General features: G+C 31.6%; 41 protein-coding genes and 5 long non-coding RNA genes across 107 annotated transcripts; 23 read left to right on the top strand and 23 right to left on the bottom strand.

Moving 5' to 3' along the window:
- Positions 1–6,962: 6,962 nt before the first annotated feature.
- Positions 6,963–17,710, bottom strand: LOC143194121 (odorant receptor 10). Its single transcript, XM_076400704.1, has 8 exons — positions 17,430–17,710; positions 14,470–14,637; positions 14,251–14,421; positions 10,184–10,404; positions 10,025–10,124; positions 9,861–9,965; positions 7,373–7,528; positions 6,963–7,311 (listed from the first exon to the last, which is right to left on the bottom strand). The coding sequence occupies exons 1-8, from the start codon at positions 17,682–17,684 to the stop codon at positions 7,258–7,260; spliced, it is 1,230 nt and encodes a 409-aa protein (XP_076256819.1). The 5' UTR covers positions 17,685–17,710; the 3' UTR covers positions 6,963–7,257.
- A 9,437-nt stretch (positions 17,711–27,147) lies between these two features.
- Positions 27,148–36,908, bottom strand: LOC143192968 (odorant receptor 24a). Of its 2 annotated transcripts, none has more exons than XM_076398851.1 (8): positions 36,625–36,908; positions 33,082–33,249; positions 32,867–33,028; positions 29,827–30,047; positions 29,664–29,763; positions 29,504–29,608; positions 28,737–28,892; positions 27,148–28,683 (listed from the first exon to the last, which is right to left on the bottom strand). In XM_076398851.1, exons 1-8 carry the CDS (start codon positions 36,874–36,876, stop codon positions 28,612–28,614), a joined length of 1,236 nt encoding a protein of 411 aa, XP_076254966.1. In that variant the 5' UTR covers positions 36,877–36,908; the 3' UTR covers positions 27,148–28,611. The 2 variants fall into 2 exon arrangements, with proteins under 2 accessions (XP_076254966.1, XP_076254967.1); XM_076398852.1 differs by having other exon boundaries at positions 33,127–33,249.
- An 11,426-nt stretch (positions 36,909–48,334) lies between these two features.
- LOC143192993 (odorant receptor 10) lies at positions 48,335–60,593 on the bottom strand. Its single transcript, XM_076398897.1, has 7 exons — positions 60,437–60,593; positions 60,217–60,387; positions 53,325–53,545; positions 53,162–53,261; positions 53,000–53,104; positions 48,719–48,874; positions 48,335–48,661 (listed from the first exon to the last, which is right to left on the bottom strand). The coding sequence occupies exons 1-7, from the start codon at positions 60,521–60,523 to the stop codon at positions 48,608–48,610; spliced, it is 894 nt and encodes a 297-aa protein (XP_076255012.1). The 5' UTR covers positions 60,524–60,593; the 3' UTR covers positions 48,335–48,607.
- A 635-nt stretch (positions 60,594–61,228) lies between these two features.
- LOC143193678 (uncharacterized) lies at positions 61,229–69,547 on the bottom strand. Its single transcript, XM_076399999.1, has 2 exons — positions 69,505–69,547; positions 61,229–61,629 (listed from the first exon to the last, which is right to left on the bottom strand). The coding sequence occupies exons 1-2, from the start codon at positions 69,545–69,547 to the stop codon at positions 61,229–61,231; spliced, it is 444 nt and encodes a 147-aa protein (XP_076256114.1).
- Positions 69,548–81,760: 12,213 nt separating this feature from the next.
- Positions 81,761–86,355, top strand: LOC143193240 (uncharacterized). The gene is made up of 4 exons (XM_076399321.1): positions 81,761–81,876; positions 85,439–85,591; positions 85,845–85,998; positions 86,124–86,355. Exons 1-4 carry the CDS (start codon positions 81,784–81,786, stop codon positions 86,249–86,251), a joined length of 528 nt encoding a protein of 175 aa, XP_076255436.1. The 5' UTR covers positions 81,761–81,783; the 3' UTR covers positions 86,252–86,355.
- Positions 86,356–90,048: 3,693 nt separating this feature from the next.
- LOC143193239 (uncharacterized) lies at positions 90,049–100,984 on the top strand. Its single transcript, XM_076399320.1, has 8 exons — positions 90,049–90,300; positions 93,173–93,340; positions 93,394–93,555; positions 97,738–97,958; positions 98,013–98,112; positions 98,162–98,266; positions 100,698–100,853; positions 100,913–100,984. The coding sequence occupies exons 1-8, from the start codon at positions 90,049–90,051 to the stop codon at positions 100,982–100,984; spliced, it is 1,236 nt and encodes a 411-aa protein (XP_076255435.1).
- A 3,471-nt stretch (positions 100,985–104,455) lies between these two features.
- LOC143193238 (lipase member J) lies at positions 104,456–110,351 on the bottom strand. Its single transcript, XM_076399319.1, has 7 exons — positions 110,142–110,351; positions 109,128–109,311; positions 108,962–109,076; positions 107,312–107,555; positions 106,765–106,911; positions 104,893–105,120; positions 104,456–104,831 (listed from the first exon to the last, which is right to left on the bottom strand). Exons 1-7 carry the CDS (start codon positions 110,301–110,303, stop codon positions 104,649–104,651), a joined length of 1,263 nt encoding a protein of 420 aa, XP_076255434.1. The 5' UTR covers positions 110,304–110,351; the 3' UTR covers positions 104,456–104,648.
- Positions 110,352–115,402: 5,051 nt separating this feature from the next.
- Positions 115,403–147,966, bottom strand: LOC143193237 (extended synaptotagmin-2). The gene is made up of 20 exons (XM_076399318.1): positions 147,580–147,966; positions 141,099–141,296; positions 140,665–140,706; positions 140,464–140,604; positions 135,811–135,887; positions 135,694–135,760; positions 135,496–135,641; positions 135,322–135,442; positions 135,088–135,258; positions 133,914–133,999; positions 126,128–126,176; positions 125,981–126,070; positions 125,836–125,922; positions 122,688–122,999; positions 122,540–122,633; positions 122,264–122,432; positions 117,793–117,885; positions 117,639–117,735; positions 115,874–116,017; positions 115,403–115,688 (listed from the first exon to the last, which is right to left on the bottom strand). The coding sequence occupies exons 1-20, from the start codon at positions 147,676–147,678 to the stop codon at positions 115,605–115,607; spliced, it is 2,367 nt and encodes a 788-aa protein (XP_076255433.1). The 5' UTR covers positions 147,679–147,966; the 3' UTR covers positions 115,403–115,604.
- Positions 137,445–140,025, bottom strand: LOC143193241 (uncharacterized). Its single transcript, XR_013004971.1, has 4 exons — positions 139,865–140,025; positions 139,457–139,806; positions 138,748–139,399; positions 137,445–138,581 (listed from the first exon to the last, which is right to left on the bottom strand). It is a non-coding gene; the product is annotated as an uncharacterized LOC143193241 (long non-coding RNA).
- Positions 147,967–148,101: 135 nt separating the features above from the next.
- Positions 148,102–187,527, top strand: Efhc1.2 (EF-hand domain containing 1.2). The gene is made up of 14 exons (XM_076399285.1): positions 148,102–148,266; positions 148,318–148,494; positions 148,549–148,699; positions 158,188–158,489; positions 163,264–163,436; positions 163,501–163,655; positions 165,472–165,742; positions 166,498–166,640; positions 169,389–169,585; positions 170,626–170,750; positions 175,326–175,439; positions 177,926–178,105; positions 178,155–178,257; positions 187,351–187,527. Exons 1-14 carry the CDS (start codon positions 148,210–148,212, stop codon positions 187,513–187,515), a joined length of 2,313 nt encoding a protein of 770 aa, XP_076255400.1. The 5' UTR covers positions 148,102–148,209; the 3' UTR covers positions 187,516–187,527.
- LOC143193224 (succinate dehydrogenase [ubiquinone] iron-sulfur subunit) lies at positions 187,300–191,196 on the bottom strand. Of its 2 annotated transcripts, none has more exons than XM_076399300.1 (6): positions 190,884–191,196; positions 190,681–190,824; positions 190,434–190,626; positions 190,120–190,359; positions 187,539–187,709; positions 187,300–187,479 (listed from the first exon to the last, which is right to left on the bottom strand). In XM_076399300.1, the coding sequence occupies exons 1-5, from the start codon at positions 191,132–191,134 to the stop codon at positions 187,557–187,559; spliced, it is 981 nt and encodes a 326-aa protein (XP_076255415.1). In that variant the 5' UTR covers positions 191,135–191,196; the 3' UTR covers positions 187,300–187,479; positions 187,539–187,556. The 2 variants fall into 2 exon arrangements, with proteins under 2 accessions (XP_076255415.1, XP_076255416.1); XM_076399301.1 differs by having other exon boundaries at positions 187,550–187,709.
- A 6,638-nt stretch (positions 191,197–197,834) lies between these two features.
- Positions 197,835–200,680, bottom strand: TMS1 (serine incorporator TMS1). Of its 4 annotated transcripts, none has more exons than XM_076399295.1 (9): positions 200,303–200,521; positions 200,020–200,184; positions 199,781–199,965; positions 199,426–199,720; positions 199,183–199,366; positions 198,953–199,129; positions 198,541–198,579; positions 198,239–198,401; positions 197,835–198,176 (listed from the first exon to the last, which is right to left on the bottom strand). In XM_076399295.1, exons 1-9 carry the CDS (start codon positions 200,336–200,338, stop codon positions 198,041–198,043), a joined length of 1,380 nt encoding a protein of 459 aa, XP_076255410.1. In that variant the 5' UTR covers positions 200,339–200,521; the 3' UTR covers positions 197,835–198,040. The 4 variants fall into 4 exon arrangements, with proteins under 4 accessions (XP_076255410.1, XP_076255411.1, XP_076255413.1 ...); XM_076399296.1 differs by having other exon boundaries at positions 198,239–198,380; XM_076399298.1 differs by lacking the exon at positions 198,541–198,579 and having other exon boundaries at positions 198,239–198,380; positions 200,303–200,680.
- Positions 200,681–200,692: 12 nt separating this feature from the next.
- Positions 200,693–201,373, top strand: EMC5 (ER membrane protein complex subunit 5). The gene is made up of 3 exons (XM_076399316.1): positions 200,693–200,855; positions 200,907–200,959; positions 201,012–201,373. The coding sequence occupies exons 1-3, from the start codon at positions 200,774–200,776 to the stop codon at positions 201,186–201,188; spliced, it is 312 nt and encodes a 103-aa protein (XP_076255431.1). The 5' UTR covers positions 200,693–200,773; the 3' UTR covers positions 201,189–201,373.
- On the bottom strand, positions 201,269–204,629 carry Bmcp (uncoupling protein Bmcp mitochondrial). 2 transcript variants are annotated; one of them, XM_076399303.1, is made up of 6 exons: positions 204,406–204,629; positions 203,934–204,081; positions 202,005–202,399; positions 201,816–201,934; positions 201,700–201,760; positions 201,269–201,637 (listed from the first exon to the last, which is right to left on the bottom strand). In XM_076399303.1, exons 3-6 carry the CDS (start codon positions 202,347–202,349, stop codon positions 201,428–201,430), a joined length of 735 nt encoding a protein of 244 aa, XP_076255418.1. In that variant the 5' UTR covers positions 202,350–202,399; positions 203,934–204,081; positions 204,406–204,629; the 3' UTR covers positions 201,269–201,427. The 2 variants fall into 2 exon arrangements, with proteins under 2 accessions (XP_076255418.1, XP_076255417.1); XM_076399302.1 differs by having other exon boundaries at positions 202,005–202,284; positions 204,406–204,615.
- Positions 204,630–204,928: 299 nt separating this feature from the next.
- LOC143193220 (uncharacterized) lies at positions 204,929–213,095 on the top strand. 5 transcript variants are annotated; one of them, XM_076399286.1, is made up of 9 exons: positions 204,929–205,702; positions 205,891–206,116; positions 207,780–207,946; positions 208,003–208,115; positions 208,167–208,321; positions 208,381–208,627; positions 208,685–209,017; positions 209,081–209,184; positions 211,485–213,095. In XM_076399286.1, the coding sequence occupies exons 2-9, from the start codon at positions 205,940–205,942 to the stop codon at positions 212,244–212,246; spliced, it is 2,058 nt and encodes a 685-aa protein (XP_076255401.1). In that variant the 5' UTR covers positions 204,929–205,702; positions 205,891–205,939; the 3' UTR covers positions 212,247–213,095. The 5 variants fall into 5 exon arrangements, with proteins under 5 accessions (XP_076255401.1, XP_076255404.1, XP_076255403.1 ...); XM_076399289.1 differs by having other exon boundaries at positions 204,935–205,702; positions 208,176–208,321; XM_076399288.1 differs by having other exon boundaries at positions 205,326–205,450.
- A 538-nt stretch (positions 213,096–213,633) lies between these two features.
- On the top strand, positions 213,634–216,194 carry akirin. Its single transcript, XM_076399308.1, has 4 exons — positions 213,634–214,125; positions 214,429–214,586; positions 214,642–214,804; positions 214,953–216,194. Exons 1-4 carry the CDS (start codon positions 213,909–213,911, stop codon positions 214,961–214,963), a joined length of 549 nt encoding a protein of 182 aa, XP_076255423.1. The 5' UTR covers positions 213,634–213,908; the 3' UTR covers positions 214,964–216,194.
- Positions 216,195–216,743: 549 nt separating this feature from the next.
- Positions 216,744–218,867, bottom strand: LOC143193223 (MSL complex subunit 3). Its single transcript, XM_076399299.1, has 9 exons — positions 218,690–218,867; positions 218,568–218,636; positions 218,410–218,519; positions 218,106–218,352; positions 217,886–218,049; positions 217,672–217,827; positions 217,404–217,613; positions 217,126–217,350; positions 216,744–217,065 (listed from the first exon to the last, which is right to left on the bottom strand). Exons 1-9 carry the CDS (start codon positions 218,789–218,791, stop codon positions 217,008–217,010), a joined length of 1,341 nt encoding a protein of 446 aa, XP_076255414.1. The 5' UTR covers positions 218,792–218,867; the 3' UTR covers positions 216,744–217,007.
- Positions 218,868–219,026: 159 nt separating this feature from the next.
- Positions 219,027–220,270, top strand: rtp (MORN repeat-containing protein retinophilin). The gene is made up of 4 exons (XM_076399309.1): positions 219,027–219,148; positions 219,218–219,404; positions 219,921–220,030; positions 220,086–220,270. Exons 1-4 carry the CDS (start codon positions 219,133–219,135, stop codon positions 220,241–220,243), a joined length of 471 nt encoding a protein of 156 aa, XP_076255424.1. The 5' UTR covers positions 219,027–219,132; the 3' UTR covers positions 220,244–220,270.
- Positions 220,271–223,382: 3,112 nt separating this feature from the next.
- Positions 223,383–225,530, top strand: LOC143193235 (uncharacterized). The gene is made up of 2 exons (XR_013004969.1): positions 223,383–223,470; positions 223,673–225,530. It is a non-coding gene; the product is annotated as an uncharacterized LOC143193235 (long non-coding RNA).
- A 5,451-nt stretch (positions 225,531–230,981) lies between these two features.
- Positions 230,982–284,951, top strand: LOC143193216 (uncharacterized). 2 transcript variants are annotated; one of them, XM_076399269.1, is made up of 17 exons: positions 230,982–231,139; positions 267,470–267,673; positions 267,742–267,936; positions 271,955–272,119; positions 272,177–272,367; positions 272,425–272,611; positions 272,663–273,327; positions 275,920–276,212; positions 277,187–277,294; positions 277,592–277,885; positions 277,942–278,399; positions 279,610–279,805; positions 279,860–280,038; positions 280,102–280,239; positions 283,973–284,174; positions 284,238–284,453; positions 284,539–284,951. In XM_076399269.1, exons 1-17 carry the CDS (start codon positions 231,041–231,043, stop codon positions 284,625–284,627), a joined length of 3,879 nt encoding a protein of 1,292 aa, XP_076255384.1. In that variant the 5' UTR covers positions 230,982–231,040; the 3' UTR covers positions 284,628–284,951. The 2 variants fall into 2 exon arrangements, with proteins under 2 accessions (XP_076255384.1, XP_076255383.1); XM_076399268.1 differs by having other exon boundaries at positions 267,727–267,936.
- Positions 284,952–286,714: 1,763 nt separating this feature from the next.
- On the bottom strand, positions 286,715–309,412 carry LOC143193230 (cAMP-dependent protein kinase inhibitor beta). Of its 6 annotated transcripts, none has more exons than XM_076399313.1 (4): positions 309,273–309,412; positions 309,125–309,215; positions 289,725–289,868; positions 288,696–288,983 (listed from the first exon to the last, which is right to left on the bottom strand). In XM_076399313.1, the coding sequence occupies exons 3-4, from the start codon at positions 289,858–289,860 to the stop codon at positions 288,847–288,849; spliced, it is 273 nt and encodes a 90-aa protein (XP_076255428.1). In that variant the 5' UTR covers positions 289,861–289,868; positions 309,125–309,215; positions 309,273–309,412; the 3' UTR covers positions 288,696–288,846. The 6 variants fall into 6 exon arrangements, with proteins under 6 accessions (XP_076255426.1, XP_076255428.1, XP_076255430.1 ...); XM_076399315.1 differs by lacking the exons at positions 309,125–309,215; positions 309,273–309,412 and adding exons at positions 290,736–290,839; positions 306,504–306,600; XM_076399314.1 differs by lacking the exons at positions 309,125–309,215; positions 309,273–309,412 and adding exons at positions 290,736–290,839; positions 292,079–292,193.
- Positions 308,042–309,468, top strand: LOC143193236 (uncharacterized). The gene is made up of 3 exons (XR_013004970.1): positions 308,042–308,131; positions 308,190–308,250; positions 309,336–309,468. It is a non-coding gene; the product is annotated as an uncharacterized LOC143193236 (long non-coding RNA).
- Positions 309,469–309,823: 355 nt separating this feature from the next.
- Positions 309,824–317,413, top strand: LOC143193215 (uncharacterized). 2 transcript variants are annotated; one of them, XM_076399267.1, is made up of 20 exons: positions 309,824–310,000; positions 311,002–311,206; positions 311,262–311,464; positions 311,517–311,813; positions 311,866–312,029; positions 312,091–312,409; positions 312,461–312,495; positions 312,550–313,135; positions 313,193–313,328; positions 313,410–313,575; positions 313,626–313,870; positions 313,925–314,192; positions 314,254–314,504; positions 315,512–315,613; positions 315,818–315,946; positions 316,072–316,257; positions 316,326–316,683; positions 316,740–316,880; positions 316,936–317,056; positions 317,109–317,413. In XM_076399267.1, exons 2-20 carry the CDS (start codon positions 311,133–311,135, stop codon positions 317,288–317,290), a joined length of 3,963 nt encoding a protein of 1,320 aa, XP_076255382.1. In that variant the 5' UTR covers positions 309,824–310,000; positions 311,002–311,132; the 3' UTR covers positions 317,291–317,413. The 2 variants fall into 2 exon arrangements, 1 of the variants encoding a protein (XP_076255382.1); XR_013004963.1 differs by lacking the exons at positions 309,824–310,000; positions 316,072–316,257; positions 316,326–316,683 and having other exon boundaries at positions 310,921–311,206.
- A 601-nt stretch (positions 317,414–318,014) lies between these two features.
- On the bottom strand, positions 318,015–321,651 carry LOC143193227 (uncharacterized). 4 transcript variants are annotated; one of them, XR_013004965.1, is made up of 5 exons: positions 321,288–321,650; positions 320,479–320,714; positions 318,731–320,427; positions 318,435–318,677; positions 318,015–318,386 (listed from the first exon to the last, which is right to left on the bottom strand). XR_013004965.1 is itself a non-coding variant. In XM_076399304.1 (4 exons), the coding sequence occupies exons 1-4, from the start codon at positions 321,322–321,324 to the stop codon at positions 318,153–318,155; spliced, it is 750 nt and encodes a 249-aa protein (XP_076255419.1). In that variant the 5' UTR covers positions 321,325–321,472; the 3' UTR covers positions 318,015–318,152. The 4 variants fall into 4 exon arrangements, 3 of the variants coding, with proteins under 3 accessions (XP_076255419.1, XP_076255421.1, XP_076255422.1); XM_076399304.1 differs by lacking the exon at positions 320,479–320,714 and having other exon boundaries at positions 318,731–318,966; positions 321,288–321,472; XM_076399306.1 differs by lacking the exons at positions 318,015–318,386; positions 318,435–318,677 and having other exon boundaries at positions 319,923–320,067; positions 320,128–320,427; positions 321,288–321,651.
- A 49-nt stretch (positions 321,652–321,700) lies between these two features.
- On the top strand, positions 321,701–332,902 carry Alh (coiled coil domain containing protein Alhambra). Of its 12 annotated transcripts, none has more exons than XR_013004964.1 (18): positions 321,701–322,052; positions 322,112–322,339; positions 322,793–322,872; positions 323,130–323,294; positions 323,858–324,055; positions 324,219–324,457; positions 324,532–324,892; positions 324,999–325,178; positions 325,236–325,434; positions 325,488–325,665; positions 325,844–326,045; positions 326,106–326,269; positions 326,322–326,508; positions 327,179–327,344; positions 327,404–327,583; positions 327,703–327,901; positions 328,291–328,559; positions 330,969–331,108. XR_013004964.1 is itself a non-coding variant. In XM_076399273.1 (18 exons), the coding sequence occupies exons 2-18, from the start codon at positions 322,231–322,233 to the stop codon at positions 331,032–331,034; spliced, it is 3,012 nt and encodes a 1,003-aa protein (XP_076255388.1). In that variant the 5' UTR covers positions 321,701–322,052; positions 322,112–322,230; the 3' UTR covers positions 331,035–332,902. The 12 variants fall into 12 exon arrangements, 11 of the variants coding, with proteins under 11 accessions (XP_076255388.1, XP_076255391.1, XP_076255385.1 ...); XM_076399273.1 differs by having other exon boundaries at positions 325,847–326,045; positions 328,291–328,432; positions 330,969–332,902; XM_076399276.1 differs by having other exon boundaries at positions 325,847–326,045; positions 328,291–328,460; positions 330,969–332,902.
- A 515-nt stretch (positions 332,903–333,417) lies between these two features.
- On the top strand, positions 333,418–373,174 carry LOC143193218 (patched domain-containing protein 3). 2 transcript variants are annotated; one of them, XM_076399283.1, is made up of 17 exons: positions 333,418–333,445; positions 333,704–334,086; positions 342,535–342,781; positions 349,607–349,680; positions 352,986–353,213; positions 353,269–353,440; positions 353,494–353,591; positions 353,646–353,766; positions 353,840–353,969; positions 361,099–361,265; positions 361,321–361,569; positions 364,375–364,690; positions 369,603–369,745; positions 369,806–369,967; positions 370,018–370,191; positions 372,668–372,889; positions 372,951–373,174. In XM_076399283.1, exons 2-17 carry the CDS (start codon positions 334,004–334,006, stop codon positions 373,098–373,100), a joined length of 2,736 nt encoding a protein of 911 aa, XP_076255398.1. In that variant the 5' UTR covers positions 333,418–333,445; positions 333,704–334,003; the 3' UTR covers positions 373,101–373,174. The 2 variants fall into 2 exon arrangements, with proteins under 2 accessions (XP_076255398.1, XP_076255399.1); XM_076399284.1 differs by lacking the exons at positions 333,418–333,445; positions 333,704–334,086; positions 349,607–349,680 and having other exon boundaries at positions 342,647–342,781; positions 372,933–373,174.
- LOC143193234 (uncharacterized) lies at positions 353,983–360,193 on the bottom strand. 2 transcript variants are annotated; one of them, XR_013004967.1, is made up of 5 exons: positions 360,051–360,193; positions 358,409–359,279; positions 358,001–358,350; positions 357,797–357,945; positions 353,983–354,245 (listed from the first exon to the last, which is right to left on the bottom strand). It is a non-coding gene; the product is annotated as an uncharacterized LOC143193234 (long non-coding RNA). The 2 variants fall into 2 exon arrangements; XR_013004968.1 differs by having other exon boundaries at positions 357,797–357,880.
- Positions 373,175–373,571: 397 nt separating the features above from the next.
- mTerf5 (mitochondrial transcription termination factor 5) lies at positions 373,572–375,917 on the top strand. Of its 2 annotated transcripts, XM_076399293.1 has the most exons (7): positions 373,572–373,785; positions 373,844–374,075; positions 374,131–374,330; positions 374,400–374,701; positions 375,107–375,332; positions 375,383–375,635; positions 375,693–375,917. In XM_076399293.1, the coding sequence occupies exons 1-7, from the start codon at positions 373,668–373,670 to the stop codon at positions 375,877–375,879; spliced, it is 1,518 nt and encodes a 505-aa protein (XP_076255408.1). In that variant the 5' UTR covers positions 373,572–373,667; the 3' UTR covers positions 375,880–375,917. The 2 variants fall into 2 exon arrangements, with proteins under 2 accessions (XP_076255408.1, XP_076255409.1); XM_076399294.1 differs by lacking the exon at positions 374,400–374,701 and having other exon boundaries at positions 373,585–373,785; positions 374,131–374,260.
- A 1,498-nt stretch (positions 375,918–377,415) lies between these two features.
- LOC143193233 (uncharacterized) lies at positions 377,416–377,870 on the bottom strand. Its single transcript, XR_013004966.1, has 2 exons — positions 377,730–377,870; positions 377,416–377,644 (listed from the first exon to the last, which is right to left on the bottom strand). It is a non-coding gene; the product is annotated as an uncharacterized LOC143193233 (long non-coding RNA).
- A 6,166-nt stretch (positions 377,871–384,036) lies between these two features.
- On the top strand, positions 384,037–385,663 carry LOC143193214 (regucalcin). Its single transcript, XM_076399266.1, has 5 exons — positions 384,037–384,355; positions 384,641–384,841; positions 384,910–385,122; positions 385,179–385,357; positions 385,455–385,663. The coding sequence occupies exons 1-5, from the start codon at positions 384,193–384,195 to the stop codon at positions 385,617–385,619; spliced, it is 921 nt and encodes a 306-aa protein (XP_076255381.1). The 5' UTR covers positions 384,037–384,192; the 3' UTR covers positions 385,620–385,663.
- A 696-nt stretch (positions 385,664–386,359) lies between these two features.
- Stt3A (Catalytic subunit 3A of the oligosaccharyltransferase complex) lies at positions 386,360–389,814 on the bottom strand. The gene is made up of 11 exons (XM_076399258.1): positions 389,506–389,814; positions 389,295–389,436; positions 389,055–389,235; positions 388,797–389,000; positions 388,554–388,745; positions 388,279–388,491; positions 388,015–388,203; positions 387,843–387,956; positions 387,517–387,702; positions 386,990–387,461; positions 386,360–386,769 (listed from the first exon to the last, which is right to left on the bottom strand). The coding sequence occupies exons 1-11, from the start codon at positions 389,606–389,608 to the stop codon at positions 386,651–386,653; spliced, it is 2,115 nt and encodes a 704-aa protein (XP_076255373.1). The 5' UTR covers positions 389,609–389,814; the 3' UTR covers positions 386,360–386,650.
- A 53-nt stretch (positions 389,815–389,867) lies between these two features.
- On the top strand, positions 389,868–392,254 carry LOC143193213 (divergent protein kinase domain 2A). Of its 6 annotated transcripts, none has more exons than XM_076399262.1 (5): positions 389,868–390,086; positions 390,153–390,254; positions 390,306–390,568; positions 390,614–390,861; positions 390,922–391,213. In XM_076399262.1, exons 1-5 carry the CDS (start codon positions 390,013–390,015, stop codon positions 391,015–391,017), a joined length of 783 nt encoding a protein of 260 aa, XP_076255377.1. In that variant the 5' UTR covers positions 389,868–390,012; the 3' UTR covers positions 391,018–391,213. The 6 variants fall into 6 exon arrangements, with proteins under 6 accessions (XP_076255377.1, XP_076255376.1, XP_076255380.1 ...); XM_076399261.1 differs by having other exon boundaries at positions 390,150–390,254; XM_076399265.1 differs by having other exon boundaries at positions 389,869–390,086; positions 390,632–390,861.
- A 469-nt stretch (positions 392,255–392,723) lies between these two features.
- Arr1 (Arrestin 1) lies at positions 392,724–394,948 on the top strand. The gene is made up of 7 exons (XM_076399249.1): positions 392,724–392,871; positions 392,922–393,194; positions 393,247–393,470; positions 393,521–393,678; positions 394,354–394,497; positions 394,556–394,685; positions 394,738–394,948. Exons 1-7 carry the CDS (start codon positions 392,763–392,765, stop codon positions 394,843–394,845), a joined length of 1,146 nt encoding a protein of 381 aa, XP_076255364.1. The 5' UTR covers positions 392,724–392,762; the 3' UTR covers positions 394,846–394,948.
- An 802-nt stretch (positions 394,949–395,750) lies between these two features.
- On the bottom strand, positions 395,751–401,516 carry dock (SH2/SH3 adaptor protein dock). Of its 3 annotated transcripts, none has more exons than XM_076399246.1 (8): positions 401,162–401,516; positions 400,428–400,586; positions 399,349–399,587; positions 399,037–399,247; positions 398,611–398,836; positions 398,421–398,559; positions 397,674–397,808; positions 395,751–397,613 (listed from the first exon to the last, which is right to left on the bottom strand). In XM_076399246.1, the coding sequence occupies exons 2-8, from the start codon at positions 400,537–400,539 to the stop codon at positions 397,410–397,412; spliced, it is 1,266 nt and encodes a 421-aa protein (XP_076255361.1). In that variant the 5' UTR covers positions 400,540–400,586; positions 401,162–401,516; the 3' UTR covers positions 395,751–397,409. The 3 variants fall into 3 exon arrangements, with proteins under 3 accessions (XP_076255361.1, XP_076255363.1, XP_076255362.1); XM_076399248.1 differs by having other exon boundaries at positions 399,367–399,587; XM_076399247.1 differs by having other exon boundaries at positions 400,428–400,581; positions 401,162–401,299.
- A 205-nt stretch (positions 401,517–401,721) lies between these two features.
- On the top strand, positions 401,722–404,864 carry Kap-alpha3 (karyopherin alpha3). The gene is made up of 7 exons (XM_076399243.1): positions 401,722–402,042; positions 402,191–402,889; positions 402,970–403,158; positions 403,216–403,357; positions 403,432–403,616; positions 403,677–403,853; positions 404,027–404,864. Exons 1-7 carry the CDS (start codon positions 401,980–401,982, stop codon positions 404,120–404,122), a joined length of 1,551 nt encoding a protein of 516 aa, XP_076255358.1. The 5' UTR covers positions 401,722–401,979; the 3' UTR covers positions 404,123–404,864.
- A 6,270-nt stretch (positions 404,865–411,134) lies between these two features.
- Positions 411,135–442,440, bottom strand: kis (chromodomain helicase DNA binding protein kismet). 11 transcript variants are annotated; one of them, XM_076399220.1, is made up of 19 exons: positions 442,146–442,440; positions 437,062–437,604; positions 430,102–436,780; positions 429,758–430,044; positions 429,252–429,341; positions 426,775–426,999; positions 421,934–422,222; positions 420,846–421,010; positions 418,919–419,412; positions 417,600–418,853; positions 417,103–417,274; positions 416,676–417,041; positions 416,257–416,626; positions 415,820–416,198; positions 415,079–415,635; positions 414,821–415,017; positions 412,952–413,182; positions 412,620–412,872; positions 411,135–412,006 (listed from the first exon to the last, which is right to left on the bottom strand). In XM_076399220.1, the coding sequence occupies exons 2-19, from the start codon at positions 437,550–437,552 to the stop codon at positions 411,852–411,854; spliced, it is 12,654 nt and encodes a 4,217-aa protein (XP_076255335.1). In that variant the 5' UTR covers positions 437,553–437,604; positions 442,146–442,440; the 3' UTR covers positions 411,135–411,851. The 11 variants fall into 11 exon arrangements, with proteins under 11 accessions (XP_076255335.1, XP_076255341.1, XP_076255339.1 ...); XM_076399226.1 differs by having other exon boundaries at positions 411,135–412,025; positions 412,964–413,182; XM_076399224.1 differs by having other exon boundaries at positions 412,964–413,182.
- Positions 442,441–443,486: 1,046 nt separating this feature from the next.
- On the bottom strand, positions 443,487–445,169 carry Rpp30 (ribonuclease P protein subunit Rpp30). The gene is made up of 6 exons (XM_076399251.1): positions 444,933–445,169; positions 444,635–444,858; positions 444,512–444,580; positions 444,039–444,313; positions 443,868–443,947; positions 443,487–443,685 (listed from the first exon to the last, which is right to left on the bottom strand). The coding sequence occupies exons 1-6, from the start codon at positions 445,030–445,032 to the stop codon at positions 443,546–443,548; spliced, it is 888 nt and encodes a 295-aa protein (XP_076255366.1). The 5' UTR covers positions 445,033–445,169; the 3' UTR covers positions 443,487–443,545.
- On the top strand, positions 445,144–446,118 carry RsfS312 (ribosomal silencing factor RsfS-like protein, 312). Of its 2 annotated transcripts, none has more exons than XM_076399256.1 (3): positions 445,144–445,495; positions 445,552–445,812; positions 445,860–446,118. In XM_076399256.1, the coding sequence occupies exons 1-3, from the start codon at positions 445,249–445,251 to the stop codon at positions 446,036–446,038; spliced, it is 687 nt and encodes a 228-aa protein (XP_076255371.1). In that variant the 5' UTR covers positions 445,144–445,248; the 3' UTR covers positions 446,039–446,118. The 2 variants fall into 2 exon arrangements, with proteins under 2 accessions (XP_076255371.1, XP_076255372.1); XM_076399257.1 differs by having other exon boundaries at positions 445,152–445,495; positions 445,869–446,118.
- Positions 446,119–446,258: 140 nt separating this feature from the next.
- On the top strand, positions 446,259–451,360 carry LOC143193203 (V-type proton ATPase catalytic subunit A). Of its 2 annotated transcripts, none has more exons than XM_076399240.1 (13): positions 446,259–446,583; positions 447,067–447,156; positions 447,313–447,425; positions 447,618–447,845; positions 448,732–448,869; positions 448,955–449,106; positions 449,206–449,330; positions 449,386–449,532; positions 449,589–449,687; positions 449,753–449,955; positions 450,015–450,176; positions 450,241–450,403; positions 450,590–451,360. In XM_076399240.1, exons 2-13 carry the CDS (start codon positions 447,081–447,083, stop codon positions 450,826–450,828), a joined length of 1,845 nt encoding a protein of 614 aa, XP_076255355.1. In that variant the 5' UTR covers positions 446,259–446,583; positions 447,067–447,080; the 3' UTR covers positions 450,829–451,360. The 2 variants fall into 2 exon arrangements, with proteins under 2 accessions (XP_076255355.1, XP_076255357.1); XM_076399242.1 differs by lacking the exon at positions 446,259–446,583 and adding an exon at positions 446,887–447,009.
- Positions 451,361–452,093: 733 nt separating this feature from the next.
- LOC143193209 (toll-interacting protein) lies at positions 452,094–460,896 on the top strand. Of its 4 annotated transcripts, none has more exons than XM_076399255.1 (7): positions 452,094–452,109; positions 459,480–459,538; positions 459,599–459,710; positions 459,767–459,953; positions 460,003–460,204; positions 460,270–460,434; positions 460,495–460,896. In XM_076399255.1, the coding sequence occupies exons 2-7, from the start codon at positions 459,494–459,496 to the stop codon at positions 460,603–460,605; spliced, it is 822 nt and encodes a 273-aa protein (XP_076255370.1). In that variant the 5' UTR covers positions 452,094–452,109; positions 459,480–459,493; the 3' UTR covers positions 460,606–460,896. The 4 variants fall into 4 exon arrangements, with proteins under 4 accessions (XP_076255370.1, XP_076255368.1, XP_076255369.1 ...); XM_076399253.1 differs by lacking the exon at positions 452,094–452,109 and adding an exon at positions 459,159–459,276; XM_076399254.1 differs by lacking the exon at positions 452,094–452,109 and adding an exon at positions 459,271–459,305.
- LOC143193201 (mediator of RNA polymerase II transcription subunit 25) lies at positions 453,821–457,896 on the bottom strand. 4 transcript variants are annotated; one of them, XM_076399236.1, is made up of 16 exons: positions 457,446–457,896; positions 457,220–457,390; positions 456,948–457,167; positions 456,716–456,861; positions 456,419–456,654; positions 456,286–456,366; positions 456,060–456,227; positions 455,847–456,004; positions 455,610–455,776; positions 455,389–455,551; positions 455,123–455,308; positions 454,882–455,062; positions 454,645–454,833; positions 454,335–454,591; positions 454,162–454,278; positions 453,821–454,105 (listed from the first exon to the last, which is right to left on the bottom strand). In XM_076399236.1, exons 1-16 carry the CDS (start codon positions 457,565–457,567, stop codon positions 453,944–453,946), a joined length of 2,724 nt encoding a protein of 907 aa, XP_076255351.1. In that variant the 5' UTR covers positions 457,568–457,896; the 3' UTR covers positions 453,821–453,943. The 4 variants fall into 4 exon arrangements, with proteins under 4 accessions (XP_076255351.1, XP_076255353.1, XP_076255352.1 ...); XM_076399238.1 differs by having other exon boundaries at positions 454,335–454,564; XM_076399237.1 differs by having other exon boundaries at positions 454,645–454,812.
- A 291-nt stretch (positions 460,897–461,187) lies between the features above and the next one.
- trpl (transient receptor potential-like) lies at positions 461,188–518,334 on the bottom strand. 2 transcript variants are annotated; one of them, XM_076399233.1, is made up of 19 exons: positions 518,197–518,334; positions 483,924–484,042; positions 481,793–482,030; positions 481,562–481,704; positions 480,168–480,348; positions 479,921–480,112; positions 477,976–478,210; positions 476,684–476,824; positions 476,355–476,610; positions 474,536–474,669; positions 474,363–474,486; positions 473,045–473,240; positions 472,811–472,978; positions 469,179–469,404; positions 468,994–469,123; positions 468,858–468,938; positions 467,151–467,341; positions 461,729–461,995; positions 461,188–461,673 (listed from the first exon to the last, which is right to left on the bottom strand). In XM_076399233.1, exons 1-19 carry the CDS (start codon positions 518,197–518,199, stop codon positions 461,327–461,329), a joined length of 3,372 nt encoding a protein of 1,123 aa, XP_076255348.1. In that variant the 5' UTR covers positions 518,200–518,334; the 3' UTR covers positions 461,188–461,326. The 2 variants fall into 2 exon arrangements, with proteins under 2 accessions (XP_076255348.1, XP_076255347.1); XM_076399232.1 differs by lacking the exon at positions 518,197–518,334 and adding an exon at positions 484,129–484,262.
- On the top strand, positions 490,112–521,501 carry trp (transient receptor potential). Of its 2 annotated transcripts, XM_076399234.1 has the most exons (20): positions 490,114–490,316; positions 494,570–494,714; positions 494,774–494,869; positions 496,278–496,420; positions 499,204–499,405; positions 501,787–501,957; positions 502,019–502,253; positions 502,308–502,460; positions 504,207–504,352; positions 504,474–504,580; positions 509,233–509,366; positions 509,423–509,546; positions 509,716–509,911; positions 509,965–510,129; positions 511,088–511,310; positions 513,280–513,600; positions 516,401–516,730; positions 518,280–518,374; positions 520,456–520,534; positions 521,254–521,501. In XM_076399234.1, exons 1-20 carry the CDS (start codon positions 490,162–490,164, stop codon positions 521,388–521,390), a joined length of 3,357 nt encoding a protein of 1,118 aa, XP_076255349.1. In that variant the 5' UTR covers positions 490,114–490,161; the 3' UTR covers positions 521,391–521,501. The 2 variants fall into 2 exon arrangements, with proteins under 2 accessions (XP_076255350.1, XP_076255349.1); XM_076399235.1 differs by lacking the exon at positions 520,456–520,534 and having other exon boundaries at positions 490,112–490,316; positions 521,254–521,382.
- Positions 521,502–525,550: 4,049 nt separating this feature from the next.
- On the bottom strand, positions 525,551–550,860 carry LOC143193677 (uncharacterized). Its single transcript, XM_076399998.1, has 10 exons — positions 550,761–550,860; positions 550,542–550,705; positions 544,790–545,130; positions 541,295–541,473; positions 538,339–538,634; positions 533,293–533,296; positions 532,944–533,221; positions 530,898–531,128; positions 527,740–528,029; positions 525,551–525,930 (listed from the first exon to the last, which is right to left on the bottom strand). Exons 1-10 carry the CDS (start codon positions 550,858–550,860, stop codon positions 525,675–525,677), a joined length of 2,139 nt encoding a protein of 712 aa, XP_076256113.1. The 3' UTR covers positions 525,551–525,674.
- A 2,885-nt stretch (positions 550,861–553,745) lies between these two features.
- Positions 553,746–555,983, top strand: Tfb1 (Transcription factor B1). Its single transcript, XM_076400656.1, has 9 exons — positions 553,746–553,777; positions 553,837–553,994; positions 554,047–554,385; positions 554,440–554,641; positions 554,692–554,923; positions 554,978–555,169; positions 555,221–555,449; positions 555,501–555,676; positions 555,736–555,983. Exons 2-9 carry the CDS (start codon positions 553,841–553,843, stop codon positions 555,850–555,852), a joined length of 1,641 nt encoding a protein of 546 aa, XP_076256771.1. The 5' UTR covers positions 553,746–553,777; positions 553,837–553,840; the 3' UTR covers positions 555,853–555,983.
- Positions 555,984–556,453: 470 nt separating this feature from the next.
- Positions 556,454–562,095, bottom strand: LOC143192607 (uncharacterized). Its single transcript, XM_076398062.1, has 4 exons — positions 561,857–562,095; positions 557,348–557,589; positions 557,041–557,284; positions 556,454–556,978 (listed from the first exon to the last, which is right to left on the bottom strand). Exons 1-4 carry the CDS (start codon positions 562,078–562,080, stop codon positions 556,732–556,734), a joined length of 957 nt encoding a protein of 318 aa, XP_076254177.1. The 5' UTR covers positions 562,081–562,095; the 3' UTR covers positions 556,454–556,731.
- Positions 562,096–576,716: the final 14,621 nt, after the last annotated feature.

The raw sequence follows: 576,716 nt of genomic DNA, 5'->3' as shown, positions 1-576,716 counted from the left end.
TATTTAGTGTTGATTGATTGAACTTTTTGTTGTTTGTTGAATTGAGGTTTAATTAAACTTAAAAAAAAACTTTCTTTAAATACTTCTATTTGTAGAATGAATACACCTCTCCTGTGCAAAATAATACGTTTAGAAAATGATCTACTTGGAAAGTCAGTATAAAGCTGTGTTAGTTATTTCATTGGTCACACTACTACAAGGACCCACAATTATTTCCAAAGGAATATAACCTCGTATCACTAGAATCATTTTTTTATTTTCTCATGGAAACTCACACGCATAAGAGGTATCAATTAAGGCCGTGCTCTGAAAGTATCATAATATAGCAACATCATAGGGAATAGACACAACATCATGAACACTATGTAATATAGAACATCTTATTGCATGTTGCAACATCACTACATAGTATAAAACAAAGTCGCCTTTTCTGACCCTATATCCCTATGTGCGCTTAAATCTTTAAAACTACGCAACGGATTTTGATGCGGTTTTCTTCAATAGATAGAGTGATTCAAGAGGAAGGTTTTGTATATATAACACATGCATAATATACTAAGGCAACATTGCTAATTTTAGAGGTTTCTAACGTGATGTCGTAAATTAACCTATTTTTTTAGGCTTATTTAGCAATTAGCAAAAACGCTGCCTAACCCTACGAGCTAGATCAAATTAATGTACTACAGTATTGTACACCACAAAAAGGTCTACAAAAAAGTCCGCGATGGTATATGTTTATCTTTTAGGGATAACCCACATTAACCATTTTTATTGTTTACTTTTTACGTGAGAAAATGGCTTATTTACGAAGCTATTTTACGCAATACGGAATTAATCCTTATCGAATTAAGTACCTTAAATACAGTGTGCAATTAATATAGATCAATATGGTTCCTTACAGCATGTAAATTAAACAAATATTTTCGGAGATATTACAAATTTAAAATTTGCGTTTAAAAATGTGTAATGTAATAAAAATTGTATGAATTTAGATATTCCAAAGATAGCAGGAAATCTTCATACTAAGTATAGGGGAAGAGGAATTGTTTTACTCCAAATTTAATGCGTGCAGGCCAAGGGCAGTAATGAATGAACCAAAAATACTGGATCGATTTTAATCATGTTTTCATTGAGTGACATAGGCATATATATTTTATGCCCGTGCAAAGTCGGAGCGGGCCGCTATGTTTTTATATACAACGTTCATATTTTTTCTGTAGTGTATTTAATTTAGTATCAGCATTGCACCCGTGCGAAGCCGGGGCGGATCGCTAGTTGGATCTATATAATATTCAGTTTACGTCTTGCATATTTCGGTGAAAAACGGTCCAATAGTCGTTCTTGATGGTCCTTCCTTTTTCGAGGTAGTCAATGAAAATTATTCCACTTGTATCCCAAAATACAGACGCCATAACCTTGTCAGCCGACTGTTGCGTTTTCCCACGCTTTGGAGCGGGTTCATCGTGTGCAGTCCACTCGGATGACTGTCGATTAGGCTTCGGAGTGAAATGATGAAGCCATGTAACATCCATTGTCACATATCGACGCAAAAACTCGGGTTTATTACGTTTGATCATCTTCAAACACTGCTCCGAATCATCAACTCGTCGTTGTTTTTGGTCAAAAGTGAGCTCCGCGGCACCCACTTTACACAGAGCTTTCGTGAATGATATGATGTAAACGTTCGTTTGATATCTTTAGAGTATCTGCTATTTCATTCAATTTCAATTTATAGTCATTCAAAATCATTTTATGGATTTTTTTAATGTTTTCGTCAGTAACAACCTCTTATGGGCGTCCACTGCGTTCACCCTCTTCGCTGCTCATTTCACCACGTCTAAACTTAGCATATCAATCCTTGATGGTTGATTTTGCTGGGGCAGTGTCCAGAAACTCGGCATCAAGGCAAGTTTTTATTTCAACTGTATATTTTCGCTTCAAAAATTATATTTTATCAACTCGCGAAATTTTTTTATTCATTTTTTTCACAATAACAAAAGTTGCTTCACCCAAATTGCTATAATTCACAAACTAATGATTCGACAGCTGTCAAATTTATACATGCATCCTTTGAGGGTTAGGGCTAACTAAAAAATATATGGATTTAATTATCGTGGCGCCACCTATGTGACAGGCCGGGGACTTTTCTATTGACCTATATTATATTGTGATGTTGCTTCGTCAAATTCTAATTGTTGCCAACGTCAATTTGAACGATATATTGTCGCAAGGAAACAGGGAGTAATTTTAGCAAATAGAGTAGAGTAATTTTCTTACACTCAGTCACGTTGTAAGAATTGTTAAGAATGGGACGTCGCACCCAATATGCTAACCAGACAATGAGCCTTCTGACTCTACTTCTGGAACTTTTTTAGTCATCTGGCAATTCAGTTGTTCATAACAATGAAATACTTTAATTTCTTTAAAAACATTTTTATTTAAAAAATATTTCTTTCCACATGGTATTGTCATATTGTGAGGAAGATGGAAAAAGCTGTAGAGAATAATGGAAGATGTGCCAACTTGTCTCAAAAAAATACATTTTAGAGTGAATAAAGGACAGAATTCATTAAAGCGCCTAATATAACAACTAATTGTAGTCATTGTCAGTGAAATTTTATGCAGGCACCTAATAATGCTTTTAGCTATGATATTTGTAGGTTTATTTTGATGAAATATCCAATTTTAAAAATTAGTTCAATTAATATATAAATGTTAAAACGTCCGTCCAAAAGTAACCCCACTAAATTATTTTTATAGTTAATTGGATTAGAACAAGCTGTATTTCTAACTAAAATATTAAAACAACAATTTATGAAATTGGGCATTAATATCTCTCAGAAATCCGACACTCGGCGGGAAACAAAACGCAAATATAGGAGTAAACCCAAATATCGAGTACAATTTCTTTAAAATTATTTTATCGCTCCATCGATAAGGCCAAGTACCAGTGGGTACCATTAGAATCCTGAAAACTCGTATACACTTGGCACTGAATATCGACTAGTTTAGTTCACACTGAAGCAATCTATAAATACACCATTTATGATCTGAAATATTAACAAAGAGGATCAAATTAAAGAGCACGTACTGCTATACATCACTGTAATTAATTTTATGTGGTAAATATATATACCAATATGTTGCAATGTGTTGCAAGCAGAATAATTACACAGAGATACCAAATTAATGCGAAAGAATAGCCAGAATAATTTAAATGTATTACCCGTACAGTTTCTGTTTGATAATAAAAATTGTTTGATCTTGAATTCCTTATATTATAATAATTAATAGATGTTTATTTCTCGAGGTCCACGTAAGCAATAGGGCAATATGTAATTTAAAATGTTATTCACTATTAAACAGCAAGTAGTTTTCGCAAATATAAAAATCAATTACATTGATTTATTCAACAGTAAAATGAAGCAGCATATAATGATTTTCTAGAGTATCTTTATATATACATACATAAAATTAATGCATTTACCATTACGTAAAAAATGAATATTTATGCAAATAATCAATGTAGTAAATATAGAAGACGTACATTATACAAAATATTCTTAGAGTAAGCCCTCAATAAGATATAGCATCATGTATAAACTCCATAGAATGTTAAGGAAGCAATTGTAGAACTCTTAAACTCCCACAACAATAAGGAATCTTACTCAACAATGAAAGAAGAAAAAGCGAGTGTACTGCAAGACAGTGTTTTTGATCCTATTATTTCCCTACTCTATACATATGTCACATGTCACTCATAAAATCACAAATTGTCATACCACAAATATAAAATGTTACAATAGCTACATTTGTTAAAGGCAGTCGATACTTGCCGTTATAGACAAAAGCCACCAGAAAGCTGCAGCTATAACTCCATTCCGATCCCTGCTTCTCAATGTTTTTGATCGTTTCTGTTACATCATGGAGCGTTCAGAATTATCCTTATCATTTTATTTTGAAATATTGTGCAGCAGTCAAAATCAAAGTCTGACGTATGTAATTTTATATAGCAACGGAATAGGAACCTCCTACTAGGAAATTCCCCTACCAGTAAATTGATTCCAGAAAGCATGCGTTTGCATTTGGATTTCGTTTTTTTATGGATGAATTTGCAAATTCCACAATTTGAGCTATTTCTTGATTAATATAACTCTTGAATGAATAAGACTTGGTGCATCTCCTAAACCGAAAAAGAATCAACAAGTTTAACTTGACCGATTTTAAGTCAACAAACCTATCGGGCTTTCGAAATCACTGGATATACCAAACTTTATTACTTTATTAACGATATTGTCAAGAACCAAGAAGACTATCCAACAAAATTATTCTTAAGGAAACTATAAAACTCCCAATGCAGATAATCAAAATGTATAATACAACGTTACCAAAAATCTTAAATTTTGGTTTATTTTGACTAATTGGTGTAAATTAAATAATGAAACAAAAATAATGTTATAAAATATAATTTATTTTAACATTATAGTACACCTAATTCATATATTAACAAGTCACAATAGGTTAGATAGGTAGGTTAGAGTTGTTATACTATATATACATTGAACTCTTCTTCACTCCACCTACAACCATTACACAACCACCCATTTTTTACGCAATGGTATCCCCTGGTGGTCTAATTTACGAAATTAATAGCTGCATATTAAAGTAATGTATTCTACTTTTATTACTAAGTATATTTACCATTTTACGTTAAGTTCTTGTTTCGTTCATTCTTGTATTTCCTTGTTAAGTCATTTTGATCTCTCCGAATTTCTCCTGAATTTCTTCTGTTGCTGTATACACTTTCTTTATAAAAGTAGATTTAATAACTACATTCCCCCGATGCATTAGATGTAACAATCTGCAAAACATTTAGAATTATTTATCTCGTCATAAATTCCTGCCTAATGCTCATGTATATTGTAAACAATTACAGAAATACATATGCAAATAAATATTTCACATTTTTTTGTGATTTTCTGCAGTTATCCTATATTAAATATATACCCATATTTTCACCTCCACTATCAGAATCATTTTTCAAATCAGTTACCAAAATCAGATGGTATTGAATTACTATTGGGTTACTATTGCAGATTTGTTAACGATTTCTACTAACGACTGACGTCTAACGATCATTTATCAATTTATTTTTCCATCTCTCCAATGGAGTTTATCCAAAGCGAAAGTGTTATTGCAGGTAGTGCTCCTTTCTACAGTGTGTCTTTTTTCAGGATTGTTTCAAAAAAAATATTGCATAAAACAGAAATATTTAATTTATATTCAACGAGTGACAAAACACTAACTCAGGTCCACAAATATCGCCATCCACTATGCTTCCACTATGAACAAGAATATATATGTCATGAATTATTAAAAAACATTATAAGTAACAAAAGCTATGTTATTATAACTTTTACCTTCTTCCGTCAAGTTTTGTTGTCTTTAAACTCTTTGTTAGCATTTTGCCAAGTTCGGCCCAATGTTCGTCCCCTGTCTCATCTTGAAATGATAAATATTCCTTAATATTATTATGATACATATTTCTTAAAAATTATATTTCTTTAAAATCAAGATCTTAAAGTTCCTGAATCTGTATCTCTTCATCGATTGTAATTAGACCATTTAAATAATATGTTCCCAACACTGTATGAAAAGATAACATACATGTCTCAAAGAGCTGCATATCCTTAAGTTTTTTATATTGAGACTAAGGTTTTCTCTGAAATAAATGTGTGTTAAATATTATTTATATATAAAAAACTACACACTGTTTTTATACACTTCAAAAATGTACCCTTAAACAGATCTAACATCATGATGATCTTGATTCGTCATCTTCTTTATTTTGTGCCGCCCTTTGTATTCACCTGCTCTCAATCCTAATATTAATATAAAATGCAACTGCAACATGCTAAAAAATATTTCCATTAAAACCGCAACAACATAGCATTTAATAGTGCCAATACATGCCTATATCTATAACATTTTACTTTCAAAAGAGACCCACATTATCTCGTTCCTACTCGAAGTTCCTGATTAGAGACGCAATCAGTTCGTGGCCCTGACTATTTAAAAGCTTTGGCATTTCTAATCAGAATTACCGCAAATTTTAAACAACGGTTTAAAAATGTATCAAAACAAGCGCCAAAAGAACGTTTGCGCTTTTAACCTCTGCTTATTATCATTATTGTTGTGAATACTTCTGTAGATTTATAACCACTGTATCGACCAGTACCAACGGAAATCAAATTTTGTAGACAACCTACTTACGTGTTCAGGCGCAGCAGAGTTCATTCTATTTCTTTTTAACTAGAGTTATTTTAATTAGTAAAATGAGAAGGAAAAATCTACTCCGAGTTTAAAACCAATTTTACCTTCTTACAAGCTCAATCTGGCAATATATTCGATGACACTGATGACGTGCATTGACTGTTTTATTGGATGGACTACAGAAAGCTGGTTCGTCCATCGATCGATGGACGAACCTTAAACGTCACACAGAGACAGTTCAATTGTCTTTATATTTCAGAAGAAATGTTTTGCAAACTGAAAATTACATTTATAATTAAAGTAATAAAGTAATAATCCAGATTTGTTATCTGATAACTGACTATATCTATATCTATATCTTGATTTTTGTTTGTATCGAATTATAGATTCATATGGATGATTATCTGAGATAAAAAGATCTCTAAAAAGGTGCTAGTAACTCAGCCTTCTTCTATTATCGCTGATTGTCAAATGTTTTTTGAGTGAAGAGTCAGAGTTCTTTATAGATATCCAAAATCTCAGGCACAATTTTTAAATCATTGCCATTATAAATCGTTTAAATCAAAACCAAGAACTAAAATAATAAATACTAAATATGCAATTATGATCTTTCTGTGAGCATATGTATATACTGGATTACCCAATAATACTAAAGCGAAAATGGTCAGAAGTAAAGGCAATTCTTTTCAAATGCTTTATTTGCTTACTAAAATTAGTGCTAATTTAATAACAGTAACAATATATATTATAATATAAACAATAACAACCGTTAGAATTTAAACTTAACAGTGATCAAGTTTTTAAACTTGAAATTGTTAGACAGCGCTTAATACAATTGTTTCAAGCTAGATTATGTTTAAACAACTAAATTTCTATAACATCTATCTCATAAATATGCTCTAATATTTTGCTTGGTTAGTTAATATAGTTCACTGACTTGAACATTTTAGTGTTGTAGAATAATCTCGTTAACAATTACTCCTCTTATTCCATTGAATCTTTTATAAAGGCGGCATATGAATAACAAGCTTTCATCATCTGTAAACATTATCATTCACAATAATTATCAGAAATGATATATCTTACGTATGATAAATACCATCAATGCAGTTTCATTGGTCATACTACTAAACGGACCGATATTTATCTCCATAGGGATATATGCTCTCATCATTAAAATCAACAATAACTGTTTGGTTTTCTCATCAAAAGTATACCATTCACATGCATAACATGCATCAATTACAGCGGTACTCTGAAAAATTAATAATATACCTATGTTTTGCCTCGGACTGGTACGCCGCTGGTATTTTTATTACATAACAAAATTCCTTTCTTCAACTGGTGGCGACATTTATTTATATCATAAGTTTTCACAACGTAACCGTAGCCGTGAACTATAGCTATTTGAAAATATTAAGATTCTGAAAATACCTCTAGTTTTTAAATTCATCCTTATTCTGGTTTACTGGAAGAGACGACACCCAGCGCCTACTAATATATTGGAAACGCTACAAATCTAGACGAGAGCACTCACACATGACCACGCTCGAATATATAAGCCACCATCGGCAATGCAGGACACCAGTTCAGCTAGTGTAACGAGAAGTAGAACAAAAGGAAGCAAGACCCAAACATGGCAGATGAGATTCTGCAGAAATGTTGTCAATCGAGGAATATACTATAATCGAGACAAGCCCGTACGCCACCATATATATACCACGTGTACCGGAAAGTCATTGCCGGTTGTTTCGGAAAAAGTACATAACTTTCAAGAAAATGGGAAGATTTGTTAATTCAAGGATTTGGCCATTGGGCTCTATGCATCTTGTCCAAATTTCAGGCAATTTATGGATGGCATTGCAAAAAACGGTTTGTCCTTTGAGCAAAAGCTATTCTTCGTTCGTTCTTCAAAATTGATGAAGGGCTGCTCCCCAAGCGTATCCTGTATCCTACTGATGAAAAAAGTTGATAGACGGACTGGGCAAGCTCTGGAGAGTACGGGCGGTCGTGATAATATGTACCATCCAAGTGGTTACCCTTACGCTGTGCGTTGGAAAGTTCACCGGTTTTAATTAATAATTCTAACGGTTTTTTTGTGGTTCAAATTGATAATTCGTTGTTGATCCCGATCACTATTAACTGTTTTATAAAGTTTCAACTGTTCATTGTTGTTGTTCACACAAAACATTGTCTTGCGACCAAAACGATTTGGCCTTGAGGTCGACCGTCTGGTTTCCCCAGGTGTTAAACACGATTTTTTGCCCTTAAGGTTTTCGAAATAAATCCACCACCTCTCACTACTCTATCCAGAAAGGACTTCCGATCAGAACTTTGAAGCAGCTCTTGACAAACGATTTTTCGATTTTCCATTTGCCTGTGATTCAGTTGATGTGGCATACAATCGATCGCGAATCATTTTTTGTGACACATTTAACATTTCTGCCAATTGTTCTTGAGTTTGGTTGGGTCTTCATCTAGTAACTCTTGCAGTTTCATATCTTCAAAGTTTTTCGGTCTACCATAACGTTCTTGGTCTTGCAATTTTGAATATTCGAACGAAACGAACAAGGTTTTAAAGTTACAGGATATTCATCGTAAGTTTTCTATCAGCAAACGATGACTTTCAGCGGTTTTTTTTTCTTTTGATTACTATCCACGACGAGTAATTCAGATTCCAACTATAAATCAAACGACTCGATCATACTCTAGGCCCCTGGCTGTCCTCAGACACAGAGCGAAATGGCATCAGAAGGCGAGTGCGGTAGTTTTACATCTGATCTAATCTTCTAGGCGTACTCGAAGTGGTAGTGTTAATAGAATTATCTCGCTCAAGCATATTACTCCATGTGATGCTGGGCAAATGTATTTATAATCAGAAAATCAGACATTCTATAAGGTTCCCCTTTGGCGTCCACCCTCTTCAATATCCCCATGGTAGCCTTCGCACATGATACCGCTTCCTTCACCAACGCACATATAGAAAAAAACAATACGACAACATGTTCCAGAGTCTAAAGCTCTAGAGGTTTCAAATTAGCCTACGGAAAACCAGCTCAATTTGCGGTAAGAAGTGATGATCACCAACACCATCAGATGACAAAAAAGAGCCACAATCAGTCAAGCATCTGTTGTATAAAATGTAATTCGATGCGTTATCTAATATGGATCTAGGATTCATTTCAAGCTATTTACACCAACCCAGGTGAAATACCTTCAAATCTTCCAATGCAAGCTGCTCAAGCGCATATTAAACATCTCATGATTCTCCTAAAACTTCTGAACCTACCAGGAAAGTGACTATCTACTAGTATATACATTCATATCGAAACTGTTCACGAAATCTTAACAAAAATAATGCTAATTGAGAACAGGTTTATCCGGGAGCGAAACTATTACAGGCCAAAAATTTTCCGGTGCTATGTAAATTATGTTTATAAGTCCCATCTCATCCTGAAGATCATCCGACGATGGGTACCGAATTTTCAAGAGTGTAAAATACAAGAGACTAGTGCTAAAGATGTTATAAATTGAGATTGATATTATATACTTATGCACACATCCAACATTAGTACACATTAATTTACTTGTAATTTTATTTCATTAGCTGCAGCAGCATAGCAGAAAATTTGTTCAATCAATAATACCGTATATCCAAGGGAGTATACAGCATCTACTGTTAAACCATTTGCCTAAAATATAAAAATTTTAAAATTTAATTGCCTTTTGAATTATTTTGAATATTTAGTACCCTGGTAGTATTAACCACAGCTAGAGCACAGTTCATCGAACTCAATAAAAACTCACCCAAAGTAATCGTTTTTATTTTTTCATTTATATTCTTTATAAAGCTGGAACATTGAGGCTAAAACTAGTTAATCAGGTTCTCACCTACTGATAATTTGCATACCTAATGAGCTCTTGATGTTCTTTTATATATATCTTCAGAGTCAAATAGACATCCCCATTATATGAAGTATCGGCAATATTTTTAATATTTTTCAAACGAATTTGAAATATTCTCAATCGCGTTGATGCATATGTCATAGAAGTTATTGTAAAACCAAAAGTGACCTGAACTCCCAAGACAACAAACAGTACCACAATTAAATTTATAAAATAAAATATTCCCTAAAAAATATGCATTTTATTATAAGGCTTGATTACCACTGTTCAACCACGGAATAATGACTTGGAATGCCAATGATTTGACGAAAATACGTCAGAAACTGGAAATGTTCCTCCAAACATAAATAGGCATGATCTAAATATTCAATATCTGAAGTAATACTTAGAGCTAAATTTCATGAATTAATGTATTTCAAATTAAACATGTATTAACGTTTTAAATTACACGGTATACACAACGAACAACAAACACATCGGATTACAGTCATGAAAGAATAGCCATTATTATTTAAAACAATATCAAACCTTATTTCAATTTATTACACATTAATAACTTCCAAAATTACTTGTTTACAGTTACACCCACAATAGACCCTCGCTTTTCGCTATGGAAAGCAACTAAAGCGCTAAAGAAGCCTAAAACTCAAATAACTCCCATTAGGGACAACAAATGAGGGTGGATAAGATCAAAAAAGGAGAAAGCCAGTACCTTTGGAATAGGAATCTGATCAGGAACACAGAACAGAAATAATAGAATACCTTAAATTTTGTAAATTTGTAGTGGTAACACTACAAATTTACAAACAGTTGAAGAGCGTTTATCCAAAGAACATTATCCAAAGAGAATCATGATCCTAGTGAAAATATTTAAAGCGTGTTTGGCCTCGAACATTTCTCAGAACAATAGAAAATTGCCCAAATTGCATGTTACCCAAGTAAGGAAATCCACTACAGGAAAGGACCTCGTATAAGCCTGTAAATCTCCTACCAATTATAGGTAAAATAATAGAACAATAATCATAAACAGAATAAAGAAGTATCTAAACGACATAATCCCCAGTCAGCAATTTGAATTATGAGAGGCTCATGAAATAACAATCAAAGAAATTTGTTAAAGTACCATCAATTTAATAACTACCTTGAGAGGTTCATTTCATTAAAGAAAAAAAAATGTAATTATCCAAATAAATATATTGGCTTAAGGCTACATAAACAAGATAATTTTTTTCGATCTAGCTCATGGATACAATAATATACATCCTCGACTAGTATGTTTTCGAAATCATTTGAAGTGCTCAACAACACAAGTTATTTTCTTTATCTCATTGGCCTTTAGGAAATTGTGAAGACTATGAACATAAGGGCTCTTTAAATAATTTACATTCTATACTAACGGGGGATAACTCCTACAACTTCAATACCAGATGTTCCTATATGTATACACGAGTTAATGCAATATATTATGCACCAGAAAATTGTTTTATTATACTCTAAGTAGATCTCTTTATTTTAAACTCTTCTATTTTATTCCGCGATATTGCCACGTTGATAATATATCATATTTTTGCCAATCTTTAAAAAGTGTAAATTTAAAACCTTTTAATTGTACACCACATAATTCCATATAAAATTTCCATATAAAATATTATTAATAATAAGGTGTGCTATATACTTTTGGATAAACCCATAATAGATCTCAAACAGATGAAATTTATGGCAATAAACAAATATAGAAAAGGGAAAAGATTGAAGAAGTAATTTTGTTAAATTTGTTCCAAAGTTCATATTTTATGATTTTATTTATCTAATATTTATAGTTTATAGATATATTTATTTTTACAGATTACATTTATTTCTTTCCTTGAATTAGTACATTTATTTTATAAATTAAATTGTTTTTTATTTAAATCTTATTGGTCAATTAAACGTAACAGTAGGGCTGTCACATGCCATGCCTGCGTGGCAAACATTATCAAAGAACCAATCAAATGTCTTCTCGAAATATTTTTTACAGGCGCCTATAATGGAGATTTAAATTGGCCAACCAAATTACCTGAATAGCCGAGTTAATCCCATCTGGATGTTGAGCAAAGCAAAACTTTTCGCCAGAGATCTCTATTGAGTTGACTCTTTATTACACTATGATTATAATGCTTCTTTGGGCATAACTCAATCGTTTGACAAGATCTGACATGATGAACTGATATAAAACATAAAAAGTACTTTTCCGCATACGTATTAACACATACTTTCATCCTATCTTAAGCGAAGGAGGTCCATGATTAGATGTAATGATGAATACTCTGATTGGCACGAAATAGAACCTACAGATCTTGCATTTAGTGGGGACACAATAATTGTGCTCTTAAGTGACGACACAGTCGTCCTCTCAAGGCATTCAAATCCAAAAACTGCTTTATATCAACTCCAATACCATCTAAATAACATAGAGAAATAGGTGAACTAATGACGAACCAAGGCATACCAAACCAAATCCACTTATGTATATTACACTATTAGAAGATATTGAACTGTCCGTCGATAAAATTATATAACCAAAACATCCCACAAGAGCAACATACAATAACTTGGGCCTTTACTTAGACCGTAGGTTAACATGGCAGAAACACATCATGCATAATGCGTAAAGCGTAAAGAACTCTAAGACACTCCTTTAAGCAACAAGAGATAAATGATGGTATACAAATCAGTCACCTATCCAATCTAGGCATACAACAACAAGCAAGAGCAACATCAAAATACTGAAAAGTTTTCAAAGCTAGGCTTTAAGGAATCTGCTCAATATTACTCAGAGTAACAGGTATTTGAAGCTGGATCTCATGCGTACAAAAAAAGCAAGAAATAAGCCAGTATAGCATAAAGTACCAGAGGGGATTTGTATAACATTGAATTCAACTGGTATTGACGCTAAGTGGAATATTAGAGCAAGAGGAGCAAGAGAGGGGAGGAGGGGCGATGCGACATCCCCAGTCTCAATAGTTTTATGTAGAGGCATGGAAGCAGTGCTCCCAGATTGAAGCTCTCTCATTACAAAATGAAACAACCACTTTATAAAATAGACAACACAAAGGCTTATAGAAAAATAATTGTATATGACTGAATATATGAATGTGAGTATATATATATATATATATATATATATATATATATATATATATATTGTTATTAGACGTATATGACTAGAAAACAAATACTATCTGGCTAGTGAAAGTTTCCAAAAAGGGATTTTTCATAACATCACGAACATCTCTATTGGCGAAATAAAATTATTACTATCATGAGAAAACAATGAATAATATAAATAATATTCTCTTCCAGTTTATTGAGAAACGTATTAGACGTCGAAAACCTGGGATTATAGTTTTTATTGATAATTTTCCTGATTCAAAATCTTGCGACAGTATTGGAGTGCGAATTAATTTGTCACATTCATTTGAGATCTGAGCCAATATTCGCCAAGGAGATGTCGTCACGCCACTACTTTTTTTAACATTGTAGAAAACGATATTATCAGAATGATTTCGATCTAACATTCACTGATGATCGACAACTGACACACTGCATGACATTGTAAAACACAACGATATCTAACTGAAGAAAATCGATGAGTTCAAACACTTGGAATCAACAATCATGGAGATAAAAGTTGCATTTACGGCTAAAATTATAACAAACGCAAAAAACTAAGCTGCAGAATCGTTTGCTTCTTTAAAATGTCGGGAAAGGGAACAACACCAAAATTCAACTTGCCGAATGGTTATACTGCTTTTCGTTTTATATAACATAATAACTATAAGAAATTCTGAAAAAGTGTATTGATTCTTTCCAAGATTATATTACAAATGAAATTACTCGATAATCAGGACACAGTCAAAGAACAAATCCAGCAATATGAATCACCAAAAATTTGAACATATTTGTTGAATGAAAGTTAAAGAATTTCTGTGACAAAATCATATTTTGGGTGTAAAATGTAACGAAAAGCTAAATAACCGAAAATCATAGAGAATGACTTCTTCTTTCGTATACTATCCTAACATTACTTACAATACGTTCTTCAGTGTATCCATAATATGGAATATAAAACGGATACAATAACGGAAATTCGATGCTTTCATTGTTAGCTACATGAATCCTGTTTGCATTAACATTGCCCACTATTTCAACTGTAACATAACCAAAACAACACTCTCCCGTTGTTAAAAATAAGATTATTAGCTAAAAACGAATGAATTAAATAACATAAAACAATATTTTGTATTGTACCTTAATTTGCAAGGACCGTGCACATTCCATGTAACATTCTATAACATCAGATTCGCCTGATTTAAGCAGATTCTGTTCGTATAACATGATGTGTTTATAAAAATCGAACAGTTTATTTTTTAGTATAATTATTGATCGTGTAAATATTTTCATAATATCTAGTATAATCTAAAAAAAAATTGAATATTAATAATTAAAAAATATTTTATCTGGTTTTTAAGCCATTACTATATATGAATCAATATATTTTTAGCCGGTTTGGTTGGTGGTGGCGAAGGCGACCAAGACGATCCTCCTACTATTATGATAGTCGCGGATTTTAATCCTTTTGAGGCATGGATGTACTTTATATTTGTGATTGTAACTGTAAATATCTTTTTAGTTCACAATGACTATGAAGTCATTATTTTCAGTTCATTCCACAGTGGAAAATTCTACAAGGAGTAACCATCCCAGTCACGCCTGTAACCGGAGTGGTTAAGAACTGATCTGGGATCAATCAGGATCTGATTAAGATAAGGGATGGTTCTCAAATCACTGGCCATTTGGTAAGCTTAATACAGAGGACCGTGATTCGAAACGCACGTTAAATAATAACTCCAATCCAAATAAAACTAGTTGGTAAAAATGAGACTAAAATATCTTATCACATCTTTGCTTTGAACAACCCTGGTCTGTAAATTATCCACATAAGCACAACCAAAGGCTAACTGAAGTTGCTCTGAAGGAACATAATCTACCAAAATTTGAATAGAAACGTGAAGCTCAGGATGAACGCCAACCAAAAGCGGATTATGGAAGCCTGGGCAACCATTTCATACAAGGATACCATAGAAATTTGAGTAGGAACAGTATCATTTTGAAAATCATTAAATACTGGCGGACGAAAATACAAGCGATACACAAAAATAGTTTTACAACAACTATAAGCTCACCAAGAATCCATTTTAAGCAATAAGTTTGGTTCGTATAAACCCTAGCTTATAAAAAGGGAATACAGTCCTTTAAAAGCTATACTGAAGATGGTCGTCTAGTGTACTCGATTTTTTCCCTTTCATATATCACTTCTAAAATGTATTTTCAGGATTTTTTCAAATTCGAATCCATTTTAAAGTTGCAACAGTAAACCGAAAATGATGACAGAAACATCACAAAAATGGAAACATAGTGTTATGTGTTTTAGCATATACATGTATATAAGGTCGAACCACACTCCAAGTATACTCAACATTAGTACAACGATGGTACTAATTTATCACTCTACTCGAAAATATCACACGAAAAGCACAAAGTGGGAAATATACCAGATGGTGATTGACACACAAGTAAATACGTAAAAATGTATCTACGATCGAAAACCTTTTAAATACCATAAGCCACCAACAAAGCAACACCTAAAAGCAACAGAATCCCCCTGAAACTCAATATATATCCTAAGAACATCAAGGACAAAATAAACGAAAAAAGATACACGAGAGACAAAACCTCATTTAATGAATGTTCGAAATAATTGAAAAGTCTCAATAACTGCTACAGTAGACAAGAATTCTTCACTATGCAATGCAACAAAAACTTAAGAAGGTGGGCAAAAGTAAGTATTTCAGCAATCCATAGTCAAAGAATGCTTTAAATCACCGTGAGTACCGTGATTATGCGCTTTGAAATAAAAACACTCAATGAAGGAAACACGCAACACGCAACTCTCTTTAAAAAGCTACCACACAAGGGAATCATGAGCTTCATCAAATTATTAAAAGCCTGCTCTAATTTCGAACATTTCTCAGTGCAATGGAAAATTAGACAATTGGTAATGGTGGCCAAACCAAGCAAAGGGTAGGATCTCGTACAGCACCCTCCCAATAATTGGTACAATAATGGAAAGTCTTATTCTAAACAGAACAAAAGAGCACCACAATATAATAATCAATCACTACTTTGGGTTCCGTGAGGATCAGATTGTAACAGACGACGTTGTTCGACCTGCGCTGCAGAAACTGGCATCCTCTCAATGTATTCTGACCCAAAAACTGCTTCATTTCAACTTCAAATCTGGCAATCTGGACAAAATCAACAAATATTTTAACTAATGGAGAATAAACGCAAGCCAAACCAAATCTATTCATGTCACTTAAACTCTGACTAAAAAAGCTTGCCTGTCGGTAAAAATATACAACGAAAACATTCCGCAGAAGAAACGTGCGAAATATTTGGTACAATCTTGGGCCCTTTTATCGTGGGTTAACTTGGCAGAAGCGGAAACAACTTGACGACAGGCAAGTCGCAACACTCCCACTTAAGCAACGAGAGCAAAATTATGGGATATAAATACATCATCAAGCCAATTTGAACAGAGAACGTTCAGTTATGGTGCACAAAAAGCAACAGCACTATAGAAATATTGGAATCAAGGTTTGGAAGAACATGCTCAATATTCCTGAAAGCTGGATTGGTGTGCAAACAGTAAAGCCGAAAATAATAAATTATAGCATAAATTACATAGCATTACATCATAGAATCAAGAATGGAGAATAAATGAACGAGCAGGAAGTAACGCTGATTAGAATAGAGGGACAACAGCACATGAAGCTCAAGAAATGCGAAATATTTGTAAAGTAGGTTTACATAAACATATATATAAAACCATGCAGGAAGCGGTTTTGTTAGTGACAGCCCGGTTATTCCAAATGTTCTTATTCACGTCAGAATCAACACAAGTGAGTCGTAGAAGGACTCACAACACAACTAAATTCTTCTGATATTTCCAATATTTAAGATAAATTAATGCTCCCCTGCAAACAAGTGACAATGCCCTTTAGCTAAATCCATAGCATATGATAATAGGATAACATAATAAAATAATACCAAACTAAAAGTATAAAAAGCAATTTATCGAATAATTAGCTTTCGTTTAATAAACTATAAAAATAATAAGTAAGCAAATAACAATTTAAAATGCTTACCCCTGAGTGCATAAATGTATTTTCATCAAATTGCTCTTGGTCAATGGCATTTTTCACAACCCCGACGGGAAGTGCAGTACAAAAAAAATAAAATGCAAAAATAGGAACAATCCGAAATATTGACTGCAGTTTATGTAAAATCATATTATCGGTCCATCGATAAGGCCAAGTGCAAGTAGATATCATTAGAATTCTCAAAACTCGTATAAACTTGGTATGTTTCTTTGTTTCCTCAGTAAATTCAACATCATACATCTTACTATGTAATATCAACTGTTATCTTGAAGTCATCGACTAGTTTAATTCGCACAGAACTAGCCTATAAATACACCCTTTTTAACGTGAAATATTAACCAATCGGGTGAAATTAAAGGGTACATGCCGCTGTGCATCACTGTAATTATTGTTATGCGAAAAAAAAATTATATACCGACATATATACCAAAATGTTACATTATTGCAGGAAGAGTAATTACACAGAGACGCCCAATTAAAACGAAAGAATAGCCAGAATAATTTAAGTGTATTACTTGTACAGTTTCTATATTACAAGACGAAATGTTTGATCTTGAATTCCTTATATGACAATTACTAATAGATGATAATTTCCTGGTGTCGACGTAAGCAAAAGCACTAAAACTAATTTAAAATGTTATGCAGGTTTAAATATAATTATTCATGCAAAGAAAAAAAATTATTCCATAGTAAATTAGGACTGTTTTTTATCAGGGCTATAAATGAATTGATGAATAATAACTATGACTTAATTCCATTGGGTAAATTTGTCACCAACTTCATATAGAAGTCTTATTTACTGGTTTCACTTTTCAGAATGTTTTATATCGTCGAAGTGTGATGTGAAAAATGTTTTTCAGTGCGTTAAAAATGTCTGAATTTGTACCGAGTGAATGGCATTTGCGGAAGGTCTTTTAAGCCAAATATCATGTGAAACTTATGGCAATACTCCAAATGGTTCAACATACGAATACTCTTTTAAAAGTGTTGATTTTGATACCGAAGACAAAGTGCATTCCAAAGGGGCAAAACAATAACGTTTGGCCATCTGCGAAATGCTGCTTCAACCGCAAAATTGGAAAGATTATTTTTAGTGTTGGGAACTATGAAATCTACTATCGACTGTTTCAGTTTCTATTTTTGGTTCGACTGATTTTACTACTTTTTAACATTGACTGCTTCAGTCGACTATTTTCAGTCGCTATTTTCGGTCCGTTTAATTACAATTGTTTATTTTGAGTTTGATTTTATTACATACTATCAAGTCGTTTACTTTTAGTTACTACTTTTGGTTCTACTAGTATCATCCGACTGATTTTTAACGTTCGGGCTCTGTCGTCCTAGCCGCGACCATGACAAAAATGTACCCAATTTATGCTTACATAGACTTATATGTAATATATATAGTTTTATGATTTTTTGATAGTTTACTTGTAAATAACAATATATTGTATATTAATATAGCAGCATTTTGGAACGATATTTTTTAAGATCCACAGAACACTCAAATATAAATGTAATTTTACTTCGTTTAAAATGAAATTATTATTTTCCTTTTCTTTTTTAAAGTTAGTACGCGAAGAAATATGTACATCTTCATCTCGCTTACTCTACCACTGGAAAATATAAGCACATATCAAATTAACTGTTCCAAGCAATTATCTCCATCCTTTCCTCCCTCGCAAATTATACTGGAAAGAGTTCGTACATCTTCGTCTGACATCACGAATTGAACAAAATAGTTGAACCGTGACTATCGACTGTTTCAACTGTTTTGCGACTATCGACTATTTCGACTGTTTTCAGTCGATAATTCCCTATGCTAGTTATTTTCATCGTATAATAACTGGCGATAAAAAATGGAACCATTACGATAATACAAAAGGAAAATTGGTCATGCATCAACATCAACGACAAAGCCCATATCAATAGCTCCAAGTTTGTACCACGAGCTACTAAAACCTAATGAAACCATCAATGAAGATAGCTATCAACTACAACAGATGCGTTTGAGCTGATTACTGTACGAAAAACTTCCAGAATACGAGCAATGACGAATAAAAAGATAACCAATTGTTACAAAACATTGCTTCTTCTAATTACTACTTGTTCGGACATATGCGCCTGAGCAGAGCTTCACGTCTTTCGAATATACTGAGAAATAATATTATGATATATATTCATGGATACCCTCAAAACTTACACTCTACTTTTCATTTATACATTTATAAGTAAACTATTCCAAGTGCATTACACCAACCTAGGTGAAACGGTTCCAAATATTTCAAAATATATTACTTTGGTGTATCTTGAATTAAGCACCTAAATTAATTAAATGTAGATCATCAAATGCAACATATTTATTTTACGGACTCTTTGGGTGTGCGAATTAAATCATAATCCAATAGTAAAACGAACTAGAATCCAAGAATTACAAATTTTGCTAGATTTAATGCTATCTAACAGCCATTATATCGTTATCAGACATGACAAAGCATCTGCTGATGAGAATGAGAAGGGGTTTAGTCAACTACAATCAACGAAGTTGCTATTGTTATTCACCATTATTATGAAGATGCAGCAATAATAAAATATGTTTAAGATGTAACTAGACATGTAATATAAGAGTCGCTGTGTTAATGTAAATGTGCGGATTAAATGCAAAACATTACTTAGAGATTAAAAACTGAATTAAAATAGCTAATAAAAATTTGAAGATTATAAATGAAGGTCATCAAATAATTCTGCCAATTTAACAATCGAGAATCCTATCCTAAAGAGGCTACAAAAAGAAGAAAATATAGTGGCCCATATATGCACAAAATGGTTATTATTCGTGCCGCCAAACGTTGGTCATGAATTTATGATTAAATATGCGTATTGATTATACAATACGCATATTATATATCGCATATCGAAAAATCTTCATTTACACTAAAGGAGCAAAAATTCATATCATATTAATTTTCTTTCGAATTTAATGATAGATCCACTAGCAGATTTTCTGTAAGTTCTTTATGAGTTCACTTCCAAATTATAGTTTAATTTTTATAAGTACTCCCAATCCATTGTTTTAAAAATTGCCTCGGTTATTCTAGAGCTCCATTGTAACTACTATCAAAATCACTACTTTAAGATAATTAAAACCATGTTCGAGAGCTGGATATAAAACACTAGCTCACAATGTACATCACTGTATTTTCACAGAGGTTTAAGGGCCCCTCCCGCGTTGGAATCAAACGCCAGCCCCACCTACGTCGTACAACATGTGTGGTGCTTAGTTGCACACCGGCATTGCCTAAGGAAATAGTATTGCGAACGAGGCAGAATAAGCCATTAACGCATCTGGAAGAAATGTTCAGTACAAAAAGTACCATCTCCCTTTCAGTTAGACTGGAACAAAATGTTGAATTACTTGATTAATTCATAAATTATTTTCCGGAACGCTGGTTCAGTAGGATCAAAAATAAGTTGATATATTTATTGATTTTAGATGATAAGTTGGAGATGTCAGTGATTCACGAAACTGACATCAATTAGTTGCTGGGTATCTTTATAAATAAATATACACTGTTTCTTAATTACTTATATTACTTATGAATACAGTTACAATACAATAGAATACTATAAATACCAGAACTATAGTCGATCATACAAATCGATACTAATATGCAAATTTAGACTAATAACTAACGTTGGGAACTATCGACTGAGAACAGTCGAAACAGTCGATAGTCAAAAAAATAGTGACTGAAAATAGTAATTACTATTTTTAGTCAAATGCACGGTTCGACTGTTTTTTTCCATTCGTAATGTCAGACGAAGATGTACGAATTCTTGTCTGTAAAAAATGTGTGATAGGAAAGGACGGAGATAAATGCTTGGAGCAGTTAATTTTAAATGACTTTATATTCTCTAATGGTATTATAAGCGAGACAGAGGTGTATATATATTCATTCACGTGATAACTTTAAAAAAGAAAAGAAATAAAAATTACTAATTTCTATGATCATGTAATAAATAATATAATTTTAAAAGGAAGTAGGATTACTTTTATACTGAATGTTCTGTGGATGTGTAAAAAGGAATGGAATAATAACACCACAAGTGTTTTATCGTGTTTTAATATATTAATTGCTATTTTTAAATAACATAGCATAATAAATATAAATAATACAATATAACTTAAATAAAACCTAAGAACTAATGATTTTCAATAACCATAACTACTAAATAAAATGTAAACGTATACCTAATCATTGAAAAATCTAATCCATGATGAACCTAAAAATGATCGTACAATAACTATCAGACCCTTAAAATAAATAAAAATTTTATTTATTTTTGAACAGAAATATTTTTAAATTACTGTGAATATTATCATGTTCAACTTTCCTCCCGTGAGGCGGTTTCTTCGATCGTTAATTATTTTGAAAAAACTCGTTCCGAGGGGACTGATGTTGCGGGTATAGAGGAATATTTTACATGTAACTGATATAATTCAGGTAGTTTCATTTTATATGTTTACTAAAAATCCAATAGGTTTTCTAAACGCCCAATAAATGGAATTTCCAAATACTGCTAAATCTGTAAAGTAGCTGCAGTACTTGGAGTAATTACTTCTTTCATTCTAGCCATTTTTTATCAAATTATCTCCAGATGTCAATACATCCTTCAGTAGAAAATGTATATATTACAAATATTTAATATATTTTATTCACCTCTTTATCGTTAATATTATTAAAAGAAATTTAACAACAGCTACTGTAAGAAACTCTTCAAATCTTTTGGATCTATACAATTTCTGAAACCCTTGGAACCTAATTTTAGTTTTCAAGATTTTAGGAAAAAAGTTTCGACAAACAAGAAGCTTGGACAAAAATCGTGAAAGTTTATCAATAAAGTATTACCTATTATGCCAGTCCAAAGTATTACCTATTATGCCAGTCAAAAACATCTTACTATTTATCATTTACAATTTAATTTTTTTCCCTCGAAAACTAGCGTTCCAAAATGCTGCTATATTAATTTACAATATGTAGTTATTCACAAGCAAACTACAAAAAAAAACATAAAAGCACATATATTACATATAAGTCTATATAAGCATAAATTCGGCGCATTACTTTCAAGGTCGCGGCTAGGACGGAAGGCCAGAAGTCGATAGTAAATAACGATCGAAAATAACGACTGAAAACAGTTAATAGTAAAATCAGTCGAACCAAAAATAACGACTGAAATAGTCGATAGTAAAAAGTAGTCAATTGCTGAATAATCGATAGTCGATTTCAGTCGATTGTTCCCAACACAAATAATAACTAATCGTGAAGGACAACGTGAGTGCATACCGTGAATGCCTGCGAACATTTTTTTTTCATTTACTAGGTTGACCAGCTAGAACCAAATGGGCTTTGGCTGATGTCGCTTCAGGTTCGGGGAATGGTTGTTTTACGGGCGACAGAGACCCTGAGTTACGACTGGGACTGTCGTAGTTTGTTTACTACCGGGTTTTGTGCATGAGTAGGGATTTTATCAAGATGTTGTGTTCTAAGGTTTCTATAGAGAACCTCATACTGAGCATGTTTATGAGATTTTTCACAAACGAGATGGCTGATTCGAGGTATGTATCGACGTTCCTCATAAACCATGGGGCTCTGAGTAACGCACGGACTTTTTTGGATTGGAACACTTGCAGTGGTTCAAGTTGTCTCTCCGAGGCATACCCGTACCACACCTGTGATCCATTGAGGCAGATTGGACGGACTAGCATTTTATACAGCATCGCTTGCTTTTTCTGCAGAGTAGAGGAAATAGTAGGCTGTACATGCCATTTCCTTTGTAAATAGCGTGCTGAATTTGGGCCGGCCATTGGAATCTGCGGTCGAACTGGAGTCTGAGGTATGAAACTTTCCATGTGATAGGAACTTTATCGATTTGGAGGCGAAAAACATGGAACTCCTTCTTGCGGTGGAACAGAATAGCCTGCGTTTCGCTCGGGTTTATCTGCAGCCGCCAGAATTTGTACCACTCTATCGCTTGGTTTAGCTGTACTTGGAGTCTGTTGCGAATAGCGTCGGGACAGTAACCGATTGTGAAGAAAGCGGTATCGTCTGCGTAAGATGCTGTGTGGGAAAGTTGGTAGAGCGGGCAATCAGCCATATAAAGGTTGAATGGTGCTGGGGCTAGTGGAGCACCTTGCGAGACTCCTGCGGAAATTTGGTTACGAGAGGAGATTGCGTCACCGATCCTCACTTGAAAGGACCTACCGTTCAAGTATGAATCTATCAGGGATATTAGATCATTCGGTAGACCTAGCTGTTTCGTTTTACATATTAGACCATGGTGCCCTATTTGATCCATTTCATCAGTCCCTGGTGGATAGCTGCTGCGATGAGGGCAGCTTGATGAAAGCATGAGGGCTTGGCACGGAAACCAAATTGTTCATCCTGGAATATATGATGTGCGTCTATAAAATCAGACGACTTATTAATTCCACAGAAAATTCTCCTTTCTTCTCCTGTTTTACTGGTCCTGTACACTAGAATCTTTCTATTTGTCCTAACTCAATCCCGTTCACCGAAATACTTTAGTATTACTTCATTAATTATCTGATCATAGGACCCTATGAGAGGGCTAACTATATAATAAGGATTGCTAGAAACCCCAACAATTTAAAACAAAGAACAAGACAAGATAAAGAAGTTTCCTTAACTGAACAGAAAACACTGATTGATATAATATCTGTTTATATCGATGTTAAGGACTACGTGTGGTCCACGGGACAATGGACAGGATATTAGGTCAGATCAAGGTTATACAGAAATTGTAAAGGAATAAAATAATTAAGAGAAAGAGGAAAGAGAAAGAGAGAGAGAGAGAGAGAGAGACGTTTCGAGATGATCTCCAAAAAATGGTACGATTTGTGGATAGTCTCGTTCTCGAGATGGAATCTATGAATTTCCTGAAAGTTGGAAAAAATCAGTGGCTATCGATGGACGATACTTTGAATAAAATATATTGTACCAATAAAGCTTCAAATTAAGCACCGAAAATTAATGTACTGCTAATTAATGATATTGATAGTATCAATAACAGAAAATGATAATGGAAATGACAATAACAATGACGGAGTAATGACGATAGTTAACAACAATCTTAGTCACCAACAAGTTCTACACAGTCATAACATACAACACTAATAAATTACTACTAACCGGGCTAGGGTAATGCCAAAATCTCAATAAATAAATAAGCAACACTATCTATGATTAAAACATGATTGCTAGATATACTTCGGACACTTTGGAATCAGTTTTTGGCTTATAAAATAGTTAAAATTTATCTTTGTAGTTTCAACTACAAAACTAATATCTTTAATTTATAGTAATATAATTAATTATGAGAAAGATGATAAAATAATTAAATAAATAAATAAATAAATAGAAAACAATAAATGGAATACTGAATAATACTGGAAAATGGAATACTCTGTAAACAAACTTATGTCACGAGAGAGTGAGAGGGGGGGGACGTCGTCGTTCTATTCTTTTATACCCGGAACCGCATGACACCAATAATCTAAAGTTGCCAAACTTTAATCCGTCGTCACTGTATTTGAGGTGGCCTAAAGGATTGTAGCGCTCGCTACACTGTATTATACGCTAGAGACATCTGTTTATTCCGAGATATTATAAACGCTGCGGCAATATTACAGATTGTTATAAGGTAATAATATTTCAGTTTTCCGAAAGTTAGTTAGGTGTCGGGCAGAAAACCTAGAAAGTTGCAACACGACTATATACTATATATTCACCAACGACTGATAATGCGCGAATACTAGTAGCAACTGCGAATATATTTCTTTCCTATTTCCAGAATAGTATAAACTTAATACAAACCTATAATTCTATTCATCCTCCCACAGAACATATAAAAATTTGTCTTCTATATATGAAAATGAATAGCTCTTCGTTAGTTTCGCTGAAACTCCAGAATGGCTCGACTAATTTAGATAATTTTAATTTTGAAATATTCGTGGAAGTGGAGAGAAGGTTTAAATAGGAAAACAGTCAAAACAACAATTTTCATACAACTTTTCTTGTACGAAGTATTACTGTATTGATTGAGGCGTATTGATTGTCATATTAGCGTTCGAGAGGAAATGGAAGTGTAGTGGATAGAATGGCTTAGAATGCAACGAATTCGTACAAATCAACAAAACAAAAGCGAGCATGAAAAAATTAAATTAAGCGATTTCGCAACTACAGGAATGAACAGCAGAACTCTAGGCCTTGGAAATAGATTATGGTGCCAAATCGGAAATAGCTAGAAATGTCAAAGTGACAATGGATTGTCAATATTATAAGACTGTTGTACTGGTAGAAAAATAAGATTGCCACAATCGGTTCCACCACCAGATCTATTACTACCTTCTATATTATTGGTCTACATTTAAAAATATAATAGTTTTTTCTAAATTACGTTATTTGATGCAATGCATATTTGATAGGATAATTCCACGCCCTCTTTAAAAATATTCTAAAAGTGCATTACATATTCTTCTATCTGTAAATGTATTAAACGTACTATCAGGATATGTATTCTCTCGTATGGACCATAGCTAGCTCTCAAATAATATTTGAAAGCTGCTGCAAAAAAATATTGCATTCTTCAAGACGGTGGAGTCATAAGCGAATGTTGAATATTACCTAGCGATTATACTTTTCTCTCAAACACAATAATCGGAAAAAATAACAGACATTTTATTCAACATAATTTCCTTCAAGGGTGATACACTGATTATAGCGGCACTCCAACTTTTCGATACCATTTTTGTAATACGATCACCTCCTCATTCAACGAAAATGTCTTCCCAGCGAGCATTCTCTTGAGATATAAGAACAGGAAATACTCGCTGGGGGCCAGATCTGGAGAATACGGTAGATGAGAAAGCAATTCGAAGCCCAATTCATGGATTTGTAACATCGTTTTCACTTACTTGTAACACGGTGCATTGTCTTGGTGAAGCAGCACTTTCTTTTTAAAAAATAGGGGCGTTTTTCGGCGATTTCGTCCTTCAAATGCTCCACTAACACTAGATAATAGTTGCTGTTGATGGACCTTCCTTTTACAAGGTAGTCAATGAAAATTATTCCATGCGCATCCCAAAATACAGATACCATAACCTTGCCAGCTGACTGATTCGTTTTCCCACGCTTTGGAGCGGGTTCATTGCGTGCAGTCCACTCGGCTGACTTTCGATTGGACTTCGAAGTGAAATGATGGAGCCATATTTCATCCATTGTCACATATCGATGCAAAAACTTTACTACTTCGCACGTCTAAACTTAGCATACCAATCCTTGATGGTTGATTTTCCTGGGGCAGTGTCCGGAAACTCGGAATGAAGCCAAGTTTTTGCTTCAGCTGTATTTTTGCTCTTCAAAAAGCAATATTTTATCAATACGCCAAAATCCTTTTTATTATTTTTTTCACAATAACAAAAGTTGCTTCACACAAAATGCTATAATTCATAAAATAGTGATCCGACTGCTGTCAAATTTATACAGGCATCTTTTGCGGGTTAGGGCTAACTAGAAAACGTATGGATTTAATTGTAGTAGCTCCATTTTTGTATCTCGCCGGGGTCTATTCAATTGACCTGTTACTTACATTTTAAGCTCTAATAATAAATATGTAAAGATTGAGTGATACTGCTTATATTTACTTTATTTACAATTTCTATAATACACATTTTATATCTTAAAATACTGAATTTGCTTTACTCAACAACTTCAACAGATACATTGATCCCATTTTTCAATGAAATAATAATATAGAAAAATATATCAAATAATCTGTAAAAGCGGATATGCTATTGGGCATATTTCAAAGGCTGTATTCATTTTGAGAAAAGATACGTCTAAAGTTAATACATTCATTTTCTAGAAATCTGGTTCTAATGCGATGAAGGCCCTATACAATAAAGTATTTTGGAGGAATAAATGTTGCGATATACAATGGCATAAAGTAGCCTGAAGAAATGTTAGTTGTTTGTAAACCTTTCAGCCACAGTACATATGTTAATATTAAGCGTTATGCTGCGCTACACGAAAAATATATTTCCTTTAAAACCCCAAGTATTTAATATTTAATAATAACAATACTTACCTTTCTAAAATAAATCTCTGATCAGAGACTGCGCTTTGTAACCTCTAAATATTACCATATTTTTTGTATAATTTTAATACTGTAATATATTATTTGTAATATTTTTTAATATTTTCATTTGATAACAAAGCCGGTCACTGCCAATACAAATCGAAATTTGTAGAGTGATTCGCTTACATTTTCCGATGCATCAACATTTTCAAAATGGAAAGAAATGAGAAAAATCCACTACGAGTTTAAAACAGATTTTCATTTATACATATTAACTGCAATTTATACAAAATTTGACGTCACCATTGGCACGCATTGTCTCTTTTATTAGATGGACCAATTGTTATATAGCAATTATTTAATTGAAAGGGTTTCGGTATTACTTAGTAAACATGACACCTTTTGAGAAAATTTAACGTGCGTAAATAAACAGATAACCTTTTTAAGATTTTATTAAGCACAAAATTACTGCTATATATCTATATGATTTGTTATAGAAAATATTCTATTGAAACCTTCCAGCATATAAGCCAATGAAAATTTCATGTCTTAATATAAAAGCTACAGTAATTTTAAATAATAACTTTACAAATTTTAGAACTCTAGAAAATCAACTAAAATCTATACTCCAAAGCAAACTTTCATGTTTATAGTAATAATGATTAACTTCAATGGACGCTACAGTCTATTAACTTTGGTGAAATAGAAATAAGATTTTTATGAAATTCTAATTATTTCAATTTAGTATTACGTATCGATTAATCACTTTAAATTAAAATCATGCCAGTCAGAATATAAATGTTATCTATTACAAATAATCCAGTTTATAGCCCGCAGAAATTATTCAGGTTTATTTATATATGCATATGTTTCTATCTTTATTTTCTCTATGAAGTATGCTGTCTATAAATCTATTACAGTGTGAGATTGCTTAAGTTGAATAATAAATACTACGTCCTTTTCAAATCAGATCATATTGCTGTTGCTAAATATCACTGTTAATTCTTTAATCAACAGTAGTCTCAGCTACTCCTGAATCTTTCATAAAAGCAACATATGAGTAGCAAGCCTTCATCATCTATAAGCAGAAAATGAAATAATTTTAAAACAATCATTAAATATCTGAGTTACCATAACAGCTGTTTCATTGGTCATGGCCCCAAACGGACCTATAGTCATTTCTAATGGTTTTTGTGCCCTACTTTGTAAGATATTGATCATTTTCTGAGAATTTTTATCAAAATTATACCATTCACATTCATATATAGCATCAGCTATAGCTGCACTCTACAAAAAATAGTATAAATATCAGGTGCATTATTTAATATAAAAGTAGTTTATAAGTTGATATAGTTTTAGTAAAACAATTTTTATTGTAGCAATGGGTAAATATAAAATTTGATCTTAATTTTTTAAATTGTAAGTGACGATGGTTCGGAGAAAAATATGGAGACATTTAGCAATCGAATGAGTACTGATACATAGTACATAGGCCGTCCAATAAAACAGTCGATTCACGTCATAGGTGACGTCGAATAAATTGGCAATTTCAGCTGGTAAAAATTAAAAAATCGTTTAAAACTCGCAGCGTATTTTTACTTCTCATTTTAACCAAGCTAAAAAAAATAGAATGCTCTCTAATACGTCGCAACATATAACCGACTCAGTCTATAAAATTCGATTTGGGTTGGCACTTCTGATCTATGTTGTCAAATGTTTGCACTATTCTTCACACCATTATTTATAATAATTAGACGTTATAAACGGGCAAACGTACTTTTGGCGCTATACCTCTTTTGATTCATTTGGTAACGTCACGTGTGTCGGATCCATGACATCATCAATTTTGATGACGCGAGTCAGTTATTTTATTGGACGGCTATATCTATTGAATTTACCTGAATTTTTATTTCACTAGCGGCCGAAGCATAAGTAAATATTTGTGATATTAAAAGTACGACATAACAACCTGAGTAGGTAGCATCCAATCCTATATCGCTGACCTACAAAAACAACAAATAAACATCTTAATTTGATTATTTTAACTCAATCCTTCACCTTGGTAATATCGGCAACCACAGATGCGCAATTAATCGAACTTATTAAGAACTCACCTAGAGTGGCGCTTCGTATACAGTCATTTAGGTCCAGTATGAATCTAAAAATATAAAAATCGGTGATTATTGTTGTTATAAATACTAAACTGCAAATAAAGACATACGTCATTAAATCTTGATGTTTTACTATATACGTTTTTAAGGTCAGTGCTACGTCACCATTATAGGATTTTTCCGCAATCTCATGAATACGCTTCAAACGAATTTGAAATATTTCTAATTGGGTAGCCCCATAAACCATACAAGTTGTTGATATTCCAAAGGATACGTTCACAGCCAATATGATAAAGGTCACCATGAAGCAATTTACACAATAAAGACTCACCTAAATTTAATTTAGTTGATATATTATCAAAAAAGGTAAAATATATAGGATATTAGAAATATTAAATAAAACTAACAGCATGATGGTCACTAATAAAACATTGTTGCCGCGTAAAGTTAAGCCCGATTTTTTATATGATAGTTATCATATAACCTATATCATCATAATAGTCATTATATGACAATCCCACATTACTTTTGGATAATATGCACCTTCAATATGTGACCCACATTTCATTCCAATTACTGAAGTTCAGTGAAATAACTCTTGTTACTGTTTAATATGAAAAATGGATGAAGTATATATATTGGTTTTTTTTCCGATAGAGAGAAATATTATTAAAACAAAGTCATCATTTAAGAATTTTGGTGCTTACGTGTATTTTGATCAGCGATACGTCATGTTCAATTTCTCTGCAGAAAGTAACAGTTTTCTTTTTAGTGGTTAGTTTAGTAATTTATTTAATGCATATAAACGCTCCTGCTGTGCTATGGCCAAATTAGCAATGTGCAGTATATACGAGCCGCTAAAACCGTATTAAAACAAATTGAATAACACAATAACCCGTGGCTTTTTAAAAACAAGAGCAGCAATAGCGAGTAATAAGCGCCAACTATGACTCTTTTATGACGACGCTTGTCCACATATTGCAAGAATTGTGAAGGATGGATGCAAGAGTTGCGCTGTTGCAGCTCGAATGGAAAGTTTTGCCGCACTTAACTGACTCACCAAACACTGCACATTCTGATTACGGCTTGTGTAAATCGATGCAGCATGGCTTGGCTAACATACGGTTTCAAGATTTTTAAGAAGTTTGAAATCAATGGCAAACCAAGATAGTTCTTCCTTCACTGTATCATCATTTTGCCGAAAAGATGAAAATTATTGACGAATTGATATATAGCCTATTCAAAATTACAGTCAAATCACGTCATCAAGATGTTTAATGTTTAATGTTATCTGCCGCAATTTTTAAATTCGTTTTAGATTTAGACAATATTTTCCTTCTCATTTTATTCTAGTTAAAAAGAGACATAATGCTATCTGATACGTTCCAACATGTAACCGAAGCAGGTTATAAACCGGCAAACCGATATGATTGTTTTGCTAAATTTCAAGTCGTTGCTTATTATTACTCTGATTGAAAATGCCGAAATCAGACAAATAGATCGTGTCTCTAATCAGTTACTTCAAACAGGAACGAGATAATGGAGGATCCCTCTTGTCATAAAATTCGATAGAGAGGTAAGCATATTTAGTGTTAAATATTAAGTTTCTGTGATTTTTATTGAAAATATTTATTAGCGTGTTGCAACTTCCCTGAATATTAGTATGCGCACGGTCACTGAAATATCTTTAAAAATGTAAAATATAATATGCTTTATACAAAAACCCTAAATTCACCGAGTTATTATTATTATTCAATACAATTATTTAGAGGAAATTGTATCCATATAAAGTTTAGAGATATGTAGCTCTTTGAGGGATGGAGAACATCCCTTCATACACTGTTGGGTAATATAGGAATTAAGTGATGTAAAGATAACCTACGAAGGGGTCTAAGAAACTTCCAACAATTGCTTTTCAAAAAGCTTTGCTTTCAATTTTTAGAAACATATGAGACAGAGACATGGATATTTTAGAATGGGACCAATATACCCAATAGCCAAAATGATAATAAAAATTATGTTAGGACAAAAAAAGTTGATGGTAAAAGGTAAACGTTGGAATAACAATTAGGTTTTGATTAATTTTTACAATTACAATTAGTAATTGATTAGGTTTTATTAGTCATAACATTTATTAATAATTCTATAATTGTATATATTTTGTTTTCACACTGAAAACAGGAATGGTTAATCACCTTCGATTTGGAATATGAACATGGAACATAAAAACGAACTTGATATCATAGGTGGTGTGGAAAAAAGTTAAGTACTATAATCTTGAAATAAATTATATTTTATAACAGTATGTTTGTCTAATTATTTTACTTAGATTGAGTTTTGTTGTATGTCAAAGCCAAAATTATCTAAAACTCAGGAATGATGATCTACATCTTGAAATTTACCATCAATTACATTGAACTCTTTTCCACACCACCTATGATGTAAAGTTCAAGGTGCGTTTTTATGTAGTGGTACTAGTAAAATATTTTACTTTCATTGGAGAGCATATTTAAACTATATAGCATAGAACATATTATTTACTCCTTTTGAGCATTAGTTCTTATTTCCTTCAGTACAGTATTTCTTTGTAAAGTCATTGCAATATCAGTGTAATTCACCTTTATTTGTTCTGTTACTACTACTTTCTTGATAAAACTATATTTAATCACTGCTGCCAAACAGCATTCTTTCTCTCTTCATACGTTTTAAGTAAATACGCATATATATTCTGAACAATTACACACATATCTGTGCACATAAATTTTTCACACGTTGCAATAAGATTTCATACTGTTATGGTATATTAATCAATTTAGATGACATGAGTTCACTGTTTTATGGAATGGACTATAGTTGTTTTTTGTTAAGTCAATCAATGATCAGGATACATGTAAGCTGTTAACAAATCTCCAAACGCAACATTATTATTAAGCCGCTCTTTGAAAACGATATTTTTCTCTTTATGTATTTAATTAAAATACGAATTTATGTTCAGCAATTTTTTTTAAGATTAAAAAAAACTTGTTAAACCACTGTAGTATTAATACGAAGGAACATTTTTAAACAGTACTATTAAGTTAGAATGATAAATACATGAATACGTTATTCATTATTCAAAAATTAACAATTAATAATTGTAGACGTACTTACCCTATTTTCAACAGGATTTGGATAATAAATCTGATATAAGAAAGGTGGTTCTACGCTTTCATTATTTGCCTTATGTCTCCTGTTTACAAGGATGTTATCGCTAATTTCAATTATCATATAGCCGTAAGAACATAAACATGTTGTAATATATAGAAAAATCAACTGAAATAAACCAAGACATATAACCATTGAAATTTAATATTTAATATTCTAACAGTTGATCGCCAAGACTTCGCTCTTTGTAAATAATATTCAATTACTTCGGGCTCCTGAGACTCAAATATATCTTGTTCATCTCTCATTATATTTTTAAATTTAGCCAATACATTGTTCTTGAAATAGAAGAATAAGCGTATTGTGATTTTCGATGCATCTAAAACAATCTGAAATAAAAATAAAACAAATAAACTACTAACCAAATATTTAACAATAAATAACTAGAGAGGACGGATAAGATAATATGAATACCTCACATTTACACATCTATTAAGGTGGTGAGCCACCATCTGTTTTTAAGTGACTAATTAATGCTAGAATTCTTGACAGAGTGTCAACGGAATGTTGTCCCATTCTTTACCAAAACATACGCCAATTGCTTTAATGATATATTAGGGGTAGATTCCCATCTCCCACTGATATCTACCCCTCACTCTCTAAGTTCTAAAACTTCCCATAACGGGATTCAGTTATGTTTGGTGGCCATGGAATGACTGATGAGATGCTCGTCAAACCAGGATTTAATCTTTTAAGCTGCGTGTATGGGCTCGTTATGCTCTTGTTACCATGAATACCGTCGCTTAAAACGTTAAACAATGTAACTGTTCTTGTCATAGGCGTTCGCGCTAACTGAGCTTAAACAATTTAAACTATTTTGAAATTTGAGAGATCAAAAATGACATTAGTCGCTTCTTCTAACTCGTAGAACAAAGTGTTTAATATACTGAAATATAACCTTCAAGACTTGTCATGTTAGGTGGACAATACATACGAGGCGCATAATATATAAGGAAGCAATATTGTCAGTATGCGACTAGATGTATTATATTAGATGTTATACATATTATTTTGTCAATTCCCTATATTATGAATAATAACATATATATTTGTATTACATCAATTCAGTTATCTTAAAAGTAATAAAATAATTAATTGAAATATTAGCACGTGACTGATATTTGTCTAAGTTTTAAACTTTGCAATTACAGCAGTTGTCTAATAGCTCTCTCAATTTATATTTTTATATTACTTTATTTATATTTTATTTTATTTATTTTATATTAATGTTAGGTCTATGTATTACTTCCTAACGGGTAAAACAATAAACTTCAATTACCGTTATAAACATTTGGACCAATTGAGGATAAGAAATTATGAAAAAGAAAAAATCGAAAGAATCATCCAACACATCCAACACATGTCTCATATACAATTCAACCTTACTTACACTGACGAATGTAAACATATACCGCCAGAGGACTATTCAAATTTTGACATCCATACTGACATCTGCAATTCGATGCCCTAGTTTACAATTATATTAATTACATTTTTTGTCAACACAATAAAATATTTTTTCGTAGAAAACTAAAATATTGTAAGTTTCATTAAGATTCGAGAGTTCAGAGAGAAAATTCTACATATGTAATAAAGTTTTCCTTTATTTCTGTAAAACAAACAAATATTTTTAGGGCAAATTTACCACCCCTTAAAATCCAATCTAGGTTTCAACCTACCCAATCTGCTAGTAAATCTGCCACTGCTTATTTACATAGTACAAAAAACACCGTAAAATTAAAAGGTACAAATTATTACAACATGCAGGTTATTCACCACCTTTAGCTTATTATCTCTGGCTCTTTTCGCAACACTCAACTCTCGTACTACTAAATTACATTATTTTGGTAGTATATATAATTTTTTTTCAGTTTTTTTTCCAGTTTTGTTTTACGAACTTAATTTACGGCCGATATTTAATGTTCGTGTAACTCTTTAATCCCTGATCTTAATTTAGGATCATAGTATAAACATTGATAGTTCCTTTCTCGGTCATGAAAGAAAGTACCAAATTATCGTAATAATTTTTGAAATCGCGGTTGAACATGTTCTTTATGTAATGTCTTTAAAACTTTTAAATTTAATTTAATTTAAATATGAAATGTTGCCTATGTTAATCTGATAAAATAGTGGTAATTTATATATCTACTCCCCTTTTAATTATAAATCAAGATTACTGCATTAGTACCTGGAACAAAGATAAATACTGAGCAAATGCATCAGTATATATTGCCCAAAATGTTTAACTAAAATATTATATGCATATAATATAGTATATATAAATATAAAAAGTAGAAATAACATGTTAGCTACTTGCATGAATTCTGATTATTTTTTCACTTATTTTAGATATTTATTGAGAAAAAACTAATATAACATATATTAATCAAAATAATATTTTCTACAACTTTTTCCCATTTTTCTGGAAATACAATGATACCGTGTTGAACTAACGATTCTGCCATGCCAATCAAGTTAGTGCTGCATCGATATGAACAAGTGGTTACCAGAAAATGCTATGTCATATATGCTGGGTGCGACAGAACTTCCCATTCAAGTTGCCACAGTATATCTACCTAAATCTTATAATGTATAGATTAGCGTTGTCATGCCAAAGAATAATGTCTGTTATTATCTATTGCTGTTTTTCTTTTGCAAACCATGTAATTCATATTTGAACAACTGATGTCGGTAGATATCTGCAGTAACAGTTTGATCATGTTTTAGCACACATTGCTATTTGAAGCACTCAAGACTTTGTCTTTCAACTTTTTTCAAATTTCAGGTTGTTGCTGTCATTGTTCTAAAGATCACGATTTTTAAATAATATATAAAAATATAATATATAAATGTTTGATGGGCTTCAACAGATTTTTTCAAACCAGCAATCGACAATGCAGTTTTGAAAGATGATTGCCGTCTATATAATGACAGAAGTGTGAAAAACATTGAATTAGGTTAGGTTACCTAACAGTTATTAATATTAATAGATCGCATTTTAACCAATAGATATCACTAATCAAAATACATGCAAGCATCTAATGACATATTAACATATAATGAGCTTAACTTACTACAAAAGTTCATATGTTACTAGAAGAAATTTAAATACTTACATTTGGAGATTACCAATCAGACATTGTATCATTACTGATTGATACAGCAAAATGAATATGTCCCAACTATTGCCTTCCAGAGAAATATAGCAATATATTTGTTAACAAGATGTTACATTTTATACCTTTCTTATGTAAATAGTAAACTATAAATATATAGTAAACTATATATATATAATATACCTTTGAAGAACATAAGGCGGAGTGAAGTTACTTAAAGAATCCCTAGATGTTCCGAAATTTAGATAAGATAAATTTTTTAAAACTAGAAAGATTGTGACAATATTTCCCAAATTTCGTACAAAATTAGTTTTTTTCCACTTGCTTCTTGCTTCCACTTTCTTCCCAAATTTTCTTATAGATTTCTTTTTGTTTTGAAAAAGAAATGTTTAAAGAGTATTAGAAAGGTATGTTGTTCGACATATTTTATGTTATCATATAATTTATAGAAATAACATATTATATAACATATATATATATATATATATATATATATATATATATATAATATGTTATAATACGAGTATATAACGGAGAAAAACCATCATATATGTTAAGATCATATATAATTCTTATTTAAGCACTTACCCCCAAATTTAATAGAAGTTTGTCAAGTTTATCTCTCTCGTATAAAACTCGGAAAAGTTCCATTATGATCGCAATATAAAAAGCACCAAATACTGACAACGGGAAAAAGAAAAAGTAATGGTAAAGTTTCTTTAAAATAAAATTATCGGTCCAGTGATATGACCAGGTACCAGTGCAAACCATTAAGGTTTTCAAGAAACCTATAAGTCTGGTGTTTTTCTCAGTATTTCGGTCGAACGGTCGTTTCTCCATCCTTCAAGCAGAGGAACTTTATAGTGTATATTCGTTCCATCACGCAGTCAATAAATATACGTTTCATATAGGTGAAATATTTATTAGCTTCCTCAAGTTTAACTTCACTGCTGTTCCCATAAAAACGATTATATATTATATTATTTAATTTGGATTTTTACAAAATACAGAATGCTTCTATATTGAAGAATTTTCCTATTTCTATGTTTCAGTCTTCTGAGATATTTCATATCCGCCGCTTGGTGTTTAACTGTTTTTGATGTTTCCAGTATGTACCAGTAGTGTCGTACAGCTGAACATTAGTATTGGCCTTTATATCGTTTTATATATTTCCATGATTATTTTGTTCGATATTTCTTTTGTATTAATGTATTTTCTACTCATTACAAGATATATAACTTATAATATGTGAAAGGTTTAAATCATAAGAACTTTTATTTTACTTCAAACACTATTTTATTTCACAAAAAAAGTCGCTACTTGTTGAACGACACAAAACCAAACTGAAGCTCCAAACCTGTCCTAATATCAACCAAAACCCTTTAATATCTAGACGTCTCACCCATTATATCATTCAGTCTTTAGATAAACACATGATCGTATTCCTTCTAATATGTAGTCTTCGTAGCCAGAGCTGTATCAGTCGTTGATTTTTCCTTCTTCTGTCTTCCAATACTTTGAATTCCTAATCCAATAGATATTTAAATAATTTAGTTTGTTTAGTATTTCACTGAGAAACGGCAATCAAAACAAATTATTCTGAATCACAAAGAGAATACTGTGGATGATTTATAGACATTATTGCTTAATGTTGCCATTATAGAGTACCATACGGTTAAATCTACGCTTCTACTGTCTAATCTGGATGAACATATGTTTTATATATTAGAGTTGGATAACAAGTTGATCCCGATGGCAATTTTGGTCGATCTCTGATCTCTCAAATAGAATCTAGAACACACATCTAGAATTCTGTGTGGCTTGAAATAGTCAAATGGACTTGTGGCCTTATATCAAAATGAAGATAAATTCCCGGCCTTATTGAGGTATCACTGCATAATTAATTAGCAAGTGTCAGTCAGTAAGAGACTAAACTCAAAAGTGATAATGGCATTTAAAATTGTTATTTCAATTCCAGGATGTTCCCTCAACCGGCGTCTCTTCCGACTGCAATTCGATGAAGGCCAACCTGAATTGTTACTATATACCGATATTGGATGACCATGCAAAAATTATGGATTTGCTACACCAAAAAGATCGAAAATGTGAAACTTAAATTATGAAACTTAACTTAGTGACTTATCATTTCTTAGCGATTTTGCTTCAATATTAAGTCATTTAAATTTAGAATTGCAAGAGTAATAGAGGATCTGCAGCAAAATAATCTGTATTATTTTCCAAATATGGCGGATAAACCAGAAAAACATAATTATATTAATTATAAAATCGACAAATGTGTCAGGCAAATACAAAAATTAATTAAAGATTTTGGGTTAAAATAAAATTCCAGGATTTAGAAAAAGTTAAAGAAATTGCAGAATGTATTAGAAATATTATTATATGTTTCCTTTAAAAAAAAATGGAATGTGTAACCCGTTAGCCAAAAAATTTCAGAAATATTTCTTATGGATCAAATAGCAACAGGAAATGAAATTATTTTTTACAAACTAATTTAATCTTACAAGCCAGAAAATTTGAAGGAGATTGGCCACCTGAGAAAAGTATCCCAGTATCACCAAATGTGGCAAATATATATATTCTTGTTTCGGAACTAAAAATTTAATAATATTTTTTCCTAGTCAAAAAAAGCGCAACATTGAAATATTTAAATCAAATTATCAGCTATACTGTGCATTGTTATAACTTATATATATTTCAATCAATAAAAAGATTAAATTTCATTTTAAGTTAATAAAAATGTGAAGATCTGGAGTATGGAAATCGAATATATTAGGTACCGCATGGACGGAATGCTGCTCTTGAAAATTAAGTCTATATGTATCTTTTGAGCCAAAATCTTGAAAACTTAATAATTGATTTAAAGAATACAAAATAGTTTTGAATATACATTTTACTATCTACCTATATATCGCTGGATTGCACTTTATACTCTATCTATAAGTATAAATGCATTTCCTTCTTCCCCCTTAGACTGCGTCGAATAAATCGGAACATAATTTTAAGATAAGAAAATTTGGCCACCCTAGATATATATACTGAAAAGACGTAGACTGTTTTCGACGTGGAATTGTAAAGGTACGGAAAGGAAAAACATTACAACATATATTAAAACATTTATTATTAAAGCAATAACTAACAACGTTGAAGCCGGCTTGGTTGACGCATTCTGAAAGGCCGGACCACCAAAAGGACGATCCACCTACTGTTGTGATAGTCGCGGGTTTGAAACCTGCCGGAGCATAGTCATAAATTTATGTATGTGTAACAAGGAAAATGATCCCAGTCACGCCAGTAACCAGGCTGGGTAAGACCGGATGTCTTTAGGGATGATTTTTAAGTTAATTACTCACCAATCGGTAAGCTTAATGCCGAGGAGCACGTTTAAGCCCGTTTTAAGCACGTTCGGAGCCCACGTTAAACTGTAGGTCCAGTCCAGATAAACCCTCGTTCGTAAAACGAGACTTTACTACTACGGAAAAAAATGATTTTTCCTGATAAACGTTTCAAGATTCTACGCAGGTTATTGGGGCAATTGATTCTTTAATTGAGGAGAACTATTACCCGTTTCTCCTCTCTCCAAAGCATGACTGCTTTCCAGACTACTCTGAATGTCATGTTGGTCTGCCTTTTATTGTTATACTGTCTACTGTTTTTACTGTACTTTAAAAATTTAATTTAATGTAATAACAAAATTTTAGTTTTTTTTAAACGTAAAATGTTATAATTAATATATGCTGACACACGTCTCTTTCTGCTACTACCCTTCCATTAAACAAGTAGACTAAAGAAGTAGCTAAACAAGTGGTGATTCTGTTCTCAGCAAGCTTCAAGAACAACAATAATGATTAGTATTTGTCGATTAGTATATTATTTACACTACAATTGTATGAAGGAATATTATAATATTGTAACATTAATATAAAATCTACAACCAAACGATATAAAGATCTAAAACGCAACTTTTTTCTTAAATATTAGAAAGAAAAATAGTAACATACAAATCAGCCATGGCGCTATTCTCTGATTTAATCTTATTCTTAGGGTTTCCTTAGATTGTCAAAAACATAACCCAAGAAAACTATGTGTAACGTTGGGTTGTATTAGCAGCATCCATAACATCATATTGTTCAAGCTTAACTTACAAGTTGAAAATAGCATGACAGGCATATTCTATAGTGTTATTACTTGAAGCATAGTAGTGAGAAATACAGAGAAAGGAAACACAAAGAGTGAATTCTAATGCTAAACGACTTCAGAATTTCCAAATGCTTTTCCAATTTGGATCAAATCTCCCGTCCAAGTAATTTAAACACTTCTTTTAGTGTTTTCGAATGTATTGTGGACGTTTTTAGATTAATACAGAGTTCAAATTGATCACTTGGTTTCGTTAGCGACCAGTATTAACTGTTCTCCAGGTTTAAATAGCAGTTAATAATATGTGACACCAACATAGTGTCATAAGATATAGAGCATGGCACTTTCAATTTTTTTTTGCAAATTTTTATTTGATCGGCTTCGACAGATGACAGCCATGAAATTTTTCGTTTAGGACTTTAAAAATAAATCCATTCTTCACCATCCGTTACTATTCGATGCAGAAATAGCTTCATTTCATAACTGTCTTTGGAATTTTCTCTTGTAATCGCCCACATATTGTAGTTCGACTCACATTCATGTTTTCTGCCAATTGTTTTTTAGTTTGTGTTAGATACTCCAGGACGTTCTTTGTATTCAACATTGAAATCACTTGATTTAAATTATTGAAACCACGTTTCACATGTTCTTGCGACTGAAGCATAGTCAAAACTCCCTATCAACAAACCACTTAACGGCTTTTATATATATATATATATATATATATATATATATATATATATATATATATATATATATATATATATGTTAATGTTGCTTATGGCTAGTAAGATCTATTGGGTTACAAAGACAGCATTTTTCGACATCTTAAGACGCAGTCATAGTAATCAAGCTGTTTTATTTTCAGAAATGCATGTTTTGTATGTCAATCCGTGAAAAATATGGCTCAAAATTAATGGATCAGCCTCCATACAGAATATATTGAAACATAATAAAGGTAGTTAATAAATAATTAGAGTTGATTAGTAAACTAAGTTGATATATAACTATTTTAGATCTGAAATCGCAAAACATAAAGGGTAACTATCACTAATTCGGTCAACATTTCCATAAATAATTAAATTGTTATATATAAATACTCAATGATTTTTACTGATTAAATGATTATAAATGTTAAAATTAAAAAGATGTTTGATGTTAATATAGTAACCACAAAACATGTTAATCAACTATGTATTAGTTTTAATAAAATATTGTACCCGGAATAATGTTAGTGTATATAGAAGTTTTTCCTTCCTCCAATTTTCAATAAAATAAAGTTAGATAATGACTAGTTTGTGTTTCTGTGTTCGAAAATATGTTTATGGTATTTATAATTGAACTATTATAAATATATCATTGAATTTCTGCTATATTCGTAAAAACAACTGCATATATTCTTTTCATTTCTATTAAGTAATTAAATTGTTATTATCGTAGTATTAATCTTTTAATTTTCAGACTAGTGTCTCTATGATTTTTATATATTTCTTTTTTCAGCAAGAACAAATAAGCAAGCAGTACCATCCAAAAGGAAAATTTCGCCATATAAATTCAACCAAACCATATTAATTTTAATATGGAGACCCCTATTATAATTAATATGGGTCTCCGAATTTTTCAACTTCAACAATTGATTTGTTCATTAATCGTATAAATTCATATTTAATACAATATTGGAGTAAAACACCTAGAATTTGCATTAATACTTGGTAGTAAACCTAGTAAACTAAGGATCGGAAAGATATAACACGAAAATATTTTAAAAAGCGAAATTTTAAGATATGTAAGATATCTACAACTACTTATATATGTTATATCGCACGACTGATATGGCTCTAGTTACGAAGATACTGTATTTGAAAGAATAAGGCCAAGTGTTTTTGTTAAGACTGAATGGTGTGATGAATGAGACATATAGAGATAGGAGTTTGATTTATAATAGAATACATTTAAACCCTCAGTATGCTCTAAGTACAATAAAAGTGTTTGTGTTTTAAACCCTTCACATTACATAACTGGCGCAGTCAGTAGGATTCCAAGGAGATCATGAGACTGTTCTCATCTAAATTAATTCAATTAACTGGAATCAAATTAATTATTATGAAGAAAGTAATACGGAATAACATTGGTTTGGCCATCGTTCCGCAGAAACTGCAACTCAAAATATTCCTTTGTGTAGTTAGGTAAAGTTCGGGCAAAATTATTGCAGCTGAAGCTGTAAGGTCACAAAAGGTGGATTGAGATGCTCAAATAGTTTTTAAAGTAAAACTAAAGTTTTTGTCATTTAAACTTTTCAGACTTCATAACTTGGGAGAACATTCTCATAGTATATACCACAGAAATTTGGGTAAAAACAGAAGATCAGAAGGGAAACTGGCGGACGAAGGTACAACGACACTTCCAAATAATATAACTACAACGATAAACATATCAAGAAGTTAGTGAGTACAACTTTATTTATTTATTAATTTTGTAGCTAGTATCATATTTCTTTTTCATAACGCGTTTCTTAATACTAACTTAACTTAACTACTTGTCATATATACTGTCAAACTTTAAATCTAATATTATCCAGGACAGTAAAACTACCTTGAAGACAGAAATATTGACAAACTGCATCTAATTTATAAATACTAACATAATCTTTATATGTAAAGATGCAATAAGAGCTGCTAACACTAGTGCCAGGATATCCCATGTGTTTTCTATTTCTCAATCCAATTTCATGCCCTGTCCTTCGTAACTTGTGTACAAGCCATACTTTATCACCATTTTTTACTGCTATCCGTTATGTTATCACTGTTGCATGTCACTGTTATTATTTATCATTAATAATCATAATCATAATTACATTGACATTATCAATGCAATTCTGCCTGACGGATCGGAACATATTACAGAATCAGCCTATACAATTTGATTTGAGTTGGTACTGGTTTGCATTTTCTAAAATATTTGAAAAATTATTCCAAATATTAGTAGTAATAATTAATGTTCATAAACGGGCAAACGTCCATTTAACACTGCTTATTTTCATATATTTCAAATTTCTGCTTAATATTTCTGATTGATCTGATCGAAAATGTCAAATCAATTCAGAGGAACTGAAAACATCTCTAATTAGATACTTCGAACAAGATAATGGGGTCCTTTCTTGCGATTATACTCCATTAGAGATGAGCATTGATACTATTAATTATTAAGGTTCAGGAGATTTTATTCGAAATACTTTTAGTATGTTACAGCTGCATTAAATACTAATATGTAAAAAGTTACTAAAATCTTACACATATATCTTCTTTTATATTGTGTTCTCGATATGGTTGAATTTAATACAATTTTTTCGAAACAAACTGTCAATCTGGAAGCATTATTTAAAATAATCTAATATAAATAATGCAATGCAATATTTTTTTTTATTACTCTTCGTGAGTCCACAATCTGCCCTATTGGCAATACGTATTTCTTATGTCTATATTATATATACATGGCACGTAGAAAATCACTTCATTAAGCAATCTTCTGTATAAAATATTATCTTAATTAATTAGTCTTATTCTAATGCTTATTCTAAACTCTACATATGTCCAGTAATCAGATCAGGTGGTGTTAAACGTTTTAGTCTACGCACTTCACTATCACGTCGCATATTTAGCTGATTAGCGAGTACATTGGGATGCACTGACACTCTTTCGAAGTACTTCACACAAACACGTTGGATTACACTCGTTATAGGTTCTAGAGGAATATCGCGTTGTATCACTTTATTTGAAATATAGTACGGAGCATCAACAATGGCACGCAACACCTTATTGTGGAACCGTTGAATGATGGATATATTAGATTTGCTAGCGGTACCCCATAGTTGAATTCCATATGTCCAAATGGGCTTGAGTATAGACTAATGATAACTTGGATTTGCGCCCAATGAGCCAATACATTTGATATAATTTTAGTCCTAGTTGTTTCCGTTTAGAGAGTATGTGCTTCTTCCAGGTTAGGCGTCGATCTAAATGCATACCAAGATATTTAACATGTTCTTCTACGCAGGGTAAACGTTATATGCGTGGATTTTGATTCATTGGCTTTAATGCGCCATGTCTTCAACCATAATTGTATTTGCTCCAGGTGGGTTTGTAGGTTTATTGATGCTGTGACTGGATCTTCGTGGGATGCTAAGATTGCTGTATCGTCTGCATATGTTGCCACAGTAGTTATTTTTGTGGTGGGCAGATCAGCCGTATACAGAAGATACAGTACTGGACCCAGTACACTACCTTGCGGAACTCCTGAATATATGGGATTTAATTCGGTATGTTCATCGCCTTGATTTACAATAAAATGTCTGTCAGTGAGATACGATTTTAGTAGCTGATAGTCCGGATGAGGGAGAAGTTTCTTTAGTTTAACCTGCAAGCCCGTATGCCATACTTTGTCAAAAGCCTGAGATATGTCTAGGAAAGCAGCCGAACAATATCTTTTGGCATTTAGGTCAGCGTTTATTTGGTTTACAAGTCTATGCACTTGTTCTATAGTCCCATGCTTATTGCGAAAGCCAAACTGATGTTCTGGAATAATTTTTATTTTTTCTATTATATAGTTTAGTTTTTTTATGTATAATTTCTCGAAAACTTTCGAGATTATTGGTAATAAACTTATAGGTCGGTAGGAGGTCACATCTTCTGGTATTTTTCCTGGTTTAAGTATCATTAATATTTTAGCTACTTTCCAGATACTAGGGAAGTAATTAATTCGTAGCATAGCATTGAATATATATGTTAATAGTTTTATAGCCTTTTCTGATAGTTCTTTTAAAATTTTGCCAGTAATTAAGTCAAAACCAGAAGCTTTTTTAATATTAATCTCTCTCATTATTGTATGTTTAACTTTTTTGACCGTTAATTTCTCATGCGGTAAATCCATTTGACATGGCGAATCTAGAAAGCTAGTAATTTTATTTTCGTCATTTTTATGTAGCTGAGACTGGAAAGGTTTAAAAACATTTTTTAGGTGTTTTGAGAAAATGTCGGCCTTCTCTTTATTGCTTCTCGCCCAATTATTTTCGCTTGTTTTAATAGGTGGATTATGCTGCTGGGATCTCCTAAGCTTTTTTGTTGCTTTCCACAACGAATAGTCTGTAGCCTCAGTTGATGTCAAGTTTTCTAGGTATTCTTGAATGCCTTGGTTCTGTTCGATTTGGATTAGATCTCTCAGCTCTTTTATGGCCCTATTAAATTTTCTTTTATTCTCTTCAGTCCTTTTCTGTTGCCGTAATTTCGTCGTAACTTTCTTTTTTCTGCTATCTTTTTCTGTATTTTACATGATATCTGTGTATTTTTTCTTGGAAATGTTTCACTGTTGGGAGTCGCGGAATATGCTGCCTCCTGTATATTTTTTGTAAGATTTATTGCTGCTATTTCTATATCCATTTCAGTTTGTAACGGTAAATTTAGAGAGATATTTTGGTCTAAGTTTTCTCTAAATGAGGGCCAGTTAGTTCTATTATTGCACAGAGAAGGGGGTTTATCTTTGATGGTAATTTTTGAAGAAATTGTTACTATTATTGGTGAATGATCAGAAGACAGGTCGAAGCATGATTCTGCCTGACACTTTTTTGGATCAATATTTTTTGTAATACAGAAATCTATTGTATCTGGTTTTTTATTTCTGTCTGAAGGCCAATATGTTGGTTGACCAGTAGAGATATGTTGTAAGTTATCTTTCCTTATGGCTTTGAGCAGTTCTCTACCTTTTGAGGTTATTATTCTTGAACCCCACATTAAATGTTTTACATTATAATCTCCTCCTGCTATAAATCTATTACCTAGCGTACTGAAGAATTCTTGAAATTGTTCTGCCTTGTTGTTATGTTTGGGTGGGCAATAAATCGCAGAAATTGTTAATGGTCCATGGGCTTCCTCTATGGTTATACTGGTGGCTTGCAGGTAGTCTTTTCGGAACTTTTCTTTTTCGAAATGCTTTATATCATCTCGAATTATTATGGCTGTACCTCCATGTGCTTTATCATCAGGGTGATTTGTATGATAAAGCTTATATTTAGGAACTTTCAGATAATTCTTGTCCGTAAATTGTGTTTCGGAAACCATCATAACGTTAATATTTTGTTCATTTACGAACATTTTTAGTTCCCTGGCGTGTTGTTGGAGCCCATTGGCATTCCAGACGGTGATTTTGTAGCTATTGGTTTCAGGCATTAGGCAAGTTTGCTTACGACGGTTGTGAGTAGACCAAGCATCGTACTCATTTGATCCATTAGTTTGGCCATCATATTTTCTAATCTTGAGATGTTGCTAGTTTCAGTAGGTTGAGATATTGTCTCTAGTTTTTGTGCTGAACCATTTTCAACTATTTGGGCATAAGTTATGTCTGGTTGACTTGTTCTGGTGGGTAGTGGTAGATTGGTAGTAGTGGATTGTTTTTGTTGATGCCTTTTTTCCCTTAAGGCAGGATAGAGTTTCTGCTGTAGTTGCTTGTGAACTGCGCAACCCTTGTAGTTCGCTGGATGATTTCCATTACAGTTAACACATTTCACTTTTTCATCGCGAACTTTACGAGTACAATCTCCTGTCTTATGTTCTCCTGCACATTTTACGCATCTATATGATTTGCGACAGTAAGTCTTTGTGTGCCCGTGCGCTTGACACCTTGTGCATTGTGGTATAATTCTCTTTATATGTGGTGGTTCGCATTTAATAATATTATTTTCCAGTTTGGTGATTTCATACACCGCCTTATTATTTCCATTAAGTTTTATGTCTATATAAAACATAGGCAGAGGTTTTTTTGTCGTGTGATGTCGTATATTGTGAATATTTACGACCTCGTGGCCTTTTTCAGCTAGTGCTACCTTGATGGTGTTAAAGTCCGTCCCGTGATGTAATCCTTTTAATACGAATTTAAATGTTCTCTCGGATTTTGGCCTGAATGTATGGTATTGGGTGTTTCTTTCATCTAATTCTTTTATAAGAACTTTAAAGTGATCCGCTTCGAACAATTGGATTTTAATTGTTTCATAGCTCACTGTTTTAATTGTGTAGTTCGTAGTAATGGTTTTCAATAAGTCATGGATGTTTTTTATTATTCCTACCTTATAGACTGTTATTGGTGGCGGTTTGGGAACAACTTTTTCAGGGCTTGGTTGTATGTTCTCTTCAATTTCTTCCGACAGGTTGCTAAAACTGTTTTTTGTCTCTATCGGTTTCTGCAACCAATAGTCACTGATTCTTGTTTGTTTCCTCGCGATTTCTTCTTCTGGACTTCTCAATCGTTTTTTGTTAATGACTGTAGTCCATTCTGATGGTGGAGTTTGCGTTATTGCTGTTTGTTCTAATCTTATATCAAAGTGTGCAGGTGATTTGGTCGAATCGCTATTGTTTGCCATTTTTTAATTTTTAATATTTTATTTAATTTACTTCCAGAGGATAAAAAAAATAAAATAAATACATTGTTTATTTCACGCACTTCATTTTTCACTTACGTTATTTTAGCACTAGTTTTTTACTATAAATACTATAAATGAATTTCAAAAGGACTGTTGTAAAATAAGATGAAATAATTTTAAACACTAATAAAAATGAGATGCAGTCCTTTTGTCTGGTCACGTAAACACGTATTCACTACACTTTAGGTCCACTGAGAGACGGATAGCCGCGTCTGTTATGCGTTTTTAACACTCAATTAAATAACCGTAATAAAATACTGGGTTTTTTTAAAGAAAGGTATCTTTTTATAGCTTGGACCGTATTGAAAATACGTCTTCACCCTACGAAGGTTGGAACTGAACTGCAATGCAATATAATAAGCTAAATAGTGTAAAAATAATCCAGGATGAGAGCTAATAAAATTTCTAAACATTGATATTAAAAGAAAACGTTTTCTTAAGCAAACAACTTTGTTTATTTATATGAACCATGGATATTCCAAAATGAAACATTGGGCCACTCATGACAAATCGGCAATAAAAAGAATGTAAGAGAATATTATAATGACTTTTGATTAGGTTTTGTTATTCATAATATTTTTTTAATAATTCGTTGCACATATATCATTCTATCGAAAAAAAATAACCTCGTTCTTTTGAAATGCTTTATTTACTGACTAAATTCACTACTGTGTCACGAATGTGTTAACAATAAAAATGTTTGCTAGATATAAAACTTAACAGTGATTGAGCCAAAATAAATTTTTAAAAAGATAGAATTATAAATAGATAAAAGTTAGTGTAGTAGTTAAAGAACCTAAACATCGTACAAAAAATAAATATTTAGAAAGCGACTTATTGTTTAAAGCTTTACCAGAAGTAACTTCTACATATAGCATTAACATTTTTTGATATCTTAGTTAAATAGTTGTTATAGTTAATTGACAGAAGTTGTAAATAATATTAATTTACTTATATGGTAGAATCTTTAATAAAGGCGACATACGAATAGCAGGCTTTCATCATCTGTGAACATTAATATAAATAATAATTTAAAATGTATATTTCAAATATGATAAATACCATCAATGCTGTTTCATTAGTCATACTACTGAATGGACCGATACTCATTTCTATAGGTTTATACGCTTTCATCATTACAATCAAGAGCATTTTTTTTGTTTCTTCATCGAAGGTATTCCAGTCACTTTCATAACAAGCATCAATTATAGCGATACTCTGAAAATGTAATACCCTATATATGTTCGTGCCATCACGAGTACCATCACTGGTACGCGACTATCAATTTGATGTTACATTAAATAGTTTAGATAGTTTGATTGATTTTCACGAAAGTAAAATTGTGCTTGCATCCCTCATCATCAATCGATACCAGGCGCGAGTGTATACTTCTTAACCAATACGCTACGGTTGGTATCGCACTTGAAAGAACTCAAATTTACAGATGTCAGAATATAACAGTATCCAAGTCTCGGAACGATATAGCAGAATTCTTCCACGTGCACCATTTTAAAGAAATAAAAGCTCTTGTACTTTGACCAATTCGACTTATTACTTCGGCGATATATGCAATCTTTTTTTCCTGTATTAATTCCATTCATTCCAATTACTATAGAGATCCTGTACTTGCTCTAACTGGATACCATTCAGACTTACAATAGATCCGCTGGTTTTAAATAAATTAGTTTTTTCTGCATTAATTCTGAAGCCTAGATGGCCTTGCAGTTCAAACTATATCATTAAAAATACTAAAAGGCTCAATATATGTATCAGCGAATATAGCGGCATCATCAACAAATATGAAATTAATCAAGGAGTTTGTACCATCATATTGAATTTCAAATCTGTTTTTAAAAAGCTTACTAATTATTGCATCCACGATCATTAAAAATCAGTGGAGATATGACATCTCCTTGGCGAACGCTGTCATCAAATGGAATTGATGGAAGCAATTCCGTACTCGCTCATTGCTAACAGAACCTTCGTAAGACGCCTGAAGGATTTTAATAATTTCTATGCGAAACGTTCGGCATCCAAAGCTGCCTAAAGTGAGACCCAGTGTACACAGTCGAAAACAGAGGGAAATTTTCTAGATCAGATTTCTCTGTGAGCCGACACAGCGAGAAAATCTCGTCTACGCAAACCCGATTGAGTCCAAAACTCGCCTGTTGTTCTGGGCTTGTCTTCTCGCAAGCTCTTTGAAGTCTCATCGACAATAAATAGGAGACTTATATCTAGACAGTTCTTTTCTTGTGTTTTAATTTAGTATAATTAGCACGTGGAGCTGCCGAAACAATGTTTCCCCAGCGGTCTCTCTCATTTCTCGGATCATTTCTGTCGTAACTTGGTCGAATACAATGGTCTTACTAGACTTTAATAATTTTGTTGCAGTTCACAGTTCGTCTATTGTTGGCTCGTCATCGGGAAATTAAATTTTGTAAATACCATTTGCTGGCGGAGTTGCTAAACACCGTGGTGGGTTATGGTTGTAGAGCTGTATGAAGAAATACCTCCATCGTTCGCGACCCTGATTGTCTGACTTCGCGAGAATTCGATCTGCTTTTTAACCGACCTCACAAAAGGAGGAAGTTCTATATTCGACTGTATATTTTTTATGTATGTTCACCGATTTCTCCCTCAATTATAGACCGATTTTCAAAATTCTCTTTTTATTTGAAAGAGTGCACACCCGAGGTGGAACTAAGTCAATGATGTAAGCAGAACCTGCACCCTTCAGGAGATTTTGAGCAGTTTTTGTAAGGGTTTGTTTAATCAAAGTCGTTCATTGCAAAAGCCGTTCAGTTTTAAGCACTAATCATATTATATGGGAAGCCGTAAAAATATTGCATTCAATATAAAGGCCTCTACAGTCTAGCGGTTAGAGCATTTAACTCACTCGGGGAGCTCACGGTTTCCATTTCCAGGGGGTAACGACATTTTATTGGTGTTCTAGTTTGATTAGAACGCTTGTCACCTAGGCTAGGTAGCGAACACCGAGCCTTAAACGTACCTTATTTTCAATCATTGTTTCTTTATTCCTATTTTTCCTCATAAATATCTAACACTGAAAAGAGAAAAATAAGATATTTAAAAAAAATACCGACTTCAAAAAATATATGAGGAGCTCACTAAAAAGTAAAAAATAATCAAATTCGATATTTAGCACAAAAAAATTCTTTAAAATAAAATATTTACATAATAAGTGTTGTAATAACTAAATAAGAATAAACAAAAACCTTATTTAACCTATGTACTACACGTATTTTATATTCTACAGTATACACACAATTTAGCTTAATACCTACCTAAACCTATTTATCTATTTACAATATTATTTCAACTACTACCTACTGATCAATTTGAACTCGATGCCGAGCCCAGACAATACAAAAATAATAATATAATGTTTATCATATACAAAATATTAAATTTCGAACAAAACAAATCTATTCTCAAGTTGCTTATGTCGCTCAATCTCTTAAGTGTTTGGTACTACGTCCGATATTCACACTTCGATACAGCAACCTCCAAATCAACAGCCATACGATTCCAGTAGATTTCTCTTTCTAGTTTTAGTTTCTACCTGACATCTCTATTTAATTTTCGGTATTATTGTTGATCTATTAGTTTGCTTGTTTTCGATCTTCTATCATTTGTAGATATTAGTTGAATATCCACAAATGAATTTTACCCCGAGCTGATGCACAACAATTGTTTCAGATATAGTCTTGTTTGTTACATATACAATACAGTTACATTACAATATCTATGATATTTAGGTGATCTAGTACATGGAACATATTTGTCGTCTCGATTTAAATCTCCTGCAAATATTTTGGATTCTGCAAGCAGCTCCAGTCGCGACTGATATACTTGGCCAGTTGGGATCTCAGTTGCACTATTACATGAAAATATAGTGGCCAGGTCCACCATCAGGTCCTCGCATCGCTCTTACATCATTAAGCGTCAATCCAAACCGAGAGTTCTTCAAAACTTAATTCGACATCGCTGAATCAATGCCTCTTGGATTTCGCCATGTTAGTTGGTGCTTCAGTGGTATTGGAACACAATGTTACCAACCACAAAGTTATTTAATGAAGGAAATGAGAATAATCATAATGACGTTCTTCATACAGCTTTAGAACCATGACTCACCAAAAGGATTCATAACTCAGACAATAATTGATATTCCAGTAACTTCATTTTCTGATGACAGCCCAACCATGCGAATTAAGTAATAGCATAAATTATCAAAATCGATTAAATCCGAACATTATTTCAAAAGCTTCACGTTCTACCTACACTTATCAAAAATGCATTTATTATTATAGCATTGCAAAAGGAATAAATCAAGAAACTGTCGGAATATGATTATAAAAATTATACAAACTAGACTTCAGAAAACTCACAGAGATGTAAGGCGAATAGATCTGGGATAGTTTAGACTTACATCTTTCCTACCCTTTCACACGCCAATATGTGGAGAAACATATTATATGTGGAAAGAGTACAATTTTTTACGAGTTTTTTCGCTTTGCTTTCGATTGTATCCGCTAACCTTCACTATAGGAAGCTGTAGAAGCTGAATATGTTCCCCCAAAAATTATTAAACTTCTTATTATTTTTATCTTCCATGCTCCAATAAAACGATACGTAGAATTAATATTCAGGTCCAAACCAACGTTCGCCAAAGAGATGTCGTCTCTCCACTGCTTTTCAACTAAGTAATAGATGAAATTATAACATAGTCCGATATGATGCTATAACCTACTGCGCTCGTACACATTTTTAGACAATATGCCTCAATATGACCTGAGTTTTTAATCTACACTATATAGTTTGCATTAATTCACATCACATGCTAATTCAAACCTCTACAGATCCAGATAGTGCAAGTGCTAAGACTTCAAGTACCTGTTGTACTTAGATTCAATTCCATAACAGTTAGCGAAATTTGATAAAAAATATTCGAATATTAGTGCAGAAATAGACATTATCGCAGAATACTGACTATGGATTGATGATGATGATATTATTCTTCGTTCTTCAGCTGTAGTACTACAACTTTCACTTTTTATATTACGGCACTTAAATGTTTGCTGAAACGTTCAATATAGGATTAATATATCAGCTCAAATATCTATGATATTAAAAAAAGTTAGAATTTACATTTTTAGTTTTATAATCAGAAATAAAACAAACTACAAAATTTTGGAAATAAACTATTGGATCTGAGAAAATGTTCGTGGTGATTTCTTCGCTTCTGATTGGTATTTGACTTAACATGGCGATATAAATGTATTTTCCCTAACCTTATTAATATAACTCAATATTTGTATTTACTTGTAATTTAATTTCATTAGCTGACGATGCGTAGAAGAAAATTTGCTCAATCAACAACGTCATGTATCCCAGAGAATACATAGAACTTATTGTTAAGGTATCTGCCTAAAATTGTAATGAGATAGAACATAATTTCTTTAAATTATTTTGTATACTTGTTACCTTTATAGCATTAACAATTACCAGAGCACAATTGATGGAACTAAATAAAAACTCAGCAAAAGTGATCATACTTATTTTGTCGTTTAAAATTCTTATGAAGCTAGAAATAACAAGCTAAAATTAGTATAATTCACTAACTCGTAGTTCTTTGTTATTTGCATACCCAATAAGATGTTGATGTTCCATTATGAGTATCTTTAAAGCTAAATTAATATCGCCACCATATGAAGTAATGGCTATATCTTTTAAGCGTCTCAAACGAATACATAGTACTCCCAATCGTGCTGCAGCGTACGTCATAAAAGTGATTGAAAATCCAAATGTAACGTTGACACCCAAGATTACAAGCAATGCCACAAAAGTATTTAAAATATATAATACCTCCTAAAACAGAAAAATACATAATTATATCGCTAATGTACAAAATTAATTGCGTCTAATATATTAATGTGTTTAGAATTGATTTATAACAGCAAACATTTAGATAGTTAATTTCTTAGATATCTAGGAGTGCTTAAAATGTTAGTTATGGAGCCATGCGTATTTAGAACAGGAAAATTTAAACACCAAGAACTAAATGGAACACATTAACATTTCAACCCCATAAATGATCGAAAAGCGTGATGACTTTGGAAACCCGTAGGAGAGGTCATTCAATATCAGGGCATTTATGGGTGCATAAATTTTGTACCTCTTATGGAGACAAGAAAACCACCATTCGATAGCTGACTCCCTTCCTAGAAATAATTACCAATCAAGCTGCGAGAAGAAAAGTTCAGCTAGGCTATTATCCCACTACAAGGTACCCAAGGGAGGAGTAATGCGATGTATCCGTCTAATTACACAGTCTGCACACAAAAAATGAGTCATCAAACAGGCACATCTGAGACTTGTAAAAAAATACAAGTACACACAATCTTCAAATAAATCAGGCAGTCTTCATTAAAGCGAACATTAACACATACTACTAAATACTTTGTCAAGGGAGCGCACAATTGATGCCACTTTGATAGTGCGAGGGTTGTCGTCACTAATCGTTTATACCCATTTAATATTTGTAATTAATAAGTTTTATTGTAAATAAAGCGTTTTCAACTTTTCCGGTTTTTTTTTCTGTTTTAATTTTATTCCAACAAATGATCTATCTATTGTTGCTGGAGATTTCAATGTACATATAGGCTCAGCCAGTACTAGATGAGAAGAAGAATGAATTACAATAGTTTATGTTTCATGTCATTTGCCTCGTTAAATAACTTTGTGGCGCCACCCAACACCCTGCGAGTTACCAACTAACATGGCGAAATCCAGGAAGCATTGATTCAGCAGTATTGGTTTATGACCACTATCTCATCCATGCAACAGTAAAACTACAAATCCAATGGACACAGTGTAAAAAGTTTATCAGTCAACCCTCAAAATCCAATAAGAAGTTTCAAATCAAAATTACAAATATATTACAAGTACTAGAAAGGATACAGATATTGACGCAGCAGAAAAGTAAATATTTGAAAAAAATTTTATTGTGAGTATGCCACTAAAATATGTCTACTAGCTCGATATCCGACAAATGTTCGATCTTGAAAAATACCTCTTATTAAATGGGTATGTTAGGTAAAAATTAAAAATAGAATGCGAAACCTGCTGAAATGGTGTGACCGCCGATTTGAAAGTTGTTGTATCGTAATGTGATTATCGAACGTTGTGCCACAAATTCATTCAAAATTCGATCCATTGTTCGCCAAAGAGACGTCGTCTTTGCACTTTTTTTCAACAAAAAAGTGGATTATTATCATTTATGCGAATAAAACAAGTATTGACAACTGACAATTATAAATGTTACAGAAGAAAAAGAGGAAATATCGCAATCATGACTAAAATATAAAACCTGAGACTTGTACATGGTTTCAAATTTGTTTCTTTTGTTACAAATTTGTTTGGAATTGGTTTATTGGCCTTAAACTTGAGATTATTCAAATTTTACATGGTTATCTCCGAAATTTTATTGTAATGAAGCTATTCATTTAAGATACCACAACAAATGCATACTTGAGATACGCACGTCCATTGAAAGATGAATGAACTCCTCAATTCGCTAGCGAACACGATCTTCTTGGAGAATGATTGGCCAACAGCTCCGAAAAAAGTCATGAATCAAGTTTATAGAAAGCGATTTGAAAAATACAAAACCATCATTGTCCGTAGGCACGATCAGCAGCGTATTGGTTGAAGAGACACTCTGCCTAAGTACCGGCTATTGATTGATGATGATTGTGTTGTATTCCGGTCACCGTTGTTAATCTACGCATTTATTAACATTATAATATTTTAATTATATATTTAAAAATAGTAGTAAAAGTAGTAATTAGTTAATTTAAATATAGTTAATAGATGACGTATTCAATGCTATAGTCAGCTAGATATATATCAATACATTATTCCGCCTATTATATAATAGAGCCGGACATGAGGCTAATTTGAAATATCAGGAAATAACACTTATAATTATATTAAGAAGCTGATATGGAGCTATGTAAGATAGATTAAAGGTACTGTAATCTAATATCTATATAACAGAACCTTACAGTATGGCATAGCTCTAAATAAGTATAAAAATATATAATCAAATTATTATTATTATAAATGAACCAATAATGAATACATATCATGTAAGAAACTATAAGTCACAAAAACAATTAGCAATTAACTCGATATTATCTTGTCTGAAAAGCCGGTAATATGATAATTTAAACCATTTTAGTCGCCAGTTAAAGTTTATCAGTTAGAGTTAGTTTATATAAAGTTGCAGTTAATAAAATAATAGCATTCAACATCAAATTTCAATACAAAATATTGGACCCTTATGTTATTACCCATATACCATAGTATACATGTTCATAGAAAATGAAACAAATAACTTCAACAGCCAGTAAATAGTAATTTTCTGAAAATCTTTTACAAAAAAAATATATTCGTTCAAAACTTTAACATAAGACCAGAATATTATTTGTACGAAATACATTTAAATAATATTTATTATCGTATGCAAGTAAATTTTAAGGTAAAAAAATAGCACTTACTGTTTATAACTAAATATTATTTATCGCAATCCAAAAATTTTACAATAATTGTTGAATGTTAATCACAAAAGACTCTCATAAATCGCCTATTAAAATATCTCGAGTATTTTCCTTCTCCTTGTAACCCACTGAACCAATGGATCCGGATTCTGAGATCTAAAGATATGATGAGATGTATAATACTTTCAATGCAACTTTATGGCAAATGGCTTCCATTGTCGTTGTGCTTTTAGATGATCTGTATTATCAGTTATATAGGTAAACGACGCTTTCTTATTTATGAGGCCCACTTAGCTCAGGTAAAACTTTCTATACTCTTGCAATATAGTTTTCGGAGACTGATTCATATGATACTGGACATTTTCTCGAGTAACTTCAGAAATTTCTGATTCATTTCCTATTTCGACAAGTAGTCCTCGCAGAACAAGGACAAGTTCCAAGAGATAATCAGTAAAACGAAATAATAGTACAACATCTGAGTCACAAATGTGGCGTTAAAAAATCACAAATGTAACAGTGTTAAAATCTAGTGTTAAAGTTAAAAAGTGAAAGCGAGATTCGACAAGTATGTCACTGCAATAAAACATTAAATGAAAAATGTTATACACCGTTAAGTATCCATAACAAAACATTTGGACTAGAAATTCAGCCTAATAAACATTTAAATAATAATAACAGTATTGAAACCTAATTGTTACAAATTTTAAAATTCAATAATTGACAAAAAACAAATATAAAGAAGAATACTAAATAAGAAACATATGACGTGGAAACAAAATTCGGTTTTGAGACAAAAAAATATCTACAATGAGACAAAAGTACTCTACAATGCATGGATGAACAAAAAGTCGACTAGAAAGAATCTTGAAATAGCATTAGCCAACATGCAGAACCATATAAATTCACTTCAGCTGCAATTTAAAAAAACTTCGAGCATTCGAGAACTGAAGATAGGCAACAGAAAATCAATGTTGAAATCAGAGGTGAAAAAAATCTGCTTCCAACGAATTTTTATTAAAACTCATAGAAAAGTTGGACACGCAGTACAATAGGTTAGTGGCCTCATTAACCAGAAATGATAAATAAAGACATTCGAGTGCAAATGTCAATGGGATCAAGCAATATCACCCTGACCCACCCAGAGTATTCCCAGAATTACAAAAAAATAGATATTTGTCTAATATTTGAAACCCATTTGACAAAGGAATCGTTGGTTAAGTTCAGAGGATATAATTTTTATCACGCCATACATCCAGCTAACACCGAAAAAGAAAGAACTGCAATAATAATTTAAACAAACCTTTGTCACTATTAATAATCCGGACTCAATTTAGAAGAAACTGAAATAGCGGTCTCTACAATCAAAAGTTAGGATACAATCAAAAGTTAGAAAATTATTATTAACAACCTCGAACCCTAAATAATCTACAGATAACATTTTTAATTGGTGGTTATTTCAACGCCCAAAATAATATACGATGGCAGGCTGAATGAAAACAGCTAAAGGCAATGAACTGCATAAAGCAGCTGCTGAACTAGGCTGTAGTTACAAGTTAACAGGAAAACCAACTTATTAGTCGACCAAAGAAAACCCCGTACCTATTAAATCTCTTCATTGTTAAAAACGTAACATCAAACAGTCTGGAAATTGAACAAAATTTAGATCACAAACCAATGAATCTGACACTGAGTGAAGACAGACAAACAATAATAATTGCGAGCAAAGAAATTAGTAGTAAATATCTAGGAAGCTGTTTGGAATAATACTCTAACAACAAGAGTAAAATTAAATAAATTAATTACTCAAAAGAAACTAAAGAAATCATAGTTTAAAAAATATTCAATAAAATAAATAAAATTCAATAATTCAATAAAAAATTTAAACAACATGATGTAAAAGCTGGGAAGGAAATACTTTAAATCCATAAATAACTATCTGCGAAATCTAACAGACGACAAGAAAACACACTATTCGCTCTACAAAGTCAGCAAAAACCGAAAATGATTATATCCACACATTTCACCTATAGGTGGAAATTGGGCAAGCAACAATCAACAAGCAGCTGAAGCATTCGCTGACTATTTAAAACAAAACTTTTAACTAAGCATTGAGTGATGGTTATAATTTATAATTATATTGATAATTTATTGAGTATAATTCGACGATTCGATTAATCACGCCGAAAGAATTCACCACAGTTATTAAGTCACTAGGCTATGATTTAATAATAGGGCCATTTCTACAAAAACTATGATACCAAAAAAAGGAATTACAAAACTTGCAAACCTGATCAATGCAGCATTTCGACTAAAACATGTCCGAAGCGGTTTAAGATTGCTGAAATCAAAATGATACCTTAACCTGAAAAATAACTAAATAAAATAAAAACATATAAACATATCTCACTATTACTGGTAATGATTAAGGTATTTGAAACATTTCTGCATAGAGAGAAAAAATATTACCTAATTCCTACACACTCGGGTTTATTAACTATTAGATGCATAGAATAGCAAATTACATGAAAGTCATCATCACAAAAAGAATATTTAGTGTCAAACAAGAGGAAGCCTACTTTGAAAAAAGACTAAAGCAGGTGTACCACAGGGAAGTGTAATGGGGTAATTTCTTCTCTACTTTACACATGTGATATACCACAAATGTAAGATATCAGGATGACTAAATTTGCTGATTAGATTGCAATTCTTGTTGTCAAAGATAATAGTAAAGAAGCAATCCGAAAATTATAACAGGTCAGTGATAATATAAAGAATTGAATCCGAACCTATAAAATAAATATTAACCAAAATAGTTATATACATGTGCACTAATCATACAGCAAAAACACCTATAACAATAAATAATACTACATAATCATTCCATACAGCAATAACGTTATCTCGGACAAGGAAGTTGAAAACATAATAAAGGAAAATGTATTGGTTAATTGGAAGAAAATGACAATAATTCCAGAGATTATGGGACTGATTACTCACATGGAAACCTACAGATACTGAATATCACTCAGTAAATTAAGATAATTGTAAATAAACATGAGGAGAGACTCCATTCTCATATTAATATCGATGTATCGCAACTCTTGGATAATACCAGAACAGAACACAAACTGAAGAATCAAACTATTTGATCTTGTGTAGTGTAGTGAGATGCATTTATTAAAACAAACAGCAGTGCTAATGCGTAAACATTATTAGACTAGAGGCTAAGTTATAACCAGTGCATCTCATTATCAGACAGCCAATTTAAATCAGAATCATCTTCATCATTTTCGTCGAACAATTGCTTTCAAATAAGTCTGTACTGCACTCATCTTCAAGAATAAATTATTGTATTATTATTTTTATTAAAACTTAAATTATTCTAAATTATGTTAAACTTAAATAACATTATTTCCAGACATTTACAAATATTAATATATTAAGTTTATTTACTTAGTAAATTCAGCTCTAGATACTTCCATATTTTTGCATTTCACTTAGAATATCATAAAAGCGCCTGAATCACTCAGAAACGCTGACCAAACTAAACGCTTCATTATAGATACGAAATATAAATAAACTATATATTAGTTTTGGCTACCGGAAAATAGAAACCACATCTACTTCTGAGGTAACCACTTTAATTTGTGATGCCATTTACCTACTCAAATTTATTTTAACTATTATTTATTTCACAGGATATAGACAATCTCCATAACATTGGATATTGCTGGCAACGCCGGCATTTAAGAGTTACCTTGTTACACCTGTTATAAAACCTATAAAATCGAGTATGCGCCAAATGATAAATAATATACCAAATAATAAATAAATGGCCAATAGATAAAGCAGATCTAGACATATATATATATATATATATATATATATATATATATATATATATATATAGGAGCCGAGCCTTTGTCTATAACTTTAATCATATTTAGATATACTATCCTGATATTATCTTTTACTTACAACATTTTGTTCAGTCATGGAATAATATGGAATATATAACGGATATAACAATGGACTTTCAATTGTCTCGTTCTTAGCTACATGTATCTTATTGTTCTCAATATTATTACAAACTTCAATTAAAATAAACGTAATGCAAGTTTTCATCGTCGTTATAAATAGAGTTATCAACTAAAAAACAATTGAATTAGATAATATAAAACAATAATTTCTTTTTTACCTTAAATTTTAAAGAGCGTACATATCCCAAATAGCATTCTATAGCATCCCAGTCGTTGGTTTTATACAGGATCTTCTCGTTTGACATGATATCTTTAATAATGTCGAATAATTTATTTTTTGTAATTATAATTACACGTATGACTATTTTCGTAACATCTACCGCAAACTAAAAAAATTAATGTTAATAATAATAATACAAAAAAAATAAATTTAATTTTGATTCTTGGAACTGACAATTAAATTTGCATTTCATATTAAATTCACTTTGGGCATCTTAAATACAGTAATAAATATTTTGCTTTTTTTTGTTTTGCACAACAAGCAACGAGAATGGGCCCAGTACGAATTTATATTATCACTAGCTGACCCGGCAAACGTTGTTCTGCCATGTAAATCATTTCTAGAGAATTTCTAGTGTAGGGAAAAAAAACTAACTTTTTAGAAATGTGTAAGGATGTGGTATATAAGTGAGTAAGGTATGGAGCGCTGTGAACGATGAGGGAATATAAAAATAACGAAACACCAAACATTATTTTTTTTAATTGATTATAATTTATTTTAAGTAATAATTATTTATATCATTAATTTATTACATAATATTAATCGCTTAATCGACACTCTATAGCGTGAACAATATTCTTTGTTAACCCGTCTTTAGCTAATACAAACAAACTTGATGGTTTACCTACTCGAGAGCATGCAACGCGTAATTCTCCGTGTGAAAAACATGGTGTGCTCAAACATAAGTCACAAACAGACATTGTTTGGTCCTGGGATTTATTAATAGTCATTACAAAAGCCAATCTAATGCTTTAATTGGCACATCTGTGGGTATAACAGGTATTCGTGGTATTAATATATTTTCACCTCGAAACTTGCCATTTAAAATGGTGGCTTCGATAACGTTTTTCATTAATATTATAATGGCTAATCGTGTAGCGTTGCACAACCGTGGCGGGTTCAAATTATGAAGCAAAATAATTGGAGATCCAACCTTCAGTTGTAAGTTATGCGTTAGCATGGCTGGCAAATCCAGTAAGTACAAAAACTCTGTTGGAAAATTTACAGCTTCAGTGGTATCGCAAACTGTATCAACAGATTTGTATGATACCAAATCCCCTGGCAGTAATTGTTGTATCTTCAGATTGAAACGGTCAACGTCCACATTTTTTGCCGCTAAAATTGCTCTTTCTGCAATTTAGGGTTGTATGTATTTTTAATGCCACATAATAAAAAAATTTATCCCAAAAATTTTAAAAAACTTTTGGGGTGGACACGCCTTAACACTTAGGGCTTTGAAGAATAGATAGTAACCGATTCTCAGACTTAATATGCATGAAAAATTGAATATACATAAAAGTTTCGGAGGAGTATGGGAACATTGCGACATGCAAATTTTGTATATAAGATAAACAGAAAAAATGTTAGTAACCAAAAAAGCTTCACAAAGATTCTATTCAATATATTCACTGAGCGCCCTTTCAATATTTATTCTTTTAAAGGAACTATAAGGACTTAGATGGGCCTCGAACATTTCAATGAATCAACTTTTGTTATCTTATTATATAGTACAATATTTCTAAAATTTTCTCCCAAAATTTTAAATCTATTAGATGGGCTTCATAAGGGGATACCCCAAAATCGATCACCTCACGATCGGGTTTCAGGAGGATATCTGCGAAGCCTTCAACTCGGGACAAAACGCGACTGCTTTGACGCCATTAATACAAATAGCATCCAAAAACAACAAGTGGACTGGAAAATAGAGGAAAAAATGTACAGATATATTGCATCATTTTTGGCTGACAGATGTTTTCTGGTTATGGTTAATGGTAAAATTTCATCGTCTTTTCACCAGATGAATGGAGTACCTCAGGGCTCCTATATCAGTTCCTTATTATTCATCATTGCTATGAATTCAATTAATGAGGTTATGCCTGCTCATATTAACGCTCGGATTTATGCGGATGATGTAATTATATATCACATACATTCACATCATAAGTATAGCCAGCACCTTTTACAGAACTCCTACTACTGTATTGAAATACCTATGGAATACCTAACAAAATGGACTAAAGTTCTCAGTCGAGAAGTCTGTAAGTATCTACTTGTGCAGATAGAGGAACTGCCCGCGGATGACTGCCTTAATGATGGATGGTAAGAACTTGACAAATAAATCGGAACATAAATTCCTTGGTCTGGTATTCGACTTTCACATATAAACTACATTAAGGGCAAATGTTTATCAGACAAACGCTTACTGAAGACTATCTCTAATCACTACTGGGGAGCACATCGAGCATCGCTAAGAAATATATACAAAGCACTAATAAGAAGTAAGCTAGACTATGGAAGCCAGTGCTATATCACCGCAGCCTCCTCCTATGTGAAGAAACTAGACCCAGTTCAAAACACCGTCTTGAATATTGGTAGCATTACGCACTAACCCGGTTAAAAACCTACAATGTGAGGCAGAGATCCCATCACTCGACTCACGGCGAGAACTCCTGCTTATGAGTTACGCAAACTCCCTTAAATTTTACTTAAAATTGAGCCATTTCGTCTCTTTTTTGTTCTGTGAGCACAGACAACATCTCTACAATACTAATGCGTACATGACCGTCAACTTTTCGGAGGGCTTGAAATCGACTGATGATTGTGATCCCTGCGGCAAACAACATAAATCACGGCTATATCACCATGGAAATTCTCGAATATACTTATAGACTTTTCCATGAAAGTTTTGTAAAAAAATCAGTCCCTCTATAACAAAACGGCTCTTCTGGCAGATACTTACGGAGAATTATTAGAACTGTCTTCTTGAAAGAAGACTCGACTAAACTAAGTGTGCTGTTTTGCAAGGATAACGCTAAAGCATACATGAAAGCTCTCTATAGACAATTAGACCAACCAAACTGTAACCTCTTTAGGAAAAACAATAAGTTATGAGAGATCAAGAACGTCTTTCACCAGTTTCCCAATATCAATAACATTAGTAGGTTCAAATTGAGTATCCTCGCTCGACTGCGGATAGGGCACTGCAGACATATCCACGAGCACTTGTTGAAAATAAAAAATAAGTTATATATTTAAACTAAGTACTACATTATAAGCGACCCTAAATAACCCAAGAGGCTGATGGACTGAAAAACAAATAAACAAATAAATAAATAAATTTTAGAGCAATAATATTAGACTAACATTGTAAGACTATTCCGAAATTTCACCCTTCAGGTCAGCCTGACGCATAATAGGTAAAGAGTAGATTATAACAGCTTCTTGGCCATCGTTTATCTACCTTGCCCCTATGATTTTCGCTTGGCCCTGATTTCTTAAAAATAATCTCTTTCTAGCGAAAGTAAGATTACTAACAAATTAATGGATAAATTAACGGTTTATTATGGCCTGATTATAAGAAGAAACTGTGATTATGTACAAAATATGACGTTGTATAGGCAACTTACCTTAATTACCTCTTTTGTCATTTAAATGCGATCACTAACTATCTATCTTAATTTTTTAATTTCAGATGAACCAATCACGAGTTATCTTGATCACTGCCAGAGAACGATTTTGATTGATCAAGAGCAATGAGATCGCAATTACTGAATTTTCAAAAACGTATTTCACAAAATATTTGTTAAAGGTATCTTTGATTTACTAAATCGTTTGAAATAAATATTTTTATTCATTATTTTATTTGAAAAGATTGTTTCATTCTGTTAATTCATTGCTTGTGTATTAATTACTTAAAATATTAAGTTTGGATAAAATTGTTTTTGTTTTTCCTGGTAGATATTCTTAAAGTTTCATATTTCCGTTTTCTGAGGCCGAGGTCCATAGAATATTCTTGTTATAAAAGTCATAGAGTAAATAAAGATATAACATACGATATAGGCAACTTTATAAAAATGTTTCGCGACATCCAATATCTAGATGACACTGAAATCGCTTTTTCGAACCATTTTATTAGTTCATTTGAATGGTTATGCTAAGAACCTCCAAGGCATTTGATTGGTTCATTTCATTTCTATGCTGCGATTGTTATTTGTTTGTTTCTGGTACCATATTCTGTGTGCATGACTTAGAAAAAAATTTGTTTAACAAATTTTTATGACTGAATGACTATATTATAATCAGGTTTATTTTAAAAGGACGATTTATGACGTGCCATGTAACAGTAAGTTAACCTATTTTACATATACTTACTAACAATTGGATGAATAAAATGGTTACAATGTAGTTATAAAGATATTAGCTGCGATATAAAACCCAAATGTGTTCAAATACATCGATGTTAAAATTATGAAGATAAATGTACTACACTACAAGAAGATTAGCCAATAAAAATTTGAACACTGTCGAATTACATTACCCTTTAAAAAAATGCTTGTTAAAGTAGCGCCATTTTTGTAGGTTTAATTTAGAGACAAATACTTTGATTAAACTTTTATCGGACATTTTCTGGGAATAGGGTTTTGTTCCATCTATTAGATTGCATATAGTTAAAAAAATAAATTCCTCAACAAGTATCCTAAAAACAGATATCAAAGTAAATTTTGGTTATAATTTGTTAGATCAATTCTAATATAGATTGAAGTTGGATTGGCAATCGTTCTGCGGTTACTCGAAGCATTCCTTGTTATAGTTAATTGACTATAAACCACTATAAAACATAAATGTTTATGCCATTCTCAACAGATAGCACATGAATCACAGTTCAGTGTGTAACGTCACCAAAGGCGACCTGAAGTTGCTCTGAACTAATATAATTTACTGAAATTGGACAAAGACTTGCAGTTTAAGCCACCAAAGACGGATTCAGGAACTCACTTTCTCAGTACATAGTAATTTAAATTTGGTGTCACCAGAACTTGGGAAATCATTCCATACAGGGCATTTGCGTAGAAACAGTGCCATTTCGAATTTCAATAAAGGGAATCTGGACGACAAATATACTGGCGATACTCAAAATTAATTTAATTACAACTACAATCTCTGTGAATGGACCAACGACATTCCTGTCGTTGTTTCTTTAGGAGGTTATATTGTACGACTCTTACCGCACTGTCATAGCGATTCAAATGTTAGAACTGAATTGTGTAACGCATGAGATGTCTAAAAATAGACGGCGTCAAGATAAAAGTTTGGTTTGGTTTGTAATAGATACAAACCCTCAATGAGGTTTTCTAACTTCTTTCATTAAATAAAATGGTATTTTAGAAGTAAATTAATAGTTGTCGTGTTTTAAACCAATTATGTTGTTGATAGCGATTACAATACCATCTAGTTATTGGACTTTGCGAAACTTTTCTCCAGAGTTGAGTCTGAATTGTCTCCTAGTTACTCCAAGATAAAGGTAGCGTGATTCGTTTGCCCATTCTTGGAAAATGATGATTTCAGAAGGTAATTTTTGTCATGGTTTTCATTTTTACCTTCAAGGAAAAACACAATGGTGTCTAATCAAAGACTGTATGGAGCTATGGTGTTTAAGTAAACGCCAGTGCCAATTTGCTTGTTCTCGCCTCGAAAATATTAAAAAATAACCTCGCCCTAATTGACAGTTATTGAGAAAGTCGATGAAATTCTTAACAATATCGAGGTAGCTTGATATACATGTATTTCATAGCATACAATCGCTACGAAATAAAATATCGGTTAGCTCTGATCAATTTACACAAGACTAAATAACAAAGTGATGTCGATACCAAAATTTAACATGAATAATAAGTTAGTTTCTATTGGCAAATCGCTACTGAAGCGAAAAAAATTAAACCATTTTTTTAAAAGCAGATCATGTGTGACCATAAATAAATGCAAATAATTAATACAAAGTGACTTATTGCTTGCGGAATCGAAAGCGAAATCCGAAACTACAAATAAATTCCAAGAATTGGAATACCTAACACAGATATTGATACAATAAAAAAGCAAATATCGGAAACAAATGTGGAGTGTTCCAGTAAAGTATGTCCACCACCTCGTTTTAAAATACCACCCTGGATATCCGACGAATGTCTATAGTTAGTAGATGATCGAAAACAAGCAAAACTAATCAACCTCGAGAAATACTAAAAATACATGTGTTATTTTAGTTATTTTGGGAAACTTCTAAGAATACTCGAAAAGACAAGCCGAGAAGAACAGTAGGCTTTTAGACCAAAAATCAAGGTTGTGTAGATAATATTTTCGCGCTACGTAAGCTGATGGAGGAACATCCTAGAAGTGGAAAGTTTGAGATTATCGTTTTTATTGATTTTTGCTCTGTTTTAGACTGTATGCACTGGCCCTCGTTCTAGGCAGTTTTGGAAGCTGAACATGTTCCCCTAAAGATTATTATACCTCTTTTAAACTTCTTCAGGCCTCTTATGATGGTTCCACAAACTGTGTACGAGTGCGAAATCATTTGTCAAATCCATTTGAGGTCCGAACCGGTGTTTGCCTAAGATATGTCGGTTCTTCTACATAATAGTGGATGCAATTATGTAAACAGTTTTTTCAAAACAGACATGCCATTTAATTTGATGCTAGAACCTTGACCTTGACCGATCTGATATTAGCTGACGATGGCGCTGTATTCGTTGATACGGTATAATTAATAAATTATACATAAATCTAGAATTAATAAAAGACGAAAGTCCTGATAACTCACGAATCGCCTACCATTGTAAATCTTAACGGGATCCATTTGGAACAAGTGCTGCAATTCAAATACTTGGGATCAGTAATACAGGAGAAAAAGTGGCATCTACAGCCGATGTAATAAACAAAATCGCCCAAGTTGCAGCGGCTTTTAGTTCTCTCAAATGGTGTTTATGGAAGAAAAGTACTACAGTCAAGACTAAAATCCTCCTCTCTCGTATGCTTACCTTATCAATTCTTCTGTATGACTCCAAGATTTTGACTCTTGTTATAGTCTGACATATGTAAATTTGAGGTCTTTCAGATGCGAAGCTTGAAACAAATTCTGCATCTTTCTGTCCGAAATGATTTTAGAAATGACGTCATTAAGATACGACAATCAGTGCATAGATTACAATAACTTGGTCATATCACCTCCGAAAAAGACATAGATCAAGATCATTGAAAACGATCTGTAAAACAGAAGACTTTGTCCGAGACCAGAACAACTGCGGCCGATCGCCAAGTGTGGCGGAATTTAGTGAAGTGAAGTGTTTCAGGTCCGGCGGCACCAACAGCACCTTATTGGTTGAATATTAGCTACTCTCTCCGGGCGTTGGTTGATGATGATGATGATTATAAGATTCGAACAAAACCCGAAATTGATTGACAAAATATATACACGACTTTTACTTGGCATTGATAAAAATTATACGATGTTAGGATAATATACCGACTTTCAAAAGAGACAAAATATACTCAGATCACAATACGATAGATTAATTCGTGATCATGATCATGATCCCATACTAATTGGGAGCTAAATAAACTTCTTTTAAAAATACTTCTTACAATATTCACCCAGCTATAAATTTGAGAAAATATTTTTTGGGGTGTAGGATTCTTGGAATTTCTTAGAATATTATAAGCTTTGGAAAGATGAAAGAACAGTAAAAATTGCAAATCATCAGATAATAAAATGGAAAATATATTAATGTTGGAGTTTACTCTTACAATATAAATTATTTAATAAATCAGTAATGAGCTACATAACAGAAACAAATTTTGTCTCGAATATAATAATTTTTTTGATTTGTTCAATTGCGCTAAAACCAAAATAATAATAAAAATAATCGTAAAGTAGGCTAGTAAACTACTAAAAATTATAATGATGTATACTTTTATAATATATATATACGTATGGAGTAATAATTTTAATGAAATAATAAAATATAAAAGGCAACAATCATTATTACCACACTTAAAAAACACTTAATAGTTATAAAGATACACGGAGGATGATACAATTTAAGAATACTTACCCCCGAATTTAAATATATATTTTCAGTACTTACAGTACTATTTATCAAAATTTCCATAGGTAACGAGATACAAAACAAGGCAAATGCAGCAGTCGGAATAAAATAAAAAAATGAGTATAATTTCTTTAAAATTATATTGTCGGTCCACTGATAAGGCCAAGTGCCAGAACATATCATTAAAAATTTCAAAAATCCAACAAACTTGGTATTTTTCGTTCTCTCGTAGGTGAATTCGTCACCGTTCATCTTTCCTGATGTCAATTGTTATGTTGAAGTCACGAACTAGTTTAATTCACACTGAGCTAGTCAATAAATACGCCCTTTATAATCTGAAATATTAACTAACAGGATGAAATTAAAGGGTAAATATTGCTGTGCATCACTGTAATTAATGTTATGATGAAAAAAGATATACCGGCATATAAACCAAAATGTTACATTGTTGTAGGAAGAGTAATTACACAGAGACGCTATATTAAAACGAAAGAATAGCCAGAATAATTTAAATGTATTACTTGTACAGTTTCTATTTGATAATAAGAAATGTTTGATCTTGAATTCTTTATTTTACAATTACTAATAGATGATAATTTGTCGATGTACACGTACGTATAAGCACAAGTAATGTAATTAAATGTTATTTAGTATTAAATTATATTACTTATACAAAAATCAAATATAAATTAAATTGTATTTATTTATTTAATAATAAAATAAAATATTGTTTTTAATTAAAAAAACATGATCTTTCAGCGAATAAGTATAGTTACTAAAAGTGAAATAAAATGTTGTAAATATCCAGTATTTAATAAAAACTATTTATGTTTATGCAAATATAAAATATTGCAGTTATTTTTATACTATATTTATCCTATTTATCTATATTCATCCTACAATTCAATGGAGTGATGTAACTTACATACTCAATTAAAATGCTTGTGTTTTACACTATAGTGCGTTCAGTTTTTATATATGATTAGCAGTTATGGTCTCGTTTCCTCAAACTGACTAAGATAAAAAAAATGGTTGAATGTGTGTGGTATAACAAAAAACAAGCAAATACATGGAAAAATAAGGGTCAATAGCTCCTGAATACACATAACAAACACCAGTGCAGTACCTTCGTCAGCCAGTTTGCTTTGGATGATCTTCTGAATTTCCATTGTGTATGAAATTATTTCCCTCGTTTTGGTTACTCCAAATTCCAAGAATTTACGGCTGAAAAGCTAAGCAACTGCAATCCGCTTTTGGTAGCCGCACATCATCAACTGCAAGCTTATATTAAAATTACGGTAGATTATATTAGTTCACAGCAACTTCAGTCCACCTTTAATAGCCTTACACCATTAAATTGCTATGGTTGTGATAAAGTATGGATATTTCTTAATTGTTATAGTTTATAGCCAGAGGTCTCCAGAGGTACCTTCAATCCAGCTTTTGTGGCCTTACAGCTTCAACTGCGATACTTTTGTCTGAACTTGTCTTAACTGCAGAACAATTGCCAATCCAACGTCAGGTCCTTTTCTTGATAATGAATTTGATTCCGATTAATTAAATGAGTTTCCATGGAATCCTTTTATTCTTGGATCATTTTCACAAGGAAATTTTATTATATGGAGAGAATTGGCGAGTGTTAAACGACAAGCTCAAAATGAAACTGAGGGTTTTAATCTATTTTAGCATAAATAAAATTTTTATCTCCAGATGTTTCAGTCGTCACATCACTCAGTATTATTATAATCACATGGCATCGCTCCTTCTTATATTCTTAGCCAGAGCCGTATCAGTTGCTCGATATAAAACGCTTAAGGAGCTATAGAGCATCTCATGTATCTCTTGCTCACTATGAGTAAATTGGCCGGTTACTGCAACATTAAACGGAAATATGCATCAACCCTATATAATGATGACAAACTTATTCAACAAAATAATTTATAAAAAAGCAAGACTAATCAACGACTATATATATAAATTCAGATAATCCTTAAATTCAACAAATTAAAATCAATCTAATACATGTTTTCATTCAATATTCATAAATGGATGTTTGTCAGCTGTACTCACAAAGGCCTAAACTGTTTACAAGATTTTTATCCTAATACTAATAACGCAATATACGCATAATACTAATAGCAACAAGGTCCTCCTGGTAATGCGATAGTTGAAAATCTTCTAATTGTTATTGCTGTTTACCATCTATAATGATTAGAATAAAATCCGACAAAAAACAACTATTCTAACCACGTAAATAACTAGTGTGAGCAAAATAGGATGTCTTCTAAAATAGCCTCCAATTTGCTAACTAACTCGTAGATCATATCCAAATAAATCCTATTTTGTAAAAGAGAGACTTATATACTGCTAAAAATCACCTATGAGAAACGGTAAACTTTAAATTCTCAGTATATTGTAAATTGATTCACATTTTAGATTCAGAAAATAAACTGCTATTAACTCCCTTTGTACGTAGTTTTATTCTGTTATTGTAATATTTAATATAATATACCGTTGTGGGTCGTTTGAATACCTAATGTCAAGTATCTTAAGATGATTCTATGAGGCAGATATTAAAAGAAATTTATAAAAGTTGTTAAAATATATAGGAGAAAATACACATTACATTGATTACATTAGTACATAATTTATTAAAGCAACACACTTTAACTTGTTTACAATTGCAGTCCTGAGCACCTGTGTGCAAAACAATCAAGAATCGTTATTCAGATGTCATCAGAATGGACCATCGTCCGGAAGAACGAAATGTACCCTCAGATCAGAAGAAATTACAAACAACCCAAACTGCAAATACACATTTATTGAATACAAATACATAATACCAACTAAAACTAGGAGTAAGTCAACATATATATGACTTTAATCAATATATACCAACATTAATATATCAGAAATAACTGGAAACGATTCGAAACAAATAACATATTTTTAGACCAAAACACTCAAGACTAATAAAAGGATAACGCACAGTGAAGAATAACTCTAGCTGAAAAATATCACGAAGTTGTGGATTTTTATAATATTAGACATAACGCAACCAATAAAATATTGCCAACCGCGGCAATATTTTATAGACACAAAAGTGAAAGAAAACGATGATGTTAAATAGGCAAGGGAGATTATTAATTCAACAAGAGATACTCAACGAAATACTGCATACTCAAATCAAGTGTCCGTAGTTTATGTAATCCGGTCTTAAAAGAAAAAAGAAACGTACTTTACCTAATGTACCAGCGAACCTGCGCACTCCACTGCAAGTTAAACTGAAAAAGCTCCTGACCCACAAGCTCTCCGGCTTTCCAGATTGTAAAATTTTACCTCACAGCAAACTACATCCGATATACTCAGGTGTTCCGAGGGGTAGTATCCTTGGCTCATTTTTATACTAATAACGACTACTGTGGCAATATATACTAGAAATACGTCGGCCTTATCATCTCCAAACAAGAAACCTCCAAAAAAATTTAATTGTGATTGAGAAAATAACGTATGAAGGCGAAGGAAATAAAATCTACGCACGTGACGTTCACCCTCCGCAGAAGGAGTTATCCCTCATTAAATATTAATAATGATGAGCTCCCACAAGCAAAAACGGTTAAGTATCTGAAAATGCATTTTGATCAACGTAAAGCGTTATATTATATGTTATAAATAAAAATTAATCACCGAAATTCATATACGCGCATAAGATGAGAAACATTGTACAAATTTGGATAAGTTTTGTTGTTTGTTATTGTCAGGAAAACGCTTGTACAAAATTTCCAAAAAAAAGCTTACAGAATTTTTTTTTATATTTAAATATAAAAAAAGTGTCAGTGTAAGTGAGTGATACAGAAGACCGTTGACGGAACACTGATAGATTGACGCTTCTTTTTAAATTAGCTTGAGTATTTAGGGATTCTTCATTTTAATTAAACAATTCTAATAAATAAATAAAACAGATCATAAATTAATACATAAACGAACCGACAAAAAAATGCACTGGGATGGCTTTAAGTATAATATGCCAACATATTTGGCTACAATTTGCTGGAGGACATCTCTACCATCTCATTAGTCCGATCTCCATTAATCTCAATTAACCTCCACACCACGATAAGTGCTTTTCATTTTAATAAAAATCATCAAAATCTCAACTCTTACATACGCATCAGTTAAAGAAATTTACAATATGCTTTACTTTCATCATTCAGGATAGCTCTCGCCGTTTGATGCAACTCATAATCTTCTTAAAACAGTCACAATTATTTAAGAAAATAGATAGAATGTTATTAATATCGCATTCTTTGGGGTTTTTCCTTCTACCGCATAAGACTTACCCATTAGCTTGCACTTCAAAACAACAAGAAATATACATATTTTGAACATCATAATGATACCTATTCTTACATAGTATTCCCAAACCAACCTACCTTAAGGTACCTTCATTGACCAATGACAAACTTTTTGCTTTTTATGGGGTTTCTTTAATCTATTTACATCTATGTAAATGGGTCCTATTGCTTTCTTATAGCATACACCTCAATTAATCTCCACGCCACGATAAGTGCGTTTCATTTTAATAATAATCATCATAATCTCAACTCTTACATACGCATCAGTTTCATAACAAGTTTCACTTTATAGACTCCTTTGTGCAAAATTTCTAAATAAATCTTCTCCCAACCTGTTTTCCATCTTTTAGTGCATCAATGCTGACCTTTTGATACTATTTAACAATTGACTTTTTGATGAGAAATTGATTGCTGGTAGGTCAAACCTCAGATCAACCTGCCAATTTTCCTTGGCGACTTTTACAACATGCCATGTTTCTTTTGATATATTGTGACCAGTTAAACTTTAATTTACCGGCAGAAACGCATAATTAGCTATAGATATATCGTCGTGGATCTACTTTAATAACAAGTTAAAGCGGTCAAATATTTTGTTTTAAATTATAAAAGAATATTAATGGTAAGATATTAAATAAGATTTCAAACATTGGTTACAATAATCCTTAAATATATAATAATAGCACTTAATAATAATATAATCAGTCCTATCACAGTCATTAATATGGACTAAATAATTTTTCAAACAAGTTGTACAAACAAATTTAGATCATGTATTTTCATATATCCATTGGAAACATTTAATGCATCTTATCCATTTTTATCCCTTTTTGTCTTGGAAAATGCTTTTATGATTAACTGGGCATTCAGGGTCATAATTTTTCGAGTTTCGATTCGAGACGTTTCTCATCAGAAAACTGTTTTTTTTTTGTCTCTTGCATTTATTTGTGTTGTTTTCTGCTATTTTTTGCCCTTCTGTCCTTTTTCCTTTGTACTGTTCTCTTTCACTACTCTCATTCCATTCCTTTTCCGTATCCATAATTGGAAATGAGATGAGACCGTGTCTATCATGTCTTTGCGCTGTCTAGCGGAGGTTAATATGATAATATTAATGATACGCTGCACATTTTCTAGAATAAATTAAGCTAAAAATTCGGAAAAAAAATTTCCTAATCACGATAATCGACAATGGAGTAGATCTAGTTGGTCTTGCCCTATCTATGGAATCTGAAGGTGACCGGATGTCACTTACCAAAGATGTATTTTTTTCATTAATTGATGGAGGAACATATTCCATTTACTGCTGATTTTAATATCAATTTTATAAACTTTTATATACATTTTTCCAAATATTTCTAAAACTCGGTAGTGAATAACAACTCGTCCTGGATGATTTAACAACCAGTTCTCCATATCTTAAGGCTTTATGCTATAAAATGAATAAGAGGGAAGCTGTTTATAGATATACTATTGTCGCGTGAAATTTCATTTACATCTAAATTTATATGGCTGTAAAAACCTCCAATACTGACACAGTGTTATCTTTAGATAGTTTATAATCCTATAAGGATCCAATAGGATCCAATAAGACAGGTGGTGCTCCATCGAGTAGTTCAGTCTGCATGTGTTTTTCTTGGAAGCAACATCAATGGAAAAATTAACTAACCAGTAACTGACATACAAGTATCAATAGTTACTAATGCTCCCTTCTCAATAGATGATAACTTGCTTGACTTTTTTCTTCTACAGTCAGAAATTTTATGACTTAGTGCTGAACCGTGAATCATAATTAATTAGATAATTGATAAAAGGTTCAAAGAATAAATTGTCATATACTCACATATTTTATAGCATTAATTGTTAAACCTCTTAATATTTATCAGCGGTTTAAAATATTCACCAAATTACTCTTAATCATTCATAATTTCTTCTATTTGTCTCATGTTTTCCATCTCGTCAAATTATGTAGTTAGGTAATACAGTGTTTTATTACACTTGTCAGATTTACGCCACAACATGAATTAACACTTACGATATTTTGTATATTTACGATATTTTCCACTACCGATCTGAAGGTAATTCCTAGTTGTTGGATTTGGGCGTATTTATTTTTATTGGAATTTATTTCTTGGTAGGTCATATTACACAAAAATTTTAGGTCTAAAAACTTTAATCTTGCCAAATTTTACGCCTTCCGGTTCTTCTATTTTCCCCGAAAAGAAAGGCAACATTTTCTCTAAGCCGACTAATATATGGATGATACCCTCTCCAGAGAGAGATACCGTCCCGGATGCACGGCCCCTAGTATTATTATGAATTGTCTATTCAAGAATATGTTTTTTCCTTTTTAAATCAATTGTTCTAGGAGCAACATTTCACTACCATTCATGTTTTCGAATGGCCCACTGACGTATAGTCTATCCAAAGTAGCAGTGAACTTATGGTCGAAAAATTTAAACTACAATTTAAATACAACCAAAATCGTTTTTAGATTAAAGTTGTTTTATTATATTTACATTGAACTCTTTTCCACGCCACCCATAAAGCGTTATTTATGTAGTGGCATCACCTGGATGCTTTATCCACATATTTAACACTTGTATATCAAAGTAATGTATTTTACTTTAATTAAAGAGCATTTACCTCTGTACGTTCAGTTCTTGGTTGCTTTGATGGGGTGTTTCCTTGTCAAATAATTTTGATATCACTGTATTTTTAGTTTCTTCTATTACTAACAGTATATACCATTCTTTATAAAAATAATCACTAAATTCTCCCTAATGTATTTACCATATATACAAAACAGTTAGTATTCATCCTGTCCTCATACCTTCTATCCTAATGCTCATCTATAATTCCAAACAATCCTGAAACACAGATATCTATGCACACAGATCTTTCACACCCTATAATTAAATTTTCTACAGTTATCCTCTATTAATTATATAAACACCTTTAATTGTGTCCCCTCCTTCACCCTGTCTTAGTAATTGTCAGCATTGCATTATAATCACATATCCCAAATGTTTTATTTGTCACTGTCACTTTCTGAGTCACTGTTCAAGTCAATGACTAAGCTCTTAATTTCCAATCTATCTAAAACTTGTTCACAGTTGCACTATTTGTCAATTTCTTTCTCTGTATGTCTGATGGAGCTCATCCAAAAACGAAGGTATTATTGTAGACAATGCTTCTTTCCGCATATTCAAAGAGTTCTTGCGTATCTTGATATACTTATCGGCCAGCATTTCTATTGTAATAATTATTTACAACCCCAATATCAACTCGATTTTATTGCCGTGATAGGAAGGTAAACGTAATACTTTGTGGCCATCTGATCTACTATGTATCTTTTGTCGGGCTGATTTAAAAAAAAGTAAATTGCAATAAACCGCAAATAAACATTTGATTTGAATTTACCCAGTAACAGTTTGAAATAGTCTATGTTTCCTAACATTGTTTGAAGTCACGACTTATACCGCTCAAAGAGCTGCATATCCCTAAGTTTTTTAGGAATAATTTTGATACTAACAGTCATCTTTGTTATATTAAATTATATTTGTATTAAAAAAACTAATGACCATTTTTATACATTTCATAAATTTTATCTTGAATAGAACCAACATTAAAGCATGCAGAATTTTATAGTTATAGTGCCCATTTAGTATTCAGTGCAGTTATAACACAATAAAAATATATCCAATAAAAACGTCAGCGGCTTATTATTTAATAGTATCAATACTTGGTAATCACGGGCTCTCATTACCTCGTTCCTGTTCGAGTTAGTGACTATAGACGTAATCTTTTCCTGACAAACTATTTATTTGGTCTCGGCATTTTCAACTAGAGTATTCACAAATATTAAGCAGCGATTTGAAATTTATCAAAACAAGAAAAACGCTAGAATAACGTTTGTCGGTTTATAATATCTCACTATCACTTATGTTTTTATGAATTTTGCAAACTTTTGACAACCCAACGACTTTTGCAGGCTGATTTGGTTACATGTTGAAACATATCAGACAGCATTGTATATGCATTGTGTCTCTTTTTAATTGGAATAAAATAAGAAGGAAAATATGGTCTGGTATTAAAACGAATAAGCAATACATTATACATCTTGAGAACGTGAGTGCACTATTAATTTAGTAGGTAGACTATAAGTAATTTTTATTTCGAGATATTGAAAACTAGATAGTTTTAGTTAGCAAAAACTATCATAAACTTAGCAGTGACCTACTTCTAGTGTCCCCCGTCACGACTTTATGCGAAAGAATCTTTCTTTTTGCTTTCTGGGTTAATAATTAACACGTGCAGACTTTTTATCAAATTTAACAGTTTCAAACGCCGAAAACAGTACTCACTGTACTTAATAAAACACCTTTTACATAACTATGGATATCCATCAGCTGCAACTTTCCTCAAATTAAAATAAAAAGCGGTTCTTCCTTCAAATTGTGGTCTATTAAGAACAAGTTGATATGGCTAGAGCTTAAACAATATTTTTCCTGATATTTCAAATTGATATTTAGAAAGAAATTAGGGCGCTTTAATTAAAATATATGTCGAATAAAACATAAAACATCGGGAAAATAGATTTCTTGGATATACAACTGTTAATTAGACAGATTAGACGACTAGAACCTCATAGGTGGTATAGAAAATAGTTCAATGTAAACATAATAAAACAACCCTAAACTACAAGTCATTGTGGCTGTATAAATAACAGTTTAAGTCCTTTGATAATATATGCATAATGTATAAATATATTATATTTATATAATTATATAAATTATTTAAATTATAATTGATAACATTACTTTTGTTTCATTATTTTATTTACAATTATTATTTTGATATGTTAGAGTCAATATAAATCAATGATCAAATTTGATTTGTTAACATTGCGACATTCTGATGTATATTTTAATGACCTGCATTAGCTGTTTAATTGGACGGGCCACAGTTACAATATGTTCCAATGCAGTTTAGTAAAAATTAAGCTATTTTTGCAAATCCTTCAATATATATTCATTAAAATATTTTTATAACCTATATTATTCGTAAAAAATGTTTCAACGTCGGCTTTTATAATTCAGTTTATTTAAACATATGTAATATAGACTCTTTAATAATAAAACAGCTAATAATTTAATTATCTACTGATCAATATTATAACTCAAGATAAAACTTCAGAAACAAACTATTCGTTAGAAATGTATTATTAAAACTCCTGTTTTCATTATGTTTCTAAAGTTTACGTAATCACTTTATCATACGCCTTATAAACTTTGACTCTTGAATATTTGATAATACGTCTGTATGTTAGTATATGGTGGTATTATTCAAATAATCTAAAATAATCTATATTATATGAAATTGAATAGAATATGCACAAGCCAACTTGGTTTAGTGTTCATTAAGATAGGTAAAATAAGACAAGCATTAAACATGTAATATTTATGTTCATTATGAATATTTAATCCGTATCATTTCTGAATATGCGTAAAACGTATGTAAAGTTTATAAGTAAAAGAAATTTTACTTTTAACGTTCAGCTATTTAACTCAAGTTTATTTAAGTCAAATGAAAATGTGATTTAAGACGAGTGAAAATGCGTTTTTCATCCGTTACCTGTTCAAGGTATACGACCCATAAAGTGAGATTGGTTGGATTGATTCCTCAAGGGTTTTCAAACTAATTTGATGACAAACCTTCTGTACGCTCCAAAACCTTTCCAAAGTCGTTTAATATTGGTGGAAATAATTAGATTTGTTCTTAATCCGCGAAAATTTAGGTCGATTGGCAAACAATATTTATAGAATATTTTTACTTATTTCTTTTGTTTCATTTGCTCTTCCGGTTTCTGTAGTTTTGTTTCACTTTTCCTTTTATCATATTGGTAGGTTATCTCAATGAAGTGTTTTGAATCATAAATCTAAAACAATAAACTTAGCAATCAATACAGGCATTCTACAGGCTCATTTTTTTCTTAAACAACTGATATAATCTGAAATATGTATAGCATCTAGCCAATAAAACTAATACACTAATTGATTTTCACCGTTTTACCTTTATATATATCTCCACAACACGAAGTGAAATAATTAGAAAGGATTATCTTTGAACTGTAAAAATCAGTATCTAAAGTATTAAAAATCAAAGAACATCAAAAAAAAATATGTTGCAACAACATCATTTAAATTTCAGTAATATTAGTAATAATATTGTCATCTAATCATCGTTAAACTCCTTAATTTTATTTATTTTTCGGAACTTTATTGGATTCGTTAGTACGTGCTTTTCTCCTTACTGATGAGTATCGGAAAATGACAATATATAATAATAATATAATATGTATATGATATATATATATATAATATGTCTATATATATATATATGATGAATATATTTTATTTTAAAATAAATGCATTTAAAGAAACTAGTGAATACTCAACAACTAACAATAGATAGACGGTATATAAAACTAAATACAAATGGTGCAAACTGTAAACTCTCCTGTACGACCCTTGTTACAAGTAATAAAATGAGTGATAAGAATATTCTTAATTTTCCCCAAGAGGTCCAATTTTACGTTTGCTAGAATACGCGTTGTCTGAATGAAGACTCTTAATACGTCGTAAAGCCTAGGAGAAAACTCATGGAAGACACGTTGAGAGCTCGTGCGGATTAGACCATTCTTAATGCTCCTCCCTTTGGTTCCTGGTAGTTGATTAAGAGGCTGCACCAAATACACCTGTACACCTTTGCTCCCTACGTCGATTCCAGTGACGGAAATCCATCTAACTTTCTTAGCCCGATGGGAAACGTGCTCTAATAGATCCTCCGAAGATCCAAACATTTCAGCGCTCAAGGTTTTATTGTTTATTGCAGTCATTAGGGGTTTCATGAAATCAAGAAGAATCAATTGCTCTAACCATAAACTTTAAGCGTCAGTTCCCACAGTGATAAATTAAAATGTCATTAATCAACACCGATTGATTAAATTTATTTTTGAGATCTTGGCTTGTTAAGTTTCTCTTCTTCCACATTATTTTTACTTGCACATTTCTACTTCCAAATTATATATTTGGTATGAAGTAGGAACTGAAAAACCATCTGTATGTAGAACAGGTTAAAAGCAGATAAAGATTCGGTATTTCGCTGTTAATTTTTTTGGTTTTGATTTAGGTTCTCGCCAAACCATAAGCACAACAAAAGCCATTGATCGTTTTTATCTTTCGGTCATTCTCATAATACGACTGAACATATATCGGGAGTCCGTAACTTACCCTATTCCGCCATCTCCGTGAACGCGTTTCCGTGATGAATGTAAACATCTTCGTAATTGTTTATTCAGTACATGAAAACATAACAGGTGCCCGGCCTACCATAGTAAAACACTTTTTTTTGGCAAAATTAGTTTCTTTTATTCAACATAATTCCCTTCATACATATGTACACTGATTATACGGGTAATACACTGATTATAGCGACCCTCCAAATTTTGATACCATTTTTGTAGTACGATTTGTCATTTGCTTCAAAAGAGGCCTCAGCTTCATTCGACGAAAATTTCTCCCCAGCGAACATTCTTTTGAGATCTGAGAATAGGAAATAGTTGCTGGTGGCCAGATCTGGAGAATACGGTGGATGAGGAAGCAATTCGAAGCCCAATTCATGGATTTTTGCCAGCGTTTTCACTGACTTGTGACACGGTGCCTTGTCTTGGTGAAGCAGCACTTTCTTTTTCTTCAAATGCGGCCCTTTTTCGGCGATTTCGTCCTTCAGGCGGTCCAATAACGCTATGTAATAGTCGCTATTGATGGTCTTTCCTTTTTCAATGTAGTCAATGAATATTATTCCATGCGCACCCCAAACTATATACACCACAACCTTGCCAGCCGACTTTTGCGTTTTCCAAACGTTTTTGAGAGGGTTGATCATATGCTGTCCACTCGGATGACTGTCGATTAGACTTTGTAGTAAAATAATGAAGCCATGTTTCATCCATTGTCACATATCGATGCAAAAACTCGGGTTTATTACGCTTAATCATCTTCAAACACTGCTCCGAATCATCAACTCGTCGTTTGGTTTTGGTCGTCGTTTTTGGAATTTTCTCATACCCAAATATTCATGAATGATATGATGTACACATTCAGTTGATATTTTTAGAATTCAGTATCATTTTGTGGATTTTTTAAATGTTTTTGTCGGTAACCTCTTTTGGGCGTCCACTGCGTTCACCGTCTTCGATGCACATTTCACCACGTCTAAACTTAGCATACCAATCCTTGATGGTTGATTTTCCTGGGCCATTGTCCAAAAACTTGGCATCAAGCCAAGTTTTTGCTTCAACTGTATTTTTTCCTTTCAAAAAGCAATATTTTATTAAAACTCGAAATTTTATTTTATCCATTTTTTCACAATAATAAAAGTTGCTTCACTCAAAATGCTATACTTCACAAACTAATGATCCGACAGCTGTCAAATTTATACACGCATCTTTTGACGGTTAGGGCCAACTAAAAAACATATGGACTTAATTATAGTAACGCCATCTATGTGTCAAGCCGGGAAGTTTCAATTGACCTGTTAATATTTGAATCCGATGAACTGTTAATTCGGAATACACAGTTGTTAGGTATATAGCAGTCACTACAATATTTCAATAAGTTGTAAATACAATATGTGAATATAATCAATTTTATTTATCTTCCCATGGCTATTTTCACTTCTAGTAGCTAGTTAAGCAGTAATTATTAAAAAATCCAAGAGATTAACAATATTACTTTTTATTATATATAAAAATTATTATAAATAATTTAATTTTGAACATAAATTAATAAAAAATTAAATATATTTTTCATATTTAATAAACAGAACTTTCTAAAATTAGCAGTGGAATTGAAATTCGTCGAACACAATTAGTCACTTTATTTTATCATTTCCCTGACTTATTATCTCACCATTATTATCAAAAAAATACCACGAGAATAAATATTATCGATAAGATAATTTAGTCGCAATCTGCTATAGTTATAATCAAGATGCCTGTGGATTGTAGTTGGTTCGGCAGACTGTGTAGCGGTCAATTGTGTAATTTGAAATTGGTTGCATATATTTCAGGATGTATAGGATTGGTAATGATAAAATGAATTTTTAAATTAATCACATTAATTAAATTTTATATTATTTAGCTAATTTTATTACAATTTAAAATTATGATTTCATGAATATTTAAAATATATGAATTAAAAACATTAGAAACAGTTCAAATTGAAACTACAATTATTTTTAAATGACTAGATATAATGACTAGAAATTAGCGAGAATATATTTTTAACATATCTTAAACTCGGTTGAAAATAGATAATTATACTAATTATACATCCCGCGATAATTTTTGACTCATTCATATATCGCTATTGGGTGTAAAATTCGCTCTAATAATGATCCAGCAAATATGTAGAAATATTCGATATAGTCATCATCCAGTAATATGATAAATGAAAAAATTGTAGCAAATTATCCTGTTAGAATATTAGGAAAAAATCTTACCAAAATAGGATAGATCAAGAAAATTAATAGGCAATTAATATAATATTTTTAGAAAAATTATATGTGCGAATAAGTAATATACCTTTAAAAATAATATTCAACAAGCTAATTAATGCAAAAAAATTTGTATAAACGTTCTGAAAGTACCAATATCCCACAATAATATAAATGATGAAGATAAATAAAAATTAACTGCTTACTATACTTAAAAACCAAGCACAAAGATAATAATAATAATCACTTCTGTGATTAGATGGAACGAAGACTTTAAGATTACTTAAGACGTTAAGATTTAAGACAAATACTATATGTTTCTCTCGCAGATCACGTTAAATATTAAGTAATTCCTTTAAGATGCGACAATCAGAGTACAGTTGAGAAACAAGTTCAGAAGTGCAGTTTGCAATAGTTTCGACATATCTGTCGAATGAAAGATGAACGCATTCCTCACATACTTCTGTGTAGAACTCGATATTTTGGGTGAAAGATAGTGCGAACAACTCCGAAAAAGATATGGATCAAGAGCATCGAAAACGATCTCAAGAATACGAGATTCACATTATCCGAGGCCAGAACTACTAGCAAATACAACCCATTTTATCTCTGAATCTCCACGTTCCTGGAGGTGCACAAATTTGGATTAAACGCCCTTTTCTACAGCCTGATTTATACGTTAAAATGCTCCAGATTCATCCAGACAGTTAATTTTTAACGCATGTAATGTCTACGGGTATAGTGGTTAGATTAAATTTTTAGGTTAATTTTACGTTTACAATTAGTTTCATCAATTCATTTATTGAGATAATATAATTATGTATAATTGAATAGAAAGAATTACCAGCAGTCGATAAGAAAATGCGGGGGAAGTGTATGAATTGTTAATAAAATGTTAAAACAATAATTATAGTAAATAGTAAAACATAAATTAATTAGATGTGTAGATTTTTATCTACACCAATATTTATATTAATTATTATGAAAATTGAGCTTGTTTCATCATATTTGTATACGTCGAGTTTATAGGCTATAGCTTTTTGATCTTTTTCTGATATTTCGAAAGTTTATTTTAAAAACTTTCAAATGGTAGAAAATATTATCACAGTAAGTTCGCCTTATCAGCATTTATGACGTAACCACGTTTCAAATTTGCCACATCAACTTTGACTTAAACTTTGTTTTGGCTTTGACAAATAGCGATATAATAATATAAATAAAATAATAAAATAAAAATAAATTTATAAAATATAATTTATTGACGTTATACTAAATCTACAGTGTATATTATCGAAGGACTTATTATCGAAACTACAGTTCATTTGCAGCTACACTACTTTGTAGATTAAAGTTGTTTCATTATATTTACATTGAACTTTTTTTTCGCACCACCTCCGAATTAGAGTTCTAGGCACGTTTGTTTATGTATTAATATCCTTTGGATGCCTAATCCACCTAATTAAAAATGTTATACCAAATAATGTATTTTATTATTTATGGAAAGCATATTTACTTTTTAAAGTATAGTTCTTATTTCCTTCATTACTGTGTTTCTGTCGCACTTTCACTTATCAAGTCATTTTAGTATATTTCAGCATATTTATATGGAATATTGCAGTAACCGCTCTTTATTTTCTTCTGTTACTACCTAAAATAAAGTATTTTTTCTTAGAAAATTTCCTCCTGAGAAATTTGCCATACCATCTATAAAAGAATAAGTATATATTCTCCCTCTTCGTGCATTCCATCGAAATATTCATAAGTACTCTGCACAATGACACACATATCTAAACACGCAAATCATGCAATACACCTAATAATTTCTTCTAAAATTATCCTATATTAATTATGTATACATCTTTAGGTGTTTCTGCTCTTATCACTCTATCTTGAATTGTCAGCATTGGGCCCATAAGCTCACATCAGGAAAGTTTCATTCAGTCACAGTCACTTTCGTTGTCAGAATCTTTATTCAATCAATTACTAAGTTGTTACATTCAAATATTCCAAACACCAAACACATATTAATAATTTGTCTTCGTGTCACGACATTTTGTAAATTTCTTCTTTACGACCCTAGTCTCATAATAACATAACATAATAACAGATTTAAGTACCATCGAATCATTACTCCTATAACAACACGTAGTACAAGGCCATTTCTCACTGAAATGATAGCTAGGAATTCTAGAAACGGCTGCACAAATAGTAAATCGCCGATGTGTCAAGTAGAACTTCCAGATAGCAATAATTATTATTCTCGTTCAGTTTTATCGTCTTTCGAACACATCGACGTAGTATTCACCCTTTAACATTGAGGCAAAAACCTCCGTATATTACATCTTTGATATTTAAAAGAAATTACGTCGTTTCCGCTTTTCACCTGCCTTTGAACTGTTCATTTTAGTAACGACTATATGTACGACTCGGTATTTGCACGTTATTTCTGGTTGAAAACCAGAAAATTATGTCTCATCCTCGGTAACGACATTTCCAAAAAAAAAGTCTATAACTATCACTGAAATAAACTAAAATAAAAAATATTACTTTATTACACAACTAATAGTTATACTTAACTTTGATACTTATTACTAATTTGTTGTTTGTTATTAATTTGTTAGTCATGGTATCCATGTAAATACTCTAGAGAAACAAACCAAACCTTAGGTTCAGCGTGACATCTTGCTCGAACAACGTGTCAAAACGGTAGCACATACAAAAAATTAAAGATCAATATTTTAATTTTTCGTATATCAGTAATGGATACGTTCTCTATTTTTCACGTCAAACAGTCTCTTCAGCAGCGTTTCATATATTTTTTAATGTAATCGTGAACTAACTTTTTCCATTCATCTTGGATATCTTTTTTTTTGTTATTCAACATTGTTAAATTTACCATTTGAGTACACAACACCTCTGAACTTAGTTCAATAATATTTAATAATAATTAAGAATAGAGAGCGCTCTGACCCCTTTGAGTTTTTTATGGCCCTTTTTTGCAATTTTTACATGAATAGTAGAATCTAAAACCTAAAAATTTATTTTTATTAACAGTTGCAATAAAAAATGCTAACATTTGGTCGCGTAGTGGGTATATATATGTTAAATAATTATTTAAATAAAATTATAAATTTTAACTCTGTATTGCAGGTATGGAGAATTGTCGTAATGGGACTACTATCAAGTTCTATTTCCACCTTTAACAGCGATCTCAAATTTGTATTAGTGATCCTTGGACTTGCATTAGCATACATTTTAATATCTATAATTATAGATGGTTTATTACTATGGGGAGTTTTTAAGGTATGGAACACAATAATATTTAAAAAAACAAATTAATACCGAGTTCACAAGACACGTTTCAGTTCTTATTGGTGTTATAAAAGTAATCTTGTAAATATATTTCTTGTATTAAGGAATATAACTTTCATAAGTCAGCCCTTCATGGCATAATGTTAAACTAATGTTACCAACAATCCACTTGTATTTCTAACTTTATATTTCGTAAATTTTACTTAATTAGATCTGAGAATCTACATATGTTTTGTTTATCTAGGATAATCGCCACTTCATTTTACCCCACATAATCGCAGTTGGACTGGAAATGTGCCTCGGCGTAATAATTATATCTGGAGTGATTATGGTTCTATTTGCCATACAATCAATAGGATCAGCTTTTCTCGCTTTGTTCGTCACCATCTTCTGTATAGGTAATATTCCAATAGTCATAATTATAGTTAGTAATTCACCAATAATTTAATTTGCTCGTCAAATTACATTACAATTTCTAAATAATTAGTAACAATATATTTATTATTTAAGATTAATGTTGCAGGTATTTCATTTTTATTGTGGTTATTCAACATACTACATTACAAATCTCTTGAAGAACAAGACTGGGATAGCTCAGCTGGAAAACGCCATCTGCCTTTAACAGAATCACGCCCGCCAATGAGTTGGTGAAATGATTTATAGAATATTGTATATATTATTGTTAAAATATACAATTGTTGATAAAACCCCTGTATTTAATTAAATATTTAACATTAAATTTTGACTTCCTTTAACTCGGAAATGTTAAATTGTTAATTGTTATTTCAATAAAATTTTCCAGTACCCCCTTTATTATTTTCCAAAATAAAAAATTATTTTTGAATCTATATATCTACATTATATAATATATATTTTATTCCATTTAATATATCTTAGAGGAAGAATGAAAATTAATCGAATGACCGCCGATTTTTCTGTTTTGGTTGCTAACAGTTTACGGCATAAATTGGAAAAATCTAAATAATGCCTAAATTTTGAAACAGTTAAGAGCATTTTAAGCAGCATCACTCCCAATTTGATATCCGTACACTCTGAATTATAATGTTTCTACCCAATATATTCGGATATGATTTATTTTTAACTAGTAGTAAGAAGTAATAAGTAACTGAGAATCCTACGTCAAACTGTTTTCTTCCCCTCATAAGTTGTTTGATATATGGTATGTAACCAGAATCGTAGATTGAGGAAACAGTAATTTTGGGTTTTCCTAATAAATGACTCCAACTACGCATCTCTAGCAGTTTTTATTCAATGAAGCAATAATTCAAAACAATCAGATTTCGAACAAAATAAAATTTGATCAACCAAATCTACTCTAGTGGCTACGAAGTTATCTGATGTATTCGTTATGTACTGTCCTTCAATACTCTATAATTTTTTCATTTAGAATTATTATATAAGGATATTCTCAAGTCTGTGAATGTATGTTGATTAAAATATGTCAAAGAGTATTTAAACAAAAAACTATAAATTTACTTGAAAATATTATTTTATTTAATGGGAAGAAACATGAGCAACTTTTAATTTATTATTAACAGGAATATAGATGAGATTTCACTAAAATAACTAACAATTTTGAGAATAACAATATTCCCAAATATGCTGAGAATATCGTTCTTATTAATAAAAATGTTCCTGTAAATTAACACATACTATATAATGTAACATACACTATATTCCATGACAGGGATCAGTCTAATATCTCTGAGGCCAAATGAATATATTTTAGCATATATTTTGGAAACTAAGTTCGATTTAGCTTGATCTGTCGAAGATGGCAGATTTCAAGATGTGTTGTTTATATAAATATTTTTATATAAACAGCACATTATAAAATTAATAGTGGAATTGAAATTCGTCGAAAACACTTCCACCAATTATCATAAAAAACACTTCGAGTAAATAAAATATACACCAAATAAATATTATCGATAAGATAATTTTAGCAATCTGCTGTAATTCTAACCTGAACTAATTCTGCCTTTGGACAATAATTGGTTCGGCAAATTGGGTAGCTGCAAATTGTGTAATTTAAAATCAGTTGCATATATTTCAGTATGTATTATAAAATTCATAATATTTTTAAATTGCAACATTTTTATTTTACTAGATGACAAATATAATGTTATTGTAATTTAAAAATATATAAATATTAATACTATACATTTTAAAAATTATTTATTTTGAAATCTAAATATCTAGAGAAAATGTTCATTCATTCCCATTTCGCAATTGGCTATAAAATTGACATTAACAATAATAGGAATCGTCAAGTAATATAACAAATTATAGTTAAATATCTGATTAGAGCTTTAGGATAAAAACTAACAAAAACATAATTAATATAGAATCAATATAATATAATATTTACATAAATATTTGGTGTGTGTAAGGGTAATCCAGGTTGTTGTAATTAATCCACAAATAGCCGCCGAACTTCTAAATGTAACAATTATAACAGTAACACTAAATTAGTTAACTAATGGTTTGAATCCATTGTAAGTAAAATATTTACATTCTTTTCAATTTTTTAAGATATTAAATAAAACTTCTCCAGAAAAAACTGATCTTAACTGCCAACGTAATGAAAAGTAAACGGCAAGGAAGCAGAAAAAAGTCCGTGACCAAACTAATCACCGCATCCTAACAGAATGCCTTCATTTCTAACAGTATCACGAAGAGAATCATGTACATTTGATTGAAGAATGGCATTTGAAAAAATTCAAAAAAGAGATTTTAGGCTGCATCATTACATTTCTTCCTGCAGCTTGGCTGATTCGAATTACTAGGGCAGTTTATAGGGTATATGTCAATTTTATTAATTTTAGTCGATCAGTTGTCAATGTTTTGGCATTTTTTTTCATTTATTCTCAAGCTGTACAGCTCTGTAATGCGACATATATGGTAAATAATTTTTAAACACCAGAGCGCCAAAAAAATTAATAGCATATTAAAATTGTCTTCAATTTATCTCTTATAACAGGAGTTAAATTGGAAAAATGTATCATCATTATTATTACATCATATGTTGGGGTGATTGTGGCGCTAGATGCTGTATTTTTGATAGGGGCAGCCTTTCTCACTTTGTTCATCCCCATCTTCATTATAGGTAATCTTTCAATAGTCATAGTTCTATTTAAATGGGTACGTTATGTGACAAATAATATGATTCATCACAATATATTTATTATATAGAATAATTATTTCAGGTATATCATTTTATTATGGTTATTCATCATTCTACCTTACAAAACTCTTGAGATAATAATAAATGAAACATTTAATTAAAGTGTTTTGTATTGGTTATCGTTAAAAATTGTCGATATATAGTTACTGTATTAAATTATGGAGTGAATATTAAATTTTGACTTTTTTTTTCAGGTTTTGTTAAACAGGTTTTGTTATTTCTGTAAATTATATGGTGACATAAAATACATGTCGAACAACATACATACATAATATAATACAACATACATAATAGTCTTTAAACATTTCTTTTTCAAAACAAAAAGAAATCTATAAGAAAATTTGGGAAGAAAGTGGAGACAAGAATTGAATTAAATATAAAACACAGTTATTTGATGAAGAAAACTAATTTTGTAAGAAATTTGGGAAGTATTGTCACAATCTTTCTAGTTTTAAAAAATTTATCTTATCTAAATTTCGGAACATCTAGGAATTCTTTAAGAACTTCACTACTCCGCTTTATTTTCTTTAAATGTATATGTATATATATATATATATATATATATATATATATATATATATATATATATATATATATATATATATATAATGTAAAACTTGTAAAACCAGCTATCATAAGCTGCTTGAATATGATCGAATAAGTAATTCAACTATTTATTATCGATAACTATAATGCATCTGTAGCAGGCCATTGACGATGATATAAATCGACCAATAAAGAAAATGTTGCCTTTCATTGCAACAACACTAAAAATTAAGGAAAACTGACTGGGAAGTTTTGATGCATCTCCCATATAGTCCAGACCTTGCCTCGCGCGACTTTATTCCTATTTTCAAAACTCTTTTAAGGGTGTAATATTGACTGGGTACTGCTACTTGATTTAATTTTTTTCTAAATATCTCAGAACTCAGTGGCGGAATTATGGCTTTACAAAAGTAGTAAATACCACTCAAAATAGCAGAGGCATCAATATTTAAAATATATATTAAGAAAATTTAATGATATGAAAAATTCCTAATTTAGCTATTCCTCTATTATTTCCATTATGTCATACAAATGTTTTTTTATTAAAATTCTAACTATATGTCGTTGTTACTATAAGAACATTATTGAAGTCAAACTTGAGAAAGCTAATAAATATTTCAGCTATATAAAACGTATATTTATTGACTGCGTGATGGAAAAAATATACATATCATAAAGTATTTCAGCCCGAAAGATGGACGAACCACAATTCGACAGAGATACAGAGAAAAATACGAGACTTATAGGTTTTTTGAAAACATTGATGATTTGTACTGGTACCTGGTCATATCACTGGACTGACAATTTAATTCTAAAAAAGCTTTATAAGTATTTTTTCTTTTTCCCTTTATCAGTATTTGCTGCTTTTTACATTTTGATCATAATGGAGCTCTTTCGAGTCTTATATGAGAGAGATAACCTCGAAAAACTGCTACTAAATTTAGGGGTAAGTGTTCAAACAACAACAAAAATAATAACAGCATAAACGTCATATTAGTATATGTACACCCTTGTCCAACAAATTTCAATTATTTTATTTATATAAAGGTTTAAAGAGTTTTATAAACATAAATGCATAACCAATATAATGTATCTTTGTGCCACTGTAATAAAGAACACTAAGCCGATTTTACCAGGCCTGTCAATAAGGATTATTACTTCATTATGGGCGAGCAACGATTTTTTTCATAATAATTATGGACATTCACGATAATTAATGTAGAAAAAATAATAGCAGACCCGACAGACTTTATCCCATTCAAAAGCAATTTTGCATAACGAGTGAGGTGCAATCAAGTTTTAATTTTTGTTTGTACACATGTGCAATGATGTCATGACGATGCACTCATGTTTGACCTGGCAACAACAACATTTAGATTTCAACCCAATTTGGATTGCACGTAAAAGTGTTGAATAGATCTGGTCGATTAAATAGATACACAAAAGTCATGCCGTCTTGAATATATTCTTGCATATGACGAGGATTTACAATATATTATGATAGAAGAATATATACGGTAGCGATATTGTCGTTATCACTTGTTCCATCTATGTTACTGATGACAAAATCAGGAAAATACTTGTAATCCTCAAAACGAAAACGAAGTTTCCCGTAACTAAACTTAATAAATTGAATAATAAAATAGCTGACGCCATCGGAGAAAACAATATATATGTTGTATCTGTCACTGGATTTCTGTGTTTAAAATTTAAATTGTATTAATCTTCTTCTTTCCAAAATATCAATGGATTATTTAAAAACGATGACTGTTTAGGATCATGTGCATCATCTTATCACTGCGTTGAAAACGTATATCTCGACGTTTAAATGGGTCGCCAACCATAACAATTACAAAAATTACAAAAGCTTCATTAACAGTTCGCACTTTAGAAATCATCCCAGAAGACATCCAGTCTTACCCAGCCTGGTTACTGGCGTGACTGGAATCATTTTCCTTGTCGGATTTTAAACTGTTGCCTAGAACATTCACAAATTTTAAACAATCACAAACATAAATTTACGACCATACCCCAGCAGGATTCGAACCCACGGCTATCGCAACAGTAGGAGGGCTTTACCACTGCGTTACCAAGCCGGCTTCCACGGCTTCTGTCTCTTCCATCTGCTCCATATAGTTTTATATTTTATAGTCTGTATTAATTCTTGCTCCTAGTCACTAAAAAAAATATATTTACAAACATTTTTTGAAAAATCTAAATAAAGCAACAAAAAAAGGAAACAACACACATAACAAAATATAACTATTATAACTAATATAATTTAATTTAACTATAATTTTCATGTAGAGAAATGTTAAAAATCGAACTTAACGATTGTCTACATTAATACTTCGCATTTTCTCCAATAGATATCGCTAATCAACATATATGCAAGCATGCACTGTACAACTCATACGCTCATGTTTTTGATAAAGTCTATTAATATCTAAATAAATAAAAGTTTAGATATTTTAAACACTGTAGATGCTTTGACAAGATCAATCACTGTAAATAAGATAAATGACACATACATTTCGAACTCCGGCTCAGTATTTTCTTGACAAAACCGTATTTCAAACACAAGGCTTAAGTTGTTATTATTGCTTCCGGTTAGGTTTCAGTCTACTTTTCCTCAATTTCAAAATAATAACTCAACCCAAGCAGACCACGCGAACCAATATAGGGGTCGTAGGTCACACCAACTTAATGTTTTCTTCAGGAAGTTTGTTCAATGGTCGCTACGTGATTCTTGGCTCTCTCCGATATCCCAAATCACAAACGGGATAGAGGATGCACTAAATAAAGAGCGACCAACAAGAGGATATAAGGAAATATGAGGTAAAACTATATCTATATAAATTTGTATGGTGTAATATTTACAATCCTAAACTAATAACTAATACCAATCAACCTTATCTCTAATTTTAATATCCTTCTAAAAAATATATAATATTCACAATCTCAATATAACCTATTCAATATGACTCTCTCTGATATAGAATCAACGCTCTGACCGATATGTATAGACCACAAACTAACAATATCATTTAATATTATAAAAAAAAATATTTTAAAATATGCTATTATAATATTATCCCCTCATAAAAATAGATTCTTCCATAAAACTCTGAGAACAAACGATGTCTATTATCCGATCTAGTCGATCTAGTCCATTATCCAGAAAAATAGAAAATGCTATGATACGTATTCTGATAGGATTATTAAACTAGAAAAAAATCAGAAGACGTCTATAAGTATGTTACCTACGATCTAGAAAATTTTGGAAAAACTATACATTATAAGACTTAAAATAATCATAGAAGATAATTTTTTTCAATACCATCAATTTGGTTTCCTTAATAAACAAGTCAGTCGACCAAATTAACAAAAACTTAATTCCCCTGCATTTCTCGATATATCTCAAGCTTTCAACAAGATGTAGCATAGTGAAAAATCTTTGGCCCTACACGCACTTTCAATTATTGAAATCATACCTAGATTGTTGAAGCTCTAAGAGATTGATAAAAAAAATATATTCTGTAAATATTTTTGAGATACCGAGTACCACGAAAAACGCGAACCTTAAAAGATATTTTAATGATTGACAGTGGATATCACTTTACCTTGGCATGAAGATAACATTAACACGTCAAACACCTCTTTGCAGTCTACCAACATACTTTATGCTCATATTATTTAATATTGCTTACTAAGGCAAAATTAAATTAATATAAATAAAATCTGTTATTATTTGCAATAGTTATTTGTTAGTATTGTTAATAAATGATGAGCCGTTACAATATTTATCTTAATTTCAGATTGTTTTAGACGCCTCAAAAATTACAATACGTTTCTTCGTCTACTTTAAGAACAAGGTGTTCGATAAAGTTAAAGATATAATGATGGACGAACAAGACATATTTCAGTCCCAGGACCCCGAAGTAACTGATTACTATTTAGAACGGGCTAAGTCCTGGCGATCAACTGTAAAATCTAAAATATCTTTTATTTCCTATTTTTCTAAAATATTTGATTCTAGTTAATACTTTTATATATTACTACATGTTTATGTGCTTATGGCTACATGATAGTCGAAGTCAGTAGCAATATAATTGTAAACAAACGACATAAGGCAAATAATGAAAGCGTAGAACCGCCTTTCTTGTATCAAATTTATTTTCCAAATCCTGTTGAAAATATAGTAGGTATATATAGTCTAATCAAAGTTATTTTGTATATACGTCATCTCAGTTTGTGACGTCAAAACGTTGCAATGTTACCGCATCAACTCTAAGTTTTAGTTCAGCTTGACTTTGACATACAACAAAATTCATATCTAAATAAAATAATGAAACAAAAGTGTTAACAAACACATAGACTTTATTTTAACAGTATAGTAACATAACATATATTTAAAACTACAATTAAGAACACAGGTACAATAGTTTGTAGGTTAAAGTTGTTTTATTACATTTACAATAAACTCTTTTCCACACTACCCATAAAGTAGAGTTCTAGATAAGATGAAAAAAAAACTAGTGCTAAAGGCTTAATTCACATAATTAACAATTGATATATCCAAGTAATATATTTTACTTTCATTAGAGAGCATATTTACCTTTTTACGTTTAGTTATGTAGTTATGAACATGTTTAACATGTTCACGATTCCACAATTTATCAATTTCTTCCACTGTATGTCTTATCGAGTTCATCCAAACTCAAGGCATTATGGTCGACAATGCTTCCTTCCTCATATTCAAACAGTTCTTCATGCAATTCCTTCATTCCTTCTCGACCAACATGTCTACTATAATAATTCTTTGTTACTTCTTTTGCTTTCTTTAACTTTAAACATTCTGTTCAGCCATCTGATCTACTGTAATTTTTTTTCGGGTTTATTTCTAAAAAAAGTAAATTGCAAAAAAAACGCAATGAATCATTTCATTTATATTTACCTAGTAACAATTTGAAATAATTCAGTTCTTTTCTTAGTCTCTTTAAAACTTAATTCATGTTTTGAAAGTAATTCTTTCATTACAGCCTTTATTGATGCTAATGTTGGGATTTTTTCCACCAGTAGGCTATGATATGGTGAATTATACATAATGCACTATAACTGATGGTTCCTCCAGGTTCTTTAACAATTAATTTTCAAACCATAACAAAAACCTGTTATGTTTTTTTCTCCACGGTAGTCGCCCTTGGACTTGGACGAAAACACTCATTCTGCACCAGGAATAAAACCATTCTTATTCCCTGCATGAATTACAATATATCTGCAATTAATTATTAATAAATATTATGACCAACAAAACCTAAGCAAATGCTATTGTAATTTTTACTTTTTTCCATCAATTTTTTGTTGTGTATACTTTTTTTTTATTACTGTCTTTCCAAGAGTGCTCCAATGAACCATTTCGAAATATCCAAGTTTCATCAAGATACACAAAGTCAAATAATTTATCTTCCTTGATTTTATTGTACTCCTTTAAAAATTGAATTATTTTTTAGGCAATGTTGCGTTAGACATCTTCGAGGGTTATCTCTACACCATTTAAATCTTATGTCCCGTAAGAGTGTATGAAAGGATATCTTACATCCCTGAAAAAGCTGCATGTTCCTGACTGTTTTATGTGTACTTTCCAGACTAACAATTTTCTCTGAAATAATTTTATTATATTATGTTCATATCGATAAAATAGTTTGTGTACTCACTATTCTTATACATTTCGTACATTTGATCTCAAGTAAAACCAATATCAAGATGGTCAAGATTCGTCACCCACTTCGTATATAGACGGATCTTCTTAGTTGCATCTAACATATCTTCTTCATTTTGTAAGCGATGTTAGTCATAGTACCCACACTAATAATCAGCGCAGCAGCAACACGTTAAAACATATTTTCAATAAAATTTCAGCAACTTATAATATTTAATATCATCAATAATTACCTCTCTAACGGAGTTTATGAGCGAAAGGGGGCCTCCATTACCTCGTTCATTTTCGAAATAACTTATTAAAGACACAGTTTGTGACCGTGACTATCTATTGCTTTCGGCATTTTCAAATAAACTAATATAATATATTACGTAGCGATTTAAGATTTATCAACATACAAAGCGCTAATAACCTTTTACCGGTTTATAACCTGTATTAATTACAACTAATATTTTGAATACTTTTGCGTACATTTGACAACCCGGCTACTTTGACAAGCTAGTTCGGTTTCACGTTCGAACTTATCAAACAGCATTATGTGTTTTTTTTTTAACTAGAATAAAATGAGAACAAAAATATTGCCTGATTCTGAAATGAATTTACAAATTGCGGCATACAGTAGAGTAAACATACTAATGACGTATATACAAAAAAACTTTGAATAGTCTATAAAAACATAATGTATATCCAGATTTATGAATCAAATAGTAAAGACATTTTTATTATATTTTTTATTGAATCAGAAAGTATATAGGACGACAATGTGAATATCGCAAGAACGGTCTAGCCCAAAATCGACAAAATAATTTGTAGATGTATTTGTTTTTCAACCACCACACGCAGTGTCTCTGACTTCGACAATATAGATAATTAAGAAAGTAAAATAAAGTTGAAAATGATGCTTTAATTGATCAATTCATCAATCTTCTTTCACTGTACATGATAATTGAGGTTCAGTTATTTTGTCAATTGTTTGAAAGCTTAAATATTTATATATGTATGTTTAAGTGAGATTCCTGAAATTACCTATTTTCAAATGTTATTCTACAATTAAAGCATGTTATTCTCTCGTTTTATGTCCATGTATTTTTTAAATATTGGAATATCCTTTATTATGCATAATTGTTAAAATTTTGAGCAAACAATATAGCCATTAATAGATCAATTTGGTTCAACTACAGCCAAAGCCAAAGCTAACAAGGACATACGCCCACCATACCTATAGTTGCCGGAGAAAAATACCTTCGCACAGCCACTAGGACCATCTTAGAATCAACCTCAAAAAGAAAAATTAAACAAGCATTAACTTCATAAGGTTGCCCACGATTCCGAGAGCGGCAAATAAAACGCCTAATAAATGCCATAACAGTACTGATCCGCACGCTACTACCAATTCATGAACTACAATCAGACAAGCCAATCAAGATAGTGAAAGCCGGACATTCTATTCAATAGGTTCTTAATGATGCAGGACGACACTAAATTGGCTACAACACAATCAAGACCATGTTCAGCCTCTTCATCCGTTTGGTATTATTGAGCTACTGATTATATAGACACACTAATCATGAGACACTTAAAATTATAATGTTTCGATATTATTTATTTTTGTTGTTTAAATTGAAAAATCTGAAGCTGAATTTGAAAAATTATATGTCCATTTTGTCCGGTTTCGATTTCCATTATTTAAGAGTAATAACTATTATGCCAATGATGAAGAACAGTCTGAAGGTCAGAAAAGGTTAAAGTTTATGATTCAAGTACTTTCAAACGTTGACTTGCAATGGGCAAGATCTCAAAGGATAAAAAATGGCCAGCGCAGGAATTAACTGAAAATGGCGAAAACAACATTGCGATTTTATTATTCGGCAAACAAAAAACTAGAATTTTATGGTATATTATGGCTGGCGATGAACAGTGGATTTACTAAGACAAAACCAGAAGAACCACCCTCAACGACACAGAAGCGGAATATGTATGGTCATACAGCTTTGTACGCAGTACATATGCAAAATTAAATATATCACGAGTAGCTAAAATTGAGTAAAACTGTTAATAAAACCAGCAATAGCGAGTAACCAACTCAAAGTCATGTTAATGCTTTACAGTACTTGGCCATATCCTTCAAATTGTGTAAATGGCACAATGTTGCAGATGGAAATGGAAAGTACTAACGCACTTATTGCGTGTATGTATAATTATATGTGTAATTACTAGAGATTTCAATCACCACTTGCTCAGATTGATGCAGAATGGCTTGTCTTATAGAGAGTTTCGGAAGGCTGAAAAAGTACGAAGATAATTGGATCTTCTTTCAACAAGGTATCCCTATGTTACCAGGAAATATTTGTCGGAAATTAAGGGTCGGAAATATTTGTAAAAAAATTATGGTAAACATTTTGATTACTATGTATTTTATCAATGTTATCAATTTCAATACCTTTTTGTGTCATCAATATGAAGAAATGATCAAAATATTTACCAGCATTTAAAATAATAATGAAAACAGTTCTTACATACATTATTTGAGTGACTGTATATAGTTTCCTTTTTACTAGTACTCTGATAACCATCAATGAAAGTGTATTAACTATATTTAAAAATGGCCATCAACCATCAACTTGTATAATCTTTCTAATCTATACATTAAATTAAATATAGATGAGTCTCTATTGCGTAAATTGCTTCATGGTAACTTTTATCATATTGGCTGTGAACGTATCGTTTGGATTATCCACAACATGCATGGTTTATGGAGCTACCCAACTGGAAATATTTCAAATTCGTTTGAAACGCATCCATGAGATTGCGCAAAAATCATATAATGGAGACGTAGCGCTGACATTAAAAATGTATGTAATAAAACATCAAAATCTAATGGCGTACGTTCGATTGAAATTGATAACAATATTACATTTTAACACATGTATTTTTAGATACATAACGAATCTAAATGAATGTATAAGAGGCGCCACTCTAGGTGAGTTTTTAATAAGTTCCATCAACTGCGCTTCCGTTGTTGCCGACATTACTAAGGTAATAACTCGATTAAAATGATCCAATAATCCAGTTTATCCAGTTATAGGTCGACAAATTGGGATTGGATGCTACTTATTCGGGATGTTATGTTATACTCTTGATATTACAAATTTTTACGTATGCTTCAGCGGCCAATGAAATAAAAATTCAGGTAAGTTCCATTAAATTAAATAAAGTATTCAGTCGTTACATCGTTACTACTTAATTTGCTGTTTTAAACATAAACCGAACATGGTCAACCTTTTATTTCTTGACGATTCAATTTTTAAGCTTTTGATTCTACCATTAATCTAATTCTCATCCGCATACTCTCAATTTATAATTTTTTGATTTTTTAACTAACCACTGAGCTAAAAGCACATAATGTAGTCAACTTCGATAAATTTAGCAGTAAAACAGTGGAGCTGGCAAGCCGCCCATGTAACAAACTAACACCAATATACTAAAGAAAACAATACATTAATAAATATAAACTCAAATCTGAGGAAACAAAATAACGAAAGCGATGAAACAAATGATAGAGTCGACTTAATCCTCTTACTGTCCGCCAGTCAGTCGTGGGATCGAATTATGCTAAGACATGGTTGTAAATGTATGTATGTGATTATTTCAAATTTTGTTTGTCCACAAGGCAGAATTGCAAAATAAAACAAGGAAAATCATGCCAGTCACTCCGGTAACCGGGCAGAGTGGATGTTTTCTGGAATGAGACGTGGTTTGGAGCACACATACAGATAAAACTATCCTATACAGATAAAACCTGGTGGAAAAGAAAAGATTCTAAAACATAAACAAGAAAAGCTAATAATAAAGACATAACAAAATAATAAAAATAATAGAAGAAACAATAGAAAATTCCTGACAGTAACTGAAATGAAATAAAAAAGGTAATAAATGGAAAATATGAAAAACTACTAAACAAAATATTCAAAATTGTACCTGAAATTGTAAAAGAAATGGTAAGTTAAGGAGCTAAGACATATCATAACGAAGAAGGAGGTTAGTTACAAAAGTAATAATTACAAAGATAAAGAAAATTAAAAAAAAGCAAAAGAAAACAAAACAAACTAAAATTAAAATAAAGGAAGAAAAAGACAATAAATTATAAGCAAGACGTGAAATAAAGTATAATAGTATGATATAGCAGAAAAACTAAATAGGTAAAATGAGGCTACTTGAAAATATAAATTAGTAACTGATCAGTTACTGATCCGCTCCAATCTAAAAACTTCTTTAAAAGTGGCGTTGATTGGATTTAACATCCTTCAATAATGCAATTATTCGCTAGAAAAATGACCAAAAAAATATTGAAGAAAGGTGAATAATTATCCTGATTAAATTCTTCATATAATCGTCGTATGTCTTAAATACACGTTGCTGTATTCTTCTTGCGCTCGTCTAATAAATATATTGCCATATATTGAGCCCATATGGACTAGATTCATTTTTTTGATGCCATCCAAACCTCAAAAGTCCCCACAAGCCTCGAATCTCTCTGTCAGTCATATTCTGTCTTCTTGTCTTATGTTCTGTGTTTTTATTACTTTTTGTCTCTTTTCTTGGCCTTAACTTCATTTCTCACCTTCTCAAGTAATTTAAAATGTTTGTATAAGTTTTCCTTAAGAATGCTGTTTTTTATCTTATACAAACTGGAAACATTTACCAAAATAATAAATAAATCAAAACCTTAACAAGTGTTCTAACTTTTACATATTTTCATCAACTCTTGTATTTATACCATTTTATTATCATTTTGCCATGAGTGGAATGAGTAAATGCGTGATATTGCCATATTCCATTTTGGAATATCCAAATAATAATGTTTCCTTAATTTTATCCTATGTTTTTAAAAATTGAATTCTTTTAAAAGCGTCCAAAAATTCCATTTTCCCGCTTCTTTGGTTATCTTTACACCACTTAAAACCCATATTTTATGACAGCTTACGAAGGGATGATTTACAACTTTCGAAAAGCTGCATATTTGCGAAAAAATATATACTCACTGTTATTGAACATTTCATAAAGTTGATAGCAAGAGAAATAACATTAAATTGTTCTTGATTCGCCACCCCCTTCGTGTGCTATCTCTTTAGTAAATCCAACACAAACTTTTTGAAATATTTTATCCAAAGTATTCATATTAATATTCAGTGCAACTGCAACACGCTAAAAATATTTCTAATAAAAACCCCAACTTAATATTTATAGCATATTTAACAGTATCATTGCTTACCTTTCTAAGGCAGTTTAATAGAAAGTAATCCCATTCACATTTGACAACTGGCCGGCTAGTACCCAAATAGAATTTTATAGGCTGATTCGGTTACATGTTCCAATAAATCAGAGAACATTCTCTCTCTTTTTTAACTGGGATAAAGTCAGAAAGAAAAAAGAAACGCTCCTAGTAAAAACGAATTTTACATTTCTACAAAGTGCAATTGGCATTATGTTCGACATCTATGACTTGCATTGGCTGTTTTATTGGACGTGCTATAAGATGTGATTATTTATTATAATGGGCTGTACTTATATAATTAAAGAATTATATAAATTGGTTCTAAAGTTTTTATTTTGTTTCTTAGAGTGCAGCTATAGCTGATACTATTTACGAAAGCGAATGGTATCACTTTGATAAGAGTTCACTGAAAATGATGAACATCTTACAAGCAAGGGCACAAAAACCTTTGGAGATGACTATAGGCCCATTTAGTGCTATGACTAATGAGACAGCAGTTATGGTAACTCACATATTTAATCATTCAATATTAAATTTTAACAGCTCAATTTATTTTTTTAGATGATGAAGGCTTGCTATTCGTATGTTGCTTTCATGAAAAATTCAGCGGGGGCTGACACTGCGACAGAATAGAACAGCCCGGATATGATATTATCATTCAATAAAAAAATATAACACTGTAACAGATAGCCGTAAATTATATGATGAAAATAAAATAGAAGTTTAATGTATTCATAATAGTTGCTTTCTTGGCGTCCAGTGGCATTTTATTTCAGATTGTATATTATTTCCGATTAAATTAATATAATAAATAATAATTAAATAATAAAGTAGAACTAAAGCAGGAGAATCTGTAATAATGTTTATAATTGTTTAAATTACTGCTCATATTTAACAACTACTTTATCTCGTACAAAAATATTTTTCAAAAGTACCCAAATTGAATAATTATCTGGAATAATCATTAATTATCTTTAATAAATACTGGATACTCGCATGTACTCTGATCATTTCTTTCTGCACTTTATTCTTCCTTTTTTGCTGGCCGTGCTGAATTTCCCATTAGAGCTGCAACAGTTTATTCTTCATAATTGTTGCAACTTGTGGTCGAGCTTTATCATGCAAGAGAATAACTTTGCGCATATTACTTGTTATTGCTGATCATTCTGCAATAACAACATTTAATTGATAACGGTGGGATTGTACGGTAAGAGTTTCACTTTCTTTTAGCATCTCGTAATACACTTACACCATGCGAATCTATATGTACAACAAAATATAAGGTCAAAATATAATGTAAGTACATGAATATTTTCAGTTTTTATGGCCTCTTAGGCGTCGATATTGATGGCTCTCTTGGAATAACCCATGGATTTGATGCTTAAATACACCATAATAAACCCTTCCTTAACTTTATTAATATTACAATTCAATGGATAGTTCTTCTCGGATTCTAAACAGTCACAAGCATAGTGTACATAATTGTTGTGGCGATGTAGTAGGACCCTCCTAGCAACTCAACTACTGCAAGCACTACTCTGTTTGGTTATTTTTGGATATTTTAATTTAAATTTATCAACATTAATATTCTTAAAATATAAATAAAAGTACAAAGCTAGTATAAACTATTAAAGTATAAAAAAATAAATAATAACACATTAGTTAATACGTTAAATAAGACAAACAACTAGACAAATATGAAGACACAAGAAAATGTCTACCATTGTGACCAATTCAAGAAGGTCGTATTATCGTCTAAATGAGAGAGTTTCAGTTTCACCATGAGATGTGATGAGTAAAGTTTACAATCAAAAGTTTCATTTATATTAGAACAAGATTAAACCGGTAACATTATTTGTACAGTCAATTCAACAAATCGATGCTTGCTTCCGTTAATGTAATGTCTAATTTGAACCCTACATGTTTCGTATATTGTATGTATATTGTAGTCTATTGTAAACAGCAGTGAACCCACGTGTTCTGAATTGATGACGTCAAAACATCGCAATGTTGCCGCATCAACTCTGAGTTTTAGTACATTTTGACTTTGACATATAACAAAATTATAATTTAAATAAAATAATGAAAAATGTTATCTAATATAATTTATTTTAACATTATAGTACATTTAATGCATATATAATCAAAGAACTTAGAACTATAATTAATTATACAGCCAAAATAATGTATAGGTTAGAGTTGTTTTATTGAATTAACATTGAATATTTTTCCACACTAGTATAGATAGAGTTCTAAGCGCGTTTTTTATGTGGTGGTATTGTATGTCTGAGTAAAGTATTTTACTTTCATTAGAGAGCACATTTACCTTTTACGCTTAGTTCTTGTTTCGTTCAATGCAATGTTTCCTTGTAAAGTAATTTTAATATTACTGTGTTTCTCATTAGTTTATTCTATATACTACCCGTATATAACTTTCTTGATAAAATTACATTTAATCACTGCATTCCCCTTAATGCATTTGCCATACCTGCAAAACAGTTAGTGTTATTTCTCTCCTTATACTTGTTAACCAAACAATCATGTATATTCTGAACAATAACATACATGCACATAAAGTTTTCACACTCCATAATACAATTTCCTACAGTTAGAGTATATTAATTATATACTGGCATATTATTTTTTTCCTCTTTCATCACCCTGTCTTGGTAATTGCCAGCATTGAACCAACATTCATACAGTTTTATTCAATCACTGTCACTTTCAGAATCACGACTCAAGTGAATAACTAAGACGTTTAATTCCAATCTATCGCAAACTATTTCACCATTTCACCATATATCAATTTCATCTTCAATGTGTCTGATCGAGCTCATCCATAGGGAAAGTGCTATTGTCAACAATGCTTCTTGCCATAAATCGGGGCCATTCTAGTTTAAATATCCTTCTCGACCTTAACTCAATTGGATTGAACATACAGTGATAGGAAGGAAGACTCTGTGGCCAAAACCTTCAGCAATCTGATCTACCATGAATATTCTCTCAGGCTTATTTATGAAGGTGCAAAACAAATAAAATGCAATTAAATTTTTCATTTATATTTACCGAGTAACAATTTGAAATAGATCATTATTTAACATAGTTTCCTCAAAAATATTCTCTACCAGTTTACTATAATATGGTGCATTGCCAATAACAGTAACTGATGGTTCCTCAAAGTCCTTTAAAAGCTGATTTTCAAACCACTGCAAAAACAAATTATGATTCATTTCTCCATGGTAGTCACCCTTGGCCTTAAAGAAAAATAATAATTCTGCACCAGGAATAGAACCGGTCCTGTTTCCAACATGAAGAACTATATGCCTACAATGAATTATTTATAAATGCTATGACTAAAAAACCTAATCGATAGATATTCTAACGTTTACCTTTTCTCATCCACTTTTGTTGTCTTGACACTATATTTATTATCATCTTGCCATGAGTGGCCCAATTTACCATTCTGAAATATCTTTGTCCCATCTAAATATACAAATTGATATAACAATTCGTCCTTGATTTTGTTATATGTTTTCAAAAATTTTACTCTTTTGAAAGCAATATTTGGAGGTTTAATTAAATCCCTTCTCTATGCAACGTGGGTGCCGCGCTGGCAAGGTTATGGCATCTGTATTTTGAGATGCGCATGAAATTATTTTCATTGACTACCTTGAAAAAGGAAGGAACATCAAGAGCGACTATTGCATAGCGTTATTGGACCGCTTGAAGGACGAAATTGACGAAAGTGCTGCTTCACCAAGACAATGCACCATGTCAGAAGTCAGTGAAAACGATGGCAGAAATTTATGAATTTTGGCTTCGAATTGCTTCCTCATCCACCCTATTCTCCAGATCTGATCCTCAGCGACTATTTCCTGTTCTCAGATCTCAAAACAATGCTCGCTGGGAAGAAATTTTCGTCGAATGAAGAGGTAATCAACGAAACTGAGACCTATTTTGAAGCAAAGGACTGCTGTTTTGAATAGACTATATATGTATTTTAGTCACGCTAATCTCTTATCGACCATCATTAATAATTTATCGACCATCAATGATGTCCACCATATTCTGACTTTTTCTGTTAAAGGTATAAATACACTGATATTTGCTCAAATATTTTGTATTCATTTTGACAAAAGCCTTTTAACCCTAACGGTATAAATGATAACATAAAAGTAAATATTTATTACGTACAATAATTTTCTTAATTTAACTTTGATGATCTCATTTCATACTAATTCTAGTCCAAAGTTTATTTCGCACAAATATTATCGTTTTCCAGCAAACAAACAGCATATTATAAATTTTCTGTACATATATCAGTAATGTTGGATTTTATGACATTTAAGACAATCGGATACAAAATAGTCGTAACGTCGGTGGCCTCGATGAAATCTACATGATCCCATCTAGTATCAGCTACAGTATAATAACCACATCTTACTCTTGTGTTCAATTTATTATACAACCTGTCAGCGTTCTAAAATGAAATGTGAAGCCACAATCTAACAGCGAGCTAACAGTATATGTTTAATACTAACCTGCTTTGTTGACAAATAATCATTCTTGCCGACAAATAAAATAACAGGAATTGTAATATTTTCCACCGGATACAATGGGGGATATTTGTTTCCATATCTAATAATATTTCCAGGCTTACCATAATTATAACGGGCAAACAAATTACTTTTAATTATCTGGGAGTAATGCACGATCATATTCCAACTACAGCTGTCATAATTTAAACTTTCCGTAACAGGAAATGTTGACTAAAATAATATTGGATGAATAAGTCATTGCTGTCTAACAGCTCTAAACTCCACGTATTGTTTATAATGTTCGCAATTAATCACATTATTTGAAAACTAAGACATATAATACGATGGTTGCTATTTATATTTTTGGTCTAATAATAAAAACACGAATATTGATGATCGTAGATGCATTGGAGCCAATTATCATAACAGATTTTCAGCAACTCAATCAATTCAATGGCAATTGAGATCCAATAGGTCAAAATACAAGCTTGAAATACGCCAATCGCTTCTTTGGATAATAAATGTTCGGGAATAAAAAAATTGTGCCAAGTCAGGACTGTACGACCGATAATTTATTAACTCGATATTTTGGCCTTTCAACCATTTCATTGTTTGAGACGATGTGTGAACGCTTACATTATCGTGAGTATCGGAGATTGATTCGCCTCCTCATCGACTTTTTGATTTTAGAAGACTTCGATGATTTTGTTAATTTTCCCGTTTATGTTAAATCAAACAAATCTTATTTACAGCCAAATGATCAATATCTACATTAGTGTTCATAAAATTAATGGCCAAGAACACTCCAAATTCACAATATATCAAATGACGATTTTTGTTTATAATATCATGTGTAGGATTGTAGTTTTCTAAGACAACTACAAATTTTAGAGATTCCATTTATTTTACCAACTATTACAACACTGTAAATGACACTGTAAATGATCAACATTTTCGTTGAGTGCTCATTCCGTATTTGCTTTTCCATTTCTGAGACGAATTTTTCAAGATACTGTAAACAAGATAAACCGCGTTCAGATTTCAAAATATTTTGAAGAAGCTCATGCTCAATAATTCCAAGTTTTCCATAAAAACGACAGATATCGCTTGAACAAAAAAGAATATGTATTTACATTAAAGTCGTTGTTTACTATTTGTAAGAAGTGAATGGTTACGACTATAAACCAAAAAATTGTTAATAATCTCAAGCATGAAATTGATTGTTGTACGAAATGAAAACCGATGAAATTTAATAACGATGGTGAAACTATTGAAAATTGATGACGTCTTGCATTAACATTCATGCATTTTATTCGTTAGGTATAGTTTAGTATTATATAAAAATAAATTCCAAAAAACAAGTAAAATCACTTTACAGATCCAGATAGTAGAATGCAATCGACTAAATCAAATCTACTAGCGAAAAATCAAGAAAGATCAAGGATTGTAAATATGAAACGCACTTATAGGAAGTGTAAATACATCCAAAAATAATTAAATAATGATATAGTAAATACACTCCATAACCTATAATATAGAAAGTTATAGTTCACTGAATTTGGCAATCACACAAAAAACTTAGCAGTTATAGAGCAGAAACTCTAAATTTGAATGGTAAGGCATCTTGAGGCGTCACACGTACTCCTTCGTCACAATTTTCGTTTAAATAATAACAAACTATCTACTTTATTTTGCAACACTTTAGTCACACTCACTAGTTTAGATACTAAAATAGAAATTGTTTTTCCAGTGGCGTTAATGTAGTGTAAATGAAATGTTGAAATAAGTTTATCGTGCTCATATTGCACATATAAATATTATATGGTGATTGAATGATTTAAAAAAGTATTTATATGTAATATGTCAAATACATACCGGGTCCAACTGATCAAAATTTGAACCAAACACCAATCCTTTAACTATATTACAGAGAAAATATTGATGAGGCGTATTAGCACACAAGTATTTCTGTATAGGAATTTCGAACGATGGAAAGGCTTGTCCATTTCTCGATACAAAATGCTAAAATTAAACAACAAACAATATAATAATTAAACTTTAAAATAATAGGAACTATATAAGGCATTTTTATTAAATTATAATATACATTATAATTTAAGTTATATACAAAAAAGAATTTTATGTAAACAACCATGTATATATTCAAACTGATGTAGTATGGCTTGCCTGATACAGAATATATAAAATGAATTGATTAGGGTCTATCAAAATCATTCTTCCTATACGGTATCATTTTGTTACCATAAAGGTAGAAAAATATAGAAAATGATGGAATATATTTTGATTAATATATGCTAAACTAATTTTTCTCAAGTGCCTCTTACTCTAAAATAATCTTATAAATAATACATATATATTACTTATATAAAAAATTGTATTAAATCAAACTCTGTCTAGTTACCTCCAATATATCCAAATATGGAACACCATAACGTAAAATACTCGGGATGTCAGTTAAATAGGCTACTGGCGCCAAAGATATAATTCTACTAAGCGTTTTGTCCGCAAATGACGGATATATCGAAGCAAATATAAAACTTATTGTTGTTCCCATGGACATTCCAATATATATGGATTTCTGGTTTGTAGTATCATAAACTTTTTCCATAATTGCCTTCAAATCGTATGCAGCAACTTCATGGAAACTAAAAACAATGTTATAACATGAATTACAATAATATTTATACAAACAAGTCAGTAAATCTCTAGAGTAAAAAAAACAGAATCGTGTTTCAGCTACGAAACCATTATGAAATTTTTTAAAAAAATTTGTTTGGAATTTTTGTTTCTGGATACAGATTTTATATTAAAGATTTTTTAATATTACATTAAAAATTTAGAATATTTTATAATTTGTTTTTTTTTAAGTTTATACAACTTTAATATTCTTAAATAATAAATATGTGTACAAAACTAGTGTGAGCTATTACAACATTAAAAAATAAATAATCATATTCGCTATCATTTAAGTTATTTTCAAACTAACTACTCGAATTTTTCCTTGACACAATTTTGTGGAATTCCTATGTGGCAAATTTCAGACTATATGATTGCCAATAGTAAATTGATTGTTTATATGCTGATATTCTTGTGTTTCACCTGCCAAATCATTATGAAATTTGAAAGAACAAAGAGTATGGCTGAAAATTTTGTTTCTTGAAATTGTCAAATTTTCTAAAATCCCGCTGTTTAAAGCTAAAAAAACATGTGTGCACAAAATAAGGTCAGTTAATGACACTTCCTCAGACTCAATCTCAGAGAATCAGCTCCCTTGAAATCAACAAAACAAAACACAAAATAAAAATGGTATCGTTTACGAAGAGGCCTATCATTACCTTTTTATAATTATTGAATTATACCTTATTTTATTTTTTGAATCTACTTCCTGTGGACAGATTGTTAATAACTACATTTATTCGGAAGTCAAGACCTCTATAGATGTTATGAACAGGAAACCACTGAAAGTCGAACTATCTATCCTAGGAATTCACAAGATCTAAACGTAGTAACTTGGCCGAAAAAACAATCTAAAAGAAAAACTGCGGTGGTGTGCACTCGATATAAACAAGCCCTCAAAAGGCACTGGTCGATAGTAGTCCCAGAGATGAGTATAAAATAGTGGGAAAATATTTGAAAATTACATCGCATCTAATGGACAGTAACTTGAAGGCGACTGAAGAAATTTTGTAAAAATATTGATGAATAAAATTTCTATTAAAAAATAGTTTTTGTGTTCTACTTAGAATCATTAATAATAAGTATCAATAACCTGTAATGAATACAGCAGATAATATAAACGTTATCATATATACTTTCATGAATTCTACATTTCTTATATCTTCTTTCTGCAACTCTCAACTCAAAATCATCACATCTAAACCGTTGACTGCATAAATAAGCTTATGTTGACCATACACTTTCAACAACATTAAATAACATTTTTAATTCACATTTATAACATTTTAAACAAAGGAAAACTGTACTAGATGAATAATCACCACGTCGTACACACAATATCTATTTTCTTGACTTGTCGATGCTAATTTCTTACCTAAATTTCCAGAAACTGCTTTCTGTATCCGACATATTCAAGTGCTTTCTACTCGGTTTTGTTCCTCTCCAATTTGTAATCCAGAATTCATGCCCCAAGTTACCCAATATATATGCTAAAATCACAAGTTTTTTAGCCTATTACAGCGTATGAAAAAGTCACATACGTAAACTCTTCTTATCTCGATCAATCCACGTGTAGCCATTGGAGACGATTCCATGACCGAAAACAACAGGCGATCGACCACGTTTAGTTGGATGGTACCCTCTAACCACTGTTATTTTGTAACCATCCTCTGTGGTAATTTCTAGATTTTCAGCAATAAAACCCCATTTTTTTATAATTTGGGCCTATAAAAGAACCCAGCAATAAAATAATTCAGTACATTTTAATATCGAAAAAATAATATTACAGTTGTAGTAAGTTATTCACATTAAATAAATATGTAGTGGGTAACCCAATCGCCAGCTAGTATGACCAAATCCAGAAGACAATACAATCGCAACAACTCCTTGCAGCTCGCCAAGAGTCATTCAAACAATAACTATTTCAAGCGTTTACATCAAACAAAAAACATCTAAAAACTTGATGCAGTGGTAAGTCTAACAAATGTTGGTGAAATACCACCTAATTAGTTGACATATATTAAACACGTAACTTCACCGATAACAAATATATTTTATATTTTATAATGAAAAGTACTAGATGTTTACCAAAAGTAAAAGTCTTTCCAGTACTTAGAAACAGGACAATGAAGAACTTTTATTACTAAATCCTGGAATTTTATCAGATAGTCACTGCTAAACGCTACAGTCAAACAACCATAAAAGAAACTAACCGTAGATTTTGGTCAGAAAAATATATATGTGGAACAAGAAAACTAGCAAGTTATACTATTACAACACTCTAGTCAACGGTGCCTGCATGACTTGAGAAGACCCTCTTGAGCTAGCTCCATCGGTTTATCATTTGCTCTGCTAAATATATGAAGCATGGACCAATAGCAGCAGGAAATAAATGGTTAAACACGCTAGATATTATAGAAAACAATGAATACTATTTCCAAAACTAAACTGGTTGTATTCCTTTATATAAAATAAATTTCCTGAAAACCCCATATAAATTAAGCCCAGACCAATCAATATTACTTTCTCATATTTTTATTCTATATACTGCTTACCTGAGTTAAATCTGGATTTGGATTATCGGTACATTGTCCAATCATATTTAAATAATATGATGAAAACGTCTTACAAACCCTTATGGTGAAAACACCACATAAACCTCCTACTAATAGCAGAGCTACCATAAAGTACTTAACGGTCATTTTAACGACTGTCATTTTATCAATGCTCAGCAGTGTATTTATTTTCGGCTTCAGCCTAATTACATTTTTAAAATTCACTTTTATCACATTCATATGGAATAAATGGTAATTGCTCGCCGATTATCACAATAAAAATTGCAAGTTATAAAAGAATTATACGCACAAGTTTGTTCATTTAGCCTATCAACTCATAACATATTATAATTTATGAAAATAAAGATATAGCAAGCAAGGAAATACAAGAAATATATTATTCTAAAGCCCTTATCTCTAAAAAATATCGAACTGAAAATTTGTAGTGCCATAAAAAAACGTTATTTAAATTAAACCATAAAAATTATTATGTCGTTACAAAATATCTAACATTATTATTACGTATAGTTTGATTACTTGTCTGCTGAAAAACCAAAACAAGCCAACATTGATTATGAAATACAACAAATTTAAATATAGTGTTTAAGAAAATCTAGTAGGTTGTTAACTTACGCTATATCGTATCGAAAGAGCACGACCTATTTCTTTGTGTAATAGGTCAAAAGTATATAGCACTAATAGTGAATGCCTAGCCATAAAACAAAGCCTTCATTTAAGCAAATAATGAAGCAATCCAAACAATCTCCGCCACCTATAATTTTCGAACTGAAAGTTACTATTAAGGACAAGAAAAAAAGCTAAAAGCCAGAACTTATAGTTTTTAAAGGATCAACATACAACTAAAAGCAAAAATGGTAAGAGCAATATGAATTTACAAACTTTCTCATCCAAATGAGAACATTGTCAAACGTGTTTCTGTCCATCATGAGATAATGACTTGTTATCCTAGTCCCAAACGATACAGTAGATATAGAAACCAAGAAGAGCCAAAATACAATTACAAGATTTTTAGACATTCCTCTTTCCTCAAGATGCGTAAAGTATGGATGTTATCTTAAACCCAGAAGTTACAAAAAATACAAAAACTCTCTTACTCTATGTAACACTAAGCTGTTATCCCACTGCTAATACATGTGTGAATGCGAATTATTAAGACATTCATAGTTTCATATTAATTTCATTAAGTGTTTGTGGCAGTTTTCCATTTAGACTAGAAAATTGTAAAATACTCGAAAACCTATTTAGATGCTAAATCAAAAACCGCCACAAAAACTATCAAATATTTATTTGGGAGAATACTGTCGACCACTATCCAAGCTCTTGACGATCCCGAAAGTTGGACCATGTGCCATTAATCAGAATGAATGGATTATCAGTCCAGAATAATCCGAATTTCCATTTTAGCGTTCCACGATAAGCTTCAATCTTTTTAGTTTTCCCACAATTCTGGTGATATAACTGAATGACTCTCCATTTCTTTCTTGATACATAGTTCCACTAAACCCCATTGGTTAAAGTCGCTATTCACCCATAATCGATTCGCTCGATTTTAGCAACACTTTTAGTAGACCACGCCATGTTGGGTACTCCATATATACTCCAAGACTTTTGCGCCATATGTATGTGTATCATGATAGATATGGAAAATTATCCCAACGAATTTCGAGATTGTCATAGGGAATTCACTTTTGTCTGCAGCATCTTTGCAATGCAAAACTCCCATTAATTTTACATTTCAGGAGTCATTCAACTTCTCTAGACTTTATTGCATATGGTAGACAATATCCAATATTTTAAATGCTTCCCAATGCGTTTAATCTATACGTATAAGTATTCGTCGTCTTCACATATTTTGATACTTAGGGTGCTCTTTCACCCAAAAATAATATGATTTAAAAAGAACCATACCCAAACGCTCTCGATACTAAATTCAATTTCAATTTCTTGCAATTAATTTTTTTTAATATGAGCCAATTCAATAGTTTCATAAAAATTGCCATTCTAAATATCTGTATGAACGTACACTATTCACATCAATTACCATAATGGTCAAACCAATACCAGATCCAAATTATCTATAAATCTCTTTATTATTACAGATGCCAATAGACAGTACCTTACAGAACAATTAATAATTTCGATTACGCCAAAATCGTTATACAGTTCTCTTTATATTTTCTTGCAGATGCTTTTACGATAATTCAATAACTCAACCACTAAATAAATATATAAATAAAAGAGAGACATACCACAGCAGAGGTCAAAATAAAATTATAATTGTAAATGTGACATAATCGTAAACATTTACAAAAGAGCAATAGGACTCATATATAATTTAGAATATGTAAAAGAGTTTAAAATCCCAAAATTTATTTTAATTTTTTTTAAATTATAATTTATTAATTTTAAGTTAAGTGGAAAAAGAGGAAACAAGTGGTTATTATAAAACAAATCAAACCCTATCTCGGTGACGCCTATTTTTAGACATCTCACTCGTTACACTATTTAAACTTAACACAAGTAATTTCTCATAGCCACATTTTCTCGTATATGAAGCCCGTAGCTGGGGTCATATTAGTTACGCGATACAACATCTCTCTCCCAAAGAACCGATCAAAGGGATGTACACACAGCTTATAGTTGCAATAAAATTATTATCGAGTAACGCCTGTTTCTTCGCCCGCCAGTTTGCTGTTATTGATTCTCAAAAGGACACAGTTTCTACCCAAATTTCCTTGGTATATTCACTCATCACTATCCTTCATATCCCGCTTCGTCTTTGAATATATAGTTTTCTTAGTTAAGCCAGTTAACACTCGCATGATATAACACTTTGTTAAAAAATTAATCTTTCAAAGCATATTCTGCACGATTAAATCCATAGTGGGGCTAGCATAAATTGAAAATATAGGCATTAAGATATCTACTCCTACAGAAGTGAGTTCATATCCATACATATTGATATTTGAAAGAATCAACATAAAAGTGGATGTACATAATGTATGAAATTCAATTGTGTATACGCCCCAAGGATGTGAAAATTGAATAAATTTAATTTGTTTTAAAATCCTCATTCTCATCCTGTAAGATCTATAATGTTTACAGCATATGGCTTGGCTGTAAGGATACCGATAGCTATAGGAACTCTAAAACAATATTTATTTTGTTCGCATATGTAGTTTGTACCGATATAACAGATCGACTGAAAAGTCCCGGGCGTAACAATTCATCTACGGTAGTAGAGAGTAGAGACGACCACGCTTGAAGTCAAAAAACCAACATTTTATTGTTGTTTCTAATGGAGAGGACTCATTATAATACTGGTCAAGCAATTGCATCGCTCGAACGGTATTTTTTCCATTAAGAAGCAGTGTAACATTAAAACATGAAATTATTTCTGATCCATTGTTTTAAAAACAACAATAGTACTATAGAATATCATGAAACTTTAACAGCTTTCTTTAGAAGTTTAGTACTAACTGCAAAGTCGCTAAATGCACAACGTCAACAATTACTAAAAGTCAAAGCCCTATGTTCAGTGTGCTAGTTATGACTGCGAATTTGATATAAACTTTAATATACTGCTATCAAAGGCACACTTATCTTTTAGATATTTTATATGTTGTAACCAACTAAAATCAAAGTAATCAAAGACGAATAGCAAAAATCAAAACAAAACATTTATAGAGGTCTCTATTCGATATATCTCGGTGGGAAGGACAGTCTGTTTTCTAAAACCCCATATGGCATCGCATCAATACAGTACTGGACAACATCTGTCTAACTAAATTCTAATATCGTATAAAGTGCTCTCCTTACTATTTTCTTAACCAATCGTTTCTTAGGTTATATAGGGTTCTAGACTAATAACACCAAAAGGCGGAGAATTGGTCCAAAACGTGCAAGGCTGAATCATGCTTCGATCTATCATCTGATCACTTAACACTTATTATAACAGTGAACTCAAATATTCTCAACAAAACAAAATCACCTTCTTTACAAAACACCAAAACTAACTGGCCGTTATTAGAGAGAAATTAGACAGTTTAGTAACACTAAATTTAGTTCTCAAAACAGAATGAGATACAGAAGTAATAGAAAAAAATATAATCAAAACTATACAATAGGCCGCATGGTACACAACACCTAATAGAGCTACATATCAAAAGTTTAAATATATTTAATCTACAATTAAACATAAAATTGCTGAAACAAGAAAACTGCGAAAAACCTGGCAACAAATCAGAACAGAAGAAAACAAGAGAGAATACAACAGGGTCACAAAAGATCCGAAAGAGCTAATAAATATTTATCTATTATTCAAAACTATTTAGAAAGCTTAAGGTCAACTAATGCAACAGAATATTCTCTGTGGAAAGTAACAATAAATATTAAAAAAACAACATAAGTGATCTTATCAAGATAAAGCGGAAGTTTTCTCTGAACACTTGAAAACCGTATTTAATCCGTACCCGTCTGAAATATCCGCAACAGAAGAAAATAACATAGTTGACTTTTTTAACATTTGATGCATTTTCTCAGGAAAGTGCATCAAATTAATAACAATCATATTTAATGCCATGCCAAGACTTAATTATTTTCTTGGCACTTGGAAAGTGGCTCAAAACATTATGGTTCTTAAACCTAGGGAAAAATCAGATGTCTCCTCTTATCGTCCTATAAGCTTGTTACCTGTCATCTCTAAACTTTTCGAAAAACTATACATTAAGAAGCTCAAAATAATCGCAGAGGAGAGAAATATTATTTCAGACCGTCAATTTGGCTTCTGTAATAAACATGGAACAACAGAACAAATACATAAAATAGTCATCCAAATTAACAAAAACCTAAAACCTATCTCAAGAAACACTACTGTTGCAACATATGCTGACGATACAGCGGTTTTATCATCACACGAGGATCTAACATCAACCACAAGAAACCTCCAACTTCATCTTAACAAAGCCAAACAGTTAAATGTGCGCGATGACAGTGAAATGCGTAGGCTCAAACGCAAACTACCATACGAACTGATTAATAGACACATAGAGTGAAATTTAATAATCTCTATAATAAGTTAGAATAGTATCTAGAATCACTTACTGAAGTGATCTTCTACATGTTAGAATGGTTATATTATATAACGGAAATCATATAATAATACTTATTGCCCACAGAAAGATTGTTGATGTTTTAAAAGATTAATAAAAAAAATATTGCTGGACTAATAAAAATACTAATTATAACGTGCACATAATTTATTATTTTCGAACATATGCATTGAACAAAAAGCACTAGCTAAAGCTAGCGAATATAATAAAAAAGTTAGCTTCAAGGCACATATATAGTTATATATAATATATATAATATAAATAAATATTATACAAAAATTGTAATTAGAGATTCATAGGGAGTAAAGAACATTAATTGTTGAAATTTAATTTATTCAGATGCTCCTTCCGGCTGCAAATCAAACCACGCATTGTAGGGTTGGGTTATGTTCAGTTTGCTCAGATCAATTATAACCTAAATTAAAAAAAATATCAGCAAAAAAAAAAAAAAAAATATATATATATATATATATATATATATATATATATATATATATATATATATATATATATATATATCATAATGACAAAATAGTTTCAGGTTTCATTTTTTAAAAATATAATTAATATTATTATATAGTTACTATTGCCTATACTTACATATCCTAAAATATTATTGATGGAATAAAACATTTGTTTTTGAGTACCCACAGTGACCTCCAGCTTTTTGTTGCTCACCTCTGCTTGGTTGATGATATATTCAAAGGTTTCATCAAATACGGGATTACAGTTATCTTTAATAACCTAGAAATAAAAAAGACACATTGAGGATTAAGTTGAAGAGAATAATACGGTTTTGTCATTCCTAATAATAATTATTAAGTGTTAACAGTGCTTTTTCTATTAAACACGTGTTCTGTTCTGGTATTATCCAAAAGTTACAATACTTGGATATTAACTCGAGGATGAAGTCTCTCCTGATGCCTTCCTGCAAATTTCTTGATTTTCTGAGTGACTGTCGGTATCTGAAGGTCGCGGTATAAGTAGTCAGTCCTGTAGTATATGGTGCACTTACTTATCTTAAGGCATTGTTCTGGAATATTTTCTTCCAATTAACCAATTATTTTCTCATATATCAATTCCAGTTCTTTCGTTTCCTGTTATCATATTTATTCCAGAGAAATTTTTGTTTTCCAAGGTTGGATCCAAGAATCGCAATAACATCAACACATGCAGCTATAATGATATCTATTTGTCGTATATCATAAGTGAGTAGATAACGAATTGGCCCAATTCCTTATAGTACACCCGTTTTAACTTATGTCATTGTAGAGTAGACTTCCTCTTGGCTGTGATATAAGATTTTGATAATTCAATGTGTTACTTCGATAACATTTTCTGTAGCTTATGAACGCGACAGTCGTGTCAAATCTTATCGAAAGCTTGTGTTACATCTAAGGATATATCATAACTGAACAGACTTTTTATCTCCATGCCTTTTCAATGAAATATAGTTATTAGTTATTCTAGACACCTAATCAATTGTTGAATGTTTGATCAATTATTAAATCTAAACTGACATGTTGATATTAAGTTTTTTCTCGCAATGTCATTGTTGATGACGATGCACCTGTAATAACTATTTTTCTTCTTATAAATAAAGTATATTTTTAATATACAATGATTTCTATAAAGATATTAAAGAATATCATATAAACGAGAATAATGTTAAATGCTTAAAAATGAGTAGCAATATTAATTACACATAGATTAATTGTTTCTTTTTCGGTAACTGTTAAATCAAGTCCTAAGTTTAATCATTATGTATTTATATTTTATAATTCCTTAAAAAATTAATAAATATCCGAAACTAAAAGGAATTATATCATATCCTTAACCATTATGTATTATTCATAGCCTTTAACCAATATCTAACCAAAGACCAAAAATGTCCTAACCATAACATCCTTTAGTTACTGTAGTAGGATAGGGAACACCGGAAGTTGTGATTTTAATAGACTATGTTTGAAAGGACCAACATTACAAAGCAAAGTTGAAAACTTGAAGAAACTACGTTCAATACATATTACTTGAATAAAGAGCATTCAAACTATAAAAGTAGCGTCATTCGTTCACTCAGTTAAAAGTTATTGTGCTTTGAAAACAGAGGTTCCAGAAGATTTCATGATAGTTTGCTCATCAGAAATTGTTGGTTTTCATTCCGGAAATTTCGATGTTAAAATTTGTAAACAGTAACATTTTCCGCGAATCATTTGGATCTTAAGATTGTGTTTCTGTTCGCAAATATTCCTATTTGAATCTTTATCATCTTATCCAACACATACAGTATTGGCTTGTTAACTTAAATACATATTTTAGATTTGACTGGGGTAAATATGATTCTGTACTTCAGTAGTGTACTTACCTGAGTTTTTCTCTTGGTATCTTTAGCTCTCTCGGGTAAAAGATATAATTTCACGTATGGATCAGGTATATTTGATGGGTCTTTTAACGGTATATTTCTAAAAGTTAGTAAGCAAATATTAACTTAATAACAACACATATTTTTTGTTACATACGCTATCTTGTGCACAACAACAATAAGTCTCTGTCTCTGGATGCTATACCTCAATGTCAGTTGTATTCTTCCTAGACCAGCCTCACCAGCATATCTAAAAAGAAATACAAATATAAAATAAATTATTATATGTTTATGTACGGCTTAGCCTTTACAAACATTAAATCAATTTCTTGTCTATATGCAGTAAAAATTATATTAATTTGATTTCTTCCAAACAGCAGTATTTCAGTAAACATTATTTTGTTAAATGGTAAATAATAATAATTTATACTTTGTGAAATGTCCGATTTTGTGTTTATAAATACGAAAAATGTACCAAACTAGCTTCAAAAAATTGGCTCCCCTACGTTTTATGATTTATAACCCAAATATTTTGGCATACAGTTTTGTTGCATTAGAGATCACGACAAATGATTTATTACAACAATTGCAAGCATAAATAATTATAGGCTAAACCAATGAACTGCTAAAACCAAATCAAAGCCTAACTAAGGGTTGAACTAAACACGTCTATTGAAGAAAACATAATCAAAATATTGCAACGATGCAAAATAATGTTATCAAGTACAGCAATTCTCGCTACGTCTCAAAACCGATTAAACGTTCCTGAAATAGAGTATCCTATACCACCTGCGATATTATCCACATTTTACTCCACCCAGCTGACGTCAGAACAAGAGCGTCCTTCTTATAAAGATTGTAAAATAAACATAGATTGATTGGTTGCATTTTAAAATGACAGGCATTCATCTCCATAAATTACGATATAATTGTTATATCCGATTTCATATAGCTGTCAGCCTAGTAATATGGAATAATCTTATGGGAAGCCTGACCGACAAGACTGAGCCTTAGACTTTTTAGTATGTGTCATTTCGACGAATTGTAAATAAAAAAACCTATCAGTGCGTTGAAAATGTATGAATATGTATCGAGTAAATGGCATATGAGAGAACTTTTACTTTTTAATTCAATTTGAAGAAATACAGCTGAAGGTCATCGAATGATGTATGAAGCTTATGGCAACCATTTAGAAGCAATGATTTTGATACCAAAGAGAAAGTAAATACGCAAGAAGAATATTCAAAATTGTTGTCAATAACACAATAAGCAATTTCCAATCGCTTGAAGGACATGGCAATGATCCAAAAGCTGGGATATTTTGTACCGCATGCATTGAAGCCAAGAGACATTGAAATGCATTTGGTCATGTGTGAAAGGCTGATTCAACGGCAAAATCGAAATCGAATCGAAAAAGTTCCCTGCATCATATTGTTACTGACGATGAAAAGTGGATCCACTATGTTAATCCAAAGCGAAAAATAGTATGGTAACCACCTGGTCATACATGAGCATCAACGGCATATGGCGGAATATCCATGGCTTCAAGCTAATTATCTATATTTTGTAGGATCAACTTGGTGTGGTATACTATGAACTGCTAAAACCTAAATGTTATTGTTCAGCATGACAACCCTCGGTCGCATGTTGCAAAACCGGTTAAAACATACTAAAATGCAGTGTCTCCCGACCCGCCGTATGCTGCAGACCTTGCTCCTTCTGATTTCTACTTGTTCTGATATATCAGTCATGATATGTCTAAGCAACACCTCACTATTTATGAAGTAACAAAAAAATAGCTGTATTCATTAAGATACATCATTCTTTCGAGATGGAATTCGTAAATTGACTAAAAAAATAAGAAAAGCTGATGGTAGCGACTATCGATGAACGATACTTGGAATAAAAACATTATAGTAATTTTTTACAATAGAGCATCAAATTAAATAAAAGCCATTTAAAACTAATTTATAGACTGATATCTAAAGTATGTTAAATTACAATTAATATAAAATTAATCATCACAATTTTCCTACGACGTTAGATAATAGTTGTAAAGATCCCACTAAGTCATACAATAATATCACTAAATTTCATTAAGTCCTAGAATACTGATAAGAATGAAGTCAATAAATCAAACAAAGCAGATTAACATAGTCTGGTATCATTTTAAACTTGAAACCGTCGATCAGATATGATTGCATACAAATTCCGGACCCACTTTTAATTGTGCTATAATACCCACCTGAATCTATACGCCAAAGTCGAAGCTAATGTCAAATGGCCTGAAGACCAACTAACCACTTTATGAGTCAGAAATAAACCACAACAAAAAAGTCAATAAGGACAGATCAGTTAAACCAATAGTCGAGTTTTGCTAAGTCGATCTTACGAGATATAACGCTTCAAGTAGCAAATGGTGCCGTCGCCTCTGACTGTACATCGAGTATTAGATGGTTCCATTCAATCGGTGTCATTCGATAACCTGAACGACTTTTACATCCAAGTACAGCACATGCAGGACCCTCTGATATGTCAATAAAATCTTATTAAGAGACAATTACAACGTATATTCAAACATAAATTAAAACCTCACCTGGAGTAAACCTACTAGAATAAAGCATATTCTCTATTTAGATCCCCGTTCAAAGATATTCATTGTGTTCAAAGAGTAAACGTAAGGGTGATAAGAAATCAGAACTCTAATTGATACGAAATTGTATTCCAACAATTGTAATCAGGCAAAGCAATGAAAGTAATATTCCTAAAAAAATCTGGACTGCGCAATCAGGTTTCAGCACTATCTGACAACTGATAATAAAACTTATTCCATGAAGGAAACAGCCACTAGTGATTTTTAAGCTATTTCGGTTCACAAAGTTAATGAATCCATTAACAATTCGATGCGTCTGGCGCCACAGTGGCGCCCTCTGTTTATTTATCGTTGTACTAAGGACGCCCATTTGGCGCCCGCAATAGCGTACCGTTATACCTTCCAGTATTTGTCTAGCGTAATAGTAGGTCCATTGTTCGAGTGTCAGCGTGAGTGAAAGTTTAACCTGAAGATGCGTGAAGATTAATAAACAGACGCAGCGAAGTTGTTCCAACCAACCTCCAGAAATGGCATAACCGCTGATATACAATATCGTAATAATACAAATAAGACTAAACACGGAAACTACATAATTAAATTCAAAAACATCATCAGTAACTTGCTATCGAGTATATTCAGTAACAGGTCAATTGAAAAGCCCCCGGCCTGACACACAGATGGCGCCACTAGAATTAAATATATATGTTTTTTAGTTAGCCCTAACCCTCAAAAGATTCTGGTATAAATTTGACAGCTGTCGGATTATTAGTTTGTGAATTATAGCATTTTGAGTGAAGCAACTTTTGTTATTGTGAAAAAAATTGGTAAAAAGGAATTTCGCGTAGTGATAAAATATTGCTTTTTGAAAGGAAAAAACACAGTTGAAGCAAAAACTTGGCTTGATTCCGAGTTTCCAGACACTACCCCAGGAAAATCAATCAAGGATTGGTGTACTAAGTTTAGACGTGGTGAAATGAGCACCGAAGACGGTGAACGCAGTGAACCCCGAAAAGAGGTTGTTACCGACGAAAACATTTTAAAAATCCACAAAATGATTTTGAATGACCGTAAATTGGAATTGAATGAAATAGCGGACACTCTAAAGATATCAACTGAACGTGTACATCATATCATTCACGAATATTTGGGTATGAGAAAGCTCTGTGCAAAGTGGGTGCCACGCGAGCTCTCTTTTGACCAAAAACAACGACGAGTTGATGATTCACGGCAGTGTTTGAAGATGAAAACTGATAAATAAACCCGAGTTTTGCGTCGATATGTGACAATGGATGAAACATGGCTCCATCATTTCACTACGAAATCCAATCGACAGTCATCCGAGCGATCAACAGCGACTATTACATAGCGTTATTGGACCGTTTGAAGGACGAAATTGCCGAAAAACGACCGCAAGAAAAAGAAAGTGCTGCTTCACCAAGACAATGCACCGGGTCACAAGTCAGTGAAAACGATGGCAAAAATCCATAAATTGGGCTTCAAATTGCTTACTCATCCACCGTATTCTCCAGATCTGGCCCCCAGCGACTATTTCCTGTTCTCAGATCTCAAAAGAATGCTCGCTGGAAAGACATTTTCGTTGAATGAAGGGCTAATCGCCGAAACTGGTATCGAAAAGTTAGAGAGTCGCTATAATCAGCGTATCAGACTTGAAGGAAATTATGTTGAATAAAAAAACTAATTTTTCCAAAAAAATGTGGTTTACTATGGTAAGCCGGGGACTTTTCAATTGACCTGTTGATGTACTTAGATACCAAATACTTGAACTCCTCTACTTGCTCTAACTGAGACCCTAGATGAGATTTACAATAGCAAGCCATCTGTCAGTTGTCTCTACTTTAATATTCCTAAAGACCAAATACAAAAATGGGCATAACTATGGTTAGACTGTGTTTGCTCAACATACTAAATTCGTAACAGACTATTCTGCCAAACTAATCCTACTCAATAAGACATTCAAACTACAAGCACAGTAAAATAACATGCACAAGGATATAAATAAATAAATCATTCTTACGAAGTTACGCTAGGGGATCGGTGAATGAGCTGATCTTCGGAACCTTCCGGCAAACTATTTAATGAATCAAAATTACGAGATTCTATCATTTCGTCAGTTGCTTCTTGCACAGAGTCCTCCTTAACAAGAGATTTCTGGTCTTCTGTAGCTTTGGACGATTGTCTCGAATCTGTAACATAATTTATATGAGATAATAGTAAATCTATATAAATAAATATCTATGATAATGAATAATTATAATTTGAAGGAAATATTTAAAATCAGTTGAAAACTAACCAAGAGAAAGACTAGATATTGTAGAACTGGTTCTTTCAAAAGGAGGTTGATCAGCCTGCATTTCACTAACGTCGTCCGCTACTCTCTTCAAAATCTAAAACATAAAAACAGTTTAAAAACAGTAAAATTAATCGTCCTACTTAATTACCCGTAAATGCATCGAAAGTACCACCCGACTCTCGGGACCCGATTTCAGTAATGTAAATGGTTCTTTTCTCAACTCCATATCAGGCCTGTTAGCCAAACTCTTAATTCTGAAGGTCATTTGGCCAATATCGGAGCTAGTCTTTTGATCGGTAATGGTCAGATGCATACTATCGTTTTCTGGATTTCCAACCAAAAAGGTGAATCCTTTCTCCCAGACAGGATGAATGGATCTCAGAATAGTATCAGTTTTTTCAGTTTTACCTCCCACTCGTAGCACTGCAAATGGGTCTGGTTTTGTTGAAGAGCGTGCTTGCTATAAAATAAGAAACATGATATATTTTTATTATTCTTTGTTAGCAATCTAGCAACTTAACACTAATTGTTCTTAAGCTATTTGTTCTTTTGCTAATTTGCTCTGGTTTTAAAATTATAAAATACTTATTCTATGATATATACTTTAGGCTTAACATATATGTCACAGTTTTTAATATGCAGTGAATTTTACTTATAACTTCACTAAACTAGATCAAATGGTTTTACTCTCCTTAATCTTTTAACTAACTAATCTTCCATACTGGTTTCAAGACCTGTTGGTAAAGCGAAAGGTTTCTATTTACTAACAGTCCTGAATATCTACCCAATAACCAGTACATTTTTTGTAACAATTGGCTTCCACCTGAATTTAACCAAGATATTTGGCTGTTTACGGGACTACTTGCTTATTTATTTTTATTCATTTTAATGCATCCTTTTTCTGTCCAGTATTGTATTTCGGCAAAAGCTGTTTGTAACTTTTCAATTGATTCAGTGTTTTTATCTCCTCCAATGGCTAGGATTGCTGTGTCATCTGCAAATGTACCAACAATATTTTCATTGAATGAAGGTTATTTCCGAGTATACAGCAGATACATGACTGGTCCTAATACACATTCCTGTCATACACCTGCTTGTATTTTCGACAAGTCAGAGTAGGCATCTTCTTGTTCGACTCTGAAATAGATCATCTTCTCATACCAAACAAACTTGAACAATATCTGAGAATACTACCGAATACACATTATATTCTTCTAGTGTTTTCTATGAAATTGGTGAGTGTTTTTCCTCAATGATTGGTTTTATCATTTTCAATAGAAATTTTTCAAATAATTTAAACATTGTCGACAATAGTGATATTGAACGGTATAATGCTATGTCCATGAGATGGCTCTCCTGTTTTAGGAATCATAATTACTATAGCCACCTTTCACAGTTGTGGTACATATTATTGTTTGAATGAATCATTTACCTTAATGACCTTAATTAGTGCTTTTCTTGGAAGTTAATACATATAGGTGCTATATATTAATTATAATATTTTCCAGTAATGAGGATACAACCAGGACCTTTTTGCGCTAATACTATATTTACTTTATTTATTAACGTCGGTCAAAGTGACAAACGAAATTTTCATCATTTCCTGTTCAATAACGTATAGTAATGATTTAACGTCATCCAATGTATGGAGGTTGAAACATTCTCTCAAGGTGGTCTGCAAATTTTGTAGCCTTTTTCTGATTATCTCTGGCCCAGTTCCCATTCTCATTTTTAATCGTAGGCATTTTCATAATAAGTCATTTTAAGATTCTAGTATCTCTCCACCAAATACTCAGCGCTAGCATTATTAACAACTGCACGCAGTAATTTACTCAGACGTCACTTATGATACCTTTTAGTTTCCGTCTGATTACTTGGGTATTTTACCACGCTTCTCCATCTCAAAATCCAATTTTTCCACAGTGCATCTCCAATTTCCCATCTTGACTTTTTCTTCTAATTCCATTACAAAACCTATCCAATCGGTTCTTATATTAACGAAACAACATTTACTAGACTTTGAATCCACACAATCGGTAAATGATCTAAGTTTAGTTGTAGATTTCGTTCAATTTACATATATCTCAATTGCCTAAAATGTTTTTAATGATGTATAATCCAGCAGGCCTAGGATCTTTCTGGATCCATTGGCCATTATGTAGATTTACCTCGAAATAGTTTCACAACCATATGCCTGAAGCCCTCTACCCTTGATTGTTATCAATCTCATACCCAATGTGTATGTACGTATATGATGTAATATAGAACATAATTATTTATTTCTTGGATAGTATTCACCACAAAAAATTATTATATGTAATCATTATAAGTATATTATACGTTGTTCTCATGCATTATTTTATTAGATGTAAACATTTTTAGGAACCAACAAGAAACACTTTTGATTAGTAACTAAAGTATTTCAACATTACAACTACAGGTAATATAAAATACATTTTGATTTCTTTAACGTAATATACTATTTTAATAAAAGATTGAATTATCAGCCTAAGAAAACATGCATTAAAATTATAGAGAACAATCTGAGAACTAAAACGAGAAAAATAGATAGTGTACAGTAACCAAAGCTAGAACAACTGCGGCCACTTGTCAGCAAAGATGAGACTTGATAAAGCACCTATTACACCAGTAGCACAAACAACAATGTAGGCGCTAGTAATTAGACACTTTGGCTTAGAGATGTTAGCTTCAATTGCTTAGCGACGTTTTTGCACATTTCTCAGTACCACCTGGTACAATTCACATCTTTCTTATAGCAATTGTAAAACCGAGTTTTATTTGTTTATATTTTATCGACATTTTTCTTCCTAAAATACAGACACAGACATTTAGCATTCAAGGAAATCATAAATCGTTCCGAATGTCTATGGTACTCGTAGAATTCTATCTTGTAGTTCGATATTTTAGACCTTTTAAGTTTTGGGTCGTTCAAGTTTTTTTTTTAAAGATTTGTACGATAATGTAAAGGAACTAAGCGGGCTGTCATTGAAAATTGGTTGCTCAGGTACGTTTTATTATGTTTGCAGAATTATCACCCGACCACCTCGAACATCAAGATCTCGCACGCTTATTTTCATTATTTATTTTTCCATTTATTGAGTAAGTAGTTGTTATATCATTTATTTTGATCTCTATTTTTATATATTTAAGATGTTTAATTATTTTATATTGTTTTATCAAATATATTTTTTATTATTATATAAAAAACTATTTTAATGTATGTGTTAAACTTCTCAAGGTTCTCAAAATATAATTTATTAATCATAATTACTTACAGGTAAGTTTTTAGCGGAATCAATAAACACAGTTAACAGGGCAGTACTTAATGTGGAAACTTGTAATAACTGTGTCTCAGCCAATATCTAAGATAAGAATTAAGATAAGTTATTGCTATTCAGAAAGTTTTACGACTCTACTTACTGTTTTCAGATCATCATAAGATTTACTTAAAGTCAACCAGGTAAATCTAAGATGTACCATTCCATGTTTGGCCTGTTCTAGTGTCACCCACTACAATAAAAAGAACTCGATATATCAAAAATATTTCAAATAAAGTACGATACTAACCGAATTTTCTGCTCCTTTTGAAACAATATTTGATATTTCAACAGTAGCCCTGTAAAATATATAAAAGTTAGAAAGATCAGAATAAAGCACCAAACATTTGCCAATAAAGCAGCTATCAAATGTAATTTTCTAACGTAAATGCCAATAAACTTTTCAAATTCGATAACATGAATGATGTTTCAAAAGTATCCAATCTGGCATATAATAGACAATATTTAAAAAAATATTATAGTTGAAGCACACAACCTAAAACATTAAGTTTGAAAACACGCTTCGCTGTTGCTGATATTTGTTAGATAACAACCAGTAATAATTTCTAAATATTGAAAAAATAATTAACGTTATGCGATACAATAATTTAATTTTTGCTAGAACAAGGAATAGACATAATAATATGAACACCATGCAATACATCTTATTGTATGTTGCCAACACCGCTTTCTTGTAAATAGTGAGACGCATATGTATATTTGTTTTACTCAGTTTACATGCCAACTCTTGTAGGTTATATTTCAGTATATTATATACGCTTTATCCTACGACTAGGATTAAAATAAAGTATCGGTGAAATGTATGATCTCTCAGACTTCGAAAGGGAGCAAATCGTCGGTGCTCGGTTAGCGGGAGTCTCTTCTGTGACAAGCAATAGCTGAGTTGTTTAACGTTTCATAACCGACAATATCCAGGGTAATCACAGCATACACAAAACAGATAAACATTATCAGCGTAGAGAAATAACAAAACCCAATGTTAACTGACGGATGTCGACGAATATTAAAAAGAATTCTGATCAACAACATAAAACTACCACGACAAAAGTGACAGCAACGATCTTCACAAAGTAAGTATGTATGGATAGACAAAACCTTTTATAATAGAGGACAACACTAAGCTTCAAAAGAAGTGGCGCAACGATCATAAAACTGTTTGCTTCCTCAAACATGGGGAAGGTTCGATGTCACAATATCCTGGTATTCTACGGGTTTTTCATTCACACCACCGGCCAGATTGCTACAAATAAATATATAAACTATTACTCGCATAATGCTGCTAAGCATTGCCATGTTCCAAGATTTTAATGTGTCCATACACACATCCAAAAAGGTTCAGACTTTCAAAAGTTTCATCAACATCAATATATCATGAAACATCTTTCCTAACCACCACAATCGCCAGACCTCAATATAATTAAACGGGATTATGGGGAGTTTTAGAACAAATACTGAAGGGTACATTTCCATCTGCAACATCAGTGAGATGATTCGGGAATGTTTTGGTACAAGAATGGGATAACTTTCCATTGGAAAGTATTCAGACACTCTACGAATCTATGTCAAACGGTTGAATATCACTAGAAAAATCATTATAAACTGAAAACAAATTGATTACGTTGTCAAAAGCGGTTTTAGCTCTCACAGTTTGATATTTAAAACCACAAATTTATAGAACATTTTTATCGCTCAAATAAAAAGTAATCTAAATTAAGAGCTATGCTACCTGAGTGATTGAATGAATACTATTTCGGAAATAATATTATTTTAACTTCACTCTCCCTGGTAACAAAATAGACGGATAGCAGCGATTTATTAAAGTAAAATTCAACTTGTATAAAAACCATTATGTTTTTATTGATTTGTATTGTTTCCTTAACTTGGCCACTTTTTAACATACTCGAAATCCGCAATACGGAAAAGAAAAAGGCATCTATTGCTCTTTCGAATTCTGATTTTGCCAATCCTTCTTTCGAAGTCTTTCAAAAGCTTAAGATGTGACGTCAGTAGATAGTTGGGAAACAAATCAAGAGACATAGATTGGAATGGTTTGGACATGTCTATCGAACAAAAAGGTTATCGAATTCCTCTTATGTCACTAAATTGACCTTCGTGTGACATAGATCAAGATTTAAGGCCAAAATTGTTGCAGCCGAAAATCAATAGTAGCGAGATTAGCAGAGTATATGCTTTAGAAATAGACGCTATCACCAATCAGCAACTATGGATTAATGATGATGGTTAGTTGAAAGAACAAAGCGCAATAACTGAATGAGATTTAAAACATGCCTGTTTGTTTTTGTCTAGAACGTCTCCTTTCTTCCTATGGATTATCTAAAAACTTTTTAGTAAACCGACTTCTATTAATCCAACATAGGCATTTTTTAGTTTTTCTAAATTTTATTGAGATATTATCTCTTCTTAGACTGTTTATTATTTATTTAAGGTAATAGAGCTATTGTTTTAGAAAGATATTGTATCTCTGGACCAACATTATTTTTAAGTTGTAAGTGTTCAAAATTATTTATTTAAATTAGACAGAAAAATTAGTTCATGCACAAGACAGTGACTAATATTTTTATTGTAAATGAAATATGAATAGCATTACTTAAGCAAAATATTACTCATATAATCGATGTATGCAATCGGTTGTATTCAAATACATATGTTTCGCTACAAATCCCTTAGATAACAGGTCAATTAAAAAATCCCCGGCTTACCATAGTAAAACATTTTTTTTTGGCAAAATTAGTTCTTTTTATTCAACATAATTCCCTTCAAGGGTGATATACTGATTATAGCGACCCTCCAACTTTTCTTTACCATTTTTGTAGTACGATTTGTCCTTTGCTTCAAAATAAGTCACAGTTTCGGCGATCACCTCTTCATTCGACGAAAATTTCTTCCCAGCGGGCATTGTTTTGAGATCTGAGAACAGGAAATAGTCGCTGGGGGCCAGATCTGGAGATTACGACGGATGAAAAAGCAATTCGAAGCCCAATTCATGGATTTTTGTTGTCGTTTTCACTGACTTGTGAGATGGGGTATTATCTTGGTGAAGCAGCACCTTCTTTCTCTTCAAATGTGACCGTTTTTCGGAGATTTCGTTCTTTAAACGGTCCAATAACGCTATGTAATAGTCGCTGTTGATGGTCCTTCCTTTTCAAGGTAGTCAATGAAAATTATTCCATGCGCATCCTAAAATACAGACGCCATAACCTTGCCAGCCGACTGTTGCGTTTTCCCACGCTTTGGAGCGGGTTCATCGTGTGCAGTCCACTCGGATGACTGTCGATTAGACTTCGGAATGATGGAGCCATGTTTCATCCATTGTCACATATCGACGCAAAAATTCGGGTTTCTTACGCTTGATCATCTTCAAACAATGCTCCGAAATATCAACTCGTCGTTGTTTTTGCTCAAAAGTTTCGTGAATGATATGATGTACACGTTCAGTTGATATCTTTAGAGTGTCTGCTATTTAAAATTATTTTGTGGATTTTTTAAATATTTTCGTCGGTAACAACCTCTTTTGGGAGACCAGTGCGTTCACCGCCTTCGGTGCTCATTTCACCACGTCTCAACTTAGCATACCAATCCTTGATGCTTGATATTCCTGGGGCAGTGTCAGGAAACTCGGCATCAAGCCAAGTTTTTGCTTCAACTGTATTTTTTCCCTTCAAAAAGCAATATTTTATCAACACGCAAAATTCCTTTTATCTATTTTTTTTCACAATAACAAGAGTTGCTTCACTCAAAATGCTATAATTCACAAACTAATGATCCAACAGCTGTTAAATATATACACGCATCTTTTGAGGGCGAGGAAAAAACATATGGATTTAATTCCACCAGCGCCATCTGTGTGTCAGACCGGGGACTTTTCAATTTACCTGTTATAAGCTGAAAAGAAAACAATTATTACTAGCCGCAGAAGTTATAGCCTCTACTTCAGGTCGTTAGCAAAGACACTACTCATTTGGCAGTAATTCTCCTAAAGAAATCAAATTGAAACATTTCTAAATTCATTGAAAATTCCTAAAATATATTTAAGGATTCTTCATAAACACTCTAATATATTGTTTCGGATGTAGCTTTTCTATGATATATATTTATAGCTGTTATACGATAAAAATAGAAAATAAATTATTTTGAAATCGACACATGACTTAAAATGCAAACATATAACCATAAACATAAACATATAAAATACACTGACATTGATGCAGTAATGATTTTTCTTCATATTTTTATATATATCCATAACAAATTATTTTTGATTTAGATTTTCTAAAATTTCCCTCTACAGTTATTGGACTGTTGGCTCTCGTTGGTGGTGTATTCATGCTCATACAATAGTGTTTTAGCATTATGTTCAAATCGTTTAAAAATAGCCGTTAAAAGAAGAGTGAAATGAATAAAGCTGTATAGTATAAACATGAATATTGAATGCCTGGACTATATTTTAAAGCACCAGTATAAAATAAATATTAAAATATTATATCTCACGGACTTAATTGCTATTCAGCTATACAAAACAGGATTTAGGAAGCATTGTAAACACAATTAGTACGGGAAAAGTAACCCTATAGTAGATTAAATACGATTGCAAAAAATTATTTTCATATCTGCGCAAAATATCTATAGCTGCTGAAGTTACAAAAACCATATATACTGCAATAGACCTGTATCTCACAATTTATATTTACATGAGAAAAAGTTAACTTAAAAAAAACACTCAATGCTGAAAGCCGAAAATTACCTTAGCTGATAAAATTTAATATAAAATTTAGTTATAATAATGTAATCTATGTTATAGAAGATACCTTCCTAGATCATCATCCTTCTGGATTTTATCTTTATCATACAAGCGCAGCTCCATGCTGACCAGTTTCAGTGATACAGCAGTTCTATCGGCGACAAACTGTGAGATTATATTAAAGGCAAACACACAGATTAATTGCACGCTCACGCCTTAAACTGGTTAATGCAAATAAAAAATTAAACCAAGCAACTACTTTCCTACGCATACTAAAATATCTCTATTAAGTTTAATTTCTCAAAAATGAAAGGAAAATTATTTGACTTAGCTTTTACATTTTTTTTCGAACTTAAAATAATATTTATAATAAGACCATTTTTGAGGTGTTTTGTAGTTTTGAGATGATGCAGAACAACGAATGACCAAACTGTTTTGAGTTGCATAGCCTCTGCAAAAAACATTTGTGTATTTGCGGTGATAACTGATGAACGATAAACTTGGTACAGTATTTTATTTGGACATCGAAAAAACATAATGCTGTTAGGAATTATTAAGACAAATATTTTAGAAATGGTAATTTCTATCTTCCACACTAAAGAGTCCAGAAAGGCTAAAAAACAAACATGGAATTATCAGGTCTGTTGAAAGAAAACCCAAAAAGTCCAACAAAAGCTAAAAGTAACATTATCCCTTAACAGCATTATCCGAACATCTACACCCAATTGCAAGATTTCTAAATATTGGAAGGTTAGTCCCTACATATGTTGTCCATGCCTAAGCTCACCTAGTTTAAGCTAGGCTCGAACACAAAGCTTAAACTGATACACAAACAAAGAAAGAACTTTTTATAGGAAATTGTTATGAGCGAAAAACTGTAGTTATTAAGAATATTCTAAACGTAAAATATAATTTGTAAGAATATACAAGATGCTCATTACAGATCATAAAAAGCCCTCATGTGCATCCGACAGAAAATAAAACTTTATTGACTACATGTAGAAAGGCTCTCGTCTTGAAGATGAAATATTCCAAAAGGTGGGCTAGTTTAAATCCAATAAACCGGAGCACCAATCTGAAAGCCAGTTCAGATATGAACAACTGTTCGAACTCTCAAGTCTAAAATAGAGCCTTATAATTAGGTGCTTGCATGTATTTTAATACATCTATTGATTAAAATGCAAGATATCAATGGAAATAACTAATTAATTCGATGATTTTGACATCTCACTGCATAGAATAACAGTCAATTTAGTATTATTTTATTATACAGTGTATATAGACGCTAACAAATTTGCTGGAGAAGCCTATCAAATTAAAACAAAGACACATACGAAGCAGCGCCTTCATCATAACCCATTTTTAGGTTTCAACTATTCACTCACCATATTGAGATTTTGATGTCAATAACAAAAAAACGCCCGAATAATCAAAAACATCGAGGACAATGAGTTGCGAAACTAATTGGACGACAACCTAACTCAAAACCCCCAAAAAAATTGAACCAGCTTAGCAGTTGATGAGTCAACTATTTGCGATACTATTCAATGGAAGGGGTCTAAAAGAAGGGAAAATGGTGAGAGCACCAATTGATATACGCACTTGATATACACTAATACCAGGCATAAAACAAGAATTTTGCGTGCAGTTTTGTAACAGGCGATTAAAATCGAATCTACTACGATAATCTCAAGCGCAAAAATCATGGGTTAGTCCAAGAGAACCATCCACATCGACACCGAATCCAGATTAACAGTTTGGGTTTAGTACAAAACATTCAACCATTCACGCCATGCCTTTTACCACCGTCAAAAACTAGGAGCAGTCATGCGCAACTAAACAAAAGCCTTCGGCATGGCTTAATATTAAGCCTTAATGGCAAAATATATCCAGCTAGGTCTACTCGAATACCTCATCAGATCGTCAAGTTAAAATCAAAAAATATCTCTGCAGGCAGAAGCTCCACAATGGCCATAAAGTCTTGTTGTGCATATGTTGGGATCCCAAAGGTATAGTGTATTACGAGCTGCTAAAATCGAATGAAACTATTCCTGCAGTTGCCTGCTGACACCGTTTAAATATATTGAATAATGATGTCTTGTTACAAAAAAGACCAGCAGTAGCGAAGGACAGAGTAATTGTAAATTCAACAATTTTTCATAACAACGCTGCTCACCTACCCGTTGCAAGGGTTGTGGAGGATATTGTTACAGGGATGTTCTGCTGTATACAGCATACTCACCAGAATGCAGTGTGATTGGTAAAATCTTGGCTGTCAAATCAACATCATATTTTCGACACGGCATCGCCATGTTGCCAGAAATATGAGAAAATATTTAGAATATTGTATCAATTATTCTCGATAAATATCTAATTTAAAAAATGATCATAATACATGCAAACACCAATAATATATTACGAAATCTTAAAAACTGATTAGAAAATTACTGTGAGAAGCTACAGCTAATAATTAAACAAATTAAGCTATTTATTGGAGAAGAAAACAAGGAAGTTATATGCTGGTCAATCCGTTATTCGTATATATAAGATAGAGGAGGTAGAGGCATAGCAAAAATGGACAATATTTACATGGGTAAGTTTGTGGCTATTTATTTTATTTACAAAACAAGTGTACTGAAAAGTTCTTAAAAATTATGCCATACAGCTCACATATATGACAAAAATTGAAATGTATTGTTTGAGAACAAAAATAGAAAACAAAATTATCAATTTTCGTTTTAGCAGAGATCTATGGAATTTATGATAAGTCGTGAATTGCCAATAAAATATTGTTTTTATCATATTGGATAAGACATCTAATTACCTATTAAATTCAAGTCTTTACATTCCACATTACACCCTAATTAACGATTGATTTGCTATATTGCAGTTACTCAAAAGCTCAAATTTAAACCCGTAGGCATTTATTTCAATCTAACGTGAAAATTAATTCGGTAATCACAAACAAAGACACGCAAAATAAAAATTGTATTAGACCTTCCTAAAAAATCATCCTCAATTTGGCCTGGTATTTTCGGATCCCAGTCGTATACCAAACACGAAAGAAACTGAGCTTCCATGGAGCTTATCGTAATCTAAATGATAATAAGACACTTAATTTTATTTGCAGTGGTGGTCGCTACGAAACATGCAGAAACATTATGAAATTAACATTACCTTTAAATCTGGATGACCTTATTAAGCGATCCACACATACCTACCGCTTGTAATAATTAGAAACCTGTTATATACGTACCTTCCTAGATTTTCATCATCTCCTGTATCGTCTTTATCCCACAGATGTATGTATAGTTGCTGACCATTCGATTCCAATATATTGAACTAGATATTAATTGCAAAACAAAAGAAAATCAGCAAAATTATATATAACCAATTTTCTACGATATAATATATATGACAAATAATACAGGATGTACATTACTTATTACTTCTTAGTCTTAGTACATTTCATCGACAACGACAATTATTAGTTCATTTAAAATGTGCGAATTAAGGATGTTACATCTAATTTTTAAATACAGAAAGTATTAATATTATGAACGTAAAATTCGTAAAATGAATTTACTTATCGTTCTTATACAGTTATTCATAAAAAATTAAAGTTTAAGTAGAATACACATCCTGATTATTGAATATCAACTTTGAGTAGAATTCGAGTTCCTGAGATATATATCGATGGGTATATAAATAGATGTAATAACTATCACGGTGCGATATGCAACCATACATACATCCGAAAATTTAAAATAATATGCATAGTGAAAACGTATTTTTTGGGTATTAGCCTATGTTATAAAAATTATTAATTACAATTTTGTTTTATTTAAACCAAAACCAATAGTAGCTATTTATTTTATTTACAAAATATATGTATATATTATTTTTCAGTAAGGACCGGTCGATGTTGGTATGGAGTAAAACACGTAGTAAATGGAGTAAATATACATCAGGACATGTGTGCAAATCGGTTGTGCAACACATAGTGCTACCAGGTCTTTTCAATCAGTCTTTGATTAATAGACAAGTTAAACAGAAGCCGCCAAAATAAAGTAGACACCACAGCCCACCAACATTATGTTGAAACTAATATTTTATTAAACTTGTCCCTATTGAAAAACTCTATATTCAGCAATATAAACTCAGCTTTATGTTGGTTAATTCATAAGTTTTAATAATGCTACAGCAATACCTCAAAACTAAACACAATTTGTATACCCAGTCACTTGGGAACTCGGAACATCTCAATAAAGCAAATTGGTAAGTGTGCACATAAAAACACATTACACGTGTTTGTGTAAGGCATTTCACACCAAAATAACATGTTTTCTTGTCGTTGATTTGACATGGGAAAAGAAAATTTGTTATTAAGGCGATATTCCAAATAAATAAATATATAGAAATAAAATTACCTCGCACCAGAAATCCCACTTGGGATCGACTGTATTATCAATGACCTTAGTTTTAAAGGTTTGTGCACCAACAGTGATAACAGCATAAGGATCTGATTTACCTTTACCCAAGACGCTGATATCTTTTTTCATCAAATGTTTTGCTTCTACTACATGAACTCGTAAAACTCCCTAATATCAAATTAAATTAAATAGTAAACAAATATCGATAAACAAATAAAGCATAAATAATACTTCAGGTTCAGGTGCTTTTAACTCGATAGCTTCAACTTCCTCGCTTAACTGTATAGGGAATTTGTTGGGTAATACCATCATATTAGCGACTGTTTCTACCACAATTCTTCTTAAAATATCACTAAAAAATCCATCATTGAAATGGATTTATATTTAAAAAATCTGTAAAATTACCTGAGACCTGGCATATCCAGAACGTCGGCTATTCCGATTAAATCAAAATCAATGTCTGGATTATTAAGGAAGAACACTTGTAAACCGCCAACCAAAGGAATAGAGGTAATAAGTGGTTTCATAACGACTCTCAACATTCCATGGAGCTAATTTAATTTTCTCTTAGATATATAATAATGGATAAGTTACATGAATTACCTGAAAGTCCCTAATGCCTCCTTTAATTCCCGATAAATAGAATGTGATGTCACAGTCACCAGCATAGCTTGAAGAGAACAACTAATAATTGAGTTAACAGGCGAAAGAACAACTTACAAAATGTCTAAATCCATAACGATTTCATTCCTGTCGGTGTTCTTGTCGTAGACTTTAACGCCGCCAATACGAAAAGGCTGTAACAAATAAAATATATAATACATAAAAAGAATCAAGTTTTAAAATAAATTATTTAATTGTATGGAGAGTTGCATATTCAATATATACTGTTATGTATAAGTGTAAGTGCAGGTCATTGAAAACAGTGTAGGTGTAATAACATAATTTTTACAGTTTTCTTGAAGCTTCAAATTATATTAGGTGTAATACAAAGAAAATTGTTAATTTTGGATGAAATTGAAAAATTAATTTAACATACTTAGAATGATTGAATTAATGAATCGCTTTGAAGATAAGTTAGTTTCTTCGGAATTTTAAATTTAAATTTTGAAAATATTTGGCCATAGTCAGTAACAAATAATAATTACTTGGTGACAAATCCGAGCTATAAGGTCAATATAGAATCTCAATCTAGAACCTAGCCTTTTATATAATATTTATAACCTAAACAATAGAAACAGTGGTTATATGACGGTTAAACTTGACCATTTCTATTTTCCAGGATTCCTTGCAAAAATATGTCGACAATTGACCCTTCAAGGCGTGGTACATCTTTGACATAGAAATGAACGAACCGCAATCTACGAAACTAAAACTATACTTGATTTTCTGTTACAGTTTCAATATCAGAAACACTATTCATACATTCAGTGGTCTGCATTTTCACCTTTGTGAAGAAAAAACTTTAAAGAATGTTCTGCAATATGGATACATTCTGTAAGAAGTTGAGAGTATCTTTATATGGACATCTTATACACTATGTTATTTGGTCAAACAAAACGATAGCACACAATAGACATTAAGAGTATGAACTTATATAATGAACATTGTGATTCAGAAACGTTTACATTATAGAGAATTTAAAATTTTAACACATAATTTTAATTTATTTGGAACACCTAAAGGTGAAATAATAAAAAAGAGGAAGTAATTTTGATTTGTAATTGTAATTATATAAAAAGTAAAGCTAACTTTACTAAATGCCGAACTAACATAACATATAGAAAATACATTGGTTCACCTTAAATATTAAAATTTTATATTTCAGAATAATTGAATGATTAGTGTATGTTATTATATTGAAAAGCATTTCCATTTAAGAGCATTGAAAGTTAATAGAACAAATTCAAAAAATACATGCAGATATTCTTACTTCTTGCAAAACTAATTTACTTAAATTGATAAATTATATTGAATTTTAAATTATTGACTTATATTGCACATAAAATTTATTAATAATATTCCAGCGATTACAATCAAGTACATATTTACAAAGCATTAAAAACAAAATTTATCAAAAATGTCAAAGTTATTTAATCTGATTTGCTAATGTCGCTATCGACACAAATAGAATTTAATGTGTTTTTAGTGATACCTTTAAATATAAAGAACGTTCATTATTTCATTAAGTTCGTTCCATTTTTGGTATATACGGCGAAAGCAAGTACGTTTCATTATGTTGTTTGAATATCTCGTGAAAAATGAATGTTCCAGAAAACATGCTTCCTTACAGCATTATTTCTAGATAATATTTTACCAGTTATATACATTTTTATCGTTTAATTTTTATGAATAAATATATATATATATATATATATATATATATATATATATATATATGTATATATATATATATATATATATGTATTTTATATATTTTCTCGTTTACCTTTATTTAAAGTTTACCTTCATCATCTCCTTTGCTATTTAATCAATTAATATAAAATATAAAAATTAATTTTGCTCAATCCCTACTTTATTGTAGTAACAAGTAACAAGCAAACGTTTCTTAAGCAAATACCTTTGTGGTGTTCTTAATGCCGTCGGTTCATGCTCGAAAATTTGAAAATACGTAATTGCAAATTGAAGAATTGTAATTGAACAAAGATTAAACACCAAAAAAGGAGTTATGAGTAGTTATGCAATTGGACCGAGTAAAAAAAATTTAAAAACTTAAAAGTTAGGTTTCACGTTAATTGGCCATATTTGGTGGCTTAGGTCAGTAATTGAACACACGTCTTGATGAACACATTGATTACGCAACCATAACAAACATTATTTTTTCGAAAATTGTTACGGGTGATAAAAAGAATATTTTCCATCACTCTGGGTAATAATTTCACAGCGGAAAAACCCTCTACAAATATATTGGGTCTTAGGATGGACTACTATCTTATCTGGAGAAAGCACATTGAAGACCTAAAATCAAAAACAGCTAAGGACCTTAATATTATTAGACAGCTATCCTGCATAAAACTAGACAAAGATCTATCTTTGATATTAGGGACCTATAATTCTATAATCCAGTGCCAACTACATTATACTTGATCCATATATAATTCAGCATCTGCGATTTATTTACAAAAAATAAAAACAATATTAAACGCTGCCTTCAGAATGACACTCACAGCCTTTAAATGTAACCTATAACTAGTATGCAATAGCTCACGTTTATAGAATCATTTAAATTTCGAAGAATGAAACTGACTCGCAAAGAAAATATAGGAATCATTGCCTGAATAGATGACAGCTCTGAAGTCATAAACTATTATAGAGTATCTGCCCGCAGAGAACGAAAATATTTCATAACTAAGTTATCAAAAAAAAATGTTCTACCTCCTATCATCCAGGCTTCAATATATTTCACATTTGCGCCGTCATGGACTTTGCCCATTATCAAAATAAATTGACGACTAGCGACTTGCGAAATTCTGAAAACTAGCGATAATATATTTTACTCACTTCACCCAATTATGCAAATTCTTAAATTACAGAGTCTGGTAACATCGCCAAAATATTACAAACAAAATGCACATATAAAGAAATTACACAATACATTATATTATAAAGAGCGTCCCTATTTGTAAATTGTAAGACAGATAACCTGCTGGAGACGGAAAACAAGCTTTGGCCAATTAAGAATAACTTATTTTCTTCTGATATCTCCTTAGAGAAGAAAGATTTATAATAGAAATTAAAGAAGCTGCCAATTTACTCGTTCCTTCCTAACGGATACAACCAAGAAACTGTACTCCGATTACGTAAGTCTCCAGATTATTAGAAACCAATTTCAGTATTACTTATTTTAACGAAGAGAAACGTACTATCTCTCAGAATAGATAATGGATTATCTGTTTCATTGAGTATTTATGTATTCTTGCCTTCAAACCTGCTCAAAATATTTAATTTCCTTGAGGAAATCTGTAAAATCTCATGTTACATTATTTCGCTATATTTTAAAATGACTATACACAAATTTAATTATTCTAGATATTTATTGTGTGAGTTTGGCCATTTTAAGCCATTGGGAATTTATTTATTTATTTTTAAATTCTAAACATTATTAATCTGGGATTGATGGATCTTTTGAACGCCTAACAGAAACCTTTCGTCTAGCTTCTCACTTTCTATTAACATTCGACGGACGATCCCAAGTAGCCCAGCACAACGATGCTAACACAGGATATCAACTTAAAGAAAGTTCTCCTGTATATCTGGTGTAACATAAAAGGTCTTTTGTTACGAACTCCTGAAAAATAAAATGGTAATGGTAACATGCCATTAATTAAACAAAATAGCATTTTACCATTGCCAAATTTCGTTTAGTTAAAAAAAAAAGCCTTTTACGAAAAAAACTATTTTTCGAATAATGGTACAGGCAAGTCACACAGAAGGCATGAACGTTCTTCCACACGTGGCATATTCATCAATTATTCTAGTCAATGTAGCACACCTTATCAATGTTGATTGCATCGAAGCCTGCAAATTGATTTTGAAACATCATTCTACTCTACACTGCTGATATCCCTAAAACAAAAGAACCACTCCTTGGAACATTTGCCCATAACACAGTTATTACGACAAAAGACGTATCTCTGTCTCTCGCTGTATAAAAGTAAAAGTGACAGTCAACAAGACGCACAAATAGACTAGAAACTGAAAAATACAAAAACGATACAAAAAATGACATGAAATGACAAAAACCTAACTATACCACTTAGCGAATGCCCGATTTCTTAAGCAGAGTCAGCTAAAATCTCGCCATCTATCTCGATGGTAAGTTAAACTGGAAACATCACGTTATACAAAAACTGAACATATCAGACCCAAATCAAGGTACTGCATTGGTTAGTCGGAAGATACTCCCAACTTGACCTAAAATCAAATAGAACGGTTTATCGGTACATTATAACGCCTATTTGGACATATGGGGTCCAAATATGGGGTAGAACACCAAACCAACTGGTAATCCAACGAAGCCAAAACAAAGTTCTTCAATTATTTACAAATGCTTGCTACATAACCAACGAAGAACTACACAATGACTTCGAATTCAAATGAATTAATGGAATTATTCAGGATTTTGAGTTAAATATGAAATGACGGTACTAAATCACAGCAGCATAGAAGCATTACAGCTACTGGACAACACGCAGAAGATTGAAGCGAACCAAATCACATGAACTTGTACAGTGTAAAAGTGTTTAATTTTAACTTTGACTTAAGTTGTCTAATCTAATGCTTGTATATTGATAAAGGTCCAACAGAACAATAATAATAAATTTATTATATGCAATAAATACTTTAACTTACCACTGATCCTAAGATAATACGTTCAAATTTAAATCCAGAAAGTTTAAACTTTTCCAAATTCTCCTTCAAAGCTGGTTGTATAGAATCTCGAACCAATTGCCTGACATAGTGGTTTACATTAGGCCAGACTTGTTTAATTATCTAAATGAAAATCAATTACCATTAAGTCAACAGTAACATTAAAGCGTAATTTTAATATACCCTATTCAGCCACTCTGCGCGTTCAATGTCAGGGAAAAATACCTGAAATAATTTTAAAAAGCGCTAATTAAAAAGAATCCTCGTTCTTGCATCATAAAAATAAGTGTTTAGTTTTAATTATTCAACATTTAATCTTAGTTCTAATGGTTGAATTCAACCGAATGGAAACAGTAAAAATATTTAGTGCAATATTTTAACGCTGTTTATACTATTCTGCTATTTATAAATTCGTAGAATTCTAATTTTAACAAAACAACGCTAATAAGTTTTTGAAACGTGGAAAATAACTTGAAATATAACTAACAAAAATATTTTTATATTATATATATATATATATATATATATATATTCGAAGATTGTGCAGTTATCATTACTTACTGAATTCTAATAAAATTGAATACATTATATAATTTAATCATACTATTGTTACATACCCATGCCGGTAAATCGTTGAGTCTAGCCAGAACTACATCCTTCTCGCTGGCCAAAGCTGCTGTTTTCGCTGCATTTCTTCGTCGATTGCTGACTTTCTTCCACTGATCGCGTATTACCGAAAGAACCAAAGGGCAAATAAACCATGCAACAGACCATTGCATATATCCAGCTAAATACACAACGCCAATAACCGAAGCCTGAAAGATAATATAAATAAATATAAATCGCATTTCAAGTTTAACTTCTTATTTATCTTTGTTATTTATTTTTAAAAATTTATATCAAATATTTCAGTTTAATCTATATTATTGTATTGCGTATATCAATACAAATGCAAACCAACAAATATTAATGTTTCTCTTTTGTAGCCCGTCCAATAAAACAGCCAATTCACATCATAGATGATGTCGAATATATTGCTAATTGCAATTTGGAAAATAATTAAATTCATTTTAAGCCCGAATGGGGTATATCCTATATAAAAATAAATAGAATGCTGTCTGATTTGCTGCATCAGTAACCGAATTTGCCGGTTAAATTAGATTTGAGTAGTACTAGTAAAGTATATGGTCCAACGTCTGCAAAATTCTTCCAAACATTAGTGATAATAATGGGCTTAGAAACTGTCAAACGTAGTAACACCAACTTGTAGCGTATATTGTAACCTTAATGAGACGCATTGGCTGTTCTTGTGGAAGGGTTATATATCTGCTACTAGACCAATACTCAAAAAAAAATTGCTTTTATACACACCAAACAGGTATTTATTACTAATATGAGCTGGACAACTAATTAAGTTTTCACGAAAATCTGCCCATTCCCTTTGGTTATTGAGGTGTCCTCGGTGCCATAGACAGGTTTCACCAGCTTGGCATGCATAAAGCTTTTCTCCATTTTAGATTAAGCTCAAGCTAAAAAAACCCTCTTCTTCCTATATGCTGTAACCTTAACCTTAACCGCTTTTTCTGTCCATCCTCCCGTTTATCAGATATAAGTATTAGATGGTAGCATGTATTCTGATCAATTTTTGAGTTTTAAGAAGCCTTTATTCAGAAAAATTGATACAACATATATTTATCGATATATTTTTCATCATTTTCCACAACATGTTAGCATTTTTCTAGCAACATGGCGATATCGTGTCGAAAGAACATAAAATTGTTTGCAATGTATTCATCAGTCTATTTTCGGACTTCTCCAGCATTTTAAACTGTATGTCAGTCAAACCATGCTGCATCGATCTGAACAATTGGTAATCTTTCACTACCCCCATGTTACCAAAGGTTGCCATGCAAGAGGATGACTTTACAACTGTTAGTAGCTATTGCTAGTATTTTGCAGCTATTTGATAGTTCTATTTTTAATTCATTTAACAATGATAGACATCTATAGTAATACTTTCATTCATAAGCACAGCAAGATTTCATGGTCATGAATATTCCACTTGGACGTCAATGCGAATAGCTCTCATGGACTAACCCATGGCTTCTTGTACTTGGATTGGTCATAGTAGACCCATTTTTGTGATGTGTCTACTACCCCAGTAGTAGACACATCACAAAAATACATTCATTTGTTGCCTGACATTGGCATTGACAACTGGCATTTTCAGTCTATTCATATGGTAATAAATGTTCTTCCATCCAATAACTCTGGAAACATATTGTTTTTATGCTTTTTTAATAACATCAAAATCGGTACTTTTAAGTCGTTAAAATTAAAACAATGGAGTTATCACAGATCAGCATCACCATAAGTTTATAAAAACAGTTGATGGTCTCGGCGTTAGGTTTAATGGTTCTTTTAGTTAAACGCTATTAGGCACTAGTTGAACAGTCTCGACATTAAGGATAAAGGGAGCTACATTGCGATATATTTTGAGACATTATTATGATGAAGACAATACCGCACAGGCTTATCTGTTGTGAACGATGAAGATACAATCTGCGTGACCCTCCCATTGCTCAATCGCTAAAAAAATTAATAAAACTCCTTAAAATACCAGCAAGATGCATATTAGCATATATAGATATTCACATGATGCAAGGTATTAACCACATAACTGTTTTGAACGATTTAGACTAAACTATTTTCATAAAGAAGCTCCATGGATCCCTTACCACTTGAATACGAAAAATATTATACTATGCTACTAAATTACACCACAGTATCATACCATATGGTAAAAAATACACCACTAATAATAACCGAAAGCGTCAAAGATATTATGTAAGAAATGATCAGACGTCACAAACATATTATTCAATAAGCATATTAGCTGTATAGATACTCATATGACGCAAAGCATTAACCACAAAATTTGTTTTGAACGATTTAGACTAAACTAGCTTCATAAAGAAGCTCCATCTATGGATCCCATACTACTTGAACACGAAAAATATTATACTATGCTACTAAACCACACCATAGTATCATACCAGATGGTAAAAAATACACCACTAATAATAATCGAAAGCGTCGAAGATAATATGTAAGAAATGACCAGACGTCACAAACATGCGTGAAGCCAAAATTAATGCCGAAAAAGGTTTTATATGTTGTGGGACTGGAAGAATACCATTCACCAAAAATGACTCAGGTGAACTAACTTCGAATCTATTGTGGACAACTAGAGATATTACGACTAGACAGTTGAGAGAAAATATCCCGAATTTAATAACACTAAAAGAATTCTATCATCAGTTATGATGACAAAAATAGCAAGAACTTGGTTAGAAAGGAAAGTAGTAATGCAACATGTTAATAACATTTGTTTCGTCCATTGTAGAATTATCTTGTTGGAACTACTTTGGAAAGAAATATGTGAAGACCTCTTGATCCAGATTGGTTTAAGATAAGACAATCAGTGCACAATTGAAGACATCTGTGGCGAAATCGACCTTTGAGACGGAACATACAGCAAACAGCTCCGAAAAAGGCATGGACTAAAATAATATAAAGCTGTCTAAAAAATAGGAGACTAACATTGTCCGAGGTCAGAACAGGTGCGGCCGACCGCTAACTATGGCAAAATATAGTGAAGAATGATCAAAGTCCTGCAGTAGTTTATTGATTATGAAGTAAATACTACCCCCCCCCCATGGATAGAGCATATGGTAGAATATGATTTATGTTAATTTGTATTCACACTGAAAACAGCGAATTATTAAAATATTGTGTATATTTAAGATAATTAAGATATAAGTTGCAAATATGACTAATATTCGAGATAAACTAAAATAAACAATACCAGTAGCCACTTACTACTGCACATATGAGAGCATACATCAGAGTTTATCGTGGTTTATAATGTTCATACTTATTATAGACATTTAGATAACATATTCTTGAATTTGTTTGAACAATTATTAAATTGAATTATTAATAAAATTATGACAAATCACTTGTTGACAAAAATGATACTAATATATTTATATGAAAAACAATCAATTATGTTATTTAATCTGCTATGTTTTCTAATATAATTTATATTATTAAGTTTTCTTCGCAAGAGTGTTAGACATAACCCATATAACCCTTCCAATAAAATGGGGTTTGTAAAAACCTATTTTTCTCGGGGTGGATTTTTCCTTCTCATTTATCCTAGTTGAAAAGATTCAGAAGGCTTTCTGATACATCGGTGCGACTGATATGATTGTGGTTGTAAAAAACAGTGTATTATATCAGACTGGTCCAGTTAACATATGCCATAACTGACACAATCGATCGTGGACCGTATGTTGAACATCTGAGGAGATCATGAGACTATTATCTTTTGACTATAATTCATTCATTTAGCCGTAATTAACTTTCTTGATAGACAAAAACAGATTATCAAGAAAACAAGACCACTTCTTTTGGTAGTATCGTTTTTTAAAAACGTATATTCTGCAAAGAAATAAAATCTAGCCACTGAATGGCAATTAACAAAGACAAACAACCAAAATTTTTATTTTTTTAAATTGCAATAAAAGTATATTATTAATCTTAAAAAACAAATTAAACTATTGAAAGTTAAGAAACGGTCGGGCCAAACGAGCTAGAATATTAGAAGATAAAGAGAAGAGCCTTGTACGAATGCAGATCCAGATTTAAGTGCAAACATCCCAGTTACAGTTGACCACTTCGTGTTCTGCTGTAAATCCTCATGTACAACGGTGCTACTCTCAACAAAAATGAAGAACGGGTGCTGATTAATGTCTACCAAACCAATATTAAATTTGACCATTAAACATTATAAAGTAAAATAGGTGCAACGTTTACACTTCTTTCGCCAGAACAAGATTTGGTATACGATCGGCTATTTGAATGCATGCAAATTTAAATAAAATAAAAACATTTCAATTCAATTTACCTAAGATTTCTCTTCGAAAAACAATTAATCACAATATGAATACAGTTATCAGTAATTAAGGAAAATTAAAATAAAATCAAACTTGTATCAATATATACTTATTATGTTGCTCAAATTTATTAGTATACCTTTCTTCTTCAATAAATAACTAAAAATAATATAAATAGAAGCTTTTAACTAAGGTATTGAAAACATTAATAATAACGAAAGAAGAAAAATAAAGTTTATGTCAAATATGATTCATTTCAATATCAAAATAACAGCATTAGTATACTCAATTATGTACATTCACATATTAGTGATGTATTTCATTTGCATTTGCTAAATATTCATAGTATCTATAGAATCGTATCTTGTAATTGTATATTTTCAGTTAGTAACATCTACGTACTTGGCATACTCCAAGCATGTATAATATTGTCTGCAACAGTGTTATTATGCATTCCTTACATATTCTTATCAAACGTACCAGCTTACACATCATATTTTTTAATAACCACTATGAACAATAACACTAATATTGATATATACAAATTTATATATATCCTACCAAACAGTGTTAGATAGCTAGTTACCTTTTACATTATTTGCAATTATGAGCTTTCACAATTACCAATTTGACCTAATAATTTTGTTAGTATTGTTACATCTGGAATATATGATAATTTTTATTCGTATGATGTACCAATGATATATAATAGTAACTCCCAGTAGTAGCTACTTCCTGGGATTAATATATGTCCATAAACACAATTTGTCGTCTTAAATTTGTTATAATTTGTACATTTCTTCGATTACAAATAAAAAGATTTTTTTCAATAGAATTTCGTACAAATTTTATTAAATATTCACAACCATATATAAGAAATTAACAAGTAAGTGAAAACATAACTCATATAGTCTGCGATTGAAATAATGAATTGATAGTAAATAAGAGATTAATCAAATGGTATTAAAACAACATGACCGCCACAATTAAATAGAAATTCAAATTAAAGTAGCGTTTGACTTAGGTTCGTCAACCGCATCGAAGGCAATCGAAGCCTAGTCATATCCTACCCTCAATCACGCTCATTTTTTAAGCGAAGAGTGTTACGTCATGCCCCTGGTACGCCATTAGTGATTTAATAAAATGAAAACAAGCTGCTCCTCAGTGACAAAAAAAGTGTTTTTAAAAGATATTTTCAGAAAATATCAATATATCAGAATGATTTAGAAATATCAATACATTCTAGGTGACTTTGGTATTTGCACAACCAAAAAAAGGTCATTGGTCCGGGAAAATATCGATATCTTATAAGAGTACTAGCGGAGCAAACAGAGCAATGTCTGCCTGCAATGTCCTGCACGAACAATGGCTTTTCATTTGGATGGAATAATCTATTTTGACAATTAAAGAAATAATATAAGAAGATCACAATAACATCTAATTAGTAAACCCTATCGGATCCGGTTGTGGATATAAACCACTCTTGAATCTACAATAAAAACATTTAAGAAAAATCATCAAAATCGGTCCAACCGTTTAGGAGGAGCTCACTGAATATAGATATGTATAGATCCAAAAAACAATATGACGATTTTCATTAGAAATATTATCGGAATATAATTTCGATACATCGAAATAAAAATATATCGATATTTTAAGGGTTATGTTAAAACTTCCCTACTTTATTAATATTAACTTAGGGGGTTAACCGACCTCACCCAACATGATTACTGATGTAAGCCAAACGATTGCCCAGTGTCAAATTTTACAGATTCGTAAAAAAAACATACAAACCAGGGTTCAAACTCGCGATGTTATTGGCAGCGATTATCCCCACCATAAATACCGCCGGAAAATAAAATTTTTAAATTTAACATCGTTTAAAATAAAAACAAACAGAAATTGCGTTACAGGAAATAATGAATATTTATAACAAAAATAAGATTTGAATTTTATATTAAGTTAATCCTTCACTTAATAACACATTTCTAAAAATACCCATTACAATTAATACAGTATACCTAATAAGAACCAATGAATATATTTCATATAAAGAAAATAATAATTTATTATTTTATTAATTTTATATTATTTTCAAAACTATGCCATGAATGGTAATAAAGTGTTGCATACACACCTTTTTAAGGGTGCTCAAAATTATACTGACAATACTTGTACTTGAATCTGTAGTTGTTATTGTTTTTTCCGCTTGGCTTGATTCCTTACTGGCACTCATTTTTACCGTAACTCGAACAAACCTACACTAAAAATAGTTCACACCGCAAGAACAAGTTGAAAAAGCTCAAATAATGCAGTACCACACGCGACTACTATATATATACGTAATAATAAAAATATGTACTTATAATGATAAATAAAAACAGCTTGATGATGTCATTTACTTTATTCGATGTATGATTAAGCAGTGGAAACCGACCAACTCGATGCGTACAAGCTGCAACCTTCGATTTAGTTAATAACGACTATGTTTCAACCATGCGCTGAAGATCTAGGTTATGTGTATTAGTAGTTGACTATACTGAAAAAAATTTTCCTACATTGTATATTTTAAATATATAAAATTATTAGCAAAATCAAAAATTTTATTTCACATAATTTTAGGAATACGTATAGAGTATTGTTTGTTTCATCTAAATAGTAATCACTATGACAACAGTACTATATTGACAAAACTTAGAACGACAGAAATACTTATTCTTATTGTTTTTTTATTGTCTTTACACTTTATATAACGGGATAGCTCACCATGTCCATTCGATCTACGGATTTACCTTTTCTACCTGGATATTCTTTTAACCCAAACGTAAGAACATTTATTAATAATTATTTCCTTAATCAGCACCGTAACTTTTAGATCGGTAGATCCAAATTCGGTCTGAATCCAATTTTCGGGTTTATCGGAAAAGGAAACAGGGCGCTTATCGAAAAGGTAAAACCGAATATGTTTGGACCATTGTCCGACAAGTTTCCTTCCATATATCCTCCGGGTCAGTCTATGGAACTCCCTAGTTGGATTGTATTCGATAAACAGGTACTGCTTTCAGGATATCGTCTATAAAATAATTTCAAATAAATTTATTTGTAGATTCTGTGCTTCGATGCGTATTTTCAAGAAACTCTTCAAGAAGTCCCCGGGTCTCCATTTCAAATAAGAAAAGTAAAAATATACTACTTTTTAGAAGATGGAACTATTCAAGTTATTGAGCCAAAAGTTGAAAATAGCGGTATATCACAAGGCAAGTGAATTAAACTTAATATTATATCCAGAAATTAATTCAAAAGAAAAATCTTCCATCAAGACTTATTTTGCAACATACGATTAAATGTTATTTTCTTAATAATGAAATTTCTATTACAATTTTTTCACTTGATTAAGGCATTCGTTGCCAATAATATCGCAGATCACATATTTAGGACATCAAAATCGATACTTTTCTACTTTAACATAATAACTCAAGTTATTTGGTATAAGAATTAAGTCATAAGGCTTTTTTAGATTTAATAACCAAATAAATTATTTAACATAAATTTAAAAACTATTTTAAATATCGTTCATCATCTCTAGTTTCTTCATTTTTTTAACAATTAACAATTTTTAACAATTAACAATTACCATCTAAGAATAGCTCCTCTTTCCAGAACAAGTAGTAATCAAACGGAACATTATTAGGAAAATACCTTGGGTGAGGAAGGACATTTAAGCTTTTTTAAATATTATCGGTCAGTTTTCGAACATGTTGGAGAATAATCGTATCATGAAATTATTTTGTCAGGTTTTGCGATCAGATTTTTTCGATATTACATTGGATTTAACTTTAATGCCTAATTCTAGAGTATTGATTAGAAGTAGTCAGTAGCAATCTCCAGTTTAGTATTATTTGGTTTTAAAATTGTATAAAAGATCACGCTGCTGCTGATATTGATAAGTTATAAAACTTAACCCATGACTTGGAATTATTAGAGTAAATAAATTTTCATAAACGGTGAGATCTGGCCATTCTCAATCAAAATCTCTTCATTTCCTTCTTTGTTCATCATTCCAAAAACATTTGGTTAATAGGTCAACTATGAATAATTAAATAATTATTAAAGTATTTACAGAAGCCTTCATCCATCCAATCTTTATTACTACATGTTGTCTTGTAAACTAAATTAATCACTTTTAAAACACTAACCGTTTTCAATTTGTTTACTCTGCCAAAGTATGATCCTTATATATTAGGCGCTTACACGTATTCTAATCAGTTTTCCACTTAATAAAGTATTTTTCATCACTTTTTCCCACATTCCTAGTGAAATAGTGATATAAGGCTGATAAAACTATATTGATTGGACAGCGGTTCAATCATCGATCTCACGCAAGAACATCTGTTAGGAAGTTCCTTGAAAGTTTGACTTACATTTTCATTAAATTAATCCCTTTCTTTAATGTCTTTTTAATGAAAATAACCACTTTCATAAGTACCAAAACCGAGAATTAGAATATAATGGAGCAGCATCACTATACGTTTCTAGAAGCGTTTGAGCATTGGTAGCACATTTTTTTAAATCATATCAATCATATCATATCAAATCATGCAATTTTCTACGTTCCATAATTACTATCTAATGGATGGAATGATGGATGGATACAATGAATCACTCAACAAATAGAAAATAGATAAATTATTTTATTGAATCTCTAATTTAGTTTTTTTGTTTTGACAATTCAGAGTAGACCACATTATTCTGAATACACTAAATACACAGTGCTAGTAAATATTTCACTTTGCAACTGATGTTGATGGTTTTCCAAACTTAAACCATGACATTACGCTTGTTATAACAATTACTTTTTTCACCAACAGTAATAATACAATGTGAAAATTATCATTCTCATGTTTCCTCAAACGGTCTTTAGTTCGTAAAGGAATCAATGTGATTTTCTGTTTATGATTCCCAAGAATATCTTGTTAGTAAATCAACTTTCAATAGTTTAGATAATTATTGAAGCAATTAGCCTTGATCGATTAATTCATCCAATTTTTCATCACTAAACATTGTCCGCTGTCCAAAATTGTACAAAAAAAAGAGTTTTCGATTCTCTTGCTCCGCTAAAGCATGCTTCTTATATATTACTTACACTAAAATGACCAATGACTTTCGGTAATGTTTTCTTGATAAAATATTAAATTGATTAAATAAAGCTAGCCTTAAAACAAATTGACATACAAAACAAAATATTTTAAAATCAACTAATCATGACAATCTTCATCTACTCGTCGAAGAATCGGGCATAATACCGATACAAAATCTTTGATATGTTAATTGTATTAGCAACAAAGAAATAGCGCTAGTTTATTGCATTCGCCAATTTTTCAATTAGGACTAACCTTCAAAAGAAAGCTGTTAAAATTTAATGATATTCTACTTATAAGTTTGTGAGTTATAGTGCTGAGTAACATAAACAATTTTGTGTATCAATTTTACACTGCTTCGTGATGGGAAAAAATGCCGTTCAAGCGAAACAATGGCTTGAAAAGTATTATAAGGACTGCGCTCCAGCACAAGCAACAATAAAATGTTGGTTCGTTGACTTCCAACGTGGTCGTAGAGACACTGCTGATGTAGAATGCAGTGGACGTCCAATTGAAGTGGTAACATCAGAAAACATCAAACAAATACACAAAATCGTTTTGAATGATCGAAAAGTGAGTTTGCGTGCATTAGCTAACATCGTACAGATATAAAAATAATGTGTTGGTTTTATATTTCATAAACATTTGACTATGAGAAAGCTCTGTTCAAAGTGGGTGCCATGTTAGCTAACTGTTGGCCAAAAACAACAGCGTGTTAATGATTTCAATCAGTGTATGGCCATATTTAAACGAAGCAAACCGGAATCTTTGCATCGATGTGTGACAATGAATGAAGCATAGATCCATCACTTCACTCCGGAATTAAAAGGATCGCCATCTGAATGGACAGCAACTGGTGATAGGCCTATTTTCAGGCAAAAGAAAAATCGTTCTACAAAAGTGGTATTGAAATGTTAGAGACGCGCTGGAATGATTGTATGGCTCTTGATGGAGATTACGTCAATTTTGAACATAAAATGTCTGTTCTCAGATCTCAAAAGAATGGTCGCTGGGAAGAAATATTCGTCGAATGAAGAGGTGATCGCGGAAACCGAGGCCTTTTTTAAAGCAAAGGACAAATCGCACTACAAAAATTGTATCAAAAAGTTGAAGGGTCGCTATAATCAGTGTATCACCCTTGAAGAGAATTATGTTGAATAAAAAAACTAATTTTTCCAAAAAAAATGTGTTTTACTATGGTATGCCGGGGACTTTTCAATTGACCTGTTACATTGAGATATTGAGTATTTGCTGTCATCAGCAAGCATCAAGCAATTTTAGAAACTTGATGCTGTTCCGTCAACATTCAACGATTTAAAAGGAGTTATGTTGATATTAATAATTAAAAAATATCTGAAGGGAAAAAACAGATCGAATCCACAACTCAACTTAGACCCTCAAAGGAGTTTCAGACATTTGTATGCAATGGGAAAAATCCAAAAGAAAAAAATTGCTACCTCACGAAATTAGTGAAAATTCTATTTCGAGTCGTTTCAACATCACCTATAATTAACTATAGCAAGAATTACTTACGAAATTAAATGCTTTTCCTTTTTTAGACTAAATTTATTATTCTATTAGTTTCTTAAATACTCACGTAAGCTTACTAAATATATCATTTGGTGACAATTTAATCTTTTATTACTCTGATCTCTAATTTTTATTATCCCGTCATCAATGAGATTGAGACTTGCAATTTAAATTTTTTAGTCATTAAATGTGGAAAGTTAATTATTATATTAAGGTTAAATGGCTTTGTTGTCATTTAATTAACACATGAAAAATGTAAAAACATATTCCTAGCAAAGTCTTCCCTTTACTATTATTGAGTTATTTAGCGTATATATACGTTAATCATGCAACACACAAAATTACATTCTCGACATTTATTACGATAGCCCAGTTCGAATTCTCAAAGATTGTTCAGGAAGCTTAGCAAGTGATGCGTTAACATGCCGTAGAAGAGATCCAAAAGGATGGAAAATCAGTACCACATGAATTTAACTGAAAATGTCATTTCGAACCATTTCAATATCACAATTTCATTGCTTTCCCAGCAAAAAAGCAAACGTTTTCTAGCACAATGTGACTGCCGATGAAAAATAGATCTACTACAATAGTTCCAGGTGCAAAAAAAAATAACGTGTTAGTGCAGTAGAACCATCCATATCGAAACAGAAGCGGAATCATGATCACCATAAAATGTTATTACGAGCTGCTTAAACCAAATAAAACTGTTGTCCGACATTTTTTAAACAAATAAAACGACGTCTTACTGTAAAAAAGGGCCAGCAGTAACGAGTATGACATTGCTCGACCACACGTTGTGAAGGATACACTATTGTAACTCGAATCCTCTCTATCGACACCGAATCGGAATATTCATGACAGTTAAGTCTGGCTAAGCATATGTTGAGATCAGCAATCCTTAGACTTCAACAGCTAGAATGGATTATTAATTATTGGGGATTAGGTTCTAGCGCACCTAACGTACTCATCAGATATAGTATCTTCTGGCTACTACTTGTTCAAATTGATACAGCATGACTTGGTAGCACACGGTATTGAAATTCTGAAGAAACTCGAAAATAGATCGCTGCCTAACCAACATATTTTTGTTGACACGGTATGTTTGAAAGTCTAATGAGAAAAATTGTTGGAAAAGATTTCAGGAATTCTGATTAATCACTACATAGTATAAAACAAAGTCGCCTTTTCTGTCCCTATATCCCTATGTGCGCTTAAATCGCAACGGATTTTGATGCGGTTTTTTTCAATAGATAGAGTGATTCAAGAGGAAGGTTTATATGTATAATACATGCATAATATACTAAGGCAACATTGCTAATTTTAGAGGTTTCTAACGTGATGTCGTAAATTAACCTATTTTTTAGGCTTATTTAGCAATTAGCAAAAACGCTGCCTAACCCTACGAGTTAGATCAAATTAATGTACTACAGTATTGTACACCATAAAAAAGTCTACAAAAAAGTCTGCGATGGTATATGTTTATCTTTTAGGGATAACCCACATTAACCATTTTTATTGTTTACTTTTTACGTGAGAAAATGGCTTATTTACGAAGCTATTTTAAGCAATACGGCATTAATCCTTATCGAATTAAGTACCTCAAATACAGTGTGCAATTAATATAGATCAATATGGTTCCTTACAGCATGTAAATTAAACAAATATTTTCGGAGATATTACAAATTTAAAATTTGCGTTTAAAAATGTGTAATGTAATAAAAATTGTATGAATTTAGATATTCCAAAGATAGCAGGAAATCTTCATAGTAAGTATAGGGGAAGAGGAATTGTTTTACTACAAATTTAATGCGTGCAGGCCAAGGGCAGTAATGAATGAACCAAAAATACTGGATCGATTTTAATCATGTTTTCATTGAGTGACATAGGCATATATATTTTATGCCCGTGCAAAGTCGGAGCGGGCCGCTATGTTTTTATATACAACGTTCATATTTTTTCTGTAGTGTATTTATTTTAATATCAGCATTGCACCCGTGCGAAGCCGGGGCGGGTCGCTAGTATATTAATATATAATTAAAGTGAAAAAATGATGAGAGTATATAGGTCCTCATTTATCGGTATTTATATTATATGTATTAAAGTATAGGGATTTATGTATAACTATTTAGGTATAATACTATTTATTGTTAATAATATTTACGTTTCAATCTAAATCATTTCAGTTTTATTTATTCCAGGTAAAATAATTTTTTATCAAATCTATGTGCCTTTATCTTATCTGTAATTTTGTAGAAATTACCGTTGATAAATAATGGGGAAAACATTGAATTTTATATATCATATTACTAGTATCATATTTACGATGGAAACATCATTTTTAATTCATATATATAACGTATATAATATTTAACTGATGATAAAAACAATAGAATGGATTTTCCGCCCTTTTTACTTAAAAATAGTTAGTTAGTTATCACTCAGAAACTTAGAATTATCACTGAAATGTCTTTAATTAATAACACACTTATTAACTACTTATAATTTACATAAACACTGAAATATAATGACACAATTACGCTACAGTTTTACTTTATTTTATTAAAGTCATATTAGCAAATAACGCAGAATATGTATCAATTCTATAAACAATTAAATGAATTAGCTGCCTATATCGTTACCTCGACCTAAATGCAAAATGATTCAAAAGAAAGGAAACAAAAGATAGCTTCAAATCAGCTATCACTCTTTTAATTGAACCAAATCTGTTCCCTTTGAATATTCTTTTAGTGTCTACAAATAGCCAATGGTCATTAAGGCACAGTTCTAAACAATACTATACAAGGGCAAAGCAATACAAGCAAAGCAAAATTTAATTTGTTCATTTTCAACTTTTGACTATCATTTTGAAATTAACAAGAGGTTTTTTTACTAAAGCCGTTTTGACACATCTTCTGAACTTAATAATACTAGGTTATGTTGGCGAAATTTAGGAAATGGTCTATATATCCGGCTTGAGACTCATCGGATACATCATATGGATTTATTTAACATCATCATATATTATTTTCAAACAGAACACGATTGTGGGAATCTAAATGGTAACAATAAATTAAGTAAAATCTGATAGTCAAGAATCAAGGTTATAGAAGGATTATCGTGATCCTTTAAGCTAGACACCAGATTTTAAATCTCTAGTGTTAAATTGCAGTTAAACGATAGTTATCTTAAAATAAATTTTACATCAGATCGATTAAAAAATAGACGCTTGTACACTTCATCTTTTACACATCTTATTTGCCTTTTGATAGTGGCTAAACATAAATACGGAATTATAATTATTTTTCACATTTTTTTAAATAATATTTTGGAGTCTCCTTTTTGCCAATTAGGGTTTATCTGGACTAGAGCTTAACGTCGCCTCCGGCCAGGATCCTCGGCATTAAGCTTTACAGACTGATGTGTAGCCACCAACTTTAAATGGAAAACTCTTTGAACATCGAGGAAACTCACCTAGCTCAATTGAAGTATTCATGTATGAAAGAATAAAAAAAATATCTTCATAAAAAACTTGGCACCATCTTGAAAGAATTTCTCTTGATGCGCACAGGACGCATTTTCCTATAAATTATTTTACTGTTGACACCCGCTACCCCTTCGTGCTTATACACAAGCACGAACGAGGAGACAGGGAAAAATTGGTTATTTTTCTTTAGCCTGAATCTGTTGCGGAAAAATACCACGTTTTATATACCAACTACCATTACCAAAAAACGTAATTCTAAGCACAATTAAATCTAGAAAAAGAAGCACTCATTATTAATACTTAATATCCATATTAATTAAAAATAATATGACATTTTCACTTTGTTTCAAAACAACCGAATCATTAAACTTAGAAGCAGAGAAATTTGTTGTAGCCATCCAGTAAGCTGCTTCTAATTATACCCCTAAAATTAAGCTGAAACTGAAATAAATCGAAAAGAACGAAAAATAGGAAAAATGGCAACCTGAAAATAAAAATAGATTAACGCAAAGGATAAAAAGGGAGACATTGGAAATGAAAAATGAATCCATAGATAACTGTTTGCTAGATCTAGTAGATGACCAGAAAACAGATTGTTGACTCTGAAAGGACACTAAAAACCTAAACGGATGAAATTTGCACAGTCCATCTATAAAAGACCTGAGGATAAATTGACCACCCAACAATAAATACAAAACTCAATCATTTACCGATAGTTTGGAACAAACCTTTAAAGCAAATGAAACTGTTTTTGAAAACATAATCTACCGATCAGCGAGGGCGAAAATGTTCGGATTAAACTTGTTACACCAAAATAAGCTCCAATGTTTTAAAAAGTGACGATACAAAAAGTGATATCAATCGAATTATCTATCAGAAAATCATTAGGCTATGACCTAATAACCAGACAAGTTCTGAAAAATCTACCAAGAACTAACAATTCACTAACAACTCACTCAACAATAAAACTCACTGACTTGCTTAATGCAGCATTTAGATTAAAAAATGTTCCAGATGTTTAAAAAATGGCTAAAGATGATTATGTAATCTATGATTACGTAATCTGGAAAACAACCAAATGTAGCAAGAGTTTCACTACCATCAATAGTATCCAAAGTATTAGAAAAATTACTGTTAAAATTAATTATTAAAACAATCATAGATAGTAAAAACCTAATAATTGAATATGAGTTTGATATTATGAGCAAACATTCAACAAGTGATCAGGTACATAGAATTATTGGAAAAGCTTACGAAGAGAAAAAAAAAGCTTCTTTGCTATATTCTGATAAGCCATTGTAAGAGTTAAATAAAAAGAAGCTTACTCAACAATGACAAAAACAGAAAGTGTACCGCAAGGTAGTGTTTTGGGTCCGGTTCTTTATTTAATCTATATATGTGACATACCATAAACAGAAAATATTACTATAACTAAATTTTCTGATACTTGATGTTGGATACAATAACGAAGAAGCCAGGAAAACTAGGAAACTGCAACACGCAAGTAACTAATATAAATAAGTGAAACCAAACCGGGAGAATAAAAGTTAAAGAAAGTAAATCAGTGCATTTTGATTTCACCTACTACCAAACTGTTCATATACCTAACAAATATGACAAACATTATATATATATATATATATATATATATATATATATATATATATATATATATACATATATATATATATACATATATATATATATATATATATATATATATATATATATATATATATATATATACCAAATAACATCAAAACAAATATAAATAATACTATTGCCCTATGATGTAACTATGCTTTTTATCTGGGGATTAATCTTGACACAAAAGTTTGTTAAAAGGAGCACATCAAAAAGAAAAGAAAGGAAACCGAATTAAAATTGAAAATAATGTATTCATTATTTGGAAGAAGATCTAAATTATCTCTACATCATAAGTTGCTGCTATACAAGCAGATACTAAAGCTTATATGGACCTACAGAATTCAGTTATGGGAATGTTATGCGGGAGTAGTATCAATATAATACAAATATTTCAGAATAAAGTGCTGAGAAGTATTGTCAATGCACCTAGATACTACAAACAATTACTTACACCGAGACGTTCGTATTCCAAATGCTATAGAGAAAATTAACACATTAACAACAAGACCTGATGAAAAATTCTACTCTCATATAAACACCTAAATACTGCGACTCTTGGAAAACACAACTAGGACTCAACTAGAGACTCAAAAGAACCAAACCGTGTGTTTTTGTGTAATTGTGTAGTGAAGTACAGTAAATAGTAAAAACACTGAAAAGTGCTACTAACTTTTATTTTTTGTTATTAAAGATTAAGTAACGACCAACGGGTTTTCCTAGATAAGTATCTAGTTTTGTATAAATAAATGATTAAAAAGTTAGTCGGTAACGACTAGTAATAATATATCAATGCATTTTCTAAAAATTTCACTTTGTCCTTAAAAAAAATACATTTTCTGACATCAACATTTTTATTTATTTTCAACTACAAAGTTAGTAACAGATATTACAAAAATGCATAATAATATAATTGTGCATTATTAATTTATAATTTTTAACTTTTCAGGAACTTTAATTTCAAGACAAAGAATACGAATACCAGCACCCATGGACGATAACTTTTACGAATTCATCGATTTTAACATAGGACGCGAAATTGAGCTCTATGGAAAAGTGTTTAAGATCACTAATTGTGACCACTTCTCCCGCACGTTTCTGAATAGGTGTGGTATATCGGTGCCCGACCCAATCGTGGTCCCCATCGACCCCTACATGAATATTCGATCACATGATAAAGATTCTATGCAACCCAAAAAGCCCAACAGAAACGTTGATACCCTTGGAAAATTCTTAGAGAACGACAAAAAGGTATAATTTTAAAATGTAATTGCTATTATTTAATTTATAGTATTAAAGGCTTATGCTACCTTAAAAACCAACTTTTTTCTTACGAATTACACCGCCTCAAATAACAAAAACGCCGTAATCTTACCTTACTTCTTCCGTGGAGGCTGAATAATTAACATTACTTAACATATTCTTAACATAACGCAGATACACGGTATTGAACCTGAGAAATCAAAATCTGGTTATAAGGTAAATTGGGGGCATGAACACAAATCAGCAGCTCCTTTTTTAAAACTGCTTATAGCTTTCGGCCATTGAGTCATTTATTAAATTAAAAAGTATTAATCAAAAATGAACAGAGGTTGAACTAATCCTCCCAAACTCTTTGGATTCGACATTCGCTATATGTTGGCTATATCCGCTCTTCTGGCTCGTCGCTCATATCGCCTAAGTTTTGTAGGAAAAATCAAGATAGGAATGCAGAAAATATATTTTGAGAGACCTACGACCTACAATCTTGTGGTAATTTTGCAACAAATTGTCGAGTACCGAGAAAGTTATAAATGACACTTTGAAACAATGCTCATGCTGTTGCTTCATCAGACGTTCAATATTTTGCCTTATAAACAACAAATACAACAATTACAACAAATAATCCTTCTTTGATTTTTATGTATGAAAGTTTTGGAAACAAGTTAGTTAAATACTCGAAAGTCGGTCCTTCGCCATTCAGCCCATTGACAAAGTTCTTAACAAAACCAAATTTAATGTAAAGGGGTGGTAATAAAACATCCAGTGGCCTAAAGTCCAAAGTACATGTATTGTTATCCTGGCTCATGATGGATTCGACTCGGCTACACCTTTCTCCCATAATGATGATCAACCGCACGGCTATTTCACAGAAACAAAAACAGCAAAATATCGTGAATGCAGATTGCATCCCAACCAATAGACTAACAATCAGTAATGAATATATAAATCAATAAATATTTAGTAATTAAGTACAATTAATTTATCTCGCAACCTTTATTCCAAATTTTTCATCGATGCTAATTGTATTTGATCTTGGCCAAAATTATACGTATTATATTGTAGCATTCCTTAGTTTATATTGCGTGTGCCAACGGAATGGATGGTTTAGTATTTCCAATGGGGAGTAAAACCGTTCGAAAGTGGTTCTACTCCCCATTGAACTTTTTTTTGCATTTATACCAACGATATTCATCAAGAAAAAGTTGCAATCATCCATATATGATGTTACTACATTTAAAGAGCATATAACATCCACACAGTAACAAAATACTATCAGTCGACTTTTTAACGTCATCTCTACATTTTCACACATTTTAAAGCACAATGAGAGTACAAAAACAGGTTCAAAATAATGTTAAAGCAACATCATTAGCTGACAGCCGTTGTAAGAGCGCAGTGCTGCCACTATGCGCGAACTCGAGAACACGGATTGAAGATCTGAGTTCAGAGCATCCAATAACGTTAGGAATTTTTCTCATACTGGGGTCCAAAAATCGAATTTAATTTATAAACTTGGGTAACTATTTACTAACTTTAAACTAGGTACATCTAGGTACATTCCCTTATAGTATAAGCTACAGCTAAAATTTCAATACAATATAGTGAATGTTGAGCACACTATGACATATACCAAAAACATTCCCCACACGACCCAGTATGTAGATAAACTTTTTCCTTTTCCAAGAGCAGCTAAATATAATAATCCGATAAGCATATGGATTTTGGAAGCTGCAAATTAATCCATAAAAATCCCAAGTGATAATTGCCCACCGTAAACATTCCTTTGCTGAAATCAATTCACTGAATGAAATCGTTACATACTTTAAGGTTCACTTCGACCGCCGTCTAAAATGGTCATATCAAATACAACTAGTCAGTGAGAAGCATTATGGGTTATTAAGAGGACTGTTCTCCCTCCGGTGCAGATGAAATAAAGTTTAATATCAGATACTATCAGTTTTTATAGATGTTGAAACGGGACAGTATTGTCCCGTTTCATCAATCCGATTACGATCAAAAACTGCAAATGGCCTAGAAAAAGCACATACTTGCCAAACGAAAGCTATTAGGACTTAAACTAGATAAAATGTATTGGCTTGCCGGAGGCAAATCGAAGTTATCTTTAGATAAGAAGGTGTCACTATATAAATTAACGCCTATTTGATCCTACAGATCTACAGAATCCAACTATCTACTATCTACTCCTAGCAAATATAATAAAACAGCTATCATTCAACGATTCCAAAGCAAAGTGTTGCGAGTTATAATCGCTATCAGGAACTCATAACAAGTAAAATTCAAAGTATTACTGATAAGTACTTCGAACGATTTCAGAGCACAACAATTTGTTTGTCAATCAGACAACAATGAAGGGCGTAGACTAAAACGTTTACAAGGGTCAATCGTTTTTTTTTACTTAAACGTTTTTACTCGATCGTATTAATGAACATATATAGACTTTAGAATAAAATATTTTACACGGAGAATCACTTTAGAGGCTTTCAAATGTCTCCTGTCAGTAACGTTTTCTTTCCTTTTTTTCAGATTTTACACTTATATCACTCATATCAATACAAAAAAGCCGTGATGTAGTAATATGTGGTGCAATATGCTTCAATAACGAATTTATACCGAATAATATTATTAATGGAATTCATATGTAGTAAATGTCATTAATTAATCCTATAAAAATCTGGATACATTTATGATCACGTAACCCCTTAAATATTATAAATTAAATATTATCCATACTCTGTTTTAAACTATTAAACAACTTCATTCGTTCTTATATCAAATTCAGATTCCACCTTACAGCATTATAATTAAATCTGTACTGTTTTGATGTGCTACTTTTACTATCTTTCATAGTAAACAGTAAATGTTGCAAGAGATAAATTTAAATTATACTATTGACATTTAACCTTCTCTTTTTCAGCTAATTTCAATAACGTACAATAACAGTTAGTAGTGCGACTTCAGTTTTAAATTAAAAGTTATTTTTAAAAATTAAATCCATACATTTTCTTGATAAAAAACCATTTACAGATACTAAAGCAATATTAATTTTAGAGTAGAATTTCAACAGATTATTTAAGTCCATTATTGTTTTCTTATGTAAAAATTAATTGGCCCTGTGAAATTCGACACATTTCGATCACAATGTATTTAATTTATTTATAAAATTATATGTTACTAAAACTTGTTATCACACTATTTTCAATATATGATCAGAAATGACTTTGATATATAATATTAATTAAAATAATAAATATCTAAAACACTAACACTCACTAGAACTTTCAATAACTTACAAAGCATTAATAATTGTAAATTACTACGCCACTGAACATTAAAACATGGTATCATAAGTAATATTATTTTCAGAACTGCAATAACTTCAGAGCATCAAATATAAGTATACATGATCTTTCTTTACTTTTATGGTAAAAACATAAGTATGGAATAATAAATAAAGTATGTTAAAGGCGAGAATATACGAGTATCACAATTTTGAAATTGATATTCGAATTTAACATATGTATAAAAATAATAGTGAACACAATTAGGTAATTTATTATTTACAGTTACTAAAGGTATACTAAAGGATTGTCTCTACACAGGGAAGGAATGCATTAATATATATCAATGGTTTAAAATGTTTATAAATGTACTGTTAATAATTCATAATTTGTTCATTTGGCCTAGGTGTTCCATAGTTGAACTAAAATATATATTACAAAAACAATAAATAAATCAAGCTAATTAACTGAATCATATATTTACCTAAATTTTTAAATAAAATTGCTTTGTTCTTTGCTTATTTATTTAAATCATCTTGCAGCAATATCGCCTTTGCAGATAGTTCATCTTTAGTTTATCTTCGATGGTTTTCACTTGTTTTGCTTGCATGCTTTCTACTTTGTTGATTTGTCATATATTCCGCGTGGGGGCTAACAACTCGCCAACATTAGGAATGAGAAATTAATTATAAATGTAAATTATTTTATAACTGGTAATATTATACGGAACATTCATTTTAAGACTTGATGCAAAAATCAACATATTTATTTCCTGCAATATTCAGTTAGTATTTTGTTTTACATTTACTACACCGTTGCCAGATTGATTTTACGAATTAAGCGTCCGCTGTTAGTTGATGTAGGTACAACAGAAACGAGGAATAATCGACCGTATAAGACTGGCAGCGCATTGGCCATAGCCTAAAATATTTGTTTAAATATATATTTTTCTAAATTTATTTATTTAGAGTCGCGTTATTTAGCGACTTCAAACACTCATTTAGTTTTAAAGAACAGTATCCTTCATTTTATTTTATAAATGTTTTTGAAAAACTTCTACTCCTAGCATCATTGTCGGCGAGCTAAACTCTTATCCCGCTGGGCTTGTTTATATATTTTGTGTCACTGATCTGACGGCTATTCCAAGTTACTTGATTTGGGCGTTTTTTGTGTTATTGGAATATATTTATTTGTAACGCATATTACATAAAAATATTAGGCTTAAAAATTGTTCCTCGATATAAGTCACGGTGATAGTTTTCTTCCAAAAGGGACGTAAAATTTTCGCTAAGCCGATTAATATATAGATTGAACTTTTAGAAAGTCGCAAAGAATATCTGCGTTGCAATAAAATGACCAGGTCCATATTGTTCATTTAAAACTAACAGCTTATATAATAAATTAATAATAAATTTGACAATAGTAATACTAAATCCTAATATAGGCAATATATATATTTATAGGTTCTCCATTTTACCGCCTACTGGGATGACAATATAACCGAATATGGTTACTTGCATTTGCTAGAACTGAGGTATTACTTGGCCGACGACACCATTGAAATTAAAGAACTACAGACGGAAGTTGGCGGCGAACCAAGTTTTATGTTCTTAAGAAAAGGAAAGCTACCGAAAAGGTATATCTTCATTATAAATGAAATCTGATGAAAACTCTCAAAATCTGATTGAACCGCGTTACAGGTATAAAGAGTTACCGCCTGTTGGTAGTAATTCAAACTATACGGTTTTGAACGTTCTGGGTTCCGCATTAAGTAACAGGCGCTATATTGTTGACCCTTTGGACTGTGGTAGAGAGAACATTGAATATTATGAAGAAAAGGATTTGACCATTGGTGGTAATTGATGCTTCGTTTTTATTTCAGTATTTATGTGTTTATAATTTTCTGTGGAAATTAGTTAAATAATTCATATAGCATAATCTGATTTGAATAATATTAATTTTTAGGTATAAACAATGTCAATATGTATAAAATTAATCTTTTATATGTAGCTGTTGTTTGGATGTAGGTCACTTATACCGCTTGAGATATTATTTCATATCATTTTACTTAAAAAAAAACATGATTTTATTAATTCAACATTTCATAGTTTAACCGAGTCGATCTGCTACACTGGAACATAATATGATGTAAAATGAACCAATATCAAATTTACTAAATTATTCACTCTAATAATTGAAAAATCTGGCAGTGGTTGACCTGACAGTACCCCGTTGCTATTCAACATACCTCTCCCAAGAAACTGATAAGATAATTATTAAATCCGTAAAATATGATTTGTTCTCCAGTTTTTGTAATATATTACACCGCCGTTCTACAACCCAAACTTCTGAAACCAAATTCAAGTCTAACTCGATTTATGAGGTAGCTACTACAATACAGTTTTTAATATGTTTACCCTTGATTTAATTTATATTTGTTTTAAACTCCTTAATTGTCATGAACCTCAGATATTTCTGCTTCCAAAAGGTACTGTTATAGTATAAATACATTATTTACTTCGGAATGCAACAAATATATTTAAAATAATAAAATCAACTATCAAGAGTCTCACTAATCTGACACTTTAATAGTCCGATACCCTCCGCAAAAGCAATAAGAGTGGAAATGAAAGACTTTTAAAAGGAATAAACAACCAACTATTGCTAAAGCATAAAGTAAATATACTATGGTAACAATTTCATTAAATATTTGATAACATAAACAGAAAAAAACCTCTAGAACTCCGAGGAAAATTTTTATTTAGGACTACAAGTTGTTGAACTACTATTAGTGTTACTTGATCTAGAACATTTTTAAAATAGGGCATTCAGAACCGTACTTCATCGTCCTATTTTTAAGTACGCGGTATTTTGTCTGTCTATAGAAGAGGGAGCAGTACTCTCGATATGCTGTAACCATGGAATGGGAACTTTTTCAACCCAATTGGTTTCAGTAAGAGAAAGTCTACAGTCGAAAACCAGCACTTGGGTTTATGTAAATTATTGTAGAGTTTCCAAAATTAAAATAATTTGACTATTATATTTGGCAGCTAGATGAAAGCTAAATGATGAAATTGTACTGAGACGAGTAGGGGACCTGTGAAACTCTAAACTACATGAATCTCCTAGCCAAAAAAAATACATCCACTTTGGCTTAAATATTTGGTTTCCCAACTATGAAACCCACCAACCCATTGTTCCAAGAAGAAGTTCTTACCACGAAAAGTGTAGTTTACTTCGCACACTAACCCCGGAGCTTAAAGGATTGACGAGTGTTTGGCTCGAAACCAAAATTGGTCGTTTTACATGATGTCGTTTTCAGAACGCAAAGAATTAGCTTCTCAATGATTATCTCATCTGTACTTACTTAACCTCAATGTATTAACCTACTGTAACTATCTGTAGTACAGTGTAGTAGTACTCTGTAAAGTACAGTAGTAACTGTACTTAACCTGTGTATTGATAAGATCGAATAGTAATAAACGTTTCAGTCTACGCAATTCACTGCCATCTAGAGTTTCACATCTCATACATAGAGAGATCATACATTATATCTCTCACATAGAGCCGATTGGCATATACATTTAGATTCAGTGACACTTTTTCGTCTAGACTGCTCTAATTTCTTCTAATTCTAATTTAAATTAAAATTTTTCTTCAATAATTTTCAGCTATTGTAAACTGTTATGGACGGAAATTGGTACTAATTGACTGCGACTCTTTCACGAAAGACTACTATGCCACAAAATACGGAATTAGCGAGTTCACCCCCATACCCTTACCGAGCACTAAACAAAAAATAGTTTATATACCAAAACCGAAGGACCGTGACCTGCCACCCTGGAATGGCTTTGGCACGTACGAAGACTCTGCCCAGAACTGTATCACCGTAGAACCGAAAGCGCCTCACAGAGACTTCAAAAAATTCCTCTTATACGATAGGTATTTCTTCAACAACTGTGGAATAATAGTCGTCTAAATAAACATGATGCTGACAAACGTTTTTACTACTTTTAATCATCAACACTTCTTAGAATATCTCTACATCAACTGTAGAGAAGGACTGTGAATTAATTTTGAGCGATATTGTGTAGATTCAAGTCTTTATTATAACTGATTGTGATTTTTAATATTTCTAAAAATATCATAGATTATCTATACTCTGGCAAATGTTAGTAAAAAAGTAATATTAATAACATATAATTAGTATGCAGCGATTTTTTTAACGATTTGGCAAGCACTACTCATTGTTATTGTTGATGTTTATACGAGTAAATAGACTGGTTCCTCTAACATATTTGGTTGATACAAAGTTTCACAAAATAGACGGGAAGATCGACTATAATATAGATTAACTAAGGTGATAATATTCCCGAAATAGGAAAGGGTGAGAGAGATGTCGTCATCCTGGTCTTGTGTATTCTCTGACTGCATGGTGCGTAGCGGTTATCAATCCACTGGATCCTTACTGGAGTCGCAGCAAGGATCCAGAATAAAATATGCCATCTATTGTAAATATCTCAGAATTAATTCACAGTCTTAATAATATATCAGCATAATATCACTAATATACTTCCCCTGAATTGTAGGTTTTTTTAATTAAATGCACCTTTAATATTTCCGCTTGAATTTAAATAAAGTATACGTGTATGTATCAATAATATATATTGTCATACCCAAAGTTTTACTACTTTTAGGAATGGTTTGGACTCGCATATACTAAGATTTGAAGCGAAAATGAAATCAAAGATTCCAGAAAACTGCTCACGTAACTTTGTTATCAGTTATTATCTGACAGACGATACTGTCTCCGTTTTTGAAGTCGCCAAAAGGAATTCAGGTATAATTGTTTTATATGGTTGTTTCTTATTTATTGTTAAAAGCATCTCTATGCATTTTATTAGTATCCACTACATATTTATTAGATTTAAAAATTATTTTGGCATATTATATTATCATGGCATGTATTATTAACAATCACAGAATAGACCCGTTATTGCTACAGGTCTGGATCATACATTAAAATATATATGAGGATTATGTCAATTATGTTATTATTTAAATAAAATGGGAAAATTTTATTTCGGAATTCTCTTCGAAATTGCTCGGAAATTATTTATAAACTTTAAATCTATATTTCCTATCGATATAATCTATATGTTATATACCACTAAAGCTACTAACCACCAAATATTATTATAAAAGATTGTTAAGAGAAACAAATTTTAACTAAATATCACACATCGCGAAATTATTATAAAAAAGAATTTTTTATGCTACATACTGTCGACGCGATAATTCGAGTGCTTTTTACTAAACTGTGCGATGTAAAAGAATACAGAATATAAAATATCTGAGTTCTAGGGAAATCAGCTACGTATTAGTCAGAGTCGTTTACATTTCTTATAAATGCTATAGATGTGTCATTTACTTAATAATCAATGGCTTATTAACGAACAAAGACGACGACTGTATTAAAAAGCATAGCCATGGGAAATGTATGTCAAAATAGACTATTTTGGGATAGAAGTATCAAAGAAATTAATGGAAATTAGCATATAAACTTTTAAATAATTTTTATAATGCTCCATAAGTGAGAGAAAAAATGTCTTACATCAAGGCAATTCATCAAGTTCCGAGTTAAGTGTAGTTTGCTCCACATCCACCTCATTTGCCAGTTTTAGGAACCGATGAAAAATAGTAACTAAAACACTTATTTTGAAAGAATACAAAAGATTACGTTTAAAATGAAACATATATTGTATATCAGATACTTATCGCTCAAAGTTAATAGTAAAAATGTATTTTTTTTAATAACACTAACCGGCTATTTTTTACCTATAATGACTTATTTTGATATTAGATATAAATTATCGCAATATCAAAAAACAAAACACATGAGTCAAATTATTTCCGTTTTTGACAAAGCAGTCAAAGTGCGAGAAAACCTTGATATTGCCTAAAAGAAAAGAAGACATCAATTACACATGCTCTAAGTTTGAACTAACTTTAGGCATTATTGCAGCTGGCATATACAATATGTTTCATAATTATTTGTTTTCCTTGTATCCAATGATATGTTGGTCACTGAAAGGCTGTGTATCGTAATGATCGAAAATCTCAAGATCGTAATAAACAAAAATAGCCAAACTAATGGTTTCAGAAAACCACTGTAGAAGCTGATTATTCTTTAAAAGTAACAGGTCAATTGAAAAGTCCCCGGCCTGGCACATAGAGGGCGGTATTAGAATTAAAACCATATGATTTTTAGTTATCCTAACGCTCAAAATATGCGTGTATAAATTTAACAGCTATCGGATCATTAGTTTGTGAATTATAGCATTTTGAAAAAAATGGATAAAAAGAATTTCGCGTTTTAATAAAATATTGTTTTTTAAAGGAAAAAAATACAGTTGAAGCAAAAACTTGGCTTGATGCCGAATTTCCAGATACTGCCCCAGGAAAATCAACCATCCAGGATTGATATGCTAAGTCCAGACGTGGTGAAATGAGCACCGAAAACGGTGAACGCAGTAAACGCCCAAAAAAGGTTGTTACCGACGAAAACATTAAAAAAATCCACAAAATGATTTTGAATGACCGTAAATTAAAATTGAATGAGATAGCAGACACTCTAAAGATATCAACTGAACGTGTACATCATATCATTCACAAATATTTGGGTATGAGAAAGCTCTGTGCAAAGTGCGTGCCGCGCGAGCTGACTTTTGACCAAAAACAACGACGAGTTAATTCGGACCAATGTTCGAAGATGATCAAGCATAATAAACCCGAGTTTTTGCGTCGATATGTGACAATGGATGAAACATGGCTCCATCATTTAACTCCGAAGTCCAATCGACAGTCATCCGAGTAGACTGCACACGATGAACCCGCTCCAAAGCGTGGGAAAACGCGACAGTCGGCTGGCAAGGTTATGGCGTCTGTATTTTGGGATGCGCATGAAATAATTTTCATTGACTATCTTGAAAAAGGAAGGACCATCAACAGCGATTATTACATAGCGTTATTGAAGAAAAAGAAAGTGCTAATTCACCAAGACAATGCATCGTATTACAAGTCAGTGAAAAGCATAGCAAAAATCCATGAATTAAGCTTCGAATTGCTTCGTCATCCACCGTATTCTCCTGGCTCCCAGCGACTATTTCTTGTTCTCAGATCTCAAAAGAATGCTCGCTGGAAAGAAATTTCCGTCGGATGAAGAGGTGAGACCTATTTTGAAGCAAAGGATATATCGTACTACAACAAAAATGGTATCGAAAAGTTGGAGGGTCGCTATAATCAGTGTATCACTCTTGAAGGGGATTATATTCAATAAAAGAAACTAATTTTGCCAAAAAAATGTGTTTTATTATAGTATGCCGCGGACTTTTCAATTGATCTATTATAACAAGTATGGTATTACTATTTTACAGAAAAACGTTTATGAATAAATTTAATAGTGCTATGCCAACCGATCATTAAAAGCAATTTATCCCAAATAACATTTAAGATCTGGTTGAAAATACTACTAATGAAAATAATTATTACTTCTTAATTTATAATAAAAAACATATTTATTTTCTAGGTTTTGCAACGTCAATGTTCACTAAAAGAGCCGAAGTCCAACTACCCGGTCAAAAAATATTCACCAGCAAGCCGCCCCTATGCTACACACCACAACACATGTTCGTTGGAGCTACCATAATTATAAACGGATTCACATTCATACTAACTAATGCCGATGAATACGCTCTTCGGTATATGGAATTAAACTGTGGTCAGGTAAAGATCTTCGTCACACCTCATAACATTTTATTACCATCAGGCCTATAAATTAATTTTAATGGATTTTTAATAGATGGTGTTGCTGTGTGATAGATGGTGTTAATAACATCGAGTACATTTGTCATCGACTTCATGTTGAAGCCTCACTAACAGACTTCACTTTTCAGTATCAACGAATCAATAAAACTTTTTAAAAAAAAAATTTCAGTACCTTGAAAGTGGCTCATTTTGTACGGTGTAAATAGCACTTGAATTTTCTTATTATTTTACTATTACTTCAATTTAAAGAAAAACATGGCTGAAGACCATCGATGCTTTTGGCAACTATGCTCCATTGATTTCAAAATGTGAATACTAGTTCGACGGAAGTGGTGATTTTGACACCGAACACGAAGAGCGTTCTGAACAGTAAAAAAATTTAAAACAGTAATTTAATTTTCATTTTTTTTCAATTTTTAATTTTTCCATTGATGGTTTGATTGAGTAATGCCTCTCAATCAAACCATCAATGGGAATCGCTACTGATGAGTTTGAGTCAATCACGGTGTGAAAATGGCCGGAATATGAGCAAAGACACAACTATGTTATTCTTCAGCATAACAACACTCGACCATATGTTGCAAAACCGGTGAAAATATACTTGGAAACATTAAAAAGAGGAAATGCTACTCCACCACATTCTCCAGATCTTCTTCCTTCTGATTACCACTTCTTCCGATACATGAGTCGTGACTTGTCTCGACATTTTGTCGTGACTGCCCTGACTTCTTATGAAGATAGCAAAAAATGGGTCAATTCGGGGATACCCCCAAACAATACATCGTTGTTTCGAAATGGAATGCATAAGTTGCCCTAAAGATGGAGGAAATCAGCGGCTGTATATTATACCTATTTTTCACAACAAAGCTTCAAATTTTAAAAAATCTTTGGAAACTAATTTATAGGGCTAATATAATATAAAAGCTTCTATTTATGAATTTGATATGCATATTTTACGTGAGAATAACTACTGACGAAAATATATTTTTTATGTTTAGTTCCCCAAAGCTAATTTAAAACACATAATGGAAAAAGTAAGAGAAAAATTGGGACCAATATATAAAGATTTTGTAGCAGAAAATATGCCCGTTGAAAGTTCGGTGATAACCTACGAAAGACTGAGGTAACGACCACCTGGTAACAAGATGTATGATAATTCCAATAACTATACAACAAGAAAAATATATTATTATACCAAGTTATAAACTGTTACAATTCGAACCAGGAATTAATTTTTATCATTATTCTCTTGAAATTCCATCTTTCTATCAACATGAAACAGCATTACCACAAAGAACCACAATTGTTTTATGGTTCTTGCCAATAATTTTCTCACAATAAGTGACAAAATAGTAATTTTAAGCGTGTATATGCAATAAATAAAACATTAAAAATGATGAGCAAACAGTTACTCATGAAACTACAAGGAAACAAATGATAGGTGCTATATGATTAGCCAGCTGGGCACATGCGCACTTAAATAAAACGAATATTTTAACTTAGTTTGGTTTGTCAAGAAGAACATTTAGTTTATATTGTCACTTAGGCTGTTTATCTTTGAAAATCAACTCATTTCAATACAATAACAATTATTAATTTTTAGTCAAATTAGTGAAAAACTTTCTTGATTGATTTAATTGTTCTGAAAATTGAATTCATCACAACACAATATAAAATCAAACTTATATCAATGTATATTTATTCTGTTACTTAACTTTGCCATTATACCATTATATCATATATCCTTATCAGACACACATTCTTATGTTTTTTAACACCCACTGGAACAATGATACTAATAACATAAATAACATTTTAGTTAACTGTTCTAATTTTCTAATCATACGGGTCAACCGTGCGCAATATTCAGTAAATTTCTTCCAAAATAAAAGCTTTAGTTGATTATAAAAACAACAACGTTTATTCTAATGTAATAAACTTTTGTCAGTAACAACAAAACATACAATATTTAATTCTAATAATTATTTTTATTTTTATTGAAACTGGGAATTCAGTAGAAAAATTTTATAAAGTGTACTCAATGGCAACAAAATGTAGGCTGGTTGGATACTTAAGAATCTACTACACATAGATCACAATAAATTGTGATCTCATTGTATTTTTGCATCGTGTCCGAATGTGAATTACTTTTGACGTACATAACTTAAAGGTAAATTGAGTATTTAAAATGTTACAAGGAACGCAATGTGAAATAATTTGTTATACCTGACTTATTTCTATTGTCCATTGGATCAGAAAACACCTATGATTGTTCATTGAATTTGTTTATATAAATTTCGATGTTCTGTTGTGTCTGTGGAGAACTTGATGACTGATATAGTGATATTGGCACTTGAGCAACATTCGAAATATTCGAAATCTGAAACTGTGTTTCTGCTAAATCAACTGATGTACACGCAATAAATTATTGCGCAATAGATTCAGTTTGATAGATTCCAGTCTCTTGACTTTCTACCGCATCTTGATTACGGTGAACAATATATACCCGGTAACTGAGGGTGAGGAGAAGTTTGCTTCTCTAAATAAGTTATTGTACAGTGGCTTTGAATGCTGAAGCTGTTACCTACATTAGCAACTTTTTTAAAGGCTCTTTAGAAACCGGTGATTAATAGATCTACCAGGATGCTGAACCATCCATTATTAGCTTAAATTACATACTAGTTTCTACCTCCTGAAAACCCAGGCCATCTCCATAAGAAGCTTTACACACTGCACGTCTCGCAACTCAAGATCGACACCGCAACAGTTCAGAAAGGTGCGGTGATACCAAACCTACTATCTTCTCTGATATGCCCTTCTAGCAGACACATCTCCATCAAATGCTTATTTTACAAAATGTTAATTCGGTCCGTACTGCTCCACGGATCTAAAGTCTAATTCAAGTTTATTGTACCCAACCAGGTGAAACGTCTTCAAGTTTTCCAAAATAAGCTCCTTAGGAGAATCTTAAACGCTCCATGGTTTGTCAGAAATAATCAAATTCACAGGGAACTGACACTCCAGAAATCAAACATTTCATATTTCAATCCTTCCACAAACAACAACTCAGCTCAAGTTCTTCCGAAAACGCGCTTGTTCCCGAGCTGGTCGATATGCTGGGAACTTAACATCGCGTCAGCGCTAACCTGACCCTTTTCCAGGCTGAAACGACCTCATCTGTCTCTGCAATCATAACTTTTGCCCCCATGCAACAGCATCCAGTCCTGTGTTAACTCAAGTTGGCGAATCTATAGTTAGTTAGTTTCATTATCTATTTTTTTTCACCGGGTCCTCTTGCCCAATTACGGCTGCCCGATTGGTGGGTGCCATATCCCCAAATTTAATGCAATAGCAGTAGCGACCCACAGTGGTCAACTATGAGGCGGTGTCGGTTTAGTGTATTGGTAAGCCCAGAAGCAGTCTCACATAACCGGGTCCAAGTTGTCACTCTAGGACAAGACTCTAACAACTCCGACCATGTATGCGTCATGCCTGGTTTTAGGCCAGAAAAATAATACTTCTTAGATTACAATCCCAAGGTTGTTATTTGCGACTGCAACAATATCTGCAGTTGTTCGTTTCGAACATCCTTTTTCAATAAGTGCCTTGACTTACATTAGACCAAATATGTACATTTTCATAAAATAGTGATGAGTTTCTCTTGTTCCCGGTCATTTTATTTACTCATTTAAACTTATTGTCATGCCTTTACCATGTAAGTGAGATTTAATTAAATAAATAATAAAACTCTACAAAAACAATGTTGTGGCATAAGTATTGGATATATGGTTAGTGGTCAAGTGCGAACTAAATACGACAGGTTTCTAGTAGTTATCAAATGTGTAATTCTTAAGATGTTCACTACATACGGTTACCCCACATGATTCTACTAATAAAATATAAATTTCTTATTGTTTTAAGTGGCATGTACTCATAAAACTACATTTGTAGTTTCAGTCTCAGTATTATTTTTAAATATCTCTTTCATTAACTATAAAAACTTGTATTTTGATTTTTGTATTAGAATTTCATCAAATTATGACATTCTAATCATGATTATATTAATTAATAAGCAAGTCAACACACAACCATATAATTACCAAGTAATAAACATAACCATATTTATGTTATCGCATATACAAATTTGCCAATCCAATCATACCAATCATATGCTATATTTGTTTGTTTTCTTGTAATCTGTCACTTGTGTTATGTCACAGTGTTGAAAAAGAGTGGTCAAACTTATATCCGCAAGCCACATCGTGACTTTTTTCAAATGGTCCGCACGAGCAAGTCAGAAAATACACATTACAAAATACAGTCAGGTAGTTATCTAAAAAACACTTCTTACACAGATCCTGATGGGCACGAACTTTTATTGTATTTGTATTATATTTTTATATTTGGATAGCGTTCAAGGATACTTTTTGCTTTTATCGTTTAAGCTGAGGAAGTTGATTCTATTTTTGATATATCTGATTGATCATTATCCCTGTTCGTAAAAATAATAAAATCGTCATCTTCTTTACCACTAATAATCATCCTGTTAGTCTCAAGCAACTGTTAAGATGCTTTCCGGCAACCAACGCATTTTGCAAACAGGATGGTAGCATCATACCAATATGACTCTACTTCTTTCAGGTGACAGTTTTGAAAAACATATCAAAACTTATTTCTAAGCCCTCTTTTAGTTATGATACAATAACAGTAAAATTTCTGAAATTGTAATCTGATTCTTACGGACATTAAATTAAGCAGAAGCTTACGAGAGTTGCAATTGCTGTCCTGAATATAATCTAAAAATAAAGTTTCAATGATTCAATGAATTCTTCCAAGTACTCCGGTTATAATGTCTGAAAAAGTGTTAGTCCTGCCCAACTTATCAAATACGTTATTTAATTTTCATTTACTTGTCATAAGCTCTTCTATAGAATGGTAAAAATATGGAAGTATCTTGTGGGGCAAAAACCAAATACCAACAAAAAAAAACAAAACAGATCACACCAAACCAAACCAAATAACTGATGCCCAAGACAATCTTTTATAACTTCATCCGTTTTGAAATGGATGACAAAATGTATATTCAGACGAATGATAAAATAAGGTTCAAATTAAGTTATAATTTTTAAAAGTTATAAATACTAACTACAAAATACCTTAGAGTCAGATAGTTACAAATTTGACAACTAATATAAAAATAATATTACAACTAATGCAATGTCAGAAATCTAATTAATTAAAGCAATTACGTACCTATATGTTTATTTAGATTTTGATTTAAGACATACATACAATTATAATTTCTTATTTGACATAAAATTTAAAATAACTAAAATAGTCGGTCAGTGGCTCGCCAAAATTTTCTTCGTTCGTTTAGCCTGAATGATAAAAAAACTGTGAGTTCTGACTGTCGTTAAGCCTCAGCACATTAAAACTACAGCCAATGGATGGAACTAGTAAAAATCAATTCCTTGTTCGAATATTATTAAAATTTTCCTACTGTTTAAAAAAAAATTTTAAATGTTAAAATGTTAAAATCATACCTACTGTTTCAAAAAAGTAATTCTTATAAATAATTCAATTAATAATAATAAACTACTATATTTAGCACCCAAGATATGATTCAAATGTTTTCAGTTTATATAGGTTCATTCTTGACAATTCTCATTAAATATAACGCATTTGCTTCACGTTCTAGAGATAAGTTGTGCCTAATAATGGGCGATGACTTTACCGAGCACGAAATGATTACGATAGCCCGAGGATTTTCCGCTGCTTGTTATAATGTTAAATACGATAGAGAAAAGATCAGGTCAGTAATGCCACTAAATTTTCAATAATTTTATGCAAATAATAGTATTATTATAAAAAAATAAAAAGAATTTATATTTTCTTTAGGGCAATGGCGGCTGATACATAAGCATGCAATAAAAAGAAATAATATTTTTATAATTCATGTAAAGTAATGCCAATGAAACGATAAAGTGAAAATGAAACATATGTGTCACAACTTGAGCGTTAAAAAAATCAAAACAAAAACAATGTTAAAGCTCAGTGTTAAATTTAAAAAGGCCGGCATGGTTGGCGCAATGGTAAAGGCGACAGGCCTCCTAATGTTGCGATAGTCGCGAGTCTGAATCCTTTTGGGGCATGGTCGTAAATTTATATTTGTGACTGTTTAATATTTGTGATTGTCCTAGGCAAGAGTGTAAAATCCGACAAGGAAAATGATCCCAGTCACACCAGTAACCAGGCTGGGTAAGACCGGATGTCTTCTGGGATGATTTCTAAGTTGGTCACTCGCCAGTCGGTAATTTTAATGCAGGGGACCGTGGTTCAGAGCCCACGTTAAGTAGTAGATCCAGTCCAGATAAACCCTGGTTGGTAAAAGGAGACTTTAAAATATACTTAAAAAATATATGTAAAAAAAATAAAAAGTGAATGGAGTATCAGAGTAGAGGGTCAGCACAACAAAACAGTAAATGTAAAATGCCATAAACAATTTAAAGGTCAGAAGGGAAACATATGGGCTAGGTAAAATAAGTTATAATAAATTGCTGTTTCAATAACAGTATTGAAATCTGTTATAAATATTAAATTTTAACAATCCATAAAAACAAATGCGAAGAAGAACACCGACCAAAAAACACCACTTATGGCTTTGGAACAAGAGATAAACTTTATACAATGACTGATCTTTATACAATTTTGAACAGTCTCAATACAAAGTACAACGTTCTCAAGTTCAACGAAGAACTTGTTGTTCTTCTTCCTTTTTCAACATACTAGGGATTGGCTAGGGATAGATTATCTAGTTAATAAAAACAATTCACTCCTTAGTAGATGAAATAGATTAAGAATAACTGCAGTAGGCTGGATAACTGTTAAAAGTAAAAAGAGAAAAGCTATTAAATCACCAAGATCTTCGCCAGGACAACCTAAAATTAAACAAAATAAAACACAGAAACAATACAAAAATATTACAGTCTAATGTCACTGACTTTGACTGAATTTAAGAAACCTTGAGATTTAATTATATAGCGTTCAAAACAACAGCTTTAAGTAATTAGTTAAGTTGCTACAAACTTCAATAGCACCCTTATGAATGTAAACAAAGCAGGGTCATCAAAGCTACGGCAATAGGCATTCCTTCAACAGCCAAAATTGAAAAAATAAAAGCAAAATTAAATAACAATGGGCATTATTTCAATTCAACCAAAAATAACACAAAATGAATTGATATTCTCAAAAGCCAGTACCTCTATTTATGCTACCATTTCAAGATAATACGGATTACAAGGATGTAAAGAGGGGCTATTTTTTATATTAAAAAAATTCTAAGAATCAAAAAATCGAACCGTGTAAAATATCTAAATTAATACTGTAATTTCAAAGATGCCAATTTCATGGGCATACACAGAAATTTGGCAAGAGAGAAGCAACGTGTATAAACTATTCAGGTAACCACTAAGGAGTGAAAAAAACGAAAGAAGCTGAGCTTATGTCAGTAGGTGCGTACGTAAGAACAGAAATGCGATCTGATTTAGGTTGAAAAGCAATGATATTAATATCCGTTCTTTTGTTGAACATGAAGACTCTCTCTGCTGACTGGTTACTACCAAAATAAGGTGAACACTTCATCGGTATGTTAATGGTCATTATTTCGGGCCCAATCATTGGTAAAGCAACAATCACCATCTGTCCGACATGGTGTCCAGTTTATATATTCCATGCTCCAATGGGAATCCTTTTTCTTGGCGACAGAACTTCAGTAAATGACTTTTGTCTATAGTCTACGTTTCACTAACACCCTGATTTCCTAATCCACAGATGTAATAGTATATATTTCTTACCCGGCTCTTTCACCAGTACCCTGGTCCTCCAACACTGCCCCGAATGCGGTGGCATTTGTTGTCCTTTTAGTAATAATATTTATACGCATGCTTATCCTACCTAACTTCCCCAGTTTATTAGTTCTAATCACTGCGGTAACGTAATGTACCATTTTCCTTTTACAATCTGGCTAGGGACCGTCCAAGGAATTAACCACAAAGGGATTCTAATTTAAGAATGCACAATAGTCCTGATTTATAAAAATAATCGTTTCATAAGTCGTTCTTTTTTTCGTTTTTTTAAAGCTGCAGATCACTGAAATTTTCATCAAAAACCGCCACTGCTTTAGATGTCTTTTTTTTTACTTCATGAAAAATATACAATTAGGTTCAAATACAAGTTCAAATACAAGTTCAAATACTCTAACCCGATATATTCAAATAATAATTTAATATAATGTTGTAGGGCTATCGCATTAACGGAACTTAAGAGATTTTTATGGGATGATCTGGACCGTCTTGAAGAGTACTTCTTGCAAAATGACCATTTAAAATCTGGCAAATTGACGAAAAAGGAGTGCTATACAATTTTAAAAGGATCGAGGTTACCGTTTGATAACGAACTACTCGAAAAGATTTTGGAGTTGTAAGTTATGTTAAGATGGTTGTTCGGCATATAAAATGTCTATTTTCAGAATGTCCAAGGACGAAGAATGCAAAATATGCTACAACGAGATTATACAGTTCCTTGACAGATCTATATGCACTCCAGCCGATTCTCTACCGATAAACATAAAGGTACATATATTACATATCATCTAGTAAAGGTTTTTTTTTTTTTTTTTTTTTTTTTTTTTTTTATAATTATATACATTGTTACTAGTCGTTGCCGACTAACCTACAATTTGTCCTTATAATAGCTTAAATCTAGGTATATATCTAATAGGACTCATCAGTCCTACATAGTCTCTAACATAATAATAATTGTTTTAACACTTTGAGTTTTTTCTAATGCTCCTCACTGCACTACACTACAACACACTACACAAGTTCAAATGGTTTGGTCCTTTTGAGTCTGCGTCCGGTTTTGGTGTTGTCCAAGAGTTGTAATACTTCGAAGTTAACATGAGAGTGAAGTCTCTCCTCATGTCTCTTTGCAATTCTTTTAATTTCTTGATTGACAGTCGGTATCTGAAGATCTCGATGTAAATAAATGGTCCGGTAATATCTGGGTGCACCTACGATGCTTCTTAGGACTTTGTTCTGGAAAACTTGTATTAGATTTATGTTGCTTTTTGCGGAACATCCCCATAATTGTATTCCGTATGTCCATATGGGTTTTAATATTTGTTTATATAGAAGTAATTTATTATGTATAGTTAATTGAGATTTTCTTCCAATTAGCCAATACATTTTTCTATATTTTAACTCAAGTTCTTTTCTTTTCTTTTTGACATGTTCCTTCCACCGTAGTTTTGCATCAAGTGTCATTCCGAGATACTTAGCATTATTGCTGTATGGTATGACAGTGTGGTTTATGGTCAATGGTGTAAGCGCGGCCTGTTTATAGGTGAATTGAACATGCACAGATTTGTTTTGGTTAATTTGTATTTTCCAGATTTGGGTCCATTTATTTATAGCGTCAGTAGCCTGTTGTAGGTTTCGGGTTGCTTCTTCGCTATTGTTTCCGACAGCAAGAATAGCAGTATCATCAGCAAATGTAGCCATTGTAATGTTTTCGATTTGTGGTATATCACATGTATAAAGTAGGTACAGAATTGGCCCCAGTACACTTCCTTGTGGTACACCTGCTTTAGCTTCTTTTATTGTAGAGTAAGCTTCCTCTTGTTTCACTCTAAACATTCTGGCTGTGATGTAAGATTTTAATAGTTCGGTGTGTTGCTTCGGTAATATTTTCTGTAGCTTATGGACGAGGCCTTTGTGCCATACCTTGTCGAAAGCTTGTGCTACATCTAAGAATACAGCTGAGCATACTTTATTATCTTCATAGGCTTTTTCAATAACATCTGTTATTCTATGCACTTGATCAATCGTTGAATGTTTGGTAATAAACCCAAACTGGTGTGTTGGTATTAGGTTTTTTCTCTCTATAATTGGTTTTAATCTTTTCAAGAGGAGCTTTTCAAATACCTTAGCTATCATCGGTAACAGTGAGATAGGTCGATAAGCTTTTATATCATTTGGTGATTTTCCAGGTTTTGGAACCATTATTATTTCAGCCATTTTCCAAACGTCTGGGACATATTTCAGTCGAAATGCTGCATTGATTAAGTTAGTGAGCTTTATAATACCCTTTCTTGGCAGATTGTGCAGCAATTGCCCTGTTATTAAATCATAGCCTGGTGATTTATTTGGCTTGATGTTAGTTTTAATAACGTTGGTGACTTCTTTCGGAGTTGTTAATTGAATTGTCGAATTTTCGCCGTCTATGTCCGGTAAAGTATGTTCAATTTCACTTTCGTTTGGTTTGAAAGTTTTCTCTAAATGGTCAGCGAATGCTTCTGCTTTCTCCAGGTTGCTGCGTGCCCAACTTCCATGCATGTTTCTTATCGGAGGACTATGTAGACAGGATCGTTTTAGGTATTTAGTGGCTTTCCAGAGCGAATAGTCTGTGTTCTTGTCGTCTGTTAAATTTCGTAGATAGTTATTTATGGAATTGTTTTTAATTTCCAAAATTTCCCTCTTCAACCTTTGTGTTATGTTGTTTAAGATATTCTTATTTTCAGGTGTTCTATTTTGCTGCCATTTTTTCCGTAGTTTTCGTTTTTCAGCTACCATTTCCTTGATTTCTTTCGGGTAATTTATTCCTTTGGTTGAAGTTTTAATTTCTGGAGTGTTATTCCAAGCAGCCTGTTGGATGTCTGCAACGAATTTTTCGGTTTCATAATTTAATTGGTCTTCTGTCTTAAGGGGAACATTTAGTTGAATTCGATTGTTTATTTCTTCAACAAATCCTTCCCAGTCTGTCCTCTTGTTGGTTAATGTTGGATTTTGTTGTTTTCTTATAATGTTTTCACTCAGCGTCAAAATCACAGGTGTGTGATCTGAACTTAAGTCAAAATTTTCTTCAACTTCCATGTAGTTAGTGGTTATGTTTCTAGCTATAAAGAAGTCTAACAGGTCTGGAGTTTTCTCTGGATCGGTAGGCCAATAAGTTGGTTTTCCTGTCGACATGTAACTGCACCCTAGCTCAGCAGCTGCTTTATGTAATTCATTACCTTTAGTTGTCGTCATTCTAGATCCCCATCTTGTATTTTTAGCATTGAAATCACCACCGATTATAAATTTTTCTCCTAGGTTGTTTAGAACATTCAAGTAATTTTCTTTTTTTTGGTTGTATCTTGGAGGGCTATATATGGAAGCTAATGTAACCCTGTATTTGCTAGATATAACAGTTACTGCCGTTACCTGATTTTCTGCTAAACTGAGTCCGGGTTCTTGATGATGGCATATATTATTTTTTATTATTATTGCACTTCCTCCTCTTGCTGTGTTAGCTGGATGAATGGTGTGGTAAAAGTAATATCCTCTAAATTTAATAAAGGATTCCTTTGTCAAATGGGTTTCAGATATTAAGCAAATATCTATTTTTTGCAATTCTAGGAATACTTGTAGGTCAGCGTGATGTTTCTGAATCCCATTAGCATTCCAAATTGCGATGCGGATGTCTTTACTTGCCATTTTTAGTTCTTGAGGCCACCGCCCTATTGTTTTCGAGTTTAAGTAATCTTTCAGAAAACGATTCAATAATCTTTTCCTGGTTGTCCAGCTTTGCTATAAGTTTCAATAGCAGTTCGTTGGTTGTAACGTCTTCTTTTTTTGTTTCTTTTTGAGCGGTTTGGTTTATGCTTTGAGCATAGGTCATTTCATCGTTGACTTCGTTGTACATTTTTGGTTGTTTATTTTGAGTCACTGTTTTTTGCTCTTTAGCCTGACTGATTTTATTTCTTCTCTCTTGGAATGTTTTCGCAACTACGCATCCTCTGTAGCTTGCTGGATGCGCTTCATTGCAATTCGCACATTTCGCTTTTGTTCCTTTGGGTTTTTTGCATTCTCCCGTGATGTGTTTTCCTGAGCATTTTACACACCTTGGTTCCCTTTTACAGAATTTTTGTGTGTGTCCATGTAATTGGCATCTCTTGCACTGTGGCACAAGATTTGCCTTTCTAAGAGGTTCTATTTTTACTTCGACTCCTAGAATTTGTTTAATTTCATAAATTGCTTTTATGTCCGTGTTATGTTGGAATGATAACATAAACAGTGGTAAAGGCTTCTTCTGGACAACTATTTCTCCATTGTTATTTTTATTTCGTTCTTTTTTCAGGATATTTGTGACGTCAGTACATTTAAGTCCATTTTTTATTAACTCTTCCACTATTTTAGTAGTTTTAGCTGTCGGTGGAAGCCCTCTTGCCATTACTTTAATGTCTCTGGTTTGCTTATCTTCATACGAGTGCCATTGTAATTTTAGGAATTCCAAGCACTCAGCAATTTTCGTAAAAGTTTTACGACATTCGGCGTTTAATTTGATTTGTCCATTGTTTAATGTTGTTGCTCTAAATAGTATATTATTTGTTTTCATTGTTTCATATAGCAAGTCAAAGTCTGTGACATTACTTACTATAATTGGAGGTGGTCTCGGCACTTTTATTTCTTTATTCAATTCTTGTGCTTTAATGGTTTTTGGTTGTTGTGGTGAAGCTTCAGGTGTATAGTTTGCTTTTCGTTTCTTATTTCTTTTAACTGTTATCCAGCCTACTTCTTTTTGCAATTCTTCCTCGTCTGTTTCATAGTTTACAGGCAATTTGTTTTCAGTGCACTGGTTCACTACGGGAATGCTAGTTGGATTGTATGTGTTTTGGTTTTTTATTAGGAGTTGTAGTGCATCTAATTGTTTTTGCATATTTGTTAGTGCAATTTCCAGATTCCGTCGGGCTGTTTTTTCGTTAATATACGCATTATAGAGAGCTTGCTCATTTTGCGTTCTCTTATGGTTTTCTTGACAAAAGATTTGATTCTGTTGTGCCAGATAAGCTTCACCTGACGTTGAGGATTGTGTTTCCATCTCATTTATTCTCTGGTTCTCTCTATTAATCATTTTTATTTAATGAATAGTTTAATTCACGTTTTTACAAAAATTTCAGTACCGGTATTTGTTTCAGAACCGTTATAACGCCGCATTTGTGGTACAGATGATGCACCTCCGACCCTTAACAGCCCCCAAAATTTTACCTTTGTTACTTTATTGCAGTGACCATCGTTTTAAACACATTTTCACTAAACATTTAACGCGCAGTTTTAACACTGTTATTGTCGTCACGGTTTTTACTTATTTTTTAAAATCGCATTTGTGGCACAGGTAGTACACTTTCAAATTTATTACACTGACCGTCGCTCCAAACACGTCTTTACTCTACGAAGGTCGAACGACAACTGATCTAGTAAAGGTAATATTAATTATTAACTAGTATTAGGTAATTTCATTAAATTTAATATAATTAATAATTATTAGAAGACTATCTTAATCTATAAAATGTCAATGTCAATGTCAATGAAATAAATACAAGCAATGCAACAGTTGATGGAAATGTGAAAAAACAATTGTTAAATTTGATGGTTAATAAAATAGCAATGGTTCATTTGGAATTATTATATTTGCTGTGGACGCTATTTAGAGAAAAATTAGACAGAACCATCTCTTTAAACTATTACAAACAGAAATTGATATAGCAACAGCAAGCAATGAATATTACAAAAAATATACAGGAATCAGTATATTTCGCTACTCCTAAGACTGAGACATTTCCAAAAAACAAGATACACACATCAAGTACAATTCGGGAAAAAATGCAGAAAAAAGAAAATGGCGAAAGGAATGAATAATGCTAAGAATTGAAGAGAATAAAAGAAAATTTAATAAAACAATAAAAGAGCTGAAAGAGTTGATTAAAAATGAACAAAACTAAGAAAAATTACTAGCTTCCTAAATTCACCATTTCAAATGGATTTACCACATAAAAAATTCACCGTGAAAAAAGCTCAACAAATAAGATGTCACCTCTTGCCGGCCTATAAGTTTATTACTGACCATCTCAAAGGTTTTTGAGAAACTGTACATAAAGAGGCACAAGTTTTTAATAGAAAATATAAAGATCATTCCAGAACACTAATTTGGGTTTCACAAAAAGCATGGAACAATTGATCAAATGCATAGACTTGTTAACAAAATAAATATGGACTTCAACGCCAAAAGATATTATTCAGCTGCGTTCCTAGACACATCTCAGGTTTTTGATAAAGTATAGCATACGGAATTACAGGTTAAATTAAAGAAACTTCTTTTTCATCCGGATTATCAGCTACTAAAATCTTACTTCATAGATTTTACATTTTACAGTAAAACAAGGCGATGAACATACCGAATTATATGAAATATATTCAGGAGTTCCGTAAGGTAGTATACAGGGTCCAGTACTATATCTTCTGTACACAGCTGACCTACCTACAACAAAAATAACCGCTGTGGCCACATACGCAGGCGACACGGCAGTCTTAGACTCTCATGAAGATCCAGCCATACCATCAATGAACCTACAAACACACTTTGTCAATATAAATGTAGCTGAAAAGATGGAATATAAAAGCCAACGAAATAAAATCCAGTCATATAACTTTTACACTGCTTAGAAGAACATGTGCACCAATCTATATCAATAATTGTCAGCTCGCACAAGCAGAGGATGCTAAATATCTTGGTATGCACCTAGATTGACGCCTAACTTGGAAGAACCACACCTCTCATAACGAAAACAAATTGGACGTAAACTCTACCAAATCTATTGGCATATAGGGCAAATCCAAGTTATCATTAGATAACAAAATATTATTGTATAAATCCATACTCAAGCCTATTTGGTCATATGGAATCCAACTATGGAAAACCGCTAGCAAGTCTAATATATCCATCATACAACGGTTCCAAAATAAAGTGTTGCCATTGTCGATGCTCCGTACTATGTTTCAAGTGAAGTAATACAATGTGATATTCCTCTAGAGCCAACAACGAGTATAATTGAACGTGTTTGTGTGAAGTACTTCAGGAGAGTATCAGTGCATCCCAATGTAATCGCTAAACAGCTAAATTCTTCAAAGTGACAGTGAAGTGCGTTGACTAAAATGTCTAACACCACCCGTTTTGATTATTGGACATATATAAACTTTAGAATATGCTTTAAAAAAATACTAATTAAAATAGTATTTTGTACAGAAGATCTGGAGATCAGATCAGGAGATCGCACTGGTCAAGGCGACAGGATAATCCTCCTACTTTTACGATAGTCGCGGATTCGAATTCTATTGGGGAATGGTTGTAAATTTATGTTTGTGATTTTCCATAAGACAATAGCGCAAAATCCTAGGATGATCTCTGTGTTGGTTACTCACCAATCAGTAGGCTTAATGCCGAGAACCACACATCGCAGCATACGTTAAGCAGTAGGTCCAATACAATTAAACCCTAGTTGATAAAAAGGAGATTCTAAAATATACTAAATAACTTATGATGATTTTTTATTTATTAATATATTACCATATGGGATAAAAGTATTCATATTTATTGGTATAGGAACAATTTGGTTGTACGTCAATTCAATATGCGCAGATTTATTTTCCATGCCTAGGTCTTGTTATTTGTATTATTACTTGCGAGTTCAAGTTGTAGTTTTTTGGTTACTTCTTTGCAGTTATCTCCAATAGCAAGTATTAGAATTAATTTCAATTAATTTTGGCGCTTTTGTTTCATTCATTATTGAGTAAGCGTTTATACATGAGTCCTTTATGTCAGATTTTATGGTAGACTTGCGATACATCCAAAAATATAGATGAGCAAACATTTTCTCTTCGTATAATATTTTGGTAATGTCTGTAATTATACGTACCGGCCCAATTGTTAAAAGTTTTAAACTTATGGTGATGTTCGTCTGTTATATCCCAATTGCCCAATAACGATTTAAAAATGCCGATTTTGATGTCTCCAATTGCAAAACTTATTGGACGGAAATCTAGATTAAACCATGAATAATTTTCAGACAGCACCTAATTAATCAACTGTTTAACAACAATTTATTAAAAACCGAATAAAACTATTGCTCCAAACTATTGGACCATCAATAGCACAACGCAAAGACGAAAACTGACCCATGATTGAGTGGCCGCCAAATCTCAAACATCGTTCTTTCAACCCGGTATCACCATATTGCCAAAAATATAAATGTGTAGCAAATAATTTTTTATTATATACACCTCACTACACAACCCTACACAAGATCAGATGGTTTGATTTTTTGAGTCTGTGTCCTGTTCTGGTACTATCCAAAAGCTGCAATACTTCAATGTTCTCATGAGAATGGAGTCTTTCCTCATGCCCCCTTTTCTTTTCTTAATATGTTCTTTCCAGTCAAGTTTTGCATCAAGATTCATTCCGAGATATTTAGCGTTGTTGCTATATGGAATGGTAGTATTATTTAATGTTATTGGTGCTTGTACGGTCTGTTTATAGGTGAAATGCACATGTCTCGCTACTATTTTGATTCCGCGCCATCTTGGTTATGTGACGTTTCAGTTTCGCTTTAACCATTGTGTTGTGTAGACATCCAAATTTTATTATGGATAAATATACGCCACAAGAACGACTAGAAATAATGACAATATTTATTGAAAATAATCGTTCAATTATTTCCACTCAGCGGAAATTGCATCAAAAATATCCTAATCGTCCAGTGCCTCACAAAACCACAATTTATCGTTTACGTCCGAATATTCGACAGTGCGATACGATTAGAGTTACGATAGGAGACACGCCTCGTTCTGGAAGACAACAGACATCTCGTAACGCTGAAAATGTGGTTCTGGTGCGCGAAATTAATAATGAGCAATGAAGCCCATTTTCTTCTCAGTGGCCATGTCAATAAACAGAACAGTCGATTTTGGGGAACACAGAATCCTCAATTAATTGAGAAACATAATTGCATCCACTAAAAACAACTGTATGGTGTGGTATTCATTGGTCCCAATTTTTTTGAAAATGACCAAGGTATTGTTAGTGTTACTGCTAAACGGTACCAAAACATGATTCGAAATTTTCTTGTGCCTGAAAGGGAAGAGCAAGGACACACATGTCCCTAGTGGTTTCAGCAAGATGAGGCCACAACACACACAGCTCGTTCAACAATTCAATTATTGAATGACGTTTGTCCACGAAACTAATTTCGCGAAGTGACGATTTAGCATGGCCAGCCAAATCTCCGAATATAACACCAGGCTTTTTCTTATGGGGTTTTTTAAAATCGAAAGTTTATGTGAATAAACCCCAAACAATTCAACCTCTTAAAGACAATATTCGTCACGAAATTACAAAATTCAATTAACGATAGTTTTTAAGCGAAATAAGTAGATAAAGTTTTTCTATCGAACGTAGTCTAAATAACACGAACAGGACTTATTTAGTTAATAAACCAATAGAGAATCATCAAAGATCGTTACAGAGTCCAAAGGTAAACCACCAGCTGTGTGGTGAGCTTTATATATTTTCATATTTTATCAAACATTTGGTTGGAGTATATGAGAATGGATTGAATACATTTGGGGGATGAGAAACCATAAACTTCATATGAAAAATAAAATCTGTTCAGATGATTAGAACAGAACTTTAGCAACGATTGGAACCAGTACTATTTACTGTAAATAAAACAATGATAGTCATCGACCGAAATTTAACAAATTACCGGCAGTGTACTTGTTAAATAGTCTGATTAAAATATCTTTAATTAATTTACAATTGTTTTTATTACAATAACAATTAATATGTTGCAGAACGATTTATGGTGGGCCTCCGAAGCTAGACCAGAAGCTGGTAAACTGATAGACTGGTGCGCTTTCAACAAATACCTCGATCTAGAATCCACGTTCAGGGATAACACTGATCCTGACTCAATTCATGCTCTAGAAGGTACAAAAAATATACATAAAGCAATGTAATAGATATATATTTTAAAATATACAATTGATATACATTGTGTCTAGCATTTTGATTTTTTCGTCGTACAGTCGTTGCCCCGCACTCCTTTTTCGGGATCGGACTTTATTGTTCCGCCCATTTCCGGTTTGGGCTTCTTTTTTAATCCTGCCAAGAACAATCTCAAATGCGCAATAGCTTTTCCAGGTTTTAATTTCTAAAATAAAACAATATTTAAATATACGACAATAACGTTAAAAATAATGACTATGGTCAATAAAATATTTTTAACAAAAACATTGAACCAACATCAAAAAAACAAATAAGGAGCTCACTAAACATTAAAAAATAATTAAACTTAGATTTTTAACAAAAAAAAAACGTTTTAAAATAGAATATGTACATAATAATCGTAATAACTAGATAAAAATAAATAAAAACCTTATTTAACCTATCTACTATACGTATTTTGTATTTTATTTAGTAAAGATGCAGTCCGTATGAGTAAAAATAGGAATAGAGAAACAATTATTAAAAATAAGAAAAGCTTCGAACTAAACAAATCAACTATCACTGACTAGTTTAGTGCATTTAAACGAACCAAAAAAATATAGGCAATTAACATAATAGGCAATTTTGAAGTGCGTTAGGGCCGGGAATTTTCAGCCCATGTTTTATATGTGAATCGATGATCGATTCTATCTAATAGATAGAAACCCTTCCAGCCGTTCAACCAGTCGCATCTTATTGACATCAATACAATGGTGTTTTAGCGTAAATTAAAAGTTGTACTGTTTTAAACTCCTTCACATGTCATAACTGGTACAGTTTGTAGGATCCTGGGAAAATCATAAAGCTACTCTGATTTGAATGCGTTCAATTAACCGGAATACAATTAATTGTCAAGTAAGGCGTAAGTTTCAGAAGACAATATAATGTTGGATCGGCAATAGTTCCGCAGTCGAAGAATTTTTCCGTGTAGTTAAGTGAAGTTCAGGCAAAAGTATCGCGGCTGAAGCTGTAAGGCCACAAAAAGTACATTGAAGGTGTCAAAAGGCCCCTAGCCAAAAACAAACAAAGATACATTCAAGCTTCGAAAAACCACATAGGTTCGTAAATTTCCCACAAAAAAATCCCAGTTGCTCTGAACTAACATAGTCTACTAGAATTTGGAGAGAAGTTTGCAATTCAAGGTGTACAGCCTAAAAAGCGAATTACGGTAGTTCAGTTTTTCATCAGTTCAAAACTTGGGAAACTATTCCATATAGGGATACCATGAAAATTTGTGTAGAAACAGTGTCATTTAGAAGATCTACATAGCAAACTGGCGAACAAAGATAGAGACACATTTTCACCAAGTGACAACTTGCACGCGTTACAAAACAATTTCGATACCCATAGCTTGTCAATGTTTACTACGGCAAAATCAAAGTACTGGAAATACGCATATTTGGGTACATTTGTCATTATTTTTTCACGTTTACCGAGCATATAACATCTACAAACGTAACAAAACACTTCGAATATAATGAAATTTTAACAGCTCTCTTTTGAAGGTTAGTCAAGTAGTAACGTTGTCTACATATTTTCAAACGTTCCCAAGTACAATCAAGCAACAAAAACAAGTTCCAAATGATGTTTAATACAACGTCGCCAGCTGACAGAAATTATAAGAGCGCAGTGCTGCCACCATACGCGCATTCGAAAAATATAACCAGTCTTGACACATGGATTGAATATCTAAGTTCAGGGCATCAAATAATATTAAGAATTGTTCTCATTTTCTCGGGTCCAAAAGTTGGCCCGAGAGACAGATTTAACTTTATCAGGCTTCTGATTCTTAGGTAAATCTTAGATAAATCCGTAATAAGTCCACAGGAATGTCCACCAACTATTAACCATTAACGGCGAGTGCTACAGGATACCCAAGATAACCGATTTCTTTGGTCTATAATTGAATAATATGGATGTGTATTCAGCAGAATAGCAAAGGTTTAAGGTGCTCAAGCTCTACCAGAAGGATTTAAGTCTTCCCATCACAAATCTTAAGTTAAAATTGGTATTGGATCAGGTTCAATAAAATAATCGGGCGATTCCACCTCATTAGATCTATTTTCGTGGAGTTTTATAAGATCGCAGGTCTTTGCCACTAAGCTACAATCTTAGAGTTAACATAATCTAAGCCATAATGGGTTTAACTCTCAGAAATAATGGCATACATAAGCCCTCCACCATTGAAAAATCTATACATAAGAATAGACCTTTAATTCTTAATGTTACTTAACATGAGGAAAATGTTTGTTAATTTAAAAATTGTTTGTTAACCAGTCTTGACACATGGATTGAATATCTGAGTTCAGGGCATCAAATAACATTAAGAATTAAGCTACAATCTTAGAGTTAACATAGTCTAAGCCGTAATCTCTCAGAAGTAATGGCATACATAAGCCCGCCACCATTGAAAAATCTATACATAAGAATAGACCTTTAATTCTTAATGTTACTTAACATGAGGAAAATGTTTGTTAATTTAAGGTTATAACTTAAATATAAATAAATCAAACTATCGTTAATTAACCAATTACTATAGCTATTAACTACTATTATGAATTGATATAAATATTTACTTTTGGGCAGCAATTAGTACAATTGTTGATCTGGTGACATCTGTACACTGAGTAGTAGTTCCTCAACTGATCCAATCTACTCGCTGTACCTGAGTCTCTGGAATCTATAATATAACGATAAGCGTTCAAGAGTGCAGCTGGTCCTAGGAAGTCTTTAGGTGGATTTGAGTGCCCATGCCACCAATATTCTGGACAAGACGTGGAACAACAAGCACATAAGATACATTCAATGTGTCCATCCTAGATATATAATAAAAGCAATTATTTAAATAAAATTTTAAAAAACATATATTTATCATCAACTATAAACTTACTAGTTTCTCTCGATCTTTAATACTTTGGAGAAAATATTCCTGACCTTCATCAAATTTATCCTCGTTTTTAATTAAATATGGCCTGATCCTTCTATGCTGATCAAGAAATCTCGTAAAGTCGACAACCAAATCTTTAATAACATACATGTGAGGTAACGGATATATTTTAGTTTTTCCTTTCGTTTTAATTTTACTGAAAGTGTCTTAATGTTTAAACAACACGCAACTAGAAAAGAATGATACCTACGTTATACATGCTAAACTATTCACGCCATTTATATTCATTCCACAAGAGCCACAAATACCTTCTCTACAAGATCGTCTAAACGTCAGAGTACAATCATGTTCGGATTTTATCTTCTCTAAAGCGTCCAACACCATCGGTCCACATCTGTATTGATTTGCATGATTAATAAAATATTTTAGATAATATTTACTCTAAGAGCTTACTCATTCAGATTAACAGTGTATTCCTGCATATAATGTTTCTTCACGTTTTGGTTTCCTTCAGGATTAAAACGATATATCTTGAAACGTTTCATTTTCGGTTTTGGTGGAGGTGGTTCCTTTTTGTCTTCTTTTTTGGGTGGCTCTTTAGAAAAGTAACGTTGCATGGTACAAAACATTTTAGCAATATTACCCGAGTGATATCTAAAATGGTTTTCGCCAAAAACAAAAAGACTCTTTATGGCTGTAAGCATTTTAATGGCTTTAAATTTGTTTGTCAAATAGACATATGTTACAACTAATATAAAGGATTCTTTCTATACCTGGTTGACACGACAACCAGATATGTACTAGCCAAGTTTAAGTCTAGTATATAATTAGTCAAAGCATATTAATTGTCTTAAGACATTATCGTAGTCACAGATAAAATACATTTCACATTCAATAAACTCGAATTCCACACATATCAATTAAAAGTGATACAGTACTGGTACAGAGTAGTTTTTAAGGGACTCCCGTCAACAAGTCAGGATGATATTAAATACGAACTAGAGGCTCACGGACATAAAATAGCGACCGATACGCTTATAGTGAAAAAAAACGATAAATACAATTGACGAAAATCTTATTAAAGCCTTCCCGCTGTTTTACGTCGATTTAGTACAAAATGAAAACAACAAAACGATTTATGACGTTAAATATCTAATAGATTGTAAAATAAAAGTAAAACCCCCCCGAAAATAGTATTCGCCAATGAACAAACTGTCAACAGCTTGGACATACTAAAAAATTCTCCAGTCGTCAACACAAGTCAATGTAGAAAACAATGCAACAGCGTAGCAACATGTGCATTATGCAACGAAAAAGGGCACTCTGAATGTTATAAAGGGTGTAAAACAAAGGAAAATAAAATAACTTCAGCCAAATAAAATTACAGCTGTATAACAATAAAGATAACTCGACAACGCCAAAATCACTGCAAAGCCATTTGCTATTGAAAACGAAAAATTAGAAGAAACAGCAATTCCAGTGGCAAAAAATATATGCGACAAAAACTGTAACCAACAAGATAACCATCGTCGACATGATAAACTCGCTCAGTGAATTTCAGACTGAAATGCGAAACAATTTCAGTCAGTTAGCAAACAGGATGGAAATGTTAGAACAATCCCAAAAGAAGTTAAAGAAATATAAAAATCAGTAATTCGTTTTTAAGAATTATAACATGGAACGCAAATGGGCTAAATCAGCTAGTCCTGGAACTAGAACAATTTTTAAAAACAAATAACATAAATATATCGGAGACTCATTATTCTAAAAAATTACATTAAATACTGGGTTATGATGCATACTGGGCAGTACATCCTAGTGAACGTGCTCGAGATGGAACAGTTTTTATAATAAAACAAAATATACAGCATTTCCAACAAGACGAGATAAAACAAGAAGAAATTCAAGCTAGTTAGTCAAGATAGTAACATTGAAAAGAACGGCGCTGAAATAAACATAGGAGCTATATACTGTCCATCAAGATACAAAATAACACAACAACAATACAGAGATTTATTTTTAAAATCAGGCCCAAAGTTTATTATTTGAGGGGACTTTAATATCAAACACACAGCCCTGGGGTTCGCGATTAATAACATCTGAAAAAGCAAACCAATTACTCGCAGTAATAAATATTACTAATTGTAAATATCATTCAAGGCGTGAACCCACTTACTGGCCCCCCGATAGCAATAAAGTGCCAGAACTACTCGACTTTTACATTTCGAAAGGTATCATCAAATCAAATACAAATCGAGAGCTTGTGCGAACTATCATCTGATCACACTCCAGTATTGTTAACATTTGGCGTGACAATTCTGAAAAAAAACAAAGAAACCTAATCTTACTAACAAAGACTCAAAACTATAGACGATCTTGAGCTGCGAACCCGAAATATACATAACAAAACCGGTCAGCTGCAAAAGAAGCTACCCCGACATCAAGAGAGAAATCAGAATATGAGGTAAATTACACCCTTAAAATTAAGGAATTGATAAAAGAAAGACGAAAAACTAGAATAGTATGGCACAGAACCAGAAATGCTATAGACAAAACAATATTTAATCGAATTAGTAATCAGACAAATCAAAAGATTAAATGATATAAACAGAGTGTCCTCGAAAAATATATAAGTCACTTAAGCCCAGACAAAGATTAGTCGCTATGAAAAGCAACTCAGGGGTTTAAAAGATCAATTATTAAAGTACCGCCTATTAAAAATATTCAAAATGAATGGGTTCGACGATGAAAAATCTGAATCATTCGCAGAACAATTAGCTACCATATTCCAACCGAATGATACAGAATGTATAATAGATTTAATTCTGTTTATCAACTCGATGTAGCTGTAAATGGAAGTTTCCACAGAAATTTAAGCAACCTTAATCCTAAAAAGGCTCCTGGAATTGATGATATTTCACCTAGGTTATTTAAAGAGCTGCCACGAAAAGCGATAATCATATTGACATATATATTCAATGCCTGTTTGAGACTGAACCATGTTGCGGAATGTCTTAAGGTTCCTCGAATAATTGTGCTTAAAAACCATGGCAAACCTACAGAACAAGTTGGATCTTACAGGCCTATCTCGCTGGTACCTGCAATATCAGAATTATTTGAGAAACTGCTGTTAAAACGTAACGTGGTTTAATCACTTATAGAAATATTAGATTTCCAGTTTGGACTTCGGAATCAACATTCGACAATCGACTAAGTTCACAGCGTAACAGCGGTTGTCGAAAAGGCAATCGAAGAAAAGAAATACTGCCCTGCAATATTCCTGAACGTCTCACAAGCTTTTGACCAGGTATGGCTTTTGGGATTAATATACAAAATGAGTAAATTGCTATCAGGGAATTATTGCCTGCTGCTGGAATAATATCTTTTCAAAAGAAAATTTAGAGACTCGAATGAAGGGACATTCTCAACACTAAAACCTATTTCGGCTGGAGTCCAGCAGGATAGTGCCTTGGGACCACTCCTATATCTGCTCTATACTGCTAATATCCCAATAAAAAAAGAAACATTACTTGGAACATTTGCGGATGACAGTTATCATGGCAAAAGATGTACCTCTGTTCTAAGGCTGTAAAAAAAGTACAAATGGACTAGAGACTGGAAAATACAGTTAATAGCTCAAAATCTGTCCATGTTAATTTTGCATTGCGGTGAAATGACAAAAACCTAATTATATCACTTGACGGATGTCCGATTCCTCAAGCAGTATCAGCCAATTACCTCGGGATATATCTCGATGGTAGGTTAAACTGCAAACATCGTATTAGATAAAAAGCAGAGCAGATTATACTCAAAGTCAATTAACTGTACTGGTTAGTCGGAAAACATTCTCAACTTTACTTAAAAACAAAGAGTTTGGTTTATCAGTCAATCGTTTAGCCAATTTGGACCTATAGAACCTGTGTAACCTACGAAGAGCTGCCCGATGACCTCGAAATCAAAGGGATACACGAAGTGATCCAAGATTTCGCCTTAAACCACGAAATAAGGTTGCTAAATCACACAAACGTCGAAGCAATACAGCTAATGGACAACGCGCAGGAAATCAGAAGATTGAAGCGAACCAAACCACATGAACTTGTTTAAGGTATAAATGTATTCTTAAATTTAACTTAAGTAGATTAGTTTTATTTTAATTTAAAAAAAAATACATTCTGATGCATTAATCCCGTCCTCACCTTACTTATGTATTAATGAAAGAAGAACAGAACAGTACTTAAGTAATTAAGATTGTACTAAGCATATCTAATGTAAAAGGTAATTAATAAAAACAATGTCGTTCCTATGATACGTTTGTTATTTAATTGTTTTTAGCGCCATTTTCAGGATGCCTTACATAGAGAAGAGTGTACTTAGTTTTTTTATACGGTTTAGTTATTAAATGATTAGTCATTAGTTCGTTAATATAATATTATTTGGTAGTACAATATAAGTATAATGCATTCTGAATCTAGGAAGTTTTGTATACCCGGATGCACAAATAGTAAAGAAATGTAGCATCGTTTTCTTCAGAAGAAATATCCGGCTATCTTTTAAAAAAAATCCAAACTAACTGGATCAGATATGAAAGAAATGTATGATCATTACCACGTTGTAACAATAACGTTTGTTATTGTTGGGGTAAGTTTGTTCATATTAATAATCATTAAAATATTTAGTTTCTAATTTGAGGAATTAATCTCTTAGCTTAGATTAGCTCCTGAATACAAACATTTTAAGAGAGAGTGAACTAGGAATCCCGAAAAAATATCGATATTTTTGGTCAATATTTTTTTGACCGATATATCGATGTATCAATATTTTTGTAAGCCGATATTTTTCCAAAAAAATTAAATATATTTCCTAAACTTTATAAAAAAAACCATTCAATTATTTTTAATAAACCTTTTGAATTGGTACTTAACTGTAAATGTTTTTTTTTCTTATTTTGATATTTAATTTTAAAGGTTTATTAAAAATATCATTATTTACTGCAAAAAATACGGATCTTTTTTTTTTCTGAAATATATCGATATATCCATAACTTTTTATCTTTTCTATTTTTCTTACCTATTTTTTATTTTTATTTTTATATTATTTTAAGTATAAGAATAGTAGTTTAAGGCTACTTAACAAAGAAAATTTGGATTTTTTGGATCTTTTAGAGCTTATGGATAAATCCCTCAACAAACATATTTGAAAAATCACTTACAGCGTTTATCATAAATTCTTCTTTTTATCTCATTCGCCTTTAGGAAATTGTGAAGAAGATGACCAAGGTACCACTTTAGATAATTTACATCTTTACTAACGGAGGATGTATTACTGGGACTTGAAGAAGTTGCAGCTTGTCTCTATACCTTCGCATATATTGCAAGTTTTTTTGGTCATTGAAACGTAACATCAAGACTATCACGTGCTGCACCTCTGTAGCAAACTTTATCAAAGAACTATTGGGTTTTCTCTCTATTACTATATGTAGCTTGTCAAATGATGTTTCTTAAAGCATTATTGTAGTTTAACATGTCTACCTGATTACCATTTGAGACTTTTATTTCAGACGACTAACCACACAAAAGATAGGGGTTACAGGTAGAGACAAACTGGTTAAGTAAACAATAAAAATATAACGATAATAAAATGAGTTGTGTAGAATATAAAGTTAAATGAAAAAATTAGAAGTTAATAAGATTCACCATACGACTGGCTCGTTCTGCGCATGCCCATTTCAACTTCAATCTATTCATTTTTGTTTATTTTTATTTTATTTTACACAGAGAAAATAGAGATTGAACTTTATAGGCAATTTTGGAAAACTTGTTACTAGTTTTAATCGCTATATTCATTTTGTTTCTATGGTGCGTTTACTTTTATTTTGAGCTCCATTTTCAATGTGCCTTACGTAGGGAAGTGTATGATTTGTTTATTCTGTGGTTTATTATTTACTATTTTTATGGTTATATTTTTGCCATAGATAGATTATACTTACTTATAATAAGAAAGATCTTAAATGTGTGACCTTGGACCATCTTTGCAATTGCTTCAAAAGCACTAGAGACCGCTGCTTTAGTCTGAAATTTTGCCGGAGATCTTTGATGGAATGAACTGAAGATAGGGTCTTATCTAAACAGAGAAGTGTATTGCATTTCAGACTGAAGGATTGTGGACAATGACGTGGATTGCTTAATAAAAACGGAATTCCTTACCTGTATACACAGTCTGTGTTTATTCACAGATGTTTTACCAATTAGAAAAGAAATCATGCCGCTAAACCCCAAAACGGAATCATTAGAATTCCTTTCCACATTAAAATCTTTAAATAGAATAATGAATCAAATTGTTTTAACAATAAAAATATATTCTTTAAATGTCCTACTAAAAACTATTCCACTTGTGGCGCTCTCCATGTTTTTGAAGCGCATAATTTAGCTACAACTCTTTATATGGAATATTGCTTTCCATGTCTGACTATTCTATAATGAGAATATCCACCTGTTAGCATTAGAAATTCTTATTTTAGATAGATGTAAGATAATCTTATTCAGAGGATTTATTAATTTTGTATTACCATATTAGTTTTTTTTTATTTTTTTTATCTATCCACGAAAAGTATAGAAGAGGTAGAAACTAATAAAAACGAGTTCAATAGAAAAGGAAATTAAATGTTTCCGTTAGATCAAATAAATTAGCCAAGACCAATAATAGGAATTTTCTAATAAGCCGAGAAAATAAAATCTGTTAGATTATTTCTGAAGATAGACGAAATATAAGAAAATGTTTAGAGTTTTTTTTTCAGTTCAATCAATGAAGATGGATACACTTAATCTATATACCTTCTGTAGTTTCAAAGAAACTCACAATATTCCTTCCATATTTCTTTAATGAGTATATTATGTATAATTGTGTTCTCGCCATATTTCGCCATTTCCAAATTTATTCTTACCTTACCAGCAGCTTAGAAATTCTGCTAACCTGCATTCCATGTGATCTTGTATTTAAGAAAATAGTTTTAAAAAAATGGGTTGAAGCAATATTGTTTTTATTCTTTTGATTTTTTGATGTCCTTGAAGCTAATTCAGAATAGGCTAAGGTTACAATTAATAAGGGTTAATTGTTTTAAAAACTTATTTTACACCCGGTAAAATAACAAAAAAATTAACAAGATGTTCTAAATTGACAAAAATATCTCTTAGAGCAATTACAAATTAAAACATATATATGTCAAATTTACTCTCTCCTACAATAAATAAATATCTGTACTGATAAAGATCAATAGACTCATAATTCTTCTGAATTTGAAGAATTATAAATTTTGTAGAATTGTAAATAATCAGCTTTAAATCAATAACTAGTTACAAGCTCTAGAAATGTCTCAAAAACATAAAAATAATGGCTGAATAAAAATACTTTTTATGCTAGTATTATATATTCCTTTAGAAGCTATGAACTATAATTTTAGCAATATATTATTTTTATAAGTTGCATGACTAAAAATTCTGATCTACAGAAAATGCTTCAAAACATATAATATCAGTCATATACATAATATTGAACAGTAATGATTAAATATTTATGGTTAATATAAGAATGAATAATAGATACAATAGATATTCTTAAAATTCCCTGTCTCTTAACACCACTGGTGCTATCAAACTCCAAGAATATAGAGCCAGACACAACCAACTCGAGATTTCTTTCACCCACATTGAAGCAGCATTATAATTAATTTGTTCTATATGAGAATTTGGCCTAAAAATCACATAAATGTTAGATCTACTTTTAATAATATTAGAAACTTTAGTGATACTTACTTGTACCAATTGGTTAAAGTCATCATAATATATAAAGTAGCCAGAGCAAAGACCACATGGAAGAAACTCCAACTGTAAGCAAGTGACTCTTCTTCATTGTCCCAAACCTTTTTTCCGTTGCCAGATTCCCCGCCGTCGTTACCTGCGATAGGAGTATAGCCATCTTCACATTAAATAATAAAAAAGAAAGAATGATAAAGAAAGGTAACAAAAAAAAAACAATACCCAAGGCATTATGGTGAAGCCAAAAAATAATATCAATATTTTAATATTTATGAAATGATAAGTAGTTAAAAACATACCTTCATTTTCAACAAGGTTATCAGATCCAGAGCCTCTAACTGAAGAAAAAAAAAGAATAATTAATTCCAGAGTAACATTTATATCCCTCCTGATTAAAAGTTTATCTGTGATTTAGATGCAGAAAATATGTATATGCATTGAAAACCTTTTTCAATCACTTAGTAGGCACAATCATCTTAAAGATCTACTTTCCTATTTCTCCTACCACATTATTTTTCAAACAATATCTACTCTTTTTCCATAAAATGACATGCATTATATGACATGGAAATAAACAGAAACAAGCACCTACTTAAAGCAAGGAGCAAAATAACATTCAAGTAAACATCAAAAATGAATTCACTACATAATGCCATGGTATATAAGCAATAATCTTTAAACACCCAAAACACTAAATGATGGTTAACATACCAGCATCATTATCATGTTGTAATATATTCTCAGACAAAGTTAACTTTGAAGATTTACTGGCTGACCTCAGAGAAGAATACAGAACACAAGACATCCATATTAGTATCCCTATAATATCAAATTCATTTCCAGTGGATTTTTTACCAAAAATACCCCATAAGCCTGGATTACATTCCTCTGAAATAGAAATAATAAAAGCATTTTTTTTCATATTTCAACAAAATACTTACTTGGTGAATTGGAAACTGCAGTCCATGTTAAATAAGTAACATAGACTGTTACAATTGATGATTGTAACAGGCCAGATCTTGGAAGTTTTTCTTGTACTGCTGGTAGTATTGATATAATACTAACAATCACACAAAATATTAGATTGATAGAGATAAAGAACTTGTTCAAGTCACAGGAATGAGGCTAAAAATGCATATATAAATAAACTTAATTTTACTATTTATTCACTAACATATATTTACCTGAGTGAAAAATATATATAACAAAGTAATACCAGCAATGCTCAAAGCATAATTCAAAAAAGTTACACCAAGAAGAGCAAAATACCAGCCTTTAGATTCAGTTTCTTCATAATTAGTAACCCATGCCTCAGCCCAAGAATGAGCAAAATCAATAATCAAAATCAACTGTATCAAAATAAATAAAAGACCTCCAATAATTCCAAACCACATCCATGTTATTCCAAAAGATCCCTCTGGTATGAAAAAAGCCCCTACAATTCCACCAATAACAAGCAGATATTTAATTCCCCAAAATCTGTAAATTAATTAGTTACCATAGTATAAATTTAAAATGTTCAAAAAATATATTCAATACCCATTTTGAATGCCCGATCTTGGATCTCTTGAGGATTTGACTCCAATCATCATTAATGCAAATAATGCAAAGAAGCATGTCAATACAAAACAAATTCTGTAAACTGCCAAATATCCAACAGCTTTGTCACAGTCAAATACAACTGAAGAGAGTAATGATCCAGTACTGTTCGCACAAAATGGAACCTAATAACATTTGTTAATAAAATATGTAAAATTTAAACTAAAATCTGATCTTACTTTCTTTAATGCATCTTGTAAACCAGGAGCTAAAGTAATACAAGCCGCAATGGTTCCCAGCAGAAGCATTAATGCATACATAATACGTGAAGATGTCGAGTTCTTGCAAGATGGGCAAGCAGAACAGCACAAGGAACATGCTGTACTGCCGCAACAGCAAGCCAACTATAAAATAATTTTAAAAATAATAGAATTATCAACTTTTTTGCATAATAAAGAATATTACATTATAATATAGTATGTAAATATTATAGAAACATAAAGTAAAAATAGTATTTCTTACCTGTGCGGCAGAACAAAGACCCAGTACAGCTCCCATATTATTGTAAAAACCTAATTACGCATCTATTTAGAGAAGAAATAGACAATGAAATACGAAAAAATAGTAAGACTGTAATCACAAAATATTGACAATTCCTCTGTGTTTTGTAACTATAATTCTGTCAAATCTGATGACTATCGAAAAGAAAACAAAAATAAGAGACAATTTCTTCTCTTCTTTAACTTCTTAAAAATTTTAAAAGCACCATTCTTGAATAATAAGAAACTATTACATATTACAAATATCTGTATCTATCAAATAATTTAAACGGTATTTTAAAAACACTTCAATCAATAACAAATAATAAATATTTAGCATGAATATCATATATATTTGAATAAACAAAAAAGAAGAAATTGTCACAGTAACCTAATCAATTCCACAAATTATATTTTTAATATTCCACTAAAATTAGTGAAATTTTGTTCAAGTATGGGTTCAAGTGCTTTATATAAAATAATTTTAACATTCGGCTTTTTATCACTTTTTCATGCTGCTTATTCAGCAGCTCAACGTAGGTGACAAATCTATTATCAGGCTTTGAATTCAATTAAATTATTTTCAGATCGTTCATATTTGCGTTTAAATGAACTGGATTTTACAAAACTACCAACAGATGTAAGACTATTCTATTTATATTAGACAAATCACTAGAACTATACTTTTGTAGATATTCATACAAGCTCTTATTAGCCTTCTTGGAATTATGTTTGGAGTCATACATGTAGCAGGAAATTTTAAGGAAATTAAAGCTTCTGCTGATTTAGAGAATAAATCATGGGAAACATTTCGAAATATTCAATCATTCTATACATTTTGCCATAGAGGTAAATCATTATCTTATTAAAGTGAATTATATAATTAAAGTACACTTTTTTAAGAACATTGATTATTTAATAATATTGTTTTAAAATAAAAGCAATGTAGTACATTTTAATATATTTATTTGTAGCATAGATAGTAACGTACACATAGTTATATACATACTTTATAGCCAAATAATAAATTAAAAATTGTATAAAATAAAATATAGTCAGAAGGTTTTTTTTTAAGTGGGAATATTTTTTTATCTAGATAACTGGTCATTTAGTAGAACATTTTCAATTGCTCATAAGTCACAAAGAAAATAATATTCCAAGGTCCCATTCGGAACAATGTAGGTATAAAACCCTTATAAAATGCCCAGAAACCTTCATTTCTGAATGTCCGAACAAAGCAATCCAATGTTCCTTTGTATATATGGTGTGGTAATGTGACACCAGCGTTCTTTAGTCTCCTCTGATTCATCAAGCGGGTCTAAAACACATACATAAATAAATATAAAATATAAGTTAAAAATTTAATAAAATATATTTTACCCTCACTACGTCAATTGGAGTGGATGCAATAGCACTTCCTAAACTGGCAAAAAGACTAGACCTAGACATAACAATCAATATTATTATCGGGTCATAATTGCTCCTAACTAACTTACACAAAGTGATTTGAGGCATTATCACCCAACACATTCAACAAATAATTTTTACAGAAATCATAAACTGGCAATTCTACTGCGGCAATTACTGCTGCCCTCTGAGCTGTGGGACTTACACCCTAAAAGAACAAACAAAAAATTTTAATTCAAAAAATATATCATGCACGATATATTGCAGTACAAACTCACTCTCCACAATCCTGAGATTCCCTCATGGGTGTATACATCTTTAAAGCAATCAACCAAACCCACATTGCCAGTGGTACCCTGCACTTGCATTCGCACTTTCAACACATCAGTGGGATTGGCGATAGCACTAGAAACAGATCCAGCTATCACAGCACAAAGAATATTCACGCTAACATTCTCCTGGCCTTTGTTATGCTCGACTATGATCTTCTTCAAAGAGTAGTACGTGCCAAACTTGATAGTTCCATAGGTTGCTTGTCTTAACACTGCTGGCCAAATACTGCAACAATGATCCAAAACAGGCAGAAATGTTATAATAATTGCATAATTGATAACATACCGCATACAGATATGAGCCACAATCCCATTATGGGAGTGTTTGACCAGGCAAGGGTCTACAAAAAAAATCTATTAGAAATCTGTAGAAATGATCTCCAATAATTGGTACCTTTGGATTTAGAAATTCTATTCTTAATGAAGAAGAGTAAATAAAAAAAAAACAGGAACACTTAACTACATATTATTAGCACAAATTAAGTATGACGATTAATAATTCTTAATTATCTTGGTAGAAAATAATAGCATTAAAAATAAGGGTCGGCTTGCAGTTAAATAGTTAAAAATAATTTTCTTGCTATATCCCATTTCGAAATTTTTCAACGCGTTTTTTCCTTGTGAAAATATGTCGAATTCCCTGCCAAATAACAAGCATTTGTTAACAATGTTAAGCAAGACTGTTATACCGGGAGTTCTAGGATTTAAAAACGATGACTTGAAGGTTTGAAAGGTCAATTGAGATAAGTTCAAACAAAACTAAATAAAGCGATTAAACCAAAAAAAAATATAATAAAAGTACATGTAGAAAGGCAATCAAATGATTTTACAATGTGACTACGTTCTATCTTGCAGTAGCCATGAATTTTAAATATAAATGTTTATATGGGAAACCCTACCCCACCTGCCTTATTCACCAAACTTGTCATTGACTATTGAATATTTAGGACATATCAAAAATGATTTAGTAACTGGATCATCTCAAAGCATTTTGCTAGAAGGGCATCTATAAAGTACCAGGGAAATTACAAAAATATGAACCTAGCGATATCACATACTTTGAATAAATTACCTCTCACATTTCTAGCAAGTTAAACATTTTTTTTTTGCAAAAAGTTAAGAATTATTCACCGCCACCTTCCATCTGATTGCAAATAAATTTTTTTTTAAATAAATCAGTGTTGGCTTGTTAGAAATTAATGAATGCTAAAAAACCATATCTTATTGAAAATAGAAATAAAAATACTGAAATATATTTGGCTTAAATTAAAACAAAAAAAAACACCATAAAAGGCTTTAAATAAAAACATCCATGGTTAATATAATTTTGTTATAGCAAAATAACTATTCTATGCAATATTATACAAACCATTATATCTCCAAATTATATCGCCCAACTGTACATATTAAAAAGGTCAATAACTTTATCATTCCTATTACATCACAAAATTGTTTATTTTGAATATAGATATTTAAAAAATATCAATATACAACAAAACAAAGTCATAGCTTGTACATTTCTGATATATATCTTATATACAACTTTTTTATTAAAATTTATTCTTTTATGTATATTTTTCTTATTAAAGCTTTGAATTCCCCATTAAAATAATGCATTGAGGGTGGGGGAATCATTTTAAAATATTTTGGCAACACCTGCTATGTTTACATGACACCATGAAGTTCATTATGCTAATGGCAAAACGTTTATCACTTTCCGTTTCAAAACATAAACAAACAACAATCTGAATCTAGACCCTCGTTTTGGCTCTAAATTTCATCAAAAAGACAAAACTGCCAATAGTACAATAAAATATTTATTCGCAAATAATCACAGCTAAATATATTGAAGAACTTGAGGCGAATATAACTTACCCTGAATATAAAGCAGGTACACCTTCTTGTTTAATTATTTTAAAGAAACAATCAATCATTCCATTATACTTGAGTTTGGCATGATTCAAATCTAATTTCTGTCCTTGGATTTGTAATCTAGTCTTGGTTGTATCAATTGGAAAAGTACCTACAATTAAGGAACATAGAAATATAACAATCTTGAACCAACAGAAAAATCTATGTAGGTAAGGTCATGAAAACGATTACAGACAGATATTCCTTAATCATTGATTACCAATTTCAAAAAAGGACTAATTGAGCCAAAATATATTATAGCAGCATCAGCGTTATTCATAAAATATAGATAAATCACCAATTTCTAACCTAAGTAAATATATATTTTATTTTAATTCTAGATAATAATAGATAATAGTGAAATTAGGTAACGCATACATGTAAATTGTGAATCGTTTCATACTTTCAATGATGATTAATATTAAACTTTACTTACCAAACTCTGCAACACAACTTGCGAGGCCCCCGTATATGAAAGGTCGCCAATCTCTATCTCCCATTCCACTTTTAACCATTGAATAATAATAAAGTGATTGAATAAAATAGAAATAAATAAGTTCAGGGATTACTTCTTATGAGGTCAACCGTTTAATTTAATAAAAGTGCGAATCTACTTATTTGCAGAACTACACCAAAAAAATTAATCAGCAGTGTTGCCATATTAGTTATTCTTTAGATAATCTTCAGAAGAAATAGATAAACGTTAACATATTTTATGTAGGCTTATGGTATTATAGGGGTAAATTTTAGCAAAGTGTTAAATTTATGAGAACTTCTAAAACAATATCACAGTCCAAATAAAATCGAGGAATAATATATCCTTTAAAATTAAACATTCTGGTTTCATTCACTATTTTAATATAAATAAACAAGCTATATTTTTATTTAAACAATTTGTAGTTACTAAAAGTTAATTTCATCGCTTTACAATATTTTTTACTAAATCTGACAAGAGCGCCGAAACCACACGTGATCGTCTGTGCTTATAATTATTAAAGTTGTACTAAACCTAGTACAATGCTGAATCTCGTATGAAATATTTTAGAAATCAAAATTTATATTTTACTGATAAAAGGGCATTAACTCTTTTAACTAACTAATAATGTTTTGTCTTATTTAAACAGATAACATAATTCAATATATTATTTGTACATTTACATCTACTCATTTATGATTGGAATATCTTCTTAGCTAATAACCCAATAAAATCATAATTAAAACTTAGTGCTAAAGATAATATGAAAATCAAAATAAAATACGTTCATTTTTTTTATTAACACAGTGTTTATTTTTAGCTTTAAAATAATTACTATACATTCTTTAAAATTCACTACGTCACAAACACATGCAACAATCACTAAAATAGTGCGCAAAAGAAACTAATAAAGAATGCCAACGACAAGGACAGTATGATGTTTTGTTGGTGTTGTCTTTCGTTCCGTCAGATATTGATTGGGGGCTGCGGGGAGTGTTTCGTAGACGTTAGTATTTGCGTAAATGTAATTAAATTGTTTTTATCACAGGAGATATGATAAATAACTAGGAACATTTAATACTATTAGGTATTCTGAATACGTGTTTGACTACATTTGTTGTTAGTAGTTGTTTATATACAGCTGTAATAGAGTTGAAATATTATTTAACCTAGGATTGTGTGTATTCTCGCATTCAATTGTGTTTTTTTTTATTTTGGCCCTTGCCATCGTGTATTTTGATTTATAGTGTATGATAACGTAAGTTAATTATTCGAATAAGTTGTTTTTATTGAAAATGCGATTGTTTTCTTGACTTTTAAAGCCACTTTAATTGTTCGTGTATACTGATGTTTTACTATTGACATGCATATTATATTCTTCATTTTAACTGAATAGATATTTAAATTGCATGAAACCTTATATTCAAAATGAGTTTTTTATTTCAGATTTGTTTATCAATATGAATAGGTAATCTTAAAATTTACAAGAGAAATTATGGGCGGTTCAGTGAGTCAGGTTTTTCAATCTGGCAGTGCACTATTGTCTAATGGTCATGGACATCGAGTTTCAGATTCTACTAGGCAAAATGTTCAGACTATTTTTGATTCACTTACAGCCAACCCTAAGATTGGTGTTCAGAGATTGGAAGGATTACTATTACAAATACCAAAGGTATGAAAGAGTTATTTTGAAAGCAAATATGTATTGCATGTATATACTGATGTTCCCTTTCCATTTTCAATTAAGGTACATCAAGGTCAGATTAGAATTGAAAACATTCATTCCTAAGAGGTACACTAATGGTATTTTTATGTTATACTTTAAAATATTATTTTAAAGCTAATTTCATAGTTAATATATTTTTTAACTTGTCTATATATAAAATCAAGAAAAGTTAATATGTTTCTTTCACTTATTCTATATGAAATGTTTATTAACTTCATGATCATATTAAGATAATGATATTTTGTGAAATGCTATTGAACAAAAATACTATTATTTAAGTTAAAAAACTGTTTTATTTAACAGAAAAAAGAGGCTACTTGTTGACGATATAAAACACACCAACCCTTCTCACTCATTCACCATTCAGATAGTTTTAGAAAGAAATTGTCAGATAGATTTACATAACACTTCCCTCCTAAACAAACGGCCACAGGGATGTAGGTGGTCATTATTCTGGCTGGACAGCTTATAGTTATAAAAATTGTTTTTGAGCATCGATTGTGCCTTGATATGGCAGTTTGTCTTTGAAGATCTTCCAAGTGGCACTGTTTCTAGCTAAATTTCTATGGTGCCCCTCTATGGAATGGTTAAAGTTTTGGTGACTCCATATTTCAATAGTCTACGACTGAGAATCTGAGCTACCGCAACATGTCTGGTGGCCATTCACAGTGAATTGCAAGCTTTTGTCCAAATTCCAGTAGGCTATGTTAATTCACAGCAATTTCAGTCAGGCTTTACACCTTTAACTGTGGAGCACGTGCCATAAATTCACGGGCTAGGGGTGTTTTTCAAAGCATGAATGTTTCTTACTCGGAATAGTTTATGACTGAGGGTCTTTGAGCATGTTCAATCCACCGTTTGTAACCTTACAGCTTCAGCTACGATACTTCTGCTCGAACTCCACTAGTTAGATATACCAAGAAACGCTTTGTGTAACAGTGAAACGATTGTCAATCCAAGGTCAATCTATATTATTTTCTTGATAATTAATTTGATTCCGGTTAATTGAATGAATTCAAAAGGGTGTTATATTTTGTGAACGGGTGTTAAACAAAAAAAAACTTTTATTTAACTTAAAAAACTGACACTAAAGGTCTATTAGAAAACAGACCAACCCATCTCACTCGTTCACCATTGAGGTAGTTTTCGAAACAGATGGCCAGGCAGTCGGTGCCGAATTACATTAATATATATAGGAATATTTGTATTACATTTAAAAAAAGTAGAAGTTTCAATTTTATTATACAAATTTAAATTAATAGTTATATATTCTAAATTAATAACTGTATAAGGGTCTTTTAGCTTGAATATTCTCACATATTCGTGTTTTTAATTTATACTTTATTATGAGAACGAATTTTTATGTATTTATTTTTTACGTTTAAAATTAACTCAATAATAAATATTTTTAATTGAATACGATAAAATGTGCACAGGATAATTCGAGTTAAACAAATTATCCACCATTTTCATTTCTTACTAATTGATTATAAAACGTGTAAATAATTGTTACCTCATCCTTTATGGTCCTAGCATATTGAATATAATTTTTTTATTGCATATTTTAATTCAACAAATTGTAGTTAACTTGTTAAATTATTATTTTTAGAATGAAAATATACTGACTATTCACGACGAGACTGGATACAACTTATTACAAAAATGTGTTGGCGCTAACAATGTAGAACTAGTTAGATGGTTATTAACTCGTCATAATGCGGCTGATGTTAACAGATTTCCTTGCAGTTTACCGTTGCATATAGCTTGTTTAAAAGGGTAATCTGAACCAAACATGTAAATAAACATGTTTAATTTTTTTTTTGTTATTATAGTCATGATGAATGTTTGGAATTACTTCTGAAACATGGTGCCAAGACTGATGTGGAAGCTAGAATGTGCTGGCCAGGACCTCACAGTAGCAATTGTGAAGAAAGGGGAAAATATGGTAAGTATATTTTCTAACTCATTTGAATTATATAATGGGTATATTTTTAAGCCCCTTCAGCGCAACAAGAAGAAGCCTGTATAGATAGAGATAGTAGGGACATACGACCTCCTGGGAAACTACAATCTGCAATTTATTATGCTTTAGATGGAGATCAAGTCCATATATTAACCATGCTTCTATCACTTCGAATTGATGATCCATGGGTGAGAATTTTTAAATAATATTCTAACATTTTCATCAATAATAATGTACTTTTATGTAGAATGTATTATTCAGAACAAAAAAGCCACTGTTACTTCACGCAGCTTGCGAAAGGAAAGCATGGGAATGTACAAGACATCTTGTAGCAAGCAGAACTGGAAATAATGAACTTAACATGCTCAAAGATGAATATTACCCAATTCATTACGCGGCATCAAACGAACTGAAATTTTTAGATTTACTCATAACAGCTGGTGCCAGTAGTACCGTAAGGACAACTACACAACAAATGACTTTGTTGCATGTTGGTATGTTTAAGTTTTATATTCTGTGTCTATAATTTCAAATGTATTTTGCACTTATAGTTCTCTTGGTCGCACATAAGTCTGCCGAAGATACAATAGCCACCATACGTCTTTTATTGGATCGCGGATGTAAAGAACTTATAAATACTCCCGATAGTTTAGGTAACACACCTCTACACGCACTGATAGTCCGATATGCACTAGAGGAAGCTCAGTATGGTTATGATAAATGGAATAAGTGGGATATTCTACATTTGGTACGGTATCTTATTCAGTCAGGTGCAAGACCGTCTATAAATCATCCTGGTAATTCGGCGGTCGCTTGTGTACTAAGGCACGTTAGAGATTGGGATGTTTGTTATGAGCTGTTGAATATGCTACTTCATGAAGGGGGTTAGTTATCTGTCATACTTATTATACATAATTAAATATATTAATAACGCTTATAATATGTAGGTGATCCGAACGAAGTTGGACGTGATGGATCTGCACCATTAATGGTTTGTCTTGTACCCCTAATAAATAAGGATCCTCTACATCACTTTACTCATAACATGAAGGTAAGAAATACTGATATTCTACAAGAATTTCTTAACACTTTTCACTGCATGCTTCACTTCACATTGTTATGTTTATAATAATGTTTTTCTAAATTGCTACCTAAATTTCAAGCCTTTTTTGAATCCAGCTTTACACCATTAAGAATGTTTTGCAGAGACCGAAACAAATGGTAGTTAACCTCCGGGTTATGCAGAAAAAAATTGCGTCGTCAATTTTTGCAAAGTCACTAAAGATGGCACTCTCTCGAAAGAGATACCATTTCTCTCAGGGAATATAGGGAATCCCTAGAACTGCAGGGAATAACGTTCAAAGGATAAACTTAATCTGCAAAAATATCAAGCAAATCCCAAAGGTAGCACTGAGAGATGAGATTGGGTCCTTTGTTTTCGTTTCGTTTTTTCGAAAAAGTTTCGAAAAAGAGATGCAGAAAAAAACAATACGTCAAAACACAACAGCTATGGGTCAAAGATCGGTCTTTAGTGATCATAGTCTAGGATTATCATAAAAGAAGATAATGCCTTCCCTTCAGACCGATTTTTTAATAACCTCATATTTTCACATATTTTAATCTACAGTAGAAAGTAGAATTAATGGCTTGGCCAGGGTCTGATCAACAGTCATGGTCACGGTCATGGTGAACAGTTCTTTTCCCATTCTACCAAACATTTACATCAACCGTTTGTGAAGCTTCTCAGAGTCTCGACAATGATCTCTTTCGACATTATTATCATATTCATGTCATTTCATCGCCATTATTCATTCTGTTTATTGAATATTTAACGGTTAATATATAGGAAACCCAAATATCAAGCTCTTTTGATATCCAGATTTATATAAGTGATTCAAACTGTTTATGGTCCAACATGAACCGTAATAATTCCGTAGCGATGTTGCAAGATGAAATATGTCGGTCTACTTCTATTTTCAACGATTGGCTTGTCAGGGCGAGCTTTACCTTTAAAATTGAAATTTTGGAACACAATCGAACGAACTAATTTTGACACTGGCATCACTTACGCACTCCTCACAATAAACACCACACAATTTTTCATGAACTTTTCTCTCTTTTCGGAAGTAAAAAATCAAAATACGATGAAAATTACTTTTTGGGATCTCCATTTTGTGCAATAACTTTTAACCGAGTAAATGAATGGCACTACCTATATATCCAAAATGTTCTAAGGCTTGTATGGCTTCATTGAATAGACGTTACAGACTTGCTACTTTAAAGTCGTCTCTGATGAAAAAGCGAAATTATTTTTATATCATGGATTATTAGAAGATAATGTTTTAATTTATTTAATCCGATAAATTCCACTTTTAAATCAGAATTGCGATTTTGCCTTATCTTAAGTTAGCTCTCTCTTGAGATCCATTACCTTCCAGAACTTTTTGATGTTTATACACGATAATAATAAAAAATAAGTTAGTTAATAGATATGCAATGCAATAATGTAATGGGCTTTGCAATAATTGATGTCAGTATCACAAGTGTATATAGAAATATATAAGATGGATTCAAGCTTAGGCCCAACGTTGCAGTTATATGCAGAAACATATATACTATATAATACATAAACATGGCTATAAACCAAATTAAAGAAACACGTGTACGTATTTTTCGCAAATAGACAGCGACTCCAACAAAGGAACTAAAGAATTACTTGTTTCAGAAGTTTAGTTGTCTAGTACGAATTCTGTCTAACCAGGAATTTAGCATAAACGAGATATACTTTCCAGCTTTATGGAATAAAGTTGTTTTTTTCATATTTATATGAGTATTCATTTAAGGCTGATAATATCAATCTCGATTTCGGCCTATCGATATAGATGGAAATCCTAGTGGGGAAAGATCAACGGAAATCTATATTTGATTGTCAAATTATTTATTCAGATCACTTTTCAAAAGTTAAAACACGAAAAAACAGCTAATTAGATAAGGTGGGCAAATATTTTCTTTATATAAATAAAGGAGTTTTGATGCTATCAAAGTCGATTAACATTATATTATATTATGTATATAATAATAACTTGGCGGAAAAAGTTTGCACAAAATATATATTATATGACTGGGTCTATTTCTAAACGTGTGCTTCGACCCAGGCATTGAGTCTACCGATTGGTAAGTTAACACTTTAAGACCATCATAGAAGACGTCAGGTCTTACCCAGTCTGGTTACTGGTATAACTGGGATGGATATCGGGATTAGAACTCGTCTTGTCTTATAACCTGCCACGGTATTCTTATATAATTGACATATGTATGAAACATGTTTAATAACTATATTATTTGTTTCAGGTGTGTTATTTGAACTGTATAAGACTGTTGCTGAAGGAAGGCGCAAATCCAAATTGCAGTTATCGTGCTAATTTAACACCCCTACACGTTTTAGTATTCACGGTGTCAGAGAACATCACTCTTAACGATGACGTACAAAAACAGTTAAATTTTGAATTCATTAAGAATCTATTAATTCTATTATTGACTTATGGACTGGATCCAAATGTTCGAGTTAGTACGCGTACCCAACACATCCTGCAGTCCTGTATGGACATGATTCAAAATGTGCGAGATTGTATAGATATCCAATATGTGTATGATCTAACTCTGACACTAATTCAGTATGGTGCCAATCCAGATCTATTGCTCAACATGTCGGAAGCAATTAAGAACCACTCACTACACTCCCAGAGTATCTGGAAAACAAAAAACTATATTCTCTATTATTACATTATGTTAATATCAAGAAAGGAGAATCTTATGATGGATCCAAACATGCTGTTTTCAAAAATAATAAGGCTGTTTTATTATGTCATGCAGCACAAACCTTTGTTTGATTGCCTGAAGATATTGCATACACAACAGTTGAGTTTGGTGCCTGGGAAATTAACTGAACCATTAACAGGTATTATTAGAGATTTGTACAAGAGACCAAGATCACTAAAACAAATGTGTCGTGTCAGAATTCACGTTTGTTTGGACAGACGGCCCGGATTGTATATAAACAAATTGAATTTGCCAAATCAGTTAAAAGACTATTTGCTAAGCTTTGATCCATAAATTTGCATCACACTATTAACAAGTATCAGCATTTTTATCACTGTAGAAAGTTAGATTCAGTATTGTAGCAGGATAAAATGTCCAAGGCTAATGAAATGAAAATACTGTTTTCAAATTTGAATTACTTTAGTAGTTAAAAACAAAAATTGTTTTTCATGGCTTTTGCTTATTATGGAATCCTGTTAAAGATTTATTATTATTATTTATGATGAATTTTCTCTCAGTTTGAATATTTAAGTTTATAATTTTAATTTGAATATATAAGGAACATTAAATCTTATAATGTATAAGTAAAGAAATAAAAAACTAAAAATCAATTAATCTAATCAAATATCTCCTAGTAAATCAGTGTAACTATCAATAAATAAAATTGTATATGTATATAGGCCAGAAGCAGATATCTATTTTGAGATTCATAAGATTTCACTAAAATTGGACATTTTATTTGCTACATACATTAAATTCAAATAGTCATTGTTATAAAAGTGTTAAATGTTATAACATGAAAAACCTTATTCAAGGACATTTTTGAATAGTACTTACCTTCAAACCAGTAATAAAACTCTTTGTATTATTCAAATATGTTTCAAATTGATATACATATATAAAATATTGAGATGCCATATACAGGGTGTACAATATTACAGTGCTGTAAATCTCTTATTTGTAAATATATATAAAAGTGATAATTACTATAAAAATAACTCTTGGGTTTTCTAATTTTCTGAAGCACTAATATTATTGATCTGATGTTATCCTGTTATTAAATTTTTCATATGGATTTGATCAAATTTTGTTAATGAACGAATTTTAAAGTTAAATTGTTTTAATAAAAAAAAGTCAATTGTATTGTTTTTAATTTTTTGTCCCCTGTTGAACATGACTTTAGTCTACAAAATCTACTCTAAACATCGATGTCAAACTATTTAGGAATTTTTTCATTCTAGCAGGGATCTATTATGAATATAATTTGGTATAGGTATAACGAAATAATATCACTATATATATTATAGTCATGCTTTGAGAATTTAATTATAATTAAATTATATAGCACAGATTTCAGCTTTGTAAGCTTGGAGGTTAGGTACATTTAAAAAGAACATTAAAATCTTTGCAAATAGAATATTTAACTTAATAATTATAACATAAAATTATATTTTTAATCAAAAATGTTTATATTATCAATAATCAAAGTAATACAAAATGTCCACTGGTTGGTAATTGCATAAAAATAACCATATATACCCCAATACACCCATATATTCTGAGACACCCACTCTGCTCCGGTAACCTATAAATCATCGGGAGTATTCGGCTATTTCCGCTTCTTTTTTAATCGACCCGCCACCTTACTACCAATAGAAATCACCAAAAAGCCCTAGAAGGCACATGCGCAGGACTAATTTAATACCTCGACGATCCTCAAATCCATTCCCAAAATGTCAGTTTTGTTTTGTCAGTTCTCTTATTTCCTTTCGCCATATTGGAGTTTGTAGAGTAACATAGTGCATAGATTTTATTTAAAATTGTTTAAAAAGACTTAAAGTTGTATGTTATTTACATTATTATCAACGTTTATAAACAACTAACGTGTTTCGTGTTGTCCCTGAAAACAAGTGAAGTTCCTTAGTTTGTTTTTAACCGTTGGTGACCCTACTAAAAATGGCGTGTGCAACTTTGAAGAGAACGCTAGAATGGGACTCCGTTCTGGGGGGTGGAAGACCGGCAAAACGAAGAAGGTGTGCCCCATTTTGCTCCAGTCCAACACAACGAGAAAAATTAGGAGATAGATCTAATACAACTAGCCCTTCTAGCAGCCCCATGTGCAATTCTCAAAAATCTGTTTTCCCAGATGTCCTTAGCAAAAAATTAACCCCAGGTAAGTAGCTTTCACAATATTTATTCGTAAAAAGAAATTTTATTAGAGCAATCATTAATTGATTTACGTTAATTTTTATTACTGAATAATTAATATTTTGTTTGTTTATATTTTGTTGACATTTTATCTGTCATCAGCTGATCTAAGACATTAGTGCATATATATGTATGCTATTTCACATACCATTATTTTAGACATTTATTGAAAGAAATATAAATATGGGACAAAGAAAATTTAAATTACTTAATTAATTTTTTAGAGGTTTTTGTGTATGATGATAGAAATGAAATTATTTCATTTCAGAATACATGGCTGAAAATATTAAGGCTGAGCTGAAAAGGTTACATAGACGTAAACAGCTACAATATAGTATGATGGAGAATTCGGATTGTAGTGGTAATGAAACATCAGGAGATGTATCTCCATCTAGATCAGAAAAACCTTTATTTACATTTAAACAGGTGAGGATTTTTTATAGTGATTGTAGCTACTTATTAATACTGGTTTATTATATAGGTTGGAATGATATGTGAAAGGATGCTTAGAGAACGAGAATCTGAAATCAGAGAAGAATATGATAATGTATTAACCACAAAACTTGCAGAACAATACGATGCTTTTGTTAAATTCACATATGATCAAATTCAGAAAAACTACAGTAGCCAAACTACCCCAAGTTGTAAGTATTTTTGATATAATACATATAATTAGTAAGTGATAGGACCTTTAAATTTTATAATCTTAACATGTTAGTATTAATAAGTTGATCTCTTTTAGGGGTTATGGTTCTATATATATATTTAATATATGCATTAACTTTTTTTCAGATTTGTCATAAAATGTAACAATCAGAACAGAGTAGCGCTATACTCTTCGTTATATATATATATATATATATTTATGAATATATATATACAGTCATTTATACATATAGAACATTCTATGGTTGAAACCGTTTGCATTTGAAGATGCCTTAGAACATAATTTTTGAACGCTGGCGATTGTATATATCCCACTATCCTTATTTGTAACTTCTTAGGAATTGACATATAATATATTTGTTATTTCTTGTACATATGGTTTCCTTTTATATATGGCGCTACAAAAGTTTAGGTGTAATATTCTTTCAATGTGAAATCTTGCTGGGATGCAATTCGTACTTTTTTTACACATATGCATATATTTTCGATACCAGTAACGCGTAAAATACAAGGGCTGACAAAAAGTACTTGATGTATAGGATAAATCTGAAAACTTTGTGCCTGATGGTCTATTAATACATAAAACGAGTAGTTTCCTATATTTGGAGTACTTGTTGACACCTGTTGTATATTTTCTGTAATTGTTTATTGATAAGGTGTTATTTAGTTTGTTCACATTTTATTGAACAAAAATGACTATTTTAAGAGGTAATTTAAAAAAGAAAGATAGATAAGTACTTTTATATTAATAGTTATGATATTGTACCTTTTTCTTTTTTTTTTGGAAATTGAACTTTATTAATTTCCTTGTATTTTTTGTTTTATTAATACAGTCAAATAAGATCATAACTAGAAGTGGCTGGCCCGAATACCGTTCTTGGAATCTGGCTTTAATGTTGTTAATTTTTGAAACAATTAATTGTTAAACGTGACAAACATAACGAACATTTACCGATCATTACAGTGAATTAGAATATAGAAGTTTATGTGGAAGAAAATTGCTATTTTTTCTTTTGTTGAACTCTAATTGTAGTATTTTAGATTAGTCCTTAGAGAATTTATCTTTTTTTGATTTATAATTTTTAAGGTCATTTTCATGTTTATTGCAATAATTTGAGTGGCTCAAATTTAAATTATTGTAATAATACTGTGCTTTTATTTTCTACATTTATTTATTTAATTTAAATATAATTATGACAATTCTCAAAAATATTAAAGATAGCAAACAAGAAGTTATCACAGATTTAGTTACAGAAATAAACCCTTAGCTGAATTGTTGATAATTTATTGTAAATACATTCGGAGCGTTATTATTTTATAATGTAAAATTAAGTTTCTTAGTTAATAAAGAAGGGCTATTGATTTTAAGACTTATTATTTTTCTTATATTCTATTCCCAGTACACGGCCTGAATACATGTAATACAAAATTATCTTCGGGTTCAGATGGCTATGATAAATTTACGATGACATTAACGACATTTCTCAGTTGTGAAAAATGAAAAAACTACGCAAACGAAAATCGAAAAATATTGCCTCAGAGAAAGGTAACTCCAACAGTTATCCGAAAATAGATGTGAATCCGCTCATAAAGCATGAAATTATGCAACTATTTGGATACGGAAAGGAAAAACAAGAATATCCAATATGGAATAACTTCGAAGAACCTGAAGGTTTTCAAAAAGCAATTCAGTTGCTTGGCTATTATATGGATATATATGTAGATCGTTTCTTTTGAATTTCCTTTGTAAATATTTTGAAAATATATAAAAAGTATAAGTAAAATAAGTTTGTGTTGTATTTCAACTCGCATAAAACCACCAGTATTTATATCTACATAATTATTGGCAATGGGAGCTAGAGATTGATACATATTGCAACTAATTTAATGCTTTTTGCAGTTAAAATAATGCAACAATAAGAATATATGTTTATTAGTTCAGTATCTTATATTTACACAAAATTATGTTTAGCTTATATGTTAACAGTCTTATTTATTTCTTAGATCAACTCTAACAGTTAAAAACAAATTTAATTGTCATTTTAAGCTCAACCAGTTGGGAGTGATCTGTGTTACCTTAATACCAATCAACTTATCTAATTTATAATCAATAAAGTATAGCTTTATACTGTGTATGTACCAACATTTAAGTTTTGACTTAAGATAGTTTCTTTTACATTTTCAATTACAATCCTCATAGTGTTTCTCTCCATACCATTCTTTGTGTTCATTTAAGAAACTGAAACATAAAAATCAAATAATTAATAACTTGTTGAAAAATATAAAATATATTTCTTACTCAATAATTGAATCAACATATCTCAAAATAATCTTCATTTTTGATTCAGGTATAGTTGAAGCTGAAAATAATTCAGGTAACTTGACAAATAGTCTGGTGAAATGGATTGCTCCATACACCAAGCATGGGGGAGGTGGTTGCTGGCTATATACATAGTCTGGTAACAAACGCCATGCAAGTGCTTTAGTCAATGGTCCATTGATGTCAGAATTACTACTACCAACACTAAAAGTAAAAAAATTAAAGGAATTATTTTTAAAATAATGTAATTTCTATACCTAGAACCTGCTTTTGAACTACTACTCCCATTAGTCTCTTCAGTGACAGAATTTCCATTTGTCTGAGCCTCATTTTTGTTATTGGATCTTAAAGTTCTCCTCCTGGCATTAACTGTTGATTGCCCAGCACCATTGTGGTTCAGATGGTGGTTATTTTGATGATTATTGGAATTATGCTCAATATTATTGGAGTTTGATTCAGTTTTTACTCTGAAATATATTATTTGGTTATATCAAAATTTAGTTATAATATAAAAAATTCACTTACTCTAATTTAGCATCTAACGATCCTGGGGATTGCATCACTGCTGTAGCGGTCACATAAGGAATTGGATCTCTTTCTGCTTCATATAGAAGCAAATCATTTACAGTAAAATCAAAATATATCCTTAAGCCATCCATTACCTCTCTGCAAATCGTTAAGCTAAAATTATAGATTAAATTTACTTAATGCACACAGAATCTTTTGTAGTTACTCATACTTTCTTTGAATATCCTCTGTCTTGGGCTTTGTATCTTTATAAAAATGATTTCTATAGCGTGAGTTTGATTTTTCTGTAAGACCACATATTTGGTTTGTGGCATAATGTTTATAATATGATTCTAATATAGATACAACATTTGGTTCAGCTGGCAATTTTACACGCTATAATGTCCATTGATATTAAAATCATAATTCTAATAAACATCATTTAATATTACCTTATTTTTTTCATTAATTAAACAATGATCTTCCTCCAGAATTACCCTGAGTTCAGGAATAATTTCAATTTCAATACTTTCTTCATCCATTGATGAATTATCATCAGAACTTGTGGTCATATCAGCATTATCATCTGTATCTATTTGTGTAGGGCTTCCAGAACTACCTTCTTCAGATGATCCTGCTGTTCGGTCTCCACTTTTTTGGTTGTGTTTCTTTCTCTCCTTACGGTACAAGTAAGCTCCTCTGAAATTATAAATAGATTAAAATCAAAGCAATACACACCACAACCTTTTAGATTACAATTGTAACTGGGCTTTTTCAGCTAAATCGCGTTGCAGTTGCCTATTTTCTGCTGTATCTTTTAAAACATACTCTTCCTTGACACATCTATCCCAAGAAGAATTCCAGCCCTAAAGTTAAAAGAGACAGTACAAACACCATCAAATCATAAAAAATACCTGAAAATGAATCAAATATTCGACCGCTTTTTTGCCACCTTGGTCCTTGCGAATAACAATGTTTAAAACCTGTAAAAATATAGTTTTCAAATTCTACACCATATATAAATTTATATTTTAACCTTAGAATCGTATAATACTTTGGCTTTGGTAGGATCCGGTTCGTAACACAATACTCGTTCTCCAACAAAAAATTTAAGCTTAATTCCTCTGGTTGAAACCATTTCAGATGGCTACTAAAACGTAAACAAAATACTTTGTTTCTTAAGAAGCCATAGGAACCTGCAGAACACAGAACTTCAAAACAATATATCGTTAGATAACCAATAATACAGACTCTACAGTGTTCAGAAATTAATTTCAGAAAAATAAAAATACAAGTCAAGTATCATATTAATGATTAAAACGTTTATTACTGTAAACGATTTATATATATATATATATATATATATATATATATATATATATATATATATATATACTTCAGCAAATTTTAGTTTAATCTTTTTAAATTAATGTAATTAGATTATACTAACTTAATTTGTACATCTTCGAGATTCATAAAATGAATACGATATCAAGTAAGTATTGTTTAAATAAATTTTTTAAATTTAATAGCATTATTAGGTATATTAATGATATATTTTCAGTAACAATAGCTGCTAATGGTGGCTATCGTTTTACTAACGGTACAACGTATGTGGGTTCATGGAGCAATGGGGGTAAAATGCATGGAGAGGGTCATTTATTATTTCCAGATGGAACAAGATATGATGGATATTTCCAAAATGGTTTATTTAATGGCTTGGGTGTTTTAAGTTTTGTAGATGGCTCAAGGTAAAGTTTTGTATGATACATATATCCCATAAGTTACATTATACTTAAGATAAGCAATTATTTTGATATTTACAAAAAAATTTTATGGAAGTTATAAAGATAAATAAATAATATATTCAGTACATAAATATTTATTAACAATAAATAAAAATATTTACAAATTTATATACGCAATACTTATAAAAAAAACTCTTAATTATGCATTATTCTGATTCTACTACTAATTGAATTTTTGTTTATATATAGTTATAATTCATATAATAATTTTAGATCGACATATGTAATTTCATTTTCTTTGATAATTTTCTCAGAGATTATTTACAAATTACCTACTTTATATATTTGTACTTGCAATCCACTGCTATTAATTTAAAATTGTAACGTTATATTGAAATTTAATTAGACACAGGCTCCTAATTTGAAAACTACGTTTTTGTAAGAGTAAAATATAGAGATTAATTCAATTTGAATGAAATAAAATGTTAATCTTGTACTACATTAAAATATATTATTCAGATATGAAGGAGAATTTTATCAGGGATGGTTTCATGGTTATGGAATGTTTTGGAGATCCGATTGTACCCGTCATGAAGGTGAATTCAGGGGTGGGAAAGTATACGGGTTTGGTAAGGTATTTTCGCAGTAGTAGTTACATTTTATATCATTCTCAAGTACTCGTAGGAGTAACAACATATCCAGATAATACAAGCGGCTTTCCTAGAAACGAAGGATTTTTCCAGGAATGCCATCTTAAAAGACGGCAGAACTGTGAAGAAGTTATACAAAAGGCCCAGAAACTAGCCTTTATGGCTAGGTACAAGTTTGTAACTAAACCATGAGATAAATTAAATAAAACGTAGTCAAGATTTATTTGTATTTGATGAACACCAGGTTCTGCATCATAATCCTTAACATTTTTAGTAAAACAGTCAATGCACGTCATCAACACCGTCGAACGTATTGCCAAATTCAGTTTATAAAAACGTAAAATCTCGTTCAAACTCGGAGCATTTTTCTTTCTCGTTTTAGTAATTGGTATTACTCTAGTTAAAAAGCGGCAGAAGGAATCTGATGCGTCCGAACCTGTGTTGGTAATGATCGACACCGTTGTCATGTGTTAATGAAAAAATAATAAATCAACTCGAACCTATAAACAATTGTGGTTGTTTAACCAACTGTAGTTTAAATCCTTCGAAGAATATGCATTAGATGTACCATAATGTTAAAATAAATTATATTTTATAGCGTTATTTTTGTTTCATGTTGTATTTAAATTAGTCTTTTGTTGTCAGAATCAAAATCAATCAATTTGATTAACGCATTAAACGTAAAAACGTTGCATCATAAAGTTTGATAACATGCATAGGCTGTTTTCTTGGAAGGACTGTATATTACCTATATATAGTTCTAATAAAGTTAAGTTTGAGTATCTCCTGTACCTTCGCCCACCAGTTTGCTTTTGAAGATCTTCGCAATTGCACTGTTTGTAAATTTCCACGGTATGACGGAATGGCTTTCCAAGTTTCGGTGTATCGAAATTCTAATAGTCTATAACAAAGAAACTGAGTTTCTGTCCAAATTCCTGTAGACTGTGTTTATTCATAAAAATTTTAGTCCGGCTTTGGTGGCCTTACACCCTGAATTGTGATGCGTGTGCCGGAAATCCACTAGGGACTAGTGGTGTTTTTCAAAGCTCGAATGTTTCTTCGAGCACCTTCAATTCACTTTTTGTTACCTTACAACTTCAGTTCTGATACTTTGTTCGAACAACGCCAAGAAATGCTTCGAGTAACCTGCCTTCTATTCTTGATAATTAATTTGGTATTTTGATAATTCCGGTTAATTGAATCAATTCAAAAGAAAAAGCCTTATGATCTCTCCAGAATCCTACCAACTGCGCCAGTGTAAAATGGAAAAGGGTTTTAAACACAAAAGCTATTAATTTAATTTAAAAACAGTTTTATTGAAAAAAAAAGGAGGCGACTCGTCGAACTGCGATACAAAACGACACTGAGGGTTTTTATCTATTAAAAAACAAATCACACTTACCTCACTCGTCGCGACTCAGTTAGTCTTAAACAGATGGCCTTTGCATAGGGCCGTAGCGCTGCATTATATAACATGTTTATATTAATGATTCTGGTCAGTCCTTTATTCAATTGTCTTAGCGATTTTAGAATTGTCAATGAATCATCAGCAGCATATCGTTCAGCACTTTGAACTGCGCACTAATGCATTGATCGTAACAAATAAAAGTTGAATGGGGCTAAATCAGACGAATATACCACGTGCTGCAAAATTTCAGTAGAGCCTAGTTCTGGAGAATCCCAAACGCTTTCAGTAAACTTTCGGTAATGTTCGCCTGATTTTGCGACGTTGCCATTTACAAGTAATCGAGAAGTAGAATCCAACGAATTACAACGGCTATTTCAGGATTTGACCCTAGCGTTGGTGGGAGCTTTGTTTTGTAGGATTAAAAATTGTTTATAGTTTATTTGTTATTGTACTGTTCATATTTTCATTATAAATGGTAGGCAGTAATGGATAAATCATCGATTGGTGAATATTGTAAAAAAAAACTATTATAACACTTTTAATCTAAACATATATAAGAGAATATTCTATCCAGTTGTATATCCATTAAATTTTTATTTGAATTTTGTAAATTGGATTCAATTATATAACAAATTCTATATATTTTAGGCATAGTTGACCCTACAAAAGTAAAAGTACAGATAAATATGACTCGATGTCCTTTATATGACTATATCTCAGAAAAATCGCAGCTCGTTGATCATATAGTCAATCCACAACATTGAAATTGAACAAGGAACATTAAAGTTTGACTGGCTTGAAGATTTTTAAGATTAGAGGTTGCTATTTTGTTAAAAATATTGCTATTTCTAAAGTTCAGCGTAATCAATCAGGAATTTATAAGAGTGATAGGTGAATGTTATTAAAATTAGATAAAAATTTTATTTTAAAATATACTAGCTACTAAAATTCAAATGGATGCTATATTAAACATGAACATATTTAAGTAGAGGCAATTTGAAAAGACCAGATTTATTGACTCATAAAGATTTGTATAATATTCAGCAAGTAAGCCAATTGAATTCCACAGGTACAAAACAAAAGTGACGCTATACGAGTTTTGAAGCATGGATAATAATAGTAATAATAAAAATGAAGGACTATGAAATTTTAAAAGAATATAGCCATGAATTTATAGGTGTATATTCTACATACAGTCTTGATGCATGTCAGTTTGAATTGCATTCGTTGCTTTTATTGAATGGATTGAGAGAGGGGTTTTTGCATTTCGAAGATATTCGATGAGGAAACAAAGAAGGTATTTTTTAATGCTGTCTAAGATATATTATTGAGTAATTTTAAAGATAAATGGATGCTTGTGTTTTATATATTGACACATAAATTATATTTGTTAGCATACATGCTGTTTTATTTTCTCTTTTTCCTTTTAAAATTAAATATGTTTATAAAATGTTAAATAACCTTACATAATATACAAGCTTAAAGTAATAGACAATAAACTTAGCTAAATCCAAACTTGAGTTTTAAGTAATATTTTAGGTTAATTTGTGTATAAATATATGAATAATTTTCAAAAACTATAAATTTGGTTTGTTATTGTAATATTTATGCATTGATAAATAATTACGTTTTATTTTCCCATCTTTCTTTTCAAAATTAATTTTAAATGAAAGATCTTTATAAAAGGTACTTCATATTACATTTTTTATGTTGGGGACGAAAAATATATAAATATATTTTAACTTGGGCCTCAAAAAAAATTAGATTCTATGATATTAGGTTAACTTGTGAATTCAAGATAATTTATTCTATTTATATTATTGAGGAGAGTAACTAAATGTGGGCTAGTGCTTTAATATAGGCTAGTAACAATTCTCGAAAACCTACAAACGCCGATCGTCTATCACATTCGCTCGCTCTAATGTCGCACTCACTCATTCTCGTCAGTCGCGCGCGAGCTGTCGCTGGTGTCGGCCATACTTGTGTTGCTGCTGTCAAAAACTTTTCTGAGGTACATATTAATGTGTTATTTAATTAATGAAAATTAGGTATACATACTGTAACTATGTGTTTTATTGTAGAATATAAGTTTAATTTTATGATTTTCGAATTTTATGACTATAGTCCTAAATATGGGCTAGCCCACATTTGGGTATTAGTATTTTAGGTGGTTGGTTATGTGGTTCTAACGGTACCTACTTATATTTTTTTAGAATGTCGCCAACACAATCAAAGGAACGGAGGAAAACTTGGGATAAAGAACAAATGATTAAAGCCATAAATATGGTTCACGAGAAGAAAATGGACACTTTAAAAGCAGCAAAATATTTCAAAGTACCAAGAACGACATTGCAACGCTTAAACCTGAAAACGGAACTTAGTCCTGAAGAAGCGGCTGCCACGACAATAGGGAGAAAAACAACGTTGGGGATACGATTAGAAAACGTTTTAGTAGAATATGTTTTATTGTTTGAAAGCAAATTTCGTGGATTGACAAGAACTGATCTTCGCAGAATGGCATACATGTTTTCAGTACGTAATAATTTGCAAAATCCGTTTGGTTAAGGCTATTTTTGAAACGTCATAAAAGCAAACTGTCAATTAGGAGGTTTACGCATTCGCAAGAGCATTCGGCTTTAATAAAGAAAACAACACACTTTGGACAATGTGGACAATTTTTTTCAAGTTTTAGAAAAGCTGTACGATAAAAATAACTATTCACCAGATCGTGTCTACAACATTGATGAAACCGGCCTAACAGTTGTCCAAAGTAAAATTGCAGAAGTAATTGGTCGCCGAGGAAAGAGGCAGATAGCATCACTAACATCAGCTGAAAGGGGTTTCCTGTTTACGGTTGTAGTATGCATGAATGCCACCAGCCATTTTGTACCTCCGTTCATCATTTTCCCAAGAAAAATATGAATCTACAACTGATGGGAGGTTGTCCTCCTGGAACTGAAGGAGTTGCACATCCATCAGGCTGAATCCAAATGAATATTTTTACAGATTGGTTCAAACACTTCATAAAGCATATACACCCAACACCAGACTCACGAGTTATACTGATGCTAGATGGATACTTCAGCCACACCCGAAACATTGATGTAATAGACTTGGCCAGAGAGAATAATGTTGATATTGTATCTCTACCACCTCACACCACTCACGTTTACTACAGCGAAGAAATACGAATCTGGATCAGAAACAACAACTCTTTTGACATTGTAGATTTATTTGGGTGAGCTTACATGAAAGTGCAAACAGGCGAAATTTCAGCGAATGGTTTTCGCGTTACAGGACTTTAGCCATTAAATAAAACCTTATTCAGCGATGCAGATTTTCTTGCAGCGGAACAAAATGATGTCAAAGATGGATGTACAGATTTTACTCCGAAAAACTCTACCCGCAATAATGAAGGGTCGTCCACTAACAATCCAAGATTCTCTCTCACACCATTGACTTCTATTCATAATGATGAAAATTTGATTTCGAACGAATCACCGGAATTGAGGTCTAGGTCTGAGACTCAAACAGAAGAATCTACTTCTGGAACTGGACATGATCTAACATATGACTGTCAACAGGCACTTATGTGTCTTCAGGCATTGACCGATTTCGCACTAAAAAATTAGATAAGGTGCTAAATCATAGCAATGTGAAAGCGATACAGGTATTGGATAACATGCAGGAAATCAGAAGATTGAAGTGAACCAAACCAGCTGAACTTGTGTAGTGTATAGATGTATTCTTAACTTTAGCTTAAGTAGTAACAGCATCGGTATTTAAATTCCATATATTCAAATAGTATTTATGTATAACCTTTGCATTTGACTGACCACCAATGTACTCGATAGTATGGCTGGATTCTTCTATTGTAACTTCATTTTTTATCTAGTAGCATCTATATACTTTCTCCAAAATACAATCTTACAAGTTTGCAACAATGTTACTATCTATTCCTTTCATATTTTTATCAATAAACATAACATATAAACATAAATTCAATTTGTCGCCTCACCATTATGATTTGTTTAAGTTTACTATTACCAATAAAAAATAGTTTTGTTATTTCTTCTGAATTTCATCAAATGTTCAGAATCATATAAAAGGAATTAACAAGTAAATGAAAACATATTCAAGATTAAATATCGATAATAGAAATGCGCATACGCAGAGCGAACCAATCATACAAGACAATATTATCCGCAGATCTAATCCAGCAGAGTTTGCGATTCTGCAACCAAAAACGCTGCTGAAAACATATAGATATATCGATATTTCTTTCAAAAAATATTGATATTTTTGTAAGCCAATGTTTTTCGATATTTTTTCGAAAAAATTAAATATATTTCTTAAACATTAAAAACCTTAAAATACCGTTTATTTTTAATAAACCTTTTAAATTGGTACTTAATTTTAAGGTTCAGCGTATAATACTTAATTGCAAGGGTTTATTAAAAATATCAATATATATTACAAAAAATATCGGTATTTTTTTTCTCCGATATATATTTATATATAATTTTAAAAAATATCGATTTTTTCTAAATATCGATATATAGATATTTTTCTTGGTCGCCGATACCCCTACAATATATCTTACTTACCCTTATATTTCATTCCCCCTCGTACAATCACTTCTAAAAGGATGTACAAATAATTAGGAAATAGTGCCTAAAATACTGTTTAGTTGTCAGCGTAAATTATATTATATTTAATAATATAAATTCCAATTGGTAAATTAATAAAAGAATTGATTGAAATTTTCAAACGTTACTTATATTATTGTTGAAATTACTAAGCAAATGTATGAAAGTAAATATTATGATGATCAGTATTAAACGTTTAATAATAAGAGAAAGTATCTGAATCAGATTTTAAATGATAATAGTTATATGCATAGTTTGCAGAAATACACTTTTACAGCGAATAGACAAACTAACATAAATATCATACAGTATCGTAAATCTAAGTAATGTAACGCCTATGTATTGTGCAGTTTGCATGATAACTCTTGCAGATTATATTTTTGTGTATCATCGACTGGGTTGAAACAGAGTTTTCCGTACTGCCATCCATGCTTCTAATATCTTATTCCGATTATCCTAATAACCATTATATTTTTTGTTTAAAATGTGCAATGTGCTTAAGTTGGATTAGATAGCATCAGTAACAGATCAAGTATTATGAAAATTGTGTGGAAAATGAGCACTTTTAATGAAGAGCAGCTTAATTGTTAATTAATTAAACACAATTAAGTTTTATACTTAGTAATCATGACAATTTAAATTAGTTTAAAAAATTTTATGTAAAAATTATGCTATGCAATTACTAATTACTGACTGCGGCTATGCTGCCAAATTTATGAATTCAAGCTGGTGATAAATTTTCGTATATTATATCACACAAGTGTCATAGTTTGTAATACTTATACATGGCATTCATATTACATGACATTTATATGTCATATAATATGAATGACACATAAACAATATTTATTTCTTAATAAGTTGTTAAACCATTGTTTGATTTAAAACTGCTTTAATTTTGCGCAAAACAGATGCATAGAGTGCCTCAATATTTTCCAGCAGAATGCTCTAGCATTTTTGTACGTAAATTTCCGCTAATTTCTTCAAAGATGTTGGAGATGGAAATCTACTTCTCGCTCTCTGCTCCCAAGACTCCTTATAACAGTTCAATTATATTGAGGTCTGCTGATCGTGCTGGCCAGGGAAGATGTGATAATGTTCCGATGCCCCTCAAACCAAGCTCCTAAACCCGGCAGATTTATTATTTAAAGATATTTTAGCAGCATGAGCAGCAGCAGATCAAGCAGATTTAGAGAGAAAAAGCAGCTTTGTGCGTTTCTTGATTAGAGTTTTTATACACCGAATAACTCAATAATACTAAGTAGAAAACTTATTTTATCTAGAGGAAATGTCAGAACCATCGAATTTAACAATTAGGTTATGTTGTTTCACAGTTATACTATGCATTTTCAACAATAGCTGATCAAAATACCTGCAAGAACCTAATATGTACTCTAAATAACATTGTATTAAAAAAAAAAGAAAAATATACAAGAAAAATAAAAATAAAATATATTATGAAAAAGTATTAACATGAAAAAAGTATTAACAAAGCTAAAAACTTTATTTTGAATGAATGGACGAATGATACTAGATGAATTATTTAATTACCGTAATATCTGTGATGGTGATGATTATGGCGATGAAGATTCGAACATACCAATATTTCTATGATTTTTTGTGAATTTAGAAGATCAAAGGAGTTGTCGTGCAAATGCGGAATCTCTAATGCATGAGCACATTCTTAATGTTCATGAATGGATTCTGCCAAAAATGGTATTTATAGCTTTTATATTAGGCAATAATTGATCTTAACTACATAATACTAATCGTTATTTTGCATGTTGCTAAATGTAAAATACTTACGTTTCTTATGAAAATAAGTTTAGGTTATATAACACATGAATGCTATAATAAATACCAAAAACTATAATAAAGACTGGTTATTATAAAAAAATTGAGTTTTATCTTTAATGGTGCCAACTCAAATGGTGATCTAATAGATGGCTCTCTGATAATTTTTTACTGAGAAAAAATGGCACAATGCCCATAAATCAAGATATTTTGCATTATTTTTTACAGATTTTTCTCATCTCCCTTGCAAAATGGCGATATTGTATCGAAAGAACAATGATGATTGTTGGTTATATTGATTTGATGGCTATGTAATCCTGGATCCATTCTCGTTCTTCTTCAGCATTTCAAAACCCAGTGTGTGCCAGCCAAATGATTTTGTATCAATCTAAACAAGTAAGAACAAGAATGACCTTGGATCTGTTACTCGCTATTGCTGGTCTTTTTTGCAACGTCGTCGTGCAATACGTTCTTCAGTATGTTGAATTAACGTCGGTCAACATCTATATTAACAGTGTCATTCGGTTTTACGAACTTGTAATACTCTAAACCTTGCGTACCTCACCATAAAGGATGCCGAAAAAAATTGATATATAGATATTTCGATTCATATAAGAAATATCGATAGTGATTTTTAGTGGTGAAGTGAAATGTTAATATTAAAAACTGAGGAGTATTGAACTTTTGTTGGGGGATTTTACACTACCAGTTATTAAGTGAATTTTGCATGGAAAAGTAAGACTGAAGCAGAAAAAGTTGGATATAAAAACCTAGGGTTTATGAAAAAGTGTATCCAACTTTTGTTTTGAGATTAACACCGATGGATGTTAATTTTAACATCAGCAAAAGTGAAGAAATAATTTAAAACGTACCGTATAGAAGATATTAACCTTCTTCTTAAGCAGTCTTATGTACTTTACATTAGTTACAAGACCAAATGTTGTATGTAGTACTTCATAATTAAACAGCTATTTGGATTCATAAAGGCTTCTGAATTATATTGAATTAATTCATTGGAAAACATATCTGCAGGTTTGGCAGCTTGAATTTTTGCCTGACCATATTAAATAAGTGAGGTTAAAAGTTGATAATTTATGTGCTATTTCTATAATTAGAAACTATGAATATTAAGCGAAGAATAAAATAAATAATGAAACAATGTATCAGTTTATTAGGGATCTGGCCAAAATACAAGTAAGTACCAAATACATGGATAAATAGTCTGTATTAGTGGACATTATCTATGCTATTGTAATGCTGAGTGGTGAAATTGGAGGTTTATATTAACTACCACTTACCAGCGCTTACATTTAAAGCAAAGTAAAATATAACATCTAGCAAATTAATGCTAATAAGCTATTTGTGTTTATCCCACGGTTTAAAATTACATTTTCTACGGTTATAAAGTACTTATTCTATGATAAACATTTTGCACTGAGTTTTATTTTAGAACTTTACTGAATTAGATCGATTGATTTTAGTCTTTAGTTTCTCTAATCTTCTGACCAAGCCATCATTATCTAGTCTCTGTCTCTGTTCATATATTTGAGCATAATCCTTGTTATCAACAATTCCAACTTTCAGGTCCTTATACAGATTGTCGTTGCGAATGTACCATGGAGCATTAACAATACCTCGCAGTATCTTGTTTTATATAATATTGCTTTGGTTGGTAGAAAACCAGAGTTGAACACATTATTCAACACTGGTATAAAATCCTGTTGGTAAAGCAAAAGCTTATTATATTCTGACAGTGCTGAATATCTACCCAAAAACCAGTATATTTTTTTATACTTCAGTTTAAGTACTTCATATTTTTTCTTAACATGTGTCTTCCAGCTGTTAACATCAAGGACCATGAAAAGATATTTGGCTCTATTTCCAAACTTACTGATTTATATATACTGGCTTGTGCTTGATTATTTTGTTGGTGAAATCAATATGCAGTGATTTATTTTGATTCGTCATTTTTCCTGCCTAGTATTGTTTTTCGGCAATAACTGTTTGTAACTTTTTGGTTGATTCGGTATTGTTATCTCTAGTGGCTAGGATTGCAGTGTCATCTCCAAATGTAGTCACAATAATGAATGTAGACAAGTCCAAGTGTACAGCACATAAAGGAGTGGTATCAATATGCTTCTCTGTGGCACACCTGCTTGTATTTTCTTCAAGTCAGAGTAAGCATCTTGTTTGATTTTAAACAATCGGTCAGTTATAAATCACTCTATAATTTTTGAATGTTGGTCAGTGAGAAGCATTTTAATCTTAAGCTTTAAGGCCTTATATCAAACTTTTTCGAAAGCTTGAGCAACATCTAAAAATATTACAGAACAAACTTAATCTTCTTCCTATGACATTGGTGATTCTGTGAACATAATCAATTTTTTGACCGATTGTTTCCTGAAGTCATATTGATGATCCGGAATAAAATGATTCTCCTTAATGATTGATTTTACCCTTCTCAATAAAAGTTTTTCAAATAATGTGAATATTGTAGGCAATAGTGATATTGGTCGATATGACTCTGCTTTAGGGATTCCGAAAAAATATCGATATTTTTGGACGATAGTTTTTTGACCGATATATTAAAATTGATCCTTAATTTTAAAGGTTTAGTGAATGTTGGTACTTAATGTTAAAGGACAATTGATTAATTAATATAATTTTTTCCCTCCGATATATCGATATATTTTTTTGAATATCGAAAACGATATATATATCATAATATTGATATTTTTCTCGCCAGTTGACACCATACTCTGTTTCATGAGGTGGCTTTCCTGGTTTAGGAGTCATAATTATTAAACCGTAAAACACGACGTAACGTAAAAACATATAGGAATAATTTATAAATACAGATCCTTCTCCCTTTCGATGAATTGTTGATTTTAATAATCTGCCCCGTTATCGAGTGACCGCGTTACCGTCGTCTTCGTAGACCGCCGACATCGAGAAGAAAGCGAAAACGTCTCCTTTCGTTTTCATCTGGTTAGATTGCGTGTCGTATCTTCGGCCTGGGGCTGACCGAGCCCCATCTCCTCGCACTAGACGGTGGGGTCCCCGAATAATTGACCGGGGGGTCCGCGTAAATAGCCGTCGGAAAGGCGGCGGGATTTCAGTAAAGTCGCGCGTTTCAAGATGGCGCATTTCCGGAGACCGTTTACTTTGTTAATCGGTGCGTTCTTTTTAGGTCCTTGCGGAGGTCAATTTTTCGGCGCTAGCCCTCAACCCCAACAGGTGAGTAATAAGATCATGTCGGTTATTAATTTTTTGGACGATATAAAAGCAAAATCTTATTGATAAAATATTGCTGTATTGGTGAAGATACATGTTTTAGAAATTGTTCATTGTTATTGAACTAAAACTATCTCAGTTACTTGAGGTTCTTCTAAGTCACTTGGAAAGTTCTCAGAAATAGAAAATTCATGAACTATAATGTTTTAATGAATTACAGTTATTTTACATGTCAATAAAAACATCGTTAGGAAACTCAAATTATATGTCGGACATTTTCTGTCAGATTTTTCTAAAAGATAAAATGTTTTTTAATTGTTTATAAAATTTATTAGTAATATATTTTAGAGAGGTAACATAAATCCAGAAATACTAATTAAATCTAAATTATATGCATTTTTATATAAAAAAAAAAACGTGACATTTGAAGAGGATTAAAAAAGTCTACTATCCCTAAATGCAGTGTTTTCAACATTTATGTATACATATGTATATATCGTCAAGGGTATTACAATTTCATTGAAATTTTTTAAGTAATTTAAATGATATCACTCCACCAAAATATTTCCTTACAAATATCTTACACCACCTGGCTTAAGTATATGTATGCAAATTATGTCACATTTCCCTTTAAATAATTTAGTTTATGAACGTTTTAAGTGCCTGTTAACTTTCTTTGAATCATTGTCTAAGAGTAGTACAGTTATTTATTTTATGAAGATATTTTCAAATATTTTAAATGAACAATCTGGATATCATGCGAATGGTTTCATATAGGAAATATCATTCATTAAAACATTTAGTAATGAACTAAAGTTGTTATTAAATTGTGAAAATATCGAAGGTAATAGAATCATAAACGAAGCTTTTTGTTGGTTAGATACTACCAATTTTAGCTATTATTTATATTATATGTTTATATTGTATGTATTATATGTATTATTAATGTTAATATTATACGTTAATATAATAACAACAAAAACAATAATCGGAACATTCAAATTGTTTATCACAAAAGTCAATAAAAACATCGTTAGGAAACTCAAATTAAATGTGGGACATTTTCTGTCAGATTTTTCTAAAAGATAAAATGTTTTTAATTATTAATACAATTTATTAGTAATATATATTAGAAAGGTAACATAAATCCAGAAATAATTATACTAATTAAATCTAAATTATATGCATTTTTATATAAAAAAAAACATGACATTTCAAGAGGATTACAAAAATTCTACTATCCCTAAATGCAGTGTTTTCAACATTTATGTATACATATGTATATATCGTCAAGGGTATTATAAAAGTTGAATAAGACAAGTTAGTATTGAAATTATTACTGTTTTATATAAAGCTTTGATTATTTTTTATTTATTAAAAATCCCACTCTCGAAGAATGTTTAATTACGTGGATTAGCACTGAACATTTAATTAATAAAGCTACTTTCTTTCCTTGTTTCTAGTTCTTAGTTCGATTGCGTACCATAAGCAATAATAATAAAAATAAATTAAACATATATATTGCTTAAAACGTACTTTAAATTTTGATATTACTCGTCACTTCAATGTTATATATAAATTAATGTAAATAAAATGAAAGTGTCAGTTTTAAATACTATTATAATTTAATTACAAGTACAGTGTAAAAGCGGATTTGTAATAATTAACGGACTGATTGACTATTTACATGGAATTATTTTTGTTTATTACATTCATTTTCCTTTTAAATATTTCTTCCGCTATTTTAACTAGCCAAATATATAAATATTTATCAGCAGACTCTTCCTCAAAAGTGACTATTTTTTTCTGAAGTTTTTCGAACTTTGCTCTTCTTTTTTGTAGAAATATTGGTTTTTGCTTGGCACTGTTTCTGGTATCTTCTATCTCCGCAATTTTTTGACGGATTTCCATTAATTTTGTGTATTTTATGTGGAAGTAGCAAAAATATTGATTTGGTTTTATAAAAGTATCATTTACAAAAAATCGATATATCGATATATTTTAAAAAAATGGATATATTGATATTTTTTCACTACTCTAGCATACTAGTCTGTCTATAACTACATATTATAATACATACGATGTTAATTTTAAACGAAGACATAAATCCCACATATACTGCGTAGCTAAGAAGACGAGGTCTTCTTAATTTGCATTACATAAATCACACAATTATTATTTAATTACCATTATACACAATGCCTGAATATATGTTGCCATTGTTTCTTCGACCATTCTAATGATACATTCATTGTTATCCTCATTACTCTTAGAAATGTATACTATTTCGTAAATACCATTCCTAACGTTGATAAAATAACTTTACCGGCAAACTGTTATAACAGCAGAATATTCGCAACTAATAAAGCTTCTGATATTACTGAATTGTATTCATATTTATTCTTTTAATTTCGTTATTTTCCATGCATATATTTACTTTTTAACATATAGATTATATTAATAGCCACAATCTAATCGATGTTACGTTCAAATATACAATACTTATGTTGTAGATTAATAAACGCAATTGTTAGGTTTGTTCTTGTAGGTTATATAACACACTAGATTGTTCTTGTTTCTATAGAATTGTTGAATCTGACATATCCGGTAACATTTGAGCAAATCTTATTGTTTTTGTCTGAGATCTTACACAATGGATTCTCCAATTTTGTCGGTAACTTTTCCATCCGTAGTCGGTGAAATGGAATGAAACGGTTTTAACTGTGTCGACTAGTCACAAAGATGTAATATAGTGGTGTTATCTAATTAATCTTAATCGTTTTTATTTCTTTTCAATGATACTGTGTTGTCATATATGTTTAAATTCTGGCAACAATTTTTTCGCTCTTATTTCTTTGAAATAAACTGGTCCACAGTTAGTTGGAATAAAATATGCCAGGATGTTTTGAACTTTATACTCAGTAAACGTATTTTTTATTGAATATGCATATGTTGTTATAATATTTTCCGTATACATTTTCATATTAACATTTTTTGTGGGTTTTCGGCTTTTGCAAAACTGATTTGCCACCATTTTTCCGTCAGTGCACCGCTCAAATGGCTCAATGCTGTTCCTTCACAGCAATTATTTCATTCATTTAGAGATACTTTTATCTAGTAAATTTTCCACCAAATATGCACTAGCTAATCAGTATCGTTTTTATGAAGATGGTAAAAATCAACCGACCTCTAAATCTGCCAAATTTCTCTAAAAAAATACAGCACAATTCGATTTTGCAAAATGATAAAAACTTAATAGTTGTTTTTAAAAATCCTACCAGTGTTTTGTTGCCTCACTTCTGGTTTATAAGATAGTAAAGCGTGTAGACCAAAATTTATACTATTATCTGATCGGATTATAGGGCATATATAGACTAGAGCAATTAAATTCATATTTCACACAATATACAATATAGTTATCATCGGGTATATTTATTGTCTTCTGGATATATTTCCGAACCCCGTTAGGACAAGAAAAATGAACTAATCTTCACACATAATAGTGGATTGGATATACATACTAGTTTCGAAGAATCATTTAAAGCGCTCATCATAAGTTAATTTTTTCATCTCATTCCCCTTTAGGAAATTGTGAAGTGGATGAACGTGAGAGCCCTTCAGCCAGTTTAAATTCTTTAGTAACGGCCGACATATTACCAGGACAAAATATTGTTGTACCGCAGTATATACTTCAGGTTATTCGTAAAACTTTTGAAAAATTAAATTAATTGCAGTTTTTGTTTGCATTCATTGAGTAACTTAATAAGCGACAAGTTGAGACTCATTTTTTAGAAGCAGGGCAATATCTCATACCCCAAATTCCAACAAAATTGGTCTGTTATACTGTTGGTAGGTCTTTGAACTGTCTCTCTTATATTATTCCACTTCAATAATATAATACATCTTTTGTTGCATGTCATAAAATTATAAATTTAAAACCTTTTAATTGCAGAGTATATAATGATCTTCCTCCATATAAAATATAAAAAATGATAAGGTGCGCTCTATGCTTCTAAATTAAATAAGTAAATAGAATTTTAACCGAGAAAGACTCAAAGTATAAGAAAACACACCAGAAGTCTAATAAATCCTAATAAATTGATGGCACTAAACAAATATGAAAAAGGGAAAAGACGGAAAAGACAATTTTGAATTCTGTTTTGTAGCAAAGGTAATCTTGAATTATATTTTATAGATTTATTTATTTTTACAGAGTACATTTATATCATTATATTACTTAATAATTGTTTTAGAAAATTAATGAAAGCCAGTGAAATGTGTTACAATCCGCGTTACAAACTTTATCAAAGAACCAATCAAAAGCCTTCACAGTAAAGCGTTTTCCTTATAGGTGACTATAATGGAGATTTTAAACTGACCTATCAAATTACTTGAATGGGCGATTATAACCCCATCTAGATAATTGACGTAGTGAAACTTTACCACAGAGACCCCTATTGAGTTTTCCCTCTATTACTCTATGAGTATAACAAATAATAAGCTGATTTTAAAACTTCAAAATGAATTCTCTAATCTTGTCACTTTTCCTTTTGCATTCAGCATTTTTAGGTTAAGTTACTTATTCAGAGATACCCATTACCAATCTGAAATCATTGGTGAAAATCAAAAACTATTTAACTATTTATTACTATCATTGACACTGCATGTATTTAAAATAATTGAACAATTTGTTTACAATCGTCCGAATTTCTAACGATCGAAAAAAATGCGCGTAAACTTTCACCTAATCTAATACTCCTTTTGAGAAACCGTTTACATTAAAAGCGAAAAGGTCGTATCGAGAGAATACATCGGCACGATAGTCTCATCATTCATTACGTGTTGAGCAACGTTTTATTAAATGTGATATAACAACAATTCGCTTTCTTCCGTTTTATAGCGTATAAGATGATTTTTTCGCACAGTTAGAAACTAGTCAAATTAGTTGTGTTTTTTTTTAAATCGCTATACCATCTTGATTTCGACCCGTTTACTTTATATGGCTACATGAACGCAATAGACAGATAAAATTAAAACGTTTTTGAAATCCAGTTTGTTGTTTATAGTTACGGTACTATGTAGGTCAGTGTAATGATTGCCTAGTAGTTAAAAATGTTCTCAGTTGTATGTACTTATGATAATTAAATAAATTCGTAATTTTATTAAATTATGACGTATGTTATGTAAAAGTTAAATATGTTCTCGAAATAAATCTATTTCGCCAAGTTAATTATAAGAATAGATATTTTTTATTATCAAATTCAATCCTAACAAACAATAATAAATAATATTTTAGTGTATTTCCAGGGTCAATCCTAACATATAAAATCAAGTTGTAACACCATTTTGTTGGAATCTGATGATGAATAATTTTATTTACTCTTTGTAATATTATTTTACGCATAAGTTAACCACAAAATATATTTATAGATAGGCAATATCGTTTTTTTTATTAGATATGTTGACTCAATATTCATTAAAAAATGACAAAATTGATTTTCTTGTCATCCTATCATAAAATATAACAATTTTAGCACTGAAATACTTGTTTATATATTTACTATTGCACTGTTGTCATAAAGAATAATTATATGTAAAAGTATTTTTAACAAAAAATTGAACCGACTTCAAAAAATAAATAAGGAACTCACTAAAAAAGTAAAAAATAATCAAACTTAGATTTTTCAGCACAAAAAAACGTTTTAAAACAAAATATATACATAATAATCGTTGTAATAACTAAATAAAAATAAACAAAAACCTTATTTAACCTATCTACTGCACGTATTTTATATTCCACTATATACACACAATTTAGCTTAATAACTACCTAAACCTATTTTTTTATTTACAATATAATTTTAACTATTGTATTGATTTGTATTCTTGGTAATTTAATTTTGTGTATATGTTACAAATTTATATTATTATGTATTGTTTGGACTCGGCACCAACTTCAAAGTAATCAGTTGAAAGTGAGGATCTCGTTGGTTACGTAGCTTTAAGCATTAGTAATTAATCGAGGAACTTTGTTTTAACAGTGATCGATTATTAATCCATTTATTGTCTTAGTGCAACATATTTGCACTCCATAAGTCCAAATAGACTTTCTAATTGACTGATAAACCAACCAATCTCTTTGATTTTGGATCAATTTGGTCGAATAACCAGTATAGTTTTTGCTTTTTGTCTAACGTAATGTTATAACCGGTCAAGTGCTGCAAAACCTATCAATTTATCATTGTAAAAGCAACAAACTTAATTATTACAACATTTCGACCAAAATGTGTTCCATATGTTTAGAAAATAGTGGGAATTATATGAAAACCAGGAAAACTACCAAATAAACTAAAATCCTACAGTAACGATATAATTTTCACTGCTACCTGTAACGATTAAGGTATTTCGAAAAATCTTGTTGAAAAGATTACGACTATTATAGAAAGAAAAAATCTACGATAACAGAAGGTAAAAAAAGGCTGCTAAGATATTCTTAGAAGTAGCTCAGTACTTGGACAAGTTTTGGCTTGCTGGATTCATACAAGTTTCAGAAAATAATATCAAATCTTTATCTTTTACATTCCAACTAGTATGTTTAGAGTCATACAAGAGATGCATAAAATATATCAAATTCAATTAAGTAAAAATGAAATAAATGTTACAGAACACAAAGAATTGTTATTGGTGCCAATAGATATACAGATTTAGATACACAGCTGCTTGCTATAGAGCTGCACTTGCTGATAATACTGGCTATTGGATACAAGAGCAAAGAAGCAACCAAAAAAATATAACAGGCGAATGACAATGTAACTAACTAGACCCAAACAGGGAGAAAAAAGTTAACGAAAGCAAATCAATACATATTGAGCTTACGTTAATTAAATTGCACATACAACAATAATGATACAATCATCCCATATAGTTACAACATTATTTTGACATAAATTTTAATGCAAAACTCTGTTGGAAGAAATATATTAAAAAGAAAAGATAAGAACTGTTAATTCGAAGAATGCTTTTCTACAAATGAGCAAAACCCTAAGAGGTATAAGAATCTAACCTTTTAATTTTGCAGTGCAATGAAATAACATATATTTAACAGGAAAATACAGCAGTGTTAATGAATACATGAACATTATTACTCTACAGAGTAAGTAGGAACTATTTAGATTCTTCTACATATAGTTAGTGTTTCATTTATTGTAAAAACAAATTGTATGTTAATCAACAATGACTAGTAACAAAATATTAATTTAAAAAAAAACATCACATTAACAACATTTACCAAAACTATAAAATAAAAACACAATTTATTAAAACTATTTTGATGATTAAGTATTATATGTGTAAGACAATGCATTATTCCAAGATATTCTTAATTCGTTAAATTAATTGTAATTTTGACACTATTTAAATACCATAAAAATTAGAAAATCAGAACAAATCCCACATTTGTATTTGCTAACGAGACAGTTTTCGCTTTCTAAAATGCAGATCAAATCATTAATGATCTATTTCTTCCATTATTCAACGCAGTGAATCTGTGGTGACGTCAACATTTTCTTAAATACGAATCGTATCATTTTCTGATTTCAGTTATTTAATTTACACCTTTACTTAATTTAATATAATGTAATAATGAATTTATTATTATTCACAACATAATCAAACGGCTTATTTTACATATTTTTCTAAAAAAAACTTTCTACAAATGTAATGGTTTCACAATCAATTGACATTTGTTTAAAATACTATAAAAATGTGTTCGGTTCGAAGAAAGTGTTTGTTTAAGATCCTAAACGGTATATCCGGTACGGAACACTTATGCAAATAGGTTTTACTCTTCAGAGAAGTATTTCGTAATAAAATATTGTTATTATTTAGTTAGTTAAATTGAATATATATTAATGTATATATTATTAATATATTGCTAACATTTTATTTCTATTTAACTTTTTTATTTATATATTATTATGTATATTGCAAATATTGATTTTCTTTGCATTAGTGACAGTTGGTGCAATAGGATAGAAATCCAATTAATCACCAATTCGAAATGAGATATGAACAGAACTAATCTGAAAGGTTACTTATTAATAAAAATACTCAAAAAAACAACTGTCACAGAGGATAATCAGTCCGCATATATATATTTCATCATGTACGAAATATGGGCATGATTTTCCTATGGAGTTTTCGATATTTCGATGTCGACGCGTTTTCGGTGAAAGTTTCGGGAGAAAATAAACGAACAAAAACACATATATTGCGACATCGGCGGTATCTTCGTTCGATGAACTTCGCCTATAACCTTCAATCGACAACGAAGAAGAAAGTGGCGAGCAGGAAGATATCAGCGGTGACACATTCAGTAGTAATGCAGTGACACGGGTCAATTAATAACCATAATGTGAATATCATAATTTTATTATCTAGTAAATCACGTGAGATATACTTCAATACTCATATTAACCGTTAGTTATCATGTTCATATTGTACATACTGTTAGCTATAAATTTTAATGATATAGGAACTTAAACAATCACTAAATAGATCGTTTTTTCATATAACAGGTGATAAAGTCCCGCTACCCCGCTATTTTGATTTCGCACCATCTTGGTTATGTGACGTTTAGCTCAGTTTCGCTTTAACCATTGGGTTGTCTCGACGTCCAATTTTTTATAAAGGATAAATATACGCCGCAACAACGAGCAGAAATAGTGACAATATTTATTGAAAATAATCGTTCCATTATTGCCACACTATTGAGCGGAAATTGCGTCAAAATATCCTAATCGTCCAGTGCCTTACAAAATATAGGCCAGTTCAGCAAGACAAGCTTCGTTCCGGAAGACAACGGATGTCTCGTAACACTGAAAATGTGGCTCTGGAGTGCAATAATTCTGCAGATTCTCCAGAAACATCATTTCAGAGAGGTTGTTCCTAGTTACATATTTCTGCACGTAGTTTAAGACAAATTTTAAAACTCATTTGAACATGTTCCCGTACCAAATTCAATTAGTCCAAAAATTTTTACCGTGAGATCCTGATCAACGAGTTAAGTACAGTGATGCAATCCTAAGGCTGTTTGGTGAAATTGAAGATTTTTCGTCTAAATTGATAATAAGCGAGCCCATAATTCTTCCGAATAAGCCCATTTTCTTCTTAGTGGTCACGTCAATACACAGAACAGTCGGTCTTGGGGAATACAGAATCCTCAATTAATTCATGAAACATCATTGCATCCACTACATCCACATTTTCCACGAAGACTAATTTTGCACCAGATTTTTTCTTATGGGGTTTTTTTAAATAAAAAGTTTATGTGAATAAGAATGAAAAGTTCTAATCATAACGAAAAAAATAAAGACCAAAAGAACTTGTAAGGAATACTTTTCATTCCTTTGACCAAAGTTATAGGCAATCAAAACGGTAGCGTGACTTTTGTCCCACGTTGTAGAATGTAAAAATCTATTTTTCGTCGCCAAATCTGTAGATGACAAATTAATAAACGCTCCACGGTATTTCTGGGTTTAAATACGCAAAGGAGCTTTAACTGAAGTTTATGCATTTGCCTATTTTTCATAAGTCAACTTCCATTTATTTAGAATGAAAAATGTAAACTGATGAAAATTGTATATATCCTGTTTCAATCGAAGTTTCAAAGTTATTTAGAGATGTTCTTTTGATGGTTTATGTGGAATGATGGTTTCAATATAGCTGAATGAAGCCCAATTCGAAAGAAACCATCAACAGGACCGATATTTAGTCTGAGAAAAATTGCAAAATTATATATTAAGAACTTGTAACTTTTACACTACATTTTATTTTAATGGAAGAGTTTTTATATATGTTTTATTCCGAATTTCCTAAATAGTTTATAAGTCAGTCATAATTAGTCATTACATTGCCGCTATGAATACAATTATTAGTACTATTCTAATTTAATTTTATTAGAAAAGTATTATGATATATGTGTTTAATATACTGCCTTAATAATGAAAAACAGGCATTGTTTTGTTGTTATATTACACATAATCTATTAAAACTATAACAATAACTGAATGTATGGGACTTAACAGCCTAGAAGTGGCATACTTCAATAAAATTCCATATATAATTTAAGGTACGGTAAGTTGCGAATATCTAAACGATCCATTGTTAGACGTTAATTAAATGTATTCTTCTTATTTTACATATAAATTAAATTAACAACTAAATAGGAAAAAAATAGAAGTATAAACCTTATATAGAAATACTATATATACAATAATGAAGTAAAGAATTGAAATAGGAGAATTCACATCCTTGAAGACACCGCAAATAAAAAGAAAATGTTTTAATTTTTTAATTCTTGTTTATAAAAACAATTAGTTTTTACGTTTATGGTATAATTGTTCTATCTCAGAAATAATGAAACAACTATCCAAATAGAATGTTCTTGTTTCAATAAGGTCGACTAAAGCTGGCGTGAATATGCATGAATCTGTTGCTAAAATAATCTAGGTTTTTTAGATGCTTTATTATATTTTGTTAAAAATTACTAACTAAAAATAATATTAGATGCATGCATGTATTCTGATCAATTTTTATTTAAAAACATATATCGTATATACATGGAAATAATTGATTCATTAACGGCTAAACTGTTTCAAAGTTTTTTGAGAGTGTGAGCTGCGTTTTCATACAGGTCTTGCAATTTGCAATTCATTATCTTAGAACTTTTGTTTTCCTCCAGGTTCTAAAATTGTTAAATGGACTTTGGCAGCAGATTTCTAGAAACATATATCTGTATACACTAAATAACGCAATAATGATAAATGAAAAACTGTTATTTTATGTAGAGATATGTCAAAACCATCAGATTGAACAGTTGTTTAAATTGATGCTTTGCCTTGTCAATAGAAGATATCGTTGATAAAAATATATGTTAATAAATGTTTTTATTCCTTTATAAATGATAATACTCGTATGAGGCTATTTATTATTATTATTATTATTATTATTATTATTATTATTATAAATTAATTATATAGAATAATTGACAATAACATAAATGGTACAGAAGAGAAAAATTTATAAATCATGTAATTTAATTATTCTGTAATATCAAAATTAACCAATTAAGAATATATTTAATTAAAATTATTTATTTAAATAATTTTTAAATAAATAAATAATAATTGTATTATCGTATATCAATCGTAGAGGGCTTTTAAGAGGAGTATAAAGTCTAAATAATGTCTTGGTGAATAAAGTGGATGTTATAATCTAGAATAAAAATAGAATGATTAGTCATGTCGAAGAAAAACAAAAATAACAAGTACTTTACTGTGTTAAAAACGCAAATCGCCTAATATATTACTGTAAAATGAAACGAAAGTTGTTGGGAAAAAGGATGGGTTATTTCTTAATCAACACATCACTCATCAAGCTCCAGCTCTTCTGTGTGTTGCTTTTTGTTAATGACACTAAAAACTACATTAAGAATATTATAAAATTATTGTTTTATGTATATCTGTACAATGATTATATGACAGCTATTTGGATATTGGTACCTCTTTTAAACCCATTTTGATCCATTGTCTATTGTCCGTATATCTATGTCATGAACAGCTTAATGGATATTTTCTTTGAAAATAAAAATCAATTATTTATGGGTCGTTGTATCACTGATCCTTAACATATAAATGTAGTACAATATTGCCAAATCTCAGCTTAACGCTGCCTAGTCTAAGAGCTATCTCTGATATAATAATATTAGATAAATCATCTATTGTTTTATTGTCTGGAGTTATCCTGTTGGAATCAAAATTAGTTTGAGTTTAATTTGCTTAGTAGCAGCTATAAAAATTTGTTAGCATATATATGTAGAATAATATCTTTATCTAAACGCTATTACCATATAAATTTTGAATAATTATGTCGTAATTTCAAAACCTACAACGATCATTATTTTATTAAATGTGGGTTTGCGGTACCCCAAATACGACAGTTATGTTTGTTTATGTAACTTCCAAAATGAACAACAGCTTCCTTCAAAATGGATGTAATATTTTTTAACGTGCATTTGTTATATAACATACAACAGTGTACCCTATACGAAAAATTTAGTAAAATGACATGTAAGGACCAAAGTGTAGATAATAATCCCAGCAAGGGCATGGGTATTGCATGGCAAGATCATTTACAGTTTGAATCATTATCGCTAATATAAAGATATAAAAATGGATAATTCTTGAATGTAAAGCAAATTATTTACACAGTACAAAAAAAATAATAAAAAGACTAAAGAGTGTTGGTTTGGTTCAAGCCCCATAAAAGTCAATTCGATGCGACAAAAGTATAATTACAGATATGTAGTGATTATAGTACGCCAATTAAAGAGTTGAGGAACGATATGCTGCATGTAACATCACATAAACGGTGTATATCGGTGGATAATGCCGATACATTCATTTAATCAATTCAAGCCCTTACGGGACATTTTTGGAAGCCATACCTCTTCTACTCTGACATCCAACTTATTATATTAGCATTAGAAATTAACAAAATGGAAACATATAGTTTTAATTTTTTACACATTATTGGTGTACAATATAGAAAACGTCGTTTAAAAAAAAATTAAAAACCGTCGTACCGCATTCTCTCATAATGTGCTATTTTGTGCGTCGGTTCATCACTACATTTGATGGGGCTTGAGTTTACCACCATAATTCTAAATAAATATCAGAAGCAAGAATTTCACGTGGAACCGATATATCAGGTTTGATACGAGTTCTTTTAGCGCTGCCATTTGGCATCTCTTTGTATATTCTCTGTCATTAAATGTAGATAGAATTTATGCCGTTATCAGATTAAGCCAATTCTTGTCATCCACTCATGTCGTTCGTCTGTCAGATCATCTCTTTCCTTCTAAGATGTAGTTTCTTGCTACTTAGAACATGTAGCAAGGAGTAACAAATATTACTGGTTACGAATCATCAAGAATCATCATCAATCATCAAGAAGAATCAATCATCAAGACTTGTGGCACGGTGCAATGTCTTGGTGAAACATGCTTTCTTTTTCTTCAAATGCGGCCGTTTTCGGCGATTTCGTCTTTCAAATGGTCCAATAATGCTATGTAATACAGACGCCATAATCTTGCCAGCCGACTGTTGCGTTTTCCCACGCTTTGGAGCGAGTTATTCGTGGGCAGTCCACTCGGATGACTGTCGATTGAACTTCGGAGTTAAATGACGGAGCCATGTTTCATCCATTGTCACATATCGACGCAAAAACTCGAGTTTATTACGCTTGATCATCTCCAGACACTGCTTCGAATCATCAACTCGTCGTTGTTTTTGGTCAAAAGTGAGCTTACGCGACACCCACTTTGCACAGAGCTTTCTCATACCCAAATATTTGTGAATGGTATGATGTACACTTTCAGTTTATATCTTTAGAGTGTCTGCTATTTCATTCAATTTAAATTTACGGTCATTCAAAATCATTTTGTGGATTTTTTATGTTTTCGTCGGTAAGGTAATAACCTCTTTTGGGCGTCCACTGCGTTCACCATCTTCGGTGCTCATTGCACCACGTCCAAACTTAGCATACCAATCCTCGATGGTCGATTCTCCTGAGGCAATGTCCGAAAACTCGCCATCAAGCCAAGTTTTTGCTTCAACTGTTTTTTTTCCCTTCAAAAAGCAATATTTTTTCAACGAGCAAGTACTTCTAGTAGTGCCATCTATGTGTCAAGCCGGGGACTTTTCAATTGACTTGTTATGTGAAATATAGTGTGAATCAAATGTGAATGTGAATGTTTCGAATGAATGATTCAAAGCGATATTCATCTAGAACCAATAACGAGTGTAATTCAACATGTTTGTGTGAAATACTTCGAAAGAGTGTCAGTGCATCCCAATGTATTCGTTAACCAGCTAAATATGCGAAGTGACAGTGAAGTGCGTAGAGTAAAACGTCTAACACCATCCAATCTGATTATTGGACATATATAGACTTTGTAATAAGCTTGGAGGCTCATTTTTAACTAGGATTTATTTGGATCAGACCTACTGCTTAACGTGGACATTTTCTTTCGTCAGGAAAAGCCTATTTATTGTACAAGATAAAAGGACCTTCTTGTCGAGGACATTCATTACTGTGTCAACCAGGCCGACTAGAAAACCACTATGTTGATGGGATACGTAAATTGTTTGAATAAGCGTATTGAAATTGCACTCACAGATAAAGTATTTTATAACATAAATTCGTTTCTTCATTTCCGTTTCATTGAATAGAAAGTTCCGTTCCTTTTGAACAACCTGGTAGCTTTTCATTCACAAATTGTAAAATAAAAACAATGGTTGTCAGAAATAATAAAACATTCATTATTCTATAACGTGTAAATATTTCAAAAAATATATTTACCAGGATGCAGTATAATTAAATTATGTAAAATGCCACGTACATGAATTAATTAGTCGGTCGTATATCAATAACTTACGTTTTTGTTGCTTTCTAAATTTGTTTCTTTCATAACACAATGATCTCGTTACTTTTACCGGCTGGTTTTTTTTTAATTTGCGGTCCTATAATGATAACTGGTGATGAGAAGTAACCTTTATAATACTGGAATAGAATCGAAACGTTCTATTACGACCTACTTTACTTTCCCTAAAATCTGCCCGTAGAGTCGTTTACTTTCGAGGCGAGTGAGAGAACAAAAAAAAAATTAGCAACAATTACAACACGGGGAATCGGTGAATTTATACTCGATCGTAATATCTATGTGCGGCCGCTTCGACCTGCCCATCTTGGCGATCGCATTTCGTTTCGCAACGATTGTGCATTTTGAAACCTGATTGCATAGTCCTGGAATGTGGTTGTTTACGATCAACCTCCGTCTTCAATGGTCTTAATTCACATTGTTTTATTACCGTCCGAGTGATTATTACGCTGTTATTTTTTCTCTCTTAGAAATATCATAAGGTCTGCGATAAATTATATGCAACGCCGTTCGAAGTTACTACATATATAAAATGAAATTAACCAAACAACTTTTTATTCGCTTCATCTTTTTTTTAGAACGATTCACGTTATTTAAATCTGAGTTAATAATGATTAAAATGTATTAACTTCTCATTTATGACTTCATACGTATTTTCTTCATTAATTTTTGATAATGGAGAGTTGATTGAAATTGTTAAATATATGATTCATGTCGATATAAGAGGCAATCCCTAGTATGTAGAAAAGAAGCATAACAACAAGTAGAGGGCGTTGTAGTTTGTATAGAGGCTATTCAAAAATGGTATAAAAGACCAGTGATGTAACTAAAGTTTCTCTTTTGTTCTAAAGCTATAAGTGGTGTAATTAATTCCGTCTCGTCTCTAATCATAAGTTGTTCGTAACAAAAATAACGGTCTGGCTATGTTAAAGCAGCTCACAATGAACAATTGCATTCGAAATACTTCGCTTCTTAGGGATTCACAGAAAGAAATGGCGACTTATGCAATGGCGGTGGACAACCATACTGATGGTTTAAATTTCAAACATAAACCAAATCTTTGTATCATCCATCCAATCCATTTAGTATTAGCATAAACACACTAGCTTTGTTCTATCTGCATCAGTCTCTGATGTTTCTCTGATACATTCATACTAGGTTGACCATATTTAGATTGACCTCTGATTTTTCTCCTCTCCATCTTGTTTCCTCCATGCGCTTTACGTGCTCCTATCAATCCATTTGTTTCCTTTCGACGTATTTTGCCACTGATTCCCACTATAAGATATTTTCTTATTTGTTTACTTCTCATCCTGCCCATCTTTGTTATAGACCCCTGACTTTTCTTTGTAAACTTCCATTTTAGTATTGCTTGATTTCATTTTTCCTCTTTATTAATGAATTTAATATTTATATCGAAATGCTAAATTCATTGGTTGAGAGGTAGGCACTTTCCTCGATCGCCAGCTATTAATTGATGATGATGATGTTGATGCTAGTTTCCCTCAACCTTTTTTTAAACGCTTCAAACGCATCAAATAGAATCGACAGTTTAAGTTCGCATCCAATATTTGATTAACCACCGCATTTTTTTTTTGTTAAATATATCGAAATCACCATTATTCATTGTTCCAACTTCTTTGAGAACACTTTCTTTTTAAATTGAAAAGGAGAAACAAAAACAAAAGGTCTTACGTTTAGTTTCTGAGTCAAGCAAATATATTTCCCATACTTCTAGAAAATAACACACATAAACACAAAATGAATTAATAACGGAGCTTTGACGTAAACATAGTTACAAAAGTATCGTTATTATCGGATCTGCCATCATTCATCATCGCTGTTACAAATCGTTCTAAATTATTTTCTAGGCATCAATATTCTATATATTTATAATTTATAAAGTTGGTAAATGACTAACAGGTCAATTGAAAAGTCCCCGGCCTGACACATAGATGCAGCTACTAGAATTAAACTCATATGTTTTTAGTTAGCACTAACCCTCAAAAGATGAGTGTATAAATTTGACAGCTGCCGGATCATTAGTTGTGAATGTGAACTATAACATTTTGTGTGAAGCAACTTTTTTTATTGTGAAAAAATTAAATAAAATAATTTAATTAATTAATTTTAATTAATTAAATAAGATAAAAAGGAATTTCGCGTGCTGATAAAATATTGCTTTTGAAAAATACAAGTGAAGCAAAAACATGGTTTGATGTGAGTTTTCGGACACTGCCACAGGAAAATCAACCATCAAGGATTGGTGTGCTTTTGGATAAGTTTAGACGTGGTGAAATGAGCACCGAAGACGGTGAACACAGTGGACGCCCTAAAGAAGTTATTACCGACGAAAACATTTAAAAAATTCACAAAATAATTTTGAATGACCGTAAATTGAAATTGAATGAAATAGCAGACACTCTAAATAGATATCAACTGAACGTGTACATTATATAATTCACGAATATTTGGGTATGAGAAAGCTCTGTGCAAAGTGGGTGTCACGCGAGCTCTCTTTTAACCAAAAACAACGACGAGTTGATGATTCGGAGCAGTGTTTGAAGATGATCAAGCGTAACAAATCCGAGTTTTTATGTCGATATGTGACAATGGATGAAAGATTGCTCCATAATTTCACTCCGAAGTGCAATCGACAGTTATCCGGGTGGACTATACACGATGAATCCGCTCCAAAGCGTGGAAAAACGCAACAGTCAGCTGGCAAGGTTATAACGTCTTTATTTTGGGATGCGCATGGAATAATTTTCATTGACTACTTTGATTAGCGTTACTGAACCGTTTGAAGGACGAAATAGCCGAAAAACGGCCGCATTTAAAGAAAAGCATCGTGTCACAAGTCAGTGAAGGCGATGACAAAAAGCCATGAATTGGGCTTCGAATTGCTTTCTCATCCACCGTATTCTTCAGATCTGGCCCCTAGCGACTATTTCCTGTTCTCAGATCTCAAAAGAGTGCTCGCTGGGAAGAATTTTTCGTCGAATGAAGAGGTTATCGCCGAAACTGAGGCGTATTTTGAAGCAAAGGACAAATTGTACTACAAAAATGGTATCGAAAAGTTGGAGGGTCGCTATAATCAGTGTATCACCCTTGAAGGGTTATTGAATAAAAAAAACTAATTTTGTCAAAAGAATGTGTTTTACTATGGTAGGCCGGAAACTTTTCATTTGACCTGTTAAAATATAAACTATTATAATATAAAATAATATAAAATATTACTGATAAATGAGCTTATTATTTGTATTGATGTTGTTCTAATAATAGAACAAACAAAATTAGGTAATAAATATTATATAAAAATTTAGCTCATGTTAAAATAATCACTTCGAGAGTGCAATTCATCTCAAACAATCTCTTTTTTCTAAGATATCGGTTGTAGTTTCTTAGATAACTCGCCGTATGGCACAAATTTGGCCAAAACCAAGATAAAAAGAAGTAAATAAGGCCAAAACAAGTGATACTAAAAACATAGTCTCATATGTGGGATATATAAGAACTTCCTTAATCACTATTTGCAGATTTTACTAACCCCTCAAAGTGCAGCAAAAGGTCAAACAAAGGATAAAGATTAATTCAGCTCATTAATTCGCATTCATTATCATATTATTACTGTAGACATAAGTGATTTGAATTAATGGTTTATTATGTGGTAACAACTTATCAATACATAATTTTATTCCATTATCACCAGTATTTACAAGTCATTTAATGTAAATGCATTTAATTTAATGAGCTTTACAGTGATTTGTAATCGTGACCATGGTATTTCTTGAATTCTTAAATTTATATTATTAATAAAACAATAGGCTTCATATAATTTCTTAATGAAGCTGTACTTCATATTTTTAGTCTACATCTAGATATAAATAGAACGGAGAATCGAAATATAGATTAATTTTTTTAGTGCTTCTACTGTGCTTCTACTGCTTTCTGACTTTGAACTGCTTTCCACTCAGATAAAAATCTAGAAAACTAGATTGGAAAACTTCGAAGGGGGTTTGTTTTAACCAAATTGTATGTATATCTCATTTATTAAATATTGATTAATTGTTCATTTCTATGTAAAATTCGTAAGGTGTTATAAATGAGGTTAAGAAATTCACACAAGGAGCAAGAGTTACTTCTGGAACTCCCCGTATACATTTGCAAATAGAAGATAGGCCGGATTGTTACCGAAACTGAAGAAGGAAGAGGCCAAGATAAACGTAACGTAAAATGGTAAGAAGCTCCAAATCTGTTCATGTTAATTTGGCATTGCGGCGAAATAATAAAAACCTAATTATATCATTCAATGGATGCCCGATTCCTTAAGCAGAATCAGCTAATTATCTCGGCATCCATCTTGACCATAGATTAAATTAGAAACATCAAGTTAGTCAAAAAGCAAAACACATTAGAACCAAAATAATACAACTATACTGGTTAGTCAGAAGGTACTTTCAACTTGATCTAAAATCAAAGAGATTGATTTATCAGACAATCATAAAGCCAATTTGGGCTTATGGGGGGCAAATATGGGGTTGCACTAAAAATCCAAATCAACTACTCATCCAGCGCTACCAAAACAAAATTCTTCGATAATTACCAATGTCTATCGCTACGTAACCAACGAAGAACTGCACGATGACCTAGAAATCAAATAGATTTGTGAAGTTATCCAAGATTTTGCATTAAAACACGAATTACTAAATCATACTAACGTGGAAGCAATACAGCTACTGAACAAGGCGCATGAAATAAAAAGATTGAAGCGAACCAAACCATACGAATTTATATAAAGTGTATAATTGAGAAATACATATTGATGTATTTATCTCGCACTCGTCTTGTTTGTGAATTAACCCAAGTACAAATGAAATATAGTAATACATTAATTTTTAATTAAGATTGTACTAAGCCTATCTAATAAAGATGTTATTAACAAAAATGGTAAGAGAAGTGGAGCGGTGGATACTACGACCGATGGACCCATAAACTTATTCCCGATATAGCGGAATGGATAAATAGACCATTAGGATTCTCGGATTACTACTTAACTCAGTCTCCGTCAGGACACATTTGTTTCAACAAAGATCTTCACAAAAAGAATACTATCTAAATGCCTTTGTTGACGAGTGAGATTATGATGTCAGGCCTGATAAAGTCTGAGAAGGACTGAAACTGCGCATAAGTATCGATGCTCAAGATTATTGAGATTAACGAAAATAAATGTCGACCAATCCACAGTATTTTAAAAAGAAATACAATATAACGTCGGATGGGTGGCGCAGTGGTAAGAGCGACAGGGCGGTCCACCTACTGTTGCGATAGTCGCGGGTTCAAATCCTGCTAGGGCATGCTCGTAAATGTATGTTTGTACTTGTTTAATATTTGTGATTGTCCTAGGCAAGAGCGCAAAATCCGACAAGGAAAATGATCCTAGTCACGCTAGTAACTAGGATGGGTAAGGCCGGATGTCTTCTGGGATGATTTCTAAGTTGGTCACACAGTCGGTGGGCTTAATGCTGAGGACCGTGGTTCGGAGCCCACGTTAAACTGTAGGTCCAGTCCAGATAAACCGCTAGTTGGTAAAAGGAGACTTCAAAATGTATATATATATATATATATATATATAATACAATATAACAAGAAATTCCAGTCTGTGGTATTGAAGTAATGCTAGAGAGGTTTCCAATCCGACATAACACAATGGTTAAAAAAGGAAAAATAGTGTATTATTGAAGGTAAAAGTTTTTAGAAGCTATAAATCTAAGATTCATAATTATAATTATTAAAGTTTATTTTAAAATTTAAGTTTTTATGTTATTTTCCGATTTTAACGACTCGATGTGTCGTTTTATTCGAATATAGACACGGTAACTAATGAAATGAAGCAATACAAATACGTTTAACGATTTTTGCACAATAAAATATTAAAATAGTTACAGTTGTTATGACCATTAGAACACATCAGAGATGCCGTTAAGCCATTATAGTACTAATTTGTGGCATACCAGAGATTGGCGCAAGTTTCTGATTTTCTCGATCTTCGCACACTTTCACGAAGACGAGCCACACAAATACAAACAAGAAAAAAAAACGGCATGCTTACCGGTTCTCACGCTAAGAAATGTAAATTTGTCGTAAGCCAGAAGGAAAACGAAACAACTATGTCGTGTTTTTTTTTTAATTCAAACAAATTTCACTTTTGTACGAACCCTTTCGGCCTCTAAGGTTAAATGTCAACTAACTTGATTAAAGTATTTCATTTTCCCCTTATTACTTCAGAGCAGATCCAAGATAGGCGGTTGCTCAACCTTTGCGTTTATCTCGCAAAATAACGATTTCTGCTTTCTTATGAAATTTATTTATTGCCTGACCATATTTGAAGAGCTGACTGAAAAATCTAGAATGAACAGAATGAAAAGTGTCTTCAAATATTCCAAATGGACTATTGTCGCTATTGAGCATCTAACAAAAGTAAAATTACTTTTACCTAATATTTTAATTTAAGTTTGATTAAAAGTCAGGAACGAGCAAGTAATACACTTTTAAAGTTGATAAAATATTTTAAAATTCGATATGCTTCAAGGTCGCTACAATACTCCACTGCCATTTTACATATAATCGTTAACACAAAATACAAAAAAAGAATGGAGAAAAAATACTAACGACAAAATACTGATATATAAAAAATATACTGCATACAAAGAATTTTAAAACACAGTTATGAGAAAATCAAAATTGATTTCTAAGATCATATTCTGATATATCGATATTTTCTGAAAGAAATATCGATTTTTTGGTCGATATATTTTTGATCGATATATCGACATATCGATATTTTTTCCAGGCGATATTTTTCGATATTTAAAAAAATTAAAGGCATTATAAAAATATTATAAAATTGGTACTAAATTTTAGTGATTATTAGTACTGATTTTCGAACAGGACTACGTAATTGACGCTGTGGAATTCGATGTTTCGATGACCTGGTAGCTTATTCTCTTCAATGACGAGACGTTGACAATTCTGATACCGTGGTGAAGACATAACGGGTCTAGGGTGACTGCAATCGGTAGCTAGCTTATGGAACTGATCTGTGACTAATCCGTAGCCACATATGTTACGTTATTAACCAAATAATTACAGTATCCGACCGAAGCTGCACAAAGCTGCACTTTCAAATCAAAATGTGTCAATAAGACGTTCTCATTTAAACATAGCGCTGAAAAATGTCTAGTCGAAATGGTGATAGTGATGTTAAAAGCTCTAAAAATTCAAAATTTTGTCGAAAAAATAAAATTAAAAAAAATAATAAACAAATGAAACGAAATGTATGTAAATGGGAAAAAACAAAAAATACTTGGAAAAAAAATGTTTAGAAATTCTGAAAAAAAAATTGTGACAGAAAAATACATAATGGTCACATACACTACACTATCTTACTCGAAACCCATTTTGCGAAAAGATCACGTCGGGGTCAATACTTTAGGGGTATTTATATAGTGGGATGAATGCAACTAAAATGAAATGAAACCGTTATGGTTTACACGATGTGACCATTATTTATTGACGATATATAAACACAGAAAATATAATAGATTATAGATAAAACGGAGCGGCGCTGGTTTTACCTGAAGACGAGGCTTGGGTAGTCGATGATGGCACCTCTGATGCAAACTTTTTATGATATTTAATTGTGACCAATGGAAGAGTGCAAATATTGTCGTTTAAAATCTACTTCTTATAAAAATTTCTTTCTACTGCTTTCTACAGATCATTTACATAGTCAGATTAGTAATTATTATTTCAAGTTAGTCACTATATTATACCGTTTTTTGGTAGTATTTTAATGTGAAAAACCAAAAACTGAAGAGTGTTTTAGCTATACACTCGTTTTTTTTTCCTCTATAGCTAAGTATGGGGCGTCATGACACGTACTTGCCGCGTTCATTTTGTTTTAGCAGCAAAAAAGCGTTGTACAGGACCGCAACTGTCTATATTCGACGTCTGTACAAAACATATTTTAGTTTATCATCGTCGCAAACCTACAAATCATACGTTCAGCCATTTTAAACTTAAACAAATCTACAGTTCATCAAATTATTAAGCAGAATGTACGCTCACATCCTAAAATTGTTATTGTGCAAAAGGTGAAATCAGATGATTATATCGAAAGACTCGAGTTATGTAGAAAGGTAAAAGAACGCTTCGCAAATTTCAACAGCAGGTGCCTCTCTGATCAATCGACAGAAGGATGTCAATAAGCAAAAGCGTAGGAAACAACCGATTAGGGCGTCATCAATGATTCTCCCCGTTTGTATAGTATTTGAAAAATACGTTACCAAACCGGACTCGCACTACCAGGGGCGCATTTTTCCAATGAGATCGAGCCATTTTAACATCACAAAGGACTCATTTGATGATATTGTCATTATGCAATCTAAATCTAACCGAATTTCAAAAGCGACCATCATTCAAATTTCAACTATCTGTAAATCTTATCATTTTTACATTTTAAAGACGATGCTATTTTCTATTATACTTTACATATTTTTGTGACTAGTCAAACTCATCGACTCATCTTAGTCTTCAAATTGTTGAAAACGGTTTTACCTGGTTTTAAAAGCTTTGTAAAATAGTACAAGATACTTATATCATTGTATTTTTTATAATCAATGATGAAATATCTAAAACTTCTAAATAATATAAATCAACACCCACTAGTATTCTGTAGACACAAGCTTCAAACCATATAAAAAAACGGAAGTATAATAAGGTTTTTACTCGAATTTTTATGCAAACTTCAAATCGGTAAAACAACAGTGGTGATTGTTTTGAGAAGGTATATTATAATAGGTAATAAGCGTTAGATTAAACTTGATATAATTATAATTACACATTTTAATCACTTTTTGCCTTAATTTAATAAATCTATTCTCACTAGGCAACAGCCAAGACATATTTAAGCAGCACCTTTTTTAATTTAACAGGAAAAATAGAATTTCTCAAAAATGGCATTTTGTTGACTCATGATAAACGGTAAAGTATGACAACAGTGCTTTAATACCAATATGAAGTAGTTAGTAGTACCTGGTGACCTGGTAGTTTCCATATAGACCAAATGTCAACTAATTTATATTTTATCATTAATAATGTTGTAATGCGAAAATCATAAACGCAAATTACTTGTCTTCAAATAGAGAATAAAATAATGTTTCAGTATACATGAACAAATTGCAAGGTAATCGATCATAAAATAATAAGAAGTTCGATTTTAACTTATGCTGAAATTGTTATTGTTCATAACACTGGTTATCATAAAAAGACGTAACGCAAAACAAAATCATGAAGTCAGCCATGACCGATTAATAAAAACATCTTTATGTAACTTATTTTAAAGTTAAACAACTTTTATTGAATTTGAATTTTTTCACTTTGTAAATAGCGAAATATCCTATTTATTTGCCAATACATATATATTACTTGAAGTTACTGTTCGTATTTATTGCTTTACTTAACTTTTTATTATTTCTTAGTCTTAAAAAAACTTTTAAGCTTGGTTTTGAACGTCTTATATTATTTTTATATTGTATATTTGAGGAAACGATAGGTCGGCATCTAACCTTAAACTAAACGGTATAAACATAAAAAATATGTTTAGAACACTTAAGCAATATGTACAATAAGTAATAACTTGTTATAATTATCATGTAATGCCATCTAGATAACTAAGTTTTCTTTTGCAACTATGTCTACATGTTAAACCGGTCTGAACTTTTTAATTTTTAAACTCTTAAATTTTTGGAACTCTTAAATGATGGCGATATTGGTATTACATTGGTAGAGGGGGTATAGAGTTATATTCTATGAATACCTTTAGCTCCAAATTATTTATGCTTCATAAATATGTTTCTTCCTTCCACGTTTATTTAATTATGCCTAAATATTCGACACAATCTTCGCCAGAATAGCGTTGGATTTCTACCATTCTACGATTTCGTACCATTCTAGTCTTGGATTTCTACCATGTAAACGTTAGAATATGATTTAATCAATCACGTTCTAACGTTTACCCTAGAATTACTCTAAAAGTAACTTGGTTGCTAACATGCTTCTCTCCATCTTGTCGAATAATTTTCAAGGAAAGTCTGAACTTCAAATCAATGTACAGAACTATCTGAAAAAGGTTCTATAAAACACTTCTTACAGATTTTCTGTAATGCTTTCGAGATTCTTATTTTATATTGTCCCTATACATTCATAATATTAAGAAATCAAGGACATTATGTTTTGAGAATATCCGTAACCCTCTTCTCTTTATGAGTTATATTTTTTTATCAATTCAGCCAACTTCAGCGCCAATGAACTGAAATTCTAAATATATTTTAATGTTCTGTTAATGCGATTCTTTCGGTTTTTATTTCTCAATGTGTCTATTGCGCCTTAACATAAATTAATTTCTATAATGTCATTCCGCCCACAATTTAATTTCAGAACACAAACTTTCCCTGTATCAATAGGTAGGTATTTTCAGCTAATATTTTTCTATTCTACTTCTTACGAAACTGTATATCAGCTGCATCGATCTGAACAACAAGTGATAATTAGAATGTAAATTCTGGTTTCTGGTAAGTACTCTCAGTACGGTAGAACTTCTAATTCAAATTGCAACTAAACCTTTTTGAACCCATTATATTTACAGTTAAACTTTATGGCTATGGCTGGCACTGCGCTGTCCATGAAGATGACTTTCCTGAACTAATTCGTGAGTCCTTAAACTCATGATTATCGTAGTAAACATACTTTACAATGGCATTTGAAATACGCCACCGCAACGTCGAAAAAATTTGAAATAGAATTTTTAACCTTCCTCATCACATGTAAACAACTGGAAACAGTTGATGTATTAACTGATAACCTGTCTACAAATGTGTTTATTTTCTACATTTTATGTGCTACACAAAATTTTGATTTTGACAAAAATTTTAAAGATATCCGAAGTATTTTAATACTCAAGTACAATTCAGTCCTCATATTTCCTATCTCATTTTTATAAGGCTCATATTTTCTTAAAAAAGTAAATGCATATTAATTAGTTAATATAAATATTAATATGAAAAATATTCCGCGATGTTTATGTTTAAATAATTATTTTTTGTTGGAAACGAAAATGTAAAATAGTAATAAAAATAAGAGTTAGATACAAGCGCATAAGAAAATATGCAGTAGAAATGCCTTATCAAGAACTTTCAATTTTTAAACATTACTCTAAAAAAAATATTATCCAGTACACATTTTTGTTGTACTTCACCCCACCCCATCCCCATATAATGAAGTAGCATGAGAAATAATAAAGCAAGGTTTTGGTGAAATCAGTTTCTATTAGCATTTTCTGCTGAATTGATTTTCAATTTCTTTACAAATATCAATTTATATTCATTGAAATTCCCAAAGGATTGAATTACACTTCTTGACGATATTAATATACGGACAATATCAAAAATAAAATCAATAATAGTACAACCAATTTATAATAGTAAATTGGATAACCGCCCCAGTAAATATCGATTATTTCATAGAATGTCGTTATTCATTCTTTCAAAAGTATTTCATATTCTGTGAAACGCTCTTACAACAGAATCTTTCTTGCATTCACTTACGTCGAAACATTTATCTGTAAAATCTATTTCAGTTTCGCTCGCCGTTTGTACTGTATCACAAACGATTATAATATTGGAATATTAACAAATCGATTGACAGCTTATTTGCTGTTTCTTCGCTTGGAAAGCGATCGATTTTTGATACAATTCAACATTTACTGATTATTTTTTTCTCCCCTTTTCTTTCGCGGTCGACGAACGCTTTCACGTTGTCATTTTCAGATTGTTTATTACCGACGCGTGCGACAAAACATATTATTTGACGAAAGAAATGCATATTACAGTCGTTATATGTGCCTTTCTAATTTTAATTCATCGCTGTAGAGAGATTTTATGACGATAAAATAAAAACAGTTCATTCATTTTTTTATAGTCAAGCTGTTATCAAATAATTAGTAATTAAGTGAGAAATAACGAACAGCAGAGAATGAACATTATTAAAGGTACTCATTATACTTAATTAATTATTTTATGTGTATTTTTTGATAACTAATTTTAAGCAGTCTTGGAGTCACTTGAAAGTGATTACATTCCCTTCTATACATTATTTCAGATGGTCTTTTTTTGCTGTGGAGAGATTTTAAGACGATAAAATAAAAACAGTTCATTCAATTTTTATAGTCAGGTTGTTATTAAATAATTACTAATTAAGTCAGATATAATAAATAGCAGAGAATGGGTATTATTAAAGGTACTAATTAATTGTACTTAGTTATTTCATTATTAAAATGTATTTTTTTAATTATTAAACTTAGCGGTCTTGGAATCAGTTGAAAGTGACCACATTTACTTCCACACATCATTTTAGATGGTCCTTTCTTACTTCTATTTACTCGTGATCAAAAGTGCGTGCTTAAAAAACTTACTATTTTATTGTTATCATTATAACAATAACTCGAAAAGCATTTTCATTTTAAAAGGGAATTTATTGAGATAAACTGGAACATATTTTTATTAAAATAATTTTTTGCCATTTTTCTATCACTTTAACGAAATAGTGATACTGTCTAAACAAGAAGAACAATGTTGGATTAGTAAATATTCCATCCATTCCACAATTCTTCAAAATGTCTAGATTTTTTTTCTGATCTGGTTTTAATCAGTAAGCGATATAACTATCTAAAGATTACGCTGGATACAGAACTTCCCATTGGAACTGAAATGGCGTATTCTTCACAACTCTTGTAACATGTGGACGAACTATGTAATGCAAGAAGATGACGTTGTGTCTTGTGCTACTAGTTATTTTCTGATATTTTGCGCTTGAGATTTTAATTTTTGTCTGGAAAACAATGAAACTAGTTAGATTTTTTCAAAGAAGTATTGCACTTCATTGTTTTCCATTTTTTTCGATCCTCCAGGAGATTTTTGTAACTACAATCAAAATCAATACTTATAATATGTTGAAACCAAGTCGATTACTTGGGATATGACGACACACCATCACCATAACTTTCTTAAAGGGGTCATAATATCAGCTGATAAGATATTTAATATTTTCGTTTCATTGTCTGCGGAATTTATTACACATGTTATTTTTGAGAATTTCTAATTATATTTCATTCACTTGGTTATCTTATATTGTAATTGCCATTATTTTATTTAATTAAATAAGTATTTCGCTTTTAGTTGTCATATATTTGTTATAAGTGCAGCAAAAGCAACATACAATATGCATACAATCTATTCAACATAGGATGCTTTTGTTAATGTTACAAAAAGAGTTTCGATAATAATCTAGTTTGCTATTGGTTCTGATAATTTCTACGAATCATTATTAGCTATATAGGTGAAATGGTACAAAGCCATTTTACGGTTAATGTTTAGTTCCGTAGCTATATTGCGAGAAAAAATACGTTGGTCTACCTCCATATTTTAAAAGAATTTACTGACTTTTCAACGTTCAAACAGTCAGGCCGAGGTTTAACTTTGACATTAATATTACCAAACCAAATCCTGCAAAACAATTATGACAATAGTATTCACTTAACAACTCATTACCATAAAGATCACATAAATAATTTTTCGTAAATATAAACTTTAACAATAATACTGTTAAACGTGAAACTTTACGTGATTTAGAACGAACATTTGTCTAAGAGACAGAAAACAAATAGCATGTTTAAGGCGTATATGAAAGAACTTCTTCGCTTTTGCTATTAACCGTAAAATATGTACAGTTGAATTCAAACGGGTATTCATATATTCGTATGTGTTTTTGAACGATCGTTCAGATTGTATATGTCAAATTACTACTTCAATAATGATTGATACGATTCATGATACCGTGGCAAACAATCGAAGAGTGAAAGTGTGTTGAACAATAGAATCGATGATGAATAGTTTCACAGCTCATAAAAAAGTTTTCCACAAGGTAGCTTTATAATTGACAATAGAGGAATTTTCAAATAAGTAGTCGTACTAAAAAAGATTAGCGAAGTTAAAAGGCAATAACCATTATATTTAACTGTTGACGATCCGATACTTTTCTGATTCCATATCACAACACTCCAGAGAACAAAAAATCGTACAAGCAATAGAGTCCCCATCGAGTTTCGGACTTGTTTTTAATAATAATAATATTGTTAAACTAATAATTACATAGAAAATAAATACACGATTAAATAACTAATAACTAATACTCATGATCATCTATTTATTTATTAGACAATTCGAATTGTTAACGCATAATTATAAGTTTCTCCCCATGAGATATTTTTTACAATATTAAAAAAAAACGAATGCAAAGGTCTTATCTCACAATATTCAAAAGGCACTGAATAGAACGATAATGCCCAATATTTAATTAAATTTATCAAACACTTTTGGTCTTTCAAAATAATCTAGATTGAAAAAATCGAAAATTTCCAGTGGTTTTAGAATTTTTACCGAATAATTAAAATGAAACAGTATACATTTCATTAAAGTGTTATAATTTAATTGTGTTTTTTCGTAAAACCATAGATTTTGTTTGCAAATAAACATTTCTCCGATAACATAATTTTAACACAGTAAAGTAAAACAATAATATCATCGCCCTTATTATAAAATATGTAATTACTGTTTATCAAAATTATACATAATATAATCAGAATTTGATAATAAATAATTATTAATATCACTCATATATTTTTGACTAACTTGTAATTAATATAATGAGTTAAACAAATATTTTTTCTTGATTATTAATAAATTATAATTGCATATAATAAGTAAAAAACGGGTATTTTTCCTTCCCATGTTTTCTAGTTAAAAAAAGACAGAATACTGTCTGATGAGTCGCAACGTACAACCAATCAGTCTGTAAAATCCACTTTGTGTTAATACTGGTCGACTCTGTTGTCAAACACTTACAAAATGCTTAAAAACATTAGTGATAATATTAGAAATTACAAAACGGCAAACACTGTAAACCGAAATTCTAAGTTAATGCGGCAAAGCAATTATTACGATGCGTTGGGAATTATCAACTGAAAACAGTCGAAACAGTCGATAGTCGCAAAACAGTCGATAGTCAAAAAAATACCGACTGAAAATAGTAATTACTATTTTCAGTCAAATGCACGATTCGACGGTTTTTTTCCATTCGTGATGTCAGACGAAGATATCCGAATTCTTGTCTGTATAAAATGTGAGATAGGAAAGAACAGAGCTAAATGCTTGGAGCAGTTAATTTTAAATGTCTTTATATTATTCTCCAATGGTAGTATAAGCTAGATAGAGATGTATATATATTTATTCTGGTGATAACTTTAAAAAAGAAAAGGAAAAAAACACTAGTTTCTATTGTCATGTAATAAATAATATAATTTTAAAGGAAGTAGGATTAGTCTTTATTGATGATATTTAATAGACAATTTTGTCATTTTTTCCCCATTAACTTGTTAAAATTATGGATTTGATGGAATGTTGCAGTCCTATTATTAACCGTATAATTAAAGACATCGTTGGGATATCTTTCACCAGATAATTCGGTGGTCATTATTTCAATGGGCTTTAAAAATTGAACACATTCTGTTAAGATAGTCCATTCGTTAACAAATAAAAACTGTGGTGCTCTTCTTAATAGCCAACAAAATAAATTGTTGAAAAGTAAAGTAGGGTTTTCCTATCAGAAAATGTATTTATTACAAATATTTAATATACTTTACTCACCTCTTTAAGGTTAATATTTTTAAAAGAAATAACTGCTACTGTAAAAAGTTCTTCAAATCTTTTGGATCTATGCAATTTCTGAAACCTTTGGAACCTAATTTTAGTTTTCAAGATTTTAGGAAAAAAGTTTCGACAAACAAGAGGCTTGGACAAAAATCGTGAAAGTTTATCAAAAAAGTATTACCTATTATACCAGTCCAAAGTATTACCTATTATGCCAGTCAAAAGTATCTTACTATTTATCATTTACAATTTAATTTTTTTGTCCTCGAAAACTAGCGTTCCCAAATGCTGCTACATTAATTTACAATATATAGTAATTCACAAGCAAACTACAGAAAATACATAAAACCACATATATTACATATAAATCTACATAAGCATAAATTCGGCGTATTACTTTCAAGGTCGCGGCTAGGACTGAAGGCCAGAACGTTAAAAATCAGTCGAATGAACTAGTAGAACTGAAAATAGTAACTAAAAGTGAACGACAGAAACAGTCGATAGTAAATAGTAATAAAATCAGTCGGGCCGAAAATAACGACTGAAAACAGTTACTAGTAAAAACAGTCGAACCAAAAATAGCGACTGATATAGTCGATAGTAAAAAGTAGTCAATTACTGAACAGTCTATAGTCGATTTCGGTTGATTGTTCCCAGCACTAATGATTACTTTCAGAAGCAGTTAAGCAAGTTAAGTTTTAAGTTATTTTATCAACTAAATCTGTGGAAATGTATATTAAATTACTGATAATTAAATAGGACGCCGATAATTAAATAACGCGCTTAAATTTATTCTGTTTTTACCGTTTCTAGACAATAATTTGAAAAGTAAGAATGTATACGTTTTTTTATAATAAAAACTTCTCTCAACCCACTAATGATATTAGTTATATTTGAATTATATTTATATCATTAATAGTAATAGTAATTATTCGGTATTTAATTTCTGTATCAAATTATTAATTAAAATAAAATATTTTGTTATTTAGTATGTAGTGTAAGCGTTCCTTCCATTATTTACGAAATATTAATAATATATCATTAGATAGTAATGATTAGAGTGGTGTAAAAAAGGCAGGGACCTATTATGCAATTTGGGTCAGCAACAAACAGCAAACGTAAACTTCGATTACGGAGTCGAAACAAGAAAAACCGTTTGTAAATAACACATTTGTAAATCTGTTCGACAGCATCGAAACGATCGTAGCCACATGAATCCAATATTCTTCGGCTTTCACTATGGCCTCCGGGAGGATGCCACTCACTGTGCGCCAGTATGAATATTCAGGTTCAAAAATCTGCACACGATGCGATTGTACAACAAGCTAATAATTATAATAGCACATATGTACTATCTGACAAGTTTTTATTAAAGTAATTTTCATTTTTTATTGTTAAAAAGAAGTTTACAAATTTACGCGACAGTCAGGTTAGCAATTTTATTAAAAAAAATATCACTATGGATGAGAAACCAATAATAACATCAAAACAAGAGACTGAAAAATGATATGAACCCAATACTTCGAATCATTCAAAGCGAGCTAGTGTATAAGAGTCGGCCAGAAACGTCAGAAGAATTAGCGTCAGTTTATGGAGATATAAAAGAAATATTTTTCGTAAATTGTATTCAAACCTATTTTGAACTATATTATTGTAACATTTTTCTCCAGTTAAATTCGTATAAAAAGATGCGCAAATGTTAAGAATTCGTAAAAAAGGCCTAGTTAGTGAAAATAAATACTTCTACAAGATTATCTCATATATATCAAAAACAAATTATCATCTTTTTATTGGTGGAATATCCACTTCATTCGATTAAACCATATTTAACTTTACCTGATATATAACAGTTTTCGCAAGAAACTCACCAGAGGTATGGAATCTATAAACTAGAAAATCACTGGAACATTGATCACCAACGTCAAGGAGGATTATTGAATAAGGTAAACGGTATTTGTACCTTCGCTGCGGTAGTAAGAGATCGAGAAAGGGAGGGTGAATTCTTTCAAGTGATATTTTTCAGTTATTAAATAAAATATTAAGTTTATGATAACTGTGTTTATCAAGTAAACAACTAAAGTAACAATTGGAAAATGGCTGAAAGAATAAAATGTCATATTAATAAACATTTCATTTTATTAATTGATAAACACCTTAAAACCTTCTCTAAACTTGGCTTAAACGGAAGCTTAACGTTCGGAAATATCTCATTTCCAAATTATAAAAGTTATAAAAACAGCAAGATTTTTTTAATTACATTGATAAAGTTAGACATTTCTGAAATCTACTAAAAGTGTTTCTACGCTTATCAAAAGAAAGAAATAAGTAAGAAATAGCAGTAACATTTTCCGTGTTACAGAAATCTTAATATGTTGCACTTATATACAATATACAGGGTTTACACAAAAAAGAAACGCAATATTTCTTTATTAATAAGGTGCTGGCCTTTTGCTTTTAAAACAGTTGAAATTCCTTGCAAAATATTCGTAAAGTTTCTGAATAGTTTTCAATGGAATATTGTCCAATTTTTATACCAAAACATACTTACTAAACATACAATGATGTTGGAGATGGAAATCTACTACTCATTCTGCTCTAAAATTCCCCATGACAGTCCAATTATGTTGAGGCCTGGCGCTTGTGCTGGCTGGAGGCTGAAACTTTTTAGCTATGTGGATAGATTTTATTACATCGATTGTCATCTTGGAATACGGCTGTACTTGGCAGCAATATGCTAGTCATAGTAAGGACTTTATCAATGAAAATGTAGAGGTACTCATGCACCGTAATTTGGCCGGTGATGTGAATGAGAGGTCCTGCTTAATACTACGATATTGCAGCATTATACATTATATATTTTAATGTAGATAACAGGTGGAGGAGGTTCCGCTTAGCTGTAGAGAGCAGGCAATCCGTATCGTACGCTTTTCTTGGTATTCCCATACATGAACACGGCCATTTATAGGAAACAATGTAAACGATGATTTATCGGACCACACCACATTCTTCCAATCATCAAGTGTCCAGGTTTTATGATCATATCGTCACTTATTTCGCAGTTTAGCGTTTGATTCTGTTATAAAGGTTTTCGCAATCGTAGCCCTTCCATGAATGTTAACTTTGTGGAGTTCCTGCTGTACTGTTTTTGTCGAAACAGAATCAAGTGAGTGTTGAGTTCTGCTATCAGTTTTGCTGGGGTAATTTTTGGTGTCTGGTCACCATTATTTTTAAGTTCATCGATCCCGCCCGTTAGTTAACTCTGGGTTTATACCTCTTCGCCTCTTCGATATTGTTTAACCATATTTTGTATATGCTGTCAGTATCGTGAATACTGTCACTCATGAAACGTTAACGTTAAACAAAATTCGAGAGAACATACAATTTACCAATCGCTTGTTTTAACCATCACAGAACAAAGCATGTAATGCACTGATATATAACCTGCAAGACTTAACATATAAACTGAGCAATACACACGCGTCGCATCATTTATACATAATCAAAATGGTAGTATTGAACATGGGAGATATTATATGGTGCTCATATTATTTTATCTATCGCCTACAGATTGGATATACAGAAAGAAATATTTAAACCAACAAATAATAATAACTTGTTTTTATTGCATTACAATTAAAGTAATCTTGTGTAAACCTTAAAGATTTCTTCATATATAACCGGTACTGCAAATACAATATATGTAAGGTACATTAAATAATTACAAGTGTAAAGGTCAAACATATCTGAATAAAATCTGTTTTATCCAATTCAACGTGCATCATCTAAATTAACCATTCATTACCATTGTAATTACTGTAGCATTACTAATGGTGTAGTAACCGATAGATAATTATTGTTGAAACTGGAAGATTAATTGACCGCCGATCGATACAGTTGGTCATTAACAGTGCGCCAAGTGAAAGAAAAGATGACGAAAATGCATCTTTCGAAATTCCTGCCTTTACATTATTCGCTACGGCTACATTTACAATTCTATGATAATTGAATGGTTCTAATGAGGCGAACAGTTCAGCGTGGCTTGAAAGGTTACGCTTCCGCGAAGAATATTAAACACTTTTCAGCTTCTCGGCGGGATTATTTAGAAACATTATATTGCATCGAAAATGTTCTCATTGAATCAATATTATCGTATTTATATTTAGTTTAATATTAGCTTAAAGTAATGGAGCAATGTTAAATATTTCAATTTGACAATATCTTCTATATAAATAAAAATAAATTGTGTTCCTTAGTCTCGCTAAAACTCAGTAACGGCTGGACCGATTTGGCTTATTTTAGTTTTGAAATACTTGTGGAAGTCCAAGGAAGGTTTATATAGTGAGAAAATATATAAAATAATTGTGAGGAAAGTAGTAAAAACAACAATTATGTTTCCCATACGAAGTATCACTGTCACCGCATTAATAGTTTCACTGTCATAAAGGATCGACATAGTTGCTAGTTATCAAATATTTATGGATGCATTTTCAAAAATGTTGAATTCTGATTAAAACTACCGACAATATTATCGAACCGCTGAAAACGTTGAAGATGATTTCTTGGCACTGACCGTTTAATACTTTACCACGATTTATATTTTATAGAGACGTAGGTTTTTGGGCGATATCAAAGCATTACCATTAGAATTTCGAATCGTATACTAATTACGGCAGAATAAACATTTACCAAGAACTATATGGTGTATTTATTTTTACATTTATTATTTTATTATTAGCAATACTATAGAAAAGACTTAGACTATAGAAAAGAAAACACAGCAACATCGAACACAACACAATTAAATTGACCGATTCTGTATATACAGTGCTCCTGTGGCCCAGGAATGGGCAGCATTCCATTACGAGCCGGAAATAGATTCTAGTGTTAACAAATCAGTTACAACTGAGGAGATTACAATTGTTTGTCAATAATATAAAGCATTAAAATAAAGCGGTGAATATACTGGGTTATGTAGTGCCACCGTAAGAATAAAATTGCCAAACATTAAGATTTACACAACACTAAATATAACAGTTGTAGTGCATATTGTACAGGACAATATCATATTAACTTTCAAGGTATTATACTATAAAAGTTTTTTTGGTAAAATTTATATCAGAAATAAGTTAACGAAATTGCAGACACAAGAACAATTTTGTCACATACTAGGCACTATATACTAGGCAATGCTGTTAGCACTACCAGATACAGATAATTAATTCTTACATTTCTATTTTATTGGCAATCCGGGTGCTAAGATCGATAGACGTTCTCACAATCCAACAGTGAAGCAAATTATTGTCCAAGAAGTACATAAATACTTTCATCGGAACAACAATTTAATCAAAATGTTCAAAATGAAATTAGATCGGGTGCCATATGACAGCCTCAATATCGTCATCAGACTGGACAAAACAGCTAGTGGCTACAACCATTATTACCGTATGAATAAACGTTGATAAAAATACATGTAGATGATACGAAGTTGGCCTGATCGTCCAGTTGAAAATATTCTAATATGTTGTGGGGGTTTAAAATATTGTTTAAATTATTGAATGTTGAAAATAATTCGTAACGTTCTTTCATAAAAAAATTAATTTGTTTGAACTAAAATTGAAAGAACATATTATTACAATTATTGTTCATAGCTACCTTACCTTTACATATTAAGAAGATTAGATATAACAAGAGGTAGTTCATTAAAGTATTTAAATTTTTTACCGATTTTGAGCCCTGTGGACGAAAGCTCGTATCTTTCAGAACATTCTGGCTATTTTTGCTTCATCACACTTAAAGAACATCAATTGTAATATATAGAGATAGTCAGTTTAGTTTTAACTGTTTATGGCACGCTTTTGATCCCACATATAACATTTGATTTTTACATTACGAACAATAGTGTCAATCCAATATAAAATACCTTCATATTATAAACACTTTACTTCTCACGTTCTAAATCATACTGATTCACATACGATAAAAATTATGATAATAAAATGTATTTTACAGAACCTACCTGTTCAATTATCTCCACAACAACAAGGTCAAATACTCAGTGACGTCCAGCAACATCAACATCGATTCGATCTACAGCAAAGAGGAAACGCCGGAGTACATCAACCACAATTGTTTAACAGAAACCAGCAGCTTCTAGCACAGAGCGGTCTGTTTGGAGGACAATCTGCTTCCCAATTCTCCAGTCAACCTCAACAAGTAAAACAACATATCTGAATTTAATTTGTATAATATAGTATTGGTTAACGTAGAGTTTTCTTGATCAGGCTCATCCACCAATATTCAGGCAAAATGGCCCTACAGTTCAACAGTCACAGTTACCAACAGCCCAAGCACAGATATCCAACTTTGCTTCGCCTACAAATCCGTCTATAGGTTTTCAGTCTCATTTAACGCCCGAGCCGCAAAAGAATTCTATAATATTTCCATCGTCGGCACCATCTCTGGCAACTCCTCCTGGGGTAAGTCGCGTAATTATTACTATTGATTATTTATTGTGTGCATTATATATAGAAATTCAGTTTTCTAGTTGTTTATAACAGAATATTTATTTATTAATAAGGTGCTGGGCCACCATATGCTTTTAAAAGAGTTGAAATTCCTCCCCTAATAGATTCTTAGAGTGTCTGAACAGTTTCCAGTGGAATATTATACCATTTTTATACCAAAACACATCTACTAAACATACAATGATGTGGGAGATAGAAGTCTACTGCTCACTTCCTGCTCTAAAACTTCCCAAAACGGTCCAATTATGTTGAGGCGATTGTGCTGGCTAGAGGCTGAACCTTCTTAGGATCGCCATATGGGCCTTCCACACCAACCCAGTAGACAGTTTGCTCTGTGAAACAGAAATCCCTTCCCTAGAAACTAGACCTAAACCAGGACTCTCTCATTATAGACATTTATTTCCATCAAGCACTAAAATCAACCACTCTAGAGAGCAATACAGGAGCTCTTGTCATAGATTCCATGCAGTTTGTAGTCGCTTATCGCTGGTTTTTCCACCGATATACACCTCCGAGGATAGATTGCACCATGGCAACTGTCGCAGGTGACTATCGATCTCTCCTTGAAGAGTCTACCAAGAGATAATTCTAACTCTAGTAACATTCAATCAACATAAATATGAGAAATATCCTGCGAACCTTTTCATATTCTCGGACGGCTTCAAAAGCAGTGACTACGTTGGGGCAGCATTTACATCGGTGATGTCGGATTGACACTTTAAGCTCCCCATTTCATCGAGTCTATTGACGCCTGAACTGTTTGTCATGTATAGGGCCCTGATGTCAGTACAAGATGTGCAAGACAAATGATTAGTTATCGCCTCCGATTCAATAAGCTCCTTAAAGTACCTCCAACCAGCTCTACCTCTACACTTTTTTCTCCGTTATAAAGGTTTTCGGAAGCCCTTCTATGAATATTAGTTTTCTAGCTGTTTAGCTTGGACTGGATTATAAAACTCATCAAAAGAACATGATTTATAATCACTCAAAGCATCCCATAACGGTGTAGTTAATTATTATATGCTAATAAATTTAATTTTAATTTAAAGGTTTCTTTGAGGATATACAAAATACCTTTTGCATCTAAAAAACTTATGATAAGACCTTCTTTACCGATTTGGTCTGGACTCTAACTCGCTTCGGAGATGAAATACTGCAGTTACACGATCCCTTAACGGAAAGTCTCAATTCTAATATATTTTTGTTCTAAACATTGGCTTCCGAATGCGCTTAGAAACACTCCTGACAAGAGCTGTTTCGGTTTTTTTGACTTATGGAAAGAATTTAGAAGGCCTCTCTGAAGTGCCCTCACAGTTGTCTAATATTATTGAGACGCACCATTTTCCTTGGTATATTTTCTCCATTTTTTTAATACACTGGTGAAATCGTTCACCTTGCTCTTCACTCACATGTTTTAGAATTTTGACAATTTGTTTATAGTTACGGTCTTTATGATCATCCAAAAATATCTCTATGATCTCTTAAGAGCAATCCACCCTTAAACAGTCTAATGTATGGTGCGTCGAAAACACTTTCCTTCACCTTTTATTCTGCGAGACCTGGCAACTTTTAAACTATTTGTTTAAAGCAATCTCCATCTTTGGGAAGTGATTTTACAAATTGCTTCATCAATCCCAACTTTATGTGCGGTAAAATTAATTTACATGGAGGTACCAACATTTCTTAGGGTACGTCCTTTTCCCAAGTTTAAGCTTCCTCAGCGGCGATTTTTTTTGGTGTTCCAGTGTTCTCGGCCTCTGTCATTGGTAATTTGGTAATCCCAGCTTATTGTCTGAGTAATATGCATTTCATAGATGTTCTGTATGATTTTATGTATGGTTTTGTTGATGTGCAACATAACAACAATATTTTGTGGTCTTCAGATTTTAATTTTCAAAAATTGAATTTCAAGTTCTTGTAGGTTTCTTGGAATAACAGGAATTGATGCATAAAACCGCCACTGTGAAATGAAACTAATTTAAAGCTACTTTATGAAAAGGTCATTTCAAATAATCCTTTGCCTAATCTTTTATACACATAACACAAAATTTAATTAAATATAGCTGAGAGATAGACAGGAAACGTTTAATACCACGATATGGATGCAAAATAACCCCCCAATTGTCTTATCGTGTGTGTTTTTTCTTGATATGTGGCGATAATATCTTCTCTCAGTATTCCAATTGAATTTTAAATAGTTGTTGAATTACTTGTTTAATTCAGTAAATAATTTTCGGAACATTTGTTCCGAAAGTCAATAAGTAAGTCGTTCTTAAAAATGTCAGTGATTCGCGAAACTGGCATCAATTAGTTCCTGGGTATCTTTGTTTAAATAAAAGTAAACTGTTTCTTAATTAGTTATATTACTTATGTATAGAGGTACAATGCAATGCAACATTATAAAATACCCGAACTATCTTCGGTCACGCGGATCGATCTTATTTTACAAACTTGACTAACAACTAGTAGTGAATATTTTCGTGAATACTTGTAGAGATTATTTGCAAACCTCTTGGTTCACCCTATTTAAGGTGGTGTGTATGTCACACCGCCTCTGAAACCATACGGTATCTGACAGTCACCTTTTCTTGGAATCAATAGTCCACTTATAAGAGCTTTTGCATTTTCCAAGTGAACTAGAGGCCAAGAAGTGGTAAATAATGTCCAGCCAGAGGAGCCAAAATACCGCCATAAAGCTATAAAAAGGCAGATGTTTTGGGAAATAAATTTAAGAATTTTATAAACATATTTAACAATTTTTCTGATATCTCTCTGATATCCTGAACAATAGCATTATATTTATTGGAACTAATATTCAATACCAGATCATTTTTAATGAAAATTTCACAGATTTGATAAATATATTTATTCTACCAGATGTACGAGACTATGACCATGAAAATTCCACTTCTTTGTCGATGTGTATGGCTCTCCATGGTGCTCTCCATATGATTCCCTGCACTAACCCAAGACTTTCTTGCAGTTAGGACTGTCTAGACTATCTCGAAGTGTTATTTTATGTGGGGAAACATCAATACCATCAAGTTTGATAGTTAACTTAGGTTGTTTAACAGTTGTTCACATTGACATCAATAGATATCGCTTATTAAAACACATGCAAGCATACAACAAAATAGATAAAAGATTCAGTTTCACTTTTTTAAAATTTCATTTCAATTAAAATTATGCTAATATATTTGGTTTAAGCAAATACAAAATGAGTAAATACTGAAAAAGAAAGTTTCACACTATCAGTTGTATGACTGTGACACATGTGTAGCTCAATGGCACTAGCATCAGTAATAATAATCGCATAGCCAGACATCTTATAAGCAGGTAGTTCTTCAAGTGATCCAAAACAAGTGAAAATTGTTTAAATTATTGATAGTATTTACTTAATCAGAAATCACAGTAATTTTGAATAACCTTTAACGGGTCTACTGAAATCCTTTTAAAGTTTTTTTTTGAATGCGTTATAATTGTTATAATTAATTTGTATAACGGAACAAAATTTGACATGTTTATAAAGACCAAGACTCTTGCCTACGAAGAGACTTAAGAACTGTTATGACGCTTGTAAGTCACAAACATTTACAAAACTAAAAGGTTTCTGAGTTAGCGTCTGCATTATATATGTGCAATGTATTATATAACCTATATTTTATTATGCAGTCATTGATGTTAAATCTTCGTAGCAAGTTATTCATTAGTACAAACATTCGGACGTGCCGTCTGAGTTAAGGCCTAGTTGCCATTCAAAGGCTATCATTCATAACCGCATGCCTGATGATATATATTAGCGTCTCAAATAGAAATATAATTTCATTTACCTTTTGTTACCGTTAGCATTAACTTCCACTCGTCCTTTATTTAAAAACCGTATATAATAATAATAATATCAACAAAGTTATTATAACTAAGAAAAATTTATACTAAATGCATTCGATTTTATATTCGTTTTTAATTTCAGCTTCTAGGACAGCATCACACGCAAACGGGCTTCACCCCTAACTTCATACAGCAAGTCACCCAAAGAAATCCTTTCGTCAACACTCGCCCCACTGCAGATCCTATTGACGTAATCAATGAACAATTAAAACATCTAGATCCAAGCAAAGATCAACAGAGGATCAAGGTAACTTTATACCTTAGTACAACAATCATTACCCATACATGTAACTATTTTCCTTAGGAATTGCAAGACAAAAAAACTATCATTGAAAAACATAATCAATTTGTTGAAAAACAATATGATATCGCGCTAAAGAAAGCTCGAGAAGAACATCAAACGTTCCTTGAGACTCAGAGAGAACAAAAGAAAAAGTTGTATCAGACGCTCTTAACAAGGCCACCTACCCAACGTGTTACTCAATCATTGCCAAGGTAAATGTTATTTAAGTACAAAAACATTACTAACACAAATAATATAATGCGTTTCAGGAGAATATATCCAGAAGAACATTCACTTTTCGAAAAGAGTTTACAACAGTATTATCGTGAACATCCCACTACCACAACTACAACAACAACCACTACAACTCCAAAACCAACTACTCAAAAATCTAATAAAAAAACAAATCAAAAAGCATTTTTACCCACTGCTCTACCATCCATAACTTCTTCCAAGGTAATTAAAAAAACTTGTCTTTTTTTAAATTCTACGATACCTTAATTTTAGATACAATCACTTGACGACTTAGACTTATTGAAAAAACAATACAAACAACAACAAATCAATAAAAGCGATTTATTAGCTCAGCTCAGGGCAGCCATTAGTTCGACTGCCGAGGAAGACTCGCCGAAGAACTTATCTTCCAGGGAAATATCACTGGCAGATGGAAAGAAAGTTCAGCTGATTGAAACATCTGATCCCAAATTAATTCCCAATGGAAAAGAAGAAGAGATCACATTGCCCAATGGCGACAAAGTGTTCGCTATCAGAGCAGATAAGAGTTTACTTTCAGGTACAGGCCTGAAAACCGATGCCGTTGGTTTACCCGCTGGTTTAACCGGAAAAGAAGAAGAAATAACTTTACCAAATGGCGATAAAGTGATTGCTATTAAAGCTGACAAAAATTTATTGTCAAATAACGGTCTGAAAAATGACGCTGTAGGATTACCGGCCGGTTTAACCGGAAAAGAAGAGGAAATTACCTTACCGAACGGTGATAAGGTCATCGCCATTAAAGCAGACAAAAATGTATTATCCCAGACCTTAAACCCGGACTTAAAAACTAGTGATATCGGCTTGCCAAGTGGTTTAACCGGAAACGAAGAAGAAATTACTCTACCCAATGGAGATAAAGTTATTGCTATAAAGGCAGATAAAAATTTACTCTCTAGGTAATATTATCATTATTTATTTTTAGAAAATAAACAAAATATTTACCAACAATTAACATAAATATTTATGTTACCCCTTAATAAATTAATTAATTTTAATAATCGCCGGCTTGGTGGCGCAGTGGTAAAGGCGATAGGACGGTCCTCCTACTGTTGCGATAGCCGCGGGTTCGAATCCTGCTGGGGCATGGTCGTAAATTTATGTTTGTGATGGTTTAAAATTTGTGATTGTCCTAGGCAAGAGTGTAAAATCCGACAAGGAAAATGATCCCAGTTACGCCAGTAACCAAAGTGGGTAAGACCGGATGTCTTCTGGGATGATTTCTAGAGTTGGTCACTCGCCAGTCGGTAGGCTTAATGCTGAGGACCGTGGTTCGGAGCCCACATTAAACTCTAGGTCCAGTCCAGATAAAGCCCTAGTTGGTAAAAGGAGACTTTAAAATATATTTTAAAAAATTAATAATCAATATAAATTTATTTCATTGAGAATAGAATCGAAATCTTTGTCCAATCAAATCATCGTCAAGTATCGTAGTCAATATCTTCAAGTAACTAATATTTATCATTTATTTTCAATTGATTTACGAAGAACTATTTTTTAAAAATTTAATAGTTTCAATTCGAACTTAAAAAAATTATCTCAAAAATATATGTATTTTTCCTCTTGTTTAAAAATATATAAATCCAAAACATTAAACAATTCAAGTAATGTGTTAGTATACTATTTGATAGGCTGTGTTTAACAAATATAAGACAGTAAAAAAAATTATTGAATTTATTTGGTAAATTAAATTATAATCCATAATTATATTCTAATAGTCCAGAAAAAGCGTTAGGTTATTAAATGTTTATCAAATTTCACTTGACAGAAAACCATAGGATCATTCATTGTGTTTTAATAAATTTTAATTTTTTAAAAATATAACGTATATCATAACTACCTAAGTTATGATTTACCTAAAAATTTATGAACTAATTAATTTATAAGTTTGATACTTCTATATTTATATGCTGAATTGTTGTGTGTATTTCTTACAACTGATGGTTTTAATCAATCTAATGATCTCAATAAATGTTCTTAGTCTTTAAATCATTTTTTGAAAGAATCTTTTTAGACATTTTTTAGCCAAAAATTTTCTTCGTAATTTTCTAACTTTCTTTTGTAAGTTGATGAGGTAAGAATGTGTTGTATCTTGTGTATCTTGTCTTGTGTAATTTTTGGATTTTATTAGAAATATATGTTTGAGGTCTATGTAAATAGTGATTTGCCAAGAACTTTATGCACTAATTAATTTATATTTCATTTGTAAGTCTGATACTTACAACAGGTCAATTGAAAAAGATTACTAGAATTAAATCCATATGCTTTTAGTTAGCCCTAACCCTCAAAAGATGCGTGTATCAATTTGACAGCTGTAGGATAATTAGTTTGTGAATTATAGCATTCTGAGTGAAGCAACTTTTGTTATTGTGAAAAAAATGTATAAAAAGGAATTTCGCGTGTTGATAAAATATTGCTTTTTGAAGGAAAAAATACAGTTGAAGTAAAAACTTCGCTTGACGCCGAGTTTCCGGACACTGCCCCAGGAAATCAACCATCAAGGATTGGTATACTAAGTTTAGACATGGTGAAATGAGCACCGAAAACGGTGAACGCAGTAGACGTACAAAACGACGATAGATGGTAACAAACTCTACCGACGAAAACATTAAAAAAATCCACAAAATGATTTTGAATTATTTGATGATTTGAACTGAACGTGTATATCAATTCATTCACGAATATTTGGGTATGAGAAAGTGGGTGCCGCGCGAACTCACTTTTGAACCAAAAACAACAACAAGTTGATGATTCGAAGCATGATGTTTGAAGATTATCAAGTGTAATAAACCCGAGTTTTTGCGTCATCATTTCATTCCGAAATCCATTCGACAGTCATCCGAGTGGACTGCACACGATGAACCCGTTCCAAAGCGTCGGAAAACGCAACAGTCTGCTGGCAATGTTATGGCGTCTGTATTTTGGTATGCGCATGGAATAATTTTCATTGACTACCTTGAAAAAGAAAGGACCATCAACAGCGACTAATACATAGCGTTATTGGACCGTTTGAAGGACGAAATCGCCAAAAAACGGTCGCATTTGAAGAAAGAGAAATTGCTGCTTCACCAAGACAATGCACCGTGCCAAAATCCATGAATTGGGCTTCGACTTGCTTCCTCGTCCACCGTATTCTCCAGAAAAAAATATGTTTTACTATGGTAGGCCGGGGACTTTTCAATTGACGTGTTATGCTGTCTGAATCTAATTATTCTGCTTCAATGATGATGATTTCAAGGCACATTGATAATGTTAACATTTATTATCAGATAATAATGCTATTTAAATTAATCGTGGGACATTAATTAGAACTTGAACACATAAAACAAGAAGCTGGTCTTAAAATAAATAAATCTTAATCTTATTAAATATATTATTCAATTAGTTAAAAAAATATGTTCCTAAACCGACTTTATAATAGTACATTTAACGTAAAAATTTAATGTATCATTAATTAATTAATTAATGAAACAAAACATATTGATTTATAGAGCTCAAGCATCAAAAGGTGACGAAATCACCCTACCAAATGGACAAAAGGTACAAGTGATCCAGACTACTAAAGACGGAAAAGATTTAAAGGATCTCTCCGGACAAGACCTCATTCTATCGAATTTAGCAGGACAAAAGGAAGAAATATTTAAAACAAGTAGTTCGTCAGCCCCCGCATCATACAAAACTCAGGAAATTACACTACCCAATGGCGAAAAGGTGGAAGTTATTAAAACGACCGATCCTAAATTAGTTCCGGATGGTGTTCCATTGCAACCGGGCAGCGATTTAGGTAATATTATTAAAAAAAAAGTATTTAATGTGAGTGTTAGTTAAAATGGGGAGACTGGCGCTAATATTTCCATTATTGTGACTTTTAAATTTAGTTTAAACAAACCAAAAATCACATTCAAAGGATTTGAATAATTTTCAGTTTTTTTAGAGATATAACGTATAACTATGTAAGTTACGATTATGGATACAGAAACCACATTCAAATGATTGATCTTCTTCCCTGGCCTGTAAAAAGCCTCATAATTTCACCCACAACGCAGTAAATACTAAAAACCACCCTTCTTTTATTTGAAAATACAAAAAATTCAGGTTTAACAGGTTCCTCGTCTTATTCAGGCGTTAACGAATCATCCTTTTCATTTTTTATATCTTTGAACCTTCTTCAGGAATAATCTGTTGAGATTTTTTTATCTCATTTAAACTATACTTATACTTGCTAAATAATTTTCGTCCAGTCTTTGACTTGACTCTTGTTCTTCATCTTCTAACCCACCTTTTCTACATTAAAGATGTAAGAATATCTGGTGTTATTTTTTCTCATTAGCTCTATTCTGTATACTTTCTTTTTTATGTGGCATAGGCGTAAATAATTTAGGTCAATTTATATATATTTTCAAAACTATTTACAAAATATTGATACTCAGTTCCTAAAGAATTAAAATTGTTGAGAGGTAAACGAGTTGAGAGTGAGATTATGGGGATAAATGTTGAAACATGGAAAGATAAAAATATGTCTTGGGAAGGCCCCAAGTGATGTTAAGCTCTAAGGGCGAAGACCTGATAGCAGCTTCCCTTGAGCTAGTACTTTCTCTAAAAAAAGTATAAATAGATAATGAGAAGATAGAGTTTCATAGGGAAATACAAGAGTGTTCTTCTATGCCTCTCCATTTTAGCGAACGTTCTTGTATAGGAAATTTTTCTATCGGATTGCAGCCTAATCTCAATTTTATGTATTTCACTCATGTGTTTCAGAAAAACTGATCCTCTCTAAAACAACAACAAGCACACCTCCAAAAGTTGTATTGGATGAATTGAAAAAAGTAGTACCACCTGGCGCTAACGTTGATTTTCTTAAATCCGGTAAGAAAAAATATGTTAACAATTAATATTGTTAACTTAATTAAATTAATTTAATTAATTATATTAATTAATAATATTAAATTAACAGAAATAACGCATGTTTAAGGTATTGCTGTTTTCCTAAAATTATTGGCTCAAAACTCTGTTAAAGCCTTCAGAAAGCAACATGGTCTTAGTAAATTATTAGATTTAATATAAAATAATAATACCTGATAAAAATATTATCAAAATTGAATAAATTTAACAAAATCGATATGATTTTAATTAGCTTATAATGGAATGTTTGATATTTCTTAGGAGCTGGTGGAAACTTGGAAAACATAGCCTTGCCAAAGGATATTTCCAATCAGAAGAAAGTGACCTTTGTTCTTTTAGAAGAACAAAGCGATGGTACTTTAAAAATACAAGGCGTAAAGGGCAATGGCAAGGACAAATCGGAATTGGATTTGGATTCCATATTGAAAAAAATTAAAGCTGGTGAAATTAAATTACCTGGTACGACTACCACACCAGAACCCGAACTAGCTCCATCATCGCAACCGGGCGTAGAACACCCTAAATTTATCACTAACAAACCAATTTCAGTAACAGGTGTGTTGGTCTGATAATATTATATAGGAATTTTTGATATATAGACATGATTTTAGTTTCTCCAAATTCTTTCGCTGGGGACGATCAAGAGCACCATTCATCAACGACCAAACCGCTACGAACTTCTGTTGCTGATGATTCCAATTTACCGATACTGACGACCAATATTGGCAGTCATTTCGTTAGTTTGCCACCACCATCGCCAACAAGGAACATTTACACTACACCCAGTGATTTATTCAAATCCAATAGCGGAAGCCCTTCGCCTACGAATAACATCTACCCAACATCAAATGATATTTACTCCTCGACTACCACCTCCTCACCATTTACTAGCCCTGAGTATAGTAATTCGAAAGAAGAATATTTCTCCAACAATAGATATACTACTCCAGATGATATATACAGGATCAGCAGTCGAAGCCCATCACTAAGCAGTTCTTATTCAACCTCAAACACCATATACAATTCTATTACTAAAACAACTCCAACGCCTAAATATGAAAATTATGAGGTACGTTTTACATATAAAAATTATTATATTTATATAATTATAAAAAAAGTTAATCATTTAAATATGTGACTATAGATTCATTGAGAAATGTGTTGAATTGTAAAAATCGAATTTGCCATTCATACTTTTAATATTACTCGTACATGGAAACCTAAAACCCGCTTATGTTACTTTCATTGAAAGACAGTTTGATTCTATATAAACGTTTAAATAAGAAAAATATTTTCATATAGACACGAGAGTTGCTATTTATTATTTCAGTCTAATAATAAAACGACAGTAATTTATTAACGTAAATGGCTTGATTATTCTTCAAAGTATTATCCATGATGATTAGTGCCCTTTTGAATGCGTTTGCATCAATTTTCATAATACTTTTCAACCCCGATTGAAATAACTCTTCTCATCATACTAATGCTCAGGGATGACTCAATATCACGGAAAGTCACATGACGATCTTGCAACATCAACTTTCGTCTACGAGCGACTGCACCCACCATATATCCATTATTCCAACGTTTCATAGTGACCAAAGATGGTACTGCCGTCTTGATAATCCACATCGAAAGTCAAAAATAATCGTACGAAAATGTTCGCGAGTTATCTCCAATTGAAAACGTCAACTGGAGACTAACTAACAGTATTGCCAATCCTCAAAACATAAATACCAACCCTTTTAGCATCTTATCTGACTAGATTAGATTTGATGATTCTTAACTATAATTTAATATAGAGTTCAAAATTATATTGTTATATTATATTATATTCTACGTCTAAAAAATATGGTAATTTCTTCATCAAACCACGTGGTGTCAATAGAAATCGGAAAATTTACATTTTACCGATGAAATTGTAATAATTATGCCACTTTCTGCCATTGTGATTTTAAAATGGTTTTCACTAAATAAATTTATTTAAATGAGAATATCAAAGGCATCAATTTAATTATCCTCAATAATAGTCTCATTTTGTTGTTTATAGCCATTTACCTTCACACTTTATCCTTTCTTTATCAACCGCATGGAAATTTCCACCACCAAAATATTGAAACGAATATGATATGTCTTTATCGATGGAGTATGTTATTTGCTAAAACACATAAATGTCACACACATAATCAAAACAGTAAATAGTCATAAAGCCATGACATACTGAATTAATACATAATAAATTAACGATTATTGTATATTAAAATTTAATTACCTTCCAGACCACTCGCAGTACTTATTATACCACACCTAAAACCCACAAGGCATCCATACCGCCCCCAAAACCAACGGCCTCTACTTCACAGTCTCAAACTTCCGCATCAACACCTTTAGACTACTCTAAGCCCAGAGATCAACACTCCAAGAAGGACATCAACGGGCATCTTCCGGATTTAACATCTGTACTCAAAGCCAAAGGTAATTTGATGCATTATCAGTTTTAGACAATAGATTATTTCGTTCTTTGTATAGGATTGTACGCAATGGCAAGGTTTTTGAAACAAAGTGGTTTAGACACGGTGTTAAATGACACTGGTCCGTATACGGTCTTTGCCCCTACGGACAAGGCCTTCAGAACATTGCTGGTGCAGTTGGGTGGTCCTGAAAGAGCAGAGGAGAAATTTAAAGAAAACCCGCGATTATTAAGTGGAGTAAGTTCTCTAAGATAATCGAAAAAAGCATATATAACACAACGGAATTCGGTTTTCACATAGCTCTTGTTGCATCATGTTATTCCCGGAGCTTTTGCCATTTCGTCGCTGCAAGACGAGATGACGGGTGTTTCATTGGCCGGTACTCAGTTGAGAGTAAACCAGTACAACATGCACGATAATGAATGGAACGACGTCAAGGTAAATTAGAAAATACATAATTATTTATTAACTAATATCTAAAGTGATAGTTTGTAATAATTGTTTACTTATTACACTACTATGATATTATTTCCTAAGGAAGCTTGGTTTGTCAAGGTTAATAAGGTTAATATTCAAATCATTTCGAAAATGTTGAAAAATATATGAATTTCAAGAAAATAACCACATTTCCAAAAGTAAAAAAGAAATATTTTTATTATTTATTAATTCATATTTTGTTCAGAACGATAACACAATATGTGTAAGTGCTTACATAAAAATTATACGTCTTTAGAGGTGAACTGTTTTGAGTGCGTGAAACATCCATGGAAACAAGTATTGATAGAAAGGAAAAATAGCTAGTCTAGGTTCCCACTTGTTTGGTTACACTGTATCGCGTTTCTATATCGCTTTCACTCAGTACTCTTTCAGTTCTCTGAATTCGTTAAGTAGACTCGGGTGTTCTTTAAAGTCAAAATCGCTGGTTCTAAATAGTCTAAACCAATACACACAAGCGTATTACGTAAAAACATTGATTTGCAGTAATTAACGGAATAGCGTGAATTAAATATTCAGTATCACATTAATTGCTTGATTTATTTTCAACAAAAACCGTAATTTTGTGCCAACACTCTTTATATCAATAATTTATGATAACTTAACATTGTTCTATTCGTAATTAGAAAAATTCAGCCTATAATTTTGCGATGGACACGCAATAGTCGAAGGGACGAATTAGTATTTGCAATTGTATTGTTTCATTTTTCTCAATTCAACTTTTTTTCAATATAATTGGAAAAAAAATATGTTTAATGAAATCTGTTTCAAATTAAATTAATTTTTTTAAATTAAATTTTCACTATCAAAACAGCTGCAATAAATTAATGTTTCTTGAATATCCGTTATATCTATCGAAAGATATCTATTGGTAATTTTTTAAATTAAATATAATGGGAGTGAAAGTGATAGTCCCTGCTTAAATCTAATTGAAAAAATAAACAAGACGACAGGAGAAAGAGTCTGGCTAATAAATGTTCTTGCACAGAGGTGTGTTTAAATCATTTGCAATAGCAAAATTTCTTTTAACGATACATGTTGTATATAAGAGTTTCTCTTATTTATTACGATTCAAATGCACATTGTGTTATAACAATTAAAAAACGATCAAGTTCAACATATTAAATAACAAATCAACATATTAAATAACAAAAAGTTCTTCATAAAACCGAAACTAAAGTAATATATCCATAACATCCTGCCAAAGACCTTAACTCGAAAGTGGCCATATATATTTGTGGTTTTGGCACCTCTAGGTATTGTCAGACGCTATCTGGCGTTTTCATTTAAAACCTGGCATTGTTGAACATAACCTTTTTCGAAACGGTGTGTGATTTGAACGCGATTTATGTAGTTTACTGTAACTCAAAAAACTAAATTAACTCGTGAATATCTTCGGGTGATTATTTTTTGTAACTTTCGTCGTGACTTATCAAGACAACAGTGAATCAATAAACTTAATTATTTATATGGTCAAAATTACGTAGCGATAATGTTATTAGATACATTTTAAATGTCCTAGGACCATTTGTTTGCCAAAAGTCTTCGGAAAAGGTCGTAGAAGAGGCGAATAATTCTCTATCACGATAATTTAAACTTACACATAGGTTCAAATGATGGATTTTTTAAAAATTTATGTATTATTAGTCGTTACAACTTACTTGCAATTTGTTTTTAAAGTGATTTAGAACTAGGTACTTGTCTAGTCTTGTCTACCCATGGCACCTACTTAGTCTCTAATATTTTAAAATAAAAGTTAGTAGTATTTTTCTATGTTTTTACCGTTTAGTATACTTCACCACATAACTACAAATGGCACAAAATATGGTACGGTTTGGTTCTCTTAAGTCTAGTTCTAGTTCAATATTATCGAAGAGTTGCAGGACTTGCGTGTTAAAATGGAAGTGGGGCGTTTCATCATATCTTTTGCGAATTCTTCAGTTGGAACCGAAGGTCTCAGTGTAAGTTACTGTTGCTATAGTATCTGAGTGCATCCGCAATACTTCATAGGACATAGGAACTATTTAGGTTTTTGTATTTGCTTATACAGCAACAATGTATTATATATGGGTAATTTAGATTTTATTCCAAATAACCAATCCGTTCTTTTATATTTTAATTCGAGCTCTTTTCGTTTTAGTATGCTCCTTTCAACAAAATGTTGCATCAAGATTCATCTCAAGGTACTTAGCGTCGTTACTGTATAGTATAATGATGATATTCATATTTTTTGCTGCTTCGCTATAGTCTACAATAGCAAGTATCTCGGTATCATCAGCAAATGTAGACATAGTAATAGTTTTTTTGTGGTACGTTACATGTATAGAGGAGACAAAAATATTACATAAAATGCAGTCTTGAAGTACATCTGCTTTTGTTTCTTTCATTGTTAAGTAAACTTCTTCTTGTTTAACTTTAAATTTCCTGGTTGAGATGTGGGGGATTAAGAGTATTGCTTCAGTAACATTTTAGCGAATTTATACATGAATCCCTTATTCCAGATTTTATCGAAGACCTTTTCTTCGTAACCTTTTTCAATAATGTCTGTGATTCTATATATCTGATCAAACGCTGAATGTTTTTTCATAAAACAAATTAGACTTTTTCCTATCTATGTTGGTTTTATGAAATTTATTACTAACCAAAAAATCGAAATGATTGATCCTACTGAAGTTCTTTATTATCTCACATATAAATACAATTGTTAGGTTCGTATAAATGGATAATTGTTGATTCCTAATATGACTCTATTATCAAGATACATATCATTATTTAACCATAGGAGTTGATTACACTAAACAAAGGAAATATTGTTTTCTGTTAACATGGTTGTTAGTTGTACAGTTCTCTTTACATAGCCATGCAGTTTCCTGAACTCTACGCTCTTTGGTTGTCTTCAGAATTGCAGCTATGAAACTGTTTTCGGAATCTAACACAATTTTCAATGGCGCTCTATATTGAACAAATAGAGCTTAATATCGAGGAATATGATCTGAAACGTTAACCCATACTGTCCAGATAAACCCTAGTTAGTAACCCAAAAAAATACTGGCTCTATACCTGTCAAAATATGATAAAATTTTACAATAAATAATTAGGCGAGAATATTACATCAATTATTTATAAATAAATATTAGCTTATTGCTTATTGTTAAATAGAAAAATATTGGTTATTGTTCAAAATATTTTTTTTCATTTTGGTTTGAAATACTCACTTTGCTCATGAAATACTGCAAACAATTCAAATAAAGCTAAATTAATTAAAACACTTAACATTAAAATATATAGCATATAACAAGATATCAGTACAAAAGAAATTATACCCTCTATATGAAATATTCAGCCAAATCAAGCAAATAAGGCGATAGTAAAACGAGGTGAATTTTTGATGTGTGTGAGAAGTTCATAATTACAGTCCCTTCACGCAAACTACGCCTATGAAACACTCAGATAATATAAAGCATTGACTGGCCTAATAAAAGAAATTCACAGGAAACAATAATACAATATTTATATCTTACTATTTTTGGACCACAATAATAACTATCATTAATTGTTGGCCCTATCTAAATCTTACTGCTAAATATGATATATATTGTTTTTGCGTTCAGTAATATTGATCAGTAATATTGTTTGTTAGAGAATATTTATGATTAACCACATAATATTCAAACAGGTGACCACAATCAATGGTGCTCGCATAATTGAAGAACAACAGGACATTCCAATCCCCCAAGGTATCGCTCATGCCATCGACAGGGTCATGTTCCCTCTACCAGTGGGAGATTTGGTTCAAACCATGCAAGCTGATAGAGAAAGAAGGTTTACAAACTTTTTAAGGGCTGTTTTTGCTTCCGGAATGGCTGAAACATTACAAGGTTAGCTCAAGTGAGCCGACAACATCGATAACAGTATTTTTCACCATTACGTGTTTGTTTTAGGTTCTAAATCATTAACGCTATTCGCTCCAACAGACAAGGCATTTGCTGGTCTAAGTTCGTCTGATTTAAATCAAACCGTAACGGACCCAGCTCTTGCGAAGGAATTGGTCATGAAACATCTTATCCATGGAACATTGTACACAAACGGTATGAGATATTATCAAGTCAAAGATAGCCTGAAAAACGACGCTCAAATAACAATCAGTAAACATTCAGGTGAGTAGAGCACAAGGCGTTATGTTGTTGAGATAATAACTAATTATTTCAAAAACGGTTTCACCTCAAATTATGTAATTTTCAGGAAAAATTAAGGTCAACAATCAAGGTTTGATAACTACGAACATACCAGCAACTAACGGAGTAATCCACGCCGTAGACACACTTTTATAAACATCACAATTCATTTGTGTCATATACTCGTATCATGTCTGTAAACAAAATGCATTAATATTTCTAACTTGTACATAGGTCAAAAGATAAGTCATATATAGTATTACTCTTGCCGTTCTTTGGAAATGGATCGTTATGAAGAAAAGGCTGATTTTATTTTGTTTTAACAATACCCGATGGAATTTGAAATGTAAGCGAAGATTGTAATTATGTTATATTGAATTGTATTAAATTATTTCTAGATGTAAGATATTTGTAAAATACTAGTGACTAAGCGTATTCTTCAAAGTGAACTAAAAGTAATATAATTAAGATATATTTGTATTATCATAGCTTTATTTTAATACCTTATGTCAGCACGGTCTAATTGAACCAACAGTTTTATATTTATAAATTGAATTCTATGCGGTATAAATAATTAATCAAAATGTCTGTTCAAAATATCAAGTGGGCCTAAAGTATTAAAATCATTTCAAAGTTATCAACGAGTGCAGTCACCTTTTCGATTTAAAATAGCTTTGATTCTTTTTAGCATTTCTAATGTTCTACAGCATTGATTAAAATATTATTCGAACTAGTTGCCAAAAAAGTGTAAATCCGCACTCGTTTACGTGTATTCTAATACACAATAATAATTTTTACTCAAAAAGGTATATATTGAGAAAAATTAGGACAATATATATCAATCAAAATCATTTTCTATAACTTTTTCCCATCTCTCTGACAACACGGCCATACCATGTTGGAAGAAATATGTTGGTTTGGGAATAATCCAATCATCGATCCATTATCGCACTTCTTCGATATTTGGAAACCGTGTACCTACCAAGCCATGCTGCCAAACCAATCTGAACAAGTGATAATCGGCCTGGAGCGGGAGAATTTTCCATTAGAGCTGCGATAGTGTATTCTGCGGATACTGTCATATAAGAGCATGATTTTGCGTTTGTTGCTCACTATTGATGATTTTCTTTTTGCGACATTACGTCAATCAATTTGTTCATCTTACCTCAGCAACTATTTATAGTAACAGCTTCATTCCCACAACAATAGTAATAGTGTAGTAACACATCCCACTATATACATAGTCACTTTCAATATTCTTCACGGATGTTCGTGGCCCTCCTGGGCTAACCCATAATCTTTTACACTTGGGATTGTCGTAATAGAGTCACATTTCATCGTCAGTCACAACCGTAGCGTGTAAACCCCTAGAAACAGTGGAACCACTACGATATCATTGAATTCATTTGTATACATTAAACAATTTAATCATTCTAAATGGAAATTGTTCTGGTTGTATTTCAGTTTTTCAATGATATATTAAGATTACAGCCGGCTAAGTAAATTCTAGCAAACGGCAGTGATTTCAATGTATTTTCTACCGATTTCACATCGTACAAAAAATATATCTTGCCTAATGTATCCTTGCTTTGGCATATTCTTGGCATAAGTTTGTTCTGTAGTTCAGTTTAATACGAGTATATAAAACAATTTTCAATACTTATTCTGTCAAATATGGTACTCACTTTTCTTAATTTTAGGTTTTGCTACTACAAATTGTTCAGTTGTACTTGTATGAAGACTATAAGACAAACATTCAATGTTAAAGCAGTACTAAATCCATATGTTGAAATTATAAAATAACACTGCCCGCAAATACTATTTTGTTGAAATGTAATTAGGCATTGTTAAACATTTTTCTTACTTCCTTGATCAAAATAACTAATAAATTGAAAAATTAAGTTTCAACACACCTAGTTCAGCGTTTCTCCAGTATCAGTATTCCTTCCTAGTGTGATAGTCTCTGAAAATATACACCTCCGCATATTAAACATCTTCATTGGATGTTTTTGTAGAGTAGATAGAAGTCTGAGGGTTCCAAATCAAAAGAATAAAGGATAGCTGAGCAAGGGAACACAATCTTTGTGTCAAGCCGAAAACTTTTTACCTTACTCTCGTATAAGTTATAGAACAGACTTAACTAACAAAACTTACAGATTATTAAATGGCCACAAAAAAGCCAATAGTAAAAACATATTATGAGTTATAAAATGTGACAGGGTTTACAAAACAAAAACCATTAATTTACATAAAAAAACTATTTTATTTAAAGGAAAGAAGAGCCGACCGGTTGAACGGCGATACAAAGCAACACTGAGGGTAAAAACAGATAAAAATCATCCCGACGTCTATTTTTAGATATCTCATTCGTAATATAATTCAAAATAAATGGCCTCTCAGATCACAATGCAGTCCGTAGCCAGTGCATGCAATACTAGCCGTATAATGTAAAATATGAAAATATTGGGAAAATAAGACCTGAATGTTGCTTTTAATTTTTATTTATATAATTGGTTCCATATAAATATCGTTAAAAATGTTCTTACTCGAATACAACTTCTCGTATCTGACTAGTTTATGTTTTGCCATAAATATTTGAGCTACAAATTCTATTCTAACGGCATGTTCATTCACATATAAACACCTTTGCATGTAGTACAAAATAATCTAACAATACCTTATTTGGTTTAATGTTTTGTTACACAGCTTCAATAGTAACTATTTATTTTATAGCAGTTGGATTTAAATTAATACGTTCGCCTCGTGATCTGATATTATAATTTCCGTCTATAAAAACAATAAATCTTTACACACAAAGATTTACAACACCGTCGTCAAATGTACAAATATAATAGTTACTATTAAAAGCCATAAAATGAAAAGTACCCTAAATCTAACACTTAACAAAAAAATTATCACAATAACGTGCATGAAGTCACTAGAAACGTTTTGTGTCAACCACCCACAGCTTCCACAACGTACGTTTCTCATGATACAAATAAGTTATTAAATAAAGAAAATAACACGAAAATAAATTAATAACTTAATATCACAAACCTTGTCGTTGATAACTTATCTCTAGGCCAGAATGTATAGTGAAAATACTTTTAGTTTGTTGAGATTATCTTCTTGAAATTTTTTTAGTTTTTTACAATCAGATCAATAAACAATAAGAAATGAAACTTAAGTTAGAAGTTCTAGATTTATTCATCGGCGGTTTAATTCTAATTTGAAACGTTTTCAATTTGATTTAAGATACTTTACATGACTTAATTGAGCACGATCCAATAATAAAATCTGAAATAAAACTAATAATTGGCGAACTACAGGGAAACCACCTGGTCGATAGTGAATATTATTGGTAATACAATTACAATATATATATATATATATATATATATATATATATATATATATATATATATATTAAAGGATTTAATAAAGAGAGAAAAATTAAAGCTAGTTGGGAGTGTATCAAGATAATGATTTACTTATTGGAAAGAAAGTTTATAATTTTAAAACCCTGTAATAAAAACACCATATAGAATTAATACTAAAAACGACCTCTTAAAAACAAAATTAAAATTATATACTTTTCAGAACAATTTTTTAAAAATAAATCAACCTGGCATTTCTATGTAAAATAATATTCTCTTATAACAATAAGGGACCCTGATAAAAACTCAAATCATTCTTTTTAATTAGATATTAAAATAATAGTTATAATAGAACTTCTAGAAGACAGATAACAATTAAGGAGTATACAATTACAACCATATAAACCCTTTAGAAACTACTGTATTGATGCCTATAAGATGAAAGAGTCAGTTATAAAATATATATGCTTGAATAAAAAAACATTGTCTGAACAAAGTAATCTCAAATTAAGATACAAACATATAAAAAATTGTGTTCAATAGCCAATTATTAACAAAATAATTATAGTTTGCTTATCTAAAATTATGCATTTAATTATAAAGGAAATATAAGAGGAAATATGCGCATGACATTGAGTATGATCATCTAATGTAATAGATATATAAATAAATCAAGTTTCTACAAATAAATACAAAATAATGGAAAGATTTAGAGAATAAATAAGAAATCGCATTATTTAAGGGCAGTTCCACATAGTGATCTCCATCCCTTTTAACAACATACATCGAAGGATCGGAATTGTCCGAATATAAACATCGAATAACATAGAAAACCAGAATCGTTCATTTTTATTGAAAAAACTAAAACTTCATCCTGCTTTAGGCGACAATTTAGAGTATTGTAAATCCATACTGGAACATTAGTCTGAATCTATTTCACAGCTATTAATTTGACAAAGAAACTCATTACCACATTAATCGAGACTCTGATAAGAGACTCAACTTTGAGTCGAACTGGGTCCAGCTTGAGGTTCGCCACCGGGACTAGTGGGCGAGGGCGTCGCAGTATGATCTTTCGTACTGAGAGCTTGTAATCGAGCGGGCAAATCCGATGACGTAACCACTGCGTGCTGACCTAAAACAATTAAATCTTTTAATGAAAACAACCCTTGCTATTCAACATGTTTATGTGTCAGGATGGGAGGATGGCTGAGTTTTTCAGAATCTAGATTGTAGTGAAGGTATATCAGGGAGGAGAGGGAGAGGCTAGCCACGAACAAGATGGGTGGAGACAGTAGCAAGGCAAGTTTGAGTTTCAGTTAATACTCTTGTTAATTTTCATCAAATTGAACTTCTCAAACTTACCATTAGCTAAATATGTTGTTTATTTGTACGTATGTCGTCATGTATTTGAATATGGCAAATCGAACAAATATACAAAATCAGGGTCAGTGAATTGATTACGACTATTCTAATCTTATTTTCATGCTAATAGTGTCATTTTTAAATATTTTCCGTTTTTATTGAAATTGCTCACGTATTCTTAATGCTGTTTCACTTGTTTACTGTTACTCATTCGGAAGAAGATAAAGCCACAAATATCTTTAAAATAACGACCAGAATTCAGTGGAGACATAAAAAATAAAATAAAAATGGATTCAAAGTCAATACACATTTTACGGATGCTGTCTTTCCAAGTGAACCCGTTTTAAATATTTTAATAAGGTATTTTATATAAATGGAAGTCATTCATAAGCTAAACCAGTCAACAACTTTACAGTTTGTGGGGCAAAATTATTTTATAATTATTCATTATAAATATTATTTAAAACATTGACTTCATAATATAGCTAAAAAATATATATTTTCTACCCACCTAAAATATCTGGTAAAGCGTTCCTCCTTCCCGTTCTTCCGGAGCTCAAGAATTCCTGAATGGGATGATCATTGTGAGGTGAAGGCCCTCCTGATGGGCCTGCGCCCTGGGACCCAGCCTCCATCACGGCCAGCATTTTCAACACTAGAAAAAGACAATGATAATAAGAAAATCACTCGAAACAACTATACTGCTCCAAAGTGCTCTTCTGTATCTACAAGATAAGACTGTTCGAATTGCAACGAGAATTGTTCTAGAACAATTAGCAAGGATACAGAAGCATAAAAGGAAGATCTACGCAAACTACCATATCGTGATGTATATTTCGAATGATGAATAAAGTCTTTCATTATTCATTATATCATCGAATATGGAAAGAATTGATTATGTAACTCGAAAAATGTGATTATAATAAATATAAAGGAAACGGTGAGAAAGCTAATAATATTCTAGCCTAAATTACGGTTATCAGTCGATTAACATTGATGGTGCGCTTTTCATAATGTATATTCCAGTTTGAAAAATATATTACCAAATATATACGATATTTTATTATAATATTATAACATAAAAGCCTACAAATACTTCGTACAAATTAAAATGACTGCCAATTTGTCAAATTAAATTATAACTAATATAAAAAAAATTATTTACACAGGAACGATTGAATTACAAGAGCCAAAAAGTTTTCAGAGCACCATGTATTCGACAACAATAGAACTAAAAATGGATGCTATTTAAATGTGTCACCTTTCATGATTAGATGTTTTAACATAACTAAAGCTTATGATTAAATTTGAAAAATATAATCACTGAATTAAAATACAAATTGTTTCAACAACACCAGACTTAGTTTCACCCAACCTCTAACTCTTCTAATAAATTTAAAAAATATTTCATGTAAAATTTTCATTAATAAACAGTTAAAGTAGATGTATTTTGCGATTGACAAAACAAGAAGTTGTGGTATATGTTGTGCGTATTGGGGGTGGGAACATTTAAAAAAAATACCTTAATAGTTGGCCAAGTAGTACAGTACAGCCAACTAGTACAGTCTTCTTTAGGCATCCAGGTGAATAATGCTAATAATTATTCCTAATTCCTTCAACAAGCATCTAAGATCGAAAAAATAAAATAATCACGGAAGGACTAGAAAATATTTTACTATGAATTAAAGTTCTAAAAGTTTTAAATTAACTTTTGAAGACCTTGCACTATTATTAACTACGTTTTATAAGTGGTACAATAAGTATAACTTATACATTTGTACCGTGAGCTAATGTTGCTAAACCATGGAAAAATCCAAACTGAAGACTAGATTTTATGATCATAAGATCAAGATTACACATACATTTACAACGTAAAAAAGTTGTAATTGAGAATCAAATTGTCGAATTGATGCCCTAAGCAGCCCACGCCTCTGCCTCCAGCATTTTATTGATGTTGTTTCTAGTGCCCAAAAGATGTGATTGTTTAATTTGCTTATGAGTTAATTCGACACTGTAATAGACTTTGCCAACAAATTTTTGATATCAAATTATTAATAGGCGTGTATTTTGATCAGAAATGAAACCGTTATTAAATTCGATGGTTCTGGCATTTCTCTATATAACAGTTGTCCATTTGGAATTATAAGATTATTCACTGTATACAGCGACTTCTTATTACCGCGTGTTCAGATCGATACAGCATATCTTGGCAGGCACATGATTTCGAAGTGCTGAAGAAGAAATTATCACGGATCGATGATTGGATGGCTGCCAAACTAATATTATCCTTTCAACATGATATAGTCGTGTTGTATAAAATAATGGAAAATATTACTGGTGATGAAATTTACATACGGTCTTTTAATAATCCCGCTCTCAATAAGAATATGCAACATTATTATTCCACGGTATTTTTTATAAATATGCAATCAGCTGGACACTATAAGATCAGAAGTATAAAAGATTGTTACTGACTGTTACATTATAATAACGCAATACATATATAACGTCTCATACAGCAGGGATAACTTTTCAGTTTTTAGCTAAAAACAAAAGCACAATTACAGAACGTAATCCATACTCGTCAGATTTATCAATGGCTTTGGCCATTTTTAAGCTTAAAAAAACATTCGCAATTTGCATAGAAAAATCGCCTTTTTAGTTATGAAATGATAATAATCATTGTATTATTATAAACGGAAAATATTTTTATAGCGAATAATAATAACTTGAACCTCGCATCTTGGTAATTTACCAACAAATAAGAAAATAGGTTATGCAATTTGTATTATGTTATTCTTATTTTTGTATAATCATGATTTTGAAACGTTATACCTATCAAATAGCAAGTGAACGAGAACTTACAAGAATAGTATTTATAACGCGAACAATTTTTCAGTATACCGCCGTTAATATTAGATTTCTTGAAAGGTTTCCTCTGAAAGTGAGCTAAATAATAACCCATCGGCACAACTTAGAGATCGACGAAGCACTTAAACGATTCAAAATCAAACTGACTTAACTCCGCGATTTTTTATTTAATCTCAAATGTAGTCGTGACGTTCTGGGCTGACGCTTTTATCTACGTAATCCAATAGTAATTATGTATTTTCCTTGGCAGTCGAATGAGACACGATAGCGATGACGTTGTCCGTTGAAGTGCGAGGCAAACAATACCTTTCGCCTCGATCCTCGTTCTAATAAACACCGGTCGCATCAAACAGAATATCAATAGAGCTCATCGTCAAATATTTACTCGAACAACATCTATAGAAATTAAGTGGGGTGTCTGTTCAGATAGTAACGTCGGAAAACGAAATCGTATTCTCCGAAATAGGATTTTTATTTTCTTCCAGACATGGAGACGTAACTTATGATGTCAAGTTAAATTTTATCTAAATGCACTGGTGTACGTCAGTGGCGGCTCCTGATAAAATTGTTCAAGTGTTCTTCAATTTTTGCAATAAAAACTTACATATTTTTTATAAATTAAGTCCATCCTACGTTCTTTTCTGTTCGCAATTCTTGGTAATCACCTTGTCATTAAAATTGTCTATTTCAGAGATAAACTGTTCTTCAAGAGATAGCATGAAAAGAGCTGTTAAACGATATTCGGCCATTGAATTTCTGAGAAACGCTTTGATGCGCTTTAGTGTTGAGAAAAAATGTTTGGGCCTCTGATGTTGTCATGGGAGTTGGTCACACGATTTCTGATTGTCTAGTCTCCTTCCACATGTCTCCTAGATTGTTTGCTATTAATAATTTTAGAAGAGGTAGTGCGTCATTTAATGTTAAAATCGTTCTTTTGCACAATTTATTATAACATCACACACCTCTAAAGCAGAAATTGGGTGACTAAATTAACTGTTGCCTGGACGATTGCGTTTATTTTCTGGTGGTTCATGACTTATTATATCTGATGCTTCACTAATAATGTTATCAATATTATTTAGAATTTGAATAAAACTGCGTTCAAAATTGTCGATAGCCTCTCTTATTCCAGTAGGTTCGATTTTTCTTTACTGTCATTGGTTAAAAAGCATATCGGAAGATCGGATCGTTTAATGTACAGCGAATAGAGGCCGCTGCACTACATACTATTGCTGGAGAACAGATCTTCTGAATCATCCATACACTCAATGAGATGGATTTCTATTTTCATACACAATTTTAATACAGATCCTTCTGTTCACAATTATGTTTAACACTTCTCGTTGAGGCGAATTATAACATATCAAAAAATAACTGCTCGTTATGGTTTTGCAGCAACATCAATTGTTTCGTCTGTCATAATCGCCAAAAATTAAGAATTGTTAATTTCCTCAATTACTTGTTCATGACAAACTTCATCCATATACTGTAATAGATCGTTCTGTATTTCTTTGGAGGTGTATTTAAATACTGAAGCATTCTTTAGATGCTCACTTGGAGTTGCATCTAGTTTAGCTGAAAAAGTCCACTAAATATCCCGGATTCTGGTAATTATCGCTCTCATCATGTGCCCTAAGAGATAATTTTCCAGAAAATTTAAGGCAATTCATAATTTTTGATAAAACATACTTATTCTTTGACACATTTTAATTATGTCTCTCTATATTTATTCAATACGCAAAATCAAATTGAACCATAATATTAGTTGATCCTAGTAATGCAAATTTCATAAAATTACGAAGATGGATTTTAGATTTTTCATGTGTTTTAATTCTCAAACTTAAGTGCTTTAGATCGGTGACCCTTATTTCCGTCCAACACATTTTTTTGTTACATCCACAAATCCATTTCTAGTTGCACCAAATTTCTCAATAATAATATCTGGTAATAGTCTACCCTTCCTTTAAATTCCAATTTTTCTTCGTATGAATATTTTAGAAATGTCTTCATATTAATTAAATTAAAAACCACTTTCAAAGTCACAGTTATTAATATTGTTATTATTAACAGGGCGAAAGTCTCGTAAAATTCCGATACAAATAAATTATTCTATAATACTTAAATATCGGCCTTGTTTTAGACCTCAAGGACGGACACGAGGGTAACAGTGCCACGCGGTTGTTTGAAAGAGCTCGCAGAGCACGATCGTGTCTCCCAGATAAATAATAGCGATAGTGTTAGCGATGGTAGGTTATTCCACTGGTCCACGTTACTTCCGTGGCTCACAATTCCATTGCAGTTTTATCACTGATCACAACAAGAATTCGCGAATGTTAAGTGGGTTTTTGGTAAGTAATAGAAAATATTTTTGTATTTTAGTCAGATTACATAATTATTTTTTGGGAGCTTCTTTAGTTGGTTTTGGGAGCTCTGCAGTACTGCAGCGTTTATCGCACCAGCCGCCACTGGTGTGGGTATTGAGTAGGTGATAACAATGTAATTATAAATTAGTTATGTCCGTTTATATGTTGTGTTATTTATTTTGGGACAACGTTCTCCTTCTTTTCAGGCAAAATTCGAACTCCATCGGAAAAAAGATCTTTTGAGATAATATTTGATTTATGCGAAATAATAAAACACTGACGTAGCAAATCATACTGCCCGTGTGAATAACCAGAAAATAGATAAAACAACGTTACAACCCCTCCGGTAACTATACGCCACGTGCAATACCAATTATACTGTGCAATACCATGTACAAAACTGATATTAAATGCTTGCATGCACTGTGATGTGATTTTTCTATACTGAAATTATAAGTGTCTGAAAGGGTTTAAAGCACAAACATTTTTAATTAGTTAAAAACTATTTGATTTTGTGGAAAGAAGAGACGACTTGCTGAACTGTATATAAAATGACTACTTCATTCCTTGTACCATTAAGTCAATGATTAGCCCTTGCATAAGACCGCAATTTATCAAATAGAGTCCGTAGCCAGAACCGTAACAGATGCGAGATATAACATAACGACTTTTGTTTGAACACACGTGCAATGATATCATAGCGATGTTTGACCGGCCAAAAACAAAATGTTAATTTCACCCCACTTTGGATTGCATATACATGTAATTAACAGATCTGATCGACCATATTTACGCACAAAAGTTATGGCGACTTGAATATATTCTTGCATATGACGCGGAATAACATTAAGATATATGATATTGTATTCTATTTAACCTATAATACCGGACTATTTCTGCATTATGTGAACGTTGACCAATAATTCCTGTTTGTATTCAAGATATTTTGTATATTTATTTGTATATTTGTTTTAAAAAATATACAAGAAATAAATGTAAGCAACTTTTCACTATACCAACAATCAAAAAACCACCTAAGTCAGCAAAAATCTGCGAAGCATATGAATCCAGCAGTTTTATGGGAACTTTACCTTTTACATTTAATATTACAAATAATATATCAATATAATACGTTATTTAATTTATTCTACATGTACCAACCGCTATTATTGCAGCAGTTACCATGAAAACATCACTCTGGCAGATTGATATACGCCGGTTGAAATCAAAAATATTTTTTAAATTTTCTAGAACCTTCTCACAGCCACTTAACGGGTGTAATTGTGACATTAAACCATTTTTGAGTCCACACAAACAATCACCAAAAATTTCATCAAAATCAGCAAAACCAAAGAGTAGCTCAATTACATACACCTGGACAGAAAAATTATGCAGTAATCCCTCGTAATCAACGGGGGTTAACGTTCCGTTAAGATAGTGACGATTGGTGAAACCGCGGCTGACGGTTTATACATGAACGCATTAAAAGGAGAAAAGCATGTAAGTTTGTTAGATATATAGTTGAATTTATTTGTCCATTCATTAATGAAGAAAATACGTAACTAAAATTACGTACATACTACTAAGGTACGTAAATATAAAATTAATTTTCACTTATATTTTAGTTGCCAATAAAACATAAAATAACAGAAAACACCTATAGTACGCAAGTTATAAAGTTATATGTACTTAGAAAATACCAATGTAACGAAACAAAGATTTTTTTAACTACAGGATTGTTGGCTGTTTCATTATTTTCTTAATGTCTTTCTGTGCTTATTTATACGGCTGTAGTAAACAAAATCCAAATCCTGCAGTTGATGAGCAAATGACAATGTATTATTTATTTTGTGTAAAGTTAAAGATGTAGTTGATTTTCCAGCTAATTATTGAGAAGTATCACCTTTATCATTTGATTCATTATTTGTATTGCTTTCCAAAGTTTCAACGAGTTCCCCTTCTGTGCCTTCATTGTCATTAGCGGCTAAATCTTCTTCAACATCCGTTGACTGAAAATCTTCAAAACCTTGTCCATGTATTTGACGCATAACTTGTAAAATGTTAGTGACTTCGGCTTCTTTGCCCGGCAATGCTGAGGTATCGATAACAAGTTCCGACCATGCTTTTTCCAGTATGTATTTATAGTTGATGTCTTAAGTCACTCACTACATCTTTACTAATGGTTACGCAATGAGCAATATTAAACTGTTTCCAACATTCGGTAACAGTTAACGCAGGATCTGCTTCCATGCATTTTAATGGTGGATACAGACCAGCATACGGGACGAATTTCGTGAGAAAATTGAAAATGCGCATGAGCAGAACTGAATTCGGCAATCATTCGTGATGAACAGCTTTCTATTCATTTTAAAACCTACTCCTCCCGATGCTTTTTTGTTTTTATCATATGCCCATTACTCATTTTATAAATGCCAGATAATTTCTTCTCGTTCTTGTTATCGCTAGTAAATCTAATGGAATTTGGTCAAACTCTTCTTCCAGTTTCTCTTCTTTGGTCGTTGGTATTAATATGTTCCGCGTTTCCATCTTCTACACTTTTCTCATCTATCCAATTTATGATCATGTTTTCGCTCTTCTTCGCCTTTTACCTTGTTGAATTTATTTTCGTGTCTTGGTTTTTTCTTATTTTCCTTCGGAATATCCTTGCCTTTTGTCGTCTACGCCGCCACAGTCTCGTGTTCTCAAAATAACTGTTGTTTTTAATATCTCCTATCCTCTTGACAATAACCAATCCATCGATTTCGGTATTCCATGTCCACATCTCTCTATCTATGATCAATTTCCGATTTTCTATCTTTACAGTTTTTCCTTTTGCCTCTATTCCTTCGTTTTATTTATATTTAGCTCTGTTATTTAAGCACGTCCTCATAAATATTATTTCAGTTTGAAATTTTTTTTATTCTTTATGATCAGTTGTTTATTTTTAGTATTTTTCATTTCAACTAGACAGGTCCTATCTACCAATTTTCTGGCGCTTTTTACTAATACTTCCTAATATTAATACTATTAGTCTATATATCATCAATTCGTCCTCAGTTTTCTTCTTCACAACCAATTCTTGAACAACCTATATTGCATTTGGTTTTTATCTCCATCAATATAATCAATCCTATTCTCAATGCTCCATATTTTTTCTATTTTCTCTATTCCTTCTTATTTCTTACATGTGTTGTTGCATCTACGCCTTCGGAGGCTTAATAGTATTAATAAGAGTGTCTAATTTATCTTGGACAATATACCTATGCACAACAAAACTTTCAAAACAGCAGGTCTAATATTCGAATCAGACAACAAAAAGATAATGAAAGAAACAAAAGCAGGTGTACCGTGGGGCAGTGTTTTTGGTCTTGTTGATTGTTTACCCAATACATGTAACATCACAAATAGTAAATGTTATTTTGGCTACATTTGCTGATGACATTACGATACTTGCTATTGGAGACAATAGCGAATAATTAAACAGAACACTGCAACACGCAAGTAATAATCTAAATAAGTAGACTCAAACATGCAGAATAAAAGTCAACGAGAGTAAATCAGTGCATGTTGAATTCACCTACAACCAAGCTGTTCATATACTAATAAATATGAATAACACTATTATGCCATCCAGTAACAGTAGCTTGAAATAAATCTTATGGCAAAACTTCGTTGGAAGGAGCATATAAAAAATAGAAAAAAGGACTAGAATAAAAATACAAATTATCCGTACTAATTCAGTTATGAGGGTGTTGTGCGAGAAATAATGTCAATATCATATAAATACTTCGGAATAAAATCCTGTGAAGTATTGTGAATACACCCAGACACTACAGGAACAGTTACTTACGCTGAGATCTTCAAATTCCAACTGTTATAGAGGAAATTAAAACCGTGTGATTTTGTGTAGCTGTATAGTGAAGTGCACTAAATGATAAAAATATTGAAAAGTTCTGCTATCTTCAATAGCGACTTAGTAAGGGCTTCCTAGGTAAGTACCTAGTTACGTAAGTTGGTCAGCAACGGCTAGCATAAATATATTTAAAAAGCCAACACTGAAAATGTAAAGCGCTCCACAATTAATGTCTGTATACATCTGAATAACTCAATAATACTAAATGGAAAACTTTATTTACAATTTTATGTGAAAATATCAAAACCAACGAATTCAACATGCCCACCAATAGATAATGCTAATCAAAATACATGCAAGCACTTAATACATTTCGATCGCTCAATTTACTGCCCACTAAACATGCAATCACCTTGCCCCTTACACGCTCGCTTACGTCAAAAGCGGTAAAACATCTCACTTGAGCTTTTGGAATAATAGCAATTGCGGTTTTCTGCTTCAACCCAAAAAAATGCAATATATGGTCTATCCAAAGTTTTTTGTACATACGTCATCAAGATGTTTAATGTATTGCCTGCCGCAATTTGTAAATTCGTTTTAGAATCAGACAATATTCAGACAACCAGAGATTAAATATATGAAATGTATAAAAACAGTGAGTAGTTTTTCAACATAAACATAATTTAATACAATTATTTCTAAAGAAACTGCTAGTCTGAAAAGTATCGAAAAGGTCTAATGGAATTTCTGGATATTGCTTTTAAAATTATACAAATTTTAAACGCATATAATAAAATGAATAAAGACTTATTACTTCAATTTATGTATTTAGATGAGACATGGATATTTCAGAATGGGACTGATATACTCGATGGTCATAACAAAACGATTAGATTTTATTAGTCATAACATTTATTAATCGTTCATTGTATAGATATATTGTACTACATGCAGAAAACAGGAATGGTTAATAACACCTTCGGATTGGATGAACTCGGTCACACAATGAAGAAGAAATTGACAAATGATGGAATTGTAAACAAATATTAGATAGATTGGAAATGAACAGCTTAGTTATTCACTTGAATGTAAATATCTGAATATGATATAATTCAATACTGCTAATTTCTAAGACAAGGTGATGAGAGTGAAAACAAGTAAAGGTGAGTTGAATTAATATATGATAATTGCAGGAAATGTTATTGTAGAGTGTAAAGGATTTATATGCACAGATATGTTTATTCAGAATATCAGAATATTTCAGAATAATTTGGTTAAAATATATAAGGAGAGAAATAATAGATAATAGTAACTGTTTTGCAGATATGGCAACTGCATTAAGGAGAATGCAGTGATTAAATCTAGTTTTATCAAGATGTATACAGGTATTAAAAGAACAGACGAATGAAAAATACAGTGTTATTAAAATGTCTTTACAAGGAAACACTGTACTGAAGGACTCAAGAACTAAGCGTAAAAGGTAAATATGTTCTCTAATGAAAGAAAAATGGATTATTTAGCCTCCAGGGGATACAACTCACAGGTGATATGTAAAAGAGTTCAATGTAAATATAATCAAACACAACCCCAATCTACAACCTATTATAACTGTGTAGTTAATTGTAGTTTTAAGTCCTTCGATAATATACGCATTAGATTTACTATAATGTTAAAATAAATTATATTTGATAACAGTATATGTGTTTAATTATTTAATTTAATTTAGAGTTTTGTTGTATGTCAAAGCTAAACTGAACTTAAACTCAGAGTTGATACGGCAATTTTCCGACATTTTGACGTCAAAAATTTAGAGGACGTATGTACAAAATAACTTTGGACAGACTATAGCAATACACCAACCTAAATAAAATCATGATAAATCATCATATAAGGCATAATAAGGAATGCTTTCCACGTTTCAAAAATGCTTCTCACATTCAAAGTCAATCGATTTATTTAATAAAGATCTGAGTCAAAAGCAAAAGAGCTTACTACATTATTGAGTGTTACGCTACAAGGAGCTCTCATGGTCAGTTGCTTAAGAATATCCATTTTGTTTTTGGGTTAATACAAAAGTTTAATAGAAGTTTTAATTAAAATGTCAAATCAAGTCTAACATGGAAAATCCTACTTAATACTACTACTAAGTAACTCTGAAACTTCTATAAAAAAAGTTCCCGTTAAAGTTCCCGAAGGTAAATACGACCACTTCTTCACTCTATAGTAAATAAAATCTCTATATGGAGAATATATTTTATTTGATTATTCAGGAATAAGTTTCCTGTCAATTTTAGGGATCATGTCTATGAAATTCATAAAAATAAGACCTAAAGAGCTCGCGAGGAGAAAAGAGCAAACAGGATTTAGACTGAATTGCGATTGTGTAGATAAGATTATGGAGAAACGGACTAGATGTGGGGAAGAGTGTGATTGTAGCTTCAGTTTTGACTCTATTTTCGACTGTATCCACTTTTCACTTTGGGCAGCTTTGAAAGCTGAAAATATGCCCCTAAAAATTATTAAACTTTTTCATGCACCTTACGATTCCCTTTAGCCATGCGCGAATCACTCTGATCAAATTATCAAAATTCAAAATTGAATCAATTTGTCAAATTCATTTGAGGTCCAATGCAATCTTCCGGATTCTGATGCAATTATGCGAAGTTTTTAAAAATAGATCTGATGTTCGCTGATAACAGCGCTATATTCACGCTGATGCACATGTTGAAGCTACTAACATTAATCATGACATAGTTCACATTGCAGAGCCATATGACTTGAGAATAAACAAATAAAAGACCATAGTATTGACAACTGGTGGCGATCGCATTCTATTGTAAATCAGATCCAATTAAAGCAATTATAGGAATTCAAACACTGAGAATAAATTGGGGGTGCCGAAAGGCATATTGATTTTTTGCCCGATATATCGAAATTTATTTCGAAGAGTTTGGATAGTTGTAAATCGGGGTATCGAACTTTTAGGTGCAAAGTAAAATATCGATATTAAAAAAAAATCGAAATAAAAAAATAGCTTCCAGACGAAATCGACCTTTTTGGTCGATCAAGATCAAAGAAAGCGATCTGAAAAATAGGGGACTATTATTCTCTGATTTATTACTCTTAGTAGTTCCATAATCTGCCTAGGAGGCATTAAGTATTTGTAATATTTATATTATATATACATGACTTGTAGAAAATCACTCTATTCAGTGATCTCCTGTATAAAATACTATTTTAGTTAATTAGTATTATTCTATAGCTTATTACAAAGTCTATGTATGTCCAATAATCAGATCGGATGGTGTTAGACGTTTTACTCTACGCATTTCACTGTCACTTCGCATATTTAGCTGATTAACGAATATATTGGGATGCACTGACACTCTTTCGAAGTATTTCACACAAACGCAACATATTGAATTACACTCCTTATTGGTTCTAGATGAATATCGTGTTGAATCATTCATTCGAAACATTCACATTAACATTTGATTCACACTATATTTCACATAACAAGTCAATTGAAAAGTTCCCGGCCTGACACATAGATAGCGCTACGAGAATTAAATCCATATGTTTTTTAGTTAGCTCTCAAAAGATACGTGTATAAATTTGACAACTGTCGGATTACTAGTTTGTGAATTATAACATTATGAGTGAAGCAACTTTTGTTATTGTGAAAAAAATGGATAAAAAGGAATTTCGCGTGGTGAAAGCAAAAAATACAGTTGAAGCAAAAACTTGGCCTGATGCTGAGTTTCCGGACACTGCCCTGGAAAATTAACCATCAAGGATTGGTATGCTAAGTTTAGACGTGGTGAAATAAGCACCGAAGACAGTGAACGCAGTGGACGCCCAAAAGAGTTGTCAAAGAAATCGGTAAAACGAAAACATTTAAAAAATCCACAAAATGATTTTGAATGACCGTAAATTGAAATTGAATGAAATAGCAGACACTCTAAAGATATCAACTGAACGTGTACATCATATCATTCACGAATATTTGGGTATGAGAAAGCTCTGTGCAAAGTGGGTGCCACGCGAGCACACTTTTGACCAAAAACAACGACGAGTTGATGATTCGGAGCAGTGTTTGAAGATGATCAAGTGTAATAAATCCAAGTTTTTGCGTCGATATGTGACAATGGATGAAACATGGCTCCATCATTTCACTCCGAAGTCCAATCGACAGTCATCCGAGTGGAGTGCACACGATGAACCCGCTCCAAAGCGTGGGAAAACGCAACAGTCGATTACCTGTCACTAGTACGGAGCATCGGCAATGGCAGGCAACAGTTTATTAGCGGTTCCCCATAGTTGGGTTCCATATGACCAAATAAGCTTGAGTATAGACTTATACAAAAATATCTTGTTATCTAATAGTATTGAATTTGAAATTGGATTTGCGCCCGATTATCCAATACATATAGTAGAGTTTAAGTACAAATTGTTTGCGTTTGGCGAATATGTGCTTCTCCCAAATTAGACATCGATCTAGGTGCATACCAAAATATTTAACCTCCTCTGCTTGCAACAATTATTGATCTAGACTGGTGGACATGTTTTTCTACGGAGCGTAGAAGCTGTATGATCGGATTTTGTTTCGTTTGCTTTTATACGCTATCTTTGCAGCTACATTTGTATTTGATTTATGTGTGTTTGTAGGTTAATTGATGTTATGGCTCGATCTTCATGAGAGGCTAAGACTTCCGTGTCGTCTGTGTATTTTGCCACAGTGGTTATTTTTATTGTAGGTAGATCAGCAGTGTGCATAAGGTATAGTATTGGACCCAGTACACTACTTTGCGGAACTCTTCAATATACTACATGTAAATCGGCATGTTCATCGCCTTGTTTTACAATAAAACGACGAACTGTAAGATAAGATTTTAGTAGTTCATAACCGAGATGAGGGAGAAGTTTCTTTAATTTAATAGTTGGACGACGAGAGAAATATAAAAACCTTGAAAAACCAAAAAACCTCTAAACATATAAAAATAAGTACCAATTTTAAAAGTTGACTGATACTGCATTTGTGATTTGAATTATACTGAAGAGCCATATAACAACGGCTGCGTGGTGATAACTGTGTTTCACAAAAAAATATTTTATTATTGTATCATTAAATCAAATTTACAAAAATTTAGCACCGTTAGAAATCATGCCCAAAGCTTATTTCATGGATTCAACAGTCTTCATGACAAATGACATACTCAGACAATTACAATTTCAGTTACACTCTACGACTAAAATAAAATGTAGCAGTTACAAATACATCCTGAAAGGGACATGACGATTGAACTATTTATGCTATATTTGTGAAATTAACTTCCCTAAGTCACGAACCCTGAAAAACAAAGTCGTTCGAACGAATCAGCAACGAATTGATCTTTTTAGATTCGTATTCGACAAAGAACCGCTTATCGGTCGTTGGTTAGGCTTTGGTTTGGTTGACACAATTCAATTCCATAAATACTTAATTACTAATATAATAGGTATAAAATAATAATATGATTTTTAAAAAAATGTTGCTAGCTGACAATTTAGAATTGCGCCAGCAAAAAAATACAAAGAATTCTATATAATAGCGATATTGCTCATTACATCAAAACAAGAGTCAACTTACATAAAATGAAAGCTACCAAATACTTATTTTATCATATCATATGTGTAATTGTAGTTTTTCTGAAACGAATTATGGCTTGTGACAAAAAATAGTCTACCGTAGTTGTAAACATATTCGAAGCAAACTTGATTAACGAAGCACGTCTAAATTAAATAAAAATTGCTCTTCTACAAACAAATTAATCGCAATATAATAATTAAAAGGTTATGTTAAGTTTGAAAAGTCGAAAACTGTTAATCAAATTATTTCTTTTTCTCAAAATCTATTCTCTATTAAGTATTCCGAATTTTTATCAAAATATATATAATCTGGTAGACAAGGTCTCTTAAAAACGAACACACCAAATTTATACACTTTCTTTAATATTAACCTTATAAATTCAAGTAATTGAACATTATAATGAATAGGGTCATTGTTAGAGAACAGTCGCTCCATTAATAATCCATTGTCAATTCAATGGAATTAAAAGAGGATCGAAGTAAAGTGTAATGTTTTAGACTTGAGATCTACGCGATCATTAATATTTCAATTACTGAAGTGATTTTTGGAGCAGCGTTTATTGTATAAAGATAGCCGATGTTTCGCAATCGTGACAGAGTATTCAGGGAGAGAGCTCTATTGTCATATTTAAGCAAGCTCATGACGATCAAGTGATCAAAGCCCAAACGATATTTTCTTATAAAATAACCTTGTGGGATGATTAATACCTCGGTTTCATTGAACTGAATGTAGTAGCCAATACCTATCCAGTATTCAGCCAAAGCTAACTGAATTGTGTGTCCTTATCTCACATATCGTTGGTGTTGTTTTATTCGTTTACTTATTATCCTCCGAGTTCTTCCTACATATACTCACATAGGCTCTTAGGAGATATTAGCGGATTCCTTCCTGTTGGTGCTTAAAGACGCTGGAGGGCCGCTAGCAACAAAATTAAAGTATGATCTATTCTTCTTCCTATTTATGGATACTTGGAAAGAAAACAAACTGATGCAAACCTTTAGTTGTTTTAGATGCTAATGTATATCAATGAATTTTGCCAACAACGAAATTTACGATGTTTAAATAATACGAACCTTATTAATCTATGTCAATTTCTTAATAATTAATGAAAACAATATAGAGGTGTATGTAAGAAAATACCCTAAAAACATTTTTCTACAGAAAAGAAGCCCCAGCATTGCATTTATAAATAGTTAATTGCGGCATTGAAAATGACAGAGTGGAAACACAAATTATAAGCTACCTAGCGGCACGCAATCACCTAATAAAACAACGTCCAAAACTGAAATAATCAATAACGCTCGACAGCAAACAACTGCAATATATAAATAACGTGATCCAAAAAATTAATATTTTTATATTGTAAAAATTACTTTTGTTAACTGCTATTTATCAACCTGTTCTGCTACTCTTAATTAGCAATTCTTGCTATAATATAAAACTTTTATAATAAAAAATTAAAATAAAAAGTTTTTCTAACACCAATGATTTCATTTTTAAAAATTAACCCAAAAATTAACCAAAAATCAATTATTTAAACTTTTTAAACTTTTTAAACAATAATACAAAGCACTGTTGATATTATTAGTGAATTAAAGGATTAAAGAAATACTTCTGCTTACAAAAGCAATATTCTGCAAAAAAAATAAAAGATGTAAATTATTCAAATATTTATATATTTACCAAACTGTGACTAAACATGACATTTGTTGCTCAACAATTTCCTGTTCAATTGCAAAACAATCCACTAATCTTATAAATGTTTATACAGTTCAATTTATGAATTGATCAAATTTTATAAATGTACCGTGATGTTAGGAAATATTTTTAAAAATATATAGAATTTTTAAGGTAAAATTGTAACTTATATGACGTAAATACCTCATTGCTTACATCTACCTGGTATTGGGCCAACAAATGTTCAGGATTAGTTAAGGCGCGATATAGTTGTTAAAGTACACCTTATTTAGTTAAACCACATCTCAAATACTGTAAGGCTTAGAATATCAGTGGGATTTGTGTAAAAGAATTGCTTCAAAAAATGAAGGATTTCTTCCATAAAATGCATGTCACGGTCACCAACTATAATAAAAACGCTTAAATAGATCGAATGGACGCAAATATTAATTATAATTACAAGTTACCGTTTGTTAGTATTAAAAGGTGAAGTCAAAACCAAATCAAAATACAAAAGTCAAACAAAAAAAAGAAAAATATATATATACATACATATATATATATATATATATATATATATATATATATATATATATATATATATATATATATATATTATATTCGTGCTATTAATAATAACTATTAATAATAAACTAAAAAACTATGGGCAATATATCCATTGTTTGAAATGCAATTAATGAACCATACAATTTAAATACCACCTTTAATGTATCTGATTCGCTATAGTTATGTAGCTATGTTAGGGGCTTTGCCAGTAGCAATTTAGAAGAACGCCAGCATGCAGAAATGGTTTTTAGGACTGCGCCTACCTGCTTTTCTGGATAACCTCTTTCGCGAAGTACGAGACACGCGGCCCTGCACAATGTTTCCACCTACCATTGACATGCAGTTACGGAATTCCTCCTTCTATGGCAAAACAAACTGTTCAAAACAATGTTTCAAGTTTTTACATAATAATCAGACACTAACACAACACACACTTTTGTAAATATGACGGTATTGTTGACATTGAAGATAAGGTCCGAATACAATCGTAGTGGGGATAAATGACAAGTGTGATAGTTCATTTTTCCAAAGAAATTCCCCTTGCAATTATTGTTGTTATTGTTAGGAAAAGGCGTAATATTATATCCGAATATAATAAAAACTAGAATTAATAGCGCTAAAACTATTTTTAATATTATATATGGCGCCATCTAACGATTGACGCCTAAGTTTAACACAAAAAAACTTTAACGTCATTTTTTATATTTTTAATTAGCGTTGGGAACTATCGACTGAAGACAGACAAAACAGTCGATAGTCAGAAAACTAGCGACTGAAAATGGTAATTATTATTTTCAGTCGGATGCACGGTTCGACTGTTTTGTTTAATTGGTGATGTCAGATGAAGATGTACAAACCCTTTCCTGTATAAATTGTGAGAAAGGAAAGGACGGAGATAATTGATTGGGGGAGTTAATTAATTATATGTATATATTTTCCAACGGTAGTATAAGCGCGACGGAGATGTAAAAAAAAGGAACAAAGTAATTACTGAATACTATTAACAGTCAATTAATAATTTCATTTTAAACGAAGTAGAACTACTTTTATATTCGAATGTTCTGTGGATCTGGAAAAAGAATTGGAATTTTCCTATGAAATGGAATAATACCCCATAAATGTTTTATCATATTTTAATATGTTAAATGCTATTTTCAAGTAATATACTATGATAAATATAGACAATACAATAGAACTTAAAACCTAAAAACTATAGGTATGCAATAACCATAAATACTAAATAAAAATTAATACATATAGCTAATCATAGAAAAAAACTAATTAAGACATAATTAAAAATGATCGCACAATAACTACTAGAGCTTCTTTAAATAAAGTAAATGCTTTATTTATTATTGGCCTGAAATATTAACAAAAATCGAGAAAGTAATCGAAATATAACCTATTATTGCCATAAAAACAGTCAAAAGTATTTTACTATATATCATTCAAAATTTTATTACATTAACAATCTTGAAAGTTATCGTTCCAAAATACTGCTATATTAATATACAATATATTGTTATTTACAAGCTACCAAAAAAAGCATAAAACTATATATATTACATATAAATCTATGTAAGCATAAATTGGGTACCTTTTCGTCAAGATCGCGACTAGGACGACAGAGCCAGAATGTTAAAAATCAGACGAATGAAACTAGTAGAACCAAAAAGAGTAACTAAAGTACACGACTGAAACAGTCGATAGTAAATAGTAACAAAATCAGTCAGACCGAAAATAGCGACTGAAATCAGTCAACTGAAACAATCACTGGTAAAAAGTAGTAAAATCAGTCGAACCAAAAATAGCGAATGAAACAGCTGATAGTAAAAAGTAGTCAATTACTAAACAGTCGATAGTCGATTTGAGTCGATAGTTTCCAACACTAAATTTATTCTTTACTGTGGTTTATTCTATGCAAGATAGTGCCCATGCGTCTAATTCGGAGATGTGGAGTAATATATAGAACATAGAGTAATATATAGAGTGTTAATTTAAAACAAATAATTTCAGAATTGTTTTATGTGGTCTCAGCAGAAAGGCGCTGAGAACGTCATTTCGCTGAATTTCATAGGTTAGTTTAAATTACCATTACAGGCACCTCTAATGAAAATATTTTATAAAAGGAGCATTTCATTGGTCGACGATTTCATACCTAGCACGTGACTAACGTCTGACGTCACATTCTACTGATCAATTAAATTTTAAATAAAACCAAAATGTAATTTTTCAAAACCATTTATTAAAACAAAATTCTGTACAAATCGAAATATTATAACATATCTAACATATAAAAATAACATATCTCAGCAATATAATCAAAATTTATCTACAACCTTTCCCTTTTTTATATATTTTAGTGCTATCAATTCAAATAAGATGTATTAAAATTTGTCTTATCTTATTATTCGCTCATACTAAAAGCAAAGGAACACAGCTGAAAGTCTTAATATTTTACCTACTTGTTCAACACAAAAATGTATTGAGGCAAGTTATTATTATTTTTACAATGTTATTGCGAAAATTATGGAATGGATAATTAAAACAGTTAAATCGTATGATATACGTCAAAATGGAGAAAACATACCAAAAAGTAATACTTTAAAGAACAGCAACAAAAAATTAAAACATGATATATTTTAAAATTACTGCTGTGCTCTTATTATGGTAAAATCGAGGAATTAAAAGGACAGCTTAGGCATCTATTAACAATATAATAAAACAAGCATGATAACCTCTTGTTTATAAAATCAAGATCACCGTGTTGAAAAAGTTATCTTGGTTAAGGAGCCTTAAGCCAAAATATTAATTATAAGTATCTTGACCAATATACATTTGTTTTAAATAAATGAACCCCTTCATAATAATTACGTTTTAAACTGATAGCATTTTACAAACAACTTTTTAAAGGGTAACAAAAACTTTTCATGTAGTATAATTACATTTACCTTCAATGTAACTTGTAATTCAATGCCTCATTCGGACACATTTTGGATTTAGAGTGTGGGTAATATGTTCATAATTTCTTCTGTTATATTGCTGTAAATAATAATATACATGAACACAAATGCTTTATATAAATAATTGTATACGTACCAGGTAAAAGCAATGCTAAGTCACACAAATCCTTAATCTTGCTAACTTGGTCTTTCTTCCAAGGAAAACTACGTCCGGTTTTTATTTCCGCACAAACACTGGATACACAACACTTTTGAGAATGAAGATACATTAAAATCGAATAATAGTGATTATATTTAAGACACAAGAATGCTAATAGTATTTTATATTAGACACACAAAAATGTCGTCAAAAAAAAACTGTAGCAAACAATGGTGTTATAGAAATGAACCAATAAAATGCCTTCGTAGGCCAATTCAAATGAACCAATCAAAAAAGTGATCTAAGAGCCGCCATTGAATGGACCACGCAAAACATTTCTTGGATTTTACCTATTCAAGTTAAACCTCTATATTTACTCTATGATATAGAATAAAGAGTAGTGTTGGGACTGTTTCAGTACTTTACTTTTAATTACTATTTTTGGTTCTACTAGTTTATTCGACTGATTTTTAAGGTTCTGGCCTTGTCGTCCTAGCCGCGACCTTCAAGATAATGCGCCGAATTTTTGCTTATATAGATTTATATGTAATATATGTGGTTTTATGTTTTTTTGTAGTTTGCATGTGAATAACTATGTATTGTAAATTAATACAGCAGCATTTTTGAATGCTAGTTTTCGAGGGCAAAAAAATAAAAATGTAAATGATAAATAGTAAGATACTTTTGACTGGCATAATAGGTAATACTTTGGACTGGTATAATAGGTAATACTTTTTTGTTAAACTTTCATAATTTTTGTGATAGCTTTTTGTTTGTCAAAACTATTTGCCTAAAATCTTGAAAACTAAAATTAGGTTCCAAAGGTTTCAGAAATTGCATAGATCCAAAAGATTTGAAGAATTTTTTGCGGTAGCAGTTGTTAAATTTTAAAAATAATTGTTTTAAAAATATTAACGGTAAAGAGGTGAATAAAGTATATTTATTTGTAATAAATACATTTTCTGATAGGAAAACTCTACTTTACTATTCAACAATTTATTTTAATGCAATTAAGAAGAGCACCACAGTTTTTATTTGTTGACGAATGGACTATCTTAACAGAATGTGTTCAACTTTTAAAGCCCATTGAAATAATGACCACCGAGTTATCTGGTAAAATATAACTCACGATCTCTTTAACTATACGTTTAATAAGAGGACTGCAAGATTCCACCAAATCCAGGATTTGAACAAGTGAATGGGGAAAAAAATTACAAAATTGCCTATGTTGACTTTCATTATCTTTTATTGATATCATCAATAAAAGATTGGCAATTTTAGAAATGAACACGATATGCGGGAAATCCAAATTTTTAGGTCCTAAATTTAAAAAAGCAGGATTTGGTATTGTAAATAATATTCCATTCTAACTTCAAAAAATATAAATATAGTTCCACAACTTGAAAATCAAGGCACAACTATTGAACAAGACTTTACAGTATTTGGAAATGCAATTTATTGGGCGTTTAGAAAACCCATTGGATTTTTGGCAAACCCATAAAATGATACTACCTGAATTATATCAGTTACACATAAAATATTCCTTTTCACCCGCAACATCTGTCCCCTCGGAACGATTTTTTTTTAATCTATGCAAATAATTAAAGATCGAAGAAATCGGCTCACGGGAGAATTTAGTCAACAGTAATTTAGGTAGTAGTAATTACTATTTTTAGTCGCTATTTTTTTGACTATTGACTGTTTTGCGACTATCGACTGTTTCCAGTCGATAGTTCCCAACGCTAATGAAGAGACTATATAACCACAAAATATTGAGAATGCTTCTGATTTTGTGATATAACATAGAATAGAGGCTGACAGAAGAGTATATTATAAGTAAATAAAAAGTCAATAATAATGAACTCAGAAAAGTTGATAGCACTGTCGAAGCTAATTACAACTATGAAAGAAAGCGTAAAGTGTTTTATTTGGTAAGATATCTTTGCAATTTAATTTGTATCTCTATATAGTTAACCTATTTTTCAGTCAAGATTATATAAAAAATGCTGCTCAAATAAAATGTGGCCACACATTTTGTGATAAATGTATAAAAAGTCAAAGCTTTTGTCCTATTTGTCAGTGTGTTTTTAGTAATAACGACCCAGTTTTTAGAGATGAATTTTTGAATTCACTTAGTAAATTTATTGATATAACATGTCAAGCTATTAAAGAAGAATATATTGAAGATGGTAAATATTGCATCTACCTTCCAGTTAATTCAGTAATATGATTATGTTGCAGTTGAAGTGTTACAAAGTTGTAATAATAAAGATATAGCAAAAATAACTGAGTCTGCCCCAAGGAATATTCATGCCTTTTCATCAAATTTAAATGAGGGAATAATAGAATCAAAAGGAATAATAAAGGATGGAATTGACAAAGTAGTTCAAGAAGCTGAAAAGGACAATAATGGGTTAATTAACAAAAATGTAGAATTAATGAAATCATTTAATAAAAATAAACATGACAGCTTTACACAAAATCAAGATAATTCAGTAATGTCTTTTGATAACATACAGATTGTTTCTGTATCTCAAGGTATAATATAGTTACATATTTTTTTAGATATTAACTGTTTTTGTTCACTTAGGAAACAAAGGTATAAATCATAATGATGTGGTGTCACAATCACTTATTCTACCTAATAAAAAACACAATTCATTAAAGAAGCCATTTCATAGTTTTACTGAAAACCTAAGTGATAGTGATAATTATGCCATTATTGAAGTTCAGTCTGAAGATATTGTTAAGCAAGTAGGCTAAATAAGTAGCTAACAATAATTTAATTCTAAATAAGTAATAATCAATGTTTTAGGTGGAAAGAAATGTTTTACAAGATATATTGGAAGATCAATGCTTAACAAATTTGGAAAATATTGCTAAACAAAATCAGGATAAAGAGTCTAAGAGAAATAGTGCCCATAGTTTTGATAGTATAAACTTAACTTCAAACTTTGAATATCCTGGACCAAGTAGGTTGGAGAATGTAAAGAAAGTATTAAGAATTCGGAAGCCAAAGGAGCTAAAAAAATTAAAAATTGTAAAAAGAAGGCACAATCATAACGACTCTGTTAAAGATACTACAAGGAAGTCTCAAAAAGCAAAATGTGAAATGAAAAATTTATTTAAATCAGGTAAGTAAAATGTATTTTTATATTTTCAATTATTTTGGTAACATCTTTTAGGTGCATCAATACAAAACAAAGAGAACCCTATTAAAGTAAGTGATATTTTAATTACTATATTGGTACATTTACAATAAATTATTATTTAGGCAAATATGAAAGGAAACCAAGGGGCACTAAAAAGTATTTCTGATAACGTTATTGATCTTACAAAAGTAAATGATTATCTCAAGAATATTAATGATAAGGGTGTCGGTGATGAAAATGTTTTTCAAATTGCAACTCAGAAAACGGCAGAAGGTGTAGAACAAAGATCCTACCATTTTCCTCCAGTTTCTGGAAATATTAATGATATAGATAGTTTAATTAACATTCTCTCAGAAAATGTTAATAAACTTATAGAAGAATCAACAGGTCTTAACGATGAAGTTTCATTGAATTTAGTCACTTGTTTTACTAATTTAAAAACATATATCAAACGGTTACATCAGTTGAACTTAGAACAAAAGCAAGAGGTTCATCTAATTCCAAATGTAAAAATTAATATCTCTACTCAGACCAAACATGTTAAAAATGATAAACAGACGCAAACTTCACAAACATCATATAACGAAATGGCTTTTGAAACTCTTAATAATAGCCAAAATTGCACGACTCTGACAAAGACTAATAGTTCTAAAAAGGAGAAAGAGTCGGCTATTGTTAACAAAGTTTTAAAGAGTATTCAGCCTAGTAGTAAGAATAAATTGAAATTATTTGTAAATCAAATTTTAATTATTACAATTATTTTAGATATGAATTCAGCAATAGATATGAAAGCGTCCCAAAAAACTCAGAGTTCGGTACTTTTGTGTTCTCTAAAATCTACTGAGTTAAGAGGGCCTGTAAAAAAGTTTAATAGAATATTGTTTGCTGATGATAATGTGAGGTAATAAACATTTAGTATTATTTAATTTTGACATACATTTCATTATAGTTTCTATAAAGTTAATTCATGATTTTATCACAGGAAAGTTAAGAGGATTCACCAACTCTCAAATGATAGCTGTGACGAAAATGGACATGCAAAAAGAATGAAGTTAATTAGAGATGATCTAACAGTTGAATTTCAAGATTCTGAAAATACAAACAAAGACCAACTAAATATTGATATAAGTGAAAATATGGATTATGATGTATGATGATATATTATTTATTATATTTATTTAACTTTAAATTGTCTTAGAATTACTTATTAGAAGTTATGGAAAAGTACGGAACACCTCAAAAACGATGTACAGATAATAAAAATATTCCTCATAATGAAACCACAGGAAAATCAGATCGGGAAAAACATCAACAAAATGATGAAAATGGTTTATTTAGTGGTTCTGAGAAAGACCAAAAATCTACAAATTTGAGTATAGCGGTTAATACTGAATGTGATATAATTGAAAATTCGCCAACAGTACAACCCGCAAAAAAATTTAAGTATATAATATAAAAGTGAGTTAGAAGGGTTTCTCATATAGTTGTTTTTTATAGGTTTTTAGAATCCAAATCTAAGAATAATAAAACTACTTTGAATGAATTACACAAACAAGTTTTAAACAAAGATTCAGCATCAAATGATAAAATTGTGCATGACCAACAATTTAGTGTGCTTCTCCAACATGATACATCTGCTGAAGATGCTCTTAATATCATAAATAATGAGAAGCATATTTTAACTGAAGGATTTGAAGAAATACAGACAAAAAGAAAAGAAGAGATGCAAACAAGCCAAAAAGGATTAACACAGAGTATCGATGAAGTAAAAATAATCTTAATCATTTTATTAAACATATATAAATTTTAATTGTCATCTATTTTAGTTTTTGATGGAGATTGAAGTTGATGATTCTAATGATAAAGAAATAGAAAGGGAATTGAAAAGTATAAATTTTACAGCTGAATTGAATAAATTAAATACGAAAGATAATTCCAAGATATTGATATTGCAAAACATTAAAATTACAGAATCTAGGATAGATAGGGATAATGATATCATTAATATCAGTGATGATAGTGAGACAGAAGTGGTGGAAACCACACCACAAAAGAAAAAAAAATCGTCATTTAATAGGTTGGTCGCTTATTTAAAACTTTAGATTTAGAACCTAAATAATATAAATAACTTTCAGGCATTCTGAGACTGATTTCTGTAAAATCATCTGCTTCTGCATGCAAAACATACTCATGTTTATCAATGCCTTAGTTATATACCATATCAGATATTTCCTTACTATTATAGACCTTAACTTGAACTTAAATGTCTTGAATGATCGTACTTAAGTTTCAACGAATTTCTATTCCTAACTCTCCATTTATATTTGACATATATTTAACTTGGAACTGCATTGCTCTTAAATTATTCTTCATGCCCACATATAATATTATTCCTTTACTGTCAGGAAATTCACATATATTTGGAAGAATTTTAAGTAAAATTAGTAACTGTCGTAACTTCGGGAAGATTCTGAAATGTGCAGTATATGATATGTATTGTAGGTTGTATTTTAATTGTCTCCTCCACAATTGCAGGTATTAACATATTGACAAACTAACAAATGACAGTTTGCTTAATGTTTCTAATGTTTAAAAATACTATGTAACATACTAAAATATGTTACTTTTCATGTACATCCCAAATTCATAAATCCACGTAAGCTTTGTTCACACTGTTGATCTTTTCTAAACTTTCACAACTAGATAGTCAGACTTCAGTACACTGCCGAAATCAAATTTAACCATAATGAATGAATGTCCTGTTTTAAATTTACTTGCGGTGCCTAGTTATAGAACGATCATATTTGTCGATACTTGGATCAAATACTGCTCAGAAACTTTGAATCTGTGATTTAACGCTAATTCGATAACATGTTATATCTCAAAAATAGTGTTATACTTCAGGAACAAGTATTTTTTTATTTCGTCAAATAGTGCCATAAAGTTCCCGAAAATAATAAATAACTGTGTAAACTAGACGCACCCAATCCTCACCAGTATCGATAATCAAAAAGTTTAAATACTATTTTGCTTTTAAAAAATACATAGCTTCCAATGTTTTCTTTTATGTACAAATTGTTTCAGAACTCCGGTGGTAAATTTAGAACAATCCAATTTCGATATTTTCTTACCACCACCACCAGGATTTGGCGATGATGTAGAGGATACTTCATTTCAACCAGAGAGGTATGTTTTATTAATATTTTAATTAGCCTATAAAAACGTATCAGTACTAGTATTTATAAAAACTCATCACTAAATATACATTTTTAAAACCTATTATTATTCTAATCATAAAAAATTATTTAATGAATTATGAATTCATATGGCTATTATTTATTCATTTTGTTTTAATACCTATATATATATATATATATATATATCATTCAGATTGGCAGAATTAATGGAACCCGGAAAAAATTACCAAAGTGCAAAAATTCATAACCAGAGTATACACAGATCTAATGAAACTAAGGGTGTTGTTGATGATGTAGAGGATACTTCACTTCAACCAGAGAGGTATGTTTTATTAATATTTTAATTAGCCTATAAAAACGTATCAGTACTAGTATTTATAAAAACTCATCACTAAATATAAATTTTTAAAACCAGTTATTATTTTAACACCGATCTATATCATTCAGATTGGCAGAATTAATAGAACCCGGAAAAAATGACCAAAGTGCAAATATTCATAACCAGAGTATACACAGATCTAACGCAACTAAGGACGTTGTAGATGATTTGTGCACTGAAATATTTTCACCAATTGCCACATCAAGTCAGAACACATTTAAGTTCAATTACCCTCCATTAGTAAACGATTCAAGGTAAATTATCATTCAGTATCTATTATATATAGGCCAAACATTATATTAAGTCTCATTTTACTTTTTAGCCCAAACATTCGAAAACCTAACATATTATCATCGACACCAAATCAAAAGAGTATTTTAAATTATGTAAATTTTTCACAAAATAGGAACAAGTTTAATAAATCAAAGCCTTGTATCATGTGGTCTCGTATATCCAACAAGGACATAAGAAATGTTTTCCGACAATTAGAGTTAAAACGTTTAATTACAACTAGTGAGCACTTCACACCTAAAGTGACTCACCTTATTGTGGCGGTTGATGAAAAGGGACAATTAAAATCACATACAGCCAAATTCCTGTTAGCAGTAGCTGCTGGTATTTGGGTGGTACGATGGGAATGGGTCATAAATTGTTTAAAAATGAATGCAATTGTCTCAGAAGTAACTATATAGTTAAGTCAACTAAATATATATCATTGTTATTGTTTTAATTTTAGGAACCCTATGAAGTTTTAGATATCAGTGGAGTACCTGGGCCACAAATGTCTAGATTAACCAAGATAAAAAATCCACTTTTCCAAGAATATATTTTTTTTTGTGCTCCAACGTTTTCAACAATATCTATAAATGACATTGAGGTAAATATGCTTTACACTGAATTATATACAATTTACTTATTTTTTCAACTCTTAGAACATTGTTAATATGTTAGGTGGGGAAATTGCTGATGAATTAAATTTACTGTTATTATCTAAGAAGATCAAGATAATTATAACTGACACATCAGCAACAGAGGATCTTGATAAGTTTGATGGTAATATTGCCTCTATTAATTATGTACTATCTAAATTGTATTAACATTACAGAATGGTTGGAAGCCTATAAGACAGTAACTGTGGATATAGAATGGTTTATAAAATGTGTTGCACAGTACAAGCTCTTAAGCTTTCGCCCTTTTGTATTGTGCTCAGAAGATACTATTTTTGATCTAAATTACCCTGATGTCTTAGTAGAATCAGTGCCATTTGTTCTAACCGAAACCTTGTAATGTTTGTTATTTTTTAAATAGTTTTATATATATGTGTGTATCATTCTTATATATATTTCAAATGTTTATAGTCTATTATTATTATGTTATGTTGTTTGCCAATATATTTTTGTACTTTTTTAACTCTGGTTTCTTTTTCTTTTATTTTAGATATAGCTACAATATATAGCAACATGAATAATAAAATATGTGCTAAAATGGCAGAGCACTAACACAATATATTTAATTGGAATTTTAATGCATACAGATTTAGCATTGTAACAGCTTGTAACTGTCCTACTGTTCCTTAGTTTGAATCCTGTCAAGAAATATATGTATTTTATATTTGTTTAGTCAAGTTGGATTAGACTGGATGTCTCCTACGACGATATATTTTATTTTGATCAGGCAGTAGAGTTAATGTAAAATCAAATAAACCCTGGTAAAAACTATTTTCGTAGCATATAATATAGTGTAACTAACTAAGTGTGGTTTGTTATAAACAATCGAATTGAGGAAAAGCTTTTAGTCAATTAATAATATGGCGTCTAATCGTTTGATTATTACGTCAATACTTCAATAATCAAATTTAATCTATCTCTTGATTTTGAAAAGATTTGTTTTGACTTTTTAGGGCAACAAATAAGTGATTGTTTTTTTTAAATAAATTTAACAGGTTTTTCAAAAAGTAGTACAGTTTACTTTAAGTACTTTTTCTAAAGAAAATAGTGTATTAAACACGAAGTAAATGTTTTAGAATAGTTTATTCAAACATTTAAAATTGAACTAAATGTCAGTAAAAGAAGTTGTCTCAAAATATTATATTAACTAAAAATCAAACGTGATAGGTTTTTGATGCGTCAGATGATTATTAATAATAGTTTTAATTTAATTTCTTACATTCTAAAGTAAATTTTAAATCAGCATCACCGAGGAGGCTTGCGTATGATTGACCGTTGTAGAAAATATCCCTACACATTATAACTTTAACGATGTCAAACTGAAGTCGTCGACATATTCTTTGTGTTTTGAACGATGTTAAAACAGAAGTAACTATTTGCGGTCTTGGTTCTAGCGATAGTTGTTTATCTTCGATAGGAGTTTTCACATTGTCACCCTACAAAATTCAATTTAATATAATAAAGTATAGTATTATCAAATTAACCTTGAAGAGTAACCCAGCCAGTTCTATTGAAATCTCGGCCAATTTTAATCCAATGCCACGTTTGCCATAATTAGGATGTACACCCAAAAACAACAACTCTAGTAAGCAATCGGCTTCATAAGGCTGAAATGGATCCAAACTGTTTTCCATTTCTATCAAAAAATCCAATATTCCTGCTGTTTCTGGATATTTAGCAGGCTTAATGGAATCTTCGTAAAATTCATTAGAAGACGTAGACTTATGCTGAAATAAAATACATTTTTAGTATCGTGCACAGCTTAGATTATTAAAATTACCTGAATTTTATTTAATGCAACTCCAACTATTTTGTTCGTTTGTTTTTCTATTGCTATTACAGAAACTCCATGTTTTGAAACATTTATTATAAGGTTATCACATTCCGCAATAGCTTGGGGATTTTGTGATAATCCAGTAGCAATGCATACATTTTCATGTTTGAAAAACGCTTCTCGCAATACCAATATAGATTCATCCAAACGATCTTTTGTCAAGGAAACATATTCTATTGTTCCTAAGAAATTTGTGAAATTAAATTTTTATGTTATCAGTCCAAATTTATTTATATAAGCGCTTGTTTTTAACTGCACACATATTACATTCTTTAGCTAAAACATACCGCTAGTAAACATGCAGAAGCATTATATGAAAAATATAAATGGTGTACTTTTTTCCATAATAATTCAGTTAATTATTGGGCTAAGAGAGTTACTCTCGGATTTTGCACACAAAATGATGGCTTCAAAAACTAATTAATATATTATGTCATGCAACTACCACCTCATTGGTGATCAAGAAATTCTGAATTTAATACTAGCGTAATGGTTGCATTATTACTTGCACCACGATTGATCTAACATGTTTACCTTGCAATCAAGACTTTAAATCGAATGTTTCTATCCTAACACAAGTACAACAAAGCATGAAGTCAATTTAATTTGAATAATGATAAATAATATTAGAAATCCTAATGGCGGAATCACAACTACTGAAATGCGATCAAAACAATGATTCTCCTCATACTCATTATGGTTTCCATTTCTGACTGCTTTCCTAATGTAACATTTTCTTAATTCCGGTAACGTTTTGGTGGTCTTTGTTTTTTTTTCTAGAATTTATCAGCGAAATATATTATTAATATTATTTGGCATAGAAATATATAAGAAAATCGGTTGTAGGGTTCCAATGACCCTGAAAATCAAGTGGGTTGAACATGCATGGTACTTTGCTTTGTGGTGAAATCAGGTTAAATAACATTATTTACAAAAATTATTTCGTCGAATACTTTAAGATTTTTAGAAATTAAAGATATAACGAGATTAAAACCGTAGATCACTTATAATGTTAATATTTAGTGTAATACAATAATTACCGATTATACATAAAAAGCATATGTTATACTCTAATAGACGAATTTTAGTGGAAAGCATTTTAAATAATCATTTAATCATAAAATCAAACAAAAAAACATCGTAATAATGTCGGTTTATTATTTAATATATTAGCGCTATAATGTTAAATACTCATACGTTAAATATGGTGTGGCTTTGTCTATTTTAAACGATAATGGGCACCCATCATAAACAAATTTATCAAAATAAATTTTTGTAGCAATCTGAAAATTCAAAATGTTAGCAATTCTTTGCGTAACAAACGATGTAAAAATGCCTGTCACTATTTGTGGAGGGTTTCCCAAAGCTAGTGTACTCTCGTCCAATGACACTTTCACGTTATTGCCAACTTTCAATTCCCTAGCGATGTCGATTGATATTTCAAATAATTTTTTCGCTATACCACGCTTTCTGAACGATGGTAATATACCCACGAACATTATTTCTAGTAAACTGTTCACCTTGCAATAATCGAAAATGTCAAACATATTTTCTATATCGTACATCCAAATCGTAACTCCTTTGGATGCAGAATACCTTAAGTTTTTTAAGTATTCCGGATAAAATTCTGACTGTTCTGGTTCCTGAAAGTTAAAAAAATTATTCTTGCTTATTTATATAATTCTGAAGCGTACTTCCAGTTTATTAAATGCAGCACCTGCTATTTCTCCTGTTATTTTATCTATTGCAACAATTGAAACTCCGTCTACCGCAGCTCTAATAAGTAATCCATCAATTTCAGGAAATGATTCTGGTTGATTTGGTGTATCAAAAGCCAGGCAAACATTTTCATGTACGTAAAAGGATTTTTGCATAGTTTCTAATGCTTTTGGTAGAGTGTCTTTTGTCAATGAAACGTACTCAATGGTACCTACATGCAAAATAAAGCAATTTCCCTTCAAAATGCAATTCATATCAAACACATAATGTAATTACTACCCAACAACAAAATAATATTACATTCAAAATTAAACCAGTTATAATAATTTATAACTTTATCATTCACAACTAAACTAAATCATTCACTGATTATATCTTAAAATGTTATCATTATATAATGGACTTTTATAACTTTATTAAAAAATTATATAAATTGGCTGTCATTAAACACGACATTAATTAGTGTATTATAAACATTTTTACACAATTGACCTATATAAATTAGTTGAATCTAATAGTGTTACAAATTATGAATATATATATAATAGATTTGTTCAAAAACTTAAACATTTACTTATAACAACTAACTTAACAAATAAACATATACCAATATATTAAGTTTAATTTTTATTAATGCAATATCTATATTTATTAAATATAAAGGTTTATTATATATTCAATTTCTATGATTTAAAGTCCATATTTAATATGAAAGACGTTTCAGACATTACAGATGATTCTAAATTTCTATATACGTGCAATTTAATGTGTTCATCTGTCTTACCATCTTCACTGGTGGCCCACACTCGTGGTTTGCTCATTATTAGATAAAATATTGTCACTTTTAAAAAGCACTGTGACTTGTATCTAACTGAGAATGTACTATTTATATATCTCTGTGTAACTATTCACTTATCATATTGTTTATATAAATATAATAAAGTAATTTTGTTATTAAATTTAAAACTTGCGAATTACCCGTTAATACGATTGTTATTACGATTCAACTTTCCTAGTAGTATAACAAAATCTTTATACAGCTAGCCTGTTTTTAAAGATCAATGTACATATGTAATAATAAAAAGCAACACACGTTTTTTGTAATCAATTCTATATATAATCTTCATAAAATATCTTATTTATATATAGGCAACAAACAAAACTTTAAAATGTGCTTCTGCGCGCGCATGACTTTTCAATAGAAAAGCAAAATAATCACAAAAACAAAATGGTTTCTTGTTAGTGAAATGTGTTTATTATGCATTTTCCCTCTAAAAAATGTGAAAATTTTATTTAAATGTTTTGAGGAAATTTTGAATTGGCTATTTCAATTCACTTGTTTCCACAAAAAAGTATTCAAAAAAGTGCGCTAAAGTTTATTATTGGACTCGTTGCTATCGACGCTGGGGTTCAAAGCACGTTTGAGAAATTAGCATTTTTTAATCTGTAATTTTTAACTGGTTTCGAAAACGAGAGTAAATTAATGAGATTGCTGTCGAAAATCTGATTGGTGTGTGGTAATTATCTATTTACCTTGATCGAAAGATCGGTACGGTACTGTTTTGTTTATATTTATGTACATCAAATTCAACCTTGTGATATTTTCAGGATTTTTGTGACGGAAGAAAATACAACGGTTTAGCGATGAACGAATTTTTTTTGCATTGGAGATGCGGCGAACAAATATCGATAGATCGCTAGTTTAGCAACATTGGCTTTTCTGCATTATGAGGGAGATGGTAGGAGGCTGTTGTGTTTGTTCCGATGATAGAGGCTGGTCTGAAAATCCTCTTGTATATTGTGATGGACAGTCATGTAATGTTGCAGTTCATCAAGGTAAATGAAAATACTTTACGAATTTTTACAGATAAAAGAATGTTTAGAATCAACAGTGTATAATATAATGTATCAATAACTATGTGTGAATAGTTGCTAATAATATTCATAATGCAATTACATAACATTTATAAGTTATATCCTTTTATGAATGTATGTACTTATATTTGCCAAATGTGTATACATACATTATTTTAAAAACACATACATTATATGTTATACAATTGTATTCTTTTATAGATGAAAATATTCCAAGTTATTAAAATTAAATTTACAAAATAAAAAAATCAATACTCCTTTTTGATTGTTTTTATTTTCTTAAAATTGTTAAAGTAATTGGGATTCTAATACATATGATACAATTACAAGATTATTTAAATATTACAATACAAGATTATTTAAATGCAAATTCATATATGTATTATTTCAACCTTAAAAATAGTTGTCTTTCAGCTTGTTATGGTATAGTAACAGTTCCCACTGGACCCTGGTATTGCTGTAAATGTGAAAGTCAGGAGAGATCTACAAAAGTGGTGAGTTTTTTCAGCTATATTTTATTGGCCTTTATAATTTAGACCCTATATAATTGCCCTTTTTCTATTGCCTGCTTGTAAATTCTTTTGAAATGTTCTAAGAAGGGTGACCTTTTTTAAAGCACACACCAGGTTATTTTTACAGTCTGAAAATCAGTTGGTGTTTGTGAGTGGTTTATGTTGTGTATGTTTCTGTGTAGCATGTGGATAGTTTCTGTGTGATGGCAATTTTAAAGATGTGTATATCTGCTTCACAGAAGTGTGAATTGTGCCCAAGTAAATATGGCGCTCTTAAACGTACCGACAATCAAGGTTGGGCTCATGTGGTTTGTGCATTGTATATTCCCGAAGTTCGATTTGGGAATGTTTCAACTATGGAACCCATCCAATTACAGTTGATTCCACAGGAGAGGTTTAATAAGGTTAGTGACTTTTAGATAAAACATAAATATTTGTAATTACTTTTTTAAGATTTATAATTAATAATAATAATTTTTGTTTATTACATTTTCTTAGAATTTTACATATTCGTGACAAAAGTTAAATATTTTCGGCTAGAACTATAGGAGGATATTCAAGCAGATGTGAGTGTTTTTAAGATTCTCAAGCAGGTGTTCAAATAATCTTTCATTGTATTCATGCAAGGGGAAGTTCTTGGGGTTAAAATGTATTTAGGGTTAACTAACTGTTTGTATTCTGAATCTTTATAATGTAATGAGAATTCCATATAATTATATGGTTGATGAACTATTAAAAATATTGAATACAGAATTTAGAAATGAGATTTTATATATATATATATATATATATATATATATATATATCCATTAAAAATATCTGAACTTATGATTTCAACATATTGAGGGAATAATATATTTCAAAATTTTTGAATAAAATAATATGTCACTACTAATTCAATTAAAAACTTTTAAGTTATAGTAGTGATAGGTAATAAAAAAATACATCTACAGATATTTTGTTACAGGCTTGCTATATTTGCGAGGAGAAAGGTAAAGCAACTAATGCTACAGTTGGTGCTTGTATGCAATGTAATAAGGCTGGTTGCAAACAACAATTTCATGTTACTTGTGCCCAAAGTTTGGGTTTGTTATGTGAAGAGGCAGGCAATTATTTAGATAACGTAAAATATTGCGGATATTGTCAGCACCATTATAGCAAGTTGGTAAGTATAATAATCCAAATATCATGTGAAACGGAATTTAATCACAATTATTTAAAAATGTATATTTATTTAAAAACAAAAATGGTTCTAAATATTTAAACACTTTTATATAGTGAGTTTTAGAATATACATCTGCTATTACAACACATTCAAACTGTTGCAGAAAAAGGGTGGTAATGTAAAAACCATACCGCCATATAAACCTGTCAGTGAGCATCATAATTCTGATTCTAATTCTGAAAGAGAAGCAGAAGAAGGCGCCTTATTAAAACGCAGCAGTTCACCATTACCATCAAAGAGGAAATCCAGTTCAAGCAGCAAGAGCAGTTCCTCTAAAGTATCAAATTCATCCAGCAAGTCGTCTGGATCTCAACAAAAGACTGGCCATAATAGTAGTAAAGGGTAAGCATAATATTGCAAGTATATTATCTCGAATAATATATTTATATGTTACTAATCATAAATATTATTTATAGATCTTCAGATAAAAAGATTTCATCATCTAAAAGTGCCAAATCTGCAGATGAATCTGCATCTGCAGCAGCATCTACACCAAGCACGGATAAAATTGATAAAAAAGACAGTAAAAGTGATCATACATCAGAATCTGATAGAGATTCGAAGGATAAGGATTCAAAAAGCTATAAGAAGCGTAAAGTTAATTCACGGACGCCAACCCCTGTGCAAAGTGAAATAAGTGTAGTAGTGAGTGTAGCCCCTCTCACAAACATAACAGCTTCTCTTAGTGCTCAAACTACCGCAAGTGCCGCGATATCTTTACAATCAGACAAAAACAGTGTTGGTTCCAGTGAAAGTTCTATTGAAAAATCTAAAAAGGTATAAGTTATTTGCTTATTAGTTCATCAACACATTTGTTAATTTGTAAATGTGTTCCAATAGTGTACTACTTTAATGCACATATTCCAATCAATATTTAATTTAGGTGAAAGTAGAAACAACTCAATCAATCATCTCCAATCAACCAGTCGTGGCCTTAACTTCAATTTCGACCTTAAAGTCTACTGCCACCACAGCCATTACTTCACCTGAACCGATAGTGGCTGCTCCAGAAGTAGTTCCACCCTCTGCTGTAGCTACATCATCAATAATACATACAGCACAGGTTATTATTATATGTATAACTGTTGGTATAGCAAATTAAATCATTGTTTTTATATAGGCTCAAGCTCAACAGCACCAACAGTCACTTGTTGTATCAGTACCTTTGGCCAGCACAACTCTCAGTCCGCATCATCCTATCGTTAGTAATCAAACCAGTGTTTTGGCTACTACACCATTTCCAGTATCAACAGAAAAAAATTCGGCAGGTAGTGGTAGCACTTCTGAAAGAGTTACCCCTGTTGCTTCAGTTGCTACTGGTATATATAAACCATTTGTAGTGACAACATAGCTAATAGTCTAATTCGTTTAGATAACATGATTATAACAAGTAATTCAAATCAAGGGATACTTACCTCAGAAATGAGCGGTGGAGGTTTGAAGATCACATACGAAAAACAGCCAGACTCCATAAATACGGAAGTTGACATGGAAATTGAAATGGAAACACCACCGTCAAACACCCAAGAAATGCCTGCCAAAAGAGCAAGGTAAACATTTATCTACTAAGAGTTATCATTTATATGTTCCGTTCTAATTATAATAATTTAAGCATTAATGTTTTGAATATTATGAAATAGCTATTACGAATAGCTTCATATTTGTAACGAACTATGATTTTACTGTTTAATTTGACTTTAATTACTTCTTATCAATGCTAATTTTCAGTAGATCACAGTCACATGAAAAAACTGATCGTACAACCAGAGGTAAAAAAAGAAATAGCACTGGATCAAATGGTATATCGCAAATTCAAACTACGTCGTTCATGACGGATACTTCTTCCAAACGTTCCAGTCGCTCGCAGGCGCCGACACCTTCCGGAACTCCTCCTCAGCAACAACCTGGAGCCTTTGCTGTTATATCACAAGTATACAAGATTATTTATACACTTCATTCATTTTTAAAAAACAATTTGCATCTTTGATAGGAAAAAATTAAGGATTCTCCTCCAAGTAGTCCAAGTTCTGAAAGTCAAGGTGCATCTTCAAGTGGTCATAGCCGAACTAGAGCGAAAGGGCGTAAAAGTGCACCCGCAGCAGTTGGTTTAAGCAGCCATAGTTCAATGAAAGAAGACAAAAAGGAGTTTAAACTGTAATAGAAGTAAATCAGTGTTAGACAGTTTTAATTACATGCTAAATTACAGATTTCAGAATGGTGTTACGACAGCTCCTCATATGCTAGGGAATCAACTAAATCCAACATCAAATATGCACCAAAAAATGAACGATCATTTAAATTCTGAGTTGGAAGCGCACAGCGTCTACAGTAATTCAAATGATACTAGTCCTACACTGATAGGTCCCCAAATGCATCATAAAGTTGTGTCATCGGTAAATATAACTATGAATTTCAGTTAGTTTCAGCAAAAGTTTTTGTTCATCTTATATAGGGTTTAGTCTGTTTCAATCAGAAAGAAGCAATTTTGGTTTTCCCTAAATCAGGTTTTAAAGGATATTTCCATCATACAACTACTATGAAATTTTTCTTTAACATTGACACTTACAGTCGTTTAATGACTTTTAACATCATTTCAATCTTGAAACTATATTTTTGGAACTACATAATGTTTCGTCCAATTATAAGTTTGCTACCGAACGGGCGTATTTGGCCCATTAGATAACTAAGCTGGGTGTTTAAAGAATATACTATTTGAATAAAGCATCAAAGTAAAAGTATTTAAATAATTGAATCGATCCCATATAAATTAATAGGAACCTGAATTTCTGAAATTTTGTTGATGCAATATCAGCTTTAATTACTTTTGTTTGTTAAAGTGTTCACCAGAAATGTAAACTAATATCAGTCTAAAATGATTAATCTACATTCACTTTGACTCACTATTGCAATACTTAAAAAATACATCATTAACAAGTTTGTAAAATTATAAAATCTGTGTTTGAAAATGAACCTTTGAGAAGTCAAACCATTTTAAATGTTTACTCACCTCTTCCATAATTTTGAGATACAGCTATGTGATGTAATATGCTGGAATTTTTTCAGGTTAGAGCTAGTAGTACTGGTTCGAGTACAGCTTCAGGCGGTAGTGGCTTATCGTCTGTGTTAGGCGGTGGTGGCGGTACAATTCCCCAAACATTAGATCAACTTTTAGAGCGTCAGTGGGAACAAGGCTCGCAATTTCTTATGGAACAAGCACAGCATTTTGATAGTAGGATAATAAATGTTCTTTAGTTTTGTCTGTTAATAATTAACAATGTGTATTTCCAGTTGCTTCCTTGTTGTCCTGCTTGCATCAATTAAGAGCAGAAAATCTACGGTTGGAAGAGCACGTCAGCACATTAATTCAGCGTCGAGATCATTTGTTAGCGGTAAATGCGCGTCTAGCAATACCACTTACGGGACAGCCCACTGTTTCACAGCCACCACCTCCAACTCATCCACATACAGGTAAGATTTAGTTAAGAGTACGGCGCCCAAAGTAATACTTTCAATAAATTGCAATCGTGCCACATAGTCGAGAAGTCCTTTACTTTTCGTGCGTACATTTTTTTTATTTTCAACTTTAGTAAACAACATTCATCCCAGTGTTACAATGAATCATGCAGATATGTCTAGATCGTCACGACATAGTAGTGGTTCTGGTTATGAAAGACATATGTCGAATACCCATCATCCGCCTGTAGAAAATGGTTTACCGCCTGAATCTTACGGGCAAAATCCCCATCGAAGTCCTGTGGGTACAGGACAACCTAGCCCGACTGTCCGGTAAATATATATTTATATCCACTTAATATCGTTTTCTATGTAAACTACTTCCTCTAAAATTATTAATAAACCGCATTTAGTAGCAAATATGTTTTAAATCCACATTTTTTATATTCAAAAGGTGCATCGTTCGGCTTCGTTTTAAATCTATTCAATTTTGTTTAATGGGTACATCACCTCGTAAACACAGTAACGAAATGAGTGATTGTAGAAACATTATTTGTTACTGCATGTATTAACCATATTATTCAACAAAAATATTAATTATTTTATTAAAAAGTCATTATTACGGTTTTTAAGTCCAGAAAAATATGACTATTCATCTATTCCTGGAACGTAAATACGGAACTTAATAAACCCAAAAATAAATAATGATGTTGATTTTATAGACACTCTCCAGCAGGAGCGTACAGCAATAACGGTCTGCTGAGACAGTGTGCTGATACAGGGGGTAGGGCGGCACCACCACGTCCCCAGCCCTATCCTCTCTACGACCGTCCGGGATCTTCCCATTCTTCAACCTCACAACAGGTGTGACGCCGACGCAAACGTAACGACGGTAATTGGCTGGCAACGCAAGCTTATAGGTGTTGTTTCTGCATCTTGTCGGTTGTTTTCGGTCTATTTTCTCCTTATTTTTGATTGGGCGAATTGACGGGTAGGATTTATGTCACTTCTTAATAACGTTATTAGATTTCATGGAAAGGTTTTCATTTTAGCTTTGGGTCCTATTAATAGGTTCATTAGAAAAATATCTTGGGAAATTTTCCATTGGACTTATAGTGAGTTAATATAATGAGTAATGCAATATACATGTTACTAATATACGAACCATTTAATACTGGGTTGAGGAAAAAGAATTTTCAGTTTTTTAGTGTTTTTCAAAGGTGATTTATTCATACATATTTTATGTAATGGAAATCTGGAGCTTCAATCGTATTAATCGTTGGCAGAGAGACCAATTAATGATTTGGCCGAGTTGGAGCAGCTAATAAATAATTCGTTTCCAAACACTTCGCTTCAACGTCGATTTTGTAACCGTTTGGAAATCTCTGTGATCCAACCGTAGCCCTTTTCGCATTCTTATTGTATATAATTCAATTTTCACCATCAGTAATTATTCATTTCAAAAATTACTCTTTCGTTTCAGCTGCAGAGATGGAAATTTGGTTTCGAGATTAAATGTATCGATCTACCACCATGTTTTTAAGAATTCAATTGACGTTTACAACGATTCCCGTTAGGTTTTTCTTTGACATCGAAATATCCGAAACAAAAATGATCAAACCAATCCAGATACTGATATTCACTAATCGTCATAAATACCACACAATTTTCAATGAGCATCCTCTGCATTTTTCTCTTTTCGAAAGTAATAAGACAAAGTATGAAAATAAACTTCTGAAGCATCCATTTCCATTCATAACGCAATAACTTCTAAGTAAAAGATACTAACTTTCTAGCTAGAATGTTCTATGGGCTGTACCTTATATATTATTTTCTTTATATTCTTATGTAATAAATATTAAAACCCCACCGGTTCGGTCTATTCTTATTTTTTCTTCTAAATGGGGGAGACAATCAAGAACAGGCAAGAATCGTCTTAAAATAAATGAATAGTACCTTACTAAAGAAATGTGACTTTAAAGTAATATATTAGGAAAACTAAAATTACTTTTTCCCCAACTTTATATTAGTGCTGTGTACTTGGCTATTAGCTTTCCTATTAGGGAATATAGATAGAGGATTATCAATTTGGCTAATTTCCCAAGACATATTCTTGATATTACATTAAATCATTTTATTGGATTCACACAAACTTTTTAATGAAATTATTATTCAAAGTTTTGAAGCAAAATATGTTGAAACATTATCAGAAAAAAACTTGATAAATTGAGTTTTTTTTGTTTTGTCAATATCTGCGAGATTAGCAAAATTCATATTGGGAGTATAAATAAATCTACGTCAATGTTGTACAATGCCTTTACAGTTTCCTTACTAAACTGTTAACCTCAACAGTAGCTTTTGAGTCACCCATTTGTATAGAGTTGATATATATATATATATATATATATATATATATATATAATACAAATAAATATTTAATATCATTTAATTTTAATAATTAATAATTGGTGTTATTCGATTATGGATTCGATATCGAATCGATATATATCGAAAAACTTCTAATTTACTTGAACTATTTTATTTTAGCGAATAGGAGTAGTGGAAACTCTTACATTTTAAACACATAACCGGATATTCCACCGATTTTTTCAAAATATCCAGTGCTGTATTAGCTGCATTGCATAACATATTTTCGATGTGCTACAATATACCCTGTATCTATGATATTGATTCAAGATATTTCATAATATATAATTTCTGTCATAAACGAAGTATTTTTCGTCATGCTCAACAGGTACCACTTCAGAAGAACACTATAAAATTTAATTTTTCATCCATCAAAATGAATTGTAATCAGAAGTAATTTGTGGTGAATACAGCCGATGGTATAGGACCTTCGAGGCTTTTGCAATATTTTGCCGAACGTTGTTATTGCGATTTAATTCTTATTTCTACTGGATACCTTAGTATCTTCAGTTAAATATTTTTTCAAATTGATTTTTCTACTCCCGATATATTTTTCAATGTTTTTCATAAATTAATTTTTTATGAAGCACTATGTTAACTTAACAGGTTCTTCTGTTTACTCAACGGGTACGGGCTTCTCACGGGTAATAACAGTTACTATTTTAATGTTCCATTGATTCCCATTAAACAAATTTACTGATACTCATTAGATAGTTTTTTATTAGAAATATTTCATAATATGGTCATTTACACATAATTGTAATATATAACATTTGTACATATTTGTTAGTTTGATAAGATAAAAAGCACATATAAGCTTATTAAAATGGTATTGTTCTTATTCAGCCTTGCATGTTATGTGCTCAATAAAAAATAAATTGCTTATTGCTGATGCAGTTATGTTTTTACAGCTAGTCTTATAACTTATATTAATAACTTCATTCCAAAAATATTCGTTATACTTTTTTTTCAGATGGTCATAAGAAGAGATAGGGACCGGGATCCAGATATTTATACATATAGTTCAAAGCCTGGTTGAATATTACAGCACATTTTGGAGGAGCATTGACAAATCAAGTACTTGTTGACTGACTTTAATTTTTTAGGTCTTTATGTATATAAATATCGGACATTTCCAGGCAGTGAGAAACTTTTATTTGTGTCTACATTCTGTTTCTGTTAACTTTTTTGATATGGTATTTTCTTTTTATTTTAAGAATAGCATTTAAGGAATATACTTTGTACAGATCTTTGCTTTAAAAGCATATCAATTTATAAATATTACGATGTAGATTAATTGTTTCTTTTCTGATTCGGAGTAGTTCGAACCAGATCATGATAGCTCAGGGAATTTCTCTTAGACGTGAGGCCGTGCCAGGCTCATAATTAAGCCATATTAGGGTAATGTACATTTTCGGTCCTTATTTCGAGCGAGAAACAGTAATATTTATGCTGCGGCCTTATTTTAATTTTTAAGAATTGTTTCACTGTATAAATGTAATTTAATCTTTAATTTTCCAAAAAGTCATTACATAATGTACACGAGTTGTATTTTGAACAATCCGAATGTGAATATTAATAACATGAGATTTAAAGAGGAAAATTTGAAGGGAAATCACAAGTTTTATATTTCTCGGGATTCATATATTTATTACTTCCAGATATAACAGAATACTTGAACCCAAGGTACTTGCTTACACGGTGAGCTCTTTCTTTTTATAATCTCTATGTACATCTTGATGTTATTATTTGATATTTATAAAATTATTAAATATAAGGTTGTATGGTTCTTGGTAGAGGTCCGTTACTTATGTCATGACTTTTCATTATTATTAAATATATTTCTTTTTTGTTAAATATGGTAGTTCTTCTTTGATTGTCTATATATATACCAGTTCAAAATTCGTAAAAAATGTTTTGTACGTTTATATTGGGTTATATATGGAGATTTTTTATTTATACAATTCTTTGTATGTTATTATTGTATATAAATTATATTTCATTAATATCCATAAATATATATTTCCTAATTAATTAGTAACAGTTTTTATTAATTAATTAATTAAATATATGTTTCAGAATTAATCCTGTTACAAAGATGAGCTTTAATATGTAGAATGTAAGACTGATTTTACTGGTATACATTTCAATTAAAGAAGTCATATATTTATTATTTAGGATTTATTTGTGATAACGTTTTTGTTAAAAAAAAGAGAAATATATTTATGTCATAAGTATTTTATAACTATATTTAATTTTTTATTGTTTTTATACATTAAAAATTGAACGATCTGTTGCAATTACTAAATTTATTTAATAGTCCTACTTTTTAAAATTGATTCTAGTATCTTAATAAATTTAAAACAATTTAAAAGATTATTTTAGGTAAATGTTTAAGTCGTTTTTACAAAATAGAAATACTACTGTTTCTATTGCCAATTAGGGCTTGTTCTATTTACAGTAAATAGTACTGTGGCCAATAATGTAGACATTAAATTGTATAAACAACTTGAAGTATAGATTTTTATGCAGCAAGGAAATAAAGGAATCCCTATTTTTCGCTAATATTTTTGAATTATTTATACTTTTATACAAAAAAATGTTACGCTAAAATTTAAGTAGTTGAAAAACAAAATTAGGGGATTTCAAGTGGACTAATGATTGCTGGTTGAAGTCTTAGTGGTAGATGGCCATTAGTTAATTTAATGTAGATATAAACATTAAAAACTGCCGTAGACAATTTTGATTGTTTTATCTGAAAAGAACTGTGACAAAAGAGAACCATTTGAAATCACCTGGAACTTTCAGGTGACTTTTTACAGATTAAATAGATCATAAATTGTTCTGTATAAATTGTATTAAGACTTTGTTTTTTTTTGTCTGTAATATAGACTTATAATTTCAAAAGTATATTTTTTAATCATCCATTCATTTTAATTTAGTTATTGATCCTGAAATATATATAAAGAATTTTTATATTTAGATAAATATAAGATTTCTTTTATTAATAAATAATTCCTAAATATATTACTTTAAGGTAAAGTCTCTAATTTTAATTTTCATCCGTTTAAGCGTAAATAAGATTCCCATTAAAGAGATATTTGAGATTATATTTTAACCGTTGGTCCTTTAATACATTACATTTGATAATAATACTTTAACTTGCTTTATTAGTTTTAATTTATAAACAGGCTACATAATATATATATATATATATATAGATAAATTAATGGTTGTTTAAAAAGTGTATACTTGGTTATATATATTTGAATTAAAATACATAAACTTAAAATATTTCAATTAAATTACATTCTTTGTCTTCGTTACCGGAAATTTAATGATTAACAAAACTTACTGTTTTATCTCTTGTGTGTATTACCCAGATTCAGACATATTAAAATAAATATATATCGTTTCATTTAACCTTAAATTATTCGTTACCAAACTATGGCAAGTATTATTGTTTTACTTTCTTTTATACTAAAACCTCATTTCTCGAATTACTTATTTTTAGATAGTATTAAACCACCACCAATTCTGCTTTGATAATTAGGATGCAGTTTTTTAATTACCAAAAAAAATTTAAAAATATATTTTAATATTAATTTTATGTAATCAGAAAACGAACATAGATTGTCACATAAAGCAGTTTGTTTTGATACCCTCGGGCTGATAACATATCTAATATAGATTTCCCTATTGTTTTAGATTTGAAATTTTAAACAAAAAGCATATATTAGACGACAGTCATGGTTAACCTTGACGGGGCAGTTCTGAATTATAGCTCATGTGAAACTTCGTCTTTAGTGCAGTTGAACAGATATGGATTCGCACGCTGCATATTGTTTTTATCACAGTTTTTAGACATTTGCTCGTCTATTTTAGTGTAGCCGTAGGTGCAAAAGTGGTTTAAGCGGTGGGAGAACCAAATATTATAGTCGAGTGATCGTCTTTCAAAGGTGATGTTTTCGCGCTTGGTTTACTATCATTGATCTATTTCAAAATAAAATGACTTGTCATATTTTTCGTACTACCTTTTTCCAAAATTTTACCTACAGCGTGGTTACTGCTACAGAGAGTTTTTTTTACAGGTGAGAATAATATTAAATCGTTTATTACATTTACATTATAACATGAAAATAATCACTATTTATATTTTGAAGTAATATTTTCTATTTTCTTTTTATATTTATATTATAGAAATATTGTCAGTTATCTATTTATACATATTTTAATTTGAAATAACTATTTTTATTAGACGAAAAAAAAACTATACTAGCATTATTAATAATTGTTATAATTAATAAATTTTTGCTAATATTAAAAAAATATTTACATAATGGAGGATACAAAATTCCCTTGGTAAAAGAAATGTAATACTATTTTATACAATTTCAGATAAAGGGATAAAAATAATTAACAACAGACCTTTTTAAATCAATTAAGTTAATTTACAGCTAAGCAATTATCAATTAAAAGAATCATTAATCACTTACAATAATTGGTTGGTAACTAAAGACTCTTAATGTAGTTTTAAAATGTTAGAAAATGGATTTTACAAAAAAAAAGAAAAAAAGACAATAAAAAAAAAGGAAATTACTTTAATTATATCATTATATCTAATGAATGAGCTCATAAAATGAGTATAAAATCGAAGTTTTATAAAGTGTATTGGTTCAATTTGTATCAATTCATATTATAAAAACATTTATCTGTTTTCTTTATTGTTTATTTTCAGCTTAATCAATAACTTTTTTCATATTGAAATGGTATATGAACTTTTAACTAGAATTAGTACATGCTATTTTTTGCTATTTGTTTATATTCGTACTAATAAAACTAATATAAATAATACTGATAAAGACAACAAACGGATATTTAGCTTTCAAAAATACGCCGGCTTGGTTGGCGCAGTGATAAAGGCGACGGGACGGTCCACCTACTGTTGTGATAGTCGCGGGTTCGAATTCTGCTGGGGTATGGTCGTAAATTTATGTTTGTGATTGTCCTAGCCAAGAGTGTAAAATCCCACAAGGAAAATGATCCCAGTTACACCAGTAACCAGGATGGGTGAGACGGATGTCTTCTGCGATGATGTCTAAGTTAATCACTCGCCAGTCGGTATGCTTAATGCCGAGGACCGTGGTTCTAAGCCCACGTTAAACAGTAGGTCCAGTCCAGATAAATAACCCTCGTTGGTAAAAGGAGACTTCAAAAGAGGACCATTCAAAATATAATCGAGTCTTTTTTTATAAAAACGTTTATGAACGACAAACTTAATAGTTATTTTTCTAAATATTAGTTGCATTTCTTTAGTTATGCATTTTTCTTGACAAATAGGCAACATTTTCATACCATTCTGGAAGAATTTCTTCGAGCTGTTCAGTTAATAATTGGGGGCAATACTAGAGTGGAGATCCATCAGCGACTCATATCTTCTACTTTTACCCCTTCTTTGAACTAAAAACATCAGGCTTTTACTAATGGGCATGCAACTACATTCGGTTTGAACTTCAGCTGATTTAACTCCAATCGACTTTCCAGAAGTAAAAAGCTTTTTATATTTGAACGCCCCTCGTAAATTTCAAAGTACCAAAGTTTGATATACTGTGGCGGGCGATGAGCATAAATTACTCATATTGTTTTACACATATGATTAATAACAATATATACAATATTCGTATAAAAACATATTGTTTGCCTTTTATTGACAAGAAAATAATATTTTTATCTGCAAAATATATTCTATTTTTTAACATAATGATTTATTCGTGGATACATTTGGTGCAACGTTTTCTATATTTCGTATACCAACATTTTTCGGCCGAACTATTTTATAACTAAGCTTTTATAACTATTTAGCTTTTTTAACACATTATCCTTTGGCCTTTGCTATGTTATTAATTAACGTATATCTCGCCAATAATTATTAATGGATGCCAAATATCATTTCGCCTTACATTTTAAGATAGCCAAACATTACTTTAGAGTTCATATAAGTTTGTGTTTATGGTCAACTGTAGGTTATTTCAGTAATTTCATTATGAGTTCATTCATTAGATATAACGATATAATTAAATTAATTGTCTGTTTTTTTGATTCTATTATTTTTCTTTTTTTTTGCCAAAAGGCACTTTCTAACATTTTAAAACTACATTAAGAGTCTTTAGTTATCAACCAATTATTGTAAGTGATTAATGATTCTTTTAATTGATAATTGCTAACCCGTAAATTAGGTTAATTGATTTAAAAAAATCTATAGTTGATTATTTTTATCTGTTCTGATATTGCAAATGTAAAATAATATGATTGAATTTCTTTATCAAGGGAATTTTGGATTTTCCATTATGTAAATTTTTTTTAATATTAGTAAATACATGTATTATTATATATTATAAATATATTATATAATATATTATAAAAATTATTACTAATGCTAATGTAAACTTTTTCGCAGCAGTTTCGTTCTTTTGAATTGAATCGACGTAGAGTCCACATGTTACTCGAAAAATAAGCCAATATTGTGGTCGGTATTTTCACAAATAAATATGTAATAGTTTTTGTGTAATAAAGGTTAAATTTTTTTTTATTTAAAAGTAATTGGGGTTTTCAATTTTTACTCTTAATATAATATACGGTTATTAAATAAAGATGGGTCGATGTTGAAATGGATTAAAGCAAGCTGTATTGCTGTTATTTTCTATGAAACACATTCATGTATTCGTAATGTATTATAGTGGGCCAGTTCTTCACCTCGAGGATAAAAAAATTGATACAAATCAGGCTTAGTTATATAAATATAGCAATAATGTCAACCGAACGACATCAGTTTTCAAGTAATCTGTTGATGTACGCTTTTTGGTCATTCGTCGGGGTTTGGGAGCAACCTACAAGGGGGAATCAAATATAAACGGTAATTTTGTAAAATAAATTTATTGATCAATGGTATTTACAAACTAAACATTTAACATTTTTCAGTATAGTCACTTCCGTGCTCTGCACACTTTTGCCATCGATTTAGCTTGAAAATTCCTTCTTTATTAAAAGTTTGAGGGCGAGTTGTCAGCCAATTGCGCACATACTCTTCTACTTCCTCATTGCTTTGAAATCTATTTCCTCCCAGTGATTCTTTCATGGGCGCAAAAAATAATCACAAGGTGACAAGTCAGAGCTATAAGGGGGGTGCTCAATGGTTTCTCAGCGCATTTCTTCCAATTTCTTCTTTGTCAAAACTCCGGTGTGTGGTCTAGCGTTGTCATGAAGAAATATGACGTCTCAAATGGGCTAGAATGGAATTAGATAGCTGATACCCAATTCTGTTGAGATTTCTTCAATCCTTAACCGGCTATCACCTTCAGTAAGCTCTCGAACAGCACGGATGTTGTCATTTTTGAGATTTGTTCGTGGGCGTCTAGCATGACTGTCATCTTCGACACGTTCTTGAAAATCCATCCCTGAATTCTCTGACCTACGTATACACTCGATTTTGAGAATGTAGCATTCCCAAATTGTACCTTCAAACGAGTGAAAATTTCCTCACGCTCAGTCATGGCTGTACTGCGGACAGAACCGAGCACAGCTGCCACCCATACTGGTTTTCCTCCAATAAACCAAATAATACTCGAGCATTCAATCTTCTAGATCAGAATTACGTGCTAAGCTAAATAGTCAAATTACCGTTTATATTTTGATTCCCTCTCGTACGTTGTTTTAAAAATGTTTAAATTTTTCTACGAAAGTACATTTCTGCAGGTACGATTGAATATAATTAAAAGTTGGTTGCGAGAACTTTAACATGTTTGTGATAATCCAGGCAACCCTCCGGCAAACCAGCTGAACTTCAATTATGACTGGTAGGGGGTTAAAATATTCAGGAATGTCTGAATATTTTTCAAATGGCTTCCAATAGTTTCTCGAGAGAAACAGGTTTATAATGGACTCCTCAATATGCTCGATTAGCCGAATTAACATTTCCGGTAATAGAAATGATTAAAACTTGTTTATAATAGTAAAAATGACTTCAATTCTCTTTACCCAGTGCTTCAGCCCCCAAGGTCTGCAAAACATTAATTTGATGAAAATCATTTTGTTGTTGTTTATGGTCAACTGTAAGTAATTCCAGAAACTATTAACTATGTTTTCTTCGTAAATATATGTTTGAATACTTTTATTTACTCTCCTAATAATTAATTTCAGGCTGAGTCATAACGAAGCGTAGTCCGGTTTAGCTAGTCGATCGATACATTTTGATTTAAACCATGAGCAACGTTTGAAAATACTCTTTTAAAATTATTGCGCTCAATGTTTCAGTACATGAATAAAGTATTAGGAACTTGCATGTATTTTAATTATTGGTGAAAATGCATAATATATATGCAAACAACTATTAAATCACCCAACTTAACTGTTAAATTCGATGGTTTTGACGTTATTCATATTTAAATTTCATTTATTGGCTTTTTGTTCAAACCACCGTGAAGTGCAGACGTACCTTTTAGAACGCTCTATTGTAAAAATACATTTGAGTGACTATTAGTGTCATAAAAGTGCCGGTCATAAAAAGTGAAAACCTAGTCTCAACCATTGTAGGGTGAGAACGTGATTTGAAACGTAAAATTTAAAATTTATTTTTTAGCAAGGCTCTACCTTCTAGGAATTTTCTTTCTTATTTTCGGAACGGTAAAAAGAGCGAATAAAATATGAAGCGCGTAAACTTAAAAATTTAAATTAAACATTTAATAGCTATTAAGTGATCTGTTGCAAGTTGTATACATGTGTGAATTACCAGGAGAGCATGCGACGAATGATTGCACGCGCAAAACACGTGACGATAAAGTAAAATGCGTCAACTGTAACGGTGACCATGCTGCTAATTATAGGGGATGCCTAGTCTATAAAGCGTTGTCCTAAATACACACACGGAGTAACCAACAATCAGACTCAACCTAATATGCAGACAACGCCAATCACCACTGAACCTGTAAGTACTATTAGTAAATTAGAGGAAATGATGGGTAAATTTATGGAGCAAATGAGTACGATGATGAATTTACTCACCGTCGTCGTTACCAAGCTAGCCTAATGACTGATAGCCATGACAGAAAATACAAAATAGCCGTCTGGAACGTAGATTAGATTTTATATTTTCAGCGCCCAAACACTACAGAAAATCTGGCAAGCAATAAAACTGAAAAACATGTTTAGACAATTCGTGTGGTAGCCATTTGCACTCTTTTTGAACCTTTCCTATTATATGTCCTCCTGGAAATAGTAGTTTCATTAATTGTTAATCTGTCTGAATGTTCTGAAAGTTAATCTGTTTGAGGTGGATTTTTGTCCAATAAGTCTTACAATTTTTAGTCAACTTCAACTTTCTAAAAGTATTTGATGGTCTTCAATAGTAAATTTTTAGAATCCCATGATTAGCGTCTGTATACACTGAATATCCCACTAACACTATTAAATGGAAAACTATTATATTATATAGAGAAATATCAAAGCCATCGAGTTTACAAATTAGATTAGGTTGTTTTACATTGGTACTTGATTGGTGGTTGTTACATTCATAATTTTATCAATTCGTTTTTTTTCAGCAATATATATCGCTGATTAAAATACATGCACACCCGCCTAATAACACCTTTCAAATTTTCAGGGAAATAGACACAACTTCTTCTGATAAGATGAATTGTCCAATTTTAAAAATTCTGTCACAGATCCGGTACAATTTGAGTCAGCTGGCCAAAGAAGTTAGTATCGCTCGTCGTTGGTGGAATGAAAAAGTCTGAATTAATGACTTTTCTGCCCCAAAGTCGATAACAAATAGTAACTTTTTGTGAATGAATTTTCACCTCGTTACTGTTCCATCAAATACCAGACAAATATTGGTTCCAAGGATTTTAAAGTAGTGAGTTTGATAACAATAAAGTTCGAAGACAATGATTTACGATAATCATCACATAGAACTCGGTTAGAATAGAATTTAAAATAACTACTCTATCAAAAAAACTCTCAAGATCCATCGACGTATTAATTAAACCGAAATATACACTAAGAGCTTCAGTTTATAATTTAAACAAAGAACTGTTAAAGTGATTTTTTTGAAGTAGTATAAATAAAATTATAAAGCAAGCACAATCGATGCCACATTTTGTTAATAATTAAGTTAAATTATAATAGATTTAAATCGTGATCATCAGCCCGATGTAGCTGTAAATCTTATTTCTCCAATGGAAGTTGCCATAAAAATTGATAACAACCTCAATCCTAAAAAGGCTCTTGGAATTGATGATATTTCACCTGGATTATTAAAAGAGCTGTTAAGAAAAGCAATAATCATGTTGACATATATATTCGATGCCTGTTTGAGACTGAACCATGCTCCGGGATGTCTTAAGGTTGCTCGAATAATTATGCCTAAAAAACCTGACAAACCAGCGAACAAATTGGATCTTATAGGCATATTTCGCTACTATCCTCGATATTAAAATTATTTGAGAAACTGCTGTTAAAACGTATTTATAGACTATAGATAACTTATAGATAACTACCATTTATAGATATACCAGATTTCCAGTTTGGATTTCGAAATCACCACTTGACAATTGAGCAAGTGCACAGTGGCTGTGTGAAAAGGCATTCGAAAAAAAAGAAATACTGCCCTGCAATATGCCTAGACGTCTCACATGCTTTCGACAGGGATTGCCATTTGGGATTTATCTACAAAATGAGCAAGTTGCTACCGCATGAATCTATGAGTCTCGCATGAAGGGGCATTCTTAACATTTAAACCTATTTTGACTGAAGTTCCACAGTGTAATGTCTTGGAACCACCCCTATATCTACTTTATATTGCTGTTATTCTAATAACAAAAGAAACAGTAATTGGAGCATTTGCCGATGACACAGTTATCATGGCAAAATATCTATCTCTGTCTGTAGGCTGTAGAAAGTACAAGTAGCGGTCAACAAGATCTACAAATGGACTAGAGACCGAAAAATACAACTTAATAGCTCCAAATCTGTCCACGTTAATTTTACGTTGCGGCGAAATGACAAAAACCGATTCCTTAAGCAGAATAAGCTAAATACCTCGGAATATATCTTGATGATAGGTTAAATTGGAAACATCATGTTAGACAAAAAGTAGAGCAGGTTAGACTCAAAGTCAAGCAACAGTACCGATTAGTCCAAAGATACTCTCAACTTGAGCTAAAATCAAAGAGATTGGTTTATCAGTCAATCATAGCGAATTTGGATTTATGGGGTGCAAATATGGGGTTGCACTAAAACATCAAACCAACTAGTAATACAACGCAAAGCCAAAACAAGTTCTACGATTGATTACTAATGCTTATCGCTACGTAACCAACGAAAAGCTGCACGATGACCTCGAAATCAAATGGAGATCACGAAGTGATCCAAGATTTCGCCTTAAAAAATGAAATAAGGTTGCTAAGTCACAGCAACGTAGAAGCAATACAGCTACTGGACAACACGCATGATACCAGAATATTGGAGCGAACCAATCCACATGAATGTGTTTAGTTTATAAGTGTATTCTTAACTTTAGCTTAAGTAGATTAGTTTTATTTTAATTTGGAAAATACATACTGATGTATTAATGCCATACTCATCTTGCTTGTATATTAATACAAGTGCAACAGAACAATAGTAATAAATTAATTTGTAAATTAAGATTGTACTAAGCATATCTAATGTAAGATGTCAATACAAAAATTTTGGATAAATAGAAACATTTAAGGAAAAAATGGATTTACAGAAAAACAGGCCTACTCACACTTTTTTCGGCATGCTTAAAAAAAGACTTTCGATGAAAACAATTTCCATTAAACTAATGATTTGTACACCTTCCGGAAAACCTGTAAAACATTGAACTAAAGAGAATTAAGTATTTTAAGAGAGAAGTCAATTTTACAATTATAAACCAGTTGTAATTTCTCTTTCGGAAGTAATACATACAATTATTAAGTAATACATTATAAAGTAATATTATATGTATTAAGTAATACATTAAAAAGGTCAATATTCAATCTTACCTCTAGAACCATACCTTCGAAGGAAAATTTCAACCTTTATAAAATAATGTAGGTTATTCCCAAACGCCGAAGAATGATCAAAAAGGCTATATCAAAAGATTACTTGAAAACTGATGTTCTATTTGTATCAATTTTTTTATTCTCGAGGTACAGAACTGCTCCAGCTTGTTCCGTTATATCATATAGTTTCTTAGTGTATCTCGAAGAGTATCTTGTTGACGTAATTGATAGACGCAATGTTATTGTAATCACCGTCACAATACCTTGCAATTTGTCAAGATAGTGACCATTATAATATTCAGTTGAATATTTGTATTATATATATATATATATATATATATATATATATATATATATATATATATATACAGAAGAATATATAGAATATATGTATTATTAACATAAAGTTTAATTTAGACTTTTAGTGTTTGTAGAACAATTTGTGTTTCAATTTGTACAACTTGGATATGTATTTTGCAGGCTAGGAATTGCAATAGCAAAACAGCCAATTAAGACCATTATATTATGCTGGCTTGTGGTTTTCCTAGGCGCACTTGGCTTCCTAAGATTTCGTCAAGAAAAAAATCCCTTAAAACTTTGGGTTCCACCTCACACCACCTTTATACGCGACTCCGAATGGCTGATAAAAACCTTTCAAAGGGGTTTCAGCGACGAAGCGGTATCGTTAGTGGCAGAAGATGTACTCACTCCAGAAGTTATTTTAAAGGTAAGTGTAGTAAGGTTTTAGCAATGTTATATGGAAAAATGAATAGTGTTTTGTGTCATGTGGAGTAACTTTACGGGTACTATACGTAATTTTTAGGAAATTGCTTCCAAAGTAAAGTAGAATAAACAACGTTTATTCTAATGCACTAAACATCTGCCAGTAATAACAAAACAAATATTTAATTCTAATAATAATTTTTATTTTTATTAAAACTATTGATTATCAAGGATAATTTGGATTCTTGCTCACATCTTAACTTCATCATCCTTAATCATCTACTACATAACAGGTCAATCAAAAAGTCCCCGGCCTACCATAGTAAAACACATTTTTTTGGCAAAATTAGTTTTCTTTATTCAACATAATTCCCTTCAAGAGTAATACACTGATTATAGTAACCTCCAACTTTTCGATACCATTTTTGTAGTACGATTTGTCCTTTGCTTGAAAATAGGCCTCAGTTTTGGCGATCACCTCTTCATTCGATGAAAATTTCTTTCCAGCGAGCTTCTGAGAACAGGAAATAGTCGCTGGGGGCCATATCTGGAGAATACGACTTGTTACACGGTGCATTGTCTTGGTGAAGCAGCACTTTCTATTTCTTCAAATGCGGCCGTTTTTCCGCGATTTCGTCCTTCAAACGGTCCAATAACGCTATGTAATAGTCGGTGTTGATGGTCCTTCATTTTTCAAGGTAGTCAATGAAAATTATTCCATCCGCATCCCAAAATACAGACGCCATAACCTTGCCAGCCGACTGTTGCGTTGTCCCACGCTTTGGAGCGGGTTCATCGTGTGCAGTCCAGTCGGGTAACTATCGATTGGACTTCGGAGTGAAATGATGGAGCCATGTTTCATCATTATCACATATCGACGCAAAAACTCGGATTTATTACACTTGATCATCTTTAAACACTGCTCCGAATGATCAACTCGTCGTTGTTTACGGTCATTCAAAATAATTTTGTGGATTTTTAAAATATTTTCGGTAACAACCTCTTTTGGGCGTCCACTACGTTTACCGTCTTCGGTGCTCATTTCACCACGTCTAAACTTGACGTGCAGCTGGTAAAACAAACTTATAAATTGATAAAACCAATTGGTCTTGCTATGCTCGTAGGTGTAATTTGTTTTAAAGCTAAATCAAAGTGCCAATCAGTGTTTTAAAAATTCATAGATTCAGTCTTTAATCATTTTCATATTTCAATAATTTTTGTTGTTTTATTAACCTATTTCAAAATTCTACGAGGAGGTTCTACGTTTGACTGCATATATTTTCTTTAATGTATGTTCGGCTATTTCTTCGATTGCATTGGAGTTGAGTTTTAAACATTTTTTGAAAGTACTCACATACATCTAAACAATTTCTGCTGTTGTTCATTTCGATTTTCCTTTTCCGATCAACTTCTTGCCTCTATTAATATGTGCTCTTAAAAACTACAAGGACTATAGCGAATTTTCATTCTAGAAGGCAAAAATATACTTACATTATACATTTTATTTGACTTTTGGATTGGTCAGTTTAAGGTGACGTTTCATTAAAAATTAAAAAAATTCAAAAATAAATAAACAAAAATAATAAAAATTACTTGTTTATTCCAAAAGTATATGCGCATCTTATTATTTTTTATTTTGGAGTTGGATGATCATTATGTACTGTGCAATTACAAGGTTTTAAATTTTTAAAAATATCTGACAGAAAATGTGTTGGCATGGCATATCGCGAGATAAAATAAAAGAAATAGCTTAAAGACCTACTACCAGTATGAGAAAATATTTTTAGCCAAAAAATTGAACCGACTTAACTTTAAACTTAAAAAAATAATAAATTAGGAACAAAACAAATCTAATTTGTTGCTCGGCACCGACTTCAAATTGATCAGTTGGTAGTAGTTAAAATAATTTTGTAAATACATAAATAGGTTTAGGTAGGTATTAAGCTAAATTGTATGTATATAGTAGAATATACAAACATGTAGTAGATAGTTAAATAGTTTTTTGTTTATTTTTATTTAGTTATTACCACGATTATGTATATATTTTATTTTAAAGTGTTTTTTCGTGTTAAAAATCGGAGTCGGTTCAATTTTTTTTATTGAAAACATTTAATTTTTCTCATTTTAATGTTAGATATGTACTCAATAAATTACGTACTTATTTTATTAAGTATTACAATGGATAGCCCAAGTAAAAGTGCAGCCCGTATGAGGAAAAATAGGAATCAAGAAACACCGATTGAAAATAAGAAACGCTTCAGGCCCCGGGGTCTGTTAGCTAGTCTAGGTGATTTGACAAATGTTCCAACAAAACTAAAACAAGAAAATTGCTGCACCTATTTGGAATCGAACCCGCGACGTTCGTGTGGGAGCTTAAAGTTCTAACCATTATACCATAGAAACACTTGCCTACAATATTTCTACGACTTCTCATATGATATGGTTAGTGCTTAAAATGCCAACTGAATAGCTTTTGCACTGAACTACTTCCGATTTTTCGTCACATCAGTTCAGCAGTAACATTATACACAAATATCTGATTATTTTAGATAAAAAATATGTGAAAGCTTTGTACGTGCATTTGAAATGTGAGGGTTTCCCTCGATTTCCCCCGTCCCCCCATCAGATCCTTCTTGGTTCCAATGGGACCACCTTGCAAGTGCAATCTTAAGAATAAAAAGGGAAAATCGGTTCATAATTGACGGAGAAATCGGCGAACATATATTAAAAAATATATATAGTGGAAGATAGAACCTTTCTTGAAATCGGTTAATAAAACAATTTTGTTGGAGTTTGGAGCATGAGATAACGGTCATACATTTCGGGGGATTCTTAATATTATCAACCCATTTTTTAAAGACAGCTAGATACTTTTTCATAGATTTCAAGGAAACCTATGCATCCGGGTACAAAACATTCCTAGATCGAGGACTCATTTTACTTATGTTGTACTACCGACTAATGTTATATTAATGAACTAATGACTACTAATTTAATCACTAAACCGTATAAAAAACTAAGCACATTCTACGTAAGGCACCCTGAAAATGGCACCCAAGACAACCAATAAATAATAAACGCGCCATAGAAACAAAATCAACAAATCAAAAGCCTTCGCGGCTTTTAGCATAACAATTAAAACAAGTAATAAGTTTAAAGTAGTGATATCTAGATATCGGACGTCGCGAAACGGTTCTCGAAAATATAAAGTTGAATCTCTATTTTGTAGGCTTTAACCAGTTGTGTGCACTTGCTGCGTACAGTTACCCCACATGACTCTATAATAAGTACAATATATTAGGTGCTTTCATGTCTCGATAATTTTTTTCACTTTGGCATTTATCAAGGTCAATACATCTATTGAAATAAATTGGCTATAATCAAATTTTTTTCTATAATTTTCTATAACTTTTTTCTACCTTTTGGGCACCATGATGTTACCGTGTCTAAAGAAAGTTTAGCAGCGATCCAATCACCGATCTTTTTTCACACTTCTTCACCATTTTGTATGCACAATGTGCCACTAATCATAGTGCATCCATCTGAACAAATGGTAATCTGAAGTTGCTATGTCTGGTAAATACGTTGGTTATGGAAGAACTTTCCATTCGAACTGCAACTGTGTACGCTTCACAAGTCATGCAACGCGTAGCTGAGCGTTGTTATGCGAATGGATGACTCTGCGTCAGTTATTATTTTGCAACAACACTTCATTCGATTTGTTTAACTGTCGTCGGTATATATCTACAGTTACAATTTCATTCGGGTTAAGCAGTAAATCATAATAAGTATATGCCACTATAAAATATCCTTATATTGCTTCGAAAATAATGAAACCTCGATGATGAAACGTTCCGAAATTACATTTTCAATGAATTCGTGTGGTAGTCATTTTTCCTCATTTTGAATCTTTCTCATTATATTAATCATGAATCTTTGGAAACAGCTGATTCAACAACTGCTAAACTCTGATTCAAAAACTGAAACTTCTATGAATCGTTAAGCTGGGTTTTCGTATAAGTCTTACCAATTGGACTTGTCAGTTCTTCAAACTTTCTGGTTCTATGGGCGCTACTTAGTCACTGATATAAATCACGACCTTTAAATCGTTCAGTCTAAAAGGAATAATTGTTATCTATAGCATGAATATGATAGAGCAGGATCACCATAAGTTTCTAAAGGTTTTGGCAGCAGCTGATTCCTTCAAATCAAACGACAAAAGCAATGAATATTGAACATACGCAATAACACTAAGTGAAAAACTGTTATTTTATGTAGAGAAATATCAATACCATCGAATTTAACTATTAGGTTAGCTTATATAACAGTCGCTATAAAGATACTTCGCATTTTCATGCAAGCACCTAATATAAAGGAATAATATAAGTGTAGGAAAAATAAATAAACATTTTCAAGGTTTAATTAAATTTCTACAATATTGTTCTACAAATACCTTTATATTTAACAAATTAGTCTTATCACGTTATACCTCTCGTGAATAGGTGAATTTCTAACATGTTCCTTTAAAAAATAAACTTACCATTACGAATTGCATTTAGAATGGGTGGAGAAGAAAACATTAACTTACATGTTTCTCTAAAAACAACTGTATATAGAAGCAGAATTGTTTATAATCATTTTACAAAAATTAGCATGGAACAATATCCCAACAGCAAAATACAAACTACCAAGGATTAACTACCCTTGAGAAATTAGAAGGCTCTTAGCAAGAAAGCGTAAAGCAGAGAAAATAGCAACAAAGCAGTGCTGATTAAACTGTACTAAATCAACAACTCAAACAGAAAATTCGAATTGCGAAAAATGAAATGTTTTATTTTAATTTCTCAGGAACTTCCACGGTCAAGGATCACAATATTATCTTTGGAGGGCAGTTAAAAAATTAAAAAGACTAAAATACTAAAACTCGCTGATCCGCAAAGAAAATAGAGAATTGGCAAACAAAGAAAGCGAGGATGCGGAATTATTTGCTGTTAGTAGATACTTTCCAACCTCACCCTTATCTAATCCAAAGGGAAATGAACAGTTGCGAACCCAATTAATCCAAAGGAAATCGCCAACGAAATTCATAATAATGTCAATACCATATGTAAATTATTCGAGAAGCTATTCTTAAACCGCTCCAAACTAAATATTAAAGAATATCAACTCATTCCGGCTTACCAGGTTGGATTTAGAAACTAACTTTTGAAAAAAGGGATATTTGTTCAGCCATATTTTTAGACGTGAACTTTGATAAAGTATGGCATAACCGCGTTTAATACAAGTTGGCAAACAAATGTCTTAGGCAGATGAGTCAGATCCTCAAATCCTATATCTCCAATCGTCATTTTAGAATAATATATGTTTGATACGAATGCTTGATCATGATTTTAGTTACTCTATACTAGTGATATCCCTAAATGTAAAGAAGTAACAATGGCCACATTTATTGATGATGCAGCACTACTCGCTACATTTAACAGTAGTGACACAACTGTAAATGGCGTACAAATGTTAATAGCATTACTGAGTGGACCAAGAAATGCCGAATAAAATTGAATGTTACCAAGTATACGCTTGTAGATATCACATAGAAAAAAATAGACTACCTACCAATGATGATGGACTCTAGAGTAATTCCGTAAGCGAACATAGTTACATATTTGGGCATGACAGTGGAATTTTCTATGAGGCTCAAAAAAAATGAGGTGGTTGTTTGGACGACAGTCAGGATTAACATTCCACAATAAAATGTTATTATACAAACTAACGTTGGTGTCATTGTGGACCTACGATGTGCAATTATGGTGTACAAATAGATCAAACATTAACATGATTAGTATTAATCCAATAGTTTCCAAAACAGTGTTCTTCGCAGTTAACTCTCAAGGAACCTTATAAATACAACTTACCAATGGAATTACCTGGAGGTTCAAAAGAGAAAAATCCTTTGAACTAACATAGTTATGTATGAAAACTGTGCCTTGTTTTAGAACTATGTATAGTACACCAGTGGGAATACATCCATTAAATGTTAATTGAGTTTAAGAAAGGATTTAAGGAAATTACTAGATAGTCCTAGTTAACAACTAATTGTAATATGTGTGCAACGTGCTTTTAAATAAATTAAAAAAATTAGAAGCAAGAAAATATTAATCAATATTAAATAGATGAAGAAAGGTTTTTTTATAGAACCGAAAAATAAAACAATATATAATAAGTACGTTGAAAAATGTCTAAACTACTACATATGGTAGATACGGTAAAGCCCTTTAATGTTTTGTTTCTTGACGACTCTATTGAAATACTATGTTTTAGTTATCAACGATTATTTTTCAGCTGGTTTTTCGTAACCCCATCCATCCATTTTGACACAATAGGCCCAGGCATAAATGGTTTCATTAGGTCATAAGAAATCTATATGCAATGTATCAAGTTAAATGCTGGTCTGCAAATATCTATCATAATTTTTTTCAGATAAGTTTTTATCGTGTGTAACAACTCACCCGATCAATGGAGAATTTAATACTGTACTGTTTTCTATTTTTACTTTAGTACTGTTCTATTTTTTTTTGTTAATTGGCGTAATGTCAAATTGTCCAATTTTTTAATAAAGCTACTAGCATTTAAACGTTTTCTTATGTCACAGTTTGATGCAAGGTCAATTTCCGAAAACGTCGCCAAAATAGAGCGTGTCCAACATATGGTTTACGTTGATCAAAAATTAATGAATAACAATCTCTTAGAAAATACAACTTTTAAAATGTGGATTTCTTTTTTACACGCCTAGCATTATTTGTTTAATTAACTATTTTATTTTTATTTATAGTTAGCTAATATTCATAGTACAATAATGAACGCAAAAACGGAAAGCAATATTACGATGAATGACGTATGTTTTAGGTTAGTATAGTAGTTGTGTGTTATTTTAATTTTGAGGGATTTCTGTGAATTTTGTGTACTGTAAAGTTTTAAAATAAAAACTTTTAATTTACTTCAAAACTATTTTAACAGAAAGAAGCGGCGACCTGTTGAAACAAAGGTTTTAATATAAAAGAAATACACATCACTCATCACATTTCAGAGAACACCAGTCAATAGAGTCAATAGCTCATAACAGCTGTTCTAATGCAATTCATTTTTGGCGGGCATGCACCTTGAACTGCAAGCTCCTACGTAAATTCGAGTAGACCAAGTTATTCATAGCAACTTTTTCTGTACCAGAAATTTACAGGGTAGAGATGTTCTTCACTGTTTATTCGGCGTGCATGTTTCTTAATTCCAATAGTCCACGGTTAGGGCACTTTGACTTAACTTAGCAACTTCTATTCACCTTTGGTCATCTTATAGCCTGAATTGAAATGTTTTGAATCAACATCACTAAACCATTTCAAGAACTACTTTGAGTAACTGCATAATTATTGAAATCCAAAGTGATATTATCTTCTCCGGCTTATTAATTTACTTGAAAACCTTTTTATTTTAACGGAAAGAACTAAAAGTTTTACTGAATCGACGGTACAGATATCTTATGAGTCAATCTTATTTTCTTATTTATAATATTATTTTAATGTAAACGAAACCCTTATTTCTAAACATTGTACTCATTACATCTCACAGTCGAACAAACATAGCGGTTTTTTTTTGAGATTTCAACTCTCGAGGAGACTGCTCAACAAATACGCTGCTGTTGGTGCAACAGGACTTCCAACATTCTTTACCCATTTTCACCAGTGTTACTTAATTGTTCATTTTATACTCCACAGATCATTCTGCATTATTTTTCATGTCTGATTTTTAAGACTTATTTTTTTCTGTTCTATCTAAAAATCGATTTCGCTATGGAAAATTTCTGAGAAAGTCATCCACCAATCATTTGACAGACATATCTAAACCAGCCGTAAAGGAAACAGGCAACAACATGTATTGCTGCAACTGTCGCTGCTTTGAATCCCGCAATGACACGATTGTCATATGGATCCAATAAGTCGCCACATTTTCCGCAAAATAAAATAGTTTTAAAGTAAAATAATAGTTTTCGGTTTTAAACCCTTTCTTTTTGTGCCTTTTGTACTTATACAACTGCAACTCGCTTAAAATCCTTGCTTCCATCAGCTTATTTCTTCTGAAGTTCTATGCATATATATAATATGTCTTATAGTTGTTACAGACTTAACTATCTTCTTTTTTTAATATTCGAACTATTTGTTATCGTTTTGTGCCATGCTGACGATATACTAGGCTGTGAATTGATCAATTTCATCGTCGTTAATCAGTTTGTCATGATTTTCCTTAAATATCTTAGTAATGTTTCTAATTGTAAGATATATTTTATTAATTGTATAAGAAACAACGCTACACAAATGTCGAAGTCAACACTACAAATGTTTTTCAACTGATAATTAAAAACCATTTTTATTTTTCCAAATCTATTTTGTCAGTCCTACAAAGCTTAATCAAATCCCTCAAAAATAATTACAAGCTTACTATTATAAAGGGTGTTTTTAGAGGTTATAGAACGTTAAAATGAAATAAAATACAAATAAATTATATATATTTACATGAAATTAACTTTATTTAGTAAACTTTGCAATTTGTATTCGAATATGAATTCTGCCATATAGGTAAAAACGCAGTGAATACCGTCTTCTAAGGCTTTTTGTTGTTAACCAACGACTTGACATATCTTGCATGTTAAATATTAAACATGTCCATCCGTATCCTTTTTCTTTACGAGTTAGATATATATTACGACCCCTTGTTAAAACGACACCTTTTTCACATCCAAATTATTCTGTTCAGTAATAGTCAGTAATTATTATTCCCAACTGTGAGCTTCAAGCTGGTATCTTTTTTCAGGAAGTACGGAATAGTTTATTGTTACAAATTATCTCCCGCCGATATTAGAGAATCTTTTCGATAGCTCTCGTAGTGCAACAGCTCTCAAAGCTCTTTTGTTTATATTATTAGCACCAGCGATTCACAAACTGGCGCTACTAACTCTTAATATATTATGAGGTTATGAAAGACGATGGTTTTGTTCAGATCTTTCTAACTCGATCTTTTAAACATGAATGTTTTCCCTTATATTTTCCGGCGCATCCGAGAGCATACATAGCCCATCTTTAATGTAATCAAGCCATGTAACTACGTATTAATATAAGGATTATCTTCACTCCAAATGCGACAATTGTAGTTTGTTGATCAACATTATTACAATATTAACCATTCAACAAAAACATGAGCTTCATCACCGTCAATAATTTTTTATGAAAGTTGAAATCAGCAGTATTCAGGTTTTGACAAATATATCAACAGCACACCCTTCTTATACCACTTGGATTTTGTAAACATGCAACCAAGGTATTTCTGCCAAATCTTCCATATAATAGATTGGTGGTACTTTATGGCTCATATTTATATGACGGATATTCTCCGGCCTCAACAGTATTTTTCAGATCGCTGTCGCGATGTTGCTCATTGCGTCTTCTGAAATCTGTGATGAATTCGTTGATCGTTCATTTAACAGACATGTCCAAACTATTGTAATATGCGTCTTTGGATTTATTCCTCAACTGTTCTCTAATCGCATCGCATCTTAAGAAGATAACTTTATCTCCAATATGATCGTTCCAACTAAAGAGATAGAGAAAAAGAGAATTTTAATATGGGCAAATATTTAGACAGCTAGTATTTAGAAAATGTAGTGGCTGTGTTTTATATCTAGTTATACTTTAGTGGCTTCAGCCGTTTTGAAGTACCTGAAATTTATTTGTCGTTTCAATGTGAAAGTTCTGATGTTCAGGACTCCTTTTGGAAAGAGATAAGCGTTCGAAAAAGATGTATTTGAAAAATCTTCTCAAAGTGAATAGACACAAATTTATTTCTTGGGCACGAGAGCTGATGGACTTATTTGGCCCATCCTACAACAACTTCTGTACGCATGTACGTCTCTGTGGATACCTGTTATTATTTAGAGTATGGTGCGATATATTTCTTGAATAAAATGATGCAAATTAATGAACAGTCACATTTATAAATTGTAAATTTGCAACCGTTATCCAGGCGTTAATCTGTCTTCTATATAAAAATGGTAATGTGAACTAATCATAAATAATCACTGAAAACAATGTTACTAAAAGTTCCATACCTCTAAAAACACTATAAAAATACCGCCATACATTCGTCTATATTTTCATTTATTTTAGGATACCAAAAGTGAATAGAAAATTAGTGAAATTTCTGATGACTGATAACGAATATCAGATCGATCCAAGTACAGAAATGAATGCAGCTTTATACTGTAGTTTTGTGGAGGCTATGAAGACTGAATGTTATACTAAAAGCCTCTTACAGTTGTGGGATTATAATCTAACAAGAATCTCTACACTATCCAAAGCAGATATTCTGAATGATTTAAACACTTATGATAAAAAGTACGATGTTTTATTTACAATGAATAATGTAGTTGATAAATTGATGATATTACAGTTTGATATTCGGAAAATTAGAAAGTTATGAGGATTTATTAGGAGGAATAGAAAGAAATAGCACAGGGCATATTATCAGGGCACGAGCTATACAAAATTATTGGTTATTGTTAGTCAATTTTTCTTCAGTCGACATGGACAAAGCTGGAAATATGGCTGGCACTGGTGAATGGGTACGCGTCAAGGCACACATTTATTAGATATAAATTGTATCGATATTTTCTAGGCCTCCGAAGAAGCTCTCGAATGGGAAATAAAATTTTTAGAGATTATGAAAAACTTTTCTAGTAACATCGATGATTTTTATTATTTCGCTGGGAGAAGGTGATTAAATTTATATTTTCTTAGAATGGAATACATTTATTTGTTTTTTTTTAGTTTTGGGGATATTAGCAATAACTCGATGCTTCAAGATATGGATATATTGTGCCTGGGTGTTTTCATTATGGTGATTTACGTCCAGTTTGTCATATCCAAGTTTAATTGGCTTGAAGCAAGGGTAGGGATATTATTACGTGGGACATAGAAATAAAACGCTTTGAAAAAACATACTAAACATCACAATAAATTAGATTGTTTTAGGTTCCGCTGGTCTCATGGTAATCGGAATGGGATTTGTTGTTGGAGCAGGACTATGTTCTTTGTTTGGCGTTTTTTATGGACCCGTTCATTTGTCGCTGCCGTTTTTACTGATGGGCTTAGGTAATTAATAATATTATATTTTAATCATTTATTCAATATTTACATTTCCTTTTTTTACATTATATAATGTATACATATTTATAATAGAACGACACTCACCAAGTTCCTGACCCAACCAATAAAACAATAACGTTTAATTCAGGTTTATTCATCAAGATTCAATTGAGCTTCCCTTAATTTTTATGTACATTTTTTGTATAATTATTTATCTTTGCATTCAAAATAGACTTTAGCTTTAACACTTCTGCATCATCTGCAAACAGCAAACAACCGCACCTGAAACCACAACAATCGAATGGAAAGGTTATGGCCTCGGTATTTTCGGATTTGCGTAGCGTAATATTCATCGGCTATTTTGAGAAGATAAATACTATCAACAGTGAATATTATATAGCGTTATTGGAACCTTTGAAGTCCTAAATTGCAAATAAACGATCGCATATGGCAAAGAAACAAATTTTGTTTCATCAAGACAACGTACCGTGTCACAAGACATCAAAAAAATCCCCGTCTGTAAGAAATTTCGCACGAATGAAGAAGTTATCGCTGACTAACTGAGGCCAGTTTTGGGGCAAAAGATAAATCGTCCTACAAAAGTCGAAATGCAATGTTAGAGCGGCGATGGAATGATTGTGTGGCTCTTGGTGGAGATTACGTTGATGAATGAAGCCAATTTTGATTTGATTTGAAAAGGCATTTTCTTTGTTACGCCCGGGACTGTTCAGCCCATGTGTTATTCTATAAGACTCACACTAAATTTCAAATAACTTGGTTCAGTACAACTTGAGATATAATATGAATTGTTTCGAAAAATGTAGTTTTCGAAAACACGTTTAAAATTTTGTTTTTGGATGCCGCGTTACTATCAAAGTACACAGCTAACATATATCTTCTAAAATAATTGAAATGTTGAAAGATCATCTTACTGCCATATTCTTTAGAGGTTAATTTTTAAAAATATAAAAAAATCAATTTTTTCAAATTTGTGGATTAGAATATCCCCTAGACAAGAAGCTTATGATTATAATTTTTACTTTTTTATACATAAGATCACCATAAAAGAATATGTGCGTATCTCATTTTTATTAATAAAACAGAAGTTTAAAAAAGCAGTCGAGTTATGAGCTTATTAACATTAAATGGATATGCCATATCATTTGGGGTAACTTACTGACTTTTTCAGGCGTAGTGAATTTGTTGCTATAATTTTCTAATGTATTTATTATTTCTTTAAAACATTTTGTTACTGAAGGAAATAAAAATTTTCAGGGAAAAACGCTTTTTCTATTTTAACAACACAGATGTACGTGCAAACACAGATAAAACGATCAAACGATATAGACATAGAATTAATAATAATATATAATATTTAAATATATTCCGTACATAATGTTATGCATTTGAAATACAAAAAAAAATCGGAATTTTGTCAATACGTTAAATCGGCAATATATGGAATACCCTATATACTTAGTATTAAAATAATGCCGATGTTATGTAAAATTTTAAATAAACAATCTTTATAACAAATATGCAGTAAGTTTGTTCAGCAGTTTATTTATTTCAATCAAAATATCAAAGGTTAATTTAGATGTTTATCACGACCTTAGAATAATTTGTCATTTCTTTTTTTATGAGAATTAAGACTAGACACTATTTTAAGATATATTTTAAAACAACAACTATTTGCCGCATGGATCAGGGGAAGTGTTAGTCGGGAGAGGCAATGTCTGGTGTTTATAGCAAGTTTTTATAATTTGCCGCATATAGTTAAGCTTTGTGATTATTACAAAATTACTTCACCTCATAACTACTCGGATTTTTCAAATATAATGACGCTGCAATTGCATTTATTCGACCCTTGAAGATACGCTATTTCATCAAATTGACTTGTGTTTTTTTTTTCGTTTACTAGAATGGCCAGCCAGAACCAAATGGTCTTCGGCTGATGTCGCTTCAGGTTCGGTATATGATTGTTTTGCGGGCGACAGAGACCCTGGGTTACCACTGGGACTGTCGTAATTTGTTTACTACAGGGGTTTGTGGACAGGTAGAGATTTTATTAAGGTGTAATCGTGTTCTAAGGTTCCTATGGAGAACCTCACACTGAGCATGTTTATGAAATTTTTCACAAAGGGGATTCGAGGTGTGTATTGACGTTCCTCATAAACTAAGCTCTAAGTAACTCACGAACTTTTTTGGATTGGAACACTTGGAGTAGTTCAAGTTGTTTCTCCGAGACATACTTGTACCACACCTGTGCTCCATTGAGGCAGATTGGACGGACTAGCATTTTATACAGAGTCGCTTTCTGTGGGATTGGGAGTTTGCTTTTTCTGCATAGTAGAGGAAATAATAGGCTGTACACACCATTTCCTTTGCAAATGGCGTGCTGGATTTGGGCAGACCATTGAAATCTGCGGTCGAACTGGATACCGAGGTATGAGACTTTCTGGAGTCAAAGGATAGAGACTTTATCGATTTGGAGGCGATTTTTGCTCGGGTTAATCTGAAGCCGCCAGAATTTATACCACGCTATCGCTTGGTTCAGTTGTACTTGGAGTCTATTGCGTATTGCGTCGGGACAGTATCCGGTTGTGAAGAAAGCGGTATCATCTGCATAAAATGCTGTGTGGGAAAGTTTGTAGAGCGGGAAATCAGCCATATAAAGGTTGAATAGGGCTGGGGCTAATGGAGCGCCTTGCGGGACTCCCGCGGAGATTTATTTACGAGAGGAGACTGCGTCACCGATCCTCACCTGAAAGGACCTACCATCCAAGTATGAATCTATCAGGGATATTAGGTCATTCGGTAGACCTAGTTGTTTAGCTTTAAATATTAGACCGTGGTGCCATACTTGGTCGACAACTTGGCAGTTGGACGATTGGAGGAGTAGTGAGTTGGTTCGCTTGGAGCAATTAAAAATCTCAAGTTCCATCTCATCTATTATTCCGGCGATGCCCGCACCAGCAGTGTTTGGTCTGCTTGTGCTCCAAAGTGGATGATGTGCATTAAAATTTCCTACGATGAATTTGGAGCTATTTCCTTCAAATAATGACTTAAGTTCATCTTCAATGAATCTATCGTTTTTCCGATAGATTGATGTGAATTAAATTCGCCTGCTATTCAATTCTATTGCTATGGCGTGTGTGTTCAAGACTTGAGAGAGACTGCGATTGCAGTTTGATGTGCTTGATGTTATTTTTAACAGCGATGGCTGTGCCACCGCCGTGGCCTGTTATTCTGTCGTTTCGATAAATTGAGTAATTAGGAATCTTAACGCGGATGGAGGGTTTCAGAAACGTTTCCTGGAGAAGCAATATGTCGACATAATGAGTCGCCAGTGCGGTGATAAGTTTCTCCTTCTTACCACGCACGTAAAATGCATTCCAGGACATTACTATCAGTTATCGTAGAAGGGAATTAACCATGGCGAGCCGACAGTAATTCTTCCAATAGCCTTGTACTGATGGCGTTGAAAATGGTCTCCTTGATCATCAGAAGATGTTCTGGAGAGTATTTCGCCAATGGAGATCGGGTTTGTGTTGTAGTGGAAGGACCAGCCAGATTACTGTTATCCTGAGTTCCCCATATATGAGTGGGAGGAGGGATTGGTGTTTTGGATTTGGGTATTGTTGGAGCAGGTCGACATTTGCATCCCGATTAATTTGCGGTGTGTGGTTCTCCACAGTTGGCGCATTTTGGCGGGGAATTTCTGTCTTTGGGACAGGTGCGTGAGTCGTATTTGCCTGCGCAATTGACGCAGGCCGTAGTGGTTTTACAGTTGGCCGATGAATGACCGTAGATTTGGCAGTTTTCCCTATTACCTTGTCAAAATTCAGTTGTAGAATATTATTCTGGGATTCATATTGGCTACTTGTATTTGCTTCAATATTGAGTCTTATAACATTCTTAACAAAAAAAACTTATGTTATTAATTTTTTGCTCGTAACTCCTCTTAACTTTCCTACCCTACCTAAAATTCATTTGTAAGATAATAATCATATCGATAGTTTTATGGAAAATACTACCTTGATGATAACTCCTTATACAGTTATAAGCTTCTTGACTTCTTGTTTTCTGAGAAATTCTTTAAGCAATATTTTTTTGTCTTTTTCGTCCTGTGGCTTCCAACTTTCAAAGACTTACGAATTCTTAAAATATAGATTAGATTTTTTAACATCTATATTATGGATCCGACAGAGATGCTGCCGAAATTCAGTATGTATGGATACTAAAATCATTAAATTGGGGACACAGAGAAGGCAGATGATCCGTCTTGTCATCGGCTTTAGTTGGGTAGCAAGCTCATGGTGAAATCTTTCTTTCTCTTGCTACAAAGTATGTCATATTACAAACTTGACATATTAATTTACTTTCACTGCAAAATTTAAGTCATTAAATTTTATCCTTTTTGTAACAACTGAAACTAAACCTACCTTTGACTCTCTATATTTGTAATTCTGTTAAAACGCTGAAATGTTAAACCAAAATGCCTTCTTTTTAAGTAAAAAAGAAACGTCGCAATATAACTTTAAAAAAGCCATATCAGACGCTTTAATAGTTAAACAAATAAATGCCCAACATTAAATCAGAGCATAAAAGATTTATCGCTTTCATTTCGTATCGCCATTTCTTATGAGGAACACTTAGCTTGCAGCAGCCTGCAACGTTGCCGAATATAAAGCAAGCACTGTATATTGTACTAAATAGTAAAAAACATATCTAATCCATTATTATTTTTTGTTTCAAGACAAAATATAAAAGTTAATATCAGAAAGTTTTGTTAAATAAATGATTTTTCTAAAATAAATTATATCCATAAGGCGAATAACCTAACGGTAAATCTGGCAACATCGACTTTTGGCATTTCGGCTTGTCGGGGGCATTTTGCGCCCACGATATACGATATACGAATAGAGTCGAAAGTAGTCGAATCGCTGGCCCACGATGATTTTTAATGTATACTTGCAACGCCACGTACGCTGAACACTTACAAGTCCGTATCACGATGGCACACTATTTAAACGGTCCTCGTCCGTGAAAAAGTACTCTAAATTGGAATTGGACGTAAAGTCAATTAATGTCTTGAGTAGCGTTGGGAACTATCGACTGCAAACCACTATCGACTGTTTAGTAATTTACTACTTTTTACTATCGACTGTTTCAGTCGCTTTTTTCGGTCCGACTCATCTTATTATTATTTGCTATCGACTGTTTCAGTAGTGTACTTTTAGTTACTATTTTCGGTTCTACTAGTTCCATTCGATTGATTTTTTAACATTCTGGCTCAGCTGTCTTAGCCGCGACCTTGAAAAAAATATGCCTAATTTATGCTTACATATGTGGTTTTTTTTTTTTGGTAGTTTGCTTGTAAGTAACAACATATTAATATTAATATAGCATTTTAGAACGCTATTTTTGAAAAGTATTTTTGAGTGTAATAGGGTAAAAAGAATAAAATTGTGAATGTTAAATAGTAAAATACTTTTTATTGCTTTAATGACAATACTTTTTCTTGATTGACTTTTTCGTTTCGATCTAACTCTCTCGATTTTTGTTCAAGTATTTTGATTATCAAAACTTCTTTCCTGAGATCTTTAAAACTAAATTTAGATTCAAAAAGTTCCATAAATTGCATCGATTCCAAACGATGTGAAGAAGGTTTTACAGTAGCAGTTGTTAAATTTCGTAAAGAAAATATCAACGGTAAAGTGGTGATAACCATATTCAATATTCATACTAAATATTTCTAATAAATTAATTTTCTGATAAGAAAACTCTTCTTTAACATATAACAATTTATTTCCATGGCCATTAAAAATACAAGAAAATAATAAATTAGTAAGAGAAGGAATACGTACAACTCCATCTCACTTATCGTACGGTTGGAACAAATATGCAGATTCTAATAAAATATAACATTTATAACGTCTTCATTACTTTTCAAATATTAAAATTAAATACCATGAAACGTATTTGGGATAATTATTCCTTTCCTTTTTCATAAATTCAAAGTAGTACTAAACTATAATATTAATTAACACTGCCAATTGCCTATTTAATTTAATTTAAAATTACCTGATCCAAGCTATTAGCTCCGTCCTTTCCTCTCTCACAATTTATAGTTACTATTTTCTGACGCTAGTTTTTTGACTATCGATTTTTTCTACTGTTTCGACTATTTTCAGTCGATGGTTCCCAACACTAGTCTTGACTATACTGCTTTATTTTATTATTGTTGTGTTGTTATATATTATGTTGCAAAAGCTAAACCAACGAGTTTGCAAATAAGAATCAGTTGCTGAATATCATTTTCAAGATTATGCTGAATATAATTCCGAAGAGCAAATTTTGGTTTTTATCAGGGCTAAATAATTTCTCAATACATGATCACATATTTTTTTGAACAACATGTTACTTTCTTACAATTAAGTTGTGCATTAAAATTCACCACAAATGTATTTTTGACACAAAACCGACGCGAACAAATAAAAAGTTGTTTACAACACTTTGGGGAAATAATCCTATATTAATGAATGTCAAATTTGTTTATTGCGCAATTTTCCTGCACATTGGTATTGCGCGAATATATTAGTACAATCAATTTGTTTATATACTCAATATTTATTTGGTTTATTTCTTATTCTTTATTATCTGGTAAATATTCCAACTAGTCAATGCCGACCACTAGGATATTGACAAATAACGATAAATTATTTTATCATTTAATATAAATGGTAATAAAACTGGATTTGTTATAAATTGACGCGAATTAAGTAAATATATATTAATAGTTTGGGCATGTCATGAATGAAATGTAAACAAATTTCTCGTAGATTTCTGTGGTGAAACTGATCTCTTAGATAGAAAATACAACTAACGGACAGCTCCGAAAAGGACTTGGACCAGCATCATAGAAACCTATCTGAAAAATAGCAGACTAACATTGAAGAATGTTGAAGTTGTGCGCCGTCAACAGCAGCGTATTGACTGAGAAATAGACACTCTCCCCAATCACCAGTTGCGGATTGATGATAAAATCTAGTTTTTCGTTAAATAACAAACCTTGACTTTAGAATTAAATAAAAATTAGATGCCAAATAAATAAATTATTTTTATTTTGTAGGAGTGGATGATATGTTGGTAATTATGAGTTGTTGGGACGATCTGTCCGACGAGGAATCTAGATTACCACTACCAGAACGAATTGGTTTGATGTTGAAACACGCTGGAGTTTCGATCACAATAACATCTTTCACAGATGTAATAGCTTTCATTATCGGATCTTCAACGGTGCAGTAAATCATATTTAACATTACAATAAATCGAATAACGGTACCATTTGTAGATCCTTCCGTGTTTGGAATCATTTTGTATCTACGCCGCAGTGGGCGTATTCATGACGTTCTTCTTTGCCTTAACGTTTTTCTCAGCCTGCTTTGTTTTGGATCAAAAAAGATTAGAGGAGCGCCGAAATGGAATAATACCATGTATTACCCACAAGAACTATATCCCTAACAAGTGCAGTCAAAAAAATCTTACCAATAACTTTATCGGTACTATATATTCCAAGATCATTTTAACAACTCCTGGAAAGGTAAGTTTCAAATATAGTATCAAGTACGGTGTGCCAATTTAACATCCAGCTAGATCTAAATATTATTGCACTGTATTGAAATATATTTATCAAAACTAATATAAAAAATATATTTTAATTGTTATTATTTAATCTAGTCCAAATAAATAATTTTATCCAAATAAGTTTTGCTCGGTTTCAAATGTGATATTGGTATAAATTAGTTTTAGAATAAAATGAGTAAACTGATTATTTAAAATATAGTCCACCGCTAACTGTTTAGTCACTATTTAGTCGAATTAATAATTTAGTAGTAACTACAGTAAGTGCTTTAATTCACATCCAAGTCTACCTGAAATCATCAGCTGTGTTCAGCTCAGTTCATGAACCACTGATGCTAGTATAACAAATAAAAGGGCTCGAAAGGCAGTTACACTACGAGAGCTAGCGAAGAGGTTATCCAATATCCGTAGGGGAACAAAATTTGTTAACATTCTTGATCCTTTGAGCCGGATCAAAAATTAGAGAAGAAAAATACTATGCATATCCTTATTCTAATATACTATGAAGTATTCACAATGTTCCGAATAAATATTGTTTTGATAAATTTAAACCATATTGATATTAGGTTTCTTTATACAACCCCATGATTGCAAAACGTAGGCACTAATTTACTAAACTAATTTATTGAAGTAATAACATTTTTTGAGTATCATACAAAATTCTTCTAGTTTAGTCTTATTTATTGTTCCACTTGAACTTCCAATGATATGCCCAAGTGTTTTGCTGAGTACGCATCCGGTATTACTGAGCAGACCAATTGTGCGGATAAATTTCGAATAAAATTAATTGCCACGGGGGGTTTACGCATAGGGATTTCACCTACAAAAAAATTACCTGACAGTGATAATTAGCTCTAGAGGTTTCTGCGAATTGCGAAGCAAGTGAATCATTCTATTATCGGATATTTCGATTATTGATCTCTTATTTAACTAACGTCTCTAAAAAATAACTGAGCACCTTTTACATAAGGTCTAGTAATCGTTTTAAATAAATATATCTCTGTCATTATAATCGATATACGATATATTTCAATTATATAATATATAATTGAAAAACATCATCAAAAAAAAACTTATTAAGTGTCTGACTAAGGACAAATAAATTTTGAAATTATCAATATTTGCCATATCACAATTACCCATCTCTTAATTGTTATCATTATACCTTAGATTTCCTTACACTATCCTTAAGTGGTTGAAAAGAAATGTTATACTCAATATTAATTCATTAAAAACCCCGTTTTTTGTAAAAAAAAATATTAATTAATAATAAATTTCGCAAATTACCAATTTATTATTAAAAATTTCGTCAAATGAAGAGGTGATCGTCAAAAGTTGGAGGGTCGCTATAATCCGTGTATCATCCTTGAAGGGAATTATGTTGAATAAAAAAAACTAATTTTGACAAAAAAATGTGTTTTACTATGGTAGGCCGGAGACTTTTCAATTGACCTGTTAACTCACAACCCCCTTCTGATTTAAAATAATCTGCCGAAAAAATCATTATAAAATATGCCTAAACATTACATTATAAATATTTTCTATTTTCAAACCTCTCAATTTACTTTTTTCGAAATAATATTACATTTGTACTTACTGCTAATTCTTTTTGGAGATTTTAATGTCGACTGGGCAACTCTGATACCAACACTGAAGTTGTAGCTATGTTTACTTTTCGATAATTTAATAATACTTGTCCCAAACCTGGACAACTCAGCATTAGCCAATCATCGGCTATCCAAGCTTGGACACACTGGCGTTGGCCAATCGTCAGCTACCAGCAAAAACAAAGGTAGTCCAAACCGGGCCCCGTTATATTTTGCTATATGGATCAATTCAATTATCGATATGAACTTTAATGAAAGACTCACTATTTAAATAACAAGAAATTATTTATTAGGAATTGTTTTTGGTTAAGGAATTCTCTTTCACATTTGGGTCTATAATGATTTGATCTGGTATGCAAACATTCTTTTCTGGATGTTTAACGTAGGAATTCAGAGAGAATCCCTTAAGTTTATCATTCTTTACTTTCAAAATCCATTTCGGAATTACAGAAGAATCCTTTGAAGATAATTTTATGTGTACTTTCACATCCTGGAAATAATACTCTTATTATGAATTTTAACAAATCATTCTTACCTTAAATGCTATAAAAATTACGTCATCACATCAAATTTCCTTAAAAATATACAATAACATGAAAAACAAATATAAACTAGGATCTTCTACAAAATGTCAGATCAAACCATAGGAGTTCGGTTATAATATGCCTCTATACGACTTTCCATTCTATGTCTCTATATTTTGTGATATTGCATTCATACATGAAAAGAAAAGACCAATTTCCGGTCAAACAAGTAGACCAATCGTACTGCTACTTTATAAAGCTCAATGTCGATGTCACGTTGATCGTATAATTCAGAGAACTTCTAGAACTTGAAATGGGAAGTTCCGCGCTCAACTTATTTGCCTGACGCTGCTTCTTTGACCATCATTTGTTCTAATCAATAGGGTATGGTGATTGATGATTATTTTAAATTCTACAAGTGTCTTTTGCGACGGAATTTGTCGAATCACTTGTTTACATAAAGCAAATTTGATGAAAAATCTATAAAAGTTACACATCAAATAAAATATCTATCATACAGAAATATTTTACAAAAAAGCATACATTTTTGTATACTTATTTTAATGATTGTAATAAATTAGTTTTAATTTACAATTTTCTGACTTACTAATTATCGAATATTTACATTTTCAGATAATTGTCATACTTATAACTGTCGTTTGTCTTGGATTCAGCACAGAAAGTGCCTTGAAGTTGGAGCAACGATTTGATCCGAAATGGTTTCTACCGAAAGGTACTCATTTAGCCGACTTTCTCGCGGTGAGAGATCAGTATTTCCCCCACAATGGGTTCGATTCGGGTTTGTACATGGGTTCATTGGAATACAGCCAGGAACTGATGAAAATTCGGCGTGTCGTCGATCAACTGGAAAACATGACTGATATAGTCTCGCACGTAGTATCTTGGGTCGAACCATTCCGAACTTTCGTATTAGTCAACTTTAAACACGGTAAGAAAAGTTTTTTTTAAGAGAAAAGTTTTGAAAAAGAATTTTGTGTTAGATGCTTATATTATGATATATTGATCACAAATATCTGTTGGTGATAATGCGAGATATCTATATAAACAACTGTTAAGCAATATAACATAACTGTTAAATTCCTGGTTTTGATATTTACTGGCATGAAATTACAGTTTTTCATGAAACCTGCTGGGAATTAAATGTCTACCGATGTCACTTAATGAAAGAGAACAATTTATAGTTGCAAAAAAGACTAGTAATAGTAGGTAACAAACACAAACTTCTCCTCTTGAAAGACAATGCTTGATTATACATTGTAAAGGCCTGGTTGCCACACGAATAATTCGTTTGATGTTAAATCATTGTATAGACATATAGCCAGGAAAAAGGCAAATAATTATAGGAAATGATGAAAAATATTTTGATTAATATATATTGTACCATCTTTCCTTGTTAATAGCGATTTCAAAAAAATATCGATATTTTTGGCCGATATAACATAATAAATAAGAAAAATATGGATGTTTCGATAAATTGATATATTAAAAATAATAAAAATAAAAACAACCAGGAAAAATTACATCGGTCAAAAAATTATCGATGTTCTCTAAAAATTTGAAAAAGTAGCAATATTTTTATTAAAACGCTTTGACAAAATAATAAACTGAATTGGATGTATAATATAGTGAACAAATGTACAGTTTACAGTGCGCATTGTACCTGTACAGTCAAAATACACAATTTTTAAATTAATTAAAAATGGGCAGTTTTTTATGACTTTTGATAAACTTAACATTAATATATATCGAAATATCGATATTTTTCTCGGTGGCCAACACCCCTATACCCCATATTTTATTTTCCGGACTTAATAAGTGTTCTTTATTATTTAACAATAGAATTATTGTCTGGAAAATTAATTTTACGAATTTTAATATTTAAATATCATATAAAAATTACAGCCATACTAATATATTAAAAAAATATGTAAATAAAAGGTAGCGTTATGGCATATTATAAACAATCATAAAAATATCTGGCAATAAATTAAATATTTTTATTAAACGTATAAAAAGTCATTAAAAATATTATCCATTCTGAAGTAATTTAAAAAGTGAGTATTTTTACATGTACAATTACCGTGCGCACTGGTAAACGCAATCCCTGCCGCCAGCCAGATGGGCCGAGTGCTAACCGAGATAGTGAAAGAGATCAAATGTCAAAATATTAACAGGTCAATTGAAAAGTCCCCGGCCTGACAAAGAGATGGCCCTACTAGAATTAAATCCATATGTTTTTAGTTAACCCTAACCCTCAAAAGATGCATGTATAAATTTGACAGCTGTCGGATCATTAGTTTGTGAATTATAGCATTTTGAGTGAAGCAACTTTTGTTATTGTGAAAACAAATGAATAAAAAGGAATATCGCGTGTTGATAAAATATTGATTTTTGGCGGGAAAAAATACAGTTGAAGCAAAACTTGGCTTGATGCCGAGTTTCCGAACACTGGATTAGTATGCTAAGTTTAGACGCGGTGAAATGAGCACCGAAGACGGTGAACGCAGTGGACGCCCAAAAGAGGTTTTTACCTACGAGAACATTAAAAAAATCCATAAAATGATTTTGAATGACCGTAAATTGAAACTGAGTAAAATAGCAGACAGTCTAAAGATATCAACTGAACGAATATTTAGGTATGAGAAAGCTCTGTGCAAAGTGGGTGCCGCGTGAGCTCACTTCTGATCAAAAACAAAGATAAGTTGATTCGGAGCAGTGTTTGAAGATGATCAAGCGTAATTAACCCGAATTTTTGCGTCGATATGTGATAATGGATGATAGACCATCATTTCACTCCAAAATCCAATCGACAGTCATCCGAGTGGACTGCACACGATGAAGCTCCAAACCGTGGGAAACCCAACAGTCGGCTGGAAGGTTATGGCGTCTGTATTTTGGGATACGCATGGGATCATTTTCATTGACTACCTTGAAAAAGGAAGGACCATCAACACCGACTATTACATAGCGTTATTGGACCGTTTGAAGGACGAAATCGCGGAACAACGGCCGCATTTGAAGAAATAGAAAGTGCTGCTTCACCAAGACAATGCACCGTGTAACAAGTCAGTGAAAACGATGGCAAAAATCCATGAATTGTGCTTCGAATTGCTCCCTCATCCACCGTATTCTCTAGATTTGGCCCGCAGCGACTATTTCCTGTTCTCAGATCTCAAAAGAATGCCCGCGGGAAGAAATTTTCGTCGAATGAAGAGGTGATCGCCGAAAATGAGGCCTATTTTGAAGCAATGGACAAATTGTACTACAAACATGGTATCGGTACCCTTGAAGGGAATTATGTTGAATAAAGAAAAACTAATTTTGCCAAAAAAATGTGCTTTACTATGGTAGACCGGGGACTTTTTAATTGACCCGTTAGCTTACCTGAAATTCTTATTTTCTCTACATTGCCTAGCTTCCGTACTATAAGAATTGTTTCAACAAATAGCTTTCTATCGCTAGATTTATTACTTCTCACAGCTAAAAAGATTCCTTCATGGAAAAATATTTTCGAAAAGCACAAAACTAATAACTAATATAAACACATATTATAGTATATTTAGAGATACAGAGAATATCATATAATATCTACATCTGGTAGTGATCAACGCTCCTAGTAGGCAATAATGTTTGCTTGTATCTGCAATTGTTTAAGATTTTGTTAGTTTAGTTCTGATACAAATTAGAATATTGCTAAACTCTTTTATGGTATAACACCTTGAAAGTGAGCATGAAATTTCCCTGTAAAATATGAGTTACGGCAAAGGAATGTAATTTGGAAGCAACTATTCAATTTTTAAATGTTGATCAAGAAGAGTTCATACGCCAAAAAAAATGTGCTTAATAGATCTGGGGGTGGTAACAATTCTGACAATTTACCTTTCCACCAGCTCAACATAACCCAGTAGATTCATCGCTGTATTTTGATGCCTTATAATGTTTACAGACGATTGTAGTTTCTCCAGTTATAACTAACACATTTGCTGAAAAGTCCCGGGCGTAACAAAAGCAACGCGTTTTTTTTTTCAAAATTCACACAATCATTCCAGCGCCGGCCTATCATTTTAATGCCACTTTTGTAGAACGATTTATCTTTTGCCTCAATATAAGCCTCAGTTTCAGAGATAACTTCTTCATTCGAGCGAAATATCCTATCGGTGTATTTTTTTCTTTGCCAAATGCGGTCGTTTATTTGCAATTTCGGCCTTCAAAGGCTGCAATAACGCTATATATTATTCACTGTTGATGGTATTTCCCTTCTCAAAATAGTCGATGCATATTGAAAATACAGAGGCCATACATAACCTTTCCAGTCAGTTGTTGTGCTTTCGGGCGCTTTGGACGAGGTTCACCAGTTGCTGTCCACCAGTTAGCTAACTCACGCAACTTCACTTTTCGATCATTCAAAACTATTTTATGGATTTTTTTATACTTTCTGTTGTTACCACCTCATTTGGACGTCCACTGCTTTCTACATCATCAGTGTCTCTACGACCACGTTTAACATAAGCAAACCAAGGTTTTATTGTTATTTTTTTATGGAGCGGAGTCCTTATAACACTTTTCAAGCCACTGTTTCGGCATTTCAACGGTATTTTTTCCCATCAAGAAGCAGTGTTAAATTAAAAGACGAAATTGTTTTTGATCCGTTGTTTTCAATATAACAAAAGTGGTGTCACTCTTTACACAATAACTCACAAACTTATGAGTAGAATGTCATGAAAATTTTAACAATTTTCTTTTTAAGGTTTGTACTAACTAAAAACGTGACTTTTCAGTCAATGTGTTAATTTATTTGATTCATTCAGTTTCATCGTGTCGTGCTGCTGTGGTTGTGTTTCATGTGCACGAGTTAGTTGCATTCTAAATTTCTCCCCTTAACTTCCCGCCACTCTCAAACGCAATTGTGACATTCCAATACAGCTATTGTTATTTTCTGTCTCTCATTGATTATGTCATTGATTGACTCTTTGACTCATTGTCTACTCATTGATTGACTTCGACGACTTAAGTCAGGTGGTCTTCTCCTTAACATTGTTAATAATAAATGTAAAGAAAATTTTCGTGCACTATATAGCGACACATTCACTATATAATAACAAATGTAAAAATATGTATAGAGTATGCTTTACCATAAACAGTTACAAAATATTTCAATTATATTCTTGGTAAATGTTAAAATAATTATCGACTGCAATGGAAAACCATTCGAAATTAGTATTAGCACATAGTTAAATTTTTAGTTTTCAAATCGTATTTGACATATATATCATTATTCATCAAAAAATACCAGCATTTGTGTGAAATATAAATTGTAAGGTATTAAATGGTTACGTGCTGAGAAATTATCTTCATTTAATACGTTATGTATTTTATCGCGGTTTGATATAAATTTCCAAATGCACCCATAAGTATTTAATAAACAATAAAAACATCGGTCTTTAGTAACAATGACACTTTGCATAGGAAAACAAAACTGTTTTTACTATTTTCCTCGCAATTATTCCATATTTTCTCACCATATAAACCTTCCCTGGAAACATATTTTAAAACCAAAACTAGCCAAATCGATCCAGTCGTTCTCGAATTTTAGAGAGACTAACGAATAACCTTTATATATACATAAATTAACTTATAGTACAAGCAATGTAGGCCTTCCAAGGAACCATTACAGTGATGTGATCTATAAATTAGTAGATCGTTAAAATGAGAGAAGTTATACTGAAAATGGTTATGTTGCAACCATAAATTTGAAATTTCCATTTTATTTCTGCTTATTAAATAATTATTAATAATAACTGATGGATGGGAACTTCTACATTCTTCTGAAATATTTTTAGATATCTACACAGAAGACTTGGACGAAGCCCGATTCCGAGTGTTTTTATCCAAATTTCTTTTCAGTCCACGATACGCCAAATATCAAGGAAACTTTGTATTTGAATCGGAACTAGAATGTGGAACCCCGGCTCCCCAAATAAAAGTAATACAATATTTTATATAATCACTAATATTTAAAACTGTATATTATACGATATTTCAGATGGCCAGTATAGACTTTCGCATGAAAAAATTTCCTGATCCGAGACAACATATCGCGCCAATGCATCACGTACTGAATTTAGCCGAAAGCGCCAATTTCACAACCGGTAATAAATTTGTAACAGCATGGTCTAAATTTTTTGCTATGTGGATTACCGACGAGGTAGGCCCAATCTGATTATTTACGTTGAAATTAATATGTTTATTTTGCAGTTAATCGATGTGGAAGTCATGAGAAATCTGGAACTAGCATTGATTTGCGTCATGGCGTGTACAATTCCACTGATAGCCGATTGGCAAACCTGTTTTTGGATTTTCGTTTGTGTTCTAATCACTATGGTGAACGTGTGCGGATTTATGCAAAGATGGGGTTTAACTATAGATCTGGTAAGCATAAGTATTATTGATTATCTGGCCATTCATCATCACCAATCTCCAACCGGCACTCGGCGAGAGTGCCTACCAATATGCTGCTGTTGGCGGCTTCGAACATTCTTCATCTTCAAATTCCGCCACAGGTGGTTGGATATTTTTCAGATAATTTTCGATGATCTTGATCCATATCTTTTTCTGATACAGAAGTCTGTGAGGAATTCGTTCACCTTTCATTCGATAAACATGGCCAAACCATTACAATCTGCGTCTCCAAATGATCCTCAACTGTCGCATCTTAAACGGATAACTTCGTTGTTAATATAATCTTGGAGAGAAACATACAGAATTTGTCAGACTGTAGCAGTATTCAAGTCTCGTCAAAGTCCAATCTAACCATTAATAAAAGTAGTTGTTTAGGAATTTTTTTAGGAGTGTGAATCAGTTTACATCAGACATTTCTGTAATGTTATTCACTTAAATACTCTATTATCATACGTTATTTTTGTATCATTTCATTGAAGAATGGACTATAATTCTGTTATAAATGTCTCCCTATCTTCGAAAATATGGCGAACCTCCCAGCTTATTTATAGCACTTTGATTTAAGGCATTTGAAAAAGGTATGCTTCACAGCATCGCCCTCGTCGCTAGTAGGTCCCAATATAACAGCCTACAGGGAAGTGAATAAGATGTACCATGTATGCTTTCGATTCTCTAAATCAAATTGGGTTTATTATTTGCTAATTCTATTGTTATGTATTTATAACCTTGTCAATTTTTTATGTGTTTGTGAAAATTTTATGAAATTCACCAAAAATGCTAGATTTTTTATTGATGATCGAGAATTATAGACATAAAGAATATACCAGGAGAACTGGGTCCATAACTTGTTACAAATTAATTGCCCCACTTTTGGCTTTGAAACAAGAGATACATTTTATTTTCATTGCTACCCTTTTATATCTTTTGATATTTCAAATAATAGTTTTAGTGGATTTGTAACATTTCATAAAGCCATAATTCATACCATTCTATTCTATTTATATATATTCTAAAAAATATTTAATATATTCCCTTTGAGATTTCGATATTTTAAAAATTAATCGATATATCGAAGAAAAAATTATATTTGTACAACATCTAGGAAAAGTATTGACATATCAGCCCAAAAAACATCCAGATTCTTTAAAAAAAATTAAAAGCAGCTATAGTTTTAATAAACATTTAAAATTAAGCACCAAAATGCACTGAATCTATTAAAAATAAATAACAGATTTTTTACAATGTTTAAGAAATTTTTTAAATTTTTTATAAAATAAATATAATATCAGCTAACAAAAATATCAATATATCGTCCAAAATTATAGATATTTCTTTCAAAAAATTGTTTTCGACATCCCTAATTGGGAATACACGGAGGAAATCCACAATCAGGTTCTCTCATCGCCCTTATATCGTTAAGCGTTAAACGAATTAATCGAAGTAATGCACAACAGAATCCTAAGACAATCTCTGAGCGCCCCATGATTTTTCAAAAGTGACCAAATCAGAGAATCAAATTTCTTCAGATCCCTTTTCATTAAATTCCTTGCAGACTCCTTAAATTCGCAAAGCTCCTATATCAAATCACTGCCAAAGACGTTAGTGTCCAACTAAACTCTCAGCACTCCCTCCTGCCACAAAAACCATGAATTCCATTCGCCGCCTAGGGCGTTCGCATCCCCAACTAGGCGTCCTTCAGGGGCCTAAAAATAAACTAACATCTATATGACATCAGCAAGGAAACATCAGCTCATAATTCAGACTCCAAAAAAAATTAATCAATGCCTCCTAGACTGTCATGTTAGCCTGTAAGTATTCTGCAGGTATCTACCACAACAGTTTCATAAACTACCGGACATGTCAAGATAAAAACATCATCACAGTAACACAAAACCAACAGAAAAACATACACCAGTGATAGACAGGACTCATGATGACCACGTGACTTTTATGTATGATTTGACATTTCATAATATGAGTGATATGACATTACTCTCTCTTTTAAATTCTATCATTGTTATTCATCAGAATGTAATAAAATCTGTCTATTTAAGGAAAACATGTTAAACCACAATTGACTCAACCCTATCTTGAATATTGTGTTTTGAATATGTCTCACTCAAGCAAAATTTATTCACTAAAATTGCATGTATGGATTTAGATCGATGAAATTTTTAATAATCAATTATTCTTAAAACAGCCAATTTATGAATTGATAACCAATAATAACTTTTTCTCAAGACAGTTTCATTAAAAAAATAGCTAATTTAGTGTTATGATTTCATCAACTTTAGAAACACAGATTTAAAGGCTAAGTCAATTCCCTAAGGGGATAAAACAAATTTTAAAAAAAAATCGTAGTAGAATATTCTTCACAAGAATACCAGGCCCTATTTACTTATTAGATTTATAAAACTAGAAGCTGAATAAACATATATTCTTCCAGGTATCTTGTATTGGTTTAGAACTAGCGATTGGTCTATGTGTAGATTATGCTACTCATATTGGGCATACATTTCTCACAATCCACGAAGGTACTAGATATCAAAGGACAATGAGAACAGTTACTTCCATAGGAGCTGCCGTTTTATACGGAGGTTTGTCCACATTTATTGGTGTTTGTATGATGAGCCAGTCTGATGTGTATACATTTCAAACATTCTTTAAGGTAATGACAGATAAAAACACAACACAAATTTACTCTTAAACAGCCAACAACACTGTTTCAGATCTTTTTGCTTGTTATTATATTTGGGCTGTTCCATGGAATTGTTTTCTTGCCAGTAGTTCTTAGCTGGATAGGCCCTAAACCTTATAAGATAAAATCCAACCCAGTTTCTCAAGACGAACATTTAGAAAATAACATAGAAATGAAGTAGCTTATGAAATAGATATACTTAAGTTTGTGAAATAAAGATAATTTAATAAAAACTGTTATAATTTATTGATATTATATCATCAAGAGCGTTAATTCTGACATATTTAATAAATGATTAAATTATAATAATAATCCATGATTATAATCGTATGACAATAATTATATTTACTATTATATTATTTACTATCTGTTAAATAAATAATATATAGTTTATTTTACGAATCACTGAGGACTCGGGACGGGACGGAATTAATACACCACTTATGGCCTTGGAACAAAAGAGAAGCTTTATTTTCATCCCTGGTAATTTATACCCACTCGATACAAGTCACAGCGCCCTCTACTAACTTTTCTTCCCCTTTTCTATACTGGCTCTTGTATCGAGACAAGTCATATATTTAACAGTTTATTATCATAATTTAGATTACAAAATAAACGTCATTATGCAACTATTAAATAATAATAAAATTTCAGTCTATAACCTGTAATTTATAGAAAAGTTTTGATTGCTAAACCCTAACCTAAATGTATTTTTCCTATAATTTTATATAATATATATTTATGTCTAATGATGCTATATCAAAATATCAATATACAACTATATAGTTATAATAGAAGTATTTCCTTAATTAAACGATATACCTCAAACTACGAAAGTAATGTCAAAGTTTTTATGGATTTATTTAGTAAGTGTAAACTTGGGTAAATTTAAATATATACCTCAATAACAAGTACCTTTTGTAGAACTGCCTAAAAATAAAGCAGAAAAGTTCATAAGGAAACATCCCATTTTAGCCTTTAAAGAGCCAGAACATATAAGATTTTCTTATGATTTCTGCAAAAAAATTGGTTACGCAAATCAAGACATGTTGAAGTATACAAATTTGCTTACGCTTCACCATTTAATAAAAGTTCAACATTATTGGGCTCTAGAGGAGACCGGGTGTCATAATATACATCCAAAACTTTTAAGTAGGTAATTTGATATTTCAAATCAGGTCCAGAATTGATTGTTAATGAGTTATAAATAGGGCTGTATATTATTTCAAAAGGAAAATAGTGTGCCTAAAATATCAAAATTTTCTGAAACCTGAAGTAGATGTAGTTGAAAAGTTTCTAAGCTATTTGAACCCCCCTATAAAAAGACCTGAAAAATTACAGGTAAGTCTAGAAGCCATAGATGATATGACATGGAAGGAACTGCATGAAGAAGTTTTAAGAGATTGGTTGAGTAAGTTCTAACATAATAATTAGTAATTTACTAATAATTGTATATATTTATAATCATGTATATTTATAGAAGTAAGATTAAATGCCTCTGATGATGAAATTAATAAATTATATAGAATACATAAAATGTTCTGTAATAAAAGTTTTCGTGTAATTGAGGAAAATATCCAGTTGGCAGAATCTATTGGGCTTACACATAATAAAATATTAAAATGTGGTTATTTGCTGAACAATTACCCAGAATATCCTAAAACTGTTTTAAGAGATTTTCCAAATTTAGCAGGATTAAATATAAAGTCTGCCATGAAAAGTAATCCAAAGTTAATGATGGTAGATCCTAAGAAAATGCTAAAAATTTATGGACTATTAAAAGTAATAATATAAATATAGTAAAATTGAATGTATGCATAAGTTCTTGCTGTTTGACCAAATATAGTTCAACTAGCAATAAACCATGGCTATGAAAGCTTTTTATTTAATTTTTTATCATTATTATTTTATAAAGAAAATTACAGCAGGAAGTCATCATATATCTATGAAAATTTGTGGAGAAATACTCTGGTTAAAACTATTTGTTAAAGATTGTTTCAATGCTAGGAAGATAGAGAGTCATAACAAAGACATTTAATTTAATTCATTTAAAACCAAGAAAATTGGGTACCACGAAAATTGAAGCCTGCATAACAAAAAAAAATGGTGATAACTTTTGCATATATTCAATACAAAAATTATTCAAATAAAATTGGTAACTTTTTAGATGGATAACATATGTTTTAGGAATACAATATCCCAGATGAACATATACAAAGAAAACATCAAATATTTACTATGAATGTCGATTCAATTAAATCTCGATTAATGGAAATTAAACAGAAAAAAGAATTACAGTTAGTACTTGAGTTCAACAACATTTTGCATGTAGTGATACATCAGAAAAAAATTACTTCAAGGCTCTCATACCTACAAAAATTAAAAATGAGATGTGCTAGCTTTAAACTTTTTGGTAAGTTTTCTTTAACTTGTAGTAATAATTTCAAGAGGTAATAATTTTAGGTCATACAGATGATGCATATTTTGATAATTACATTAAAGAAGGCAAAGATATAAATATGAAAAGTGATTTAATAAATTTTCTGGCCGTATTGTTCCAACAAGACAAAAAAGATATTTCGAAAAAAATTAGTGTACATCCGTTATGCCAATATGTTCCGTTTATTGATATGCAGGCTACTTATGATTTTCTAATAAAAACAGGATTTTCAAAAGATAATATTTACAGAGTTTTACCAATATTACTATATCCGATGTAAGAAATTTATTTTTATTTTTTTTATCAGTGATTTGTTTCATTGTTTTGTTTCAGAGATAAAATTAAAAATGCTGTTAAAACTATCAAAACTGATCCAGATACTGACTATTATATTTTAAATCAGTATCAAATTTTAAATCTGATTATTTACGAATTAGAGAAAGTCCATCATTTTACTGGTAATGGTATATGGACAATGGAAAATGTAACTGACGAACAGCAATTTATTGAATCAGAATAATGTTTTAATAAACAATAAAATACTATTGGTATATTTTGTCATTTATGTATCCATATTGCATGATAAGCAGCTTTCCTTTTCACATTTCTACCTTTCAATTTATGATAAAATTGGTTTACCACTCCGTACCCTATCTATAAAATGTTGTTCCAACCTATCATAAGAACGGTTTGTTATAAATCATTATAATATAGTATACATAATCAGATGAAGAAAACCACGTGTAGATTTCTGATACTAATCTGATTATATCAAGTATCGCCAAGATTGATGCATTGCAATGCACAGAAACAAAACTCGGAATCGTATTTTTGAGAAGATACTATATTTTCATATCAGAAGTTTGACTTGAATAATAGATAAATGTAAAGAACTTCATGATTAATTGTTATTTTAAAATGAAATTTGTAAATATATATTTAAGAACCAATTATTATTAGCTTTATTATGATGTATTGCAGAAATAATTAATATTCTCACTGTTTATTCGCTCAAGTTTTGCGATAGTGATACTCATTGTAACTCATTATTTTCATGGAAAACTATTTTTTCTTCAAAAAATGCGTATATTATTTATTGGTATTAGTATATATGTTCCATTAACAATTTTACTATATTCAAGAAAATTTACGTAGGAGTCCATAACACTGCTTACACTTTTCTGATGTAATTATTTTAGTTATATATGACACAGGTTTGCGATGAAAGCACTTTCACTACTTGTCTTAAGTATTCATTTATCCCTCATTATTTCGTCAAGAATTATGATATTACGAAAGAAATGGTTCAGATTCCATTGTAACATCGCTATACAAAGGATTGTGGTGCTCTTGCCGAAAGCTTTTGATAGAGTTAATAATCTACATCCGTTATATAAATATATCCCCAAATTGTATGCACTTTTCAATATTTCGTTACGAAACTGCGAATATTTTCGAATCAGTTACATTTTGAGGTTGAATTACCATTAACTTAATGCAATTCTATCTATTCCAAAACGTATTTTATTTAAATGGATCATTTTCAAATTATATATAATATAATAATAATATATATGATATCTGTAACCTACGCTACCACCTAATATCACATATTTTTTATCATTTTTTATATTCTATGGCCTCTGCCTTCAAGCGACATACGAATGTTGTTATGAAAGCAATTATCGGCAAATTTTGAACATTTAGACTTTTGATATACTAGTTCGTGTAAGTCAACGCTCTGTAATATAGTACTTTCTGTTTTTCCAAGCTCTTGTTTAAATTTTGATCCAGTAATCTCAATTCTGCATATTTATACTTTCAAGTCACTAAGATCAAAATAACCATTTCATAACCATAGTCTGTATCAAAGACATTACAAATTGATTGTCTTAAGACACTTTTTATTAAAATTCGTTTAGAAAGCAACGCCACAAATACATGTTATTATTGTAAATTCTACTGTGAGATGTTATGTAACCAGATAAACCTGTCGCTTGCTATTCGACCTTGTGTATACCATTAAAATATTTTTATTTTAAATATAACTTTAACCTTAAATATTTAAATGATGTTTCTTTATTGAAAAGATCTTTCGATTATATACGGAAAACAATTTCAATTCAGTTGATGCCACTGCTGGTGTCGCAGTAACCCAATTTGTTATTTTTTATCGTTCCCTGTATGACACAACAGATATAAAAATGTTATCACAAATTCGGGGAGCATTTGTTTGATTTTCGGTTAAAACGATGCTTGGGTGTTTGCCAACTAGCCACACTCTCCTGAAATGACACACTCCGTTATTTATTGACAATATAAAAAAATGTAGAGATACAAAATAGATAAAACGGATGGCAGCGGTGTTACCTGGAGACGAGGCTTGGGCAGTCGATGGTGGCACGTCTAAACCATACGATGGTTGGTTACTGAATCATCGGAAATACCCTTCAATAACATCCCAGATAAACGTATCGGGGTTGCCAGCTATTCGTTATCGCGTTCCAGTTGGCACTGATGGCACCCCGCCCATGTTCAACATCTGGGATTATATTTCTGGGTACTTTGTTGACAGTTATTCCACGATGTAAAATTCAACATGCCTCAAGGTCGCTACAAATAATTCCTTGCGGTGAGAAAATTCTTTTTTTTTGGATTGGCGTTCTGGGACATTTTGATTGTTTAAAATTATCCTTTATATTAGGACATTTTTTATTAGAGTATATTAGAGAGCTAGAAATAAATAATAAATATATATTGTAGGTTTTACGGTCTATCTATTTCGGTCTAAACCTTTGATTGTTTGTTAATTATTTGATTAAGGCTGAAATAGTTTGAATTAACCAAGGTTATTATTATTATTTCTTTGGCCTCATTATTTTAGAGCACATCACAGAGGGAATACGGGTTATATTCCCTCTGTGATTTGAAGTATCGGAAAAACCCAAAAACTACGTGGCACTCTTTAAAGAAAACCCGATCAAGGAGACGCCGTGTTGGTTCGACGCATGAATTATAAACTCACAACTCACTCACATTTATAATAACCAAGCTAGAAAAGGCCGAATATTCCAAGGAAGGTAAGGTGTGTAAGTGTAAGGTCACCGACCAAGAAATAGTCTAGCTCCTTGCAGAGATATACGAGGCCGTAAACTCTATTCTGATGTTGCAATATTTCCCAGCATCTTGGAAACAGGCGCACATCGCGATCACACACAAGAAGAGAGTAAAATCTTCACCTTCGGATTACAGGTCCATCAGCCTGTTCAGTGACATTTCAAGGCTTGCCGAAAGAGCCATTCTCTACGCTCTCAACGCTACACCAAGACAAAGATTATCTCTAATGAACAGTTGCGGTTCCGTGCACATCATTCAGACGGCCAACAGGCCACCCATTTGGCCGCAAACATTTCCAAGCATACTTGGAGCAGTCCTCCCCCAGGACAAAGTTTTTGACAAGGTTTCACACGGTGGTTTAATTGCAAAATGCATCCGACTAGATCCGACAGATCGTTTCAGGTGAAGATGCCAACGTCCCCAAAGCCCACCTTAGCCTCCGATTTATTTACTATTTTTATTTCAGATCTATAGAGAAGAAAACACGTTGACGTCGCGTTCTACGCTGACGCCACGGCTTTCTTCAACACTGCAACCATTCCATGGCTGGATGACGTCATGCACCTAGGTCCTTTTCAACTGACGGTCCACTTAGGATTCCCAAATGGAGACAGGTTCGGAGATAATAAAACTGCTACCTCCTCTGCTTTGCAAAAACAGAGCAGACTGACTCCCGATCCCGAGCAACTGCTTGTTATACAATATGGAACGCAACCAATCGGGTTTATAGTGTGTCATAAAGGTCCAAATTCACAGATAAACTGACATTCCAAATATCAAGCACTTCATGTCGCACGCTTTCTACAAACAACTCAGCTCCAGATCTTGCTTATGAAAATACACTCATCATTCGCCAGCTAGTCGATATGCTAGACGTTTAGCACCTGTCATTGTTGGGTGCCATATCCCCAAAATTAAGCTGTAGCAGTAGTGATATCTTATATTATCAGCTGTTAAGAGCTTGGATTAGTGTCTTGGTAAGCCGAGAGGCTGGTGAAATTCGTCAGTCCAGGGCGAGTCTTCCCGGCTGAATATGCGTCTGGTAGTATTAGACAAGAACAAAAAAACTCGAATTAAATAATACTGGCAGAATTGATCAATTGGAAATGCCTTCCCTCCAATCACAACAACACTAACCTACACACATCTTCAGTGATTCGGTAACATTTTAAAAAGATTGATTGAGAAGTTCTGTTGGACCTCGTCCGACCCGACTACTAAATCCAGTTCAAATCTCTGCAAAATTTTCTTAACCCAGATATGCCTGACACTATTTTTTTTGAATTTTAAGAATATTGGAGCAAATCACATAGTTTTGACATTACACTAAGCAATTTTTTTTAAATTGATTTTTACAGCAAAAAATGGACGTTCCTTTAATCCTACAGTAGGCACTTGAGCACATATTAATATATAAATAAATTTGAAAAAACAGATATGAAACTATTTCTTTTTATTTAAAAAAATTATAATGCTACTTTGCATTTGATGCAGATAATTGTCACGGCCTTATGGCACACTCTGCAAAGCGTTGGTTTTTCTTAAGCACCGAAAACGGTGAACGCAGTGGACGCCCAAAAGAGGTTGTTATCAACGAAAACATAAAAAATCCATAAAATGATTTTAAATGACCGTAAATTGAAATTGAATGAAATAGCAGACAAGCTAAAGATATCAACTGAACGTGTACATCATTTAATTCACGAATATTTGGGTATGAGAAAACTCTGTGCAAAGTGGATGCCGCGCAAGCTCACTTTTGACCAAAAACAACGACAAGTTGATGATTCGGAGCAGTGTTTCAAGATGATCAAACGTAATAAACCCGAGTTTTTGCGTCGATGTGTGACAATGAATGAAACATAAGTCCAATCGACAGTCATCCGAGTGGATTGCATACGATCAATCCGTTCCAAAGCGAGGGAAAACGCAACAGTCGGCTGGCAAGGTTATGGCGTCTGTACCTTGGGATGCGCATGCAATAATTTTCATTGACTACCTTGAAAAAGGAAGGACCATCGACAGCGACTATTACATAGCGTTATTTTACCGTTCGAAGGACGAAATCGCCGAAAAACGGCCGCATTTGAAGAAAAAGAAAGTGCTGCTTCACCAAGACAATGCACCGTATCACAAGTCAGTGAAAACGATGGCAAAAATCCATGAATTGAGCTTCAAATTGCTTCCTCATCCACCGTATTCTCCAGATCTGGCCCCCAGCGACTATTTCCTGTTCTCATATCGCAAAAGAATGCTCGCTAGGAAGAAATTTTCGTATAGTCTGTAATATATATCAGTGTATCACCCTTGAAAGGAATTATGTTGAATAAAAAAACTAATATTGCCAAAAAAATGTGTTTTACTATGTTAGGCCGGGGACTTTTCAATTGACCTCTTACAAATACCAAACAGCCGGTTTTACAACCAGCATCAAGTGCACCATCTAGCAGCTAGTACTTCTCAATATGGAATGTAGAAATATGTACGATGTTTGTTAAAACGAGCGATAGGCTAGATCTGAGTTAATGGTATAAAGTTTGTGAAAATCAGTTGATTCAGTAGTAGCCTACAAATTTCACCTCTTAGTGATGGAATAATGTTTTACAGAAAAAGTGACCTAAAGGTCATCGATCAAAACATCATATACATATAGTATATCATTTATTATATTGGAATTTTATGCGAATAAATTAATCACGTGCTCTAAATTTAACAAATATGACAAAAACTGCAATTACTCTTTTCCCTGTCCATCAAACGCATTAAAAAATATTAAAATAAAGTGGAGCTTATTTTAAAATATCTGAGCATATAATATTACTATTTATGATATATATGATTCTGCATTAATAAAACGATTATTTCCTCTTCATAAACAAACTATATATAGAACGCAGATGTTTATTTTTTATAAACATATCTAATACACTCTTAATTAAAACAGACAGATTAAGATAATGAATATAAAAGTCCAGAGTAGGATTAACCTACAATTAACTGATTATTAATTAAATATATTGGGTATATTTATTGCAAAAAGAGGAAGTTTTGCAGTACCTAAAATTATGGAAATTAAGTACCAAAACAAACTACCAATCGAGTAAACAGCCCATTCATATCAAGTGACAATGAAAATGTCGGATTCAGAAGTGCTATTGCTTTCATAGCATTTTTATAAAATCGTCTACCTTCTAAATAGAGAAAAACTACATGGAAGAGAATCATAATACCATGAAAAAACAAGCTACGCAGCGCACACCAATTAAGAGAACTAAAGCACTAAAGTAAATTCCCTTGTATAATGTGAGATAGTACAAAATAACTTAACGGATCCAACCCACAATCTGCCGTTGAGCTAGTTAATTAAAATATATTACTAAAATTAAAATCGATAAAAAATAAGGTGAAGAAGCACATTATTCATAAAAATAGTGACATAAGGCAGACTATCAAAAAATTTAACCTCAGGTGTATCCCTCGCTCACTCATTGAACTCTTTTTTTTCTTAAAATCACAAGATAATTGCAAAAATTCCTACGGCACACCGTACTTTATCACAAGAAGCAGAAGGTTGGTACAACGTACAAAAGTTGATATTACCGGATGATTTTTGATATTACCGAATGATTGGAAATTGTTAGTTTGAAGAGACTGGGAAAATTATAACAAATGGAAGAGTACAACATAAAATAAAACCAGATACAGTATTGATTTGTCCCAATGTTTGTATAACATTGGCAATGACAATTGCATATTGCATACATAAGGATTATTTATTTCTCGATAAATTAAAAAAGTAACTAATGAGATAATAATGCACACAACATATAATTAAATCGAATTAATTATGTTAGGTAATTGCATGTATCAAATAAAACAACTGTTAAACAATTTACATTTGACATTTCCCTGCATAAAATAACAGTTCCATTTAGTATTATTGAGTTATTCATTGCACACACATGATAATCACGGAACCCTCAAAATTTAATTTTCGATATTCATTAACAACAATAGGTTTGATTTGAAGAAATCTGCAGCCGAAAACCACTTAAAAACCTATAGTCACTGCCTGAAGGACCAAGAAATTTTAAAGGCAGTAAATTCCAAGATTTTTGGAAAAAAGATGAAAGAACCAATGAAAAAGATCCAAAAGGAGTTAAAATCATCACACGAATTGATACAAAATTCCATTTACAGAAAGAAGAGTTTTCGTGATTGATAATGAAAAATGGATATACTACGACAAACCCAATTTCAAAAAGTCATGGGTTAGCTCTGGAAAGCCATCAACATCGACATTGACACAAAATATTCATAGTCACAAAATATTTATTCTTTCCTGTGCATATTTCCCGGTGTAGTGTATTATGAGCTGCTAAAGCCGATTGAAACTGATACTGAAAATGTCTAGAAACGACAGTGCTCGGCCACTCGTTACAAGAGTTAGAAGGATACATATATATATATATATATATATATATATATATATATATATATATATATATATATATATATATATATATATATATATATATATAGTATATGTATATGTATCGATGATTGACTCGCTGCCAAACCAACGTCGTTCTTCCGAAACGCTACCACCATATTGTCAAAAAAATTGGTTAAGTTATAGAAAATGATGGAAAATATTTTGATTAATATATTGTACATTCGCCCCCAATAAATGCATTGTTAAAGGGAAAACATGATCAGAACATATCGAGTAATTTATTGAATTGATTGAGCACATAGAACGTTTACCACTACTAAAGCTATCCAAGGGGCTCAATTTCTCAAATGGTTTAAAATCATTTCGTAAAGAATCTTCGTAATATTAATATAACGATATTCAAGCCATATATTTAAATCCACAAAATCGTATTTCGAAACGTTAGATGGGAAGATATACTCCCCTCGCCATATTTGCCAGACATTATGGAATACGAACAATACTTCTAAACTCATTTTTTCTCATGGATATTCATACCATAAGATTTCTTTTTTTCCAACGTTGAATTCAATGCATCTACAATCGATTAAATACCTTAAATAATATTTCAACAACCAATAATATTAAATAATTATGTATAATATTCAAAATATGATAATTGATCTAAAAATAATCTTTCAAAATTCATTTATGGACCATAAAGGAAATATAAAACTTTTAAAGCAATTACAATGCTATTAATTACTAAGTATTAATACCAAACGCTTACTCGATAAATGAATGTATAAAAAATATTAGTTTACTTAAATTTGGCTAATTGCTCAAACTTAATTGAATCCAATTCGGTCATAATTTGTTCTGAATATATGTTATAACCATATACACTAAGGAAGTATTTATTTAAAATGCCAGTTTATTAATTTAGTAAAGGCCATGGACAGTTAAAGTATATTGAATAATTAACCTAACATTTATAAAAATAACGCAGTAACAATACGGATTAAACAAATAATTCCGTAAATAATGTTATGCTAATAAACCGTATAGTGATAAATTAAACAATATTTTTCAACTCTCAGACTGGCTACCATTATCTACTATCAGTTTTGTAAATCGTGTTTATCGTGAAACTTAATATGTGTATTGTAATTATAGTTGGCCCACAGTAACAACGTACAGATAGGAGATTTATATAAAAAGATCACATTGTAAACAGCATTTTGAAAAAGGTCGGCATTGCGACTGAAAAAAGTATTAAATATGGCTCCGGTTGTTGAAAAAATACAAGAAATTCCCAACATCCAATTAGGAGAAGGGCCGCATTGGGATATAGCTACACAAAGCTTGTATTTCGTAGATATTTTTGGAAAAGCCATTCACAAATATGTACCAGCCACTGGAAAACATACTAAAGCCGTATTTGGTAAGTAATTTGTTATTAACTTTAATATCATATGATATAATTTATAGTACTCATCTAAATAATTCATTTCATATTTATTATAATTTACACATATTCCATTGTATTAATGAGAAAACTACTGATACTACTGAACATGAAGGGATATAAGTATTGAAATCAACATTCACAATTTTACATAAATCAATGTTAACTGATTATTGTATTTATAATTTTCATTAGCATAGCACAATTGAAAAGATGCTTATATTAACGTATAATTATCAAACAGAACTTCTCTGTTTTTAGATAAACCAGTATCTTTAATTGTCCCAGTTAAAGGACAAAGAAACAAGTTTGTTATTAGTTTGGAAAGAGAAGTGTATGTGGTTACCTGGGACGGTGAAAGTGAAAAAGCATCGAGTTTGAGTAAACTCGGGGAGGTCGATCAAGGCACACAAACAAGAATAAATGATGGAAAATGTGACCCTAAAGGAAGATTATGGTTTGGTATGTATATTACGAATCAACTAATTTAAACAGTTATTACAAAATGCAACAATACCGAATATTTGCAGGCACAATGGGAGCTGAACCCGTTTATGGTCAAGTAGAACCAAACAGCGGTTCCTTTTTCTCTTACTCCAACAGTAAAATTACTACTCATTTAACAAAAGTGGGCATATCTAATGGTTTGGCTTGGGATACCAAACTAAATAAATTTTATTATATTGACTCGCTTAAAGGATCCATCGACCAGTTTGATATTAAACTAGAAACAGGAGAGATTTGTAACTACAATTTACTTTTACAACATGGAATTGTATATTAATATTATTGATTTTAGCGAATCGTCAAGCAATATTTACACTAAATAAACACAATATTGATGGTGTCCCTGATGGTATGACCATAGACGCGGATGGAAATTTATGGGTAGCAATTTTCAATGGTTACAAAGTGCTTAAAATTAATCCTAGAAAACCAGAAACTCTTATACAGACCGTAGATATACCCGCGAAACAGGTATATAATATATGCAATTACAATACATTAATTGATGATGTTAGATAGTTTGTTATGTTAGTTCGGTATATCCGATAGTATTATTTATTGTTTTTAGACAACATCAGTTGCATGGGGAGGTCCTAATTTAGATATACTTTATGTAACCAGCGCCAGTTTTACGGTTGATGGTGAGGTATTATCGCCTCCCAATCATGGGGCTACATTTAAAATCACTGGTTTAGGTGTCAAAGGTTTACCAGCCGACGAGTTTGTTTTATAATATCCTGTTATATTCCATATACTCAAATAAACCATATACTTAAACATACATTTTTTATTGATTAAAATTATTGGGATTGTGTCTGCTTTTTAACAGATGGTATAATCTATAGGCGTTGAGTTTATTTCATTAAGGGAGGAACGATAGATTTCTGTTGCGTCTTCACACGGCAGCACTGCTAATACCTCCTAATACCTGCTAATCCTGTGTGACATGTAGCATTATTCAAGTGGAACTACATGTTGTCTACGCCCATTTAGATTAAAATAAATCGGATACCATTGTTTTAGAGCGTTCAGCATTGACGGGAATAAAAATTGAAACTAATGACGCCGTCGATACAAAGCCTTCTTCAACTGTAACTTTTGGTAGACGCATTATAACCTGGTGAACATGTGTGTTCCATATTCAACGACTATGTGGGACCTGTACTGCTTTGGTTCCACATACCCTACATCTTGGTTTTATAGATAAAAAAAATCCTTTATTGAAAATCTCTTTACAATCGACTTCTTCGCTGAGTTCCGAATGGGGTTTCTAAGCGAAAGTCAACCATTTAATATATTTATAGGTAATTATTACGTGTAGTAATTTGGATAAGATTAAATTTAATTAAAAGACCAGTATTACTTTATGTAGCACTGTCTCGACTAGTGCAAAAAAAATTATCAATCTTCCATCAATTTTCTATAATAAAAGAAATATACAAAACATGGTGTTCTATAAATAAAATACAAATATACATTATATTATAATTTTATTTAAAGTTTACGAATTTGTATCCAATTCATTACAAAAAATATACAAAAATATCGATTTCAAATCAGAACAGTTATTTAATTGAGCCATCTTCAGTTTTCATCGTTAGAGTATATTAAACTCAAGGAATGGTAAAAGCAAAAAATAAAAATAAATCTAATGCAATTGAACTGAAGGGATAATTAATATCAAACAAAATACGAAAAAAAGATTTAATTTAGTCGGTATAAAAAGTGAGATATGAATATGATCTTTGTCAGTAATTATGATGTTTACAGAGAACCTCTATTGGGAAGATCTTTTACTTTGTAAATCCTTACTAGCCAATGCTCTGTGGTATAGGCTTCTTCCAAAACATCCAATTCAAAATCTTTATTTCCAATTTCTGCACCTGTATTAAAAATGGATGTTATCTCTTTGATTCAAAATTTATTTATTAATAATTAAATAGTGTAATGTAATTTGATCCTGATATATGAATAGATAGTGTTTTAATAGTTTGTTACGTTTAAACATTTGTTAGGCATCGTAATGCAACGTAAATGGAATATGTAGTATTTTTGTTAATGTTTTATATAAGGTGATCAGTTCAGTTAATAGATTATATTTACCTCTTACTCTATCCCATCCTGGAGGTCGTCCACCTTCTGTATGTACTTTACCAAACCTGTAGTAGCACATTTTATACATTAAGCAATTGAGTAAAGCTGGAGCACCTTCACGATCAACTCTAAATTCGCCAGATGGAGAATAATAGTCCGATTCGTGAATATGTTTCCCTTTTTCCGTACTGCCGCCAATACGCACCATCCATAGGAACTTATTAATGTCATCTGATGAATAACCTGTTAGTCCACCAAAGATAACAAGCACATAATCCACGTCCAACTCCCTCATTATTTCCAATGCTTTTTCTTCACCACTTGCCATGGCTTGACCTACCCGACTGATATGAGTGTTATTCCATGTATTATTGTCAACCAATACTGTTCGATTAGCCATAGCTGTTATTTGATAACCATAGTCCCACCACGACATGATCCGAGCATCTGCCGGTGTATTAGATCTCAACCAACCATAGGCCTGCAACGTAAAGTAATAATATTTGCTATTTTGCCAACACATTTTGTTAACTTACTTCTCTAAAATCATCAAAAATTATCCTAGAACCGTCGTGAGCTCGAGCACTTAATACTATGGAAGGAGAACTGTAGGCTTCGCTCGTTACCCACGTACAGTGTATAGTGTATGAACATAGAAGGGCTATTGAGAGCATAGCAAATGATAAAGCAACAGGTCCCCTCGTTGGAGCAGGTGGCACTCCCTAATATAAGTTAATTTTTAACACATTTTATATATTTTCTATGATTATTTAATGTACAAGTTAAATATTTTTATTAAATTCATTAAATAAAGATGTAAGATACATAAGGGATAGGGACTATAAAGTTTTAAAAATATTACCTTTTGACGGCGTTGTGTAGAGGCAACTGGTATTAAAAATCTACTTAAAAGTCTACTCAGACCAGCACCTGAAAGGGCACAAGCAGCTGGTGCCAAAACTAACATTAAACGGACCTATAATTATATAACTATTATTTAAAACTATTATGCTTTTTTAATGTTGTATTATTACCATAACTCCAGCAAAGTATACTGCAGTAGCACCATAGAGAGCCAAAAAGAATCTTGCATCAGTTGGTTCCTTAAAACACATGTATAAGCCTGCTGGTAACAACATGGCTAAAAGGTGTAGATCAAAGAAGAATGATGACCAAGATGTAGGTTGATGTTCAGAAACAGAGGCAATAATAGGTATATGATTCTACAATAATTTAAAATAATATACAGAATGTTGTTCTTTATTGTTAGTCAAATTCATTAAATTGTATAAACATACCTTAGCATAGGACGGATCTAATAAGGCATAAAACCTTCCAGTCCAAGGAGCTATTTTTCCAGAGAGAGCTAATATTATCAATCCCACTCCTAATAGTGCACCAATTGTACTGAGTGCAAAAGACAACAGTGCTTGAAAATCAGGAGGACTTAGTTTACTTTTAACATATTCAAATAATGCAATTATTTGACATAAACCAAATACACCAAGAGCCTATAAAATTAATGAAAAAGTAACCTTATTTACTTGTCCAACTTAGATATATGATTTCTTACTAGCATGTGTTCAGAACTTTGAACTGGCTGAAAGCCAACAAATGATATTTGCATGGATAAAATTGTACCTAAACAATACAAAGTGCTATAGGCAATATAAATTCTATGTGAAAATCTTCCAGTTATCATTAAAGTTAACACATGTAATGGTATTAGATTAATTAGGAAAACATATCCTCCCCAAGAGGAAACCTATAAATAATCATATAGCAAAAAAACACATATAAGTTATGAAAAAATTACCATATAAAAATAAGCTAAAGCGGCAAGTGCTCCCCATCTAACTGTGCCAGTTTTTACAGCTTTAATCCAAGTATAATAAGTTAACAACATACAAAAAATTGCAATTCCTTCATTATCATAACTGCCAGCCACTGACCGACTAATATATCCAGGTACTATTGCCACAAATGCAGCAGCAGTAAGCCCAGCACCTTTATCAAAAATCTATAATTGATAAACTATAGCATAGACATAATTCCAATCTTAGAGAAATTATACCTCTTTTGTGAGCAAGTATGTTATTAATGTAGTTAAAGATGAAAACAAGGGTGCTAGAAAAACACAAACATTCCTTATATCTATATCAATATGCAAAATTTGTCCTAATCTAAACAAAAAAACAGAAGTTAACATTAATCCTGGGTAAATAGTTCCTCCAATTATTCTTCCAAGGGGATACCTAATTTAAATAAGCAAATAAATAAATTAACAAAAATACTAACATTATATTAACAATACCATGCTCTGTCATCAAACCAATTGTGGAAAGCATAAAACCCATTTTCAGAAAGAAATTTCGTAGTACGATAGTTAAAATATGGATCAAATTCATGTATAACAGATTCAAAACGTAGAACTGAGAACAATCGTGTGGCAAATGCTAAAAGTTCATATGTATTTATAACTTCTAATATCTCTGTATATTGTATTATTGATAAAGTACACTTACACAATATAGCCGCTAATGATAAAATCGAGATAGTTAATAGAGTTTCTTGTTTTTTAAGATCTTGAAAAGAGACTTGAACTCCCTTTTTACCAAGCCCCAACATTTCAATAGAAACACAGGGGTTACTTTCTAGAGCTATGAAATTACGATACAAAATTATTAATGCTTTGAAAAACTAGTATTGACTATAAATGCATTTTAACAATTTATTCAAAACTTATAGTAACACTGAAAAACATATTTCTTATTGTATACGTCGACTAAGAATGAAAAACCGGCAATTTGACAGCTGATAACAGACTTGACTTTGTTTGACATTTTGTATAAATATTAGCAATGGGAACTATCGAATAAAGAAGCAATTATACCCAGCACTAATAAAGGTGTTGCTATTTGTAACCTAAATTATTTCTATATATTTTTTTTATTACAAGCCTAATTGTACCAAAAGGAAATATAATCTGCTTTGTTAAACACCATTAATAATGGTTTTATAAAATTTCTGGAATGGGTAAATATTCTAGCGATTCTGATACCGAAAGAGCGAGTTCTAAATCTCTTAAAAGTAGAGGGAAACATAGGTATAAAGTTTTTTTTATATACTCATACATGTCATATATATATATATTTATTCTCTCTTTCAGTAGATCTTCATCAAGTGATTCGTCCAGTTCTAGAAGTAGAAACAAAAGATCCACCAAAAAATCTAGCCGTAGATCTAGAAGTAGAGATAGATATGTGAGATCACGGTAATATATCCATTAATTTTATATAAACTGTTGTTTGAGATTCGATTATAGTCGCTCCAGAAGTAATTCATATACATCCAAATCTAAATCAAGAAGATCAAATTCAAGAGATAGATCTTCTAGATATAGAAGAAGTTCATCAAGAGATAAATACCGAAGATCTAAGTCAAGAGACAGATATAGGTCTAGGCGATCAAGGTCAAGATCTTACATTAAGGAATATTCTTCAAAGTCTAGAAAGAGAAGTACATCAAGTTCATCTAGCTCAGATAAAGATAAATATAAAAAAGAGCTTAAATCTAAAAATGAGCCAGGTATTTTATAACATTTACAATTATTTAAATGTCAATTGTATTTAGAAGGTTTAATTGTTACAGTAACAACTAGTGGAGTTAAGAGCAAATATATAGAAAGTATTGGTCAAACGTCTGTTAGTGTTGACATCAAAACTTTAGAGCAAATAAATGAAGATAAATTTGAACCGAAAGAATTTAGTTCAAGTAAAACCAATAAATTACCTGATAACATTGTTATTGATCTTAAAAAACAAACAATAAAAGTGCCTGAGGTGGAGCAAGTTGAACCAGATAGCATTTTTCATCATAATGTAAGCATATATGTTTATTGTCTTGTTAATTTTATTACACTTTTTATTATATTTTTTTAGTTATTTTTAAATGAAGAAACAAGAATGGAAAAATGGATTAAAGAGCTTTATTCATACCGTCAAAAAGCTCTTCAGCAAAGTTTGAAAACAAACTAAAAAATGTATAAAACTGTATATCTTATGGTATTTATACCATTACTTACAGTATTCATATACAACTTTAATTTTTCTCTAATAGACATTTGTGAATTGCATACCTGTCCTTACTGTTATGGTGATAATTTTTGTGAAGAACTAAAAAATAATGTCTCATTAAATTTCAGCAAAATAAATTATTGTATTTTCAACTTAATTAGTATAAAAAATGTGTATTTTGGAAATCATAATAGCAATGACATAGTATTAAAAAAACTTGCTCAAACTTATAGATTACAAACAATTACTAATGAAAATCAAAATATTACTGTAAATCATTTAAAACAAATTCTAGAAAAAGATGAGTTAAACCAGTTGCATTTTTGTGATAGTGAAGTGATTAACATTTTCTTGCATGAGTTTAAAGACAAGTCTTTGGCCAATTTATGGACCATTCTTAAAGTTAATCCTGAACCGTTAATGTTGGAACTTTTTAAACAAGAAGATAATTGGCCTACTCCAAAACTTTATGGTTTTTGTGGTAGATGTATGGTGGTCAAAAATGATGGTGTATCTTTGAATGAAATTATTAACATTGATTGGTATTATCGCGCTTTCATTGCACTGCAACTTTTAGATGCAGCTGAGAAATTTACGTTTGCTCATTCATTATTCAGGCTATATTTAACTGATATTTCTCTGGATAATGTTGTTGTGGATAAAAATACTTTTTTGATAAGTTTTATAGACCTGGAGCATGTTGTATTAAAAAGAAAAATGTTTATGTGTATGTAAATCAGAAATCAATGAACTAACTAAACTTATTTACTTTTTTTTATTCATTTTAGGGAGATCCGTTCACCATACTGAACATTTACATACAGAAGATTATGCATTTTCTGTTTCAGAAATATGTAGTGAAGATATCAGTGATCACAATATATATTCAATTTGTAGAGTAGGTAAGCCGCTTATTGATGGGATGTTATTATATATTAAATATATTTTAGTTAATATTGTCGAAAGATGCTCCGTATCCAATGAAAATGAATGGTCTGCTTCATAGTCCACCCTCATCTCTAAGAACAAGTAACTTATTTGAATACATTGAATTATGCGTAGATTCCGAAAAATCACGATTTCAGTTGAGTACGGAAATTAAAACTATTATACAGCACCTGTTAAATGAGAATGGGTATACTTTTTAAATACCTGTAAGTTTCGAAAAATGTGAAGAAAATAAATGTGTTTTATGACATTATCAGTGTTTTTTTTTACATAAATACTAAAATATCTGTGTATTATTAACTGGAACTGTAATGTATTGAATAATCACGGGATTAATCAGTTTCTTACTAAAATTAGATGGATTCAAATTTCTCTGCAGCTTAAAAGCTTTATATATATGTAATATAGAATCTGACAAAGAATAATAATGTTATTAACAGCTAGGTAAACCCAGATGCTTTCTAATGATATGATTAAAAGACATTGATGAAAATTAATTATCCAAAATAAAAACTATTAGCTTTTAGACTATTTTTGAGTTTACTTCGAAATTGTTATGTTTCCTTTTAAAATAATGTCTTTTATTAAATTATATAATTTTCTACCTATGGCATCAAAGGCTATAATTAAATTTACGTTAATCTATGGATTATTTTAAGGTAACGAGATTACGGAAGCTTTACTATATATATAAAATGCCGTAACATTTTAATATATGACTATATATTTTTAAATTGCTGAAGAAACTTATCCAAAAAATGGTTTTTAACTTTAGGGTATTTAAAAAACAATCTCCAAATGGCAAAATTACGATGTACTTAGCTAAAAGGGATTTTGTTGATTATATATCAGCAGTCGAATCAATAGGTAAACGAACATATATTATATTATTTACAAATAATTCACATATGTTTCAGATGGAGTTGTCGTTCTCGACGAAGAATATAAAACTAGGAAAGTTTTCGGTCAGGTTATATGCAGTTTTAGGTATGGGCGCGAAGAAGACGAAGTTATGGGTTTAAATTTTCAAAAAGATCTGCATCTTGTATCCGAACAAATATACCCGGCACCAGAGAAAACCAGTCCCACTAAAGTGCAGGAAAGGCTAATGAGAAAATTGAGTGCTAATGCTTATCCATTTTGCTTTACTCTCCCACCAAGTGCACCTGCCTCTGTTACATTGCAACCAGGTTTCTAATATTATCTTCCTAATATATAATCAGATTCATAAATATTATCCAGGTGCGGGAGACGAAGGGCAACCTTGCGGAGTTAATTATTATGTAAAAATATTTGTTGGCGAAAGTGAAACTGATAGGACTCATAAGCGCAGTACTGTTTCAATGGCAATTCGAAAAATTCAATATGCTCCGTCCAAACAAGGAAAACAGCCTTGTACGGTCGTAAGAAAAGATTTTATGTTGAGTCCTGGAGAATTAGAACTGGAAGTTAATTTGGACAAACAGGTGATAATTATTTTACATGTTAAATTGAAATGTTATAGCTACATTTATAGTTATACCATCATGGAGAAAAAATTGCAATTAATATTTGCATAAGAAATAACAGTAACAAGGTAGTTAAGAAAATCAAAGCTATGGTCCAACAAGGCGTGGACGTTGTATTATTTCAAAATGGCCAGTATAGAACTACTGTTGCTGAAGTTGAAACACAGTAAGTTGTTATGATATCTAAAAGGTATGATCTGTTGCGTCATACCTTCAAGCAGCCTTGAATAAAGTCCGAGTAAAATTTAAAAACGAAAATAAGTAGGGAATATGAACAATAATTAATTAATGTTTTTCCAATCGTAATTTCGTCTTTCATTTATTGTTTATTTAAATTCGAGTCGAGGTGTTTATGTAAAAATAAAATAAATTAAGAAATTAACCTAATATAAAATATCGAACATATTTTATGTTATAATTAAAAATCAGACTGTTGCTGCAATCATAATCAAATACAATTTTTTAAATTTTCTCTGCATTTTCTATGTTCTACTTTTCTTAACTAAATCCACAAAATATAGAGATTCTTAATATTTTGTGACTAAATCCTTTCAATTGGCCTTGACTAAATTACAACTATTTTAAAATGTTTTAAAGTGTTTCTATCTACTTTTATTTAAGCCTATTTATTATAAAAGTTTTCACTTCAACCGTGACATGTAGTGTTGATACTATTTGAATGATTCAATATTAACTTTAAAAAATGTATTATATTTAGTTTTTTATATTAATTTTTTTTAAATTTTTATAACTAACTATAACTAATTTTTTAAAATCATAACCATGATTAATCTTTGATAACTATATATTAATATTCTATCAATATTCTCTGCCTATCCAGGGAAGGATGTCCTATAAATCCAGGATCTACACTTCAAAAAGTTTTCCATTTGCAACCATTATGGTCACTAAATAAAGAACGACGTGGTATAGCACTGGATGGTCAAATTAAAAAGGAAGATACGGATTTGGCTTCAACTACCTTGTATATAATTCGTCACATCTTAATTTAAAATATACATTGTGAAAATATATCGTTGTAGGCTTGCCTCCCCAGATCAACGCGATGTTTTCGGTATAATAGTATCTTATGCCGTTAAAGTTAAACTGTTTCTTGGAGCTCTCGGTGGTGAACTGGCCGCTGAACTACCATTTGTTCTAATGCATCCAAAGGTAAAATTAAGTTATATTTAAAAAATAAGTGAAAAATTATATTCATTTCTAGCCAAGTGCTAAGGGAAAATTAATTCAAGCTGATAGCCAAGCAGACGTTGAATTATTCAGACAAGATACTATAGTTGATCCAGAAGTTGATGGGGATAAATATGAATAAAATTCAAAGATATTGCATATGTCTCGATATTTTAATGTTAAATTGAGTATTTTGTCAAAAAAGTAAACATATTAAATAAATAAATATTCATGTCAAATCTCAACTTATTCTTAAATTTCAAATTAACCCTGATTACTACTAATTAATTAATAGTTGGCTTGGTAAGTATATCGACATAACTTCAGTTTTATTTATTCGTAGACTAAAGAGATAAGGCCATATGCGTCACGTACAGTATTAAAAAAATGTTTTTTAAAATCCATGTCCATATTTTTTGCTTGATAACAGATATTTTTAAATTTCAATCAAAATGCTCTCCCAATTGGCGATAAGATTTATTATAAGTTATTATATTATAGTTTATTTATAAGGTTAGTGCGTGAGATATAAAGGTATTTTGTATGACTCACACTTTCGCGTCGCTTATGATCTAATTAACGCATTTTAAGTTTGAATAAATATATATCTAGCTATTCTAGATCAACTCCACATACATCTCTGTAGCAGAAAAGGCCACCATTAAGATTTATTTAATGGCGATATTGAGTAAAAGATTTTCCAAAACAATCCTCAAGATCTTTTTGATACATACTCTAACAGATGTGATGTATTAAATTTCGGTTTAAAGTTCCAGGAATATAGCAATGTCTAAAAGATTTCTACATTAATAACGGTACAGTAATCCTTCATGTATATGTTTCGCTTATATTTGAAGACTTTCACTCCGACATATTGTTTAAGATTGAGTTTATTTATTACGAATATATCATATTTATGAGGAAATATAAAGGTGTCAGTTCGACAAGGAGCTGGAGCAATAAAAATTAAGGAGCAGAGAAATTATTTACGAACGTTAAATTGGTACTAGAAGTTGTAAGTAGTGATTATGAAATAAAACAATTCTGTTCATTTATCCTATGATTTTATTTGGATAAGGGAGAAAAATTATATCCTATAAATAATTTAGGTAGAATTTTATACTCAGCTACAATATGAGTATTCGAGTCTTAATTAAGCTGCGATACTTAAAGTCACACTTAACTGTATCTTGAAAGGTACATAGTTTTTGTGCCTTCGACTAATATTCGATATAATTTAAAATATCCACTATGCCGGTGGTGAAGAATGTGAATTATTTTATAGATACCACCCACAATCAGTTTATTCCACTAGGAAGACAAAAGACCTTTAAAAAAAATAGCCCTACTTTTAGTTCATCACATTATAATAGTTCATGTTGACCTACAGGCAATTAAATTTATTGACACTGTTTTTTGTAATACTTTGATTTCTAAATAAAAATATAAAGTTAACATCTTGAGTAATAGATGTGGCAATTAGAAAAAGCAAGAAAACTTGAGGATTTGTGGACGGAAAACATTGAAATTGTTCCTTTTGATTTTGCCCTTGGCCAAATGCACTTAAACTACCTTAAGCAAAGTTTGATAATGTTATCTTTGATATTTTTTTTAGCAATTCTTAGTCAAGCAAGACATCCTTTTCTCAACAAAAAAAAACACCAAACAGGCTATGAAAATAATTCAAATTCTTTCTTTGTGTAATTGTTTAAACTTGGAAACACTGGTATCATTAAATAACTTACAAAATATGTACAAAAATAACAAAAAAAAATATGTGACCAGATATTATACACAGGTTCTTCTTTTTATGGAAAATGCCAATGGTAGGAAACGTATCAAAAATATAAAGTAATATACAAGGTATTTTATGAAGCACCTTTGAAAAACATAACTAAATTGTTCTTAGTACTGCATACTGATATCATACATGGAAATAAAAAAATCCAAAAATATGGTGTATTGTAATAAATAATCTCTTCATTTCGGTTAAAATAGGTCCTTTCGTTAAGGAACTACCAGTAAAAGAACACTTCAACGCTAGCAAAAAATAAATAATATTTGCCGTTAATTTGTTCCTGTTTCATCACTTAAAAGATGCTTTATCACAGTTAAAAATGTGATTATATTATATTTATTACATATGGAAAAGGAAACCTGTAAAAAATTTACATTAATATCGGATTATTTGAAAGCTACAATGGAAACTGAAGATATAAATTGTAACACCTATGTAGTGCTTTCGTCAATGTACGGTAATAATTATATATTTTACAGCCTAAGATCTTAACTATATAAGAATAAAATAAAACTTAAAATTACATTACAAACATTGCATTATGCTATGTTTTTCTTTATCTAAATTTGCAGGCGTCTCCAACAACGGTAACCTAACATTGTAAGTCCTAAAATATATAGGTTTGATACCTTTAGTAGTATTACGATCATTTAAAGCATGTCATGATATTTTACATCCTTGGCCGATATATATTATGTCAAAAATTGTAATTCAATTGACTTCAAATGCGGCCATATGAAAAATTTCAGTCATTAGTTATCTTGTTGAAAATAACCTCCAATCTTATTTAATTAGCAATAATGTTCCCCATTGGCATTTTCCTAGCAATTTATCTATATATATATATACTAAAGCCACTTGCAATGTAAAATACACTCACACACAATATATTTAATTTACAACCCTATCTATTTTGTCTTCGGAAGTGGTCGAACGAGATAAAGTTTTTCGCCTTGCTTATTGGTGTAAATCGGAGCTCTCTGATAATGATCAACCAACTGGTCCAAAGTGTGGAATTTTCGTTGTCCTATACAGTACAGGGTGCCCTCCACGTGTACTCTAAAATGTTTATTACGTCCAGGCGCCTTTAATGACACAGAATAGTCACCAACCTAAAATTGCACATGTTGTAAAATTTGTATTAAATTAACAAATTAAATTAAATTTCTTACATTGGTTTCACTATCACGAATCAAGAAATCACCATCGTGACCAAACTGATTCAGTAAATTATCACAAACATTCCTTGTGATAGTACCAAAATACCAGGGTCTGTCAATAAGACGGGGTTTGTCAATCATTGAGGCCTGAAATTAAGTTAATTGTTAAAACTAGTTGCATATCGTCAAATATAACTCTGACAGGTTAACTGTGATACCGCGCTTAACATTGAAAGAATATTCAATTAAACTTCTCATAAATCTCTTTTGAACAAAACAACTTGTATTATAGATGAAGTTTTAATAGTACTATGAAAGAGAAAACAACATCTAATGATTTTCTTAGTGATCATTAAATAATAAGCGCATTAAGAACACCAGACATCAAACAGTTAAATTATTGTGTTTTCTGAAGTGAAACTGAAGATATTAGTGAGCAGTTATGGCTACAAGATCTTATGATGAGTGAGGCATAACTGTGGTTGGTTACTTTCACAATAGGGTGATTAATAGGAAAGATTAAAATATATATAGACGTATGTACACCACCTGCGTCGTCATTTCTTCTTGGGTTAGTTCTTATTTAAAGAATGCTTTGGCACTCACCAGATTTACTAAAAAATTGGTTAAGCGAGGTTCCAAATTTTTAAAAAGAACATGAGAGATTGAAATGTATATAAAACTTAAAGCTGAATATGTTAAAACATATTTATTTTAGACACAAAAATATATCTCCTGATAACAAGAAATTAAGTTTACCTGCGAACTGACCATTGATGAGTCAATATGTTCTTGCTTGCTTCTGTCTTGATAAGGTCTATCCATGTAATCTGATAATTCTTGCAAATAATTTCTTGGCACTAAACCTATTTGTCCTTGAGCATTTCTAGCTTTATACCTGAAAGAAAATTTTACATAAATTTGAAGTGAATTTAAAACCAAGGTATACCATTCGGGGTCGCTAGGAGGCCTATCTAAAATTTCTAAGCGATCGCCTTTTTCAAACGATAGTTCCTGTTCATTAGACGAAGAGAATGAATAAAGCGCAACAACGATATCCAGCACGTTTTCCGCCATTGCATAGGTATGCATAGTATCATCTAATTCGCCCTCTTCTTGGGTATAATTGGAAGGGAACCATCCGGTAATGTTGCTGCTTTGTCCCCTCCACCAACCTTAATAAGATCGTTTTTATATTTTAATCCTATTAATGCCTTTTTAACTTAAAAACTTTTATTCATATTAAATAATATTTGCTATTTAAATTTGCTCTATATTAATATAAAATAAAATGTTTAAATTAATAATATATACTACCATATTCAAATTATAATAAACTGAAACATGAATTATACAAATTCAATTGCATATTTACCATCATTACTTTTTTCCAGTATAAGAATTCTAGAACCTTTAACTAAAGAGAGCTCATCAGGTTGTTGGGCTTGATAATTATATTTGACAACAGCAATTCCAATAGCCTCTGAAGGATCAGCAGCAGCACGACGTGCCATATTTGGAGACTCAACTGTTCTAGATGGGGAATTATTTGAAGGTAATGTCTTGGAGCCTGAACCTTTCTTCACCTACAAAGAAATGTAACCCAACATATTTATTTTCAAACATTAAAGCTAAATGCATAGCAACAATAATGAATTAAAAAAAATCAAATTAAAAAGACACATACCGCAATAGTCGTTCCTACCTTCTTTTTGATACTGTCAAAGAGAGAAGGTTTTTCTTTCTTTACATAATTGCTTGGTACATAGCCAGCTTGGTTGCGGGAATTTTGAACCTTCCACCAATGTTTTGAATCATCTAAGAGTACATATCGTTCATTCTTGCGTAGATCTAATTCTTGAGGCCCTTGATGTTCATAGTCATATTTGGCAACCACATAACAAACATCATCTTGACCAGTTTTGCCTTAAAATTAAAAAATCCTATAGCAAATTATACTATTTAAAAACAATGTTATTCTTAGAACTACATAGATAATAATAAATATATAGTTTGTTAACTAATATCAAATTTATTTTAAATATATAGTGTTTATTGAAAACTATATACAAAAATGTACAGTGAGCGTTAATAAATTATAGCACATTCTATGTATTGTAAATTATTATTCTATATTTAATATATACTGAATTTTAATTTTTTAAGCTTAATACTTTGGATATACTAAAAATATTTGTAGTATTTTTTAAAATCAAAATGAAACTTTTGACTGCATTGTCAAAAAGTCTAAAATTGACTGAAATTCCTAATAATTTCAAGAACTACTAACAATTGTTATGAAGGTTACATTAATATACAGCACAGTTCTAAATAACTCCATCCAAACATGAAATTCTTTAAACAATATATATTTTGAATATGATTTTATACATATGTTTTTGTTACATCACTCTACAGAAATATCACTGCTGAATTGTGTTAAAATCAATAAATAAAATAATTAAAAACAATAAATAAGTTTGAACTGTTAAAAGAATAAACAACATGTTTCAATTTTAGTTAATGTTTTAATTACATTCATTAAAATAAGAACATTTTTATTTCTAAAAATGTTAGTTGTTGAAAATTAAAATATTGTTGAAAATAAAATTTGGAAATAAAGTTGATATATAGTGTGTACATTTAAGTATTGTATTTGATATTATAATTTAAGCTTTCATATGATTACTTTCCCAATGATTATCAAAGGATTATAAATTAAGGAAAATAACTAATTGTACTGAAAAATAACAATATTGTACTTACCATACCGAACATTAGGCGCTGCCATTTGATGTGGAGGAATTTTAGATCCGTAACTACTACTGGTTTGCCAAGAAGTATCTGGCATTCCTCTCATAGATCTAGTCTCCAACATGACCACAAGGCACAATACTAGTTCTAGCAGACATACATGCTTCTACTCTACAACATAAAAAATTATCAACTGTATTGCCATGCTATATAGAAAATAGCAGAAGAAATACACATAAATTGTTTTTAATTGTATGTCAACATATAATTATGAATAACAAGAAACTATTTCATAGATTTGAAAAGTTCTCAAGATATGTGCAATAGTATTATGTTCTGCATGTCATTACAAGACCATAATGATTTAAAACAAATTATTTCGCTGAAAAATCATAATAATATAGACATTACACTGATCATCAAATTGCACTGAACTAATAATTCTCTATCTCTGTATGACACAGAAACTACTTTTAAACAATACTATCGCCCGAGTGATAACTTTGTGTCATTATAAATACATAGTTACTATTATATGGACACCACATATCACTGGGAACACTTTCTATATTTAATATCAATAATCATAAAGGGCACATCAACATTTATTTATTAAACAAAAAACAAACAAAACTGTGAAAATAAAAGAGGGTGGGACATATTCATCTCCACTGGGGGTGGGACCAATTCTATATATATGTACTCTAACTAAGATACTCTATTGTTTATAAAAAGCTGTTACTTACCAGATTTCAAGCTAGACATATTCCCAAAAAATGCATAGGTATTTTGAAGAACCTAACATTTAAGTTATGAACTAATTGTATTCTTCCCTGGATTTATTTTCAGACAACAATACTCTTTGAGTTTAGTTTACATTGAACACAAAAGGTGGCGTAATTTTAGACAAATGTTTAGCGCCGTTTTATATATTCACAGAGAGTAAATTGCAACCCATAGATATAAAAACATAAAAAGTAATTCTAAAGTAATAACACTGTTGCTTTTTGGCGCATAAGTTATATGCAATACACTGGAAAAAGATAATTTCGTAATTTGATCAAAGATGATTTCATATTTGGTAATAAATACAATACCCCTAAATTATAAGTGTCACCAACTGAAAATTCCAGTAATTTTTATGTTTTTAATTTTGCAATTACTAATTTTCCTGATTAAATACAATTAGTATTATTACGTATTATTTTGTATAGTATATATATTTTTGTAGTTCTAATTATAATTTAACTCAAATGCTATCTTTACTTATTTCATTATAAATTGGATCATTTTTTACAACTAGCGCCACCTGTTCTATTGTAACATTTTTTTTACAGTGCATACAATCTAAATAAAATTAAGTAAGTAAAATTAAGAAAAGCTACTAGGTATTTTTGTCTATATTTAGGGTGTAGAAAGTGCGTTTTCTATAGATTGTTAAGAAGTAATCATGGTGTTGTGATATTCATTCAACAGACTTCTATATTAGGAATCAATAGGTAGTTTTAGAAAGGGTATTTGCCGGCACTAATCCTCGTGTCTTAAGTTGTCAAATTTGTGAAAAATGGCGGATCCAACATTTAAGAGTCGTATTCAAAATTTTAAGAACAAAGGGAAAGATCAAGATGTAAGTGAAAACCTATTTAATGCTTATATTTAATTCAAGTTTATGTTTATAATGTTACTTTAGATTTAGTTGTATGTAAGTTCTTACCTGCTATTAGTGTATATATTTAGTTCATGGATGTATGAATTTAGAAATCAATTCTTTTTAGGAAATGCGAAGAAGACGAAATGAAGTTACAGTTGAACTTAGAAAAAATAAACGGGAAGAAACCTTACAAAAAAGGCGTAATGTTCCCGTCGTTGACTCCACTGATGAAGATGATATGGATAAAGCTTTGTCAAATATTAATTTAGAGCTTGTAGTTACTCAAGCTGAATGTGCGGACAATGTAGCAGTACAATTGTCGGCAGTTCAATCTGCTCGAAAATTACTATCTTCAGACCGTAATCCTCCTATCGATGCTTTAATTCAGGCAGGCATTTTGCCAGCATTAGTCAAATGTTTAGAACGCAGTGACAATCCACCTCTACAGTTTGAAGCTGCTTGGGCTTTAACTAATATTGCATCAGGAACATCAGCACAAACAAATAAAGTAGTAGCTGCAGGAGCTGTGCCTCTGTTCCTAATGCTTTTGCAATCACCCCACCAAAATGTCAGTGAACAAGCTGTTTGGGCTTTAGGAAATATTATAGGTGATGGACCCGTGCTTAGGGATTATGTTATTGAGCTGGGAGTAGTTGAACCACTTTTATCATTTATTAAACCAGAAATTCCAATATCATTCTTAAGGAATGTTACTTGGGTCATTGTGAATCTCTGTAGGAACAAGGATCCTCCACCACCAATTCGTACAATTGAAGAACTGCTTCCTGCCTTAAGTGCTCTGATTCATCACACAGATCCAAATGTTAGTATCCAATAATTGTTATTTTAGAAACCTTTTTTTACACAGAATTTACATTCACTGCAAATATTAATTTCTTGTAGATTTTGGTAGATACTGTTTGGGCTTTGAGCTATCTAACTGATGGTGGCAATGATCAGATACAAATGGTTATTGATAGTGGAATTGTTCCCAATTTGATTCCATTATTAAGTCATAGAGAGGTTAAAGTCCAGACAGCTGCTTTAAGGGCAGTTGGAAATATTGTTACAGGCACTGATGAACAGACACAGGTAGAAATGCTATCCTACTATATCCTATTTTTTTTACTAATTAGATTTGTATTTTAGGTAGTTCTTAATTGTGATGCTCTATCTCACTTTCCAGCCTTACTTACTCACCCCAAAGAGAAAATATGTAAAGAAGCTGTTTGGTTTTTGTCTAACATTACAGCTGGAAATCAAAATCAGGTTCAAGCTGTAATTAATGCAGGTATACTGGCTCGTAGTTATAAACAATATAAGTCAATTATAAATGAAGATTTTTATAATTGAAAATGTTTTCAGGTCTTCTACCCAAAATTATCCTTAATTTGAGCAAGGGTGATTTTCAGACCCAAAAAGAGGCTGCTTGGGCCATATCCAATTTAACAATTGGTGGTACAAGAGAGCAGGTAGCTCGATTGCTGCAAGAAGGTGCAATTCCACCATTTTGTGATCTTCTTAATTGTAAAGATCCTACAGTTATCCAGGTTTCATAACAACAATAAGGCAATAAGTTATATTGTTAACTATATTTATTTCCTTTGCAGGTTGTGCTGGATGGTATAAACAATATGTTAAAGATGGCCGGACCTGAAGTTGATCATTTGTGCACCATGATTGAGGAGTGCAATGGACTTGACAAGATTGAGGCTTTACAGAATCATGAGAACATTGAGATTTATAAATTGGCTTATGATATTATAGAGCAATATTTCAGTGGTGATGTAAGTATGTTTACTGGAAATTAGGTTAATGAAGTAGAATAATGTCTAGACTGTACAGTACTGTTTGTTTCATCTAATTTTCATGCCTTACACAATACAAATCACATTTGGCATTAAATTTATTACCTTGTGATAAAAGTAGTCTTTTTTTAATCGTTTATGTTTGTTTTTAGGGCGAAGAAGATGTAAATTTGGTTCCGAGTGCGGGCGATAGTTTATTCAACTTTGAGCCAAGCGCGAATGTACCAAATGATGGCTTCAAGTTTTGATTTGTCGGGGTGTAAGAAGATTTGCTCAGAAAAAGACTTGTATCTTCGAAATGAAAGAATGAACTCCAGCAGCTTTCTTGCTTCCCTCTTTAATAAATCACCTCAAATTAATTTAAAATATGTACGTTCATTTTATGTATATATATTATATTTTTTTAGGAAAATTATTTTATGTAACTTATTTTGTTGTAAATTTGTTATTTACAAAACATATATACAGCCATTTACTTTAAGACTGCCCTTTTTTTCTGAAATAAATGGTGGTGAAACGATGTATAGAAAAATTAATTAAAATGACCGTACATGATGAGAAAAAAATCTGGGCATGATTAACTAAGCGAATTTTTTACTATATATATAAATATATGATAAATGATGGATTTTTACAATAAAACTAAATTCTATTTGGCAAATAGAAACTATGTTGCAATAAAATGATCATGCGCAGATGTTTTATTAACATATACTGATGTATTTATGATATTATACATATAATCTAGTTTTTCATAGTAAAAAGTGGAATAAAATGCAGATCTATTTCCTAAAAAATAAAATTTATTTTAAACATTTTGACAGAAATATGTTTTTAATATTGGCAAGTACCACTGGTCTCTTGCTAGAATAGATTTGAGGAAAATTAATTGGGATAAAAACTCAACTTGTTACTTATAATTTGTTTAAATTAATTAACTAAGAAAATATGTATGAAATTTTGTTTTACATAAACCAGTAAAATCAGAAATACTGCCTTTCATTAAAACCTTACTTACCTTACTATAGTACACTTGACTTACATTTATCAGTTAAGTAGCAGTGCATTATTCCAAGTTCAATAGTGTTTATACTTGATTTTATACCAACACAGAAAACGAATATGTTGGGACCATCCATACATACAGAAATGTAGTACATCAATTTGTTCTTAAAATACACGATCCCAAATTCCTCAATTTCTTTCGAATGTCATTAATTTTATTTTTAATTATTTTGGTCTTATGGAAGAACATATTGCGACTATATGTAATAAATGGATTTTACACAGGTCGTTTGATATTAACCTCTCACATCAGCCCTTGCTGAAAATACACAAGCCATGATAAGGAATGGTTACAATTTTGAGAATTTATTGTATATTATACCCAATGGTGAAATGCGAAATTTCACGAAGAAAAAATAGATTAACAAGATAGCCAACTATAATTTCTGATGTATACCTTTAAAAAGTGGTTATGTTAATTACTTACATTCCCTTCACAGAATAGCGGTATAAGTTCTTCTCAAGGCAGTCCTAAAATATTATTTGAATAGCTAGCTAATACTTCTCATATGAAAGAAAAAATATGTATTAAAGGGTTCTGTTTCCATTGTAGACTTTTTAATGTAATAACTGAACGGACCTAAAATCACGGTAAAAACATGCGCTCCCCTCACGAGGCAAAGAGTATGGAGAGTGCCCCCAGGAGTCTCGAGTTCCTCAAGGGGCTGTGACGGCTGTGTTGCAGTCACAGTGCAGGATTGACACTCCAGGGCCCCGGTGTTGTGATGTTATCCCTCGACCGCGCTGCATCTCCGGTGGGTACTCAGTCCGCGATGCTGTCTCTGGTACAAGTCTAAAGAACCCCGAATAGTGCAGAGCTTCCAAGATGCTTGCCCAATTTAATACAGAACATAGATATCTCCTGATCAAATCTGGAGATGACTACTTAATAAAATTGTCTAAATATATATTTATTAGGTTCAATTAACGAACTCGAGTCACTAAAAAGCTAAGAAATAAATTAGATCAAATAGACAATTAGATATAATAATAAAACTTCAAATGAGTCTCATTACTAAGGTCAAGGTTACTATTCATTCCACCTTGAATTTTTGTAAGCGCGTGATATTAAACCCCGATTTCCTGGTCTGTAGTGAAGAAGAAATACTAAAGGACCTGAGTGGTGTAGTATTACAAGAATTATGATTAAAAAGAGGGTATGCTCCCTGAAAAGGCACGAACAGATTTCCTGAGTATACGCAAAGTAGGCTAATATACCCTAAACGCTTTAAAATGCTCTCATTATGAAAGATGCGGATATGTATCCCAAAACTGTGTAAGTAGAGTTGCGTGCACATCCTGTGGTAAAGACTCAGCTCCATCATGCGTTAATTGCGGTGAAAACCATTCCCCAACATGCAGGGGCTGTCCAGTATATATGACGAATCATCTTTCTCAATTCTCTATATCTCAGTTCAAAATAAATCCACTACCGCCTACTTCAAGCCACCCTTGTCGAGGGAGAATTGAGAGCTCTAAATCGGTTTGATTTCATTTTCATTTGAACCCTACTCTTCCTAATGTCATGGAATATAAGCGCCTCAGAGCTATTATCAGGCGTACCATTAGGGCAACTAAAAAAGCCTCTTGGAAGGCCTTCTTGGAGTGTCTTACCTATCAAAAAACATACCTCCCCTTCAGACAGGCGGAGTTTAAAGTACCGGGACTTGATAACATCCCTTACTCGCTTATAACCAACCTTTATGACACCGTGTGTTCGTACCTTTTGTTATCTACAGTGATATATAGCATTAACACTTTTTTTAGAGAATGAGCACTTGTTGCTATATGGAAATCTAATAAACCCCAAGACACGAGAGAGTTATTAAGCTATAGAATGATATTCCTAACAGACCATCTCTGTTGCGACGCAAATTTATTATGGTTGGACAGCCCAGTAAAATGTTAGTTACGCTAATTGTAGAATTCTTTCGGTTCTATTGTTAGAGGGTCTAATTTAATAAACCTTTTAACTGAAGTTTTTAATATATATGACATGGAAAAGAATTATGACCTGATAAAAAACATAACGTTCGCAGTATATTGAACGTCTGGTAAATATAGACAGGCAAAAAGATACCAAGAACAGACGTTTTCAACAAGGATGATTCCCATCGGCTCGTTGTCAAGTGTTTAGGATAACGAGGGTTTAAGTACCGAGGCTAGACGAAACATGTCGGATATTAGATCTGGTAGAGGACTCTTTATGGTTTCTAACCATAAATATATCAAGAAGACCGGATATCGTGGATTTTTTGGGAATTTCTTAAGAGTCCGAAACGGACATATTTTATCAGTGTGAGAAGTCCTTAGCTGGAAGAGTGTTTCCTACCCTGATATTCTCAGCGAATCGGGGTACAGAAAAGGGTTTCTTGGACCAGTCTTGTCCACCACCACCAAGAACACGAGGGAGGAGCTTCAGCAATAAAACACTGTGCATCCACAACGAGAAGACAGTCTGACAGTAATTTGCATGAACACCGAGGAAAAGAGTGTTATTGAAAATGAGAAGAATAAAGTATTGCTGAGAGAAAGTATTGAATTGTTTGAAGAAGAAACTATTGAATTAAATGAAGAAGAAAGAATTGAATGAGCATTAATTGAAGAAATCATTGTATTAATTAAAGTATTATTGAAAGCATAGAATTCCTGTCTATATTAGCCAATCTACACCTTTCGTTAATAGTAAGCACATGCGATTTAAATCATAATCCTTTTCCCATGACGTATTAAGTAATATATTTTAAATGTATATATGTATATTCTTTATTATCAATTAAACAACTCGTCTTTGGGTATTAATTTATTCAAGGAAGAAAGAAAATAAACTGTATTTAATTTACAACCTTGTTTTCTCTCCCGCATCTCAATAATATCCTTAAGGGCTTCGGGAAATATCAGGCTTTATTGGCGCATACATTCCTTAAACCTAATATCTCCACATGGCCGTTCCTCTATTGATCCACTTATAGAGCTGGAAAATACAGTTTCGAAAGGGTTCTCATCAAAAACATACGGTTGTTGCATTCCTAGATATTTACAAAGCCTGTGACCTTTGCGAGTGTTAAATCAGGAATTGCAATTAAATTATTCACCGACGATATTATGCTATTTTGTTCAATTTCAAATTGATCACTTCGGTGTGGTAAATCTATCTCAAAATCACAAGTGCATTAACGTCTACAGAATCCAGAGCAGTCCAAAAATGCACAACATAGAATTAAAGAACAACCATAGTTTAGCCATTAGTTAGGATTCTATGACTTATCATGGACTTAACCCTTACATGGAAAGATCATATTGTTTGCCTAAGATTGTAGGTCGCCAAAGACATAATCGTAATATCGCTATAATAATCACGTTTCTAGCAAACCGCCATTTGGGATTAGACCAAACACTAATCTTCAAAACATATAAGACCATCATCAGGGATAAACTTAATTACGGCTGTTTCGTTAATGGCTCCGCCCGCTCAACTCACTTATACTGGACACCATTCAGAGTTCTGTAATAGAAATGGTCTTACGTGAATTTTGATCTAACCCCATTAGCTCGTCCATAGAAATATTGAGAAATTGGTGAATGAGACTCTTTACGAAAAAGGCGCGCACCGATCCAACTCTTAATCAGTACATGTCGACACTGACAACCTTCCTCAATCAGTCATCCAATAACGCTTCCCCCGACTCCTTACCATCCTACTCGCATGCGAACTTTACAAATAACCTCAATCAAATTCTTACATATAATTACATCATTATATTTGATATTTTACATTATCCGTGATTTGGGCATCTATACCGAATGACAGTGGACAATAAGGATATACACATATTAATAGATACAAAAATTAACAGTGTAGTTAAGTTGGATGGAGCCTTCTTGAAGAAGACAACAAGCTGTGGTCTTTAAACTCTTAAAAAATTTTACATGACACTATTCAATTAACCGGCACTCCCAAACGTGCATCAACAGATTATAGATTAATTTAAAATACCCTGACGACACAATTCTTAGACATCATTTTTAGCAATAAACTTCTTGGACGTGAAATTCTAGCTTTAAGGGTTATAAAATGTGATAAAATATATTTTTTTAGATTTTTTTTGGTCATTATGAAGAAATGCCCAGAAACTAAGAATTTTTATATTTCAGTCAATCTTATATATTATTATATTATTTATTTTTATATTTTATTGTATTTATTTCAAACAAATTATTGGCAATTTTAATTTGCCGCACAACTAAGTCTTTGAACTCTATTGATGTACTATCCAAAGGCTTCATGATATTAATTTACAAATTATCTAGGATTTTAACTTGCTCAAATACTTTTTCAATCGATAGTTTCAATTAATGAATTAACAAGTCTATCTCCTCATAATATGGCCCATAGTTCTTATTTATTCAGATCATTATATGTATCTTCATACTTCCTTTCTTTTATTAAATATATTTCCTTTCAATTGTGCCATTTTTAACAATCTCTTAAATGCATCATTCTACAAATAATACATGGGCTGAAAAAATCCTGATGTAACAAAGAAAACGCGCTTTTTTCTGTTCAAAATTGGCTTTATTCATCACCATAATCTTCATCAAGAGGCACACAATCATTCTAGCGCCGCTCTAATATTTCAATACCACTTTTATAGAACGACTTATCTTTTGCCTTAAAATAGGCCTATCACCAGTTGCTTGTCAACTCAGATGACGTTCATTTTGATTGTAAAGTGAAGTGATGGATCCATGTTTCATCCTCATCATGTTTCATATTGATGTAAAAATTTCAGTTTTTACGTTAAAACATGGCCAAACATGCTCAGAATCATTAATACATTGTTGTTTTTTGTCAACAGTGAGCAAATGCGACACCCACTTTGAACAGAACTTTGTCATAGTTAAATGCACATGCAATATAAACAACACGTTCTTTTGATAATTTTACGATGTTTACTAACTCACTTTTAGATCATTCAAAACGATTTTCTGGATTACTTTGATGATTTCTGGAGTTACCACTTCACTTGGATGTCCACTGCGTTCTGTACTATTGGTATATCACACTACATTTAAAGTCAGCAAATCAATGTTTTATTCACAAAAAAAAATTGAAATCTCTGTCATCACCATTGAAAAGTCTGTATATTTTTTGGTTTTATTGTTGTTTCTGATGGAGCGGAGTCCTTATAACACTTTTCAAGCCACACATTAATAACTTAATATTTATCAATGCTTTAAATTACAAATTTACTCTTAATAATTCATAATTTCTTCTATTTGTCAGATGTGTTATTATTACTTAGTGATTATTTTCATTACTTCATTTATGTATTCACTATCATTACCTAAAACATATATTGCAAAAATAATAAGTACATCAGGCTGATTAAAGGAATATTTTTACATACATTTTAAAATAAAATTGCATTCTTTACATATTTATTTCACTCTTCGATCTCGCCCTTGCGGATATCTCCTCTATAGTTTGTCTTCTACGGCGTTCATTTATCAATTGCTTTCTACTTTGTCTTATGTCCCATGTGGGAACTAACAATTCAGCAACAAAAGAGAAATTAAAATTCTATGAAACCATATTATACGTTTTTAACTTTTGATTCACAAATTAATATATTTATTACCTGTAATATTAGGTTAGTGCTTTGTTAAGAAATACATTTACTAATGGAACCTGAAATGACTCAGAAGTTAATACCATAATGACATACTATGTTTTCAGAATTATATCAATTAATAAAAATCCTTAAACAAGAATATTTTTTTCTTAGCTGTTCCCTGTTCACCAGACAGCAACATAGACGGTTCTTGTTATTCTCGAATTTTGTTAATTTATGTTGCGATGAAATGCCCACATATTGGGAGGTTGAGTTTTTCATTCACAGTTGTCTTTTAGTTTGCCGCTTTAATGATTCCAACAACACGGGAATAACCGAAAATCATAAATAAAAGTACTTAAAACTAAATAACTTTAATGTTTTAACTATTCACTTTCGGTTTTAATACCACTTTAAATGCAAAATTTAAGGATTTGCCTTCCGGCATTGTGCGGCACAAAGTTGTCAGATTTTGCTTTAATAATTATGGTTGATTTATGTACAACGGAAACGATGAACAATAAAAGATATGAAATGAAACAGCAGAAATTTAAATGGCACAAAAATTAACATACCAATGTTTTGCTTTATATCATTTATTTACCTATATGAAGTTTATAACAATAAATGAGAGAGCTACCATACTAGAAGTGTACATGTTTACGATTGGGACAACCTATAGTATCCTGCAATGAAGTTAATTTTTAAGTAAAAATATAAAAAGTCAATAAATAGAACACAGGATACATAAATATTGCTAAATAAAACATTTTGTATTTTCGATAACTCTATGACTAAAGAGTTTTAAAAATGAGAGAAAAATAAAACACACATAATTTATTTACACACTTTTCACACTCAATATTTCTAAATATCTAACATATATTTACATGTAGAAAGTAAAAATAAAGAATATCATACTTAATAATAAAGACATTTCATTAAAATTAATAAAAAACATTATGGTTTTTGAATGCTGATTCTCCATTTTATAGTTTTGTGTACTATTTCCTTTTTTTGTAACCAGTTTAGAAAAAAAAAAGAGAATTCATGTCTCCTTATACAGTTTAACTCCAATGTTTGTTTAAAGACTACTATCATTAAGATTATGCCCTTAAAAGAAGTTATTCATTGTAATTGGGGGGAATATATAGTAATCAAGCGTAATTGAACAGTTCAGCGTTAGTCACATCAAATACACACTGTTGAAGGATATTTTCCACTTCCAGTGTTCAGTTTATTTTTTAGTTTTATCACAGTTTACAAAAAAATACCCATACACAGTGACCATCGTCCCTTAGGATGCGTTTTCACTCTCTCTTTGTGCGTTCTCCGCTTCCCTCTGATGTCTGGCAGCCGCCGCCGCCGCTGAACGACTTGCGCTTGATCTTAGATTCTTTTTCTCCATGACTGCTTCGGGATCGAGTGGAATGTCACCTGATTTGCGTTTACCTACAAGATCAGCATACGCCTTTATAAATAAAATAAAATTATAATAAACCTCTCTGCAATTTCATCTCGTATCAGTCACTCTGAACAACTATGCGCTTGCTAAGACAAGATTAGACAAATAATACTAATACCAGGGATTAATTTTAATTTGTTTTAGAGTATTAAAATATTAGACACTTTAATGAATAAAATTAAAGATTTGTTAGGAAGATATAATAGAGGATGGATCATTTTTCTAACTTGTTTACTAAATAATTTTACAAATTTACATAATCTAAAACAACAACATATGTTAATTTATAATAATTTTTTTAAGTCTACATTAAAATATTTGGGATAAATAAGATGATATCAGTAAAAATCTATTGTGTTAACTGATGATCAAATAAGGATGTAATACAAAATGAATATAAAGATAATTAAGTAACATAAAAATTAAGTAACATTTCATCAATAGATAAAAATTAATTTTAAAGAATAAATTGTGGATAAGATTGAAGAAAACTGCCTAACTAAATAAAATTACTAATTATCTCTTTTACCTAGTATACACACACCCACATTTCCACATTATCAGAAGTTTAATTCGCTATCTGAGACTATCACAACATACCTCTACGTTTTGTGTTCTTTTTTGGTGGCGACTCAGTTTCCTCAGAATTAACTGTCGTTTTATTGTCTTCATATTTGGGTATCTCGTTAGTTAAGGGTTGTTCTTCAGGCTGTTGAGTAGTTTCAAGCTGGTCCTGTGTTTCGGATTGCCCAGTGACTTCGGTTTCCGGCGCTACCGTTACAGGTTTTTCAGTGGCAACGTTTGCCGATGTTACTACAGACGAAGGAAGTAATGTTTCAATATCAACCCCTTCCTGCGAACAAAATTAGGTTTCATATTTCATTTATTACTTTATTACAGCTATATATTAATTTTAATTTTTCAATACATACTTTTTGACTTACCCTCTCTGTGGTCTCATTGACCGCAGCAGGGGATGGTGCCGGTTTCGGAGGTATGGGCTGTGGGGTCGAAAGTCTTTCAGTTACTTCTGTTTGTTGCGTTTGTAGTTTAGAAACCTTTGGAGGTGGCTGATCATCTTCAATGGAAGATTTCACATCCAATGGTAAGGGAGATTCACTCGATTCCCTAGGTCTCTTGAAACTAGAAGTATTCAATCTCGCCTAAATAAGACAATAGTTGATAATTTACAGAATCGAAAATTAAATAAGGCCCATAATTTAGTTTTAAAGAATTTCTTTTAAATTTGAAGCTTTATTGTGAAAAACCGGTACAATGTATTTTATTTAAAGTATTATTATCCATCGATAGCCGCTTATGCCATCTCCGACCATTTTCCCATCTTTCATGATTTTTACGGATTCCACCAAGAATGATATATTTTGAGGCTATCCACGAATTGTCTCATTTTTTGGTATTTTCATAAGTGAAAGGCTGCTCAGAAAGGTCACGAGTCATATGTCGGAACAAGAAGTAATCAGAAGGAGCAAGGTCTGGAAAAATAGTGGGTGGGGTGGAATGTCCATTTTAATATTACCAAGTATGTTTTCACTGGTTTTGCAACATGTAGTCGAACGTTGTCATGCTGAAGAATAAGATTGCTGTGTCTTTGCTGGTACTCTGATACAATGCTTGGTTGGCTAATTTTTCGCACAGCGCTTGGCTCAAACGCATCAATTGTAGTCGACCCCAGTGATTGTTTCATTAGGTTTGAGCAACTCATAGTTTGCAACACTAAGCTGATTCCCTCAAATACAGAGCATTAGCTTGAAGCCGGACTGGACATTTGTATTTACCATTGATGTTGATGCATGACCAGACAGTCTTCATGATTTTTTTCGCATTGGATTACCGTAATGGATCCACTTTTCATCGTCAGCAACAATACCATGCAAAAAACCTTTCCGATATTGTCGTTGAAGCAGCATTTCCCATAAGACCAACCGCCTTTCAATGTCTTTCGGCTTTAATACATACAGTACAAAATATCCAAGTTTTTAGATCATTCCCATGCTCTTCAATCGATTAGAAATGGTTTCTTGTGTTACACCCAACAATTCCAGATATGTATTCAAATTCTTTTTTCATACCTCGATCGAAAGTACATACTTTTGTCCCTAATAACAGGGAAGAAAGTTAAATATTTACGACCTGTGTGAAGTACACCAGCGCCCTCTATAACGGCGGGAGGAAAGAATTTCTTATGTGCATTTATACTCGTAACTAGGGACTATTTATTCTGTCGCTACAATAAATTGTTTACCACTGTTATTAACGTTGCTACCTCTAACTTTAAAAATAATCATCAATGTTGTTTTGAATGTTGTTAATAACGTACTTTCGACCGGCTATGAAAAAAAATCGTATACACCACATGAGCCAAAAGTTGAAATATCTGTCCTGCTCGTCATGATCATGATCACTTTCGGCCCTTGTGGTGTAATATACTATTTTTTGTGGTCAATTTTTTTTAGTTGTCCAGAACACTCTTTGTCTTCGGTGTCAAAATCGCCATTTTTAAATCATCGAAACCAGTTTTCAGGTGTTGAAATCAATGGAGCATGTTTACATAAGCTTCACACAGCATTCAATAATCTTTTACCTTTTCATGAAATGATATACAGAAATGTGAAGCCTTGTCAGTGAGTCTTCAACATGAAGTTGGTTACAAATATACCCAATACACAGTAATACCATCTGTGCGAATCCTTTAAAATTAATTTATAGGCTTAATAATATGAAACACACTGGCTATTTCTATAACACTAATACCTTTTAGTTGATATAAATATATATCTTACCTCTTCTGCTAAAGCTTTTGTCATAATTTCATTGGTTTTGTTAAAATGATCAAAACAATCTTTCATTTGCTGTTCTTGAGCTCTCTTGGAGGTTTGAGCAACTTGCGCTTCAAGTAACTTAGTGAAATCAGCTATACCATGATGTCCTGATGATCTTTTATCTTTGGGTATTTGTGTAAAGTCTGTTGGTAGCATACCTATAATAATACATTTTCATTATTTTTCTCTAACATATTATTCCAAAAATCTTTTATTTACCTCTTAAACTTTCAAGAGCCTTACGTTTCTCTTCTTTTTTGTCAGGTTTGCTCATCTTCATTCCCATATCTAATGAGCTCCCAGCTACTTTTGAAATTCCTTCAAGTATCTGAGTATCTGGTGGCAGTAGCAGTTGCTGAATATGCGCATCTCTTGAACTTCTGCTTTGTTGTTTCATACTACCACTGCTACCGCTGCTGGGACTAGATACAGCGGTAGCTGTACTTACTACTGACGATGGTCTTGAAGAACTGGATGAACCAGATTTCAATTTTGTATTTGAATTCGGAGAAGCTGCTGGATTTAAACTGCCATTGAGAAGACTCAGGCTGTCATAGGCAGTCATCCCCGGTTGGAGGGTAAATGGATTGAGAGCACCCAAGCCAAGTGGAGTGTACAACAAACTTGGGTTAGGAAAGAAAAATGGAAATGGACTTGTGGTAGGTATATTTGAGTTATTACTAGATTGGCTTTTACTAGAACTGTGAGCTTCTTGTGGCTTATCTTGTTTGTTGGTTGATGCCGGATTGTTTTTGTTCATGGGGTTCTTGCCGCTACTACAAAATAGTGTTATGTTAATAAAAAATGTTAAGCTTTGATTTATATAAAATAAAATCATCACTGATATATGACACAATGGTTATTGGCAAAATTTGATTATGAAATTAGTAATGTATAATATATTATTAAGATATTTTAATTAGTTGATATATTAAATGAGGTTTTAAAATAAACACTTACGATACTGCCGCTGCTGCACTAACCAATAAGCTTGGATCCATACCACTTAAACCAGGCAAGCTACTGAGACCAGCTAGATTTGCAAACAGGTTCATGTTTGATAGGTTGCTTAGGCTACCCATGGAGCCCATCGGCAAACCAGCAAAAGGCATTAGAAGCGGATTGGTCTTTGGATCAAACTGATTCAAGCCGGATAATATGTTTGAATTTATGCCTGCTAAACTTGAATTACTTAAAGATGGGAATGACATATTTGAAGGCATTGATGTTGTAACATTAGCAGAGCTAACACTAGAAGTTGATCCTGTTGGGCTTGATAGAAGGGGTGGTCGGCCTGACCCACTACTTTTTGGTTTATTCAGATTGGGTAATCCAGACACTAAATATATGTTAAATATATTAGAAAACATCAAAAACAAATAAGTAAGAATACTTACCACTCTGCCCTGGTAATCTTTTATGCAGATCTGTACCTAAATTGCCCCGCTCTTTTACCAATTCCGACCATTTTGGATCAATATCATACATGGGATTCTCAATTAACCAATGGCCAAGCTTTTTAAGAGTTGGGGCTTTTGGACCCGTTAGTTTTTTGCCTGTAACCCTATGAATTACAGATACATTCTCATCCCCAGTTAGTTTTTTCCAATCAAGTAGGGTAGGATCGACCCTTGGACGCCTTCGCCTTGGCGAGAGATAATCAGTTCCTAAAGGTTGCTCCGCTAAAGCTGCATTCTGCTCAGCTAGCCATTTGTTCACTTTGGCTTCATGGGAATAATTAACTTTTGAACCAATATCAATCATCGCCTAAAATAACATTTGTTAATTTAACTTAAAAAGAGTTTTATTTAATTACCTCATAATTTTTTCTATGCTGATGCTTTTTAAGCATGAGATTCTGTTGTTCAGCCTGAGCTAACAAACTTGAAAAACTATCCTTAGATGATAAAGTAGGCAATATATTCGGCATCGCATTTCCACGACTAGAAGACTGAGCTGTGGATGGAACGGAGGTCACTGTTATAGTGAAGGGTTTTTGGGAAGGATTATGGGAAGTGCTTACAGGTGCACTAGTGGGAGTAACAGTAACACTAGGTGTAACTTGAGGTTTCTTTGTGGTTTCAGGAAACAAGGATTGCTCTTTGGCTGCCGACAAACCCAATACTATTTCATCCAATTTGCGCCGTTTCTTTTCTTTGCCTACTACAGGTTCAGGTTCAGGCTGAAATAAGAATAAAATATATTAAACAATAAAAAAACACTTCTTGTAATTTGAAACTTACGCAATTTTTTCTTTTCATTAATTTTGACAGTGTGTCGTCTAATTTATTTCCCGCTTTCGACGTGCCACTACTAATACTGCTACTACTGCCACTAGGTGTAGAAGGCTTCTTAATAGAAAAGTCTTGCACCTCATTTTGTAAGTCTATTGACAATTTGTCAGTCTTTGGAATGCTACAAATAAAAATAAATATTATATATAAATACCAATGTAGTACAGTATATATGATAAAAAAAAGTCTATGAATGAATGATTAACTATGAATATTTATAAGTATCTACGTATATTTTTCATTTGTTAATAGTTTTTCCATTTACCCTTATTTTTAATGATTATAAGAAAGGAAATTATATATCTTCAAGTGATTATTTATTTTAAAAATCAGTTAAATTGATTCAGTGTGTTGTACAATGCTTAGCACTAGCCTATTTTCTTCGAAAAATTTTACAGTATTAATATTCATAGAGAAATAAGTTTAAACATATATAAAATACCTACCTGGAACTTAAATCTATAGGAGTTAAAGTACTGCTTGTACCAGGAATAACGGTGGTTTGACCAATAGTTTTGGGTGTTAGGGTAGGCTGATATTTGCTAGAAAAATCAAAAGGCATTGAACCAACTCCCATGTTTAATGTTGAAGTACGATGTTGATGTGCAGGTGGTGGCTGTAAGTTGCCTTGAGGAGTAGATCTCCTCGAATCCTCAGAGTCATCGTCCCAATGTGACTTTGATATGCTTCCTCCTCCTCCTAAATGACTGTTGTTTAGTAAAGCGTGAAGCTTGGCTCTTTCAGTTTCTACATCAATGGCAATGTGCCGTTTACGTTTGTCCGTTTTCTTTGCCAAAGAAATTTCGATATCTGGTGTTGATGTATCGCGTTTAGGTGGTTCATTAGGTAATTCATGAATAGGAATATCAAATTCATTACCTATGCCGGTAGCATAGGCGGAAAATGATTTCGGAACGGGCCACTCCTTTGTCTCAACAGCATAAATAATGTGCTGAAGACGGACTTGAATTGCGTATTCCTTGGGCCATTTCACCGCGCTGTTGAATAACTGAGCAACAGTAGTTTCACTAAAGTCTAAAACACCGGTTGGACCAGGTTTATCCCGTAGAACAAACGTATCAACTTGAGAGAGTCGTGACAAAGGTTGAATCACTTCTAAGTCGGGGAATTTCGCTTTGAGTTCAGCTGCTTGCTTTGAACATAGATCATTAGCTGCTATTTCCTCTTCCAATTTAAGTTGTTTTTCATCTTTAATTTCAATCGATGGTTTTTCCTCAAGTTCTATTTTGATAGTCGTGTTTTCCTCTTCTTTTATAACTGCTTCTTTTTCTTCAACTTTATCTTCCACTTTCTCTGTATTTTCCTTATCTTTATTTAATTCTTCAGCTTCAACTTCTTTTGTTAGTTCTGGCTTTTCCTCCTCGACGTCTTCCACTTTAGCTTCACAAGGCTTCTGTTCTTTTTCAGAGATATTTTCAAGTTTGTCTTCTTCTTCAGTTGCTTTTTTCTCAGCAAAGTCTTTCTTTGGAATAACTTTTTCGATTTTCAAGGTTCCTTCGCCTTTTTCCAGCTTTACTAGAATTTCATCTTTGTCAAACTTCAATATATCTTCATGACTTTCTAACTTTATAGCACCCTTTACATCCTGAGTTTCAGATATTACTTTCTTTTTAAGAACCTCGTGGAATGATAATTCTGGGTCATTTAAAAGATAATGATCAGTTCTGCCAAGACCATGTCTAAGGAGATAAGATATTGGTGTGAAAATGAGCGTCCGACATTAGTTAAATATAGCTATACTTACTTGCCAACACCTATAAGTAATTCCTTATCGTGTTTTCCCGGAATCCACCACTCAGGCATATCAGCTGAAGTTAAACAAATCTTCAGTCTCTCGTCCAATTTCGGATGCGGTAGAATTTCTTCTCTAACACGAGAAAGCAATTCAAGCCGTTCTAATGTTCGTCTCGCTTTCTCTTCGTTAATGTGTTCAATAGTAGTATCATAGTTGCCTTCATCAAAGCTACCACCAGATTGCTTTTTACACATTATAACGAAATGTTTGTAGTATTCAGCCAATTCGTCGTCACTTTTTTTCTCTAATTTAGCTAACTGCTTGAATTTTGTCCAATCGTATTTCTTACTTTTTCTATAGTAGATAACCCCATATGAAGATGCAATACGGAAGAAATCAGCTTCTTCCCGTTTGGTCCAGCGTTTTGCGATAGTGTGTCGTTCCCGTTCTTTAGACTCCTTCATTGCCTGTTCAAGTGCCTGTTTACCCTGTCTCTCCATCTTCTGAAAAAGTGAGTATCAATTCCAAATATAAAAATTTCATCAGTTAGTAAGTGAATGTTTCCTGAAAACTAAAATGGTTATATATTCAATTAGCAGTGCGGCGTTAGTACTAAAGTAGTAACATGTAAACTAAAATGCTTTAATAAGACAACTTATACAACATGAATACTGAAATTTACAAAATATAAATATAATATATATAAAATAAAATAATATAATTTATAAAGATACCATATGTTATGTACACATTCTTAAGTATAACATTTTGAAATAAAAATGAACTGCACGAAAACTTCATCACTAAGATGTGATAATTTAAATTATATTAAGAAATATATTTAAAACTACAGTAGAATCTCACTAACTCGGCACTACTAAAATTTATCTAGATTATCTGAAATTTAGATCACTGGTATTGAGTGATAAAAAAACATTAAAATAAATAAAGCCTTTTATAATGACTACACTACCCTCTTTCTTATTTAATTAAATTCTTATTTAAAATGAGTTTTTGCAATCTTTATAGTTTGGATTTAACTTTACTAAAACCCTTTTAGATTTCCGAGGAATAATATCTTTGGCATTTAGTTTTCATTGTGCACATTACACAAGTGTTAAACCAAATGCATACTATTTATTGTTTTACTGTGTTAATTGTGATACATTTATTGTAGGCTATAGAAACGGGATTTTAAGAAGAAAACAATACCTTTAAAGTGTTTTTGACAGTGTTTATATCCTCTCTGACAAACAATAAGGAAAAGCAACTTATTTTTATACAATTTTATTTTTGTGACAATGACATTTTAATTAACGGGCTGAAATAAATTGGTGATAAGAACATGGTTTCATCGTCTTTTTTTAACTTCACAGACGTAGAAATGCGATTGTAGATTTAACTATATTTTTTATGATGCCTGTTCCATTTTGTAGAGCTGAGACTTACTGTTCCATTAAGAGTATTGGTATTAAAACTACATAATTTTAAAGCAGGTCAAGTTCTACATTGGCTACTTCATAATTTTGTTAATAAGATAATTTCTCAATCAATTTTATCAATTAATAGGCACATAAATAAATATAGGCATATGTGTAAAAACAGTTTATGATCTGTTGCAAGATGATTAATTTACAAAAAAAAACTACATTGAAACTTACTTGACATACTCATTGATGCAATTGTCAATTATATGATATACTTTTTAGTATATAGTAGTTATAAAATCAGTATATGATATCTAATAGTTAAAAGCTACTATATACTAACATTATGTACCAGATATTTTGATATGTTTAGTCTACTGAATTTATAAAAAGGTCCCAAGCGCGGACCAAAACATTCAAAAACAAGTATGACACACGGAAACAACCATGAAGGGGGTATTAAAAGCACCAAACATTCAGATAATCAAAGGAAAGAAACTAGCACTTACAAGTAGATACAGAGCCAGCTGCTGTAGATCCCAACCCTGTAAACCGAGCGAGGCTGCGTCTCGTGGATCAAACTGCTGTGAAACTTGAGCCAACGCCGCCAGAGGAGAGGTCAGAGCCGATGTGTCTACAGAGGATTGTTGCTGCTGCTGCTGTTGTTGCTGTTGCTGCAGCAAGGTGCACCAAAATACTAATCTACCCACGAACAGCCACGACGCTCATGCAACGGGTGTGCACAAGAGAAGATGGTATGTAGGGGGTAGATAGATGATTGATAATGAATTAAATCGCACAACAACCATGATATTGCTATGTAGGGGCTACACATTTACATTAATTAATACAAAAAATAAAGAATTTGGGATCTCAATACAATACACGTTAAAATTATATGTACAATATAAATAAAATATTTTTAAATATATATCGTCCCAAATTCTAAAGGTTTTGCAAAACCCTTTGAACATATATCACTAAGTTGTTATACTTATGATAATCACGAAATCTGATTGTGTGTAAATACTGTTCGATGTCCTGTGTGAACTAATACACAATCGAATTTTGTGGATCTCACAAAAAACGGTTCAACATGATGTAAAAGTACATTAAAACAATTAAAAACATTTTCATTATGGGCTAGTTTTAAGACACAAAGTTTCATATAAAATCTACGAAAAATTGTACACTCAAGCCAAAGCACTAGACAGTCTATTGAGTCATATAGAGCATAACGAAACAATAATTGTTCAAAGTTATGGATAGAAAAATAGAAAAAATAACTTACCTTTCGATACTATTTATAGTATAATTTTAAATAAGTATAAGTTATCCAATAAGTAAGTTTAATATTAAAAAAAGGAAATAAGCTATTCCTTAAAACTTATAATAATACATTTCTTACTTAGTAAAAATAATAGTAATATTAAAATTAATTTTATTATGTTAAAATTACTTATTGGCTACTCCATTTTTCTAATTACAATGATTTTAAAAGATAAACAAACGAGTGAAATTTGGATAATTCTTATATTTGGCCTAATATTTTGAGTGTTATTATTCGTCGTCGAATAATATGAGTAACAATATCTACCTTTGCTTTTGTCGCCTGCATTTTCTGCTCTTCCTTCCTGTAGTTACGCTGATAAGATGTTATAACGCGACGTAATCGAGTATTCAAATCTGTGATAGTGGGCCACGGCGTTTTGTCATCTCCTGTCTCGTCCTTGAGCTCCTCGCTATCTAACGGCTGACCGCCTTCAGAACAAGCAGACGGACCAGGCGAAGGCTCGGCGATTTCTGAGTTGCCTTCAGAGGCGTCTTTTTTGGATTTAAGGCTGGAATCCTCGTTGGTATCCTCATCATCGATGTCGTCGTCGTTACTGTTGAGAAAAATGTTCAGTCATATGTAAAAACTACTAAAAACTCAACCATCATTTCATTATAAAACAGTATTAGTTGTAATGTGTTTTATATTACGCTGGAAAAAATAATTTCGGTTTTTGAATAATTTCACCAGACATTTATCACTACTGTTTTTCCGCTTATAACATTTAATATCAATAATAATTAATCCATGTCAGAAATTAATTTTAATTAAATTAATTTAATAAAAACATCTTTATACTATTTCATTTCAGTAAATGAGAGAAACGCTACGAGCAAGGAGATAGAGAATTCTAATTTTAAGAGTCTGCCCATTTAAAAACATTTTTTGAAAATTCGAAGCTTAATATTAGAATTTAAAAGCGTTTAATACAACGAATTAACAAGTGCGATATAAATATCAACTGCTTCCGATGATCAATTAATGAGAAACTAGAGAAAATCTGTCTAAAGGTAAATTATATCAAAAAATATCATGCTTGTCTTTATAAAAGTTTCGTGGATGACGCTGTGAAGTGATATTCTCAAGGAATACTCTTTTAGAAAAAAATAATGAAACTTAATAATTAATGAAACGTTGTTGATGAGCCTGACATATAGCTTTGAATTGAAGTCATCTGATTAATATTTGATAACAAATTGATAAATTTTTTAAGCACACACTTTCTTTTGTTTTTGACATATTGTACCCTTTCAATTGTTATAATTTTTAAATTGCAAACTTTATTATATTCTACAATAAAATCATTAATAACCGTCACCCATTTAAATCTTCAAATATGTATAAAAACGCCATAATAATAAATTAATCTCTACCCTGAATGGAATTTCGTCACTGTAATCTGTACATAAATGCGGTATGTTATTTAAAATCCGTATGTGCCGCTTGTACGTATCAGACGTTAAGGGTTTGGTTTGTGTAGCCGACTCAATAATCGCTACTTTCCGTTAAAATTAAATAGTTTTAAAATAGGTTAAAAGTTTTCGTTTTAAATCCTACATATTTATTAAAGGTTATTCTAATAGCGTCGTCGGAAACACTATTTTTATTACAATAAAAATAGATAAAGGTAATAGATAAAGTAACAATAAATTAAATGCTTTTACCATTCTTTATTATTAGGACTTAAAGTTTCAAAAAAGTTCCAAAAAGAATTTGGATTTGGTATTCATCGCTATAAACATCACACAATTTTCGATCAACCTCCTATTTTCAGAACATAATTTTGTATAATTACATATTCTGTAAGTAAATAATAAATACTACCTGTAGAATATTCCTATAGATTGTGCGCTATAATTCAATAAGTATTAAAATTTGTGACTTTAAAGCCGTCTATTTCCTAATAGACGACGGAATAAAACCGAAATTACTTTTTTTTAACATAAATCAACTATAAATGTATTTTGAGGGATTTACTGACGACCTATTCTATACCATATTGGGCAAATTATGCTACATTCAAAGCTCTATCGTTGACAAAAAATGTAAATCTAAAAAGTTCAACGATGAGGAAAGTTTACACAGAAGCATATCAGTTGAACGTTAAAATGGGTTATTGCACAACTTATCTTGCAACATGTCAACTCTTAAATGGCAAATACTAGAGCCGTCACCATATACCAGACATCGCTACTTCCAAATGATGTCATATGATCTAGCTAGTTTAGCAACTGTTTATAAAAATCCCTTAAAATGTATTTATAGTCTTTATATATGTCTAGGTTTTAATACGTCTCCACAAGTAACATGGAGCTTTTCACTGAGTCTATTAATTAAAAGTTGGTCAAATTAATTTAATTATAAAATCCGTTTCATACGCCATTAAGACACATTTTTACACACATTAAAAAATATTGATTCGTGAAATTAATTGTAATTATTGTTGACCTAAGTAGCTTTGGAAATGCTGAAACAAATCATTCATAGGTGTTAATAAATCCTTTGTAGCAATCGTAACATTTAGAAAAAAATATTTTAAAAACAAATAGAAAACAAAGAAAGAATTGATACACTGTATTCTTGATCTCTTAGAAATACTTAAGAGCCGTTTATAGTGTATCAAAACCTATAGCAATTATATCCGTTAATGTAAGTACGTAAAAATAAAATATACTTCATCACCTAATTTAATATCCTTGTCAATTTGTTTATCCAAATCCGTTTTAAGAAGACAGTAGACAATTGCATGCATATATAATTAACATAAAGCTTAAAATTATTTCGGCAAAAGCTGGTAAATCTCGAAACTCTAAACCATGAGGTAGGTAACAGAGTGTTTGTCTGTTCATGATATAAAAAATGTAACGAAACAAAAAAATTGGTTAATCCATACGAAAACCATCCCATAGAACTAGTACAATCTATAATGATGGGAGACATATTAATTGGCAAAAAAACATCTAAATAATTCTAATAAATAATAAACAGTGTTAGTAACTATAAAAATGTTGATAAATGGATTAGCGTGAAAAATTCAATAATGAAAAAATGTATAGTCGCTGCTACATCGAATTTTATTTTACAGTATTTCAGGTTTATAAGTTGCATTTGAAAATTATATTATTTAGTCCATTTACTCTTCAATAAACATTTTTACATTAATCAAGAACATACTTTATTAGCAACTTCGTCAATTAACTTCAATATTAAAATATATTTAGAAAATTTAGAAACTGTATTTTCATTGTTAATTCTTTATTTTATTTTCCAAATACTTAAACTAATCATATTATGATATAGATAGATGCCTGAAAACTGTTCAGTTTTTTAAAATTATATCCTGTTCAAAAATAAACATTTTTGATAATTTAGTTTTTAATAATAATAATAAAATAATGAAAATGAAAATTTAAAAAAATGGACATTATCCCTTTCAATCAATTAAAAACAATGAAAGGAGAAAATTTCAATCAAAATCGATTTTTTCTATTAGTAAAAGTCAAATTGATTAAGATAACCCTAGAAAGTTTGGACAATGAGCAGTGCGTGTCAAACCTGTTAAAGCTACAGCTGAAAAGACATTTTACTCGAGCATAATTTTAATAGCGGATAACGGACTTATGGCATATAAATTTTAGAATCCGAGATTTCGTCCAAAGATATTTCCATGTGATAATTTGTTTTTGCATTGATCTAGTTCATAAGGACCCCAATTCTAAAGAAGTTAAAACTGAGATTGACTTTTTCCTTGTTTATAAGTCCCAACATTTTTATTTATAGGATTCCAATATTTATAGAATGTTGTTTTTTTTTCAATGGTGACTGCATTTTTTTAATACAGTTAACAGGTCAACTGAAAAGTCCCCGGTCTACCATAGTAAAACACATTTTTTTTGGCAAAATTAGTTTTTTTATTCAACAATCCCTTCAAGGGTGACACACTGATTATAGCGACCCTCCAATTTTTCCATACCATTTTTGTAGTACGATTTGTCCTTTGCTTCAAAATAGACCTCAGTTTCGGCGATCACCTCTTCATTCGACGAATATTTCTACCCAGCGAGCATTCTTTTGAGATTTAAGAACAGGAAATAGTCGCTGCGGGCCAGATCTGGAGAATACGGTGGACGAGGAAGCAATTCGATGCCCAATTCATGGATTGTTGCCATCGCTTTCACTGACTTGTGACACGGTGTATTGTCTTGGTGAAGTAGCAGTTTCTTTTTCTTCAATGCGGCCGTTTTTCGGCATTTCGTTCTCCAAACGGTCCAATAACGCCATGTAATAGTCGCTGTTGATGGTCCTTCCTTTTTTAATGTAGTCAATGAAAATTATTCCATGAGCATCCCAAAATACAGACGCCATAACCTTGCCAATCGACTGTTGCGTTTTCACACGCTTTGGAGCGGGTCCATCCATGTGCAGTCCACTCGAATAACAACCTCTTTTGGGCATCCACTGCGTTCACCGTCTTAGGTACTCATTTCACCACGTCTAAACTTAGCATACCAATCATTGATGGTTGATTTTCTCGGAGCAGTGTCCAGAAACTCGGCATCAAGACAAGTCTGCTTCAACTGTACTTTTTCCCTTCAAAAAGCAATATTTTATCAACACGCGAAATTCCTATTTATCCATTTTTTTTCACAATCACAAAAGTTGCTTCACTCAAAATGCTATAATTCACAAACTAATGATCCGACAACTGTCAAATTTATACACGCATCTTTTGTTATCTATGTGTCATGTTGTTGTTATGGTCATAATGTTTTATATTGCCAATTTTTTAAAAATAATTTATATATAATATAAATGTATTATTCTATTAATAAATTAAGGAATGAATATTATATCATACATCAGCTAACATTATTCTTTATATAGCCTTGTATTTAGAAGTCTTAAATATAATACTACTTATTATCGTATATATAATAAGTAGTAATAATACGTGATGTATTGATGTATTACTTTAATGAGAGTAAATGGATGAATGGAAAAATAAGCAAAATGGTGAGGTGGCTCGATGCAGCAGCAACAGATGGCGTCGGGCACCGTGGACAACTAACCCTACATGGCCGAGCAGTAGCCGGAGATGTACTTACGCTGGCGCCTGAGTGGGCGTGGGCGGCTGCATGGCCTGCATCTGGATCTCGCGGTCGGACGGAGGTCCGCAACGCGCCAAGAAACATAGCGCCGGGTCCTGACGCATCGACGTGTAATTCTCGTAGCCGTGTTTCCATGTCCCGATCAGCAACGATTTGTCACATTCAGAATCCCACCACGCGGCAGGCAATTGCTCCGTAACCGGGGGGTAAATCGGCAAGGCACTGTGAACGGTACATACGGTATCGCCAATTGTTAATTTTGACTGGCTAATTTCATTCAATTGTCTTTTCTAGTCTCGCTTTATTACTTTTCATTGTAAATACTCGAAACGTTTTAATAATCAAATAAAAACAGTATTTTAATTACTTTTTGAAATATCCAGCAAACGGGACAAAACTTCAAATGGACTTTAGCATTGTACAAAAAAAAACTACTGCATTCAAACTATTTCAGACTAATTTGAGCTTTGATAAATTAGGTGGTCCAGATATTAGTGAAATTATTGGATTCAACTAACATATATGTATAAAACCACACCTAACAGACTTTTTTGTTCGTGATAAATAAAATATCAGAAATGTGTATAATTTCACATTAATTCTTTCATGAGTCATTTTCTAAAATATCTAAGCTACTGATGTACTACAAATTAATAGTAATTTAATCTGACATAATGCGGCTTTTCGCTAATTTGCTAATCAAAGGTTAAAAATATTATCGGTGTATTAAAAAATATATCTGGGTTACTATATTATTGAGTTACATAATTTAAGCAAAAATGATTTGTTTTGAAAGTTTATGAATATAACAATATATATGATAAAGAAACGTTCTTAATGGCGCTATTTTTGAGCAGTAGTTACATTTTGATGGCATCAGGTTATCCGATTGAAGCCCATTTGAAGTTTGAATTGCTTAGGTCGGTTTCGCAGTTTCTCAAAAATAATAATTTTGGTATCAAGTGCCGTACCGCTCGGGTTTGACTACACTTACATATGAGAATGAATTTTCCATTACCGCAATATTACATATTTTTTCACAAAAAAATACAGAGGATATTATGCAGTTGATGTCATAATTACACTCTAATCGCGTTATTTATATATTGTTGATAAAATATGGTCATAAAATAAGAAAATGATGGAAAATCGATCAAATAAAAATAAAAACTAAGGTGAGCTATCCCCGTTTACTCTCATTGATATAAAAATAGGATGCTATTACTCCGGAGATAAAGACAATAAGGAGATAAGATTTTAGTTAAAGAAACTGTGCGGCTATGTATTACTAAAAACAGAATAAATTGTATTTATAAACGTTTTAACTTCTTTATTCTATTTTCAAAAAAATATCAGATAAGTGAGAAATATCAAATAATATGATTATTTTATATTTATGACAAAACCTGTACATTAAGTAACAGCCGTGCACAATATGTATATCTTTCCGATCATTACTCTAATATCAATTAAGATCAATGTATTACGAGTTACGACTGACAACTAAATTATTATTTTTGAAAAACTTCATTCTCATATATAAAAAGTGACGGAGGGAAGTTGGGAACCAATACTAATAATAAGATTAGTGTTAAAAAACAGTTATGTTAAATATAAAGCCAAAAGCTGTGATAAAAAATAATGACAAAAAGTATAATCTATTATGCGTAAGCAACTGGCATGACCTCAAAAAGCATCATGCAAGAATGTCGAAAAAACGTAAGCTGGTATCCCAACAATAAGTAAAAAATTTGGGCATATGAGTTAGAATTATAAAGTCTTACCTTCACTATTATTTTCAAATACCTACAGTTATGTATGACAAATATTAAATGTTATGGTGCAACCTACAAACATTTCTTGAAAAACAAACTTACAATAAAATACTGATCATTGTTACTGATTATTTAGTATCAATTAAAATGAATATTGTGATTCATTAAAGTTGTGACCTCAAAAAAATAATATAAAAGAGAAATGTAATAAAAATGCAAAATTTGTATTTACTTATAATAACATTACGAATACTGATTACACCAATTGGGTCCAATTTCACACATATGAAAAATAAATTTTTCTTTTTACTATTATGGGATTATATAATTTAATAAACTATATCATAAGTTATACATGGAAAAATAGTAAAAAAATACTAATGTTAATTGAAGATAAACTTATATGTCTGTAAATACTTCCGAACCTTCAAATTATTTAGGAAATTTTAAATGTAAGACAACTAACAAAATATATGAACTTGATAATCGGTTTCATTATGTTCACATAGGTATGTTTCATTTTATCTGTAAGTTGCACCAGGATATTAAAAACACGTTTTTCCTTACCTTTTGGACAACAATCAATCATATTTATATACAAATAGGTATTATCTCCTATTAATTCGCTTAAGATATAATAAACCTTATTTAACTGAACACACCTAATTCTCAAAACTGACTAAATAAATGTTGGCTTACCTAGCTTGGACTCCATCAGTAATGTGTTGAACCAGATCTCCAATGATTTCATGCTTGATATAGTATAACATTCGAACTCGGAGCAGTACCCTATAACATTTTTTTGAAATTTATTGATATTTTATTTCAAGCTAACATTGCATTACGAACATCAACATTTATCAGTATAGTTGAGAAAATTTATTCTCATAGAATACCTACGTATTCTCTAAATTAGCATGGTATTCATCACGACAAACTTTAAATTTAAACTGTTTAATCAATCTAACAATTAAGTACACATTTACGTGCTGAATTAAATTAAATGGGAATCATAGATATATAATATTAAGCAATTTATATTTATTTTAATTCTAAAAAAATTCTGACTCTGAAGTGATATATTACTTTATGTTCTAAATCATTAAAAATTAATCTAGCATCTGTCAATTATAAAAATTAATTTAATTTTTAATTATATATTTAATATGAATTTATTAATTTCAATTAAACGGAATATTACTTACTTATTGGCATGACGGCCTAAATGCTTTTTATAATTATTCTCCAGGAATATGTCACCGTCGTACTTTTCGTTTTTACTCCAATGATTAGGATCAGTAAGTGCAGCGTGCCTAGTATCTTTACTTGGTTTTTTCTTATGTTTATTTCTTATTCCTCGAGGTACTGGATCTTTCAGACCTTGATGGTTTCTCGAAATTTTTTGTTCACCATATTCTGATGGAGCTATCAGGTCCCAAATAAAGTTGCGAATCTTTTCATCGCCTCGATAAAATCTTAGACAATATAAAAGCTGAAAAAGAAAGATCCTAAAAAATCTTAGTAGTATTAAAAAAGAATGATTACATACAATTACTCTAGCACAATCTTCTATATCCATATCTCTCCATCCTTTCCTAAGTTGGGAGTTTTGTAAAATTTCTAGCCAACGTCCCCAACCGAATGTCAGAAGACCACGTTCAACCATGAAACATTCTCTTCTAGACCAACTACCATACACCATTTCACCTTTTTCTCCAGCTCTTGGATAATAATCGTCACCTCTCATTTTTTTCTTTTTTAACTTATTCCTTCTACTACCCCGTAAACCCAAACCCGACCCGTCATTTTCTGGGTCTGAATCTGAAGAACTTTCTAGTTCAGACATATCCAAGGCACTTTCGTCATGACCATATCGCTTAATTTGAGTGCGTTTTCTGGGTTCGGACATGACTAAATCTTCGTTTTCGTCCTTTTCGGTTGTATCGATCTCTGCCTTTTTGGCCCATTTACTCCAGAAATCAGGATCGTCTAGATCTATATCGGAGCGACTAGCGCTGGATGCAAAACTTGCTTTTGAAAAAGTTGAGCCTTTTTCCGATTCCATTGTGATGATTTGCGTTCTTCGTGCTAATATGACGTCAATATCCTCCTCGCAGAATTTGTCGCCATCATTTTCTTCATCTAGTAAGGCACCATAAGCACCTTTCTTTAATAAATCTTCGATTTCTTTTTTACTTAGCTGTCTATTTCCGGAACCCTTTTCACCTTGACTGGTATTCATACTTTGCAAAATGGCCTTATCCAAGCCCAATTTTAATGATGCTTTATCAAACATTTCTCGTTCGTAGGTATTTCGACAAAGTAATCTATAAATTTTCACCATTTTTTGTTGGCCGATGCGGTGACAACGAGCTTGCGCTTGCAGATCATTCTGTGGGTTCCAATCGCTGTCATAAATGATCACAGTGTCTGCTGCAGTTAAATTTATTCCCAAACCACCGGCTTTTGTGCATAACAAAAATACGAATCTATCAGAATCAGGCTTGGAAAAACGATCAATCGCGGCTTGTCTTAGATTTCCTCTAATACGTCCATCAATTCTTTCATAGGGATACTTTCGGAACATTAAGTAATCTTCAAGAATATCCAAACATTTAACCATCTGACTGAAGACGAGCACTCTGTGCCCATTTGCTTTTAGTTTAGGTAAAAGTTTATCAATTAATACCATTTTACCGCTGGAGTTGATAAGTGCTTTATAGTAAGCATCAGGATCTTCACCATTTTGTTGTTTGAAGTCGTACTGAATTTGATCTTCAGCCCCATTAAGCAAATACGGATGAATACAACATTTTCTCAATTCCATCATAGTGTTCATCAAATTTGGAATATTTGCGTAGGTTGTACCTTTAGTAAGGAAGGAGAAATTTCTCTCTAATATGCCTCTATAGTACTTCTTTTGAATATTTGTTAATTCCACTTCGACAACGGTTTCTTCCTTTGGTCCCAATGATTTCTCTACGTCTTCTTTTAATCTTCTTAACATCATCGGTTTCAGGAGACATTGCAATTTTTGTACTTCTTGTTCTGTTTTGAGTGACCCAAATTCCTTTATAAAAGCATCAGAATTAGAAAATTGCGTAGGTTCCAAAAAGTTCAATAAAGAAAATAATTCGTTTACATTATTTTGCAAAGGTGTGCCAGATAAGAGAACTCTGTGTTCAAGTGAGAGTTGTCTTAAACCTTCTAGCAATTTACAATTCCTGTTTTTTAGTCGATGAGCTTCATCTATCACACACAATCTCCAATTAAATCCTTTCAGATCGGCGAAATCAGTAACAATAATTTCAAATGTTGTAATCAAAATATTAAATTTAGTAATATCTTTGATAAACTGGCCTTTGTCGTTTTTAAAGTACATTTCATATTCTTGTATCATATTACGACTGGTGGCCGAACCATGGTATACAATTACATTCATATCCGTCCAACTTTCAATTTCTCTTTGCCAATTTGGAATAGTTGAAAGAGGGGCGATGACCAAAAAAGGCCCTCTTATTCCATACTCCCACACTGAATTTATAAATGTTAAACTTTGTATTGTTTTACCCAAACCCATCTCATCAGCTAGTATACAATTCCGACTGTTATACCAAGAAAATAGTAACCAATTCAGTCCTTCTAACTGATATTCTCTCAGACTATTTCCACCCTTAAAAATCGGAGAAGCATCCAACTTTACCCAGGCATCTGGACTGGGTCTCTTCTTGGCCTTCCATTTATCCTTCGGTGGTATTTTCGCAAATTTTTCATACTGCTCGATTTTAAGTGGGTCCACATCTTCTTCTAACTCCCAAGTGCAATCTTCATATTGCAGCGAACGCCATTTTACCAGATAATGTCGAACAACTTCTCCTGATGTGGGGTCAGTGTGTTCTGACACATCTAAAACTCTGTCTACCTCGACATAATCAGGATTAAATGGTTCCTCATCTAAAGTTTCAAAAATATTTAACATTTGGGCTTGCTTTTGTTTGAACCTCTTTATTTTGTTAGAAATTCTTTTGTCGCCTTTGAACAGCTCATCTTCAGTCTTCCATTCACAGTGTAAATACGAAAAATTTCTATATTTAACGAAGTATTCTTCAACATCAACCACTGTTGTTTCTCCATCTTTTTCAACTTTCGATTCTTCAATAGACTCTTTATTAACCTCAGTATCTTCAACACTCTTATTTTCATCTATTTTATCTTCTGAATCCTTATCTGGATCATTTTCTTCTTTCTTTTCCTCATTCGATGATTCTTCTTTAATTTCTTCAATTTTTCGCTCTCGTTTTGTCATTCTTGATGCCAACACATACTGAACCACCATCGAATCTTCATCTGAAGTATTTACATAAACGTAATTCATGCCCTTATTAGCATCTGATGAGGCTGATGGAGATTCTTCTTCGGGAGTTTCTTGGACGGACGCCGATGATGTAGATGTGGGTGGTACCACGGAAGCAGGAGTAGGCAGAATGGGTTTATCGGGTACCATTGGTTTTCGACTTCTCGGAGTGGGAGGTGTGTCCTCGTCAGAAAATCGAAGCATTACATCATCAATGTATTTCTTGCGCTGCGTATTACGAGCCGAACGTCGTTTGTTCGACGAAACGAAGCCATCTCCAGAAGGTGATGACGGTGAAGCATTAGGGATGTCTGAACCTTCTCCATCTGATTCAAAACCAAACATTGGCCGCCTATTCCGTGAATATCGCTTTGAACTTCCACTTTTGCTTTTTGGCTTGGCGCTGGGTACTTTCTTTCGTGACTTTTTGTTCTTTTTTGGCATTTCCCCAATTTCTTCGTCTATTTGAGACTCATCAAATGCATATTCGTCCTTCTTTGCTTCATCAGTAGATTCCGCTTTCGATGGTGTTTGGGAATCAGCTTGCATTTTATGAGATTCCGAGTCACTACGTTCAATTATATCGGTAGATGATGATTCCGGTTCCATTGTCTGCTTATCTACTTTGGCTTCCGCTTCCTCGAATTGTTTATCAGACAGAGAGGATACATTTTGTAAATTCTCAGTCGATTTATTAATAGATTCGTCAGTGGCGCTCTCTTCAGATCCTTCATTCATTTTTTTCTTCCGAACATACTTTCTTTTCACCCTAGGAGTTTCTGGGCTATCCTTAGGTTCTTTCTTTTTCCTTTCTTTGGGTGGTTTTGGTTCTTTGGGAGGTTTAGCCTCTTTGGGTGGTTTTTGTTCCTTTGGTTTTTTCGGTTTTCTACCTTTTTTCTTTTCTTCTGTTATTTGATCCATGCCTATATCGGTAAATTCAGACATTTCACCGGATGTTATACTCAAGCCTGCGCCAGGAGTAACAAAATCTTCTGAAACAGGCAACTGTTGAGTTTGAGGTACTGATGATTCAGTGGTGTCTGCGTTTGATGAAATAACTGCCTTTTCATTTTTTTTAGCTCGTGGTTTTCTTGGTTTAGCCCCTCCTTTTCCTCGACCTCTGCCCGTTGTACTCGTTACCTGAGGACTGTCAATCATAGGAGCAGTAAACATGGGACTTTGCAGCACACACTGGGTACCGCCATTGCACTGCTCTGTTGCTTCATGTTGGCTCAAAATATTAAGCTTTTCCTGCAGGTTTATTATCTTTTCTTGATTTTCCGCCGCTGGTGGCATGCAGTACAACTCTTGTAGCTGTTGTTGTAAGGCAGCACGTTCTTGTTGATGACTAATAGGAGGTTGATATCCAGCCATCTCCTGATTGGGTATCATACCTATATTGGCAGAAATATGACCCATTCCCTGCATCATGGGCATGTTAGAATGATTCATACCCTGAATAGGCTGCGTGTGAGGCATTCCTGCAGTAATTTGTCTTTGAATCGGTAACGCGCCTGACCCCAGTATATTAATCGTATTCTGGTCGTATGTGTTCGTATTAGATGTAACCTGTCCATGCATGACGTTGGGCGGTAAGGAAGGCTGATTTATTTGTTGAGTAGGTAATGGAGTTGAAGAAAGAGGAATTTGACTTGCTATTGATACTGATGCGGTACTATTTGTGCTCCCCAAGGGTGTTGTCTGTGCTTGAGGTTGTGCGGAAGGTAAAGCAGCTGCAGGTGTCTCTGGAATTTTATCTGGAACACCTGAACTTGAGCTAACTGGTATTGCTCCTTCCAAAGGTATGTTTTGACCGGATGTATTGATAATGCTCGAAATTGAGTGTTGTTCTGTGGTACCTGGTTGTACATTATTGTTTTGGTTTTCCTGATTTGATAAAGTTGGCAATGAAGGAGTTGTGTTGGGCAAAGTATCGACTACTGTAATTGGTTCACTAACATTGGAGGTATTAACATTTGATTGGCTCTGATTTGAATTTTGATTTGATAATGAATGAGGTTGGCAAGGAGGAGATGATGGTGAATTCAGCCCGCTTTGATTGTTGGCATAAATAGATTTTATGTCTGGATTGGTAGATATCGAGATTTGGCTACGGAAACTAGGAGATTGCAATTGAGGAGACTGAGGTATACTAGATTCAGATTTATTAGATTCGGGTAAAGATTCTTGCGAAAGAGAGTTTTCGTGGCTAAAGACGTTGGATTGGACCAAATCATCCATCTTATTTCCTGCGCTTTTTGGTGTTGATGGATCGCTTTGATATCCAGTCATACTGGATACGCAGTTAAAGTCCGTGAAGTTATTTGTTGCGTTGCTCTGGCTGGATATTTGTTGGTTAGATGTCGAACTAGTATTGCTCAATTCATCAACTTGCTTGATCGAATCACAATTCGAAGGAAGACTAGATTCTTGCATGGTTGCAATGTTGTCGTCGGTGGTTGATGTAGGCGTCGGAGTTGGCGGATGCGATGATACCGCAGGAGTAGATGCTGGCATATTTTGTTCGGTGTTTGTGGTGCTACTTGGCATTTTATCTGGTATACTTGTAGTAGGTGATTGTACAGAGGTAAAGTCCTGAGAGGTAACAGGCATACTTTGAGGTGTTTGAGGCGTTGTAGTATCTCGTTCTTTAACGGGTGTTGGAATTCGATTATCCAAATGTGTTTCCGAACCAGAGCTAGGTTTTTCATTACGAACTTCCTCATTCATGTATACCGATTCCGAATTAGCCATTGAAAGGTTCGAATTCGGAGGCATTTGAGTAGGCATTAGTGTTTGACTAGCCGGTGGTATCGACTGGTTCGTTGACACCTGATCCATTACATTCATTGAACCATTCATATTTGTTATATGCCCTTGAGATTGTCTAGGAGACTGGGATGGAGGCCACTGCTCTGGCATTTGACTTCGCAATACGTTGCTCATCGCTGGAGAAAGAGGGTGTTGTGGCCCTGGCGGTGGCGGTCCGAGGGAATTTCGAGACTGATAAGAAGGATATTCTGATATATTACTCGTCGCTGGAGGCATAACCATTTGTTCGAGAGCTTGCAGGGTACTCTGTTGAGAGTATGGAGGCATCGTTCCCGCTATCGTTGTCTTTGGAGTTAAGCTTGTGGCAGGTCTCGGGCTCAAGTTTGTCTGCTGCATCTGAGTATGCTGTTGGTGGGGCGACATATTGGGTTTGGCCGGCGACATAACCGGTCTCGGAGACATTTGCGGAGCTTGTGGCCGTGGTGACATTTGCGGTCTGGGCGACATTTGTGGCGACAACTGAGGGAAAGGTGCTCTATATTGGGGACTTGAATTACCCATGGGTCCCGTATGTTTAGGGGGCACATATTGCTGTTGTTGAGGTGGTTGTACTTCCATTTGCCTTTGCATCGGCTGAATCGACTGATGACTCTGATTATAATTTGGAATACTACTCGGATGCGGCATTGGATTCTGTGACGGTGTTTGTTGGTTGGTGGCAGGCGGATGACCCACTCCATGAGTTTGACTCATGTGAGCCGAAGATGGATTTGTAAGGCCAGTAGGATGGGGCAAAGGTTGATTGTGCCCCATTTGACTGTACTGCTGGCTCTGTAAATCCATTTGGTGGTGAGGCTGTGGATACTGATGATGAGGCATTCTTTGATGCATATAACCACCATAGCCTTGACTTGATGCAGGACCGCTGTAATTAGAGCCTTGCGGATATCCGTGGGGGGTGTGTCTTTGGGGTATTTGATAAGCACTTTGATGGGGTTGTTGCATCATAGGATGTTGGCTAGGAGGAAACTGCTGCTTCTGTTCCTGTTGATGAGGGTATCCTGTCATCGTCTGTTGACGATACTGGCTCATTTGTGAATATCTAAAATTAAGAATTGAAACATTATAGAACATTGTTAATGGTTATACGCTCATTAATTTTATTTAAAACAGGAATAATACGATATTAAGAATATAAGTTCTGTGTTCTATATTGAATGACACATGCCTTGAGTTCTTAGCTGCTGATAAAAAGTAATTCAAGATAATTCACAAAATGTTTTTGTTATTAAATCCATAATAATTAATATCGAGTAGATATGACCTACTCCAAACCAAATATACCAGCTTCGTTAGTGTTAAACTACATTTGCAAAAGCATACCTGTGCATTCCTGGATAAGCAGCCGCAGCAGCTGCCGCATGTTGTCCCCATCCGGGCTGCATCGAGCTAGTATCACCCATGGTACCTACTTGTACATCGGGCATGGAGTACATGCTATCTGCGGTAGCCTGGTATGGATATTGAGTACTGCCGGGCGGACCAGTCGGAGGTCTGGGTACTTGCCGGGGATGGCCGTAACCGGTGCCCGGTGGGCCCATCGGTGGCCGTCCGTCCGCTCCAGTTCCGTACCCCTGGGCATAAAGACTCTGCTGAGTATTGGGATCCATGTGCGAGGAGAACGATGTACTGCTGCTAGTGCCAAATGTGGCCAATTTCTGGAGGGGATTCTCTTGCGAGTACACTGGTTGTGTATAGGCCGAAGGGGCATTTCTGTCGCCAGTCACCGCCGGGTCGAGGTGTACGGAACCCAATTCGGGTAAGCCTTCCAACATTCCACTGCCATCCTCCCCGAACAAGTCGTATGACTCCATCGCTTTATGCGGCACATATCGCTTCTTTACTGCTCATTTCATAGGGGCATATCTAGAATAATTTTGAAAAATAATATGTATAATCACAACCACTTTTTGAAAAGAGACATGTGGAATTAATGAAATCTATCGATCCAATTCAAAAATATTAAATTGGTACGAAAAATATTTTTTAAAGCGGATTTAAACTTATAAATTTCAAACAATAATCGATGTTACTTTCACTATATAACCTTAAAACCATCTATTAGAGAAACCAAAATAACTTTAATTTAATAAACCAAGTTTCCATTTGTGAATCGCTGTTGATATGAAACAATCATTTTTGAGACGAATGATTACTGGTGAATTAAAAGTGAAGCTACGTGCAATAATCATCATCAAACCATAGCCGGCGCTTACGTCTCAGCCAATACGCTGCTGTTCGTGTCGCAAAACAGCCACAGTTGGCGATAAACGGGAGCTGTTCTGGCCTTAGACAATGTTAGTCTCCTATTTTCACGTCTCCTTGGTATTGATCCATGTCTTTTTCGACACTGTTCGCTCTATCTTCTACACAAAAGGTCGATTTCGCCATAGAAGTTTGTGACGAATTGGTTTAGTTGCCCTGCAAACCACCGTATTCTGCGTTTCTGAATTTCCCATTTTTTTCATCCTCAACTTAATTTCTAACACGATCTCAGAGAGAAACATGTACCATTTACTCTCTTCCACATGCACCATCTCAGAGAAGCAAAAGCAGCTTGACCGACTGGGCTTATTACTCAGTGGTAGATGTTCGGTGTAGATCTTTTGTATTAGCGATCCTAAATACTTGAACCCGTTGATATATATAGTAGCACGCAATCCGTCAGCTATTATTATTTCGATCCTTTCATCATAAACTCTAGTCACATGTGTGATGACATACTATAATAATGAACAAAAAAGTAGTGGTAGAAACTCACAGAAACTTCACAAAAGGATTGTAAAGGTTGCCAAGGAAGGTGATATTATTCAGTGGAACTGGAAATAAATTGTTTACTATGAGCTCTCAATAACTAAAACGATTAAAGTGACAAAAAATGACTATAACTAATCAATCGGAAAGCCGTTGTCTTCAATAATAACAACGTTAGACAACACACATATTTTGATGTCTAGGCGAAAATGAAAAAATATCGATTGCCTATAATTCTCAGAGTTTCCTCAATGACGAATTATGGTTCTATTAGAAAAGCGGAAAATGGCATATATTAATTAGCGTTTGAAATTTAGATTAATAAAATTGTTTGAAAAAGATGGACAAAAATGAAATTATTTTTTCTCTAAAACATTACCACTTTAATTTTCTATCTAAATCCTGTAGATAAATTTATGAACAAATGGAAAAATATTATCTATCAATATTAAGAAAAATAAAAAACTAGTAAAGTACCAACTAATTATGGCTGATTTATGAATATGAACATATTTAAAAATATAATGAGAATACAAAATGATTTATCGAAACATTCAAAATTGTCTGATGAAATATGAACTTTATAAGAGTTAAATATATAAATGGTTTAAATAAAGGGGAAGAAAATTATCAATATAATCATTATTAATTAAAACTTATTTTTTGGTGAATCAAAAAATACGAATAATAAATATACATTATATCAATTTCTCGATTAAGACTATAATGGTAAACAATTATTGATAATTACAGACAAGTCTAAATTAATTTTTTAAATACATAAAATTCCAGCAATATATTTCAAGAAATGCAAGAAAAATAGAAAATCGTTTACCCAAAGCTTAAACTTAATGCAGACGACGGTGGGTTAGCACCAAAGGGGAAAAGCTATACGCTTATGTGTTGAAAATACCATGAGCTGTACAACTTTCCACCCTACGGTACCAACAAATAAGACAGAGTAAAGTATAACTTAATTCTTATAAAGCGATTTTAAATTTACAGGGAATATTTAATATAAAGTAAAATATAAAGTATATAAAGTTTCTCAATACTGATTATCAAGTAACATTATTAAATGTGAATAAAGAAATAATTTCCAGTTGACTCAATAATATTGCTTACTTTCAGTGCATTGAATGTGTGGACTGTAATCGTCAAATAATCGTAACACGTAAAATGACTGGATGAAAAGAAAAATAAAATGTCTAAACGTAACTACCTCAGCAATTCTATAAAATTCTAGATTTACTAAATGTTTAAATCGCTCCCATGAAATAGTTTTCTTTGCAAAAACAAGATATAAAATCCAGGTAATCTTTCTGAATATTGAATCACAATGTCCACTCTAAGAATTATGTCCACTCTAAGAACCTAGACAGGTACAAATTATTGTTGAATATTCGCATTCTAATCGGTTTTAGTCATAGTCCCGTTAATTACCCATTAAACCATCAATACTTCTACCGATATATTCTTTATTCAACTGTACTAAATGCACCCGACTTTATGGATAGCCATAATACCTTCGATGCTGAACAAAAGCAGTTTTACCATAGGTATAATAAATTTTACCGGTACAACCATTTTTGTTTTAATAATAAAAATGTATATACACTTTTCAATATATATTGGCGAAAAATATACTACTTCGTTTTACTACTAAGGCAATATAATGTTCTTAAATTTCTTTGAAAGAAGGAAACCTGTATAAATTAAAATATATACATATATAAGAAAACGCGTGTTTTGAATTATTTAAATGGTAATGAAAGTAATGAGGAATAAGCTGCAAAGGGGTGAGTGAAAAGACTAGAGGTCAAACCAGACGGAAATTATAAAGGTCCTTCGAAATGAATGAATGAGGTTAGATGAAGAAACTTAGACAGGAATTGCCGATAGAGGGAGTATAATTTTTACTTCCCCTGTTACTATTAAATAATTTAGAAATAAGATAATAATTCAAAGATTACATTCAATAGGTGCTATTGAATGTATACTCATAAAACATTATAACATTCACAAAGTCTGGACATATTCAACGATATGAGTATTATCAGATACAATATATTTCTTTCTAGATTTTTTTCGGATATATATTTAAACTAGTATTTATATTGTTAATATTCGGGATACCATACGGATTAAATTTGTAGAGTTACACTAATATAATTTTTGTATATATTAAACAATTTATAAATATGGTTTATATGACTTCCGCAACTAGATATACATAGTAGGAATTTTCAATTAAATGACAAGCAAAATAAATGATAGACAAAAACATAGTAAAAAAATAGAAATGGACACTTACTTTAATTAAAAGTTACTCGGGGAGGACATTCTACTGTTACTACACTGTTATTATTCTAGACAATCTTGAGAACCTTGGAATCTTTCAAATTAATTTAACAAAATTAATAATTATTCTAGCATAAAATATTAGCAGCAATATCAAACTATAACATTTAAAGCAATAACATAATCTACAAATTAAAAATGAAAATTCTAGAAACAATATTCATAACGTATTAATGCTCATATAAAGAATATCATTAAAACTTGTGTTCTAAATATTTACTAGAAATTGAATAACGGTAATTAGTTATGTCGGATATAATTCTAAGCGGTTTTTTAATAAAAAGTTTTTAGTTATTGAGCATGAAATTAACGATTCAACTTGAAAAATATACGAACGCATTAACATTTATTTATCTATGTGAACGATTTATTGTGAAACAAATGTAAAGGTAATAAAGCTAATTTGCAATTAAAATCGATAAAAGGCGACCTAAAAATAAGCTAAATTTGAAGTAAATAATCTTCTGGCTAACAACGCAAAACATAAATTTACAGGTTTTAAAAAAGCTTGCAGTCGAAAATGCATTCGCTTTACGATCAAAAAATGTTTTTCTGTCTGCATCTTGGAATGGCGACTGATAAAAAAGGAAGGAATAAAGGAATCGGTTTGACTTTATAGGGATATATTTTACTACTTATCCACAATACTGTTATACATTGGAATAACTTTCAATATGTAAAAATATATGAAGAATTTCGATTCGTTACCTAGTGTTTCAATTTGGAAGTTCGACGTCGAATCCGCAGGACGATAAGGTATTAGAAAAAAACCTTATCAATAATTGAAACCGGCATAGAGAACAATGAACTTCGTCGACCGCCATTCGTAATGTCCAGCGCTTGTGCCGCGTTTTAAAATCAAAATTAGCGACATTGCAATCGCATCAGAGGTCAAATTTTACTATTCGTAGTATTTATGAGAACGGACTGGAACAGACCGAAGATAATTCCCGTCATATTCTCGTTTTATTGATAAATTTCTTGCTCAGAAAGACACAAAATTACAACACTACTAGTAATAAGTCTTAAAGAAACAATTTAATTGGTTAGAATAATACGATTCGGTATTTAGTTGTCGAAATACAACCAATCAGGTGATATCTTTTATCGAAATGTTGACTTCTCACGACCAATGACGCTATGGAAAATGAAAAATTACTAAAATGAAAGCAGAATTTTCTTTCCACTTTATTTTCCTTATGGCAAAACTATCCGAAGCAAATTTAACTTGGTCTAATTTGATAAAGCATTTTTTACCTAACTCTAAGCAAAACAAACCTAAAGCTACCTACCATGAGCACATCCGATCTGTGTGTATGGGTCTTGAACTAAATACGCGTTTTTCTACACTTTTCAACACTATACACTCTTTTTAACTATACCAATTCAAACATCACATTTGTATCAGCAAATTTTTACTTATTGTTAAAATATACTAGCGATTATTTACATAAATTTGATCAGTAAAATTTTGTGTACAAACTGCGCTAGAAATGTTGACTCCATCTTGCCATTTTCAAAGGCTTGTGATGTATAGAGGCGCCACCTACCTTTAGGGCGGTCTATTTGAATACGCCTGTTACTGCGCCTGATCAGGTTTAAATGGATTCCCATCCCCAAACTTTTAATTTATTTTTATAATATCTGACCGTTCATGGTGTATCGATTTATAGGAAATATGATTAAAATAACTGTGTAATTATTCTGCCTGTTATATTCAGTAGATAGAGTCGAAAATGATATTTATATCTATTATATGAACTATTATTTTTAAATAAATGATAATAAATCAATAAACCATAATTAAGAGCACAAAATAAATCAGTTACTGAAAATATATTTTAGAGTGCCAATTTGTTTGTATATAAGACAAAAAGGAACACTAATGTAATATACTAAATTAATTTGAACATTTTTTAATTTTACATATTTTTAATTACCAAAACTAAAAAATGATTTGTAAAAATGCATTAGCAGAATATTATCAAATATAATATGTTATTATCCGGTTAGATCTGAATATTATCCAAATATCATCTGATGTTTTTATTTAAAACCAAACTACCATTAATTTATTTTGGTAATGTGAATTTGTTAACTACATAAAAGTATTTTTAAAATATAAATAGTAGGAAGTTTGAATTGTTAATTGTATAGTGGATTTTACAATCAACGTTTTTCTTAACAAAACACTATTTACAAGTTCTATCAATAAAATGTTATACAAATCATTGTTTTTTAAAAATTACAATTGCTGTATCACACAAATTATTTATTTATATTCTACTAATAAATAATTATTTCTGTTTTACAAATAATATTTGATGAGTTGTTCTAATTTATTATTGATATAAATTCAATACAATTTTATGTGTGTGCTTTAACTTTTCAATAAAAACATATATATTAAAATAATATGTACACTAAGGGCATGTTCATAAATATGCAAGCAACATGCAAATAACACAATGCTACAAAAATATATAGAGAATACAATCAGCTCATTGTGCAAATAATATATTTCCATAAACGAATTCATATTCTTTCACATTGATTCAAGTGACTATATATTTTATATAAAGGTAAGATTATCAGGATGTCATTTAAACGATTTAATTGAAATAATAGTAAAATTTTTCTTGTGTTAAAATAAATATATATTTGATATAAAAAATCATTTTACAATAACTAATTATACTTTGGACTTTTTCTGGGCTGGTTCTTCCTCATTCATATCTTCATCTGAACTTTCAGCACATAGTGCTTCCTGAATAGATACTTCAGGTTCAAGGTTTTCAACTAACATTACAGCCTTTCCATGCCTCCGCCCAACTAAGTAATATAAAAAATTAGGTGCTTATACTTTTTAAATTATTTCAATGTTATTAAATGAGAAATTTAGAAAATCAATCCCTCATTTCTATATTATATTGTTTACTCATCTTAGATACTTTTTTATGAAAACAACAGTTACTTCAAGCCATATAAAATATACCATGCAATTACATTCTTACCTGCATTCACAACTACATTTCTTGTAGAATGAAGAACAGCATTCTTGGACTGCAGTTCATTTAATCCAAACAACTGACCTCTGATAAACATGTTAAGGTACATTTTTATGCAAATACATATTAATAACATGCTAAATCAAGTATTATATAATTTTGCTATAAAAAGGATACAGACTGATAATGTCATATGGACTTCTTATTAAATAATGATGCTCAGCTCCACTGGATACAATCACATTTTTAGATTTTCCAAGTGAATGATAAAGATGGGAGAGGTGAATCAAATTTTTTCTTTTTGATGCATCTTGAATTGCGGGGGAGTATAGCAATTCAAAGTGATAACCTTTGTCCACAAGTTGAAAATATAATTTTCTGCTTAATTTTAAGGATATCTTATTTTCTGGATCATATGAAAGTATATCAGCATCTAAATTACTGCATGTAAACTGAAAAAATAATTGATATTTCTACTAAAATGATATTATAATCACTGCAATATAACAATATATAGCATTATCAACAATACTCTTTAAATTTGAGGTTTTATAATAATATATAAGTAATAAAAGAAGCTTACTATAAAACAGAATAATAAATGTTAAAAAATTAAAAAAATATCAATATTTGGTTTTGTTATACATTACCATAAAGGCTGTATGAGTTACAGGAGTTACTGCAATAAGATCAAACTTTTTAAAATTTGGAGACTTTATCTAAAAAAAGTAGCTATAATTATAAATATATTATCTTCTCAATTACAACCATACAATTTTTTGAATATTATCCCTATTAGAAAATATGATTGTTAACCTAGTTAAAAAAGTAAAATTTGATAGTCCTAATTTTGAGGCACATGCTTTTAATAATTCAATATCAAATATTTTGGGCAAACAATCTGGAGCACCAAGTGAGTCGCGTCCTTTCTTTTTCTTATTTGTTTCCAAATTTCTATCATCAATAGAATGATTTATAGCAATTGTTCTATATCCAACTAAAATTAAACGAGAACCAATAAACTACATGTATATTAAATAGAATCAGGGTAACGTTTCAGTTATTACTTACATGAATACAAATATTTAAGAGCTATTTCTCTGCAATCATCATTGAATGCTTCTATATTAATATTTAAATCATAATATCCCTCAGTTTTTAAATATTCCATATTTTCCAGTAGTAATTATTTATATTAACTTAATTCAATTTTAAAATACTTTTAATTGATTCGTCGATTGTATTTAAATTTCCTTAACAATCAAATGCATCTTGGAATAAGTCAAATGCATTTTGTAAGGTTAGGTACCTTAGCTTTTAGGTTATATTTTCAGTAGAATATCAATTCTTTTCATTTTAAACAGAATTTTAATAACGATATGATAACATGTTCAAAAATAAATTTTTAAGCTGCGCTCGATTTTTTATCCAAAAAACATACTTGTCAAGTAATTCCACCTTAAGATACACAAGGACATTGTGTAATGTAAGTAAAAGCAAGTCAAATGGTATAACTGAAAATTCCATAGCAAAAGATGATATTATTTTGGATATAGAAAAGGAAAAATATTTGTTTGATGTAGAAGAAAATGAGGTAGATAAGTTTGACTGTTTTAATGGACTTAACTTAAAACGTAAATATATATATTATATCTGGTTTACCATTTTTTTAACAAAATATATTTTTAAGGTGGCAAAAGTGGTGTATTTGATATAGAAGATTTAGTAGAAGCTCTACGTAAAGAAAATAGTGAACATATATTTGTAGCAAATGTTCCTAAACAAATTAAATATGTTGATTATATAGTAGTCGTGTCAGGAAGATCACAGAAACACATGCAAGCTATAGCATATTTTATAAGACATTTGTATAAACAAAAAAGAAATAAAGGAGATCTACTTCCTAAAATTGAAGGTGAAAACTCACAAGACTGGATTGCTATGGATTTAGGTTAATTGGAATTTCTGATATTTAAATTATAATGAGCTTTATTAAAGGTTTTTCAGGAAACATTGCTTTACATGTGTTTTCAAAAAAGGCTAGAATAGTGTATGATTTAGACACATTATGGTCAGTTGGATCAAAATATGATGATGAATATAATAAGAAAGAACAGATTTCTGAGATGTTGTCTAAATATTCTACACCATTATCTGAATTTCAACCAGCAAGTTAATTTTTATTTTATCTGTAAATTGTTTAAATATATTTATAATTAAATATAATATAATTAATATATAATTATATAAAAATGCATTGACAATGTAATTCATTGTGATGATACCTTTGTTTAATGTTATATATAAGTAACAATATCATCTAATATTTTGATTTTAATTGAAATTTTATATTGAATAGTATTACAATGTATCAGGGCGTTATAAATAAGAAAAAATAGTTGTCAATATACTGTACATATTTATTATATTAATCATATCCAGGTTTTCATAAATAAATTATATACCCCAAAAATTATACATTCTTAGCATGAATTTATGTGGCATATTTTTGTGCGTTTTCACTATTCATAAAATAACCAGTTTTGTTGACTTTTTAATAGAATTCTAGATAGTTTAATGAACACAAGTTCAATTTGAACGTGTAATGTCACTTGTCAGATATAGTCAGCTGACTGTCTTATGATAAGTTTCAATTCTGATAAAAAACTTTCCTGAATTGTCCGTCTTGTGAGTTCGGTGGGTGAAGTGTCGAGTGTAAGATGTAAGTTCTATTACTTTTAAGCATTACAACACTTAAACTTTACATTACACTGACTCTAAGTTGTCACTACATTTAATATAATCAAAATTAATTGGCACTTTTTAATCAAATTTAAGTATTGATTTGTTCTAGTTTTAAAACGACCAAATTTCACCAAGTAGATATTGGATTTGATCATTGGCAATTATTGTTCCCTTTAGCGATTTATGTAGATAGTATTCGATTCTATTTATAATTTATATAATATAGCATTAAGATATATTAAAATAACTTTTCAAGATTCATGTTTTTTCTGTAGGCGTAGTCCACTATGTTGTAATCAGGTTCATTATTTCACGTGAGCGGCTAACGAATTTTCATTGATAATACATAGTAACTCCTGTCAAGTGACTAGTGCGCATACCTGAAATGATGGGCTGGACTACAGTTTAGTAGATTCACGTGACATATTGAAAATTGTTCATTTCTTCATTTAACTTTTAGAAAACAACACCGCAATGTCGAAATTAGCTAAAATTGGAGATGAAGAACGAGAGGGCCTTTTTGGATACGTCCATATGGTTTCTGGTCCAGGTATATACACATTTTTCTTTCATCTATTTTCAGCTTTAATATCAAATATTTACATTAGGTTACTTTACTGTATGGTACATTTTCATGTTAAAATCCAATTATTTTTATAGTAAATTTTGTTTTATTTTTGTCGTAATTTTTTGTACATAATTTTAGTCGTTACGGCTGAAAAAATGAGTGGATCTGCTATGTACGAGTTGGTAAGGGTAGGATACCATGAACTGGTAGGAGAAATCATTCGTTTGGAAGGTGATATGGCCACTATCCAGGTATTTATTTTAAATTTCAAATCAAATGTTCATAATTTTATATTATAAACTTGTCACATGATCATGTTGGGCTAGACATTTCTCATTAAATGTTAATTTAAATCTTCAGTACATATAAAAAAACACTGTTATTAAACATTTGTTTCAAAATTTGTAACTGCAAAAGTATTTTAGAAAAAATTATTATTTTAGGTATATGAAGAGACATCAGGTGTTACTGTTGGTGATCCTGTATTGAGAACAGGTAAACCCTTGTCAGTAGAATTGGGTCCAGGTATTATGGGTTCTATTTTTGATGGTATCCAACGTCCTCTGAAAGATATTAATGATTTGACTCAGTCCATTTACATTCCAAAAGGTGTAAATGTACCTGCTTTATCAAGAACTGCCCAGTGGGAATTTAACCCAGTTAACATTAAGGTAAGCATAAAATTCTAATTATTATGAAATTTCATATGTTTGATGTTATGTATAAAACCTGTTAGATATTAATTTAAGATTTAACATATCAGTTGCACTTATTTGATGTTTACATTTAGATAGGACAGATGTTTTTTATAATGTATATACAAGGTGTCTGAAAAAAAAGCTGTCTGTAGATTTAAGTCGAAAATAATATGATCCAGATATTAACTTCATTTATCTTCAAGAAAAGGATACAATGGAAGGGATTTCTGATGTTACATTTTGGGTACATTATATACCAATAGCAGCTGTCATGTGTCAGTGTAGCATGAAAATAAAACAGGATAATGGTAAATGTTGAATGACCTTGACTGGCATTTTAGGATTTCAATTTTTTCTCCAATTATATTTGGTAGCGGTGCAATTTTAGGCCTTTGTACAAATTTTGGTGTAATGCACAATGTAATGTAATCTTATATAGATTTAAAGCACTTATTAAGGCCAGTTGTAGCACACGAATTAAGGGTTGTTCGGACTGTTTAACTAGCCATGTTTTCAACTGATCTTAGTAGATCGGTTTTTCAGTTTTCCAGTGCTGTATCGGTCTCTTCAAATATTTTGACTCATTTTCGAAGGATAGGAATATTACGCGCTACGCTACCTGTTACGAAATTAGAGTTTTTGCAACTCTCGCGCTCACAATGGCGCGGTCCACCCCCGAGGAATGTTCCATACAGATCGATTTTCCAAAAGCCCAGCTACTAATTGGTATACCGCTCGCGCCTTTCCCGTTCGTTGTATTCTTGCCCTAAACTAAACAAATTATGCTTTGTTTTGAGACATCTTGTGTATTGCATCATCATATTGTCATTTTGTATTATTGCTATCTTATTGATTTTAGCTTGGTTCTCATTTAACTGGTGGCGATATTTATGGAATGGTTCATGAAAATACTTTGGTTAAGCAAAAACTTATTTTACCACCTAAAGCTAAAGGCACAGTTCGATTCATTGCAGAACCTGGCAACTACACAGTAAACGTAAGTCTTAAACCAGTTTTATTACAAATTTTTAACTACTTTAAATCGTAATTTGATTAAAAAAGGAATTTTCATTTGTATTTAGGATGTCGTACTTGAAACTGAATTCGATGGTGAACGTACAGAATATACTATGTTGCAAGTTTGGCCTGTGCGTCAACCTAGACCTGTCAGTGAAAAATTACCGGCCAATCATCCACTGCTCACAGGTCAGCGTGTCTTGGACTCTCTTTTCCCGTAAGTCTTCATATTAATATTACTTAGATTGTACTTGATAAATCTTTTTTTATAATATATTACAAAATTGTATATATATATATATATTTTTATATTTAGTTGTGTACAAGGTGGTACTACTGCAATTCCCGGGGCTTTTGGTTGTGGAAAAACTGTAATTTCACAGGCACTTTCCAAATATTCTAATTCTGACGTGATTATCTATGTAGGTTGTGGAGAAAGAGGTAATCTTGGAGCGAAATGATTAAAAATATTTTACTATCATTTAACTTTTTCTAGGTAATGAAATGTCTGAAGTACTTCGTGATTTCCCCGAGTTAACTGTTGAAATTGATGGTCACACTGAATCTATTATGAAACGTACGGCTTTGGTAGCCAATACCTCCAACATGCCTGTAGCTGCTCGTGAAGCCTCTATTTATACTGGTAAGTTGTCAAAATCTTTACTGATTATGGACGAAAACTAATTAATTTTCTCGCAGGTATTACGCTTTCTGAATATTTCCGTGATATGGGTTACAATGTATCAATGATGGCTGATTCTACTTCACGTTGGGCTGAAGCTCTGAGAGAAATTTCAGGTATAACGAGATACTATACTACATTTATTCCGGTTCCAGGATTTAATTCCCCTGTCCTTGTTTAGGTCGTTTGGCGGAAATGCCTGCCGATTCTGGTTACCCAGCTTACTTGGGTGCTCGTCTTGCGTCTTTCTATGAACGTGCCGGTCGCGTTAAATGTTTGGGTAATCCTGACCGAGAAGGTTCAGTCTCTATTGTCGGTGCGGTATCACCACCCGGTGGTGACTTTTCTGATCCTGTTACATCAGCTACATTAGGTATTGTACAGGTTAGTTGTTTTATTGTGGTATTTTCTGTATCTTATTTATTGCTAATGTTTTGATGTAGGTGTTCTGGGGTTTGGATAAGAAATTGGCTCAGCGTAAACATTTCCCTTCTGTCAATTGGTTGATTTCTTACTCTAAATACATGCGTGCTCTTGACGATTTCTATGACAAAAATTTCTCCGAATTTGTTCCACTTAGGACAAAAGCAAAGGAAATTCTTCAGGTACAGTATTAGCATTTTGACTGATATCAATTTTGATGTAACTAGTTTTTATTATTGTATATAGGAAGAAGAAGATTTATCTGAAATTGTGCAGCTGGTAGGAAAAGCTTCTTTGGCAGAAACCGACAAGATCACATTGGAAGTTGCCAAATTGTTAAAGGAAGATTTCTTGCAACAGAACTCATATTCTTCATATGATCGTTTTTGCCCCTTTTATAAAACTGTCGGTAAGTTAGTAATTGCCAATTGTTAATTTCTCTGTGTGAGATAAAATAGAATAAACATTTAATCAGCTTTCTTTTGCAATTCTACATTGATTTAATTTTTTTATGGATTGTATTTAAGTATGCTTTTTGTTGTATATACTAAGACTTTTGGAGTTTCTAAGGATTTATTATTTTCTTTCTCTTAAGGTATGCTTAAAAACATGATTGGATTGTACGATATGGCTAGACACGCGGTAGAAAGTACCGCACAATCTGAAAACAAAATTACTTGGGCAGTAATCAGGGATTCTATGAGCAATATCCTTTATCAACTCAGCAGTATGAAGTTTAAGGATCCAGTAAAAGATGGCGAAGCGAAAATCAAAGCTGACTTTGACCAATTGTATGAAGATATCCAACAAGCTTTTAGAAATCTGGAAGACTAAATTGGGAGGTCTAAGAATGTAATATTTTATTTTGTCTGGGCCTCGTCAGTACGCCTATCCTCACTGTGTAGTTTTTAAATTGTATCATAAATGTTGATTGTAATTGTTACATATAAGCCAATTCAAAGGAGCTACTCCTCATAAGATATTATTGTACAATATTTTGTTGTTAATAGTTAAGCGGTAAAGCAGTAGCGATCCATAGATTTTCGTATCATGTTTTGTAGGTAGCCAGGTGAGGGTAAAACTAAAAACATTTATCTTACAATTTTCTCCATTCCAATTATTGTTAAGAATTTTTCTTTGTTTTATTGTACAAACGGTGCTTTATTAAGTTTATTCCAGTATTATCCCGATGTTTTTTCAATCCATTTTATTAAAAGAACGGCTGTATATTGTACATCATTTTACCATGTTTTTAAAAATTGTAAAAATGTATAATGCAAAATAACAATAATTTTATTTTAGATTGTTAAGTGTAGTGCAATTTATTGTTCTATTTTGAACTGAATAAAAGCATTATTGTTCGAAAGTATATTTTTATTGTATATTTCCTCAGCTTTCATTGTTGATAACATTCATAATGTTAATGAGTTAAAATTGGAAGTGATTACGTTAGTAATATTTATTACATTGATGGTATATACCATGAAGGTATTTCTTATCATCTTCTTGAAATGAATTGCTGTAGTTGTTAGTGTGAACTTGGTTGTTTGACATATATAAAGAACAGTTCTGGGTCTGTTTGCGACACCTTCCATTTAATTTTTGCTTATTCTCCAATTTATTTATAACTTCTCTGACTTTTCCTCTCTGGGTAAGATGCTTTCGTAAATATTCAAAACAGTCGTCGTTTATTGACGATTGTCTAAATAATTCTTGATCATCAGTTGACGATGACGAGACAACAGGCGAAACGCTATTGCTAAACGACTCTGGAAATCTTAAAGGAACTTTATGGCCTCTATAATTGAACGTTTCCTTATCTGTGTAATCTTTAATGTCATTATTTTTATCATTTCTACCTTGACCAGTTGTTTTAGGTAGATTAGGGTATTCAATTTCTCTATAAATGATACGTTTATCTAATATAATTTTTGAAGTTTGGATAGTTTTATTAATTTTTTTTTTACTTTTTGAGAGTTGATTTGGTGGAAAATATTTAATTGTAAACATTTTTTCAGAGTGATGTATAGTGTTAATGTTAGGGAGACATTTTATATTCACCACAGGCTTTTGTGATCTACAACACAGAGACCCCTTCCCTCGACAAGAACAATGGTAAGTACTGTTTTTTTCAGAGTCTTCATAAGTTCCCTCAGATCCGGAACTTGAAGTAAAATTTGTTCCTGAAGAAAGTATTGTGGTTGGAGATTTTGTTAAGTTACCATTAATTAAAATATTAGCGGTACTTGTTTGTTGGGTTTTATTTAAAGGCAAAGTATAGTCACCAGAACCTATAGACCTTTTAGGTGGTAATGTATTTATATTTTCGTTATTTGCAATCGTTAATGTTTTTTCGATACGAACGGGGGATTCATCGCTTAATATATATTTGTCATTCACCAAGTTATTTTTGTGATTATTAACAACATATTGAAATAGTTCCGTTTTATGTGTTTCTTGTAAAATGTCTTTTCCTTCGTCTTTGTGAAAACTATGTTCTTTTGATATGTTGATAAAACTTATCACATCCATATTTTTACTTTCTCCATTTTCTTTGATAAAATCATCATTTAAAGAACTTTTTTTATGATAGTTGTTCATTGGTTTGGTTACTGAATTCAAACTGGCCTTATTCAAAGGTATATTATTTTTTATTGTATTATTTTCGTTAAAATTCTCCTTTAATGGATCGGTAATATCAATGTTATTATCTTTAATTAATTCATTTCCTTTATTATCTTGATGAATTTTTTTTTGATTTAACGTGTTTAATGTATTATCGGTATCACTTAAAGATTTCATATGATTTTTACTTGGATCACTCAATATTGTATCAATATTAAGAGATTTACTTTTGTTCAATTTGTCACTGTATTTTTCTTTTACGTCGCTATTTAAGCTCTGTTGCTTTAAGTCACTTATAATTGTACTAGTATTGTTTTCTTTAATGTAGTTTTCATCGTTATCACTAGGTTTTTCACTTCTTTCACTAGAACGAGCTTCATTCGATTCAGAATGATTTTTTCTTATAACATTTTCATTTGACTTATTACTGTTTTCTTTAGATTGATTTTGAGTATTATTTTTCTTTTGTAATAATTCCGGACAAGGTCCACCAAATAATGCTTGACATGTATCTTCACTTAAACCGCTTTCAGAAGATTTGGCACTAAGATCCTCCAATAATGCTAATGCTTCAATTACTTCGTAGTTTTGACTCATGTTACATAAAAAAATATTTTGACAACTAAAATCTATGACTAAAATGTAGTGTTTTTTTGCCTCTCATTTATATATGTTACGTCATACGAGTGCCACATCGTTATCTACTTGATAAATTTAGCATGTTCACTTGTAGTTTAAAAGGCAATAAATGTTAGCGTAATCTCGTAACGTTCTTGTTAGAAATTAGGATTGGAGGGGCAGTATCGATCGATGGTGATTTAACAACGAATGAAGGAGTAATATGTTCAAAAAAGACAGTTTGTGGTTTAATCGCTAATTAGTTTGAAGTTCTAGTGACTACTGAAATTTATTAAAATTTAATTATAATTCAAAAGTATTATTATATTAAGACTATTCCTAAGAATAAGATTCTGTAACATAGTTTAATGATAATAATCTTTTAATTTACTTTAAAACTATTTCACTCTATGGAAAGAAGTGGCGACTTGTTGAACGGCAATAGAAAAGCGCCGTTTCTTCGAATGCGCAGTCCATAGTTATATATAATTAGCGGTGTTTCATCATATTATAATCGGGCATTTGATCGTTGTAATATATAAAGACATAATGGTTGAGTTGTTTAAAAAAAAGAGATAAGAAATGTTATTCTACATAAAATTACGCAATTTTTTTGTTATTTATAATATAAAACATTTTCATAATCATTTTGGTTATTAAAAGCTAAAGCAAAATGTACAGGTAAAACTTATTTTTGCATACATTTTTAAAACTTATTTAGTTCATTAAAATCAAAAGTGGGCACATCATCAAATTGATTGGGTTGTCCTCCTTGAACATTACCCATTTGGTTTTGGTTCATTTGTGCTCGGCCATTATTACCACCCATTTGTTGCATGTTAATGAGTTGTGGCCTATACTGCGGTTGCTTAAAAATATCACAGATATAAATCTTTAAAAATGAGCAGTTTTAAGTAAGCTTACCTGTTGCAGTAAATGGCGAAGACCAGGATTACTGCTCATCACTGGCCTCATTATTCTTTGTTGCTGAGGGTTGTTTGGTTGGGGAACTTGTTGATTAGCTTGTCCACTCATTCTTTGCTGTAATAAACACATTTACCTACAGATAAAGTAATTATTATATGCAATATTGTTACCTCCATTATTTTAAATTGCATTTCAGTACGTTGAGCAGCTTGTAATGCATCCTGCAATTGTGAAGTTTTCATGTGACTAATTCGTTCTAATTGACTCTTATACTGTTGTTCCTGTTGTTGGGCAGCCTCTAGTGTCTGTTTTAATTTATTGATTTTTTCCAAATTTTGTTGTCTCTCTGCTTGAAGCTGATTTTCGAAAGGTCCTCCCTGCACTTGTTGGCCCATCATACCTGCTTGCATGTTCCCTTGATTAGAACCTTCAATATATTATGATACAGAATAATTTTCATTATAACATTTTCGTACTTACTAGCTTGCCCGACATTTTGACCCATAATGCCTCCAATGTTAGGTCCACCAGGTTGCCCAATATTGCCACCTGGTTGCCCAATACCACCACCTCCTTGTCCAATTGCTGTACCAGGTTGGCTTATACCAGGCTGTCCTAGAGTTTGACCCATGCTACCGCCAGGTTGGCCTAAAGAAGACCCAGGTTGTCCTGACAACAACATAACACCATACTTTTATATTTAAATATAATATTTACCTGTTACTGAAACATTTTGATTTATTTGTCCACCTCCCATAGATAAAGTGTTTGTTTGAGATATCATTAGACCTTGTTGGGCATTCTGGGAGGTCACAGGGTTTGCGCCACCCATTTGTTGAGCATTGCTCATGGGCAATTGTCCAGCAGCTTGTGGATTCATTGGCTGTCCATTACCACCCTATAATTTGTTTTTTGTTTGAATTGTATTTTTTTTGTCTAATTTTCTTATAAGCAATACCTGACGCATTTGTGTGTGTGTTTTTTGTTGTGTTATTACTTTTCTCAGGCGATCAACAAAAGCTGCTTGATCATTAGGTATAAACCCGAGATATGCTCGTTTATCAGCAGTATACAGAAGTATAAGTACTTTTATATCACATGCTGGTGAGTGTGTTGGAGTACTGGTGAAGTGAACACATCCTGCCTTAAACCAATAAACATATTTTACTAATTATTAGATCATTAATTAACAAATTAAATTTATGTTAATTATATGATACTTACAAATCCTGAATTCATAACTCTTGTTAATGATTCCAGTGCTTCACACTGTGTGGGATGAAACAGTACAGATTTTGAATTCTTTAGATATGAACCACCAATATTTCCTATCAGCTGTTTTGGCATGAGTTGCATTAAAAGTTTCTGTGGCCACCCATCAGCTTTCCTGAACAACAAATAATATATTTATTACTTATGATTATGCCCAAGAGTATAATTATTACATTTCTGGTTCACCATCTTTTGAATTTGCTGACACTTGACATGGTACTTGACGAGTAACTTTTTGTTGATCGGTGGGGTTTTTGGGCTTTTCTATCCATTCAAGAACACCTTGCCATATAGTATGGCGCTCCCTACCGCTCATTTGTTGGGTTGGTTGTTGGCTATTCTGTTAAATAATTACATGGGAGTTAAAAAGTTAATTACTTGAATCTTTAAGATGCTGAACAGATTTTTACCTGTGCTTGTGAAGTAACAACTGGATTAGGTTGTGAAACTTGCGGCATCGAAGTTTGCATAGAGGTTTGTATATTTGGATTTTGTGCCATAGATGTTTGCACATTTGGTTGCTGGCCCATATTTATTTTGTTGATAGGCGAGTTCGTATTGACATTTACTATAAATAAACACAATTCATATATGAAAAAATACATTTGTGGTAGAAATAATACTTTGGGCAAACTGATTCACATTAACATTGCTTCCAGATATTGATGGTGGTTGATTTAGTTGAGCTATGAGGGCACTTCCTCCAGTAGTAGTGTTCACTTGTTGGTTGGGAGCCATGTATGCTCGAGGTTGTTGGGTAGGTGGAGCCATAGACCAACTGGGTCTATTACCTGAATAAGTTAAATTACTTTTAATTTAAATCTACATCCATATATTATAAACAAATACCTGTAGCAGCAAGATAACCAGGTGGAGCTGGCATACCTTGCATACCAATTGGTCCCATTTGATTTGATTGCATGATGCGACCTAATAAACATCATAAAATAGTGATTTAATATCTTAGAATGCTTTTTTTTACCTTGAGGATTGGGTGAACGGTAAACAGGGCTTTGACCCATATTACTTTGACCTACAGTTGGAGAGTTATTTCCAATCATGTTTGGATTTTGAGGTGTGCCAATTTGGGAATTATGTATTGGACTATCATTTCCTGTTAGTGGGCTTGGCATTGAAGTAATCGGAAGAGAGGTGGATGTCAACTGTGGTTGATTGGTTACAGCACCAGGGGATGGACTTACAGGCCTCTCCTTCAGGCTACATAATATTACAAGTTATTTAAATCTGTAATAATAGTTTAAAGTAATTATTGATTTACCTATAACCTTTCAATAATACTAAGTGTCTGGGATCCTTAGCATAGTTTTTAGTTTGTGATGAAATTAAATCCCCACCTCCTTTTTCAAAAAGCTTATATAAAGGAGGAATCTTCCTTGGAGATATTATAGATAAACTAATATTTTTCTAAAAAATAATAAATTAAATACTTGATATATCACTAATTAAGGTAGAACATTTTTATAAAAGTTATGGAAAATTTGTTATGTTACCTCTTGTAATATAACAGCTAACTGTTCAGCATTTTTTCCTGCATACTGTTGACATTCAAATACAGGTAATAAATATGGTGGAGAATTGCAGATTAATATGCAATGTTTTTGTGTAATAATATTTGGATCACGCTTTTGTTGTAATTCCTCAAAACAACAAATAGCAGTTGCCAAACCTTCTGCAATGTTAGCATGTGATTCTCCTTTTCCACCAATTAACCTGGAAATATATTATTTAGATTTATTATAATGTTGAAATTTGATATACCCACTCCAATCTTTCTATAGCAGATAATACTTTACTTGGGCTTGTAAAAGGACCAAAAGTATCACTACTTAAATATGGCAAACAATCAGCTGCTTGATATGTAACAATACCATAAAAAGAATTTGAATTTTCAGAAATGTAATTACTTTCATCTATAGACCCTTGATTAAAAAACCTGAAATAGAAAACAGTAATAATAATAATAACATACAAATTAACTAATTACTTACTCTATTGTGGGTATGATATAATGGGACTTTATATCGTTTATGTATGCCCCATTAGCAGCAGTTGCTTCAATTAAAAAAACAACATCAGCTTGAAGACCATGATCAGGTGAACATACAACCATTTTTGTAATTATTACAGATATTCCAAAATTCTATTTTAGTATTTTGAAAAAATGAAACCAGACAACAACCGAGAGTGAGGTAAACTAAACTATATAGTATGTGTATTCAACAAGAAGAATATTAGAAGTAAACATTACGAAACAATGAGAACTATATAATTTTTCTATATATTTTGAAAATAAGCAATCACAGAGTAAGTCGTAAAATATTGACGATACCCATAGAAAATACCCTTTATATGTTGTGGTGTAAGCTATGCATTACAAAATTTATTCTTTTTTGAATATTTTTTAGATATGCGTCAAATTCTTCTTTTTATATTTCCATTATCCTATATTTATTTCTCATTAGGAATGTTGTATAAATAATATAGGCGAGGGTAGGGATGCAGAAAAATTTTCGATATAACGTTATAACGATTTTTCTAAAAAATTATCCGAATTTTTGGCAGATTTTTTAAAAAAATATCGATATATTGATATATCAGGCATATCGATATATCGATATTTTTTTAGCCAAAATTATGAAATATTTTCGATATTTTTTCAGAATAAATTAAATATTTTTAATAAACCTTTAAAATTGTTACTTAATTGTGAAGGTTTATCAAAAATATCACTACTTTTTAGAGATTTAGAAATAATATATATTTTTGAGACTATTTTACAATTTTTATTTTTTCTTAAAGGTATCGATATATTTTTTTTCTCCGATATATCTATATTTCCTTATATTTTTTAAAAATATCGAAAATGATATATCGAAATTTTTTTAAATATCTATATAGCCAAATATATATTAAATAAAATTAATTCCCGATTTTAAAGCATTATTAAAAATATATTTGATTTATTCTGAAAAAATGACGAAAAATATCGGTTAAAAAATATGGATATATCGATATATTAGGCAAAAAAATGTTGTCAAAGAAATCGATATTTTTCTTCAGAAAATATCGATATCTGCAAATTTTTTCTGCATTACTGATTAGGGGTGTTGGCCGCCAAATATCGATATATTTCCTGGTTGCCGAAACTCCTAATATGGTCCTTAACATCGCTAAAAAATATCGATATATCGATATTTTTTGATATGCCCTCAAAAAGAAACTAAATATAATTTTTAATAAATCTTTAAAGTTGGTACTTAATTTTAAGTGTTTAGGGTATTTTGGTAATTAATTGCAAATTTTAATGAAAAATATGACTACTTTCTGAAATATTAAGAAAGTATCGACAGCTTTTAGGGCCAATAAATCAATATTTGTATTTTTTCTTAGAAATATTGATATATTTTTTGTAAAATATCGGTATTTTCGAAATAATATCGAAAACTATCTATCGATATTTTTTTATATATCGATATATTGGTGGCTTGGTAGCTTACACCCTTATAACGCAGAATAAAATAATCCCTATTTTTTTGTAACGACCAGGAAAAATATCGATAATCTTTATAAAGTCAAAAGTACATTTAAAAAGGAGATATTTTAAGTAACCAATTAAAACCAAGCTCCAATTTTTTTATTTTATAGGTTTTTCTAAACATGCCAAAGGTTTTTTAAAAAGTTGTTGAAAGAATATCAAAAATATTAGTTAACAAAAATGTCGATAGATTGGATAACATTAACAGTGATATTAAAATAATATCGATAGCTGAAATTTTTTCTCTCATCTCTATTTCTGGAATTTGCTATTTATTAACTAAGGTAAATTTAATAAATATCTATGAAATATAGTAAGTATTATTTTATTAAAGTATTGTAGTTGTTGATTGTTGGTAATTTTAAGAATTTTATAAAGAAGTAGAATTATTATTTATTATGACTTATGACGTTATCCAGATGTTTAGAATCATAGGAAGAACGTATAACGTTAATGTTTAAGTGGTTTTCTTTAAAATTGTTTATAGTGTAGGACAAAGAAATGGCATCTGCAGTATCTGATAAAATTCGAGAGCGTCGTAATAGGGTTAGTAAAAATGTTTATTTTTGATGTCAGTTGTTGTTTCTGATCTCAAACTTTAAATAGGTTTTACTAGGGCCGTTGCCGGATGATTTTTTACGTTTTAATATATCACCTCAAGAACAACAAGAAGCTGCAGATCGTCAAACTGCTATTGCTCTTCAGCAGCAGTATAGCGGTAAATTCTTGAATCTTAATAATGAAAATATGTTTAGTTAAAATTCCATTAAACAGGGGTTGCTCAGGTACAGAATGCAGTAGGGCGTCTCAGTATTACTATTGCCCAAGCAAAATTAGCTAAGAACTATGGGATGACAAGGATGGATCCTTATTGTAGGATTAGAGTTGGACATGTTACATATGAAACATCAACTGATCCCAATGGTGGGAAGAATCCTAGATGGAATAAAGTGATCCACTGGTAACAAAATATATGTTACATTTCAAACATATCTTTAACTTATTTATAGTTTGGTGCCCCAAGGAATCCACACAATGACCATAGAAATTTTTGATGAAAGAAATTTTACAACAGATGAATTAATAGCATGGACTCAGATTACAATACCTCCAAAAGTTTTTGCTGGTGAAACTCATGAGGACTGGTATACATTAAGTGGTAAACAAGGGGATGGTTTAGAGGGCATGATTAATTTGGTGTTAAGTTATAATGTAAGTCATTCAACTTTTTTTATTGCATCAATGGTTCATTTATAATGTGTAGTTGTTTATTTTAGCCCACTGCTCCTTATGCCTATCTACCACAGCATCCAGTTATGATTGTACCAAGAGCAGATGGCGGTGGTGTTAAGCCATTAAATGTATACAGGGCTCCTCCTGAATGTGGTGCTGGAGAAACTTTGGAAGCGATACCTGTTCTTAATGAAAATGATTTAAAACAGGTATTAATCTAAATCATTCTTTCAGAAATAATTGTTATTATTTTCTTAATATTATTATAGATCCAAGAAATGTTTCCAAACATCGAAAAAGAAGTTATTAAAACTGTTTATGAAGCAAATAGGGGCAACAAAGATGGTACAATAAATTCGTTATTACAAATGGCTGATTAATAACTAATTTTCACTCTATAGTATTAATCAGCTTAATAACTTGTCTCAATGTATTTAACTATATGACATTTAACATAAAATCTGTAATGCTATTACTGCAAAATAGTTTTAATTTTAATATAGTATTATTATTTTATGTTTATTCCTTTAACAGTTGTTAAATATATATATATATACATATATTTTAATTCTAGTCTCCCGATTTGTTGTGCCAAAGTATATGGCCGCTATAACTGTGTTAAATATTGTAATTTCATATTGTATATATTAATATATTCTCCTGAATAATTATTAATTTGTATTTGCCCTTTTCGTATATTAGGTTGCGTAATGGAATACTAATAAATTAGTAATAAATATTGTAAAGGAATAAAAAAAATTTAAGGTAATTTTATTCAGTGTAATATATAATAACAATTGTATTTAATACAAGTTTCATTTATATATTTATTCTAGGTGTCTTAAAACTAATATAAAATAATTGAAATGCATAAAGTAATAGCTAGATTTTGGGTTGCCTGTATATCGTTTAAATGTCACAAAATTTCAATTCCTAAATTTGATTATTCTATTGTACTTTTTGTTTGTTTATGTCTTTATTTAATATTGTTGCTATATGTGCGTTTCTATTGGAAAACGATTTACAAGCACAGTTATCTAAAAATATATTTTTTTGGTATATTTTTAGTTCCCATTAATTCAAATTTCATGTTTGATTCATTTAGAGCCATCCTAGTTGCTCGTGACTTTTCTTAAGGTCTGCTTGGTCTGTTTCAGAGTAAGCTAGTGGAGATAGAGATTGTGATGTTGGAGATGATATGTAATATTGTGAAGTGTGTGGGCATGTAATATTTTTATTAAGTTGTTCTTTATTAAATTCTTTAATTTCACGCTCTTGATCAACACTTTTTTTTTCATTATCAAGGTAGCTCGAGAGCTTATTATCAGAGATATTATTAGGTATACTTTTTATTGATATCAAATCATCTTTAGTAATTTCTGTTAGTTGGTTCTGAATTTCAAGGTCTGCATGATTAGGTTGTATTTCCCTATCCAGTCTACCATCACCTAAAATATAATTAATCTGTCATGCTTTAAGAACGTTAACACTTTATTGCATTACTTATATTTATAGCAATTTGATCTTGTTCTGTCGTTTGACTGATTTTTCTCCACAGTTCCTGATGCACTTCCTGGGAAACGATATAATTCTGGCTATATTTCTTTTCTAACGGTATTACATTCGACTCTTTTTGTATTTCAGTTACTGAAGATGATGGACTCAGAAATGGCGATTTAGGAGATATAACGTAGATTGAAGGTGTCAGAGCTTGATATTTCGGCTTGCGATTTGATCCAGGAGTCCAAGTAGGTTTTCCGTTAAAGCTCTCTGTAAATATTATTGTAAATTGATAATAATGTATCATTTGAATATAAATACAGATAAAATATATATTTAACTTTATAGGCCATTTTAGAGGAATGTTTCGGGATGTCCAATATCTAGAAGTTTACTCTGAACTTAGTACTTGTTTTGATGGTATGCTAAGAGTCGCGAAAGCATTTGATTAGTTCATTTGGTTTTGTATGATGCGTTTGTTGTTTATTTGTCTCTGGCCCAATTTCTAGCCCCTCCCTTACGGCTCCTCCCTTACGTAGGGAGGAGTGCGTTTACTTTTTTAAACGGTTTAATGCTTTAATTATTAGCCATTAGTTCATTACTATTTATGAACATTCAGTTTATTGATTACCTCGGTAGTATAATATAAATTGATAATATTGATACATTATTAGAGCTCATGGATTCAGGAATCTTATCAACCCCTCAATAAACATATTTATTATCATTTAAAGCGCTCATCATAAGTTCATTTTTTAATCTCATTCTCCTTTAGGAAATTGTGAAGAGGACGAGGGCGCTTAGATAATTTACTTACTAAGAGGGTGGTATAATCAGGAGTTGATAAATTGCAAACTGACTCTATATATTCAGTTCCAAATGTTCCTGTATGAACAAACAAAATTTTATGTTGTATCGTAGTATATAGGCCAGGTTATTTGGTAAAACTTTGGAAAATTTGTTTGCATTCACTTATGAAAAATTCGGTTGTCGGTCTAAAAGATGAAATTAATTTTATAGTCAAGGCAATATCAATATTTCCATATTATTATTGAATTTTATTTAATAACTTTTTTTTAGAAATTAAAAAATATTTAATTTTAATTTTTTTAGTCAATGAGTCTATATATTGGACGTAGCGAAACTTTTCTCCAGAGATCTTTCCTCTATAGCAAGATTAGAGAGAAATCTTATGATTATCAATGAAAATATTAGCAAAAGAATTTTCAACAAAAGTTAAAAGTAAGCTATATATAAAAAATGAAACATGATGTGATATTTTAAATATACATAATTATATACAAAAAATAAATAATCATCGATCTTGAGCCAATGTGTTAGGTGCTTGCATGTATTCTGGCCACTTTATATACTTTACATCATTTTACATTGAGTTTTAGCAGCTCATAATGCATTGCTGATTCCATCATATGTACAAGACTGTATGTCTATGAATATTCCATCTTAGTGAGAGAGATTGTTTTTGTTTTTTGAGGATTCACTTTTCTGCAAAAGACTGGGACTTCAGCAACTGTTGATAATCGATAATTATTCAAGCTACAAGCCTACAAACTACCTTGCATAACATCATTTTATTACAACCTTTGGATAGGAGTATTTACAGTTCTCTAAAAACAAGTACGTAATTGAAACTGATAAATGAATGGCGTAACATCCTGGTAGATCTATAAATCAATACCAACTGATTATATCCATTCGACAACCAATATCAATATATATATATATATATATATTTAACACAATTGGAAGATAAACCAAATTGACGTTCGAATCATATTTTTTAATGGAATAATAGATAAAGATATCTATGTCAGGAAATCACAGGGTTTAATTACTGAAACAATATATCAACAATTAAATCAAGCATTGTTTGGTCTAAGCTGTATGTGAGAAACTCACCAAAATGTTGACACATAAGATTCAATGAAGTGACGAACAAGTTACGATTTGAGAGATTGTATTATGACTATTGCTTCTTAACAAAAAGGTAGTAATTATTTGGTCGATGCATTAGTAAAAGGACACGAAGACCAAACAACAGACTTAATGGAAAGTATGAAGTATAACAGAAGTATAATGCTTTCTGTTAGTGGAAATAGAAAAGACAGAAGAAAGAAGAGAGTCTTTAACGTTTCATAATTTAATGACTGCTCGAGAAAACATGGAAGATAGCAATACCGATTGAAATTAATTTGAACATCAGCATAAGTGGAGAAATAATTTAAAATGTACTGTATGGAAGATTAAAATGCAATCTTATATACTTTTCGTTAGTTACGAGATCATATATAAACATTTAATAAACCAATGGAAAACTGGAAAAAGGATAGAATACCCAAAAGGTACCAAAAAGACCATGGACTAATGTAAGGCCATAGTGGACTTCAAGGAGTAAGAGATGCCGACTGGGGTGGTGACCAACTAGAAAACGTTTTAATAGATTCATATGATTTCATAAATACAACCCAGTGGCATGGAATAAATTCATTCGAAGGCAAATACATATATGTTGATTTGGCAACCCCAGAACAAACTAAATAATTGGTAATAAAAGTGTGTGAGTGAACAAGTTTTTAAGAATATTCAAAGAGAGAATTATGCCTAAAGAAAAAGTCAATTGTTCATTAGGTTTGTTAAATTTGGATAATTGTGTAGACTTATTCAATTAAATTTTCATTATGTAGAAATAGAAGAGTTCTAAGTTCGGATAAATCTATATGTAGAATGTAATACTTTTGTTCTAGCAATTCAAATGTAATTTTGTTATAATCTTTGTTTATAATGTTAATTAGGTTAGTTGTTAGATGCATTACAATTGAGATGGTCAATTCGTGGTATGTAGGAAAGAAGAGGAATAACTAGTAGAAGGCGATATGAATAAAGTTTCTCTCTTGTTCCAAAGCCATAAGTGGTGTTATTAATTCCGTCCCGTTTCGAATCATAATTGATTCGTAACACTTTCCTTTCTAGAAATAATTACTAATCGGATTCTGAGAGCTAAACACTATTAGTACAAGGTACCCGAGGGAGGAGCAATGAGTAAGAGCAATGATGTGATATATTCGTCTAACTTACCACAAGTCTTTAAGAATATTTAGATACCTGGTCAAGGAAGCGCATAGTTGATAGTGATAGTGTGAAGATTCGCTATTAACCAGTTTATTATATCCGTTAATTCTTTGTAATTTAAGTTTATTTCAAATAAAGTAGTTTTTAACTTTTCTAATTTTTCTCTTATAATTGGGAGGAAAAAGGCGTGTGGTAAATAAAAAACATATGTGGTTGGTCCGCTAAGGATGGTCCCAATCAAAAACAGTGATTAGAAGTGGGAAACCACGGCAATATTCACATAGACAAGAATATGATTGGAAATATATTGGTCATATTGGATATATTGGTCAAGGAATACATGTTACTGCGTTCGGGGTACATCCATGCCCAGCAATGGGGACCAGGGGGCTGGTGAAAAGTGGACTGACTACGGGGTAATAACCAATTTAGTGAAATTTCTGTCGTAATAGAAAAGGCTTCACATTGAAGCAGGAATGTTTAATTTATGAACACATAAAGAACACATTTAGATAACAGTTAAAGCGACTTATTATTAGGTATAAAACGAATACCTTTCTAGGACAGGATAAAACGCATGTAGCGCGGAAATAACTTTCAGGTTTTCGCTTTTATTAAGCAGCTGGAGATGTTGATATTACGTTGATACGTTAAGAACCAGACGAAGCATGTGAATTTAATTTAAGATATTCTATTGTGACAATAACCAGACAAACGTAACCTTGGATGACGTTTGCCTTGGGTATTTAGGTATATATACATAGGTATTTTTTTCTGTACCTATCTGTTTCAGCGAATGTCCGTTCTTCTTGTATACTTCTACGAAGAACAGGAGGGAGAATTTTCAAGGATAAAATACGATGTATCGACCAAATCGAATGCACAGTCTCCGTTCTAACGGTGTATATACAATTAGCAATGGTATTGACAAAATTTGGTACAAATATTTCTCTATATTGGCTCTAAGTTACAAAAAATTCTCAAAACCTATTATAGTCTGATAAAATTCAAAGTTTGCTTAACCATAGGTGGCGAGAGGCTACTTATTCTATGGTAGTTTGTTAGTCTTGCAAAAACTTGAGAAGAGCTGGACCAATTTTGCTAATTTTGATTTTGCAGTATTTGTGGAAGTTTATAGGAAAAGTCTATATGATGAGAAAATATGGATTAATCGTTAGAGAAATAGTAAAAATAACAAAATTGTTTTTCCATATCAACTGTCATCAATAGTTTCACTGTACAAAGCATCGACATTGTTGTTGATTGTCGAATATTTAAGGGTGCATTCGGAAATTTATTTTGTTACCAAAAATTCTGAATACTGGAGATGCACTGAAGATGAAGTGGATATGCTTAGAATACAATGAGTATGCAAACAAACAAAACAGCAGCGAGCACGACACAATGAAATTGAGCGATTCCACAGAAGTCTTATATAGCTCAATTTCAATATCTTCTGGGATTCAGGAACGAGCAGCATTCCACTACAATCTGGAAATTGATTTATTGACCGTTTGTCAATGTTGTAAGGAATTGAAATAAAGCAATGAATACACTGGTTATATTTGCCGGTGAAATAGTGAAATTGCAACAATTGGTCATACCACCAGATCCATTACGCTCCTTAGGTTCTGGGATGCGAAATTATTCTAACCACCTTTTGGCGAACATTCAAAATTATAAAAGTTGTTTTCAAAAGACGCTGTTTGGTGCAACGGAAATTGTACCTTCTTTACAGGAACTATACCATACATTTTTTGGTAACACATTTGTATTACAAATTCGTTAAAAAAATCTTGTAAAAAACAATTGCGTATAGAAGGACAAATTGATCACCTACTAGGAGCGCTGTGATCAGCTGTGTATGTGATCATTACCAGGTTCAGATCACCAATTCTTACAAATTTATTCTATGGGCAATCCACATGCGGAAATTGATAAATAAGTGTTTGGTCACAATCTAACAGTGAGGTGAACTATTTTCCATCATTAGAACAACGATAGAGACAACGATTTAGTCAAATTGTTCAGAATGAAACCGGATCGGATGCCATCTGACAGCCATATCGTCATCAGGCCTGACAAAACACCTACTGGTGAGCACGTGAGCAGAATTAATTCACTAACAATGTGGCTATTGTTATTGTTGTAGAAAAAATGCCGGATCATCTGGTTTATAATGAACATGAGTGTGTGTGGTAATCTATGTAATATTATATATCAGGGATAGATCATAAATATGCGATTGTCATTAATCAGTATATATATTAATAAATTGATTATTATATTTCTACATTTTTAGTCTAATAATTCAATTGGTTCTTTTAAGTGTTACCATAAGGCGAAGCATCTCCTTTGACAAGTTCGATAATGTCAGCACCAGAGAAGTCAGGTAGGATCATGGGCGTTGGAGCACGAGAGAATTTGGGGCTCTGGGATGCCAATTTTCTTGCTTCCTCCATTGCCTTTTGCAAGTTTTGTTGTTTCCTTATTGAATCCCTACTGTGACCTTTACCAATTTGGGATCTGAATGGAAAATAGTCATTTAATTTAGATTATAATAAAGAAGTATATGGTATTTTTACTTATTGTAATGTTAGTTGTTGGAATTAATTCGTAACGTTTTGTAAACTACAGCGTATGTAATACAGCCTACCGTTATTTCTTCCATTCTCAAAAAGGCTGTTAGTGTAATTTTCTTTATTAACTACACCTTACATTAACTATGATTACCATCTGAATTTACAAATCAATTTATTATTACTATTCTGTTGTAGTTACATTAATCCAGAAGGAAGGCAAGTATGAGATTAATACATCAGTATGTGTTACTCAAATTAAAATAAAACTAAACTACTCAAGCCAGAGTTAAGAATAACACTAATACATGATAAAAGTCCGCGTGGTTTGGTTCGCTTCAATATTCTGGTTTCCTGCGTGTTGTCAAGTAGGTTTATTACTTTCACGTTGCTGTGATTTAGAAATCCATTTTATTTTGAGGTCATCGTACAGTTCTTTGTTGGTTACGTAGTGGTAACTATTGGTAATTAATGGTAGAGCTTTGTTTTAGAAGTGTTGGATTACTAGTTGGTTTGATGTTTTAGTGCAACCTCATATTTGCACCCCACAGGTTCAATTTGGCTGTATGATTGACTGATAAACCAATTGATTTTAGGGCAAGTAGAAAGTCTTTTCCGACCAGTCAGTATAGTTGTTTTTTTGATTTGATTTTAATATCATTTTGAGTCTGACCTGACCAGCTTTTTGTCCAACATGAAGTTTCCAATTTAACCCACCATCGAAATGGATGCCGCGGTATTTATCTGTTTGTTCTTGAGGAATGGGGCACTCGTCAAATGATATAATTAGGTTTTTATCATTTTGCCGCAATTTCAAATGAACAGGGACTGATTTGGAACTATTAAGATATATTTTCCAATCTCTAGTCCATTTTTAGATCTTGTTGATTGCCACATATACTTTTGCCGTCGACAATTGTTCCAAGGATTGGTTCTTTTGTTGTTGGGATATCAACAGTGTAAAGCAGATACATGTGTAATATAAGTGTTAATAACGATAATTTATGTATATTTATATTTATATTTCAATTTTTTTTGCTAGTGTACTTCTAGCAAAAAATTAACTTTAATAAAAAGTGAGTTACTCATAACATATGGCCTAAAATGTCCCAGGCCTAACATATAGATGGCGTTAGTTTTATTGCAAATACCGCTTTTTTAGTTAGTACTAACTTTCAAAAGAGAGCTGTTAAATTTTCATAATATTGTACTGATAAATTTGTGTGTTATTTTGGCCATGATTATCGTCTGTGTAAACTAAATGGAAACTTATTTTATGTAGAGAAATACTACCAAATTTAATAGTCAGATTAAGTGTTTAACTGTTGTTTATATTAATAATTTGCATTTTCACAAATACTATCAAGATATGCACTAATATAATAGTAGCAGATTCAGAATTTTGGAGTGAACTTTTTAATTAAATAAACTAGTAATAATAATAATTTTACGTGCAAACTTACGCTATATAGGCACCTTTGACTACCTGATGCCATTTCTGTAAATTATTACTTCGAACAGCCATTCGAGCAATTCTTCGAAACCTAAACAAATGAAATATCGTAGAAACTTCTTACAAATTTAGGAAAAATATGTTACTTAGCCAACGAAGTTTCTCCCTCTGGAGGCTCTTCAAAAAAGTCTTCCGGTTCTTCTAATGATACTGGCTCGACTTTAAAATCTTTCATCAATCGCCTTTCCCACACTTTCATCTTTTTACCCAGTACAGCTGAAAATTTATAATATTTGATTTCTAACTAAAAGTAAATTGATTGTGAATTTACCTTTTTCTTTTAGTTCTGCCGATGATACATCCATACCGTTTTTGTTCAGTACTTCCAATAATTCGTATCTGAATGATGATATATCGCTCTTTATTTCATTTACGTCGTCCTCAGTAACTTCGCTTTCATCATATTTTTTATGCATCGCCGTTACATACCTCCATACTAATGCTCTCATTACAGCAGTATATTTGTAATCTCTCTCCTTTTCTTCTCTATTTCTTCTCTAAAATTATATATAGATACAATTAATATTGACTACTAGATTTGTTTTCTTGATTTCTAGAATTATTTAAGATATCATTTAAAATATGATCTGTAAATTTTTTTTTTGGGTAAAATAGTAGTAAAACATTTAGATCAGTGGTTTTTAACTTTTATTATTCCTTCCAAATAATAGGTTTTCTCAAGGCCCTCAAATCATGTTTTTGTTTCACTCTTCGTTCGACTCAAATCTTGTACCGTTTATTCAGGTTTGGAAGTAGGTAATAGACACAGTGGGCTAAATCTGGATAATGTGCTATTATATTTATGAATGTGGTTGTCAAAGTGGCATTGCTTGGATGGAATAATCTCTTTTTTCTTCGCAACTGGGGTCATTTTCCTTTAAATTAATATTAAATATGTCCAAAACTCTGCATAATATTTACCGGTAATTTTCAAGATAATCAATATGAATGAGACCGGGTTGGTCCCAGGAAAATGAGGCCATACACAAGCTGACATAGACAATTTGCTCTTTTATGGCTCAATTTGTTCACGTTAACTCGGAGAAACCCACTGTTTTAATTGTTTCTTGGTCTCCGGTGTTTTGTGACGTATTTATGTTTTGAAATGACCGAAAAATTCGTTCATATTGTGGTTGAAAATCGCAAAGCACTCCTTTAAGGTGGTGTATTGCCCTCTTTGGGTGAATAGTTCATTCATATTAAAATATTCATATATTTGATTTGCCTGCTCAGATGCTTACAACCTCAGTTACCTTACGTACTTTTATTGCTCGATTCTCATTCATTGGATATTAACGAGATTAACGAATTCTAGCTTAACGACATCTTTTGGGCAATCTGAACGTTCGGCGTCGTTTATGCTGGAACGTCTACAACGGGACTAAATAAACTACTTTTTAACCACTAAAATAGATGGTGCAGTTCCCTTAGTAGAAGATATAATTTAGTAAGTCCTTCCTTGGCTTTGGTGTCTTTTACGCAAGAAATAATGCTGCTTGCTGGAAATCTCACAGTAATATATTAAAAGATGTCAGTTGAGGACAGCAGTGATGCATTTAATGTTACTCCGCGGGACATTTAGAAATTACTCGCTTACTAAACTGCCCACGCATTTATTAATAATTTATCATAATATTTTTTAAAATATATTGTAAAGTCTCCATTTTATCAACGAGAGTTTATCTGGACTGGATTTACTGTTTAACAGAAGATATCCGGTCTTATCCAGCCTGGTCACTGGTGTGACTGGGATGGTCATTTATTTTCGGATTTTCCACTGTCGTCTATAAAAACATTTGCAATTACAATCACAAGCATAAAATAAATCGCAACAGTAGGAGGACCGTCCTGTCGCCTTACCCACTGCGCCACCAAGCCGGCACATTATGTTATTTTGTTTTGATAAAAGATTGTGTCATCAGGTTGGTTATATAGCTTATATAGGTTACATAATGAAGTTTTATATAGTGCTGCCAACTAATTCGTATATTCACAGCTTAAAGTTGAGGTGTCACACTGTTTATTTATAATGTAAGAAATTGAATATGTAACATAAAAATGAATTTATTTAACGATTATTAAGTCAAACGAAACCAACGAAGAGGCAACCAATGAAGAGATAATAGCAATCGTGGAAACTTTGTGGACTCATTACCAGTTATTACATTAGTGGATTATATTAATTCTTGACAATTCGTAAAATCTACTGACTAATAAGAGTAGAATCATATTGTCAGAAGATGTCAGTCAGATAGGTTACAGGTATGGGTGAAACGATTATTTCTTGGGTCTCACTTTCTACAGGCAAATACCATACATACCCCACTCGTATTTAAATATCTGCTTTTTTTGTAGCAAACTTAGCTACACTATCATTGTACCCACTGTGTTACGAAGACTAAATATTTTTTAAATAACATTTTAATAAACTATTTGCAATCAATCATGTTTGACAATAATACTGGATACTCTTTAGGTGCATTTTTAGGGCATATTATCTGCTAGTTCGCCTTGATAATGCTATTGAAACATTTGCTAATATTTTTTAAATGATCTCAATTCATACGAGTAGATTTTGAATTTCGCTATTTATGGAACATTATTTTAGTAAAATAGCTGTTTTGTCTAGTTTGGTAGTAAATAATTGTCTTCATTATATTTTGTAGCAGATTGTTTATTATTATGGTTTTATTTTACCAATAATTATAGGTGTGTATTAATTGATTGGCTTTGAAAAGGTGACATCGGCCTTAACCCATAGCCGTAAAAAGCCATAAAGTTTGAATTAATAGGTCGTTTTATTTTTAGTTACACTATTAGATCGCCGATTAACTGATTAAGCTCTACGACCCTCGTTAGGTAGTGTGAGCAATATTTTTGGCTTTATTTTGGGTTTCAAAATCAAATCTGTAATTCAATCAATCAATTCAAATCTGTACTTATGCTTAAGGGATTTTAAATATTCTAATAAAACAAAAACAGAAGTTGACTATTTAACAAACAAATTTTATTCGCGGATTATCATTAGTATATAGTAATAAACTAATGATAGATGTATTATTTTGTCCGATAATCATTTGTTTCTGGGCGAAAAATTGAATCAAGTGATTTCACAACCCTCAAGCCATTGAATTGAGAGAGTTTAGATCAGAAAGGGTTTAGAGTGAAGATTGGAAAAATGGTTCGGGCTATATAGAAGATAAATTAAAAATTTACAGCCAATCATTTTCAATGTTTACAGCGAAATGAACAAGGGTCTGCTCATATCTCCATTTTTTAGAGCAATAACTTTTCACTGAATATTCATTTACTCACCGTCAACTTAATATCTAAATTTTTTTATAAACTATAGACTAATGACTATAAAGTATGGCTTCATTGAATAACTATTACTAGATATATGTGACTTTAAGTCATCTATTTGGAATAACTTTTCGGCCAGATTTATATGTAAACATATAATTATTTAAAAAAATACAGTAGCATAAAATAAAAAATGCGAATACAAAACGCTTGCTAATTATAAATGTTATTAGAGATCTTTTTCAATCCCGAATTAGGATAGGTCATCTGTTGTAACATTATAAATTTTAAATACCTAAAGCAGATATTCCTTTGATTTTTGCAACACCATATGTGTGGAAGCAAAAACGACCTATTTTAAATCTAATCAAAATGAATTAAAATGTTTGGTAAGAAATTAAATTTGAGTGAAGTAGAGTGAACTGTATTTACTAGAAAAAAAATGTAGTATTAATTAAAACATGAACATTATTACTATAGAGACTAAGTAAGAACCGAAGGGTTTTCTAAGATATATACTTAGTTCTTAGTTATTGTAAAAATAAATTATAGGTAAAATATTTTTCTTGGTATTATAAGATTGAGACAATTTTTACTCACTTTTGTAGACATTTTTCGAATTTTATCTTTTTTCCTTAAACCGAATAACTTCAGAATATGTTTTGGCTTTGGGAAGATGTTAAATGGTGGCGGTAGTGTACCAGATTCCTCAAAGTAACTCATCCATAGTTTGGTCCTCGCAAATTTCCATTCCACATCAGAATGTTCCTGCATATATAAAATAGATGTTATCACTTTATTATTATAAAACTTCTTCGACCAATAACAACTCACTTCAATCATGGCAAAAGAGTTTGACATCATGGCTATAAGTAGATTCAACAAAACAATCACGTTTATAACTGAATAAGAACCAAACATTAATAGCCCCCAGAAGCGAGTATATGTCTTTATTCCGGTTAGTTCGAAGCTTTCCAAATCCACCATACCGAAACTGGCCCAGAACAATGATTGTGATGACTCAAACACACTAAAAAAGAGCATTTAAATTCTTTTTCTCGATATTATGGTTTGTACCTCTAACTATGACGGTAAGGTGAAAAGTTCTCAGCTTATACGGACATTCCAATGAACAATTTATGTGTCCTGGGTTGTTGTATGTGTCATTAATTCGTATGAGAAATTTCAACGTGTTCTTTCAAAAGGCTTGTTTATACGAGTTATTGCCGTTGGCGCCTTTAATGTTTTTCTTTAAATTAGATAACCAACGTTTATAAAAGTTAAAAGTTAGGTTATTAGATTATCCAGTTAGCTGAATTTAACGAATTTGGGATACGAAAGTTCTGCGGGGAATTTGGTAAATGTAGATTAATATCAATTGATTTTTGGAGCAATTTTTCGACCGATTTAATAGGGATCAGACTGATTTTATGTGGCGATTTGTAACAACGAATTGAAGATATGGATTCACTACTGGACGCCAAAATCATACAGCAATTGGAGCTGTGGGTGGAAACAGGCGGTTCCGTGCAGTAAAGTGGATCTGTCGGAAAGGTCATCATATTTTGGTTATCATCGTCGTTTTCATATTTTGGCACCCTGTTAATTGATTAACTTGAGAAAAATATACCAGTTACAGACGAATATTATTCCAACATTCTTTACAAAATTGCTAAAACAATGAACTTATGCATGCATAAAGATGTGTAGCCGATGAGAAAATTGCTAGGTTTGGGTTACGATTTGCTCGGTCGTTCTCTTATCCTTCTTATTTGGTACTTTCAGACGGCTGTTCCCAAATGCAAAAAAATTGGTTTCTGGAAATGATTCTCACCCAATGAAGAAGTTGGACTACAACTTTCAGGAAGGGATACTGATGCTGAAGAAAAGCTGGGTGAAGTATGTTGAAGTCAATGTCAATACTTCTTATCTGAAAATCTTGGTGGTCTTTTATTGATAGGTCGAGAACTTTTCAGTCTACCTCTGCAGTTATGAGCTAAAAATGTTGTATAGATTGTCTTCAATAATTATCCTAATATTTTAATTGTTAAAGAAATGAAAGCTATACACATTTGTGGGCTTCTTGCTTTTAAGCAACTTCAGTGTTTGTCTTTGTTTAATAAATCTTAATAAATATATAATTGGAAGTTACTTTGCAAAACGTCTCCATTTGGTGCAGGAATCTCCTGCGTTCTCGAAATCGGGCTCTCCATTTCCCGAGTGATAACATTTTTGTTTCTCCAAGTCCGAGAAGTACCATAGCAGTTGGTTTAACCCTATATTTAAAACTCTTTATTACATAAACTAAGGTGTAAAGATACATACCACATGCAAATGCAAATAATACCAAGGTATAAATAAAGAAAAACTTGACTATATCGATTACCATGCGACCAAGGGAAATTTGTAAGGGTCCTAGATGTGGATTGATAGAAAACATGTGTACTAATTTTAGAGCACTGCAAGAAAAAACTCTGTTTAGAATTATGTATAAATACGACTAAGTATACAATATTTTAAACAATATTTACAATAAAAAATGTGTAGTTTGTATATTCTTATATATAGTTATTTATTTTGTCAATTTTTATATATTTTATTTCATTATTAAGTGTTTTTGCAGGTTTAATTTAATCACTTTATTTCTCCTTTTAAACAATATGGAGACTTATGTCAAATGTTTTTAGAGTGAAACAAATCACTGAGTGTTGACATCAACGACAGGTAAACGTTTAAAGCACTAAAAATGATAATTAAGAAAGTAGACTTGAGATATGTCCAGGAAAGATATCCTTTAAGATAAGAAAAAAAATATGTTTGTGTTGGATACTTATCGCTTGTGGAAAACTTAACAATCACAATTGTAAAAATTTGTGTGTAAAGCTAAAATCATCAATATTTCTTTATAAATCAAATGCGCATTGGCGGTGAGATCAGAAGAGCGATGATCTACTAAAATCTGATAGAAGCAAATGAAACTATAACTTGGAATTGCCACCGAATAAAAACGTCTGAAATATTCTAAAAAAAAAACATTTTTTAACAACTGTTATTTTGATGATCTGGACATTTCTTTACATAAAATGACAGTTTTATATTTAGTTTTATTGATTTATACAGTGTTTGATTTGAAGAAATCTACTGCCGAAACCCATCAAATACTTTTAAGGACTCATGCTGGTCGGATTTTGATTTAATAATTTAATAATGGTGATTTTTGATGACAGTGATAAGAAACGGCCTGGAGAGCCAAACAAGTTTGAAGGTAATAAATTGCATAGTTATTGGAAACGTATACACTTAGACAGAAATATCTAAAAGGAAAGAACATGACCATCACACCAATTAGCAGACATGACATTTCGACTGAACAAATTGAACGGACGTATTGTTGAAAAAACGAGTCTGATATGCCCTTAATAAATGTCCTTTTATAGTGAAAAAATGGTCAGAATACATGAAAGCATCTTATGGTAAGAACCGGAATTACTTCAATAATATACATGTATGGGATCTATTCATGAAATATAACTCTAAAAACTGATAATATGCTGTAAGAATTACAAGAACTGAAATTACCAAAAATATTTGAACAATATTTTCAGCTGTAGTTTTAATGGTCTTTCAAAGAGAAATCATACATTATCGAAGTGTCTCCAAAAGAAGTTTACACGACTCCATAAAGAAGTCTGTTAAAAATGCGCGATTTGGGAATTTCTTTCTTAAAAATGTTATCGTCGAAATATAAACCTCATGTATTAGTTGAATGTTGTAGGGACACAGCTTTAGGTCTTTGTGCAGCATGCGGTAAAATTATTCAGGTACATTTAAAGTACTTGAGCGTTTTTGAACTGAAAGTTTGTCACGAATACGTAATGTTGGTTGTTTGGATTGTGATCTTTCCGGTATTACACAAGTACACAGTATTAAATCTATTAAATTCTAAGAAAGAAGGCTAAGAAATTACACACGTTTTGATCAATTCTTGAATGGAAAAGTATAGCTACTATATATATATATATATATATATATATATATATATATATATATATATATATATATATATATATATATATATATATATAATCAACATGAATTAAAATGTGTCTGTAAAATGTGGTCTAAATTTATCTTAGAGGCATACCTGAATATATTTGCTGCAGCAAATAAGCCTTCTGCGATTAATTGTGGATCAAAAGCATCCCACTCCTCTCTTCTTAAGTAAGCTGTTGACGAATCTTGTTCGATCTCAGCTTTTTGTTGGACATAGGCTACAACTCTGAGGACAAACGTCAGGACGTAGAAAAGGTTTCTAGTAAAATCGATAAAATTCCATAAATTCCTTAGATAACTGTTAATACCCTCTGTAAATATTTCTTGCGCCTCTTCAACAATAAATCCTGAAAACATTTAGAAAATGTCAGTAATAAAATCAATCATAAATAAAGGGATTTTAATGAAAATTAATATTACCAATTACATAAACTAATACAGCAATTTCTATGATGGTCGGTGGGTTTCCTCTTTGCTTTTGATTTGTGTCGATTTTAGAATCTGGATCGAAATATTCAAATAATAAATCATCGGCCCTTAATGACACCAAAATGAGTAGAACTAAAATTAAAAAGAGTGAGATAAAATTATAATAAAGTTACAAATGATCTTAAAATACTGCTTTGAAAAGCGCAATAATTGTATTGGTTTGCTATTCTTACATTTTTATTTTCAAGCATCGAGAATAAATGAAATTAACATATTATATAGAATTTTAATATTTAAATGACGAACAAATGTCTCATCCCTTTTAGGGAGTTGGTATGCCATAATGATGACTTTACAAATGTTTTATGCCAGTTATGTGTTAATATCTATAGTTTAAAGATGTGTTAAATTAATATATCAATAAAAATAAATGATAATATCACAATAACAACATATGGTCTATCCAAAGTAGTTTTCTACATACATCATCAAGATGTTTAATATATTGCCTATCGCAATTTGTAAATTCGTTTTAGAATCAAACAATATTTTTCTTCTCGTTTTATTCTAGTTAAAAAGAGACACGATGCTGTCTGATAAGTACGAACGTGTAACCGAACTAGCCTGCTGAAGTCGTATGGTTGTCAAGTATATGCAAAATTCTTCAAAACAATAGTGAGGTTATAAACCGGCAAAAGTTTTCTTTAATGCTTTGCTTGTTTTGATACTTGATATTATATGACTGTTAAATATTAATTTGCTACAATTTTTATTGAAAATATTTTTTAGCGTGTTGCAGCTGCACTGAATATTAGTATGGACATGGTCTGTGAAATATATCAAAAACTAAAAAATATATTCAAGATCAGCTTGATGTTAGTTTTATCAGAGATTAAATATATGACATTTATATAAACAATGAGTAGTTTTTAGGCCTCCAGGGGATACAACTACAAGCGTGCCTAGAACTCATACATGGTATGGAAAAGAGTTCAATGTAAATTTAATCAAACACAACCCTAACCTACAAACTATTATAACTGTGTACTTAATTGTAGTTTTAAGTCCTTCGATAATAAATGCATTAGATTTACTGTAATGATAAATAAATTATATTTGATAACAGTATGTTTGTTTAATTATTTTATTTAGATTAGAAGTTTGTTGTATGTTAAATAAAAATGTTGTATGTTAAAAAAGTGAGCTAAAACTCAGAGTTGATACGGCAACATTGCGACAACTTTTTGGATGGACTGTATATAGTATAAATACATAATACTTACGCAAAAAAAATAAATACGACGAAGCGTGTATTAAAAATTTCATGAATGGTTTTCTCATTAGTTTTCCAGTTTTGGTTTCGGGTACGAACGTGTATAACAGACAGTAGAATGGAAACATCAGAGCGACCTTCAATATAATCATGATCTTTTTCATGTTCGATTTTCTTCTGAAACCTGGAACGCCTTCATACCACAACGCTGCCAATAGTTGTTGGATATTGGGATGAGCTACGAACTAAAATGATGCAATAAGTGAGTTATTTTTAAACGTTAATATTATATAGTGTGTCAATATTCCAAAACTCAATAAGGGTACCTTACGACCTAGGCAGACTAATCTTATGAAGGCACGTTTGGAAAAAATATGTTATCAACCTTAAAAACAACTTTCTTTACAACAACATATAGATAATGTTAAAATCAATTGATGTAAATTGCCTTGATGTAAATAAACAAGCAGTCATTCATATTTTAACTATTGACTTGGCTAAATAATATTTTTGAAATAGGTGAATGTTTAATCCAATTCGTATTAGCAGGATACTAAGTAGAAATGCTCCCAACCTGAAGATGCAAGACGATCTGTAATAATTGCAAAACATCGGCTAGTGTTAGTTTATAAACGTGGTTTCAACCCGAAGGTAAAACAATTCAATATATGATATAGCTTCGAAGGACTGTAGTGGGAGAAACCTAGTAGCAGCACACAATATGAACAATATGTTGGTTACACACAGTATTTGGTACATTACAAAAGTACTAATGTTTTCGCTAATAATGACTCTCATCATTTCGCTAATAATGACTTTCGTCATCTGTTGGACTATCTAGAGATCAAAGTTCCTGAGAAAACTTGGTTTACGGAAGAAAAAAAATATTTTTTTAAGATAAACCACTCTGAAGATTAAAAAACCCCTGTAAATATCAATGAATTTAAGCAATAAGTGGTTATGCGGCAAGGCAGGTAATATACTGAAGGAAGCAGGACCGTAATAAGAAAAAAAATTAGAAATATGTAAGAAGAATGGTATCTACGTTAAAAGTTACAATGAAAGAAATATTAACTGTAGATAAGGAAAATATATAATAAATATACTAATTCTAACTCACATCTGAGGAAATAAAGCACAATGAAACGCTTTATAATATTTGTAGTAGAGAAACAATGGGTTGAAAATATAGAATAGCTATGAAATAAAATAATAGAAAACGTATTTAGAATGGGGTTGGATGTGGTACAGAATGAACATGGTAAAGAGAAGGCGAACAAAAATAAAAAGAGTAGAAATATTTAATAACAAAAAGATTTTTTGTAGCTAAGAAATTGATGGAGTAGAAAATGAGGAAATTCAAGTAACCTTCGCACTCAAAAGAAAAACCTGCCCATCTGTGAAACTTTATAATACAGTGATTCCACAATCAGATGCCAAATACTTGGGTATACATCTTGACTGATTGATGCACTTGATGCAAACATATTTGGATCAAAAGGAAACAATTGATCAAACAAGGGCATCGGAGTATGTATTGGCTTATCGAACAGCAGAAAAGTTTCAAAGTAAAACGATGATAACTATATTCAATATTCCATCGTACATAAACAATAATAGTTTTTTGAATCAATAGCTAGATTTGAATCTGCGAACAATGAAGGAATAAATCTAGTCATATAGTCGAGTCAGTTAGCTGTTCAACTGTAGAGAGTGGGCAGTCTAAGATACTTTCGCCTCAAGAGATATAGTATACCAGATCTAACATCAAGATTCGCAAACAGAAGATGAGATGCTATCAATGAGGCACAACTCAGCGAAATATATCTACTGATGAAAATATGACACCATATTAGATTATTGTTTCAAGAAAATAGATTTCTAAGTAGCAGGATAGAGGTAAAATGATTCATTAAATTATATATAAGATATATAAACTATTTTTAAATGTATACCTTTTTTTGTTTGTATTGTATCGCGAGTTCCAGTCTGGCTAGTTTCATGGGTTCTCCTTCTTGGTATGGTGGACTGTCTGGATCATGGTTCAAGATGATTGCCAGTTCTTTTGAATTGCGAGACTGATGTAATAGATCAACGGCAAATTTTTGGCATTGATTTCGTAGATCCATATATTCCGATTTACTTTCCTGCACAACAATTGGTTTGGTAATAATATCATGAAGTCGATGTTAACAGCCTTACTGGTTCCGCAAACGCTAAATTCCTTAATTCCCATGATAATTGGAAAGCCGTTAATATAGGGTCATGGGAGGATAAAGCTATGAGTGAAGGACTAGCTAAGGCTTTATATTCGTTCAGTCTAGACAGGGAATGCCTGAGGGAATCTTCTTCGGATTGATTGATACATTCTTGACACCCGCATCTGAGAAAATCATTAAATAAATAAATAGAAATAAAATATTCAATTATTCGGAACTTTTTTGTTACTAAATACATTATAATGAATATTTTTCAATTAAACTTAAACTTAAATTAGTGCATTGAGTTTTTCTTCATTTCGCTAATTATATTAATAAAATTTTCTGGAAGCCTATAGAGTTTTATTATTTCGACAGTGCTAACCTGTCACTTATTATTCACTCAGTGTTACTGAGTAACCTTGTCAAGTTGACACGACTGAGCAAGAGTTAAAATGATTATTCCGAGTATTTCTACATTTGGTGGCCGAGAGTATCGTTACTCAACGCAATTTCCGTAGACTTCAACCATACGAGTTTTAGACAGTAGACAAAGCTGTTTGTGTGCTTTCGCATTTAGCTTTGGAGCCTTTGGACCCCAATATTATTAACGTTAACGCTAACAGCGTGTGTTATACAATGTGAAGGTGTTGTTTTTTATTTTTGACATAGCTGACGTGAAATGGCCATAAGATTGTACGATGCGACTTCTGTCTATGCCAGTAAACCGCAATTGACATATATTCATAAAGTCAACATAAACCATCTGTGCAACCGCAATAAGACATGTATAATATATGAGTCTATCAAATTAACTTATATCTTTCAAAATTAAATTATTCCATTAATATCTCACACAGAGTTTGTTTTCATCTATTTCAGCATCACCACGCTTTTACTGAAAAATATGTTATGTAATATGTTAAATAACCTCGATTCATTTTAGTTTAAAAATTTTTCTGCAACTTTTAATATTAAGAGGAGAAAAATGTTGATAAAATGTTATTTGAAATTCTGCTAAATGATTACCATTGATTGCAGCTACATCACATTTTGCGTAACTGTATTAGTAACTCGAAAATGTTTTCCTTTAATTCATAAATTTATTGTGGATTATTAATATGTAATAATATTAAAGTATCTTATTTTAGTTAATACTAACACCACCGCTATTTTATTTTTAATTATTTGTTTATCACCATGATTCTTTCAAGTATGAAAAAACTCAGTTTGAAGGACATTAATCCGGTTTTATAGTTTATTGGTGAAAATTATATTGTTTTAGTTGTATAGTAGATTATGAAGAAGTCATTTTTGTTATATACACATAAGACCTTGGTTTACATTACTTTGAGAAATACAGTTGTAAATAATTTATATATAATTAAAAGATCTTACTTGATATCATGTGGCATTGGAATTGTTGCTCCTCGATCCAACAGAATTTTTAATATTTCGTAATTATTTCTATGAGCTGCCAATATTAATGGCGTTATATCTGGCGTAAAAGTTGCTGTATTCATATCAACCTTTTGCCAACTCTACTGAAACAAAATATCATTAATATAATTGTATTACAATATATATATATATATATATATATATATATATATATATATATTTTCGTACATATAATTCTCCTTCTTTATGAATAAGTTCTTCATATTCCAATAGTAATTCTACAGCCTCTACAAATTCTACGCTAATAGCATACAGAAGAGCGTCTTTGGTCTCCACGTTCATGACTATCAATAATTCGACCATCTCCAAATTTTCTTGGTCTATGGCGATGGTGAGGGCACCACGGCCTAGACTGTCTACACAGTTGATATCGAAGTTTTTCTTTCTATGAGCTTTCTGTAGCATCCTGAAATCGATATTATACTACAATCAACACTAAACAAACATTTTAAGTTAATTAATACATATATGTTAAACTATAAGGAATTTTCTTTGGTTTACAAGTATAAGAATTATGAAGTATTGGCGCGAAATATATGGCGTTCTAAGTAACATGGGTTTTTAAAATTATAGCTATTGTTGCTAATATTTCAAAATTTTTGGATTCAAAAATAATTATCTCATTCTCATTCTCTCAAAAAATATTAGTCCTTTCATATTTCTGTTCATACTTTTGGATATTATATTATATTCAATCTATTTATACGCTAACTAGTTCTTTTTCGCATGCTCTATTTCTGTCTGAGGCAATCCAAGTTCTACGTAATTGACATAAAGTTCTTGGTATGTTACATGTAATTAGTAATAAAATAATAGTGGTTAGGTTTTATAAACAGTATCGAATATTCGTTTTCTATATTAGTTGTGCCTTCCTAATAAGTGCTCTTAAGCTTTTTCTTCTTCTTCTTCCGTCTTACTACATAAAGGAAATTGGTTATTCGTTGGAATAATATTAAAATAGAAGTTCCGAAAGTAACTCGGTCGAGATAAAATTTAACAATCTTGTAATAACTATTCAATATAAGTAACAAAAAGGAACTTTAACTAAGAAATATTTCCATCATATATTGATGCAAGGAATTTGGTAGCCACTGGGTTCCATCTTTCATTCATAATTAGTTAAGTGGGTTCACGTGAATTAGTTAAATAATCACAAGTTTATGGCACAGTTCCACTCAGATAGTTCATCTGCCATCTAATAAAATAAGTAGTATTAAATCATTAGTTTTCATTCTAAGTTTTTTTTTATGCTTTTTTTTCTGACAGAGTGTTATTAAATCGCGTTTCTGTTTTTATAAGGGCCGTTAATTTAGACTGTTAGTTTCAAAAATAGTACTCAATTGCATGATCATTGATCTTTTTGGGACCACTTTTTATGATTCAAGTTTCATCATATGTTTGCCTAAGCAATTGATGCTCTCAGCTGAAGATTCTTTCTTATCAAAGTAGTAAATTAAAACTTTTGTTCGCTGACATTTTCACTATATGGTGACATTAACATAAAACGCTAACATGTTTAGGTTGCGTTCTTGATAGATGTTTAATTTTATATATGATGTTTTTCGATATATATTGTATACTGACGAAGTGGTTCGGAATAAACACATTATGTATTTTACTTCTACTTCTTCCCTGGTAGCGCCTTTTGTCTAAGTTTCGGTGTTTGCAGATGAAACTCTTGATTGAAGAGAATAATTTTAGTGTCGATAACCACTAAAATCTAGCTGCTCAATATAGCAGTTTATCAATATAGTAGTATCAATAAGTCGCTGAAGGGATATCTATTTTACATGAATAAAATCCCTTGTATTGAACAAAAGAAACAAGATGATCTAATAAGATAATGATGGATGTATGTCATTAATATGTACCACAACAATGTACTGGGACAGTGTGTAAATCCACTTTGGTCAAAACATAGTGTGATTCAACAATTTGTAAATAGTTCATTGCAGAATTTGGAACTTAAACGTTAAAAGTATTAATATTTGAACACTACGTATTACTAGATGTACTTCATCTCGATGTATGACAAAAATTTCGGAAGAACAATATGCTTTAGCGGTTGTTATCAAAAAAGCAAATAACAATCACATGTTTGTCTTATTTTAAGGAGACATTTCTTATGTATTAAGGTTTAAGTGCATATTATTGTATTATTGGTTATTTTGAATTAAACCATGTTATTGATTTAGTTTTATAGATTAATTTGTTTATGTTTGATTTATATATTTGGAACATATTTTGAAAGTAATCTGTTACTGTTAATTAATAAATCATTATAAAATGATTCTCTTACCTACGAACATTTGGTAAATCACCTCTCTCTATTGCCAACAGGTACTTCTTTTCTTCTAACGTCAACATTTTGGGCAAGTTGGGCATCGATATCGTCACATGGGGACTAGTTTCTACATCCTGTATAAACCAATATAGAGTATCAACGAAAGTGTAACATCACAAACGATTTCGGGAACTGTTTTTACGAAAAACCAACAACTTACATAAACTTTTTCTTTCTCCATGATATCAATCGATTTGAAATGAGATGAACGTTCCTATCGGAACGATAGACGGAGAGAGACAAAGTCGCAAGTCGATCCGAAAATTTGTTCGTTTTAGTAATGGTCAAGAATGTTTATGAGGCCGCATGTTAATAACGAAGTATCGTAATAAAGCAAAGCTTTTAAAAATAACTTGTTCGTACTTGAAATCTATATCGAATTATATGGATAATTGGATTATATTGGGGTCTCGGGAAATCGGAGAAAATCGAAATATAAAATGGTCACCTTCATAACGACAAATCGGGATCATCGGAATGTCGAGATTTCGAAGTTTATTGGATTAAGGAAAACATACGTTCTTTTTGTGATTTAAACCTACATAGACCCACATTTTAATCGAATTGATTAATTGTGTTTTAGTAATTCCATTAAGGTTCGTTTAAAGTTATACTTTTGTAAATATTGTTACTTATTTTGTTAAATATTACCATTTTTTAATTTTCCAAAAATGCCAATAAATAGTTTTTTTCTTAAATTGAATAACATTGTATAATAATGAAGATATTTCAAAAAAGATATGTTTACTAAGATGTTTAATGTTTTCTTATATTTTCATTACTTAGTTCATATTTAGGAGTCAACATAATGTATAAGGTTACCATTATATATATAACAGGTCAATTGAAATGTCCCCGGCCTACCATAGTAAAGCACATTTTTTTGGCAAAATTAGTCTGTTTATATGCAACATAATTCCCTTCAAGGGTGATACACTGATTATAGCGACCCTCCAACTTTTCGATACCACTATTGTAGTACGATTTGTCATTTGCTTCAAAATAGGCCTCAGCTTCGGCGATCACCTCTTCATTCGACGAAGAATTCTTCCCAGCGAGTATTCTTTTGAGATCTGAGAACACGAAATAGTCGCTGGAGAATACGGTGGATGAGGAAGCAATTCAAAGCCCAATTCATGGATTTTTGCTATCGTTTTCACTGACTTGTGAGACGGTGCATTGTCTTGGTGAAGCAGCAATTTCTTTTTCTTCAAATGCGGCCGTTTTTCGGCGATTTCGTCCTTCAAACAGTCCAATAACGCTATGTAATAGTCGCTATTGATGGTCCTTCCCTAGGTAGTCAATGAATTATTAATGATTTTTAATTTTTCCTTGCGCATCCCAAAATACAGACTCCATAACCTTGCCAACTGACTGTTGCGTTTTCTCACACTTTGGAGTGGGTTCGTCGTGTGTAGTCCACTCGGATGACTGTCGATTGGACTTCGGAGTGAAATGATGGAGCCATGTTTCATCCATTGTCACATATCGATGCAAAAACTTTCTTCAAATACTGCTCCGAATCATCAACTCGTAGTTGTTTTTGGTCAAAAGTGTGCTCGCGCGGCACCCACTTTGCACAGAGTTTTCTCATACCCAAATATTTGTGAAAGATATGATGTACACATTCAGTTGATGTCTTTAGAGTATCTACTATTCCATTCATTTTCAATTTACGGCTATTCAAAATCATTTTGTGGATTTTTTAAATGTTTTCGTCGGTAACTACCTCTTTTGGGCGTCCACTGTTTCACCGTCTTCGGTGCTCATTTCACCACTTCTAAACTTAGCATACCAATCCTTCATGGTTGGCTTTTGCTTCAACTGTATTTTTTCGAGAAGCAATATTTTATCAACATGCGAAATTCCTTTTTATCAATTTTTTCACAATAACAAAAGTTGCTTCACTCAAAATGCTATCATTCACATACTAATGATCAGACAGCTGTCAAATTTATACACGCATCTTTTGAGGATTGGGGCTACCTAAAAAGCACATTGATTCTAGTAGCGCCATCTATGTTTCAGGCCGGGGACTTTACAATTGACCTGTTAGTCTGTATCAAAGTAGCTTAAAATATATTTTTTTCATAAAACAAGCAAAAAAATATTTTGGGTGCTTCTATGATCTATTTTGGTTATCAATTTTTCAAGTTCTGTAGAATTGCCCATTAAGCTGCAACAAGAGTACGATTTTGGGTCTGTTACTTGCTATTCAAATATCCGAACATTTTTGTTTGGGACTGTCGTAGTAGATTCACTTTTCATTGCCAATCACATTAGTATACCGAAAACTCTTATTTTTTTCATGGCAAGCATTGAAACAGTTCGAAATGATATTTTCCGTCAATTCGTGTTGTTTCCCTTCTTTTTTGATCTGTTTTAAAGCTAAGTTCGTCTCATAAGTCTTGCAAATCATTGTTCAGGATATCAAAGAGATAAATTAGTAAAATTGTTAAATATGTTTATACAATTTTTATATTTGTTTGAAAATACCGTTTCCTGGCCTCTAGCTTATGAGGAAAATGAAACAAAACCCCTATAAGTGGCTATTAGTACGAAGAAAAACTAAATGGCAGATACAGTATGCTTTCAAAGTGGGTCTGATATATATGCCACCTTAAATAGGGCAAACCCAGGTCGTCAAACCGCTAAATTCACAATTCACGATAGTTCCTGAGTTAGGGTCTGGAAGTCTAGATTAAAGACCCAAATTAAGGGTCGTCTTGGTTCGCTTAAATTGTAATTAGTGCAAATAGTTATTTAATTAATTACATAATTATTTAAAATTCCTTCATTTTAACTTTTTATATAGTGTACTTAAATTTATATAGTAAAATAAAATATTTAAAATTCAGTTTGTTCTTAAGAAGAGTTTGCTACTATATTACTTAACTACAAGAATGCCTCATAAAATGCAAATAATAAGGCATTTATGATTCTTAATAAGCAGTGCGAGGCAAAATAAAAGTTTAATTTTAAACCAGCTTACGTAAAAAACATCTGCACAGAAATGTAATTTTACTTACATTTAGTAAACAAAATAATAGTAAAACTTATTGTTTATATAATAGAAGAGACGAATGATGGTAACTAACCGAAAATTTAATATAGTAGTATTTATACTGCATATGTAATTCAGTTAATTAGAAGTTGGATTTCCAGTTCAAATGTTACATTTGAAGATTCCATGTATTTAAATTTGGACTTTATTTGGACTAGGTCAATTTATTGATTACTTAGTAATCTTTTACTTCGTTACTACTTTTAAACTTCCATAGACCACCATTTTAATCGAATTGATTAATGATCTCATATATTTAAATTTGGATTTCAAGGCCAGTTAATTGATGCAGTTTTAACTTCCTGTAAGTATTAGGTTTATAAATAAGTATCTTACGTTGCCCGCTAATCAAAGTAAAATTGCCATATCATATATTTCTTTCTTTTTTTTATTCGGGTTTTCTGACTAACTTTTATTTAACTTTGTTAATTTGAATAACTCTGTATATGAATCGTATTCGTTATTTTTGCAAGTGTTTTGTGAAGTTTAGAGACCAAGGATTGAAATTTAAAATCGAACTAAATAATTTTTGGGATTGATGATTGATAATAATTTGAAATTCATATATAAGACAAACATTTTGATGCAAACTCTCGTTATAGAAGGAAAAATTAAAGCAAATGATCTTGCATTTTGAGAAAGTCCGATAACATTTTGAAATATTCGTGGAATTCTAAAATTAATTCGTGGAAACGAAAAGCCTTAGTTGATCCGCTACATTTACCAGTTATTGCTCCTTTCGCCTATCACTTGCACATTGGGATGCTTCTCCGATTTCTTTCCAAAACTTATGAAGAAGAATGTTATGCTTTAGACATGAAGTTGTACAAAAATAATTTTTATACACTTATTCAAGAGTTGTACATTTTCTTTTCTGCTCCAACTAATCGGTGGTTATATAGTTTTATAGCAAAGTGAATGCAAAACTAATGCAATAACCCCTCTAAGATTACAGTGTTAGAGTTCCTCTTTACAAAATTTTGTCTGGAAAAAATTTCAATAACAGTACAAAAAATTGGTTATTGCTCTGGATAAAGGGTTTAGCAACATGCTAGTAGATGCCAGAGAATTAGCATCTCGCTTGAATGGATGGCTTGGATCGACACACTAGTTTGGGTTTATTAACAGACATTCAACTATTGACCAGATGCATAGAATAAAAGATGCCATTGAAAAAGCCTATGAAGGTAAACAGATAAGATAAGATCTTACATTACATCCAGAATGTACAGCAGCGTCCAACAATAGGAAACCTACTCTACAATAAAAGAAGCTTAAGTAGATGTATCACTGTAATATCAAGGTAATTTATTGGGATCAATTTTTTACCTACACTGCACATGTGATATACCATAAATGGCAAATATCACGATGGCTACATTTGCCGATGATATTGCGATTCTTGCTGTCGAAGACAATAGCGAAGAAGTCACACCAAAATTATAACTGGCAAGTGGCAATATAAATAATTGGATCCAAACTTGGAAAATAAAAATTAACGAAAATAAATCTGTGTATAACATATGCAGTTTACGTATAATTAGACAGTACAAGCATTAATATCAATAAATAATATTATCATTCGATGTAGCAAGAACGCCAAGTGTCTGAGAACGAACTTTGGTGAAGAAAACTTCGTTGGAAGTAATAAAGAAAAGGAATGAACGGAAATATAGGAAAATGTATTGATTAATTAGAAGAAAATCTCAGTTATCAGCACGTAATAAATTGTTATTATACAAATAAGTATTGAAACCTATATGAACATACGGAATTCAGTTATGGGGACCGCGAAAAGTAAAAGAAAGAAAGTATAAATATAATACAAGTTCTCCAGAATAAAGTCCTGAGAAGTATTGTAGGTGTATTCTGATACTACAGTACTGATTACTTACAATGAGACCTTCAAACCGACTGTCGCTCAAGAAATCACGAAAATCGCAAAGAGACATGGAAACTCTTGGATAACACCAGAATAAGACACGGGATCAAATAAATCAAACAGTTTGATCTTATATAGCGTAGTGTAGTGAGCTACCTTTATTAGAAAAACAGCATTGTTAATACGTAAACATTATAACACCAGATACTAAGGTAGGGCCGATAGGTCCTCCTAGATATATATTATATAGACTTAAGTTATTGTAACGACAAATTGCAGGTTTAGTTGGAAACGACTAGTAACAATGTAATAAATATATTTAAAAAATATTTTTTTTTATACAAGCCTTGTCCTAACGATAAGGATCACAACAAGAAGATAACTGTTCAATTTAGTGCAGTGGTTTTGAAGTTTTGCCTATACATACCTTTCGGCTATTCATTGGTATGATATATTTTCATAATTTTTATTTATATAGATACGTCTGATGCGGGTAGGGAAAAGCCCAATAAGCTCTATATAAACATAGCTGGTTACTGCAGAGGTACATGTTAAAACAATTTAACTCTTTGGTTATTAAGAAATAATAGAAACACTAAAGCGTATTAAGTCATTTGACGTGTGTAAGTTATTGTGTAAGAAATAAAACTAGTTTAGTGCATATTTATAGAAAATTTATAACTTCACAATGTTATCTAAACACCAGTAGGAGTCTAAATATTTAAAAAATGTTTAAATTCCCACATGCTGTGTGAGCCTATACTATTCATTCATTTATATAACAACTGACGATTCTTGTTCATGTTCATTTATTGACTTTTGCTGTTTTAGTTTATTAATAACTCAACTATTAATTGATATTGAGCCATTAAATAGATAAGGCAGTAATAAAATACCATGGTGTATCGATTATTTATAATTAATAACACAATCACAAACTTACAATGTTTCCTGTGAGATCTCGGCCGCTGTCAACGTTCATGATGTTTGACGACAAACGAAAAAATGATCGAAATCGGGCGGAAACGAAAATTTGCCATAAAAATAATCAATTTCCCCCCCATGAGACAATATCCCATCGACCTATAAGCGTGTGTATCTCCTAAACCCATTCTAATTAGATTAAAATTGCAATCGATAGAACTTGGAGGTTTTCCACCGTCGTCGGTTTTAAGTTACGGATGTCCCTATTAACCGGTCTCCAATGTTAATGAGTTCGTCGACGAAACGCGTCCTACATATCGGAAATGACTTCTGAGTCCCAGGAGAACCTTTTGGAAAATTTCGAGGAATCCTTCGATCACAGTTCGCTGAAGAAGGATCCGGTGGAGAGACCCCTGTCTGAAATCGAGAAAGCCTTTTTGCTCTATGCCGAGAGAGGTGATTGCGCAACTGTAAAAAGGTAATACAATTTGAAAATTCCATTAGCACATTGTTAAGTATAATACTGCTCGGTACTGTTTTCCGAATAGTACTTACAATATATTTAGAATGTTAAGCATCTTTATTTGTATTTTGAATTTCTTTCAAAAGTTTTCATCATGAACTCGCTTCAAAGCTGAGGACCTAGGTTTGTGCCCTTCCTTAAGTTCTTGATGATGCAAGATTTTGGTTGTCGTTCCAAGTTATTCCATAATGATGAAACCATGACGAAATATTTTTAATTGAGTTTGCTGTGTTTTTCAACTTAAATTTAATTTAATCAAATTTTGACTATGTTCATATTAAAGATGAAGGATTAGAGTATATTCTGTAATTAGAAAATAAATTTTATCTCAATCAAAGCATTCGTCCATTGTTTTATTTTCAGTAAAGCATTATTAAAAATTATCCTTACTGGTTCAACAATCTCTTAGTAGGCAATACTATAATGTTATGATAATTATTATGTACATATTATTGTATACAGATATTGGCCTATCACTTACTTTTAAGGATTTTTTAAAATTTGAAGCAATTTTATAAAAAATCCGTTCAATGTATTTTATTTAAAGTATTTAAAGCCGAGCTTTGTCATGCCGAAGAATAACATTGTTATGGCTTTGTTCGTATTTCGGCCTTTTTTATGCGGTGCTCGGATTAAACTCTTCAACTGTACATCCAATGCCTTCATGTTCTCATTTTAAAATCGCTTTGACTGCCCAAAACACTTGTTTTCGGTGTTTATATCACCAGTTTAAAACGTCGAAACCACTATTCACATGTTGAAATCAATTGAGCATTGTTACCATAAGCTTCGTACAGTATTCGATGACCTTCAGCCGCATTGTTCCTTCAAATTGAAGTAAAACTTCCCGAAAATTCAATTTACATGGTACAAATTCAGACATTTTCAACGCACTGAAAATATGTTTTGTTCACACTTCGACGAAATAACACATACTGAAAAGTGCAGCCTGCCAGTGAGGCTTCAACATGAACGACTTAATATACAGTAACACCATCTGTTGTAGATCCTTTAAAATTAATTTATTTACCAATACAATTATTGTCATGTAAAAAAACAGTGCGTTCTGTAGGATCTCTGATCTCCTGCGTAAAATATTTTATTATACATCTTATTCGAAAGTTCAGCTGTTCATTAGTCAGATCGGGTGGTAGTACATCTTGAAATCTACGCGCTTCACTGCCATTACACACATTTTTCGGTCTATTTATCGGTTGTATATTAGCATGCACTGACATTTTTTCGAAGTACTTAAAAGAGCACTGAATTAGACTACTTATGAGTTTACTTTTTTTTTAGCCGTGTTTGTCCTGCTTGTATTCTTTTAGCAAGTATGTTGCTTCTACAAGTAGGCAAGGTAGGTCCAGATGCATGCCAATACATTTAGCGTCCTGCGCCAGTGTCAGTATATATAGATAAATTCCACAAATTAAGTATTTTCCATAGTAATACACTTTTTAAATTATTCTTAGAGTACTTTATAATTGAAACATTGTAATATAATATAATAATGATATAATATTGTTATTTAGTAACTATAACGGGTGAAGTAAAACATTTGTCAGCAAAATTTTTTTTAAATATCACTATTGTCATATCACATGTCATACATCAAACATGATTTGAAGATGTGTACCTGATATGTCCTGACGTAAGACAATAGCTATTTCACTCAGGTTTACTTTCAAAACTACTTTGTGTACATTTAATATTTTTCGAAATAGTATTTGTGCGATAAGAGCTTTCAGTAACAATGACAGTACGTGTGGATATGATGCAATCAGGGAGTATGTAAATTTATAACACCTAAGTTTCTTTTCATTGTCTATATTTAATCTTGACTTTCTAATGGAATTTTTAACTTCATATAGACCATTTATAATAATTCTTTATAACAAATAAATACAAATATTAAGTAATTTGAATCAACAACAATAACAATGAGTTTTGAATGTACACAACAAACATAAATATACTACATTGTTACCTCGACGTTATCGTAAAAGTGCCAACAAAGATCACAGAAGAAAATAAATAATGGGAGTGGACATTAACTTAGAATATTATATTAATTTGCCTTTATTGGTCAACGAAACTAACGAGATATATGTGTCAAGCACGATTTTGAAGAATCACATTAGAAAATCACGGAATGCTGCCTCGTTGATGATTCTACGGGTCTAGATGGATTAATATTTAAGTACATGATATATTGCGTAAAACTATACAAGTGCAGAAATCAGAAAAAATAAATTGTATTGGGATGAATCCGCTAATTTGACACCGAGGCACCAAACAATAGTGAACAACAGTAAATAGCCGTCTGTGTAAATTACGTGTGCGCGTTACATGGCTCTTCATACAAATAACGATCATTGAAGAGATGTTCTGCAACAGTAGGAAGTTATAGCTAAGACGAAGGAGGAGAATAGAGCACTAGCTCTAGAGAGTACGCGTGGGGTTGGTACCATGCAGTTAGGGGATATGCCAATCTATGCCTATTTTTACTTTCTTTCCTTTAATTGTCCCTTTTTAATTCATTGTCCATTACATTTTTTAGTTTAAAACAATTATAATATTCAAAAACCTTAAATTTTGTCAAACATGTATTTTGTCGAAAATTTAATATCGCTTTCCAGATTCCTGGTACATTTTCGATTTCCTGTGTAAACACATTTATACACACTGCACGTGGGGCTAGTTGCCAATAGTTTATGATATAATATAAGATTTCGCCGATTGAAAATTTGCAGCAAGCAGTTCATTAATTACATTTCTTTCCATTGAATAATATTCCTAAACAATCTATTTTCAGTTTATGCTTTTCATTCAAGGTCATTATGATTTCAATACGTGATGATAATAACACGACATATATACGGGGTTTATGAAAATGAAAATATAATAATGATTGAATTAAACTTATAGAAAACTTGTAAATATTTTTTATTATTGTTATACTAAATATATGATGATGGGGGAACATTGAAACGAGGATATTATAGACAGAGAACATGTTGAATGACAGGAATTGAACATATATTGTTTATGATAGCACATTGACAGAAATGTGATACTTTTTTAATTATGATTGAAATTGATATTGCTAAAAATAATGATACTCATAGATATATTTGTTTCAATTTCTATTTTTAAGATATTAATTTTCTTGTTTCTAAACAAGCAAATTAATCTTGTGTTGCGTGTTGCATTGATATTAATAAAATAATTAATTATAATGTTGTTTGTTGCGTTGTTATTATTAAAATTGATTGCCGTTAAAATAAGTGTTAATTTAGGTGTTATAAACATAAGTACTTGGTTTATTTTAACAAAAGTTTAAGTTACAATTTTATTTAACTTTTTTTTCTGAAAATACACACAATGTGACCACAAGAAGTGAAGTCTAAGTGAGTTGACCTTTTTGGAAATTTGAAGTGTTGTATACCGAAGTTATTTTATAGTTATTTATGTTGTATTTTGTTAAAGTTTCACTTCGTTTTTTCCATTCGATTATTTTATGAACATTTAATTATTTTGTTATGCCTGTCTGAAATCTTAGGATTTAAAAATGTAACCGGGAATCGACTTCTATAATTTAGACTAACAATATTCCAGTTGTTGCTTTCCATACATCTACTATTTTACATTGTAATGGTGAATTGTTGCATCATGTACCTACATAGTGTGTAATAAGATCAGAATGTCTTTTTGTCTAAGATTTTAAAATGTCCAAGTTTTCTTTTAAGATTCTATTTGAGAGATTTCTTATAAATCTTTGAACATATTTTTGTAATTTATTTTAAAGTCTCCATTTTACCAACGAGGGTTTGTCTGGACTCCGTTTGTCCTGGAGTCTACCGACTGGCCAGTGACCAACTTAGAAACCATCCCACAAGATATCCGGTCTTGCCCAGCCAGGTTACTGGCGTGAGTGGGGTGGTAATTCCTTGTCGGATTCTCTATCGTTGCCTATAAGTTTTAAGACATTTAAAATTACAATCACAAACATAAAGCACATGTTATGCCCCAGCAGGATTCGAACCCGCGACTATCGCCTTAACCACTATCAATATATTTACATTCTACACCACTAATTTATTATTATTAATATTATATTTATATTTTATATTAAATTACCAGGAATTTACATCAGAAGCGCTGAAATACGCTTATGCTTTCTTCATTACATTTTTTTATGTTTTCAGGATAATAGAACAGTATAAGTCCAAACCCAGTGAATTTGATATAAACTGTGTAGATCCTTTGACCAGATCAGCTCTAATTTCAGCTATAGAAAATGAAAATATTGAGTTAATTAAGTTGCTTCTACAAGAAGGAATTGAAGTTAAAGTAAATTAAGTGTATAACAGTGACAAATGTAATGGGTTTGTAATACTATTGATTTTTAGGATGCGCTTTTGCATGCCATTAAAGAGGAATATGTTGAGGGAGTAGAGGTGTTGCTTAATTGGGAGGAACAGAGCCACAAAGAAGGCGAAGCATACGTAAGTCTGATAGGGCATTTTTGGTATTTGATCATTTGATGTTAAACATAATTGAATTTAATATTAACATTTAACAATAACAGTAGTCTCTCTGTACAATATAATAGTAAAATACTGTACTAAGAAAATAATTAGACGTAAAAATCATATTGTTCATTATTAATGTGGTTGGAGCAAATTGTTAAATGTTATGTTTTGTGACTGTGAAGCTATTAATTTCAGTAAGCCCGAGATTATAGCTTATAGCTTTTGGGTTTTATCACTAATACAATGCTGCTTATGCTATTTAATGAGCCTTTTTTAACCCATATAATTTCTCAACCACTCTATATCCCTGGATTAGATTGTGTTGCCAACTGTTTTGAAGTCTGGAAATAAACGTTGGCAAAATGCATTTTATACGTCAGAAGGGCGCCATGTTGGAGAGAAAAAATAAATAATTCATTTGTGTTTTATTATTTTGAGTAATTAATTTAGTAATGTATCTGTATTTAGAATTTTTATGATTAGAAATGATATGATATGAATAAAGTTTATGTTAAAGCTGGATTTACATATATAGATATCAGAGTCAATTTACAATTTGAAATTTTTGAGAATATAAAATTTTTAGAATTTTTATTTTAATACTTAAAATACTTAGTTATTTTAAATAATTGCCGTTTGCAATATCTATTATTTTGAAATTCAAAGCAATTCGGCTCTACGAATCTAATATCAATATAATTTTATAACTCTTTTCAGCTGGTTACTGATGAGTGGATGTTGTATGTAATGATATGCTTTATGGAGCAACATTATTCATTCCTTCCTATATGATATTTCCTTTATTCCTTTTTAAACCAAAATATTTTCCACACATTATTAGCAGTAGATCTTTTATATTTTTCTAATAGAAATACGTCATATTAATAAAGGTCATTAAAAAATGAAGAAAATATTCATGCAATATTGATCTCATGGATGCTCGCTAATGTAATCTTTAAATTACACTTTATTTTGGGTATAATTCTCTCTCATCATTTCGTTCATTGCAACAATATTTGCATTATTTAACAGTATAACAGTACCATTTTAATTGTTATCTGGATTAAATTATGTATTTAAATAGTAGTATCTTTAAATAGTAGTAAATGATGGGGTGAATTCTGTAAACTTTCCTCATATTCATACACTCTCATACCATTTTAGAAATTCTAATAAGTTAATATTCAAAAGTTCTTTTGGCATTCTTTAAAAAAATATGTACCTAAATTTTACAAACCAAACTGACATCGATACATTGTTTTATTAAAAACCTTTGAATTTGAATTGAATCATTAATTGGATATTTTAATTCTCGATAATTATAGCTTGAATCTTGTATAATTATTAGAATCTTATCTAAATTTATTAATTTTGTTTGCAGAGCTGGGAGAAAGTGGATAAATCAGGAGCATCCTTTACAACTGATATTACACCATTGATTTTGGCTTCCCATAAAAATAATTACGAAATAATTAAGCTCCTCTTAGACCGCGGAGCAACCTTGCCGATGCCTCATGATGTTCGGTAATTATTACAACTTATTTACTAGTGTAGTATTTATTATGTGCAGCTGATAATACCAGTAAGTTATGGGATTAAAAGGGAATACTGCAATGTATGGAGACTATATCTTTATTGAATGAATGGCCTACCGTTTCAGGAAGAAATACCTTTTTTTATATAATCTTTTTATACCGTGGAGTGTATCTCTATCCTTTTTTGCTTTATTTCATAACATAATGATGCAGGTCTATTCAATGTTATTTTGTACATACCTTATCTAAATTTGTGATGTGAAAACGTCGCAATGTTACTGTATCAACTCTGAGTTTTAGTTCAGTTTGACTTTGACAAAATTCTAATATAAATGAAATAATTAAATAAAAATACGGTTATCAAATATATTTTATTTTAACATTATAGTAAATCTAATGAATATAATATCGAAAGACTTAAAACTACAATTAAGTACACAGTTATAATAGTTTATAGGTTAGGGTTGTGTTTGATTATATTTACATTGAACTCTTTTCCATACCACCTATTAGAGTTCTAGGCGCGTTCGTAGTTGTATTCCCTGGAGGCCTAATCCACCTCATTAACAATTCTATATCCAAGTAATATATTTTACTTTCATTAGAGAGCATCTTTACCTTTTACGCTTAGTTCTTGTGTCCTTCGGTACAGTGTTTCCTTGTAAAGACATTTTGATATCACTGTATTTCTCCTTCGCTTGTTCTATTAATACCTGTATACATCTTTCTTGGTAAAAATAAATTTAATCCCTGCATTCTTCTTAATGCATTTGACATATCTGCAAAACAGTTACTATATTATTATTTGTCTCCTGAGTAATTTTAACCAAATGCTTATATATATTCTGAACAATTACACACATATTTGAGCGCATACATGTTTTACACTCTCATCACCCGGTCTTAGAAATTAGCAGCATTGAATCATATCATTTTCAAAAAGTTTAATTTAAGCGAACAACTAAGATGTTATTTTCCAATATATCTAGTATTTATTTACAATACCATCATTTGTCAATTTCTTCTGTGTATCTGATCGAGTTCATCCAAACCGAAGGTGTTATTAACCATTCCCGTTTCCAGCATGAAGTACAATATATCTGCAATGAATCACTAGTAAATGTTTTGTTGTCATAACACTATTTTTATTATCTTGCCATATCGGTCCCATTCTGAAATATCCATGTCTCATCTAAATACATAAATTGAAATAATAAGTCTTCCTTCATTTTATTATATGTTTTTAAAAATTGTATTCTTTTAAAAGCAATATTCGGAAGTTCCATTAGACCTCTTCGATACTTTTCAGACATGTTCAGTTGTACGGAACAGTTTTCTTTGAAATAATGGTATTAAATTATGTTTGTATTGAAAAACTACCTACCCTACTACTGTTTTTATACAGTTCATATATTTTATATCTAATCGAGACAACATCAAGTTGAGCTTGATTATATTTTTCATTTTTTCAGTGCAGCTGTAACATGCTAAAATTATTTTCAATAAAAATAACAGCAAATTATTATTTAACAGTAAAAATGTTTACCTCTCTAACGAATTTCACTGGCCCACTTAAGTAAGTAACTGATTAAAGATGTAATCTGTTTTGTCTGGCTTCAATCAGATGTAATCTGTTTCAATCAGAGTAATAATAAGCAGCGATTTGAAATTTATCAAAACAAGCAAAGCATTAAAACAACGTTTGCCGGTTTATAACCTCTTATCACTATTGTTTTGAAGAATTTTGCATATGTTTGACAACCGGATGACTTTGGCAGGCTAATTCGGTTACACATTCGTACTTATCAGACAGCATTGTGTCTCTTTTTAACTAGAATAAAATGAAAAGAAAAATATTGTCTGATTCTAAAAGGAATTTACAAACTGCGGCAGGGAATACATTAAAGATGTTGACGTATGTACCAAATAACTTTGGATAAACTATTTGTTACTTGCTTTCCTAAATAGTTTTCTTTAATTGGTTTTCTTGAATTTCTATCTTAAACAGATGAATGAAGTTTTACATAACATAACCATCCAATTTAGTCATTTTCTACTTTCCTTTACCATTGTTATATACATTTTCTTACGTGGGTCTTGGACCAGTGGAGTTATTGGAATGTACTTTTTCATAATTTATGACATTCTTTATGAATTATTTAAGGGCATGATTATATCTTGCATTTTCAAAGGAGTGCGTTTTAAAAAAGAGAAAATGTTTTAGAAGTATATTTTTTAGGGTTTGAAATACAATCAATATTTTTATATAATAAAAATAAAATAAGTATTTTTTGCCGAACCGCCGTCCTCAACATTAAGCCTACCGACTGACGAGTGACCAACTTAGAAATTATCCCAGAAGACATCCGGTCTTACCCCGCCTAGTTACTGGCGTGACTGGGATCATTTTCCTTTTCGGATTTTGCACTCTTGCCTAGAACAATCACAAATGTTTAACAAACACAAACATACATTTATGACCATGCCCCTGCAGGATTCGAACCCGCGACTATCGCAACAGTAGGTGGACCGTCCTCTCGCCTTTACCACTGCGCTAACCAAACCGGCCACGGATTTTTTTAGATTTCAGATTAAAATATGCTAAATTTAGTGTTGTGAAAGCCATTATTTAAACGATTATTTAATTTTTAATGTTTATAATATATTTAGCGCGAAGTGTATTGAACTGAAATACCATTATTTTAATTTGTACTTATCTATATAATTATTTATTTGATTAAATTTCTAATTAAATTGTCTAATTAATTTTAGGTGTGGATGTGATGATTGTGTCTTTTCAACAAAATCAGACTCTCTACGACATTCCCAATCAAGAATAAATGCTTACCGAGCTCTCTCATCGCCATCGCTTATTTCTTTGTCGTCTAGCGATCCCTTGTTAACAGCTTTTGAACTGTCTTGGGATTTAAGACGACTAAGCCAAATGGAAACCGAATTTCGAAATGATTACAGTGTAGGTATATAATATTTAAAGCAACCGTAAACTGTTGCATTATTACCAAAAAAATATTATGCGTATTGTCTATCGCCAATCACTACGTTTTCCATCTTAGTGGTAATTTTGTATTTGAGTTCTTTGTTTGAAAAGTACGTGTTTCTTGACATGAGATAAGGTGAGAGCCAATACATTTTTTAGTATTCACATAAATCGATGACCTCTTTAACCATAGCATGTGGAATCCATTAGAAAAAGTGATAGTCATAAAGGAGCTATGCTTGAGAATGAGCCAAAATAAGTACGAATGATACCACTTGCAGCAGCTAAATCTATTGTTTTAATTGTTACACTAGCACATATATCTTCAGTTTCTGGTGTTCTTTTCTGTATAATAAATGTTATATATAAAGACACCAGTAGCGATTGCAGTTTAGTCAATTGTATGGAAATCATCACCTCTATAACATTTATATTTATATTTATAATGTGGTGATGTCAGGTCTCCTCTTCTTATCGCGAATTGGCCACAGACACAATCAACTGAACCATCAAGGACACGCGGAAAATATAGCATATGATAGTTCATGCAACATACATTCAATCAATAATTAAACATTCATACATTTTCATTAGTTAATTAGTTGTATAATAGTTTCATTAGTAGGAAACATAGTTTCGTTCAATCATTTACCCAAAGACGTTCATAAGTGGTGACTCCGATATGATAAATTCGAAACAAAAATGGAGGATAGTACCATTACATCCGAAGCCAGCCACATTAGCCGGATAAGCTTTAAGCCGCCAGAGTTTTGAAAAACAGAACCGGAAACGTTGTTCTACAGAATAGAGGCTTAGTTCAGGGTGGCAGGGATTACAAAAGACGCAACCAAATTTGACTATACTATCGCAAATCACGATGTCTTAAGTGAGGTAATAAATATAATGCGAAAACCACCAGGCACTGATAAATACGACACATTAAAACATAGATTGATAATATGGTTTGCGGTATCGCAAATTAACAAGATCGCAAGTTGATAGGTCACCTAATGGGGGGCCCGTTAGGTGACCAAACATCCTCACAATTGTTACACAAACTACAAATTTTAAATGCAGGGAATATATCAGAAAACTTCCTGAAAATCCTCTGGTTGGGATAACTGCCACAAAAAACGAGAGCAGTGATTGTAACGAGGGATGAAGCTTGAGACGTTAGCATGTTGTATCATCAAACATCAACATCAGCAAAAAGTCAGGAAATGTGTTCAGACCTGTAGGTATTCGGAGAAGTCAAGGGGACCTCAGTAGTTAAGCGGCGTAAGGATTTCCAAGACACCGTTTCGACTAAACATTATCGACAGAAATCAAAATATAAAGTTTTTAGTCGATAAAATAGCGGAATTCAGCATTGTACCAAGAAAAAAGTACAGGGGCCCCAATACCTTTTACCTTTTATATTTTTTAAACCCTTTTTCTGTTAACGTCTAGAAGATCGCAATTTAAGGCACAATTAAACTACCATTAGAATTTAGTCTTGGAAGAACATTTAGCTGGGTTTTCATAAAAACTGATGTCATTGATCCTATATTGAGAGCAGACTTCTTATTCTATTATGATACAGGTGGATGTACCAAAAACTAATATACCCTTCAAGACTTTCACTAAGTGCAATAGAACAACTAGAAAAACATCATAATGGATGAATAATGGAAAGGGAGGATGCGTTCAGTAAAATCATCGCCAAATTTCCAAACGCCATCCGACCATTAAAATATGTGTAATACAGATACAATGCTTGACATCGAGACAAGAGGGCCACCAAGACACGCAAGAACCAGAAGACTAGCACCCCACAAATTAAATTGTTTGAGAGGAGAAATAAAAAAAACTTGAGAATGAATGAATAATTAGACAATCATCATCCAGCTGGTCGAGTCCGGTCCATATGGTAAAGAAGAAGAGACCTGACATGATTACAGTAACATCAAATCCGCCGTTTTACAAAATATGGCGCTAGCACAAAACGGAGGCTCAAAATGGCGAATAGGAATTGATATGCCAAAACAAAAAATCTGTCTATATTTTCATATTCTCAAATTTGTGAATTAGACGCAACGTGATATACATCTAAGAGAGTTAAAGTAATTTCCATATTTTTTTTAAATTTGCAAACAATTACCGCTGAAGCGCATTAATATTAATAGAGACATATGGTAAAGAGCGTATTAGTGAAAGAACATCCCGATAATGGTTCCGGAGGTATAAATTAGGGAACAGATGGGAAGTTTTCATGACAATGCCCATTCGCTTGTGACTCAACAGGCTAGAACGAGTGAATTTCATGACGTAGTCTGACATTTGGTAATTCTGGGTATTGATAGCTGGTTCTATTTTAGGAAATGAGAAGCCAAGTACAAAATTTTGCTTGTTCCTTATTGGATTATGTTCGAACTTCCCAAGAACTGGAAATAATACTGAATTATGATACCGATGGTGAGATTTGGTCGATAGGAGAAAGACAAACATTGGAACGATTGAAACTTGCTATAAAATATAAACAGAAAAAGGTACAGTAACATAAAAGCACCCATAACTGTAGATGTGATTAAATTAATACAACGGTTTTAGTTTGTTGCTCATGCAAATGTTCAGCAACTTCTTGCTTCAATCTGGTACGAAGGATTACCAGGCTTCAGACGAAAAAACGTTGTTGGCCAGTCCATACAAGTTGCTAAATTGGGCGCCATGTTTCCTCTTTATTGTGGTGCTTATTTGGTAGCGCCGAATTCGACCATGGGACAGTTTATGAAAAAACCTTTCGTCAAGTTTATCGTACATTCAGCTTCCTATGGATTCTTTCTGAGTTATTAGAATTTTTAAAAATGGTTTCTTTAGGAATTAATGACATTTTTTGCAGCTCTTCTGGGAGCAGCATCTCAAAGAGTTGAAATAGTTGTTCTAGAGTACCTTGGATCTAAATATGTGCAAGATATGGTTGATGAGTGGCAACGAAAAGAGCGAGGTGCCCTTTTTGGGCTTGCTGAGTGTGGGGTTATACTGTATGTAGTAAGTAAGTTTCGTGTTAATTTGATATGTTACGAAGAATTTTTATAACTTTATAGGCTATATGAGTATTAGAAAAGTATAGAAAGAAATCAGGTAAAAATTGACAAGTCGCTATGAAAGTTAATATGTTGTTTAATACCTTTTGTTATTTGATTTGAAGCTTCATTGTTAATACATTTTATTACACTAGTTGAGTTAAAGACTTGATTCAGTCAGCTTTATTTTCATTAGAGATATTATATTTAAATCCATCAAGTTTAAAACATTATAATAATAATTTGAGTTTATTGTTTTCCAAGTATGAAATACCAAATTCCTTTTAGTGAAGCCAAAGCGCCAGGTTTATCTTTCAATAGAGCCTTTTTTTGATTCAGAATCATGGTATTACATCCAAGTTTAAACTATATTGATGAGGATGACATCCAAAATTCTCTTAATACTTTTTCGAACTTCTATTCGAATGTGTATTGTTCTATTATTACTGAGTGCAGTTTCCCCTTTGGACACATTTTTATGAAATCCAAAACTTAACAAAAATATAAGAACATATTACTCGCACTTCTTAATGAGAAATCTAGTGGTTTTATTAAATTGCTCTCTATTTATTTACCACTCGACAATTTATTTTACATTTTATTATCTTATGTTATTAATTTTAAATTGTGAAGAAGATATTTTTTATTGAAGAGTGAAGATCGGAACTTTTCGGAAAAAATAATTCAATTTTATCTTCTGAATTCAAAAATGACCGATTAGCTCTAGTTTTAGAGATTGACAAGAAGTGAGGTTTTATATTTAATACTTTTACATATTCAATTATATACGAAATCTTTTTGAATATTGATACATAAGCTCTCTATGGGTTAACTATCAAAATAAATCTAGCTGAATAAATTTAACTGTTTAAAGATTATAAATGGTGCTATTAATGCTGTAAGGGTGAACTTCACTCTGTTTTGGTCATTATTCGTACAGAATATATCGACCCTTTGATATTTTAGTAAAGGGGTAATTTGGTATGAAGGCCATCTATATATGACTGCTATTTTTTCTACGCTTATAAAAAACTACGAAAAAAACTCGACTATATTCAGGCTGTTTACTAGCGTCCACTTTACCCCAAATGTATGAGTTTTAATTGGAATATGGAAGGTACATTATAGCAGAAGAACTCAGATACTTGACCTTGATCGAAATCAATATCCCGTGACCATCATTTTGAAACAAGACATAATCAAACGTCTTCGGAGTCAATTCATTCGTTCAAGTTCTTCATTTATTGCAAGAGAAAGTGGAGGTTCTATGGTGAAGATTACAGCAATATATTCTTCTGCAAAATTATGCCAGGGTCTTCCTTCATTATTTGATAGAAACAGCAAAAAGAAACTAGAGCAAATGAAATTTGTTTTTTTGGGCAGTGATATTGATCACAATAAAACAAAGAATAGGGAATGTATTGGAAAATAGAAATTATATCTTGATTTTAATATTTATTACAATCTATTCTATCTCTTAAATGCACATGTGGTGTGAACTCATCTTGTTAATGTACACCAAAGAGGAAAGAGATTAGGTATTTCTAGGTATCTAACTATTTCAGAATAACGTACTTCAAACTATCTACTGTTTAATATATTCATATAAACAAATTAACAGGCAACATTCATGTACTAGATATTAAGCTAAAATACCTACACAGACATACGATGTTGTTAAAGTGCATTTTAAAACTTTAAATATCATATTTTAGGTTTAATATGGGCAGAAATTAGGTCTTTATGGGCTGATGGTCTCATGGAGTATATATCAGATTTATGGAATATTGTGGACTTTATTACCAATATGATGTACGTTTTCTGGCTAGTACTGAGGCTGACCTCGTGGTATATATGTTGGGTAAGATATCAAGTTTATTATGTTTTAATCTCTATTAAATCATAATAAGTACGCAACTTTATTTGTTACAAAAATATATGATATGATAAAATTATATTTATAATGATATTTTATATTTTAGAGAGATGACCATTTGGGAAAACATACGTGGTATCCAAGAGAAGAATGGGATACCTTTGAGCCTATGCTTTTATCCGAGGGAGCTTTTGCAGCTGGTATGATTTTCAGGTATATTTCAATATTTAGTTAAAGATCTTATGATTATACTTATTATTACAATAACCAATTATGACGTAAATGGAGATAATTTTGATGTTAAAATAACTAAATAAGTAATTTTTATCCGTTACATTTTACCTATTTTGGAATTTCATTCACCTTTTTATCACAGTTTTATGTTTGCATGTTTATATATATATATATATATATATATATATATACTGTGGGTAACGAATTAGTGTTTCGTTGAATTAATTAATTAATTATTAATTCTCACATGCTTTAATAGGAAGAAGTTTCAGATGTTTCATGCATCAAATATTTCCAACCGAGCGAACAAAATCAGAATGTTACATATTTGAATAATATGTTCTAGCACTTTCATTAAACAACAGTTTATTTTAATATTTAAATAATGGTTATAAAACAAATAATGGTGCTCTTCAAGAGTGTGTGTTAGATCACTGTCATGTTCATTATATAATAAGTTTGCAATAACGTTCTTACTACATGTTCTGTTATTATGTACGTTCCATCATCATGCATTAAGACATTATATCGCAAAAGTTGCATTCATGTTCTTTATTTCGCTCAGTTATGTTATGTTTGATAAATCATGGTGAAATAAAAGTGGAATTAGTTTGATTCTTCCATATAGCCAACAGTAATTAATACAATTACGATTTATATGATTACTAACACGTTTTTCTGCATAAAGTACCACAGTGAACACAGAAAACTTAGAACGACCCTAATCTCTAGTACATCATGTGTTTACTTTTCTAAAATTCTCTACCCTTCTAAAGCTCGGCAGTATCTGACATCACGACGTATTTGTTCTTCCATGCGTTGCTGTTGCTGACCATATACTGTATTGCTACAAGCAATATTTTGCCCGCTACTTGTTACTTGTTTGTATACAGGTTTTCGTACAGTTTATTTTCTTTTCGCTCTTGTTTCATAACTATCTTCGTTTCTTTTAAAATTTTAATAGCAGGAGAAAGGCCAGTTAAATCCTAATTAGGAATCTTAGTCGAAATTAGTTAAATAAAATTTTTAATAAACTTTAATACAGCTTCTTCCTGGAGTGTACGAACTGAGTTTCGATTTGAAAAAGGAAGAATGGGTAATATTTACATATTTAATATAACATTGACAAGCGAAAAGGAAAACTGAAGTAAACATTTATTTCTTCGATGATAAAATACTGTCAATATAAATTTTCTTGTTAATTACTTACTCATATGTTCATCAAATAACTAATTTTATGGTCGCCTGAATACTTGAATTATTTAAAAAGTAAATAATCCTATTCCTTAGATTAATATTGTTTATTGATTTTAATTGACCTTAATTTTTCTTTATTTTATAATTTAGTAGTATAGGGTAACTCACAAAATTGTCAAAAAATGTTACCAGAAGCAAGTAAATTAAAAGGTATCATTAATTCGAAGATAAAATCCTGATGGACTCATTTATTTATTATTTATTTAACATACCCCAACTGCTTGTTATATAGATATATATCGATTATTAATATAGTTAAATAGGAGAAGAACTATCAATTTATGATGTATGCTTATTTCATTAAATATATTAAAGATAATAAAATTGTATTAATATTTTGACATCGGTAAACTACCACATTTGCTATTAATAGATCAAATATATGTTGCATTTAAGAAGAATGGTCATTTGCTGTGGATAATAGAGTGGTGACATTTTCATTCAGAATTAAAATTGTAATAGTAGCAGGAATATCTGGCCTAATTGGATTTTTTAATTAAGCCGGTATAATAAAGTTATTCAAAATCAAGGTTTTCTTTTGTATAGGATCCACCGCACAAATAGTTAATGATCTGCGAATTGATATGAAACATTTTGTTTGGATTTTTATAGAAAGTTATTGTTTAAGACAATAAGCATTCGGTCTGTTTGTTCACCGTTTGCTATAGGATTATATTTTAATGTTTGATTACACATTACAGTTTATTTTACACGATAAAGAATTTCCTTAAAATGTTGGTGTTGCGTAAATTTAATCCGAAAAAAATTGCTTTTGTTATTGTTCGGCTAAGTATTTTATGTGTTAGGCTAATAAGAAACAAAATAACGAGTTGTTTCAGAAATACCGAAACTGTTAAATATTGAAACTAAATTGTCAAACTTGAATATAAAGATAAACAGATTTGGAAATATAAACAAATAATAGGTGTAGTAAAAAAATCAATTGCTCTGAATTGAACAGAATTGCTCTTTAAGTTAAATATACTCTTGTTGCCATTTTGAATATAATTAATTCCATTACGCCTCTGTCACATTTCTACTCACTACTGTTAAAAAGGGACCGTCTATATTTAAAAGCCTCTTTTGAGATCAATTCTTCACCAGCAAAATAGTTTGCTATAGGTAAAAACAGGTGGTAATCACTTGCTGCTAGGCCTGGAATATGATGTGGAGGACTAAGAAACTTCCAAGCAAGCTCCAGGAGTGTCTGGCGAGCTGCTATCGTAGATGCGTGGCCTGGCGTTATTTTGATGAAACACAATTCCTGCTCTAGTGCTGCATCTTCTAATTCTATAGCTCTCTTAAGAGCTATTTGAGTGAAAGCAATAATTGTACTGAAATAGATATTCATATACTCAAGATTAAATAAAGGCTATCGAAGCACGCATAAGTATCTGGCTGCTTATTTTATTGAGATATCGGAGGCTAAGAAATGTTCTATGCATAAACAATATTTTGTATGTTATTCGAAACAGGTAAAAATATAATAGAATTCTTAATATCTCTCTGGCCCTGTTCTCATCTGTGAACTTCAAAATAACTTTAAGTGGAATTAAGAACTTGGCAATTTCAATTTTCATATCTCTTAAAAAAAATTTAGACAAACTTAGCTGTGCTCAGGATGCTTGCTGTATGTGTTAACATTAGAACTATATCAACCCTCAAAAACATTAAAATTATTTTGCCGTCGTCATCACACAATAATGGGACTTAGGTTTACTACTATGATCTTGAATCAAATCAGATCAAATGGTGTGAAAATAGTGAAAATTGCCCAGAACATAGCCAAAAAGCAGTTTGCATTAATATTTGGGATTGGGAAAAAGATATTGAAGAAGAAATCTACCAAGACAACATTTTATTAAAGTTCAGTATCCAGCTTATTCACCATATTTAGCTTGTTTTTATTTAAAGCATATTTTTATATTTTAAGCTCACTGTATAGCATAACATATATATGACAATGTCGTAAGAGGTGTGAATTAATTTCTGCTATTTTAGATTTTATATTGAATATTATGTACTGCATTATTTGTTATAGATTTTTGCTGCATTTTAACTTATTGTCAGAAAAAGGCATATGTTTCTTTCCAGCATCAAAAAGCCTTTTTCAAGTATCTGCATAAAAATGAAAGCGACTCCGATTAATACAGAGGTGGCCATATGGCTATCCTTTTAAGCGTTGTTAAGTATATCTTACCATGTTGCAAATTTATTGAATATCGTTGTCATACTATATTTTCTTTAAATTGGTTAACTGCAGTCGATAACAATCTCGTGGTTATATTGTTCACATCACTATTTTCTACATTTGAGTTATCAGAACACATTTATCTTTGATAGTCAGTGATGATAATATTTTTATTTTGTCGTCGAATTATATCAAAATGATCAGAACATATTCAGATTCCTAATCTGTAACAAATTAATTCACCTTCCAATCGACAGAACAGAACTATTGTTATCTTCGTCTCTGGATTTATTCATTCCGTTTTTCTCAACCGTGTACTAACTGTAGCTTCAAAATAGAATACCTTAATTTTTAATCTCGACTGAGTAGAGAAGATATGTAGAATTTGCCTTAGCATCGCATATGAAAGATCTAAAGAGCTTACAACTATACTGTAACAGTGTTCAAGTCCCGAAACCATACAGAATTGGCAGAGATACGTGTTGAAAAGAGTGAGCTTTTAGTCTTGATTGTAGTATTTTATTCTTTCTACACGCAACACCTTAGAGTAAAAGTTCCCGAAGTTGAGCGAACCCTGTTGAAACTTACATTAGCAGGTGATTCGTCAGTTGTCAATACTTTAGTCTTTTATTAATTAATTTCACTTGGCTATATCCTGAATAATTATTGAAGCCTAACATTTGTATCAACGAATATATCTCATCTTGTGACTTTACTAAGGTTGCACTTGCTTTTTTAACGTAGTCGTTGAAAGATTTACTCCTGTTGCTCAATTTCCTGTCCTGTTCCTTTCTTGTTACAGTTTTTGCTAACATCCCTATTTAATTAGTGAATTTTCTCAAGATCGACAATTGTTTTCGTTATTCTACATTAAGTTACTGAGTACTATTAATACTGAGTGTATTGGGACTTTTAATATAGTTACGAGATCAACATGTTGCGATGTAGCAAGTTCATCTTATATTTGATATCTAAGAGTCTAAAAATCCTGTTAATGCTGTATCCAGTTGCTGTTAACTTCTTTCTAGTATTACAAATCTACCAATTTATTTTCTTTTTTTATCTGATACAGCCACAAATGTGTAATAATCTGTTGATGATCTCTCTGATGATCTCTATATACAAAGATGATTCCCACTCTTGCATTTCCCACTGAAAACGATTTGCTTTATTTTTGTTTCAGTTTCTTGAAATTGGTACATATATTCAGCGTTAATCCGCATCTGGGGCCTCTTCAGATATCTCTAGGTCGTATGATTATTGATATTGTTAAATTCTTCTTCATTTATACGCTCGTTCTTTTTGCTTTCGGCTGTGGTAAGTTTTAATGTGTAACAAATAACTGAAGTTAGCTTATGAAAGCATATTGGTAGGGTTGAATCAGTTACTGTGGTACTATGCTGAGTTGGAGAAGAATAAATGTTACCATCTGCACAATGGTTTGCCTGATTTCGATAATAATGACAAAGCTTGTACTATTTGGAGAAGATATGCCAAGTAAGTAACTTACAGTTAACTTTTAAAGTATTTAAAGTTTTAAGTATTAGTCATTTTTATTAGAAGGTCATGTATTTATATTAAAAATAATTAATTATTTATTATATTGTTTAATAACACTAATATTATATATTATTTCAGTAATTTAATTAAAATAAATTGTTTTTAGCCTATTTGAAACATCACAGTCTTTGTTTTGGGCGAGTTTTGGTTTGGTTGATTTAATGTGTTTCGAATTGACAGGTATTAAAGGGTTTACACGATTTTGGGCTCTGTTAATGTTTGGTTCTTACTCGGTAATCAATGTGATAGTGCTTTTGAATATGCTTATTGCTATGATGAGTAATTCATATCAAATTATTTCGGTAAGTACAATAATGAAGGTGTTAAATACCGATTTTAGCGTTAATGCTTTTAGGAACGGTCTGATACCGAATGGAAGTTTGCTAGAAGCCGTTTATGGATCAGTTATTTTGATGACGGGGATTCTTTGCCACCACCATTCAACATTATACCGCCACCGAAAGTTATTATGCGCTCTATGGGTTGCAAAAAACGTAATATAAGTTCCGCTAGCTTCAAAGTAAGTATTGTATTTTTTATTTCACTCAGTGCAGTTTCTTTGTTTACTCTTATAATATTCCGGTATAATAAGTTGTGTTATTTGTTTAGTAGCTGAACTAATCCATTAATATTTTATTTTCGGTTACTTTTACTGAAGTTGGATGTTTTGTACATAAATAATATAAAGTATAATATTACTTGAAACATTAATATATCTTTATTAATAAAAACTAAAATTAATTTAAAGCCAATTAACGTAGTTTTATCATTAAAATCTTAGGGGTTTATGGGGCTCGATGGAGTTCCACCTTCAATATTGTTAAATTATCTCTAAATCGTCAAGATAATATAAAAAGTACTATTGCAGAGCTTGAAAAATATTTACTAATTTTAACTTAAGGGTAATTGAACATATATGGTAAGTATTTATATTATTTGAAGTATTAAAAAACTGTTTCCGTTGAAAATTATGTCAGTTCTACAATATTATACAATATATGGGGAGTTAAAAGAACTGCCCAGAAGCTCCATATAATCTTGACCCAGTAGCTCCTTCAATTCATCTTCTTCAAACTTCTTTACTATAAATTACTAAATATATTCTACATTTATCTTTCTTGTATGTTGTTACAAGTACAATAGAAAAGCAACAATAAATTCATTTGTAAATTAAGATTGTACTAAGAATATCTAATGTAAAATATGTTAAAAAAGTAACTTAAGCCAACGTTAAAAGAAGTCTGGAGGTTAGTGGAGACCTAAAAGTAATTAGAAAGTTTATCGTTAGTTTGAAGTAAGAAACAAGATGGAATTATACCCTATATTTGTGTACCTATATTTTAATTAAAGATGTAAAACTACTCGTAATAAAATTTAGATTATTTATAATACATAATTTAATTGATACTCTTTATGTCGTTTTGTCCTTGGTCTTAATTTTATCACTTACTGCTTGTTCTAATAATTCAATATTTTAGAATAAATCAAAGGAAGTAGCTAGAGAACGGTATGAAGCTATTATGAAACTATTAGTAAGACGATACGTTACCGCTGAACAGCGAAAGCGTGATGATTTTGGAATTACGGCTGATGATGTTATGGAAATACGTCAAGATATATCATCATTGCGTTACGAATTAATCGAGATATTGAGGAAAAATGGAATGGAAACTCCTACTATAACAATTGAAGAAACACAAAGTAAGATTTATGTTGTTTTTGTATTCTCTTTTTGTAAAAATTATGTACTTTTTACTTTGGGTTTTCGTAGAGGTGGAGCCTGGGTTTATTTTCCGGTAAACCTTTTGATTTCTTCTTTGACCGTAAATATTTCTAGATCTTCTAGAGAAGCAAATTTTTATTGCGTACATGCCAAAGTACGTTACGTTGGACCTTGTTCCGAAGTATTTGAATATTCCTTATATTGCTGTGCCAGTGCACAATTGTATATCAAGGTCATGTTGGTCTTTAGCACTTGACTATAAATCCTAATCTTTTAATATTTCAGATGCTCTCCCAAGGAGCTGATATAATTGTTTATATTTTATTTGCAACTTGGCTAATTTGCTATTAACATCCTTCTTTTCTTTTCGTTTGTCTTCTAATGGCAGGTTGTTTAGTCTTTTGTCGGTAAATTTGATCGGATAATTTCATCTCATTTACTTTTATTTGTCATTGTTTGTTTGTTATTGTCTATTTTAATATTTTGTTGATAACTGTTTGATGTAATTGATTGTAAATTAAAAGATTTCAATCGTCTATAAAGTATTATTTAATTTATTCCTGCTACATCTTAATTATATTTTTTGGCGTTCTGTTACAGCCGTCGGTATCTGGTTTTGCTAACCTGCTCGGTAAAATGTATTGTCAATTACTAACTTCAAGAATAAATCTACTGGATCCCATTTTATACTACGTTCCTTAATACTAATGTTTGTAAATAATTTTCGATTTGTTATTAGAACAACTTCTGTTTTATAGCCAGTTGTAACTGGCTGTTTACCCATAAACATACCTTATTTATGTATGTAAATGGAGCCGTCATTCTTTTTGGATTTCTTTTTTGGTGATTGAATTTGATTTTTAATACTTCCATACGGTCCTAGGTAATAAGCTTACACTGAAGGCTACTGAACAGTTTAGAGCTCATTCTTATCTTACCTGGCTATTAGTGCGGCTTGTCGTATATAACGGTATGGATAATTAGAAACATAACATACATCCATGCGGAATTTTAATGTGTATTAAGTTTAAATTATTCTTGAAGCAGTAGGAGGAGCAGGAATCAAGGTCAAGGACGACCTTGACCACAGCTAATAGTATAACAGCATGGGCCTATTTATTAATTGTTTGCATGTATTTTTATAAGCCATATTTTGATGAAAAGTGTCAATGTTAACAACCGTTAAACAACCTAACTGTTAAATTCGATAGTTGTAACATTTCCCTATATAACTTTACACTTTTCCATTTCACGTTATTGAGTTATTTTGAGTATATAGACGCTAATCATTGTACCCTGAAATATACATTTCCAATATTGTTTACTTTTGTTGTTTGACTCTGAGAAATCTGATCCCAAAGCTCTTCTGGTAATGCTGCCCCATTATATCCTCATTGTCGGTTTTGGTTTTAATGATTTAAAAGTTGCATTTATTTACAAATACTGCTCTTAGAATATCGCTGGGTGTCTTCCGATCCTGTAATTAACTCATCATCTCCACTACTCCACTCGTACCTTTCACATAATTGCTGATCTTCTTTCCAGGGCTGAGGTTGGCTTGTTGAATCCCCTCCCCATCCATTACTCCAATTTTATTCCTTGGACCTTCACTACCCTCTTCATAAATACATCCTTATATCAGTTTTATAAAAGAGAACATTGCCCTTCAAGTTCTCCAAGTCCAAGTTCTGTGAATTCAATTTAATTCGAATAATTGTTCTATAAAGACATTGATTCTAGAACAAGTTCCCACGGTCTATATTCTGAACAATATTCTTAAATAATATGTTATTATAATTTATATTAAATTTACAATATGTTTATTAGTTTATATGTTTTCAATTATTTATTTAAAAAAAATAATCAAAAATAATAATATATTAGTTAATTTAGTATTTCATCAGTTTTTATATTATGTATATTTTATTTATAACAAATTTATTACAGTTTCTGGAAAGAAGACGAAAACTATGGAACGTCGTATTCTTAATGATTTCCATATTGGCATTACCGAGAGCTTAGTGAACGAAATCCAGATGAATCTAAAGGAGTCGAAGAACGTGTTCGTAGAGTTGGCCAGGGCTTTAAAGCGTAGGAATAGTTCAAAGGCAAGTAAGCGAAATTGGAACGAACTGGTGAAGAAGAACAAGAGTGATCCAATTGGATCGGCCCAAGAAGCGGAACAGTTACGGTTAAGGAGACAGAGTTTGAGACAATATATTATTTCGAATGCGAATGAAGGACCAGTTGAAGATGAAAAATTGATAGGTATGCAGAAAATTTTGTAATTGAATCATAATATATTAGTAAAACTTATAGTATATATGATGTATATATGAATCATACATATACCTCATAATGTTAAGATATATTAATGATATTAATATTATTAAGAGAGTAGTATTTATCCAAACTAAACGAGTAGAAAAATTCTATAAAAGTGTATTAATTAGTGATTAATTAGTGAAATTATGAACATTTAAATACCTTAGTATCACTCTAAACAAGTTATACAAACTAGGAAAGGTTTGTATGAATTGTTTAGAGTTAAAAGAAAAAAGGTTACAATAACCAGGTTGTATTTATCCTCATCACAAAAAAAATAAGTAGCTTGACAAGAATGGTTGGAATGAAATATATCAAATTCTTAACGCCAGTACGGTCTCAGTATTTAACACTAAAATGGTTTTTAGTGGACCTAACAGGTCAATTGAAAAGACCCGACCTACCATAGTAAACACAATTTTTTGGAAAAATTATTTTTTTTATTCAACATAATTCCCTTCAAGAGTGATACAGTGTTTACAGCGACCCTCCAACATTTAGATATCATTTTTGTAGTACGACTTGTCCTTTGCTTCAAAATAGGCCTCAGTTTCGTCGATCACCTTTTCATTCGACGAAAATTTCTTCTCAACTAGCATTCTTTTGAGATCTGAGAACAAATAGTTGCTGGGGGCCAGATCTGGAAATTTTCGGTAGATGAGGGAGCAAGTCGAAGCCCAATTCATGGATTTTTGAGACGGTACATTGTTTTGGTGAAGCAGCACTTTCTTTTTCTTCAAATGCGGCCGTATTTCGGTGATTTTGTCCTTCAAACGGTCCAACAACGCTATGTAATAGTCGCTGTTGATGATCCTTCTTTTTTAAAGGTAGTCAATGAAAATTATTCCATGTGCATCGTAAAATAGAGATGCCATAACCTTGTCAGCCGACTGTTACATTTTCCCACGCTTTGGAGCGGGTTCATCGTGTCCACTCGGATCACTGTCGACTGGGCTTCGGAGTGAAATGATGGAGCCATGTTTCATCCATTGTCACATATCGATGCAAAAACTCCGGTATATTACGCTTGATCATCTTCAAACACTGCTCCGAACCATCAACTCGTCGTTGTTTTTGGTCACAAGTGAGCCCGCTCGGTACCCTCTTTGCACAGAGCTTTCTCAAACCCAAATATTCGTGAATGATATGATGTACGCGTTCAGTTGATATCTTTAGAGTGTCTGCTATTTCATTCAGTTTCAATTTACGGTCATTCAAAATCATTTTGTGGATGTTTTTAATGTTTTCGTCGGTAACAGCCCCTTTTGGGCGTTCACTGTGTTCACCGTTTTCGGTGCTCATTTCACCACTTCTAAACTTAACATATCAATTCTTGTTGGTTGATTTTCCTGGGGCAGTATCCGGAAACTCGGCATCAAGCCAAGTTTTTGCTTCTACTGTATTTTTTCACTTCAAAGAGCAATATTTTATCAAAACGCGAAATTCCGTTTTATTCACAATAACAAAACTTGCTTCACTTAAAATACTATAATTCACAAACTAATGACCCGAGAGCCGTCAAATTTATACACGCATCTTTTGAGGCTTAGAGCTAACTAAAAAACTTATGGAATTAATTCTAGTAGCGCTATTTATGTGGCAGTCCGGGGACTTTTCAATTGACCTGTTATGTCAGCTCGGTAACTGATATGATTTTTTACGATATAGTCCGCATTCCAGAGCCATATGGGTTAAAAATGTATGAATTTATGAAGACTAAAGTATTAACTGATTTAAAGGCTAAAGTATTGTAAAGCTTGGTATTGTATATATCAATGGTATCCAGTTAGAGTCAGTGTGGGCATTCAAGCACTTGAGATCAGTAATAAAGGAATAGAAAGTGGCATCTATAACTGAAGTAATAATGGAATATATATTACTTTTCTAATATGGTACGTGTGAAACCGAAGACATATTACAATCAAGATTAAGATCCGGTTACTTTCAACACTTATTTTGCTAACCCTTCTCTATGGATCCGACACTGTTACAGTCTAATATCTGTAAGTTTGAAGATATTGAAATGCGATGCAAATTCTAAATATTTATCTTCGAGATTGTATTAGAAATGAAGTCATTCGATTAATATGCAAGAATCACAGTGTACGGTTGAGGAACCAATCCAAATACGTAAATTGGTTTGGATATGTCTGTCGAAAGCATAGCGAGTAGATCTAAAAAAGGCTCAAGATCAAGATCGTAGAGACTAACATTGACACTTGGTTAAGAATATCATATCACATATAGATTACAGTATCATCAAATAATTGTAAATGGTAATAGTGAAATAATATTGAGATAATGATATTATTGGGAAATAATGATAGCATATAATCTTAAAAGTATCATTCAAGTGATTTTATATTTTTTTGATGGCTACAATGTTACGACTAAACTTATCTGATGATAAGATTGTTACGCTGATTAAATTATTTTCTTTCGACATATCATATTATTTTACTAAACCATCATGAATATTTTGAAAACTAATAAAGTTATTTTCATTATTAAGACAGCTAAAAGTGACAAATTTTCGTACAAATATTTTGGCGAAACATACTTTAACAATATAAGCTTAAATTTTTTAAGCTTAGACTGTTATATAACGTTGTACATATATAAACAGAATGTCATATATAAAGAGAATGAAATAACGAACTATTACGAATATTAAGAATTACTAGTATAATAATATATGGATTTTTATTACATCTCTATGAATAGTTTACATTTGTAATTGTAGAGTACAATCCTAAACTTGGCGAGCTGCCCAAAGGAGCTAGGCGTGCATACGTCAAATTCATGTCGAAAAAGATAGAAGAGGATTACAAAACTGATTCAAAACCAACTGACGTGCTTCCCGAAACTGAATCAAGAGCAATCAGACTAATGTCGAAGAAAATTAAACGCAGCATTAAGTCTGATGCAAGTTCAGAGGAAAAAGGCGCTTCGACCTCAGGTTCTGAGTTAAAGCCCATATTAACTAAATCCATCAAAGAAGAGACCAAGGTGGAAGAGGCGTCATCAACAAAGGATATTTTATCGGATGATATCAAAGATGTCAGCGAAAAAGGTAAGTTATTTATATTTGTTTTACATATATCTAATAAAGAGATAGATTCTGGAGATAGACGATATAATTTCTTTTAAATGTGAGAAGTCAGAAGGAGCTATACTAGGAAAATTAACTGGATTTTCAAATAGTTTCTTATTTTAATGCACTAACTTTAGTAATGATATTTTGAGATATGTTAAGGTTCGTTAGCTTGAAGCAAATATATTTTTTCTTTTATAGACCGGATATTTTTCATGAATATCTACATTCAATTGTTTTGAAAGTATTCAATAATAATCTGAGTTTATTCTTTTTCATTCCATTTTCGGTTTGAAGATAAGAATCCTTCTAACTTTCCTAGCTAACTTTTAGAGACGGAGAACTCGAATCGGAGCCAAAATACCTCTTCCACGGAACTTTTTACTTTCTATGATATGATAAAAATTATAATGGCTTCGAATTTTCAGTTCTATTTTTACGAATAGGTGGAGCTTTCGGAACTTATTTTAATAACTCACTTTATTATGGGATTTATCAAAATTCTATAAATAGTAAAATTTATTATAATAATTATTAGATTATTCAATAAGTTTCTTCGTTCTATTATTCTAATATTAACACCAAATTGTTTTAAATATATTGATTTTAAGTCATTTCAGTTTTTTCAATTCATAAATATATAATACATCTGCTGTTTTAATTGATTGACTTCTGGAATTTTTGGACAAAAAACCAAACCCAGCAGTTTAAACAAGCCTCTTTTGAAGCCCGTTTTGCATCATTAAAAAATTTTATGATATTACAAGACCATCGTATTGAAAGTAGTAGATAATAATGTATGCAGATTTTATATTAATGGACTACAAATAATAAATCACTACAATTAAAAAAAAGCTTATTTGAAGATAGTTTCGATAATACGATTAAAACTTGTTGAATGTTGATTCAAGGATGAATGCAGATACATAAACATATACATGAAAAAGACGTAAGATGCTTATTTTATAAACAGGCATTTATATAATAGAGATGATGACAATATACACCTATATATGTTGAGAAAGCTGCGTATCTGAAATAGTTGATTTAAATAAATTGAAAAGATTATAAACCGTATTAAATCTAGAGGAAAAAGTACCTAGTACCCAAACCAAAATAATTACGCATGTGTTACAGGTAATATGAAACTAGAACCATTGAAACTGTATTATAAAAAATTTATTACTACAGAAAATAATTACGATGATAATCACAAATCTATTTAATTAATACTGATATATCATTTTTATAAAGATTAAATTTAAGTTTTTATCGAATTAAAAAAATTATATTTTAGAAGCAAGAAGATAATAATTTCAAATACCACAATTGTAGTGTTAATGATTGTTATAAAGAATTACTTTGTATGTATTATTAATGTTTTGTTTTATTATTTCCTTTTTTATTATCAGTATACGTATGTACCATAGCAATAATTTACTTACCATTAACGCTGATCCAAATTCAATCTTATTTACTATTTACTAAATAAAACATTATTGATAATAATGGCGTTGATATTTCGCAGATGGGTTGGTTAAACCGATGGAGTTCACTACTAAAACTGAAGATGTGAAACCTGCTGTGAATCAGTCTATAAATGAAAATGTTGTGATAGATGACGTAAGTATAAATATATATTTTCCGTACATAATAATAAATTTCTACTGCATCCTGAGCCATTTTGAAAATAAATATTTACACTTCTGGATAGTGGATATTTTTCCAGATATTTTTTAATAGATCTTTCTTAGATTAGACTGTTGACTTCATTTTAATAGATCCAATTCGCTCCATAATACGATCAAAATGTTAAGTTACATATACATATTCGAATTTATTTTTTGGAAGATTGTTAAAATAACATTATTTCTGTTAAGCGCGCTACTGCTGACGTAAGGTTCATCCTTCACCGTGGCATTAGTTTTTGTAGAACTCATTGGTTTCATTGCTATTAAATTGAACAAATTGCCATAATTTAACTAAAATTATTGCAAAGTTAAAAATAGTCTGAATTAACTTTTAGCTTTATTAAGTGTAGACTATAGTTTATTTATTAAAAGATATATTTTTTTGCTAAATGTTGGCCGGTATATGAGATAAAAATGTTTTGGTATTTTCATAACTTTGAAAATATAATAAAAGTAATAGATAGGAAAATATTTTGTCTATATGTACGAATTAAAAAAATTACGTATAGTGATTATCATTATAGAAATTCTATAAAAAATATCTCAAAGTTCTCTCGAATTTTTGTTTCATTGCAAATAAATTTATAGACACTTGGAATTAATGAACCTAGAATAGATACCATTGTGCCAGAACTTGATGGCGATCCGCTGTTCTTATCATTGCTACATTTTTTCTACGTTACAAAAAAAAACAAATTATATATAACGTCACCCTTGAACGTCAATTTCTTGGATACTGTTAAGTTGTTTAACGTTCTTTAACTCGGAGATAGCTACTTTCCCTAGTACTTTCCAGTACTTCCCAGATATATTTTGTTAATGCTGAACGGTATAGTTTCCTTTATCATATCAAGGTATTTTTTAAACAATAGTTTTCGATTACATATTGTGTGTAATTCCATTAAAGGTATATATGTTTATAATACGCTGATTAAATGACACTGAGAAACCTGCAAAGGGAAGTGCCGCAGGATCTCGAACATTCTTGTGATATGTTATTTTTAACTTTATAAAGTTACGGAAGTTTTTTTACTCTTTAGATCACTGTAAGATCATGATAATGTTTGTTATTGAATATTAAGTAAAGCTTTGAAGAAAAATTCACAATTTGTTTAATTATAGTACTTGGAATACTTCCAGCATATAGATATTAGACTATAACAGTGTCCAAGACTTACACATAGAAATTGGAAAAACAAATACTCGAAAAAAGCTTATTTTAGCTGTATAGAAGGCTACTGCAACTTGGTTATTTTGGTATATTCTTATCAATTTTTTATGCCGTTAAGATTCATCATTGTACAACCATGCGCCTGTTGTCAGTATCTTGATCTTTTATTCTTTATTATCAAACCATATGACTATATATTTCATAAAAATTTATAAACAAGATGCTCTTCCTGTCCTATATATACTTCTGCAATTTGAATTAATCAATTTTTTATAAATTAAGTATACTAATTTTTAAGACAATTTTAAAAATAATAATTTATAAATAAATAATATTCTTCTAATAATTCATTCCGTGGTGTCAATGGTATCAATATTCCAATTTTTTTTAATCATACATGTGGTTCGTTTCATATATTTTCTTTAAGTTTTTCAGCTAACTTTTGTCAGTAATGTCATACTCACTATAGCCCTTCAAAAATAATTCCTATCAACCATACCTTTCTATAGTTTGTTAATAAAAAATCTTTGAAATCGCAACCTAATCTCTCATAAGCTGATATTATCATTCGCTTTAGTTGCCTTTTGAAACATAATTGGGTATATTTAAAGCAATAAAATGGCTTTACATTGGTATAATTATTCATATTAGGCTGTAGGGTTATAACGAACAATTTAACCTCCCATCTATTCTTTTACCAAAATGCTGCTAAACAATTTCGTTAACGAATCTATTATTAAAAATCGCTTAGTATTAAACGTTGCCCCTTACACTAGGAATTAGTTTTTTGATGTAGTTTTATCCATTTATATATATTATTTAAATTCTGCCATTATATTTAGGAAAAAGAAAAAAAAGTTGAGGAGGAACCCCAAACCAGTCAAATTTTACCTCAAGCAGAAGTTAAAGCAGAAGAGCCAGGTAGTATATTTCATAATTTTTTATTTATCTAATATAAAAAATCCATTTATATTGGGTGTACAAATTTGTTCGGTCTGTTTAAAGAAAGAAGATGCTTTCAGTAGTTACATTAGAAATTTGGTCATAAAATCTGTAAAAAATATAAGCGTGGAGTTTTTGTTTTACTTTATGGGTTTTAAGAACAGTGAAAATCCAATAATAAAATGAAGAGCCAAAAGTGTATGCTGACGCGTAATTAAAAGCTCAAACTTAGAAGCGCTCAAAATTTGCGTTTGAGATGAAAAATATTTGATTATATCTTGCAATATGTCGCTTAAAATCAAAGTTTCAGCTCATCTGATGTCCCAGAATGCTCTTATTATTACTTGTTTCGATTGACAATGCTTTATTATATTGTTATAATTCACGTAACAAAATATAAACGCCAATATTTTAATAGATTCGTGAATAATCCCAAAAGATGAATTATTCTTCCTATATGTTACCTTTGTTCCACCGGAATGTTGGGAAAATTAGTGATGCATTACTGGTATAATATTGTATAATTAATTTATTTATTCTTTCTTAAAATATGTTTAATTTTTGATAAAAACCGAGCTACTTAGTATCCGCTCTAATAATTATAATCATTATATAAACTGGTTTGTATTATGGTATGCGATAAAACCAATTTTCTTACAACTAATTAAATAAACGAAATTAAAAGCTTACTCTTTTAGTAAAACCAGCACCTCCAGCTGATGTGAAACCAAGTTCATCCACTACACCTCCGTCAGTTCCAGTAGTCTCTGAGGAACCTCCTAAACCTAAACCTATCTCGAGCAAGTTGAAAAGAACTCATTTAGATTGGATTTAGGTTTGAGTATATATATTATTTGCTCTAATCGTTAACCTAGTTAATAAATATGAATTATCGTTATACATATAAAGTTTTAAATAATGTTTTTAATAAATAGTTGACAGTGAAGCGTTTTTTGATTATTCAAAATTGAAAATAAAACTCGCTTAAAAAGATAAAGCTTTTATTCCAAGTTAATCTGCTAATGCTTGTTATTTTTAAGACTCAAGTAAGTTGTAGTATTGTTTATATCTCTAGATTTAGTATCAATTTTAATATGGAGTGTGTAGGTATTATATTGTATGAGCAGAAATTGAAAGTGCAATTTTCATAAATTTAATTTCTCCGAATACTATTAAGGATAGCTGATTAAATAAGAGAACTTCAGAATAATGAAAAAATATAATTTTTCAGTTATAAAATACGTTACAAAATACGTTTCTCTACAAGAAAATAAATATTTAGATCAAAACAGAGCTCACTCCAAGTTATAAAGAAATTTGTTCTCAAAGCATTTAGATTATTCTTGTTTCAATTTTTGGATTTGTCGTGTAAGCTTTTGAATGTTTATGTTAAGTAAGCTCTTGTTTATAGGATTTTCTTCTGGATTTTTTTCTTTGGCTAGTTCATGGATCGCTCTATAGCTATGATATTTTTGTAGACGAGAGTAAAAAACCTACACATCAATGCCTATACAAGTTTCGATTGGCTAGAACTGCACATGCGCACTTGTTCTAATCTAGCCTGAGAGTTTTCACAACTACGCGTCCTTTTCCATATACGCCTTGTTGTTTACCACAGTTGTGGTTAGAAGTAATTTTTAGGTTAATTTCTTCTTTACATTTTTTGTTGAGATAAAATTATTATGTTAGGCATAAATAGCGGCAGATAATGCGAAAATAAGGTAAGTAAGGAATTATTACTAAAATATTATCATTTTATAACACTATAACTATAACACTTAACACTAACACACTATAACACTTTTGTAGATTGCTATGAAACAAAGGATATATTTTTATGTTAAATAACATGGAAACAGAACTTATTTGAAGATTATAGTAAATGTAAGAATGAAATATGGTCATGATTGTATAGCTTTTCTGTCCATTTTTTTATTATTCATATATCTTTCTGATTGTACGGATATTTCGAAAGAAGAAAAAAGCTAAATGTTTAAACGAAGTGCCATGAATTTTCAGCATAGTATAAATATAAGGTGTACTTAGTGGTGGTAGAAAGTGGTTGGAATAAATTGATAACATAGGATTTGAAGCATTATGATTTATTATTTCTTTTGGTTTATATAACTCCTATATTTTGGAGCAGATAAATAATGTCGAAATATTACTTCATTTAACAAATTTTTTTGCAATAAATGGAATAAAATAAATAAAGAAAATGTAATCTAAGCAATACACATTTAGAGGCATACACGCAAACCATAAAAATGAAATATTAAAACAAATATTTGAATCAAAATAACAAATCTTACATTTTCTCATCTTACACATCTCTTAAGCAGCGCCTCTATGTTATTAACAATTTCAATTTGAGATTCTTAATTGACTGATCTCGAATCTGTAGATATATTGTAGATTCTGTTATCGATGTCATTTTCCTTATTTGCTTTTTTGTTTATACATTACATTATAAATTTTGTTGTAATATTTGACTTCAAATTTGCCTGAATTTTGTTGAACTGTATGTATTTTATACTTATTTTTTGTACGTTCTGCTATCTTATGGGCCCTAATAATTATACAATCCTGATATATACTAGCGTTTGGTCTTTCAATGTTCAAAATATTTTTCCAAATTATCAAATCTGCCAGATCAAACGAATCTAATAGTTGTTCAACTGACACCCTAGCATTCTTTCTTGGTGTATTTGTTTTTAATGCATTGTTCAAAGATTCTACTGCCATATTTGTATTGATTCGAAATATCTGTAAAATCAGAAAGATATAAGTATAATAACAAATAGACAGAAAACGTATACAAACACGATCATATTTCATTCATACCTTTACTATAATCTTCAAATAAGTGCTGTTTCTATATTATTTAACATAAAAATATACCCTTTGTTCCATAACAATCTACAAAATTTGTGTTATAGAATGGAAATATATTACTAATAATTCATACTTTATACACTTATTTTCGCATTATCTGTCCCTAATTTTGCCTATGAAATAATTATATTACCTCAACAAAATGTATATACAAAATTAACCAAAAAATAACTTCTAACTACAACTGTGGTAAACAACCAGGCGTTATAGAAAACGACGCGTAGTTGTGAAAACCCTCAGGCTATATTAGAACAAGTGCGCATGTGTAGTTCTAGCCAATCGAAACTTGTATAGGCATGGATGTGTAGATTTTTTACTGTCGTCTTATTTTTGTATGCTGCTCTTTGGATACATTTTTAACTTCGTCGACTTCTTGTTGTGCTATAGGCGAATTCGAAGGCTTCCTCTATTTTTTACCGTTTGGTTATTAAAGTATTTATTATTCAATTAAACTGCTATTTTTATCTTTTTATTCTATTTTCACTTAAGGTCTATACAATGGCAAAGTTCTTTCTATTTTTATAAAGTTGATATATACTAATAAAAATAACAGTAAATTAAGAATTTTATCATTCATTGTTGTATCATATATTTATCACTCAACATAGCTTCTTTCTTGAATCACTTATTTAAAATTTTTGCCTTTAGTTGTGTTTAATTTATATCCCCCGTTTATGGTTATAATTAAAATCTCCTCCAATAATTAATCCAAGTATAGATATTCTTTTTTTGATGTTTTGGTGGACAATAGGCTGTATACAATATTCTATATTTTTAGCATTTAAGAATATTTCAAGGCTGTATATTTTGCCCAGAGAAATCCATTGGCATTCCAAGCTGGTACATTTAAATCTATTGTATTCAGGATAGATTATAAGGACGGGCTAAGTAATTAAGATCTCTGTTAAGTGTTATTCTATTGTTATTTCTAAAGAAAAACAGCTTAACTTATTTAAATTGGGAAATTATAGTTGTTAAATGTAAAAATGTGAACAACAATTACTTAGAATAAATGGTATAAAAAGCAAAAGTTTTGAAAACTTAAAAAGGCTCAATAAATATAATTTGATCATCATACATTGATATAAACATTTAAAAATGAATACATTTTTGATTGGAATATTAAAATATCTATTTTCTTGTTTTATTTTGTGTCCTCAAATGTCAAAGCACTGTATCTCACAATATGAATTATTTAGCGACTGTAGTATATATATATATATATATATATATATATATATATACTCAAATGTCAAAGCACTGTATCTCACAATATGTATTATTTAGCGACTGTAGTATATATATATATATATATATATATATATATATATATATATATATTATATTATACATGGTATAAAAGACATTTATTATTTGTCGATTTCTATAGATCGTTGCATATGGTTACGATCACAATCTAAATATAATATAAAAATAACATATAATAAAATTTAGTAATATAAAAATAGCAAAGTAAAAGGGAGACATGACTAAATATTCGGTTCTCAATGTGGTGGAGGAGTTACATTCTAAGTGTAAAAGGCCTACTGAGTGCTGGAGAACCATAGCGAGGGTATTGAGGATGGGGTCTCCTTTTAAAAGATGAGAATGGAATCTACAATGTCCCAACATAAGTCGGTTAAGGATAACTTGTCAAAATCAGTATTTTGATAGTAGGAGAGATGAGAAAAAATTGTGTTTTTATTGGCCCTAACTTGTTGCCGTCTTCGATTAGGTCCTAACTTAGTTGATCCTGGCGATGAAGCCAACCATTTCGTTTCTCTTAATTCCTCTATGGCTGGAAAATGATGCTAGAGAACTTTTCTTGCTTAATGTGGAAAGCTCTTGAAGCATGTTATGTTCGTTAATTATTAATGAGTTCGTTGTGTATTAGTTCGTTAATCCAGTGTGACGGAGGTCATTATATTTGATTTCTCAAAAATCTTGACCGAAGTCGTGTCTACTGTTTGTAAGAGTTTTATTTATTATAGAAAAGGATGAATGGACTCAGAAGGGATATTTTGCAATGGAGAAACGCCTGAAGGTTAGTGAAAATATTTATTTGAATATGCTTTCTGTATTACTTAAAATATACTTTGATCACTGACATTGTAATATATATATTTTGTTCTTTTATGTTGCAAATAAAGCTACATTAAACACTTGTGTCTTATCTAAAGCTGTTTAACTATTCAAGGAAAGTCAGCTAGCACTCCAAAGTGTTTTAAAATTTGTCATCATGTGGTCGAACTTTAATAATTTCGAATTTGCGATGCTTTAAGTAGTAGCTTGTGCCCAATTCCAAACAAAAAAATGTAAGGGCCAGGCAAATGCCGATTCCAAATGCTAAATAGGCGAAATAACACTCAACAACACCCACTCTGACGTATGTGCTTCCTCCTCCTCGACATGCTGGTTTTGGTATGAATCCCCGTTTTCGTTCTCTGGATTGTATTCCGGCATCTATTAAACGTTTGAACCTGTAATAAAACGATATGATTTTCAATAAATTTGTAATAAACTAAAATTAGCCTTCTAGTTTTACTCTTATAATTATATTGATTTCCATTTAAAATTTTTATTGTACAATGAAATGTATGCTACAAACATTTAAATGTTATATATTAAATATGCTTACGATGAGTAGCAACAAATTAACATACACTGTATAAACTACAACTACAACTACAACGATTAGACGGAGGAAAGGTCAATATAAATGTATTTAACACAGAGATAACACAGCGGAGAAGATCCAAGACAAGTCATCGTTTTTACTATGTTTTTTAATATTCATTGATATTTTGGAAGCTTCAGAGCTGGCATGACGGTCTAATTTTTAAATTAAAAAAATTCGGTTTACTGAATGACCTAATATCACTAAAATTATCTTATATTTGAAAGGGAGGTCCTTTTAAGTCAAGGTCCATTTGCTCTGGCTCTGTTCATTTTTTATATGGCCGATTTTATTCGCCCGAAGCAACCGAACACAGCATTTTATGCATACGGTATTGCGTTTTTCACCACCGGATACTATTTCGATGTAATGCAAATCAGCCTTCAAGCCCAACTCAATCGTAATGCGTGTAAGCTCTGAGCGTACCGCCTTCAAATCGAAAAAGTCCCCATCTCGACCGCATATTCCAATGGTCACTCCAAATCTAGCACGTCATCTGAAAAAGTAATAGTACGTATACATTCTATTTCCACTACTCTGCAGTAAACTCCCAATTCGACAGAAAGCAACCCTGTATAAAATGCTGAATCGGCCAGTCTGTCTCCATGGAGCCCAGGTGTGACACAAGAACATTTCTGAGAGACACTTGTACTACTCCAAGTGTTCCCAATCCCAAAAAAATCCGCGTGTTACACAATGACCCATGGTTTATGAGTAACGCGAACATCTTTAGTCAGACATCCCACAAGTGAAAAGCTTCGCGAATATGTTCAGTGTGAGCTGTTCTCTCGGTATCTTACAACATGCTAATCCGTTTATTAAAACCTACCCCCTCACCATTCGTGGTAGGTAGCTGAAAAACGACAATCCCAAGGTCTCGGTATCCCAGGATTAGCCACAAAACTCCAAATTTCCTAAACTTAAAGCAGCATCAGCAAAATACCATTTGGAAATAGCTCGTTATCTTGGTTACCACAAAAAATGTATCTTATATTACATACTCCGTTTAGTCCGAATCAAACGGCGAACACAAAACAACAATATATTATTACCACAGTCGTTATATAAAGAATCGTACAGTTTATGCCACTATTATCAACAACTCTAATTCAATAATATATCCGATAATATACCCGTCTCTAACTATTGTTATTAATTTAAGTCTATTTAGTCTTAATAAAAAAATTTTTGTCCTTTTATTTAAACTATATGACTACAGTATAGGACATTTCAAACATCATAAGTTGTATAATACAATATAACGAAGCCAACTCGGAAAATCAACTTGAAGCAGTGAATGTAAATGTGGTCAAGCTCCATCCATCCGACTACCATTTAGTCCTGTCATTGCAGCATGCTTTAGTGCATAGAGAGTTTAAAACCGTGAAAGATGTGCGTAAAGCCATCGATGACTTTACTACCTTGAACTCAACACTTCCTTTTGTTATCGTATTCGTACCTGAAAGATGGGGCAATATTTTCAATATAAAGTTTGCAATGATTAGGTTAGAAAATATTTGTTGCACTAAAAAATAGATGCACATAAAGACTTAAGGAAAATAAATGTATAAATAGGAAAATATCATATAATTAAAGTTAAAGATGAATTTACCCAACAAGAAAATGTTCGTAGTAAGACGTGTTTCGATTACAACACAGATAAGTAACGTCTTGCTTGAAGAATGGCTCAACGGTTCTAAGGGCACACGTTTGAGCTGAAGAAAATGTTTTTCCGATAACGTAATGTGCAGAACTATGTTCTCCTTGAAAGGCGGTGTACGTATCCCGCACTAATTTCAATCCTTCAGTTGTAGACAGATAATAACTATTTCCGAGTGGTTTTTTCAATGTTTCTTCTGCAAAACCTTTTCTTAGCCGCTCATTGGAACGAAAAGATGGTACCTGAAACATAATTAAATAAAGGATGATAAATTACATGAAGGAATATTTAATTGATTTGAAATTCAAATGTACTATTCAAACAAAGTATTCAAATGTTTAGTGCATAATGAAGTGCAAAAATAAATACTGTGCATCAATTTTAGTTTTTTTTTTAAATTTTGGACATTCAAAGCTTTATGGAAAATTTTACATATCATTCTTTTTTAAGGTATTATCTTTATTACTTATACTTACTTATTATTTATAGTTACTTTCTATTTTTTCCTATCGCCCTGGAAACTTTTTATGTAAGATAAACAAACAAGATTATGAAAAAGTTATCCGATTTATTTTTTTTATATCTTAAAATCTCTTTTTACTATCTTGCGTAGGTCTATTTTACCTACTGGACTACTGCTTAATGTGGGCTCTAACCAATAGTAGACGGATACCATCTTAGAGATAATCTCAGAAATAAACAGGTTTCATCCACTCTGATTACTGGCATGATTGGGATAATTTTCCTTATCGAAATTTGAGCTCTTGCCTAACGAGCAATCACAATTATAAACAATCACAAACATAAGTTTGCATTCATGCCCCTATAGTATTGAACCACCACTGTCGTAACAGTAGCAGGTCCCTCCTGTACCACTGCGCCAACCAATACCAGGCTTATCAGATTATTATCAGAGAGTAAATAAATTACAGGAGGCACCTAAATAACAGATCAATGCTTATATTGAAACAACAGAAGAACAAATATGTGTTGATCAAAAAATGTTGAATGTGCCACGAAAGTATGTCTAACATCTTGGTATAAAGAACAGCTCTAGGTACCTGACAAATATTTAAAGATGAAAGAAGAGCGAAAAAAATCAAGATGTTAAGTAGGATCTAAAATTATAAAGATTAAACTACTGGAATGGTATGGCTGCTCATTTGACCGTAGTAAATCTATTTCTGCTGCTCAGATTCTTCGATCATTTGTCTCGAAAGATGCAGGTAGGTTTTCATTCAGCTCAATAATCATGACCCACTACAACTATAAGCAACAACAATATGACCAGAATACATCAGGGAAGAAATGTATATCGTTTTCATCACGGTTGTCATGTCTATGAATTTTAATTCTTCTATCGACTGCTTACACTAAGCCGTATATACTGAATGCACTGAACATGTACTATAAAACTTATTAAATGTCTTCAGGCATCTAATAATACTTAGCTGAAATCATTAGCTGTGTCCGAGTGCGAAATTAACAGGTTAATTGAAAAGTCCCCGGGCTGCCACATAGATGGCGCTACTAGAATTAAATCCATATGTTTTTCAGTTAGCCTTAACCCTCAAAAGATGCGTGTATAAATTTGACAGCTGTCGGATCATTAGTTTGTGAATTATACCATTTTGAGTGAAGCAAATTTTGTTACTGTGAAAAAAAAATGGATAAAAAGGAATTTCGCGTGTTGATAAAATATTACTTTTTGAAGGGAAAAAATACAGTTGAAGCAAAAACTTGGCTTGATGCCGAGTTTCCGGATACTGCCCCAGGAAAATCAGTCATCCAGGATTGATATGCTAGGTTTAGACGTGGTGAAATGTGCACCGAAGACGGTGAACGCAATGGACGCCCAAAAGAGGTTGTTATGTCCAAAGAGGTTATGCCCAAAAGAGGAGCAAAACATTTAAGAAATCCACAAAATGATTTTGAATGACCGTAAATTGAAATTGAATAAAATAACAGACACTCTAAAGATACCAACTGAACGTGTATACCATATCATTCACGAATATTTGGATATGAGAAAGCTCTGTGCAAAGTGGGTGAAGAACATTCGAACAGTGTTTGAAGATGATCAAGCGTAATAAACCTGAATCATTATGCATCGATATATGACAAGCGATGATACATGGCTCCATCATTTCACTCCGAAGTCCAATCGACAGTCATCCGAGTAGACTGCAAACGATGAACCCGCCCCAATGCGTGGGAAAATTCAACAGTCGACTGGCAAGGTTATGGCGTCTGTACTTTGTGATGCGCACGGAATAATTTTCATTGACTAGCTTGAAAAAGGAAGAACCATCAACAGCGACTATTACATAGCGTTATTGGACCGTTTGAAGGAAATCGCCAAAAAACGGCCTGCTTTTGAAGAAATAGAAAGTGCTGCTTCATCAAGACAATACACCGTGTCACAAGTCAGTGAAAACGATGGCAAAAATCTATGAAGAAGCAATTCTATGATTCTATAGATTCTATTCTAGAAGCAATCTATGAATGACCACCAGCCACTTTTTCCTGTTCTCAGATCTCAAAAGAATGCTCGCTGGGAAGACATTTTCGTCGAATGAGGAGATTATCGCCGAAACTGAGGCCTATATTGAAGCAAAGGACAAATCGTACTACAAAAATGGCATCAAAAAGTTGGAGGGTAGCTATAATCAGTGTATCACCCTTGAAGGGAATTATGTTGAATAAAAAATACGAATTTTGTCAAAAAAATGTGTTTTACTATGGTAGGCTGGGGACTTTTCAATTAAAGTTCGTAAAATTCATGAATTGCAATTCGAATTAGTAATATAGAATAATAATACTGAACCGGTCAAGCTGCAGGAGAAATAGTACGATCAAGGCCAAATCCGACTCTTTCTAACGCTTATTTTGTTAATTCTTATCCATGTTTGCGATATTGCTGAAACTGCGAGACTGATCTGTGAACTGTTGTTTGCCTGAGCTTGAAGTAATTATACGATACAATGTTTAAGGAAAATTAATATATTGTAAAATTATCGACTTAATACATTTTTAAATTTTATAAAAAGACAACTTGGGTGCTAAGTTAGTGTTTATGTGTAATATAATAAATATTAGTCATGTCATACCATAACGAAGAATTTATTGAATGGCGTATCTTGTAAGACTATAACGTATTTTGCACTGACTAAATCATCCATATTTTTTATGTTATCTGTATGGGACTGTAATAATAATACAATTCGAGCAGAAAAAGCAGTGAAGAGGAAGGTAGATAAAATCAGGATAATGAATGCTGCCATCTTTCCTGATAAGTTTTTTGGCTGATAGTACATATCCATTTGACATATTACTGCAATCTGTAATATACAACAGAAAAATATTTATTACATGTGCATAATATATTTCTATATATATAGCCAATAAATTATCATATAATTATATAATGAATATATAGGGTGTCCCAAAAAACTGCATGAAATTTTAATTGTTCTATGTGGGCGTAAATAAAAAAAAATATCTTTAAAAGATATTTGTTTATTTTAGTTACAAAAAAATATATACACAATAAAAACAAACATCATATAAAGTAGTTACAAACAACAATAAATCGATTAAACTAAAATTAAACAGGAAAACGTCGATTTAGGAAATAGTCGGGCGACAGTTCTGAAATAGATAAAAAATAGTAACCGAGCAACCAATTTTCGAGAATACGGGTAAAATATAAAGAACGTTAAATCAGTCGTATAATTATTAAAGGAATTATCGGCCAGGTTGATTAACAATGGTGATGATACTGATAATTAAGGCCAATTGACTGGTAATTTAATTTATACGTTGGTCTATTGAGTTTTCAGTGCCGATAGTGATAACATTGTCTCGACGTGTCATTAGAGAATAATAATGATAAAAGACAATAGCAATATCTGATAGCAATGATAAACTACTCTTGGATGAAGTATGACATGTGCACACGGTTATAGCACGCGACGTACCAGCTTATATCTTAACACTAACAATAATGACGTGCAATGAGATCAAGGGATAACGCGCGAGATCTACTGTCACTAAGGTTTGTAGGCCTCGCTAGGATTAAGCTGAATTTTTAAAATAAATAAACAAATTAACAAATGAACAGTACTGTTACTAGTGCACTCATTTCTTCAGCTCTAACTATGATGGACGTGCAATGCGTACAAGGGAGAAAGCTAAAAGCCACACGCTAGATACGCTGCCATCAAGAGCCAGTAGAAACCACTTTCGGTAGCGTTTATGTATGCTTCAAAGTATCTATAGATCATAACTGCACATCAGAAACTTTGGCCACTTTGGCATTAGCCTCTGGTTTATAAGGTAGCTACAATTTATACTTACAGTTGTAACCATAAAACTATTATATTGGATTTATAGTGATTGAGTTATAATAATTAAATAAATAAATAGCGGAGAATGTTCAGAATAAATTGATAACTGAATAGATACATGAATAGATAAGTGAATAGATAAATTAATAGATAAATGAACAGATAAATAAATAGATAAATGAATAGATAAATAATTAGTTAAATTAATAGAATTGAAATAACCGTTTGAAAACTCTGGTTGTGCAGCATAAAACACAAAACGTAGTTACTCTGACGGTCGCGGCTGCATAAATGAACTTTCATAGAGCTCGAAAAGCCCTTGGGCATGTTAAGTTATCACATTTGGCAATTGCAGTTCGAAGAGAAAGCTAAACACGTTGTCAATTATGGCAATTGTTTTTGGTGCTGGGTGTCTGCAAGAGTGGCAGATCCCAATCGAGCAGAGGTGACAAGCTCGCTCTTTTAGTTTCTTTACCGTTATCTTAACATAAAATGCACCAATAAAATATCAAATTGCCCTTAAAATATGCTCGATGTTTTACCGTTAACGTAAACTTTCTAACGGTCGATTCTGGGATTTCCAATTCCTCGAACCACAAGTGTTTCTTTTTGTTCGTTTTTTTAGATATGAATTTAAAAAATTATATTAAAAAATAATTCGCTTTTACACGTAACAAACTAGTTTTTCATCGGATTCTCCATGCGTTTGTGTACCATTATGTCAATTTTTGACTCTATGCTAGCTCATTTTGTCGTGTTTTAAGTTAGGCCGCTGCTCAGCGATGAGAGCGCATTCTCTTTACGAACGAGAAGCTGTTCACCGTTGAGAAAGCGGATAACCAGCAAAATGACAGAAACTGGTTCGCTGATGCTCCCGGCTCGTCGACCATCGACGAACATTACCAAAATCCCCAGTCCGTCAAGGTCTAGGGTGGAATTTGGCCCAGCAGCAAGACCCCCTTCGTTTTTGTATATTAAGGGGTCAAAATTAGTCAGGAAATGTATCGCCGCGAGATTCTCGAGGCCGCTGTACTTCCGTGGGTTCAGCAGCACTTCGGCCATACGAATAGAAGGTCCCAACAGGACTGCGCTCCAGCCCATAATACAAAAGAGGATACATTGCTCCACAACATCTCCAGATTTGGCGTATGCTCACTCTCCTGAATAGAATAAACCATAAAAAAGAATAAACTATATGAAACTATATTGTCTTCCTTTTCTAAAGGCGGTCCATTCTTTTCAAGTCGATTGGTACGGTCGATCAGATCAAAACAACAAAATCCAGAATATTTAGATTTTTTTGTTATATTAATAATTTTATAGTACTAATAATTAAATTGTTGTGTTATTCTCGGTTGTCTAACATGCATTTGTTTTAAAATATGGAAGAACAAGTGTAAGTGTAGTACGTAAGGTTACATTTTCAAAAGTTATAAAATCCAAACAGCATCAATATTATTTATAGTGGGAATTTTAGCTACCACATTTATAACGCATCATTTTCAACGACTTGGGATAGGTATCAACATATGCCAAAATTTAATGATAACAAGAACAGATAAGAAAATGATTCTTGTTGTGTTTGAAGTAGTAAAGTCATTAATGAGGTTTGTCCTTCAAGAATAGCAAGAACTGTAGTAACTGGCAATAATTAGACATTTATTTTAAACATAATATATTTTAGTAATGATTTAAATTTTATTTTATGGCTAAGATGTAACTAAAATTTGTTAAGAGTAAAAGTCGAAGAATGCGAAATTCAGAGAATCAGATAAGAAGAAATTGACAGCATTTTGCTAAGATATAAGAACAGTGTACAGTGATACTTGTAATTAGCAAAATTAAATTTGCTGACACCCTAATGATCTAATGACAAGGACAATACAATGCATTATTATATAAGAGTATAGATAAATAAATTATTGCTTTGTAAATATTATGATGTATTGACTGAGATGTCTTTCAGCTTTAAACTACGATCATACATTCGTTTTAGGCTAGTAAATGTACAATATGTTAATCGTTAATGAGGTTTGTGGATCAAGAATAATAGCGATAATATTTGGAGATTTTTAGGAAAATTTAGTGCTTTCATATATAGTGGTGGCTTTTTCGTTTGGTTTTAACTATATTGACTGTGTTTGATCTAAACGATTTTGGTTTTTTGTTCTGGCAGTTCTTGTTAATTGTTCAAATATATAATTATTGTGTTTTTATAAAAATAGAAAGGCAAATAGAAATTATTTTTATTATTTCATTTTATTCAATAATTTTTTATATAAAATGTGTTATTTCAAAAAAATTTCAATGCTTGTTTCCTTCATTATATATAGTTTCAACATTAAATCAATTATTTATCAAATTTGTATATATCTATTTTTAAAAAAGTAATGATGATCTCTAATATGATGTTTTAATAAAAATAGAATTGCTGGACATACATTAATAATATTTTCAATTTTTTTATTTCGTTTTATACAATATATATATATATATTTAAATATATATTTATTTGCTTAATATATTCGACATTAAATCTAATAATCACGAGACCATATTAAGATTTCATTACGTCTCACCGGATCTCAAGCCGATAAACTAGGGCATGTGGTTTATTTAAAAGGCTAGGGCCTACGCCATATACCACAAAAGTTTGAAGTTGCTGAAGCAATCGCTGCATCGAAAATTACCTGCCACTTTGTCGAGAACTTCAAGTCACCTTTAAAACTGTATATAGTCGCGGGAAGAGGCTATTTCGAAACTGGCTCTGTATATTATTGTTAAAAGCCATGCTATTGTTATTCATTGATATTTTGGTAAATTTATCTCATTTAATAAAACTATCGCTTTAAATGTTTCATGCAGTTTTTTGGGACACCCTGTATAGTAATTGATCTTTTTTTTTTTTTTTTTTTTTTTTTTTTTTTTTGTTCTGGCCTAAAAACCAGGCGGTGGAATGCATGACGCATACCTGGTCGCGGAGACTTGCCCTGGAGTGACAAGTTGGACCGGGTTATGTGGGACTGCCTCTGGGCTTACCAATACACTAAACCGAAACCGCCTCACAGTTGACCCCTGTGGATCACTACTGCTACTGCATTAAATTTGGGGATATGGCACCCGCTGATCGGGCAGCCGTTATTGGGCACGAGAGCCCGGCGATTCTATTGATTCGCGAACCTGAGTTAACACACAACTGGGTACTGTTGTATGGGGGCAAAAGTTATGACTGTAGCAACGGATGAGGTCGTTTCAGCCTGGAAAAGGGGGAAAGCTTAGCGGTGACGCGGTGCTAAGCTCCCAGCATGTCAACCAGCTCGCGAACAAGCGCGTTTTCAGAAGAACTTGAGCTGAGTTGTTGTTTGTGGAATGATTGAGATATGAAGTGCTTGATTTCTGGAGTGTCAGTTTCCCTATGGATTTGATTATTTCTGACAAACCATGGAGCGTTTAATATTCTCCTGAGGAGCTTATTTTGGAAAACTTGAAGCCGTTTGACCTGGTTGGGTGTAACAAACTTGAAGTAGACATTAGATCCGTAGAGGAGTACGGACCGAATTAACATCTTGTAAAATAAGCATTTGATGGAGATGGGAAGCCTGCTAGAAGGGCAGATCAGAGGAGATAGCAGGTTTGCTATCCCCGAACCTTTTTGGATTGCTTTCTGGATTTGGGAATGCCAACCGAACCGCCGGTCGAAGTGAAGACCTAGGTACGTGACGTTATCCAGCCATGGAATTATTGCGGTGTCGATCTTAAGTTGCGAGACGCGCAGTGCGTAACGCTTCTTGTGGAAAATGATGGCCTGGGTTTTCAGGGGGTTGATTTGCAACCTCCAGAATTTGAACCACTTGACCGCATGATCGAGCTGCTTCTGTAAACGCTCATGAATTGTAACTTCGAACCTGGCGGCCGTGAAGAAAGCAGTGTCGTCAGCGTAAAAGGCGACGTCAATATGCTCTTTTCTCGGCATATCTGAAATAAAGAGATTAAATAAGGCTGGGGCCAGCGGGGAACCTTGAGGTACGCCAGCATCGATTTGTTTACGACTGGAAAGTGACGCCCTGATCTTGACCTGGAAAGATCTGTCCGAGAGATAGGACTTGATGAGAGCGGTTAGGTCTTCTGGGAGGCCTAACCGCACGCACTTTGCGAACAATCCGTCGTGCCAGACCTTGTCGAAGGCTTTGGTTAGGTCCAGAAGAACTGCTCCAAGCTTTTTACGTTGGTCAAGAGCATGATGGATGTGTGCAGCCAGACGGGAAGCTTGATGGACGGATGAGTGGTGAGCGCGAAAGCCGAATTGTTCATCTGGAATGATGTTGTTTTCCTTTGTGAAAGAGTTGAGAGCGTAGAGTATTGCCCTCTCGGCAAGCTTCGAAATGGCGCTGAGAAGGCTGATAGGCCTGTAATCAGATGGAGATGATTTTGCTCCTTTCTTGGGTATAACCGCTATATGTGCGTGTTTCCAAGACGCCGGGAAGTGCTGCAGTCTCATGATGGAGTTAATAATGTTTGCCAGTTCTGCGAGTTGCTTATGCGGGAGCTTTTTTAACTGGGTAATCGATATTCCATCGAAACCTGGAGATTTTTTGGTTTGAAGTTTGCCGATCATAGTCTGTAGAGACTTTGGAGATACAAAATGGTTGAGAAGAAAGGCGGGGGTTACTGGTCTTTTGACGGAGTTGGATTCGTTGATGACAGTGTCAATGTCTTTAGTTTTAGTGTTCTGTGCGGATGGGAGGCATTTCATTTGAGCTTCGTAGGTCTCTGCAAGGAGCTCGACTTTTTCTTGGTCAGTGACTGCAAAATTTCCTGTAACCGCTGACTTCAGGGGAGGGATAACATTGTGCGTCTTCCCCACGAGGCATTTGGAGACACGCCAGAAGGAAGGGGGGCCATCCAGCCTTTGGTCCGCGAGAAATGAGTTCCATTTCATTGCTCGCCAAGTCGAGACGGCCGCCCTTACCCTCTTGCATGCTCTGTTCGCCTCCCTTTTGTCTGCAGCATCAAGGGTGAATCGAGCTAATCTGCATAAACCGTTTTTGATGCGAATTTCACGTTTAAGAGAAGCGGGAAGATTGTTTTTCCACGGCTGGGGTTGTGATGAAATTTTGACTGTGGAAGATTCGTGAGCAGACTGAATATCGCGAGTTAGCTTGAGTACGGCTTCCTCGAGGTGTTCTGGTGTGTTAATTTTCGGAATTGGATCGGATTTCAGGAGAAGAGATTGGTAGTTTTTCCAGTCGGTTTTTTTCCTGAATCTTGTTAGTGGGACTTGAGTGGTGGCGCAGTTTCCGAGTTTGAGAAGGATCGGACGATGATCAGAGTCTAGTTCGTCAAGGACTCGAACTTCGGAATCGCGATTTACGTCTTGAAGAATAAAGAAATCAAGGATTCTTGCTGCGCCTTGAGAGACTGTACTAGGGTGATGGGTGGGTTCATCTGGCAAGGCAAGACCGTAGCCCAGATCTGCACTTAGAGCTACGATGGCGTTACCTGCGGGATTCGCTCTGGAACACCCCCAGGTGGGGTGGTGGGCGTTGAAATCGCCACCTATTATTTTCGGAAATTTTCCTTCGACGAGTGATCGGTATTCGGCATAGTTGAATGCAGAAGATTTCCTGTACAGGGATGTAATCACGAAGGGACGTTCTTGGATATCGATTTTAATGGAGGTTGTTTCGAAGTTGTTTACTGATAACGATGGAAGGAGCTCGTGTTTGACTCCTTTTCTGACGAGAATGGCGGTTCCACCGCCTCGACCCGGAGTTCTATCGTTTCTGTAGACAAAAAAGTGTTCGAAAGAGAGACGATGCGAAGGTTTCAGGAAAGTTTCCTGGATGAGCACGATGTCGACGTCATAGAATGTTATGACGTCCTCCAATTCCGCTTGCTTTCCGCGTAAGCTATTTGCATTCCATGTCATCAGTATAAGAGATTTCGGAACAGCCATTTCGAAGAGTTAAAGGCTGCTGAAAATAGTAATTGATCACAAGTCTATTAGTTCTCTCGAATAATATTTTATTAATGGCAAATAAACTAATGAAATTGAATATTTTTGTATCTTTCCAACATCATAGATACCACATATCTTTTAATTCACTGAATGATAAAAGTATTCAATAAAATTAAGAGAAAGAGAATTAAGAATTGTTACGTTATTTCTTGAATTTATAAAATTATATGTTATAATACTTGCCTGCATTAATATAACATCCCACCAAGAGGGAGAAATTATAGCATCATCTTCATTTTGGATGAGATTATCGGTTAATTTTTGTTCATAGTCAAAGGCAATTTTACTTGCAATGCAACACAAAATAACTAACATGCCGAATGTCATCCAGACCGTCTTCTCGAATGGAAGAAAGAAGAGGTTGGAGTAATATGCAAGAGGCGGTGCTTGGAAATAGGCAGATCTACCTAATTCCTTTAAAGGAAAATATATGTATCTAAAGTAAACATGGCGTTCCTTTGGAGTGAATGTACTAGTTCCTAAAAAATGTAAAATATATTATCTCCATTAAAAAAATTATAAAAGTTTATATAAAATTGATAAAATCTGTTTCTCTTCAACTTGTTATCTATTCTATACGAAAATTTATCGCAATATTGCATTAAAATATTTTACATATTCTTAAATAATTTTATATATATTAATCGGCTTAGCAAACATTTTACCTCCCTTTTTGAGGAAAACGGTGACAACTGGAGGCGTGAATTTTGGTACGGCTAAGGCTTATATTATATAGGAAGAGTGACGTATGGCATATAGATCTTTCTTATTGCTACCAGTAATATCTAAGGTATTTGAAAAACTCTTGTTGCGAAAATAAAACCGATTATAGAGAGAAACCTAATACGTTTATTAACAAACACTCGACAATTGACCAGGTGCATGGAATGACAGATGCAATTGAAAGAACCTATAGAAACCTAGGTAAAGAATTAGCCCCAATAAACTTCCTTATTCCTTGCTTTAACTTGTTTTTTTAAGAGTATTCTTCCTTTTGTTTGACTCTAAACATTCTGGCTGTAACATAAGATTTCACTAGTTCAGTGTGTTGTTTCGATAACATTTTCTGTATCTTTCTTATCAAAGGCTTGTGCTGCATCAAAAGAATATAGCTAAATATACCATTTTACCTAAATTAATTCAAGTAAATCTGTGCATGTGAAGTTCACGACACATCATACCACACATGCAGCAATAACAATAAGTAATATTATCATTTTATATAACTCGGAATGAATCTTGATGCAAAACATAGCTAGAAGGCACATGTAAAAAAAGAAGTTAAGAACTGGAGTTAATATACAGGAAAATGAATAAATTAATTGAAAGAAAATCTCAATTATCAGGAAGTAACAAATTGCTATTATGCAAGCAAGTATTGAAACCTATATGGACATACGGAATTCAATTATGGAGAAGCTAATATAAATACAAGTTTTCCAAAGCAAAGTCCTGAGAAATATTGTAGCTGCATGGATATACTACACGACTGACTTCTTACACCGACTTCTTCATATACCCATAATCACTCAAGAAATCATGATAATTGCAAAGAAATATAAGGACAGACTCCATTCTTATGTTAATATCGAAGTAAAGCTTTTTGATAAAACCAGAACAGGAGACACATACTTAAAAGAATCGAATACATTACGATTCGAGTGAGGTGCATTTAATAGAAAAATAGCAGTGTTAATACATAAACATAACTGGTCAATTGAGCAGTCCCCGGCCTACCATAATAAAACATATTTTTTGGCAAAATTGGTTTTTTTATTCAACATAATATCCCTTCAAGGGTGATACACTGATTATAGCGACCCTCCAACTTTTCGATACCATTTTTGTAGTACGATTTGTCCTTTGCTTCAAAATAGGCCTCAGTTTTGACGATCACCTCTTCATTCGACGAAAATTTCTTACCAGCAATCTTTGAGATCTGAGAACAGGAAATAGTTGCTGAGGGCCAGATCTGGAGAATACGGTGGATGCGAAAACAATTCGATGCCTTATTCATGGATGTTTATTACCATTTTCACTAACTTGTGACATGGTGCATTGTCTTGGTGAAGCAGCACTTTCTTTTTCTTCAAATGCGACCATTTTTCGGCGATTCAAACGGTCCAATAACGTTATGTAACAGTCGCTGTTGATGGTCCTTCCCTTTTCAAGGTAGTCAATGAAAATTATTCCCTGCGCATCCCCAAAATACAGACGCCATAACCTTGCCAGCCGACTGTTGAGTTTTCCCACGCTTTGGAGCGGGTTCATCGTGTGCAGTCTACATTGGACTTCGAAGTGAAACGATGGAGCCATGTTTCATCCATTGTCACATATCGACGCGAAAACTCGGGTTTATTACACTTGATCATCTTCAAACACTGCTCCGAATCATCAACTCGTCGTTGTTTTTGGTCAAAAGTGAGCTCGCGCGGTACCCACTTTGCACAGAGCTTTTTCATACCCAAATATTCGTGAATGATATGATGTACACGTTCAGTTGATATCTTCAGAGTGTCTGCTATTTCATTCAATTTCAATTCACGGTCATGCAAAATCATTGTGTGGATTTTTTTATTGTTTTCGTCGGTAACAAGCTCTTTTAGGCATCCATTGCGTTCACCGTCCTCGGTGCTCATTTCACCACGTCTAAACTTAGCATACCAAGTTTTTGCTTCAACTGTATTTTTTCCCTTCAAAAAGCAATATTTTATCAACACGCGAAATTCCTTTTCATACATTTTTTTCACAATAACAAAAGCTGCTTCAGTCCAAAAGCTATAATTCACAAACTAATAATCCGACAGCTGTCAAATTTGTACACGCATATTTTGAGGGTTAGGGCTAACTAAAAACATATGGATTTAATTCTAGTAGCGCCATCTATGCGTCAGGCCGGGGACTTTTCAATTGATCTGTTAATTACACTACAAAGATAAGGCCGATGGGCCGTCCTAGCTTTATACCTAGATTCAAGATATTGTATAGACAAATTATAGGTTAGTCGGCAACGGCTAGTAACAATTTAATAAATAAATTAAAAAATAATATTAATAAAAAATAATATAATTGCCCTGTTAACGGTTAAATTATAAGCCTTTAATTTTCTGAAATATTAGGTAGTTTTTCGGTATATTACCACATGAATCAGCTTCGCCACGAACAACGTCACCATACATGCCAGGTACCTTGGAATCTTGAATACTGGCTACGCTCCAGTCCGGACGAAATAACTGTTTGTGAGTAATGTTATATAAGTCTGATATAAATTTGAAACATTGATTTGAAACTTTTGACCAGGAATCAATAAATGTATTTCTGAAATTAATTTTCTTTAAATTTAATATTAGGTCCAGTAAAAAGAAATCCACTATTTTTAAAATTTTCAACTACTTTTGTAAAAGCTTTATTAAGTTGTACATCGCCAAGTAAAAGTTCAAGCAGTTTTTACAACATGCCGTTAGAAATCTGACATTTTGTACTAAAAGAACGTATTTGACAGTTTTGTAAATGGTTAAAACAGGTGTTCAAAATCGTGTCATTAGTAAAGAAAAAATATTTTATTTTGTAATTTCCTTCTTGATGGTTGGGTCAATTCTGTTTCGATGTTAAAAAGTGAAGTGTGCTCTAAAAAATCTAACGTTGAAAATGTGGATAAAATCATGGAAATGGTCGAGTCCGACAGTCATTTAAGCACCACTTCTATCGCACTATGATGTAGACGTTGTACAAAAACTTTTTGCTACTATTTGGAAAAGGCTGTACACAGAAATAAGCTAAATCATATAAATTAATACGAGTGGGTATATTTTATTAAATATAGTTAGTTTGGGTGATATATAATTTAAGCAAAAAGAAACACATTTGTTATAACATTTGTGACGCATTTCTGAAGCTAACAATGGCTGGTGATCAAAAGTGGATCACTTATAATCTACTACTGCTATTAGTGGTTTCACCTCGAAATAAAAGATACTAAGTTTATTTTGGTATTATGGAAGTTGCCTCTAAAGTCTGTTAAAATTTCGGGTGTGCAAATTAAGATACCAAAGGTCAAATGTTACAGAATCGGATTCCTGCAAAAATCTTCCTTCCTATGGGTTTAATTCTATCTGCACTTACAACAAATATTATAGGAAGGAAAATTTACTACACCTTCTTTCAGTTTTTTACATTAACATTCAACCGTTTTTGATATAGAGGGCGGAGACGGTTAGTCCATAAGTCCATAAATCGTTAAATTGTATAATTATAAATAGTTTTAATTTATTACTAATTATATTAAATTAGAAGTTGTTAATGTCACTACAGAACATGCCAGAGATAATAGAAACGTTCTTATCATAGAAAAAACTATAGAAGATTTACAATGTCAAAGAACTGCCGCCATAATAGGAGAAGATATAGAGTTGCTCCTTATTTTAATTGGACGTACTCAATAACATTAACAGCATTTCTTTAATAAAGCTGGCGAAAATTCAATAAATTCATGTATACTTCTTCAAAAGTTTTGATAAATATCCTCTGTCTAAAACATATATTCTATGCTGGCACATATTTAGTGTCTGTGACAGAACTTTTGCGTTGTTTATAAAACGGGAGAACACTTAGAAAAACACTAGAGAAACTTTCCAATATAAATTAATTAGCTCAAGTATTTCAACAAGAAAACAGCAATATACAAATATTATATGAGAATGGAATATGTATCAGTATACATATCACGATATATACCGACAGTTTCGATCATCTTCGACACAAAAAATTCTTTAAGTCAACGAAGTTCAATAAACCTGTCCAGTTACCTAGTCGTGCCCGACACCGACGAGTGCAGGGATGATTTAGAACCCCATTAATGGGGTTGGGTATTATGAAATTAATTCCTGCGGCCAATTATGACTATGTTACTACCAACTCCAGATGAATAACTAAACATAATATTTTGCTGTAAGACTGGTTGTGTATCATGCTTTAGGTGCAGAAAATCGAAGCTGCAATGTTCAAGAAGCAATGCATCACTGTATCAGAGAGATCTAGATGGGGATAGTATCTTTAACCCCGAGATCCCCGAAGATCTGGCGACGATGATATTGAAATATTCGAGAAATTTTCGAGCGAATGGAAGGAGGAGAAGAAGAATCTGTCCATATTTGAGTTTCTACAAAAATAAATGTATAAAACAGTATTTCTGAATAAAAATTAAACAAAAAAGTATTTCTTGAACTTTTTTCAACATAATATGTAATTAGTATATATTAGACTATAATTAAATATAATTAAAATATTTGACTATAATTGTTTTTAATTACAGGTATAGGCAAGAGTTAGTAAATAAATATACATTTGATTAACGGAAAATATTATTAAATATTCTGTAATAATTAATAAATAATGAAAATTATTTATAATTATATATTTTAATCGATTTATTGATTTTATATGGCGTATTGTTTATCGGTACCAATGGTTGACCTTCTATTATGCTGTAAATAGATGAGCGCTGAGCGGTCCTATGTTATAAACGGTTAAATGTATAAAAATATTTTAAGCAAAAGTTGTAGATAATTTTATTTCCTATAATATTCACGGTAAATATAAATAGTATTAAACTCATTGGAAGCGAGATATTTGCAAAAACACGATTTTTTTAACATTGATCTTCGAACACAACCTTTTATGAAACATTTGAGACAACTTATAGAATGCCAAAATAGATGTACACGGACTTTTTTTATTTTATTATTATAATTATTATTAGTTTATTATCTCTCATTAGGAGGTTGACCCTCTTTTTGGCTTACATGAGTGGGCTGTTACAACTTCAAGCCATAATGGTCGAATCGCGGTGAGCTGGAGTAATCGGTGGTCAAGCATGATTGACGATCAGGAAGGTTTTGCTGTGAGTTTGGTGGCAAGATCAAGGAATCATATATAATGATTTATTCACAAAAGATTTAGTTCCAATCTGTACTGTGAAAAATTGACCAATTTAGCCATTTAAAATAAACTATCGCCCAAAAGCCACCAACTTTTGGCGACTAGGATAGGATTCAAGACGCCAACCACATACACTGTCAGTGATTGGTCAGAAGCTTCGGAAGTTTGGCTTTGAGGTTCATGTGTGTCAATCGTATAGTTCGGATCTGGTATCAAGTTTTTGCTGGCGAGAAACTTGCTTCCTCTTATGAAAATGAAGACATATGATAGAATTACCTTAAAAATAACTGGTTGTTTAATAATATGTCGCATATTGAGCTGAATCGGATCATTCTATAATAATTACTAAGGATGTCGAGAGTGGACAAAATATCGATATCTTAAAAATATCAATATACTGCTATTTCTAAGAATCTATCGCCGAAAAAAATCTACAAAAATCTACCAGAATATTTAACAGCTAAGAAAATATTGATCTTTTACAAAGAATATAACGACATTTTTAAGAAAAAATAAAAATATTATTAAAAGGTTTTTCAAAATGTTTAAGGTATGTCTTTTTTGGCATTTCTCCATTTCATACAAAAATAAGAGATTTCTTCATACTACAACTGTTATAATAATTTTAATGTAAATCAAAATATCAATACAAAAAGGTTTTGAATTGATATTTTATATTAATTCAAAAAAATAATACCTATAATCTTCAAGATTTTTATATAATTTGACGTTGGTTACAACATACGATACGGTTAATGGCTCTTTAAGAAAATTACTTCTGTTTCTGGTTACAATAAACTCATTCCACTGGAAGGGTGTGCCACTTGTCCAACTTCCTACATCATGGAACATATATCCCTCAAATCTTTTATTGAATTTATATAAAGACTTGAGCATTATTGCTCGAGATTGGTTATCGTAATTAGCATTAAGAAACAACGCATTGATTGGGATATAGAAGTTGTAGTGGATTAATTGGTTTATATTGCCGAATGTAATCCAGATGTGAGGGAAACCGATAAGCCTGGATTGGTAATTCTGAAACAATTAAATCAATATTAGAAACTCTACGCCTAACCTATTAAATTATTAGACAGGCTAGTATAGTTAGATCATCGTAAGACTTTTGAAGCAAAACGCACACGTGTAATTTATATATTTTATATTATTTTTCCTCTTTTAAAGTAATATTAATGGATAAAATTCATTTATATCACCTTCGTTAGTCTTCATAATAGTTTTTCAATTCGATATCTGGAAAAGCCTTAAAATATATTCTTCGATTAGGTTTCAATTTCCTTAAACGTCTCGAAACGATTTTCTCGAAAACGATTATGATTTAAGTCGGACGGAAGTAAAAAAGAAAAAGCAATGATGTGTGAGAAGGTGCATTAACGTGATGAAAAAACCCAAGAATTATCGTCCCATAATTTTTAAGTCTTATCATTTTTTGATTATTAATATTGTTGTAATTTTTTTGTAAATTTATCTACGGTTCTACTACGGTCTTTTTTTAATACTTCAAACGGCAGTTATTTTGGATATGGCAGATATATAATTCTGTGCTAAACTTTTTCGAGAAGAGGATGACTAGTTATTGCTGTCCTTTTCTCCAATAGTTCCTAGTTGGAGTCGTTCAATTAAGGTAAGTATATCTGTGTTTTATATAGTTTTAGTAGGTTCTTGCATTTATTTTGATTAGCGATAATTATTGGAGAAAATAAAATTAGTTGCAAACCAAAAAAGTTTAAAATTGCATCTTCGAGTTTCACTACTTTTATTAGTTTGATTGGAAGAAATATGATACCTAAGCCTATATAATACTGTGAGAAACTTATGGCGATGCTATTCCCTCATATCCCAATTGTCAGTTTGAGTTTCAATGATTTGGGTGTGGGGATTTTGATATCAATGGTTCGCAGACCATCAATTGCAACATCCATTGATCCAGACATTGTTCTAGACTTTATATGCGATAGGAAAGCTCAAATATCTACCACATAAATAGTTTCAACATGACGGTTGGTAACCAAGGTTACGAATTTAGGACAATCCGATGCCTAATAATCCATGGGTTAGTCTAGGAGAATAAATTGAATAATATATTTTTACAGAGTAATAGAGAGAAAATTCAATAGGGGTCTCTGAAGAATAGTTTTGCTACGTCCAATATCTAGATGGGGTTGTAATCGCCCATTCAAGTAATTTGATTGGTCAGTTTAAATCTCCATTATAGGTGCCTGTAAGGAAAACGTTTTTCTGTGAAGACATTTGAATGGTTCTATCATATAAATATAATAAAAAAATATCATTTTAATATATAAAAAATACTGATACTTGTACTGAAAGAAAACTTTTAGTCTTTCCCTATTAAAATTCTACTTACGCATTAAATCCAAATGTATATGGTTCACCTTATTATATTTAATGGAGCCTTGCCTTTATAAAATCAGTCTCATCTTGCCGGTCTATAGTTACTCATAACCGAGTGCAAACAATTGCAATTTCTGAACTCCTAATAATATATCTCCTCTCACTATAAAGTATAAATTAAAACTTTTCCATGATTTCTAATAAATCGTAAACAAAAACCGGAAATGTCTTGGTTAAGTAGCCTTATACCACAACATATGTATTTGGATACTTATTCAAAATACATACCTTTAAATAAATTAACCCCTTAAAAAATTGAGGCTACTTTAATAACTAAATTTTTAAAATGCAATGCAATTTAACACTATTCAAATATTGATTGACTTTACGATACCCTTCTTCTTGAACTACCGTTACATCTACCTTCTGTCACACATTTGACATTGTTCCATTTGAATACATTTTGGGTTATACTCTTAGCATAGCCATTCAGACAAGTAATTAGTTCAAAGTATTCATATCTAGATATTGGACGTCCCGAAATATTTCTCCAAAATTCACTATTAAGTTAAATGTCTATTTTCTTTGCGTATAATGTTGCAAGAAATACCAGGTGTTGCGATACAATTTTAATTATTTATATTTATTTGTCTAGTTTAGGGGTCTAATTTATTAGACCATTTAACTGTTTTTCGTAGTATTTATGACATGGGAAAATAATTGTTACTTGAGACCACATGAAACATTCGCATTGTATAGAATGTCTGGTGAAACTATGCCAACCAAAAAGGGTACCGAGTAGACAAAATATACATGTCCAACAAAAAACTAGTGAATGAAGAATTGACTGAAGAATTGAACCAAAAGACCAGAACTAGTAGAATGTCGAAGAAAAAAGAATCAAAGATCCAAAGTGAAAGAAAAATGAAATTTTCAACAATCAAATCAAAAACGCTCGATCATATTATAAATGGAAAAAGAGATCTAGATATTTATATCAGGAAATCGAAGGATTTAATTCTGAAACAAGATACTATAAATGAAATTGAGCATGGTATGGGTTGAGAAAATTACCTAAAGGTTGGAACACAAAATGAGGACACGAAGAACAAATAGTTGATTTAATGGAAAGTCTTAATGAAGTTAAACAGTTTATTGGAATAGAAAAAGCGGAGGTAGAAGAGATTAAGATTCATCAAAAACACATAATTTAACAACTGCTTCAGGAATTCTACGTAAAAGATTGTTACACACATTCAAATTAATATTAACACCAGCAAAAGTAGAAAATAATTTAGTTATAATTTAAAGGATAAACCAATATAAGGCATGCATAGAATATTCCAAAGAAGAATCTGAGTAAACCGATGCAGATAGTTTTGCAAGAGGAAAAAGAAAACAAGAATGTGAGTGAAGATGAAGAAAGCATTCAAGAGCAGATAACAGACAGTGATGATAAACCTGATGAAAATGAACCTATCTTGTCTAAATTGGAGGAAATCAATTCTAGAAGAAAAACCTCGAGACCAAGGAAATTAGACGACTATGAGCTATACGACTCCAACAAGGTGATATGTTTTCATTAAAACAAGTCAATGATAAGAGAGACTTAAATAAAGTAATGGATGAAGAACTTGATTATTTTAGCTTTATCCGAAGACAAAGAAGAAAGCCCTAAGCAAAAATATTTAAGATATGATAAAGACGAATAGCACTTAGACAGTTCTGGGTTATATTAAAAATATTCTGATTTCGAGTTGGAAATGGAGTGATAATGAATGTGATAGTAATAGAAATAACAAACATATTAGGATTTGATTCTGATGAATCTGGTCTAGACGAAAATAAGAATAGAAGAATGTGAACTGTGAAGAATGTTAAAAGGAAAAAAACAAAACTGAACACCATTAATTACTGATTTAGATTATATAGAGATAGATAACAGAAGCAAGCTCATAAAGCAGAATAATGGTTTGAAAGAGATATATGAATGAGGTTGAAAGTAATAGGTGAAGAAGCAGGAAATGGGGATAGTGATGACCAATTGGTTATGATACCTCAGTGACACCAGAAGATCATGGACTAATGTAAGGCGGAAGTGGACTTGAAGGAGCAAGTTATGAAGACTGATATGGTAAACAACTAGGAAGATTTAATGGATTCATACCATTTGATAAAAGCAACCCAGAGGCATGGAAGAAATTAATTCGAAGAGAAATACATGTGTATGTTTGGCAGCCCAAGAACAAATTATATAATCGATATTAAATTGGCCAGTGTTTTGGCGACTATTTCTATGATTGTTCAAAGAGAGAACTGTTTCTTTTTAAGTAGATAATTGATTGTTACCTTTGTTTATCACATAATTGTGTAGATTTATTTGATTAAATTATTAATTAAAATTAAATTCTGACCATGTAAAAATAGAATAGTCCTAAGTTAAAACAAATTTGTGTGTACAATATAATAGATTTGTTCCGGCAATTTAAATGTATTTTTGTAATTTTTGTTTACAATCTTAATTAGGTTAAGTTATTTAGTACATTTAAATTGAAGGGGTTAAATATATGAGCTGTCTCGATACAAGAGCCAGTATAGAAAAGAGACAGAAAAGTTAATAGAGGGCGCTGTGACTTGTATCGAGTGGGTATAAATTACCAGGGATCAAAATAAAGTTTATCTTTTGTTCCAATGCCATAAGTGGTGTATTAATTCCGTCCCGTCCTGAATCATAAGTGATTCGTAACAAGTATTATCCACCACCAGGCATACGATTTAGTAAGTCAATCATTTCCATCTAATTCATAATTCTTTTCCTATAAGATATTAATTAATATCTTCAAATGTGTATATATTTTTATTATTAATTTAAATAAACAACTCGTTTTTGGGTATTAATCTACTTAAAGAAGAGATAAAATAAAGTGCATTTTATTTACATCTTTGTTTTCTCTCCACGTCTCAACATCAGATATAGCGAGTAACGGATACAAGGTCATTCTTACTCGGTAGCACGTTACAAGAGTTGCTGCAGCTCGAGTTGAAAGTTTTGCCGCAGCCAGGGTACTCATTCATGGATTGTCTGGCACACAGTTTTGAAATACTAAAAATTGATGATGATTCGATGTAATGCAAAATGGTAGAAACTATGACTCTATAATGTATCAATTTTTCTTTAAAAAATATAGCTTTTGAGAGAAAAATATCATCAGAGTATGGGCAAGTGCCTAATAGGTAGTTGCCTTTTTAAATAACAGAAGTTAATTCAGCTGCCAAAGATGACGGTTCGAATCGATCAACAACATGTGTTATCATTATTTAAGCTTATATTGTTAGTTTTATTTTTATTATTAAGTCTTTTACTTTAAAGATATTTGCAACCTAACAGCAAGTTTAAACTTAGAGAATAACTTTAGACTATGTTGATGGATTTTCGGCCTCCAAGACCATAGATAAACATAGTTTCAGTAGTACATGTAACTCTTAGATTGAAATTACATGGGTGCTAACTGATTTGTTTTTTTAGAACTTACACTTGCAACTTACACTGCGGAAATTGAGTAACATTAACATATATCAACTGGAGCTGAATATTCAGCAACAGATGAAATTAATTGCAAGATAAATGTTTTTTATCTTTACCCTTTTTCATCATTTCAAAATATGTTGTGCTTTATTGAAATATTGTCGTAACCATTAACGATACCTTGATGATTTTATGGATTGAAATGAAGGAAATAGATTGTAATTTACTGTTTGTTTTAAAACTTTTGGTAAAGTGCTAAGAAAAATAATAGTTTCAAATTATGATAATAGATTGTTTCATATATTAAGTTGTAATTCTGGTTCTAAATATGTAATATAAGAAAATTACAGCTATAGAACCTTCTTCCAATACATGCCTATTGCTCATAAAATGTCGTCTTTAATAAGAATAGATTTGGCAATGTGCAAATTTTCGAATTTTGACATTCGTATGATAAGAGTATTATTATAAAAGATTTACGTTGAATGTGTTTAGAAAATAATTTTTAAAAACCTGCATATTTTATCTATATTATGCACCCTCTACTTACCTGTTCATATAATACATCAAAGTTACACGTTACTTCAGAAATCAATATTGAAGTATAGTAGCTTTTCAGCATAAAAACATTTTCTAATTTTGTCATATTACTATTGTAAGTTATAACCGAAATATGTTGGTCAAACAAAGCTTTATGAAGTTGCTTGATGTGATCTAAAACACAAATTAAAATGTAATTTAGAACACATTTTTATATATTCCTTCTTACTATGATTCCAGCATAAATTTTCTAAAACAGCATAAGGCCTGCCTTGGCTTTTAATAAAATTTAATATAAAAGTGATTTTATCGGTAATAGAGTTAGGCATACACTTAGCGGGTGCAAAAATGAATAAAAAATAACAGAAAATATAAAATTTCATCTTGGTATATTGTTGCTTAATTAGTATCTTGTTGCCTTCTGTTATTTTAAACCCGGCGCTATACAAATGTTACCAGTCAGTAAACATAATGAATTGAATATAATTATCAGTTATATTATTCAGACACAAAATAGTTAAAAGACTTATCATTATGTTAAATACCCTTTATAAGCTATAATTTTCGGCGAAACAATACGAAGTTCAGTAGATATTTGAGCCTTACTAAATCAAGTAAATAACAAAGTGTTCATTAATATTTAAAAAGCCCGCTTTAAATGTGTTATCCGCATTTAATAATAATATACTTTCTGTATTTTCATAGTATGTGGAAGTTCTTATTACAGCACTTATTGACGGTTGAACAAATAATGAAATAAGATGTATACGGTTGCTGTTAAAAGTTTATTAAGGGTTTTAAATAATAGGTGCCTGCATATATTCTCATAATTTTTCACTTTAAAAATGTAGTTATTGAGAAAAATTATGTTAATCAAAATATTGTCATTATTTTTTACAACTTTTATCCGTCTTTCTGGCAACATGGCAACACCGTATTGAATGAACCATGTTTATTTGGTAGCGTTTCAATCATTGATCTATTTTCAGACTATAACAACATATGGTACATCCATCTTAACAAGCGATAATCAGCAAGGGTTATGTCTGATGAGTAAGTTGGATGCGGTAGCACTAGCACTTCCTATTCGAGCTGCTACGGTGTACCCTTCACAACCCTTAAAACGTATTGCTGATCCTTGTCATGCAAGAAGAAGAGGACTTTGCCTCTGTTACTCGCTATTGCTACTCATTTTTTGCAATTATAAGCCATTCAATTTGCTGAATTGACGTCGGTAGACATTTGCGATAACGGTTTAATTTTGTTTTAGCGGTTCGTAATTTTGCTGATCCCACCATGTTTAAAGCAAAACTTTGTGGACTAACCCATGACTGGCGACAACACTTGGGTTGTAGTAGATCCACTAATCATCGTCTGTCATAATACGCCACAGAAAAGTTCTCATTTTTACCTAATAAGCAAGAAAACCGTGACGTTGAAAGTTCAAAATAAGGTTTTCATTCGTATGGTAGGCATTTTCTCTCCATTTGGATATTTTCTCTAGCATTTAAACGCCTGGAAACATTGATTCATCTTGTAAACCCCATCTAAACCCCCTAAAAGTTCTTTGAGAGTTTGAACTGATATTTTGTCCGATAAATCTTGCAATTCATTGTCTTTAAACTTTATTTATATTTATTCTCCAGGTAGTTTTTTATAATTAGCGACAAAATAACCAATTTTAAATCGTTGAAACTAATTACAATTGGGATATGACAGAGTAGCTACAATAAGCGTTTCCAAAAGTATCTGATGGAGAGAAGATTTTTTTAAATCATAACACTAAATGAAATAGTATATTACACCACAAGGGCCGAAAGTTGAATTTTCGGCCCTGTTCAGATTTTCGCGGACATGACGAGCAGGACCGAGATTTCAACTTTTGGCCCGTGTGGTGTATACAAATTTTTTTTTCATAGCCGGTCGATAGTACTTTATTCAATTAACTTTAAATTTTGATGAGCATGTTTTTGATGCCTGCCCTTGACATCAATAGACTTCTTCAGCAACGTATCTATATTTATTATCAATCGCGCTTCTGCATCAAAATTTCGTATATCATCTTCCTCGTCCGTGGATTCATTAGATGATAACGTATTGTTAAAGGTAGCAACGTTAATGACAACGGTAAACAATTTGTTGTAGCGACATAATAAATCAGTAGTTACGAGTATAACTACGCATAAGAAATTCTTTCCTCCCGTCGTTATAGAAGGCGCGGTTGTATTTCTCACAGGGAGTAAATGTTTAACTTCCTTCCCTGTTACTAAGGACGAAAGTACGTACATTCAACCGAGGTATGAAAAAAAATTGTTATTTGATAAAATGAAATGTCAAAACTGTCGAATTTAACACTTGGGTTAAATTGTTTCGTTATTCACATTAATATTTGACTCTAATGAAAGTACCTATAAGCAGCTATATTTTTTCTATCCAATATTAATATATTGAATGCATAAAAACACTATAAACATTTTTGGATATCTTTTTTGAAGGAAGAGAAAAGAAAGTCTAGAAAGTGACTTAATTGAAATATTGGAAGAACATTTGTTACAATAAGCCATTGTCCATAAATTATACTAGATCCAATTATCAATTATTATCAGTGCCATGAGGTTTAACATTAAGTTGCATCATTGATGGTCAATCAAGAGGATAAATGAGAGTGATATATTTAAGTATCGTAATAGTATATAACTAAAGAATTCAGATACGGCTTTAGTAAGAAATTGTAATTTGACTCGAGTTGAAAGAAGTCATAAGATGTTTATATTTACGCAAAAAAAGTAAAGAAAAGATAAACCTCATCAAACACTTCTCGTTGAGATTTTTTCAGTTCAATAAATTATTAGAGATACCGAAATCTATTATATAGTCTGATGTAACTATCAGAATCCACATGAAGAGGAAATGCTGCATAATGAAACAAATGTTATCAGTATAAATAAAATTTTTATAATCAAATAATTAGTACTAATCACTTGTATTTCTATTGTATTTATGATTTGCTCAATATTATTTGGAATTATTTAAAAATGCGATATGCGATATTTGAAAAATATTGGCATATCACATGAAATAAGAACTAACTAAATTATAAAATTTTGTTAATTGTTATTTAAATAAATTCTGTTCATTGATTTGTATTTTTTATTATTTTTTCTAATTAATGTCGATGTTAGATTCGATATCTGTCTTCATTACTATATCAACTGTCATGGAAAGTTGGGTTAATGTAATTCAATGGTTTGTATATCAAATATAAATTTTGCCGTATTTTGTAATATATAAAATCAAAATTGTAGAAGTATGGCTACATCAAGTGAAGACGTTTTACTACAAGTATCGAATGTACGATTTAAAAAAGGTGATGGAACGCTTTTTCTGATGGATCAACGTTTAATTTGGATGGTGGAAAATAGGGATACAGTTGCTGTTTCTCATCCTTATGCTGATATCAAGTGTAAATAAGTAATGCTTTAAAATAACAGTATGTTTAAATTCTCTAACTGTAGCTCAAAAGATTTCACCAGAGGGTAAAGCCAAAGTTCAATTACAAGTAGTACTTCACAATGGTGTTTCTTCGACTTTTCATTTCATCAATAAAAGTGGTATGCAAGCTCAAATTGCAGATAGAGATAGGGTGAAGGAAATGTTACAATCGTTGCTACCTAAGTTTAAAAGAAAAATAGACAAAGAATTGGAGGAAAAGAATAGGTTATTGTCAACGAATCCAACATTATTACAATTGTACAAAGACCTTGTGATGACTGAGGTTGTGTCTTCCGAAGAATTTTGGACTCAACATGCTCAACAATATACCCAAAAAAATAAACAGCCAGTTCAGGAAATTGGTATATTTGTTTTAGGTTCTAGAAAATGGAATTTCTGTACAGTATATTTTATAGGTGTTTCTGGGGCTTTTCTAGCTGATATTAAACCTCAAACTGATGGTTGTAATGGACTGAAGTATAATATAACTCCAGATATAATAGAATGCATATTTAAAACTTATCCTGCTGTTAAAAAGAAATATATAGAGAATGTGCCATCTAAATTAACAGAATCACAATTTTGGACAAAGTTTTTCCAGTCTCATTATTTTCACAGGTATAAAAAGATATAAGTAACTTATAATTTATTTTTAAATAATTTTGCAGGGATAGAAAATATGCAGAAAGTAAAGATTTATTTACAGATTGTGGAAAAATTGATGACCAAGAAATGAAGAAAGATATTCAGGGGGGAGTAAAAGATCCTTTGGTTAATTTGACTGAATTTGAAGATAAAAGTTTAGATGAAGGATATGGTGCTGGCAATGAGAAGCCAGTTGGTAATATGGGTACAGTTAGTCAGGCCATGATCAAAAGATTTAATCAACATTCAATAATGGTAAACTATTATAACTAAATTTGGTCAAAATACTATATGTAAAAATGTGCTCAGGTTCTTAAAGCAACTAATAATAAAGCAAATGGGACGTCAAATGACAATCAAAAACTTGAAACACAAGAAGAAATAACAGTCTCAGATGATCATATCAATAAGAAACAAAAAATACTTGAAAAAATTACTTATGATGATCTTCAGGGTAGTGAAAAGGAACAAAATAATGGTGTTCATCTAAATTTGTCAAAAGTAATGATAATTGAGTGAGTATAATAATGTAGTATAATTAATATGTTTTAGGTTGAGAGGTATCTTCACGGTCCGATGCCAGATACTGCAACAGAACATATAAATACTAGTGAAGTTGCCTATATCATGAGAGGTGTCATACAGGAAACCAAACAGTGGCAGAGTAGATTGCGTAATCCTAACCACACATTAGTAACTCCTTCTGCTGCAATAGTTGCCTTAGGTGAACTGTCACCAGGAGGCGCTCTGATGCGCGGTTTTCAAGAGCAGTCTCTAGCTCGTGAGTTGTTATATTAGTTTGTTTTCAATATAGTAATAATATTTGTTAAAGAGCTGGTTCCTGCTGATGTAGAAAAGGAGGTCAGAAATTTGTACTTGGCTTTGTGTGAGTTACTAGCGCACTTTTGGAAATGTTTTCCACCTACATCCTCCCAATCTGATCAAAAAATAGTTAAAATGCATGAAGCCTTACAGAGATTTCAATCAGCCAAACTAAAACCTTTTGAGGTATAGCGTTATATGTAGATATCTGCTTAATTCTTATGTTCGTCAATTTTATTTTGTAGGACAAGTTAATCCGAGAACTATCTCCATTATCTCAACATCTTACGAAACATTTGAATCAGCTTTTAAACGCTGCATATCAGAAGTTTAATAATTGGCAAAAGATCAAAATTAGATAGTTTAAATACAATCATTGTTCCAATAGCAATACTACACATTTTGTCTCTTTTGTGATACAACTTCTCTTTTATATTTATTTTTGTGCCTTTGTAAAAGTACTTTTGAATATAATTTATATTTGTTGTGTATACTTTGGGATATTTTATTGACCTGTTTATAAGAATAATTTGAAACATTTCAGTGGGAGTATGTTATTTTAAGTTAAAATAAATCATTTATTTGATAGGTTATGTTGTCTAAAATATTGTAAATCTGTTTTACTGGTTGCATGACCAATTCTTTGAAGTTATATTCAATAGGTAATTTTAATATTTAAATAGATCCAAAGATTATTTACTACTAATATTTATATAATAATAGTAATAACTGTATTATTTATTACAACATATTATTCTTGTATGTAAAACTGCACGTACATAATATTTATTAGGACTAATACGAATTTTTCACATGATATAAAAAATATTAAGATTTTGTTTATGTTTTTGTTCCAGTTTGGTTTTTTATTTACATTCTATATAGTTTGTCTGTCTATTGGAAGAGCGTTTTAGTTTTGTTTATTAAGTAGCGAGTAAAGTGTATTTTAAAGTAAGTATCATTTATTTAATTAAATGTATTTTTATATAACTTTATTTGTTAGAAAAATACAATTATACACCAATGACCCTTCGCTTGAGCTAACTTCTCGTTTTTCATAAACAGGGAGAAGCTAGGCCAGGCTTTATTCAATAATAATTTATAATGTTAAAGATAAATACAGAAAAAATGATAATTGTCTGAAGTTTGATTGTTATAAAGTTTAAAACACGCCATAGTTATATTGTGACAAGTAATTTTTTCTGTTTTTGTCTGACATGTATCACATAACAGCTTTTAAGTTAATCATAATAATAATCAGGTTTTCCTCGATAGTTGAACTGGTTGTGACTGCTTAGTCTGCCATAGTTTACATCGTCGTAATCATCAGAATAATCGTCAGATCTCCTGTATCTAGGATCCGAGTGGACATACCTGGGGTCTTCATAGACGGTGATGTGGGGTTTCTGAGGTAGGTGAGTTGCTTTTCTATAAGCTTGGTTCTGATAGTATGGATGAGGCTGTGGATGGCTTTGGTAATAATGGGGTCTATAAGAAATGTATTATTACCATATACTTTTTATATCAGACATTTGTTTATATCAGAATACCTGTCAACATATTTTTCTTCGGCGTATCTGTCATTTCCCCTATAATTATTTCCGGCGTTTCTTCTACCATAATCTTCTTTATTGTTATAGTAGTGGTTTCTATTGAATCCCTGCCTATTGTTGTGATCATTTAAATATTTCCCTTCGTTGTCGTAGAAGCCTTGTCGTCCTTGGTCGTTAGCAAAATCATGGGCGTTGTATTTGCCGCCATTGTGATGGTTTTGTCCCGCGTCTCCATAAGATCCTAGTATACAAATGCTCATACACATTTTTGTTTTTTAGATATTATATTTCGCTATATATTTACCTCTGTATCTCTTATTGACGCTTTCGTCACCTTCGTCGCTACCGTCATCGAAATAACTCGAATTACTACCGCTTTCGTCTTTGTGGTAGGTGTTTTGAAATCCGGATTTGTGATGACCCTTTTTATGGGCTACTTTAGAACCAAAGTTTCCGGCTTGTTCTCCACCCTGTTGATGGAAATTGTCTTTGTTGTAATCGTTCGTATCTAAGAAAGCGTTTTTGTTGGCCAAGTGTTCTCCATATCTGTAATTTAATACAATTTAATTTAGTTTATACTTATATTTGTGTGTATTTTGTTTGTACACCAAACTGGTTTATTGGTTATCGCATTTATCTAAGAAGTCCAATACATTTAAAATATTTTGTCGAAATTGTCCTTGTCTTGAGTAAATTTAGAATAAATATTGTTTTAATTATCAGTAATAAGCTATACTCTTATGTGGTTAAATTTTTTTAAATCAAAATGTAATACATGGTTTGTTATTTTGTGTTGTATTGTTCTATTTATTTATTGCGCTATTTTTATATTATAATATGGCATTTTAAGTTTAAATATTGCTTTGCTTTATTTGATGTATTATTTAGAAGTGCTCTTTAGTAAACCGCGGTGTTTTACTATAGTTAACATTTCATTATTGACTTAATTATTACTTTCAATAATGTCTAGCTATTAAATCTGATAGAGTGCTTCTGACCATTTCTGCATGCGTGTTTTTATTCGTTCTGTTAAAAACAATAAAAATTTGAATGTTGAAAGTCATATAATTAGTTCTTTCTGGGTCGTTCAAATCAATATAAATGTATAAATTTGAAATATTTTGGAAATGTATCTGCTGATGTTTGGATTTAAAATTATTCTTTAGGATTCCCAACAATCTAACTGTTTTAGCAATTCTGCTAGAAAAAATAATTGTTATATTGACGATAGAGTCATTCGTTCAGATAGAAGTTATTGCGATTTAAAAATGGAAAATTCCAAAGGTTATTTTCATCATATCTTGTTTTTTTTTTAATTTGGAAGAGGAAATATGCAACTCGGATTTATCGAAATGTATATGGTGTTTACGGTGATGCGTGATTAATTATCTAACGTTAGGGTCAGAATTGGTCTTTTGCATTTCAGAAAATTCTGTGCTAAATATGAACCTCGCGATGGCTAGTCGTTGACATTGTCGTTGAAATTCTTAATGATATTGGAGTAGACCAACATATTTTGCTATGTAACTAGGCATTGACCATAAAACAGTTTTACACTTCTGATGAAATTGAATGCTAAAAAAAGCTTGACGCTTGCGTTCTATATGGATTAATAGGAAAATTGGTTCGAAACGAAACGAAACCAGGTGACGAATAGTGGATCACATATAATAATAACGTGCGAAACAGGTCGTGGTGAGGATATGGAGAAGCTCCACAAGTGGTTATGAAGCGGGCTTTGACGCCAAGGAATGTAATACGAAAATATAATTTTTTAAAAATATATTTTAGAGTCTCCTTTTTACCTACTAGGCTTTATCTAGACTAGACCTACTGTTTAATGTGAGCTTCGAATCACGGTCGTCGGCCTTAAGTCTACCGACTATCGAGTGACCAACTTGGAGGTCATCGGAAGACATCCGGTCTTACCCAGTCTGGTTACTGGTGTGACTGGGATCATTTTTCTTGTCGGATTTTAGATTCTTGCCTAAAGACAATGCCACAACAGGATTCGAACCCGCGACTATCCAATGAGCAGGAGGAACGTCCTATAGCCTTTACCACTTCGACAACCAAGCCGACTATAAAAAAAATTTAAAACAATTGAAGGCACCTTTATTCATCCACAAATTATATAAGTAAATGAAGTGTTCTTTAGCAAATATGTATGCAATAATATTTTATGACGACGATCCAAATAAGTGGAGAGAAAAATATAAATTACATGTATTAATTCATTTGAATTATTAATAAGTTAGTGTAAAATTCGTAATATTCATCGACAAGTGGGTGTTGAATAATAAATATCTATTTTAAGACTTATGTTTGTATATTAAGGATGTGTTAAAAGTTTCTAGAACAAAACAGTGACTAGGACAGAAAGAGTGTAATTTTATTCATCAATTGTCGGGTCAAAATATGTTCGATTGTGAATGGCACGTTGTAACATAAATTGTTTAAAAATTTAATTCGTATCAGTACTGTTATCATAAATAGGGTTTCTAAACATGAACGCATCGAGGTTGGCAGCCTGTAGCCGATATACTGTTTTGACGGCGTCTCTTTAACTTTTTAATAACTCTTGAGAGTTATGTTGGTTGAAAAGTCATCCTTGATGATAGTTCGTATGTTTGGATAAATGACGTTCACTATATTGTAATGCATCCACAAAAAGTTACTATTTGGTGCTTATTTTTGACTGGCGTTATTAGAAAGTTGACTTATATTAACCTGGATAAGATGTGGTTCCAACACGACATCTCTATATGCACCACTTTCAGAAGTGACGTGAGTTGACATTTTCTTATCTAGTTTTCTAAAGTTGCCGGTTAATGCCAATAAACGTCAATCTACTGATGTTCTCGGTACAACAATGGTTTTTTTTTCACTAAGTGGTGAAATTCAGTGTAATTTGCATTTTGGATTTGTTCTTCGACTGTGTGTTCCCAGATTCCCCAGCTTCAGAGACATACAGAAGAATTGGTAATACTTTCATTCTTTCATATGTATCATCTTGGAGAAGCAATAGCCTCTGCAATTGATTTAATTGACTTATCTAGACAAGTTTATAAATTCGAGCATCGGCCTTTTCGGCCCGATCAGACGGGAATATTTATTAACACTTACTTGATGCCCTGAACTCAGATTTTCAATCCGTGTGTCAAAATTGGTTCCATTTTTTGAGATCGCATTCGTCGATAGCATTACGCTCTTATATTGCATTAGCTATCCTTTGGAATATGAGTTTGTGCTGTGATTGTGTTCGGAACGTATGAAAATGTAGAGACAACGGTGCAAAGTCGATTACGTACGATTAAAGTATTTTGGTTACATTTGTGGATGTTATATGTTGTATAAACGTAGAAATATCATGACAAATGCACTCAAAGATGGCTGACAAGCAATGAGTACTGAAAATTTGTTTGTAATGCGCGCAGAACAAAGCTGAAAAAACATTTAGATGATTGCTACTTTTGTTCAATGAATGTCGTCGGTATAAATGCAAAAATAGCATAATATAAATATCCTGACGTACTCAATTCAGTTTCTCGACACAAGACATTTCCACGCATGGACAGTGATCTATTGCCCATTTACCCAGGTACAAGTACAAGAAATGCAATAAAAGCATTTAATTTCGCAAAGTGAACTGAATGATTTGATTCGTGATTTAAATTTATCAAAACATAAACCAGAATTGCTTCCATCAGGGATCATAAAACAAGCACGTAGTCGAAAATTTGTTGCAAAATTACAATAAGGTTGAAGCTCAAATATCTGTCAATATGCATTATTTGCATTCACATCTTGGTTTTATCCCAAGAAGCTTGGGCGACTCTAGCGATGAGTAATGAGAGCGCCTACACCAAAATATGGCAAATATTAAAAGGCGATACCAAGTATTTTGAGACGTGGGCTTGACGAACAATTACTGGTGGTCCTTAATGGGTGAAACAAACAGTGAATAGATATAAAAGACTCAGTCCAAACTCTGTTCATTTCTGATTTATACTTTTTAATTCAGTTAAATATTGAATTTATTGAATATTTCGAAAACGTCTTCTGATTTGGATTCAGCAATTTACCTTTTAAATAGCTTTTGGTTGCTGCTTGTATATAATATATAAATATTTTACATAATATAAGAAATAATTTTGTTTAATTGAATCTTTTTCTGCCATTAGAAATTTTTGTAGTATTTATTATTGTTTAATTTTAATATTTTCACTACCAAAACAAGATAAGTCTTCTATGTTGTTGAAATATTGCTTGTTGGTTATCAAATAAGTGTTATAGCAACACATCGCTAGAAAAATCAAATAAAAATCAGTAGAATAGAAAAACGATAAAAATACAAATAAGGGGTTTTAGTAATAATAAATTAAAGTTCTGTGATGCAAAGACATAACAATATTAACACGTTAAAAAAATACAGAAATTTATTGATATTATTAGAATAATTAAATGGTGAAATTAAGGAAAATATTATCTATGTTATAAAAATCAATATACTATAAATTGTTGTTTATCTCGATTTGCAAGCCATAAAGTTTTAATTACTTTGATTTTCGTAAATCTGTTTTACATTGGTGATTTTTCCACTTTATTTATGGAAACTTTGTGGAAAGAAATGTATTATATTTGGGTTATATAAGAAACTAAGAAACAGTAGTGCAAACAAAGGTTTTTTTTTGAAGAAAAATATGACTTGTCTCTCATTTTCATGTCAAAATCTCGTTTGAGAATAATGAAATATTTGGAATACAGAAGTTTAAAATTAATATAAATATTGGCGTGAATTATATAATCCTACCTTCCCGCATCTTTTGCTGCCGAAAATTTCGATTGTCCATTCTGATTGAAACCGTCGGCACCTTCAAAATTCGCGATACCCTTCCGGAATTGCACGTCGTGCAAATTCTCGTCCTGTTCCTCCCCGTGATTCTTCAACAACCCACTTTTGATCACCACCGAACCCCCATCGACCCCGATCAACCCCAACCAGACCGATACCCAGACGACGGTTAGTGATACCATGATGATTTGCGACGAGACCGCGGTACTGAAATGTCGAAGAGCAATTCTGGTTTGGGGCTTTTATATCTATGCGGTGTTATTTCGGCCTTCCTCGAACAATCGGTTCCAATATCCTGTGCCGTGCTGAGATTTTCATGGTTTAATGTGACGACGAATGTCGCGTATTCCTACGTGAAGCAAAGACATCGAAAAAGTGCTTGGTAATGCTTTAACCATCGTCGGGTGACGGTGTCGTTCAGTTAATTTTTTTGCCGGAGACGGAATGTCCGATGATGGTTTGCATTAGCGATTGTAAAATGTTTGAAATTTTCATGTAAAAACAGTTATAATTTTGTACGGTTGGTTCATTCTTGATTATACATTTTTACTGACTGAGGTGTTAAAATCAGTTTCTTACATTTTTGTAGTCATATAAATATACACTGCTTGCCAAAAATATTGCTCGGATATCGCAACAATTCGCATTTAAATTATCTGGGCTATACACTGATTTTTAAGCTTTGTGAGAGGCTATATTTTCTGGATTCATTTTTTTGTGATTATTTTTTCTCACAAATGCCAGGCTATTATCTGTAATGTACTGAACACACCTTAGTATATATGCAATAAAGGCTAGCAATGCCTGTGAAACAATTTTTGTTATCTATATAACTGTAAATGTTCAAAACTAGATAAATAATACCTAGGACAGGTGCGGTTATGTTGATTAACAATGGTTTGTTGTCTAAAGCCTTAGTAATGACATCCACATACACATATGACGGCTATACAAAAGTTAATATAAATACACCATCTGTTGCGAATATTTTTAAAAATATTAATCTTTAATTTAATCACAGAAAATACAATGAAGTGCGATGACCCAGTCTTCCTGGTTATACGACACCCTGCTGATATTGTAGATTGGTCCCAAGCTGAGCTAGAGACATATTGTAGACCTTTTAAATTAGTTAATATTTACTACCAGAGCATTACACTTTGTGTGGGCTATATGAAAAAACGTCATTAAATGGTATAAAATCAGAAAAGCCTATCAGTAGGACCGGAAGTTGAAATGAAGGAATGGATAACAAATAGAAGCAAATATAAACGAATTACTAATTGCGATCTCAAGTGCAAAACATATTTTAGTACAAGAAATAAGAAGAATCATCTTTCGGTTAATCAACAGAATAATTTTGTCAGGTCAAATCGCGGTAATGTTATAATTTTAATTTTCTATAACGTCTAATCGAAATAATATTACTCTTTTTTAGAAGATCATTAACTGAATCTCTAAAATTTGTATAACAGGTCAATTGAAAAATGCTCGGCCTACCATAGTAAAACACTTTCTTTTGGCAAAACTACTTTTTTTATTCAACATAATTCTCTTCAAGAGTGATACACTGATTATAGCGACCCTCCAGCTTTTTTATAGTACGATACCATTTTTGTAGTACGATTTGTCCTTTGCTTCAAAATAGGCCTCAGTCAGCATAATAACGCTATATAATAGTCGCTGTTGATGGTCCTTCCTTTTTCAAGGTAGTCAATGAAAATTATTCCATGCGCATCCCAAAATACAGACGCCATAACCTTGCCAACCGACTGTTGTGTTTTCCCACGCTTTAGAGCGGGTTCATCGTGTGCAGTCCACTCGGATGACTGTCGATTGAACTTCGGAGTGAAATGCTGGAGCCATGTTTCATCCATTGGCACATATCGACGCAAAACTCGGGTTTATTACGCTTGCTCATCTTCAAACACTGCTCCGAATCATCAACTCGTCGTTGTTTTTGGTCAAAGGTGAGTCCGTGCGGCACCCACTTTGCACAGAGCTTTCTCATACCCAAATATTCGTGATTGATATGAGGTACACGTTCAGTTGATATCTTTAGACTGTCTGCTATTTCATTCAATTTCCATTTACGGTCATTCAAAGTCTTTTTGTGGATGTTTTCGTCGGTAAAAACCTCTTTTGGGTATCCACTGCGTTCACCGTCTTTGGTGCTCATCTCACCACGTTTAAACTTAGTATAGCAATCCTTGATGGTTGATTTTCCTGGGGTAGTGTTCGGAAACTCGGCATCAAGACAAATTTTTTCTTCAACTGTATTTTTCCCTTCAAAAAGCAGTATCTCATCAACATGCGAAATTCTTTTTTTTATCCTTTTTTTTTCACAATAACAAGAGTTGCTTCACTCAAAACGCTATAATTCACAAACTAATGATCCGACAGCTGTCAAATTTATACCCGCATCTTTTGAGGATTAGGGCTAATTCAAAAACGTATGGATTTAATTCTGGTACAGCCATATATGTGTCATGCTGGGGACTTTTCAATTGACCTGTTATATGCTCTTTTAGTTGTTTTTGCTCCCTTTAAACGTCTTATACCGGACACTATTCGCTCAGCTCAATATCGTCTTGATTCAGATGTGCAGTAATGGATTCATGCTCCATCTGTTATTTCATATTGATGCAGGAAGTTTTTCATTTTGATTCAGTGGCTCCAAACAGTATTCTGAATTATCGACATTATCAAAGTTAAAATATTAGACTGTTAAAATATCTGACATCTTCCAGATTCTTTTCAGGCAACAACTTTTCTTGACCAGAACATTCAGCATCATCGTTGTTATATTTATCATCAAGCTATATTCAAAAGAATGTTTACATTTATAAAGTGAATAGACTAAAATTATTAAGCCATGTATAGTTGTAAGCCACAACTTTTTTCCACAATACAGAATTTATTTCTTAAATATAATATACAAATGGAAACTTCATTTATAAACTTAATCTATAAAAAAGTAGTGGCCCTTGTACTAGTAGGTCCTTGATATTAAAATGATTTTGAATAGTTTTATGACTTTCATACCACTTTTATACAGTTCACGAAGCTATCAATGGTTTTGGAATATTGATTTTTTTGTTTCAATTTTCATTACCTTATTTTTAAATATTAATTTTATCTTAATTTTTTTCATTATTATTAGTGGTATGAAAAGGAAATAACAAATGTATTCTTAAATATAAAGTTTTTATTGGAAAGTTTTTCTGATATTTTTGTTTTATTGTTTAATGAATGTACATAGAAGTTGAAATAGATTTAAATGTGTAACACTTATGTTATACTTAACTGAATATTATAATATATTTTATAATATTTTCATAATTACATAATTTCCTTTTTTATATGAAATTTTTTGTACCCTTATGACACAGTCTCATCTACCTTAATACCTTTCTTCGATCAGTTTTCGATTCTGTTGGAGCTTCTTTTTTGTTTGTCATAATAATTTTGTAGATTATGAGGAAGTTTATGCGGATGACTGTGGAGAAAGTGTAATTTTATGCTCATATTTGCTTCAAGTTTTGAGCTTGCCAACATCTTTTTTTTTATGATTTGGGGTTTAATTGTAGAAACTTTTTACCATCAGTACAAACTATACATTTCTAGCTATGGTATCTTTCATTGGTTGTCCAAATTGAAGGGCAATTAAGTATTCCAAATTTAACCTTTTGATACAAATGTAGGCATACAAATGCACTTGTTCAGTGCTTTGACGAACAGTTTCGTCACAGCCAGCTAAAATAAAAAACAAACCAGCCAAACCAAAAACAGACCAACCTGTCTCATTCATTCACGATTCAGGTGATTTTTTAAAACAGATGGGCGGAGAATTAGAGCCGTATTATATAACACCTTCCTCCTAAAGAAACGGTCACAGAGATATACGTGGACCTTATTCCTTCTGGACATATTATAGTTGTTATACATTTGTTTGAACACCTTTGAAAATCTTCAAAATGAATTCGAACTTCATATTCCTATAGTATAGCGATAAAACACTGGGCTATTATAATCCGCTTTTGGTGGCCGTTCACATTGAATTACAAGCTTCTGTTCAAATTCCAGTAAATTATTTTAATTCAGACCAACTTCAGTCCGCCTTTGGTGGCCTTATACCTTAAACTGTGATGCATGTGCCGGAAATTCACGGACTAGGGGTGTATTTCACGGCTTGAGTGGTTCTAACTTGGAATAGTCTTGGCTAGGGGTCGTGGAGCACCTTCAATCCGCCTTTTAGGGCCTTAGAGCTTCAGTTGCGATTGCGGACAACTGCGGAACGATTGCGAATCCAATGTCAACCTGTCTTCTTTTCCTGATAATTAATTTAATTCCGTAATTGAAGATATCTATGTATATATACATGAGTTGTGAGTTGTTAATTATTTTAACTGAAATTATTGAAAACTATGAAATTGACATTACATAGAAAACGCAGAAAATAGTAGAAATCCGTAGGGGTGTCTTGGGTAACAAAATATTTTTTGTTGAGCTGTGTAATTCCTCGCGTGGACGTCGCAGTTCATACGATCAGGTTAGTTAGAGAAAGAAGAGGTTACTAATACTTCGTTTATTTACCTGTCCATTAACATGAAAATCAGTTTCACTAAAAAACAAAATTTTGGTAAATTCTGAAAAAGCTCAATTACCTGGTTTATGAGTACTGTTTTCTAGGGCTTTCTTAATAACTACACCAATTTGAAGTAACGATGTAGTTTTAGTTCGTCCTGCAAAACGATTCATAGTAAACATTTGAAATATTAATACAAAATTTACAATATGTCGTCCTATATACCTGACTGAATTCTAATAGGCCCAAAATCCAATTAAAATTTCAAACGCTTTTTCACATGCCTCAACTGTTGAAATGACACAGTGGTTTTTGGATTAATAAAAAATGTCATCTATCTGCGGGATATTTTCATCTGTAATAATTGATAGAATGATTCATTCGTAGAAAACGGGTATCCAATGGTGTTTAAATCAAATTGTGTATTGTGTCTATAATTGTATCCATTACTAAGTATTAAGTTTTGCGTTGATTTTAAGTTGATGTATTATTGTCTCGTTTATTGAATTGTTACTTTAATTAACGATTTTTTATATGATTTCTGTTAATTAATCATTTACTGTTTGATATTTGTCATATAATATCATCGTTTATAAATGAAGCTTCGTATCATCTACAACTATCTTTTCTGACAATAGCAATAGCTACTTTGTCGATTGTCTATGATTATACCTCCTCACGTGCTCACCAGCATGTATTTTGTGTGGCCTGATGACGATATGATGCTGTCAGAGGGCATCTCATTGAATGCTATATTTGATATTTTGAATAATCGTTGTTTTGATGGAAAAATGCTTGTATTTCTTAAATAGTAGTTTGCTTCAGTGTTAGATTCTGAGCAAATAATCCTATTAAAATAGGCCTCCGAATAGCCCAAAAAAGCATCTTGTTAGAATTAATGCATTTGGTAATGGTAACAGAGCTCCTAGTAAGTTATAAACGTGCCCTGGTATCGTTAGTTCTTTAAGATTTTGATACAAATAAAATTATGATGAATGAGAAACAAATTTAAAAGTTACTCAATCATTTTTATGGTGTAACATCTTATCAACGTGGACGTACAGTCCAACCATAGAAGTTTTGTAGATGCATCATCTAAATTTTTGACGTCAAAACGTCGCAATGTTACTACATCAACTCTGAGTTTTAGTTCAGTTTGGCTTTGATATACAACAAAATTCTAATCTAAATAAAATAATTAAACAAAAATACTCTTATTAAATATAATTTATTTTAACTTTATAGTACATTTAATGCATATATTATCGAAGGATTTAAAATTATAATTAACAACACAGGTATAATAGTTCGTAGGTTAGAGTTGTTTAATTATATTTGCATTGAACTCTTTTCCACACCACCCATGAGGTAGTATTCTAGGCACATATTTTTAAGCAGTAGTATCCCCCTGGAGGCCTAATCGACCTAAGTAACAATTATATATCAAAATAATGTATTTTACTTTCATTCGAGAGCATATTTACCTTTTTACGTTTACTTCTTGTTTCCTTCGATGGTGTGTTTACTTATCAAGTCATCTTAAGCCATCTTGTTATCACTGTATTTTTTATTTCCTCTGCTACTATCTGTGTAGACGATTCTTTATAAAATTAATCACTGAATTCTGCCTAATTCATTTACCATATCTACAAAACAGTTAGTATTCATTATCTCCTCATACATTCTAACCGAATGCTACAATACCATTTTCTAAAGTTATATTCTATTAATTATGTGCATACCTTTAGTTGTTCTCACTCTATTTCTAGCATTGCACAGCATTATCACATATCCTGAAAGTTTCCTTTAGTCATTTTCACTTTCCGAGTCACAGTCCAAGTCAATCACTTAACCGTTAATTTATAATCTGTCTAAAATATGGTCACGGTTCACCATTTAATCAATTATTTTCTCCATTATCTAACATGAGCAGTCAATTAAGATACAACTTATAGACCAGTCTATAAGACACCGGTTTTGCTCAGATTGACCATTGGCGCGAAAGGGATGGCTGCGCCTTGTCGCATTTTACCTCTAAGCTTATGGACAATCATAATTATAAATAATTCACAGCTTGAATTATATTCGTGGTCTGACTGGATACGAACTCTCGACTATTGCATTAAAATATTGTTATTAATTTAATATTATGGAATTAATTCACATAACCTGTTTCATTATTTATTTCTATTTTTTGTAACGTTAATTCTTAATAAATTTAAATATAAAGCTTAACAGAATCGAATAAATAAACGGACAATGAAGTTTTTTCATTTGCCGTTCCGAATTCCGCTACTATGATTGTAACATTTCAGTGCCGATGCTCTTTTTTCGCACAGATACGGACGAAAACGTTAGCGACGTGAAGGAAAACAAAACCATTAAACGTCGTGATATCATCGAGATGTCTTCTATTAAAGTCGCAGCAGCGAGAGGAGCAAAAAACATCTCCGTCTATCGGAGATGGGTTTTTTAACGGTTCTTTTTGACGTTCAATTTATCTTTCAGTTGCAATAAATCCAACTTTATTGATATGTTGCTGGGTTTTTTTTCTGATTCGATATGATGGAAAGCTATTTTAAAATCATACAAGAAGCTGTATTGTTCTTTGGAAGATTTGTTTGAAAAGTCTTAGCTGTATAAGCAATCTCAAACAAAATAGGTAAATATTAAGACAGAATTGTACATATTAATACTATCTGTTGACTTTTAAATTCGGCAATTTTGGCAATGCTTGATATGAATGATATTTTATGTGGCATTATAATTCCACTTCAGACATTCATTACTATTTTTACTTTTTTTAGTTTAATGTGTTTATACTGTTTAGTTTTTTTAATATTCGGAATGCGTGCCTCAGATAGATTATATAGTAGGTTGCAACGTTTTGTTTTACTAGTCTGTATTTTAGCCGTTTTTTTTTAAATTTATATTTTAAAGTCTCCTTTTACCAACGAGGGTTTTTCTGGACTGGTCTTACAGTTTAACGTGCGCTCCAAATCACGGTCCTCGGCATTAAGCCTACCGACTGGCGAGTGACCAACTTAGAAATCATCCCAGAAGACATCCGTCTTACCTAGCCTAACTGGCGTGACTGGAATCATTTTTCTTACCGGATTTTGCACTCTTGCCTAAGGAGAATCACAAATGTTAAACAACCACAAACATAAATTTACTACCATGCCCTAGCATGATTGAAACCTTTTATCAAGGAGGGTTTATCTGGACTGGACTTACAGTTTAACGTGGGCTCCAAATCACGGTCCTCGGCATTAAGCCTACCGACTGGCGAGTGACCAACTTAGAAATTATCCCAGAAGACATCCGTCTTATCTAGCCTAACTGGCGTGACTGGAATCATTTTTCTTATCGGATTTTGCACTCTTGCCTAAGGACAATCACAAATGTTAAACAATCACAAACATAAATTTACGACCACGCCTCAGCATGATTCAAACCCGCGACTATCGAAACAGTAGGCTAATCGTCCTATCGCCTTTACCACTGCGCCAACCAAGCTGGCTTACCCATTGTTGATTTATTCAAATAGAGAGCATTAACATGTGGTTATTGTTAAATATATCATTCATGTCGGTACAAGAGCCAATTCCTAGTATGTAGAAAAGAACAAGAAGAACAACTATAGAGCGTTGTAGTTTGTTTTTAGCGGCTGTTCAAAAAGGCATAAAAGATCAGCGATATAAATAAACTCTCTCTTATTCCAAAGCCATAAGTACTATCATTAATTCCACCCCGTCCCGAATTATTATTTATTACAAGTAGGAAGATGACTGTATGCAATAGATGGCGAAATTAAACCGTATAAATACGGGGTTTAACAGAGTTACATGTAGGATAAAAAGATAGATAGAGGACTGGAAGATACTTGCAACTTGTTCTATCTTTGTTCGAATGGCATTTTAAATGGAACAATAGACAGAATTATTTATATCAGGAAATGAGTTGGTATAATTACTGAAACAACAAGATAACAATATTTAATTGCTGTATGTAAAAAATGCACCAAAAAGTTGGAACACAATATTCAATGAATTGGTCGTTCAGAAAAGATAACTAATAATATTAAATTTAATAAAAGGACACCAAGAGCAATCAAAGAACTTAATGGAGAGCCTTTATGATTAATTTAAAATCAGAAAAATAAAAGAAGTAGAGCGGTTTCTTGGAATGGAAATAGGAAAGACAGAAGAATGATTAAAGATTCATCAAAAACATATCTTTCAAGGATTGGTTGAGGAATTCAGCACGGAATAATGCAAGACGATAGCAACACCAATGGAAGTCAATTTCAACATCAGCGAAAAAGATATAATTTAAAACGTACCATATAGAAGATTAATATGCAGTCTTAGGTACTTTTCATTAGTTACGAGACCAGACATTGTATATAGTAATTCATATCGAAGCAGACATTTAGACAATGCCCGTGTATAGATTTGTTATATTACTCAGGCAATTCATATGATAGTATTTATTTTCCATTTGATTTTTTTTCTATGAATCCAAGGAAAATACATGTAAACCTTATTGAAATGATGACTTATTTACTCCTAGAATATTTCTTTTTCTGCTTTAGAGTTTATTTTCATTATATATATTCAATAAGGTTTATAATATATAATATTAATGTAATAGTGTAATATTAAAAGAATTATAAATAAAAATTTACCCAACTGTCCATTTTAAGGGGGTATTATATCCTGGAGGATGAATTTTAGGTGTTTTTTTCAAGTGAAATAAAAAAATATTTTTGGTACAAATGATTACAAATCATACCAAAAAAATTATGGTGTAATGATACTTTGAAAGTGGATATGAAATGGTCTTGTACAATATGCACTGCTCTAAAGGACGTCATTTGGAAACAATCTTGTATATTGGCCAAGAAATAGTTAGAATCATTTCGTATCCTAGGATTAGCTGTTGTATTTGATGTACACGAATTTGTTACATTCTTAGCCTACCCACTTAACTATTGACTATTCTCATTTTCTGTCTCTGGCTAGTCATCAGTGCGATCAGTAAGTGAGGTAATTCGCCGAACATTTGATTGACTTCGACGACATATGCAATTAAAATCCGATTCGAAATTATCGTTAGCATATAGTTATATCATATTTGAGATATACGTCATTATTTTTCACTTGGTTTTCACATTATCGAATGGATGTACCTCTCTAATATACTAAATATAAGATATTAAACGGTCAGTGCCAACAAATTATTTTCAATATTCAGTACATTATATATTCTAATCGCGCTTTGATGATAGTGGATTTTAATCAGTACTCACTGTCTTGAGACAAAAAATATGCTTCAAAACGCACCCATAAATATTTGACAACTAACAAAAATGTCATACCTTTAATGACACTGAAATTTTGTATGGGAAAACAAAATTGTTGTTTGCTCGTAATTATTATTATTTCATATTTCTTCACCATACAAACCTTCCCTAGATTTCCACAAATATTTTAAAATCAAAGTGAGCCAAATCGATCTAGCGGTTATCGAGTTTTAGAGAGACTAACGACCAGAAATTCATTTATATATATATAGAAGATTGTAATAATGAATTTGTAAAATTAGCAATTGGCAATCAGTTCTTTTCATTGAATTGGCTTAAAGCAGTATTTACTTTAACATGGGATCTTCCTTTAATTATTATCGCCGTCATTTAATCTGAGTAATTTGGTAAGTCCGTCGATAAACACTATCAGTTTATTGATCAATGAAACATAACTAATTGGTAAACGAACAACGAACGATAAAAATGTCGAGAGTTAGCCGAAGGAAGTTCGAGAGAGGAAGGACCCTTGCCGAAACGGAGAATACGCTTATTTGTCCTTAATCTCGAGTAAGGGGCGGTCGGGGGGAGGCTGAGGATGAAAAGATACAGCGGGAACGTCGGTGTTGGCGGCGGTGGCGGCAGCAGCAGCGGTGCTATTAGGGGAATAACAAGCTAATAATCGTCGGAAACACTCGAAAACAAAAGTGTGATTATCCTCTTTGAAACTGCTAACTAAGGTTGGACCGGGATCGAACTCCAGATTTATGTGACTAAGATTTTCTCGCCCGAGATAATTCTCGGTCCGTCCTCGGCGCCGTTTCCTGTCTCTGGTTGGATATGTGTGTGTGTGTATGTGTGTTTGCGAGTTGTTTTCCCTTCCAATTTAATTCGGTTTCGAATGGTGTTCGAAAGTTAATTTATTTTTATGACGATAAGAAATTTAGGTTGACTTGTATTGTTATACTACTGCGGCGTTTTCGTGTATGACATCGATTGTTTCAAAAATTGTTTTATGCATTTCCCCTATGACTTCTTCATTTAAGTTAAATTACAGTGGTAGATTTGTATTGCTGCTTTAGAGATGATATTTATAACACATTAATAAATAGGTGACTCAATGAATGATATCCTCATCATCAGTCCATAGCAGACGCTTAGGGGGAGTGTTCAATACGCTTTTGTTGGTGCCTCAGAATGAATATTCTTCATTAAATTTCGCCACAGTTAGTGAATGGCCGCGGTAGTTCTGGTTTTGGACAATGTCGGTCTTCTATTTTTCATATTCGATGATGGTCTTGTTCGGAATATTTCGGTCTATCTTTCGTCCAAAAGAACGATTTCGCCACAGAATTCGTTCACTTTTCATTATTTTAATCTAGTTGAAAAGATACATAATGCTGTCTGATACGTTCGAACATGTAACCGAATCAACCTTCAAAAATCATCCGTTTGTCCAACGTATGCAAAATTCTTCGAAACAATAGCGATAAGAGTTTATAAACTGGCAAGCGGTTTTTTAATGCTTTGCTTGATTTAATAAATTTCAAATAGCTGCCTATTATTACTGTTAATTTCTTTACTCAAAATCTGGCTCGTAAGACCATGTAAAATTCTCAGGTTCAGAATTTGTAAATAACTTGATGTACTGGTTCGTACGATTAAAGAACAAGTTACATTCAACGTCTGATATTCACGAGTCTGACCCCTTATAGTAGGATATCTGTTATCCTTATCGCTGCCTTGATTCCTAATCACCAACTTGACCACAGATAACTACGATGTAAATGATAGAAACTGTATACAATAAGTACTTATATTAATATAATTATTATTTACAGTTCCTTGTCTAATATAACCACCGAAGCAAACCAAGACAACTTGCAGATGATTATTTATTAATTGTCTTAATTAGCGTTGGGAACTATTGACTGAAAAACAACGATACTATAAGGGAGATGAAGATATACATATTCCTTCACATGTTAATTTTAAAAAAGAAAAGGAGAAAAAAATTACTGAATACTATTAACATGCAATTTGCTATTTCATTTTAAACGAAGTAGAATTACTTTTATATTTGAATGTTTTGTGGGTCTGTAAAAAGGAATGGAATTTTTCTGAGGAGTAGAATAATACCCCACAAATGTTTTATCGTATTTTAATATGTCAGTTGCTATTTTTAAATAATATATTATAATAAAATAGACAATATAATAGAAGTTCTAAACAAGACTTAAAAACTAAAGATGTACTATAACCATAAATACTAAATAAAAATTAAACATATACCTAATCATAGAAAATGAAACGAATCCATGACAATTAAAAATGATCGCACAATAACTACTAGAGGTTTTTTAAAAGTAAATTCTTTATTTAATATTGAACGGAAATATTTTTTAACAAAAATCGATAGAGTAATCGAAGTAATACCTATTATTGTCATAAAAACAGTCAAAAGTATTTTACTATTCATCATTCACAATTTTAATCTTTTTACCCTATTACATTAACAAAGTTTCTATATAAAAAATGCTGCTATATTAATATACAATTTATTGTTATTTACAAGCAAACTACCAAAAAACTCATAAAACTATATATATATATATATATATATTTATATATATATATATATATATATATAAATATATATATATATATATATTACATATAAATCAATATGTGCATAATATGTATATATATATATATATATATATATATATATATATAAATATATATATATATATATATATATATATATATATATATATATATATATTACATATAAATCAATATATGCATAAATTGGCTACATTTTTGTCAAGTGTGAGTCAAGTTTGTTTTTGTGCGGCTAGGTCGACAGAGCCAGAATGTTAAAAATCTTTAGAATGAAACTAGTAGAACCAAAAATGGTAACCAAAAGTAAAACAGCGACTGAAAACAGTCGACTGAAATAGTCACTGGTAAATAGTAGTCAATTACTAAACAGTCGATAGTCGTTTTCATTCGATAGTTTCCAACGCTAGTCTTAATAAATATGAATATTCTAAACAGACTCTTTAATGCTAGTCTGAAACGTGACTTTATGCGAATTTTATATATATGAAAAATACCTTGGTTCGCACTATCTATTCCAGTATTCCACGTCCACTATGAAGGCATATTGTACTTACGGTATTTTAGAAATAAATATTAAATTTCCCAAACACAATCAGCAAAAAATCCGATTGATCTCCAAAAGGGCGCTAACAATTACTCTGATTGAAAATTCCGAAGCCCTATATGAACAGATTGCGTTTCTAATCAGATACTTTGAACAGGAACGAGATAATGGAGGCTTTCTCTTGCCAGTAAAATTTGTTAAAGGGATAAGCATTTTTACTGTTAAATACTAATTTGCTGCGATTTTTATTGAAAATATTTTGTACGGGTTACAGCTGCACTGAATATTAGTATGGTCACGGTCACTGAAATATCTCAAAAAAATGAAAAATATGATCTTGAATTCACCGAAAAAACCCGTCTTCATATGAAGCAGATGACAGATGAAATACGCTCTAGTTGGTGCCTCGGAATAAATATTCTTCATTAAATTTTGCCACAGTCGGTGATCGTCTGCAGTTGTTCTGGTTTCGGACAATGTCTGTCTCCTATTTTTCGTTTTCGATGATCTTGATGGTCTTTTTCGGAATTGTTCGGTGTATCTTTCGTCCAAAAGATCGATTTCGCCACAGAATTCGTTCACTTTTCATTCAACAGGCATGTCCGAACTATTGTATTTTCTGCCTCTGAATTTATTCTTCAATTGTACATTAAACTTGTCGTATCTTGAACGAATGACTTCACTTCTAATACGATATTGGCCAAAAACATGTAGGATTTGGATTAAGTATTAGTAAGCATTTGTATATGAAAGACCTCAAGCTTACACATGTTATGTACAAGACTGTAATGATGTTCAAGTTTTACAGCCATGTAGAACGATTGACAAGGTAACCATCCAAAAGTATCGGATCACGAGATAAATTTAGCGTTAATTTCATTAGAAAAGTTATCCACTTTCTATGATGTAACGGTTAGAACGTTAAGCTCATAGGCGGAGTTCGCGGGTTTGATTCCGAATGGAAGCAACAGCCATTTTTTTTCTAGTTTGGTTGGAAAATTTGTCAAATCACCTATTCTAAGTAGCGGACCCCGGAGCCTGGAGCCTTCCTTATTTTCAATCATTACTTCTTTATTCGTATTCTTCCTCATACGGACTGCACTTTTACTTGAGCTATCCAGTGTAATACTTAATAAAATAACTATGTAATTTATTGAGTAAATATCTAACATTAAAAAGAGAAAAATAAAATATTTTTAACAAAAAATTGATCCGACTTCAAGAAATTAATAAGGTACTCACTAAATATTAAAAAATAATCAAAGTACCAACTGGTCAGTTTGAAATCGGGGCCAAGCCCAAAAATAGAGAAATAATAATAACATTTTATGACATATACACAAAATTAAATAACGAACAAAACAACTCTAATTTGTTGCTCGACACCGACTTCAAAGTTGGTAGTAGTTAAAATAATATTGTAAGTAGATAAATAAGTTTAGGTAGGTATTAAGCTAAATTGTTTATATATAGTATAAAATACGTGTAGTAGATAGGTTAAACAAGGTTTTCGTTTATTTTTATATATTTATTACATATTTTAATTTAAAACTTTTTTTGGGTTAAAAATCTTTAAAAACTTTTATTATTTTTAGTTTTAGTTTAGTTTTATTACCTCTGAATCCTGAATGCGTTTTAAATTGATCTTTCAAATTGAATGCTAGATTATTAAATGTTAACACATGTAGACAAGGTTAATGTTCTTTCACTGCGTCTTTCTGTCTGCAGAATGTCATCAATTAAACTTATATCA

The sequence above is a fragment of the Rhynchophorus ferrugineus genome, unplaced genomic scaffold (genome assembly GCF_030347505.1).
Source record: "Rhynchophorus ferrugineus isolate W39M unplaced genomic scaffold, kcgeb_rfMv2 rfM3, whole genome shotgun sequence".
NCBI classification, from domain to species: domain Eukaryota; kingdom Metazoa; phylum Arthropoda; class Insecta; order Coleoptera; family Curculionidae; genus Rhynchophorus; species Rhynchophorus ferrugineus.
Note: the sequence above shows the minus strand (reverse complement) of the source record. Positions and strands in the feature narration are given on the sequence as shown.

Bases quoted from the DNA above. Each gene is read 5' to 3' on its own strand.
- LOC143194121 (XM_076400704.1), bottom strand. From the start codon at position 17,684: ATGTATGATGTTGAATTTACTGAGGAAACAAAGAAACATACCAAGTTT. The intron at 10,405-14,250 runs GTAAGTAATGTT...CATATTTTTTAG, and splicing joins GATACACTGAAGAACGTATT to GGAATATTTTATTTTATAAA. The intron at 7,312-7,372 runs GTATTTATCATA...TAATGTTTACAG, and splicing joins CCAATGAAACTGCATTGATG to ATGATGAAAGCTTGTTATTC.
- LOC143192968 (XM_076398851.1), bottom strand. From the start codon at position 36,876: ATGGAGAAACGACCGTTCGACCGAAATACTGAGAAAAACACCAGACTT. The intron at 30,048-32,866 runs GTAAGTACGTCT...AATTAAATTTAG, and splicing joins CAAATCCTGTTGAAAATAGG to GTGAGTCTTTATTGTGTAAA. The intron at 28,684-28,736 runs GTAACTCAGATA...TTCTGCTTATAG, and splicing joins CCAATGAAACAGCTGTTATG to ATGATGAAGGCTTGCTACTC.
- LOC143192993 (XM_076398897.1), bottom strand. From the start codon at position 60,523: ATGTCAAACGAGAAGATCCTGTATAAAACCAACGACTGGGATGCTATA. The intron at 53,546-60,216 runs GTAAGTAAAAGA...TTTCTGTTTTAG, and splicing joins CCATGACTGAACAAAATGTT to GAGGTATTATATATTTTAAA. The intron at 48,662-48,718 runs GTATTTATCATA...TAATGTTCACAG, and splicing joins CTAATGAAACAGCATTGATG to ATGATGAAAGCCTGCTATTC.
- LOC143193678 (XM_076399999.1), bottom strand. From the start codon at position 69,547: ATGGAAATTCAGAAGATCATCCAAAGCAAACTGGCTGACGAAG. The intron at 61,630-69,504 runs GTACTGCACTGG...CCTAAATTGCAG, and splicing joins AAGCAAACTGGCTGACGAAG to AAAGAGCAATTTTAGCGGCA.
- LOC143193240 (XM_076399321.1), top strand. From the start codon at position 81,784: ATGCCTGTGGATTGTAGTTGGTTCGGCAGACTGTGTAGCGGTCAATTG. The intron at 85,592-85,844 runs GTATGGAACACA...TTGTTTATCTAG, and splicing joins TACTATGGGGAGTTTTTAAG to GATAATCGCCACTTCATTTT. The intron at 85,999-86,123 runs GTAATATTCCAA...TTAATGTTGCAG, and splicing joins CGTCACCATCTTCTGTATAG to GTATTTCATTTTTATTGTGG.
- LOC143193239 (XM_076399320.1), top strand. From the start codon at position 90,049: ATGGACGAACCACAATTCGACAGAGATACAGAGAAAAATACGAGACTT. The intron at 93,556-97,737 runs GTAGGTATATAT...AATTAAATATAG, and splicing joins CAAATCCTGTTGAAAATATA to ATGAGTCTCTATTGCGTAAA. The intron at 100,854-100,912 runs GTAACTCACATA...TTATTTTTTTAG, and splicing joins CTAATGAGACAGCAGTTATG to ATGATGAAGGCTTGCTATTC.
- LOC143193238 (XM_076399319.1), bottom strand. From the start codon at position 110,303: ATGACAGTCGTTAAAATGACCGTTAAGTACTTTATGGTAGCTCTGCTA. The intron at 109,312-110,141 runs GTAAGCAGTATA...GTTCTTTTATAG, and splicing joins CAAATCCAGATTTAACTCAG to GCCCAAATTATAAAAAAATG. The intron at 107,556-108,961 runs GTAAGAAATTAG...CATTGTTTTTAG, and splicing joins AGCAGTTTCTGGAAATTTAG to TTTCCATGAAGTTGCTGCAT.
- LOC143193237 (XM_076399318.1), bottom strand. From the start codon at position 147,678: ATGAGTGCCAGTAAGGAATCAAGCCAAGCGGAAAAAACAATAACAACT. The intron at 135,642-135,693 runs GTAATTCATGTA...AAATTAAATTAG, and splicing joins GAGGCATTAGGGACTTTCAG to CTCCATGGAATGTTGAGAGT. The intron at 126,177-133,913 runs GTACGTATATAA...TATATTTTACAG, and splicing joins GATGATGAAAATCTAGGAAG to GGCTACTGTTGAAATATCAA.
- Efhc1.2 (XM_076399285.1), top strand. From the start codon at position 148,210: ATGTCCATTCGATCTACGGATTTACCTTTTCTACCTGGATATTCTTTT. The intron at 163,437-163,500 runs GTATATCTTCAT...ACCGCGTTACAG, and splicing joins AAAGGAAAGCTACCGAAAAG to GTATAAAGAGTTACCGCCTG. The intron at 175,440-177,925 runs GTCAGTAATGCC...ATAATGTTGTAG, and splicing joins TACGATAGAGAAAAGATCAG to GGCTATCGCATTAACGGAAC.
- LOC143193224 (XM_076399300.1), bottom strand. From the start codon at position 191,134: ATGCTTACAGCCATAAAGAGTCTTTTTGTTTTTGGCGAAAACCATTTT. The intron at 190,825-190,883 runs GTAAGCTCTTAG...AAATCAATACAG, and splicing joins TACACTGTTAATCTGAATGA to ATGTGGACCGATGGTGTTGG. The intron at 187,710-190,119 runs GTAAATATTTAT...GTTTTATTTTAG, and splicing joins GTACTAATTGCTGCCCAAAA to AAATTAAAACCTGGAAAAGC.
- TMS1 (XM_076399295.1), bottom strand. From the start codon at position 200,338: ATGGGAGCTGTACTGGGTCTTTGTTCTGCCGCACAG. The intron at 199,721-199,780 runs GTATTGAATATA...ATTAATTTACAG, and splicing joins AGATCGGGCATTCAAAATGG to ATTTTGGGGAATTAAATATC. The intron at 198,402-198,540 runs GTATGTTTTTAA...TTTAATGTGAAG, and splicing joins TAACCTTGTTGAAAATGAAG to ATGGCTATACTCCTATCGCA.
- EMC5 (XM_076399316.1), top strand. From the start codon at position 200,774: ATGGGTTCAAGTGCTTTATATAAAATAATTTTAACATTCGGCTTTTTA. The intron at 200,856-200,906 runs GTAGGTGACAAA...AATTATTTTCAG, and splicing joins TGCTTATTCAGCAGCTCAAC to ATCGTTCATATTTGCGTTTA. The intron at 200,960-201,011 runs GTAAGACTATTC...ATACTTTTGTAG, and splicing joins TTACAAAACTACCAACAGAT to ATATTCATACAAGCTCTTAT.
- Bmcp (XM_076399302.1), bottom strand. From the start codon at position 204,484: ATGGTTAAAAGTGGAATGGGAGATAGAGATTGGCGACCTTTCATATAC. The intron at 201,935-202,004 runs GTGAGTTTGTAC...TTGTTCTTTTAG, and splicing joins GAATCTCAGGATTGTGGAGA to GGTGTAAGTCCCACAGCTCA. The intron at 201,638-201,699 runs GTAAAATATATT...TATGTGTTTTAG, and splicing joins CTCCAATTGACGTAGTGAGG to ACCCGCTTGATGAATCAGAG.
- LOC143193220 (XM_076399286.1), top strand. From the start codon at position 205,940: ATGGGCGGTTCAGTGAGTCAGGTTTTTCAATCTGGCAGTGCACTATTG. The intron at 207,947-208,002 runs GTAATCTGAACC...TTGTTATTATAG, and splicing joins CATATAGCTTGTTTAAAAGG to TCATGATGAATGTTTGGAAT. The intron at 208,322-208,380 runs GTGAGAATTTTT...ACTTTTATGTAG, and splicing joins TTCGAATTGATGATCCATGG to AATGTATTATTCAGAACAAA.
- akirin (XM_076399308.1), top strand. From the start codon at position 213,909: ATGGCGTGTGCAACTTTGAAGAGAACGCTAGAATGGGACTCCGTTCTG. The intron at 214,126-214,428 runs GTAAGTAGCTTT...ATTTCATTTCAG, and splicing joins TAGCAAAAAATTAACCCCAG to AATACATGGCTGAAAATATT. The intron at 214,587-214,641 runs GTGAGGATTTTT...TTTATTATATAG, and splicing joins CTTTATTTACATTTAAACAG to GTTGGAATGATATGTGAAAG.
- LOC143193223 (XM_076399299.1), bottom strand. From the start codon at position 218,791: ATGGTTTCAACCAGAGGAATTAAGCTTAAATTTTTTGTTGGAGAACGA. The intron at 217,614-217,671 runs GTAAGTGAATTT...AATATATTTCAG, and splicing joins TCGTTAGATGCTAAATTAGA to AGTAAAAACTGAATCAAACT. The intron at 217,066-217,125 runs GTAAGAAATATA...TTTATGTTTCAG, and splicing joins TATGTTGATTCAATTATTGA to TTTCTTAAATGAACACAAAG.
- rtp (XM_076399309.1), top strand. The intron at 219,405-219,920 runs GTAAAGTTTTGT...TATATTATTCAG, and splicing joins AGTTTTGTAGATGGCTCAAG to ATATGAAGGAGAATTTTATC. The intron at 220,031-220,085 runs GTAAGGTATTTT...AAGTACTCGTAG, and splicing joins TGGGAAAGTATACGGGTTTG to GAGTAACAACATATCCAGAT.
- LOC143193216 (XM_076399268.1), top strand. From the start codon at position 231,041: ATGGCGCATTTCCGGAGACCGTTTACTTTGTTAATCGGTGCGTTCTTT. The intron at 273,328-275,919 runs GTAATATTATCA...ATTGATTTATAG, and splicing joins GATAAAAATTTACTCTCTAG to AGCTCAAGCATCAAAAGGTG. The intron at 279,806-279,859 runs GTAATTTGATGC...TTCTTTGTATAG, and splicing joins ATCTGTACTCAAAGCCAAAG to GATTGTACGCAATGGCAAGG.
- LOC143193230 (XM_076399310.1), bottom strand. From the start codon at position 292,178: ATGGGTTATTATTTAGCTCACTTTCAGAGGAAACCTTTCAAGAAATCT. The intron at 289,869-292,078 runs GTAAGTTCTCGT...GTCTTTTTCTAG, and splicing joins GCGTTATAAATACTATTCTT to TGTTGAAAATGCTGGCCGTG. The intron at 288,984-289,724 runs GTGGGTAGAAAA...TAATTGTTTTAG, and splicing joins CGCTTTACCAGATATTTTAG to GTCAGCACGCAGTGGTTACG.
- LOC143193215 (XM_076399267.1), top strand. From the start codon at position 311,133: ATGAACTCAGAAAAGTTGATAGCACTGTCGAAGCTAATTACAACTATG. The intron at 312,030-312,090 runs GTAGGCTAAATA...TCAATGTTTTAG, and splicing joins CTGAAGATATTGTTAAGCAA to GTGGAAAGAAATGTTTTACA. The intron at 315,947-316,071 runs GTATGTTTTATT...TATATCATTCAG, and splicing joins ACTTCACTTCAACCAGAGAG to ATTGGCAGAATTAATAGAAC.
- LOC143193227 (XM_076399304.1), bottom strand. From the start codon at position 321,324: ATGAGCAAACCACGAGTGTGGGCCACCAGTGAAGATG. The intron at 318,967-321,287 runs GTAAGACAGATG...CAAATTTCTTAG, and splicing joins GTGGGCCACCAGTGAAGATG to GAACAATAGAATATGTTTCC. The intron at 318,387-318,434 runs GTTAATTTGATA...TGAATTTTGTAG, and splicing joins TGGCTGGGTTACTCTTCAAG to GGTGACAATGTGAAAACTCC.
- Alh (XM_076399270.1), top strand. From the start codon at position 322,231: ATGAGGGAGATGGTAGGAGGCTGTTGTGTTTGTTCCGATGATAGAGGC. The intron at 326,509-327,178 runs GTAAATATAACT...GAATTTTTTCAG, and splicing joins ATCATAAAGTTGTGTCATCG to GTTAGAGCTAGTAGTACTGG. The intron at 327,902-328,290 runs GTAAATATATAT...TTGATTTTATAG, and splicing joins CAACCTAGCCCGACTGTCCG to ACACTCTCCAGCAGGAGCGT.
- LOC143193218 (XM_076399283.1), top strand. From the start codon at position 334,004: ATGACTTGTCATATTTTTCGTACTACCTTTTTCCAAAATTTTACCTAC. The intron at 364,691-369,602 runs GTAAGAAAAGTT...AAATATTTTTAG, and splicing joins ATTAGTCAACTTTAAACACG to ATATCTACACAGAAGACTTG. The intron at 372,890-372,950 runs GTAATGACAGAT...ACACTGTTTCAG, and splicing joins CATTTCAAACATTCTTTAAG to ATCTTTTTGCTTGTTATTAT.
- mTerf5 (XM_076399293.1), top strand. From the start codon at position 373,668: ATGATGCTATATCAAAATATCAATATACAACTATATAGTTATAATAGA. The intron at 374,076-374,130 runs GTAATTTGATAT...AGTTATAAATAG, and splicing joins CATCCAAAACTTTTAAGTAG to GGCTGTATATTATTTCAAAA. The intron at 374,702-375,106 runs GTAATAATATAA...CATATGTTTTAG, and splicing joins AAATTTATGGACTATTAAAA to GAATACAATATCCCAGATGA.
- LOC143193214 (XM_076399266.1), top strand. From the start codon at position 384,193: ATGGCTCCGGTTGTTGAAAAAATACAAGAAATTCCCAACATCCAATTA. The intron at 385,123-385,178 runs GTAACTACAATT...TATTGATTTTAG, and splicing joins ACTAGAAACAGGAGAGATTT to CGAATCGTCAAGCAATATTT. The intron at 385,358-385,454 runs GTATATAATATA...TATTGTTTTTAG, and splicing joins TAGATATACCCGCGAAACAG to ACAACATCAGTTGCATGGGG.
- Stt3A (XM_076399258.1), bottom strand. From the start codon at position 389,608: ATGTTGGGGCTTGGTAAAAAGGGAGTTCAAGTCTCTTTTCAAGATCTT. The intron at 389,437-389,505 runs GTAAGTGTACTT...ATGAACTTTTAG, and splicing joins ATCATTAGCGGCTATATTGT to CATTTGCCACACGATTGTTC. The intron at 388,746-388,796 runs GTAATTTTTTCA...GATTATTTATAG, and splicing joins CTTTAGCTTATTTTTATATG to GTTTCCTCTTGGGGAGGATA.
- LOC143193213 (XM_076399259.1), top strand. From the start codon at position 391,021: ATGTATAAAACTGTATATCTTATGGTATTTATACCATTACTTACAGTA. The intron at 391,784-391,844 runs GTATGTAAATCA...TATTCATTTTAG, and splicing joins AAAAAGAAAAATGTTTATGT to GGAGATCCGTTCACCATACT. The intron at 391,955-392,006 runs GTAGGTAAGCCG...AATATATTTTAG, and splicing joins ATATATATTCAATTTGTAGA to TTAATATTGTCGAAAGATGC.
- Arr1 (XM_076399249.1), top strand. From the start codon at position 392,763: ATGGTTTTTAACTTTAGGGTATTTAAAAAACAATCTCCAAATGGCAAA. The intron at 394,498-394,555 runs GTATATAATTCG...ATATCGTTGTAG, and splicing joins GATTTGGCTTCAACTACCTT to GCTTGCCTCCCCAGATCAAC. The intron at 394,686-394,737 runs GTAAAATTAAGT...ATTCATTTCTAG, and splicing joins TTGTTCTAATGCATCCAAAG to CCAAGTGCTAAGGGAAAATT.
- dock (XM_076399246.1), bottom strand. From the start codon at position 400,539: ATGTTGGAGACTAGATCTATGAGAGGAATGCCAGATACTTCTTGGCAA. The intron at 399,588-400,427 runs GTAAGTACAATA...TTTAATTTTAAG, and splicing joins AGCGCCTAATGTTCGGTATG to GCAAAACTGGTCAAGATGAT. The intron at 398,837-399,036 runs GTAAATATGCAA...GATCTTATTAAG, and splicing joins ACTGGAAAAAAGTAATGATG to GTTGGTGGAGGGGACAAAGC.
- Kap-alpha3 (XM_076399243.1), top strand. From the start codon at position 401,980: ATGGCGGATCCAACATTTAAGAGTCGTATTCAAAATTTTAAGAACAAA. The intron at 403,159-403,215 runs GTAGAAATGCTA...TTTGTATTTTAG, and splicing joins GCACTGATGAACAGACACAG to GTAGTTCTTAATTGTGATGC. The intron at 403,617-403,676 runs GTTTCATAACAA...TTTCCTTTGCAG, and splicing joins AAGATCCTACAGTTATCCAG to GTTGTGCTGGATGGTATAAA.
- kis (XM_076399220.1), bottom strand. From the start codon at position 437,552: ATGGAGTCATACGACTTGTTCGGGGAGGATGGCAGTGGAATGTTGGAA. The intron at 422,223-426,774 runs GTAAGTACATCT...TTTTCTCAACAG, and splicing joins ACGCCCACTCAGGCGCCAGC to TAACGACGACGACATCGATG. The intron at 416,199-416,256 runs GTAAGTATTCTT...ACATATATTTAG, and splicing joins AAGATTACCAGGGCAGAGTG to TGTCTGGATTACCCAATCTG.
- Rpp30 (XM_076399251.1), bottom strand. From the start codon at position 445,032: ATGGAATATTTAAAAACTGAGGGATATTATGATTTAAATATTAATATA. The intron at 443,948-444,038 runs GTATCCTTTTTA...CATGTTTATCAG, and splicing joins CCATATGACATTATCAGTCT to AGGTCAGTTGTTTGGATTAA. The intron at 443,686-443,867 runs GTAAGAATGTAA...TATATTACTTAG, and splicing joins AAATGTAGTTGTGAATGCAG to TTGGGCGGAGGCATGGAAAG.
- RsfS312 (XM_076399256.1), top strand. From the start codon at position 445,249: ATGTTCAAAAATAAATTTTTAAGCTGCGCTCGATTTTTTATCCAAAAA. The intron at 445,496-445,551 runs GTAAATATATAT...TATATTTTTAAG, and splicing joins TAATGGACTTAACTTAAAAC to GTGGCAAAAGTGGTGTATTT. The intron at 445,813-445,859 runs GTTAATTGGAAT...GCTTTATTAAAG, and splicing joins CTGGATTGCTATGGATTTAG to GTTTTTCAGGAAACATTGCT.
- LOC143193203 (XM_076399240.1), top strand. From the start codon at position 447,081: ATGTCGAAATTAGCTAAAATTGGAGATGAAGAACGAGAGGGCCTTTTT. The intron at 447,157-447,312 runs GTATATACACAT...ACATAATTTTAG, and splicing joins CCATATGGTTTCTGGTCCAG to TCGTTACGGCTGAAAAAATG. The intron at 447,426-447,617 runs GTATTTATTTTA...TTATTATTTTAG, and splicing joins GTGATATGGCCACTATCCAG to GTATATGAAGAGACATCAGG.
- LOC143193201 (XM_076399236.1), bottom strand. From the start codon at position 457,567: ATGGTTGTATGTTCACCTGATCATGGTCTTCAAGCTGATGTTGTTTTT. The intron at 457,391-457,445 runs GTAAGTAATTAG...TTTCTATTTCAG, and splicing joins TATATCATACCCACAATAGA to GTTTTTTAATCAAGGGTCTA. The intron at 456,655-456,715 runs GTAAATCAATAA...AATATTATGTAG, and splicing joins GTATTATTGAAAGGTTATAG to CCTGAAGGAGAGGCCTGTAA.
- LOC143193209 (XM_076399255.1), top strand. From the start codon at position 459,494: ATGGCATCTGCAGTATCTGATAAAATTCGAGAGCGTCGTAATAGG. The intron at 459,539-459,598 runs GTTAGTAAAAAT...AACTTTAAATAG, and splicing joins TTCGAGAGCGTCGTAATAGG to GTTTTACTAGGGCCGTTGCC. The intron at 459,711-459,766 runs GTAAATTCTTGA...TCCATTAAACAG, and splicing joins TCTTCAGCAGCAGTATAGCG to GGGTTGCTCAGGTACAGAAT.
- trpl (XM_076399232.1), bottom strand. From the start codon at position 484,149: ATGGAGAAAGAAAAAGTTTAT. The intron at 478,211-479,920 runs GTATACATTTAA...GCATCATTTTAG, and splicing joins TACAATACAAACAAAAAAAG to TTCGTAGCTCATCCCAATAT. The intron at 474,670-476,354 runs GTATGCCTCTAA...TTTTTCTTGCAG, and splicing joins GCTGCAGCAAATATATTCAG to TGCTCTAAAATTAGTACACA.
- trp (XM_076399234.1), top strand. From the start codon at position 490,162: ATGACTTCTGAGTCCCAGGAGAACCTTTTGGAAAATTTCGAGGAATCC. The intron at 504,353-504,473 runs GTAAGATATCAA...TTTATATTTTAG, and splicing joins CCTCGTGGTATATATGTTGG to AGAGATGACCATTTGGGAAA. The intron at 513,601-516,400 runs GTATGCAGAAAA...TTGTAATTGTAG, and splicing joins TGAAGATGAAAAATTGATAG to AGTACAATCCTAAACTTGGC.
- LOC143193677 (XM_076399998.1), bottom strand. From the start codon at position 550,860: ATGCCTAACTCTATTACCGATAAAATCACTTTTATATTAAATTTTATT. The intron at 538,635-541,294 runs GTAATATACCGA...TACATTTTTTAG, and splicing joins TGGCGAAGCTGATTCATGTG to GAACTAGTACATTCACTCCA. The intron at 525,931-527,739 runs GTAAATTCATCT...GTTTTATTACAG, and splicing joins TACGAACATTTTCTTGTTGG to GTTCAAACGTTTAATAGATG.
- Tfb1 (XM_076400656.1), top strand. From the start codon at position 553,841: ATGGCTACATCAAGTGAAGACGTTTTACTACAAGTATCGAATGTACGA. The intron at 553,995-554,046 runs GTAAATAAGTAA...CTCTAACTGTAG, and splicing joins TCCTTATGCTGATATCAAGT to CTCAAAAGATTTCACCAGAG. The intron at 555,170-555,220 runs GTAATGATAATT...AATATGTTTTAG, and splicing joins TTCATCTAAATTTGTCAAAA to GTTGAGAGGTATCTTCACGG.
- LOC143192607 (XM_076398062.1), bottom strand. From the start codon at position 562,080: ATGGTATCACTAACCGTCGTCTGGGTATCGGTCTGGTTGGGGTTGATC. The intron at 557,590-561,856 runs GTAGGATTATAT...ATTAAATTACAG, and splicing joins GCAGCAAAAGATGCGGGAAG to ATATGGAGAACACTTGGCCA. The intron at 557,285-557,347 runs GTAAATATATAG...TTTGTATACTAG, and splicing joins CGTCAATAAGAGATACAGAG to GATCTTATGGAGACGCGGGA.